The sequence below is a fragment of the Corythoichthys intestinalis genome, chromosome 9 (genome assembly GCF_030265065.1).
Source record: "Corythoichthys intestinalis isolate RoL2023-P3 chromosome 9, ASM3026506v1, whole genome shotgun sequence".
In the NCBI taxonomy this organism is placed as follows: Eukaryota; Metazoa; Chordata; class Actinopteri; order Syngnathiformes; family Syngnathidae; genus Corythoichthys; species Corythoichthys intestinalis.
This window is the reverse complement of record NC_080403.1, coordinates 58,040,608-58,617,323: the sequence shown is the minus strand read 5'-3', so window position 1 is coordinate 58,617,323 and position 576,716 is coordinate 58,040,608. Positions and strand designations below refer to the sequence as shown.

General features: G+C 40.2%; 2 protein-coding genes across 7 annotated transcripts; both read right to left on the bottom strand.

Annotated features, from left to right (window-relative positions):
- Positions 1-22,351: 22,351 nt before the first annotated feature.
- mdfi (MyoD family inhibitor) lies at positions 22,352-99,874 on the bottom strand. Of its 3 annotated transcripts, XM_057846922.1 has the most exons (6): positions 99,426-99,874; positions 95,177-95,322; positions 91,467-91,647; positions 57,823-57,951; positions 33,538-33,918; positions 22,352-28,739 (listed from the first exon to the last, which is right to left on the bottom strand). In XM_057846922.1, exons 3-6 carry the CDS (start codon positions 91,594-91,596, stop codon positions 28,486-28,488), a joined length of 894 nt encoding a protein of 297 aa, XP_057702905.1. In that variant the 5' UTR covers positions 91,597-91,647; positions 95,177-95,322; positions 99,426-99,874; the 3' UTR covers positions 22,352-28,485. The 3 variants fall into 3 exon arrangements, with proteins under 3 accessions (XP_057702905.1, XP_057702903.1, XP_057702904.1); XM_057846920.1 differs by lacking the exon at positions 95,177-95,322; XM_057846921.1 differs by lacking the exon at positions 99,426-99,874 and having other exon boundaries at positions 95,177-95,490.
- Positions 99,875-126,063: 26,189 nt separating this feature from the next.
- Positions 126,064-427,192, bottom strand: foxp4 (forkhead box P4). 4 transcript variants are annotated; one of them, XM_057847124.1, is made up of 18 exons: positions 426,642-427,192; positions 326,097-326,279; positions 280,933-281,022; positions 243,451-243,573; positions 231,370-231,501; positions 212,017-212,167; positions 202,380-202,581; positions 199,812-199,910; positions 192,501-192,599; positions 182,388-182,475; positions 168,342-168,425; positions 164,517-164,736; positions 162,171-162,247; positions 161,996-162,097; positions 150,957-151,078; positions 147,973-148,039; positions 142,195-142,367; positions 126,064-140,365 (listed from the first exon to the last, which is right to left on the bottom strand). In XM_057847124.1, exons 2-18 carry the CDS (start codon positions 326,268-326,270, stop codon positions 140,218-140,220), a joined length of 2,151 nt encoding a protein of 716 aa, XP_057703107.1. In that variant the 5' UTR covers positions 326,271-326,279; positions 426,642-427,192; the 3' UTR covers positions 126,064-140,217. The 4 variants fall into 4 exon arrangements, with proteins under 4 accessions (XP_057703107.1, XP_057703109.1, XP_057703108.1 ...); XM_057847126.1 differs by having other exon boundaries at positions 212,029-212,167; XM_057847125.1 differs by having other exon boundaries at positions 212,017-212,164.
- Between the last annotated feature and the right edge of the window lie 149,524 nt (positions 427,193-576,716).

Below are 576,716 nucleotides of genomic sequence, written 5' to 3'. Positions count from 1 at the left end.
GTAGGGTGACCATATTTTGATTTTCAAAAAAGAGGACACATTGCCCTGCCTCGAGATACTTGAATTTGACTCGAAGTTCACTCAAAGATGCCTATATCACTTTAATATACAGTATTTAAAGTGTGCCTCCTCCGTCTGGACAGAAAAATTCAGTTTTATTAAAAAAATAAATAATGATAAAAGAAATAAAATAAAATGCCATATAGTATATATTATATACTATATGGAAGTAAGTTTTTTACTCAACAGGTTTTATTTTTACTAAAAAATAATGAAACAAACAAACAAACAAAAAAAACGCAAAAAATATCATGCAGACTCGTGGAAAAATTGTACAGTCAATACAGACACACAGTAGGCTTGTGCCACATAAACATTTTTATAAATGATTATCATGACAGTTGTCGTTGAGAAATTGTTATTCCCACTCAATTTTTATTCTCATTCAATGTTCTAGATTGCACGCAAACAATAACTAAAATAAACTATTCAACCGGCATGTTTCCAAACGCAGCAGTTCAAAACTACGTTTCCCATAATGCCTAGTGCGGCTTAGTTACCTCACTGATAGCTAACCTGTTAGCGAGTACTGGGAGACGAGGCAAAATCAAACTTTGCTATATAAGTTTACAATCATCTGTAGCACAACGATTCGACACCAAACGGGATTTTACAGATCACGCCAGTACAAAACTCCGACAGAAGTCAACAGTTGCCATTATATACGTATTTATCGTAACAAACTTAACAACCGTGCAGGCGCTCCCACTTAGAACATAATACTAACATTCAACCAAATACACGAACGCAGAAAGATTAATACAAGACTGATACAACATACTGTATCTCTTTGTACCCATATATTGTATAATATATAACAGAAGACACATGAGTGACATTAACAGAAGATAAACTTACAGAAAGGTTTACGGAGCACTATAAACGTCTCTTAAAACTACTCCTTATTGTAGTCTGTAACTGCCTGTTCTCTTGCCAAACAGTCAACCCAGTAGATGGCTGTAATGCCCCATAATACAAGGGGTAAACTGTACTTCTCCCGCCCCTACTAGTAGGAGCCACGAAACGCAGGCAAGCGCTGCCCCCCCAGCGGCCAGAGGGATTCTCTTCAAATCGGTCCCGTGAAAAAGCACAAAAACCGGACATTTTCATGAATTTATAAAACCCGGCCGGATGACGAGGACACGACGTGAAAGGTGGACATGTCCGGGCAAAAGAGGACGTTTGGTCACCTGTATGTCTGCTTGTTCATTCTGCATCATTATTTTGTGCAATTCCCATAACCGCCATTGGGTGGCAACGTTGCGCAGGCTTCCCTAGTTTATCTGCACGAAGTAGACGTAGTGAGGAGGAGGCCAAAGCTTCAGAAAATGCGAGAAGCACCGCTCAATGCGATCGTGCGTTGTATGTTGTGTTGGCAAAAAGGGAATGTTATAGAGACAAAGGAAGAGAGGATAAATCTACAACCATTCAAGTTGATTTTTATTTAACACATCCAGCACCTCTGCGACCCTCGTGAGGAATAAGCGGCATGGAAAATGAATGAATGAATGAACATAACAAATATTTCGTTAATATAGTGTCACATTAGGTGCTCTATTCATTTGTTTTAAGGACGTTTTTGCCTGCGTTTTGTTTGTCTAATGGTGCCCATTGTCCATTTTCTCAGAGTGTCCATTAAAGTGCCTGTGACACGAAAAAGCATGTTTATTTCATAATACACGCGGTATTTTATGCTCCTGAATGATATGGACCGCTTGGATGTGTGTGGAAGCGATCGCTATATTTATTTAGTTTTTTGAATCCCGTGCCAGGAAAATGAGTGACTTCCGGCTTCGGTCTTGCATTGAGGAGGAGGGCGCTGTGATGTGTACGGTAGAAGACGTCCTCTTCACGCTACAGTCTTGTATGAGGACGAAGGATTCAGCTGATTTTGCGGATTAATATGTTTGTTTTTCGCATCACGCCAGCCAAACGGCTGCAGAAAAATCATTCTGTATGAGGGAGAGGCGTATGCGCCTTTTTGGAGTTTCAAAAGGTTCCCATTCACCGTGAATATTTATTGTGGGACCATTGGACTTACGAGGAAGTGAGTAAACATCTTGTTTTGTATTATGTCAAACACGAATACAGCGATTACAAAGTAAACACTACAAACTTCCTTTAAATGAAGGACTACTTACGTTTGATCATTGATAGGCATGTAAAAAGCTCTCCTAATGCTCATTAGCAGCAGCACGTTAGCTGCACAACAACTCCAGCTACTCTCCTCCGGGGAACGAACTGTAAATTGCTCTCTGCCGGGCGGTTTGCCGATCCGCGAACACGATCGACAACCGGGTCGTCATGTCAAATAATCCAGGATAGCTATGTGTGATTTTCCGCTTTGAAGACTTTGAAACATCACTCGGTTCAGGTTAGCATGTCGGCTAGCTGTCACGCCTTCTGGTTTGTTTACATTCTCCGAAGCCGGGGAAGGGAAATGACATATGTCCGATTTAGGTGTCATAAAATATCGTCCGGGAGGTGCGACAGTAAAGGTGAAGTCGACAGTTTTGACCATTATGGAGTAATTTTGCCATGTCGTCCTGAATAAATGCATTTTTATAATTTCATATTCCATTCAGCACAAGACTGTTATTTGTCATGACCATGCCATTTATTTAGCAATTGGGGAAAATACTTGGATAAAAAGAGTGTCCTGTAAAAATATTGAAGTAAAGAGACAGAAACAACGACATTTTGCCGCTCTCTTCGTCGCGTTTTCCTCGTGAATAGTTCCCCCTCGACGGGCTGACTGGTCCTTCTCAAGCCCTTTATATAGCTATTGGGGAAAAATACTTGGGTAAAAAGAATATCCTGTAAAAATATTGGAGTAGAGAGACTGAAACAATGACATTTTGCGGCTTTCTTCGTCGCTTTTTCCTCGTTCTGAATCATTTCCCCCTCAATGGGCTGAATAGTAAAATCGATAAGCCCAGTCTACCGCTGACGTCATCCACCTGTTGGGGACGCTAAAGCCCTATAATGGTAGGCGTGGCTAACCAGCAGATTAAAAGACTAATTTCTCGTCATCTGCGCTTTGCTAAATTGTTGTATATAGTCGAATCGTCTCAAAATATGATTCTAATTCACATAATAATGCCATTTAAGACTTTTTTTCTCGTGTCATATGCTCTTTAAAGCTGCAGACCCGGTCCCATTGTTTTAGCACCCTTGGTCGGCGGAATAAGGTGATTAGATAGTGTATTATTATTGAATATTTTATGTTATTTAGTTTCTGAATGAATAATTTTGTTTGCTCATAATATTTTTGTATGTAAAATTGTCTAGTTTTCACGATGCACCAGGTGCGAATGAGAGTGCAGAGAAAAATACAAGAAACTGGAGCATCAGTCGAGACTTTCGTCTTTTTTGGACCAAGGGACAGCTACACACATCTCTTTTTCTTCTTAGTTCTGTACAGCATTTAATTTATTTTGCTACACTTTTTTTTTTTAAATAAAGATTTTTGTGGGTAGTAATTACAACCCCTAGCAAAAAGTATAGAATCGCCAGTCTCACTCACTCAGACATTTTATTATGCAGAACAAACTCAGATAAAAAGCTTGAAAGAATAATGAATCAGTTCAAAAGTGCAACTCTTTAGCATTCAGAAACACTAAAAGAAATGAATAAAAAACATTGTGGTGGTCAGTAAATGTTACTTTTATAGAGCAAGTGCAGGGAAATAAGTATAGAATCGCTCCATTCTGAGGAAAAATATATGGAATCATGAGAAACAAACAAAGAAATAACAATCAAAACTAGGGCTGTCAAACGATTAAAATTTTTAATCGAGTTAATCACAGCTTAAAAATTAATGAATGGTAATTAATCGCAATTCAAACCAGCTATAAAATATGCCATATTTTTCTGTGAATTATTGTTGGAATGGAAAGATAAGACACAAGACGGATATATACATTCAACATACTGTACATAAGTACTGTATTTGGTAATTATAACAATAAATCAACAAGATGGCATTAACATTATTAACATTCTCTTATAGCGATCCATGGGTAGAAAGACTTGTAGCTCTTAAAAGATAAATGTTAGTACAAGTTATGGAAATTTTATATTAAATACCCTCTTAATGCTTTCGTTTTAATAAAATTTGTAAAATTTTAAAACAAAAAATAAACTAGTAGCTCGCCATTGTTGATGTCAATAATTACACAATGCTCACTCATGGTGTAACACGTAAAATCAGTTGGACCCAAGCGCCAGCAGAGGGCGCCAAACACCAAAAAACAAGTAACAAGCGAACATTAAACTGTACTGTCATTTTAATCTGTTTGAGCAGGGCATGTGCGTTAATTGTATCAAATATTTTAACGTGATTAATTAAAACAATTAATTACAGCCCTTTAAAGCGATAATTTTGACAGCCCTAATATATATATATATATATATACAGGACTGTCTCAGGAAATTAGAATATTGTGATAAAGTTCTTTACTCTCTGTAATGCAATTAAAAAAACAAAAATGTCATACATTCTGGATTCATTACACATCAACTGAACTATTTCAAGCCTTTTATTATTTGAATATTGCTGATTTTGGCTTACAGCTTAAGAAACCTCAAAAATCCTATATCAAAAAATTAGAATACTTCCTCAGACCAAGTAAAAAAATAATTTTATAACAGCAAAACTAAATCAAACATTTGAAAATGTCCATTGATGCACTCAGTACTTGGTTGGGAATCCTTTTGCACGGATTACTGCATCAATCCGGCGTGGCATGGAGGCAATCAGCCTGTGGCATTGCTGAGGTGTTATTGATGCCCAGGATGCTTCGATAGCGGCCTTCAGCTCATTTGCATTTGTAGGTCTGGTGTCTTTCATCTTCTTCTTAACTATACCCCACAAATTCTCGATGGGGTTCAGGTCAGGGGAATTAGCAGGCCAATCAAGGACAGTGATGCCATGGTCAGTGCACCAGTTACTGGTGGTTTTGGCACTGTGGGCAGGTGCCAGATCATGCTGGAAAATGAAATCCTCATCTCCATAGAGCTTTTCAGCAGATGGAAGCATGTAGTGCTCTAAAATCTCTTGGTACACAGTTGCATTTACTCTGGACTTGATGAAACACAGTGGACCAACACCAGCAGCTGACATGGCTCCCCAAACCATTGCTGACTGTGGGAACTTCACACTGGATTTCAAGCAACTTGGATTTTGCTCCTCTCCAGCCTTTCTCCAGACTCTGGCGCCTTGACTTCCAAATGAAATGCAAAACTTGCTTTCGTCTGAAAAGAGGACTTTGGACCACTCTGCAACTGTCCAGTGCTTCTTCTCCATAGCCCAAGTCAGACGCTTCTTCCGTTGTCTTGAGTTCAGAAGTGGCTTGACCATGGGAATACGGCTATTGTAGCCCATTTCCCGGACACGTCTGGGAACTGTGGCTTTTGATACCTGGACTCCAGCTTCAGCCCACTGTCTTTGAAGCTCCCCCAAATTCTGGAAGCGGCTCTTCTTCACAATTTTGTTAAGGCTGCGGTCATCTCGCTTGGTTGTGCAGCGTTTCCGGCCACATTTTTCCCTTCCAACAGACTTTTTGTGGATATGCTTTGAAACTGCACTCTGTGAACAGCCTGCTCTTTGAGAAATTTCTTTTTGTGTCTTACCCTCCTGATGGAGGGTATCAATGATGGTCCTCTGGACAGCAGTCAGATCAGCAGTCTTCCCCATACTTGTGATTTAGTTTACTGAACCAAGCTGAGTGTCTTTAAGGCTCAGGAAACCCTCGCAGGTGTTTCGAGTTAATTAGATGATTCAGGTGATTAGTTGAATAGCCTACTTGTATACTTTTTCATGATATTCTAATATTTTGAGATAGGATTTTTGAGTTTTCTTAAGCTGTAAGCCAAATTCAGCAATATTCAAATAATAAAAGGCTTGAAATAGTTCAGTTGATGTGTAATGAATCCAGAATGTATGACATTTTTGTTTTTTAAATTGCATTACAGAAAGTAAAGAACTTTATCACAATATTCTAATTATCTATATATCTATACATATATATATATATATATATATATATATATATATATATATATATATATATATATATATATACCGTATTGGCACGAATATAAGTGTTTTTTGCATTGAAATACGACTGAAAAAGAGGGGGTCGTCTTATATTCGTGGTCTAGTTCTTGAAAGATAAATGTGAGTTTGTACATTGTGACTAAATATTGCCATCTAGTGTATTTGTTGAGCTTTCAGTAAATGATACTGTAACGATTTAACCTCTGCCCAAATGCATGATGGGTGCAACCATGCATGCATTTGGTTGGAACCATGCCTGTGTGTGGTGCCCGCAAATGCTATATCTTCTCTGCGTTGTGTACATTACATGAAGTTGAGAAAAAGATCAACGTTTACCATTCTTCCCCATGTGGATTCTCAAGCTAATTATAGTTATTGTGTGAGAGATGTCAATTAAAAGCACGGCTGCACTGAATAAATACTTGTATCTACTTCACCCACTTGATGCTGTCTCTTAGCACTGTATATAAGTAAAACAGCGCCATTGTAGGATGCTAGCGGTAATGCGTGAGTGCGTCGTTCCGCGCATGCGTTAATTGCGTTAAATATTTTAACGTGATTAATTTTTAAAATTAATTATCGCCCGTTAACGCGATAATTTTGACAGCCCTAATCAAAACACATCTCTAGAGTTTAGTTGCACCACGTCTTTCATTTATGACAGCTTGCAGTCTCTGAGGCATGGACTTGATGAGTGTTCATCAATTTGGTGCGAACTCTCTTTGGCAGGTCGGAGCCTTGCTGTGGACCATTTTTTTTCCTATGTCCACCACAGGTTTTCAATAGGGTTGAGATCTGGGCTATTTGCAGGCCATGACATTGACTGAATGAGTCTTTCTCCAAGGAATGCTTTAAGAGTTTTAGCTCTGTGGCATGATGCATTGTCATGTTGGAAAATGACAAACATATTTTCAATTGAAGGGATAAAAAAGCTGTCAAAAATTTCAATGTAAACTAGTGCATTTATTGAAGATATAACCACAGCCATCCCCCTAGTGCCTTTGCCTTACATGCAGCCCCATATAATCAAGGACTGAGGAAATTTGGATGTCTTCTTCAGGCAGTCATCTTTGTAAATCTCACTGGAACAGCACCAAACAAAAGTTCCAGCATCATCACCTTGTCCAATGCAGATTCTTGACTCTTGACACTTTGTCCAATGCAGATTCTTGACTCTTGACGAAAAAAAAAAAAAAAACTGGTAGTGGTAGTAATCCTTGTGACGGCGCCCCCTGTCAGCTCACGTATTCGGCAAATTTGCTGCTCAACGTGTAGTTGCGCCACTAATGATGGGAACTATTTTGCATGTTCGTCTCGTTGACAAAAATTGGCATTCGTCTGTTTATCTTTTAATCTCATAACAATGCGTAAAATGTGTAAAAATTAAGGATTTTTTTTTTTTTTTTTTTAAACATAACACCATTAACTCGTTCAACATCTAAACATGTCAGGGATGTTTTTGCCTCATGTGAACTGATTCAATAATTCACCAGTATTTATCCATGTGGTTTTCTCCTGATTTCAAACAGATGTTTTCTTACGGAGATGGGAGGATAAACTTTAGGATTTTAAAAATATCTGTTTACACGTGAGCTGAAGTCACTGATTTGCTCAAGCTTTTCAAACTTTCACTTTTTGCGAGACATTAGTGGAGTATTCTGGTATTTCGGTTAACTTGGAATTCCAAGGCTGCCTGATTTCTAGGAGATGTGGTTTGTGAGTTGGCCATAAATGTACACTGTTTAACACACTGCAGGATTGAGCAGTTTTGTGTGCTGTTAAAGGGCCAGGCTATAATCAATGCATTCTATGCCATTAATGCCGATAGACGTCAGCTACACAAAGAGTAAATGATTAATGGTCGTCAAATTGAACGTCTATTGAGTTAGGGTTTAACCATGTGCAGATTGTCTATATGAACTGAATAGAGTAATATGACCATATTAAATAGGCAGATTCTGTAAATCGGGGGTCAGCAACCTGTGGCTCTAGAGCCACTTGCGGCTCTTTAGTTTTGGCTTCCTGGAGGTTTTTCAAAAATGTTTGATCATGGAAAAACTTACTTAGAGGAGCGCAAAAACAGATTTAAGAAATGAATTGCATCGCCAAACTCCACTGCTGCTGCAAATTTTGTAGCAACCTGGGAGACAATAAAGCGTGGAGAACCGTTCACAGATGGTGAGTACATGAAGGAGACATTCATCAACATATCAGAGCACCTATTTGTAGACTTCAAAAACAAAACCGAGATTAAAAAGAAAATCATCAAGAAGGGGCATGTTATGCACGTTCCATTTGTTGTTTTTCAAAAACTCAAAATAAAAATGACATCAAAAATCTAATTTCTTTATTACATTTGTAATAAAGAATGAAATAATGTATTAATATTGTAATGAAGTTAAACTTGAGGTGGCATAATACCACAGAGTAGTCACGTGGTGCATTGCATGCACTGCAGGGGAAAAAAAACATTACATCATGCTCATTATGTTATTTTAGTCAACTTATTCGTTTTGATAGTAGGCTAATTTCGCTAATACGGATACATACAGCATGTGTTGCCTTCATTATAAGGCTAATGTAAGTTTAATAATGCATTATTTAGTACTTAATATATCCATTTATTGTCTTAGTTATTCATACTATAAACAAAAAAATATATAAATATTAGGGCTGTCAAACGATTAAAATTTTTAATCGAGTTAATTACAGCTTAAAAATTAATTGTAATTAATCGCAATTCAAACCATCTATAAAATGTGCCATATTTTTCTTTAAATTATTGTTGGAATGGAAAGATAAGACACAAGACGAGTATATACATTCAACATATGGTACATAAGTACTGTATTTGTTTGTTATAACAATAAATCAACAAGATGGTATTAAACATTATTAACATTCTGTTAAAGCGATCCATGGATAGAAAGACTTGTAGCTCTTAAATATATTAAAACCCCTCTTAATGTATTCGTTTTAATAAAATTTGTCAAATTTTCAATCAAAAAAATAAACTAGTAGCCCGCCATTGTTGATGTCACTAATTACACAATGCTCATGGGTGCTTAAGCCCATAAAATTAGTCGCACCCAAGCGCCAGCAGAGGGCGACAAAACTCCAAAAAACACAAATAACAAATTGGTATTGCACTGTGCTGTCATTTTAATCTGAGCGGGGCATGTGCGTTAATTGCGTCAAATATTTTAATTTGATTAATAAAAAAAATTAATTACCACCCGTTAACGTGATAATTTAGACAGCCCTACTATAAACATTTAAAAAAATTATATATTAGGGCTGTCAAAATTATCGCGTTAACGGGCGGTGATTAATTTTTTAAATTAATCACGTTAAAATATTTGATGCAATTAACGCACATGCCCCGCTCAGATTAAAATGACAGCACAGTGAAATGTGTACTTGTTGTGTTTTTCGGAGTTTTGTCGCCCTCTGCTGGCGCTTGGGTGCGACTGATTTTATAGGCTTCAGCACCCATGAGCATTGTGTAAGTAATTATTGGCATCAACAATGGCGGGCTACTAGTTTATTTTTTGATTGAAAATTTTACAAATTTTCTTAATATGAAAACATTAGGAGGTGTTTTAATTTAAAATTTCTATAACTTGTACTAACATTTATCTTTTAAGAACTACAAGTCTTTCTATCCATGGATCGCTTTAACAGAATATTAATAATGGTAATGCCATCTTGTTGATTTATTGTTATATTAAACAAATACAGTACATTTGTACCATATGTTGAATGTATATATCCATCTTGTCTTATCTTTCCATTCCAACAATAATTTACAGAAAAATATGGCATATTTTATAGATGGTTTGAATTGCGATTAATTAATCGTAATTAATCGCAATTAATTTTTAAGCTGTAATTAACTCGATTAAAATTTTTAATCGTTTGACACCCCTATATATATATATATATATATAAATACAACACCCCCATAAAATAGTTTTTATAAGGAACATAATCCGATTTTAAAAACAGACTCTGGTCCAGTTCAATCACAACCCGCACTTTTTTTTCTTTTTAAAGGAACGTGCTATGTGTAAAAGATAAGTGCTAAATAGATAAGCGCTAGAAAGACTTACATTTCTAACATAAAGATTAAATAAATAAAAATGCATCCAAAATGTGCTGTTTAAAATTCAAAATACTCATATCAAGCAGTATGCAACTTAATTTCTGCAGTTCTGTGATCAATAGCCCCAGAAACAAATACATATTAAATAAAATATATAATAAATAAAAGGGGAGGAGTGGGGGTTATATAAATCAAATCAATCAATCAATCAAATTTATTTATATAGCCCTTTACAAAACCCGAAAGGTCCCCAAAGTGCTTTACAACAAAGACAAACATGGCACATAGTAAATAAAAGGCAGGAAAGTATTATACAATGACATTAGGAAGAAAAAAAAGAAAAAAAGAAACGAAACAACGCATCACCATTAAAGTCAGACAGCAAATAAAACAATAAAACAGATCAAATCCGAAAACATTAAAAACCCTAAAGAAATAAAACCAGGCTAAGCTAATCTTGTGGAAAGGCGAGTCTAAAAAGGTGTGTCTTTAAACGAGATTTAAAAAGGCCCAAATTTGTAGTGGTGCGGATTTCAGGGGGAAGACTATTCCATAACCTGGGTGCAGCAACCGCAAAAGATCGGTCTCCCCACTGTTTGAGTTTGGAGTTTATATATTCAATATTCAATTTATACTCTGGCACGTGACGCCCATGCTTGACACACTAATTGTAACTCCTATCGTTACATTGCATTTGCGTTAGCTTTACCTAAGGAAAAGCTAAATCTCCCTAAGCTAAAGCGCCACAATATGACCGAAAGTATCGCATTTTCATCTTGTTGCCTTCTCGTCAAGCGAAAAAATAAAATTGCTTTCGTCTCGTTGTCTTCTATTGTGGTTTCCCGAAACACATTGTTAGCTCCTCGTCGTCGTCTTGTTATCGACACGGAAAAAAACATTAGTCGACAAATATTTTCGATATCGTCGTCGAAAACGCCAATGATCGGACGTCCAAATATCGGCCCCGATCGTCAGCTCAGCCGAGTCTCTGGCTTGTTTTGAGTCTCGACAACGGTCCTGGAATGAATTATACTCATATCCCCTGAAACATATGGTTTCTATCTGCGTCTAGCACAGCCAAACATCAATTACCACACAGTGAGTGCATGTATGTGTGCCACTTCTAATCATCTCCAGATATGTCAAAGATAGAAGGGATGGGGAAACAGTTTGCAAAATAGTTGACACTGTAATAAAGGTCCTTCAAAACACCGGCAACAAAGCTGTAGCTACACACAGAGGTGACGTTGTTGTCATCGCATACAAGTGTCTCACGTGACCACTATCAGGCACATTGGACGGCCGCCGTGACCTGTATTAATAATGAATCGACCGTTCCTTTCGCTCGGTGTCTTTTTTGACTCCCTCGGAGGAGGAAAAGGGGAGGAGAGGTGCATTTGGTGTGAGCCAAGGGCGACTGACTTGTCATGAGAGGAGTATTAATTTATGATTTCCATCCCAGCGTCTGACCTCATCACCTTCATTAGAATGCAGCCTTTGTAATTTCATGGTTAATATTCAATAGCCACTTGTCCCCTGTGCCTACTTTGTGCATGAGAAATTTCTGCAAGGGATGTGTATCATTTTTAATTTGTCGAGTTTGCGTGTGTGTACACGGAAAAGGAAATGAGGACTGACTGCAGCATGGCTTCCTGCAAAACATTTGCAGATGTCCAAAGATGTCTTCTGTATCGCTATTCCAATTGTGGAGCATGATTGAACATCTGAGTCATTGCCTCAGATACACTTTCATCCGCGCATGCACGCCTGAGGCGTCCGCAAACTCACAATATTGTATCCAGAAGTGGGTAGAGTCAGTGGCAGACTTGGCAATTTTGGGGCCTAAGGCGAACATACCCAGGGGCCCTCTTCATGGGTCAGGGGTTAAAAAGGTGAGAATGGTGTGGAGGAAATATGTTCCGGTACACTAGGGCTGTCCTAAACGACAAATTTTCTCCTGATTAGTCAGTCGATTAGTTTTACGATTAGTCGACTAATCTAATAATTTTCTTTCTTTTTTTTTTTTTTTTTTACTAATTTAGCAATGACATTTTTGTTGACGCTTATTAATTCACAAAAGCATTTTGGAATACTTACATTCTTTATTGAAGTACAAATATTCATGTAAATAACAATAATTAATCACAAATAATGAGGTGAAATGCTGAAAGCATTTATTAGTGCAAAAGAACGGAAAGTAAACAGATTCAGAACACTGACTTTGACTTTCCAACATTATTCAAAACAGTTCTTAAAAAAAGATTCTAGCATACTTCTATATATAATAGTAGTATAATAATTATAATAATTATTCATTGCCAATCATATTTGTCAAAAAAAAGAGTGTCATTTGAAAGCTATTTTTAGTGTAGAATCTGTATTCTGTAGTATTTACTCTACATATTATAATATTAATTCTGAAGTGTGTGGGATTAACTCCAGAAATCGTTATTTATATGACAAACATGACGTGCTTTTGTTTCGAAATGTTCACCGGAGGTACATTTGCTAAACCGCTCACCGAATGCTTTACACTCCGTAAAAAAATATTCTTCATCATTGCTTGTGGTGTCACTAATAGATTTAATGATTTTTTTCGTTAGCAAATGCTGTTAAACAGCTGTTGAGTGTTGAAATTCGCCCCCCTGGCCCAGACGCACCCGGGAACAGCACCAGCCAAAACAAGTGCCGCTCGGCCGACGCTGCTTCCGCGCGCGCCGACCGGGAAGGCAGAACTTCGCGCGTTGTCTTATTTTAACCCTTTGTACTGACTCCATGTTTTAAAAGCTTGAAGAACACTCACCGGAAACAGGTTGACAATTTATTCGTCAACAATGGTAAAAACAAGGCAAAAACAGACGACGGAGGGACAATTCTGGATCCAAAACAAGGCTACATGTTTTCGAGCAGCAAAAAATCTGTGTTATCTCAGTGTCCAGTCTTTTTAAAGTCTTTGCTGAGGCGGGCCTTGTCGAAGGCGTTTCTGGGCGTTGCTTTTGGGTCATCCCCTCTGTGGCCGGTTTTGGGCGGCTTAGGTTCGTGCGCGAATTGGGACGCCCGCTATCAACTTTGCTGTCCGGGCTGGTTGTACTTGTTTTAGGACAAAGCGCTTTGTCCTTGGAGTTTGCTGGGAGAGCTGATTGCCAGAGTTGGTGCGTCAATCTTGTGATAAGACGGCATTGTGTATCTCTTCTATTTCTTCTCATTAAACTATGGTGTTCTATTTATTTTATATTAGTAGTGTAGTCATACCGTAAATATGGAAATGATACTATTTCCTGATTAATTATATTACGTGTGTTAGAGTAATGCAAACAGTTAGACTGTGCCTACGAGAACCTGTACCATATGTATGTGTTAGACTAATGCAAACAATTATATGGTGTGTGTGCGATGATGATATCCTTTCCCCTTTGTTATTGTATGACTGATTGGAACTGTACTACATTGTTTTGCCACAGGGTGTGCTGTCATGTATTTTATGTTCGGTGTGAAGAAGTTAAAAGAGGCATTAGCGGCCTGTTCTCAACTTCTCCCTCACTGCACTTTGGCTCTCATGGAGAGCACGTTCGCTCATGTGTTCGAAATAAACAATAGCCGACGTGGAAAGTAGCAAGTGAGCTGTAAAAATAGCGAGCTTAGTGGCGTGAAAAACGCTAAAGCTAATGAACAGCTAAGCGGAGCTAAGCGACGCTAAGCGACTGATAGTCAGGGAAAGATAATATAAATGCAGCATTCAAATGGCTCTCTTTTTTTGTTCTGCTATTTGTTTGTTTGGTATGCTGACATAATTATACTTGACGAATAGTTGGGGGTAGGCCTGAACGATATTGGAAAAAACTATTGTTGCGATTTTTTTTAGGTGTGCAATATATTGCGATATTATATTGCGATAGTAAAAAAAAAAAAAAAAAAAAAAAAAAATTTTTAAAGAAATATTCACTAGATGACTTGAATAGCTGTTTGGAAATACTTTGCATGACACACCGTGACCACAGTGTATTCATATAAGACCGTTTCATTTGTGAATGATTAAGATTGCTGTATTATTATGAAGGGATCCAGGAAGCCATGTCTGCACAAAATAGATAATTTCTTGAACACAATATTTGACACTTCAACAGCAGCAAATACATTAAATGACAAATAAAAGAGCAGGTGCATTCGTCCCCTGAGTTTTTGACAAAATATAACAATAAATAACAACTTCGGTAAAATAACAACAAAGTTGTAAACATATTTGAACAAAAATATTAAATATGACAAATAAGAGTTGTTCACAAACTATAACAATAAATAAGAACCTCAGTAAAACAATAAAGTTGTCAAAATATTTGAACTTAAATATTAAATCTGTCAAATAAAAGTGCAAGTGCATTAGTCCCCTGAGTTGTTTACACAAAATATAACAATATAGAACTGCAAAACTGCAACAAAGTTGTAAAAATATTTAAAAAATATTAAGTATCAAAACTTTATGTGCAGCTGTACTATAGTTATTTGAAAAATACGATTTACAGTTAATTTAAATATAAAAGAAACAGAAACTCAATTGAACTTGTAAATAATTGAACTGAATAACAGCAAATAACTGATGAATAACAGAACCATTTTAACTCCCAAATTTATGTATTTGTCTGCATATCGTCCACCTTCCTTGCTCAGCAATTCTCAACTGGGTCTCATAGGTTTTTGGCCAAGACTACTAGTTTATCCACCATTGCAGGCTTGAGACAAGAACGTTGGCACGTAACAATGTTCCCACCTGTACTAAAAAGCCTCTGATGGGAAGCTCGTAGCAGGAATGCATAGATACCTGCGTTTTAAATGGTCCCACATGTTCGACGGATTACTTCTTGTTGAGGCAACCATGGCGAGGCACTGTCAACAGGGCTGTTTTTTGTTCCTTATATTCTTGTCGATAGCCAAAATACTTCCAAAACTCCTTTTGGAGACAGTCTTCCCTATTCAGCGTGCTGCTTGATTGCTTGCTTTCACTTTGAAAACGGCCCCTCCTCCCTCCGCTCTGCTGTTCGGCCCCTCCTCCCTCCACTCCGCTCTAGCAGGGGAGGGGGAGGAGCCGATGACTGCGAGCTGGAGAGAATGAGAGACTGTTCACTCTCCTTCTCGCTCCTTGCTCAAAACAAACGTTTGTGGATTTAAAAAAATGAAATGAAAAAACTATCGCACGTCCTTGCGATGGGACTATTGCGCATGCGCACATCGCGATGGCGATGTTTAAACGATATATCGTTCAGGCCTAGTTGGGGGTGCTGCTGGCGCCTGTGGCCCAAGCCCTTGCTCGTTGGGGCAAGGGCAGCTGGTTGTGGGCCCCCTACTGGTTGGGGGCCTAAGGCGATCGCCTACTTCGCCTGAATAGTAGATCCGCCTATGGGTAGAGTAGCTGAAAAATTGACTCAACTAAGGGTAGCGTTACTTTAAAACAATATTACTCAAGTAAAAGTAGTCATCCAAAAAATTGACTCAAGTACAAGTAAAAAAAAAAAAGTATTTGCAGGAAATAATAGTCAGGTAATGAGTAACCTTGTGAGTAACTGCTTACAATGTGATATATATATATTTTAAACAATGTTACATTTTTTCTTATCACAACACCATCGGTATGAACTGGTCTTATTATTCTGTACTGTAACGAAAGGTCGACAGAGTTATCGGCCAGCCGATATATCGGGCCAATATATTTTGAAGGAATCTTACCTTTTAGCCAGATTGCCGGAATCACACCCGCCGAACCACTGGACCCATGCTGGCGCAGATCCAACAACCCGGGCCGGCGAGACCCCAACAACCCGGCTAAAAGGCCAAACTCCGCGCGTTTACCGTAGTCTTAACCCCTTGTACTGACTCCATTTTGAAAGCAGGAAAAAGGCTTTGAAGCACCAGTTGACAGTTTATTCAGGTTGACAGCGATCAAACAGCAAGGCGAAACAGACTCAGGCGAGGAGGCAGACTCGTTCCAAGGTCACCATATCACAAGTCAACAAAAGTTTCCTGAGAAAAAAAATGACAATGATTAGTTAAGCATTCAGTCCTTTTAGGGGCCATTCATGAGCAGGAAAACGGGTGTGTCTTGGTCTGTTGCAGATTTGGGGTGTTAGGTTCGTGTGTCACTGAACCCGGCATGAGTGCCCCCTAATAGGTAAAAATAGGAAAGTAATAAATCATCTTTTAAAAAAAACAAACAATTCCTACCATGAAATGAAAACGATCATATCTCCGTTTATTGGTGATCCACACTTTCGAGTCATATGTCAAAAATGTTTTTTGAACAGGCCGACGTCATCGTAGGACTTCCGACTGCAAGCGTGTGTGATCATGTATTGTTACGCCTTATCAGTATCATGGAGTCATGTGATTGTTGCTGCGACGTCTCATTGGTGAAACTTGTAGCGCCACTGTGCTAGCAAAAATAAAATCAAACCTAATGTAGAATAAAGAGAAAAAGTGCAACAACTTTGAGTATAGGCCAAAGTAGCGGAGTAAGAGTAGTGTTTCTTCACAAATATATGGCGGAAAACACAGACAAGACTGAAAAAGCAGTTTCTGCTCTTGCACTCCTTTTTTAAAAGAAACTGCTGTATTTTAAGCCAAAACAACTGTTGTGTTTGATAGAACAATATGTCTATATGCTGCCATAGCAGATTCATGGCGCATTAAGCCCGCAAATGATTTTTAATTTGTCCGTTTTACCCTGAAAACCACCATTTACAGACGTCGCGCAACTGCTTTTGTTTCAACCTAGCCATAAAAGAAGGTAAGTAATTATATTTATTATTCAAAATGTCATTTTTAGCTTGGAATCATTAATTGATGTCTAATATGTAGTTTCAAAAAAAAAAAAAAAAAAAGACAAAAAAATTAAACAAATGACGCCACGATGATAAATTTGGCGTCTGCAAAAAAGTCACGGATATCTACCTCATAACTATCGCTTAATTGTATTTTTTTGTTACTGTCACATTTCCCCGATATGTTAGATGATAAATAATTGATCCAAACAAAGAAAAACTGAAAAATAACATTTAAAAGGGTAACTATATGAAAAAGAAAATCTCAACTACTTGTCTGCGATTTCTGCACCGCGACCATGTTTCACCCATAAAATCCCCCCAAAAATCCGGCTGTGGCCGTTCAAAGCTGTGTCTTGACACTCGGAGATACATGCTACATGGAGTTTTTGGATTGAAACAGGGTAAGTACGCAATAATATCTCGTTAAAATCATGGCGTCTTTAATTCTGCTCTCGCCTCCAGTTAGGGTTTTGCTGTTTAATTTTTTTTTTTTTTTTTTTAAATGCCCTCCTGTTCAAATTTTCTTTTCCCACAGAAAATTGAGATTTTAAGCTTTCCATTGATGTATCACACATGCAAATAGGACAATTTTGAAATTTGGCCAAATTGGGATTCTCAGAGCAGAACTTCAAGTCACCTTTGTGTTTTCCGCCATATGCAAGTAAAAAGTATGTCATGGTAAAACTACTTATAGAAGTACATTTTTCTCCAAAAATAAATCAATGTAGTGTGTTACTACCCCCCTCTGACAGTATCTATTGTTTTCACCAAACACAACTGCTGACCCTCGACTGGATGCAAAAAACCATAGTTAAATGAAGCAAAGATAAAAGTTAAAAAAAAAAAAAAAAATCTCTAAAAAATCAGTGTCCCTTGAACTTCTCCATACACATTAATATCTTGGCCTGAACACGCATTCCTCCTCAACTACATTGGCAAACGGTTAAAAAACAACACATAAAACGATTTGGTACCGCATGAGCCGAGTTGTTGCGCCGTTTCTCGTATCCTGAACCCCCCTCCCTTCTTTCCGCCAATAATCTGCCGGGTATCTGGGAATATCTCCAGATACTAATAGATGTTTTTGAGAGAGGAGAAATTCTTGAAAACAACTAGAAAAGGCAATTTCTGGAGAAATCTGATGGTAGCTTTGCTATACTTGGTTGGTATAGCGGGTCACTTCCTGTTTTTGAGGCACTTCAAAATAATTTCCTGTTTGTATCACGTCCTGTTTATTTTGAGGCATTTTGGGTCACGGAGGTACATGGGTCATGGCTAGGGTTAGCTTGTCAGCCAAATCAAAATTTGTTCCATTTTAAATAGTCTACACATATCAAATCTACAGAGCCCCTAAAGTGACATGAAAGAAGAAAAAAAGACGGAGAGGGGAAAAAAAGGTTGACGTTGAAACAAATAAATAAAAAGTGCCCCGAAAGTGACACTGAAGATTTTTATTCTGTTGAAACAAAAAAAAAAAAAAGAAAAAAAATGACACGGAAGTAAAAAAAAAACTAAACATTACTTCATGTTAACTTTTTATTTTTTTTCAAAGATTTTTTATTTTTGCTTCGATGTCGAATTTTTTTTTTGTTTCGATATGAAAAAAAAAAAAATTTTTTTTGCTTTGATGTGACTTTTTTTTACTTCGACCTCAATTTTTTTTTTTTTTTTTAACTTCTGTGTTGTTTTTTTTTTTTTTTTTGCTTTGACCCCCCAAAAAATGTTCCATGTCTCTTTATGGGCAATTGTTATTTCTTTTTTTTTTTTTACGTCAACTTTTTTTTTCCCGCTCTCTATTTTTTTTTTCCTTCTTCCATATCCCCTTTAGCGATTTTTTTTCTTTTTGCATCGATGTGAAAAAACTTCTAATTCGTTTGCTTTGATGTGAATTTTTTTTTTTTTTTTTTTTGAACTTTTTTACCTCCCTTTTAAAAAAAAAATTTTTTTTTTGCTTTGACAGAAAATAAAATCTTCCATGCGTAACCGGTGAGTCAGCACCGCCCCACGTTCCACTCCCACCTCTGACCAGGCTGGGACACGAACACGCGCGCCATGACGCTTCAACACGACAGGTAAGTACGGTAACCACCGCGCCAATAAAGCTCGAGCCAGTGGCGCAGCCGTTAGCGTCCTTATATGAAGGAACCGGCAGGGAGGTTTCCACGCTCCACAACGGACCTGCGTGTACCCGTTACACTCACCCCCGAAACCTTCGCTGCCGATCCGGGTCACGGCACCAGGTGGGAGCGGAACGCGGGGCGGCGCTGACACTCGTTACACATGTCCCATAGGGAAATTTTTTTTCTCCTTTGTTTATAAAGAAGATTTTTTTGCTTCGACCTCTATTTTTTTTGGACAGTGTTTTTTTTTGCTTTGACAAACATTTTTTCCATGCCCCTTTAGGGGCTCCCCCCCACCCCGCCCCCTTTTTTTTTTTTTTTTTTTTAACGTCAACACCCCCGCCCCACTTTTTCTTCTTCTTCCATGTCCCCTTAGGGGCACCGTACAAATCATATGCAAACATATAAAGCAAAGAATTAGATTTTACAAAGTACACTGAGGATTGTTTCGCCAATTTCATCAATGGCTAAGGAAAGAGTAAAATGCATTGTGAATACAAGGCCACAGAACAACGAAAAAAAACCCCACAATTTCAGGAGTTCACATTGTTTATTCAGTACTAAACAAAAAGGTTTGAATGTGACTTCCGAGACAGCAATCGAAATAAGCGTAATGTTGTAAACAAATTGACATTATTTTGGACAACAATCAAGTAACATTTCATCCGAACGGTGATGGACTTAATCCAAATAGCAGAGGGGAGGAACTTGCCTCTGCAAAGCCCTTTGGGACAACTTTGTTGTGATTTAGGGCTATATGAATAAAATTAAATTGAATATACGTACGGGAACCAATATAACAAAATAAAAACCCTCATCACAAGATTATGAAGTCAAAGTTTACACAACGTTTGCAGCTAAATTGGGGGAAAAATGGGATTAATGGAACATAGTTTGAATACCAGGCAATAAATGGTATGGTACATAAAATCTCTATTTTCAGTAATAAAAGTCATAGAGTGTTTATTCAAATGATTTTTTTTTTTTAGGTGCTATTGACTTCCAGATGGAGTTCTCTATTTCCAGACCAACCGAGAAGCATCCAGACCATTACAATACATCAGACTTTGACATTTCATCAGCTAGTTTCATTGACGACCGAAAGTTATGATCATACAGTGCTGAAGTCACTTTAAAGATTATTTTTCTAGGCACAATCTCTAATCCAGTAAACTTCAACCTGAAAAATTAGCTTTGAGCATGCTAATGCTTGGTTACACTCATCAGAGGTGGGTAGTAATGTGTTAAACTTAACTTTTTGTAATTCCTTGAGTTTTGTTAGGATTTTGTCCTAGTGTGTCTGGTCATTGTGATTACTAGGGGTGTGACAATATATCGAAATGGTGATATATCGTGATACTTTGCATCCCAAAAGGTTATCGATACGCTCATGCCAAGAATCGAGATATCGTTTTGAAAAGGTATCAATGTTTTATTTAAAAAAAAAAAAAAGGAACCAACAAGTTGCAACCAAAATCTTACATTATAGTGTTTCAGTTAACTCAATGGCAGCCATTGACAGTCACTGTTTTCAGGGCATTTACATGTCACTTTCTGTTCATATTAGGGCATTACAGGTAACCTCCTATTGAGTTTGAGTCACTGCCATTCATTTGTGGGATTCCCGGCTCACTTCCTGTTCTGTAACCCAAAATCAACAGGAAGTGCCCATAAAATGCCCCAAAACCAACAGGAAGTGACTGAAAATCAACAGCTAATGACGTAAAATGGTCCAAAATGACGTCCTTGCCTTGGCTGCCACTGATGGCTATAGAAGTGGGAGGGACCTGTTTGAAGTAGGAGGGGTTATTTTGCTGCCAACCTCCATAAACATAAACTTACAGCAGAAGGATGAATATAGCTTGTTTTTTCTGTTTATTAGTTTTTTTGTAGTATGATTTCGTGACCAATGTATCGATAATTGCTGTATTGCTATATCATGAGATCATCGTTATCGTAAGCTTCATATTGGAAATCATATCGTATCGTGAGGTACGAAGAGGTTCCCAACCCTAGTGATTACCCATAGATTTCACTTGTTGTGGCCTGCTCCTTGTATGTTGACCAATCCGCTGCCTCTTGTGTCACCCACCTGTGCCTCATTGGCCCGTTACCCCATGTCTGTATTTAACTTCCCCAACTTACTCTTGCTCAGAAGTTGTCACTTTTGAAAGCTTAGGTTTGAAAAAAATTACGTATATCCACATCTTTGGTTCTAGGGTGGTTTTGGCTAAGCAAAGCAAATGACCGTCTAAGGTGAAAAATAGTTTTGACCCATTATAAATTTTTTTGTTGTTGTTGTTAATTTCATGTATTTTTGTTGTTTTATTGCGTTACAACTTTTATCAACAATTTTTTAACAGAAAACTCTTAATTTTAAAATCATATATAAGAAAGTCAATCATATGCAATGACACTTTTTGGCCACCAGTGGGGCCTGGTCCCCCATTTAACTGCGCGTATGATGGTAGGTCGTCATTAACACCGTTAAAACAGTGGTGTTAAATCAGGGGAATGTTTATTTTGCTACATGTACGTTATAGGATAGAAACAGTGCCCGCCATAATTATTGGCACCCCTGAAAAAGATGTGTTTTTTAGCTTCTAATATATATATTTTTAAATTCAAATAATATGGGACCTTAATGGGGAAAAAAAAAAAAAGAGAAAAATCCAACCTTCAATAAAAGTGCATTTATTCAGTGGGGGAAAAATCCCACATAAAGAAAACATTATTTGACATCAAATAATGTGTGTCACAATTATTAGCACCCCTGGTGTTAATACTTTGTACAACCCTCTTTTGCCAACAAAACAAGGTCTGGGGACTGAGATGGCCATGGGAGGAGCTTGATTTTGTGTCTGGTGAAGCATTTCTGTGTAGATTTGGCCATATGTTTAGGGTCATTGTCTTGCTGAAAGACCCAGTGATGACCCATCTTCAGCTTTCGGGCAGAGGGCAACAGATTTTGATTTCAAATGTCCTGGTAAGCCTGTCTTTCAGCAAGACAATGACCCTAAACATCTAGCCAAATCTACACAGAAATGGTTCACCAGACACAAAATCAAGCTCCTTCCATGGCCATCTCAGTCCACAGACCTTGTTTTGTTGGCAAAAGGGGGTTGTACAAAGTATTAACACCAGGGTGCTAATAATTGTGACACACATTATTTGATGTCAAATAAATTTTTCCCCACTGAATGAATGCACTTGTATTGAAGGTTGGATTTTTCTCTTTTTTTCCGTGAAGGTCCCATATTATTTGAAGCTAAAAAACACATCTTTTTCAGGGGTGCCCATAATTATGGAGGACACTGTACATAATGACCTATTTGTTGAGAGAATTCATCCACCGCATTGGAAGATATTCCTTTTCCCTGGCTGTTTGCTTGTACATAACGTCTTGCGGGGTTGTTCTAGTGATATGGTTGGTCTGGCAACAGAGGAACCGTTCCCAGTTAAAGTGCTTTGATTTTTTTAACCTTAGTCCCAAGCAATCTATTTGGTCTGTAGTATTATACGATCCAGTTGTCCCTTCATAAATCTCTGTGAGATATTGCATAGTTTTCCAGGGCTTTCCAGGGTTATCATCCTCAACTTGCGGGAACATTTCACACTCTTACCCATCACATTTACTCTTGATCAATTCCCAAAACCTGCCTTTTTGCATTGCTGTTATATTTGCTTGAGTGTCAACCGCTTTATTTATTCCAAACAAAATCAGGCTTTGAAAGAACCCTCATCACATAACGCGAACCCTTCTATCTAATCTAGAAACTACGATCCAGTCAAACGTAGACATTTTTAAGAAGCAAAATTGCACAAACATAATCGTTCAAAGAGTATCCAGTCATTTATAAAGCACATAATGTCGGCTTGGTGAAAGCGTGTCACAGTCCGCCTTGACGGCCAATCACAGCCCGTCAATCAGTGAACGAACGAAATATATTTGGGATCGTTATCCCGACATATTTTGTAAGCATGATCACAAATATTTCAGGGTATGTTGCTGTCCACGAAGGGAGGTTACTTCAAATGGAAAACAAGAACAGATGGAAGAAAATGATTGTGTTTAGAGTTCCTGAGGGCCTTGTTTGAATTTGACAACAATGAAGACAGGAGAAGAGTATTGTGCATGAGCTTTTTGTGAATAGCTTTAAAGCAGGGGTTTGGTCGTGTCTCTCATGTGACGTGCTGCGTGCCCCCACCCACACGCTTACTCACCAGTCGGTGAGTAAGTGTGTGCCCACTCGAGGCTCCTTTAATGAATCACATGAGTCAGGTGCTGCTTGGTAAGTTTTGTTTTCTTATCTTGACTAGATATGCCATGTTGCTTTAGGCTTTAAAGGTCTGTGCTGAGTGGTCATCACTAGCGCTAGGAATCTTTGGGCACCTAACGATTACGATTACGATTCAGAGGCTTCGACTTGATTATAAAACAATTATTGATGCACCCCCATCCCTTTTTTTTTTTTTTTTTTTTTTTTAATGTTTTGTACATTAGTTCCAAAATTGTTCAAAAATCTTCTCACGCTAAACCAAACTACTATTTCAGTATCAAGTTAGCATATAACAGTAAACAAATATACAAAAATAACAGTAAATAAAATACTCCTGTCCCCATTCTGTATCAGCAGCTTTAAACTACATTCAATTAATTTAATGTTGTGAATCAACTGTTACAGTTGTTAAAATTGCTCCCGTTATTCCATAATTTCCCTTCTGTCTACTTTTGTCAAAGTTTTCAAACTATTTCATCATTTAAAGATAGATTCAAGACAAGATTCTGCCGATTTAGGAGTATTTTAGATAAAAAGTTAATTAGGTTCGCTACAACAGAGCCCTCTAGAGAATTCACTGCTGCTTTAGTACTGCTTTAAGATGGCGGCTGTTTACTAATGCCGGAAAGTCTGTCATTTTGCATCTCGGTTCAATAATACCTGTTCTAACACCGCCGTCTTCTGTCATTTTGCATCTAGTTCTACATCTATATGATATCTACTGTAGCCCTATGTTTGTAGCAACTAGCAACTGGGCGTTGTTTGGAGCGGCTGTCGGCCGCAGTCAGGTATGATTGTTTTTTTTTATCTAGCGGCATGAGTTGAACATGATATTTACTCTCAGTCCGTTCCTCATTGCGTCCCAAAGACCACGCTGACTGTGTTTTACTTCCGTTTTACCTGGTATAATTCTATAATCGGAATTTGAATGTTTGTGAATCGTTCTCGAATCTTTCACGGCCGAATCGCGAATAATCTACGAATCGGAAATTTCGCACGCCTCTAGTCATCACACACTAAATGTAACTTGTAGTGTTAGCATAGCGTGGTGAGTGTCGTCTTGGAAAACTTTACATACAGTGTGTGGCATCCAGGTGAGTTTAATTCATTGGAAATCATGTAGTTTTCCTGCTCAGTGTGTATCATCATCACGAAGAACTAAACCACCCGAACATTTATAGGTTTTCATATTTTAATGAGGATAGCATGCAAACGAGTGAACCCTCTGCCTAAGGAGACTTAACGAGCAATTGAAACCTAATTTATACCAAACAGTTTAAGTCAGGTGTGTGCCCAATCACTGATGAGTGGTTTAAAGCTGCCCTGCCCACTATAAAACACACACCTGGTAAGAATTTGATGAGAAGCATTATCTGATGTGAATCATGGCTCGGTCAAAAGCAGACCTGCGAATCAAGGATTGTTGATTTGTATAAAGCCGGGAAAGGATACAAAACCATCTCTAAAAGTCTGGATGTTCATCAATCAACAGTCAGAGAAGTTGTCTACAAATGGGGAGAGTTTGGTACTGTTGCTTCTCTCCCAAGGAGTGACCGTCCACCAAAGATAATGCCAAGAGTTCAGTGCAGAATACTCAGGGAGGTAAAAAAGAACAGTAGACTGTCTGTTCAAGACTTACAGAAATCAGTGGCACTGTCCAATATCTCTGTGCACACATCAACTATATGTAAAACTATGGCCAAGAATGGTGTTCATGGGAGGACTCCACGGAGGAAGCCACTGCTGTCTAAAAAAACAAAAAAACAAACAAAAAACATTGTTGCTCGTTTAACGTTCGCAAAAAGGCACTTGGACACTCCACAGACGTTTTGGCAAAATATTTTGTGGACTGATGATACCAAAGTTGAATTGTTTGGGAGTAACACACAACGTCATGTGTGGAGGAAAAATGTAACACCTCACCAACATCAACACCTCATCCCCACGGTGAAGCATGGTGGAGGGAGCATCATGATTTGGGGCTGTTTTGCTACCTCAGGGCCTGGACAACTTGCAGTCATTAATGTAAGAATAAATTCAAAGGTTTTACAGGAAAACCTGAGGCCATCTGTCATACAGTTGAAGCTAAAAAGAGGAGGGATGCTGCAAAAAGACAATGATGCAAAACACAGAAGGAAATCAACTTCAGAATGGTTTCAGAAGAACAAAATACACGTTCTTGAGTGGCCAAGTCAAAGTCCAGACTTGAACCCAATTGAGATGCTGTTGCATGTGGTAAATACAGCGATTCATGCCAGACATCCCAAGAATCTGACTGAACTACAGCAGTTTCGTTGAGCAGAATGGGTCAAGAGTAGTCCTGATCGATGTGTCAGACTGATCTGCAGCTACAGGAAACGTAAGGTACAGTAAAGTTATTGCTGCCAGTAGGGGTGGGGGCACATAAAATTAAATGTGATGGTTCACTTACTTCCTTCTGTCATTGCATACTATCCTCATTAAAATATGAAAACCTATAAATGTTTGGGTGGTTTTATTTAAAGCACAGTTTTTTCATCTGTGTGATTTTGACCAAGATCAGATCACATTTGATGGTGACTTTATGCAGAAATGTAAGAAATTCCAAAAGGTTCAGATACTTTTTCATACCACTATAATTCCACAAACTGTAGCTCTAAACTTAATTACAAATGCATACCTGAACATATATTAGCTGAAACAACTTACAACCTTATGTAGGCCAAACCAGACTGCAGCTGTCCTTTATCCATGCCACACGAGATTGCTCATCAGTCATACAGTCCAGCCAGACCCAACGCTGCAACCAGACGGCAGTGTAGCCATTGTCCATCATTAAACAAAATACAATACTATTAGACTTTTGGGATAGTTGTTTTGTAGGGGTTCTTAACAGGTTAATTCAGACTTATGCAAAAATTTGGGTTATTTCGCCGGTGTAGGAACGGAACTTGTTCCTAACCCAGGGACTACCTGTATGTTATTCTCCAACTTTTACTTTTTTTTTTTTTTTTTTTGGTCTTTGCGTTATTTCGGCACGACGTGCCCGACTGATCTGCAGCTACAGGAAGCATCTAGTTGAAGTCTTTGATGCCGAAGTGGGGGCTACAAAAAATTAAATATGATGGTTCACTTACTTATTTTTCCCCTGTCTGTCATTGTTTGCATACTATCCTCATTAAAATATGAAAACCTATAAATGTTTGGGTGGTTTTAGTTGAAGCAGACACTGTTTTTTCATCTGTGTGATTTGGAGAAATATCAGCTCACATTTGAGGGTGATTTTATGCAGAAATGTAAGTGTGACGGCCCTGGCTGTTTAACTGTTTTATTTTGAGAAGCCTCCAGTCAGTTGATCGTCACCTCCGCCAGCTGGCTGCCTCCCCTCCCACTGTGACGTAAGCTGATTGACGCCGGACGGACAGACGACGTCGCCGCCGCTGACTGGCTACGACGAAAAGGCGCCAAGCTTCATAAACCTGCCGCTGACAACACTCTGGGAGGTCGCATTTGACAGCATTCGTGCTGCAGTCCTCCTCGCCAGCTGTTTGCTCGCCATTCACTCTCGTGTGCGTTTGATTGCTACTTTGTTACACTCCCGCTTTTTCGGTGAGGTCTTTTGTGTTTATTCGTTATTGGATCGTTTTTGTTCACCAGTGTAAATAAGAGCACTGAAGCAGTAGGGGTAAGCCGCTATTTCTGTTCAACCCATTTTCTCCTGTTTTGTTTAGGGTAGGAAGCTAGGGTAGTGGCTGTCTTTTTTTTTCTTTAGCGGGTGGGATTTAAGTGTAGTTCCTTTTGTTTGTTGTTTTGGCCTATGCTTACCCTGAAGCCGCACTTCTTCCACATTTTGTATATATTCATTGCGAGTTTGATTATTGTGAATAAATTTGTGTCCACTTGTAAACTTGTGTGGCTTGTTTTATGTTACGCCCTTCGCGAGCCGTCCTTGGGACGTAACAGTAAGACAGTCCAAAAGGTTTAGATGCTTTTTCATACCACCGTACAACAGGCATGTGGATCCAATTCAGCATAATGCCATATGAGATTTTTGACTAGCAGAATTCAATTAGATGTTGAAGCAGCACCTACTCTAACAGCTAGCTTGGCCAAGCCTGATAACGCAGAAATGTGATTTTCACATTCGAGGAAAAATGCAAATATCTTGAGTAAAATCTACCCCCCAAAAAGGATTAATAGAGATTTGGAATCCACTTGGAGCTAAGCCGAGAAGGCCATTTGTTCACGTGACAGGAGAGATGACACGTACACTTTTACCAGTTTTGACCATTCGGATTAGAAAGACTTGAGCAGATGCTTCTCAATTCCATGTAAAAGTAAACACTGTATGAACTATGAGATGAGGAGAGATGTTTGATTGTGAACTCTCCCTTCACATGTAAAGCAGACAATGCGACCATTATAAAGGCCATCAAGCGTGGCCCGCCGATGTCCGTTGCCGGCGCTCTTGATTTGATACGCTCCATCTGCGAGCTGATGAATGACTCTCTCATGATTCTTCGCCGATTACGTCCGTTAAACGAGACGCTTACGAACAAAGGAAACGCGTCTGTAATATTGCCACCGGCCACCATTATTCTCTGTTTTGTACATTTCTCCGCGGTCAAAGACATCAATGGATCCGACATCAGCCTCTCGGGCCGCGCGTGTCACAAAGGGCGCGGCGCGCAATCAAACCGCAAGACGTTAACCTTGCCAAGGACAGACTCAGTCGCTTCTACAGAGAGCCCGGCTTCAAAATTTTCCATTACGCCGCTGCTCTTATCAACAGAAACGCTAAAATCCGGTTAAATGGATCCGTTTTCTCATTTGCCTTTGGAGGTCATTTTTCATGCTCGGAGAACTCCGGTCAGGAGAGGGGCTCCGTCGGAACAATCCGGACCACGGCCGTAACTCTGGTTGGAATTCAGCATTGACTGCTTTTCAGAGTCTTTTGTCAGAGATTGCGGAGCCAGGCCAGGCTTTGACGACAACAAAGACCGAATGTAGCACTTTTCAGATTTTTCGAGACGCCGACGGAAGCGGCTCCCGGGCATTTGCGGCGACCTCACGAAGAGAAGCAAAGGCTGCAGCACTCCATGCAGATCTCCAGACAGTCGGCGGACTCGCAACAGGCGTCGATGATGCCGCAGTCCATGTCGCACGGCAGATCGCAGTCGCCGCACTCCTCCGACGCGCAGCAACAGCAGAAACACGAGTCGTCGCCGGCGCAGGAGCCGCAGGTGGCGCAGTCCAGCACGATGTTGCACAGCGTCAGGAATTCACAAAAGAGGCAGGCCAGGATGCAGTGAACGCAGCAGTCTGGAAACACAGTTTCAAGAAACCTTTGAACATAGGCGGAGTTTGACTTTTGGGGTACGAGGGCACAACATGCTGATGACCCCAAAACGCAGTTTCAGCAATAAAATGAACTTACAAGAATATTTATAATAAGTAGAAACTGCAATTTCTGGAGAAAAAACTCTGTGCCTTGCTCTGTGGAGTTACACATCCCAGGTTGATTTGGTGACATTTCAGGGACAATATCAGGTCACTTCCTGTTGATTTTGGGACATTTGGGGGGCATGTCCTGGTCATTTCAGGTCATTTGGGAACATCTGGGGGGCGTGGCCTGGTCATATCAGGTCATTTGAGGACATTTAAGGGCGTGACTTGGTCATATCAGCTCATTTGGGAACAGTTGGTGGCGTGGCCTAGTCATGTCAGGTCATTTGGGGACATTTGAGGGGCGTGACTTGGTCATGTCAGGTCATTTGGGGACTTTTGGGGAGCGTGGCCTGGTCATATCAGGTCATGTGGGACCATTTGAGGGGCGTGGCCTGGTCATATCAGGTCATTTTGGAACATTTGGGGGCCTGTCCGATTGATATCTGGTCATTTCCTGTTGGGGACATTGTTTTTTTTTTGCCATCGAAAATGAATGGGGAAAAATTTGGACGTCCATGGCCGTCATTGGCATCGACTTACACAGGCACCAATGGAATCCAAGTACATTGGCATCAATAGAATGGACAAATATGCCCGTCAATGGCATTAAACAAAGTAAATGTCATTGGAAATGAATGGTAAATTTGGACGTCCATTGCTGTCAGTGGCATGACCCTCCATAAGCGTCAATGGAATCGGGGACATTTGGGGGACAAGTCCTATTGATATCTGGTCATTTCCTTTTTATTTGGGGACATTGGATTTTTTGCTACTGAAAATGAATGGGGAAAAAATTTGGCAAATTTCCGGAGAACCATAATTTTTTAAATTCCAAATTCTGTATACACAGTTTATGCCCCTCATCGTCCCGGAATTTTTTATGTCCAATTTATGTGATTTGGTCAGAAATTGTAGGACTAGATACAAAAATCGGCGTTTACGGGCGAACTGAAAATTTTTCGGGGTCGTTCGAAAAATTCCCTGCGTCGCGTGAAAATTCTGGTCGTTTCGATATTTGAATGGTGCTGATCGGCCGAAGACATCCCATTCAATTAAAAAAAAAAAAAAACAGAATAACATTATCTGGGTCTTTTTTCAAAGACAATGATAATAAGTTGAAAATAAGCGGTTTTTGTTTCCCATCTTTCTTGGGGGGATTTCTAAATCAAGCTGCTTAGGACAGATATACTTTTTGCCAAGATCGTCATCCATTGAATATGGTAGGCCCGCCGGTGTCATCCCAATGTAGTTACCCCAGTCAAAAATTGTATCCCCTGGGCGGAGCCATATCGAGGTAGATTTGTGTCTTTATTATTCAATCAAAAAAGTTGCTTCAATCAAAAAAATGTTGCTTCAATCATAATATATATTTTCAATCAAAAAAAGTCGCTTCAATCAAAAAAATGCAAAAATAAATTTGAAATAAAAAAAAAATGCATGTGACAGCTATTTTTCTTCAATTTTTTTTTTTCCCCATTAGAGTCGTTTTTTTTTTTTTTAATTGAAGCAACTTTTTTGATTGAAGTATTTGACATTTTGGCTAGGATGTTTTTGTTTTTATTATTTAATCAAAAATGAGTTGCTTCATAAAAATATATTTTCAAAAAAAAAAAGCACTTCAATCAAAAAAAAAAAAGTTCAATCATAGAAAACGTTTTTGAATGCGAAAAAATATCTGAGATTAAAAAATTTGCATTTGAACACTTAATTTTTCTTTGAAAAAGTTTTCTTTGATTAAAGCAATCCTTTTTGTGTTCGGGCCATATTATGGGTAGGACATTTACTGTATGTCTAAATCATTCAATCCCCCAAAAAGTTGCTTCAATCAAAAAAAATATTTTCAATCAAAGAAAAAAATCATTTGAAAAATAAAATTGCCCTCCCCTAATTATTATTATTATTTTTATTATATCCAAAGGAAATGACCGTCTAAGGTGCTAGTCACATGATCTGTTCGAAAAAAAAATTGGCCCATTATAAAAATATATTTTTGTGTTCATTTCATTCATTTTTGTTGCAGTTTTATTGCTTTACAACTTTTTTTATATATATATATATATATATAAATATAAGAAAATCAATTTCATGCAATGACACTTTTCGTCCACCAGGGGGCCCCCCTTAAAATCCGCCTATGCCATTGAATGCATTTAACATTGGTACTTATGTTACTAATGTTTGTCTGCGATTAAATGAGACCTTTTAAAAAAACTCAGTCGTGATTAAGCAGTTTGTGATGCCGTTCAGCAAATTCCCCCATTTTCTTTTAGACATCTGATATTGGTAATGACTTTTATTATTTAAGCCCATTTTTTCTGTACCAATCACAAACTTATCACTTCAAATCAGTTATTCTCAATTATTTTCTGTTAACACTAGAACTATCAAGGGTGGATCAGTTGATACAAATCCCTTTTGTATCCAGAGAAGGTTCATCTGACCCTGATCAGCATATCTTTTGTGAGCATTGAGGTACTCATTAGTCGTTCCTATTCACACTCGCAAAACCACAGGGTTGGATTGCTCCAATTAGTATCTTGAGTGTTTGCAGGGCATCTTGTCTTTGTCGGACAGTGGACCGCTCAGGCAGGCAATCGGGCGGACAACCTTTTTACATCTTCCAAAAGCTGCAGTTTGCCTACAGTACAAGGGACGGTGTAATAAAAAAAAACAAAAAATTTAATGTGGTGACATATGACACTTCGCCCTTTTCCTGGGGCTAAGTGTTGGAGGTTGTTGCCAGAGCAATTTTTACTTTTGCGCCTTCTTTGCGCCCACATGAGAGTGAGGCAATTCCTTTGCAAAACCCACCAAGAAGTCCACCCGTCTCTCTTGCCTTCCACTGCATGCCTGATACAACACATACACTGCTAGCCAAAAGTACTGGCACCCCTGCAATTCTGTCAGATTATGCTCAATTTCTCCCAGAAAATAGTTGCAATTACAAATGCTTTGGTAGTAATATCTTCATGTATTTTGCTTGCAATGAAAAAAACATTAAGCGAACGGGTAAAAAAATTAAATCATTATCATTTTACACAAAACTCCAAAATTGGGCCAGACAAAAGTATTGGCCCCCTAGCCTAATACTTGGTAGCACAACCTTTAGACAAAATAACCGTGAACAACCGCTTCCGGTATCCATCAATGAGTCTCTCACAATGCTCTGCTGGAATTTTACACCATTCTTCTTTGGCCAACGCTCCAAGTCTCTGAGCTTTGAAGGTTGCCATTTTCAGATCTCTCCACAGGTGTTCTATGGGATTCAGGTCTTGACTCACTTTAGAAGTCTCCAGTGCTTTCTCTCAAACCATTTTCTAGTGCTTTTTGAAGTGTGTTTTGGGTCACTGTCCTGCTGGAAGACCCATGACCTCTGAGGCAGACCCAGCTTTCTCACACTGGGCCCTACATTATGCTGCAAAATTTGTTGGTAGTCTTCAGACTTCATAATGCCATGCACACAGTCAAGCAGTTCAGTGCCAGAGGCAGCAAAGCAACCCCAAAACATCAGGGAACCTCTGCCATGTTTGACTATGGGGACAGTGTTGTTATCTTTGAAGGCCTCGCCCCCCGTAAACTCTGTGTTGATGCCTTTTTCCAAAAAGCTCGACTTTTGTCTCATCTGACCAGAGAACATTCTTCCAAAACATTTTTTGGCTTTCTCAGTTAAGTTTTAGCAAACTCCTGCCTGGCTGGGTCAGAAGTGGGCTCTTCCTGGGTATCCTACCATACAGTCCTTTTTCATTCAGACGCCGACAGACAATACGGGTTGACACTGACGTACATTCGGACTATGGGACAGCTTGAACTTGTTTGGATGTTAGTGCGGATGGTGGATAAAGAACCTCGACTATCTTTCGTTGAAATCTCTCGTCAATTATTCTTTTCTGTCCACATCAAGGGAGGTTAGCCACAGTGCCGTGGGCTTTACACTTATTGATGACGCTGCGCACGGTAGACACGGGAACGTTCAGGTCTTTGGAGATGGACTTGTGGCCTTGAGATTGCGCATGCGTCTCCACAATTTTGCTTCTCGAGTCCTCAGACAGTTCTTTGATCTTTTTTCTTTTCTCCATGCTCAACATGCTACACACAAGGACACAGGACAGAGGTTGAGTCCACTTTAATCCATTTTAACTGGCTGCAAGTGTGATTTAGTTATTGCCACCACCTGTTATGTGCCACAGGTAAGTAACAGGTACTGTTAATGACACAAATTAGAGAAGCATTACATGATTTTTCAAAGGTTGCCACTACTTTTGTCCGGCCCGTTTTTGGAGTTTTGTGTAAAATGATAATGATTTAAGTTTTTTTTCCCCATTCTCTTTTGTGTTTTTTCATTGCAAGCAAAATACATGAAGATATTACTACCAAAGCATTTGTAATTGCAATCATTTTTGGGGAGAAATTGAGCATTATCTGACAGAATTGCAGGGGTGCCAACACTGTACATGTACAGCGATGCCAGTATTGCTGTGCTGCCAGTGCCAAAATGTTAGTTGTCTACATGATGATGATTAATACCATAGACCTGCAGTTTGTCAGGAGGTAAAGGATGTCCTGTGTTGATTCTCAACTATTAAAAGTTATCGTAGCCAAAGGGGCGGGGGTCGCTAAAACTCCAAAGCTATTATTATCATGAAGATTAGTGGTGTGTGTGTGTGTATCTCACCATCCTGTGCCTCTGTGGGAATCTGGGAGCTGTTGCTCTTGGAACTGTTGCTCTTGGAGCTACTCTTGGAGCTGCCTTTGCTCCTCTTGCTTCCCTGGGAGGTGATGGAGGGGTTAGACTGCAATTTCTTGCTGTTCCTGGTCCCTGCCGAGGAGGAGGAGGAGCTGGATGAGCCTCCTCTTGGGAGGGAGCCCAGTTTTGGATGAGGACCCCCATTTCTGTCCCCGCCAGACTGGAGCGAGTGCGTGTGAGGCGTGGGATGTGAACAGTGAGGGGAGTTTGTGTGCGTGTGATGTTTGGTTCCGTTGCGTGCTTGGCTGCTAGGCTGCGTCCGACACGGCTGGGTGGGGTGGATGGGTGTGGATCTGGCTGCTGGTTGACCTGCAAGGAGACAAAGAACTTATTGTTAGGTGATACTGTATGAAGTCAGTATCACCTATCACATCAATAAAAGATTTTTATTGATAGAAGACTTTTCCCTGCTATAAAAAGTATGTGATTTTGATTTTTGTACTTTTGTATTTTCTTACAGGGTCGGAATAGGATGACAAGACTCAGATTATTAATTAAATAAAAATTAGGGCTGTCAAACGATTAAAATTTTTAATCGAGATAATTACAGCTTAAAAATTAATTAATCGTAATTAATCGCAATTCAAACCATCTCTAAAATATGCCATATTTTTCTGTAAATTATTGTTGGAATGGAAAGATAAGACACAAGATGGATATATATATTCAACATGCGGTACATAAGGACTGTATTTGTTTATTATAACAATAAATCAGCTAGAGGGCATTAACATTATTAACATTCTGTTAAAGCGATCCATGGATAGAAAGACTTGTAGTTCTTAAAAGATAAATGTTAGTACAAGTTATAGAAATTTTATATTAAAACCCCTCTTAATGTTTTCGTTTTAATAAAATTTGTACAATTTTCAAACAAAAAATAAACTAGTTATTAATAAACCATTGTTGATGTCAATAATTACTTACACAATGCTCATGGGTGCTGAAGCCTATAAAATCAGTCGCACCCAAGCGCCAGCATAGGGCAGCAAAACTCCACAAAACACAATTGACAAGTGGGGATTTCACTGTACCGTCATAAATCTGTCTGAGCGGGGCATGTGCGTTAATTGCGTCAAATATTTTAACGTGAAAAAAATGAATTGCCGCCCGTTAACGCGATAATTTTGACAGCCCTAATAAAAATACATATCTATGTTTTTCTGCTTCATACTCGTACAGCCTCTTACCCTCCTTCCTGCTAGCTAAGCAGGATTCAAAGCTTTTTACTAATCAAATTACTTAATCGATTAATCACTGCAGCACTAGAACTTAATCTAATGATTTGATTTTAAACCAGGTGTATAGCATCCAAGAAACACTGTATGTTGTCCTTTAGTAGCAAACAAGGAACAAAATCACCAGCTTTCTGAGAAATGTTTTCTATTCATTTGAAATGATTCCAACGTCTATCCCAAGAAACATAGACCGAGTTGTGATTACGCCCCGCTCTGCGGTGCATAATTTAATTAAACGATTCATTGAACATGGATAATTTCATCGCATGCAGACAAAGGAGTCAAGCCTAAGCCCAACACCCGTGATGTACGATCCTTAGGACGCCACTTCACTTCATTATTAATCTATTTGCTGATAGAACCACAAGGGCCCAAGATGACTTTGGCATCACTTGGTGAAACAGAACAATTCATAGCTACATCCACTAATGCCAAGTGAAACTCGTCTGCTCGGAAAGGAAGTCAAATTTGAAATGTGTCGAGAAGTAACGTCAACTGCTCCTTGCCTTGACCGTCATGGAATACAAACGTGTGTGTGGTCAGTTTGAATTTGCTGTGGACACTGTGTGCTCCACAGAACCGTTTGGTTGCTACACATTGAAAAGCCAAGCTCCTGTCATGTTGTGAGACTGAGTCCAGTACCTTGGAGCAACTGTGATTGCTCTATTAATGCCAAAAAGTACAAGTGGCCATGAGTATTTACACAATACAAAACCACGTTGCGTGGAATGAATGAGTACTTGCAGAAGAAATGTTTGCTGGACTTAACTGTAATGATAATATTCTACTGACAATTTTAACACATTAAACAGGAAGAATCCGTACTCTTTTTTTTTTTTTTTACATGACCTGTCGGGATATGCAATAAATCAATTTATCGCACGGTAAATAAAAATGAGGTTGGTAATTGGTAATAATCCCTAAAAGACTTTGTTTTGACCAAATATCCACGCTATTCTGAGGGAGCATTCATTTGCGCGTTGCTGTGCAGTGAATAAATGAACCATGAGCCTTGAGGTGCGATCATATTGAGCCCTTAATTCCGCTATTTTTTGAGAACGGATGGCAGAGTTCATAGGGAAATTTTGCAAAAAAGCTGCGTGCGTCGTCTCATAGTGCCTTTTCAAATTGCAGCTTGTTACAAGCGCTACCGTCTCAGAACAGATGAGGCATAGCGGCTTCCGCCAGGTAAAATGAACAAAAATGTGTTGGTTCACTGTGTTTTCTGCATCAATCTTGCGTAGGTTTGAGCACGCCATTTGCCGTACCTTTTCGCCTCTTCCTCCAACTTCATTCGGCTCAGTTTTTGGCTGTCACTCCGCGGAGTCTGGAAAGCGAGTGTGAGACATGCTGTTCTAAAAATAACTTTCAAATGCTTCACTCCCATTGGCTGGCTCACGCGCGTCACTGCTAAGGTTTTTGTTTGCTGCCCACCTCCACTCTGCAAACCCGCAGAAAAAAATGATTGTTGTTGTTGCAACGTGTATTAGTCCGGACAGCTTGAGATCCGGAACAGATTCTGATTAAGAGTGTTCGATCATGTTTTGTGAGACGAAACTGAAGTACCCGGAGAAAACCCACACGGGGAAAACATGCAAACTCCACACCTGGGGATTGAACCCTTGATCTCAGAACTGTGAAGCTGTTGTGCTAGCCACTCAGCCACCGTGCCGCTTTTAAATCGACACTAATTAAACGAATCATCGAAGCAGCAAAATTTGATTCTGATTTTTCTGATCGAATTACTCGATTCATCGTTGCAGCACTAATTCTCACACCCCTACTGTCTATACTAGGGTTGTTCCGATCATGTTTTTTTTTGCTCCTGATCCGATCCCGATCGTTTTAGTTTGAGTATCTGCCAATCCCGATATTTCCCGATCCGATTGCTTTTTTTTCTCCCGATTGAATTCTGATCATTCCCGATCATTTTCCCCGATCATACACATTTTGACAATGCATTAAGAAAAAAAAAAAAAAAAACTCGGACGAATATATACATTCAACATACAGTACATAATTACTGTATTTGTTTATTATGACAATAAATCCTCAAGATGGCATTTACATTATTAACGTTCTTTCTGTGAGAGGGATCCACGGATAGAAAGACTTGTGACTTTGTATATTGTGACTAAATATTGCCATTTAGTGTATTTGTTGAGCTTTCAGTAAATGATGCTGTAGCCATGCCCAAATGCATGATGGGAAGTGGAACCATGACTGTGCGTAGTGCTACCAATTGATATATCTTCTCTGCGTTGGGAAATAACATAAGGTGTTAAGAAAAAGATCAATTGCTACCTTGCTTCCCAACATTGCTTTCCATGATATTTCTAATCGTAGGGAGAGGGATAGTAAGGCTTTAGCCAATTAAAAAAAGGCTCCAAGGGATGCCAAAATTCACTCTACTCATTTTACGCTGCCTTTTATCTCTCTATATAGGTAAAACGGCGCCATTACAGATTGAGCGCGACAATGCGTGAGTGGGTCGTGCAGTGCATGCATTGATTGTGTTAAATATTTTAACGTGATACATTTTTAAAAAAAAATATTTACCGCCATTATCGGGATACATTTAATAACCCTACTTTAAGCCTAAACTAAAGACTCTGGATGAGTGTAACATTATGTCTGTAACGTTAAATACAATTAGAAAACGATTTAATAAAAAAAAATTAAAAAAGGCATGGCCGATATTTTTTTGCCGATTCCGATACTTTGAAAATGACGTGATCGGACCCGATCGATCGGTATCGACATCTCTAGTCTATACTGTATGCATGTAAAACCAAAATACAATAACATTTCATGTCTCCCTTTTCTAATTAGGGTTTTTAGAACATGTTCTGTTTAATCTTAAGAGTATATGCTTTAGTGGCAAGGTGGTGGAAAAAACACACCTTTGCGGCCAAGCCAAACACGACCTGAAAAGAAGAATAAGTAGAAGCTTTGCTTTAATTTCAGTTTGAAAATTTTCGTGAACATAACGCATATGGTGCCCGGAGGCGTGTCGAGGCTTGACGGGACACGGCAGACCAAAAAAGAAAATCACAGTAGTTGCTCCTTACCTCACACGCACATACACGCACACACGCTGAGAGTGCGGTCTTAAACTCTGGCTATGAAACACGACGAGCAATAAAAGCGTCTGTTCGATAACCGCTCCCAGACAGATAACCCAACAAGGACTGTTTTCACTGGCTCGCGTCCGGCGTCGCGCAACCAATCCGCCGTTATTTAAGATTCTTTTCATTCAGCGTTTTCTAACTTTGCTCCAGATGTTTGGCAAGCAGTGTGTGCACGCATGTTGCTTGAAGGAACTATAGTTTCTCCTCTAAACCAAGGGTGTCAAACTCATTCTTGTTGGTGGGCCACATTTATGCCAATTAGATCACTTGATTTTTGCCCTAATAAGTTAACTCGCTGGCTGCCATTGACAGTGCGAGATGTCCGATCCATTTCGATCAGGAGGGGGGCGAATGTAGCAAAATGGATTGGACGTCAAGCACATTCCCTGTTGACTTCAGGGTAATTTTAAGGGCCGCTTTTTCTTCGTTGTTTACTTTTTGTTGATATTAAAGTGCGTATGACACCAAAGGCATGTTTAATTCATATTTCACGCTGTGTTTTATGCTCCTGAAAGAAATGGACCGCTTGGATGTGTGTGAAAGCGATTGTTTTATATATTCAATTTTTGAATCCCACGCCATGAAAATGACTGACTTCCTGGATTGAGGAGGAATGCGAATGTGACGTCACCCGGGTCAGCGTCTCACAATACAGCATTGCTTTATAGCATGCAGATGGACTGCATATTCAGCTGATTTTGCGGATTAATTTATTTTTCGCATCACGCCAGCCAAACAGCTGCAGAAAAATGTTGCTGCAAAAGGGAGAGGTGTGTGAGCCTTTTGGGGGTTTCAAAAGGTTCCCATTCACCGGCGGATATTGGCCAAAACAAGCCCTACTACTGTGGGACCATTGGACTTACGAGGATCATTTTAGTACGGAGGTGGCTTGCATTTTGTGGCTGATTGTCCACCGAAAATGCTACTCGGCCAACGACCGGCGGCTTGTTTCACATCCCCCTGCCGGGAGAGCACTATACTCGGCTTATTGCCCCCTAGTTGTGCCCGGTGTTCTGCCAAATTTTCCACCCGATCAGAAATTGCAAGTTTGTGTTAAAAATGGCTGCGAATACAGCGATTACTAAGTAAACACTACTAACTTTCTTCAAATAAAGGACTATTTACTTCCGTTTGATCATGGACAGACATGTAGAAAAGCTCTCTTCAAACACATTCGGCCATGTTAGCTGCACAACAACTGCACGCCGCTCTCTGTTTACGTCGTTGCCATGTAGCAAAGCATTATATTTCATTATATTCTTGTTGAGCATGTGGCAGCTACGCGTTCCTCCCACGTCGGCCAGTTTGTCCGGTGGTATTCTCCAGCTTCTTCCCCGGCGAGCTCTCCTGTCCGTAGCAGGGGAATGAGCTGTAACTCGCTCGCCGCCGGGCGGGTTGCCGATCGGCAAAGACAGTCGACAACCCTGCCGCCGTGTGAAATCATCCGGGCTAGTTTTGGGTGATTTTTTTTCGCTTCGAAAAGCGAAAATAAGACTTTGACACGTCACTCGGTTCGGGTTAGCATGTCGGCTAGCTTTCACGCCTCTTGGTTTGTTTACATTCTCCGAAGCCGGGGCGGGCAGGGAAATGACAAAAGCCGTTTGCATATAATATAGTTCGGGAGGTGCAAATAGTGGACAGTTTTGACTAGTGCTGCAACGATTAATCGATTAACTCGAATATTCGATTACAAAAAAATATTCAAATTAAATTTTGTTGCTTCGAATATTCGTTTAATTAAAGTGGCGTTTTAATGGTTTATTTTGAAAGTGTTTGCAATTAGTTTTATTGATGAGGGTGGATACACTGCCCTCTGGTCTGCCTTTTTTCACATGGCTGAATCCAACTGATCCCTGTTAAGACCAACGTAAGTTTTTGTTTGAGTTAATGTTTTTCTAATGTGTTCTTAATTTAGTTTATAGGTATATTTAGACATTTTTTTTGTGGGAATATGTGTCTGAAGCATTTGTTAAGAGCATTGTAAAAAAAAAAAAAAAAACTTTAGCATTTAAGCTAGCGGACTTTTTCTATGTAAGTTAGCAAGTTTTTCTTTTGTTGTACATAGATCCTCATTTTAAAAAAAATTATACCGTTTGAGGCTCAGCTCAGGTATTTTTAATTTTTCATGTTCCTTATCCAATTACTCGATTATTCGAACTAAGTAGACCATCGATTAATCGACTACTAAAATATTCGATAGCTGCAGCCCTAGTTTTGACCATTAAGGAGTAATTTTGCCATGTCCTACTGAATAAATGCATTTTTATTATTTCATATTTTATTATTTGTCATGACCATGCCATTTATTTAGCAATTGGGGAAAAATACTTGGATAAAAAGAATATCCTGTAAAAATATTGGAGTAGAGAGACTGAAACAATGACATTTTGCGGCTCTCTTCGTCGCATTTTTCTCGTTCTGAATCATTACCCCTCAATGGGCTGAATTGTAAATCGGATGAAACCGTGACCCTGCCGATGTCATCCTCCTGTTGGGGACGCTAGAGCCCTATAATGTTAGGCGTGGCTAAACGGCAGATTAAAAGACTCATTTCTCATCATCTGCGCTTTGCCAAATTGTTGTATATGGTCGAATCGTCTCAAAATATGATTGTAATTCACATAATAATGCTATTCAAGACTTTTTTTGTCTCCTCTCGTACGCACTTTATGTGTCAATTCCTGTACATTTACAGTAGGTCCATTTCATGTCGATTTTAGGGCATTTCCGCATCCCTCCTGTTGATTTTGGGTCACTTCTTTGTAATTTTAGGGTACTAACAGGTCACACCCGGTATATTTTAGAGTATCTAACTTTTTGCATATTTAAGAACATTCATTCATTCATTCATTTTCCATGCCGCTTTTCCTCACGAGGACATTTTCTGTTTATTTTTCCGAGTCACTTCCTTTTCATTGGTCACTTCCTTATGACTTTTGGGAATATGCAGACACTTTCTGTTAGTTTTGAGTCAATTCTTTGGGATTTTAGGGTACTTACTGGCCATTTCCTGTACGATTTGGGGTATCTCAGCCAGGGCCAATTTTGTACATTTAGGCTAATTTCCTGTTGATTTTAGGGAATTTCCAAATACTTCTCGTTAATTTGGGTTACATTCTTGCAATTTTAGGTACCTAATGGTCAATTTCTGTACATTTTGGGCTCTTTTAGGGCCAGTTCCTACACATTTAGTTTTTGTTTCCTGTTTATTTTAGGGCATTTCCAGGCCACTTGCGCTTCATTGGTCAATTCCTGTTCATGGCATTTCCAGATCCCTTCTGTTGATTTTGGGTCACTTCTTTGTAATTTTAGAGTACCTACCCTAAAACATATCAGATGTGACCAGTATCTCTGGCAACTTTTTGTACATTTAGGATCATTTCCTGTTTATTTTAGGGCATTTCCAGGCCACTTCCTTTTCATCGGTCAATTCCTGTTGATTTTGGGCCAGTTCTTTGTCATTTTAGGGTACTTACGGGTCACATTCGGTACATTTAAGGGTATCTCAGGCCACTTTTTGTGCATTTAGGATCATTTCCTGTTTATTTTATGGCATTTCCGAGCCACTTCCTTTTCAATGGTCAATCCCTGAACATTTTAGGGAATTTCCAGATACTTTCTGTTAATTTGGTGTCATTTCCTTGCAATTTTAGGGGACTTAGGGGGCATTCCCTGTACAATTTGAGGTATCTGAGGGCCAATTTTGTGCATTTAGGAGCACTTCCTTTTTATTTTGAGGCATTTCCACACCACTTATTGTTCATTGGTCATTTCCTGTTGATTTGGGGGAATTTCCAGATACTTCCTGTTAATTTTGAGTCGCTCCCTGTTGATTCTGGGGCATTTTTGGATCACCAATGTCCAATCCGTTTTGATCGGGAAGGGGCGAATGAACGAATGTAACTGCAGATACCTATGCGATCAAATCTACTCGAATTTTATTGCGCCAATGTGAGTTTTGGTGGGCCGCTCCCAGCCTGCGGGCCGTACATTTGACACCCCTGCTCTCAATTACTGTAAAAGTCAATGCTCACTCGTTTTTTGGGATTTGTTACTTTCACTTCATCGATCAAACCTGCCAACAAAACTTCTTTGCGTCAGCCTTATTTAAGCATTTTTCATGATAACGAGCTGGCCGGGATGTCATGTGGCGAAAGAAGAAGGGGATTCACAGAGAGTGGAGGGATGGTGCATTGTCCTCAAAGGATTGCAGCTTGTTGAGTCAGTATGCGCGCGAGTGCATGAATATAGCAGTTTGGCATGCAAACGGACAAACTTTGAGAAGCCAGGAGTCTCTAAAGAGAGCTTGAGGTTAGACCTACTCGTGCACACAAATATATTCACGCTTAAACACGTGAAGTCCGAACGTGAAAAATAACACAAGCTCCCTTTGTCTGAATTTGAAAATGTCAAGAAGTGAGTTGAAATGAACGTCAGCGAAAAATGCGTTGCTGTTTGCAGATATTTGGAGCGGGAGGACTCGCGCAGGCGTGACTCATCAACACAATGATTCAGTAGTGGTTAAAAATAACAGCCAATGAGAGGTGTTGACATGATGGAACTGGGAAACTGCAGTATGTGTCGTCTCCAATCCTCTAACACAAGCACGTATTATATTATTGATGCTAGTAATGTAATGCAACAGGTAGTCCCCGCGTTACAACGTAATCGACTTTACCACGCGGGAGTCTCGTCCGACATTTTGTCAGTTGTTGTTGTTGTTGTTGTTTTTTTTTTTTTTAGTAGCGCAAACAGTACCTTATTGTACCTTACAGTCTCTTATAGACCTGAAACGAATACTCGAGCAACTCGAGCCGCCATCTTTAAGCAGTAGACTTCTCAGCGCTAATAAATATAACGTTACTGTCACTCGCTCACGTAACGTTAGCCCTTCGGAGTAGAGCCTAGTTCGGGCCTAAAAAATCCAGCCCGACCCGACACGGCCCGCTGGTATTGAGGCCCGACCCGGCCCGAGCTCGATCACTTAACTAGATTTGCAGGCCCGAGCCCGAAAAACCCGATTTTTTTTTGAGTGACGCGGAAAAAAACGCAGCAGCAGCAATTTATTTTCATTTCTTCGAGTTGGCAGAAAAAAACGCAAGTTTTCTTAATGTTTAAATAATCTACATATTTTTTTTAGAATTATCAAAGCATTCACACAACGAAATAACGCTGGGAAAGTTTGTTAAACATATTTCTGAGTGTGTGGGATATTGTTCTCACATGGACGCGCCTCTCTGACAAGGAGAGGGAACAGGAGAGGGCGGCGCCTCGGCCGTGCAGCGGGAGGACAAGAAGAAAAAGCGGCCGGCGTCACGGCGTTCGTGCACACGCACAAGCAAAAGCGCATTACAGAGAGCCTGCTCTCCATTTTTTTTTTTTTTTTAAATAATTTATTAGTCCGGCATGGCGGCCCGACCTGACCTGACCCGAACGTGAATGCTTAAATTGTGGGGTCGGGTCGGGTCGGGTTCGGGCACAAAATCTAACCTCTACTTCGGAGGGCTCGGTTTATATTGATTATGACCGCTGTCGATGCGTGGCTAACGTGTCTTACATACAGGCTTTATTTAATCTGTAAAAACACAGCACTGTAGAGTGATGAGGGTGTAAAATTAAAACATAAAAAAGCTAACTGTCAGTTTTAGCTCAGTAGTCATTGCTGAATAAAACACCAAGTAGCACTGGTCCCTAATGTGCTCCAATACAGCAGGTATCATACATTTATTTTGAACACTGCAAAAACTCCAAATCCTATCAGTACTTACAGTTTAGACTAACTTAAAACTTAACTAGAACTTAAAAATAGCTTGACACAAATGGAAATTCAATTGAAACACGTGGGAAAAACACATATCTTTGAAGTGATGTGTGTTATCAAGCGTAATTACATTTTTAGGTATAGAATTTTTTTTTTTTTTTTTTTTTTAAAATAAGATTTTTTAAATAAGATTTTAAGTTTTTTGAGTGAAAGTGAATTTTTTTGTCTAGTTACATCTGAGATGCAATTGTTGGCCGTTTTCAACAATGTACATCGAAAATAAAGACATTGATTGACTGAAAATGGTTCTCTATTGGATTAAATGTCTTTTTTCCTAATGTATATTTATAATTGCTCTTTACCTATATGAAATGTTTTATCCGATTACTCGATTAATCGATAGAATTTTCAGTCGATTACTCGATTACTAAAATATTCAATAGATGCATCCCTAGTCTCTTATTTGTATTTATTTATTTATTTTACTTTACTTCACTAATATGACATATTCTGTCTTAACTAAACGTCAAGTTGTTCAGCTTAACAGACACTTTGACTTCCTTCAATTTTGACAATTTAGAAATCTGTAACATACATATGTACACTTATGTTCAAAACGATACACATTTTAACAATAAAACACTTGACACAAAACAACTGGTGTTCAAACGTCATCTAGTCTGATCATTATGTAGTTTTAGTAGATTAAATTAGCCTAATTAGCCTAAAAAGTCAGCTAGCTTAAATGCTACGAATGTTAACATACTTACAAATCTCACAGCAAATCGCTCACACGTGGTGGTATGAAAAAGTATCTGAACCTTTTGAATTTCTTACATTTTTGCATAAAATCACCATCAAATCTGATCTTTGTCAAAATCACATAGATGTAAAAACAGTGTCTGCTTTAACTAAAACGACCCAAACATTTCATATTGAGGATAGCATGCAAACAATGACAGAAGGGGGAAAAATAGATAAGTGAACCCTCTGCCGAAGGAGACTTAAATAGCAATTGAAACAGATTTTTTACCAAACAATTTATGTCAGGTGTGTGCCCAGTCACTGATGAGTGGTTTAAAGCTGCCCTGCCCACTATAAAACACACAGCTGGTAAGAATTGTGTTGATAAGAAGCATTGTCTGATGTGCAACAAGAGTTGTCTGAAGACCTGCGATCAAGGATTGTTGATTTGTATAAAGCTAGGAGAGAATACAAAACCATCTCTAAAAGTCTGGATGTTCATCAATCGGCAGTCCAAAAAATGGTCTACAAATGGAGAGAGGTTGGCACTGTTGCTTCTCTCCCAAGGAGTGGCCGTCCACCATAGATGACGCCAAAAGTTCAGCGCAGAATACTCAGAGAGGTATAAAAGAACCCTAAAGTGTCTTACAGAAATCACTGGCGCAGTGCAATATCTCTGTGCACACATCAACTAAATGTAAAACCATGGCCAAGAATGGTGTTCATGGGCGGACTCCACAAAGGAAGCCATTGCTGACAAAAACAAAAAACATTGTTGATTGTTTATTGTTGGCAAAAAGGCACTTGGACACTCCACATAAGCTTTGGAAAAAAAAAATTGTGGATTGATGAAACCAAAGTCGAATTGTTTGGGAGTGCTACACAACGTCAAGTGTGGAGGGAAAATGCAACAGCTCACCAACATCATCACCTCACCCCCACCTGTTTTGTTGCCTCGGGGCCTGGACAACTTGCAATCATTAATGGAAGAATGAAATCAAATGTTTTGCGGGAAAACCTGAGGCCGTCTGTCAGACAGTTGAAGCTAAAAAGAGGATGGATGCTTGCAAACAAAACCCAGAAGTATATCAACTTCGGAATGATATCAGAAGAACAAAATACACGTTCTGGAGTGACCAAGTCAAAGTCCAGACTTGAACCCCATTGAGATGCTGTGGCATGACCTAAAGACCGTGATTCATGCCAGACATCCCACAAATCTGACTGAACTACAGCAGTTTTGGCGAGAAGAATGGGCCAAGATTAGTCCTGACCGATGTGCCTGACTGATCTGCAGGTACAGGAAGCATCTGGTTGAAGTTATTGCTGCCAAGGGGGGTATAAAGGGTGGGGGGGGCACAAAATATTCAATGTGATGGTTCACTTACTTATTCTCCCCCCTTCTGTCATTGTTTGCATACTATCCTCATTAAAATATAAAAACCTAGAAACGTTTGGGTGGTTTTAATTAAAGCAGACAGTTTTTTCATCTGTGTGAAAGATCTGATCACATTTGATGGTGATTTTATGCAGAAATGTGAGAAATTCCAAAAGGCTCAGATGCTTTTTCATACCACTGCACGTAACACCACATCACCCAATGTCCAATATTCATTTAGATGCAATATTCTATGTGCAGTACTTACTCACGTGCAATATTAACGTTCAATATTCAATGCCTTCACTGTCAAACTGCGGCTAGTTCACTTGAATTATTTGCACAGCCTGAACCTTTTCAAATTTCAAAACCAAAGCTGCTTGCAACCTAAAACCAAAACAGGCACCTTCCTCAGGCATATATGAGTCTCTATGAGCAGCGACATCAAAAAAAGTCATTCCCTAATTAAATCTCAATTTTTTTTTTGATACAAGTGTAACAAAACAGGCTATACAATTTTCTAATTTTACGCTAGATGCACAAAAATCACCAAATGCAGAGATAATCACCTAACTTTTCAGGGACAAAGTTTTTGACCGAAATAGCAACTCTTTTTTTTTTTTTAAATTAAATTCAAGTTTTTAACAGCTAATAACTCACTCAATTTTCATAAACTTTAATACTTGAGGAAAATGTGCAGAATCATCTTAATTTTACTCAACCAAAGCAAAATTTGCATTTTTCTATATAAAATCGCGACCTATTTAGTTTGAATTCTGATGTCACTGTTGCCATAGCACGTCATGCTGGCTATCTGGCTCTCGTGGTTTTTAGATTGAAATGTTACATGAAATAAAACACATAAAAGGCAACATTTTTGTATGGACGGAGATATGTCTAAATAAAACTTTTTTTTTTTTGCCAAAAAAATGGCCAGTTTGCCGAAAATGACCTGGTCATTTGACTGTAAAGTTACGCTACTGTGTAGGGAAACAACATGGTGACCATCACAAAACAAAGAGCTTTTTAAGCTGAAAACTCTTATAAATAAATCCGATAAGATCCGATAAGACAAAAGATGGATATATACATTCAACATACGGTACAAAAGAACTGTATTTGTTTATTATAACAATAAATGGACGAGATGGCATTAACATTATTAATATTCTCTTAAAGCGATCCATGGATAGAAAAACTTGTAGTTCTTAAAAGATAAATGTTAGTACAAGTTATAGAAATTTTATATTAAACCCCCTCTCAATGTTTTCATTTGATTAAAATTTGTAAAAATTTCAATCAAAAAATAAACTAGTAGCTCGCCATTGTTGATGTCAATAATTACACCATGCTCACTCCCAAACCCATAAAATCATTTGGACCCAAGCGCCAGCAGAGGGCGCCAAACAACAAAAAACAAGTAACAAACGGACATTACACTGCTGTCATTTTAATCTGAGCGGCGCATGTGCGTTAATTCCGTCAAATATTTTTACGTGATTAATTTTAAAAAATTAATTACCGCCCGTTAACGCGATAATTTTGACAGCACTAATTTATTTAGATTTTATACTTTTATACTTGCAAGTCACTTTTGAGATTTTAACTTATCCTGCACTGTACTCCACAATTTCATTGTAAAACTGTATAAGACAATAAAGGGCTATTCTAATCTATTCTATTCTAAGTATCACAATATATCACCATTTTGATATTTTGTCACACCCCTAGGCGTCATATGTCGAGACGAATGACGGATCAAATTTTACGTCAGATGTCGACGTGTTCATATGCCCAGATACCACTGTACTGTGAACCTCTATGTGATAAAGTACAAGTGCCTGTTGAGGCAGGACCACTAAGTATAAATAGCCAGCTGCGACTCTGACGTCAAACACAGTTGTCGTTTAATGACATCACTGATGAGGTGTGCGTCTAACTCAGGTTAGCGGCTCCTGCGGCGTATTGTTCTCAGACAGCTCGTCATCGGCCCAGCGCCAGACACATGCTTGTGTTACAAAGTCATCAAAACGTTGGTTTTGAGAAACCTTCTGTTTTTTGCTTGTTTCTTCACTCTCCACACAAATAACACCCACACACACTCTTAAAAAAAATCCCACATAGCCACTACCTCCGCACAAGCCAGTCGTTTTATGTCTTTACTTCGATTGCGGTTTGTGTTACATGCTAACTGAGCACACAATCTAAGAAAAAGGTGCAAATGAAGGTGAAAAAGCAGTTAAACTCATGTTGCACAACTCTCTGCGCACCATATGGAGTCAATGGGTTTCATAGATTTTACAGGGAAATAAAAAGCCAACAGGGGGAGGAAGAAAGCGCATGACTCAAACTCGCACCACCGTGAGCCTGGAATTAGGGGCACGTACAACAGACAGAACAGGTAGAGGCAAAACCACAGACAGACACAGCAGACGTTCACACACCCACTCGCACGCTCACCATTCACCTACTTAAACGCTTCCCAACGGAGCTGCAGGTCAGTCAGTTGCCACAAGTAGCTATTGCCGCAGGGCAGGTTTGTATCTGCGTGTCACCCGTCACTGGGTTTCGAGAAACAGTTTTCTAACGCAGGCTCATATGTATGTCATTGTATACAACAGTCTTCTCACTCATTAGGGGTGTGATAAAATATCGAAATGGTGATATATCGTGATACTTTGCATCCTAAAAGGTTATCGATAAGCTCATGTAAGCTTCAAATGGATTGGATGTCTACTAGAGATAAACTTATAGCAGAAGGATGAAGATCGTTTGCGTTTCAGTTCATTAGTTGTTTTGTAGAATTATTTCCTGACCAATGTATCGATAATCGTTGTATCGCCATATCGTGCGATCATGGTTATCGTGAGCTTTGCATTTTTAAATCGTATCGTATTATAAGGTACCAAGAGCAGGGTTTCCCCAACACATTATAAATCATGGTGCACCGCCACACCTTGCAAGTGAGATTTTTTTTGTTTTTGGTTTTTTTTAAAAATAATTTTATCATTTATATTATTTAACATGGCGTTCAAGTGAAAAAAAAGGGTCAAAAGTATTGGCAGCCCTGCAATTCTGTCAGATAATGCTCAATTTCTCCCAGAAAAAGATTGCAATCACAAATGCTTTGCTTTGGTAGTAATATCTTCATTTGTTTTGCTTCCAATAAAAGAATTGAAGGGAAAAGATACCGTCATCGCACACACCATATAATTGTTTGCATTAGCCTAACACATTCATCTAACTATTGTTTAAGCAGACTCCACTACATGTCCTTTGACACAGTAAAGTGAATCACCTTATCCGGGCTAATGAGGGGGAGATGAGAAAGAATGGTACAGGTTCTCGTAGGCACCGTCTAACAGTTTCTAACACACGTAATATAATTTATCAGATAATAGTATCATTTTCATATCTGTGATAGGACTGCACTACTAATATAAAATAAATAGCACATCATAGTTTAATGAGAAGAAATAGAAGAGATACACAAAGCCGTCTTATCACAGAAGCCCAATGCGTGCGTCACGAACAAGACTGACGCACCAACTCTTGCAATCAGCTCTCCCAGCAAACTCCAAGAACAAAAGCGCTTTGTCCTAAAACAAGTACAAGCCAGCCCGGACAACAAGGTTGATAGCGGGCGTCCCATCCGCGCACAAACCTAAGCCGCCCAAAACCAGCCACAGAGGGGAAGACCCAAAAGCAACGCCCAGACACCCCTTGGGACACACCTTCAACACGGCCCGCTTCGGCCACGGACTTTAAAAAGACTGGACACTGAGATAACACAGATTTTTGCTGCTCGGAAACATGTAGCCTTGTTTTGGATCCAGAATTGTCCCTCCGTCGTCTGTTTTTTGCCTTGTTTTTGACCATTGTCGACAAATAAATTGTCAACCTGCTTTCAGCGAGTCTTTTTTCAAACTTTTGGAACATGGAGTCAGTACAAAGGGTTAATATCAGAGGTGGACACGCCAAGTTCTGCCTTCCCGGATGGTGCGCGCGGGGGCAGCATCGGCCGAGCGGCACTTGTTTTGGCTGTTGCTGTTTCCATGCGTCTTGGCCGGGGGGGGGGGGGGGGGGGGGGGGGGGGAATTTCAACAGAACACAAATGAGAATGAAAATAAATAAATAAATCATGATCATTTTACACAAAACTCCAAGATGGGCCGGATAAAAGTATTGGCACCCTCAGCCGATTACTTGGTAGCACAACCACTTCTGGTATCCATCAATGAGTTTCTTACAATTCTCTGCTGGAATTTTAGACCATTCGTCTTTGGCCAACTGCTCCAGGTCTCAGATTTGAAGGCTGCCATTTTCAGATCTCTCCAGGCGTTTTATGGGATTCAGGTCTGGTCTCATTGCCAGCCACTTTAGAAGTCTCCATTGCTTTCTCTCAAACCATTTTTGAAGTGTGTTTTGGGTTATTGTCCTGCTGGAAGACCCATGACCTCTGAGGGAGACCCAGCTTTCTCACACTGGGCCCTACATTATACTGCAAAATTTGTTGGTAGTCTTCAGACTCCAAAATGCCATGCACACAGTCAAGCAGTCCAGTGCCAGAGGTAGCAAAGCAAGCCCTAAACATTAGAGAACCTCCGCCATGTTTGACTGTGGGGACCGTGTTTTTTTCTTTGAAGGTCTCGTTTTTATTCCTCCTTTTATTAAACTCTATGTTGATGCGTTTTCCCAAAAAGCTCTACTTTTGTCTCATCTGACCAGAGAACCTTCTTCCAAAAACCTTTTTGGCTTTCTCAGGTAAGTTTTGGCAAACTCCAGCCTGGCTTTTTTTATGTCTCTGGGTCGGAAGTGGGGTCTTCCTGGGTATCCTACCATAGAGTCTTTTTTCATACAGACGCCGACGGATCGTACGGGTTGACACTGTTTTACGCTCAGGCTGCGGGACAGCTTGAACTTGTCTGGATGCTAGTCGATGTTCTTTATCCACCATCCGCACAATCTTTTGTTGAAATCTCTCGTCAATTTTTCCTTTCCGTCCACAACAAGGCAGGTTAGCCAGAGTGCCATGGGCTTTACACTTATTGATGACACTGCGCATGGTGGACACAGGAACATTCAGGTATTTGGAGATGGATTTGTAGCCTTTGAGATTGCCCATGCCTCCTCACAATTTTGCTTCTCAAGTCCTCAGACAGTTCTTTGGTCTTCTTTCTTTTCCCCATGCTCAATGTAGTACACACAAGGACAGAGGACAGAGGTTGAGTCAACTTTAATCCATTTTAACTGGCTGCAAATTTGATTTAGTTATTGCCATCACCTGTTATGTGTCCCAGGTAAGTAACAAGTGCTGTTAATTACCCACATTAGAGAAGCATCACATGATTTTTTCAAAGGGTGCCAATACTTTTGTCCGGCCCATTTTTGGAGTTTTGTGTAAAATGATCATGATTTCATTTTTTTCCATTCTCTTTTGTGTTTTTACATTTCAAGCAAAATAAATGAAGATATTATTACCAAAGCATTTGTCGTTGCATTTTTTTCTGGGAGAATTTGAGCATTAACAGAATTGCAGGGATGCCAATACTTTTGGCCACACTATACTTGTACTTAAAGGGATCCTCTATTTTTAAGACAAGTAATTTTTAAAAGATAAATGTTAGTATGAGTTATAATAATTTGATATTAAAACCCCTCTTAATGTTTTTGTTTTAATAAAGTTTGTAAAATTATTTTAAGTGATAGGTCGCCATTCTTGTTACGTCGCAGTGCGTGACGTCACTGGTCCCGTTGACGAAATTCCAGCGTGTCACTCGTTAGCTTTTCCCAACATGTCGTCAGTTCTACCCTTCCTATTTGAACCAGATCTGAAAAGTGAAGAGCAAGACAGCACTTTCGGTCGTTCACAAGACGAGCTTCAGGGAAAAATGCGCGCAGCAAATACCTGATAAGACAAAAGTTGGGCAAAACTGGTGATGCGAGAGAGTCCTGTTGGGAACTCCGGTTGGGAGCGAGAGTGTAAGCTGTCCGGTTTTATTAGCAGATATTCAAGGTAAGCATATTGCATTTTCAAACTTATCCCAATATAATTATGTAGATTGTTAGCATCCAGAGCTGTCGTGTGCTTTATATACAGTACAGGCCAAAGAGCACACCTTGTGTAATCCATGTCTTGTACATTGTAACGCGTGGTAGCTAGGATACGTGTATAAAAGTACCAAAAAGGGGAGAAGCTTCCACTTATGCACATTTACTCACAAAAAATATTTCCACCTTGACCACTCTTCACTCGGGAGCTCAGCAGTACGCAAACACGCGTTCCCATTGTTGTGACATTGTTGTAAGGTCCATGTCAGAGTCACTGTCGTCACTGTAGCGTGCCATAGTGCTTTAATTATTTAGTATGATTTGGGGAAAACTTCCACGAAGAATAGTCAACAAAAAAGATAGCAATAGTAATCCAAATCCGCGTTTTTTACTCACTCGAAGATCCAGGAATTAGACCGATCCAATGGCAACGTCGTAGCTGCGATCAGGCCGTCGATTCGACAAAATAGACTGATCCGAAAAGCCGCTGTGGGATCGACGAATCAAAAAAAATGGACAGATCCGAAACCAATATTGCAGACGCGGTGGGACCGTCGGATCCAGAAAATAAACGGATCCCTTACTTGACTGAGGATCCAGGAAAAATGTTCGGGTTCCAGTTGTAACGCGTGGTGGGTAGGATACGTGCATACAGGGACCAAAAACGGGGGAGAAGCTTCCACTTATGCACATTTATTCACTAAAAATAATAATTCCACCTTGACCATTCACTTCACTCCCCTTGTTATCATTTGACTGTAAATTGCATCCAAAAGCAGCGCATTGTGGCATTTTACTTCGCGAGTTTAAGCAGCAATAAGCAATTGTTGAACACGAAAGATCCCAATGACGTCATCACTGCGAGCCCGCAAACCATGACGCCAACTAACGGTCAAAATATGGACTAAATATTATAAAATATTGCCATTGATTTAACATTTTATGTGTTTCTAACAACATATTTTAGTACAAGAGAACAATTGTGGTTTATTAGAGCCTACATGTATTTAAGTTAGAGGATCACTTTAAGTAATTTTTTTGCCCATGTATCTGTACTTTTACTTCAGTAAAAAAAAATTGAGTACTTCCCCAACCACTGTGATTAACACACTAACTTCATATAGCACCTTTAAAGAACTTAGCTCCATGAGTGTGGGTGTAAAACTTCTGAGTGAATGACAAGGTAGACCTATTTGCCTTATTTCAAACTGGAGCCAGAGCAAGACAAATATACATCACGGCAGCCGAATTGTGCAACCTTTGGCTGCGGTACAGCGGGCGTAGCGCCGTTCCAGACGAAAAGAGTGAGAGACAGACTCTCTGGCTGACATGCTTAACTTGAAATATGAAGGAGGGAAGTGGGTGGTGTCGGTCGATAACGATATGACTCGAGAGAAAAGACTTCCAGGTGTTTTGGACATGTACGTCATAAACTAGAGGTGGAGAGTCGCTGCAGAAGGAGGAGAACAAATCAGAACAACTGGCAATTTCAGGAAAGTAGCTCAGACTTGTGTGTGTGTGTGAATGAAACCATTAGTACTGACATGCTATAGAGTAGGAGTGGGAACCTCTTGGTACCTCACAATACGATACAATTTGTGATACAAAGCTCACGATAACGATGATCTGACGATATTGCGATACAACAATTATCGATACATTGGTCAGGAAATCATACAGTGATATTCTACAAACCACTAATACACAGAAAAACAATCTTCTGCTGTGAATTGGAATGAGTTTATCACTAGTAGACGTCCAATCCATTTGAAGTGGGAGGGCTATCCCTCCCACTTCAAACGAATTGAACGTCTATGGCAGCCAATGCCAGGCATTGAGGTAATTTTGGGCCATTTAAGGTCATTTACCTGTTGATTTTCAGTTACTTCCTGTTGATTTTGAGGTATTTTATGGGTCACTTCCTGTTTATTTTGAGTTACATAACAGGAGTGACCTGGGAATCACCCAAATTAATAGGCAGGGACTCAAACTCAACAGGAAATGACCTGTAAATGAACAGCAAGTGACCTGTAAATGCCCCGAAAATCGGACAGAATGACTGTGAATGCTCTGGTTTCGAATGAACGACACAAAGACGCAATGACTGAGTAGCGGACTCTCCTCGCGTGCAAATGGTGTCGGCGAAGACGAAAAATTCTGAATCCTACCTCCAAAGTGGAAGAATCCGATTGCGGGGGATTGGGGGGGGGGGGGCTTCCTCGGCATGCATATCAAAGGCTCCCGCGGCGCGAGACCGCGCCGATAACGTTAGCACTCGTACATGTCACATTGAGCGTGCGCAGCGGTGCTACTAAACATTAAAAACAGCAAATATGGCTGAATATCGGCTTTAATTTACCGTTTTAATAATATTTTTAAATTAAATATGTTGAATGTTTCCATTTTTGTGCCTTTTTGAACAAAAAAATGCCATTGCTTCGAGTGGGCGGGCATATTTTTTCCGGGCTTAGGGAGCTTGGCGGGGTCAAAGTGCCTCATTCTCTGTCGCCCTGTAAATCTGCACTGCCCCCTAGGGCCTAGCATGTTTTCATGCGGAATTGCGACATTGTTCGAATGGAGACGCAAATGCAAATGCAAATTTGAAATTTTTCGTATTTTCGGAGAGTCACCATGTAAACGGCCCATAAATGGATTGGGCGTCGAGCACCGTCAATGCAACCTTAGAGTTACAGTAACTGAGACGCTATTATAGTGGAAGATTTTGGTAACAACTTGTTGGTTCCTTTTTATTTATTTATTTTTTAGACATTGACACCTTTTTAAAACGATATCTCGATTCTTGGAAGGAGCATATCGATAACCTTTGGGGATACAAAGTATCACGATATATCACCATTTCGATATTTTGTCACACCCTTACTATAGAGTTGGTTTCAATTGTTAAACCAAGGGTAAATTTAATTGTAATGAAACCTTTTTTACACCTGTAACAGAGGTCGTTGCTTTTCATCAAAGCTTTAGTACTTTACTGCATTTCTTTTGATTACAATTAATGTCAAATCATTTCCTAATCAGTGGCGATAGCGGCGCAATATACAAACTTTTTCCCAAATATTCACGTTCATAATCATACCTATGGACAATTTACTCTCCAGTTAACCTAATATGCATGATTTTGCGATGTGTAGAAAGCGTTTGTAACTAAACAAGTCTACGTAATCGAGACAAATCCCCGATAGATGACTCCGCCGTTGACAAAAACATTGTAAAAGAATAGGACGCCCGCAGCCGGCTTCTTGCACAAGATGGCCCGACCCTACAATAAAAACAGACTTTAACAAGCAAACTATTACCGTAAATTCCCGAACATAAGGCGCACCCGTGTATAATGCGCACCCCAAATTTACTTGTAAAATCTAGGGAAAATTATTGTACCCGTTTATAACGCGCACCCTAATTTTAGCACCAATAAATGGAAGAATACAAGAAAACAGAGCTCGTGTACGGATACAGAAATGTCATTTTACTGACTGGTGAAACACAGTGCAAGCATAGCACATTGGTAGTTCAAAACATTACCATAAACTGACAATATTTACGGTAATAGTATGATTTGACAACTTCTCCAACTTACCAGAATCTAGGAGAAAACAAAACAGATGTGACTTTTCTTTTAAAGGCTGCTGTATAACATGCTCGTTTCATCATGATGAATAAATGTTTCTTCCATGGATTGATACGGTAAAATGAAAGTGAGAACGTAAGTCGGAAATGCGTGAGAGCTGATCGCTGTCGACACGTCAGTAACAATAGGAACTATTGTTATTTGGGTTTGAGTTTACCGAGGGACCGATATAGTTGACGGACACAGGAAGTGAGTGTACTTACGTTTGTTATGGTCCGAGTTGCGGAGCTGCAATAAACGTTGACTCAAATGAGTTCAAGAAACTAAATTCTGTAATTTACGAAGAGCGAAAAAAGCAGAATTTAACACAGACGAAATCATTCGGCTGATTAGAGTGAAGTATTACCGAAACAAAATGGTGACGTCACGTACCATAATGGTCGGCAATAGAGGAGTGCGAAATTTCCGATTCTTAGATTATTCGCGATTCGGCCGTGGAAGATTCGAGAACGATTCACAAACATCCAAATTCCGATTATTGAAATATGTCAAGTAAAGCGGAAGTAAAACACACTCAGCGCGCCGCGCGGTCTTCGGGACGCAATGAGGAACGAAGCGAGAGTAGCTAAACATCATGCTTGTCATTACCCGGCCCCTCGGGTAATGCCAATGCTCAACTCGCGGCTCTAGCTCAACTCATGCCGCGAGATAAAAAAAACAACATACCTGACTGCTGCCGACAGCTGCTACAAAGTACGTCCACATAATGTTACGGTAGATATCATATTTATACAGGACTAGATGCAAAAAGACTCGGTGGCGTTAGCAGTACATCTACAGAAAGCTAGATGCGGGCGTTAGTAAACGGCCGCCATCTTAAAGCAGTAGACTTCCCTGCAAGGCTGTTGTAGCGAACCTAATTAACATTTTATCCATAATACTCCTAAATCGGTAAAATATTGACTTGAATCTATCTTTAAAATAGTTTTAAAACTTTCACATGTCGAAAGTAGACAAAAGGGAAATTATGGAATAACGGGAGCAATTTTAACAACTTTAACGGTTGATTCACAACATTAAATTAATTGAGTGTAGTTTAAAGCTGCTGATGCAGAATGGGAATTTGAGTATTGTTTTTAACTGTTAACTTGATACTGAAATAGTCGTTTATTTAAGCCTTTTTTTTTGTTTTTGTTTTTTTTACAGTTTTTGTAACTAATGTACAAAACATTAAAAGCAGCTAATAGCAGGGGGGAAGGGGGGGGGGTCATCAATAATCGATTTATTATCGAATCGTAGCCTCTGAATTGTAATCGTAATCGAATCGTTAGGTGCCCAAAGATTCCCACCTCTAGTCGGCAACGGGTCGCCGCATACGTTTCTTCAACACAACGTGGCCGTGTCAATAAAAAATAAATAAATAAATCGGTTTATATATATATATATATATATGTAATATATATATATTTCTGTCTCCATCCATGTACCCGTTAATAATGCGCACCATGATTTTACAAGTTGATTTTGGGGAAAAAAAGTGCACGTTATATTCGGGAAATTACGGTAAATGGATTGGCATTCGAGCACTGTCAGTGGCAGCCTTTTTTTTTTTTTTTTTTTGTGACACCTTTTAAAACGATATCTCGATTCTTGACAGGAGCATATCGATAACCTTTTGGGATACAAAGTATCGCAATATATCACCATTTCGATATTTTGTCACACCCCTAGTATCCAGAGCTTGCCACCGCTAGTCCAGACTAAAGACAAAAAAAACCCTCCACAGCAAGATTCAACTGATGTGTTTTTTTCCTAATTAAAACACATGGTGCTTTCAAAATGTCAAGAAATATGGCACATAGTAACTCTTGAGCAAACAATATCCATTTTCAAAAGAAACCTCCAAAGATGAGATTTGGTGGCTGCTGGAAGCAAATGTGCCATCAAGACCAGGGGCTTTTAACTGATTAAATCAAATATTTCATTAGGATTCATATTGATTTGACTGATAACACAATGTTCCGTGAACCGTGAACAATTAAATGAGACTTACAAATGGAAGCAAATTTCACAGCGCCAGCCACCACTCTCTCAGTGTTGTCAAGGTAACGACAACACTCATTTTCCCCATCACGAACAGAGGCAGAAGAAAGGAGGAAATGTTGCCAAATCCAGATTGTAACCTACTTGGCTGACAATATGGATGTTTTTGTAGGTCTACTTTGTTAAAGGTCAGGGCAGCGTGACTCATTCGATCTGGTGATATGTAATGGAAACACCAGTCTCCTTCCATTTGCGAGTCGGTGAATTTGCTGTTTACTCACAGGTGATAGCGTCGCCGGGCGCCGTGTGCGAAAGGCCGTTTTTGCATTTCTCTCCGTCGTCACCTCGCGTCCTCTCCGGGATGACGTCTGACCTAATTATCAGAGGCTCAGTGTAGGTGTTGGCCACATCTGAAAAAAAGACAAAAATAAGCACGTGAGATTAAAAAACAACTGGAGACAAAACGGCGGACGAGACGCCGCCAACGTAAAGTCGAAATCAGGTAAGCCGAGTACATCGTAACCCGGAGACTACCTGTATGTGTTTTATCTAGAGCAGTCCCGACTAGTCGACGACATCGATTACGTAAATGGGTCGACGGGCAAAACATACCGTCGACGGGTAAAAAAAATTTACATGCTGATAAAGTTTAGAATGGCGTGCAAGCGGTTGTTACCGGCACCCCCAAGGCGGCCGCTGTTATTCGCAATGTGACCAGCATTGTCAGATTGAGCGGAGAGGAAGAAAGTGGGCGAGCGAGAGAGAGGGAGCGAGTTAGGTGAGAGTTGGGAAAGTGCGCGGGTAGTGCGGAGTTAAATGGGTGCATCCCCCACGTTTTTGTGTTGGTCAATAAAAGTATCCATAAAAAGTAGGGCTGTCAAAATTATCGCGTTAACGGGCAGTAATTAATTTTCTTAATTAATCACGTTAAAATATTTGACGCAATTAACAACATTAACCTGCCCCGCTCAGATTAAAATGACAGCAGTGTAATGTCCCCTTGTTACTTGTTTTTTGTTGTTTGGCGCCCTCTGATGGCGCTTGGGTCCAAATGATTATATGGGTTTGGAGAGTGAGCATGGTGTAATGGCATCAACAATGGCAAGCTACTAGTTTATTTTTTGATTGAAAATTTTACAAATTTTAATAAAACGAAAACATTAACAGGGGTTTTAATATAAAATTTCTATAACTTGTACTAACATTTATCTTTTAAGAACTACAAGTTTTTTTTATCCATGGATCGCTTTAAGAGAATATTAATAATGTTAATGCCATCTTGTTGATTTATTGTTATAATAAACAAATACAGTACTTATGTACCCTATGTTGAATGTATATATCCGTGTTGTGTCTTATCTTTTCATTCCAACAATTTACAGAAAAATATAGCATATATTATAGATGCTTTGAATTGCGATTAATTAATTTTAAAGCTGTAATTAACTCGATTAAAAATTTGAATCGTTTGACAGCCCTAATAAAAAGCCATCCGACACCTCTTGGTGTTTTTATGCACGCCTTCCTGAGGAGGAAATCGGACGAACCGACGACAACGAGCCAAGTGAATCGCCGGTTCACTCCTCACTACGGTGAGGAGTTGAACACCGCCGATTACCAAGAAGGGCAGAATTGGTAACAACACGGTGAAAGCGGCATAAAGCCAAAAAAGCGGACCAGAAAAGCCAGAGCCAGGAATTATTTCAAGGAAAATATGGAGGATGCCACTGTGTGTACACTTTGCTAAGCTGAGCTCGCATTCCACGGTAGCACGTCGGATAAGAACGAACACTTGAAGCGCCGTCACCCACGTGTAATTTTGGAAGACAACAAGAAACAACAAGCTAGCGGAATGTAAGTCCATACAACTTTCTAACGATTTTTTAAAAAATTGAAGTTGCCTTTATGTGCGTCGTTATCAACGTGCATTTTCATTTAATAAAATAATTAATATATAATTTTATAATATTTTATTTAATTATTATTAAATTTATTAGGATCATGGAAGCTCCCTCTTGGGGGAATGAATATATATATCCTGTAAATACATAATATAATAAAAATATATATGGAAACACAGCACTGGCCTGCTTACTGTAATCCATGACTGCACTAATGTTAGTTACTTTATATTATAAAATATTACTGTGTATATACATATAGTAGTATACTATAAAATTCATACTATATATTTAATTTTTGTAACTATGACTATGTGTGACTTTTATTCAAATAATTGTGGTAGTATTTCAGTGTGCCCTCTGCTTTATCTATTTTCAGGTTAAAACAAACAAAAGTTGAACAGTTTTTCCCCTCCCCAAAAAATGCGGAATGCACACCAGAAAGAGCATCTGAACTCACACAAAGTATTCTGAAAATGATTGTTGGGGACATTGTAATTCATTTTAACATTTAGAACAATATAGACACACCACAAAAAGAGTAAGAATTGTTTTGACTCCTGTTAAAAAGGTGTAGTCACAATGTTTCCGTTTTTTGCACTAGTTAATGTCAGCAGCATTTGACCTCATTGTTTGTGATTTATTATTGATATTTATGTTATTTATTCATTAATAAAGAATTTAGGTATTCCAAAATGTTTTTGTGAATTAATACGCTTCAACAAAAATGTCATTATTAAATTAGTTGAAAAAAAAAAATATATATATATATATATATATGTATATATATATATTAGATTAGTCGACTAATCGTAAAAATAGTCGGCTGACTAATCGGGAGGAAATTTGTCATTTGGGACAGCCCTAGTTTTATCGTTTCTCATTCTATACGTTTTATATTCTCTCACGCACATACTTATAGAGCCAGAAGATTTCAGGTTACACGAATGTGCACGTAGACCCCTGACCGGTCCCAGGGGTTAACTGTAATGACTTGCAGATGCAGGTTGAGCACCGAAAACACAGACTAATCTGCTTTGTTGAAGTCAGCAGAACTGCTATTTTAACTGAATGAAGTGCATGTGGATGTGAAAACAGTGAGAGTTGACATGTTTATACAGATTGAAAGTGTAGCTTGTTCATCAGACAAATATGGCTAAGAAAGTCATACAAAAAGTTGTATATTGGGAATCACCTTTACAATAAATTTCCTTCAGTTGCCAGATCATGGTTTTAATGATATCATTCGCCCCGCCCCTCCCAGTCAAAATGGATTGGATATCCAGTACTAGTGCACGATAATTATTGGTCCGATAATAGGAATTAGGATGTCATCCCGATAATTCCAATAACATTTATAATAGGACCGATAATATGTACTGTTCTGGCTTTACATTTTACACACTAGTATGGGAAATCAGTTGACCATTTGTGGACATTGCTCCCACCTGCTGGTCAGAATAATTCACTGCATCTGTTTTTTGTTACAGTAGTTTGGTTCAATCACTTACACATTGCGGTGTCTAGCGGTAGCATTGACAGTCTTGAATGCTTTCTGTTAGGTTCCGCCTCGGAAATATATGTAAGTATTTTATGTTTACTATAACATATGGATGTACAATATATGTTTACTTCTGTGGTGAAGGGTCATATGTACAGAACTTCATAAGTTGTGTTAAAGAAGCCAGCCAATGCTTTAGTAGCTCAAGCTAGTGTGCTATGCTATACATATAATAATTGTGTATATAAGTGTATTGTGCAGTTTGTTCTATATTGAGTATTGAATGTGTATTTTTCTGTTGTACTTTCACAATATTAAGATGAGTGTCTTCCCATAAAAGCAAGAAAAGACCAAACCTTGTGGTTTATGGAAGTGCATTAGTTCTTAGCTGGCTGTCAGGCAGTGCAGAAGTGAAACGCACTGTTTTGTTCATGTCATTATGAAAAATCTGGTGAGATCAAAGGCAAATCTATGTTGAATCCACCACTATTTTTTTTAAACCTCCAGGTGTTCAAAAACTCAGGCTATACATTTAAAAAATTATATATTTATTATCGGTTATATCGGTATCGGCTTTGAGGAGCAGGAAGTTATCGATATGTGTATCGGTTTCAAAAAATGGATATCGTGCACCCCTACCTAATATCCAGTGTCATCAATGGCACTGAAAACAGAACATTTACAACCAGTGTTCCTGGTTTGGCGGGCATTTACAGGTAAATTCCTGTTGATTTTGAATCACATATTAATTTTGGGATATTCCTGGGTCACATCCTGTTCAGTAATCCAAAATCAATGACAAGTGACCCAGAAATGCCCCCAAATCAGGAAATAACAACTTTTTTTTTTCCTTGAGTTGGGAGCATTTCTGGGCCACTTCCTGTTGATTTGGGGTCATTGATGGGTCACTTCTCTATATTTTGAGTTGCTGAACATGAAGTGACCCATAAATACTAGAGGTGCACGATAATTATCGGTCCGATAATAGGAATTATGACGTCATCCCAATAAATCATATAACATAATATATTATCGGCCCTTTTAATAATAGTTTTGGCACGGTGTCGGATTGGGATTTGTTTCCACTCCTGTTTTTCCAGTATGCAAAGTTTTGTTACCGTCTTTGTTTTGTTCATTATAATAATGTTCATGTCATCATCAAAATTCTGGCTCGGTCAAATGCAAATCTAAGCTGAATCAACCACTAGTATTTTTGAACTACAGGTGTTCAAAAACTCAGGTGAATATACATTGAAAAATTATATATATATTATCGGTTATTGTATCGATATTGTCCTTGAGGAGCAGGAAGTTATCGGTATCGGTTTCAAAAAAATGGATATCGTGCACCCCTAATAAATACCTATAAATCAACGAGAGATATGATTGTTTTTATTTTAGGGTAGGAAGTAGGGCTGCAGCTATCGATTATTTTAGTAATCGATTAATCGATGAACTAGTTAGTTCGAATAATCGAGGAATCAGATAAGGAACAGGAGAAATTAAAATACCTGAGCAAAGCCTCAAACAGTATAAAAAAATTCATTCATTCATTCATTTTCCATGCCGCTTTTTCTTCACGAGGGTCGCGGAGGTGCTGGAGCCGATCCCAGCTAACTTGGGGCAGTAGGCAGGGGACACCCTGAATTGGTTGCCAGCCAATTGCAGGGCACAAGGAGACATACACGCGCACACTCATACCTACGGACAATTTAGAGTGTTCAATCAGCCTACCATGCATGTTTTTGGGATGTGGGAGGAAACCGGAGTTCCCGGAGGAAACCCACGCAGGCACGGGGAGAACATGCAAACTCCACACAGGAAGGCCAAAGCCCGGGATTGAACCCTTGATCTTAGAACTGTGAGGCAGACGTGCTAACCACTCAGCCACCGTACCGCCTATTAAAAAAAAAATAAAAATTTTTAAAAAATTTTAAAAAATAAAAAAATTAATAAATAAAAAATAAGGATCTATGTACAACAACAGAACATTTGGCTAACTTACAACAACAGAACATTTGGCTAACTTACATAGCATTTTATAGTATTTAAGCTAGCGGACATTTGCTAAGGTTTTTATTTATTTATTTTTTTTAAACAATCTTCTTAAAAATGGTTCAGACACATATTCCCACAAAATTCCCGCTAAATATACCAATAAACAAAATTACGAATGCATTAAAAAAACATTAGCTCAAACAAAAACTTTGCTTATGTTGGTCTTAACATGGAGCAGCTGGATTCAGCCATGTGAAATGAGGCAGACTAGACAGTAGTGTATCCACCCAAATCAATAAAACTAAATGCAAACACTTTCAAAATGAACCATTACAACGCCACTTTAATTAAACGAATACTCGAAGCAGCAAAATTTAATTCGAATCTTTTTTTTTCTTCTTTTGATCGAACACTCGAGTTAATCAATTAATCGTTGCAGCTCTAGTAGGACGTGTGATGTTTTTTCACCCACTATAGGACACTCAAGCTCTTTGGAACGGGTGATATTGCATTTCTCGATTTTAATATTCGATGATTTTTGTGTATATTTTTAGCCTAATATAGCCATGTAATTGGTATAGTTCGGTATAAAAACAGTTCATACAAACGTTTAAAAAAATATCTGACATTGTAAGCAGTTACTCACTATGTTGCTCATGACTTGAGTATCCTTTTCACCGAATGCTTTTTTTTTTTAACGTTTACATGAGTACAGTTAATGGATGACTCCTCTTACTTGAGTAATATTACTTTGAAGGAACGCTACTCTCGAGCACAAGTTTTGGCTACTCCACCCTCTTATGCATATACAACACAGAGGCCTTCAAAGCAGGGCAAACTAGGGCCTCCGAGAGGTGCAGACTCATTCTGAAGCAAATAGGTGCCAGCTGGTTTTGATAAACACACGCACACACGAGCCAAACCACGTCCTGTGCATGGACTCAACACTTCCCGGCTATGTTTATTTATTTTAGCAACTCTAGCTCACTTCTCTATCTGTTTTCCCGTCTCTGTCCCCAGCCTCTCAACCCCCAAATTCCCATTCCCTCCACACTCTCCACTTGCATTCCCTCTAATACTTGGCACAGTTCCTATAAATAAGTTCACACTTCTGTCAAGTCTTTGCAAAGGTGCTCGAGTTTGATCTGCAAAGCAATACCTCAAGATATGAAATGATTTCATTCCGTAGGGGATTTCATATCAGGATTTTTTCGTACTCACTTGTGAACAACACTCCAAGATACTTGAAGTCCTCCACTTAGACCAGGATCTAATCCCTGTCCCGGGGAGGGCACGACCCCTTGCCCGACTGAGGACCAAGGTCTCGGATTTAGGGGTGCTGATCTTTTGGTCTCGGATTTCGAGGTGCTGATCTTTATCGTGACCGCTTCACACTCGGCTGCGAACCGCTCCATTGACCGTTGGAGATCACGGCTTGATGAAGCCAACAGCACCACAATGCAGAGATGCAATGCTAAGACCACCTAACCAGACTCCCTCAACGCTTCGGCTATGCCTACAAATTATGTCCATAAAAGTTATGACCAGAATCGGTGACAAAGGGCAACCTTGACAGAGTCCAACCCTCAATGGGAATGAATCCCAAAACTCTGGCAACGGGTCGTACAGGAACCGAACAACCCTTAGCAGGGGGCTCGGTACACCGTACTCCCGAAGCACCACTCACAGGAGTCCCCGTGGGACACGTTCGAACACCTTCTCCAAATCCACTAAACACATGTAGACCAGTTGGGCAACCCATGCACCCTCAAGGACCCTGCCGAGGACGTAGAGCTGGTCAACTGTTCCACGGCCAGGACGAAAACCACACTGTTCCGCCTGAATCAGAGATTCGACTTCCCGAGGGACATATACGGTATACACATATAACATATTTACACTCAGACATACAGTCATATGAAAAAATTACGACACCCCATGAAATATTCAGTTCTTCATTAAGAAATGTTCACATATCAATGTCTGATATGTTTTTTCTTTATCTCTGGAAAACAAAGTGATTTAATTGCAGGTAAACAACAAAAATTAACATTGTTTTGCTCATTAAACCAAATATATGAACTAGGGTTGTCAAAAGATAAACATTTTTAATCGAGTTAATTACAGCTTAAAAATTAATTAATCGAAATGAATCGCAATTCAAACCATCTATAAAATATGCCATATTTTTCTTTAGATTATTGTTGGAATGGAAAGATAAGATACAAGACGGATATATACATTCAACATACGGTACATAAGTACTGTATCAGTTTATTATAACAACACGAAAAGTTATGGGTTCGTGGTGAGTCAGCAAGAAGCACACTTTTGCTCAATAGACAATGTTTATTGATGATTATAGCAGAGTTCAAAATGTTTATTGAGTACAATCCCACGCAAGGGCAAGCAAACAAATATCAAAACAAGCATAACAAGTGGTAACGATAACGCTAGATCTAGATTGTCCCTTCTAATATCCCCGCGCTACTGTCTAAGCACAAATATTCCTCTAAGCATAAAAAGAACTCTTACCGTGACAAAAGGGCGGAGAGCCAACGCCCCAATCAGTCAGAAGAGGAATAAAGCCAAGCGATTCGTACGTCGTCCGTTGGCGGACTTTGACGGGGTGGAGAATGCTCCTGGCTTTATAACAGTACATCTTGTGAGCACGAAGGTGGCCGGCCTCTAAGCTCAGAAGATGAACCAATTTGCCCATATTCCCTCCACGCTATGGTATGAGATTCCCTCCCAGTTGAGGTTTGTTGTGTTACAGGGGCGCCAGTATGTCGTGCAAAACACGTTATCTCGTGAGATTCCCTCCCAACTGTGGAACCCAGATGCCAGGATGGTGTGAAGAACAATAACAGATGTCGAAGTGGCAGAGTGAACAAGTTTAATGTAAGCAATATTAGGGCTATTCACTCCGGGTCATATAATCACATATTTTACCCACCACAATAAATCAACAAGATGGCATTAACATTTTTAACATTCTCTTAAAGCGATCCATGGATAGAAAGACTTGTAGTTCTTAAAAGATAAATGTTAGTACAAGTTATAGAAATGTTATATTAAAACCCCTCTTAATGTTATCGTTTAATCAAAATTTGTAAAATTTTTAATCAAAAAATAAACTAGCCATTGTTGATGTCAATAATTACACCATGCTCACTCATGGTGTAACACATAAAATCAGTCTGACCCAAACACCAAAAAACAAGTTACAAGCGAACATTAAACTGTACTGTCATTTTTAATCTGTTTGAGCGGGGCATGTGCGTTAATTGCGTCAAATATTTTAACGTGATTCATTAAAAAAATTAATTAGTTAGTTAACACAATAATTTTGACAGCCCTAATATGTACAAAAATGCATATTTTAACTGAGGAAAAAGTTAGGACACCCTACCACCTAATAGCTAGTGTTACCCTGTTTGGATGAAATAACTTCAGTGAGAGGCTTTTTGTAGCCATCTCCCAGTCTTTGACATTGGTCTGAAGAACGTTTCCCCCAATCTTCAACCCAGAATACTTTCAGCTGTGAGATGTTTTAGAGGTTACTTGCATGTACAGTCACCCCATAGCGTCTCAATGGGATTAAGATCTGGGCTTTGACTTGGCCATTCCAGGACTCTCCATTTTAGCCAGTCCTTGGTGAATTTACTGGTATGTTTTGGGTCATTGTCATGTTGCAGGCTTCACCTTGAATTTTTTCACAGATGATCTCGCATGTTCCTCAAGCACCCTCTATTACCCAATAGAATTCATGGTCGATTCTATCATGGTGAGCTGGCCAGGTCTTGCTGCAGCAAAGCATCCCCAAACCATGACACTTTCACCTCCATGCTTAAAAGTTGCTGTGAGGTTCTTTTCCTGGAACGCTGTATTGGGTTGCCAAACATGTCCTCTGTTCTGGTGTCCAAATAATTCAATTTTAGATTAATCTGTCCGAAGAACATTATTCCAAAGGTCCTGGTCTTTGGTCTACATTCACTCTGGCCTTCATGTTCTTCTTGGAGAGCAAAAGTTTCCTCCTTGCACACCTCTCATGAAGGTTAAACTTGTGAAGTATCTTTCTCACAGACGTTCACATTAACAGTAGCAAGAGCCTGCTGTAGGTCCCGTGATGACATTTCAGGGTTTTTGGTGACTTTTTTTTTTTTTTTAAGTATCTTGTGGTCTGCTCTCGGGGTGACCTTGCTTGGACGGCCAGACCTGGGCATGTTGGCAGGTCTTTTGAATGTCCTCCACTTGTAGACTATTTTGTGGAAAGTGGCTGATTTTATATTCTTTTGAGATCTTTTGAAATCCCTTACCCTTAACTGTCTACAGTTTTCTTTCTGAGGGCCTCAAACGGCTCCTTTGATCTTACCATGGTGTTTTCTCTCACTTCAACAGTCACTCACTGTTGAAAGTATTCTGCGTAAAAGAGTGGGGCAAACTTTCTTCAGACCGATGTCAAACACTGGTAGATGGCTACAAAAAGCCTCTCACTGAAGTTATTTCAGCCAAAGGGTGTAACACTAGCTATTAAGTGGTATGGTGTCCTAACTTTTTCCTCAGTTAGAATATGCACTTTGGTTTATGTAGTTGGTTTAATGAGTATAACAATGTTACTTTATGTTGTTTACCTGCAATTAAATCACGTTCTTTTCCAGAGAATCGTCTCAGGGGTTCGGTGAAGGTAAAGAAACACAGAACCTTATTTCGTACGCTTATTAAATCGAGGCAAAGTGGCTTTTTAGACCAGGTTTTGGACTGGTTTGCTCCCAATTTACAGGCTTCATGCATGTCTTTTAACTGCTAGTCCTCGATCTGACTGGAGGAGGAACTGGTTTGCTCAGTGGAATTTTGACTCACACTTGGTATGACCAATGGGCAGCGTGGTCTCAAATTCTGACTTGCTGTCAAAATGAGCTTTTTGAACAAGAATCTGCTAAATTATTAGCTTGCTAGCTTAGATATATAGGTTTTGCAGCATTTATGACACAGTTCTTGCAATAGTTCTCAGTCAGTGCACGTGTAATCAATCATTTAACCAATGAGTGTATACACCTGCTATGTGGAGATTAAGATAACATCTGCACATTTCATCAATCATGTGGTTAGTGGATTCATTCAAAGCACGTTACTCATTTCGACTCCTGCTGCCAATAGAGTATTATGAGTTCAAAGTTATCCACGGTCTTGTTATTTTTGAAGTTCCCGAGAACCGAACACATTCCCACCAAAGCCCTTAGTGCCATCCAAGCAGCCCCTCAACCAATTGTCAACTGGCATCATCATCAAACCACCAAACCGCCCAACCTCATAGCCATTAGTAAGATCTGAGCCTCTAATCCGAATCAGACCGGAGCAATCAACAAGGACTGAAAAAACCCGGTTGCGTGCTTAACATGTATTTGGGAATATTGCACGTTTGTTAGTCCAATGTGTGCATGCAGTATTGTACACGTGTGTTGAAAAATGCACTTGTATATGTCCCCGTAGGGCAATGCGGAGGAATTTTGTTTTCCTGGTAAACACGGCTATTAAAGCAAAAACATGTGGATAACACACACAGAGATGGACGCATACAGAGGTTACTTCATGAACTTATGCAAATAATATGATGATATATTTTAGCAGCAGGATAGCATTGCTAGTTTTCCTCCAACTTGGAATTAATCCTTTCATTTTGAAATTCAAAATAACTATCCAAAAAATGCAAAAGTATTGTATTTTGTTTAATGGTGGAGGATACACTGCCCTCTGGTGGCAGCGTCATTGATTACTCGAGTTAATCGATTAATCGTTGCGGCACAACATCATAGTTTAAGGAAAACAAGCAGAATATATTTGACCTAGGGCATAAGAGATACATGACGCCTTCTGACCACGGAAGCCCAGCGCGTGCGTCATGCAGCTGACTGAGCAAGATGGACACTGACAACCAGGTAATAGGCAAGACAAGCCCACGTCTGCAACACCAATCAGCTCTTCAGGACAATCCAGAACCAATGGCGGGACATCCTGTCCCAACACAAGGAACACCGGAGAACGCTCGATATCTAACTGATAACACAACTGATAAGACTCCAAGCACCCCTTTGACGCTGAGGCGGGCAACATCTCCCACAGCAGTTGCCCCAGTAACTATGACTCAGCAACTTTGAAGCACGAACTAAACAGCCCAAACTGTGATAGAATATTATCCTGAACAACGGCCAAACACACTCTACTTCCGGACCACGGCCCGTCTCACCAGAGCCTTTAAAAGACTAGATGCTTAACTAATCGTTGTCATTTTTCTCGGGAACCTTTTGTTGACTTGTGATATGGAGACCCTGGAACCAGTCTGCCTCCTTGCCTGTGTCTGTTGCTGTTTTGCCTTTATGACTGCTGTTGACACAGAATAAATTGTCAACTTGTGTTTCGAAGCCTTTTTCCAGCTTTCAAAATGGAGTCAGTACAAGGGGTTACGACTAAGGTGAACGTGCGGAATTTGGCCTTTTGGCCAGGTTGTCGGTATCCCGCCGGCCTGGGTCGTTGGAGCTGCGCCAGCGCAGGTCCAGCGGTCCGGCTGGCGTGATTCCGGCAATCTGGCTAAGAGGTTAGATCCCTTCAACCTCTAAACTAAATTACGAATGTATAAACAATTATGTTAGCTCAAACAAAAACTCAAACAACCTTATGTTGGTCTTAACAGGGAGCAGCTGGATCCAGCAATGTTAGATGAGTTATGTTATATTAACTGTTGCCACTACAGGGCACTTTATCCACCCAAATCAATAAAACAAAATGCAAACACTTTCAAAACAAACCATTACAACACCACTAATTAAATGAATATTCAAAGCAGCAAAATTTGATTTTCGAAGCTTTTACTAATTGAATTACTCGAGTTAAGCGATTCATCGTTGCAGCATTACTCAATAGTGGATCAAATTGTTAAAAACATTTAATTTTGTGTTCTGTCTTATTTCATGTTGAAATGTCAGTACTAAATGAAGATGATCAAATAATAAAAAATTTAAAAAAATCGTAGCTATTTTTTTTGTATGTAAAATGGGAAAGCAACAGAAAAATGTATTTTTTCTATTGAATTGGGAAGGAGCAATATGCTTTTCAATGTAAATTTGAGAAACAAAATATTGGAATATACTTGGCTTAATTGTGTGTGTGTGTTTATATAAATATATAAATATTATGTTTTTGGCCTCAGTTTTCTCATATTTGGTTTCGGCTAAGAATTTTCATGTTGGTGTATCCCTAATATTTGGCATTTGAGTACAAGGGACTAAGCCAGAATAAATGGTAAAAGATGTGAAGCAAGAGTTGCGGGAAAGCATCAAAGCAGAATAATGTTTAGTAGCACAGGGTTAGCGGTGACAGGGCTGTACTATCTGCTTGGCCAGCGGCAACAACTGGAACTGATTGAAACCACACACGAACACGACGGGTTTCAACCAGAACCGGCATAACACCCGGGTTTTATGTGAATCCAACAACAAATGAAAATAAATCCATGCAGGAGCACGCACGCAGACAGCCCTGGAACTATCAGTGCAGTCTGGTTGACACACGCACAGACCATGACACAAATCACTGGAATGTATCTATTTGGACAGTAATTCCCAACCACAGGGCCGGGGACCGGTACCGGTCCATGGCGCATTACCTAGTGTCTCTTGACACATCAATATGCCTGTCTGTCACCTCCGTGAAGTTGGCACCCCATCAGATGCAAATTTATATACTGTAGATACGTTTCCGAGGTACTTCTGCTTTACTTCCGTTTTAGAATTTCTCCATCCAAAACAACAGTGGAGCTGGAGTAACATTACCCATTAAAATCCCTTAAAAAAGACAATTTGGAAATACCGCATCCATCTGCCATCATCACGACAGGGAGGGACAACATGTTCATGAAGGCAGTTGTGGAACCATGCTCGTGCCACCACAAAGACCGGGTGTTTTTGTAGCCTTGTTGCCACTGCGTTATGGAAGGTATGTTTTTCCTATCCCTGCATTTTCATGTGTCCGGTGCTCAAAAAGTACTTACGCTAAAATTTTGCGCATGAAACGACTTGTTGCCTTTGATATACCGTATTGGCCCGAATAAAAGACAGCCCTGATTATAAGACGACCCCCTCTTTTTCAAGACTCAAGTTTGAAAAAAAGACTTTTTGAACACCAAATTAATTTTTATTCAGAAAATAATTAGAGTATATCCGAAACAAATGATTATAACAATATATTTGATAGGAAAAGCATGTTATTTGGCTTCATTCAAATCTTAATATCTGAACATTTAAATATGTAAACTTAAGTGTAATCACATTCGTAAATGACTGACTTCTGGTTTTTGAAATGTAAATAAACCAATCTATTGTGATAAAACAACAAAATTGCAATAACTGCATTAACCATCAGAGTGAAGTCTAACTTTAAGTGTAGTCTTGAAACAAATCTAAATAAGGAAAAACATTGCAATACAATAATGCCAACTAGTTAAACTTGAGATATCTGAGCTCTGTCATGACAGAACATCGCTTCAATGATATCTGGCGCCATCTAGCGTCGTGAATGGGTGTAATGTCTAGACCGCTGAGAGCTGTCATGACAGAACATCGCTTCATTGATATCTGGCGCCATCTAGCGTCGTGAATGGGTATAATGTATAAACCGCGATTATAAGACGACCCCCTCTTTTTCAATCTTATTTCAATGCAAAAAACACCGTCTTATATTCAGGCCAATACGGTAGTTAATACGATGATGATTGTAATTATGATTATCTTTATTGTCATATACTACAACAACTGTATCTGCTGCTAGCCTGTTGCTAATCAGTACGTGTAGAATGGCACAATAACGTAACGCATAAAAGCAAGTGTTACAAGTTTTTTGTTCGTTTGTTTACAGGTTCGAAACGTTGTTAGGCAAGGGAAGATAAGTTGATGTGCCTCACTTACTGTATGTTGATGGACATATATCAAGACTATGTGCGTTCTACCCAGGGGCGGCTGAGAGGCTAAGGCTGGAGGCGGTGGCACACTTCGCGGCGGACCATTTGCTCGATCCCGAGATCCAAAAAGAGCTTTTTAACTGTAGCAACTTTGAGATACGTTGTTGGAGCTGGAATTACCGAGGGCAGCGGGAGAAAGCCCGTCTGGAAGCCGTAATGCTGGGTCCAAGTTGGCGAGGCTCCCAAGGTCTGCTGTCCGATATAACATTCTCATATGCTATTTTTTGCAATCATTTTATAAATTTCAATTTATTGACCTGCTTTGCACATGCACCAATTGTTATAAATAAAACAGGAAATGGAATCATGTTGTCCAAATTATTTATTGCAATCAATATCCGCAATGAAAAAGAATGCCAGACTATTTTTGTTAATTTAAACATACCTTGTAGTATTTCCTTGTAACAACAAAATCCATGTCAGCCCTTCTGCATTCGGCAAATGTGAAATAATTTGTAATTTCACCTCATTTTGGTCACTCCAGTGGCCTGCGTGTCAATCTATACTTCACGTCAACACAACTTGTTATAATTTTGTACACGAATGATCAACAGAGTGATAAAAGAACAATCAAACAATCTCATCTACGTCTTATCTACGTCATGCTGAATCCATTTTTGGAGATTACCTGGGTTCCTCTGGCTTGATTTTGCAGTTTTAATTTCATCAACACACTGCTCACTTGAACCGCAACTCATGAGGTTTTTTCTAAACCGGAAGTTTGAAGCACAAATTTTCTGAGATGGCGCCACCCATATTTCGCTCAGGAAACTTGTCTATACGCGATGACTAAAATATTCGATAGCTGCAGCCCTAGAATCATGACATACAGTTTATTAAAAAAAAAAAAAAAAAAAAAACGACAACTGCGGCTCAATAATTACACTTTAGAAAATAAATGGTACTGCAGATTGTATAGTCAATACAGTGTGGTAATGAACATAACAGTCTTGCTTTAGGCAGACATTTTCATTTTAGTCGGTAACACTTTACTAATGATCTATTAACTAGTAAAACGGATAGTTATTATAAACTGTTGATAAATGATTTATTGTTGATTTGTGAAGTATTTGTTAACAGTTTGTTAAGCATTTACAGGGTTTTCTTAACCTGAAACAGTTTGTGTAGAAACGTTTCAAGTTTTTGTGTTTAATGTTTGGCATTTCTATCTTTTCCGGTTAAGAAATGCCGTTCACTTCAAAAGAAAAGGCATTTTGATAAGGCATTTTGCAGGCAGCGCTCATGTTGCACATTTATGAAAATCTGCCATAGAACCAACAAATGTTTGTACTTTTCTTTGTATATTTAACCAATAAAACTTATGACCTTCAACATAAAGTGTATATAGTTTTATTAAGATCCATCAACAAGCATGGGCATTTAGAATGGGGTCAACCATATTGGAACACCCTGTAAATGCTTCACAAACTGTTAACAAATACTTCACAAATCAACAATAAATCATTTATCAACAGTTTACTAATGATATATTAACTAGTAAAACGGATAGTTATTATTAAGTGTTACCTTTTAGTCTTTTGGGATGAAAATACTTATCAGTCAGATAGTAAAGAATTTAACAATCCAGTAAGACACATCACCTTACACTTTTCAGTCTAAAGCAGACATGTCCAAAGTCCGGCCCGGGGGCCAAATGCGGCCCGTGGTCAAATTTCATCCGGCCCCCAGCCTCTGTCATAAAATCAATAACGTCTGGCCCGCACATACACTTAATAACTTGGTCAGCAGTACTGCTACCAGCATATGAAGTAGCTTACACACTAAATGCTGCTCCCCATTTACCCACTAAAAGGCAGCAGCACTCAAAGCAACATTACCCCGTGTGACCCTTTACTCCCAATTTAAAATCTAAAATGGCGACAATCAACAAAAAAAAGTGGACTGCGACGGCTGACGATTCAAGGATTGGTGGAAATTGGACTATTTCTTGACTAAAATACGCAACAACTGTGTCTGCCTCATTTGCAAAGAGACAGTCGATGTTTTAAAGAGTTCAATGTGAGGCGATATTACCAAACAAGACACACTGACATGTACGACAAGATTACAGGGAAGATACGTAGCGAGAAATTAAAGCAAACGGTAGTTTAATTTTACAGCAGCAGTATTTTGCAAGAGCACGAGAGTCGAAAGAGAACGACACAAAGGTGTTGCGAGATTGTTGAAATTATTAATTTTAAAAAATAATAAAGCAAATGTGACACACAGAATGGCTTGCTAAAATTTGCTTCACGTCAGCCAAGTTCGGCCCCCCACATTTTTACCACACAAAATCTGGCCCCCTTTGCAAAAAGTTTGTACACCCCTGGGCTAAAGCAATGAAGTGTGCAGTTTTCCTCAAAACATATTTCCGAAATCTTGAATTTCTGGGAACAGCAACAGTTTGGTGATCTCAACTACATCGACAATCAATTTAATAGGAACCAGGAAATGCACGGTAAAAGACGGCTTCAGAATATATGAAGCCAGAGAAGAAAAACCGTGCGTACTCATTTGGCCTCTAATTCCAACTTGTGCCAAGTGTTTTTACATAAAAGCTTGATTCTCGCCTTTCACATTATGAAGACACAGCCTGTAATCAGTTCGTGTGTGCTTGTGTGAGAGAGAGCAACACTTGCGAGGTGATGAAGAGCGCTCACACATTTCTCTACTTCAAATACGCTGTAAAAATGCCCCAAATTGCACCTCGGTTATTTTGATGTTGGTGGGAAACTAAATTAGACATTGGCCTCAATAAACCTCTGTGACTAAAATGAGACTAGCAGGCATATTTGCATCCGAACTGGAAAGGAGAGACACGCTGTATTTGAGGCAATCAAACAAAATATCACAAATATTTAGACAGCAACCCATTTTAGGAGAAACAAATAAAAGTATCAATAAATAACGGAATTAAACATGATTATTTAAACTTTGGGTTCTATTCACATAGGCGGTGTAAGTCCACTTTGTCGTAAAATTTATTTTCATGTCAGCACAACGCTCGTCGAGCATGTTTTCGTTTTTGTAGACCACTTTGTGCCAGGACAGAGTGGTATGAAAAAGTATCTGAACCTTTTGGAATTTCTCACATTTCTGCATAAAATCACCATCAATTGTGATCTGATCTTTATCAAAATCAAACAGATGAAAAAACTGTCTGCTTTAACTACCGTAATTTCCCAAATATAACGCACACTTTTTTTCCCCCCAAATCAAATTGTAAAATCATGGGGCGCATTATAAACGGGTAAATGGATGGAGACAGAAATATATATATTAACAGATTTTTTTATTTTTTTATTGACACGGCCACGTTGTGTTGAAGAAACGTATGCGGCGATCCCTTGCCGACCATTATGGTATGTGACGTCACCATTTTGTTTCGGTAATACTTCACTCTGATGATTTCGTCTGTGTTAAATTCTGCTTTTTTCACTCTTCATAAAGCACAGAATTTAGTTTCTTGAACTCATTTGGGCCAACGTTTATTGCAGCTCCACAACCCGGACCATAACAAACGTAACAACACAGACTTTCTGTGTCCGTCAACTATATTTGTCCCTCGGCAAACTCAAACCCAAATAACAATAGTTCCTATTGTTACTGTCGTGTCGACAGCGATGAGCTCTCTTGGATTTCCGACTTACGTTCTCACTTTCATTTTACCGTATCACTCCATGGAAGAAATATTTATTCATCATGATGAAACGAGCAAGTTATACGGCAGCCTTTAAAAGAAAAGTCACATCTGTTTTGTTTTCTCCTAGATTCTGGTAAGTTCAAGAAGTTATCAGATCAATTACTACTGTACATATTGTCAGTTTACGGTAATGTTTTGAACTACCAATGTGCTATGCTTGTGCTGTGTTTCACCAGTCAGTAAAATGACATTTCTGTATCTGTACACGAGCTCTGTTTTCTTGTATTCTATTTATTGGTGCTAAAATTAGGGTGCGCGTTATACACGGGTACAATAATTTTCCCTAGATTTTACAAGTAAATTTGGGGTGCGCGTTGTACACGGGTGCGCTTTATATCCGGGAAATTGCAGTAAAACTACTCATTTATAGGTTTTCATATTGTAATGAGGATAGTATGCACACAATGACAGAAATAAGTATGTGAAACATCACATTTAATATTTAGTCCCCCCCTTTTGGCAGCAATAACTTCAAGCAGACGCTTCCTGTACAATGTTCCTTCTTCCTGTAGGTTTTGTATCCCATCCCAGCTTCATACAAATCAACAATCCTTGATCGCAGGTGTTCAGACAGCTCTTTTGACCAAGCCATGATGCACATCAGACAACGCTTGTCATTCTTACCAGGTGTGTGTTTTATAGTGGGCAGGGCAGCTTTAAACCACTCATCACTAGCCACGTTTACATGCTGACTTTTATTCATAGCGATTCAAATCATTCCGAATGGAAATTTCAGATCAGCTGTTTACATGTCACTTCATCTATTCCGATCCAGCGTTTACATGTGACTGCCTTTATTCCAAGAGGACGTTTGACAACTGCCGTCTGACATGCGCAGATGAATCAAAACAAAGCGTCACGTTGCAAAACATGGAGATCGATCGTCGGAGTGCTGCTGTTTTAACTTTAACCCACTTGTTGTGTTTGTGGGGTCGTATCCGCTTCTGCTGTTTTGCTCTTTTGCCTTGTAGTAGCCGCTTTTCCACCGGTTTCTAATCTGGTCAACGCTCCGGTCTATTCCGGCTTTGTGTAACCTCTCGTGAACTTTTTTAAATAGTTCACTGTTCCTCGTTTTACGCCCGTCTAAGCGAGCAATTATATTCAATTCTTTTAAAGTTTGAATTAAATACAATCTTTCCGCCGGACTCCAATTAGGTGCGCTGTGCTTGGAAGCCATGTTGCAAGTGACGTTACTTACGTCACAAAGTGACGTCACCACGTCAGTACGGAGCATGTGCAGAAAGAACGCAACCAGACACCATTCCGCTTCCCTTTTTACATGATATAATTTTACTTCTAATCGGTTTGGGAAAAGGAATATTCCACCCCTGTGAATCGGAATGAAATTCCATTCGGTTTGGGCCTGTTCATTCCGAATGAGGTGTTTATATGGAACACATTTATTCGGTTTGAACAAATATTCCGATTGCAATTGGAATATTTGGCTCCATGTAAACGTGGCAAGTGATCGGGCACTCACCTGACTTAAATTGTTTGGTAAAATTACCCCCCCCCCCCCTTGTCATTGTTTGCATGCAATCCTCATTAAAATATAAAAACCTATAAATGTTCGGGTTTTATTTAAAGCAGACACTGTTTTTACATCAGTGTGATTTTGACAAAGATCAAATCACATTTGATGGTGATTTAATGCAGAAATGTGAGAAATTCCAAAAGGTTCAGGTAATTTTTCATACCACTGTATGTTATTAGAAACACATATATTATTGCCATTGATTAAAAAATCTATAATATTTAGTACATGTAATCACCTAAGCAGGGCGCCATAATTTACGCGCGCAATGCACGCTGGGGGTGATGACGTGGTTGGCCTGGACTGGAAGAATAGCTATATATAATAGCTAGTATGACGACTGGCATGATTTTGTTACATTCTGCTACTGGTCAGATTGTTTTGTTACAGAGCTGTGGGATGAAGTCGTACCTGCATCCAATTCCAGCTCGTCAGCAGTGTTTTTAAAACGATCCTCGGCGGCCTGTATTGACTCGCTGCCATTTGACAGTTTGTATATCCCTTTGTTGTCAGTTGCATTTTCACCTTGTTTTTTTCGTTCGTCTGCCTCTCACCGTGGTTTTCGGTTTTCCCGCGTTTTTTTTTTTTTTATTGATCCTGACCTGCAATCACAGACCCTTTTTGTCTCTCTCTTTTGGCGATGGCGTGTTTTTTTTGTGTGTTCAATAAACCCTTTTACGCAATCCCTATGTTATTGTTGCCTGCTTGCTGTCTGAAGTGAGCCGCGTTTTGTAATTACGTGGTCAAGCCAGCCGCACTTTCTATTCAGTTGCATTTCCCTTTCAGGTTTTACCACACAGACAGAAAGCGCATGTGGGTTGCGATTGCTCTATAAGGAAAACCATGACTGTAACGTCACGTGGAAGTATAGAGCTGTGGTCTACGAGCTCGTCCGTCACACGGGAAATGCTTTTGCTGCTCGTTTTGTGAAATATTAACAGTGCTGTCCTCCTCATCACTTTTTTTCGGGCAGAACCGACGACATGTTTATGTAGTTAGCGAGTGACACAGTGGAAGTACGGCAGCGCTGCCCAGTGACATCACCGCAACAACAATGGGGACCTACTAGTTAAACTAATTTTAAAAATTTTTTATGAAAACGAAAACATTTAGAAGGGGTTGAATATCAAATTTTATAATAACTAATACTAACATTCATCTTTTAAGAATTACAAGTCTTTATGTTCGTGGTTCCCTTTTAAAAGGCCCAGGGACAACGGCTCTCACCGCTAGCCAGTGGCGGGCACACATAGACGCCAGGTGGTGCTCAAGCCCTTGCCCTTTTCACGAGTGCCCTTATCAAGGTTATTAATTCAGGATCATAATTATGTTAGTAATGTACGTGCCCTACCAAGCGCCGCAGCCAGAATTACTGCGAGAGCACCCTCTGTCCTCCAAACGCGCAAACACAGTGAGGTGCGTAACTCCCGTCATTAACCTCATGAACAGTCTCACCAATACTGAGGAGGATCCAACTAACTCAAACGTGCTCCCTGTAAATAGAGAAAAATCTCACATTCAATCCCAAATACCAGACTTCTTGTTGGGTTTGAAGTATGGGTGTAAGAGACTTTTTGGAACAGTTTTGCAGAAGGTATCAACTCCCCATATTTCATCACTCCACGATGAAAAAACCTAATAGGAGAGGCATTTTTGAAAACTTCAAGGGGGCGTTTTTTGGCAAGGTAAAAAAATTATCGAAATTTACGCCAAGCTGATTGTACGTGCAAATTTTGGTGAATTGGCCATTTTCATTTGCCATGAAAAATAAATAAATAATACGAAGTAGCCCTGCAAGCAGGACTGAATGGGTACTTGCACTACGTATCGATTCCTCAAATTCAGGAAGCAAATGTATTTTATTATTCAATTCAAAGAAACGGTTCCTGTGTGTTTTTGGTTACCACACGGTTACATGTAAATACACCTAAGTGGATTAAAGGCTTTTGAATCAAAATGGATCATCCAATGCCATCTATCCTGATAGTCTTTTGTCAGTGTTTTTTCGATTCCCCAAATTTCATCACTCTCCATAAGTATGTGCAAATTTTGGTGAGTTTTCAAGCATGTTCAAGCCCTTAAATTGGCCATTTTCATTTGCCATGAAGAAGCCCTAACCCTACACCCAAAAAACTTTGGTACCCCGCCCAAGTCAGGCCCGTGAATGAAAACTCACCATTTTGATAACTTAACATCACATATGTCTCATGAAGAGTCTCATCAATTTTAAGGAGGATCCAACTAACTGCCTCGGCGCAACGGTCACAAACGTGTGTGCTGGTTTTCGACTAAAATGGCATATTTTTCAACATTCAATCCAAAATACCGAATTGCCTGTTAGGTTTGAAATATGGGTGCAAGAGACTTTTTGCAGCATTTGCACAACGTATTGACTCCCCAAATTTGATCGCTCTATGTTGAAAAAACCTAAATGGAGAAGCTTTTTTTAAAAATTCAAGGGGACGCCACTAAGCCATTTTTTAAACATTTTTTCACAACATTGCAAAATTTTCTAAATTTGCGCGAAGCTTCTAATAATGCAATAGGGCCTTCACGCCTGTTTGTGCTCAGGCCCGAATAATAATGATAATAATAATCCTTTGCATTACAATAGGGCTCTCGTGCCAGTTGGTCCTTGGGCCCTAACTATATATTATAGCTCAATATTTACTCACGTGTTTGCTTGTTTCATACTAATACTGTACGGCTATTTCAGGAGAATGTCGCTGCTTCATAAAAACTAGAATCAAAATAAACACACACAAAAATTAACTGCAGTAATAGTAATGATGCTAAGAACAAGATAAAACAACAGCAGGGAAGTGGGTCAAAAACTCTGAAAAGGAGGTGCCAGCGGTAAAAAAGAATGAGTGGCTGAGCATATGGTTTGCTACATAAACAGATAGCCTCACTGCATCTTCACGCAACAGTGAGGAGCACACATCTGTCAAAACACAGCACCGTTCCGTGGCCTTGAAGTCACTGAGGAGAGCTCGTCTTACCTACAGCAGGAAAGGCTGTGAACACCACTAGATTGTTGTCTTGGCGCTCTGTTGTGCACAATTGCTCACGACTTAACACATTTATTCAACAATTTTATTTATCAAACTGTGAGCAACACCTTTAAGGAATGAAAACTGCATCAAACTAACAGAAATAGAAGATAGATCTATACTTTCCCTGCAACTTCTGGCACCACTTAAACGGACGCTGCTGTTAATTACCTTATGGTTATTACCATCTACATAGAGGTGATACTGCTGAAAATAAGTACCGTAATTTCCCGAATATAACTCGCACTTTTTTCCCCCAAAATCAACTTGTAAACTCATGGTGGGCATTATAAACGGGTACATGGATGGAGACAGAAATATATATATTAGCAGATTTTTATTTTTTTTATTGACACGGCCACGTTGTGTTGAAGAAACGTATGCGGCGACCCGTTGCCGACCATTACGGTACGTGACGTCACCATTTTGTTTTGGTAATACTTCACTCTAATCGGCCGAAAGATTTCGTCTGTGTTAAATTCTGCTTTTTTCACTCTTCATAAAGCACAGAATTTAGTTTCTTGAACTCATTTGAGTCGACGTTTATTGCAGCTCCGCAATTCGGACGATAACAAATGTAAGGACACACACTTCCTGTGTCCGTCAACTATATCGGTCCCTCGGGAAATTCAAACCCAAATAACAATAGCTCCTTTTGTTACTGTCCTGTTGACAGCGATGACTTCTAGCGGATTTCCGACTTACGTTCTCACTTTCATTTTACCGTATCAATCCATGGAAGAAACATTTATTCATCATGAGGAAACGAGCAAGTTATACAGCAGCCTTTAAAAGAAAAGTCACATCTGTTTTGTTTTCTCCTAGATTCTGTTAAATTGGAGAAGTTGTCAAATCATATTATTACCGTAAATATTGTCAGTTTACGGTAATGTTTTGAACTACCAATGTGCTATGCTTGTGCTGTGTTTCACCAGTCAGTAAAATGACATCTCTGTATCTGTACACGAGCTCTGTTTTCTTGTATTCTTCTATTTATTGGTGCTAAAATTAGGGTGCGCGTTATAAACGGGTACAATAATTTTCCCCAGATTTTACAAGTAAATTTGGGGTGCGCATTATACACGGGTGCGCCTTATATTCGGGAAATTACGGTATTTGAACACGTGTCTATTAGCTAGAATTTTGAGCTTCAAAGACCTGTTAGTCGCCTTTAAAATGTCCGCCTTTGTCAGTTTTCGCCGTAACATGTCAGGTAAAAAAAAAACCTACTATTGCCTGCAATAAAAGAAAAGTTTTGACATAAAAATAGTCGTTTGGGACAGCCCTAAAATAAATTGTTAAAAAACACATATATATACTGTGATTTCTGGATTGTTTTTTTAATATTGAACTTGCAAAATCAGAGCGTGTTCAAATACTTATTTTCCTTACTGTATTTCAAAATTGGCCATAAAAAATAAAAGTATAACTTCACTCCCTGGGTTTATTTGGCACTGATAGACCACAAAAAAAACGGAGATTTGATTGTTTTAAATTCAGATAGGAAAGGCTTTTTTCTGCACTAGAGGGCACTCATGTTCTTTGATCGGGTTATGTCTTCTATTTTTGTAGTTGGAATTTTATGATGTTTTTGTGTATTTTTTGGGTCTGATATGGTCACGTAATAGCTTATTATATAGTGGGAAAAAATTAGGGCTGTCAAAATTATCGCGTTAACGGGCGGTAATTAATTTTTTTAAACTAATCACGTTAAAATATTTGACGCAATTAACGCACATGCCCCGTTAAAACAGATTAAAATGACAGCAGCGTGAAATGTCCACATGTTAATTGTGTTTTTTTTTTTAGAGTTTTGTCGCCCTCTGCTGGCGCTTGGGTGCGACTGATTTTATAGGCTTCATCACCTATGAGCCATGAACCATTCTGTAATTATTGACATCAACAATGGCAGGCTAATAGTTTATTTTTTGATTGAAAATTTTACAAATTTTATTAAAACGAAAACATTAAGAGGGGTTTTAATATAAAATTTCTATAACTTGTAATAACATTTATCTTTTAAGAACTACAAGTCTTTCTATCCATGGATTGCTTTAACAGAATGTTAATAATGTTAATGCCATCTTGTTGATTTATTGTTATAATAAACAAATACAGTACTTATATACCGCATGTTGAATGTATATATCCATCTTGTGTCTTATCTTTCCATTCCAATAATAATTTACAGAAAAATATGGCATATTTTATAGATGGTTTGAATTGCGATTCATTACGATTAATTAATTTTTAAGCTGTCATTAACTCGATTAAAAATTTTAATTGTTTGACAGCCCTAGAAAAAATATATACTATTGTTTAAAAAATATACTGTAAGCAATTACTCACAATGTTACTCATGACTTGAGTATTCTTTACACGGAATACTTTTTCACTTGACTTGAGTACATTTTTGGATGACTACTTTTACTTGAGTAACATTATTTTGAAGTAATGCTACCCTTACTTGAATCAAAGTTGTGGCTACTCTACCCACCTCTGCGTCTACAGGACATTTTATCCAATGTGAAATAATAATTTTTCTAGGCATGTGAGAAATCTGACAAGAATGCCGTTTTCTCAAACTCAAGGTCTATACATCAATTCATCATTTCAAAGAGGTATTCAAATATTTTAGACGGACGTTTAGTGTAGAAGAAAACTTTCTGGTTCCTGCAAAGGCATTTTATAAAGTTATAATTATTTATAAGTCAATAAAAATGCTGACAGCACAACTCAGACAAAATAGACCAAGTCTCGTTCTTGTTCTATTTGTGTTTTTTAAAGCGTCTTAGTGCATGACATCAGCAAGCGCCATGTCTCGTACCACTTCTAAGGAAGTCAAAGAGACAGACTGTCATGTGTCATGAGCTGTACATGCAAGCGGCTAGAGAAAACACTTTTAATGTGTGTGCTGGCTAGGCAAATATCTGGTAGATTCTTGTAAGTGCTGTCAGTTTTTCACTTTAGTTGTGCTTGTTGTGTTGCCCCCAAATCCTGGATGGGGGGAGTGGAGCACTGAAAGCAGGGCCTTGTTGCCCGCAGTGGTAGCCTGACCAATCTTCTCCCCACCCTGGCTTACCAACATACGCTCAATACACGCATACCAGTCAGGCAGTCTGGCATCCTAACTTTAATAGAAAAAGTCCCAGTTATACTTTGCAATGGTTCCCAGAGTTTGCACAGGTAAAGTAAGCTTAGCTCAAAGAACATGCTGAGGTACCATTAAGCTTTTTAATAACTTAGAAAGCTTAACTGAAATATTATCATTTTAGTTCATAAACCCAGTATATGAAAATATAAGCCAATATGATTTCAAAAGTTTTTAACGCTTAAAGGTCATGGGACACGTCCTCGGCGCATGTAATTTTTGAAGCTTCGCCACGTTGTAATTACGTCATCCACGTGCAGGTGGGTGGTCTCGTTTGAAATTGTGGAAGTTGAGGTTCACACTCGTTTTTACGTGAAATCAATCGTCTGGATAAAACGGAAAATAATGGACTGCGTGTATAATCGGCAAATATCTAGTGCGGAGCTGTCCCGACTAGTCAACGAGCACACCATCCCGTCAACGGTTAATGAATGGTAAAAAAAAATATATACAGTGGGGCAAATAAGTATTTAGTCAACCACCAATTGTGCAAGTTCTCCTACTTGAAAAGATTAGAGGCCTGTAATTGTCACACATGGATAAACCTCAACCATGAGAGACAGAATGTTGGGAAAAAAACAGAAAATCACATTGTTTGATTTTTAAAAATATTATTCCCAAATTAGAGTGGAAAATAAGTATTTGGTCACCTACAAACAAGCAAGATTTCTGGCTGTCAAAGAGGTCTAACTTCTTCTAACGAAGTCTAACGATGTCTAACGAGGCTCCACTTGTTACCTGTATTAATGGCACCTGTTTAACCGTTGGCCCCGGTATAAAAGACAACTGTCCACAACCTCAGTCAGTCACACTCCAAACTCCACTATGGCCAAGACCAAAGAGCTGTCGAAGGACACCACAGACAAAATTGTAGACCTGCACCAGGCTGGGCAGACTGAATCTGCAAAGGGAAAAACGCTTGGTGTAAAGAAATCAACTGTGGGAGCAATTATTAGAAAATTGAAGATATACAGGACCACTGATAATCTGCCTCGATCTAGGGCTCCATGCAAGATCTCACCCCGTGGCATCAAATGATAACAACAACGGTGAGCAAAAATCCCAGAACCACATGGGGGGGACCTAGTGACCTACAGAAAGCTGGGACCACAGTAACATAGGCTACTATCAGTAACACAATGCGCCGCCAGGGACTCAAATCCTGCACTGCCAGGCGTGTTCCCCTGCTGAAGCCAGTACACGTCCAGGCCCGTCTGCGGTTCGCTAGAGAGCATTTGGTTGATCCGGAAGAGGACTGGGAGAATGTGTTATGGTCAGATGAAACCAAAATAGAACTTTTTGGTAGAAACACAGGTTCTCGTGTTTGGAGGAGAAAGAATACTGAATTGCATCCGAAGAACACCATACCCACTGTGAAACATGGGGGTGGAAACATCATGCTTTGGAGCTGTTTCTCTTCAAAGGGACCAGGACGACTGATCTGTGTAAAGGAAAGAATGAATGGGGCCATGTATCAAGGGATTTTGAGTGAAAATCTCCTTCCATCAGCAAGGGCATTGAAGATGAGACGTGGCTATGTCTTTCAGCATGACAATGATCCCAAACACACAGCCAGGGCAACAAAGGAGTGGCTTCGTAAGAAGCATTTCAAGGTCCTGGAGTGAGCTAGCCAGTCTCCAGATCTCAACCCCATAGAAAATCTGTGGAGGGAGTTGATTGTCCGTGTTGCCCAACGACAGCCTCAAAACATCACTGCTCTAGAGGAGATCTGCATGGAGGAATGGGCCAAAATACCAGCAACAGTGTGTGAAAAGCTTGTGAAGTCACAGAAAACATTTGGCCTCCGTTATCGCCAACAAAGGGTACATTACAAAGTATTGGGATGAACTTTTGGTATTGACCAAATACTTATTTTCCACCATGATTTGCAAATAAATTCTTTAAAATCAAACAATGTGATTTTCTTTTTTTTTTTCCACATTCTGTCTCTCATGGTTGAGGTCTGCCCATGTTGACAATTACAGGCCTCTCTAATATTTTCAAGTGGGAGAACTTGCACAATTAGTGATTGACTAAATACTTATTTGCCCCACTGTACGTGTGGAAAGTGGATTATAGCGGACGCTTGGGATACAAGCAGGGAAAGCTCCACAAGGCCAAAAAAGTCCACCGTGGCCAAAGCATAGATTTATTTCAGCGAAACATAGGTCTGTCGTGTGCAGTCTCTGCAATGCCAAGCTTACATAGAACAGTGGCCTTGAATGAATAGCTGAAGCGTCGTCACCCAGTTCTAATTTTGGAAGACGACAGGAGACAAGAAGCTGGCAGATCGTAAGTCCATCTAACTAACTAATGACATGTTTTATTGAATTTACTAAGCCTGTCGCGATATGCAATGAGTCCATTTATCGCACGGTAAATAAAAATGACGGCGGTCATTTTTACGGCTGCGTTTTATTGCCGCGTGCGTGCGTGTGCATACATTTGTGCGTGTGTGTTGATGCTATGTGAGACTCCAGTTCCTTTCACAGATGTTTATCATCAACACGCCGTAGAATTAGTTCAGAAGTTCAGACATTCAAAATAAGGAAACACATCAATATTAAACTCTGTAAACATTAGCATTGCTACATTGAGGCGAATAGGGAAAAAAAGACAAACTACTTTAGCCTGCTATAAAACATTGGCAGTCTTCTCCAAAACGCAAACTTGCGGTTAAAAGGTTAACAGCATTTGCAAACGAAAAAATGAAAAGAAAAAAAAATCATTACTGACACCACACACAATGAGAAAATTGCCTTTTTTGCGGAGTGTAAAGCTTATAGTTAGCGGTTTAGCGAACGTACTTCCAGTTAACATTTCAAAATAAAAGCATGTCATGTTCGTCATATACCTAACAATTTTGGAGTTAATCTCACATACTTGAGAACAGATTTTACACTAAGAATAGCTTTAAAATGATACCCTTTATGAAAAGTGATTGGCAATGAATGAAATGAGTTGTCAGTTGACATATCACAAATATTAGGAAAATATTTTATAAAGGTTGAAAAGTTACCTGTTCTTGCTTTAAGGCCTGACTTTTGACAAAATCCCAAATTTAATGACTTTTAAAGCTTTTTACTGACCCGCATAAACCCTAAACCATTACAATACTGATGTTAGTGTCAAGTAAAGAGCTTTGTTGCAAGATGCAATCTTGGGACAATTCCTTGAGAGTCGCTAACTTCCTACATTAGACCTGCTAATGCCTAGCAGTAAAAAATAAAGATCATGCATTTCCCGTGCTAGTCAAGTCATTCAAGCGTGTGGTGGCCCATGTCCCGTCAACCACGCCCCATCACCGGCATACCAATCACACAAAGGGGAAAGGTCCCTCACAAATTCCCGGGAGCCCTATCGGTGTTCTTCAACATTCCAATGAGCTGAGTTCATCTACCCCACCTAATGTCAACCAAGGAAGCACAGTCCCATCTTCATGAGCAACTGTCATATGGCAGAAACCACATTTTCCCACAGACCCCAAACCAAGCTCATGGCCACAATTTGATTTAATGTGCAAGACCCAGACACTAACGACAACTGTAGCAACATACTGTATATAAAAAAATCTCAATAGTGAAGCTGGGATTCTGATTTTAGTACTAACATAAAAATGTACAACAGACATATTCATATCTGGTTGGACCAATTCAAACTAAACGCATGTGATTTTACATGCTAAATTGTTTCCTTTGATGGGGGAAATTACATCAATGACAAGTTTGGGTGTACGAACCACAAACAAGTTGTGTAAAATGTCAGATTTAGTTTGTCACAGCGAATGACAATTACCCTTCCATCTATATTATTTGTTTTTTTTTCACCCTAATTATATCAAATATTTTGTTGACAATTTTTTCAATGACCATGACGAGCTAACAACATGTTCTGGACGACAGTAACATAGCGAGACGATTGCTTTTATCGTCTGACGAGACAAAAATGTGCCATAGTTTTTGTCATACAGTGGTATGAAAAGTATCTGAACCTTTTGGAAGTTCTCACATTTCTGCACAAAATCACCATCAAATGTAATCTGATCTTTGTCAAAATCACACAGATGAAAAAACAGTTTCGGCCTGAACTAAAACCACCCAAACATTTCTAAGTTTTATTTTTGAGGATACTATGCAAACAATGACAGAAGGGGGAAAAACAAGTACCGGTAAGTGAACCACCACGTTTAATATTTTGTGCCCCCACCCACCTTTGGCAGCAATAAATTCAACCAGACGCTTCCTGTAGCGACGGATCAGTCTGGCATTGCGATCAGGACTAATCTTGGCCCATTCTTCTCTACAAAACTGCTGTAGTTGAGTCAGATCCCTGGGATGAATCGCTTTCTTTAGGTCATACCACAGCATCTCAATGGGGTTCAAGTCTGGACTTTGACTTAGCCACTCCAGAACATGTATTTGGTTCTTCAGAAACCATTCTGAAGTTGATTTACTTCTGAATTTTGGACCATTGTCTCGTAGCAGCATTTCGTAGCTCGTTTTAGCTTCAACTATCTGACAGACGGCCTCAAAATTTCCTGCAAAACTTTTGAATTCATTCTTCCATTAATGACTCTAAGTTGTCCAGGCCCTGAGGCAGCAAAACAGCCCCAAATCATGATGCTCCCTCCACTGTGCTTCATGGTGGGGATGAGGTGGTCATGTTGGTGAGCTGTTTCATTTTCCCCCCACACAGGATGTTGTGTGTTACTCCCAAACATTTCAACTTTGGTTTCATTCGTCCAGAAAATATTTTCCCAAAACTTCTGTGGAGTGTCCAAGTGCCTTTTTGCCAACATTAAACGAGCAACAATGTTTTTTTAGACAGCAAAGGCTTCCTCCGTGGAGTCCTTCCATGAACATCATTCTTGGCCATTGTTTTACATACAGTTGATGTGTGCAGCGATATTGGACAGTGCCAGTGATTTCTGTAAGTCTTTAGCAGACACTCTAGGGTTCTTTTTTACCTCTCTGAGTATTCTGCACTGAATATGTGAAATGGGAGAAATTCCAAGAGGTACAGATACTTTTCATACCACTGTATGTTTACAATGAGTGACATTTTCTTATTGTATGTGTAGTTAGTCAGCCTGCATCATAGCAGTGTTTGGTTGTGCCACTTGTATGACGTGCTGCGCACATAAATAACTTCTCCACCCCACGCACACACACCTGTGTCCTCTCCAGGCTTGCTTGTTCTGAAACACACGGTAAGATTTGTTTTCTTGTCTTCTTAAAGGAGAATACGCAATGTTGCTTTAGCCTATAAAAGGTCGGTGCTGAGTGATCATTACACACTAAATGTAACTTGTAGCGTTAGCATAGCATTCGCGTTAGCGTCAGTGTGGCGAGCGTCCTCTAAGTTTACAATCCGTGGTGTCCACGTTGGTATATTTCATGAAAATAATGTACTGTTTTCCTGCTGACTGTGGAAGTTGGTGTTGTCCTTTACGACGCTACAGTATTTGCTCAGCTGTCAATGTTCATTACATTAATTGGTGGAAACCTTTATGTACCTTATTTTTCAGACCATAAGGAAAAACGAAAAGCCGCCACTCACCAAATTTAACATGAAAATGGCATTTGTTCGTACATAAGCCGCAGCTGTCCTCACTGTATTATTGGATATTTACAACACATATTAACCGATAACACATTATTTGACAGTGGCATCAAAAGATAATCAAATGAACCACCATGAAGCTTTGAACCAATTGGCTGCAAAGCTTCAAGAAGCTTCATTTGGCCATCACTGCTCCCTGGAGGGAGACAGTCAAACTCCTGCTGTCAACACTGTTGTCGTCCAACATGCCTCCTAGCATGCAATGCTGCGTTACAGATGTAAAAAAACAATGAAAATTCATGTTCTGTGCTAGGGCAGGGCGGTAAACCGAAAATTTACCGTTACCGAAATTCTTCACGATGACCGACGTAATTTTGACCATGTCGGTAAATTCGGTAATTTAATAAAACAAGAAAATATAGTCTTTTCATCCCGCTTTGACTCTGTGTTGTTCGGCTATGTTCATTCCCCTTTAAGAAAGCAGTCAGTGTGCTTATGTATGGAGTCACATGGTTTTCAGAAAAGCCAAACAAACGGAAGCTCGGTAGGCTAACGCTAGCGGCAAACGCTACAAGCAAACGTGATGGAGTCGGGCTTAAGGGAGTTTCGCCAAACTTTCACCCGACTTTAAGTAAACTCTTGGCGGGTTCCAGACGGGCTTTTACCCGCTGTCCTCCCTGGTTCTCACGATTTCAAGAGAGGATGCTTTCAGTGCTTTCTTCTGGTAGCCAAGCCACAGGCTAACGCTAGCGGCTAACGCTACAAATGAACGTGATGGAGTCGGATAGCGGCTCTAAGCCTCTAACCTTGTCGAAACGGCTGAAATTAATGAGTGGACTGGGCACGGACTTCATCTAGCAATCATTACGTCGCGTTATTTGGTATCTCTGTGATTTCTCTGAAGGCTTTCATGATGGTAAAGCACTCAGCATAAAGTATAATCCAACAGTGAAGCCTATATAATATGACAGTTAATGGCCACAGCTATTTTCCTGTATGTGTTTGCTTTATTCTGCCATCATAAAATCTTAAATGTTTCATTGGCATCAGAGCAATAAAGCTTTAATCTGGTTGTGTCTGTGTGGGGGTTGCATGTATTAAAAAATGTAAAAAACTGAAACCTTGACGTAAACACTTGTGTTGAATAATTATATCACAGCAGCCATTACCAATAAGTTGTGCGAAGTGTACTGTTAAAGCTGCAAGTCATTTGTGTTAGAATGACATGTTTGCACAGTCGTCAGATTGATTTTTATAATGTTGTACATTTTTCAAGTCATACAAGCTGTTATAATTGTTCACACTAGATTTCTTATTGTTTACATTTTTTTATATATACTTAATGTTTAGATTGCGTGTGCAATTGTTAAATTGAAAGCTGGTAAATAAATTTAACGAGAAACTGTTCATTTGTATTCCGTGCATTCATTCAAATTTTCAAATTCTATAACAGTCTACTTGGGCGAATTTATCGTCATTTATCGTAATCGAGGTAAATCTGCTCAATTTACCGTGATACGTACTTAAGGCCATATCGCCCAGCCCTATTCTGTGCTAATTATTTCTTCAGTTACTGTTCCACTTGTTTCATTAATTGCTCGTTATGGCATTTAGTAACACTGTATTTGACAGCGGCGCCATAAGACTGTCATAAGACCATCATAATTATGACATGACACTGCCATGAGTGTAAATGTATGCTTATGAAAGATGTCATTTTGTGTCATCCGGCAAATTATCTCACTTTATAATGGATGTCAAAAAATTCCGAGCTGGACATAAATTGAGTTAGCAACATAATTTGCCAGATGACACTTAATGACATCTGTCATAAGCATTCATTTTCATTCAGTCTTATGGCACTGTTATGACGCCACTGTCAAATAAGTGTTATCTATTAACCAAAATAAATCAACAACTAAACCGCACTGGATTATTAGCCGTAGGATTCAAAATGAGGGAAAAATGTAGCGGCTTATAGTAGCGGCTTACAGTCTTATAGTATTTTTATATAATTTGGGCCGAAAACTTTTTAATCTTACTGACGAAAAACATTTGAGTATCCATCGATGAAAGCTTGACAAAGACAAACACAGTTTGAAATGACTAAATGATGACTAAGAATACTAAGTATTTTTGTGCATAAGACTAAGACGAAATATAAAAGGGCTGCCAAAAACAACACTGGAACATAAAAAGGAAAAACAACAAGCAAGAACAGCAGCGCCACTCAAGAATTTTGGAGCTGAGATTTGAACTTTAAATCCTCATAACTCCCATGAATCCACTGTGCTGCCTAACGATGTTTACATTCATGAAAAACCTTTTTACACTCAATCTGAAACGTCATACACGCATCCCTCTGTTATCATTTTGGTGCGCCCTTTGTACATATTACGCATCACAAACAACTCATTTTTACATTCCAGTTACTCCAGCCATCAGTTCTGCCATTTTCTATTTACAATTAAACCAGTAAGACGTCAATAATTAGAACTCTTTGTCTTACCTCTACTTGAAGTTGGCTTGAAGTTGGTATTTTCAATCTGTACGGTAGCCGTTACATGTAAAGCGGGGAAGGGGTCCCCATCATCTGGTGGCTCTGGGGAGATGGTTGGAGCACTCCTTTCCTCATCCATGGGCGTAGGCCTGGCTCTTTTCCCAGAAGGTGGAGGGGCCAAGGAGCTAGCCTGAGGGAAAGGGATAGTCAAGAATATCAGTATGGGTGAAATAATCGCACTACAAACAATTTCTTATTGTTATGATTGGTTGCTTCATGGTGGAAAGGGGAGCCCATTTCATCAGCATAAACAAGACATTGCATAAAATACAAGAGATGGGTTGTCCTTTCTTTAAAAAAAAAACTGGAGATGCCTCGTCATGTTTACTTTTTCAGCAATGAAATGCTTCAGTTCTGCAGAGGCAGTTGGGTGATTTTCAAGAAGTGAACCTAAACTATGTCTCTGAAGAATTTAGGGATATAGTCAGGAACACTTGACACACTGTAGTTTCATAGATTAATAGTAACCAAATACAAACAGGGTGTGAGTCAGTTGGACATTCCATCACGTGGTAGTTTGACAATGATGGAGAGAGAGTGCTTACTCAGCACATTTGAGTCATCAAAACACCCATTCATCCTGTTATTTTCTTTCTCATTCAATGTGTCACCTCGAGTAAATGCAAACAAGTGGGTCAAATATTCTTAGAACCAAACATTAAACGTGTTTAACCAAAAGAAGCTTCAAGTGCTACTGAATGCAAAGTTTGCTAAGGTAATAAGTAAGCCACATCCTCTATAGACCCTACCCACCGACGTCACAAAATCACGTGCTCGCTGTATGGTTCCGCCCACTTGTCCGTCATTTTGTGCCTGTATTATCAATGGTCTCAATTGATCGAGCAATTTATAATGCATTTCATGGAAGACCCGGTGCTTTCGGATGCCGTAAACTCACTTGATGCATTGCATAAAAGGCGTTATGTGGAAAAGCTTCAGTTTATCCATTCGCCAGATCCATATTTGATGCCTAAATCGATGTTTTTCGACCCGCTGTCTCCGCCGTATTTGCCTGACATCTGCTAGCTACCCTGAACTGTACAACTATCTTGTCCACACAAAATCAGCCTATTCTCACGAAAGTTTGAAAAACTTTAAGAGCTTGGAGGCTTATAAATACTTCGTTGCTGGTTGGGTGAAACAGGTCCTCGTCCACGAAAATTCGGCAGGAATCGATCTTGTGCTTGGAAAGGTGAGTTACGAAATTTTCAATTCAAAATCTTTTGTTATTGCTAACATCCACTGTCAAGTCTAATGTATTTCATGTCGTTTGTCAATGGAGTTAGGGCTTTTAATGTTTATATGGTTTAGCGATAGCACTCTCACTACATACATACGTGTATGTTGTCGGCGATTAGCCTAGCAATGATCTTAATTGTGGTTGTCAGCCCAAAACCCTCTAAATATATATTAAATGCATCTTACCAGATATAAAATGACTACTACATAATCTGTGGTAATCGTTTGGAGCCCAGTTTTCTCGTCGAATTGCAGCAGCCCATCTCGCTCTCTTCTCTCCGGGTCTCTCGGAATCCGGTAGAACTTCAAGTCTCTCCGTCTTCTCCGTCTATCTTCTCTGTTATTGCAACCGACCGCCACACACGCCTTCACCATTTTGATTATTAATGTTAACGAGCAGAAAAACACGTCGTAAATAGGAGGAATGTACGTAGCCGTAACAGGGAAACATGATGTGTTGACGGACAATTGGGCGGCACCAGTCAGGAGGAAGGAGTTGTGACGTCACGTGGGTAGGGTCTATATCAGGGTTCGGCAACCCAAAATGTTGAAAGAACTAGAGGTGCACGATAATTATCGGTTCGATAATAGGAATTATGACGTCATCCCAATAAATCTGATAACATTATATATTATCGGTAGGGTTGTTCCGATCATGTTTTTTTGCTCCCGATCCGATCACGATCGTTTTAGTGGGAGTATCTGCCATCCCGATATTTCCCAATCCGTTTGCTTTTTTTTTTTTTTTTGCTCCCGATTCAATTCCAATCATTCCTGATCATTTTTCCCGATCATATACATTTTGGCAAGAAAAAAATGAATAAAACTCGGACGAATATATACATTCAACACACAGTACATAAGTACTATATTTGTTTATTATGACAATAAATCCTCAAGATGGCATTTACATTATTAACATTCTTTCTGTGAGAGGGATCCACGGATAGAATATAATTCTTAAATGATAAATGTGACTTTGTATATTGTGACTAAATATTGCCATCTCGTGTATTTGTTGAGCTTTCAGTAAATGATACTGTAGCCATTTAACTGTTGTGCCCAAATGCATGATGGGAAGTGCACCCATGACTGTGCGTAGTGGTACCAATTGATATACTCCATGTTGGGAACTAACATAGGGTGTTAAGAAAAAGATCAATTACTACCTCTCTTCCACACATTGCTTCCCACGATATTTCTAATCGTAGGGAGAGGGACTGAAAGGCTTTAGCCAATTAAAAAATGCTCCAAAGGCTGCCAAAATTCACTCTACTCATTTTACGCTGCCTTTTAGCTCTATAGATAGGTAAAACGGCGCCATTACAGATTGAACACGACAATGCTTGAGTGGGTCGTCCAGCGCATGCGTTAATTGCGTTAAATATTTTTACATGATAAATTTGTAAAAAAATTAATTACCGCCGTTAACGGGATAAATTTGATAACCCTACATTAAGCCTAAGCTAAAGACTCTGGATGAGTGTAACATATTACGTCTGTAACGTTAAATACAATTAGAAAACAATTTCATAAAAAAAAAAAAAAAAAATTAAAAAAAGGCATGTCCGATATTTTTTTGCCGATTTAGATACTTTGAAAATGACGTGATCGGACCCGATCGATCGGCATCTCTAATTATCGGGCCTATTAATAATATTTTAGAACGATGCCGGTGGATTGGGATGTGTGCATTTGTGTCCACTCCAGTATCCAAAGTTTTGTTACTGTTCCAGAGGCCGTATTTCCCCTTCACTGAGTTATAAACCTCCCTTGGGGGATACAGTTATAAACCTTGCTATTAGCAAATGTTTGCATTTCACAGTGTTATGTTTACAAGTTTTTGAGAGGCCTTTTGGTTATTGATAGGCTTGCTGTCCTATAATTGCCAGGTTAAGAAAGTTGTTTCATGGACCAAGATGACAAAAGTCTCCTCTCCTTTTGCACCAAATGTTTCATCTGCTGACAAAGCACAATACCTGTTGGGTTTATGTTTGTTTTAGAACAGCGCTCATTGTTCAGGGGAAAAATACACACGGTCCCAGGCAGAGGTTGCGCTAGACATTTTCGTTGTCTGTCATTTTGACTGACAGGGTCATAAAAATCCGGTCATAATCTATTTTTACCCGTCACTTAAATTTTTTAAATGATAATGATGACATATTCAATAGTATTTAGTTTTCATTCATTTTTAATTAATATTGTAATGCTTGCTTGGCGGCGAAAAATTAGACACGGATGTCGTGGTATTTTTCTCCCTCTTTTCACTCTGCTTACCGCCAACAACACCAACAAAACAACAACTCCGCCCCCAAAGAAAAAGAGGCAACTATATAGACCCCAATCACCAACGTCACACAATGATCTTAATTGTGGTTGTCAGCCAAAAATCTTCTAAATATATATTAAATGCATCTTACCAGATATAAAATGACTACTACATAGTCTGTGGTGATCGTTTGGTGCCCAGATTTCTTGTCGAATTACAGCAGTCCATCTCGCTCTCCTCTTCGGGTCTCTCAGAATACGGTAGAACTTCAAGTCTCTCCGTCTATCTTCTCTGTTACTGCAACCAACCGCCACACACGCCTTCACCATTTTGATTATTAATGTTAACGAGCAGAAAAACACGCCGTAATAGGAGGCATGTACGTAGCGGTAATGTGTAAACACGACGAGCTGACACACAATATGGCGGCTCCAGTCAGGGGGGCGGAGTTGTGACGTCATGTGATTGGGGCGTATACACAGGCGGCAATCTAGTCCACCAATTGGATGACGCGCTGGCACACCGGGTGCACCAATAAGAACCTCGCGTTGATGTGTCAATCACGGTGCCGCCGCCGTCCCGACCCAATATTCTGACAGAATAGCCAACGACGTCATGCATTAAGAGAGAAAATAGCTAATTAATATGCTCACTCGCCACCCTGTGGTCTGGGGTGTGAATTGCAACCTGTCAAAATGACGGACGGACTTCAGTTTTTTCTGTCACCGTTTTAAAAAACCGGTCAACGACGGAAAATATTCGGTTAACGCGACCCCTGGTCCCAGGCATCAAACTGGGACCGTGTGCTTTGGTCAGATGAGACCAAGATTGAGCTTTTTGGCAACAAACACTCCAAGTGGGTCTGGCTAGCCACGTAAGATGCGCATGCTGAAAAGCACCTCATACCCACTGTGAAGTATGGGGTGGGTCTGTGATGCTGTGGGGCTGTTTTGCTTCCAAAGGCCCTGGGAACCTTGTTAGGGTGCATGGCATCATGAATGCTTTGAAATACCAGGACATTTGAAATCAAAATCTGTTGCCCTCTGCCCGAAAGCTGAAGATGGGTCGTCACTGGGTCTTTCAGCAAGACAATGACCCTAAACATATGGCCAAATTTACACAGAAATGGTTCACCAAACACAAAATCAAGCTCCTCCCATCGCCATCTCAGTCCCATCTCAGTCCCCAGACCTTGTTTTGTTGGCAAAAGGGGGTTAATTTTTTGTCAAGAATCAACAACAAGTGGGACACAATCGTGAAGTGGAACAACATTTATTGGATAATTTAAACTTTTTTAACACATAAAAAACTGAAAAGTGGGGCGTGCAATATTATTCGGCCCCCTTGCGTTAATACTTTGTAGCGCCACCTTTTGCTCCAATTACAGCTGCAAGTCGCTTGGGGTATGTTTCTATTAGTTTTGCACATCGAGAGACTGACATTCTTGCCCATTCTTCCTTGCAAAACAGCTCGAGCTCAGTGAGGTTGGATGGTGAGTGTTTGTGAACAGCAGTCTTCAGCTCTTTCCACAGATTCTCGATTGGATTCAGGTCTGGACTTTGACTTGGCCATTCTAACACCTGGATACGTTTATTTTTGAACCATTCCATTGTAGATTTGGCTTTATGTTTTGGATCATTGTCCTGTTGGAAGATAAATCTCCGTCCCAGTCTCAGGTCTTGTGCAGATACCAACAGGTTTTCTTCCAGAATGTTCCTGTATTTGGCTGCATCCATCTTCCCGTCAATTTTAACCATCTTCCCTGTCCCTGCTGAAGAAAAGCAGGCCCAAACCATGATGCTGCCACCACGTTTGACAGTGGGGATGGTGTGTTCAGGGTGATGAGCTGTGTTGCTTTTACGCCAAACATATCGTTTTGCATTGTGGCCAAAAAGTTTAATTTTGGTTTCATCTGACCAGAGCACCTTCTTCCACATGTTTGGTGTGTCTCCCAGGTGGCTTGTGGCAAACTTTAAACGAGACTTTTTATGGATATCTTTGAGAAATGGCTTTCTTCTTGCCACTCTTCCATAAAGGCCAGATTTGTGCAGTGTACGACTGATTGTTGTCCTATGGACAGACTCTCCCACCTCAGCTGTAGATCTCTGCAGTTCATCCAGAGTGATCATGGGCCTCTTGGCTGCATCTCTGATCAGTTTTCTCCTTGTTTGAGAAGAAAGTTTGGAAGGACGGCCGGGTCTTGGTAGATTTGCAGTGGTCTGATGCTCCTTCCATTTCAATATGATGGCTTGCACAGTGCTCCTTGAGATGTTTAAAGCTTGGGAAATCTTTTTGTATCCAAATCCGGCTTTAAACTTCTCCACAACAGTATCTCGGACCTGCTTGGTGTGTTCCTTGGTTTTCATAATGCTCTCTGCACTTTAAACAGAACCCTGAGACTATCACAGAGCAGGTGCATTTATACGGAGACTTGATTACACACACGTGGATTCTATTTATCATCATCGGTCATTTAGGACAACATTGGATCATTCAGAGATCCTCACTAAACTTCTGGAGTGAGTTTGCTGCACTGAAAGTAAAGGGGCCGAATAATATTGCACGCCCCACTTTTCAGTTTTTTATTTGTTAAAAAAGTTTAAATTATCCAATAAATGTTGTTCCACTTCATGATTGTGTCCCACTTGTTGTTGATTCTTGACAAAAAAATTCAATTTCATATCTTTATGTTTGACGCCTGAAATGTGGCGAAAGGTTGCAAGATTCAAGGGGGCCGAATACTTTTGCAAGGCACTGTATGTGTAAATAAATTGTTACTTTGCTATCAAAAGATCGATTTGTCTTGTTGTTTGTTATTTTGTAAAAGGAAAACATTCAGATGTTTGGGATGCAAGTAAAGCAAAAAAATAGCTGTGTTAAAGTCAAAGTTATGTCTGAAATGTATGCTTTCACAAAAAGCTCAATGTCTCTGTTTTTTCATTAGAAATTGGAAAATTGCTCAAACTAAGCTATTTTCTAATGCTTATTTCTAAAGAATGGGAAAAGATATGAACTAACGTTTTTTCCTGCTGAAAGAAGAGAGTCTAATCTTTCGTTTGGTGGGTTCCATGTTTATATAGCAATAGAACAGAATTTTCTGTGGGCCTTGCAAAATCAGTCAAAATCCAGTAAAACGGCCGGGAGCGAAGGGAGTTGCACCGGTGAAAACTGCTGGGAGTGAATGAGTTAATAGTAGTGAACAGATCCTCTCACCTCACGTCTCCAAACTTAACCCAGAAAAGGTGAACATGCTCACATTCCTGCATCATAACTTGGACTGAGTGAGAAATATGGAGAAAATGAGCTAAAATGTTGAAGTGCCTGCAAAATATGTATTTTATCAATTTTATTTAGAAGTGTGTACTTTTTTTTATGGAAAATAATTATTTTTGTTCTTGTTCTAAATGTTGAGCGACTTGAGCTGTGGCTGCGGGTTTAAGTTCTATTCATGTTAATTTTGTTTAAAATATGTTATTTTTTTTAATTTAATTTATTTATTTATTTTAACATCATATTACTGTCGATGGTCTAATTTGCAAATATGTTCTGAAAAATAAAATAAAAAATCCCGTTAAATGATAAAGTTTTTTTCTTTTTTTTTATCTCAAAATAAACACGTTTTAGAGCTATAACTGCAATACCGTGATTCCGTGAAACCGCAGTATTTTTGCTGACGGTTATCGTAACATCAAAATCTCATACCGGCACATGCCTAATTGTTACGTATCATTGGTATCATGTAGTCATGAGATGATTGTTGTGATGTCTAATTGGAGAAACTGGTCGAGCCACTGTGGGCATCTCTGGCAAAAATAAGGTCAAATCTAATAGAATAAAGAGGAAAAATGTATACCGGAGTAAGAGTAGGGTTTCGTCTTTACAAATGTACAAAAGTATGACATGATTAGAAGCTTAAAAGCTTAGAAGTACATTTTTCTCAAAAAGTGAACTCATGTAAATGTGAGAGTTGAGTCACGTGCCAAAGCGCTGTTGACGCGCGCCTGCCACTCAGCTGGCCAGCTGTTTGCGCGCTCCCGCTGTTTCACTCGCCAAACCACGACCACCATGACTACTTTTGTATCCCATAATCACCGAACAAACTATGTCTATACACTCAGATTGAATAAAATTAAAGTTCAGCTGGAAAAATTCAAAAGTGTCGAGAAGCTTATCGACGTCAATCTAACGCACAACAAAACTCCGGCAACTTTCAGCGTGTTACCACGATAGTGGCTAAGTCAATCATTTGTTGCTTTCGACTTGAATTACACATGTCTGCTCCCCTTAACGAGTCCCAGCACGCTGAGAACTTGGGAAGAACTTTGATTAGACCGCATTACAAAATAAAAACGAAGTGGTTTTGCCCCATAACAAGAAGTACGACGACAACACTAGCTCACCTTGTGTGTGGATGGGTCGTGGAGTATCCGAGCTTTTTGGCTAATTCATTTTCTGACCTCTTCAGGTGGATTCACCTTCCACCTCCTCGCCCCCTCCACTGTTATCCCCACACTTTGACGGATCTGGTCCTCCGCACGCCGGGTTCGCGCACACCCCCCGAAAACTTTGATTTTTCAGCGCATTCTGTCTATTCGAGACCCCCTCTTTCCTCCTTCTCGCTCTCCGCCTCCCTGAAAACTTTCTCCGGCTCGCCCCTCGTCCTCCAGATGTTGTGACGGATTTGGCAGCTCGCTGGGAGGGGGGGGAAAAAGTTGTGAGAGCAGCTTTTCTCGCTCTCACGCGAGTAAAAATGGGGAGTTTCTTGTCCCGTGTGCTGCCTTTACGGTCTCAGCGTGCTAAAGTTTTTTAGCCAGGAAACTGTAGTACAGTCGGCAGTGATTGTGCTTCCTCCAGGCTACGAACTGCTTGGGCTGTCATATAATTACCTCCTAACCATTTATAGGGGAAGTGCCTTATTTTGGGTAGTTAAAAAAAAAGGCATCCACATACGTGTCCATCACATTTTGGGGTCACGTGTGTAGAGGTGCAACAATTAAAGCAACACTACGTAACTTTTTTATTTGTATTTATTTCGAGCCATATTAACGAAATACAACTAGAGTGGGAAAAAAAACCCAATGACAATAACAGTAATGATGATTATAACAAAATTAATAACAAATACCGTATTGGCCCGAACAGAGGCGTAGCAAGGGTCCCCGGGGGCCCCAGGCAACATGGGGCCCTTTGAGCATGTGCAAGTAAGGGGGACAGTTGGACTTGGAGCAATAGAATATTTGATAAAAGTCTAATAACGCCTCGCTCTCATAGAGCGCTTTTTAGGACACTCAAAGTGCCCGGCTTCTACTACATAAGGACATAAAACTACAGTAACATAGTACACTGTCTTGCTTCCTTTTCTCCTCTTCTGCTTTTTTTCTTTTTTCATTTCCAGACGGATAACTTCTCTTCATTTTGCCAATTAAAAAAAGGCCCGATCACCGCCCACTCTCACTCTGAGTCACGTGACACACATACATATTTGCGCAGTAAAATGAACGCGAAGGTGTGTGTGTGTGGGGGGGGGGTTCGAGTGCGCGCTGCGTGCGGTCATCTTGGCCATAAAAGTGGCGAAAACTAAGCACTTTACACTCATATGGATGTACAACATCATTTAAAGATGCTAAACTAACACCTTCCCTCTTAAAGTAAATGTGCAATGAGAATATAATGTAAAGAGCGCTCTCCTCGACGCAGCGAGAACGAGTGGGATCAACCAGCCGACGTAACAGGAAAAACACGAAACGGTCGCGCTGATAACGACTCTAATTTATCATAAGAACTTTATGGCATGAAGAGGAAATACTTACATTCGTTCATGGATGCACAGATTAATCCTCTAACAGGTGGGGTGGTCGTCCTCTGCTCGAAATACGCACCTTACGCTTACGCCTATTCTCGTTCTCAGAATATGCAGCGCTTGTGACGTAGGACAATAACAGGACTGGTTGCTATGGGAACGTACGCATACCCAAGGAACCTTGCTAAAAGGAGTATTAAAATTGCTAATAAAATCGTTTAGGATTATTTTAGATGCATATATTTTATATTTTTCTTATAGAGTATTCACCGAGGAATACAATAGACCCATTAATAGACTTTCTTGGGAAAAAAATCACCATTTCTTTAAGTAGTCACATGAATAATGAGGTGGCCTGTGAAAACCGACATAAAATATTACAGCAAAGACTTTTCATAAAGTTCTTGGTGAGTCACTCTTAGCATATACATGCAGTGTTAAAACTGAATGGACTTATTTAAACATGTATACTAATTGAATCGACTGAATTTATTGTCATTGTCATCATCATCATCAAAATCATTGACAGTTTCAGAGTGTGGAATTTTACCCGAAGGAAAGACGAAGACAGACAAGGAAAGACGGGAAAAGCAGATGCTTATCGAAACCCGTCCCCCATCAGCCCGGGACGCACAAACAGCATATTGTGTATCAGTCCAGTCATAATCTTCACATTTCGTTCAAAAGTCATTGATTGCCATGGATTTTAACATATTGTCAATTCGAGTGGGCTCATTGTATCAGCTGATGTCCAAGTAGGTGTAAGCAGGGAAGGCCGGGGGTGCTATGGAGGCTCGCTTGAGACTGATAACAGAATTGTTGGATAATCTGCCAAATAATTCCATGGTATTGAATCACTCCCAATACTTGTAGCTACGACACTGCGGTGAAGCTGAGTGTGCTAAATCTATGTGTGCCAAATCTGTTGGCCCTCTGGGGGCCCCAGGCAATTGCCTGCGTATGCCTAATGGGATGCTACGCCTCTGGGCCCGAATATAAGACGGTGTTTTTTGCATTGAAATAAGACTGAAAAAGTGGGGGTCAGTCTTATATTCGTGGTCTAGACATTATACCCATTCATGACGCTAGATGGTGCCAGATATCACTGAAGCGACGTTCTGTCATGACAGATCTCAGCTACTCTCCAGTTTAACCAGATTGCATTATTTTATTGCAATGTTTTTTCTTATTCAGACTTGTTTAAAGACTACAGTTACAGTTAGACTTCACTTTGATGGTTAATGCAGTTATTGCAATTTTGTTGTTTTATCACAATAGATTGGTTTATGTACATTTCAAAAACCAGAAGCCATTCATTTACGAATGTGATTGCACTTTAGTTTACATTAAGGCTGTCAAAATGATCGTGTTAACAGGCGTTAATTAATTTTTTAAATTAATCACGTTAAAATATTTGACGCAATTAACGCACATACACACAGCAGTGTCATGTCCACTTGTTACTTGTGTTCTTTGTCTTCCTCTGCTGGCGCTGTGGTGCGACTGATTTTATGGGTTGACATCAACAATGATGTCTACTAGCGAGTTACTAGTTTATTTTTTGATTGAAAATTTTACAAATTTTATTCAAACGAAAACTTTAAGAGGGGTTTTAAAATAAATTTTCTATAACTTGTACTAACATTTATCTTTGAAGAACTACAAGTCTTTCTATCACTTTCGATCACTTTAACAGAATGTTAATGTTAATGCCATCTTGTTGATTTATTGTTATAATAAACAAATACAGTACTTAGGCACCGTATGTTGAATGTATCTATCCATCTTGTGTCTTATCTTTCCATTCCAACAATAATTTACAGAAAAATATGGCATATTTTATAGATGGTTTGAATTGCGATTCATTACGATTAATTAATTTTTAAGCTGTGATTAACTCGATTGAAAATTTTTATCGTTTAACAGCCCTAGTTTACATATTTAAATGTTCAGATATTCAAATTTGAATGAGGCAAAATAACATGCTTTTTCTCTCAAATATATTGTTATAATCATTTGTTTCAGATGTACTGTAATTATTTTCTGTATAAAAATTAATTTGGTGTTCAAAAAGTCTTTTTTCAAACTTGAGTCTTGAAAAAGAGGGGGTCATCTTATAATCAGGGCCGTCTTATATTCGGGCCAAACGGTAAATGTATTTAACGCTGATTTCTTTCTTTTTGTGCTTCAGTGGAAGTCAATGAGCTAAAGGAGTGCGCTATAAAGGGTTAACTCGAAGCAGACAGCTAGTACTACAGGTTAGCTTTCACGCCCGTGAATTACGAGGCTGGTAACCACATGTTTTCATATTAATAACAGACTTTGGATGGCAACACTGCAGGTAGCTGAACACCGACACATTGAAGCACTGACTTTATAGGCACGATAATCAACAGAAGTATCATGATGAGTCATTGCTGTGATATTTGTTCCTTTTCCTTTAATCCAAAAATTTGCACGCGCACGCACGGCATGTTTATGCACTTTTTGATGGGGAAAAACAAGTTTGCCTACACACATAGAAAAGAGTAGGGGAAAGTGGGGTTGCGCCATAGGGGAAGTCATGCTACCTCTTATCCAGCAAACCATAGAAGAACTTGGTGATGTGACCACAATTACCGTAGGAAAAGTCATTTCACTCATCTTGCTCAGATAGGTACGACGGAGGATTAGGGCCAAATAAAGGAGAAGAGAAAAAAAAGGGTGACAAGATTAAAGTACCAGTGGTGTTACCAGGATGCCAGGCAAAAACAAAACGCTACAATGCTCAAGTAGGTCGAAATCCAGCGTAGGGCTACTGCACCTTAAAACATGTTTTGTTTTCTCCTTGAGATAACTGTTGTTGTGATTTGGTCTAAACAAATGAAAGTTGATTTGATTTGACTTAGAACACATCCATAACTGAACAGTATGGACATGCAGGTGACAATGTTTTTTTTTTAGTTAACCTATTGTGGTTCCTCGGTTTTATTATTATTATTATAGTTATTCTTTGTTCCGCAGCCCCTATGAGCTCAATTTGACCCCCTTAGAATGCTTCAAAATGCACCAGAATCGGCTGGCAGGTCAAGACAGGTGCAATCTTTGATACCGGGTAAAGACAAATTCCAAATACACTATGTAGCGCCCCCTTGCAGTCATTCTTTGTCCCGCCGATGCTTTGAGCCCTACTTTGACCCCCTCAGAATGCTTCAAAACTCACCAAACTCAACAGCCAGGTGAACGCTGGTGAAATCTAAATATGCGTAAATGTGTGTAGCGACCCCTAGGGACAAAACCAACATTTCATTTCATTTTTTTTTTTTTTTAAAAGGTGAAAGAGGAGGTAACAACGCAAAGGTTAAAACTCAGAACACCTTAGTACTATATGAATGGGATACCATACACTGTGCCCAGACTGCGATTAGTACTACATCCAGTTTCCTTTGGGTGAGCGGTGCCCACCGCTGACCCCCCCGGTAACACCCCTGACTGATACTACGAGAAAAAAAATGTTGTATTATTACATAAGGTAACCCGCTACGCAATTTACGTACAAGTACCTTAGCTGGGAACTATGATGAAGCATCAAAGCAATGTATTGATTATAATTTGATGTAGATTAGCCAAAAGATAAAGGATTTCCTTATTTATGAAGCAGATTCTAAAATATAGACTCAGGAGATGCACAATATTATTCCAATTCGCTATGACATCACTTACGTCGCAAAGCTAATACGTAGCTGGGAGCTACGACGAAGTGTTGCTAGCCTATAAATCATTCTATTGATAATGATTTCATGTAGATGTGCCAAAATATGAAGGATGTCCTTTTCCGTATTTGTACAACCGATTCTAAAATACAAGATGCTTACAATATTGTGGATTTTAACGGCGAAGAAGCGCTACGAAAAATATGTAGCCTGTTATTCAGCTACATTAGCTCAACGAAATAGTACAACTTGAAGGAAACCTTTTCTCATAGGCACCGTCTAACTGTTTGCATTGTTGTAACACACTTAATATAATCAATCAGGGAATAGTATCTTTTCTCGTATTTACTATTTGACTGTTTGTATTACTTTAACACATCCAATATAAAATAAATAGCATCTATATCGTAGTTTAATGAAAACAAGCAGAATATATTTGACATAGGGCATAGACTTCATAATATATTGACATGACATGGGGCGCAGGGCCGATCCATAGGGGGCCTATTTTCAAAAACTTCAAATATTTTCAAAACCAAAGCTGCTACCAACCTAAAACCAAAACAGGCACCTACCTTAGCCATATATGAGAATAACACAACTTAAAATGGCTATAAAATTCTCAGATTTTACACTAGATACACAAAAATCACTAAATGTAGAGATAATCGCCTATATTTTAGGATCAATAACAACATTTAACATATCATGAAAGTTTTTGCCCAAAATAGCAACCTACATTTTTTTCAACAGCTGATAAATCACTCAATTTTCACATCAGAAACTTAATACTTGAACATGCAGAATCAATTACAAAATAATTTATAAATAGATTATTAATAAATTCTATATGAATCACAACTTTTTATAGAATAGAATAGCCCTTTATTGTCATTGTGCAGTTATATAGTTAGTTACAGTATATAGTAGTAGTGAATGATGCTAGCTGCCGCCTGACGTACACAGAGCTTTTCTGGTGAAAATTCTTATGAATAAATGCTTAAATCACCGAATTCTTCATAGATATGGACGTAAAACAGTCTCAATTCTTGGTTAAAAGCAAAGAAACTGTGCAGTTAGCATTTATTTTACGTAAAAATGTTGAAGTACAATGCTACTCTGTTAGTGAATGAGGCTAGCGGCCGCCGGATGCAATTACAGCTTTTCTGGTGAAAATTCTTGTGAAAAAATGCTTAAATCCCCAAATTCTTCATAGATATGGATGTAAAACAGTCTCGATTCTTGGTTAAAAGCATAGAAACCGTGCAGCGTTTATTTTATGTAAATATGTCGAAGTACTATGTTACTCTGTTAGCGAATGAGGCTAGCGGCCGCCTGATGTAAACAGAGTTTTTCTGGTGAAAATTCATGTGAATAAATGTTTAAATCCCAGAATTCTTCATAGATATGGGCGTATAACAGTCTCGATTTTTGGTTAATAGCAACAACAAAAAAACGCAGTTAGTGTGTATTATAAGTAATTATGGCGAACTATGATGCCAATGCAGTAACGGCTGTTTCTCCCACTCATTTGTTTTTCAATGCGTTTAAGAGTGATTAGATGTTGTTTTTTTTCTTTTGCTAGAAATTAGACAAATATACTTGCTAAGATTTTGAGGTTTTGCAGTGTACACATTTGATCTCAATTATCCTGGCCATCTTTTGTTCTACTGTATTTGATTTAAAACAATAAGTAAAGACCTCCAAGTACGAAAAAGATGGCTTTCGAAGTAGAACTAGACATATTCTTGGCTTCGCTAAGCTGACGGCTGGAACGGCAACATTTGCCAATGTGTTGCACATATTTGCAGTGTTTAGCACAGGCCTGCACAGGACATTAAACAAACAACTGAGCCATGATACGGGCCAACCCGGCGCGAGATCGTCGGCTCATGTCGACACCTGGGGCCCGGTTGCAGCTGATGAGAGCGTGCCGCTTTGTTTCGTTGCAAAGGTGCGGGCGAGCTCATGTGCTGGAGCATATTTTCAGGGGCCCTCGAACAGCCGCCATTTTTGTCTCTAACCTGCCTCCTTTTCAATTTCACTCATCTGACCTTGCTAAACTTTGACAAGTTAGGCATTTTGCAGGATTTCTTACACACACAAAAAGTGTCTGAGAGTGAGAGTTTGCATATTTAATTGTATTGTTTCAAGATCTGGACAACATCAAAATCGCCAAGACAATGGATAATCAAAAATGAGGAATCATTCCAAAAATTCATGAAGGCGGGTCAAATTAGGCTAGGAAAGTGAATTAGGTTAAGTTGATACCGCAGGTCCTAATGCACAATTCTGATTTTTTTGGTCAAATCTTTTTTTTTTTTTTTCTTGGCATGCACGTTCAGACTGCCTTTGTCCATTGAGCCCGTTCAGGTATCACCCATGCGCACCAATTCGCAGTCCAAGATGCGCTGAGCAAACTGACCCGCATGCGCATATGCTGGCTCATGATTTCCTAAAAGAAGACACAAATAACAGGAATAAATAATCCCCGTTTAGTCTTATATTCAAAGTTTATATGGATTGATAGCATACACCAGTGCTTCTCAATTGTTTTCTGTTATGCCCCCCCAAGGAAGACGTAAATGTTTTGCGCCCCCTCAAACTCTGCCACCACTGTAAATAGTATCATTTGTCTATAATATTACTATTATAAGTACGCCTCTGCCTCACATTGTGTCCTTTTTTTCTATTAGAGAAAATAACAGAGATCAACTTATAAAGTATAACTTTATCAACATTGTTTTGTTTGTAACAGATGAAGGGAAAAGGTACCGTCATTGCACACACCATATAATTGTTTGCATTAGTCTAACACATTCATCTAACTATTGTTTAAGCAGACTCCATGACATGCCCTTTGACACAGTAAAGTGAATCACCTTAACCGGGCTAATGAGGGGGAGAGGAGAAAAATGGTACAGTTTCTCGTAGGCACCGTCTAACTGTTTGCATTACTCTAACACACGTAATATAATTAATCAGGAAATAGTATCATTTTCATATTTACGGTAGGACTGCACCACTAATATAAAATAAATAGCACACCATAGTTTAATGAGAAGAAATAGAAGAGATACACAATGCCGTCTTATCACAGACGCCCAACGCGTGCGTCACGAACAAGATTGACGCACCAACTCTTGCAATCAGCTCTCCCAGCAAACTCCAAGGACAAAGCGCTTTGTCCTAAAACAAGTACAGCCAGCCCGGACAACAAAGTTGATAGCGGGCGTCCCATCCGCGCACAAACCTAAGGCGCCCAAAACCGGCCACAGAGGGGAAGACCCAAAAGCAACGCCCAGACACACCTTCGGACACACCTTCGACACGGCCCGCTTCACCAAAGACTTTAAAAAGACTGGACACTGAGATAACACAGATTTTTGCTGCTCGGAAACATGTAGCCTTGTTTTGGATCCAGAATTGTCCCTCCGTCGTCTGTTTTTGCCTTGTTTTTACCATTGTCGACGAATAAATTGTCAACCTTTTTTCGGTGAGTGTTCTTCAAACTTTTGAAACATAAAGTCAGTACAAAGTGTTAAAAATAAGAAGAGAACGCGCGAAGTTCTGCATTCCCGGTTGGCGCGCGCGGAGGCAGCATCGGCCGAGCGGCACTTGTTTTGGCTGTCGCTGTTTCCGTGCGTCTTGGCCGGGGGGGCGAATTTCAACACAGAAAAGACTTAACGCACATCAATTTGCCTGAATTAAAAAAAAAAGTCACATCCAAACTGTAGAAATACACTCAAGGTACATTTTTGACCATTTGATACTGAAAAATAAAATCAGTAAATAATAACAAATTCAAATTGATTGGAAACATTAACTCATGAGGACAATATGCCAAAAAATTTGACCGAAAAAACCAAACTGAATAGAAGAAAAAAAAAAAAAAAAAATTGTCTTTGGACAGATGGACAGTTTTTATTTTCGCTGCTCACAGTATCACCTCCAGTTTGCAATGGTGTGGGGTTATTTTGCACTGAGCATGCTAACAGTGCTCACTGGTTTACTTGTATAACACTGACAAAGCGGGACGATTGTTGGCAATATTCGGCACGTTTTCGCTGAAAAAAAACCAAGCGGCTTATCAATGAAGTTTGGGGACTAATGTCTTTAAGTGGCGTCTTAATTGATTTGGCTTTCGGCTGTCCGCTATAATCATTTTTAGACACAGTAAACAGTGGTCTTTCCTCATCTACCACTGTATTAAATGTCAAAGCCAAAAGGTAAACGGCCTGAAAAAAGCGCATTCTCGGCGGCCGAGGGAGAACCGTAGGTGAGGGCGGTCGTCATGATGATCCCAAGCCGAAAATGGCACTTCTCCGGCGGACACGTGAGGACCGGAGAAGACAGTGGGTCGCTGCGTGAGTCCGGCCGGAAAACAGCTTTCGAAAACGGCGCACAGCTCTTCATATCGCTCTTCTGTGTGCTCTTGCTTACTTCAAAAATACTGCGCGCACTTTGAAAATGAGAGCGCCACTGCCACCCACTGAGTGGCTGCGCAAGTACACTTTATTCTAGTACGGCAAAAAAAAAAAAAAAAAAAAGCATGTTCCCCGAGGTCACATGCGCCACCCCTGGCATCGCTCTACGCCCCACTATTTGAGAAGTACTGGCATACACGCACACATATACGGACAGTTTGCCCCGACTCCGGTCATGTAAACAATACCTAAATTTTGCTCATTTGGAGCACAGAAAGAAAACCGAACATTCTCAGGCTTATCCCCCATCCCCTTTTTAAAATGAATGAATAATGACTGTTTTCATGCCCGCCTCTTCCCTAAAAGCCGCATTCAAGCTAGGCGCTAACATTAGTGCACATCTCCATCTCTCTCACTCTTTGCTGATGTAACTGCTGCATGAATTCCGATTTGGGGGACTTGACTGTTCATACCGCAGCCACATTCAGGAAAAAATGTGGCCCAGATCGGATTTTAACCACATATAAAAGTAACCTGGATTGGATTTGAAATGGTCCACTTTTATGCGACATTTTTCCTGTTCAGACCATCAAGTTCATACCTAACTCGAATCGGAAAAACACGGGAAAATAAAAACAGATTTGTGCATTTGTGCGGCATGAACCTAGTCTTGGACTCTGGGGCAGTGTTGCTTTTTTGCATATGAAGATTTGTACTCGTATTTACACATTCGTGTTCGCATAGAAAAGTTTCTTAGTCAAATTTACGCATTCGTGTTCGTATTTAGCCATTTGGATCTGTAACCACAAAATTCTGACGTCACATTTTTTTTTTTATTTTGCGGGTGTGTGAATACAACTCTCTTTCCAGCAACTACGAATCTTGTCTGGGGACGAATTCAAGTTTATGGCAATGACTCAAAAGCGTCGAAATGACGTCACGTAGGTCTCTGGGAAAACTAATTCATCCTCGATTCCTCTAACGCAGGGGTCAGGAACCTTTTTGGCTGAGAGAGCCATGAACACCACATATTTTTAAATGTAATTCTGTGACAGCCATACAATATGTTTAAAACTAAAAATACAAGTAATATGTGCATTTTATGTAATTTCAACACTTTCAAAGTACAATAAGTCTCTCAATTCTTTTTAATAACTTATATAAATAATTAAATAAATAACAATTAATTAATTATTAAATAAAAATAATAATTAAATAGTTATTTTAATCCACAGATACTCTTGTACTTACGGTTTTAAACCAGCAGGGGGAGGCGTTCACTAAGTGGAGTGCATGGGCAATAAATGTTCGCATTTTAGAGCAAATAAGAAATCCGCCTTCTTGGCAGTAATGTGAGACGGACGTTGTAAACTAGTATTTTTTTCTTGTTTGAGGTGAGAAAAAGAGTATAATTTGACTGTGTATATTAACGGATTGCTTTATTTCAGAATGATTGTGATGTGTGCTGAGTGCTAGTTCAGAAATATGTTCATCGTTAAGTATTGTAATGTCCGTAACTATTTGTGGGCCCTTGAAGAGGCCATCAGACGGCAGAGTAGTGACGTAGCGGGAAGCAAAGAGGATAGAGCGTGAGAGCGGAGTTAGCATGTTGCGGATGCCGCTGTTATTTTGTTTATTATTTCTATGGTTCAGGGCCGGCCCAGGCCATTTGGGGGCCCTAAGCAAAATAATGCAAAGGGGCCCATATTAAAGCCCACCATTTCGTCACAGTGTACTGTGAAACCCATACATGTAATCCAACCCATACGTCCATATTTTGTATATTAATCAGATTTTGTTGCACTGCATACTTCAAACTTCTCACCCCAAATGATTGTCAGTACTTACAGTAGATAGCGCCAAACCTTTTTCTAAAAGAGGAAAGACAAGTTAAGGAAGAACTTTTATTTTTTTTAAGCTTGTAATCAAGTATCAAAACTCATAAAAGTCAAATAAAGCAAACTGTAGTAAACAAAATAGAATATAAATTAAACCATTGCCAGATTGGGGGCCCCCTAGTGGTCAGGGGCCCTAAGCAGCTGCATAGTCTGTGTATAGGCCTGCTATGGTTGCTACAATAAAGTGGGAAAGTCATCACCGACTCCTCTCCTTCCTATTTCCACATTCGGGGCTATTACAGGATGTTTATGTGTGACTGCAGATGTTTTCGTAATGGCGAGCGGACGACGGGTGAGTGCTAGCAGTGTCTAAAATGCAGAAGTTAAATGTTTTGTCACAAAAGCTTGTATTTGTTTATTAATATAATTATATAAGAATCCGCATTTTAGAGCGAATAAGAAATGAGCCGTCTGTGTGCAGCAATGCGAGACGGACGTTGTTTTTTTTCTTGTTTCAGCTGTATAAAAAAAATGAAAAAAAAGCTCAATTAAATGTGTAACAACAGACTGAAGCATTTAATCCCTGTCTGCACCACGCTACAGATCCATCGCTACTATTTCAACTGACTGCCACACGCATCATCAGACTTTGAACGTCCTCCAGAGCCACACCTGGAGTGTCTGTAGTGTCCCGACCCGAATATCGCCTGATCACTGGCTTGCCATTAAAAAAAAATGTGAGCGCCCCTACTGGTTGCTCTTTTTAACGGTCCCCCTGTGGCTCTTACGCCCGCCATGTTTCCCCCGAGGTCCTAGCGCCCTTCCCATTACATGACGAAACTTTTTTTTTTGTTTTTTTTTAATAAATGAAGATTTGTCTGCGAGCCAGATGCAGCCGTCAAAAGAGCCATATCTGGCTCACGAGCCATAGGTTCCCGACCCCTGCTCTAACAGCCCATGAGCAAAAACAAAAAATAGCTGACTGCAGTTTTGTGCGTGAAGCTAACATGTCAGGTGAAAATGATGAATTACTGGCAATAACGTGTTTGTCCAATTTTTTTTTTCTTGTAATTGTACTTTATTAATAGATGTACAGTTCACGGACTAAGAGTTACTACTGTAGCCCGCAACCATTTTTGAATGACCTCTTAGAAAAACAAGAAAAGACCAAGCCTTGTGTTTTATTGGAGGAAATTAAATGTTAGCTAGCTGTTGGGCAGTGCGCAAGGACACGCACTGTTTTGGCCAGTACACTTATATACATCTTCTTACTCAATTTATATTAAAGTGTGAAATGTTTGTCACAGTGAATCATTATGAAACACCCATGTTGATTGCAGAAGTTTGTATCACTTAATTGTAATCCAGTCTACCATATTGTTGAATGTTTGTACTAAATTATTGTACATGACATATTTTAGTGTGCGCTTGGCTGTGAAGGCATTATTATGCGGGGTGGGGGGGGTCACCTTTTGTCTGGTTCGGAGGTGAACCAGGCTGAGCCGTCCAGCAGCCTAACGCACTGAGAAGACAAATATGACAGTCTCATTCCAAATTCCTCACCTACGACACTCCTATCAAATCAGACTTCAATTATGAATCAGCAGTGGCTGACATTTTAACAAGAATGATAGTATTTCAGTATTTACACAACACATTTAAAATACATGGATTGTGTGGAATCATTGTGAAAACACTCTCATCTTAATATCATTAAAGGGAACCACAGATAAAAAGAGATGCAGTTCTTAAAAGATAAATGTTAGTACGAGTACTAATAATTTGATATTATCTTCTACTTAACCCTGAAAAGACAGAAGTCCTTATAATAGGCCCGAAAAGTGTGAGAGACTCTTTAGCTGCCCAGATAGTCACTCTGGACAATGTAAGTGTAGCCTCCAGCGCCACAGTTAAAAACCTAGGAGTTTTATTTGACCCTGACTTATCATTTAAAGCACACATTAAACAAACCTGTAGAACGGCTTTCTTTCACCTGCGCAACATCGCCAAAATTAGAAATATTTTATCTAAAAGCGATGCAGAAAAATTAATTCACGCGTTCGTTACAACGAGATTGGATTACTGTAACTCCCTACTTGCAGCTTGTCCTAAAAGTTCTCTAAAAGGTTTTCAGCTAGTCCAAAACGCAGCAGCAAGACTTTTAACAGGAACCAATAGAAGAGAGCACATTACCCCTGTGCTCCAGGCACTTCACTGGCTTCCAGTCGAGTTTAGAATTAAATTTAAAATACTCCTTCTTACATTTAAGACCATTAATGGGTTGGGGCCATCTTATCTCACCGATGCTCTGGTTCCATACTGCCCCAACAGAGCACTCCGATCTCAGAATGCAGGTCTACTGGTAGTTCCCAGGGTTTCTAAAAGTACTGTCGGAGCTAGAGCCTTTAGCCACCAAGCCCGTTTTATGGAATCAGCTTCCAGCTAGTATTAAAGAATTCGAGACAGTCTGCACATTTAAGATTAGATTAAAAACGTTCCTATTCGACAAAGCTTATGGTTAGGCTAGTTGAAGTCGGAGTAGACTCACAGTTTAGTCGAAGCTGCACTAGAAGCTATAATGCTGGGGGAAGTACAGCCGCTGAGTTCTATCTCCTTTTCTTACTCTACCTACCACTTGTCTTACTTTATTTCTATTTTCCAATGTTAATATCTAGTTGTCTAGTCTCTTCATCACTAGTCACCCGGTGTCCCATTTCCCCCCTCCCCTCTGGGGAGGGGCTATTTTTCAGCTGCAGCCTCCTGACTGTCCGGACCCCTGGCTGGATGGACGTCCTCGCTGCTTCCCCCGTCTCATCTGGCTAGATGGACCTCTTCTTGCTCCTTTATTCCACTGTATTTTTACGGACTGTAACTTCGCTTGCTAATTCCCACTAGCTGTTCTGGGGTTCCTGTCTATCCGTCCTGGGAGTGGATCTCTCCTGACTGTCGTACTCCCCGAGGTTTCTCATTTTTCTCCCAAATGACTCTGGAGTTTTTAGAGTTTTTCCTTGCCGGCATGGAGGGTCTTAAGGATAGGGGATACCCAGGACTTGAACTGTATCTATTCATTTTTGTTGCTTCATTTCTGTAAAGCCCTTTGAGACATTGTTGTTGTGATTTAGGGCTATACAAATAAAATTGAATTGAATTGAATATTAAAACCCCTCTTAATGTTTTCGTTTGAATCAGTTTTGTAAAATTTTAAAAGGAAAATAAACTAGTAACTCGCCATCACAGGGCAATGAGTGCATATGTTGTAAGGATAAAATTGACCCGACCATTATTAAGTGAATTATTTTCATTATGTTCGAACTTATATTTAACCCTTTTCACTTGCTGAATTGCACCTTTGATTGGCTGTCGTTGGGCAACACGGACTTTCAACTCCCTCCACAGATTTTCTATGGGGTTGAGATCTAGAGACTGGCCAGGCCACTCCAGGACCTTGAAATGCTTCTTACGAAGCCACTCCTTTGTGCCCTGGCTGAGTGTTTGGGATCATTTTCATGCGGAAAGACCCAGCCACGTCTCATCTTCAATGCCCTTGCTAATTGAAGGAGATTTTCACTCAAAATCTCTCGATACATGGCCCCATTCATTCTTTCCCTTACACAGATTAGTCGTCCTGGTCCCTTTGCATAAAAACAGCCCCAAAGCATGATGTTTCCACCCCCATGCTTCACAGTGGATGTGGTGTTCTTAAGATGCAATTCAGTATTCTTTCTCCTCCAAACACGAGAATGTGTGTTTCAACCAAAAAGTTCTATTTTGGTTTCATCTGACCATAACACATTCTCCCAGTCCTCTTCTGGATCATCCAAATGCTCTCTAGTGAACCGCAGACGGGCCTGGACGTGTACTGGCTTCAGCAGGGGGACACGTCTGGCAGTGCAGGATTTGAGTCCCTGGCGGCGCATTGTGTTACTGATAGTAACCTTTGTTACTGTGGTCCCAGCTCTCTGTAGGTCATTCACTAGGTCCCCCCGTGTGGTTGTGGGATTTTTCCTCACAGTTCTTGTTATCATTTTGACGCCACGGGATGAGATCTTGCATGGAGCCCCAGATCGATGGAGATTATCAGTGGTCTTGTATGTCTTCCATTTTCTAATAATTGCTCCCACGGTTGATTTCTTTCACCAAGCGTTTTACCTATCGCAGATTCAGTCTTCACAGCCTGGTGCAGGTCTACAATTTTGTCTCTGGTGTCCTTCGACAGCTCTTTGGTCTTGGCCATAGTGGAGTTTGGAGTGTGACTGACTGAGGTTGTGCACAGGTGTCTTTTATACCGATAATGAGTTAAAACAGGTGCCATTAATACAGGTAACGAGTGGAGCCTCGTTAGACCGCGTTAGAAGAAGTTAGACCTCTTTGACAGCCAGAAATCTTGCTTGTTTGTAGGTGACCAAATACTTATTTTCCACTCTAATTTGGTAATAAATTCTTTAAAAATCAAACAATGTGATTTTCTGTTTATTTTCCCCCCCCACATTCTGTCACTCATTGTGGAGGTTTACCATTGTTGACAATTACAGGCCTCTCTAATCTTTTCAAGTAGGAGAACTTGCACAATTGGTGGTTGACTAAATACTTATTTGCCCTACTGTATATCAGTGAATACGCTGGATCAAACCCAGGTTAAGAACCACTTATCTAAAGCAGTTCTACCTATCTCATTCTCATAAGAAGCAGACATTTGTTTGGCTTGGGCCTCTGAGACTTCTCCTGAGGCTTTCTACTGTGGTGAAAGGCAGCAAATCGAGAGAGAGAGAGAGAGCGAGCAAGTTGACCTCGCCAGGAGGAGGACCGACAAAAGCGTCGCTCTACTGCCCTACTACGGTTCTTCACCATCACAGGAACTTTGACGAGAGAAGAGGGAATGTTTGTTTGTGTCAGAACAAGTCAAACTAGAGCCTTACGATGATTATAGAGCCAACTTTAAACGTGGATTCTTAGAATCGTTCAGAGCGTTCTGTCGAGAGAGAGCAGAAGGAGGAGGAGGTTGAAAATGTGGTTCCAATCACTCACAAAGATGCTTTTGTTCTGCAGCTGTGGTCTTCTCTCGCTCCCTCTCTAAAATAGTCAATGTGTATTTGCATGAATAAGTCCTCTCCTTGACTTGACCTCGCCTATATATGATGTTTTTTTTCCCTCCTCTCGCTATAAACAAAAAACTTTACAAGAACCAGTAAAGCATTTACGGAGGCCAAATTGCAGTTCACTATTCTCCCTTTCACTGTCCCTCTGTTTTTCTCTCTCACCAATGGTACTCATGGCAAAACAAACTTTGTAACTTCAACATGAATACCGTAGAGAAGCGACTGTTTTTGTGCAGTTACGATTTTCTCCCTGTAGCCTTTGCCATAGAATTCAACAAAAAAGAAAACAATCATTGCTAAATCCTTTCTTAGCGGTAACCCTCACCATTCTTTTGAACTGCATTTGTTCTGTTCTGTCTCCTTGTTTCTATCATGCCATGTCTATCATAGCTATCGTATGTGCTTTTTTCTTCAACGTCATGTTTTCTCTCTTCTTTTTGTACACAGGTCTGTGTGCCAAGCCCCCTCCTGTACGGCCCCTACACCTATGACTGCAGTCCAATCCACAGGAGCAACACCATCGTCAAGTTTGCTGATTACACCACAGTGGTTGGACTGATCTCAAAGGGAGATGAGTCAACCTAGAGAGAGGAAGTCTACAAACTCTCAGCCTGGTGATCAGATAACAACCTGGCTCTGAACACCACCAAAACCAAAGAAGTCATCATGGACTAGTACATCCACGGCGAGTGTGTGGAGACGGTTCACACCCTCAAGTTCCCTGGAGTCCAGATCTCAGATGACCTCTCATGGACAGCAAACAAAACAGCTATCACAAAGAAGACTCAGCAGCGTCTGCACTTCCTGCGAGTCCTCAGGAAAACAAGCTGGATAGGAAGAAGCTGCTGGCCTTCTACCATTCATCCATTGAGAGCATGCTAACATACCGCATTTCCACCTGGTACGGGAGCTGCAATGCCGCAGACAGGGAGTCTTCAGAGGACAATCAAGGAAGCGCAGAGGATCATTGGCTGTCCTCTCCCCTCCCTGATGGACATCTAGTCCTCCCGTGCCTCAGCAGAGCTCTAAACATCCTCAAGGACAACTCACATTCTGGTTTACAGCTGTTTTAACTGCTCCCTTCTGGGAGACGCTAGAGGTGTTTAAAAGCATGAACAAACCGACTGAGAAAGTTTATTTGCTAAAGCCATCCCCACCTTGAAAAGCCACATGTAACACCACATCACCCAATGTCCAATATTCATTTACATGCAATGTTCTATGTGCAATACTAACTTACGTGCAATATTCATTGCCTTTACTGTCAAACTGCTGCTACTTCACTTCTATTCACACATATTCTATGTGCAGTACCTGCAATATTAATGTGCAATATTCAATGCCTTGACTGTCAACTGCTGCTACTTCACATCGATTATTATTTAACTTCGCCTGCTAATTCCCATTAGCAGTCCTGGGGCTTCCTGTCTATCCGTCCTGGGAGTGGATCCCTCCTGACTGTGGTACTCCCCAAGGTTTCTCATTTTCTCCCAAAGAGCTTGGAGTTTTGGGAGTTTTTCCTTGCCGACATGGAGGGTCCAAGGATGGGGGATACCCAGGACTTGAATTTATTTATTCATCTTTGTTGCTTCATTTGCTGTTTGTGATTGTGTATCATATTGCCTCTGCAAAGCCCTTTGAGACAACGTTGTTGTGATCCAGGGCTATACAAATAAAAATTAAATTGAATTTGCACTGCCCGAACATAGGACTACCTCATACACATTCTATATTTATTTAGATGTTATACTTCTATACATCCAAGTAACTTCTGAGATTTTTACTTGTCCTGCACTGTAAAGGGGATGCTCCCAAGTTTATTGTACAAGTGTATAATGACAATAAAGGGCTATTCTATTCTACAGTGCTGGCCAAAACTATTGCCACCCCTGCAATTCTGTCAGATAATGCTCAATTTCTCCCAGAAAATGATGGCAATTACAAATGCTTTGGTAGGAATGTCTTCATTGATTTTGCTTGCAATGAAAACACAACTCCAAAAATGGGCCGGACAAAAGTATTGGCACACTCAGCCTAATACTTAGACAAAATAACTGCAAACAACCGCTTCCGGTGTCCATCAATGAGATTCTTAAAAATGCTCTGCTGGAATTTTAGACCATTCTTCTTTGGTCAGCTGCTCCAGGTCTCCGAGATTTGAAGGGTGCCATTTTAAGATCTCTCCACAGGTGTTCTATGGGATTCAGGTCTGGACTCATTCCTGGCCAGTCTCCAGTGCTTTCTCTCAAACCATTTTCTAGTGCTTCTGAAGTTTGTTTTGGGTCATTGTCCTGTTGGAAGACCTAGGATCTCTGAGGGAGACCCAGCTTTCTCACACTGGGCCCTACATGATGCAGCAAAATTTGTTGGTCGTCTTCAGACTTCATAATGCCATGCACACAGTCAAGCAGTCCAGTGCCAGAGGCAGCGAAGCAACCCCAACACTTCAGGGAACCTCCGCTATGTTTGACTGTGGGGACCGTGTTCTTTTCTCTGAAAACCTCATTTTTATTTTTTCCTGTAAACTCTAAGTTGATGCATTTTCCCAAAAAGCTCTACTTTTGTCCATTCTGACCGGTCTTCTTTCTTTTCTCCACGCTAAATGTGGTACACACAAGGACACCGGACAGAGGTTGAGTCAACGTGAATCCATTTTAACTGGCTGCAAGTGTGATTTAGTTATTGCCACCAGCTGTTTTGTGCCACAGGTAAGTAACAGGTGCTGTTAACTACATAAATTAGAGAAGCATTTGTAACGCTTGGCAGGGCAGGATGAGCGTATAGAAGGCAAAAAAAGAAGCAGACGTCCACCCATGCACTTTTAATAGTCAAAAATAACTCCAGCTCTACCACTCGTCACTCGGAGCTCAGCGGTACGCACACACGCGTTCCCAGACGAACTCCCCCAACACAAGTAAGCAATAACAGAAGAAGAACATATACAACATAAATAAAGCAGCGCCACCGCGCGGTGGACGTCGGGAGGAAGACCACTCAAGGAGGTGACTGTTACACATTACATGATTTTTCAAAGGGTACCAATACTTTTGTCCGGCCCGTTTTGTGTAAAACGATAATGATTAAATTTTTTCCCTCCATTCTCTTTTGTTTTTTCATTGCAAGCAAAATGAATGAAGATATTACCACCAAAGCATTTGTAATTGCAATCATTTTCTTGGAGAAATTGAGTATGCTCTGACAGAATTGAAGGGGCCAGCAGTGTACACGCCATATATGAAAAACACTGAACTGAAAAAAAAAAAAAAAGGCCGACTTTGGCAGGCCCGTGAATGAAAACTCACCATTTTGATAACTTAAAATCTCATACAGTCTGTCTCATGAACAATCTCACCAATTTTGAGGAGGCTCCAGAGAACTCTCTAGGTGTCAATGTCTCAAACGTGCACCCTGTATAAATGGACTAAAATTACATATTTTTTCATATTCAATATTCAATCCAAAATACATGATTTCTTGAGTTTTGGAATATAGGTGCAAGAGACTTTTTGGAGCAATTCTTCACAAGGTATCGATTCCCCAAATTTCATTGCTCTGCGATGGAAAAACCTAATAGGAAAGGCCTTTTTGAAAGTTTCAAGGGGCCGCCAATGAGCCATTTTGTTACGTTTTTTTCCGCAAGGTCGCAAAATGATCGAAATTTACGCCATGCAGCATGTATGTGCAAATTTTGGTGAGTTTTCGAGCATGTTAAGGCCTCCAAATTGTCTATTTTCATTTACCATGAAAGGAAAAATCCTTTGCATGACAATAGGGCTCTTGCACCACTTTGTGCTCAGGCCCTAAAAATGGAAAGGAAAGTGAAGTGACAGTTTCACTGGGAGGGAGACATACGGATGCTCGCAGTCGTCGTCCTACTCGGCATGTTGTGTTGTTTTTAGTGAGTCAACATGCTGTTTGGAGGACGGCCCGCTGTGGTGGGCCACAGACATGGAAGGCGGGTAGGAAGAGGGGAGTGGATACCGAAAAGATGTCAGCATGTACACTAAACGTATTTAGTGACTCATAGGGTCTGCCTGGACCTCAGTGCTCCGCACGACTCGGGGCCCTTCACGGCAAACCGCACGCATACTGGCTCGGCCCTGAACACGCGAGCGTAAAAGTGCACGAGCGGGGCTAGTAAAGTCAAAACGTACCCGCGCACCTAATATTGACTCAGTCCAGATGAGCATTCAGAGAGAACCGCTTGCCAAACACCACGGTGACACGCCAAGAACAACCATTTTATGTTGCTTTGCACCCTGGCTCACCCTCTGCAAGTATATAGTGCACCATATACACGCTTCTGTATATTTGCACGCATGAGACTTCTCCTAAAAGCAAATGTCACCTGGATTTCAAGTGCCGGGAGTGAGTGAATTTCCTCCCAGATGACTGAAGAAAAAGTTCCCTAAAAGCAAAAGATGAAATAAAGTTACTTGGGCAAAATAGAAAGGAATTCAAAACCCTCTCCCTGTGGCAACATATGCCGAGTGCAGCGCTGAGGTTCAAAGACAAGCTGGAGGGCATGTGCCAAACTCGCAGCAAGAGAAGTAGATTGCAAGGTGACAAAAACTACAGTAGTTTGAAGCATAAACACCCTGCCTGCTTGTCAAAAAAGTGTGCAGGTAGCTTGACTCACTGTTTTGAACTCTCTGGCCCACCCTGTTGGTAGGTTCTCGTCAGTGGATGTTTGTGGCTGTTTGTGACACGCTGCTTGTGTTGTCTGGTTTGTTTACTCCTCCTGGTGGCTGCTCTATGTATCACAACACACACTCTAAACTTTATGCAGCATTCCACACTGGTCGACAAGCAAAATGCTTCTTGGATAAAAGTAGTGAGACTACTAAATTTGGGTCACTAAAAAAAGAAAAATGAGGTGAAAAGTGTCAATTGGCTATAGTGTTTTAGATACAGTATGAACAAATCCAAGCAATTTAGACAAAAATGGGTTGTGATTGAAATGATAATGGTTATTTCCAGTGTTGTTAATCTTACTTTAAAAAAGTAATTAATTACAGTTACAAATGACTTCTCCCAAAAAGTAATTGTGTTAGTAACTCAGTTACCTGAATGTAAGAGTAGTTGTTTGGCAAAGTAAATGGTGATAATTTTCATGTTTTTTTTTGTTGTTTTTTTTTTGTTTTTTTTTAGAAAAAGACAAGTCACACAATGTTGGCCCTAGCCCAATTCTTTCCCCCTAACTTAACTAGACACAGGGGTATTTCGGATATTGCGATAACTAGGGATGGGAATCGAAATCCGATTCCAATTCTGAACCGGTTCCTAGTGTTTCGAGGCCTCGACATCACCATGAAAAACACTTAACGATCCCTTTAACGATTCTGAAAGACGCGTGTTGCGTCGTGACGTGTCTTGTTGTCCGGACGCATCAAACTAGCATGGCGCCAAGAACCACTCGCTCCAAAGTTTGGCTACACTTCACCAGGAAAGAGGGTGAAAATGAAAGGTTACGATGGTTTAGCACGAGCATTGCAGCCGTAAACATAACAATGACAGCACGTAGGTTCAAACGCTCAAAAGTGTGTCTTCACTTCACGAGGAAAAGTTACAACAAAGCGACTTGTAGTCATTGCAAGGTGGAGATAACTTCATCGGGAGGGAATACGACTGCACTGTCCTCACTGAAACGCTAAGGCTCAGTCCTGGCTATAGACCCTACTCACCTACGTCACAAAATGACGTGTCGCTGTATCCGGCCGCCATATTGTCCGTCATTTTTTAGCCCTATTCTCAATGGTTTCAATTAGTCGTGCAATTTATAGAGCAATTCATGGAAGCCCCGGTGTTATCTGACGCTGTAAACTCATTGGATGCGTTGCATAAAAGGCGTTATGTGAAAAAGCTTCAGTTTATACATTCGCCAGATCCATATTTGATGCCTAAATCGATGTTTTTCGACCCACTGTCTTCGCCGTCTCTGCCTGACATCTGCTACCCTGATATTTACAACTATCTTGTCCACACAAAATCAGCCTATTCTCACGAAAGTTTGAAAAACTTTAAGAGCTTGGAGGCTTATAAATACTTCGTTGCCGGTTGGGTGAAACAGGTCCTCGTCCACGAAAATTCGGCAGGAATCTATCTTGTGCTCGGGAAGGTGAGTTACGAAATTTTCAATTCAAAATCTTTTGTTCTTGCTAACATCCACTGTCAAGTCTAATGTATTTCATGTCATTTGTCAATGGAGCTAGGGCTTTTAATGTTTATATGGTTTAGCGATAGCACTCTCACTACATACATATATAATATGTAATAAATATGAAGTGCGATAGCACGACTCCAGATTGTCCCTAGTTGAATTTATTTTTTGGCTTTTGACCTCAATAGTGAAATTGTAAATTAATTGTATGACAACTGTCTTATTATCCCCTTATAATTATAAATTTTCAGGTAGTTCATTCACAACGTCTGAGTGTATGTTGTCGGCGATTAGCCTAGCAATGATCTTAATTGTGGTTGTCAGCCCAAAACCCTCTAAATATATATTAAATGCATCTTACCAGATATAAAATGACTACTACATAATCTGTGGTAATCGTTTGGAGCCCAATTTTCTCGTCAAATTGCAGCAGCCCATCTCGCTCTCCTCTCCGGGTCTCTCGGAATACGGTAGAACTTCAAGTCTCTCCGTCTATCTTCTCTGTTATTGCAACCGACCGCCACACACGCCTTCACCATTTTGATTATTAATGTTAACAAGCAGAAAACCACGCCATAATAGGAGGAATTTATGTAGCGGTAATGCATCAACAGTGACGAGTTGAAGGACAATATGGCGCGGGGGCGTGGTTGTGACGTCATGTGAGTAGCGTCTATACAGCTGGCTAAACTCCTAAATGATGATGCAGAAGACGTTGGTATAATTTGCTGACTTTATTCAACCATCACTTGAAGAGTGAAACTAAAAATAGAAATGAAACAAATCAATTTCGTCCCCAATAACAAACAGGTTTGCATCAACGTAAATCAGCGATGATTAGCTGCTAATACAGCAAATGACATAAACAGTTAGCATGCGTTCGCTAGCATTAGCACATCGTTCAAACCACTACACAACTGGATTTAAGTGTCCGATCGCGAGTGGAAACACACAACAACAACACAAAAGATGATACGTACAGGCGTTGCCTCTGTAGATATTTTACAAACATTAACAAAGAACGTAGGCTCGTAGCAATGTTTCCCTCTCTCACTAACTGGCTCACTCGCTTGGATGCGGTACTTCTTCTTCGTGTGTAAGCGCGCTCTTCTTCACGTGAGCGCGTTCTTCTTCGCATGAGGAAGCACAAGGGCGCCCCCACTTGAGCGTGAAAGCACCATAAAAACCAAAAGGCATGCATTTCAATATAATGGTAAATAATACTTTAATTTAACACATAGTGCCAAAGGCAGAACAACGACCTATATGCCAATATATACCAATATGTTTCATTTGTATTAGAAAAAAATTTCAGTAAAATGTTACACATTCTTTTGTATTTGCCACTTATTGCCACAGTTAACATTGAGGCTTTGGGCCTCTTTTGACCTCGTTGTGAGTTTGTAAGGTTGTGACTTCTGATTAAACAAACTTGATGCCAATCAAAAGGTTTGTTCTTCTTTTTCCCCAAATTAGAATCGATAAGAGAATCGATAAAGAATCGAATCGTTAAGCAATATCGATAATGGAATCGGAATCGTAAAAATCGTATCAATTTCCATCCCTAGCGATAACTAGATAGTAACCTTTGCTATGTGTGGAAGTCATTTCATGTTGTGAATCAACCGTTAATGTTGTTAAAATTGCTCCCGTTATTGCATTAGTTCCCTTCTGTCTACTTTCGACATGTGTAAGTTTTAAAACTGTTTCATCATTTAAAGATCGATTTAAGTCAAGATTTTGCCGATTTAGGAGCATTTTATAAAAAGTTACTTGGGTAGGAAAGTTTTTGACAACAGAGCCTTCCTGAGAAGTCTACTGCTTTAAGATGGCGGCTGTTTGCTGACGCATCTAGTTCTTTATACATGTTGCTAATGCTGCCGTGTCTGTCATTTGCATCTTGTTCTATATATATATATATATGCAGGGGTGAAAGTGGGCCAGAACGGTCAGGAACGCAGTTCCGGTACAAGTTTTAGGGCCAGAACGCAGTTCCGGTATTAGATTCAGGGCCAAAATGCTGTTCTGGTATAAGTATCAGAGCTGGACTTGTACTTATTTTTCTGAATGTATGTTACTGATATCTTTATTATTAAAAAAAAAAAAGAGTAAACGTTTACATTAACTTCAATTTTAATATATATCCTATGTTCTTAAGTAGTTAAAATTGAGATTTGGCATTTAATATGTGAGGAAATGAGGGAAAATAAAAATTAGGAGCTGGAGGTTGGGGTTATTGCTGTTTTTTTTTACTTTTATTTTGCAAATCATTGATCCGTTGAGCATTTTTGGTTGTCAATAGGACATCGGTATCACAAATTTTGACAAAAATGTTTGGATTTATTTGTCTTTTTGACTCCAAAATGTTGATTATAATCAGTCAGTGAGGAAAACCACAGTTTGGACATGAAGGTTATGGTGTCCTGAATAAAGGGACCCAACCAGGCTATTGTGAACAATTGTATCTTTAAAATATAAAGGCAACATCAAAGGCATGCAAAATCAGACAAACAGCAGGGCCGAGAATGAAAAGTGGTATTTGCCATGTGGCAAAATGGATTTTGCCATGTGGCATTTTTTTTTGCCATGTGGCAAAATGGATTTTTCCATGTGGCATTTTTTCTTTGCCATGTGGCATTTTTTTTTTTTTGCCATGTGGCATTTTTTCTTTGCCATGTGGCAAAATTGATTTTGCCTGTGGCGTTTTTATCCCATGTGGCAAAATTTATTTTGACATTTGGCCTTTGATTTGGTAAGTGGCAAAATGGATTTTTCCATGTAGCATTTTTTCTTTGCCATGTGACATTTTTTTTGCCATTTGGCAAAATTGATTTTGCCATGGGGCATTTTTTTGTCATGTGGCAAAATTGATTTTGACATTTGGTCTTTTTTTATGGTATGTGGCAAAATTGATTTTGCCTTGTGGCATTTTTTTGGTATGTGGCAGTTTTTGAGGTATATGGCATTTTTGCAGGCCATGCACATCCATGCCATTGATGAGTATGCACGTCCAAATTTTCCATTCACATTAAATGGCAGAAAAACGTGTGGCTGTGATTTTTGACCATACACTTTACATTATAGCGCATTGACATTCAACTGGCACCCAAATAAGCTATGCCATTGACGGCTATGAACGTCCAAATTTTCTATTCATTTTAAATGGCAGAAAAACGTGTGGCACATTAAAAAAAAAAAAAAAAAAAACATTTGCCACATAGCAAAAAAATGCCACATGTCAAAATAAATTTTGCCACTTGGCAAAGAAAATGCCACATGGCAAAGAAAAAGCCACATGGCAAAAAAATGCCACATGGCAAAAAAAAAAAGTCACATGGCCAAATCCATTTTGCCACATGGCAAAAAAAGCCCCATGGCAAAAAAAAAAAAATGCTACATGGCAAAATCCATTTTGCCACATGGCAAAAAAAATGACACATGGCAGAGAAAAAATGCCACATGGCAGAGAAAAAATGCCACATGGCAAAATCCATTTCGCCACATGGCAAAAAAAAAAAAAAAAAGCCACATGGCAAAAAAAAAAAAAAAAAAAGTGCCACGTGAAAAAAAAAATGCCACATGGCAACATCCATTTTGCCACATGGCAAAAAAAATGCCATATTGCAACATCCATTTTGCCACATGGCAAAAGAATGCCACATGTCAACAACCATTTTGCCACATGGCAAAAAAAAAAAAAAAAAAAGTGCCACGTGAAAAAAAAAAATGCCACATGGCAACATCCATTTTGCCACATGGCAAAAAAAAGAAGCCATATTGCAACATCCATTTTGCCACATGGCAAAAGAATGCCACATGTCAACAACCATTTTGCCACATGGCAAAAAAAAAAGAAAAAAAAAAGCCAGGTGGCAAAAAAAAAAAAAAAAAAGCCACATGGCAACATCCATTTTTCCACATGGCAAAAAAAATGCCACATGGCAAAATCCATTTTGACACATGGCACATTCCACTCTTGGTTCTCGCTGTCTCTCCAAAATCGGCCCGGACCTTAAAGAGTTAAGTAACAAGGACTCAGCATGGGACAGTGTAATAAGTATTTTATTGCATTTTATAATGCCATTGTCAATAATTAGTACAGATTACATGCAACTAGACCTACTGTACAGTTTTTTATTGTCTGCATGGACAGACACAAGAAGATTCAGGTTACAAATACACAGATATATGCATGTGTGTGTGCGTGTGTGTGTATTATACAGCATGAAAGAAAGGGCAGTGACTGGCATCGACATGGCTACCCGACACGGAGGCTCCGCTCATGTTTTTAAGCCGCTGCCGCCCACCCGCCCGCCCGCCTGCCTCCAAATCTGGTGACACTTGCAAAGGACAAGAAATAGCAACAAAATAAGCAAAGCAAACAAGTGAAAATAAGTAACGACGCACAAAAGAGTCACTGCTGAAAATGTACACACATTCCTAAGGTTTAACCAGAGGAGAGCCGAAGTGGTCATTTGGACTTGTTTTAATAGAGTCAGTGCTCCACTTTAAAAGATATCTGAGATTTTTTCGAGTCAGGTCGGTCCTTACGAAGCCATCCATCACGCGACAGATAACAGCTATCAGCCAAGGTGATGTCAATGGAGACTTTTGGAAGTAGCTCGCTTTCAGTTTGGTTCAAAGTATCAGTTTGGTTACAGTTCAGGAGTTTGGACTTTGGTAGTCAGACGGAGAGCTGCATCTCAGAGCGCCGGTCCACGTTTTGGTACCGCGACCACACGAAAAATAAAAATGCAAGCATTTCATCAGCAGGGGTGTCAAACTCAAAACTTACAGGGCAATTCGTTCTCATGTAGTATGTACGACCATTTTTTTTTTTTTTTGGCAAAGAAGTTAGCTCGCTGGCTTAGCATTGACAGCGCTATGCTAGCGCTAAACGTCCAATCCAGATTGGATGTCTAACGCCATCAATACCACTGAAAGATGAGCATTCACAGCCAGTCCTTCCGGTTTAAGTGAATTGGACGTCTGCTGTTGTCAATGGCAGGCAATGAGTTAATTTTTTTGCCATTTCAAGATATTTAAGGGTCACTTCCTGTAAATTTTGGATCATTTCCTTTTAGTTTGGGGTAATTTTGTGTTACTTCCTGCTGATTTTGGGACAATTATGGGTCACTTCTGTAACATACTTATGTCACACTGCTGTTGCCATAGTTGTGCACTCCCTATGGGTGTGGTATTACGGTAAAAAGGAACCTCTGCGATAAGTCATGTGCACATGTGATGAGAAGGACACTGAATATAGAAGTGTTGTTCCACTCAGGTCTCGGCCTTAAATGTACTTAGATTAAGGAAGTACATAAAAACTTCCTGTTGATTTTGTGGCAAAAATAAGGTCAGTTGTTTTGGATTTTGAATGATTTCTTGTTGATTTTGTGCCACCTGTTGAGTTTGGTGTGATGTATTTAGTGGTCTCTTACTGCTGATTTTGGGGCATTTCTGGGTTAGTCTTTATTTTGGGTGACTTCCTGTTGATTTTGGGTCACTTGTTATTGATTTGGGGGGATTTACGGGTCACCTCCTGTTAATTTTGGGGTTATTTAATGTTGATTTTGGGACTTTTCTGGTTTCTTTTCTGATAATTTAGGTCGGCTTCCTGGTGATTTTGGGGCATTTAGGTGTCACGTCCTGTTGTTTTTGTTGCATGTAGGGGTCATTGTTGATTTTGGAATATTTCTGGGTCAATTCCATCTCGTTTTGGTTTACCATCTGTTGGTTTTTTAGTCATTTCTGAGTTACTCTTTATTTTGTGTTACTTCCCGTGGATCTTGCTGCATTTAGGGGTCACTTACCGTTGATTTTGGGACATTGCTGGTTTGTTTTCTGTTGATTTGGGTTGACTTTCTGTTGATTTGGGGGTATTTACAGGTCATGTCCTCTTATTTTGGTTGCATTTAGGGGTCACTAGTGATTTTGGAGCAGTTCTGGGTCAATTACGGTTTATTTTGGTTTACTATCTGTTGATTTTGGGGCATTTGGAGGTCACTATCTTTTAATTTTGGTGCATTTTTGGGATCACTATTAATTTTGAGGTATTTCAGATTCAATCTCTTTTGATTTTGGGACATGTATGGATCAGTGCCTGTTAATTTTGGTGCATTTAGGGGTCAGTTAATGTTGATTTTGGGGCCTTTCTGGGGTCTTCCCTGTTGGTTTAGGTTGGCTTCCTGTTGATTTTTGGGCATTTGCGGGTCACGTCCTGTTCATTTTGGTGCATTTAGGGATCAAGGCCTGTTAATTTTGGTGTATTTAGGGCTCAATGCCTAGTAATTTTGGTGTATTTAGGGGGCGCTGCTAATACTGGGGCATTTTTGGTTCAAGTCATGTTGATTTTGGGGCATTTACAGGTCAATTCCTGTTATTTTTGTTGCATTTAGGGGTCACTGTTGATTTTGGAGCATTTATGGGTTAGTGTTTATTTTGGTTTACAATCTGTTCATTTTGGGGCATTTACAGGTCACTTCTTGTTAATTTTGGTGCATTTATGGATCAATGCTTGTTCATTTTGGTGCATTTAGGGGTCGCTGCTGATATTAGGGCATTTCTTGGTCAAGTCTTGTTGATTTGGTGTCACCTTCTGTTGCTTTCGGGGCATTTTCGGCTCACTTATTAACTCATGGGCTGCCATTGACGACACTAGACATCCAATCAGTTTTGACTGGAAGGGGGCAAACGAATGAATGGAACTGCGGAAACGAGAGCGAGCCAAGTGCAATAGCGCGCGCCCTCGATCACACAAATCTACATTTTTATGGCGCCAATGTCACAATTAAAGCACATGATTCTGCATGGTCAGACAATAACCCCACGGGCCTTACGTTTGACACCCCCACTCTACGGGATTTAAAGGAGCACCCCTATCCAGCCCGCGGATGATCGACAACTCCGCAGAGCAGAGGTCAGCTAAGGAATGACGAAGGTCAGGGGTCAGAGGGACACAATATCGGCACCTGAAAAGACCAACAGACAGTCCACGTTTGTGTAAAGCAGGAGCGAGGCGAAATATTCTTCCACTCGTTTTCTTTTCAGAGGTTTTGGTCCTGTTATCAAGAAGAAAAAAAAAGTCCTTCTGAGGTATCAATACATAACCAAGTTTTTTAGTTCATCCATTTGTGTTTTTTTTCCTTAAAAACGCATAAATGCAGTACAGAGACAAAAAAGTATCAAAATAGACCTAGCTAAGATAAATATACAAACAGATCTTACCTAAATCCACTGCTCTAACTTTTAATCTTTAAACCTTTTTTTTCCTCCTTTTTTTTTTTTTTTTTTGCGATAATACACTTAAAAAAAAAAAAAAATCAGCGTCCCAGACGTTTTTTTATGAAGAACCGAAAACAAAACTAACAAATCCAAGATACCTGCAGTACTTAATATGATAAATACGTATAGTTCAGCATTAGCAGTACAGTATAGGAACCAGAGCTGCAAGCTTTACAATAGCTAAACAGGTGCAGGAAAGACACACGCAAAAAAAAAAAAAAAAAAAAAAAAAAAAAAAAAAAAAAAAAAAAAAGAATGCCCCGGAGAGATAAGTCAATCATTAATATACAAGAATACATCATATTATGTTACGTGGTGACCTGTGAACAAGCTTTATAAAAGCGCCTTGTTTACAGGTGTACCTTAAAGCACGAGATCATTTACATATTTGACTGATTGCAGCAGTTCCTCTTGTTTGGACTGAAGGAGCCATGACGGGTGTGTGTTTGCGCGTGTCCTCTCAGGGAGCGGTGACAGTGGCACCTCGAGATACGAACGTTTCCATACATGAATAATTGATGTTTTTAGATTCATATTAAGGAAAAGACTAAAAGATTCATCATGTGAAAAATAATACGTACTGTACAGAGGCGGAACTAAAGTGAACAGGGCCCGGGTGCGCTAAGAATAAACAGCCCCCCAGAGGTGAACGTCGTAGACGATCGTCCGATATGTGGGGCGGAGGTGGTGGAAAAAATTTTCCTCAGGCCCCTCCAGACAACTACTCGAGCAAGTGGGGTTGGAGTGTATTCGAGATATATATGGCGGAAAACACAGACAAGGCTGAAAAAGCAGATTCTGCTCTTCTGCACCCCTCTTTAAAATAAACTGCTGTATTTTAAGCCAAAAGAACTGTTGTGTTTGATAGAACAAAATGTCTATGGGCTGCCATAGCAGATTCATGGTGCATGAAGCCCCCGAACTATTTTTAATCTGTCCGTTTTACCCTGGAGACCCCGTTTAAAGACACCGCGCAACCGCTTTTGTTTCAACCCAGTCATAAAGAGAAGTATTTATATTTATATTTATTATTATTTGAAATGTCTGTCATTTTGGCTTAGAATAATTAATTGATGTCTAATATTTATATATACGACGTTAAAAAAAGATCTTAGCCCGGCTCAGGTTGGTTTAGGGACATTTCGGGGACAATATCGGGTCACTTCCTGTTGATTTGGGGATATTTGGGGGAAATATCCAAGTCATATCAGGTCATTTGGGGACAATTGGGGGGCGTGTCTTCACCATATCAGGTCTTTTCGGGAAATTTGGGGGGCGTGTCCTGGTCACATCAGGTCATTTGGGGACATTTGTTTTTTTTTTTGCCATTGAAAATGAATGTGAAAAAATTTGGATGTCCATGGCCGTCAATGGCATCAACATCCATATGCGTCAGTGGAATCCAAGTACAATGGCATCAGTAGAATTGACATACATGGCCGTCGATGGCATCTGTCTAAAATGGTCTTAATGCAATGTTAATGCCATTGGAAATGAATGGGAAATTTGGACGTCCATGGCCGTCAATGGCATCGAGTTACATATGCGTCCATGGAATCGGAGACATTTGGGGGACAGGTCGTATAGTTATCTGGTCATGTCCTGTTGTTTTGCAGACATTGGGTTTTTGCCATTGAAAATGGAAAATTTGGACATCCATGGCCGTCAATGGCATCGACTCAAATATGCGTCAATGGAATCCAAGTACACTGGCATTAATAGAATTAACATACATGGCCGTCAATGGCATCAATGAAATGTAAATTCCATAGGAACTTCCATTGGAAGTGAATGGGAAAGTTCCCATTAAAAATGGGAAAGTTTATGGCAAATTTCCGAGGAACCGTAAATTTTTTTTTCAAAATTCTGCACCTTTATGCCCCTTCACCGTCCTGGAATTTTTGATGCCCAAATTATGTGATTTGGTCAAAAATTGTAGGACTAGATACATTTTGAGACTTTCCCCCCCCCCTGAAAATTGCCGTTTACGGGCCAACGGAAAATGTTTCGGGGCCGTTCGGGGTGCTAGTGGACAATTATTTGTGACGATCATCTGTTGTGTGTCTGTGGGGGGGGTAGGGGGGTTTAAGTGAACATTTTTTGCTGAGTCGGGGGGTGGGCAGAGATATTTTAACACTTAAAACACTATATCACAGCTCCGTACATCATCGTACCTTTCTGTTTGACCCTCCCCTCGCCAAACCACACCCGCTTTACACCTGTAAACCAGACCCCCTAAGTTCCGCCTCTGTGCCAAAGCGATGCTTAATCAAGGCACAAACAGCGACACGAAAAAGCAAGCAATGTTAGCTCGTCTTTTAGCACTCCGTGTTTGAGACGAGCTCGAGTAGTCATGTGATAACATCTGTAGAGGCCGGAAACTAAAAAAGTAGTTACACTTAAGCGCCGCTAGAGGGTGACAAAGCATTACAAATAAAGACATGAAATCAGAGGACACGATAACATGGTGTTTTTTGTATAGCTTGGAACAAATTAGGCATGTAAAAGCCATTCATTAAACGGAAAAAAATCATTAGTTCGGAATGAATTCACTTCGTATCTTGAGGTACCACTGTACTGTTTTTTTGGGGGGGTGGGGGGTGTCTTTGGATATTTGGTCAGAGCCTCTGTTTGCACGAACCCATGTAGCCCTGCTTCAATGCTTCTGTGCCACCCATCAATTCTGCCAATCGTCTCCCTGCAAATAGCACTGGGTTCGCCATATCATCTTTCAATTGAGTGACACTTTGAGAGCGCTTCAGGTCGCAACCAAGGCGAGGTAGTCTTTACAGTCCATCGTGTTTGTTTTTGGGCTGGAGCACAAGCGAGTCCACATATTGTTATTATGGGGTACTGAAAAGAGAAAAGGAGGTAGTGTTCTTTTTGGTCTGTCTTTTTGCTTCTTTTTTAGTTGTAAGAAACAAGTTGCAGTTCTTCAATTAAATAAGAAAATGGCGTGAAGTGCTAACGTTATGAATGAAAATGTCTGTCCCTTGGTTGACGTCCTCTTACATTGGTATCGTTTTATTTGTTCCCTCTTTATGGAAAGATTCTTTGCTACACATATTTGGAATGACTACAGTCCTGGGGTTGTGTTTGGAACACACTTCAGCCTGAGCATGGCAGAGACACGCTTTTAACTCTAAGTGCTTTCTTGTTCTTTCGCCTTAAGTAAGAGGAACTGTGCGTGTTGTATTTGTGCCGAGGAGTATTAGGGCTACACTGAAAAGATGAAAAACAAGACAAAGCTGTAAAGTTGGCTAATCATTATCATGCTAGTATAAAGCTCATTATGGCTAGGTTCATACTACAGGTCGTAATGCACAAATCTGATTTTTCCGTGTTTTTCCGACTGGAGTGAGGCAATAACTTCATGTCATCTCATGAAGATCATGTCTAGCTACCTACCGCTGTGCTAGCTATTACATGTTGACAGAACAGTCACACGGTAACAAGAGAGAAACGAGTTTGGCACTCAATTCTGGCTGTTTTTTTTTGCCATTTCTTTATTCCACAAGGGAACGCCTACTTTTTTTCAGCAAATCTGATTGTTATGTCACAACTGGAGTTTATGATCACGTCTAGCTTCTTAGTGCTGCGTTAGCTATTACATGTTGACAGGATGGTCACATGGCAACAAGAGAAAAAAAAAATGGCACTCAAATCTGGCTGTTTGTTTACCATTTCATTGTTATTCCGCGATGGTACGCCCACTTTTTTTCCCAGCAATTCTGGTTGTGACGTCACAACTTGAAGTGATGATCATGCCTAGCTTGATAGCGCTGTGCTAGCTATTACATGTTGACAGAACGGACACACGGTAACAAGAGAAAAACGAGTTTGGCACTCAATTCTGGCTGGTTTTTTTTGCCATTTCTTTGTTATTCCACAAGGGAACACCTACTTTTTTTCAGCAAATCTGATTGTTATGTCACAACTGGAGTTTATGATCACGTCTAGCTTCTTAGTGCTGCATTAGCTATTACATATTGACAGGACGGTCTCACGGCAACAAGAGAAAAAAAAATTGGCACTCAAATCTGGCTGTTTGTTTACCATTTCATTGTTATTCCGCGATGGTACGCCCACTTTTTTTCCCCCAGCAATTCTGGTTGTGACGTCACAACTTGAAGTGATGATCATGCCTAGCTTGATAGCGCTGTGCTAACTATTACATGTTGACAGAACGGTCACACGGCAACAAGAGAAAAACGAATTTGGCACTCAATTCTGGCTGTTTTTTTTGGCCATTTCTTTGTTATTCCACAAGGGAACGCCTACTTTTTTTCAGCAAATCTGATTGTTATGTCACAACTGGAGTTTATGATCACGTCTAGCTTCTTAGTGCTGCGTTAGCTATTACATGTTGACAGGACGGTCACACGTCAACAAGAGAAAAAAAAATTGGCACTAAAATCTGGCTGTTTTTTTTTTACCATTTCATTGTTATTCCGCGATGGTACGTCCACTTTTTTCCCCAGCAATTCTGGTTGTGACGTCACAAGTTACAACTAGAAGTGATGATCACGCCTAGTTTGATAGCGCTGTGCTAGCTATTACATGTTGACAGAACGGTCACACGGCAACAAGAGAAAAACAAATTTGGCACTCAAATCTGGCTGTTTTTTTTTTTTTAACCATTTCATTGTTATTCCATGAGGGAACGGCCATTTTTTTTCCTCAGCTATTCTGGTAGTGACGTCACAACTAGAGTTTATGATAACTCGATGGGCTGAACGGGAAAAGTCACAGAGAAGTGGACCATTTCAAATCCGATCTAGGTTATTTTCAAATACGGCAGTGTTGTTTTCATCAACGTTGACGATAACAAAAATATTTCATCAACGAGAATTTTTTTTTCATGATGATGACTTGACGAGCTAAAAATGTGTCTTGGGAGACTAAAACATCTGTGTGTTTCTGTCATATGCTCACTATGCGTGACATTTGCTTATTGTACGTGTAGTACGTCAGCCTGCGTCGTAGCAGTGAGCCTCTCTCTCCTCACTTGCTGTTCAAGGATTTATGGAGTGGCGTGGCTCAGTGGTAGAGTAGTTGTCCCCCAACGCAGAGGTTGTGGGTTCAATTCTCCGCCCTGATGAACTCGCCAAAGTGTCCTTGAGCAAGATACTGTACCCCACTTTGCTCCTGGTGCTGCGTCACCAGTAGGTGGGTGGCGAGATAGTATTTTTTTTTACCTTTGCAAGAGGGAACATGCAATTTAGCTATTTAGTCTGTGCTGAGTAATCATCACACACTAAAAGTAACTTGTAGCATTAGCTTGGCATTTAAGTTAGCATTAGCATAGACTTAAGCGTGGTGGGCAAGATGAAAATTCGCCATAGTTACCGGCATAAGTTGACAATGTGTGACGTTATCTCATCGTATGTGTAATTAGCACGCATCGTAGCAGTGTTTGGTTGTGTCACTCACGTGACGTCACCAGACGGTGGGTAAGCGTGTGTCCACTCCAGGCTTCTTTTGTGAAACACATGTGTCATGCTGCTTGGTAAGTTTTGTTTTCTTATCTTGGCTAGGTATGCCATGTTGCTTTAGCCTTTAAAGGTTTGTGCTGAGTGATCATCACACACTAAAAATAACTCGAAGCGTTAGCTTGGCATTTAAGTTAGCGTTAGCATGGACTTCAACATGGTGGGCGAGATGAAAATTCGCCATAGTTTCCGTCATAAGTTGACAATGTGTGACGTTTTCTTATCGTATGTGTAGTTAGCACGCATCGAAGCAGTGTTTGGTTGTGTCACTCACGTGATGTCACTGGCTGGTGAGTAATTGTGTGTCCACTCCAGGCTCCTTTTGTGAAACAAATGTGTCATGTGCTGCTTGATAAGTTTTGTTTTCTTACTTGGCTAGGTATGCCATGTTGCTTTAGCCTTTAAAGGTCTGCGCTGATTTATTATCACACACTACATGTAACATGTCGCCTTAAGATGGAATTTATGTAAGCATTAGCATGGACTTAAGAAAATTAGCTATAGTTTCAGTCATAAGTTCGCACTGTGTTTTCAATTTTCTCATTGTATGTGTAGTTAGAATGCATTGTAGCAGTGTTTAATCGTGTCACTCATGTGACGTTACTGGCCGGTGAGTAAGCATGTGTCCACTCCAGGCTCCTTTTGTGAAACACATGTGTCATGTCCTGTTTGGTAAGTTTTGTTTTTTATCTTAGCTAGGTATGCCATGTTGCTTTAGCCTTTAAAGGTATGCACTGAGTGATCATTACACACTTAAAGTAACTCGTAGCGTTAGCTTGGCATCTAAGTTAGCATTTGCATAGACTTAAGCGTGGCGGGCAAGATGAAAATTTGCCATAGTTTCTGGCATAAGTTCACATTGTGTGACATTTTCTCATCGTATGTGTAGTTAGCACGCATCGTAGTAATGTTTGGTTGTGTCACTCATGTGTCGTGCTGCACCGCCCTTCCCACACATACGCTTACAGTGTGTGTCAATTCCAGGCTTTTTATGGAAAACACATGTGTCAGGTGTTGCTTGATAAGTTTTGTTTTGTTATCTTGGCTAGATACTATACCATTCAAAAGTTTGTGGTATAATTGACCCCAAACTTTTGAGCAGCGTACATAATGAAAAATCCCATATGATACACTACGGTTCAAAGTTTGGAGTTGTTTAGACCCCAAACTTTTGAACGGTAGTGTATGCCATGTTGCTTTAGCCTTTAAAGGTCTGCGCTGATTGATCATCACACACTAAATGTAACTCGTAGCGTGAGCATAGCATTCGCATTAGTATTTAGTGGGGTTAGTGTTGTCTTTAACTGTTGGAAAACTTTACATACAGTTCGTGGCATCCAGTTTATTTCTTTTTTAAAGTCATATACGGTTTTCCTGCTGAGTGTGTATTATCATCATGAAGATGATTGATAGTTTGTTGTATTGTATGACCTTTGATTTCATCACCTGCCATTATTTGTCCTTTTTCGTGGCTCTGTAAGTGTGGACGGTGCCTCCCTGCCTCATATGTGCCACGAAGTAGCAGGTGGCTAATAAAATCCAGGTTGGAAATGGCAAAATATTTTATGTGAATATGAATATGTAGCAAATTTAAATGTACTTAAATGTACTGATACGTTAGAAAACGATCTGGAAGCGTAGCGTGAGAAATTTGTTTTCGGGTATTTTTTTCCCCAAAGCAATTTGGCACCCCCAGCAATAGATGGCACCTTAGGCAACCCTAACTCGCCTATGCCCAGGGCACGACACTGGTTTCAACATTAATCCATGGAAAGCGAAACTTTTTGGACCGCGATTGAAAATGTTCGTCCGAACGGGCTTGCAAAAACGACCAAAAATAAAATCGGATTTGTGCATTACGACCTGCTATATGAACCTAGCCTGTGTTTGTTCTTGAAAAACAACTAAACACGTCTGTAAAGTTGTGCTGAAGGTGAATGTGACATTCAAAACAGAGTTTTCAATCAATAAAAATTCTTACATTTTCCTCTTCTTTTCAGTGTCACTTTAATACACCTTTGTATTATTTGGCCTTATACCTAATATGAGCAGTTTGGAACTGGGGAAAAAAAAAAGCTTTCAAATTTTGTAGTTTGCGTCTCACACTTTGGTTAGAGCGGAATGGTCAGCACTCTCAAACAATAAAATATCTTAAAACAACAAGCAAATATAATGAGCTCAAACTCCTGGTTTGTCGTCTTTTGGCCAGTTAAGAATAAAATCATAACAAATAAGAGGTGAAAGGGTTTTTGGTTTTCTAAATATTTCTTTGGTTACCTGTAACAAAAATAGCAAGTAGGGAGTAAGAAGTTGCTCATAGATTTGGAAAATGACAAAATTTGGTACGTCACTGTGTAGAAAGCGATGACTTGTTGCGGATTAAAATCATAAACGGTAAAATCTCACATGCTATTCCTTTAACGCATCCTTCCTCACATTGAATCACGAGCACAGAGCTTTGAATCGAGCCACGTTTTGGTATCCCGTACAAAGACGACCTCGGAACGTTTGCGGGATGAGGTATTCTCTGACTGCATTCATATACGTATAATCATATATATCTTTTTTTGTGTGTATTTTTTTGTTTTTGTTTTAAAGCATTACTGATATCTTTCAACTAAAGAGACAACCAAAATAAATGTAAAAAAAGCTGTTAAATAGTTTGGATAATGGTAACCTTTTAAGTGCTATTTCCAAATTTCTAGCCTGCTACACTCGCGAGTGAAAGGGACAGAAGGGACAATACTGCGCGTTCTTTTTCATACTTTCGGAATGGCGTGGAAAACAAATCGAAAAACAAAAAAAAAAAAGAATACAAAAATACACCGGCAGAAAAGATACATCGAAAAAGAAACAGCACTATAACGCTCCTCACATCACAAATCAAGAATGATAACGTGAAATAGAAAAAAAAAGGAAATGATAAAGCTACCACGTTTTTTTCCATGTTGTTGACAGGTTCCTTTTTTTTTGTTTTGTTTTTTTAAAAGTCAGAATATTTCTATAGACACTTCCCGGCTATTTTCTTCTACGAGTGTTCCAAAGTCATCCCAAATCAAGGAGAAGAGACGTTCCTTTTCTTGCAGTCTTTTTGGGTGGCAGAGACAAGGTCTTTTTCTTTTTTTTGTAGTATCTCACAAGCAAAGAGAGGCCACGCCTCCCCCGGTCAGGGATGTAGAGACGGGAACTCTCCGGATGTGTTGGGGCGCAATCCGAGGTAATCTTTGAAAGCATCTTCTTCCTCTCTTCCCATCCCGAAAGCTGAACGTTTGCTTTGGATCTGATGAAAGATTGACTCCGAAGCGTGTAGGGAGATGAGATGGAGAGGTATACTGCACAGCTCCCTGGCGAATGCTTCAAATTTATATACACGTGGTCACACAATAGCAGTGTTCAAAATGATAGCAGTTCAATGGGACTAACTTGATGAATTGAGGCTTTTAGTATTTTTTTTTATTGCCATAAGTGAACAATAGGTGCAGTAGATTCTCAGAAAATCGACACTCATGATATACAGACTCTTAAAGGTGTTATGAAATGGTGACCATGTAGCAAACTAATTTGGCACTCAGCAGGGCCGAGAAGGAAAAGTGGGATCTGCCGTGTGGCAAAATCGATTTTGCCATGTGGCATTTTTTTCTTGCCATTTGTCAAAATTGATTTAGCCATGTGGTAAAATGGATTTTGCCATGTGGCATTTTTTGTGCCATATGGCAAAATTGATTTAGCCATGTGGCATTGTTTTGCCATGTGGCAAAATGGATTTTGCCATATGGCATTTTTTTTGCCGTGTGGCAAAACTGATTTTGGCATGGGGCATTTTTTTGCCGTGTGGCATTATTACTTTTGCCACGTGGTATTTATTTTGCTGTGTGGCAGTATTGATTTTGTCATGTGGCATTTTTTTTTTTGCCATATGGCAAAATCGATTTAACCATGTGGCATTGTTTTGACATGTGGCAAAATTGATTTTGCCATGTGGCATTTATTTTGCCGTGTGGCATATTTTTTGCCTTGTGGTATATTTTTTTGCCATGTGCCAAAATTGATTTTGCCATGTGGCATTTTTCTGCCATGTGGCAAGATTGAGTTTGCTATGTAGCATTTTTTTTTTTTGCCATGGATTTTGCAATGTAGCATTTTTTGCCATGTGGCAAAATTGGATTTTGGCATATGGCAAAATTGATTTTGCTATGTGACATTCTTTTGCCATGTGGCAACATGGATTTTGCTGTGTGGCGTTTTTTTTTGCCACGTGGAAAAAGATTTTACAATGGTTAAGAAGAAATGCCACATGGCAAAATCTATTTTGCCACATGGAAAAAAATGCCAAATGGCAAAATCATTTTTGCCACTTAGCAAAAAAATGGCACATGGCAAAATCCATTTTGCCACATGGCAAAAAAAGCCATAGAGCAAAATCACTTTTGCCAATGGGCAACAAAAATGCCACATGGCAAAATCCATTTTGCCACGTGGAAAAAAAATGCCGAATGGCATAATCATTTCTGCCACATGGCAAAAAAAAAAAAAAATGCCACATGGCAAAATTCATTTTTTCATTTTTCATGGCAAATACCACTTTTGGTTGTCGCTGTCTCTCCAAATATGGCTGTTTTACCATTTCATTGTTATTCCACAAGGGAACGCCCACTTTTTTCCCAGCATAACTAATTGTGACATCACAACAAGAATTGATCACGCCTAGCTTCCTACCGCTGCGCTGGCAATTACATGTTAACAGAACGGTCATATGGCAACAAGAGAAAAAATTGGCACTCAAATCTGGCTGTTATTTTGTAACCATTTCATTGTTATTTCACGAAGGAACACCCACTTTTTTTCAGCTATTCTGGTTGTGATTGTCAAAACTAGAGTTTATGATCACATCTAGCTTCCTAGCACCGTGCTTGCCCAATTAAGAGTGCGTAAATCATGAATCGTGTCGATTTTCTGAGAATAACTTGTTTGCCTTGTAGCAATTAAAAATAAAACTGAAAACCTGGATTCATCTGGTTAATCACATTGGACTGCTATCATTCTGAACACTACGGTACTTGTGTGTTTTTCCTTTGAAACAGACGTTTGATGTCTAGCGGGGCAGCCTCACTGAGGAGAGCAAGAGGTTACATCCGAAGCTCTTTGGGTCTCCGCGCAGAGGCTTCCACGAGTGTGTGCCAGTGTTTGTCAAAAGAGGCGTGAAGTTAAAGCAGTGCTCCACAGACGTAAAGTAACGGAGGTCTTCAAACCCTGTTTGGAGTTTCTCAATGTCCTCCTTGGTTGCTTGCTCGTTCAAAACAAATAAAAATAAAAACATTCTGTTTTTTTTTTTTTTTTGTCGTTGTTGTTTTCTCTCCTTTCGCTCAATCGTTTCTTCCGAACGAGCCTCACTCTCTCTCTCTCTCACTCCAGATCGTCGGCAGGGAGGTCGTCCTCCAGGTCGCGGTCGTCGCTCGGCAACGGCAGGTTGTGCGCGATCCCGGCCAGCAGAGAGACGGGCCGGCAATCCTCCTCGATCTCTGTGGGCTCCTCCTTCACGTGAACCGCGTGGCTGTGGGTCAACATAGGAATTCTAAATGCGTTTCTCAGTGTTGAAACCAATTGTACATCCTATTACTTTCATGTACTGTATGTACAATTTAATTGTCTTTTTAAATGATATTTTTATTCATCTCATCTCATTTGTTGGACATAACTCTTGAAGGAAACAGTCATGTATTTACATTCTTAAAGCTCTTGCAAATATGGATTGAATTCTTAGAAACGTAAAAAAAATCTGTTCCAACAAAACGTGTTTTTGTTATAATAAATGTTTAACTGAAACACTGTGGCCCCCATCAATAAGAGGTGCTTTTAAAGTGAATGCCAACAAAGAAAATGCTTGTTTTAATCCCAGAAATGCAACCGTGTTGTATTTAACATGATTTTGTTTTATTGTGTTGTAAACTATAATTAGGCCTGTTTTAATGCAAAGGATTCTTATTATTATTTCTTCTCCTCGGCAAATGAAAATGGCCAATTTGGAGGCCTGAACATGCCAAAAACTCACCAAAATTTGCAAACACGGGCAGCTTCGCGTAAATTTCGATTATTTTGCAATGTTGCCCAAAAAATGTAACAAAATGGCTCAGTGGCACCCCCTTGATTTTTTAAAGAAGACCTCTCCATTTAGTTTTTTTTTTTTTAACGTAGAGCAATGAAATTTGGGGAGTCAATACATTGTGCAAAACTGCTCCAAAAAGTCTCTTGCACCCATATTCCAAACCCAACAGGAAATTTTGGATTGGATGTGAAATTTTTATCGATTAACAGGGTGCACATTTGAGACCTTGCTGCCTAGAGTGTTTGTTGGATCCACTTCAAAATTGGTGAGAATGTTCATGAGACATATGAGATCTTAAGTTCTCAAAACTGTGAGTTTTCATTCATGAGCCTGACCTGGGCGGGGTGCCAAAGTTGGCCATTTTTTTTGCAAAACACCAAATTCAGAAAATGACTAAAAACTCCCTCATACAAAGTTCAATCTTTTACATATCTGGCATGTATATGAGGTATCCCAGCTTAAACACGACTGCATTGAAATATTACCCATGAATGTATTTGTAATCCCAAAAAAAGAGGCGAGTTCCGAGAAAGTTAGGTTCTTAGGAGATGATGAGAGGTAGACGATCTGCCACCACCCTGACCTGCGTGCCGTCCGAGTTGCACCAAAGTGCGAGGGCCTGTTTAGTCCTGCTTGCAGACCTAGTTTTAGTATTGTGATTTTTATTTTATTTTTGGGTTGGCTCATGAAAACTCACCTTTTGGCTCACTCAGGTACAATTACAATCTTATGTGTATTCATGTCTATTGTCCCTCTGAAAACTAAATAAATTAACAATTCAAACCATGTAAACATTTAAATCAAATTAAGTTTTCCAAAGTGTTCTGAAGTTCAAGCAAAACATGAACATATGTGACTATGAAAATTTAATTTTGGACCAGTCGAAATAGGATTTTCCAATTTTTTTCATATCAAGACGAAAACAAATCCTCAATACTTCAATGTTTACTGTATGGAATAAAATATATCTTAAAGTCAATTTTAGAATAATGTAAAATAAAATAACCATAACCTTAACATTAACCCTAACCCTCTATACGTATATAAATAGAAGAAGCAAAAATTGATTTTACAGGGAAAAAAAAAAATCACTTCAGCTTGGAACAATTTCATGTAAAACGCCATTTATTACACTAAAAATTCATGATAAGAAGGCCACTGCGGAGTCAATTCAGCTCATATTTTGAAGCACTGCTGTACATCATTCTGTTCAGTAGTCACTGGTTAGTTGGAATAAATTAGAAATACCGTGTGTGTGTGTGTGTGTGTGTGTGTACCTGTACTGCTGAGGGCTGAGAGTGGGACTGCAGCTGCCGTTGCTGTTGACCTGCTCCACCGTGGAGCTGACATCATCGTGGCCCACGTGCAGCATGTTGAGGCTGGCTGCAGATGGAGGGGTCACCAAGGGTGGGCTGTTAAGCAGGGACAGACTGCTCTCCGCCAGGGCCGCCTGCGCAGACACACCATAACTATTCAAATGCTTCGACAGGTGTGTCAAAAGTACAACTCTGCCACCGTTTGCGCTGTTTGTCTGCCATGCAGGAGAAAAAGTTTTGTTTTTAAACGATTGATTTTGCATATGAATGTAGAGATGTGCTTCCACTCCTGCTCAGGACAAGGACAGATCTGTCCTAATTTGTACACACGGCAATAAAACTCTTCAGTACAAAATGAGAATTCATTCAGGCTTGAAAATAATTAATATATTATGATCAGAGTTGGGTAGAGTAGCCCAAAGTCTTACTCAAGTAAGAGCAGTGGCGGACTTGGCAATTTTGGGGCCTAAGGCGAACATATCCAGGGGTCCTCTTCATGGGTTAAAAAGGTGAGAAGGGTGTGGAGGAAATATGTTCCTGTACATTAGGGCTGTCCTAAACGACAAATTTTCCCCTGATTAGTCAGGCGACTAGTTTTACGATTAGTTGACTAATCTAGTAATTTTCTTTTTTTTTTTTTTTTTACTAACTTAGCAATGAAATTTTTGTTGACGCTCATTAATTAACAAAACCATTTTGGAACTCCTAAATTCTTTATTAAAGTACAAATAATCATGTAAATAACAATAATTAATCACAAATAAAGAATGAGGTTAAATGCTGATAGAATGGAAAAAAAGAATGGAAAGTAAACAGATTCAGAACACTGACTTTGTCTTTCCAACATTATTCAAAACAATTCTTTAAAAAGAATTCTAGCATTATTGTTCTAGTATACTACTATATATAATAGTAGTATAATAATAATAATTATTATTTATTGCCAATCATATTTGTCATAAAGAGTGTCATTTGAAAGCTATTCTTAGTGTAGAATCTGTATTCTGTAGTATTTACTCAACATATTATAATATTAACTCTGAAGTATGTGGGATTAACTCCCAATTTTTTTTCCCGTTGGTTGTTAATGCTGTTAACCAGCTGTTGAGTGTTAATGTATGACTGACTGGAACTGTGCTGCATTGCTTCGCCACAGGGTGTGCTGTCGGGTATATTATGTTCGGTATGAAGAAGAAGAAGAAGAAAGCTAAAAAAGGCATTAGCGGCCTGTTCTCAACTTCTCCCCTAACTGCACTTGGGCTCTCATGGAGAGCACGTTCGCTCATGTGTTCGAAATAAACAATAGCCGACGTGCAAAGTAGCAAGTGAGCTGTAAAAATAGCGAGCTTAGTGGCGTGAAAAACGTGGGAGAGCTAAGTGAACCTAACGAACAGCTAAGCAGAGCTAAGCAATGCTAAACGGAGCTATGCGAAGCTAAACTGCGCTAAATGAAGCTAAGCAACTGATACTCAGTCCGTCGTCGTGGAACAGTCCATTGTAGTTCGTGTGTGTGGGGGGGAGATAATATAAATGCATCATTCAAATGGCTTTCTTTTTTGTTTTGTTATTTTTTTTGTTTGGTATGCTGACATAATTATACATGACGAATAGTTGGGGGTGCTGCTGGCTCCGGTGGCCCAAGCAGTTTGGGCACCTGGTTGGGGGGCCCCCTACTGGTTGCGGGCTTAAGGCGATCACCTAATTCGCCTAGAATAGTATATCCGCCTATGAGTAAGAGTAGCGTTACTTCCAAATATATTACTCAAGTAATAGTAGTCATCCCCCAAAAATTACCCAAAACATGCGTCACATCGCGAGTCACTGCTTACAATGCCTGATAGTTTTTAAAACAATTCTATATATTTTTTCCCAGCAGGTCTGTCTATATGAACTGTTATTATTATGCTGTAACATAACCTATTACATGACCATCTTAGGCCACCCAAAACACACAAAAATAATTGAATTCCGACAAGGAAAATAGAAGAAGCATCAAATGTCCAAAGAGCACGAGTGCCCTTTGGTGGAGAAAAACATATTTCTAACCATGAAATGAAAACAATCATATCTCCGGTTTTCCGTGGTCTCTTGGTGCTAAATAAAAAGAGGAGAGAGATAGAAATCCACTGTTTCCAGTCATGCTGACTCTATGTCAAATAGTATAATTTTTAGGGCACTTTAAAGACACCGCGTGATTGAACAGGCTGGTGTCATCATAGGACTTAGCCTGCAAGCTTTGCTTGGGTGTGGTCAAGACACTGTATTGTTGCAACTGATTGGTGTAGGGCTGCAGCTATCGATTTTATCCATCGATTAATTAGTACGATTAATCGAGTAATCGAATAACAAACATTAACGTTTGTGCTTGCAATCACATTTTCTCCTGCGCATCCATTGGCACCAGGATTGCACTTTCAAAAGAGCATTAAATGAGAATACAAAATAAAATACCTGAGTGTTTCTTCTAACGCAATCGAATTTCACGTTTATTTCACAAGAGCAATAAAAGCATTTAAAAAGAAATTAAAATACCAGAGCGTAAACGGTAAAACAGTATTTAAAAAAACAAACAAACAAAACATTAAATGAGGGCAGGATAGAAGTACAAATAATATTTTAATGATTTTTAATTTTTTGCACATTTTGATTTTTTATGAGGCTCTAATACAAAGGACACCTATTTTGATAATAAAATATTTAACACAAAAAAAATTGAGTTTAAATGTCTAATTAGTCGAATTGACATGTAGATGTAGTAAATCATACGAATCTACCTTGCATAGCAAAAGTCTGCTACTTTAAATGCTATAAGATGCGAGCTTTTTTTTTAACAATTCTCTTAACAAATCGTTCAAACACATATTTCCGCCAAAAACGGCTAAATATACCTCGAAACTAAATTACGAATGTTTTAACAAACATATTAGCTCAAACAAAAACTTACTTAAGCCTTATGTTTTCCTTAACAGAGAGCAAAAAACAAAAAATCAATACAACTAAATACAACACTTTCAAAACAAACCATTGCATCGCCACTCTAATTAAGCGATTAATCAAAGCAGCAAAATTGAATACTAAGCTTTTTTTTTCTCATCAAATTACTCGATTTAATCGATTAATAGCTGCAGCACTACATTGGTGTATTGTCATGTGATTATTGTGGCGACGTCTCATTGGTGAAACTTTTAGAGCAACTGGAATAAAGTCAGATCTAATATGGAAAATAAAGAGGAAACGACTGTAGTGTAGCTCAAAGTAGCAGAGTGAGAGTTGTGTTTCTTTTTCACAAATCTACTTGAGTAAAAGTATGACGTGGTAAAATTACTTGTGATGGGTGACCCTGAGTCTCCTCCTGGCATGGGTCTGTCGCTGTTCTGCCTTGCCGTTTGATTGCTGTTGACCTGAATAAATTGTCAACTTGTGTTTCAAAGACTTCTTCCAGTTTTCAAAATGGAGTCAGTACAAGGGGTTAAGACCAGGGGTGAAAGTGGGCCAGAACGGTCAGGAACGCAGTTCCGGTATAAGATTCAGGGCGGGAATGCTGTTCCGGTTCACGGTGCTTTGATTCCGAAAATATGACGGCAACTGTCAAAACGCTATGTAAAAAAAAACATGCTTAGCTGCCACACATGTATTTCATCTCCAAGAACAAAACAATCTACCAACATCAAATTTACAAGTGTTAACAACAAGCGTAATAAAGTGCTTGTGTAGCGTAATCCGTTTCCACCCATATTTATCATTTATTTTATTCCACGGACGGCATGGAGGTTTCCCCAGTTGCTGCAGTTATCCAAGTTTGACGATGATGAGTCACATCAATGTGCGAATGCACGCAGCAAAGCAAAACGCCTGGACTCATTTATCCGTTCAATTGGCTGACATACTGACATGTGATCAGCAGAGATAGTTACCTCTGATTGGTTCAAATGTGCATGTTTTGTCGAACAGCAAAAAAAAAAAAAAAAATTGATGCGACAAAAAAAGGTAATGCAACATAAAATGGATCAAATCTTTAAGAGCGCGAAAGAGTTGATGAGGCGTATTTATCATATTTAGTTAATTTAGGTTCAGAACAACTTAGCTGTCAATGTGCACTTTGGACTTATATTTGTTTATATATGTTATGTTATATATGTTTCCTTATGATTTAAAAAAAGTCAATGTTTGCGTGATCTTCAAAATATATTCCATTTCACTCTGCATAATATAAGTCATTTGTACTTATTTTTCTGAATATATATTAATTATATTTTGTTATAAAAAAACAACAACAACAAAAAAAGTAAATGTTTACATTAACTTCAATTTTAATATACGTCCTATGTTCTTAAGAGATGAGATTTCGAATTTAGTATGTGAGGAAATGAGGGGGAAAAAATTATGAGATGGAAATTGGGGTTATTGCTATTTGCAAATCATTGAATAAATACAATTTTGAATGAAAATGATTTTTTGTATGTGTTATATAAATAACTGTGCTAAACAGTTTTATTTGCATTTCAGTAGTTAATGAGGTTTGCCCCCCCCCCCCCCCCCCCCCAAAAAAAAATAAAAAATAAATAAATAAATTAAATAAATAAAATTTCTGGCTCCGTGGCGACCTTCACGTCGGGGAGTTCCGGAAAGAAATTCTAGCCACTTTCACCCCTGGTTAAGACTAAGGTGAACGCGTGGAGTTTGGCCTTTTGGCCGAGTTGTCAGAGTTGTTGACAGGGTTGTCGTTGGAGCTGCGCCAGCACGCGTCCGGTGGTTCGACTGGCGTGATTCAATCTAGCTAAAAGGTCAGATTCCGTCAGAAGTAGGAAGTTTTTCTAAAAAAAAGTGACTCAAGTAAATGTAACGCATTACTACCCACCTCTGATTATCATAATTATTATTAATAATAAATAATTACAAAAGAACCTCTTCATATACAAAAAAATGAAAAAATTAAAGGATGACGGTTAACCTTCCAGCCGGCTCTACCAATGAGGTGTCCCTTTTTTTTCCCCTTTCAGGCAGTTGTAACAAATGAATTCAAGCTGAAAAATGTGGCACTTGCATCCTTTGATTTCCCGCGTCTGTCCCTGGGAAGCAGAGGTTTTGAACACCTCTGTGGTACATCATCGTGGAATGATGCTCTCACGCATTGGTAAGCCACTAGGGGGCACTTTCGCACAGTATATTCCCCATCAACTCTGGTGCAAGCACAGGCTGTCAAAAGTCTGCGCTTCCACCGGAGAGCCTCAACAGGCATGTTGAGGGACTCTGAGCCGCAACCTCAACACAAACACATGCAAAAATACATGAAGCGTCAACTTCAGGGAGAGGAAAGCGACTGCCCCGGCTGTCAGTGCGCCGGCGGGGGAGACGGATCGGACATTCGTGTCCACCCCGCGTACATGGGAAAACAAAAAGGACAATGATGCAAGGAACTCTCATCGACCAAGGATGTTTTTTTTTTTTTTTTTTTTTGCCGCCACGAGCCATAATTTTATGCAGTAACCTTAATTGACAACTACTTGACGCCTCGTGCAAAATTTCATGTGGCTGTGCTGAACACGCGCGTGTGCAAGTGGGGGTGGCGCCCGGGTGGGAGGTGAGGTTCATAAGAGGGAGGTGGTGAGAGCGTCGTTAGGGAATCTGCTAATTATAAAAGGGAATTGATATTAGTGTCCTTGATTTTGATTGGCTGCTGTAAGTGCATCTATGTGTGCGTGGAACAGAGAGAGAGATGGCGTAGGAGGGCATGCTTACCTGGTAGCTGGCGTTTAGGGATCCAAAGCCCAGGCCTGAAATCATGTTTTTCACCAGAGTGGGACTCCTACACACACACGGGAAAGAGAGATTATAGGCAAGCGACGGGAATGCCAGATTGGGCACAAATTTGCAATAAAAAGCATAAATAAATCCTCCAACAAACCTACTCTTCATCCAATTGAAGGATTTGGTTGACTATAAAACAAGTTATAAATACACTGCAAATTTATAACATCTTATAGATTTTCCTTCACATGCAAAATGGATGAACATGTCAAAATATGTCAACATGCGTGTGCAGATTTCTAAGCATTTTCATGACTTCTTTAATTGCTTGATTTATTTGGGTTAATAGTAGGGCTGTCAAATGATTAAAATTTTTGATCGAGTTCATCACAGCTTAAAAATTAATTAATCGTAATTAATCCAACTTCAAACCATCTATAAATATTGCCATATTTTTCTTTAAATTATTGTTGGAATAGAAAGATAACACACAAGATGGATATATACATTCAACATACTATACATAAGTACTGTATTTGTTTATTATAACAATAAATCCACAAGATGGCATTAACATTAACATTCTTTCTGTTAAAGGGATCCACGAATAGAAAGACTTGTACTAACAGTTATCTTTTAAGGCTACAAGTTAAAGAATTTTTATATTAAAACCCCTCTTAATGTTTTCGTTTTAATAAATTTTGTAAAATTTTCAAATAAACAAAAAATAAACTAGTAGTTCGCAATTGTTGATGTCAATACACCATGCTCATGGGTGCTGAAAACCATAAAATCAGTCGCACATAAACGCCAGCAGAGGGCGACAAAAAACACATGTAACAAGTGGATATGACACTGTGCTGTCATTTTAATCTGTTTGAGCGGGGCATGTGCGTTAAATGCGTCAAATATTTTACCGCCCGTTAACGCGATAATTTTGACAGCCCTATTTAATGGGTAAAGCTTATTTTTATTTGTATGATCCCTATAGCCAGCATGATGTCATATATTTCGGGCTCTTTTCTGTAATATGGACAGTGAATTTATTGTTCATTTATAAGCAAGGGTGCAGGTTTGGGCTTAACATCGGTAAGGACGCATGTACACTTTTTGCTGGGGACGGGACATTAATGACACCGAACAGATTGGGTGAACTTTTATGTGGAACGGTTCAGGTGATATATTGTTTGATTCAAACCTTTGTTTTCAAAATCTAATAAAACAAAACAAAAAAAAAAAAACGTTGAAAATTTCCAGATTACGTAAATGTCTGGATTGAACTTAACCTTATACATTACAACCTTACAACTACATGTTATCTATCTATCTATGCTATCTGGTATACCAGACTCACTGCTGTTCCAGCGATTGAGTCTGGCGACCGTCCGGCGGATCAAATTCCGAGGGTGGAGCAAGCCACAGCAAACAGACAGCATAGTGGACCAATCAGCGACGGGCAGACGTTACGTTGTTAAAGCGACAAGTAATTAGCGTGAGCGGAGAATGGAGACGTTTATTCAACATGGCTAGCGCGAGCCATGTTGACTGCTGTCTATGACTTGTGTGGATGTGTTTTTGGTAATTTAAAACTGGTTTTACCGCGGATTGGAGCATATTCTCGGCTTTCCAGTTCGCCATCTGTGTTGTTGTAGAGACAACTTTCGACGCGCAAGACTGACGTTACTCGTTAAGAACACACATGCAAACCTACGCCCTTGTTTATAAGTATTAGCCTAGACCTCTGAACAGTAGTGTTAATATGTAAAGGTACACGATAATTATCGGTCCGATAATTATCGGTCCGATAATAGGAATTATGACGTCATCCCAATAAATCCGATAACATAATATATTATCGGCCCTATGAATAATATTTTTGGCACGGTGTCGGATTGGGATTTGTGCATTTGTTTCCACTCCTGTTTTTCCAGTATGCAAAGTTTTGTTACTGTCTTTGTTTTTTTCATTGTAATAATGTTCACGTCATCATGAAAATTCTGGTTCGGTCAAAGGCAAATCTAAGCTGAATCAACCACTAGTATTTTTGACCTACAGGTGTTCAAAAACTCAGGTGAATATACATTGAAAAAAAAAAAAAAATATATATATATATGTGTAGATATATGTATATATATATAAATTATCGGTTATCGTATCGGTATCTGCCTTGAGGAGCAGGAAGTTATCGATATCGGTATGGGTTTCAAAAAATGGATATCGTGCACCCCTATTAATATGGCAGGATTAAAGAACAATAAAAAAAACATGGAGTGATTTATGGTCAAGAATTTGTTTTAGTTGACTCGGGCCTGAAATAGATCTTGATAGATGACTTCCTATATGTTTCATACGAGCCTTCCAGTTAACCTTATCATCAAAAAGCACCCTAAGAAACTCATTTTCATAAAGCCTTTCAATATTCACCCCGACTGTATTTAAAGTCAATTTGATTTTGCTAAAGTTTAATGATAACTTGTAAATCTCCACCAGAGGAAAAAAAATACTCACGTCATCTGCAAACACACCTAATTTTAGTATTGAAAAATATGAATAAACAGTTTTGGAGTGTTTCATCTTTTTTTCCCCACAAAATTAAATGCAATGAAAATGTCACCTTATCCAAAACTTAGTACAAATCTCACAAGGATGTTGCTTTAAGTAATAACATACACAGACGGTAAACAGATGCTTAAACTCACACAAAAGCAGACTGTCTGTTCACCGATGTGCAGGTGTGTGTGTGTGTGTGTGTGCGCGCATTTAATTAACCCCAGTTTTTCTGGCAATTGGAGAGAACATCTGTTTGCGTTCACTAACAAGGTTTGTTTCTCCCGTGCGTCTCACGCAGCTGCCCGCTAATGCTGTTGACTAACACGCAGACGCATACAGTGAATTAAAGTCCATTTAGGCATTCGTCACGCCATCCCCCATAAGCTTTCGCTCGTATAGACGTCAAGCGCTCCAAGGAAACTTACCCGGTCATCTTTGGTGGTCTCCTCTTTTGGTATTCAACTTCATCCACAGTCCATACTGCGCCTTTCACGTTCTCAACACGGACAAAACACTTGTGCAGACTCAGGTTGTGGCGCACAGCATTCTGGAAAAAGAAGTCAAAAGGAGACATTTCAATCATTTATGTGTTCAAAATGGTTGAATCACTTTTCAAATTTCACTGTCTTTCATATACAGAAATCCCTCACTTATCGCTGTTAATGACTGGTCGGACTGGTGTTCTGCCAAAATGTTCGACATCGGCGAAACGTGCTACACGAGGCAAATTTGACACCCAAAGTACTACTGTGCATTTTAAACTTGTTACTATAAATAACAAGTAGGGCTGTCAAACTATTAAATTTTTTAAATTTTTAATTAATCGCAATTCAGACCATCTATAAAATATGCCATATTTTTCTGTAAATTATTGTTGGAATGGAAAGATAAGACACAAGACGGATATATACATTCAACATATGCTACATAAGTACTGTATTTGTTTATTATAACAATAAATCAACAAGACAACAACATTATTAACATTCTCTTAAAGCAATCCAGAAAGACTTGTAGTTCTTAAAAGATAAATGTTAGTAAAAGTTATAGAAATTTTATATTAAAACCCCTCTTAATGTTTTCGTTTTTATTAAAATTTGTAAAATTTTCTATCAAAAAATAAACTAGTAGCTCGCCATTGTTGATGTCGATAATTACACCATGTTCACTCATGGTACAAACCCATAAAATCAGTTGGACCCAAACGCTAGCAGAGGGCGCCAAACACCAAAAAACAAGTAACAAGCGGACATTACACTGTACTATCATTTTAGTCTGTTTGAGCGGGGCATGTGCATTAATTGTGTCAAGTATTTTAACGTGATTAATTAATTACCGCCCGGTAACGCGATAATTTTGACAGCCCTAATAACAAGCATTAAATATTGCATAAATATTAGTAATATAATAATAATACTGTACATTCATTCTCTCACTTTCTCTCATATTATACGTACATGTGTCTAAGTATACATACTTACATACTGTATGTACACTACGGTTCAAATGTTTGGGGTCAAAGCGACCCCAAACTTTTGAACCGTAGTGTAAATGTAAATAAATTGTACATAAATATGTTTTGAGAACTTTTATTCTGATAACAAAGATAATTATAACAAGATTAAAAAAAAAAAAAAATCAACTGTACACTCCAAAAAATGCACAGGCGCTATTTTGACTTCTAAATAGGTGTTTTTCATTGTATATACACATTAGCTTTGTTTTTACACTTTACTGAATCCATTGTTGTATTTATCATGTAAGAGAGTCAGTTAAAACACTTATGAATAAGCATTGCTTAATATATGGCGGAAAACACTCAGGTGACTTGAAGTTCGGCTCTGAGACCCCCAATTTGGCCAAATTTCAAAATTGTCCGATATGCACGTGTGATACATCATTGGAAAGCTTAAAATCTCAATTTTCTGGGGGAAGAAAAATTTTGAACAGGAGGGCATTTTTAAATAACAAGAGCAGAATTAAAGACACCACAATTTTAACGAGATATTATCGCGTACATACCATGTTTCGATCCAAAAACTCCATGTAGCATGTATCACCGAGTGTCAAGACACAGCTCTGAATGGCCTCAGCCAGATTTTTGGGGGATTTTATGGGTGATATAACAAGGGTCGCGATGCAGAAATCGCAGACAACATGGAGTAGTTGAGATTTTCTTTTTCGTATAGTTACCCTTTTAAACGTTATTTTTCAATTTTTTTTGGTCTGGATCAATTATTTATCATCTAACATATCGGGGAAAATGCGACAGTAACCAAAAAAAAAATACAATTAAGCGATAGTTATGAGGTAGATATCGGTGACTTTTTTTACAGACGCCAAATTTTTCATTGTGACGTCATTTGTTAAAAAATATGCGAGTGAATAATTTATTAAATTTGTTTTTTTTAACTAAATATTAGACATCAATTATGATTCTAAGCTAAAAATGACATTTCGAATAATAATTACGATTACTTACCACTAGTGCTGCAACGATTAATCGATTAACTCGAGTATTCGATTAGGAAAAAAAGATTCAAATTAAATTTGGTGCCTCGAGTATTCGTTTAATTAAAGTGGGGTTGTAATGGTTTATTTTTAAAGTGTTTGCATTGAGTTTTATTGATTTGGGTGGCTACACTGCCCTCTTGTCTGCCTCATTTCACATGGCTGAATCCAGCTGGCCCATGTTAAGACCAACATAAGCTAAGTTTTTGTTTTAGCTAATGTTTTGTAATGCATTCGTAATTTAGTTTACAGGCATATATAGCCATTTTCTGTGTGAATATGTTTCCGAACCATTTGTTAAGAGAGGAAAAAAAAAAAGGCGTTTTATAGCATTTAAGCTAGCAGACTTTTGCTGTACATAAATTCTTATTTTTTTATAATGTTTGAGGCTCAGCTCGGGGATTTTAAATTTTCATGTTCCTTATCCGATTACTCGATTATTCGAATAACTAGTTCATCGATTAATCGACTACTAAAATAATCGATAGCTGCAGCCCTACTTACCACCTTTTTATGGCTAGGTTGAAACAAAAGCGGTTGCGCGATGTCTGTAAACGGGGGTTTAAAACGGACAAATTAAAAATAGTTTGGGGCTTAATGTGCCATGAATCTGCTATGGCAGCATATAGATACATTGTTCTATCGAACACAACAGTTGTTTTGGCTTAAAATACTGCTTAAAATTTCTTTTAAAGAGGGGTGCAACAGCAGAAACTGCTTTTTCAGTCTTGTCTGCGTTTTCCGCCATATAAGTAACGTGATTATAACATTTATATATGCCATATGCCGGGAAACACAGACAAGACTGAAAAAGCTCTTTAAAATAAACTCTGTATTTCAAGACAAAAGAATTTTTCTGTTTGATAGAACAATATGTCTCTTTGCTGCCATAGCAGATTCATGGCGCATTAAGCCCCCGAACTGTTTTTAATTTGTCCGTTTTACCCTGGGGACCCCTGTTTACAGATGTTGCATAACCGCTTTTGTTTCAACCCAGCCATAAAAAGAAGCTAAGTAATTATATTTATTTTTTGAAATGTCTGTCATTTGTAGCTAAGAATCATTAATTGATGTCTAATATTTACTTAAAAAAAGACTTTAAAATTATTCACTTGCATCTTTTAAACAAATTATGTCACAAATAAAAAATGGTGTCTGTATATAAGTCAATGATACCTGCCTCATAACTATCGCTTAATTGTATTTTTTTGTTACTGTCGCATTTTCCCCGATATGTTAGATGATAAATAATCGATCCTAACAAAGAAAAGTTGAAAAATAACATTTAAAAGGGTAAATATATGAAAAAGAAAATCTAGACCACTCCTTGTTGTTTGCAATTTCTGCAACGCGACCCTTGTTATATTCCCATGTTTCACGCATAAAATCTCCCAAAATCCGGCTGTGGCCATTTAGAGCTGTGTCTTCACACTCGGTGATACATGGAGTTTTTGGATCGAAAAGAGGTAATTACGCGATAATATGTCGTTAAAATCATGACGTCTTTAGTTTTGCTCTCTAATGTTCTCACTTCCAATTAGGATTTTGCTGTTTCAATTTTTTTTAATAAAAATTTTTTTTTTTTTTTAACAAATGCCCTCATGTTCAATATCTTTCTTACCCCAGAAAATTAAGATTTTAAGCTTTCCAATGATGTATCACACATGCATATAGGACAATTTTGAAAATTGACCAAATTGGGGGTCTCAGAGCGGAACTTCAAGTCACCTGAGTGTTTTCCGCCATATCTAATACTCTGATTGTTTGCATAACACTACAATGGTACTTCATATCAAATCCAATGAGACTAGAATGATGAAATTGTCTATAAATAATTGTATATATGTGTATTAGGGTGTGTATGTATATGTGCATGCTGTCTACATTCATAAGGATGAAGATATCTGGTGCATATATCATGCTTTTGGAAAACCGGGCCCCTACTAAAAGCTTTAAATAGCCTTCTTGGAGTATCCTTTTTGCGCATCTAATTGTATAAATATATACTGTACCTGGTTGTATATGACTTGTATATTTTGAATGATTTGTGAATAAATTGAAATTGATATACAGCTTACAAATCATTTATTATCAATTAACCATCAGTTTATCTATGATAAATTATTATTAGGGCTGTCAAAATTATCGTGTTAACGGGCGGTAATTAATTTTTTAAATTAATCACGTGAAAATATTTGACGCAATTAACGCACATGCCCCGCTCAAACAGATTAAAATGACAGGTCAGGGTCATATGCACTTGTTACTTGTGTTTTTTGGAGTTTTGTTGCCCTCTGCTGGCGCTGATTTTATGGGTTCATCACCATGAAAATTGTGTAATTATTGACATCAACAATGGCGAGCTACTAGTTTATTTTTTGATTGAAAATTTTACAAATTTTATTTAAACGAAAACATTAAGAGGGGTTTCAATATAAAATTTCTATAAGTTGTACTGACATTTATCTTTTAAGAACTACAAGTCTTTCTATCCATGGATCGCTTTAACAGAATGTTAATGTTAACGCCATCCTGTTGATTTATTGTGATAATAAACAAATACAGTACTTATGTACAGCACGTTGAATGTATATATCCGTTTTGTGTCTTATCTTTCCATTCCAACAATAATTTACAGAAAAATATGGCATATTTTATAGATGGTTTGAATTGCGATTAATTACGATCAATGAGTTTTAAAGCTGTGATTAACCTGATTAAAAATTTTAATCGTTTGACTGCCCTAATTATTATTATATTATCTATAAGGCATCATTGTAAATGCATCATTGTAAATGCTTGACAAACTGTTTATTAACAGTTTACAAATGATCTATTAACTAGTTATAAATACTTATTATAAAGTGTTTCCTTTAAACTTGTTTTGCAAAACCAGTAAAAAAAAACCACACACTTTGGTCAAGCACACAAAGTACAACCCCCTTCAAGTTACTTGATTGGGGCAAAACTCAGCAAATCCAAGATTTTTAACAAATTAGAATACAAAACAAGAACAAAAAAACATTTCACAATTTAAAAATCCGGAATTAGGTGAGTTTGGTTAATGTACTTATTACAAGAAAACTTGTAAACAATGCAATTGATTGTAATTCATTCATACAATTAAAATAGTATAATAAGGTTAAAAGTGTTTTAATATGCATACTACAGACTAATTCTTGACAGACAGCATTATTTTGTCTCCCTCTTTTGTTATCCGTCATCATCAAGCGGACACATCGTGCGCACGCCCACGCAAACACACACCGTCTCCGACGCGCCGCTATCTCGGTCGGTCCGACCCCCCCCCCCCTCCGGGGACAGGCCTTCCTTTTCATCTGCCATTTGTAGTGTGTTCATGCCCAATTTCATTACCAATTTTAATTCGTCTATAATTAAATCCCGCATATTCTCTCTGACATGCTGTTCTAAGCCGAGAGGGAGGGACAGGCCGGGCATGCATCACTCGTTGCCGTAATTACACACACATTCACGCACGCAAACACACATAATTACACAAGCCATAATCAGCGCAGGAAGCTTCTTTCTCTCTCTCCCTTCAACCCCTGAGCCGCGATGCTAAGTTTTGTAAATGAGTCTGACCCCAATCTCCGCCTGCCACCCCGAAGACACACTCTCGCTCAAACGCGCGCGCGCACGCTCACTATATTTGCATTTGTCTCCGTGATGAAAGCCTGATTCTCTCAGTTAAAAATATTAGGAGTCATTTAGAGAGGGTCACAACATTCATGTCACTCATCCATCCTGCTCAGAAGGCCCTATTTAAAAAACAAAACACTTTCATTTGTAGGCAATATAAAAAATTTCTACTCTCATCCAGGATAGATAGTAAAAAAGATAGGGCTGTCAAATGATTAAAATTTTTAATCGAGTTAAATCACAGCTTAAAAAGTAATTAATCGTAATTAATCGCAAATATATGCGATACTTTTCTGTAAATTATTGTTGGAATGGAAAGATAAGACACAAGACGATATATACATTCAACATACTGTACATAAGTACTGTATTTGTTTATTATAACAATAAATACACAAGATGGCATTAACATTAACATTCTTTCTGTTTAAGGGATCCACAAATAGAAAGACTTGTAGTTCTTAAAAGATAAATTTGAGTACAAGTTATTGTAATTATATATTAAATCCCCTCTTAATGTTTTCGTTCTAATAAAATCTGTAAAAATTTCAATCAAAAAAATAAACTAATAGCTCGCCATTGTGGACGTCGCCAAGCGGGACGTCACATGGGCTCCCTGCCGTTCTTCCACAGTGTCTTTAACTACGTAAGGTAGTGATAGATATACACCACAAGGTGTCAATGGCAAGTTTTAAATTAATTAAAGATCTAGCCAAGGCAAAGTCTGAGTAAGTTTTATGTGTATTTTGCACAGCTATTTTGATTGGGAATGCCAGTTCTCTTTGCATTGAGCATTTTTTTTATTTTTGTGAACATTATTTTTTTGAGAGATAGGAATATTATTTTTGTTGTGCTTTCACTAAATGATACTGTCCCAAACTGTACCCAAACTTTTTCCTGTGAGAGCCACATAACTTTTCCCTTCGCTGATGAGGGGCCGGGGTCAGTTTGTAACAGAAAAAGTGTGACGATTGCAGACGTGCCTAAATGTAAAAATTTATAGTTTTTCAGAAAGCCACAATCAAATAACCCTTTCTGGATTCTTCACAGAACAAAGGTAAATAAAATAAAAATAACAATATATGATATAATATAATATAATAATAATAATAAATAATAATAACACTATTAATTAAATAGATAATAACCAAATCACCGAAATAACTCTCTGGGTTCTTTACAGAAAAAAGCCAGGAAATAAATAACACTATTGGGGGAAAAAAAAAAAAAATCAAAATGCTCTCTGGTATTGTTCAGGGGTCCCCAAAATACGGCCCGCGGGCTGCATAACTGTTCCGCCCAAATGCATAATGGGAAGTTGGGCAACCATGACTGTCAGTGGTGGCCGCAAATGGTATACAGTATGTTCTGCGTTGTGTTCAGTTAAGCGTGTTAAGAAAAAAAAATCGTTTCCTGTGAGAGATAGCAATATTATTTTTGTTGTGCTTTCACTAAATAATACTGTAGCGACTTAATTGTTCTGCCCAAATGCATGGTGGGAAGTTGGCCAACCATGACTGTCAGTGGTGGCTGCAAATGGTATACAGTATGTTCTGTGTTGTGTTCAATTAAGCGTGTTAAGAAAAAAAATTGTCTCCTGTGAGAGATAGGAATATTTGTTGTGCTTTCAGTAAATGATACTGTAGCGACTTAACTGTTCCGCCCAAATGCATGATGGGAGGTGAGGCAACCATGACTGTTAGTGGTGGCTGCAAATGGTATACAGTATTTTCTGCATTGTGTTCAGTTCAGCGTGTTTAGAAAAAGATTGTCTCCTGTCATTCTTCCCCACGTCGTTAGGCATAATAGCTTATAAAAGCATTATAAAAGCATAAGAAATGATACTTTGAATATATCTATTGAAATATTATTTTACGATTATCATTAAACAACCCCCTTTGCAATATGGAATGTTTTTTTTAGAGTTGTCCAAATCGCATATTTGCACACCCAAGTTTGAGTCCCTTGATTCTGACAATTTGCCGATAACGATCCGATACCTACGCAATTTATTCATGTAAAGTGGTACCCGGACCTGTGCGGTCCATAAGGCAACCTAGGCAAATGCTTAGGGGTGTCGCAGCGTCCAAAATGGCGTCAAGAAAAATGTTCAAATAATATTTGATAATAGCAGTATTAAAAAAAAAAAAAAAAAATACAAGACAATGAAACAAAACAACAACAAAACATATCTTATTCAGTCTTTAAATAATAATGAAATCATTTTTCAAGTGTGCCTTCTGCGTTTCACTGTTTCCTGTGATGCGGTAATTTCCACCACAAACTCTAGTTTCACTCAACTCCCTTGCAGACCAGCGAGCTACCTGAAGGTGCTATTTTTATCCCCCAAAATTGAGCGACGTTACGGCGACGAGACAACGTTCTGAAAAGATAAAAACCTCCGGTCGCATTTTAGAAAGAAGAAGAAAGAAGAGGAGCATAAACATGAAAAAGAGGTTTGTTGTGATGAAAAAAAACTTTTTTCAACTGCATAAACATGTATACACTGCTGGCCATAAGTATTGCCACCCCTGCAATTCCGTCAGATGAAGCTCAATTTCTCCCAGAAAATGATTGCCATTACAAATGCTTTGGTAGTAATATCTTCATTTTTTTAATTGCAATGAAAAAACACAAAAGAGAATGGGATTTTTTTTTTCTTCTAATCATTATAATCTTACGCAAAACTCCAAAAATGGGCCAGACAAAAGTTTTGGCACCCTCTGAAAAATCATGTGATGGTTCTCAAATTTGTGTAATTAAAACAGCACCAACAGGTGGTGGCAATAACTCAATCACACTTGCAGCTAGTTAAAGTGGATTAAAGTTTACTCAACCTCTGTCCTTGTGTGTACCACATTGAGCATGGAGAAAAGAAAGAACTGTCTGAGGACTTGAGAAGCAAAATTTTGAGGAAACATGGGCAATCTCAAGGCTACAAATCCACCTCCAAAGACCTGAATGTTCCTGTGTCTACCGTGCGCAGTGTCACCAATAAGTGTAAAGCCCACGGCACTGTGGCTAACCTCCCTAGATGTGGACTGAAAAGAAAACTCGACGAGAGATTTCAACGGAATATTGTGCGGATGCTGGATAAAGAACCTCGACTAACATCCAAACAAGTTCAAGCTGTCAACCCATACTATCCCTCGGCATCTGAATGAGAAGGGACCATATGGTAGGATACCCAGGAAGACCCCACTGCTGACCCAGAGACAAAACAAACAGGCTGGAGTTTTCCAAAATTTACCTGAGAAAACCAAAATCGTTTTGGAAGAATGTTCTCTGGTCATATGAGACAAAAGTAGAGCTTTTTGGGAAAAGGCATCAACATAGAGTTTACGGGGGGGGGGGGGGGGGGGGGGGGGGGATGAGGCCTTCAAAGAAAACACGGTCCCCACAGTCAAACGTGGCGGAGGTTACCTGATGTTTTGGGATTGCTTTGCTGCCTCTGGCACTGGACTGTTTGACCGTGTGCATGGCATTAAGAAGTCTGAAGACAGCCAACAAATATTACAGCATAATGTAGGGCCCGGTGTGAGAAAGCTGGGTCTCCCTCAGAGGTCATGGGTCTTCCAACACGACAATGACCCAAAACACACTTCAAAAAGCACTAGAAAATGGTTTGAGAGAAAGCGCTGGAGACTTCTAAGGTGCCCAGCAATGAGTCCAGACCTGAATCCCATAGAACACCTCTGGAAAAATCTGAAAATGGCAGTTTGGAGAAGGCAGCCTTCAAATCTCTGAGACCTGGAGCAGTTGGCCAAAGAACAATGGTCTAAAATTACAGCAGAGCATTTTAAGAAACTCATTGATGGTTGCTCGCAGTTATTATGTCTAAAGATTGTGCTACCAAGTATTAGGCTGAGGGTGCCAATACTTTTGTCCGGCCCATTTTTGGAGTTTTGTGTAAAATGCTAATGATTTAATTTTTTTTTCATTCTCTTTTGTGTTTTTTCATTGCAAGCAAAATAAATGAAGATATTACTACCAAAGCATTCGTAATTGCAATCATTTTCTGGGAGAAATTGAGCATCATCTGACAGAATTGTAGGGGTGGCAATACTTTTCCCCAGCACTGTACAAGTTACATTTAGATTATTTTACAATAAACATAAAATCAGAGTTGTGCATAATGTAAAAAAAAACAGGGTTAAAGAATAAAAGTTAATAGAAATAAAAGAAAATTGAAAGAGAAAACGAACATGATTGTTTAAGACCAGCAGAGGCTCCAAGATTGAGCCCTGTGGAACGCCTTCGATGTTCTTAACTCATTCCGTAAATAACGGCCTGGATAAATGAATACATTTTTAAAACCCGATCTTTTTCACCCGATTCTGATCTTCAGTAATAGACATAATTTGGCCCGATTTCTGATCACACGATCTGGGACACCCTTAAACAAAACATATTCAATTGTGTGCAATATAAAAACAATTTTATGTTCTCATCCTGCACAAGTCAAACGAAACCAATGATAAATTTTGAATATATCTAGTGAAATATTATTTCAATATTTTGGTAACAATTATTGAACAACCGCTAAACCGCTTTTCTGCCCACCGCTTCTTCCTCTGATCAATGACTTCCATTCACTTGACACCGCTGCTCTCCTCATGAAATTTAACGGCTTATACATCTCAATGGCCCTGTTTGACTCACTGAGCTGCTGCATAAATACATAAGGCCCAATTTGAAGGCCTATATATTTCTAAAGGCCATATTTAAAGATGAGGAGGTAAAATAGATATTCCGGAGTGTATCCGTCTTCCGTCTCTTTACCCTCATCACTTAGTCTGTCTCGCCTCAATTTTGGGACTCTGAGGAAGAAGGTCAGAGTTTTTCTCCACGGCCTTTTCCCTCCGCATTCATACTCTCACCCGCCGCCACGTCGCTCAAATAAGCGAGAGGTTTCGGCAGAAATGGGTCAGCGCTTACGACGGCGGGATCGGGCCAGATGTGCGAGCAGGGTGTTCCGTAATGAGGCAACGAACGTGCAGTGTGAGGTGAGGACGGCTTGTAAGAAAACGCCACGGTAAAATGTCTCATCAAAGACAGAAAGAGCCATTAACTGTCCAATCAGTCAGGTCTGAAGTCAAGTTGCCGGAAAATGCGTGATATATCATTTACGACAATCGATACGAGCTTCACATTGGGGCTTGAATAGTGGATATAGGGCATTGCTCATGTTTCAATAAATTATGCTACCTTCATGTGGTGACGTAATAATGGCAAAAACCACTTGACGTTTTGAAAATACACTGTCAATACATTCTAGAAGCTGTGTGTTTACCTTCCACGTGGCCGTGTTTCTCCTAAAGTAGGCAAACTTTCGTGTAAACCAGTTGTAGATCTCGTTCAGAGTCAACTGTCTGTCAGGGGACTCCAGAATGGCCTGTAGGCAAAAACCCATGAGCAAACATGAAGTGGAGATAATCAGGTAAAGGAACGGTAGTACAGAGACTTACATGACGTATAAGAGAGGCGTAGGTAAAGGGAGGCCTGACATCGGCGTTCTTGTAGAACTCACAGTTCTGAGCCAGCTCTGAATAGGAGAGGAAAAAAACAAAACTTTAAAAAAAAAAAAAAAAAACCTCCAGAGACAGCGATAACAAAAAGTGGTATTAATATATGGCAAAATGACTTTTGGCATATGGCATTTTTTTGGGGGGTATGTGGCAAAATGGATTTTGGAATATGCAATTTTTGGGGGGTATGTGGCAAAATGACTTTTGGTATATGGCTTTCTTTTTTGTATATAGCATTTTTTTCTGGCATATGGCATTTTTGCAGGCCATGCACATCCATACCATTGACGGCTATCCACGTCCAAATTTTCCATTCATTTTGAGTGGCAAAAAATGTGTGGTTGTGAAAAATGCGAAATATATACCAAAAGCAACTTTACCACATACCAAAAAGTAAAAGCCACATACCAAAATCCATTTTGCCTCATACAAAATAATGCCATATACCAAAATCAATTTTGCCACATACCAAATAATGATACACCAAATAAAATGCCATATTCCAAAATCCATTTCACCACATACAAAAAAAAGCCATATACGAAAATCCATTTTGCCACATACAAAAAACAAATGCCACATACCCAAAGCCATTTTGCCATATACCCAAAAAAATGCCACATTCCAAAATATGCACACACCAAAATCCATTTTGCCACATACCAGAGAAAAAAAATTGGAAAAAAAAAAAAAAAATGCCAATACCAAAATCCATTTTGCCACATACCAAAAATAAATAAATAAATAAATAAAATGCCATTACCAAAATCCATTTTGCCATATACCAGAAAAATGCCATATGCCAAAATCCATTTTGCCACTTGCCAAAAAGCCATATACCAAAATCCATTTTGCCACATACAAAACCAAAATAACCAATTCCATATACCAAAGAAATGTACATACCAAAATCCATTTTGCCACATACAAAAAAAAGAAAAAGCCACATGCAAAATCCATTTTGCCACATACAAGTCCCCCCAAAAAATCAAATGCCACATACCAAAAAAAAAAAAAAATGCACATACCAAAATCCATTTTCTCACATACAAAATAAAAAAAATAAAAATAAAATAAAATAAAAAATGCTACATACCAAAAAATACCATGTACCAAAATCCATTTTGCCACATGGGAAAATCCATTTTGCCATATACCAAAAAAATAAAAATAAAATATAGCCACATACCAAAATCCATTTTGCCACATACGAAAAAAGAAAATACATTTAAAAAATGCCACATACAAAAAAAATGCCACATTCCAATATCCATTTTACAACATACCAAAAAATGTCACATACCAAAATCCATTTTGCCACATACAAAAAAAGCCATATACCAAAATCCATTTAGCTCAGGGGTGTCCAAACTTTTTGCAAAGGAGGCCAGATTTGGTGTGGTAAAAATGTGGGGGGCCGACCTTGGCTGACGTCCTTTACGTAGAACAATATATTTAAGCAAATTTTAGCAAGCCATTCTGTGTGTCACATTTGCTTTATTTTTTTTTCTTTCAAATTAATAATTTCAACAATCTCACAACTAGCTTTTGTGGCGTACTCTTTTGACTCTCGGGCTCTTGTGAAATATTGCTGCTCTGAAATTAAACTAGCTTCAAGTTGCTTCAATTTCTGGCTATGTATCTTCCCTGTAATCTTGTCGTACATATCTCTTTGCAAATGAGACAGACACGATTGTTGCGTATTTTAGTGAAGACATGGTCCAATTTCCAACTATCCTTGACGCGTCGGCCGTCGCATTGTCAACTTTCTTGTTTTTGTTGATTGTCACCGTTTTAGAAAATTAGGAGTTAAGGGTCACACAGGGTACTGTTGCTTAAAGTGCTGCTGCCTTTTAGTGGGTAATGAGGAGCAGCATTTAGTGTGTAAGCTACTTCATATGCTGGTAGCAGTACTGCTGACCAATTTATTAAGTCTGTGTGCGGGCCAGACATTATTGATTTTATGACAGAGGCTGGGGGCCGGATGAAATTTGTCCGCGGGCCAGACTTTGGACATGTCTGATTTAGCTGCATACAAAAAAACCCCCCAAAAAAACAAAAACAAATGCCACATACCAAAAAATGCATGTACCAAAATACATTTTCCCTCATGCAAAAAAAAAAAAATAAATAAAAAGACACATACAAAAATCCATTTTGCCACATACCAAAAATGCCATATGCCAAGAGCCATTTTAACATATACCAAATACAACTTTTTGTTCTCGGTCCTGCTCAAAACTATATAAGACATAAAGATCTGGACAATACAGGTGATCGGCATACCTGAGGCAATGGGGGTGCAGTATTTGTCGGAGTTGCGCCGACGTATGGGCCCGACGCCGTGCGCGTGGGAGTGTGTGTGAAGGCTGGAGGAACTGATAACCGACGGTCCCTGGCGCAGTGGAGTGATGGGGGTCGCGGCTGAGGTGGGGGGGTGAGGAAGACCCTCTGGGTAGACGTCGCTGTCCCGCTTTAAAAGAGAGCCACTGGAAGCCAGGTTCAACTGAGTAGAGATACACATACGTCGGTCAGGGGTGTCAAACTCATTTTGGTTCGCGGGCCACATTTATGGCAATTAGATCTGATGTGCTTATTTTTGACCAATCTTCAAACATTTACCCCTTTTCACTTGCTGAATGTGCTGGTCTTCTTACATTTTACACAAAATGTACATGATATTGGACATTTGAATTGATAAAAGAAGAGGTTGATGGAACGGTACATGAGGAAAATTGTGGCCTTGTGTTATTTGACTATGACAGGTCACATTAAAGATGGGTGACTGCCCCTTTGCTGCATCACATTGCAGCTTCCTCTATTAGTTTTAAATAGGCCTCCTCCTCCTCGCACACACACACACCACATTTATACACAAAACACTCCTGCAATTAAGCCGGTTTGCAAAAACAAAACCACACGACAGCATGTTTGTAAGGAACACAAACACAAGCGCTCTGCGGTGGCCGAGTCTTCACGGAAGAATACAGTCCAATTAGGGCTTGGCGCGCGCATACACAAACACGCGTATAACCGCAAACCGCCGTCTCTCTGGGACAGAGGTTACGGCGACTAGTTTAGGACTAATTAAAACCTCCGCGTGTGTGTGCGGTTCCCTCTCGCCACCGTTTAAGCAGACTCGAGGGGGCGGGACTGTTTAACAGGTACTTCATTAACGCTCCAACCCTGCCAAATCACCACGGCAACAGTCCAACCCCGTTAATTGAGGCCAAGCTTTTTGTTTCCATTCCCGACGCCCCGCCCTCGCCCCTTCCTCCTCCAATCCCTGACCCGGAGGCCCGTCTCCGGCGGCGATAGAACACGCCTCTTCCTGATTTCCCATTAGACGATAACGGCGGCCGATTCCACCCCCGCTGTCGATGACGCGTGCTCGGCCGCGCCATTTACATCAGCTCAAATGATGACACTCTTCCTCTAATTGACAATTAATTTCAACATCTTCATATTTTAATAGGACTCTTCGTAAATCTGAATAATGAAATATTCATTAGACAGATGACTAATAACAAGCGCGCCGAGCACTACGGTCACACGCGCGGACACACACACTCACTTTCACAACCATTACGTCTAATTCCGAGCCCTCATCAACCCGCTTTGGTTTTTCCTTACCGAGCAGATGAGGAATTGGACTCTTTAAATATTGCATAAAAATAATGAAAAAGTCCATTTTGTTCAAAAAGGAGAAGAAAATTGGGTTGTTGACCAGACATTAACCATCTCTGGTCAATAGAGGGCGTAGGAGGCAAGCTACACATGATATACTGTAGCTCCAAGATCTACGTTTCAAGGAGGCAAGTCTTTTTTTGGCCTATTTTTTTTTTTTTTTTAGCCTCCTACAAACCTCAGTAGCAATATTGCACAACAAATCACTGTGAAGACTTTTTTTGGCCTTAAAAAAATCCCCATTAAAAAAATAAATAATAATAATAATAATAATTAGATTCGATTGAGGTGTCTACTCCTTTGTTGCGAGTCACCTCATCACTTGAAATTAATATCTCAAGCCCTATATTTATTGCAAAATGGACCCAAAGGGGTGCCCTTCGTTAGTGCTACTTGTTGGGACACCCCTTTGTTATAGAGAGAGTTGCTACGCTCCGTCAGCTGACGGACGGGCTGCTATTGAAGTCATCACTCGAAATTAATATCTCAAAATTACTGAAAAATGGACCCGAAGTGGTGCCATTTGTTAGTGCTAGTTGTTGGGACACCCCTCTGTTATTGATAGAGTTAGTACGCTCCATCAGCCAACGGAGGGGCTGCTATTGACGTCATCATTCGAAATTAATATCTCAGGCCCTACATTTACTACAAAATGGACCTGAAGGGGTGCCATTCGTTAGCCCTCTGTTATTGAGAGAGTTGGTACGCTCCGTCAGCTATTGACATCATCACTCGAAATTAATATCTCAAGCGCTGTATTTACTAAAAAAATGACCCGAAGCGGTGCCATTCGTTAGTGCTAGTTGTTGGGACACCCTTCTGTTATTGAGCGAGTTGGTACACTCCGTTAGCTGACGGAGGGACTGCGATTGACGTCATCACTCGCCATTAATATCTCAGGCCTTACATTTACCACAAAATGGACCTGAAGGGGTGCCATTCTTTAGTGCTGGTTGTCGGGACACCCCTCTGTTACTGAGATAGTTGGTACGCTCCATCAGCTGACCGGGGGGGGGGGGGGGGGGGTTTGGGGGGCTGCTATTGACGTCATCACTCGAAATTAATATCTGAGGCCCTACATTTACTACAAAATGGACCTGAAGGGGTGCCATTTGTTAGTGCTAGTTGTTGGTACAGCCCTCTGTTATTGAGAGAGAGTTGGTACGCTCCGTCAGCTGCGACAGAGTGGCTGCGATTGACGAAATCAATATCTCAAATTCTATATTTACTACTAAATGGACCAGAAGGGGTGCCATTCATTAGTGCTGGTTGTTGGGACACCCCTCTGTTATTGACAGCGTTGGTACGCTCCATCAGCCATTGACGTCATCACTTGAAATTAATATCTCAAGCCCTACATTTCCTAAAAAAAATGGACCCAAAGGGGTGCCATTTGTTAGTGCTAGTTGTTGGGACACCCCTCTGTTATTGAGAGAGTTGGTACGCTCCGTCAGCCGCGACAGAGTGGCTGCAATTGACGTCATCATTCAAAATTAATATCCCAATATCTATAAAACGCAGCACAAACAAAAAATGTTTACAGCACAAACGTACAAACGAATGAGACCATGTCGTGTCCATTTTGCAATCACTACTCGAAATTAATATTTCAATATCTCAAAAATGATATCAGCGCAAACTAAACTTTTTACAGCACAAATGCAGCACAAACGCACAAATGGCACAAAATCTAGCCATTTTTTATCAAAATGGGAGAATCTGAATATGTATGTTGCTAGCTACTAAATTAAGATCCCAAGACATTTTGGGGCCTATTTTTTTCGGCCTCCTACAACTCACCACAAAACACTATTAAGCAGTCTTTTGACCTTAAAAAAAAAAAATCATCATTATAGACATATTTTTTTGGGGGGGGTTTGATTTTGGTGTTTACTCCGTTGTTGTGAGTCACGCCATTTCTCAAAATTAAAATCACAAGCCCTCCATTTACTGCAAAATGGACCTGAAGTGGTGCCATTTGTTTGTGCTACGTTTGCGCTAGTTGTTGGGACACCCCTCTGCTATTGAGAGTATTGCTACCACGATTAACTCGAGTAATTCGATTAGAAAAAAATCTTCGAATCAATTTTGCTGCTTCGAGGATTCATTTAATATATATATATTTTTTAAAGAAAGCACATACATAAACCCATTCATATAACAGCTTAGAGTCTCAACATAAACTCCCATTCAAAGTGTAAGTTGACATACAAGAGAGTGTGCTTTGAAATTGAATTTTGTCTTCATTTTTACTTACAACACGAGTGAAACAACTTCAAATAAACTGTGAAGGTATTTGAAAAAAGTGACGATTTATCGATTATAAAAAATAATCGCCCTAACTGATTCCCTCCATTTTTTTTTTTAGTAATGTACTGATAATGTATTGGGTTTTAGAGTGTGGGAGTGTCAGTGTTAACTCACAGGTTGATTAAAAGGCTTTGGCTCTGAGGGTCGCATGTGCAGGTGGGTCATCATGGCTTGAAGTCGCTCGCTCTCTTTCGCCAGCTGTGGAAAACAGGATTACTCTTTTACATCACTCTCAGATAAATACAACGCTATATTGACAAAAGTATTATGCGTGTAAGTACGCCCTGGGCAGAGGGAATAAAAAAGCGCGAGAGCACCGGCAGCACTCACCCACGTTCACACGAGCCCGCGGAAACACTTGTTCCCTTTTGACATTGTTGACTGGCTGTAAATGGGTACCATTATAGCCCGTGGATATCCTTTTTAAGTGCGCGCGTGCGCGAGCTCCAGGTTTACCTTCTGAATATACACTTTGAGCTCTATTAGCACACGCGCTGTGGGAATGTGCGATGATGAGAAACGTCAACATTGCCGTGAAGCTTTTGTATATGCGTGTCACCGTTGAGGGACAAAGTGACATGTCAGTAAGATAAAGACGGACATTCTGATGCGATGTGACGCCGCCTGCTCCTCTGTCACTTTGCGTTCCCTGGTGGAGGTCTCAGCATCTCAAATAGATGATGTTTACCACTACAGTCCTAGTTTTGTTTTTGTGTCATGCAGTCATGGAATACAAATGCTGCTAGGATGCTGCTGCTTATACATCTTACAACCTCGGTAAACTGTCCTATTCTGTGTTTTTCATGATACAAGGCTCATGGTAACGATCATCTCACGTTATGGCGATACAACTATTAGCAGGAAATCATTCTAATTAACTAATAAACAGGAAAAACAAGCAATTTTCTTCTTTCTGCTGTGAGTTCATCATTAGTTCACGTCCAATCCGTTTGAAGTGGGAGGGTTGGCAGCGAATATGGCTGTCAGCGGCAGCCCATGCCAGGCAACGAGTTCATTTTGGGGCATTTCATGTCATTTTCCTCTCGAGTTTTGCTCACTTCCTTTTCTTTTTGGGGAATTTACGGGTCACTTGTTGTTCATTTTGGGGGATTTACAGATGTTGATTTTTGGGTACTAAAAGGAAGTGACTCAAGAATGTCCACACATGAATACGAAGCGACACAAACTCAACACGGAGTGACCCATGAATTTTTGCAGTTGCTGTTTTTTTCAAGTTCAAGTTTATTGTCCCCTAAGGAGGGGAAACTTATCTTACAGCAGGTGAGCACACAGATTCACAACAACAGATAACACATACACATAAAATAACAAAGACCACAATTTGAAAAATGCTATGAACAGCTTTGCCTCTCGGTCCGAGAATTGTGCAAATTTTGCAGCCTAATCGCACTTGATAAAAAGGAGTTCTTTGTCCTGTTGGACTTAAAACAAGGGACTCTCAATCTCCTGCCTGAAGGGAGAACCTCAAATGAACAATGAAGGGGGTGATCGGCACAGTCAAGAATGTTTCTTTGCAGCTTTTACATGGACGTTTTTCGGATTTTGTTGTAATTTTGCCAATATGTCCGTTTTTTTTTTTTTTTTTTTTTTTTTTTTGCAGTTGTTTTTTTTCTGCGATTTTTGCACGGATGTTTTTTGAATTTTACTCTTTTTTGCAGATTTTGTGTGGACGCTTTTGGATTATTTTTGCGATTTTGCTGATATTTATGTGTTTTTTTGTTGGTGTTCTTTGATTTTTTTTTTGCAGTTTATATTTTACTATTTTTTAATTTTGAGGGGGATTTTGCCAATAATTTCTTGTCTGTTTTTTTTGGCAGTGGTTGTTTCATTTTGGGGGATTTACAGATCACGTCCTGTTGATTTTGGGTTACTAAAAAGGAAGTGACTCAAGAATGTCCACACATGAATACGAAGTGACACAAACTCAACAGGAAGCAACCCATGAATTTTTGCAGTTGTTGTTTTTGTTTGCAGCTTTTGCATGGACGTTTTTTGGATTTTGTTGGAATTTTGCCAATTTGTCCGTGTTTTTTCTCTCTTTTTCTTTTTGCAGTTGTTTTTTTTTTTTTTTTTTTCTGCAACTTTTGCATGGACGTTTTTGGGATTTTACTCTTTTTTGCAGATTTTGCGTGGACGTTTTTGAATTATTTTTGGCATTTTGCCGATATTTATGTGTTTTTTTGTTGGTGTTTTTTAATTTTTTTTTTGCAGTTTATATTTAAATATTTTTCAATTTTGGGGGGGATTTTGCCAAAATTTTCATGTCTGTTTTTTTTTGCAGTTGTTGTTTCATTTTGGGGGATTTACAGATCACGTCCTGTTGATTTTGTGTTATTAAAAAGGAAGTGACCACACATGAATACAAAGCGACACAAACTCAACAGGAAGCGACCCATGAATTTTTGCAGTTGCTGTTTTCTCTGCAGCTTTTGCATGGACATTTTTTTTTTTTTTTTTTTTGTAATTTTTTCAATATTTCTGTGTTTGTTTGTTTGTTTTTTTGCAGTTTTTTTTCCTGCAACTTTCGAGCGGACAGTTTTTGGATTTAATTCTTTTTTTGCAGATTTTGTGTGAAAGTTTTTTTGGATTATTTTTGCGATTTTGCCGATATTTACGTGTTTTTTCTTGTTTTTCTCTGCAGCATTTGCGTTGACATTTTTGTGTTTTTTTTTGTAATTTTGCCAATATTTCTGTGTTGTATCTATTTTTGTTTTTTTTTGCTCTTTTTTGCAGCTTATATTTCGATATTTTGGGGGGATTTTGCCAATATTTCTGTGTTTTTTTTGTTTGTTTTTTTTGTTTTAGCAGCTTTTCCGTGGCCGTTTTTAGGATTTTTTTTTTTTTTTTTTTTTGCGATTTTGCCAATATTTTCGTGTTTTTTTATTTTGGCAGTTATTTTTTTCTGCAGCTTTTTCCGCAAGTTCGTGTTTTCGTTGTTCATTAACCCTTTAACACCTAACGTGTCGGCAGCGACGCGTTTACGCATGTCGTCTTTGAAGCTTCGTCACGCTGCAATTACGTCACCCACGTGCCGCTGGTTGGTCTCGTTTGAAAGTACGGAAGTTGATGTCCACACCAGTTTTTATTTGAAGTCAATCGACCAAGAAAAACGGGAGATAATGTCATTTGAGTTTTATAGTTTTATTGCACTCATAAATATGCATTAAAACGCTGCATGGACCATGTATCTATCTCCATATTTCCATCATTTCTTGTCCTTTTTCAAAACCGAAAGCAGCACAAAAGACTACATATATCCCAGGAGCTGTTGTGATGTCAAGAAGGGCGAACCGAATGTGGACATTTTTAATAAATTTCCGAGCGAGGCGCCAACTAAGGAAAAGGAGGCATGCTGAAGCAAGCAACGGCCAGTTTGAGCGAGCGACTTTGAAACGTGCAGAATGAATCTAAAACTAAATTTAGCGCAAGCTAATGCATTGTTTCATTAACTCAAGGAAGAAGATGAGCCGTATTTGTCGTTGTTTTCCTTCGATGAGTCGGCGTCTCGGCGAGTAGAAGTGACAGGCAGACAGCAGCGCGCAAACGGCGAAAGAGTAGGCTGTGTGACGTTGTGTGTGACGCAGCTCCGTGACATGTTCATGCAAAAGCTTTATTGAGTTCGCAAAAAAAACAAAAAAAACAAAAAAAAAAAACTTTATTGGGTCGTATGCCAGAAAAATTAGAATTGAATTGAACTACTGTACTTGTCAATATTTTTGAAAATACTTTTTTTCAATGTTATATATATTTTTTCTTCACTATAATCTTTTCAAATTTTATAAAGATGAGTGTTCGAGAAGCTTGGTTGCATGTACTATATACTTTAGAGAAGGTGATGGGTATAATACCTAACTTCACAAAGAGATATCCTCCAAACCCTTTTTGTGTTATATGATATATATTATTTTTTTCCTCACTATTTTGCACTGTATATAACCCGTTTTGACCATAGTATGTGTAAAGGCCAAAATCGCCTTTGACCATACTTGCTGTTTGTGTTGAATTGTCAAACATAAAACCATTCAATCTTATTTTTTTCTATTGAATGTTTATCCTAACAAGTAGAATAAATATTATCAAGCTTCAAAACGTTTGGTCGAGCATGTTTGGTTGTCAATGGGACATCAACATTACAAATTTAGAAAAAATATTTTGGGATTTTTTTGTCTTTTTGGGTAAAAAATGTGGATTATAATAGGTCAGTGAAGAAAACAACAGTTTGGACATGAAGTTCAAGGTGTCCTTAAAAAAGGGACCCAACTTGGCCATTGTGAACAATTTTTTCTTTGAAATATAAAGGCAACATCAAATGCATGCAAATTCGGCCAAAATAGGCTTAGGTGTTAAAGGGTTAACCCCCACCCCCCACCCCCAGTCAAATGCCATTGGACATCTAGCGCCATCAATGGGGGCCAATGAGGGTGTGTTATTACTCTAACACTGATTGGGCGGCTACTCATTCCAATCCACAGCTTGTTTTTCTGTATGTTATTAGGGCCCGAGCACTAGGCGTGCGAAGGCCCTATTGTAATGCAAAGGATTATTATTATTATTATTATTATTATTATTCTTCTTTCTTCATGGCAAATGAAAATGGCCAATTTGGAGGCCTGAACATGCACGAAAAGTCACCAAAATTTGCACATACGTGCAGATTCGCGTAAAATTTGATAATCTAGCGTCGTTTTGAAAAAATTTCAAAAAATGGCTCAGTGGCGCCCCCTTGACCCTTAAAATTTTCAAAAAGGCCTCTCCTCTCAGGTTTTCAACGTAGAGCGATGAAATTTGGGGAGTAGATACCTTATGCCTAACTGTTCAAAAAAGCCTCTTGCACCCATATTCCAAATCCGACAGGAAATCGGATATTTTGGATCAAATGTGAAATTTTTTCGGTTCACAGTTGGAGTTTACGTTTGGAGGCCTGAACATGCACGAAAACTCACCAAAATTTGCACATACATGCAACTTTGCGTAAATTTTGATAATCTACAAAAAAATTTAACAAAATCGCTCAGTGGCGCCCCCTTGAAATTTTCAAAAAGGCCTGTCCTATTAGGTTTTTTCAACGTAGAATGATGAAATTTGGTGAGTCGATACATTGTGTAAAACTGCTCCAAAAAGTCTCTTGCACCCATATTCCAAACCCAACAGGAAGCCGGAAATTTTGGATCAAATGTGAAATTTTATCGATTTACATTTGAGACCTTGTCGCTGAAGAAAATAGTTGGATCGTCTTCAAAATTGGTCAGACTATTCAGGAGACATATGAGATCTTAAGTTTTCAAAATGGTGAGTTTTCACTCAAGGGTCTGACCTGGGCGTGGTCCCAAAGTCAGCCATTTTTGGGCAAAATACCAAATTCAGAATATGATTAAAAACTCGGTGATACAACGTTCAATCTTTTTCATTTCTAGCATGTATATGAGATATCCCAGCCTGAACACGACTGCATTGAAATATTACCCATTAGGCCTGGCGCCCCCTAGTGGAAACAGGAAATGGCCTTCTTTACGAGACAGGCTCCTCCTCCAAGGGAAAAAAATCTATTGACCTCAAACCTGTTTCAGGGGAGCCTCAAGACATGTGTTCAGGTCCCTGATGAAAAATATTGAGGTTTCGTTGAAGCGGAGAGGTCCAAACTGGAAGTGAAAATGACCGTCAACAATTTGTCTCGCCAAAAATTTTGAACAGTCATAACTCGGCAGATATGCAACATATCTGCGCCAAACTTTCCGTGTTTGTTGAGAGTCATACCCTGAAGGTTCTTGTAGGGGTCATTTGCATCAACTCTACAGTGCCCACTAGTGGCGACAGAAAGAAGTTTTAAAAAAGGCCTTTCCTATTGGGTTTTTTCAACATAGAGCAAGGAAATTTGGGGAGTAGATACCTTATGCAAAACTGCTCCAAAAAGTCTCTTGCACCCATATTCCAAATCCAACAGGAAATCGGGTATTTTGGATCGAATGTGAAATTTTCATGGGTTCACAGTAAGAGTTTACATTTGGAGGCTTGAATATGCATAAAAACTCACCAAAATTTGCACATACATGCGGCTTTGGATAACGTTCGATAATCTTGCAACGTTACGAAACAATTTAACAAAATGGCTCAGTGGCGCCCCCTTGAAATTTTCAAAAAGGCCTCTCCATTTAGGTTTTTCTAACATAGAGTGATGAAATTTGGAGAATCAAAACTTTGTGCAAAACTGCTCCAAAAAGTCTCTTGCACACACATTCCAAATCCTACAGGAAATCGGGTATTTTGGATTGAATGTGAACTTTTTATCGATTTACAGTGTGCACATTTTACACCTTGGCACCTAGGGAATTAGTTTGATCATTCTCAAAATTGGTGAGACTGTTCATGAGGCATATGAAATCTTAAGTTATAAAAATGGCGTGTTTTCATTCACGGGCCTCACCTGGGCGGGGCGCCAAATTCTTCCATTTTTTCGCCAAAACACCGAATTCGGAAAATGACTGATAACTCCCTCATACAACGTTCAATCTATTTGAAATCTGGCATGTGTGTGAGGTATACCAGCCTGAGCAGGACTGGATTGAAAATTTATCATTTGTGCCTGGCGCCTCCTAGTGGGAACAGGAAATGCCCTTTTTTACGGGACACACTCCTCCTCTAAAGGGAAAAAATCAATCTACCTCAAACCTGCATAAGGGAAACCTTAAGACCTGTCTTCAGGTGCCTGATGAAAAATATTTAAGTTTCGTTGAAGCGGAGGGGTCCAAACAGGAAAGTGAAAATGACTGTCAACAATTTTTCTCTCCAAAAACTTTGAACAGTCATAACTCCACAGATATACAAGATATCTGCGCCAAACTTCCCGTGCTTGTTGAGAGTCATACCCTGAAGGGCCTTGTAGGGGTCATTTGCATCAACCCTACAGCGCCAACTAGTGGCGATAGAAAGTCACTCGTTTTTCCAAAACATGTCCAGTTCTTTTCATGTTGGTCATTGTAGTTTCAAGACCTATTAAAATACTTTTTTACGGCCCATGTCCACGTGTCTCTGTCTGTTGTCGTGACGACCCTTTGTTCGCCATTTAAAGGAAATTTTTTTTTTCAGAGACTCAGGGAACTTATGGAGCCACAATAGTTGGCACACTTGGTCGAATTGGCCCAGTTCGAAGATTAATTTTGGTTTTGAATAAGGGCTTGGCTGCACAGCTCAGTAGTGGCTCCTTTTTTGTAGTACTCTCTCCAATAGGGGTTTTTATCTCTTGGGTGTGGGAATTTAAATAGGCGACTTTCGAGCATGTTAGGTTCTAATGAGATGATTATAGAGGAGGATCTGCCACCACCCTGACCTGCACACAGTCCGAGTTGCGTGAGGTCCGAGTTGCGCTAGATTGCGAGGGCCCGTTCAGTCCTGCTTGCAGGCCTAGTTATTATTATTATTCTTCTTTCTTCATGGCAAATGAAAATGGCCAATTTGGAGGCCTGAACATGCACGAAAAGTCACCAAAATTTGCACATACGTGCAGATTCGCGTAAATTTCGATAATCTTGCGTCGTTTTGAAAAAATGTCAAAAAATGGCTCAGTGGCGCCCCCTTGACCCTTAAAATTTTCAAAAAGGCCTCTCCTCTCAGGTTTTCAACGTAGAGCAATGAAATTTGGGGAGTAGATACCTTATACCTAACTGCTCAAAAAAGCCTCTTGCACCCATATTCCAAATCCAACAGGAAATCGGTTATTTTGGATCGAATCTGAAATTTTTTCGGTTCACAGTTGGAGTTCACATTTGGAGGCTTGAACATGCACGAAAACTCACCAAAATGTGCACATATGTTCAACTTTGCGTAAATTTTGATAATCTTTGAAAAAAATTAACAAAAAGGCTCAGTGGCGCCCCCTTGAAATTTTCAAAAAGGCCTGTCCTATTAGGTTTTTTCAACGTAGAATGATGAAATTTGGTGAGTCGATACATTGTGTAAAACTGCTCCAAAAAGTCTCTTGCACCCATATTCCAAACCCAACAGGAAGCCGGAAATTTTGGATCAAATGTGAAATTTTATCGATTTACATTTGAGACCTTGTCGCTGAAGAAAATAGTTGGATCGTCTTCAAAATTGGTCAGACTATTCAGGAGACATATGAGATCTTAAGTTTTCAAAATGGTGAGTTTTCACTCAAGGGTCTGACCTGGGCGTGGTCCCAAAGTCAGCCATTTTTGGGCAAAATACCAAATTCAGAATATGATTAAAAACTCGGTGATACAACGTTCAATCTTTTTCATTTCTAGCATGTATATGAGATATCCCAGCCTGAACACGACTGCATTGAAATATTACCCATTAGGCCTGGCGCCCCCTAGTGGAAACAGGAAATGGCCTTCTTTACGAGACAGGCTCCTCCTCCAAGGGAAAAAAATCTATTGACCTCAAACCTGTTTCAGGGGAGCCTCAAGACATGTGTTCAGGTCCCTGATGAAAAATATTGAGGTTTCGTTGAAGCGGAGAGGTCCAAACTGGAAGTGAAAATGACCGTCAACAATTTGTCTCGCCAAAAATTTTGAACAGTCATAACTCGGCAGATATGCAACATATCTGCGCCAAACTTTCCGTGTTTGTTGAGAGTCATACCCTGAAGGTTCTTGTAGGGGTCATTTGCATCAACTCTACAGTGCCCACTAGTGGCGACAGAAAGAAGTTTTAAAAAAGGCCTTTCCTATTGGGTTTTTTCAACATAGAGCAAGGAAATTTGGGGAGTAGATACCTTATGCAAAACTGCTCCAAAAAGTCTCTTGCACCCATATTCCAAATCCAACAGGAAATCGGGTATTTTGGATCGAATGTGAAATTTTCATGGGTTCACAGTAAGAGTTTACATTTGGAGGCTTGAATATGCATAAAAACTCACCAAAATTTGCACATACATGCGGCTTTGGATAACGTTCGATAATCTTGCAACGTTACGAAACAATTTAACAAAATGGCTCAGTGGCGCCCCCTTGAAATTTTCAAAAAGGCCTCTCCATTTAGGTTTTTCTAACATAGAGTGATGAAATTTGGAGAATCAAAACTTTGTGCAAAACTGCTCCAAAAAGTCTCTTGCACACACATTCCAAATCCTACAGGAAATCGGGTATTTTGGATTGAATGTGAACTTTTTATCGATTTACAGTGTGCACATTTTACACCTTGGCACCTAGGGAATTAGTTTGATCATTCTCAAAATTGGTGAGACTGTTCATGAGGCATATGAAATCTTAAGTTATAAAAATGGCGTGTTTTCATTCACGGGCCTCACCTGGGCGGGGCGCCAAATTCTTCCATTTTTTCGCCAAAACACCGAATTCGGAAAATGACTGATAACTCCCTCATACAACGTTCAATCTATTTGAAATCTGGCATGTGTGTGAGGTATACCAGCCTGAGCAGGACTGGATTGAAAATTTATCATTTGTGCCTGGCGCCTCCTAGTGGGAACAGGAAATGCCCTTTTTTACGGGACACACTCCTCCTCTAAAGGGAAAAAATCAATCTACCTCAAACCTGCATAAGGGAAACCTTAAGACCTGTCTTCAGGTGCCTGATGAAAAATATTTAAGTTTCGTTGAAGCGGAGGGGTCCAAACAGGAAAGTGAAAATGACTGTCAACAATTTTTCTCTCCAAAAACTTTGAACAGTCATAACTCCACAGATATACAAGATATCTGCGCCAAACTTCCCGTGCTTGTTGAGAGTCATACCCTGAAGGGCCTTGTAGGGGTCATTTGCATCAACCCTACAGCGCCAACTAGTGGCGATAGAAAGTCACTCGTTTTTCCAAAACATGTCCAGTTCTTTTCATGTTGGTCATTGTAGTTTCAAGACCTATTAAAATACTTTTTTACGGCCCATGTCCACGTGTCTCTGTCTGTTGTCGTGACGACCCTTTGTTCGCCATTTAAAGGAAATTTTTTTTTTCAGAGACTCAGGGAACTTATGGAGCCACAATAGTTGGCACACTTGGTCGAATTGGCCCAGTTCGAAGATTAATTTTGGTTTTGAATAAGGGCTTGGCTGCACAGCTCAGTAGTGGCTCCTTTTTTGTAGTACTCTCTCCAATAGGGGTTTTTATCTCTTGGGTGTGGGAATTTAAATAGGCGACTTTCGAGCATGTTAGGTTCTAATGAGATGATTATAGAGGAGGATCTGCCACCACCCTGACCTGCACACAGTCCGAGTTGCGTGAGGTCCGAGTTGCGCTAGATTGCGAGGGCCCGTTCAGTCCTGCTTGCAGGCCTAGTTATTATTATTATTCTTCTTTCTTCATGGCAAATGAAAATGGCCAATTTGGAGGCCTGAACATGCACGAAAAGTCACCAAAATTTGCACATACGTGCAGATTCGCGTAAATTTCGATAATCTTGCGTCGTTTTGAAAAAATGTCAAAAAATGGCTCAGTGGCGCCCCCTTGACCCTTAAAATTTTCAAAAAGGCCTCTCCTCTCAGGTTTTCAACGTAGAGCAATGAAATTTGGGGAGTAGATACCTTATACCTAACTGCTCAAAAAAGCCTCTTGCACCCATATTCCAAATCCAACAGGAAATCGGTTATTTTGGATCGAATCTGAAATTTTTTCGGTTCACAGTTGGAGTTCACATTTGGAGGCTTGAACATGCACGAAAACTCACCAAAATGTGCACATATGTTCAACTTTGCGTAAATTTTGATAATCTTTGAAAAAAATTAACAAAAAGGCTCAGTGGCGCCCCCTTGAAATTTTCAAAAAGGCCTGTCCTATTAGGTTTTTTCAACGTAGAATGATGAAATTTGGTGAGTCGATACATTGTGTAAAACTGCTCCAAAAAGTCTCTTGCACCTATATTCCAAATCCAACAGGAAGTCGGAAATTTTGGATCAAATGCGAAATTTTATCGATTTACATTTGAGACCTTGTCGCTGAAGAAAATAGTTGGATCGTCTTCAAAATTGGTCAGACTATTCAGGAGACATATGAGATCTTAAGTTTTCAAAATGGTGAGTTTTCATCCAAGGGTCTGACCTGGGCGTGGTCCCAAAGTCGGCCATTTTTGGGCAAAATACCAAATTCAGAAAATGATTAAAAACTCCGTGATACAACGTTCAATCTTTTTCATTTCTAGCATGTATATGAGATATCCCAGCCTGAACACGACTGCATTGAAATATTACTCATTAGGCCTGGCGCCCCCTAGTGGGAACAGGAAATGGCCTTCTTTACGAGACAGGCTCCTCCTCCAAGGGAAAAAAATCTATTGACTTCAAACCTGTTTCAGGGGAGCCTCAAGACATGTGTTCAGGTGCCTGATGAAAAATATTGAGGTTTCGTTGAAGCGGAGAGGTCCAAACTGGAAGTGAAAATGACCGTCAACAATTTGTCTCGCCAAAAACTTTGAACAGTCATAACTCGGCAGATATGCAACATATCTGCGCCAAACTTTCCGTGTTTGTTGAGAGTCATACCCTGAAGGTTCTTGTAGGGGTCATTTGCATCAACTCTACAGTGCCAACTAGTGGCGACAGAAAGAAGTTTTAAAAAAGGCCTTTCCTATTGGGTTTTTTCAACATAGAGCGAGGAAATTTGGGGAGTAGATACCTTATGCAAAACTGCTCCAAAAAGTCTCTTGCACCCGTATTCCAAATCCAACAGGAAATCGGGTATTTTGGATCAAATGTGAAATTTTTATCGGTTCACAGTAGGAGTTTACATTTGGAGGCTTGAACATGCACGAAAACTCACAAAAATTTCGACATACATGCGGCTTTGCATAACGTTCAATAATCTTGCAACGTTACGAAAACATGTAAAAAAATGGCTCACTGGCGCCCCCTTGAAATTTTCAAAAAGGCCTCTCCATTTAGGTTTTTCTAACATAGAGTGATGAAATTTGGAGAGTCAAAACTTTGTGCAAAACTGCTCCAAAAAGTCTCTTGCACACACATTCCAAATCCTACAGGAAATCGGGTATTTTGGATTGAATGTGAACTTTTTATCGATTTACAGTGTGCACATTTTACACCTTGGCACCTAGGGAATTAGTTTGATCATTCTCAAAATTAGTGAGACTGTTCATGAGGCATATGAAATCTTAAGTTATAAAAATGGTGTGTTTTCATTCATGGGCCTGACCTGGGCGGGGCGCCAAACTCTTCCATTTTTTCGCCAAAAACCGAATTCGGAAAATGACTGATAACTCCCTCATACAACGTTCAATCTATTTTAAATCTGGCATGTGTGTGAGGTATACCAGCCTGAGCAGGACTGGATTGAAAATTTACCATTTGTGCCTGGCGCCTCCTAGTGGGAACAGGAAATGCCCTTTTTTACGGGACACACTCCTCCTCTAAAGGGAAAAAAATCAATCTACCTCAAACCTGCATAAGGGAAACCTTAAGACCTGTCTTCAGGTGCCTGATGAAAAATATTGAAGTTTCGTTGAAGCGGAGGGGTCCAAACAGGAAAGTGAAAATGACTGTCAACAATTTTTCTCTCCAAAAACTTTGAACAGTCATAACTCGGCAGATATACAAGATATCTGCGCCAAACTTCCCGTGCTTGTTGAGAGTCATACCCTGAAGGGCCTTGTAGGGGTCATTTGCATCAACCCTACAGCGCCAACTAGTGGCGATAGAAAGTCACTCGTTTTTCCAAAACATGTCCAGTTCTTTTCATGTTGGTCATTGTAGTTTCAAGACCTATTAAAATACTTTTTTACGGCCCATGTCCACGTGTCTCTGTCTGTTGCCGTGACGACCCTTTGTTCGCCATTTAAAGGAAATATTTTTTTTCAGAGACTCAGGGAGCTTATAGAGCCACAATAGTTGGCACACTTGGTCGAATTGGCCGAGTTAGAAGATTAATTTTGGTTTTGAATAAGGGCTTGGCTGCACAGCTCAGTAGTGGCTCCTTTTTTGTAGTACTCTCTCCAATAGGGGTTTTTATCTCTTGGGTGTGGGAATGTAAATAGGCGACTTTCGAGCATGTTAGGTTCTAATGAGATGATTAAAGAGGAGGATCTGCCACCACCCTGACCTGCACACAGTCCGAGTTGCGTGACGTCCGAGTTGCGCTAGATTGCGAGGGCCCGTTCAGTCCTGCTTGCAGGCCTAGTTATTCATTTATTATCCTAGAATGATTTCCTGACCCATGTATTGATAATTGTTGTATTGCCATATCGTGAGATCGTTATCGTGGCTACGGAAAACCAGAGATATGATCCTTTTAAGTTTCATAATAGGAAATATGTTTTCTCCACTAGAAAGCACACATGCTCTTTGGACTAATGATGCTTCATTTCTCTATTTTTTTTCCATTGCCGGAATTTAATGACATTTTTTTGTGTATTTCTTTGGCTAAATGTAGTTATGTAATATGTTATAGGCTTATTATTCAAAGTTATAATAACAGTTCATATTGATAAAAAACAAACAAACCATTGTTTAAATAAAAAAAACAACAAAAAAAAACGAACTAACAAAGTAAGCAGTTTCTTACAATGTTACTCATTACTTGAGTATTCTTTTCATCAATACTTTTTAACTTGTACTTGAGTACTTTTATTTTTTGATGACTACCTTTACTTGAGCAACATTATTTTTGAAGTAACGCTACTCTTACTTGGGTAAAACTTTTGGCTACTCTACCCGCTTCTGTCGGCATCGAATCGTTTTCAGATCGGTATTGGCAAAACATATCTGTACTCAGCATTGGTACGTCCCTCATTGCAATTCCATATATTCCTTCACTTTCCTTTTTTTGTAGACCACACGTCAGAATATTTTTGCTGCTAAAAACAAAAAAAAATGTGTACGGTAAGTTGTATGTTTTAGCCTTTGCTGGGGATGTTCCAAGAGCATGAAAGAAGTAGTTTGAGGTGCAGAGAGGCCATGTTGCATGCCCCTTTGCTTTCTTGTGCATGTCTTTCTTTTTTTTTCTTCCTTCAGCGCCTCGCCGGTGACCGGAGCAGCTTTATAATTGGAGCGGCGATGGCAGCTTCCCCGCCGACCGCTCCTTTTAAATTACAAGCTCCAATGCTCTCTGTAAACACGGCTCCAAAGAGTTAACGCCATTGACGGGCTTGAAAAGAGTCGGATCGGGCCTTTGTTTGGGAAGGGGTGACAATTAAGCGCGTGCGAGGGAGGGAGGGGGCCCACCTGTATCTCCAGTTGCTGAACCACCTGCATCTGGACTCGGCACTGAGCAGTGCTGCGGTCGTCGAGGGCGTGCTCGTTGTTCAAGTGCCTAAAGGAGACAGAATTAGTCATTTCTGGAAGGAAAGCAAAAGGCAGTCTTGTGGATTAAAGTGGGAAAAAAACATTTGACTGAAACTGTCTTTTTTATTTATTTTATTTTTTTAAATAAAACATTGCCAAGACTAAATAATGTGGAGCCGTTCATTGGACCCTCCCAGTCAACAGGGATTGGACATCTAGCGCTGTCCATGACAGCCAATGAGTGCCCTATAATGACTAAAACTAAAATGTCAAATATGTTATCTTTTTTCTTTTGGGGGTGGGGTGGGGGGCGAGGGGGCGTTCTGTTTTTTTTTTTTTTTTAGTTTTTCAGTAATGGTAATTTCTTCATTGTTCTCCGCAGCTTTTGCGCAGATGTTTTCTTGAATTTTTTTTTTTTTTCCCAATTTTGCCAATATTGTTGTTTTTTTTTTTTGTTTGTTTTGTTTTGCGTGAATGTTTTTTGGATTTTTTTTTTTGTTATGGGATTTTGCCAATATTTCGGTGTGTTTTTTATTTGTGCTTTTTTTTCCGCAGCTTTTGCGATTTTGCCAATATTTTCTTTTTTTTCCAGTTGCTGTTTTTTGCAGCTTTTGCAGGGACATTAAAAAAAATTGTTTTTTTTGCAATTTTGCCAATATTTTCGCGTTGTTTTTTTGGACTTTTTTTGGATTTTTTTTTTTTTTTTTTCGGTTTTGACAAATTTTTTCATGTTTTTTTTTTTTTTTTTTTTTTTGCAGTTTTGTTTTTTTTTTGCAGATGTTGCGTGGACTTTTTTTTTGGTAATTTTTTTGATTTTGCCAATATTTCTGTTTTTTTTTTGCAGTTGTTTTTTTCTGCAGCTTTTGCACGGACGTTTTTTTAAATTGTTATTTTGCCAATATTTTTGTGAATTTTTTTCGGCAGTTGTTATTCTTAATAATTTTTACAATATTTCACGGTTTTGCGAATTTTTCCGCAGTTTGGGGTTTTTGTTGTTCATTACCCCCCCCAGTCAAATGGAATTGGACATCTAGCACCATCAACGGGGGCCAATTGTGGCCATATAACCACTAAAACTACAATATCATATACAGTAAATTACCATTTTTGGGGGGTTGTTTTTTTTTTGGGTATTTTTTTTATTTTGGCGGTGGGAGTCGGCTTTTTGAGGGATGTCCCCCCCCCCCCCCTCCAGTTTTTCATGGTTTTACTTTCACAGTTTTTCGTCTTTTTTTGTGTGTTTTTTTTAATTATTATTTATTTCTATTTATGTATTTTTTGCCTCTGAGTGGAATTGTTTTATGCGATTTCCGCGTATTTTTAAAATTTTTTATTTTTGGTATTTTTCGCAGTTTTCAAGCTTTTTATTTGCCTTTTTGCAAGAACCCCCCCCTCCGTTTTAATTTCTGCGTTGTTGTAAGTATTTGTTAGAGCTGTCCGATATGATCCGGTAGTCGATAATATTGTCCGATAAGAGCGATTTGGAATGATATTGGATAAGATTGACATCAGTTTTTCATAATTGCTTTTGGCCCACTATGCATGTTGCCTTCAAAGTGAATGTAGAAGCCCTTGTATCAAGGCTGGTCACAGCTTAGCATAGCAGTTATGCTTATTGACCATTAGATGTCTGCAAACTAAGATGCTTGGGATTTGTTATGTGAGCAGACCATTCATGGTGCAAAAAATTAAATGAACAATAAATAATTGAATGAATATGTTAAGTCCAAGAGATTTTTGGAGTTGGGCAATATCGGTTATCAGTTAAAAAGTCATTACCGGACAACTCTTGTATTTGTTTTGAGCACAGAAAACCTAATTTACAAAAATAAATGACAAGAGAGGCAACTGTAATAATCACAAATGCTTGTGAAATGAATCACTCTTTACTCTCCCGCATGACCACCCACCAGCGCTCCCTGCTGACGGATTTTCGTCATTACGTCGCCGTCTTTGTCGCTTAGGACCGGAAAGCTATCACACTTGACTTATCGGCGAGTTACGAACCGCCTCAGAAATGTTCTCGTAGTTTATTTTGTCTGGGGAAGTACGCAACAGCTGTGTTTTGTGTATGTGTGTATACTTCACTGGTGCTAAGCGAGCCATGTTCCAAGACAACCACCTGGATATGAGCTCATGTGTTATCGGTCAAAAGCTTATCTTCAGACGCTCTTCTCGCTAAACTTCGCTCCGTTTCATATGAATGCTGAGCGCTAGCGCTGTTGTTTCCTCAACTGGGGAGGACCTGGGACCTTCTGATCTTTCCCAGCGTACCCCACCCTGTCTCCTTTCCTCCGTCCCTTTCTCTCCTCTGTCATCACCAAGGTTATTCACAGGTTGCTGCCGCCCGCCCACTGTGTGTTTGTGACAGGGCATATCCGTGAGGTGTGTGTGCATGCCAGCGCTCTGTAGGGAATTTTTATGATATCACATGGTCAGAGTTGTTTTTGGCCGCCATTTGGCCTTAGTCATATTTGAGTCATTTCAAAATGTGCTCCTCTTTGTCAAGTTTCAGTTGACGAAAACTCAAAAGGTTTTTGTCTAGTTTTAGTCGGCAATATGTTTTCGTCTGTAAAAATTTAGAGGTCTTCGTCCAAAAATAAATAAAATATTCGGACAATTTCGAATGATCATTGACAGACGAGCACATACAGCGGGGCAAATAAGTATTTAGTCAACCACTAATTGTGCAAGTTCTCCCACTTGAAAATATTAGAAAGGCCTGTAATTGTCAACATGGTTAAACCTCAACCATGACAGACAGAATGTGGAAAAAAAACCCAGAAAATCACATTGTTTGATTTTTAAATAATTAATTTGCAAATCACGGTGGAAAATAGGTATTTGGTCAATACCAAAAGTTCATCTCAATACTTTGTTATGTACCCTTTGGTGGCAATAACGGAGGCCAAACGTTTTCTATAACTCTTCACAAGCTTTTCACACACTGTTGCTGGTATTTTGGCCCATACCTCCTTGCAGATCTCCTCTAGAGCAGTGATGTTTTGGGGCTGTCGTTGGGCAACACGGACTTTCAACTCCCTCCGCAGATTGAGACCTGGAGACTGGCTAGGCCACTCCAGGACCTTGAAATGCTTCTTACTAAGCCACTCCTTTTTTCCCTGGCAGTGTGTTTGGGATCATTGTCATGCTGAAAGACCCAGCCACGTCTCATCTTCAATGCCCTTGTTGACGGAAGGAGATTTTCACTCAAAATCTCTCGATACATGGCCCCATTCATTCTTTCCTTTACACAGATCAGTCGTCCTGGTCCCTTTGCAGATAAACACCCCCAAAGCATGATGTTTTCTCCCCCATGCTTCACAGTGGATATGGAGCAATTCAGTATCCTTTTTCCTCCAAACAAGAGAACCTGTGTTGCATTCACGAGGTTCCCCCGTGTGGTTCAGGGATTTTTGCTCCCCGTTCTTGTTATCATTTTGACGCCACGGGGTGAGGAGGGAGTTGAAAGTCCGTGTTGTCCAACGACTGCCCCAAAACATCACTGCTCTAGATAGAGGAGATCTGGATGGAGGAATGGGCCAAAATACCAGCAACAGTGTGTGAAAAGCTTGTGAAGAGTTACAGAAAACGTTTGGCCTCCGTTATTGCTAACAAAGGGTACATAACAAAGTATTGAGATGAACTTTTGGTATAGAACAAATACTTATTTACCACCATGATTTGCAAATAAATTATTTAAAAATCAAACAATGTGATTTTCTGTTTTTTTCCCACATTCTGTCTCTCATGGTTGAGGTTTCCCCATGTTGACAATTACAGGCCTCTGTAATATTTTCAAGTGGGAGAACTTGCACAATTAGTGGTTGACTAAATACTTATTTGCCCCACTGTATTGTCCAAACCGGTCCTCGAGAGCCGTATTGGGTCCTGGTTTTTGTTCCTACCATTCGAGCACAGATGGTGCAACCCATGACGTTTCTTTGAAAATGTGCAGCACCTGACAGCAATCAACTGATTACATTTGTAAGACACCAGATGAAAAGGTGGCATCACTGTTGTTTTCGTCAACAATGACGATAACAAAAAATATTCTATAAACGAACAATTTTTTTCATGACGATGACATCAGGATGACGAGCTAAAAAAGTGTCTTGGGAGACTAAAAATCGAATAAACTGGCATTCGTCACATTTTTGTCTCGTAGATGAAAACAAGCATTTGTCTCATTACGTTGCAGTCTCTCAAGACACGTTTTCAGCACGTTTCGTCTTGTTAGCCGACAAAATATTTTCATTATGATGCGGTGCTAATCCCGAGAAAGCACTTTTCTCACTGTTTATGGACAAATGGAAGTTGCACAAGATTGTGTGTGCGTCGCGGCCCACGAGTCTCCGACTCGGAGCTCGGAAAGTTAGGCAATATCAGAGCGAGGCTTGAAATGAAACAAAAACAATGATGTCATGGCATGGCTAATCCGTGGCTCAACACAAGTGCACGATAATAATAACAAAAACATGATCTCACTTCTCTCCCTCTTTTTTATTCTCTTGACTCTTCTGTCCACTCTCCCGCCCTCCCAATTCGCTCTCTTCCAACCAAAAAACCCCCCAAAATCCTCCTTTCTGTCTGTTGATGGGACATAAACAGTAGCAGGTTTGCTTTTTGGATGTGGCCCACAATGAGCCTCTGTTTACTCCTCGGAGTACTGGCAAGCAAGACTTTAACCCACAACATACCCAAGCCCATCAACCGCAGCCTGAACGTTATAGCAGAGGACTTTGACGAGGGAGGGATAAAGGCGCTTCCTCGCCGTTACCCTCACGGGGCGATGACAAAGGCTGGCTGGAAGGGGGGAGCGTTGTCGGACTTGGGGGCATTATCTGTCACCGCCTCTTTTTTCTCATCTTCAACTCTCTCTCGCACACTTTCACTCGACCCCCTCCTCTCTTTCCATCTGCCCCGGGCTACGTGAAATGAGACACCAAACAACAGCTTTCCTCTCCAAACTTTCCCAGCCTGCCCGTGAGCTTTGATCTGCCTGTCCGATGCCATCGCGATCATCGGGCACGCTTTCATGATAGGGCCTATTTCGTCACCTCGGCTAATGAATACCCTTCCCGCCTTTTCAAATAGCTTAATAGTAGCGTAAAAACTGAATGATGGCGAGTTAATTTAAGGGGGCTTCATTAGAACCCCGCCAAGCTGTCGTTCGCAGCCGGAGTGCCACGGGAAGTCCGCCGTGCGCGCCAGTGTGACCGAAGAGGAAGTAACAGCGTGTCAAGGCTGGACTCGGCATCCTCAATTGACTTCACGCTGGCTAATAACAAGCAACAACGACGTGGACAGGAAGGACTGGAACAAAAAACTGATGTAGAATAGAAGTCGGGCTATAACTGTAGAAATGAAAACGGCTTGAACTCATTTTGCGAATAATTTAGAGTCATGTTTTGTGGGCAGCCCTTTAATTTTTTGGGAGAAAAATACTGATTACTGTATTTCTCAGGCCATAAGTCACTACTTTTTTCAATAGGGCCGAGAATGAAAAGTGGTAATTGCCACATGGCAAAATTGAGTTTGCCACATACCGAAAAAAATGCCACGCACCAAATTCCATTTTTCCTCATACCAAAAAAATGTGGCGTTTTTTTTCCACATTGCAAAATGTGGAACGTGGCATTTTTTAAACATGTAGCATTTTTTTGGTATGTGGAAAAATGGATTTTGGTGTGTGGCATTTTTTTCGGTATGTGGCAAAATTGATTTTTGTCATGTGGCATTTTTGGTTTGTGGCAAAATGGATTTTGCACTGCGGCTTTTTTTTCTTTTTTTCTTTTGTATATTCCATTTTTGGGGAGCTATAGGGTTAAGTCCAAAATCCATTTTGCCACATAAAAAAAAAAAATCCACATACCATGAACATGCCAAATACCAAAATATTTTGCCATAAACAAGAAAAACAAAACAAAACAAAAAAACAAAACAAAAACAAAAAATGCCATATACAAAACTCCAGTTTGCTGCATACCAATAAAAAAATGTCACATGCAAAAAAAAAAAAAAAAAGCTACATGCCAAAATACATTTTGCCACATGGCAAAAAAAAAAAAAAAAAAAAAAAAAAAAAAAAAAAAAACAGATGTCAAAATCAATTTTGCCACATACCAAAAATATGCCACATGCCATTTTGCTACATACCCCAAAAAATGCCACATGGGAAAACAAAGTGCCTCATGCCAAAATCCATTTTGCTACATAGCAAAAAAATGCCACATGACAAAATCAATTTTGCCACATAGGCAAAAAAAATGCCACATGCCAAAATACATTTTGCCACGTGCCATATATACAAGAAAAAATGCCCAAAGGGAAAAAAAAAAGAAAAATCCACATACTAAAATCTATTTTGCCATGAACATAAAGAAAAAAACAAAGACCAAATAAAACTGGCACAGACCAAAATCCATTATGCCGCATACCAAAAAAGTGCCACATGCCAAAATCAATTTTTCTACATACCCCCCAAAAAATGCCAAATGGCAAAAAAGTGCCTCACGACAAAATCCATTTTGCCACATTGCAAAATCAATTTTGCCACATACCAAAAAAAATGCCACATGCCAAAAAAAATTCCACATGCCAAAATACATTTCGCCACATACCCAAAAAAATGCCTAAATGGAAAATAAAAATTCCACATGCTAAAATACATTTAGCCACATACCAAATACCACTTTTGGTACTCGCTGTCTCTCACTTTTTTCTCACCGTTTCTACCCTGCGGCTTTCTTTGTAATTTTGCACTGCTCTTTTATTTATTAATTTTATTTATTTATATACCAAATATTTTGTAATGCTCTCTACTGTGCTTTTTATCATGTGAATATAATGAAAATGGTTTACTATTTCCAGGAAGTTTATGTACATCTGGACTAGGACTACAGATGAAAACTAGTCTATTGGCTAATACTAGCATATTATACAATGAGTTGTAATGTTAATATGGACTGTCCTTGTCAATCAAAATAAAACAAAACTGTCTTCATCTGTAAAATGAAAACGTTTTTGTCCGAAAACAAATAAATAAAGCTTTCCAACAATTTGGAACGACCATTGACAGACGAGCTTGTATTATAGCATTTACAAAGACAATGGCATCTCCATTTTGACTGGGAGGAGCGAACGTACAATTGTCAGGATGGATTGGATGTTGAGTGCCGTCAATGGCAGCCATCGAGTTAACTTATTTGGCCAAAAATAAACTAATCAGGCCTTCATGAGATCCAATTGCCATAAATTTGGCCCGCCAACCAAAATGAGTTTGACACACCTGCACTATGGGGATGCCGGATTTTATAATAATAATGATAATACATTTTATTTATAATGCACTTTACATTTGAAAAACAAATCTCAAAGTGCACATTTCCATTGAAAAAATAAAAAGACTAAGAATAAAAGAGTAAAAGCAAAAATAGAAAGACAGATCAAATCAGATTTATCCGCTTTACACACCTCTATTCCAACTGTGTTCATATTCCTTTAGTCATTCCTATATACATTTTTACTTGGACATACAGTACATCATTTACTGCCAGTTAAATGGTTCAAGGTGTGAATGTATGCATGCGCGTAGATGTGTAACATGAGCAAAGTGATGCAAGCAACTGTAACCGCTGACTTTGAGATGTGCTAAAATACATCAGTGGCGCGTGTGACTGACATTCGACATTACACTAGGGTTTTACTTCATCTTCCTACAAGTGATCTCAATCAGATAACATGTCATGTTTCTTTTAATACACGGATGAAATTGGGTCCCTGAGCCTTTAAAATGACAGACGACGTGTTACAATTCAAGATGGAATTGAAGACCGTTTTGATGTGGTCTTAAATAAAGTTTGTGGTTAATGAGAAAAGAAGAGAGTGACTGTGGAGTTTCAGGATAACAACCAAGAACACTTGGAGAGAGACATCAGTGCCTCAAGTTTTAAACTTACACCAGGGGTGTTAAAACTCAGTTTGGGTCGCGTGGCACATTTTTTGGCCAAATGGCAACAATCAATGACTGAACGTCTAGCACTGAAAAATGAGCATCCACAGTAAGTCCTCCCAGTTGAAATGAATTGGCAGGCAATTAGTTAAGCAGCACCCCCTGGTGTTGGGGAGGGGAAAAAAAGTAGTTTGGTAGATTCTTTTTGTTGTTGTTTGTAATAAATAAAACTTTGAAGCAACAGCGTATTTAACTTTGGGGATAAAATATGTATGTTGAATTTTTTATTTTTTTTTTAGTTTAGTTTAGTTTTGTTGATAACACCTCCTGGCACCTTGCTTGCTACCGGGTCACGTTGTAAGGCATTACTGGAACGGAAAAGTAAACTGTTGACAGAGAAGGCGTTAATATGGCACAAAAACGAAATTTGTGAAATTTTGTAAAATTCAATTTGAAGTTGAAAGTGAAGATTAGTGCCGCAACGATTAATCGATTAGCTCAAAGTTATTCGATTAGAAACAAGCTCCAAATTAAATTTTGCCGTTTTGTGTATTCGTTTAATTAAAGTGGCGTTGTAATGGTTTGTTTTAAAAGTGTTTGCATTTATTTCTTTCGTTTTGGGTGGATGCACTGCCCTCTAGTGGCAACAGTGAATATTACATAACTTATTTAACAAGGCTGAATCAAGCTGCTCAATCAAGTTTTTGTTTGAACTAATGTTTTTTTTTAATGTTTTTTTTTTTATTAGGCATATTTGGTTGTTTTTTGTGAGGATATGTGTTTCAACGATTTGTTAAGAGCATTGTAAAAAAAAAAAAAAAAAAAAAAGCATTTTATAGCATTTAAGCTAATTTTGCAATGCTAGTTAGCCAATTTTCTTTTGTTGTACTTAGGGCAGTCAAATGATTAAAAAATTTTAATCGAGTTAATTACAGCTTAAAAATTAATTAATCGTAATTAATCGCAATTCAAAAAATATGCCATATTTTTCTGTAAATTATTGTTGGAATGGAAAGATAAGACACAAGATGGATATACACATTCAACATACGGTACATAAGTACTGTATTTGTTTATTGTAACAATAAATCCACAAATGGCATGATTAACATTCTCTTAAAGCAATCCATGGATAGAAAGACTTGTAGTTCCTTAAAGATAAATGTTAGTACAAGTTATAGAAATTTTATATTAAAACCCCTCTTAATGTTTTCGTTTTATTAAAATTTGTATAAATTTTCAATCAAAAAAAAAACTAGTAGCTCGCCATTGTTGATGTCAATAATTACAACATGCTTACTCATTGTGCTGAAGCCCATAAAATAATTTGGACCCAAGCGCCAGCAGAGGGCGCCAAACACCAAAAAACAAGTAACAAGCGGACATTACACTGCTGTCATTTTAATCTGTTTGAGCGGGGCATGTGCGTTAATTGCGTCAAATATTTTAATTTGATTAATTAAAAAGATTAATTACCGCCCGTTAACGCGATAATTTTGACATCCCGAGTTGTACTTAGAGCCTCATTTATTATTATTATTATTATTATTTTTTTTTTTTTATACCATTTGAAGCCAAGATCAGGTATTTAAATTTTTTATGTTTTCAAACTAACTCGTTCATAAATTAATTGACTACTAAAATAATCCATAGCTGCAGCCCTGAAGATGATTGTCCTTTGGTGTCTTTAAATAGGTAAGACATGCCTGTATTGTAGCCATATTTTTGTTTGTTGTTGCTGTTGACCTGCCGCTGTGCAGAGCGCTTTATTTTATTGTTGTGAAAAGGGGGTGTTAAACCAAGGCTTATCAGCCCTTTTTCAAATGTGTTTGTGTGTAATTGCATCGTCTAGCGATGAGGATTTGCATCCAAATACAAGCGCTTTTAATTCAAATACCAAAACTCCAACACATACAGTAGATGAAATAGAACGCTGTCTTTGTAGTAGCCTAGTAGTAGTACACATTAAAAATGTGGACCGAAACGGCTTTTTCTGGGTGGGAAAAACTAAAAAAGCACCTGAGCACCACATATTGTGAGTGATTTCCAGCACCCCTGAAAATATGGGTGAGTTAAAACCAAAAAATCTAAACACTTACTTGATGAACTGTCCCATGTCCTCACACAGCGCTTCACAGCCGGGCCACTTGCACTCTCCGTGGCCGTAGAGAGGATGGGAGCCGGCATGTTCTTCGTGACTGCGAGGAAAGAGATCGCTTTAGCACAATACGCGGTTCAATACAAGCGAGAATAGTGTCAATCGACCACACAATCACACACATGAATAAGTGTTTGCAGCGGTAGCAACAACACGGCCATCTGAGCGCGGTTAGCTTATGCCGCTCTCCGAGCCAAGTGCAGGGAAAGGATGATAGAGCAGAGTGGGGTCAGTTACAGAAGCCAGGCAACTTCAGAAGCGTATTTGCAAGCCAGTGACCTGCCTTTTTTGTCCTTGGCGCGCATGCGGAGCACGTGTGTGTTGTGTTTCAGATCTTTGACGCGGCACCAACTCTTTCCAAGACTGATTAGCGGCGGCCGCCGTCACACAATGGTTATTTTGGTAAGCGTGTGCTAACTGTGTGTACGAAAGTAGGCTAACTTGGCTTGCGCTTAAACAAACACTCTGTACCGTACGAGTCGAAATTGTATGTATTAAGGGTGTGTGGCAGGTCCGGTAGCAGATGTGAATCTAAACTTTCTCTGGCAACTGCTGTCTTCACGCACACGTACATGATTGCGTACGTGTGTGAAGACTGGAATGAGGATCCTAGCAAATCAAAATCATAAGCTCGTCTAACAAAAACCATTTGTATTGCAGATGGAAACATGTCTCACTCTTTCTGCCTTTTTTTTTTCACCTCTTCCCGATCCAGTGTGCATGCAAGGGTCGGGGCAGTGCGCGTACATGCGGTTGTGTGTGCGTCTGTGTGCGTTGGCTGCGGTTGAGTCAACTCAGAAGCAGCTCAGACAGCAGCCGTGACAAACTGCTGGCAACCACATTTTCCTCCACATCAGCCATGCATTAGCTTAGCAAGCTAACTGACTAACGCAGCCTGCTCCCGCATCTACTGTTCGGATACAATGATAGCATTTCCGGAGCGCACTCATCTTGATCAGACTTGGATAGGGTTGCCAACTGTCTAGTGAACTAGCAATTGTCTGCATTCAGAAACAAAAGTACGCTTTGTCCCGTATTGAGCTTTCAAGGGTTAAAGTGCATGTGACACGAAAAAGCATGTTTATTTCATAATATACGCGGTATTTTATGCTCCTGAAGGATACGGACCGCTTTGATGTGTGTGGAAGCGATCGCTATATTTATTTAGTTTTTTGAATCCTGCGCCATGAAAATGAGTGACTTCCGGCTTCGGTCTTGCATTGAGGAGGAGGGCGCTGTGACGTTTACGGGTGAAGGCGTCCTCTTCACTAAACAGCCGTACTGTTGTGTATGAGGACTAAGGATTCATTTGATTTTGCGGATTAATACGTTTATTTTTCGCATCACGCCAGCCAAACGGCTGTAGAAAAATCTTGCTGTATGAGGGACAGGCCAGTGCGCCTTTTTGGAGTTTCAGAAGGTTCCCATTTACCGTGGATATTGGCCAAAACAAGCCCGACTACTGTGGGACCATTGGACTAACGAGGAAGTGAGTAAACATCTTGTTTTGTATTATGTCAAATATTAATACAGCGATTACAAAGTCAACACTACAAACTTTCTTTAAATAAAGGACTACTTACGTTTGATCATTGATAGGCATGTAAAAAGCTCTCCTCATGCACATTAGCTGCACGTTAGCTGCACAACAACTTCAGCCGCCCTCCTCCGGGGAACGAACTGTAAATTGCTCTTCGCCGGGCAGTTTGCCGATCCGCGAAGACAATCGACAACCCAGTCGTCATGTCAAATAATCCGGGTTAGTTATGTGTGATTTTCCGCTTCGGAGACTTTGAAACATCACTCGGTTCGGGTTAGCATGTCGGCTAGCTGTCACGCCTTTTGGTTTGTTTACATTCTTCGAAACCGCGAAAGGGAAATGACATATGTCCAATTTAGGTGTCATAAAATATCGTTCGGGAGGTGCGACAGTAAAGGTGAAGTCGACAGTTTTGACCATTATGGAGTAATTTTGCCATGTCGTCCTGAATAAGTGTATTCTTATTATTTCATATTCCATTTAGCACAAGACTGTTATTTGTCATGATCATGCCATTTATTTAGCAATTGGGGAAAATACTTGGATAAAAAGAATATCCTGTAAAAATATTGAAGAGACAGAAACAATGACATTTTGCAGCTCTCTTCGTCGCGTTTTCCTCGTTGTGAATAGTTCCCCCTCGACGGGCTGAATAGTAAAACCGATGAGCCCATTCACCCTCTGACGTCATCCACCTGTTGGGGACGCTAGAGCCCTATAATGGTAGGCGTAGCTAACCGGCAGATTGAAAGACTAATTTCTCGTCAGCTGCGCTTTGCTAAATTGTTGTAAACAGTTGAATCGTCTCAAAATATGATTCTAATTCACATACTAATGCTATTAAAGACTTTTTTTCTCCTGTCGCATGCTCTTTAAAGGGTAAAGCGTTGTCCTGTATTGTCATGAAACTCGAAAATAGTTACAGTTGTACCTCTAACTACAAACATTTCTACATACAGAATTTTCAGGTTAAAGGGAAGTTCAGAATTTTCGACATAAAGCTTAAAGTGCCTGAGACAGCTAAATAGCTTTATTGTGTATATTATAGGGGTGTCAAACGATTAACATTTTTAATCGAGTTAATTACAGCTTCAAAATTAATTAATCGTAATTAATCGCAATTAATCGCAATTCAAACCATCTATAAAATATGCCATATTTTTCTGTAAATTATTGTTGGAATGGAAAGATGAGACACAAGATGGATATATACATTCAACATATGGTACATAAGTAATCGATCCATGGATCGAAAGACTTGTAGTTCTTAAAAGATAAATGTTAGTACAAGTTATAGAAATTTTATATTAAAACCCCTCTTAATGTTTTCGTTTTAACAAAATTTGTAAAATTTTCAATCAAAAAATAAACTAATAGCCCGCCATTGTTGATGCCAATAATTACTTACACAATGCTCATGGGTTCTGAAGCCTATAAAATCAGTCGCACCCAAGCGCCAGCAGTGGGAGACAAAACTCCGAAATACACAACAAGTACACATTTCACTGTGCTGTCATTTTAATGTTTGAGCGGGGCATGTGCGTTAATTGCGTCAAATATTTTAACGTGATTAATTAAAATAATTAATTACCGCCCGTTAACGCGATAATTCTGACAGCCCTAGTAAATTAGAATCATATTTTGAGACGATTCGACTATATACAACAATTTGGCAAAGCGCAGATGACAAGAATTTTTTTAATCTGCCGTTTAGACCCCTCTTTTAATTATAGCGCTCTAGCGTCCACAGCTGACGTCGGCAGGGTAACGATTTAATCTGATTTACAATTCAGCCCACTGAGGGGGAAGATTCAGAATGAGGAAAATGCCACAGAGAGCAGCAAAATGTTATGATTGTCTCAATCTCTCTACGCCAATATTTTTACAGGATATTCAACAGTCTTGTGCTAAACGGAATATGAAATATTAAAAATGCATTTATTCAGTACGACAGGGCAAAATTACTGCATAATGGTCAAAACTGCCGACTTCTTCCTCTCCAGAACGGTATGTTAGGCCACCAGAGTTAGTCCGGCTTTTGTCATTTCCCTGACCCGGTTTCGAAGACGGATGAAAGAGCGTAAACAAAACAGGAGGCGTGACAGCTAGCCGACATGCTAACCCAAACCAAGCAGCTTTTTTCAAGTCTTATTCTTGCCTTTCTAAAATAAAAAATCACACAAAACTACCCCGACTCATGTCACACACGGCGGCAGGGGTGACAACCTTCAACGATCGGCCAGCCGAAAAATAAACAAAATAATCCGCAAAATCATCTGAATCCGCAGTCCTTCTGCATACTGTAGTATGGGCTGTATACTAACGATGATTAGCCCGCTGACGTCACATTCGCATTCTTTGTCAATCCAGGAAGTCACTCATTTTCATGGCGCGGGATTTAAAAAAAATGGAATAAATAAATCGATCGCTTCCACACACATCCAAGCTGTCCATTTCATTCAGGAGCATAAAGTACCACGTGAAATATATGAAATAAACATGCTTTTTGCTGTCATAGGCACTTTAATCTTGGAGCTAGTGGGGGTTTAATTAGTCGGTGAAGTTGATTTCAACAAATTCCGTGCAGTTTGTCAGTTATTTGTTAGTTTCAGTGCTCCGGAGTGGCTAAGCTAGCGCAAGTCAATGGTGCCTGCTTAGCATGCCAATAAAAAAACGATATTAACAGATCTAACATAGTCAAATAAATTCAAACTGTAGCTCATTGATCCAAATACCCATGTGGCCAAAACAATGTCACACCAAACTGCCATAATTTATTTCATTCTGCACTATACTAAACATATTATCACTTGAGTTATTGTTATAGTGGTATGAAAAAGTACCTGAACCTTTTGGAATTTCTCACATTTCTGCATAAAATCACCATCAAATGTGATCTGATCTTTCTCATAATCACGCAGATGAAAAAACAGTGTCTGCTTTAACTAAAACCACCCAAACATTTATAGGTTTTCCTCTTTTAATGAGGACAGCATGCAAACAATGACAGAAGGGGGGGAAAAAGTGGGTGAACCCCCTGCCTAAGGACACTTAAAGAGCAATTGAAACCAATTTTTACCAAACAATAAAAGTCAGGTGTGTGCCCAATCACTGATGAGTGGTTTAAAGCTGCCCTGCCCACTATAAAACACGCACCTGGTAAGAAATGTCTTGATGAGAAGCATTGTCTGATGTGCATCATGGCTAGGTCAAAAGAGCTGTCTGAAGACCTGCGATCAAGGATTGTCGATTTGTATAAAGCTGGGAAAGGATACAAAACCATCTCTAAAAGTCTGAATGTTCATCAGTCGACAGTCAGAGAAGTTGTCTACAAATGGTGAGAGTTTGGCACTGTTGGTTCTCTCCCAAAGAGTGGCCGTCCACCAAAGATGTCACCAAGGGTTCAGCGCAGAATACTCAGAGAGGTAAAAAAGAACCCTAGAGTGACTGCTAAAGACTTACAGAAATCACTGGCGCAGTCCAATATCTCTGTGCACACATCAACTATATGTAAAACTACGGCCAAAAATGGTGTTCATGAGAGGACTCCACGGAGGAAGCCACTGCTGTTAAAAAAAACAACAACAACATTGTTGCTCGTTTAATGTTTGCAAAAAGGCACTTGGATGCGCCATAGAAATTTTGGGAAAATATTTTGTGGACTGTTGAAACCAAAGTTGAATTGTTTGGGAGTAACAAACAATGTCATGTCAGCAGAAAAAAATGGAACAGCTCACCAACATCAACACCTCATCCCCACTGCGAAGCATGGTGGTGGGAGCATCATGACTTGAGGCTGTTTTGCTGCCTCAACTTGCAATCATTAATAGAAGGCAATGACTTCAAAAGTTTTGCAGGAAAACCTGAGGGCGTCTGTCAGACAGTTGAAGCTAAAAAGAGTATGACTGCTTCAACAAGACAATGATCCAAAACACAGAAGTAAATCAACTCCAAAATGGTTTCAGAAGAACAAAATACACGTTCTGGAGTGGCCAAGGCAGAGTCCAGACTTGAACCCTATTGAGATGCTGTGGCATGACCAAGACAGCAAATCATGCCAGACATCCCAGGAATCTGACTGAACTACAGCAGTTTTGTAGAGAAGAATGGGCCAAGATTAGTCCTGATCGATGTGCCAGACTGATCTGCAGCTACAAAAAGCGTCCGGTTGAAATCATTGCTGCCAAAGGGGGCCACAAAATATTAAATGTGAAGGTTCGCTTACTTATTTCTGTCATTGTTTGTGTACTGTCCTCATTGAAATATAAAACCTTTAAATCTTTGGGTGGTTTTAGTTCATTTTTCCTCTGTGGGATTTTGACAGAGATCACATTTGATGATGATTTTACGCAGAAATATGAGAAATTCTAAAACATTTTTTTTTTACAAATGTTGCTGTTCATACTGTAATTATTGACATGTAATAGTAATTTTGAATAACTTTATCCTGAAAACACAGACAACACTGATTGCATGGGTGATTCTCATGCGTGCATATGTTGTTTTTTATTGGTATGCTAAGCAGGCGCCATTGACTCGTGCTAGCTAACTAACTAACTAACAAATAACTAAAAAAAAAACGCACGGATTATGTTGAAGTCAACTATTTTTAATATTATTATTAGGGTTGTTCCGATCATGTTTTTTTGCTCCCGATCCCGATCGTTTTAGTTTGAGTATCTGCCGAGCCCGATATTTCCCGATCCGAATGCTTTTTTTTTTTTTGCTCTCGATTCAATTCCAATCATTCCCGATAATTTTTCCCGATCATATACATTTTGGCAATGCATTATGAAAAAAATGAATAAAACTCGGACGTATATATATACATTCAACATACAGTACATAGATACTGTATTTGTTTATTATGACAATAAAAAATAAAATATTAACATTCTTTCTGTGAGAGGGATCCACGGATAGAAAGACTTGTAATTCTTAAAGGATAAATGTGACTTTGTATATTGTGACTCAATATTGCCATCTAGTGTATTTGTTGAACTTTCAGTAAATGATACCCTAGCCATTTAACTTCTGCCCAAATGCATGATGGGAAGTGCAACCATGACCGTGCGCAGTGGTACCAATTGATATATCTTCTCTGCGTTGGGAAATAATATAGGGTGTTAAGACAAAGATTGATTACTACCTTTCTTCCCCACATTGCTTCCCACGATATTTCTAATCGGAGGGAGAAGGATTGTAAGGCTTTAGCCAATTAAAAAAAGGCTCCAAAGGCTGCCAAAATTCACTCTACTCATTTTACGCTGCCTTTTAGCTCTATATATAAGTAAAACGGCGCCATTACAGATTAAGCGCGACAATGCGTGAGTGGGTCGTGCAGAGCATGCGTTAATTGCGTTAAATATTTCAACGTGATAAATTTTTTAAAAAATTAATTACCGCCGTTAACGGGATAAATTTGATAACCCTACCTTAAACCTAATCTAAAGACTCTGGATGAGTGTAACATATTATGTCTGTAACGTTAAATACAATTAGAAAACGATTTAATTAAAAAAATAAATATATATTTAAAAAATGCATGGCCGATATTTTTTTGCCGATTCCGATACTTTGAAAATGACGTGATCGATGGGGACATCTCTAATTATTATTGTTATTTAATATTGCAGTTTATTTATTTATTTTTTTTCAGGGAGTTGGACACGTGTGCGTGGGGGTGAGTGTGTGAGTGTGCGTACTACTCACTGGCTGGTGGGGGGTTGGCTGCCTTTGGAGTATGGGGGGACATGGTCATCGCCACTGTCTGCCTTGGTGAAGGAGGATATCCACTCAAACAGTCTGGCTCTTTAGAAATGGAGACAAGCCCATGAGCAGCTAGTACAGCCATGGGACCGCATCACTTGGATATCATGTATATACAGTATGTAGTGCGTGCGTCGCGGTCATACTCCTTCATTCAACACACTGCCGGCAGAATTAGCTCGATCCATCTCAATATTTAAACCATAGCGCCTCCGGCCTTCCTCCCATTCATCCTCTCCTATATATCATATTATCATGTGCTTGACAGCACACTGGCAGTACATACATAACTCATGCCACACTCACTATCAAATGACTTAACACATCGGTGCTGTGCTGTGTGTTGCGTGCGAAGGTCGCATGTGTTGCGAGGGAAGAATGGCAAAAGAGTGAAAAGGATGGCAGGAAATTGAAATATAGATCGTGTGTGAATGAGAAAGACGACAGGTCACACAGTGGAAGGACACGACTCACGCTGACCAGCCACGACATGAGGTACACCGTCCAATCTAATTTTGGATATATTCACTGTAAGTGCAACCGCAATAATCAAGATGTTGTGAAATGAATAGCGCTTTGGGACTGTCACTCAAAACCAAGATTTATTACATCTAGCAACACAAAGCGCACCGTATATACAATACTATAACATACTATTTTGGTGGCTAATGTGAAACCATATTGAACCATTATACTTGGTGGCATTTTCGTTTTCGGCAACGATAGTAAATATAACAAACACATTTTTTATGACGGTAACGAGCTAAAATCGTGTCTCAGGAGAAGAAAACATAACGAGACAAAAATGCGCTATCGTTTCTGTCATATGTTCAAAATGCGTGACATTTTTTATTGCAAGTTCAGTTACCTAGCAATCATAGCAGTGTTTGGGTTGTGCCACTAGTAGCATTAGCATAGCATTTGCATTACCATTAACTTTAGCGTAGCTGGCATCCTCTGAAACTGTTGTTGTTGTTGTTTTGCAGTCATTGTTCATTCTAAATGATTGGAAACCTTTATTTTATGGACTATAACTTTTGAATTTTTACAGACAAAAACTCACAGCAGGGCCACGAACGAAAAGTGGTATTTTCCATGTGGCAAAATGGATTTTGCCATGTGGCAATTTTTTTTGCCACGTGGCAAAATGGATTTTGCCAAGTGGCTTTTTTTTTTTTTTTTTTAATGCCATGTGGCAAAATGGATTTTGCCAAGTGGCTTTTTTTTTTTTTTTAATGCCATGTGGCAAAATGGATTTTGCCATGTGGCATTTTTGTTTTTGTTGCCATGTGGCATTTTTTTGGGGGGGTATGTGGCAAGATGGATGCGCTGTAATGTAAAGTGTATGGTCAAAAATCACAACCACACGTTTTTCTGCCATTCAAAATGAATGGAAAATTGGGACATGCAATGGTGTCAATGGCATAGCCTGACTTGGGTGCCAGTTGAAAATCAATGTGTTGTAATGGTAAGTGTATGGCCAAAAATCATGGCCAAACATGTTTTTGCTGCCATTTAATATCAATGGAAAATTTGGACGTGCATAGCCGTCAATAGCATGGATGTGCATGGCTTGCAAAAATGCAATATATCCCCAATAATGCCACATATCAAAAAAATATGCCACAAACCAAAATCCATTTTGACACATATCAATTAAAAATGCCACATGTCAAAATACATTTTGCCGCATGGCAAAAAAATCCCACACGGCAAAAAAAAAAAAATCCCACATGGCAAAATCAATTTTGCCACATGGCAAAAAAATGCCACATGGGAAAATCCATTTTGCCACATGGCAAAAAAAAAAAAAGCCACATGGCGAAAAAAAATGCCACATGGCAAATACCACTTTTGGTTCTCGCTGTCTCTCAAAACTAGACGAAGATGAACACATTTTGTCCAAAAAACGAAAATTAAAAGGGTTGCTATAAACAATTGTGTTGTTTTCGTTTTTTTGGTGTCACTTACGACATATGATAGTTGTGCAAATAACACCGTTGGAGAACCTTGGAGAACCCTGATGAAGTTGGCGATTTCCTTGTAGACGCTACAGTATGTGCTCGTCCGTCAATGTTTATTCAAAATTGTTGGAAACCTTTATTTTTACAGCATTAATTGGTGTGAGAGCCTATTGTAATTCAAAGGATGGTTATTATTATTATCTGTTCTTTTTAGGGGCAAATGAATATGGGCAATTTGGAGGCCTTAACATGCTTTAAAACTCAGTTTTCATTGACGGGCCTGACTTGGGCAGGGTCTCAAAGTCGGCCTTTTCTGGCAGCATGCCAGATTGAGTAAATGACTCATAACTTGTTGATACAAGGTTCAGTCTTTTTTCATATCTGGCACGTATAAGAGGTATCCCAGTCTGAACACGACTGCATTGAAATATTACCCAGTAAGCCTGGTGCCCCCTTTCCGGTGCTACCTTTTAGTCTGAATTTGAATTTGTAATGGGTGTACCTAATATTATGGCTAGTGAATGTTATCAGTAAACTTGTTCTGTACCTGTCTCTCTTTGGGGTGTGGTTCTGTCCATTGGGCAGGCTGTGCAGTGGCATGTGGGCGCTGGCCGCTTTGGGGAAGGCTGAGGTAGAATTAGAGCTGTTGGTACTCAAGTCCAGGCCTTCGGCTTGTTTCAAGGCCTCGTCGGTGCCGGGCACCCCCGAAACCTCCTTCCACAGTTGCTGGAGGTCTGACGGACACATCGCTGCGAAACAGAGACACAGTCAGTCCACCGGAAACTGAAGGAACCTGACATTTCTTGAATGCATTGTTGTTTTGAATGAAGGGAATAGTATCATTTCTCAGATTTACTGTTTGACTGTTAGTATTACTCTAACACACCCAATATAAAATAAAATAGCACTTAGACCATAGTTTAAGGAAAACAAGCAGAAAAAAGGCATAACAGATACATGACGCCTTCTTATCACGGAAGCCCAACGTGTGCGTCATGCAACTGACAAGCCCACGTCTGCACCACCAACTCTCGCAATCAGTTCTCTCGTACAGTCCAGAACAAATGGCGGGACGTCCTGTCCCAACACAAGAAACACTGGAGAACGCCCAATATCCAACTGATAACACGACTGATAAGACGCCAAGAGCCCCTTTGACGCTGAGGTGGCAAAATCCACAACCCTCGTCAGCCTGACAACATTAACTCCCGAATCCTCCTGTCCAATCCACAAACAGATATTAATCCTAAACAACACCCAAGCACAACCTCCTTCTGCCCAAAGGCCGCCCCGCAAGAGCCTTCAAAAAGACAATGTTTAACTAATCTTTGTCATTTTTCTCAGGAACCTTTTGTTGAGTTGTATGGTGACTTTGGAACGAGTCTGCCTCCTCGCCTAAATCTTTGTTTCAACTTGTCGTTTGATCGCTGTCGACCTGAATAAATTGTCAACTTGTACTTCGAAGCCTTTTTTCAGATTTCAAAATGAAGTCGGTACAAGGGGATGAGACTAAGGTGAACGCGCAGAGTTTGGCCTTTTGGCTGGGTTGTCGGTGTTCAAACGGCCCTGGTCGTTGGAGCTGCGCCAGCGCGGGTCTGGCAGTTTGACTGGCGTGATTCCGGCAATCTGACTAAAAGGTCAGATTCCTTCAATCAACACTGACGACAACGAAAATATTTTTCTGAGATGATGATGAGTTAAAAATCTGTCACTGGAGACTAAAACATACGAACAGACGAATGCTAGTTTTTGTCTGACGAGACGAAAATGAGGCATCTTTTCCGTCATATGTTCACGATGCGTGACATTTTCATACTGTACGTGTAGTTAATCAGCCTGCATCGTAGCCGTGTTGGGGTCATGTAGCTTATGTAACCTGCCGCGGGAGCCCTTGACCGGTGTTTAGAATGTGCTTCAAGCTCGGCTTCAGGCTTGCTTGTTTTGAAACACATGGTAATATTTGTTTTCCTATCTTGGCAAGAGAGAATACACAACATTGCTTTAGCCTTTAAAGGTCTGTGCTAAGTGATTATCGCACATTAACGTACCTCGTAGCATTAGCGTAGCATTCGCGTTAACCTTAGCATTGACATTAGCGTAGCGAGCATCCTCTTAGACAGTTGTTGTGTTTTATTGCAGTCACTTTTTATTCAAAATTGTTAGAAAGCTTTATTTAATGAAGTAAAACCTTTGAATTTTTACAGACAAAAACCTTTTGAGCATTCGTTGACAAAAACTAGGCGGAGACGAACACATTTTGAAATGATGTGTGCTTCAAGCTAGGCTGGTCTCCAGGCTTGCTTGTTTTGAAACACGTGGTAAGATTTGTTTTCTTATTTTGGCAAGACAGAAAACGCAACATTTCTTTAGCCTTTAAAGGTCTGTACTAAGTCATCATCACACATTAAAAGTAACTCGTGGCATTAGCATAGCATTCGTGTTAGCATTAGCATTAACTTTATCGTAGCGAGCGTCTTCTTAAACTGTTGTTGTGTTGTTTTGGAGTCCTTTATTTTACTCAATGGACTAAAATCTTTGGATTTTTGCAGACAATGACATTTTGAAATGACTAAAATATGACTAGGACTAATAAGTATTCTGTCCAAAAACAGAAAACAAAAAGGGCTGTCGTAAACAACACTAGTTTCATGTAATTTATGCTTATGATACTTAAATTGAGAAGAAATGTTAATATAATATTGATGAGCGAGAGAGCGGGAAATAGCGAGAGCCTTCTCTAATTTCTACTAATTAAAATGACAATGCAACTGCTAGGCCCTCTGGGATTTATTGCAAGAGGACAATAGCACCAGCTGAGGCTAAGCAAAAGCTAATTTATACATGCATTCCAAACACTAATGGCAATTCCTTTAGTCCGGCAGCACTGAGGCGGCTGTCACTGGTACTATTTGTCTGGGTACACTTTAAGCGCAGCTTTGTTATTTCTGCTCCGATTTCAAAGCAAGGGGAGATGCCTAAAATGCCACAGTCCACGCCAACGCATCTCGGTGCGCCGCATATTTTTGCCTTGCGCGCAGCTGTACGTGTCCGCACATACACACCCGGCGACCTTGGAGCAATACAAATATTATGTCTGCTTTGACTGCATTCTCCAGTTGTCCCGCCAAAACAAAAGTTCTCACCGTTGAGGTATGAGACGTCTTGTTGGGAAATGTGTGTGCACTTATTAACCCAGAAACCTGATCAATTTATGGATACACCCTTATGAAACGTTTCTTCTTGTTTAACTTTTTGGACAGGCTCAAAACTTGTCAACGGCGCCACCAGGGGTTGAGCAGGGGTGGCCACAGCTCCCCATGTAAATTTGTTTGCCAGTATAATTTCAGATATTAGTAGCTGTGGAACTCAAAATGTTGACTGGACTGTTTTGGACTACGCACATTAACTCATTAGTAACATTAAATATAACTCAATACGTTATGAATAAGTTCCGTTCCGATACATGCGACGTAAACCTTAACCCTTTAAGTACCCCAAAATAACTCTAACTCTCAAAAATAACCATCCAAAAACATGTACAGTGGTATGAAACCTTTTGGAACCTTTGAACCTTCTGAACCTTTTGGAATTTCTCATATTTCTGCATAAAATCACCATCAAATGTGATCTGAGCTTTGTCAAAATCCCACAGATGAAAAAACAGTGTCTGTTTTAACTAAAACCAACAAAACATTTATAGGTTTTCATATTTTAATGAGTATAGTATGCAAACAGTGACAAAAGGGGTAAAATAAGTAAGTGAACCATCACATTTAATATTTTGTGGCCTGCCCTTTGGCAGCAAAAACTTCAACCAGACGCGTCCTGTAGCTGTAGATCAGTCTGGCACATCGATCAGGACTAATCTTGGTTCATTCTTCTCGACAAAACTTCAGTAGTTCAGTCAGATTCCTGGGATGTCTGGCATGAATCGCTGTCTTTAGGTCATGCCACAGCATCTCAATGGGGTTCAAGTCTGGACTTTGACTTGGCCACTCCAGAACGTGTATTTTGTTCTTCTGAAACCATTCTGGAGTTGATTTACTTCTGTGTCTTGTTGCAGCATCCATCCACTTTTTAGCTTCAACTTTCTGACAGACAGGTTTTCCTGCAAAACCTTTGAATTCATTCTTCCATTAATGATTGCTAGTTGTCCAGGCCCTGAGGCAGCCAAACAGCCCAAAATCATAATGCTTCCTCCACCATGCTTCACGGTGCGGATGAGGTATTGATGTTGGTGAGCTGTTCCATTTTTCCTCCACACATGACGTTGTGTAGCACTCCCAAACAATTAAACTTTGGTTTCATCGGTCCACAAAATATTTTTCCCAAACTTCTGTGGAGTGTCCAAGTGCCTTTTTGCCAACATCAAATGAGCAGCAATGTATTTTTTTTTAGACAGCCGTGAAGTCCTCCCATGAACACCATTCTTGGCCATAGTACAGAGATATTGGACTGTGCCAGTGATATCTGTCTTTAGCAGACACTGTAGGGTTCTTTTTTACCTCTCTGAGTATTCTGCGTCGAACTCTTGGCGTCATCTTTGGTGGACGGCTACTCCTTGGGAGAGAAACAACAGTGCCAAACTTTCACCATTTGTTGACAATTTCTCTAACTGTCGATTGATGAACATACAGACTTTTAGAGATGGTTTTGTATCCTTTCCCAGCTTTATACAAATCAACAATCCTTGATCGCACGTCTTCAGACAGCTCTTTTGACTGAGCCATGATGCGCATCAGACAATGCTTATTATCAAGACATTTTTTACCAGGTGTGTGTTTTATAGTGGGCAGGGCAGCTTTAAACCACTCATCAGTGATTGGGCACACACCTGACTTAAATTGTTTGGTAAAAATTGGTTTGAATTGCTCTTTAAGTCTCCTTAGGCAGAGGCTTCACTTACTTATTTCCCCCCTTCTGTCATTGTTTGCATGCTATCCTCATTAAAATATGAAAACCTATAAATGTTTGGGTGATTTTAGTTAAAGCAGACACAGTTTTTCATCTGTGTGATTTTGACAAAGATCAGATCACATTTGATGCTGATTTTATGCAGAAATGTGAGAAATTCCAAAAAGTTCAGATACTTTTTTATACCACTGTAAATTGGGTACATTGTAAGCAAGGGACAACCTGTATACCGAAGTATATCAATAGCCGTGTCCTTAAATCTTTCTGATAGTTTTCTTTTGGCCTTTTTACTGCAATAACAAAATAAAAACCTGAAATTATGGCTTTTAGTTTTAAGTGTGCCACCCCAAGAGTTCAAGTGGCCAACGTTGACACATGTATCACATTTGATGCAATCATTTCTGGACCCAGTCCTCTTGGTGTAATGCGACAGTGCCCTTAATGTAACTCGTAGCGTTAGCATAGCAGTCGCGTTCACGTTAGTATACAGCCCAAACCGTTTGACTGACCGTCACCATTGAAATATCAAAATGACCAGAATTTTTGCACGACACAGGGAACTTTTTTGAATGCCCCCCCCTGCCCCCCCAAAAAATCTGTTCACCCGTAAACATGAGTTTTTTGAAAAAACAACATTTGTTTCCAAAATATATCATGTCCTACAATATTTGACCAAATTGCGTAATTTACACATAAAAAATTCCAGGACAGTAAGGGGCGTTAAAGTTGTATACAGAATTCCCCAACAACTTACAGTTCCCCCCAAATTCGCCCAAAACTTGACCAATGGGATGCCATTGACAGCCATGTACCTCCAAATTTCCCATTCATTTTCAATGGCAGTAAAACATAGGTCTTTGTGATTTTTTACAATTTACTGTGACAGCCCATTGACATTAAACTGGCAACCAAGTAAGTCGATGTCATTGACAGTCATGCAAGTCCATTCCATTGACAGCCATATACGTCCAAAATTTTCATTCATTTTCAATGGCAGAAAAACTTGTGTGGTTATGAGTTTTGACCAAAAACGTACAATTACAGCCCATTACATTCAACCAGTGCCAAGTAAGTCGATGCCATTGACAGAACAGCAACTGGACGTGTCCCCAATATGTCCCTAAATCAACAGGAGGTAACTCCAAAACGCTCCTGAATCACTAGGCGGGTCTTAAATCTACTACGGCAACGCTTCTCCGGAAATTGCAGTTTCTAGTTATAAATAATGTACTGTTTTCTTGCTTGGTGTGTCTTATAATCACCAAGTTGGTATTGTCCTTGTTGACCCAACAAAAAAACTTTTTTATTTATTATTTTTGGACATAAACATTTTGAGTCATCGTTGACTAAAGCTTGACGAAACTTTTCGTCGACTAAAACTAGACCAATTTTGAAATTACTAAAATAATTAAGACAAAAATGGCTGCTAACAGCAACACTGAAGACAATATAACATCATAGACCTCATAATGATATTGACGGGACAGATTCGAACTTCTCTGCGCCGCGCTTTCAAGTAGGGGGCCATCCCACAATCCGCTTCAGTTATTCACATTTGGTCGCAGCCACACATGCAGCGATCCAACGCCGGATTTAGGTTTGAAAAAGTTGTCCCGCATACAACAGGAAGAATTGTCTCAGGAGTGATTTGTTCGAGGATTCAAGGTAATTATTATTTTGTTGGTTTTTTTCACAAATATTTTCAACGTAAAAAGCTCTTTGTTGTAAGGCTGCTGCCACATTGTCTAACAGACTAGCATCATTCTTTAACATGCTTACGTGAAATAAATGCTAACTGCAATTTTTTTTTTTGGCTTTAACCAAGAATCAAGACTGTTTTACTTCCACATCTATAAAGAATTCAGGGATTTAGGCATTTATTCACAAGATTTTTCACCGGAAAATCTCTGTTTACAAAAATATGGCGGCATTGACTGACAGACTAGCACCATTCTTCGACATATTTACGTAAGATAAATGCTAACTGCATGTTTTTCTGCTTTTAACCAGGAATCGAGGCTGTTTTACGTCCATATCTATAAAGAATTCAGGGATTTAAGCATTTATTCCCAAGAATTTTAAACAAAAAAAGCTCTGTCGTAAGGTTTGCCGCCACATTGTCTAACAACTAGCATCATTCTTCGACATATTTACATAAAATAAATGCTAACTGCCCGTTTTTTTGCTTTTAACCACGAATCGGGACTGTTTTACGTCGTTATCCATAAAGAATTCAGGGATTTAAGCATTTATTCACAAGATTTTTCACCAGAAAATCTCTGTTTACAAAAATATGGCGGCTGCCACATTGAATGACAGACTAGCATCATTCTTCGACATATTTACGTGAAATAAATGATAACTGATTGTTTTTCTGCTCTTAACCAAGAATCGAGACTGTTTTACGTCCATATCTATAAAGAATTCAGGGATTTAAGCATTTATTCACAAGAATTTTCAACGAAAAAAGCTCTTTGTCGTAAGGTTTGCCGCCACATTGTCTAACAGACTAGCATCATTGTTCGACATATTTACATAAAATGAATGCTAACTTCCCGTTATTTTGTTGCTTTCAACCAAGAATCAGGACCGTTTTACGTCGTTATCCATAAAGAATTCAGGGATTTAAGCATTCATTCACAAGAATTTTCACCGGAAAAGTTCTGTTTACATATGGCCGCCCCCGCATTAACAGACTAGCACATATGGCTGCCCCCACATTAACAGACTAGCATTGTACTTCGACATATTTAGGTAAAATAAATGCTAACTGCACGTTCATTTTTGCTTTGAACCAAGAATTAAGACTGTTTTATATCCATAACAATAAAGAATTCAGGGATTTAAGCATTTAGTCACAAGAATTTTCAAAGAAAAAAGCTCTTTGTCTGCGATTCCACTCGGTCAGCTTTGACGGCCACACCAACAATGCAGGCCCCCAATTATTCAGCCCCGCGTCCCGTCAATATCAGTATGAAGTATATGATAACATTATGCAATTTTTAGAAACGCAACAAAGTTTAAAAAGTACATTAAAATAAATGAGCGGGTCATTCCGGACATGGAAGGGTCAACATCTGCCCACTTTTCAAGTGTCCTTGGACAAGACAGTGAAACCTAAATTGTTCCCAGTGAGCATGGCAGCACCAGCCACAATGGGTTCAGCGTATTTTTTTCCCCTCTACATTTACACTGATGAGCCATCCGAGCAGCTTTTCTATCTTATTACGGCTCTCGGAGGCGCCCTCTCGTCACCCCCCCGCCATTTAACAGCCGGACACAACAGCCTTTTGAAGCAGTCCACTAGTGTGTTCATTTGTGTGCTGTTGTGTGTGAGTGTTTAATTATGCGCATTTGTGTGTGCGTACGGCATGGCTGCTTCAAGGAATGCTCTGCTTCACGCCTGGCTGCGCCATCACAATGGGCCGGCTCTTTCACACTGCAGGGAAATTCCACTTGGATACAGAAGGAGCGCAAAACAGAGGGAGATACCAAAGTCCAGTGTTGGGAAAAATTAGTGCAAAGTGTGTCTTAATATAAACTAGAAAATGGAGAAGTAGCATTAGCGTTATGGGTGGTATATCGAGTCACTTTCTCTTGATTCTGAGGCATTTTTTCGGGTTACTTCTTGTTGATATCGTGACACTTCCTGTAGAATTTGGTGCATTTCAGGGTCACCCAGGGGTGAAAGTGGCTAGAATTTCTTGCAGGAACTCCCCGACGTGAAGGTCGCCACGGAGCCAGAAATTTTGTTTATTTATTTTTTTATTTTATTTTTTTCGGGGGGAGGGGGGGCAAACCTGCTAAAACTACTGAAATGCAAAGAAAACTGTTTCGGCACAGTTATTTCTATAAAACATACAAAAACTGATTTTCATTCAAAATTGTATTTTTTTCAATGATTTGCAAAATAAAAGTTGACAAAAACAGCAATAACCCCAACCTACATCTCCTGATTTTTATTTTCCCGCATTTCCTCACATACTAAATGCCAAATCTAAATTTTAACACCTTAAGAATATAGAATGTATATTAAAATTGAAGTTAATGTCAACATTTACTTATGCTTTTTTTTTTTTTAACAGTAAAGATATAAGTAAGATACATTCAGAAAAACACAAATGACTTATATTATGCAGAGTGAAATGGAATATATTTTGATGATCGCGCAAACACTGACTTTTTAAAATCATAATGAAATGAATAAGTAGCCTAATATAAATGAACATATATAAGTCCAAAGTGCACATTGACAGCTAAGATGTTCTGAATATGATAAATAAGCCTCCTCAACTCTTTCCTTGCTCTTAAAGATTTGATCCATTTTCCATTGCCCTTTTTTTGTGGCATCAATTCAAAAAACTTTGTTGTTGTTGTTGCTTTTCCAGAAAACATGCACTAGCTAGCTAACTATCTCCGCTGATCACATGTCAGTATGTCATCCAATTGAACGGATAAATGCGTCCAGGCGTTTAGCTTTGCTGCGTGCATTCGCGTATTGACGTGACTCATCATCGTCAGACTCTGATAACTGCAGCAGCTAGGGAAACCTCCATGCCATCCGTGGAATGAAATAAATAATAAATATCAGTGGAAACGGATTACGCTACACAAGCACTTTATTATGCTTGTTGTTAACACTTGTGTATGTAAATCTGATGTTGGTAAATTGTTTTCTTCTTGTAGATGAAATTAATGTGTGGCAGCTCAGCATTTTTTTTTTTTTTTTTACATAACGTTTTGACAGTTGCCGTCATATTTTTGGAATCACAGCACCATGTACCGGCCCTGAATCTTATTCCGGAACTGCGTTCCTGACCGTTCTGGCCCACCTTCACCCCTGGGGTCACCGAGAATTCCAATCTTTTTGGTGTGATAGGTGTCGGCGGGTCAAATGGTTTTGGCTGGGAGAGTTAGTAGCTTTTGTATCACATGCAAAGCTACCATCAATGATTTTGTTCCCGTACAAGAACCAGTGCAAAGCTAAAAGATCTCCATTTGTAATATACACACACAAAACCAGTGTGGGCTAAGCTGTCAACTTTTACAAAAAGAAAGCCAGCAAACAAATTATAGGGACTGTGCTTGAGTATAAAAATAGGATACTAATGATGTTCTTGAGTATGCCTATTATCCCAATGAGTACCTTTGGCAAAAATGCCATTAAGGCTACATCTTTTACAGCCTGATTAATTTGCAGGCTTTACTTGTGGTGCTTGAGGCCGGTGCGTGTGCCTTCCTCAGCTTGTGTTATTCTGAAGTTGGCCTACCAGGGTGCATACCTTGCTGCAGGGACTGCATGGCAGCAGTGGGCTGCAGTGGAACTAGGCCTTGTCTCTGGAGGTTGAGGATGTGCTGCTGTTGAAGTTGCTGCATCTGGATCAGTTGCTGTTGGAAGGCCAGCTGCTTGCTGCCGAGCTGCTTCACACCAGGGGAAGGAGGGACAACCAGAGGGAAACAGGTTAATAGAATATAAGGCTTCTTTTACTGACATTCTGTAGTGATAAACAACTTATTGCCTCATGGATTCAATTCAAGAAAAACAGTCAATCCAAGACGGATATGTAGTCGCGGTTAGACATGTGCTGATTACTGGTTTCAAGGTATATTGTGGTATGAAAACGTCAAGGTTTCAAAATTTTCTGTCATGCTGTCTCTACGGTATTAGCAATTTTTTACGTCCCAAAAATGCATGGAGAAATCCCTCGCTTGTGGTTACAAGGCTCAACCTTCCCCCATTGGTTGTTGCTCAGTTTCAGTTCGTCAGCTGTGCTACACGATGGCTGGAGGAGGTAAAACTCCTGAACTTTTTCCCCTATCGAAGAAAACCAAATTGCTGGTATACAGAAAAGTTACAGACGGCCGTGGCTTCGAGAAGAAAACATGTTTTCAGAGGGTGGCTACCGAGGAGGCAATACCTCCAATATGATTTCGCATTTATAAAAAATGAAAGATTAATAAACACTGTCATGAACATTTCCCACCAGCTGCAAGAGTTAACTCCAGCGTGTTTAGTGTGACTAGCGGTGTGTTGGTGTGTCATTTATCCTAAAGTGGAACATTATGCTGCCTTAGTACAGATGGTGCAGGTTGGATTCCCAGTGGGTGTACAGTCTTCGCGCTTCAAACATTACACCCTCAGTCCATCGCGGATTTTTTTTTTTCAATTAAAAAATAGATAAATAAATTAACCCTAAATTCGCCATGAAAAACAAGGGGTAATGGTATTTGTTCCCACCCACTGCTGGTCCCAATCACAGACATAAAAAAATGGGCTAGTCACAAAAGGCTTCCAGTGTGAGAACTGCCATACATATCATTGTTGTTTTCGTCAATGATGACGATTTTGTCAAAGAACTTTTTTTTTTTTTTTTCGGGATGATAACGAGCTAACAAGATGGCTTTGGAGACTAAAATATAATGAGAGGAATTCCAGTTTTCGTCTGATGGGACAAAAATGAGCCCTGGTTACCCTCATGTTTACAACGTGTGACATTTTCTTGTTGTATGTGTAGTTAGCTCCATCTTAGCAGTGTTTGTTTGTGTCACTCATGTGATATGCTGTACGCCCCCCCACACTCACAGTGTTCTGTCCAGGCTTGAGCTTTGCTTGTTTTTAAACACATAGTACTGTGCGATTTATGAACTTAGGCTAGGTTCATACTGCAGGTCTTAATGCATGAATCCGATTTTTTCGTGTTTTTCCAACTCGAGTCAGGCATTAGCTTGACGGTCTGAATAGCACAGGTCACATAAAAGTGAACCATTTCAAATCCGATCTGGGTCATTTTCGGATTTAGTTTAAATCCGCTCTGGGCCACATTTTTCCAGAATGTGGCAACGGTCTGAACTGTCAAGTCTCCCAAATCAGAATTCATGCAGCAATGATGTCAGCAAAGAGCGAGAGCGCCAGGCAGGGATAGCTGTGTATTAGCGGTAGCACCGTAGCGCCTAGCTTGAACTCTGATTCTACGCAGGAGGAAGGCTTGACCACAGTCATAAAAAATAAAATGAAGTAAAGGATAAAAACCAAATAAGCAATATTTCAGTACTGCATACATGGAGTCGAGGCAAACTGACGCGCACACATAAGGCTTATAGTGTGCGTCATGCGTTCTATCAATTCAAATGAACTTTGAATACAAGATTTGACGGGGATTATTAATGTCTGTTATTTGTGTCCTTGTTTTTGGAAATCAAAATATGATCACCCTGGAACGACGGATAACAGCCAGCATGTGTCGTGACGTGTTGTTTTGATGCTTCTGCGCATGCGGGTCGGTATAATAAACATAATAATAATAATTGCTGTATTAATATAACAAATTGGGTTCCAATGTGGCGGACGTTTTTTGCTGTACCTGAACGCACGGTGAGCTTGAGAGTTTCACTTTCACTATCAATGTTTTCTTGAGAACACCATCAATTGCGGCAGACAGTAGGCGTTTTGTGTTAAATAAGTTGTGAAATAAATGATTAAAATGTGGCGAAGCTGGTGATTTCTTTGGAGATGTTACCACAATAAGAATTGTCAGCTTAACTTATAAAGACTGGCGAACGATGGTCGGAGGACGACCGTGGAGATGTATTGTTGAGCCATTTCACGCTCATATTTTTCTATCATTAGCATCTTCATTTACAAGGTAAGCGTCAACTTTTTCCTTGTTTCACCACCTGTACCAACCTTTTCTGAAACCTGTGTTGATTTCTCCCACAAGAAAATCCGCCACGCATTCCTCTGCGGTGCTGCCATGTCGTCGGATGTAGAAACTTATGGCGAGTCAAATTTTACGTCGGATGTCGAAAAGATCGTGTGTCGAAGCGATCGTATGTCGAGGTACCACTGTGTTATATACTAGTATATATAAATGCGACATTAGCTAATTTCTCGCGGCACACCTGATGATCTCTCACGGCACACTAGGGTGCCGCAGCATACCAGTTGAAAAACACTGGTGTATTGTATTGAGTGTGTGATGATAATTATTAGGGCTGCCAAAAACAAAACTGAAATAAATAATGAGTGATTCACTGCGGGGACTAGAGGTGGGAATCTTTGGGCACCGAACGATTCGATTACGATTGCGATTCAGAGGCTCCGATTCGATTATAAATCGATTATTAATGCACCACAATCCCACCCACGCTTTTAATTTTTTGTACAATAGTTCCAAAATTTTACAAAAATCCTCTCAGGCAGAACAAACTACTATTTCAGTATCAAGTTAACCGTTAAAAACAGTAAATTAAATACTCAAGTCCCTATTCTGTATCAGCAGCTTTAAACTACATTCAATTAATCTAATGTTGTGAATCAACCGTTAAAGTTATTAAACTTGCTCCCGTTAGTCCATAATTTCCCTTCTGTCTACTTTCGACGTGAAAGTTTTAAAACTGTTTCATCATTTAAGGATAGATTCAAGTCAAGATTTTGCCGATTTAGGTTTTGTGTTTTTTTTTTTTAGATAAAAAGTAATTAGGTTCGCTACAACAGAGCCTTCTAGAGAAGTCTACTGCTTTAAGATGGCGCCTGAAAGTCTGTCATTTCGCATCTAGTTCTTGGTATATGTGATATCTACCATAGCCGTATGTTGCCGCATGTTTGTAGCAACTAGGAACTGGGCGCTGTTTGTAGCGGCTGACGGCCGCAGTCAGGTATTATTGTTTTTTTTTTTATCTAGCGGAATGAGCTGAACATGATATTTACTCTCGGTCCGTTCCTTATTGCGTCCTGAAGACCGCGCTGTGTTTTATTTCCGCTTTACCTGGTATAATTCAATAATCGGAATTTGGATGTTTGTGAATCGTTCTCAAATCTTCCACGGCCGAATCGCGAATAATATAAGAATGGAAAATTTCACACGCCTCTAGCGGGGACACTTGATTGGCTAAGCTGAAAATCACAAGAACAGCTTCTATTTGAGGGCATGCCTTCATAAACCGCTTTACACTCAAACCACATTTTGGTCTGCTGGAACATAAAATCCACACTTATTTTCTACATATAAATTTAGAGCTAAAAGTCTCACTCGCAATACGTTGCCTGTGGTTTGTTTTCCACTTTGTATGACTTTATTCACACCCAATAAATCAAAGCGCGGAGTCCCGTATTCAAACCACAAAATCACATTAAAACGTTTGACTGTCATCAAATGGCTTTAACGATGACGAGAAGAAGGACTGAGGAAAGGTCGTGTGTGTGTGTGTTGTGGTGATAAATGTTCTTTTTCCTGCTCTCCCAGGCTAGACCAGGTCGGGACTGAGCTACGCTGTTTGAAGTCCCTGCAGGCTAACCCCAGAGAGATGAGCTTTATCTCCCCCAGATAACTTGTGGGGAGAAAAAAGTAAATACGACTGCTTATTGTATTTCCATGTGTGTGTGTTTGAGTGTGAGTGACAGAATGAGTTGGCAGCATAGAGCCCTTTTGAACCGAGACCAACTCACAGGAAGGGCAGCTAGGTCACTTCCTTTCAGACTGGAGCCAGGGGAGAGAATGTGTGGTGGCAATGGCGGACTGTACTAGGTAAGTGAAAGGACAACAGGAAATGTGCAATGCAATGGGATTGACAACTTGACCAAAATCATTGTGTTGGTCTTCTTATCATAGGTTATGCAGATTATTAGGGTGAAGCAGATGCAGTACACATCTCTTAGTAACCAGAAAACACACAAAATAAAAAATGTCAGCATTTACTATGAGCTCCCTTTTGCAAGATATACTAGTCCTTCTCAAAAAATTAGCACATTGGGATAAAGTTCATTATTTTCTGTAATGCACTGATAAACATTAGACTTTCATATATTTTCGATTCATTACACACAACTGAAGTAGTTCAAGCCTTTTATTGTTTTAATATTGATGATTTTGGCAAAAAAGTCGAGAAAAAAACAAAAATACCTATCTAAAAAAATTAGCATATTTCATCCGACCAATACAAAAAAAGTGTTTTTTAATACACAAAAATGTAAACCCTTAATTAATTATATCAGCTATGCACTCAATCCTTTTGCAGAAATGACTGCTTCAATGCGGCGTGGCATGGAGGCAGTCAGCCTGTGGCACTGCTGAGGTGTTATGGATGCTTCGATAGCGGCCTTAAGCTCGTCCACAGTGTTGGGTCTGGTGTCTCTCAACTTCCTCTTCACAATATCCCACTGATTCTCTATGGGGTTCAGGTCAGGAGAGTTGACAGGCCAATTGAGCACAGTAATGCCATGGTCAGTAAACCATTTACCAGTGTTTTTGGCACTGTAAGCAGGTGCCAGGTCATGCTGAAATCTCTTCATCTCCATAAAGCTTTTCAGCAGATGGAAGCATGACGTGCTCCAAAATCTCCTGATAGCTAGCTGCATTGACCCTGCCCTTGATAAAACACATTAGACCAACACCCGCAGCTGTCATGGCACCACAGACCATCACCGACTGTGGGTACTTGACACTGGTCTTCAGGCATTTTGGCATTTCCTTCTCCCCAGTCTTCCTCCAAACTCTGGCATCTTGATTTCTGAATGACATGCAAAATTTGCTTTCATCTGAAAAAAGTACATTGGACCACTGAGCAACAGTCCAGTGCTGCTTCTCTGTAGCCCAGGTCAGGCGCTTCTGCCATTTCCAGCACACGCCTCTGCACGGTGGCTCTGGATGTTGGTACTCCAGACTCAGTCCACTGTTTCTGCAGGTCACCCAAGGTCTGGAATCGGCCCTTCTCCACAATCTTTCTCAGTGTGCGGTCCCCTCTTCTGTTGTGCAGCGTTTCCTGCCATACTTTTTCCTTCCCACAGACTTCCCACTGAGGTGCCTCGATACAGCACTCTGGGAACAGCCTATTCGCTCAGAAATTTCTTTCTGTGTCTTAGCCTCTTGCTTGAGGGTGTCAATGATGGCCTTCTGGACAGCAGTCAGGTCGGCAGTCTTGCCCACGATTGTGGTTTTGAGTAATGAACCAGGCTGGGAGTTTTTAAAAGCCTCAGGAATCTTTCGCAGGGGTTTTGAGTTAATTCGTTGATTCAGATGATTAGGTTAGTAGCTTCTTCAGAGTACCTTTTCATGATATGCTAATTTTTTGAGATAGGGATTTTTGGTTTTTCTTTGACTTTTTTGCCAACATCATCAATATTAAGACAATAAAAGGCTTGAACTACTACAGTTGTGTGTAATGAATCTAAAATATATGAAAGTCTAATGTTTATCAGTACATTGCGGAAAATACTTTATCACAATATGCTAATTTTTTGAGAAGGACTAGTACACTGCTGGCCAAAAGTATTGGCACCTTTGCAATTGCAATTCTGTCAGATAATGCTCAATTTCTCCCAGAAAACGATTGCAATTACAAATGCTTTGGTAGTAATATCTTCATTTATTTTGCTTGCAATGAAAAAACACAAAAGAGAATGGGAAAAAAATCATTATCATTTTACACAAAACTCCAAAAGTATTGGCACCCTTTGAAAAAATCACGTGATGCTTATCTAATTTTGTGTTATTAACAGCACCTGTGGCACACAACAGGTGGAGGCAATAACTAAATCACACTTACAGCCAGTTAAAATGGATTAAAGTTGACTCAACCTCTGTCCCGTGTCCTTGTGTGTAGCACATTGAGCATGGAGGAAAGAAAGAAGACCAAAGAACTGCCTGAGGACTTCAGAAGCAAAATTCTGAGGAAGCATGGGCAATCTCAAGGCTACAAGTCCATCTCCAAAGACCTAAATGTGTCTACCGTGAGCAGTGTCATCAATAAGTGTAAAGCCCACTGTGCACTGTCATGTGACTCGTCACAGGAGTGCTGTCAGCATTCCTGCAGAGATTGAAGATGTGGGGGGTTAGCCTGTTAGTGCTCAGACCATATGCCGCACTCTACATCAAATTGGTGTGCATGGCTGTCACCCCAGGAGGAACACAAGAAAGCCCGCCCGTCTCATCAGACATTAGGACATGGTTCCAGTAATCCATGTGCTTTGTTGACATGTCTTCAGCAAACTGCGGGCTTTTTTTACATGACATTTTGGAGGGAAAATGACAAGCAGTACTCAACTTGGACATTTAGGGATGTACGTTTTTTCATAGGGGCGTACTCACTTTTGTTACCAGGCGTTTAGATATTAATGGCTATATTTTGAGTTATTTTGAGGGGAAAATAGATTAACTCTATTATATAAGCTGCACACAGACAACTTTTCATTGTGTCAAAGTGTCATTTTGTCAGTGTTGTCCAGGGGTCGCGTTAACCGAATATTTTCCGTCGTTGACCGGTTTTTTAAAACGGTGACGGAAAAAACTGAAGTCCGTCCGTCATTTTGACAGGTTGCAATTCACACCCCAGACCACAGGGTGGCGAGTGAGCATATTAATTAGCTATTGTCTCTCTTAATGCATGACGTCGTTGGCTATTCTGTCAGAATATTGTAGCGTCACCGGGGTCTGGCGGCGGCACCGTGATTGACACATCAACGCGAGGTTCTTATTGGTGCACCCGGTGTGCCAGCGCATCATCCAATTGGTGGACTAGATTGCCGACCCCAATCACATGACGTCACAACTCCGCCCCCCTGACTGGAGCCGCCATATTGTGTGTCAGCTCGTCGTGTTTGCGCATTACCGCTACGTACATGCCTCCTATTACGGCGTGTTTTTCTGCTCGTTAACATTAATAATCAAAATGGTGAAGGCGTGTGTGGCGGTTGGTTGCAGTAACAGAGAAGATAGACGGAGAGACTTGAAGTTCTACCGTATTCTGAGAGACCCGAAGAGGAGAGCGAGATGGACTGCTGTAATTCGACAAGAAATCTGGGCACCAAACGATCACCACAGACTATGTAGTAGTCATTTTATATCTGGTAAGATGCATTTAATATATATTTAGAATATTTTGGGCTGACAACCACAATTAAGATCATTATGTGACGTTGGTGATTGGGGTCTATATAGTTGCCTCTTTTTCTTTGGGGGCGGAGTTGTTGTTTTGTTGGTGTTGTTGGCGGTAAGCAGAGTAAAAAGAGGGAGAAAAATACCACGACTTCCGTGTCTAATTTTTCGCCGCCAAGCAAGCGTTACAATATTAATTAAAAATGACTGAAAACTAAATACTATTGAATATGTCATCATTATCATTTTAAAAATTTAAATGACGGGTAAAAATAGATTAGACTGGATTTTTATGACCCTGTCACTCAAAATGACAGACAACGAAAATGTCTAGCGCAACCTCTGGTGTTGTCCCATGAAAAAATATTCTTAAATATCTGCAGAAATGCCAGGGGTGTACTCACTCTTGTGATACACTGTATACTTGATAGCATTTATTTGTTTCATGAGCAAACTTCTCTAGCATGTCCAGCCCTACTGCTCCTTTTTTTCTTTCACGTCTGTCCATTTCATTTGCTCCTCGGACCCCCTCTGTCCCTCACTCTCTCCTGAGATATGTACTTCTTTAAAGCGCACATTGCTTGCGTGCGTGTGTTTGTGTGTGTCTGCGTTCTGTTTACATTAGCTGTGGCTGAGTGGCCAAAGCTAGCGCTGTAACAGGCTGTCAATGTGATTTATGAGCACATCACACACTGTCTGAGCCTGCCAGTCACACAGATGCGCACACGTACACACCCACCAAATGGACAGTCACCGACAGACACACACACGCACGCACGCACACATCTCTCGCGACGCTCAGAGTCACTTCATTAAGCTGACTCCTGACCAGTCCCAAATGTGCGCGTGCACAAAAACACTGACACTTCCATCGTCTCGCAATGCACCACTTCCGCGCAGAGAAAGGACAGGAGAAAATGGGAAAAAGGTCAAAAAGTCACAGCCACTTGAGCACAAAACTCTCTGCAGTGATTAAAGGTTTCGCCCCTTCTCTGCTCGTATTTGTCTGCCTCCGACTGTCTTCTCGTTACTTTTAAACATTACTCTTTTGATGTGTAGGCCATGATCTGCAAATCACAATATGTGACATTTTCATATTGTAAATGTAGTACGTAAGTCTGCATCGTAGCAGTGTTGAGGTCATGTCACTCATGTGATATGTCCTGCGCCCTCACTGAGACAGAGTTTAGGATGTCTTTCAAGCTAGGCTGTGCTCCAGGCTTGCTTGTTTTGAAACACACGGTAAGATTTGTTTTCCTATCTTGGCAAGAGAGAACATGCAATGTTGCTTCAGCAACTTTTCCAATCCAATGACACTGTCGTTTTTGTTTTATTCATTTTTGTTTATTTCGGTGAAATTATTTGGCATATTGTGCTCTGATTAATGATGCTAATCAATTTGAATGTATTTTTAAAAATTTTATTAGGGCCCGAGCACCAAGTGTGCGAGAGCCTCTCCTATTAGATTTTTTCACTGTACAGCGATTAAAATTTGTCTCTTGAAAAGTCTCCTGCACCCATGTTCCAAACCCAACAGGAAATCTGGTATTTTGGATTGAATGTGGAAAAAATATGTCATTTTAGTCAATTAGTCGATTTTTAGGGTGCACAATTGCACATTTGAGACATTGGCGCCTAGGGAGTTAGTTGGATCCTCTTCAAAATTGGTGAGACTCTTCATGAGACATATAAAATCTTAAGTTGTCAAAATGGTGAGTTTTTAATTCCGGGCCAGGCTTTTGTTTGGCAAAACGCCAAATTCAGTAAAGGACTAATAATTCCATGACACAAGTTTCAGTCTTTTTCATATCTGGCATGTATTTGAGGTATCCCACCTTGTACACGACTGCATTGAAATATTACTTATTATGCCTTGCGCCCACTGCTTTTTTTTTTTTTTTTTTTTTTACTAGACAGGCTCCTTCCAAGGGAAAAAAAGTCAAATGACCTCAAACCTGCATCAGAAGATACTTAAACCATGTATTCAGGTGCCTAATGAAAAATATTGAGGTCTCGTTGGAGCAGAGGGATACAAACGGGAAAGTGAAAAAGACAGTCGCCATGTTGTCTCATCAAAAATTTTGAACAGCCATAACATGGCAGATATACAAGTTGGTGTTGTCCTTGTAGGCGCTGCAATATATGCTCGTATATTAATGTTCAATCAAATTACTGGAAACGGGCTGAACCTAAGGGTGTGCTGGGACTCCGACTCTAATGGGCCCAGTTTACTGACGTAAAGTGGGCGTGGTATGGCCAGGGGCGGGTCAAATGGATAGATAAGCACTATATTACCGCTCCGCACATCATCTTAAGTGTGGAAATATCTCTGCCAGCCGGTTGTCTGGAGGGGCCTACAAAAATATTTCCACTTGCAAGCTTTTGGTCATCGCACCCGGATTCTGTTCACATTTGTTCCGCCGCTGACTGGAAACCTTTATTAATTTAATTTTGGACTAAAATCTTTGAATTTTACAGCCGAAAACATTTTGTGTTTTCGTCGATTGAAACCAGATGAAGACGAACACATTTTGAAATGACTAAAATATGACTAAGAAAGAAAGAAGTATTTTTGTCCAAAATACATAAATGAAAAGTGCTGCCAAAAACAACACTGCTGTAAATAGGGTATAATTGCTTTCAACAACTTCCACAATATACTGTAAATTCCCAGCAGCTCTGCGGGGAGCCGTATTCCCTCGAGTCTATGTGTTTGTGCAGTGACCCACCACACATCAAGCGCCTATGTGTAGTTGTATGACCAGTGATTGCACTTGTCTAGTTGTTACAGGACAACAACATAAAAACTGAAAAGTGGGACAGTGAAAAGGAGGAGAAGGGGGAAGGCAGAGCAATTCAGACCCCTCTGAAACACCACAACTGGTTTGCTTTGGTCACGCTTGACATCGTCGGCTGCTGTTGGTGAGGGAGCTGAGGTGTCTCCTCTGGGAGAGGAGTCGGAATGTAGGACGTGTCTCTCTGTGGTTTGTCAGAAAGTTCATTTGTTCCTCATTGCTGCTTGTCCCTTGAATTAGAAAGATCAAGGGCAGCATAGTGGAGGAGTGGTGCGCTCTGCCTCGCAGTTCTTAGGTTTGCGGTTCAAATCTGCCCTCTGTCAACCTATGTGTCCTTTTCATGTTCTCCTGACGCTTGCGTGGGTTTTCTCTTGGTACTTTTTATGAATAAAATCTGATTATTTAATACTATAAATCCCCTTTCACTCATACTTGAACTCTGGTTAATTATTGGGATTTAAACAGGTAGCTCTTATGTGTTGAAGGACTTTTTAGCCAGATTGCCCGCGCTGTCGAAGCTCCAACGACCCGGGCCGGTGGTATCCCGACAACCCGGCCAAAAGGCCAAACTCCGCGCATTCATCTTAGTCTTAATCCCTTGTACTGACTCCATTTTGAAAGCTGGAACAGTGGTTCTTAACTGGTGTTCGATCAAACCCCAGGGGTTCGGTGAGGAAAAGGTTAAGAAACGCAGAGCCCTATTTTGTACGCTGACTAAATCTAGGTCAAGTGGCGTTTTAGACCAGGTTTTGGACTGGTTTGCCCTCAATTTACAGGCTTAATTCAATTTCTTCTAAATGCTAGCCCTGTATCTAATGGGAGGAGAAATCGGTTTGCTCAGTGGAAGGTTTACTGACACTTGGTATGAGGAAGTATAGCAGGCCTGCAGACAGCATGGACTGCGTAAATAATACATATAAAAATAATTGCGTCATTTTAAACCATGAAAATAGTTTCGGATGCAAGGATGCAACTATAAAATGAAAATATCGACATGAAAACAAAAAAGGAACAGTATGAAATGAAATGAGTTTAATTTCATTTACCAATGTGATAATAAACAACAAAAGACCAAATTACTTGGAGTAAATTTGAAATTTGGAGGAAATTTGAATGGGAATTCACTTAGATGTTAGCTTGCTAGGTTTTGAATTCGTAAAAATTGGCTTTATTATGAAATTCCAAAGGGTTCGGTGAATGCACCTGTGAAACTCGTGGGGTGCGGAACCTTTAACAAGGTTAAGAATCACTGAGCTGGAAGAAGGCTACGAAACCCGAGTTGACAATTTATTCAGGTCAACAACGATCAAACAGCAAGGCAAACAGCGACAGACCCAGCTGAGGAGGCAGACTCAGGGTCACTATATTACAAATCAACAAAAGGTTCCCAAGGAAAAAAATGACAGTTAGTTAAACATTCAGCCTTTTTGAAGGCTCTCGTTGGACGGGCTGTGGGCAGGAAGAAGGGTGTGATTGGGCATTGTTTAGGTTCATCATCAATTCCAGTTTGGGCTGTTTAGTCCGTGCGTCACAGTTGCTGAGTCACCGTTACTGAGGCAACCGGAGTGGGAGATTTTGCCTGCCAAAGGGGCGCTTGGAGTCTTATCAGTCGTGTTATCAGTTGGATATCGGGCCTGTGTTCCTTATTGGACAGGACGTCTCGCCATTTGTTCTGGACTGTCGTGAAGAACTGATTTTGGGGTTCGGTGTGGAGATGTGGGCTTGTCAGCGTCAATCTTGCTCAGTCAGCTGCATGACGCACGCGTTGGGCTTCCGTGATCAGAAGGAGTCATGTATCTCTTATGCCCTATTTCAAATATATTCTGCATGTTTTCCTTAAACTATGATATAAATGCTATTTAGTTGATATTGGGTACGTTAGAGTAATACAAAAGTCAAAACAGTAAATACGAGAAAATATACTATTCCCTGATTGATTATATTAAGTGTGTTAGTGTAATACAAACAGTCGAACGGTAAATACGAGAAACAATACTATTCCCTTCAGTGTGAAAGCAATTTCTTGGGTCGACTGACACGGAGATGACACGGACATTTACCAGGTTGGGTCCTAGTATAATGTCTGGGACTTACCGGGGACGAGTTATGTGTGAAAGCATGTGTTTAATTCCTGGGTCATGGCATGGATATATCATACTTCGGCTTTATGTGGATTGGTCACCTTCTGGCGGCGAGCCAATCAGGGGAAAGAGGCGGGGAGCTTCAGACACGACCAGCAATCATCTGCTTAAATATTATGGCAGAATTCCTATAGACAGGTAAAAAATTTTGTCTGAAATACACTTAATGTCTATACTAAAAGTGGAGCGAAAAACGTCACTGAAAGCTTACTATTAAGTGTCTTTGTGTGGTTTGAAAAGCGCTCTAGAAATAAAATGTATTATTATTAATATTTGACAGGAAACCATGGGTGTAACGAGAAGAGCCATCGTCCAATAAGAAGCTGTATATTTGTTTGGAGGGTTTGTCCCATGAAACGGTTCTCGATTGGATCTTTCCCAAGTTTTTTCCCCTGTGATTCATAGACTTTAGCCATCATAAAAATTCTTACATATTTTAATGTCTAGTCAAATATTGATCTAAGTTTAATAATTCGCTGCCGTTAATGGGAAAACCTGAGGACAGTAAAATGTGGAAGAGTGGAGAAGCACTTGAAAGTCATCGTTAAAAAGAAGTTAACCCAAGCAATAAAGAATAAAACCATAACTTGAATGAAAGATGACAACACAGAGGGAATATTACAGCTCGGTTGGTGAATACTTTCCGAAATGCAGTCTGTTATTGTTATTAATGTTTTCAAATGATAGACCGCTTAGCCAACTATCATAATAAGCGGCCAGGACAAGCGTGAATGTACCATTTTATTCTTTTCGAATCAGCTACATCTTTGGTTCAGTGATACGGAAGACATTTTTATTCTTTGCTTCTCTATTCCTTTGTGGTATATGTATAAGCAGTGTTTTCAAGCTACTTTTGAAAAGTAAAGCGTTATAGTTACTTCTCTGAAAAAGTAACTCGTTACTTTACGAATGAACCAATTATGAAAGTAACTAAGTTACTTTAGTTTTAAAATACAATAATTCGAGTTGTCCGATATTACCGGCTACCTGATAATATCTTAAAATCTTTTACATTCCATCGGACTTTATTTCATATTTTTGGATAATATTTGAACAAGTTGCATCATAAACATACTTTTGCAACATTATTATGGCAAAAATAAACGCTTACTGGCACAGGGAAGACACGGTGAGAGAAAACGTTCCTTCGTGTGCGTCCATGACCAAATGAAAGTACATAATTCCTTTGTTTCCAGAAAGTTTTTAATGTTTACCTGGTAATCGCTGCATTTGTAACGTTACGCGGATGTACGAACAGGTCAGTACCGACGCAGGTTTGAAATTGAATATGAAGATGACTCTGACACAGTTTCAGTGTTTTAGTGGATAGAATAATTGCTGTCTGTGGTTCTAATATCGACTCTGTCAATTATAGCTTGCAGCAATTATTGGGGAGAAGAAAGAACTACAAAATTGAATTATGAACTATGAACTGAACAGTCCAATTTAAAATTTTGAAACTGCAGTTTGAACTAGATCATGTAGAAAATGAACTTTCCCAACACTGCTTACTAGTTTAAATGTCATTTATTTGCGAATTATTCCTTTGATTTAATTACGGACATTTTGGCTAATTTCAATTTATTTTACCTATATAGGACATATTTTTATCATGCATTTAGTAGGAAGTATGATGTGATTGTTATTCATTTATATTCAGTATTTTATGTTGCGTAATTTTATTTCCTATATATGAATATGAGTACTACTTAGGTTAGGGCTCTTTAAGTTGAAGACACTTGAACTGAAGTGGGAGCAATAAAGCTGTGTTGAAGACCAAGGGCGGACTGGCATACAGAGATACCGGGGCCGGCGGGTTGGTGGCACGGTGTCAGGAGAAACAAGTAGGGCAGAGGTGTCCAAACTTTTTGCAAAGGGGCCAGATTTGGTGTAGGAAAAATGTGGGGGGCCGACCTTGGCTGACGTCCTTTACGTAGAACAATATATTTAAGCAAATTTTAGCAAGCCATTCTGTGTGTCTCATTTGCTTTATTATTTTTTTCAATTAATAATTTCAACAATCTCGCAACTAGCCTTTGTGGCGTTCTCTTTTGACATGCGAAATATTGCTGCTCTGAAATGAAACTAGCTTCAAGTTGCTTCAATTTCTTTCTGTGTATCTTCCCTCTAATCTTGTCGTACATGTCAGCGTGTCTTGTTTGGTAAAATCGCCTCACACTGAAATCTTTAAAAACAGCAACTGTCTCTTTGCAAATGAGGCAGATACAGTTGTGTATTTTAGAGAAGAAATAGTCCCATTTCCACCTATCCTTGAAGCGTCGGCCGTCGCAGTCAACTTTTTTTGTTGAATGTCGCCATTTTAGCAAATTGGAAGTAAAGGGTCACACGGGGAAATGTTGCTTAGAGTGCTGCTGCCTTTTAGTGGGTAAATGAGGAGCAGCATTTAGTGCGTAAGCTACTTCATATGCTGGTAGCAGTACTGCTGACCAATTTATTAAATTTGTGTGTGGGCCAGACGTTTTTATGACAGAGGCTGGGGGCCGGATGAAATTTGACCACGGGCCGCATTTGGCCCCCGGGCCTGAGTTTGGACATGCTGAAGTAGGGTCATAAAACTGCGGTCAAACCAGCAAATGAGCGGACCCTAGAATTAATGCACCCGCATAATCAAAGCATTACGGTAAATGCATTTCGACCGAGCAGCAAGGCAGTTGACTTCCATGTGCCCGCGTTGTTCCAAACTCTCAAAAACACGCTCAACACTCTAAAATATATAACATCGCCACTGTTATTATTAAAAAATAAATTAAAGTCGCCTGATCTTAAACTGCGCCATCTACATGTGCGTTACGCGTGTTGTCATGTCAGTAAAATCTTATGCGATTCCCCTGAGCAACAGGCCGTTTTAGTAGATGGTAGGTTACAGTTCTCGTTTTTCTGGTACTGTAAATCCAGAACTTTGATTAAATTCTGGCCAAGGCTGGTGAAGATTAGTCGTAGACCACTCTGACTACTCACGTGCTCAAAACTATGCATTTTTACTACACAAATATATAGAAAAATGAATTAAAAGTTCTACATGTGTATTTTTGATCTGATTACATTTCCAGTTTTTGTGGTACTGTGAATCCATAGAGATGCATTCTATTTTACACCTCTGAAACCATCAAACCATCCACCTGCATGAATAATGATGAGTAACTGTTCATTTTTCAATTTTGATTCACTTGTATGATTTGACAAAATATTAGGAAGACATCAAAACACTTTTTTTTGTTGTTGCTTAGGATTCACTGAGAAGGAGTGTCCGACATGAAAACACCACAAAGAAACAACTGTCTCATTCACGCTCTGTCTGAAAAATTAGCTACACCGTAACTTGTATAAAAAGGAGCTGTAGGCAAACTGCAGCTTTGGAATATGTAAAAAGGTTGTCCGTCCAATTGTCAGCCTGAGCGGTCCACTGTCCGACAAAGCCAAGGCAGCCCTGCCCTGTAAACACTCAAGATGCTAATTGGAGCAATCCAACTCTATGGTTTTGCGAATGTGAATGGAAATGACGAACGACGACCTCGGTGCTCACAAAAGATATGTTGATCAGGGTCAGATGGCCCTTCTCTGGTTACAAAAGTGATTTGTATCAACTGGTCCACCCTTGGTAGTTTTAGTGTTAAAAGTTCTACATGTGTATTTTTGATCTGGTTGCATTTCTCATTTTTGTGGTATTGTGAATCCATAATTCTGAATAAGTTCTGGACAAGGATGGTGATTATTAGTAGTGGACCTCTCTGACTACTCTCATACTCAAAACGATGCATTTTACTAGAGCTGGGAATCTCTGGGCACCTAACGATTCGATTACGATTACGATTCAGAGGCTCCGATTCGATTATAAAACGATTATTGACGCACCCCCCTCCTTTTTTTTTCTTTTTTCTTTTTTTTTTAATGTTTTGTACATTAGTTCCAAAATTGTTCAAAAATACTCTCAGGCTAAACCACACTACTATTTCAGTATCAAGTTGACATATAGCAGTAAACAAATATACAAAAATAACATTAAATAAAAAACTCCAGTCCCCATTCTGTATCAGCAGCTTTAAACTACATTCAATTAATTTAATGTTGTGAATCAACCGTTAAATTTGTTAAAATTGCTCCCGTTATTCCATAATTTCCCTTTTGTCTACTTTCGACATGTGAAAGTTTTAAAACTATTTAAAAGATAGATTCAAGTCAATATTTTACCAATTTAGGAGTATTTTAGATAAAAAGTTAATTAGGTTTGCTTGGAAGGTTCGCTACAACAGCCTTGCAGGGAAGTGTACTGCTTTAAGATGGCGGCCGTTTATAACGCCCGTATCTAGCTTTTTGTAGATGTGCTGCTAACACTACCAAATCTACATTGCATCTAGTCCTATATAAATGATATCCACCGTAACCGTACTTGTAGCAGCTTTTCGGCAGCAGTCAGGTATGTTGTTGTGTTTTTTTATCTCGTTGCATGAGTTGAGCTAGAGCTGTAAGTTGAGCATTGGCATTACCCGAGGGGCCAGGTAATGGGAAGCATGATGTTTAGCAAGACCGCGGGGCGCGCTGAGTGTTGTGTACTTCCGCTTTACTTCGCATATTTCAATAATCGGAATTTGGATGTTTGTGAATCGTTCTCGAATCTTCCACGGCCGAATCGCGAATAATCTAAGAATCGGAAATTTTGCACACCTCTACATTTTACTGTATCAAAATTTAGAAAATTTAAAATTAAAAGACCTACATGCATACTTTGATCAGGTTGCTTTTCTCATTTTTGTGGTACTGTAAATCTGCAGTTCTGAATAAATTCCGGCCAAGGTTTTTGAATATTAGTAGTGGACCTCTCCAACTACTCACATCATTAAAACTATGCATTTTATTGCACCCATATTTAGAAAAATGAATTGAAAGTTCTACATGTGTAGTTTTTCTCTGGGTACAGTTCTCATTTTTGTGGTACTGTGAATCCATAATTCTGAACAAGTTCTTGACAAGCATGGTGATTATTAGTAGTGGACCTATCTGACTACTGTCATACTCAAAATGGTGCATTTTTACTGTACCAAAATGTAGAAAATTTGAATTATAAGTCCTACATGCATACTTTGATCAGGTTGTAGTTCTCAAGTTTGTGGTACTGTAAATCCAGAATTTTAAAATAAATTCTGGCCAAGGTTGGTGAATATTACTCACATCTTCAAAACAATGCATTTTTTCTACACCAATATTTAGAAAAATGACATGTTTGAGCTGGATACATTTATCATTTTTGTGGTACTGTGAATCCATAATTCTGAATAAGTTCCGGCCAAGGATGGTGATTATTAGTAGTGGACCTCTCTGACTACTCTCATACTCAAAACGATGCATTTTTACGGTACCATTAAAAAAAAAAAAAAAGAAAAATGAATTAAAAGTTCTACATGTGTACTTTTGATCTGGTTTCATTTCTCGTTTTTGTGGTACTGTGAATCCATAATTCTGAATAAGTTCTGGACAAGGATGGTGATTATTAGTATTGGACCTATCTGACTACTTTCAACTCAAAAAGAAGCATTTTTACTGTACCAAAATGTAGAAAACTTGAATTAAAAGTCCTACATGCATACTTTGATCAGGTTGCAGTTCTCATGTTTGTGGTACTGTAAATCCAGAATTTAAAAAAAATTCTGGCCAAGGCTGGTAAATATTAGTAGTGGACCTCTCTGGCTACCCACATCTTCAAAACTATGCATTTTTTCTTCACCAATATTTAGAAAAATGACATATATATTTTTGATTTAGATACATTTATTGTTTTTGTGGTACTGTGAATCCATACTTCTGAATAAGTTCTGGACATGGATGGTGATTATTAGTAGTGGAACTATCTGATGACTCTCATACTCAAAACGATGCTTTTTTTACTGTACCAAAATTTTAGAAAATCTGAATTAAAAGTCCTACGTGTATACTTGGGTCAGGTTACGGTTTCCTCATGTTATAGTGTATTGTATCATTGACCTGTTTGTATTAAAATCACTGCATGCTTTAAAAATCACTATACTATTGCAATTATTTTAATGTAGGCTAATTACAGGCTCAGGTTTTTGTTTACAATATGATTATTGTTCAAAACAAGTGCTGTTTTGTCCATAAAGATACAGTTACAATGTGTTGCCGGCTGGATGGTTTCCAACCCTGTCCATGAAGTCCGCCCTTGTTGAGCACTGTCTTGCCGTTTGGTCATTTAAGAGCAGTGAAGACAGCAGTAATTCTTCAACACAATATATAACGCACTATATTTTGGGGGGGCATTTAGACCTGTAATGTCGATCACGTGACGAAAATCTTGTCCTGAGGAGAGAAATCCGTTGTGATTGGGTATGATCCTCAGAAATGGTTTGCAGCGGTGGTTAAACAAGTGCGTTTGTATTCATCGACACAAGAAAGAGCGCTAGAGAAAGCAAGGAGAAGCCACCCGCGCTTGACGAGGTTAATTGACAATTAAAAGAGAGGAAGACCCCTCCTACGCAGAGATTCACCTCAGGCCCACAGTTGAAGGTATGTAAATGAGGGTTTGGGCAAGGTGGCGAACGGCTTGGCACGCCACTCCCACACTGTTTTGACACGGCACATGACAACGTGTGCTCGCTAATGCTCGTCTTGGGATGAGCTGACCATAAACCGTAACGGAACAAGAAGAAGGCATTGCACGTTCAATAAATACGTTTTTTCCCCCCCCTTCTGTATGCTCTCATGTCAACCACTTTTTTATGCATTTAAGAGTACTTTTATATTTGAAAGTGTGCTTGAACTAAATTGAGTGCGCACTTGATGCTCACCTCTTTTGCTGCTTGCTTTCCGGCCTGTTGCTGTTGCTGCTGCTGTTGCTGTTGTTGTTGTTGCTGCTGTTGTTGCTGAGTCAGAAGCTGCAGATGCAACTGCTCCTGCTGTTTCTTGTAGTACTCCTGGAGCTGCAGACAGGTGAAGAAGCCACATTAGCAAATTAAACTCTTTAAGAATGATTTACGTCCTTTATTATCATGCCAGTTTGGTTGGTATGGCCTATTATGGAGCAGCTCTGAAGTCATTTTGACTTGTTGCCAGGCAAATATGTAAGTCAAATCTATGGGAAACAGTAAAACAATGCATACATGCTCTGGTTAGGACCAAAAATGCACCTGCACACCCTCCGCTAGGAGGGGAAATTGACATGAGGGTGGCAGATGTCTCATTCTTTACATACTTCCTAAGGGTCTATAATGCTGAGCAGGACCACATCCCTTCAAGGGAATTACACCAAGATAGTCATTATCTACACCACTTATTCATAAGATCACCACAGGGGGCCGTAGTCGATTGTGGCCGAGAGCCACCCGAAGGACTGCGGCACACGTTTACTTAAGCGCTAAACGTGAGGTTCCTGTATTTCCATTCTGCTGATATCTGACTGTTGTGGAAATATGGGGTGTCACTATAGCAATTGGCTGGAATAAATACTTTGACAGAGCCCCGTTTGGCTTTGGAAAATCACTTCCCATGTATGACTAATGCAGAAAACATTGAGGATGTTCCATTTGTTGCATTGAGGGAAAATTACATACAGTAAATGTTAATTAACTCATTCACTCATTTTCACCAGAGCAAGGCCCTTCGAAAAATTAATTCAAGCGTTCCTTACATCTAGATTGGATTACTGTAAGTCCCTACTTGCAGCTTGTCCTAAAAGTTCTCTAAAAGGTCTTCAGCTAGCCCAAAACGCAGCATCAAGACTCTTAACAGGAACTAATAGAAGAGAGCACATCACCCCTGTACTCCAGGCCCTTCACTAGCTTCCAGTCGGGTTTAGAATTAAATTTAAAATCCTCCTTCTTACTTTTAAGACCATTAATGGGTTGGGGCCATCGTATCTCACCGATGCACTGGTTCCATACCGCCCCAACAGAACACTCCACTCTCAGAATGCAGGTCTATATGACCAATTTGGCAAAATTTCAAAATTGTCTTTTATGCATGTGTGATACATCATTGGAAAGCCATATACAGTGCCTTGCAAAAGTATTCGGCCCCCTTGAACCTTGCAACCTTTTGCCACATTTCAGGCTTCAAACAAAGATATAAAATTTTAATTTTTTGTCAAGAATCAACAACAAGTGGGACACAATCGTGAAGTGGAACAAAATTTATTGGATAATTTAAAATTTTTTAACAAATAAAAAACTGAAAAGTGGGGCGTGCAATATTATTCGGCCCCCTTGCGTTAATACTTTGTAGCGCCACCTTTTGCTCCAATTACAGCTGCAAGTCGCTTGGGGTATGTTTCTATCAGTTTTGCACATCGAGAGACTGACATTCTTGGCCATTCTTCCTTGCAAAACAGCTCGAGCTCAGTGAGGTTGGATGGAGAGTGTTTGTGAACAGCAGTCTTCAGCTCTTTCCACAGATTCTCCATTGGATTCAGGTCTGGACTTTGACTTGGCCATTCTAACACCTGGATACGTTTATTTTTGAACCATTCCATTGTAGATTTGGCTTTATGTTTTGGATCATTGTCCTGTTGGAAGATAAATCTCCATCCCAGTCTCAGGTCTTGTGCAGATACCAACAGGTTTTCTTCCAGAATATTCCTGTATTTGGCTGCATCTATCTTCCCGTCAATTTTAACCATCTTCCCTGTCCCCGCTGAAGAAAAGCAGGCCCAAACCATGATGCTGCCACCACCATGTTTGACAGTAGGGATGGTGTGTTCAGGGTGATGAGCTGTGTTGCTTTTACGCCAAACATATCGTTTTGCATTGTGGCCAAAAAGTTCAATTTTAGTTTCATCTGACCAGAGCACCTTCTTCCACATGTTTGGTGTGTCTCCAAGGTGGCTTGTGGCAAACTTTAAACGAGACTTTTTATGGATATCTTTGAGGAATGGCTTTCTTCTTGCCACTCTTCCATAAAGGCCAGATTTGTGCAGTGTACGACTGATTGTTGTCCTATGGACAGACTCTCCCACCTCAGCTGTAGATCTCTGCAGTTCATCCAGAGTGATCATGGGCCTCTTGGCTGCATCTCTGATCAGTTTTGAGAAGAAAGTTTGGAAGGACGGCCGGGTCTTGGTAGATTTGCAGTGGTCTGATGCTCCTTCCATTTCAATATGATGGCTTGCACAGTGCTCCTTGAGATGTTTAAAGCTTGGGAAATCTTTTTGTATCCAAATCCGGCTTTAAACTTCTCCACAACAGTATCTCGGACCTGCCTGGTGTGTTCCTTGGTTTTCATAATGCTCTCTGCACTTTAAACAGAACCCTGAGACTATCACAGAGCAGGTGCATTTATACGGAGACTTGATTACACACAGGTGGATTCTATTTATCATCATCGGTCATTTAGGACAACATTGGATCATTCAGAGATCCTCACTGAACTTCTGGAGTGAGTTTGCTGCACTGAAAGTAAAGGGGCCGAATAATATTGCACGCCCCACTTTTCAGTTTTTTATTTGTTAAAAAAGTTGAAATCATCCAATAAATGTTGTTCCACTTCACGATTGTGTCCCACTTGTTGTTGATTCTTGACAAAAAAATTAAATTTCACATCTTTATGTTTGAAGCCTGAAATGTGGCGAAAGGTTGCAAGATTCAAGGGGGCTGAATACTTTTGCAAGGCACTATATATGCCATATATATATGTATATGAATATATGGCATGTCATTGTGCCGTCTAGTTGCGGGAATGTGCATTATAATACACGGTCCCTTTTATTTCCAATACAAAAACTCCAACACATACTGTAGGTGAAGTAAAACACTATCTTTGAAGTAGCCTAGTAGTAGTACGTAAACTATACAGCATGTGTGTTTACTGCCATTGTGCACGCCTTGCATGGAGAAAACACACTAGCATGAACATTTTGGACTGAAACGGCTGTTTTTGGATGGCGGGAAGATATGAGAGAATGAAGCAGGTAAAAAAACAGTGTTAGAAAAGCCAGTCAGTTGATCACACAGCCCATTGAAAAGATCCAGATGACACCGAGTTGGAATCGAGCGAACGCCGGCGGCACAAATGTCAGCCCTGTGAACCGCTACAACACCACAGGCCCGTCCGCCGGGATCCTTCTTTAATTTAAAAGCACACAACGCAAACACCCGAACATCGTCTCCCCTGACTGACCGCAGCCTGTCCGTGCGTTTGTGTTAGTAATCATTCATTTAGGCAGACCGCTCCATTAAGATTACAATCTCGCGCACGAGGAGAGCAACGCGGCGGGGAAACTCCGGCCACAGAAGTGTGCACATGTGCAGGCGAGGTTATCCTCTTGAGATCAGCTCCTATGTGTGTGCGCGCCTCTGCAGTTTGTCTTTGTTTCATGGTGCATCAAATGTTCAAAGAGGCTTCTCAGAAGAGAATGACTTCACACGGCAGCAGTTGCTGCAGTCTCTCATCCGTCTGACCCGAGAGCGAGCCGACGAGACGCCGATGAACATCCTAACGAATGCTCCTGTTCTGCTTTGTGCAATACACTAGGGGTGTCAAATGTAGTGACCTGTCGTGGGGTTCAATCTGGCTTTATTTGTTCATGTTACTTAAAATATTTATATTGTTTCTCTTCTTTCTGACTTTATTTGGATTAGAGTGCAGATATCAGTTTCTTCTCTGAAACCAGGTCAGTGCAGTGAACATAACATAGCTGCTAGTAAGAGAATTATATGAATTTTGACATTCACATTTGTTCATTCACGCCCCAAAATGGCGCAGTCAATGGCAGCCAATGAGTTAACAAGGAAAAGACCCCAAAATACCTGAAAATCAAAAGGAAGTAACTGGAAAATGCCCCAAATTCAACCAAAAGTGACCAATGAGCCGGAAGCAGCCCACAAAGGTCAACAGAAAAAGCCTGGTAATGCTCCAAAATCATCTAAATGTGTAAATAAGTGCCCCAAAATCAAACGAAAGTGACCAATGAGATTGAAGTGACCCGGAAATGCCCTAAATTCAACAGGAAATGATCTCAAATAAGTAGGAAATCAACCCGCAATGCCCTAAAATCATTGGAAAGTGAACGCAAGTGCCCGAAAATCAACAGAAAATGAGCAGGAAATGCCTCGGAAATGCTAAAAAATTAATTAGCTCTGTCAAATTTATCGTGTTAATGCGCGGTAATTAATTTTTTTAATTAATCACGTTAAAATTTTTGACGCATTTAACGCATGCTCAGAATGACCCGCTCATGCATTGCCTCAAACCGATTACAATGACGCCGTTTTTTGCACAGTGAGAGCTAAGAGGCAGAGAGAGGCGTGTGGACACAGGCGTTCATTGAAGCGCGCCGTTTATTGGCAAAATCTTCGGCAACTCCTTCACAACAAACATAAGTATCATTTCGTGGAAAAAAAAAATCTCTCAAAAAAATAATGTTCACAAAATGAAAAGCGCTTCAATCTGTATTAATGAGGCCTTAATCTCACACAGTTAAACAACAATGCAAAGTGAACTGGCATTCCCAATCAAAATAGCTATGCAAAATACACATAAAACTTACTCAGACTTTGGTCAAACTCTATTCAAACATTTTATTTAGCTCAACAAATACACTGGATGGCAATATTTAGTCAAAATATACAAATTATCAGGGGTCTCGTATGTTGTGAAGCCAACACTCAAATAAACGTAATGTACGAAGAACCCGGAAACTACGGCGTCAGTCGAGGGACAAAACACACTCGTTGGCTACAAATGTTATCAAAACGAAAACTTTAAGAGGGGTTTTAATATAATATGACTAGGGCTGTCAAACGATTAACATTTTTAATCCAGTTAATTACAGCTTAAAAATTAATTAATCGTAATTAATCGCAATTCAAACCATCTATACAATATGCCATATTTTTCTGTAAATTATTGTTGGAATGGAAAGATAAGACACAAGACTGATATATACAACATACTGTACATAAGTACTGTATTTGTTTATTATTACAATAAATCAACAAGATGGCAGTAACATTATTAACATTCTCTTAAAGTGATCCATGGATAGAAAGACTTGTAGTTCTTAAAAGATAAATGTTAGTACAAGTTATAGAAATGTTATATTAAAACCCCTCAATGTTTTCGTGTTATTCAAATTTGTAAAATTTTCAATCAAAAATAAACTAGTAGCTCGCCATTGTTGATGTCAATAATTACACCATGCTCACTCATGGTACTAAATCATCAAATCAGTTGGACCCAAGCGCCAGCAGAGGGTGCCAAACACCAAAAAACAAGTAACAAGCGGACATTACACTATACCGTCATTTTTATCTGTTTGAGCTGGGCATGTGCGTTAATTGCGTCAAATATTTTAACATGATTAATTAAAAAAAATAATTACCGCCGGTTAATGCGATAATTATGACAGCCCTAAAAATGACTAACTTGTACTAACATTTATCTTTTAAGAACTACAATTCTTTCTTTCCATGGATCCCTTTCACAGAAAGAATGTTAATAATGTTAATGCCATCTTGTCGATTTATTGTTATAATCAACACATACAGTACTGATGTACAGTATGTTGTATGTATATATCCGTCTTGTGTCTTATCTTTCCATTCGAACAATACTTTACAGAAAAATATGGCATATTTTAGAGATGGTTTGAATTGCGATTACCGTATTGGCCCGAATATAAGACGGTGTTTTTTTGCATCGAAATAACACTAAAAAAGAGGGGGTCGTCTTATATTCGCGGTCTAGACATTATACCCAGATGGCGCCAGATATCATTGAAGCGATGTTCTGTCATGACACATCTCAGCTACTCTCCCCATTCACAACGCTAGATGGCGCCAGATATCACTGAAGTGATGTTCTGTCATGACACATCTCAGCTACTCTTTTTAGTTTAACCAGTTTGCATTATTTTATTGCAATGTTTTTCCTTATTCAGATTCGTTTCAAGACTACAGTTACAGTTAGGCTTCAATTTGATGGTTAATGCAGCGATTGCAATTTTGTTTTTTTTAATACAACAGATTGGTTCATTTATTTAAAAAAGCAGAAGCCATTCATTTACGAATGTGATTGCACTTTAGTTTACACATTTAAATGTTCAGATATTAAGATTTGAATGAGGCAAAATAACAGGCTTTTTCTCTCAAATATATTGTTATAATCTTTTGTTTCGGATGTACTGTAATTATTTTCTGTATAAAAATTAGTTTGGTGTTCAAAAAGTCTTTTTTCAAACTTGAGTCTTGAAAAAGAGGTGGTCGTCTTATAATCAGGGCCGTCTTATATCCGGGTCAATACGGTAATTACAATTAAATATTTTTTAAACTGTGATTAACTCGATTAAAAAATGTAATCGTTTGACAGCCCTAAAATTAATCGGAAGTGATCTTGGAATGCTCCAAATCATCAGTGAGCTCCCAAAATCCAACAAAGTGTCCAGTGAGCAGAAAGGGACTCGGAAATGCCCCAAAAATCAAGAGGAATGATCCAAAATGAAAAGGAATTCACCCCGGAATTCCTCCAAATCATCATATAGCATGAAGGGACCTGTAACAACCCTAAAATTACAAAGACATTTTGACTGAGAGGGGCTATCAAACCCGGTCCAAATAGATTGGACGTCTAGCGTCGTCAAAGGCAGTCAGTGAGTTACCCGATTCGACTAAAAATGAACTGACCACATAAGATTGAAATGCCATGAATGTGGCCCGCAACCCCAAATGAGTTTGACACTGCTGTATGCTACAACCGCCTTGCTAGTAGTCAAGGTCATGGTAATAGGCTGAATAGGTGAATGCCTCACTACTATACTCTTAATGCATACAGCCACTGAATCAAATCATTAAAAGACCTTAATTATCACTTAATTATTCCCTCAACTCACCACTCTCGAGCCCAGCGTGCGCACGCGTGCATATGCATTTGCATGTGTGACGAGGAGGGGGATCGGGACTAGTGAGGCAGAAAAGAGATATTAACCCTGCCTAAGGAACAATAAAAGAGAGGAAAGCCAAAAGAAAAAGGACTGCGTCTTCCATGAAAGCAAATTAAAGATAAGAAAGGACGTCATTGTTCAAATGCAAAGTAAATTATGCAAAATTCAAGCTATGGTTGGGATAAGATTCAAGCTGGAAATGTAAAATAGTTTACTGCAGGGCTGTCAAACTCATTTCAGTTCACGGGCCAAAGGACAAGGTTTTATTTGGCCATTGACGGCGCTCGACGTCCAATCCATTTTGACTGGGAACATTCTTGATTAAATTTGGACGTCAAGTGCCGTCAATGACACTGGAAGATGAGCGTTCACAGCCAGCCCTTCTAGTATAAGTGAATTGGACGACTATCAATGTCAATGGCTTCCATATATAGGTAGTCCCTGGGTTACGAACGAATTCCGTTTCTACGATGGTGACGTAAACCGAATTTCCACGTCACAATTAGCCCTTAAGTACCCATAGACCTCATAATGATACTGACGGGATACAGGGCCAGGAAAAGAGCTTTTTTCGTTGAACATTTTTGTGAATAAATGCTTAAATCCCTGAATTCTTTATAGATATGGATGCAAAACAGTCTTCATTCGTGGTTAAAAGCAAAAAAACGTGCAGTTTGCATTTATTTTACGTAATTATGTCGAAGTACGATGCTTGTCTGTCAGTCAATTTGGCGGCTGCCTTATGTAAACAGCTTTTCCGGGTAAAAGTCTTGTAAATAAATGCTTAAATCCACACATTTTTTATCAATATGAATGTAGAACAGTCTCCATTCTTGGTTAAAAGCAAAAAGAAAAAAAAGGTGCAGTCAGTTTTTATTTTACGCAAATATGTCGAAGTAGGATACTAGCCTGTTAGGGAATGTAGCTAGCGGCTGCCTTATGTAAACAGAGCTTTTTTCATTGAAAATTCTTGTGAATAAATGCTTAAATACCCAAATTCTTTATCAATATGAACGTAAAACAGTCTCGATTCTTGGTTCAAAGCAAAAAAACCTGCATTTAGCATTTATTATATGTAAATATTGCAAACTATGATGTTAGTCTGTCAGTCAATGTGGCAGCCGCAATATGCAAACAGAGTTTTTTCGGTGAAAATTCTTGTGAATAATGCTTCAATCCATGAATTCTTCATAGATAAACCGTCTTGATTCTTGGTTAAAAGCAAAAAAAGAAAACGTGCAGTTAGCATTTATTTTGTCCGTTAGACAATGTGGCAACAGGTTTACATCAAAGAGCTTTTTCCGTTGAAAATTCTTGTGAAAGAATGAAAAATTTAATAATGAATTCAATAATTAATTCTTGAATCCTTGAACAAATGACTCCTGAGACAATCCTTCCTGTTTGTCTGCGGTACAACTTTCGTACTTTTTCAACCTAAATCCGGCATTGGATTGCTGCACGTGCCGCTGTGCCCGACAGCGAACAACTGAAGCAGATTGTGGGATTGCCCCCTACTTGAAGGCGTGGAGCAGCGAAGGCCGAATCTGACTCGTCAATATCATTATGAAGTCTATGTAAGTACCCCAAAATAACTATCCAAAAAGTATTGTATGTTGTTTAATGATGGAATAAACTGCCCTCTGGTGGAAGTGTTGGACCTGGCTGGACTGTCATCTTATGACTGAGGAGCAGACTCTCGTCTGACGTGGATAAAGTACAGCTACGGTTTGGCCCACATAAGACTGTAAGTTGTTTCAGCTAATATATGTTTGTGTAAGCATTTGCAATTAAGTTTACAGTTACAGCAGGGAATGCTATGCCATGATGAACCAATACTGATCTATATTTAAGGTGCATTGGATTATAATGCACACTGTCTTGTGAGAAAATTAAATGCTTCTAGGTGCGCCTTATAGTACCGAAAATACGGTACTTTTAAAATTGTTAAGGGTCACTTCCTGTAAATTTTGAATAATGTTATTTTTTTCAGCATTTCCAGGCTGCTTCCTGTTGATTTTAGGGCATTTCCTGATTGATTAGGTTAGGGTTTACATTAGGTTTTAGGTTGCATTTGGTGCATTATTTGCGTCACTTCCTTGTTACTCATTGGCTCTCAATAACAGAGCTCGACGTCCAATCCATTTTGACTGGGAGGGGGACATTCAACGCCATTGTCAGAATAAAAGCACGTGATTCCATACGAACAGTACGAATGAGTTACAAAGTTTCTATCAGGCAGAACAGACCACCGAGCGTGCCGCATGTTTGACACCCCTGACATACTGTAAGTAAAGATTAGAGGAAACTTAAAGGTTAACTTAGCCAGGCGTTCTCACAAATATTATTTAGTAGTGGACCATAAACCTTTCTTTCATTTTTATACAATTCTGAATTGCATCAGGGTGATGAGATTTAATGCTCTGCTGAGTGATGTGCCAGCTGATTGTCTCATTCTGTGTGTGTCAGTTTGCGGAAAAGTGCTGGCTTGCAGATACGGAGTCAAAGCCGGTCCGTACCGTGGTTAATTAACAGGCAGAATGATCTTAAACTCAATGGTTTTATGGTCTGACTTCTCTGTCGTAAAGGAGGTGAGAAGGTTCTTATGTTCACTAAGCGTGTCATTTCTAGGTGTCCTTTAGGAGACTTTTTGCATCATTTACTGAAAATGACACCGATATACAAACTACGCTGACGTTCCCATATGAAATTCAGGGAGAAAAGTCACGATTGTGAATCATGTCAGCAAAATCAGAGCAATCATCTTGTGAATTTACTTTACTTTTGAACGTGACTATGTCATTTCACAATGAAAGTGTAGAAATGATCGCAAAGAATAAAGGAGTTTTGATGAAAATCGTGACGAATCAAAAAAATACTTATTTGTAGAGTTATTATCGGCCGATAAAAGCATTTTAAAATGATAGGTGTGATTAGTTCCAAAACTTTCTGCTGACGTAATCATATGTGGACGCGAGTTCAATGCCAATAGAGCTAAATGGACCACCTAGCGTCTGCAGCCAATGTACCATAGCAGTTCTTGCCATCTCACTACATTGTTTGTGCCTTATAAAATTAACACTTGCAAGTTATATTGTTCTTCGTCTTTATGTGTTTATTTTTACAATTATCTTAATATAAATGCAATGGCTTTAGTCAACATACGTTCAGTAAAAAAAAAAAAAAAAAAAAAAAATCCGCTTCAAATTCTTTGCTCCGGTCATGTGTAATAGAAATTGGATATGTTTTGCTTAATTTGGTTTTTATAGTTTTATAAACAGTATATTTACAACTATTTGACAGATATGAATGTAAGAATGGTAAATAAAACCGACTTTTCAAATGCTTTTAAATGTCATCAGTTTGAATCTGGAATGAATTTAAATGTTTTTTTCTTCTACGTTAAGATTCTATATTGTTCTCTGATACAAATGCTTCTAAATTGCAACCCTTAGGAGACCTTTAATGCAAGCGTAAATTTCGATTTTGTGTGATTTTATTTTTTGGCAGGTGAACATAGACTCGGGCGGTTCACCAAAAATTTACCGTTACCAAGATGGTTCGCAATGACCGACGCAATTTTGACCATGTCTTTAAATTTGGTTTTGTAATGGAACGAAAAAAATAAAGTCTTTTCAGCCCGCTTTGACTATATGTTGTTTGGCTATGCTCATTCCCCTTTAAGAAAGCAGCCAGTGTGCTTACGTGTGATGTCACATGGATATCAAGTCGCTAATGCTAGCGGCTAACGCTACAAGTGAACACAACAAAGTCGGATAATAGTAAAATGGCCACTGGTGGCCAGGCTACAGGCATTTCGAATATAGCATAGTGTGGTGTTAGTGCCAAGAAAGAACTTGACGTCAGTAACCTTGTCAAAGCGGCTCAACTTAATGGGCTGATTGGGCACGGACTGCATCTAGCAATCAGTATGTTGTATTATTTTGTATCTGTATGTGATTGATAGATTTTATGATGGAACAGTATTATCCAATAATGTAGCCCATAATTAAAAAATCAAAAAATAAACTAGTAGCCCGCCATTGTTGATGTCAATAATTACTTACACAATGCTCATGGGAAGAAGCCTATAAAATCAGTCGCACCCAAGCGCCAGCAGAGGGCGACAAAACTCCAAAAAACACAATTAACAAGATAACATTTCACTGTGCTGTCATTTTAATCTGTTTGAGCGGGGCATGTGCGTTAATGGCGTTAAATATTTTAACGTGATTAATTAAAAAAATGAATTACCGCCCGTTAACGCGATAATTTTGACAGCCCTACCTATAATATAATAGTTTCATTGCCACAGCTATTTTTCTGTATGTGCTTGCTTTATTCTGTGTCATTACTGCCATTATAAACTCTTAAATGTTTCATTGGCATAAGGGTGAGAGTAGTATAGCTTGGTGTATGTATGTGTTGCATGTGTGTGTATTTCAGAAAATTCTCATGGGGGTTGGAATAAAAAAAACTGAAACCTTGAAGCAAAAACTTGTATTGAGTTGCCTGATACTCGGTCCTCTGTTTGAAGTTTATTGTTCAAGTCCGTCTTGCTGTAAGTTATTTGTGTTACAATGACATTTTTGAACAGATTCAAAACTAAATAAATCAGTTAGATTTATTTTTGCCACATCGCCCAGCCCTGTGTTTGTTTGTTTGTTTGTTTGTCGGCTGTTGGCATGACAATACCAAATACCTGAAGCCTTCCTAAGACACTGAATGATAAGTGCGCGTGTGCACTTACTGTTAAAATAACAGTCATGCCCATTCGCAATAATGCTGTGGAACTTTGGGGAAAAACAATGAGTCAGAATGTTTGCCTTTGTTTACCTTAAACAATTTCACAGCATTAAACAAGAGATACCGCCGCACCCAGTTTATGTCATCGCACAATGAAACATCCGACACATCAAAACATGTTGGCGTAGGAGTGAGTCCAAGCAGAAACGCGATCGCAATAAGCATGCTTGTGTTTGCTCGGGTGCATGTGTTTCACCTGCTGAAGCATGAGAGCCTGCTGTTGCTGCAGCAGGGCTTGAAGCTGAGGGGGTGACAGGATCTGTTGCATCTGCTGCGGCGTGATCATCTGAGGGCTCATCATAGCCATGGATACAGGGACCTGGATAAAGAATAGGAACATTTCAATTTTTGTTTGCAAACGTCAAAGCCTTGGATTATTGTCTGAAATGAGTCATGTGTTACAGGACACAGTCTTTAGCTATCTGTTCATCTGCCCACCCTTCAAGCTCTATATCCATAAAATGCACACAAAAATTGAACTAAGGAAGTCCCATGACTCTTAACGGGTGAAGGGAAATGGTATGTTTGCTAACATGCTAATCGATATTTGATTCTTGGTTTCAATATGGTTGTAATTAGCGCTCGAACGATATATCGACCAGCCGATATATCGGGCCAATATATGGACTTTTCCACCCCCAACATCGACCATCGGATGTTTTTTAGTCCAATGCGGCTTATTTGTTGATTTATTTGGGTTAATAGGCAAAACTTTATTTGACAGTGGCATTATAACACTTCCATAGGACCGTAATAATTATGGTATGACACTATCATGAGCATTCATAAGTGCTTATGACAGATGTCATTAACCCCTTATTGCCAAATGTATCACATTTGGCACACCTAAAATTTAATGATTTTGAGACTAATTCAGAATTTTGACATTTGTTTTTGAAAAGAAAAAAAAAATGATGGATGCAAGTCAACACATGCATCTGCAGGTTCCATGAGAAAGAAAAACAGGATTTAGCAAGAGTTATAGATATTAGAGATCTTAGTACACATATTCATTTTGACTTTACTTTTTACAAATTTGAAAAAAAGGTTTCATTCGGACCTTATTTTTCAAATTTTGGGATTCTCTGATAATTGCTTCATGTTGCAGGTAATTAAGGGTTAAGTGTCAGCTAGTAAATCATGTCACTAACTCCATTTATGTCCAGCTCAGATCTTTGACATCCATTCAAAAGTGAGATAATTTGCCAGATGACGTTAATGGCATCTGTCATAAGCTTTCATTAATGCTCATGGCAGTGTCATGTCATAATTATGATGGTCTTATAACAGTCTTATGGCGCCACTGCAAAATAAAGTCTTATTAAATACCATAACGAGCAATTAATGAAACAACTGGAACAGTAACTGAGGAAATAATTAGCACAGAACATGAATTCTGATTGTTATTTACGTTTGTAGCGCTGCAATGCATGCTAGGAGGCATGGTGCATGACAACAGTGTTGACAGCAGGTGGCAGCAGAGGTTGACTGTCTCCCGCAAGGGAGCAGTGATGGCCAAATGAAGCTTCTTGAAGCAATGAAGCTTTGCAACCAAGTGGTTCAAAGCTTCATGTTGGTTCATTTGGTCTTATGATGCCGCTGCCAAAGAAAATGTTACCAAATACCATAACTAGCAATTAATGAAACAACTGGAACAGTAACTGAGGAAATAATTAGCACAGAACATGAATTTCGATTGTTATTTACATCTCTAGCGCTGCAATGCATGCTAGGGGGCATGTTGCACGACAGCAGTGTCAACAGCAGGTGGTAACAGTGGTTGTCTCCCACAAGGGAGCAATGATGGCCAAATGAAGCTTCTTGTAGCAATAAAGCTTTGCAGCTAATTGGTTCAAAGCTTCATCGTGCTTCATTTGATCTTCTGACGGTCTTATGATGCCATTGACAAATAAAGTGTTACCTAATACCATAACTACAATTAATGAAACAACTGGAACAGTAACTGAGGAAATAATTAGCACAGAACATGAATTCTGCTTGTTATTTACGTTTGTAGCGCTGCAATGCATGCTAGGAGGCATAGTGCATGACAACAGTGTTGACAGCAGGTGGCGACAGAGGTTGACTGTATTGATGGCCAAATCAAGCTTCTTGAAGCAATGAAGCTTTGCAGCCAACTGGTTCAAAGCTTCATTGCTTCAAGAGTGGCTTCAAAGCTTCATGGTGGTTCATTTGGTCTTATGGTGCAACCTCTGATAGAGCGGAACAGTTAGTTCAACACCACAGAAAGACGATAAACACGACACACATATTTTGTTGACACATTCTCCACCGACCGCACAGTTGAAAATAATTCAGGGCAATTTATGGGACAGCAACAGATACAAACGCCTTGAAAGACAATCTCCATCTTCAAGAAATAATAATAAATAAATCTTATCTCCCTTCATAAACACACGATTATGGTCGTCCGTGATTTACTCGGCGCATACTCCAAATTGGCTAAGGAAAGACATGCGACAACGTCTCAGCTGTCAACAGGAGATGTCTATCTCATCGGAGCGAGCGGCAGAGAGAAAAAACAAAGATTGGCAGAGTTGCTCATCTGATTACAAACAACACATCAGAAAGCAAACTAATCACACGATTCAGGCAGTGAAAACATAAGTTGGTGTGTGTAAAAAGCCCATTTACATATTCAGTGAAGAGACAAATGTTTGGGAAAACAATTATGGGAAATAAAGACAAAGCAGATGACGGATATTTAGTCAGACAGGCAGTGAGCGTGCGACTCCCAGAGTGTCTCCCCTAACAGGCTGAAAGATGACTCGCCTTTCCTTCACTGCCTACACGTCAATAAACTATAAAGCCGTCGCAATACAAATAATCCTTCCTGTTAAGCTGTGAGGGCACTTTGATAGAGATATACAAGCGTGAGTTATCACCTCACAAACGGGCCATTCATCTACATCCACTCGGCGTACCGTTATTTGTCACCATCGCAGTCAAACTGTCACCCCATAAAATGATGTATAATTTACAATGGACAGTGCACACCGGAGAGATTGTTATGTTCCGTTTGAATGATTGCACAATGGACCAAAATATCGTTTTGACTCATGACTTATGTGCAGTGGTTTGAAAAAGTATCCGAACCTTTTGGAATTTCTCACATTTCTGCATAAAATCAAATGTGATCTGATCTTTGTCAAAATCACACAAATGAGAAAACAGTGTCTGCTTGAACTAAAACCACCCAAACATTTATAGTTTTTCATATTTTAATGAGGATAGTATGCAAACAATAAAAGAAGAGGAAGAAGAAAAATCAAGTGAGTGAACCATCACATTTCATATTTTGTGCATTTTTGTGCCTCCACCTTTGGCAGCAATATCCTCAACCAGATGCTTTCTGTGGCTACAGATCAGTCTGGCACATCAATCCGGACTAATCTCGGCACCTTATTCTCTACAAAACTGCTGCAGTTCAGTCAGATTCCGAGGATGTCTGGCATGAATCGCTGTCTTTAGGTCATGCCACAGCATCATAATGGGGTTCAAGTCTGGACTTTGACTTGGCCACTCCAGAACGTGAATATTGTTCTTCTGAAACCATTCTGAAGTTGATTTACTCCTGTGTTTTGGATCATTGTCTTGTTGCAGTATCCATCCTCTTTTTAGCTTCAACTGTCTGACAGACGGCCTCAGGTTTTCCTGCAAAACTTCATTCTTCCATTAATGATTGCAAGTTGTCCAGGCCCTGAGGTAGCAAAACAGCCCCAAATCATGATGCTCTTTGCACCATGCTTCACGGTGGGGATTAGGTCTTGATGTTGGTGAGCTGTTCCATTTTTCCTCCATACGTGACATTGTGTGTTACTCCCAAACAATTCAAATTTGGTTTCATCAGTCCACATAATATTTTGCCAAAACTTCTGTGGAGTGTCCAAGTGCCTTTTTGCAAACATTAAATGAGCAAAAATGTTTTTTTTTTTTTTTTTTAGACAGCAGTGGAGCCCTCCCATGAACACCATTCATGGCCATAGTTTTACCTATAGTTTATGTGTGCGCAGATATTGGACTGTGCCAGTGATTTCCGGAAGTCTTTAGCAGACACTCTAATGTTCTTTTTTACCTCTCTGAGTATTCTGTGCTGAACTCTTGGTTTCATCTTTGGTGGACGGCCACTCCTTGGAAGAGAAGCGAGAGTGCCAAACTCCCTCCATTTGTAGACAACTTCTCTGACTGTCGATTGATGAACATCCAGACTTTTAGAGATGGTTTGTATCCTTGCCCAACAATCAACAATCCTAGATTGCAGGTCTTCAGAGAGCTCAACCTTCGACCGAGCCGTAATGCACATCAGACAATGCTTCTCATCAATACATTTCTTACCAGGTGTGTGTTTTATAGTGAGCAGGGAAGGTTTAAGCAACTCATCAGTGATTGGGCACACACCCGACTTAAAATACCCCATCTGTCATTGTTTGCATGCTATCCTCACTAAAATAAGAAAACCTATAAATGTTTGGGTGGTTTTAGTTAAAGCAGATAATGTGTTTTCATCTGTGTGATTTTGACAAAGATCAGATCACATTTGATGGTGATTTTATGCAGTAATGTGAGAAATTCCAAAAGGTTCAGATACTTTTTCATACCACTGTAGGACTTTTAATTCAAATTTTCAAAATTTTGGGAGAGTAAAAATGCAGTTTTGAGAAAGTAGGGAGTCAAAGAGGTCCATGACTAATATTCACCAAGCTTTGCCAGTTAATATTTACAATGGCACAAAAATGAGAACTGAAACCTAGCATCTACTAAAAGGAGCCTTTGCTCAGGGGAATCGCATAACATTATACTGACGTGACAGCGCACGTAACGCACATGTAGATGGAGCAGTTTTAAGATCAGGCAACTTTATTTCATTTGTAAATGATGACAATGGTTGCATTATATACTTTAGAGCAGGGGTCCTCAAATAGAAATCTTGAAGTTGGTAAAGGTGGTTTTCTTTTGACCAAACAAAAATACAATGTACATTCTGATTAAATAAAAATAAATTAACAAAACATTTTTTGACTTAAAATAAAAATACAAAAAAAAAAAAAAAATCTGTCATTAAGGTTCAAACATAACAATTATTGACAGTAACTTTAATTGTAAGACACTGCTCAATGAGAGAAGTGGCATTCGGGGGTCACAAAGCTGTTTACTCACATCATCAGCCAGTACTTGAGAGTGAGATTTGTTTGATTTTTGTTGTCATTTCCTCCTTTCTTTCCCTTCGAACATTGCTTCAATCATACACTCTTTGATTATTTTTCCATCAGAGAACAGCATCTTATGTTTGGCCAACACCCACGACACTCTGAGCACCCCATTGCAATTTGTTGTCGTGTCCAAGATTTAACAATAACCTTCCTTCACTCTTGATACGACTGCTTCAACCTGATAATTTCTTGCCTTCTCGATTCTGATTTAGGAGGAAACTTCTCTTCAAAAGAGCTGTGCTCTTTAACATAATAGCATTTCACATTTTCACTTTTTATCAGAGAAACTGTCTTTTAACATACTAAGCACATAGGTTTGTTACTTGCAGTTGGTAAAATGGACGCATAATTGTCATTCCATTCCTCATTGAAACGGCGATTTTCGTTGTCCACTTTTCTTCTCTTGGTCAACTTTGAGCATGCCATTTTGTTAGATTCGGTCTTTTCTGGTGGTCAGCACATCCATGCAAGCTCTCTCAGCCAACCAGCGTATCGTTGTCATAGAGATGACAACAGAAGTGGGATCTTGGAAGATATTTGACTAAAAATGAAACGGATTTTAGCGATAGAATGGTGGCGCATAGCGATAGATCGGCGATTGATACAAATAACGTATGTTAAATTGTTTTTTTTTTTTTATTAATTAATTAATTAATTTTTTTAATGTGCCATTTGCTCTGGGTCCACAGAGGCTACGTTCATACTACAGGTCTTAATGCACGAATCCGATTTTTTCGTGTTTTTCCAACTCGAGTGAGGCATTAACTTGACGGTCTGAACGTGACAAGTTGCATAGAACTGGACCATTTCAAATCCGATCTGGGTCATTTTCGTATGTGGTTCAAATCCGATCTGGGCCACATTTTTCCAGACTGTCGCGGCGGTCTGTACTGTCCAGTCTCTCAAATCGGAATTCATGCAGCAATTACTTCGTCAAAAAGCGAGAGAAACTCTATGGTAGCGGTGCAGCTGTGCATTATTAGCGTCGAGCTTGCCTTGAACACGGCTTTTTAGGAAGGGTCGGACTTGACAACAGTCATAAAAAAATAATAAAAATGGGTTGAGGATAAGCCTGAGAATGATCGGTTTTCTGTCTGCTCCATATAAGCAATATTTCAACATTGCTTCCACGGCCGAGAGTTGGGGCAAACTGCCCATATGTGTGTGTGACATGCACGGATAGTGCATGCATGCTATCGATCCATATACTTTGAATATAAGCCTAGACGGGGATTATTTATGTCTTGTTATTTGTGTCCTCTTTTTAAAAAGCAAAATATGATATCCCTGGAATGACGGATGACAGCCAGCATGTGTGGTCATTTGTTTTGATGCTTCTGCGCATGCAGGTCGTCTTGTTCAGCGAGTGTCGGACTGCGAATTAGTGCGCATGCGTAATACTTGAATGGTCTCAATGGACAAAAGCAGTCTGAATGGGCACGCCAAAAAAAAAACAATAAACAGATATGATAAAAAATCGGATTTGTGCATTAAGGCCTGTAGTATGAACCTAGCCAGAGAGGAGTGCCCGGACCACGGTACGCTAATTGAGGACACTGGCTTTAGAGTGTTGAGAGTGTATTTAAGAACTGGGAACAACACGAGCACATGGAAGTCAACTGCCTTGCGGTAATTCTTGAACTATGCGGGTGGGTTAATTTTAGGGGCCGTTCATTTGACCACGGGCCCTCCGGGGTAATACCCGGAATCCCCGTATGCCAGTCCGCCCTTGCTCATGACATTTAGTGGAAGCATAGCTTTGGAGAGCGATGTAATAAGGCCTATGAAAAGTAGAAGCATGCTGAGCTGAGAATGAAGATGTGTTACAAAATATATGATTGACTTCAGGGAGAGGGGAGGAGCTGTGGCAGCTGCAAAAAGAAAAGGTAGAAAAGGAGACACGTTGGGGCGGAGAGCAAGGCGGGCGCGATATTGGCCGCCACTTGGCATCACGCCAGCGCGCCCCCGCCGCCGAGCCTTGTCATTCTAGGCCGCCAAATGAAAAGCTGCAATTAATTGCTCTCGCGCATCCCATTCTTCCGCGCCGACGACTCCTACTTCCTATTTTATACACGCCGCCGTTGACATTTTCAAGTTAGAGGCATCATAATTATTAGAGTTATAGTACCTTTGCTGCGAACGCCGATATACGGAACTTATACGGGAGGCCGAACGCGTGCGCGCGGAAAGCTGAATGCTGAGTCGTTCAGGTTTGATGCCATTAATTGCCCCTATAATCTAATATCACAAAGCGCAGTGATTACGGGGCACGCGATGCCACCGCCATACGACACCGCCAGGCGGTAAGCGACCACGCAAAACAAAAGGCCCGCCATTAACGATTTGACGGGCCGGGACAAAAGCGCCTCACAATGCGGAATTATATTTTCATTCGGCTTTGTCTCGCCGGTGAATGATTTCTCCCTTTTCAATAGGCTGTTGAATAGGGGGAGGCTGAAAGCTGGCTGATTTCACGTCAGCCATTTATTAAATGCATTTAATTTTTCCCCCTTCTGTCGCCCCCCCGTTTTTTTCTTGTTGCATGTTAATTTAAAAGGGGGAGATGTGTGTGGAGATAAGTGCCAGTGAGGTGGGGCTCGGGTGGCGGAGAATGAGTAGAGTTGTCCCGAGCACATATTTTTGCACCCGAGCCTGAGTGGCCTGATTTTGAAGATCTGCCGATACCAAGTACCAATCAGATACCTCAGCGATATATTGATTGAATAACTAGAAGTCATAGATTTATTTTCTGTTTCTTTTGACAATGTCCTTCATGTTTTATTTGGTGCTTTGTCGCCATTGAAAAAATATTAAAAACACGATCTTTTTACATGTGTCTTTGATCTTCTAAAAAAAATAGCATAAAACAGATTTTTGTACTATATTACAAACTATATTAGAGATGTCCCGATCCAATATTTGCATCGGATCGGAGGCCGATATGGGCAAAAAAATGCGCATCGGTATCGGATCGGCCGACACGACAAAATTCAGATCCAAACTTCCGATTCAGTTTTTTTGAAAATCCGGTCCGGGTTTTCCAGCGCACCGATAAACATAATCCATTCCAGTTTTTGCGTCGGTTTCCCTAAAATCCGGTCCACATTTTACGGCACTCCTTCAACACACTACATTACCGTCTCCCAATTTACCGTGAGACTATCGGTAAAAATGTGAGCTGTGTGGGATCATTTCACCTTAAAGGACGACAAAAACGAAGAGGCAGAGTGCAACATATGCCACAATAAAGTCAAGCGTGGTGGTAAAGCTGTAAGAAGTTTTAATACAAACAACCTAATCAAGCATTTAGCGACAAACAATATAAGAAGTATGTTAAGAAAACCGAAGACAAAAAGAAAGGTCCCACGCAACTAACACTGGCAGAAACTTTTGCTATGCGTGACAAACTGGCACTCGACAGTTCCAAAGCCCAGGGAATAACAAGAGTCATTGCCGACGAATTCATTCAGGATAACGAGCCATTATCTCTCGTGAGTAAAGACGCACCATCCAACACATTATGCTGCATTCCAGAGAAGTGGGAAGTCGGATTTATCCCACTCGGATGGTACCAGTTCCGACCTCAAAGCGTTCCAAGCAAATGTAAACAACAAAGATGGCTGATCGCGACGAGGTGTTTTTTATTTTGGCCATCCAAAGACACACTGTAAACTGCCTTTTTTTTTAGTTACATCCTTAGCTGATCGTCAATATAAAAACATAGCATAACGTCTTACGTCAATATAAAAACATAGCACAACAAAGATAATTCACTATATGACAAAAAAATACATGGCGTCTCAAATAAACTTGATTTACTTCATTATTGTGTTATCATTCAATACGTTTTCTCTAGCGCCATTTTGTCCAGTGATGTCAGATAGAAACAACTCGGAAGTCGGGGTTGTTATTTTTTCTCCGACTTCGCGACTTGGACCTACCAGTTCGAGTGGCGTTCCAATGATATTTTCTGAGTCGGAGGCCGGAAAAGTCCGACATCATCTTTGTTGTGCTATGTTTTTATATTGACGATCATCATAACTAAAAAAAGGCAGTTTACAGTGTGGGCTATAACGCAGCCGTCGTTTTTCCTCTACTATTTGATCGCTCATAGGAAGGCAGGTTCGCTGGAGGTCATAATGTCTTTGGATGGCCAAAATAAAGAAAAAACACCTCGTCGCGATCACCCATCATTGTTGTTTACATTTGCTTGGAACGCTTTGAGATCGGATCTGGTACCATCCGAGTGGGATAAATCCGACTTCCCGCTTCTCTGGAATGTAGCATAAACCTCATGCTTGTCTAATAGATAGCATATGTATATAGAACTAGATGCAAAATGACAGACTCGACACCGTTAGCAACACCTGCATTGAAAACTACGTGCGTTAGTAAACAGCCTCCATCTTAAAGCAGGAGACTTCCCTTGTAGGCTGTTGTAGTGAACCTTCCAAGCGAACCTAATTAACTTTTTATCTAAAATACTCCTAAATCGGCAAAATCTTGACTTGAATCTATCTTCAAAACAGTTTTAAAACTTTCACATGTCAAAAGTAGACAGAAGGGAAATGATGGAATAACGGGAGCAAGTTTAACAACTTTAACAGTTGATTCGCAAAATTAAATGAATTGAATGTAGTTTAAAGCTGCTGATACAGAATGGGGACTTGGGTATTTTATTTACTGATTTAAAATGTTAACTTGATACTGAAATAGTCATTTATTTAAACCTGAGAGGCTTTTTAGACAATTTTTGTAACTAATGCACGAAACATTAAAAGCATCTAATATCTTGGGAAGTTTGTGGGATTTTCCACTGACAGTTTACAATATTATTTGCACGTTTTAGTGACTGACTATGCCATTTCTGTTTGTTATTTACAATGTTTTGTGTTTGTCACTGAATAAACAGGTCAGTTTCTTGTTACCAACCATTGTGTGTTATTCAAACTCCCCTAATTCAGCTGGCTAGTTGTTATCAAGAGTACTAAAACCCTTTTCAACATGAGTCTGACAACTAAGTAAGGAGGCTAAATAACTTTAATACATGCTCAGATAGGCCGGTATCGGTATCGGCCAGTATCGGTATCGGATCGGAAGTGCAAAACAATATCGGTATCGGATCGGAAGTGCAAAAACCTGGATCGGGACATCCCTAAACTATATATACTGAACTATACTAGTACTGCAAAAAAAAAAAGGGTCCGTGACAGTAGGTCAGGATCAATTAGAAAAAAAAGAGGTAAAACTGCAGTGAGAGGCAGACAAATGAAAAAAACAAGGCAAGGATGCAACCGCAAATTGTCAAATGGCAGAAAGTCAGTATCTTGGCAACCCGCCTAGGATCGGTTTAAAGACACTGCTGATGAGGTGGAATTGGATGCAGGTATGACATCGGGAACTCATCCCACAGCTCTGTAACAAAACAATCTGACCAGTAGCAGAATGTCACAGGGCACACAGAAAACAATTCACGATCACATTTACAGTAATACCAAGTGTGAACTTGAACCAGAGTCAGGGAAATATAGTACTACTCAAATATACAATTAATTAGGGGTTTACCAAGAAGAATTTTTTTTGTTCTTGTTTTTGGCAGCCATTTTAATTTTCGTTCTTAGTCTTTTGGACAAAAATACTTCTTAGTCTTTGTCATATTTAGTAGTAAATTGTAAAATGTGCCTCTTCGCCTAGTTCTCGTCGACCAAAACTCAAATTTCGTCTAGTTTTAATCGACGATTGGCCAAAATGTTTTTGTCTGTAAAATATTAAATAAACATATCCCTGTTTCCAACCATTTTGAATGAACACTCACAGGCGAGCACATATTGTAGCTAGTGATGGGATAAACAGTTCAGCAGACAACAATAACAGAGGGACTGCAAAAAAGGGATTACTGAATACACACAACAGACGCCGGAGACTGAGAGACCAAAAAGGGTCTGTGACAGTAGGATCAATTTAAAAAAAAAAAAAAAAAAAAAAAAAAAAAGAGTTTGCTGTAAGAGGCAGACGAATGAAAAAAACAAGGCAAAGATGCAACCACAAACTGTCAAATGGCAGAAAATCAATATCTTGGCAACCCGCCTAAGATCGGTTTAAAGCCACTGCTGATGAGTTGGCACTGGATGCAGGTACGACAAAGACAAACACATTTTGAGATGGCCCAAAATATGATTAAGACTAATTTAAAGTATTCTTGTCCAAAAGACTATGAAGGTTAAAAGGGCTGCCAAAAACAACACTGTCCCTATAAAGGAGCCTGTCTATACTGTATATGAATTTGGAATCCCAGTCAATAAGGCAGTGTTTTAATATCGGATAGTCCTCCTCAGCTTCTTCCTTAGATTTCATAGAGGAAATGGAAAGCGGGGCTTTCCCTCATTCTCCCCTTTGAATGAAAAGTCATCAAGGGAGAAGAGGAGAGAGGGATGGATCCCTCATTGAAATGCAAGTTACATCCCCCTGCCTCTCTCCTCTGGGGACTCCCTGCCTTTCCTTCTATTTCCCATCTTTCAGGCGCTCCCTCGCTTCCTTTGTTAATCAGTTAAACTCCCTCTTCAAACAACCCCTCTAATTACTCCTCCGCTCTCTGTAAACGACAAGGCTGTCTCTGGCATCTTCTCCCCCCATCCACTCCCGCTCTCCGTGGCAGGGGTTGACCTCTGTCAGGCACCAGGCGGGCCCTCGGCAAAGTCCTCCCGATTCCTGAATGTTAATGAAATGTGTTACGTCGGGATATAATACTATTTTATCTCAATGTTGGAAGATGTATTACCTGCTTGCTGTCATATGATTGGAATTTGCCATCGGGAGAAGATGCTTGTCGCTACAATAGGGCTGCAGCTATTGATTATTTTCGTAATTGATTAATCTATCCACTAGTTAGTTCGAATAATCGAGTCATCGGACTAGGAACATTTAATTTGTTGCAGAATAAATTTTAGGAGATATAAAACAAAGGCTTGCTATGATTTCAAAAGAGCATTAAATGCGAATACAAAATGAAATTCCAGAGTGTTTCTTCAAACTATTCAGAATTGCACTTCCATTTCAAAAATAAATTAGAATACCTGAGCTTAGCTTTAAAAGATATGAAACATAAATGAGTATTTAAATCCGCTAGCTTGAATGCTATAAAATGCTAATTTTTTTTTTTTTTACAATGCTCCTAACAAATCGTTCAAAGACATATTCCCACAAAAAAACTGCTAAATGTGCCTATAAACTGAATTACGAATGCATAAAATAACAAAAAACATGATTGCTCGAACAAAAACCTACCTTATGTTGGTCTTAACTGGGAGCACCTGGATTCAACCATGTTAAATGAGCTATGCCATATTCACTGTTGCCACTAGAGGGCAGTGTATCCACTTAAATCACTAAAACAAAATGCCATCACTTTCAAATCATTCAAAACCGTTACAACTAGGGTTGTCCCGATCATGTTTTTTTTTGCTCTCGATCCGATCCCGATCGTTTTAGTTTGAGTATCTGCCGATCCCGATATGTCCCGATCCGAGATGTTCTTCAAGCTAAGCCATGCTCCAGGCTTTCTTGTTTTAAAACACACGTTAAGATTTATTTTCTTATTGGCTCTCTAAGAATATGCAATGATGCTTTAGCCTTTAAAGCTCTGTGCTGAGTAATCATCAAACACTAGCATTAGCATTTAACGTGGCTAGCATCATTACTTTATTTCTCCCTCTTACCAAGAAGCTAATTTTCTGTTTCTAGAAAGCGTTGTTTTTTTGCAGCCATTTTAATACTTATTAGTCATATTTTAGTCATTTCAAATGGCGCACTTCCGCTCATTAATATTCATGACATTAGCTACTGTTGCTAAGTAGGGACAAGACACCGTTTGCCCCTAATATGAAATGAATGGAAATCGTGTACGAAGGAGATGTTTACATAGCTAAACCTACCAATTCTCTGCGAAAATGATGTGCCTGGTGCCAAATTCATTGGCAAAGATGTGGAAGAACATAAAAATGTTCAGTTAAAGCGATGGCTTGAGTGTCGAAGGCTGAAAAAGATGAAAAAAACAAGCCGACCTAAGCATAGCTTTAGCTTTTTTATCGACGCGACTGACAATGACATTCTCCTGTTTCAACAAGCTATCCTTTACCATCAGCCCTGTCTTTCTTATATATCCTCTGGTTGTCCTACGTCTCTTACCGTTCTTGGGGGTAATTTTTATTTTATGTAGCGATCGCAATTGCTACTCAGTGACAGCCAACGAACACTTTTAGTTTTTTGATAACAAACATTGATAACATTGATAACAAACCTTAATTATATAATTTATTTACACTTCCCCCTTACTAAAGTCTTTTTTTTTTATATATATATATATATAAGAGAAACGGTAACAGTGGCAGTCAGATACCATTGTAATTCTTTTCAGGTCATTCATTGTCAGACAGAAGCAGTACGGCACAACGTTACGCTAAAAAAATAAGTTAAAAATGATAAAAATGGCTTACCTCTTTGTCCTCTGAAAGACCATGCCAACCGCGCAAGTTAATTCGGTCTTCACATTTTTTCCTCCCGAGTTTTTGGTTTCCGGAAACGTATGAAGAAAACATCTTTCATGTGTCGTAATGTCTAGAGTCGTTTCTACAAGTTCCAAAACAGCAATGCGTGATCGGCATGTTCGTTTTTGAAAGATTACCGGAGAATAGTAGCACAAATTACGTTGTGTCTATGCGAGGGCGGGTCTATAATGTCCCACTTCGGCTTTACTTCCGCTTTACGATGCGACGTCACGGTCTAAAAATAGCCTGCGTGCGGTATGCCATTGTGTTCGTCTTCGTCGTTGACCACAACTCAGACAAATGTTCTCGTTTTAGTCGACGATTACTCCAAATGGTTTTGCCTGTAAAATTCAAAAGTTTTAGTCCAAAAATGAATAAATAAATAAAGGTTTCTAACAATTTCGAATGAGTATTGACAGACGAGCACATATCCACAAGGACAATGGCAACTTAGTGATTTTCAATTGATTAAACCCACCTGGACACCCCGAAATGCAAGTAAAAAAAAAAAAAAAAGTTGTCTGAAAGTTTAAGACGACGCTTGAAGATATACCCCTCAATGTCAAGTTATAATTCTCATTTATTGACAGAGATGAGGGAACCCTGAAGAACAAGAAAATTGCTAATTAGCCACAGCATACTAACTTAACTGAATAGAAGAAAACAGAACAACAAGTACTAACACAACAGATAACATATCTTTCTCTGTACATATCTAAGCCAAAATACAACAAGAGGCACATCATTGACGTTAACAGAGAGTAGACTTACAGAAATATGTGTGGAGCACCAATAGCACATAGCAATACCATAAACTTCTCATACAACTACTAACTCTCCCACTGGTGGGATGAATAACATTACTATGGAACGGCGCTGCCCCCTAGCGGCCGGTGGCATTCTCTTTAACGCTCACCACATTATATTTAACGCTAATGCGAATGCACAAGTGATGCTAACGCTAGATTTACATACAGTATGACAGAAACTGTTTTCGTCTCGTTGTTGTCTTCTGGGACGAAAACTGAAATTCCTCTCGTTATGTTTTCGTCAACCGAGACACATTTTTAGCTCGTCCCGTCCAGTGGCTGGTCGACGAAAAATCTTTGCTATCGTCATCTTTGACGAAAAAAACAATGCTAACAAAGAAAGTTTTAAGTAGAAAGACTTTTGGAAAATGACTTGAGTATTCCCCTGGACAAAAAACATTTGGAGCAAGACTAAATCTTGCATGTAAAAAAAAAATATAAGTGGAAAAATGAGTCAAGCCAAATTGGCACGCGTGTTATGTGTGCCACTTTGACGAGAATGTGGAGCTAAGAGAAAAGGAGAGCTGCCATAATCACAATCTAAACAGGCTCTCAGTCTAAATGATGTGCACCTTGCCTCCGGGTCTACGGGGACACGGAGGAAAGAGGGATAATTGAAAAAATGACAAGGGAGGAGGAAAAGAGGCTGACAGACACCTCCTCCTCTTTCTTCCCCTTTTGCTCCCTTGGTAGGAGCGACCCCCCCCCCCCCCCCCTCCCCTTTCCAGTGCTGTTTATCCCTGTCACTGAGCATTACTACCTCTGCCTGGAAGAGATGCCGACCTCGCTGTTACTCTCCCTGTCACATACAAGCCTTGATGTGCCTTAAAACGTGACTTGTGCATACAACATGGAAACTTGTGATGTTTGCATACATGCTTGACCCTCCTCTGCCACCGAAGTGGGCTACTCCTATCCAAATAAATTATCCGCTGCACTGTCCAAGTGGGTGGTTGCATTTACTCTGTTGCAGGTTTTTTTTGGAAAGAAATGTACAGTGGTATGAAAAAGTATCTGAATCTTTTAGAATTTCTCACATTTTTGCAAAGAATCGCCATCAAATCTGATCTTTGTCAAAATCACACGGATTTAAAAACAGTGTCTACTTTAACTAAAACCACACATTTATAAGTTTTCATATTTTATTGAGGATAGCATGCAAACAATGACAGAAGGGGGAAAAATAAGTAAGTGAACGCTTTGCCTAAGGAGACTTCAAGAGCAATTAAAACCAATTTTTACCAAACACTTTAAGTCAGGTGTGTGCCCAATCACTGACGGGTGGTTTAAAGCTGCCCTGCCCACTATAAAACACACACCTGGTAAGAAATGTCTTGATGGCTCGGTCAAAAGAGCTGTCTGAAGACCTGCGATCAAGGATTGTTGATTCTTAACAAGCTGGGAAAGGTTACAAAACCATTTCTAGAAGTCTGGATGTTCATCAATCGACAGTCAGAGAAGTTGTCTACAAATAGAGAGAGTTTGGCATTGTCACTTCTCTCCCAAGGAGTGGCCATCCACCAAAGATAACACCAAGAGTTCAGTGCAGAATACTCAGAGAGGTAAAAAAAGACCCCTAGAGTGTCTGCTAAAGACTTACAGAAATCACTGGCACAGTCCAATATCTTTGTGCACACATCAACTACATGTAAAACTATTGCCAAGAATGGTGTTCATGGGAGGACTCCACGGAGGAAGCCACTGCTGTCTAAAAAAAAACATTGTTGCTTGTTTAAAGTTCGCAAAAAGGCACTTGGACACTCCACAGAAGATTTGGCAAAATATTTTGTGGACTGATGAAACCAAAGTTCAATTGTTTGGTAGTAACACACAACGTCATGTGTGGAGGAAAAACAAAACAGCTCGCCAACATAAACACCTCATCCCCACCGTGAAGTACGGTGGAGGGAGCACCTTGATTTGGGGCTGTTTTGCTAGATTAGGGCCTGGACAACTCGCAATCAAAGGATGTTTTGCAGGAAAACCTGAGGCCATCTGTCAGACAGTTGAAGCTCAAAAGAGGATGGATGCTGCACCAAGACAATGATCCAAAACACAGAAGTAAATCGACTTCAGAATGGTTCAGAGGAACAAAATACAAATTCTGGAGTGGCCAAGTCAAAGTTCAGACTTAAACCCCATTGAGATGCTGTGGCATGACCTAAAGACGGCGATACATGTCAGACATCCAAGGAATCTGACTGTACTACAGCAGTTTTGTCGAGAAGAATGGGCCAAAATTTGTCCTGATCGATGTGCCAGACTGATCTGCAGCTACAGGAAGCATCTGTTTGAAGTTACTGCTGCCAAAGGGGTGGCCACAAAATATTAAATGTGACGGTTCATTTACTTATTTTCCCCCCTTTTGTCATTGTTTGTATATTATCCTCATTAAAATGTAAAACACCTATAAATGTTTGTGTGGTTTTAGTTAAAGCAGACACTGTTTTTTCATCTGTGTGATTTTGACAAAGATCACATCACATTTGATAGTGATTTTATGCAAAAATGTGAGAAATACCAAAAGGTTGAGATACTTTTTCATACCACTGTACTTTTAAGAGTAGTTTTACCACGCCATGGTTTTTACTTTTACTTGAGTAGATTTGTGAAGATGAGAAGATAGCTTACTCTGCTACTTTGGGCTAAACAAGAGTCATTACATTTTTCCTTTTAATTCTGCACATTGACTTTATTTTCGACAGAGATGCCAATGGTGGCTGTCTGAGTTTCACCAATGAGACGTCGCAACAATAACCACATGACTCCATTATACCCATCAAAAGTAAAAATAGTTACATGACCACACACAAGTTTGCAGTGTTTCTGGGAGAAATTGAGCATTATCTGACAGAATTACAGGGGTGCCAATACTTTTGGCCAGCAGTGTATAGTCGGAAAATTACAGTATATCAGAGGTGAGTCGAGGAGCCAAAAATTTGACTCAAGCAAGAGTCCCATTACTTATTGTTTTGTAGTAACGCCACTTTTAATTGAGTCAAATTTTTGGCTACTCTACCCACCTCTGGTGGTGTGTGGCAAAGCCTCGCGTTTCCTCTTGAACTTGGACTTGTTTGTACGAAAACTATCCTTCCCCAGGTAAACAACCTGTCTCTTCCTCTTGCCAAGTAATAAGAGGAGGGGTGGAAGGTTTTCAAGAGTAAGTGGACTCTACAAGAGACGACTGAAGGAGAAAGGCAATGAGGAATTCGCCACAAAGAAAAAAAAAAAGTAAGTGGAGGAGTCCCTACTGTGTAAAGAGTGTTTGGAGCTCAGGGTCAGCCCGCTACTGGAATTAAAAGAGCTTCCATTGTGTGCGGTGAGTACCCCTACTCACTAATCCACAATGGGGCCAGGGGCCACATTAGCCTGGGGGGGGACTGATGAGCAAAATAAAGTTGAACAGTGTTGAGAATGTTCTGAACAATCCGCCTCCTTGGGTGTGAAATTCTTATTTACCCCCAGGAATATGCAAAAAACAAATAAGCAAGTCCCAATGGAGAATTGAATTTAATGAATATCTTCGATACACGTCAAAGTGCTAGTTCAAGCCGCGTACTCTTGTGGACGCTATGCAGCTGACAGCACTGGGGATTTTAAGAGAAATACACTATTTAAAAGCTGGAACAATTGGATTATCTTAAAGAATGCGTCGCCGTAGAGCAGGGGAAAAAAATCTTCCAAGTTCAGGAAAAGTTGAATTTTTTTTTTTTTTACACAGCTTTCATGGTGAAGAAGTGATCTCAACTTCTTTACATGTGGAATGAGTTGGAATTTAAACATCATCCGTTGGTGCAAAGGTGTGCATGAGTGAGTCCACATCTAGAATGGAATTGCACTGAATAAATCGTTAGCCTAGATAGCATAATAACTCATGTTTTAGCATTCCGGAAAAAAGAAAAAAAAAAAAAAAAAAACCTTAGTTGTAAGCTGTTTTGTTATATGATTTGTTATATGTCATAGCATTATTTTTGGCAGCTCTTTTTCATTTCCGTCTGTCTTTTTGACAGAAATTCTTATGAGTCCGATGACGCCCCCACCCCAAAGTTCTGTCTCTGACAGATATGCATTTTGGTGCATTTTGAATGAATGTTCTGATCTCATACACGGAGCAAAAATGTAACCATAAGGAACGGAAACCTGAAAATATTGCTGTCTTCTGCAGCGGATCATGTAGTTGATGTTGGACTTCAGTGTCAGACTGAGTGTTGTTAATTTTTTTAAAAGTACTTAATTACAATTACAAATTACTTCTCCCAAAAAGTACTTGAGTTAGTAACTCAAGTACCTCAATGTAAGAGTCATTAGTTACTTGGCAAAGTAACTGGCGCTTTTCATGTTTTACACATTATTACATGATCCATTCTACAACGTCTTTCACATCAAATATGTTTATATTAGCTGATTGAATAGCGTACCACACAAATGCTATTTCTAGACCGTGACGTCGCCACCGTAACGCGGAAGTGGGTCGTTATAGACATGCACACGCATACAATCCATGTTATTTCAGCTTTTTTCCCTCCAGTAATCTTTCAAAAAAGAACATCCCGATCAAACGCTGCTGCTACAGAATTGTAAAAACGACTCTAGACGTTACGACATATGAAGGATGTTTTTCTTATACGTTTCCCGAAACCAAAAACTCCGTGGAAAACATGGATCAATGGAATGGATGAACTTGCGCGGACGTCCAAAAGACCAGTTTAATGCCAGCAAGGTGAAGCCATTCCCATTTCATATGCAGTAAAGATTTTTTTGGGGGCCATGGTCCTACAGAGGACAAAGAGGTAAGCCATTTTGATATTTTGACCATTTTTTTTTAGCGTGGCGTTTGCTGTGCGGCTTCTGTCTGACAATGAATGACCTGAAAAAAATTAAAATGGTATCTGACTGCCCCTGTTACCTTTTTCGTTGTAAAAAAAACAACATTGGCAAGGGGGAAGTGTAAATAAATAATAGAATTAAGATTTGTTATTAATGAAAAGAATTAAGTGTTCGTTGGCTTTCACTGAGTAGCATTTGCAATCGCTACACAAAAATAGCAATGTAAATTGCCTTCAGGAACGGTCAGAGGCGTAAGACAACCACAGGATATAATATATAGGAAAGACAGGGCATATGGTGGTAAAGGATCGATTGCTGAAACCGGAGAATGTCATTGTCAGTGCACCCGTTATTGCATTAGTTCCTGTCTACTTTCTACATGTGAAAGTTTTAAAACAGTTTCATTATTTAAAGATAGATTCAAGTCAAGATTTTGCCGATTTAGGAGTATTTTAGATATAACGTTTCTTAGGTTCACCAGGAAAGTTCGCTATAACAGAGCCTTCCTGAGAAGTCTACTGCTTTAAGATGGCGGCTGTTTACTAACGCTGGCGAGTGTATCATTTTGCATCGACTTCTCTATACATTTGCTAAAACCGCCGAGTCTCTTTTTCGCATCTAGTTCTATATACATGTGATATCTAGCATAGCATCATGTGGGTGTAGTTTGTAGGTTGTCGGCTACAGTCAGGTATTATTGGAGCCACCTAGCCTAGCATCACGTTTGCAACGGCGTCACGACTCCCTTCACTCCTTCCCACTCCCGCTCTTCTCTCTCAGTGTCTCCCAGACTTTTCTCGTGTCATTAAACCGACATAGTAACGCATAGTAATGCACGCCTTTACATCCTCAGTAACGGTAACGGCGTTGCAAAGATGAGAAAAGTAATTCATTAGATTACTCACTACTGAGAAAAAAAAATAAAGCCGTTAGTGACACTGTTATACTAGAGTGACCAAACGTCCTCTTTTGCCCGGACAAGTCCTACTTTCAGGCAGTATCCTCGTGGTCCGGGCAGGTTTTATAAATTCATAAAAATGTCCGTTTTTTATGATTTTTCACGGGACCAATTTGAAGAGAATCCCTCCGGCCACTGGGTGGCAGCGCCTGCCTGCGATGACATGACTCCTAGTAGTAGGGAGGGAAGGAGTAGTTCTTCTTGTTTTTGTTGGCAGTTTACCCCTATCATGAGGCATTACCGCCATCTACTGGGTTAACGATTTGGCAACAACGCCTGAAGTTTTTTACGCTAAATACGTATAAAATGGCAACTGTTGACTTCTGTCGGAGCTTTGACTGTAAAATCCCGTTTGGTGTCGCATCGTTGTGCTGCCGATGATTGTAAACTTTTATAGCAAAGTTTGATTTTTGCCTCAGCTAGCTATCAGTAAGCTAAACTGTGCTAGGCATTATGGGAAACGTAGTTTTGAACAGCTACGTTTGGAAATATGCTGGTTGAATAGTTTGTCAGTTTATTTCGGTTTTTGTTTGTGTGCAATCTAGAACATTGAATGAGAATATCAATTGAATGGGAATAACAATTTGTCAAGGACAATTGTCGTGATAGTAATTTATAAAAATGTTTAGTTGGCACATAGCCTACTATGTGTATGTGTATTGACTGGACTACATTTCCATGGGTCTGCGTTCTATATATACAGTGGGGAGAACAAGTATTTGTTACACAGCCAATGCGTTTTCCCATTGGCAGTGTATCAAATACTTGTTCTCCCCACTGTATATATATATATATATATATATATATATATATATATATATATATATATATATATATTAGGGCTGTCAAAATTATCGCGTTAACGTGCGGTAATTAATTTTTTTTAATTAATCACGTTCAAATATTTGATGCAATTAACGCACATGTCCCGCTCAGAAAGTATTCTGCCTTTTGGTAAGTTTTACAGCAAGGGTTTTTGTGCTGTCCAACAGCGAACTCTTGTGGTCGCTTCGCGACATGGTTTATTGTTTTCTTGCCATTTCATTATGGCAGCACGACGTCTCGGGCTGATAATGTTGTGCTTACATGATCCTTGGACAAGATTTGTCCGTAAGTATGGTTGTTGTAAAGAATGTACATATTATGTTAGTAAGCGAAATGTTATATTTTTTGTATGCGACGCTTTTTATTTATGTTTAGTGAACCTGTATAGCGTGCTAAGCTAACGTTGTTGCTAATGCAATGCTTGTGTACTTTTTGTAGTTTCACGACGGTCTAAAGAGGACAATGGTTTGAGGCCATTTTATTAATTAATCAGATGAAAAAGGAAGAAGTCTAATTATTAAGGCGTCGTTCACTAGCTGTCTAGCTTTGGAAAAAGTAGACGCTTCGGAGTGAGGACAGCATAGACAGATTTAAATGACAGTAGAGTGAAATGCCCACTACAGTCTTTATGTACCGTATGTTGAATGTATATATCCATCTTGTGTCTTATCTTTCCATTCCAACAATTTATTTTACAGAATATATATATAATTTACAGAAAAATATGGCATATTTTATAGATGGTTTGAATTGCGATTAATTGCGATTAATTACGATGAATTAATTTTTAGGCTGTAATTAACTCGATTAAAAATTTTAATCTTTTGACAGCCCTAATATATATATGTTTTTTTTTTTCATTATTTTTTTTAATTCAAACTGCATTTTTCCATCCAGAGTGAGGGGGCACACTTTAAATATATTAAAGTGATGTAGGCATCTTTGAGTGAACTTTGAGTAAAATTCAAGTATCTTGAGGCCGGGCTGAGTGTCCTCTTTTTTGGAAATCAAAATATGGTCACCCTACGTTATACTCTAATGCCGTCATTAACAACACTGGTTTAGACCCACTGCTTTAGCCTTTAAATGTCTGTGCTGGGTGATCATCACACACACTAAATGTAATTGTAGCATTAGCATAGTGTTCATATTAGCATAGCATTCACATTAGCATTAGAATTTAGCGTGGTGAGTCTTACCTGCCTAGGGAATGCTGATGTAAATTAGCATTTTTTTCTTGCTAGAATCCGGCATATTTACATCTTTTAGATGTTCATCAATGTGCACTGTCCCTATTAAATAAACAAATATAGTAAAATAAATAAATGTTCATTTGAAATTGTTGGAAAACCTCTTATTTATCTATTTATTCATGGACTAAAACTTTGTCAACTATAACTCAACAAAGTTTTCGTTGACTCAAACTAAACCAAGAAGAAAACATTTTCATATGACTGAAATATGACTAAGAATTAGGATTGTTCCGATCATGTTTTTTTGCTACCGATCCGAACCGATCGTTTTAGTTTGAGTATCTGCCGATCCCGATATTTCCCGATCCGATTGCTTTTTTTTGCTCCCGATTCAATTCCAATCGTTCCCGATAATTTTTCCCGATCATATACATTTTGGCAATGCACTAAGAAAAAAATGAATAAAACTCGGACGAATACAGTGGGGAGAACAAGTATTTGATACATTGCCAATGGAAAAACCCATTGGCAGTGTATCAAATACTTGTTCTCCCCACTGTATATACATTCAACATACAGTACATAAGTACTGTATTTGTTTATTATGACAATAAATCCTCAAGATGGCATTTACATTATTAACATTCTTTCTGTGAGAGGGATCCACGGATAGAAAGACTTGTGACTTTGTATATTGTGACTAAATGTTGCCATCTAGTGTGTTTGTTGAGCTTTCAGTAAATGATACTGTAGCCATGCCCAAATGCATGATGGGAAGTGGAACCATGACTGTGCGTAGTGCTACCAATTGATATATCTTCTCTGCGTTGGGAAATAACATAAGGTGTTAAGAAAAAGATCAATTCCTACCATGCTACCCCACATTGCTTCCCATGATATTTCTAATTGTAGAGAGAGGGATTGTAAGGCTTTAGCCAATTAAAGAAAGGCTCCAAAGGCTGCCAAAATTCACTCTACTCATTTTACGCTGCCTTTTATCTCTCTATATAGGTAAAACGGCGCCATTACAGATTGAGCGCGACTCTGCATGAGTGTGTCGTGCAGCGCATGCATTACTTGCGATAAATATTTTAACGTGATAACATTTTTTAAAAAATTAATTACCGCCGTTATCGGGATAAATTTGATAACCCTACCTTAAGCCTAAACTAAAGATTCTGGATGAGTGTAACATATTATGTCTGTAATGTTAAATACAATTAGAAAACGATTTACCGTATTTTTCGGACTATAAGTCGCAGTTTTTTTTCATAGTTTGGCTGGGGGTGCGACTTATACTCAAAAGTGACTTATGTGTGAAATTATTATCACATTATTATATCATTTCACATGTTATTTTGGTGTTTTGGAGTGACACTGATGGTTTGGTAAACTTGTCAGCATGTTCTTAATGCTATAGTTATCTGAATAACTCATAATAGCTGTTACGTTTACATACTGGCCACGTTCGCATTTCGTTGTTCATGCATCATGTAATATTATCGTACTGTACACTTATTCAGCATGTTGTTCTCTATGATATTTTTATTTTAAATTGCCTTTCAAGATGACATCTGTTCTATATGTTGGATTTTATCAAGTAAATTTCCCCCAAAAATGCGACTTATACTCAGGTGTGACTTATATACGTTTTTTTCCTCTTTGTTGGGCATTTTATGGCTGGTGCGACTTATACTCAGGTGCGACTTATAGTCCGAAAAATACGGTAATTTAAAAAATATATATATTAAAAAAAGGCATGGCCGATATTTTTTTGCCGTTTCCGATACTTTGAAAATGACGTGATCGGATCCGATCGGGGCATCTCTACTAAGAATAATAAGTATTTTTGTCCAAAAGACTAAGATGAAAAAGAAAAATGGCTGACAAAAACAACAATGCTCACAGTTATCTTAATTGCTGATGGCACGAGTGGGCGGGAGCCCAATTGGCTGACACGGTGGCAACTGGTGGATTAGCTAGCATAATGCACGCCTTCACGACCTGCCACGCGTGCACAAAGGCCACGCTTGGCACTCGCTCATATGGCGGGTGGCTCCAAGTGCGCGCATATAGCGCGAGCGAAGCCACTTGGCACCGTCGCTTGGCACACTTAACACGCCGCCACTTGGCATGCGCACATACAGATTAGCGCACGTGCTTGGCAGAGACCCATACGTGTGTAATTGAATAGCCAAGGTGTCCCGTTTTCATGTATTATAGAGTAGCGTGTTTTTTAATTAGGAGAAAATGTAAAAAGCCTCATTAGAGCTATGTTAATTAGACACGTTCTGAAGAGGCCTGGCACTAGCGCAGCGGGTCTCGGGGAGAGTCATGTCAGTCCAAAGCCAAGATTTCCATTCGCTCAAAGCGTTTCCGACGCACGCTGTTCCCGGTTTCAACATGTGAGAAACTCGAGCGTACATTGTTTAAATGTCTTTATGGTAACTGACAAAAGTATGTGAAAAGATGAGTGCTTGGCCCCTCCGAGTGGGACTCCAGCAGCCCTCCTCCAATTTTTCCTTTTAAAGTGTTTTTCCCAAACCGCTCCTTTTGTCCACTCGCTCAAAGTGTTTAGTCGACAGTTTCTTCTCATTTGATGTGCGGGGAATCGAGAGGGTGCGTGTGCGTCAGACAGGCGGGGATAGAACAAAGCTGGGGTCCTGACAGTTTGCGAAGGGCATATGGGAAGAGGTGGGGATCGGCTCCGGCTCTGGCCGGGATGGAGAGAAGGGTCCACTTGTGACCGCTGGAGTGTGAAACTCTTATTTTGTGATTTGAAACATGAGTGAAATCAATAATGAAATATGGTCAATAACAGCTACTCCTCACACTTCCCAATGAAGTGTGTTGGCGTGCGTGCGCGTGTGTTTCGGGAAGTGTGTTGTTCTGAGGCACTGGGGCGTTAGATGGGCAGATGGGGGAGAACAAGAAAAAGGGAGCGGGGTAGATTTTCTACTTGAACTTGGTCTGTCACTGTCCTCTCATGTTTTTTTTTCATTTACCCGGTGCCCTGTCAAGTATCGTATTTGAGTATTTGGCGTGAGTGCGTGTCTACATGGTTGTAGTGAACAATACACCGATGGAACCTCAAGATGGTTTTCCCAGAAAGGTCGTGCTCCAATGTTGCTCATCTCCCACCCTACTTACACAGGAAAAAATGCCACTTCTATAACAAGTAAAATTTTCTTGAAAGGAGGTCAGATGCTTATGAAAGTAAGAAAATTCTGCCAATGGAACAAGCAATTTTTTTCTTGGTAAGAATTTTTAAAATAAGACGGATGAAAGATCTTGAAACCAGTTAAATTTAACTAGTTTTAAGAAGTCTTTGGCTTATAGTAAGCCTTGAAAATAGTATTAACGGCTCATGATAAGCCCTATAACGGGAGTCTGCAACCCGTGTTTTGAGAGCTGCATGCGACTCTTTAGCGCCGCTCTAGTGGCTCCCTGGAGCATTTTCAAAAAATGTTTGAAAGTGGAAAAAGATGGTTGAGGGAAATATATTTTTTTGTTTTGATATAGTTTCTGTCGGAGGACAAAAATCATTTTTTCCCCATTCTATAAAATGTGTAGAATAAATATTACATTTCAACATTTCTTTCACCGAAGACTTGTGTCCTTGTGTCCTAGCCTGCCACACACATTTCTATTAGCAGGGCGGGATGCCATGTGGCTACTGTAAACAAACCGGCAGCCGAGTACCCAGTTGGGAGTGGGAGAAAAAGTGTGATTCCATTATTTCTGAAGAACTCAGAGAAGCGCAAAAATAGATTTAAAAAGTGGATTGCATCGCCAAACTCCACTACTGCTGCATGTTTTGTTGAAACCCAGGAGATAATAAAGCATGGAAAACTGTTCACATATGGTGAGTACATGAAGGAGACATTCATCAACATATCAGAACACCTACAGTATTTTCAGACTTCAAAAACAAAAACCGAGATAATAAAGAAAATCAAAGATGTGCCCAAATAAGGGGCATGTTATGCACGTTCTATTTTGTTGTTTTTCGAAGCCTCAAAAAAAAAATGACTTTGAAAATCGGATTTCTTTATTGCTTTCTTTAGGTGGCATCATACAACGGAGTAGTCACGTGGTATGTTGAATGCACTGCACAGAAAATAAATATTAAATTATGAAGGCTCATTATGTATTTTTAGCCGACTTAGTCATTTTGTTAGTAGGCTAATATAGCTAATGAAGATTCATACAGCATGTGTTGCCTTCATTATTAGTCTTATTTAAGGTTTTTAATTTTTTTGCGGCTCCAGACATATGTTTTTGGCCCAATATGGCTCTTTTGACATTTTGGATTGCCGACTCCTGCCCTATAACAAGCCAGTATTGCTTAAAATGAGTATTTCCAGGCTAATTACGAGACTAACAGAAAGTCTCAAATAATAATAATAATAATAAATAATAGTTCTAAAACGGGTATAAACACTTATGCGGAGATTAAGGGTGGCCGTAAAATATCATTACATGTAATTGACTTTCCTATGCAGTGGATATGAATTTAAAATGAAGACTTTGTCGGTAAAATGTTGTCTATAAAAGTTGTAAAGCAATAAAACAACAAGAAGCTACTAACTTAGCATATATCTTGAAAGTTAATTTTATTGCTGGCAGAACGTTTCGGGGTCATCAACATGTTTTGCCCCCCTTCCACAAAAGTCAAACTCCGCCTGTGTACAAAAGTACTTGAAATTAGATAAGATTTGCTTAGAAGAAGTAAGAAAATTCTTACAATGGAACAAGCCATTTTTTTTCGTGGTAGCATTTCTTACCAAGAAATTACAAGTACACGCAAGTACATGTACTTGTTTTACATGTAAGTGTACTTTTACTACAAGTACACATACTTGTGGTACAAGTCCAAACCACACAAGTAGACAAAACACTTTTAAGATTTTCTGTCAGAACAAGATATTTAAGATGTATAGTCTAAAAAATAAGACAATATCACTTGCTCAGATTTTACTTGTTAAGAGATTTTGTCTTATTTTAAGAGTGATTAAATGTGTTGTTTTTTTAAAACTAGAAATTAGACAAATATTCTTGCTAAGATTTTGAGTTTTTGCTGTGTATTCATGTGTCCCGATCATCCACTGTTCTCCATGTTCTTTAGTACTCTCATAGTCTTTCACACCCATGTGTGTTTTAATATAGGTAGATGCAGCATATTTTATTATGAGTATGTGAAAACCAACCAGTAACTCATATGTCATCATGTTACACATGCCTGCCACCTATGAGCAATATGCCAATTCAAAAGAAGTATAGCTGAACCGCCAATATGAAACGTCCCCACAATTTTGAATCCAATATCTTGGGACAAAGACTCCTCCAAAGTCGCATAAACATTCAAAAAGTTGTGAAGGGAATTGTATCTTTTCTCGTATTTACCGATCGACTGTTTCTATTACTCTAACACACCCAAGATGAAATAAATAGCACTTATACCATAGTTTAAGGAAACCAAGCCGAATATAGGGCATAAGAGATACATGACGCCTTCTTATCACGGAAGCCCAACGTGTGCGTCATGCAACTGACTGTAGCAAGATCGACACTGACGAGGCAGGACATCTCCAAGCCCACGTCTGCATCACCAACTCTCGAAATCAGTTCTTCCAGACGGTCCAGAACAAATGGCGGGACGTCCTGTCCCAACACAAGGAACACCGGAGAACTCCCGGTATCCAACTGATAACACGTCTGATAAAACCCCAAGAGCTGGCCACATCAAGAAGAGCTATTCACAAACACACGCACGCAGCGATCTAACGCCGGATTTCCGTTGAAAAAGTCTGAAAGCTGTACCCCATACAAACAGGAAGGATTGTCTCAGGAGTAAGTTTTTCAAGGATTCAGGGTAATTATTATTATATTTTTCGTACCATGCATGCATTTTGAAACGTGAAAAAACAATGGGAGAAATTAGCCGCTATTGCATTGGCATCATAGTTCGCAATATTTACGTAGAATAAATGCTAACTGCATGTTTTTTTAATTTTATTTTATTTTTTAAAGTATTTATTTATTTATTTATTTGCTTTTAACCAAGAATCGAGACTGTTTTACGTCCATATCTACAAATAATTCAGGGATTTAAGCATTCATTCACATGAATTTTCACCGGAAAAGCTCTGTTTAGATCAGGCGGCCGCTAGCTACATTCACTTACAGACTAGCATTGTACTTCAACATATTTACGTAAAATAAATGGTAACTGCTTAAATTTTAACCCAGAATCAAGACTGTTTAACGTCCATATCTATATAGAATTAAGGGATATAAGCATTTATTCACAAGAATTTTCACTGGAAAAGCTCTGTTTACATAAGGCGGCTGCTAGCAACATTCACTAACAGACTAGCATTGTACTTTGACATATTTACGTAAAATAAATGCTAATTGCACTTTTTTTTTTGCTTTCAACCAAGTATCACGACCGTTTTACATCCATATCAATAAAGAATTTGGGGATTTAAGCATTTATTCATGAGAAATTCCACCGGAAAAAATGCTAATTGCATTTTTTTTGTTGTTGTTGTTGCTTTTAACCAAGAATTGAGACTGTTTTGAGTCCATATCAGTGATGGCCTTGTGTCCCATCAATTTAATTATGAAGTCTATGTTTGGCTTGTAGAACCCTGCAGAGACACCGGTAGAGTTAACATAGTATTCACGTTAGCATGATCATTAAGCAGGCAAGCGTCATCTTTACTTGTCGGACAACTTTTTTACATACAGTCGGTGGCTTCTTAGTGGGTTTAATTCAATGAAAATACATTCTTTTGCTGCAGAGTGGTTATTATCATCAAGAAGTTGGCATTGTCCTTGTAGTTGCTACAAAAATGCGCTCAACTGTCAATGTTCATTCCAAATTATTGGAAACCTTTATTGGTATTTGGACTAAAACCTTAGAATTTTTACAGACGTGTATTCATCGACTTAAACTAGACGAAGATTTTAAAATGACTTAAAGATGACTATGACTTAAGTATTTTCATCCAAAAGACTAAAAATAATATATCAGTAATTGAAGTATCTAGAATTATGACTAATAGAGTATTAAAAAAAAGGTCTGCATCTGACTAAGACGCAATCATATAATGCGTTGAATATCTCCAAAATTCATTGGTTTATATTCTGAATTGAATTTCATCACCTTCAAGCATTAAATCACACTATTGTATTTTTAGCACAGCTGCACTTCCGTCGGACACCATCAATTGTTCCCGCGATTGCCTGTCGAGAGACGTAAGCCATTGTCAAGTTTCTCCTGGGTGTGACGCGAGACAGTAACGCACGCGCGCGCAGAGTGGATTGATAATATCTCACACAAGCAGTCAAACACAAAGAATATCTCAGAACAACCAATCATGGAGTAGATATCATCTTGGTGAGTTTCTTTCCCTTGCAGTCCAGATCCTCCTTTCCATTACAAATAAAGAAAAAGAAGAGAAATATGATTGGGGGAAGGAGGGAGGGGGTTAGCATTAGTGTTGTTGTCAGCATAAACCTTGACTTCAGAGAAGTCAAGACACCAGAAGAAGTCTTCCCCCTCTCTCTGTCCCTCAGAGAGACGGGGGGGAAAAAAATCTAATTATCAGGCTCCTAAAGATCTAATTATTGTCTGACACTCATTTGCATGTGAGAGAGCACCCCAGGAACAACCTCAAGACGGCCATTTTGGACCACTGCACCACTCACCATCGACGCTTTAAGATAAGACCTGATTCAATTCAATTTACGGGCCTACTTTTGTTAGGCGTGAATAGCTTGCTAAATGATTTAAAAAAGACATTTTTCTTTATTATGAGGCTAACAAATTGTGTAGCTCGTTTAGACATGGTGTGCTATTATTTCTCTTAGTCTAACACATATTGCTAATGCTTCATTTTTTAGTAGTAGTGAAAGGAACCTCAGACTTAAAGACTTGTAGGCTCTATTAAGCCACGATTGTTCTCTATTACTTAAATATGTTATTAGAAACACATAAAATATTGCCATTGATTTAAAAATCTATCATATTTAGTACATGTTTTGACCTACGGAGGGCGCCATGTTTTATGGACGCTCGGGGTGATGACATATTTGGGCTGGACTGGGAGAATAGCTGAGCTAGCTAGCAAGCAAAGCTAGTATGACGACTGGCATGATTTCTGCTGATGGTCAGATTATTCAAACCGATCCTAGGCGGCTTGCCGATATATTGACTTGCTGCCATTTGACAGTTTTTATTCTTTTTTTTTTTGTTTTGTTTTAACATTCCTCGTTTATTAAGACAAAGCAACGAACAGGAAGAGGTTATGGGGGAACAGAAGAAAAACAAGAAAAGAAACATAAGAAACAAAAAAAGAAACAAAAGAAAAACAGCAAAAAGAAATACATTGAACGCCAACTTTATCTATGAATATGTTGGTGCTGTCGTCAGCTAGATGTATTTCCATTTGACACCATGTGGGGGGCCTGTTGACCAGGGAAAGAAGGAGGTGGACTCTATAAGATAAGTGATAAAGAGGGGTGGTGTGTACACAACTCAGCTCTGTGATCTAGAAACCAGTAATGGCTTGTGAATGAATCTGAACTGAATCCCTTGTGAGTGTAAGCCCATTGGCAACCGACCCTGCACTGCCCCATCGTCAATCCCGGCACCGAGGCCCGCCCACCAAGCGCCCCCAATCACATCCAGCCGTGCGCGTGCCCCATCAAACATGTGACAGCCACGCAGACGAGCGGAGACACGCGCTGGCGCCACCCCAAGGCCATGGCCCCCACCCAGCCAGCCCGGGGAGGGAGGGCGGCGAGGGAGGGGGAGCCAGCGCAGGCCATCCCTCCTCCTACAGCCCAGCAAAGGCGCCATTGTCACCCCCCAATGATCCAGGGTGGTCCCTTGGGCCACCCGCGCTCCCATCAACCGGCGTTCGGGGATGAGAAGAGGGGACGCCCCACCAACCTCACGGCCACCCCCGTCCATCCACCTGGCCCATGAGCCACAGCCGCAGCCCCCCAACTGGCACGGCACACCACGAGACCCCAACGGCCCACCAAGCCCAGGCCAGGGTCCCCCGCCGGAGCAGGTGACACCCAGCCGACACACCGGCGTCCGGCCAGAGACCCACAACAGAGCGCATGGTGGATACCCAGGAAAAGAATAGATGGGAAGCAGGAGAATGCCGAGGAGCCGTCGTGGGGCGACGTGAGATCGGACAGTTTTTGGAATGGAAAGGAGTGTCCGTTCTAAAAGCCGACAGGTGGTCACCCTACTTATGGCACAAAATTGCAGCAGGGCCGACAACGAAAAGTGGTATTTGCCATGTGGCAAAATGGATTTTGCCATGTGGATTTTTGTTTTTGCCATGTGGCAAAATTGATTTTGCCATGTGGCATTTTTTTATTTTTTGCCATGTGGCAAGATTGTTTTTGCCATGTGGGCTTTTTTTCGGTATGTGGCAAAATGGATTTTGGTTTGTGGCTTTTTTAATTTTTTTTTTTTTTTTTGTTCTGTATGTGGTATTTTTCGGGGGTATATGGCATTTTTTGCACGTCCAAATTTTCCATTAATATTAAATGGCAGAAAAACACGTGTGGCACAGACCAAAAAAAAAAAAAAAAGCCACAAACAAAAATCCATTTTGCCACATACCCCTCCAAAAAAAATGCCGCATGTCAAAATAAATTTTGCCACGCCACATGGCATAATAAATTTTGCCACATGGCAAAAAATGCCACGTGGATAAATCCATTTTGCCACTGTCAAAAAAAAAAAAAAAAATGCCACGTGGCATAATCCATGTTGCCACATGCCACAAACTAAACTCCATTTTGCAACATACCAAAAAAATGCCACATGTCAAAAATAGATTTTGCCACATGGCAAGATAAATATTGCCACATGGCAAAAAAAAATGCCACATGGCAAAATAAATATTGCCAAATGGCAAAAAAAAATGCCACATGGCAAAAAAATGCCACATGGCAAAATCAATTTTGCTACATGGAAAAACAAATGCCACATGGCAAATACTACTTTTGGTTCTCACTGTCTCTCTAAAACTGGGGAACATCCGTTTTGTCGACTAAAACGAGACGAACATTTTTTTGGAGTTTGCGTCAACAAAAATTAGCGTTTCGACACGACCAAGATATAAAAGACCAAGACGAAAATGAAAGAACGGCAAGAACTTGCACCCTTCCGACACGCAACAGTCATAAAAAAAAAAAAAAATGAATGCAAAAATTTCCATTATTTATTTTGAGGGTTTGTCTGTTTACAAGAACCACGCCTAAAACAAATCTAAGTAGACAGCTTTGAAATCACAAATTACAAGCTTGGAAGTCCAGTTTGCCGTGGCGTCTAGTAAAGACTTCTTTTTTTATGTACCTTGTTTTTACTCAGTGAGGACACACAAGTGCGCACACACACTCTGCCAACACACATCCTAGAGAGCATTGGCAGGATGTGTCTAACCATTTGAGCTGACAGCTGAGACAACAGAGATGTAGTTCGGGTGCCCTGGATAGTGCAGGGAGGCTAACAGGCCAGGCACCAACAAACAAGACAAACAAGACAGAGATGGAGAGAGGCGAGGAGGAGGGGCTTTTGCTTGTGTGTGTGTGTTGGGAGGCAAAGTGAAGGAAGGAAATAGAAGGTAACACCCCACATCAGAATGTGCACACGAGGCAGGTCAACTCAACTTGTGTTCGATCCATGTTTTTCATCCGAAAACTGTCATTCCCGGTTCACGATATCACTTTTAGGTTCAAACGACAGAAAATGCTTATACCGATCCCCCGTGAGGTTTTTAGCACCTCGTAGCCTTTACGGTGAAACACGTCGGTGTTTTCGTCAACGATGACAATAATGAAAATATTTCGTCGAATAAAAATGTTTTCATCACGATGACGTGACGAGAAAGAGCTAAAAACGTGTCTTGGGAGACGAAAACGCAGAACAACGGCAGTTTTCCTCTTTTTTTGTCACATGTTCAAAATGCCTGACACTTTTTTATTTTACGTGTAGTACGTTAGCTTGCATCGTTGCAGCGTTTGGGTCGTAGCACTCCTATTACGATTATTACGATGTGCTTAAGCCAGGCTGTGCTGCAGGCTTGCTTGTTTGTTTTGAAACACATGGTAAGATTCGTTTTGTTATCTTGGTAACAGAAAATACAATGTTGCTTTATGAAGGTCTGTAAAGTGTGATCATCATACACCTAATTTAACTCGTAGCATTAGCATAGCTTTTGTGTTAGCATCAGCATAAAACTTAGAGTAGTAGTCCTCTTGGACTTTTTTTTTTACATTGTGGTGTAAAAGTGGGTAAAATTAATTGAAAACTATGTGCCGTTTTCCTGCTGAGTGACGAAAACCAGACGAAGACGAACACATTTTGAAATGACGAATATATGATTAAGACTTGTTAAGTATTTTCGTTGAAAAGACTGAAACAAATATTAAAATGGCTGCCAAAAACAACACTGGTTGAATGCTAATTTTGACTTTAAAATTCACACCGTTTAAATTTGGATCTCTCAAAGTTGATGCTGAGTCAATAAAGTCTCTAATATTGCAGTTGATTTTATCGTGTTTTCACGTTTTCACGTGATCATGTCAATTTCAGAGGATCAGAATTGGGTCAAAAAAGATTGGGTTTTTGATAACTATATTTCTATTTTAACATGTTTTTTTTTCTTTCTTTCTTTTTTTTTTTAGCATAAACTTCACAATGTATTGGCATGACACATTCCCCATTCACTGCGTCGCGCTTTCCCGAAGGGGGCTGTCCCGCACTCTACTTCATTTATTAGCAGTCGGTCACATGCAGCCTTCTAACGCCGGATTTAGGTTGAAAAAGTATGAAAGCTGTACTGCATAAAAAACAGGAAGGATTGTCTCGGGAGTCATTTGTTCGAGGATTCAAGGTAATTATTATATTTTTCGTACCATGTATGCATTTTGAAACGTGAAAAAAATAGGGGAATTAAGCAGCTACAGCATTGGCATTGTACTTCGCAATACTTACGTAAAATAACTGCTAACTGCCCGTTTTTTTGCTTTTAACCAAGAATCGAGACTGTTTTACATCCATATCCTTAAAGAATTCAGGGATGTAAGCCTTTATTCACAAACATTTTCAACGGAAAAAGCTTTCCGTCTGTGATATAGCGGCCGCTAATTTGCTTACTGACTAGCACCATAGTTCGCAATATTGACGTAAAATAAATGCTAACTGCTCGTTTTTTGCTTTTAACAAAGAATCGAGACTGTTTTACGTCAATATCTATAAAGAATATAGGGATTTAAGCATTTACTCACAAGAATTTAATGGAAAAAGCTCTGTTTTCACGTGGCAGCCGCTAATTTGCTTACCGACTAGCATCACAGTTTGACATATTTACAGTGTCCTCCATAATTATTGCCACCCCTGAAAAAGATGTGTTTTTTAGCTTCTATTTTTTTTAAAAATTCAAATAATATGGGACCTTAATGAAAAAAAAGAGAAAAATCCAACCGTCAGTACAAGTGCGGTCCCAGTTGAAACCTGGGACCGTGTGTATTTTTGTGTGAGACCAAGAGTGAGCTTTTTGGCAACAAACATGTTGTGTCTGTAAGATATATATATATATATATATATATACATGCTGTATATATATAGACAGTTTAATACCATGGGATTGTGGGATATGTGGGTGGAGTTAGTGTGTTGTTAGCGTGTGTGGATACGGAAGTAAAGGAGTGTTCAGAAAGTGGGTCTGGCGTGCCACGAAAGATGCGCATGCTGAAAAGCACCTCATACCCACTGTGAAGTATGGGGGTGGGTCAGTGATGCTGTGGGGATGTTTCGCTTCCAAAGGCCCTGGGAACCGTGGAGCATCATGAATGCTTTGAAATCCCAGGACATTTTAAATCAAAATCTGTTGCCCTCTGCCCGAAAGCTGAAGATGGGTCGTCACTGGGTCCTTCAGTAAGACAATGACCCTAAACATATGGCCAAAGCTACACAGAAATGGTTCACCAGACACAAAATCAAGCTCCTCCCATGGCCATCTCGGTCCCCAGACCTTGTTTTGTAGGCAAAAGGTGGTTGTACAAAGTATTAACACCAGGGGTGCTAATAATTGTGACACACATTATTTGATGTCCAATAATTTTTTCTTTATGTGGGATTTTTTCCCCACTGAATGAATGCACTTGTATTGAAGGTTGGATTTTTCTCTTTTTTTCCATTAAGGTCCCATATTATTTGAATTAAAAAAAAATTTATTAGAAGCTAAAAAACACATCTTTTCGAGGGGTGCCAATAATTATGGAGGGCACTGTATGTAAAATAAATGCGAGCTGCACGTTTTTTTTTTTGTTTTTTTTGCCTTTAACCATGAATCGAGACTGTATTACGCCCATATCTACAGTATGGTTATGGTGTTATACCTATATAGCGCTTTTCCACCTTTCAAGGCGCTCAAAGCGCTTTACACTATCTCGCCATCCACCTACTGGTGACACAGCACCAGGAGCAACGTGGGGTTCAGTATCTTGCCCAAGGACACTTAGGCGAGTTCATCAGGGCGGAGAATTGAACCCACAACCTCTGTGTTGGGGGACAACTACTCTACCACTGAGCCACGCCACCCCATAAGTATAAGGATTCAGAGATTTAAGCATTTATTCACAAGTTTTCAACGGAAAAAGCTTTATGTCTATGTTTCCACTCGGTCAGCTTTGATGGAGATAGGCCCCCTAAAAATCGGCCCATTGTCCCTTCAATACATTATGAAGTCTATGATTTGAGTTAGTGGAAGCTAGCGGTAAGATAGCATTATGCAACAATGGTCATGTTTTGTAAATGGAAATATTTTACATTTAGATGTGCTTTTTTCCAGGACATTACGCTTTTCGCTGACAATACTTTCATTTAAAGATGTGCCGATCGATCGTGTCCGATCACGTCATTTTCAAAGTATCGGAATCGGCAAAAAAATATCGGACATGCCTTTTTTAAATATATTCATATTTTTTAATTAAATCGTTTTCTATTTGTATTTAACTTTACAGACAAAATGTCTTACACTTATCCAGAGTCTTTAGTTTTGGCTTAAATTAGGGCTATCAAATTTATCGCGTTAACGGCGGTAATGAATTTTTAAAATATTAATCACGTAAAATTATTTAACGCAATTAACGCATGCGCTGCACGACCCACTCACACATTGTCACGTTAAATCTATAATGGCGCCGTTTACTTACATATAGAGCTACAAGATACCGTAAAATGAGTAGAGTGAATTTAGGCAGTCTTTGGAGCCTTTTTATAACTGGCTAAAGCCTTAAAATCCCTCTCTCCACAATTAGAAATATCGTGGGAAGCAATGTGGGGAAGAAAGGTAGTGTTTGATCTTTTTCTTAACACCCTATTTTATTTCCCAACGCAGAAAAGATATATGGTGTCACTACGCACATTCATGGTTGCATTTCCCATTATGCATTTGGGCAGAACAGTTAAATGGCTACAGTATCATTTACTGAAAGCTCCACAAATACACTAGATAGCAATATTTAGTCACAATATACAAAGTCACATTTATCCTTTAAGAATTACAAGTCTTTCTCTCCGTGGATCCCTCTCACAGAAAGAATTAATAATGTAAATGCCATCTTGAGGATTTATTGTCATAATAAACAAATACAGTACTTTTGTACTGTATGTTGAATGTATATATTCGTCCGAGTTTTATTCATTTTTTTTCTTAATGCATTGCCAAAATGTATATGATCGGGAAAATTTATCGGGAATGATTGGAATTGAATCGGGAGCAAAAAAAAAAAAAAAAAAAAGCAATCGGATCGGGAAATATCGGGATCGGCAGATACTCAAACTAAAACGATCGGGATCGGATCGGGAGCAAAAAAACATGATCGGAACAACCCTACTTTCATTTAATACCATCGAACTTTAGCTGAAGAAACTAAAATTTGTTTAGCTAGGTTATTTTGCAGACACCTGTGCAATATTTATGCTATTGTATAAAGTGAATACATAAAAAAAAAAAATCTCAATTATTATGATCTTATTTTTATTAAATGGAAATGCTTTTTGTTTTAACTGGTCTCACTACTTTGCAGTCTGAAGACTATGTCTATAAATCAAACGGCACCAATGTGACAAAGGTGATAAAAAAGAGGAAGCCCAAGCAATAAGGAAGGAAAGATATGTGCCTATATCACACAGTGTGGTTGATATGGACGCAGACCTCCGCACACGTGTGTTAAAGTGTGTCCTGACCTGCACGGGGCTCTGTTTGACCTCGTTGCTGCCGGGGGAGTTGAGTCCAGAGGCCTGCTGGAGGAGGAACTGTCTGGCTGCCTGAAGAGCCTGCCAAAGCCAGAGCGGAAATTAGGGGTGTGACAAATATATCCAAATGGCGATGTGTCACAATTTTTTGTATCCCAAAAGGTTATTGATATATAACAAATCAACAGGTTGCTACAAAAATATTTCACTAGAATAGTGTCTGTGTTGGCTCATTGGTTGCCATTGACATCCAATCGATTTTGACTGGGAGGGTCAAAGATAGATTGGACGTCTAACGCTGTAAAAGGCACTGAAACAGAGCATTCACATGTAGTCTTCTCGTTTTTGGGAGCATTTATAGGTCACATCCTATCAGGCAAGGCAAAGGCAAGGCAACTGTATTTATATAGCACAATTCAACACAAGGCAATTCAAAGTGCTTTACATCACATGAAGATCATAAAAATCACATTTAAATCAATACAACGTAAAAACCAAGACAATCAAAACAGGAAATAAAATTATACATAAAAATCGCATTTAATCACAAATAGAATAAAAAGAAATAAATAAAAATAAAACAAAAACTACTACTACTACTACTAATTGGAAATCAGCAATGGAGATCAGCACAAGAGGAATAGAAAACAAGTAGATTGAAATATATAGACAGTTATGCATATGCAGTGCTAAACAAAAGCGTTTGTAGCCCTGATTTAAAGGAGCTAACAGTTTGAGCATACTTCAGCCGTTCGGGTAACTTGTTCCAGAGGTGAGGAGCATAATAACTAAATGCTGTCTCACCCTGCTTGGTTCTTGTTCTTGGAACATGCAGGAGACCGGTTCCAGATGACCTTAGGGTTCTAGATGTCTCATAGGAATCTAACAAATCAGGCATGTATTTTGGTCCAAGGCCATTAAGTGTTTTGAAGACGAGCAGTAGTATTTTATAGTCTATCCTTTGACTCACTGGAAGTGTAGCGAGTAGCCAGTGTAGCGATTTCAAAACCGGTGTAATGTGGTCCAGCTTCCTTGTATTTGTGAGGACTCTGGCTGCAGCATTCTGGACTAGCTGCAGCTTCCTGACTGATTTTTTATCAAGACCCGTAAATATACCGTTGCAATAGTCCAATCTGCTGAAAATAAATGCATTAATTTGAGGACATTCCCGGGTCACCTTCTGTTCAGTAACCCAAAATCAACAACAAGTGATCTGTAAATGCCCTCAAATCAACATTAAATGCCCCAGAATTGCCCCAAATTCAGAACAACGTGACTTAAAATCAACATATTGTATGTTTTAGAATCTCCTGACCCATGTATCGAAAATTCCTGTATTGCCATTTCGCGAGATCATCATTATCACACAAATCGTATCTTATCATGAGCTTGCCCCCCGGCGGACATGATGGTAAACATACTCATGGAGACACACGGTCATTCAGTGGCACATCCAAAGTTGAAAGAATTTGGAATTGAACTACTTTCCAGTATTCAAACAGACATTCACATCAAATAGGAGGTTTTGTGTATGCTATCACAGGGTTACAGCTATTGGCCTATGTGACACAGCACAGGAAAATGAGTCACGTTGACCTGTTTTTCCAAAACGGATTCAGCAAAAAGACATTATTTGCTATCAGGTTTTGGAATATGAACATATCCGACCACATATTTTGAGTATTCTTTGTAAAGGATCAAGCTTAAAACAAGATCTTGTGTTTTAGGTATGTCCATGTATGCATTTCAACTTCTTCCCTTCTTGTGTCCCGCTCCTCCTACTGTTGAAAAATGGGTTGTCTACATCCTCTGAGGCAGAAGTGTGTCAGGATATCTATCATGTATGTCATTTGTGCACTGATTCTACGTGTCCAAGTGATGTAAGGCGACCCTGATGCACATGGATGAGCCTTGCACCTCCCAACTGTTCCGCCTATTCTGCTTCCCTGTCCTCCAGTGCTCTCCACTCGTTAATTTATATCTCCAATTTGAGCACATAATTAAAAAGGCACGACTCAAGCTCAAATTCAAGCATCAGAAATATTCCTTATGCATTTACACATTGAAAGGTCATCATTTACTTGACACCGGTGTTGTTTTTGGCAACCATTTTCATTTTCGTTTTTGTCTTCCGGACAAAAATACTTAATAGTCTCAGTCATATTTTAGTCATTTCAAAAATGTGGTAGTCTTCGTCCATGAATACTCAACGTGTTTTTGTCTGTAAAAGGTTTTATTGCAAACATCAATAAAGATTTCCAACAACTTTGAATGAACATTGACAAACAAGCAAATATTGCAGCATCTACAAGGACAACGCCAACTTGGTGAGGGTTTTTCAAAGGTTTCATTGCAACCGTAAGACTACTGTTAGCAGTAGCCGATGCAAACAAAACCAAAACAACCCAACAACAGTTTAAGAGGATGCCCGCTACACTTAACGCTAAAGCTAACGAGAGTTTTTTAATATGGGTGTTGCAGCAAAGCTCGGTAGTGCCTCCTTTTTTGTTGGACCCTCTTCAATATGGGGTTTTTCACCTAGGTGTTTGAATGTATTTCTCAACTACGGATATACAAACATATTTATTTTAGTCATGCCCACAATGGGCGATTTACCACTACCCTGAGCTGTGTGCTGTCCGAGTTTCGTGACGTCCGATTTGCACCAAATTGCGAGGGCCCTTTCAGTCCTGCTTGTTAGAGTTGGGTTAGGGTTTTTAATCAGTGAAATTCATTCATTGGCCCAATTAAAAAATCCATTTTTTTTTTGTTTTTTTTTTGAATAAGTGCGTGGCAGCACAGCTAAGTATCGCCTCCTTTTTTTTTGTAGGACCCTCTTCAGTTGGTTTTTTTTCACCTAGGTGTGTAAATGTATTTCTCAATTCAGGATACAGTGGGGCAAATAAGTATTTAATCAACCACTAATTGTGCAAGTTATCCCACTTGAAAATATTAGAGAGGCCTGTAACTGTCAACATGGTTAAACCTCAACCATGAGAGACAGAATGTGGAAAAAAAAAAAACAGAAAATCACATTGTTTGATTTTTAAATCATTTATTTGCAAATCATGGTGGAAAATAAGTATTTGGTCAATACCAAAAGTTATGTACCCTTTGTTGGCAATGACAGAGGCCAAACGTTTTCTGTAACTCTTCACAAGCTTTTCACATACTGTTGCTGGTATTTTGCCACATTCCTCCATGCAGATCTCCTCTAGAGCAGTGATGTTTTGGGGCTGTCGTTGGGCAACACGGACTTTCAACTCCCTCCGCAGATTTTCTATGGGGTTGAGACCTGGAGACTGGCTAGGCCACTCCAGGACCTTCAAATGCTTCTTACTAAGCCACTCCTTTGTTACCCTGGCTGTGTGTTTGAGATCATTGTCATGCTGAAAGACCTAGCCACGTCTCATCTTCAATGCCCTTGCTGATGGAAGGAGATTTTCACTCAAAATCTCTCGATACATGGCCCCATTCAGTCTTTCCTTTACGCAGATCAGTCGTCCTGGTCCCTTTGCAGAAAAACAGCCCCTAAGCATGATATTTCCACCCCCATGCTTCACAGTGGGTATGGTGCAATTCAGTATTGTTTTCCCTCCAAACAAGAGAACCTGTCTTTCTCCCTGAAAGTTCTATTTTGGTTTCATCTGACCATAACACATTCTCCCAGTCCTCTTCTGGATCATCCAAATGCTCTCTAGCGAACCGCAGACGGGCGTGGACTTGTACTTTCTTCAGCAGGGGGACAAGTCTGGCAGTGCAAGATTTGAGTCCCTGGCGGCGCATTGTGTTACTGATAGTAGCCTTTGTTACTGTGGTCCCAGCTCTCTGTAGGTCATTCACTAGGTCCCCCCGTGTGGTTCTTGGATTTTTGCACCCCGTTCTAGTTATCATTTTGACGCCACGGGGTGAGGAGGGAGTTGAAAGTCCGTGTTGCCCAACGAAAGCCCCAAAACATCACTGCTCTAGAGGAGATCTGCATGGAGGAATGGGCCAAAATACCAGCAACAGTGTGTGAGAGGTACAGAAAACATTTGGCCTCTGTTATTGCCAACAAAGGGTACATAACAAAGTATTGAGATGAACTTTTGGTATAGACCAAATACTTATTTTCCACATTGATTTGCAAATAAATTTAACTTTAAAAATCAATCAAATTGATTTTTTCCCACATTCTGTCTCTCATGGTTGAGGTTTACCCATGTTGACAATTACAGGCCTCTCTATTATTTTCAAGTGGGAGAACTTGCACAATTAGTGGTTGACTAAATACTTATTTGCCCCACTGTATATAAAAATATCTCCGTCATACATGCCCACAACACAAAACGATCTGCCACCACCCTGAGCTGTGTGCCCCCCTGAGTTCAGTCCTGCTTGGAGGCCCAGTTAAGTTCTAGTCTCTCATTACACGTTCTTATCGTCTGAAAAAAATTGTCGGTCCGCGAAATATTTTTGTTTTTGTTGACGAAAACAAACAATGTTGCCAAGACAAATCCGTTTCAGGCAAAGGTCGTTTTGCTGGAATGTCTGAATCGTGTCGAAAACAAAACAAGAAAACCCCCATTTGAAAACACGAGAGCTTTGCGCACACACAAACATCCTCGTGACGGAGGGTTAGCGAGGGGAGACAGCAGGATGCACATTTGCTTCCTCTGCCTCAAAGGGGAAAGGTTCCTTAGTAAATATTGATTCACCAAAGTCTGCATGTACATATGTGCCGACACCACAAATTAACGGCCGCGACTCGCGCAGCCAAATAACGCATCTAATGCATCGTTTCGCAACGAGATTGTTGTGAAACAGCCTGACGCCGAGTTACTGTATAATGTCACCAATTTAATGAATTGTCAAATTAGACACTCTGGCACATTGAGTCATGTCTAATTGCAAAAACAGAGCGGGAGATTAGAGGGAGGCTGAAAGAGACAGAAATGCTCTGTGCAGTCACAATGATGAAAACCATCTGGATGGAGCGCACTTGCGACTTTTTTGCTGAGACCGCAATTAAAACACACGTACACAGATGTGGCTGTATACATACGCACGCGCACAAATTTTAACACTTGAAGAAAAATCCGGGGAACCCCCCTCCCACTTTGACCTCAGCATTAAAACAAGCACAGACACACAGACACATATACACACAACCGCCCAGTTTGTTGGCATGTGGTGTGAATTAGGCCTTGAACACCGTGTCTGCCCAACAGCGAGCGTACGCTTTTGTCAGTGTATGTGTGTGTGTGTTGGCAGCAGTTGGGAAGCCATGTCTGGCAACAATAAAGGACAATTCCACCCAAATTACCACCCTGATTACCACTATATTAAAGAAGCATTTATGGCTTTCATAAACGCTCGAACAGAGCAGAGGTGATGCCTGTCTCCTCTCCTACGCCTCTATTCATAGTTGTGCTTTTGTAAAGCATGTGACAAATACGTAGTGCAAAAAAGGTAGAGTTGCTTTATATACTTAAATTGCATTAAGGTGGATTTCAGAACAGGTAAATACTAGGTATTAAGCTACTGCATCCCTCCCAGAAATAAACACTGGAAATATCTAGTTGAGTATTTTGGAGGTTTTATTTTTTCTTGATCATATTTTCAATAGGGCTGTCAAACGATTCAAATTTTTAATCGAGTTAATTACAGTTTAAAAATTAATTAATCGTAATTATTCGCAATTCAAACCATCTATAAAATACGCCATATTTTTCTGTAAATTATTGTTGGAATGGAAAGATAAGACACAAGATGGATATATACATTCAACATACGGGATATTGGGAAAAAAATAAAATAAAACAGTTTGCAAGCATTGCTCAGCGCTTGTTCCCTATGCTAATGGCAACACTTATAACATGACTACGGCCCCTCAGCCGGCCGGCATCACCCACAGATATCACTTTCTCAGAGCAGGACAACCCCGAAGATGACACCAGTGAAAACACACGGCGGGCTTCGTTAATTTATTTGCAACGCTTGACCCGCGTTACATTGTTGGACGTCCCGTGCTACAGAGTGCTACTACCTAACTGTGACGGTCCACTATAATTTATACCTGTCAAGTTGTACGGTCTCGGCGTAATTTGTACAAGTGAGCACTGATTTTTGAATGTGTACACCGTACGTTACGTTCAAAGTCTGAACGTGTTTCGTGCATTACGTTTTTTTCTCCGTTTGGATTTTGTCAGCGTTTCGGCAACGAGACAATGTGCGTTAATACGTTTGTTGAATGACGCGAGAAAAGTTAGAGACACGGAGAGGGAAGAGTGTTTGTTGTGATGCTGTAACAAACGCGATGCTAGGCTAGGTAGCTCCAATATTTCCTGACTGTGGCCGAGAGCCTACAATCTACGCCTAGATATCTCATGCATATAGAACTACATACGAAATGACAGACTCGGTAGCGTTAGTAAACAGCCGCCATTTTAGAGCAGTAAACTTCTCAGAAAGGCTCTGTTGTAGTCAACCTTCCTAGCGAACCTAAGTAACTTTTTATTTAAAATACTCCTAAATCAGCAAAATCTTGACTTGAGTCTATTTTTAGAGGATGAAACAGTTTTAAAAATTTCATTTCGAAAGTAGACAGAAGGGAACTAATGCAAAAACGGGAGCAATTTTATCAACTTTAACGGTTGATTGACAACATTAAATGACCTCCAAACACAGCAAAGGTTACTATGTTTTTTTTTTTTTTTTTTTTAATTATAAAAAAAAAAACATGAAAGGTAACACGAGTTACTTTTTTACTACTGTGTGTGTATTTCAGTAGTCAGTCACTACACTAGCCAAAGAGCTAAGAGGCATTTTAACAGTCGAAAATGTTTACATTTTAAGTGTTTATTTACTTTTCTTAAATGCAAAATAAAGGCAGTTTTTTTTTTTTTTTTTTTTTAAATGCGAAACGCAAACCGAAACCAAACCGAAACTGTGATCCCAAAACCGAGGTTCAAACCGAACCGTGGGCTAACTGAACCGTTGCACCCCTAGTCGCAGGGCAGTGTTCCAGCATGACAATGACCCCAAACACATCTCCAAGATGACCACTGCTTTACTGAAGAGGCTGAGGGTAAAGGTGATGGACTGGCCAAGCATGTCTCCAGACTTGAACCCAATAGAACATCTTTGAGGGATCCTCGAGCGGAAGGTGGAGGTGCGCAAAGTCTCAAATATCCGGCAGCTCCACAATGTTGTCATGGAGGAGTGGATTAGCATTCCAGTTGCAACCTGTGAAGCTCTGGTCAACTCGATGCCCAGGAAAGTAATGGCAGTTCTGGATAATAGTGGTCGCCACATAAAATATTGACAGTTGACATGTTGTACATATGTTAATATTTACAACTTTCACTCAGGGGTGTAGTCACCTTTGTTGCCGGTGGTTTGGATATTAATGGCTATATTTTGAGTGGAAAATAAATGAACTCTATTATATAAGTTGCACACAGACTACTTTTCATTGTGTCAAAGTAGAGCAGGGCGGTAAACCGAAAATTTACCGTCACCGAAATTCTTAACGATGACCGACATAATTTTGACCATGTCGGTAAATTCGGTAAATTAATAAAACAAGAAAATATAGTCTTTTCCTTCCGCTTTGATTCTGTGTTGTTCGTCTATGTTCATTCCCCTTTAAGAAAGCTGTGAATGTGCTTACGTAGGGAGTCACGTGATCATCAGGAAGCCAATCAAACAAAAGCCCGGTAAGCTAACGCTAGCAGCTAACGCTACAAGCAAAACGTGATGGAGTGTGGCTTAAGGGAGGTTCACCAAACTTTCAACCGACATTTAGTAGACTCTTGGTGGCATCCAGACGGGCTTTCACCCGCTGTCCTCCTTTGTTCTCACGATTTCCGGAGATGGTGTTTCAGTGCTTTCTACTGGTAGCCAGGCTAACGCTAGCTAGCGGCTAACGCTACAAATGAACGTTATGGAGTCGGATAGCGGCTCTAAGTTCTAACCTTGTTGAAACTGCTGAACTTAATGAGTGGGTTGGGCACGGACTGCATCTAGCAATTACTATGTGGCGTTATTTTGTATCTGTCTGTGTGTGATTCCTCTGATAGCTTTTGTGATGGTAAAGCATTCAGCATAAAGTACAATCCAACGGCAAAACTTATAATGACCGAGAAATGGCCCCAGCTATTTTTATTGTGCGTGCATTTATTAAAAAATGCACTGGGGGGAAAAAAAACCTTAAACCATAAAGTAAACACTTGTATTTAATAATTATGTCACAGCAGCCATTAACAATAAGTTGTCTTTTTGAAGTGTACTGTTCAAGCTGCAAGTCATTTGTGTTTGCACAGGCATATTGATTTTGACAATGTACATTGTTCAAGTCATACACGCTGTTATAAATGTTCATACTTGAATTCTTATTGCTTACAATACATTTTTATAAACTTAATGTTTAGACTGCATGTACAATTGTTAAATACAGTATATCAAATTGAATGCTGGTAAATAAATCAACAAGAAATAGTTAATCTGTATTTCATGCATTGATTCAGATTTTCAAATTATATAACAGTCCGCTTGGGCGAATTTATCGTCATTTATCGTTATCGCGATAAATCTGCTCAATTTATCGTGATACATGTTTAAGGCCATATCGCCCAGCCCTATGTCAAAGTGTCATTTTGTCAATGTTGTCCCATGAAAATATACATATATAGATATACTTATATACATGCAGAAATGCGAGGGGTGCACTCACTTTTGTGATACACTGTAGGTCTGCACAGCATAGTGATCCCTCAATAACTGATGTTAATGGTAACCAGAACCGACCGCGTAAAGTGAAAAATCGTAATGTCACCCCCCCACCCATTTGTAAATAATACACAACATAAATAACATACAAAAAAAAAAAAAATATATATATATATATATATATATATATATATATATATATATATATATATAAATAAATACAGTGCTGTCCAAAACTATTGGCACCCCTGCAATTCTGTCAGATAATGCAGAATTTCTCCCAGAAAATGATTGAAATTACAAATGCTTTGGTAGTAATATCTTCATTTATTTTGCTTGCAATAAAAACACAAAAGCGAATGGGGGGTTAAATCATGATCATTTTACACAAAACTCCAAAAATGGGCCCGACAAAAGTATTGGCACCCTCAGCCTAATACTTGGTAGCACAACCTTTGGACAAAATAACTGCGAACAACCATTTCCAGTATCCATCAATGAGTTTCTTACAATGGTCACTGGAATTTTAGACCATTCTTCTTTGGTCTGCTCCATGTCTCAGATTTGAAGGGTGCCATTTTCAAATCGCTCCACAGGTGTTCTATGGGATTCAGGTTCGGGCTCACTTTGGAAGTCTCCAGTGCTTTCTTTCAAACCATTTTCTAGTGCTTTTTGAAGTGTGTTTTGGGCAAAATTTGTTGGTCGTCTTCAGACTTCATAATGCCATGCACATGGTCAAGAAGTCCAGTGCCAGAGGTAGCCAAGCAACCCCAAAATATCAAGGGACCTCCGCCATGTTTGACTGTGGGGACTGTCTTCTTTTCTTTGAAGGCCTGTTTTTTTTCCTGAAAACTATATGTTGACACCTTTTCCCAAAAAGCTCTACTTTTGTCTCAGCTGACATTCTTCCAAAACGTTTTTGGCTTTCTCAGTTAAGTTTTGAAAAATCCAACCTGGCTTTTTTATGTCTCTGGGTCAGAAGTGGGGTCTTCCTGGGTATCCTACCATAGAATGTAGAGGCGTGCAAAATTTCCGATTCTTAGATTATTCGCGATTCGGCCGTGGAAGATTCGAGAACGATTCACAAACATCCAAATTCCGATTATTGAAATATGCCAAGTAAAGCGGAAGTACAACACACTCAGCGCGCCGCGCAGTCAATGAGCAACGGAGCGAGAGTAGCTAAACATCATGCTTCTCATTACCCGGCCCCTCGGGTAATGCCAATGCTCAACTCACGGCTCTAGCTCAACTCATGCCACGAGATAAAAAAACACAACAACATACCTGAAGCTGCTACAAAAGTACGTCATCCACATAATGTTACGGTAGATATCATTTATATAAGACTAGATGCACTAGGGTAGCGGTAGCGTTTGCAGCACATCTACAAAAAGCTAGATGCAGACGTAGTAAACGGCCGCCATCTTAAAGCAGTACACTTTTCTGCAAGGCTGTTGTAGCGAACCTTCCAAGCAAACCTAATTAGCTTTTTATCTAAAATACTCCTAAATCGGTAAAATATTGACTTGAATCTATCTTTAAAATAGTTTTAAAACTTTCACATGTCGAAAGTTGACAAAAGGGAAATTATGGATTAACGGGAGCAATTTTAACAACTTTAACGGTTGATTCACAACATTAAATTAATTGAATGTAGTTTAAAGCTGCTGATACAGAATGGGGACTGGAGTTTTTTATTTACTGTTATTTTTGTATATTTGTTTACTGCTATATGTTAACTTGATACTGAAATAGTAGTTTGGTTTAGCCTGAGAGTATTTTTGAACAATTTTTGAACTAATGTACAAAACATTAAAAAAAAAAAAAAGGGGGGGGTGCATCAATAATCGTTTTAGAAACGAATCAGACCATCTGAATCGTAATCGTAATCGAATCGTTAGGTGCCCAAAGATTCCCAGCTCTAGTATTTACTATAACCCAAGCACCAGTGCAGTTATATTTATTGTTGCACAAGAAAACAGTGACTTTTCCTGTTTCAAGGACTACTGGAAATTTTAATAGCCACATAAAGAGTTTTACTAATTTTGTTATTCGTGAACTACAGTTCCACACCAAGATATCATTTAGCCTAGCATGGAGAGGTGTCAGAGCCATTTTTCAAGTTTTAGAATCGAATCGGACCATCTGAATCGTAATCGAATCGTTAGGTGCCCAAAGATTCCCAGCTCTAATAGAATGGTTTTCATTTAGACCCCGGCGGATAGTACGTGTTGACACTGTTGCACCCTCGGACCGCAGGAGAGCTTGAACTTGTTTCGATATCAGTCGAAGTTCTTTATCCACCATCCGCACAATCTTTCGTTGAAATCTCTTGTTAATTTTTCTTTTCCGTCCACATCTAGGGAGGTTAGCAGCAGTACCATGGGCTTTACACTTAGTGATGACACTGCGACGGTCGACACAGGAACATTCAGGTCTTTGGAGATGGACTTGTAGCCTTGAGATTGCCCATGCTTCCTCAGAATTTTGTTTCTCAAGTCCTCAGGCAGTTCTTTGGTCTTCTTTCTTTTCTCCATGCTCAACGTTGTACACACAAGGACACAGGTTGAGTCAACTTTAATCCATTTTAACTGAGTGCAAGTGTGATTTAGTTATGTCCACCACCTGTTATGTGTCACAGGTAAGTAACAGGTACTGTTAATTACACCAATTAGAGAAGTATCACTTGATTTTTCAAAGGGCGCCAATACTTTTGCCCGGCGTTTTGTGTAAAATTTGTTTCCCATTCTCATTTGTGTTTTTTTATTGCAAGCAAAATAATGAAGATATTACTACCAAAGCATTTGTAATTGCAATCATCTTCTGGGAGAAATTGAGCATTATCTGACAGAATTGCAGGGATGGCAAAACTTCTGGCGAGCAGTGTATTGCAATTATTGACATGCAATGGTGAGTTTGAATAACTTCATCCTGAAAACATTGCCAACACTATGGATTACATTGGTCATTTGTGATTTTCATGCGTGCATATATTGTTATTTATTGGCATGCTAGGATGGGCTAATTGACTCGCGCTAGCTTAGCCTGAAACTAACAAATAAATAACAAACTACACTGCATTTTTTAAAATCAACTTTACCAACTAATTAAACCCCCGCCAACTCGAAGATTACGCCTGATGTCAAAAATCCTGAACTTCCCGTTTAAATAGGGTGACCATATTTTGATTTCCAAAAAAGAGGACACTCAGCCCGGCCTCAAGATACCTGAATTTTACTCTACTCGAAGTTCACTCAAAGATGTCTATATCACTTTAAAATATCTAAAGTGGCCCCCTCATTCTGGATGGAAAAATGGAGTTTGAAAAAAAATAAATAAATAATGACTAAAATATATATATATATAATCCAGACCCATGGAAATGTAGTCCAGTCAATACACATACACACAGTAGGCTATGTGCCAACTAAGCATTTTTAGAAATTACTACCACGACAATTGTCCTTGACAAATTGTTATTCCCATTCAATTGATATTCTCTTTCGATGTTCTAGATTGCACACAAACAATAACCGAAGTAAACTGACAAACTATTCAACCAGCATGTTTCCAAACGTAGCAGTTTAAAACTACGTTTCCCATAATGCCTAGCGTGGTTTAGCTTACAGTTAGCTAGCTGAGGCAAAAATCTAATTTTGCTATAAAAGTTTACAATCATCGGCAGCGCAATGATGCGACACCAAACGGGATTTTACAGTCAAAGCTCCGACAGAAGTCAACAATTGCCATTTATACCTATTTATCATTAAAAACTTAACAACCGGGCAGGCGTTGTGGCCAAATCGTCAACCCAGTAGATGGCGGTAATGCCTCATGATAGGGGTAAACTGCGAACAAAAACAAGACTAACTACTCCTTCCTTCCCTTCTAGTAGGCGTCATGTCAACTGCTGCCACCCAGCAGCCGGAGGGATTCTCTTCAAATTGGTCCCGTGAAAAATCATAAAAACCGGACATTTTTATGAATTTAGAAAACCCGCCCGGACGACGAGGATACTACGTGAAAGTAGGACTTGTCCGGGCAAAAGAGGACGTTTGGTCAGCCTATGTTTAAGTTAAAATTTTCAAAAAGTGAACAATGTTGCGTAAAAATGGCACAAAAGCTTTGATCCCTTGGTTCATAAAAAAATGAAAATTTGGCTCTGCAATGAGATTTTTTTTTTTTTTTTAATCACTTTTCACATATTTCCTCTGTGCAAAACATCAACAAACATTCCAGCACAGATTGCGTTTGACCTATAAAAGTTCCACTGTTGATGAAAAGACGCATTTTACATATATTGTTGTTTCATCATAGCCTGTTTTGGAAAGCTGACGCATCATTGTGGATTCAGTTGTTTAACACTCTTGCACTGTATAGTAAATATGCATTATACATATTTTGGTGGCTGTCAATCATAGTTCTATAAGTAAAGAGTACTGGAATGATGCTCATCCACAGTCCGGAACGCAATTATGCATGCGCACACATTCATTTCGACTTAGTCAAGAAGCTCTCCTCATTGTTGTCCCTCCTCACTCATTCTCCATCTCGCATCTTCGCCCTCTCTTTTTCTCTCTGTGACCTGGGTGAGCTGTCGCATTGTAACGCGCGCGCGCATACACACATAACCAGATCCTCCTAAACAACCCCCCCGCCCCCAAAAACTCTCTGTTCCCCCTGTGGCATTCCTGGGGGCGCACTGCACCTTTAAAGAAAATATGAGAGAGGCCTAAGAGGGAGGCCCAACAACAGAGTCTTTGTGCTGCCGAGGAGCACGCACACACATACACAAAAAAACAAGTACACACACATCAATGGTGTCAGACAGGTTTTATGAGAGTGAGAGAGGTAGGAGGAGGAGGAAGGGGAAGGAGGGGTGACGAGGTCAGCGCTCAGCTTGGAGGCCTGAGAGCGCACAGTGTGAGTGTGTGCGTTCTTCTGACTTGTCATCGCTCCCCTCTGTAAATCATCGCCTCTGACACAGCCTTTAATAACAGCGTTTTTTTTGTTGTTTTTTTTAATTCTGGAGGGTCACCTACATGCACATGGCAGTGATGAGGACCAGTTGCACCATGTCCTAAAAGTTGGGAAAACAGTTCACTATTGGGTTTCTTTTAAACGAGGGAAAGTAAAAAAGATCTGCTTGGAGAAAAGGAGAGGTGTTTCATTGAGTCAAGCATTGTTGTTTTGGTCAGTGATAACCACAATTATTTTTTCATGACAATGAACGGTTGATAACGAGTTAAAAACGTGTATTCGGAGACGAAAATACGGCATAGTTTCCGTCATATGTTCACAATGCGGGACATTTTCTTGTTGTACAGTGCTGGCCCCACTGCAATTTTGTCAAATAGTGCTGAATTTCTCCCAGAAAATGATTGCAATTACAAATGCTTTGGTAGTAATATCTTCATTTATTTTGCTTGAAATGAAAAAAACAAAAAAGAGAATGGGAAAAAAAAACAATTAAATCATTTTCATTTTACAAAAAAAAAAAAAAAAAAAAAAAAATGAGCCAGGCAAAAGTATTGGCATCCTTTGAAAAAAAAAACGGGATGCTTCTCGAATTTGTGTAATTAACAGCACCTGTTACTTACCTGTGGCACAAAACGTGGTGGCAATAACTAAATCACACTTGCAGCCAGTTAAAATGGATGAAAGTTGAGTCAACTTCTGTCCTGTGTTCTTGTGTGTACCACATTGAGCATGGAGAAAAGAAAGAAGACCAAAGAACTGTCTGAGGACTTGAGAAACAAAATTGTGATGAAGCTTAGGCAATCCCAAGGCTACAAGTCCATCTCCAAAGACCTGAATGTTCCCGTGTCTACCGTGCGCAGTGTCATCAATAAGTGTAAAGCCCACGGCAGATTGTCTAACCTCTCTAGATGTGGACGGAAAAGAAAACTTGACGAGAGATTTCAACAAAAGATTGTGCAGATGGTGGATAAAGAACCTTGACGAACATCCAAACAAGTTCAAGCTGTCCCGCGGTCCGAGGGTACGACAGTGTCAACCCGTACTATCCGTCAGCATCTGAATGAAAAGGGACTCTATGGTAGGATACCCAGGAAGACCCCACTTCTGACCCAGAGACATAAAAAAGCCAGGTTGGAGTTTGGCAAAACTTACCTGAGAAAGCCAAAAACGTTTGGAAGCATGTCACCTGAGACAAAAGTAAAGCTTTTTGGGAAAAGGCATCCACATAGAGTTTACAGCGAAAAAAACCAGGCCTTCAAAGAAAAGAACACGGTCCCCACAGTCAAACATGGCGGAGGTTCCCTGATGTTTTGGGGTTGATTTGCGTCCTCTGGCACTGGACTGCTTGACCGTGTACATGGCATTATGAAGTCTGAAGACTAGCAACAAATTTTGCTGCATAATTTAGGGTCCAGTGTGAGAAAGCTGTGAGAAAGCTCCTTCTGAGGTCGTGGGTCTTCCAGCAGGACAATGACCCAAAACACACAAGAAATTTGTTTTAGAGAAAGCATTGGAGACTTCTAAAGTGGCCAGCAATGAGTCCAGACCTGAATCCCATAGAACACCTGTGGAGAGATCTGAAAATGGCACCCTTCAAATCTCAGAAACCTGGAGCAGTTGGCCAAAGAAGAAGGGTCTAAAATTCCAGCAGAGCATTGTAAGAAACTCATTGATGGATACCGGAAGCGGTTGTTTGCAGTTATTTTGTCTAAAAGTTGTGCTACCGAGTATTAGGCTGAGGGTGCCAATACTTTTGTCTAGCCCATTTTTGGGGTTTTGTGTAAAATGATAATGTGTTTTTTTTTCATTCTCTTTTGTGTTTTTTTCTTGCAAGCAAAATAAATAAAGATATTACTTTTTTATTTTCTAGGAAAAATTAAGCATTATCTGACAGAATTGCAAGGGTGCCAATACTTTTGGCCAGCAACGTATGTTTTACTGACATATAACACATGTTTCTGGACAGTTTTTTTTTTTTTTTGATATTTCGAGGTACTTAAAGGATTAATTCCAATTGATGCGGAAATCTGGGTGACATTGCCAGCCTAGGAATGGAACTTGTTTGTAACCTGAGGACTATTTCTATTGTCTTACAAAAGACTAAGGCGAAAATTGAAAAATAGAGTAGCATTCACGTTAGCATTAAAATTATCTTTAGCGTAGCGAGCGTCCTCTTAAACCGTTGTTTTCACTTTGTTGGTGTCGCCTATGTTGCAAATAAAAGAGACAGCGAGAACGAAAATTGGTATTTGCCATGTGGCAAAATGGATTTTGCAATTTGGCATTTTTTATGACGTGTCAATATTGATTTTGCCATGTGGCAAAATGGCATTTTTTTCGGTATGTGGCTTTTTTTTTTTTTTGTTGGTATGCAGCATTTTTGGGGGGTGTATGGCAGTTTTGCAGGCCATGCACATCCATGCCAATGACGGCTATGCACGTCCAAATTTTCCATTTATATTAAATAGCAGAAAAACGTGTGGCTGTGATTTTTGACCATACCCTTAGCATTACAGCCCATTGACATTTAACTGGCAACCAACTCAGGCTAGGCCATTGACGGCTATGCACGTCCAAATTTTTCATACATATTAAATGTCAGAAAAACATGTGTGGCTGTGATTTCTACCCCAAAAAATGCCACAGACACGTACCAAAAAATGCCACTTGTCAAAATACATTTTGCACATTGCAAAAAAAAAAAAAAAAATGCCACAAGGCAAAATCAGTTTTGCCACGTGGGGGGAAAACAATCCTCATGGCAACTAAAAAATGCCACACATGGCAAAAAATAATGGCACATGGCAAAATCAATTTTTCCACATGGTAAAAAAAATGCCACATGGCAAAGAAAAAATGCCACATGGCAATTTCCATTTTGCCACATAGCGAATACCGCTTATGGTTCTCTGCACTACTGATATATAAATAAAAACCTTTGGAAAAACCCTCACAATATGCGCTCGTCTGTGAATGTTCATTCAAAATTGCTGAAATTTTTGAATGAAAACTAGACAAACACCAAGACATTTTGACTAAGACTCATAGGTATTTCGCCTAAAAGACTACCACGAAAAGGTAAAGGGCTGCTAAAAACGACACTGGTGTAAAGTAAATGATGGCCTTTCAATGTGTAAATACTTTAAGGAATATTTCTGATGCTTGAACTTGAGCTTGTGCCTTTTTTCAACCAGTCTTTGAGCGGCACATAACTTGACATTGCACTATTATACTGAGGACATTTTATGTTTGCTGAAAAATTGCACGGATCAAATCCTTTTACCTCCAGTAGACTGTAAGTGTCTGTTTCAGGTTGCTAAAGCAAACAGGTCCGTGTACGTGCGTGCACGCCTGTAGGTGTGTGATGAATCTGGCCTCTAATCCATCCAGTGTGTTTGGGTGAGACAGGGAGAGAGAAGCAAAGTAATCTAAACAGAGTGAAGTCTAGAATAGGGAGGGAAAAGACAGGTGGGTACCATATGTTGGAGTAATCCATCAGCGCTGACTGAGGTCCATTGTTGATGGCCAAAACGAAACAAACGTGCCCCTCTCTCTCACCTCCCCTACATCCATCCCTCCCTCCTTGCCTCTTCGGTAAACAGTCCCCGGGGCATGCGCTGGGTTGCTGTCCTTTGGGGAGAAGGAGGAGGCAGGTGGGATCACATTTCCTCAGTTTGACCAAGAAGAATGTGGGGGGAAAACAGAAGAGCTGTTTTTTTACAACTGAGCCAAACTGAGCAAGTGCACCAAACACGTTGCGAGTACAGGGACTGTAATACACTTTTATCCATATAGATCTACTCCTCCCCCGGGGGAGTGCGGGAAAAAGCGGGTGAAGATGCAGAGAAAAGCCCGTCACACCCAAGTGCTTCACTACAGGCCTGCATGCTTTCTGATTTTGGATCGGCAGGAGACGTGGCTTCGCAGAGGAGGGGCGGGACTCATTTCTTCACAATCTTTTCTTTACTCTCCTCACTTTCTCAGAGGCTCCTATTGAAGCTGAAAGCTAAGCGAGAGTTGGGTCAAAGCTGCCCTTCCTCCTTCCTCAACCCCTGTCCACCGGGCATCAGGACAGTTGTACCGCCGAACCAAACCACCTTCAATGACTGATGTCCTGCTTCAAGTTACTTGACATTACGTCAACTCGCATTAGAAAAATAGTAGGGCTGTCAAACGATTAAAATTTTCAATCGAGTTCATCACATCTTAAAAATTAATTAATCGCAATTCAAACCATCCATAAAATATGCCATATTTTTCTGTAAATTATTGTTGGAATGGAAAGGTAAGACACAAGACGGATTTATACATTTAACATACTGTACATAAGTACTGTATTTGTTTATTATAACAATAAATCAACAAGATGGCATTAACCTTAACATTCTGTTAAAGCGATCCATGGATAGGAAGACTTGTAGTTCTTAAAATATAAATGTTAGTACAAGTTATAAAAGTTTTATATTAAAACCCCTCTTAATGTTTTTGTTTTAATAACATTTGTAACATTTTTAGTGCTGCAGCTATCGAATATTTTAGTAATCGAGTAATCGACTGAAAATTCTATCGATTAATCGAGTAATCGGATAAAACAAATATATTTTTAGGTGAAGAGCAATTATAAATATACATGAGAAAACAAGACATTTCATCTAATCTTGAACCGTTTTCAGTCAATCAATGTCTTTATTTTCGATGTATATTGTTGAAAACAGCCAACAATTGCATCTCAGATGTAACTAGAATAAAAAAAGACTAATTCACTGCTTTCACTCAAAAAACTTTTAGATCTTATTAAAAAAAAAAAATATATATATATATATATATATATATATCTTACCTAAAAATGCCGTTACGCCTGATAACACACATCACTTAAAGGTTAGGATTTTTTTCCCAAGTTTTTCAATTTAGTTAAGTTTTAAGTTAGTCTAAACTGTAAGTCCTGATAGGATTTTGAGTTTTTGCAGTGTTCAAAATAAATGTATGATACAGGCTGTATTGGAGCACATTAGGGACCAGTGCTACTTGGTGTTTTATCCAGCAATGACTACTGAGCTAAAATTGATAGTTAGCATTATTGAGTTTTTATTTTACACCCTCATCACTCCACAACGCTATGTTATGTTAAAGCCTGTATGTAAGACACGTTAGCCACGCATCGACAGTGGTCATAATTAATAGAAACCTAGTCCTCCGCAGGGCTAACGTTACGTGAACTTGTGACAGTAACGTTAATCTTATTTATTAGCGCTTAGCGCCGTACTACTTTAAGATGGCGGCGGTATACTAACGCTGCCCAGATGTGACCAAGTCTCATTTCGCATCTAGTTCAACATACATGTGATCTCTATGAGACGCATCAGACGCTACCTGCTACCAACTAGCATCGTGCGGGCAAGTATTTAGCAACGTCGGCGTCGTGTGTAGTGGCTGTCTGCTGCAGTAAGTTTTTTTTTTGTTTTTGTTTTTTGCTTCGTCCTCTACGCACGTAACATCAGCGCGTTGTCCCGCATTAAAAGTAGTCCGAGCAAAACGTGATGCTTAGAGCTGTCAAAATAAACGAATACTCGAGGTGAATAAAATTACTCGGATCAGTTTTTAAACTCGAGTTACTCGAGTTGCTCGAGTATTCGTTTCAGCTCTAAAAATTTTCAATCAAAAAATAAACTAGTAGCTCGCCATTGCTGATGTCAATAATTACACAGTTCTCATGGTGCTGAAAGCCATAAAATCAGTCGCACCCAAGCGCCAGCAGAGGGCGACAAAACTCCAAAAAAAGACAAGTAACAAGTGCACATGACACTGCGCTGTCATTTTAATCTGTTTGAGCGGGGCATGTGCGTTAATTGCGTCAAATATTTTAACGTGACTAATTTAAAAAATTAATTACCGCCCGTTAACGCGATAATTTTGACAGCCCTAAAAAAATACTGTTAAAAAAGTCACTGTTAAAAACTACACATTCATTTGCATTCATTGATTTTATGCAGAAATGTGAGAAATTCCAAAAGGTTCAGATACCTTTTCATACCACTGTATCAGAACCCAGAGCTTTCCAGGTGTACCTAAATTAATAATGTACCTACCAATTATACTACAGTTTTGATTTAGCAAATCATTGTTTTATTATGCAATACTACAAAACAAAAAATTTCAGCAATCTACTGAAGTGTTCAAATTTTATTTGCATATTCTTAAAGTGCAGTCAGTTTTTTTTTTTTTTTTTAAGAAGTGGGAAACAGCATCGGAAAATACTGTTGCAAAACAGCTGGCAGAACCATTTAATGTAATCCTTGATTCATTATGTCAATTGTCAGAATAAATCTGCCTGCAAACGACTAACTGCAACTCAATAGTCGAATTTAGCATTGTTATCGTTGCTATGCTCTTCAGAAAACGGTAAGTAGATCAACGTTTCCTGGACGTAAACGTATACGAGTAGGGTGCAGACCAAGTAAAATCCCGGTAAAGCCCCCCAATTTTACAGTGAGTTACAAAGAGTTGAAGCTCTGCCAAGTCTTTGCCCCCTTTTTTTTAAGTTGTCCTCACAAACAGGGTTTCTCTTTCTCTGGAATTAATCATCTCCCTTCACCAGTTTTGCGACCATTTGTTTCCACTCAAGGCGACTTCAAACCGAACGAGAACGGCACCTCGATCTCGCTATCTGAGACACCTAGAGAAACATCAGTCGACCGCAACTCTCCTCGGCTATTTAATGTAATGTTTCCGCAATATAAAGGATCAGTTAGAGAGCTGAGGTTTTTAAAATGGCTGAAGGCAGCTTCTCTGGGCCCAGACTGACCATTAAAGGGAGGAAAGACCGTGCTCTAGAGCCAACGTCATAAAAACTCACTAACTCCAAAAGGAACATCAGAATATGCTGTAATGCTGGCCGTTTTAAACTTTTTTTCAAGTCCTATTTTTCACAAAAGCGACCTGTTTGAAACTCCGGGACCAACGTTGTTTTCCAGATGGTTCTCTTCAGTGCAAAACTGCGTGGCGGAATGAGAAAACCTCTCCTTGCCGACACTCATCTAACGGTTCTATTGATTCGCAGGGGTATAGACCTGGTCATAAAGGCTAGCTGATTCAATACCCAGGACTGCTTTATATCATGACACAATTCATCATCACACTCGCATGTCAAATATAAGTACAGGGATCTGAAGGGAAAAGGTACCGTTCTCGCACACACCATATAATTGTTTACATTAGTCTAACACATTCATTTAACTATAGTTTAGGCAGACTTCACTCAGTGGCCTTGAACACAGTAAAGTGAATCACCTTATCGGCACTCATGAGGGGGAAAAGGAAAAATTGTACCGTTTTTCGAGGGCACCGTCTAACTGTTTGCATTACTCGAACACACGTAATATAATCAATCAGGGAATAGTAGCATTTCTCATATTCACTGTAGGACTGCACTACACTAACACACCTAATGTAAAATAAATAGCGCACCATAGTTTAAAGAAACAGAATAAATACACAACCCCATCTTATCACAGAAGCCCAAACGTGTGCCCCACGAGCAAGATTGACGCACCAACTCTGGCAATCAGTCCTCCCGACAAACGAACAAGGAAAAAGACCAGCGCACTTTGTCCTAAAACAAGGAGTGCCAGCCCGGATAACAAAGTTGATAGCAGGCGCTTGTGACGTCAAGACCAGCGTCGGTCGCTGTGGCAACCACATCCCATCCACGCATGGAACCTAAACAGCCCGAAACCGGCCAGAGAGGGATGATACCAAAGCAACGCCCGAACACACCTTCGGCCGGCCCACAGACTTAAAAAACACTGTACACTGAGATAAGACAGATTGGTTGCTCGGAAACATTTGCTATGTAGCCTTGCTTTGGATTCAGCATTGTTCCCTCCGTCGTCTGTTTTTGCCTTGTTTTTGACCACTGTCGACGAATAAATTGTCAACCTGTTTTCGGTGAGTGTTCTTCAAACTTTTGAAACATGAAGTCAGTACAAAGGGTTAAAATAAGAAGAGAACGCGCGAAGTTCCGCCTTCCTGGTTGGTGCGAGTGGAGGCAGCATCGGCAGAGCGGCACTTTGTTCAGCTGTCGCTGTTTCCGTGCGGCTTGTCTGGGGAGGCCAATTTCAACAGATCCCTCTTTTTTCGCGCTTAATAGGGACCAGAGCTATCAATGTATGAACTGTTCATTTTATAAGTGTTTCAGAATCCAACGAAAATCAGAAAACTGATTACAACTTTGCTATTTCATTTCTCTTTCCTCTCTCATCATCTCATGAAAAACTAACATGTGATTGAAACTCCCGTCTTTTGTGTTGTGGGCATGGTTGACAGAGATGTTTTTGAGTATCCTGAGTTGAGAAATACATTCAAACACCTAGGGGAAAACCCTATTTTGAAGAGGGTCCAACAAAAAATGAGACACTACTAAGCTTTGCTGCCACACCCTTATCCAAAAAATAAAAATAAAAATAAAAATTATCTTCTAATTGGGCCAATGAATGAATTTCACTGATAAAAAAAAAAATGAAATAAACTAGGCCTACAAGCAGAACTAAACAGGCCCTCGCAATTTGGCACAACTCAGATGTCACGCAGCTCAGAGTGGTGGCAGATCATCCTCCTCTCATCATCCCCTGAGAAACATTTGCTTTAAACTCAGCCCTCTTTTGTGATGAGAAATGCATTCACACACCTAGGTGAAAAAACCCCTATTGAAGAAGGTCCACCAAAAAAAGGAAGCGCTACTGAGCTTTGCTGCCACAACCTTTTTCAAAACCTAAATGAATCTTCTAATTGGGCCAATTCGACCAAGTGTGCCAAATTTCGTGACTCTATAAGCTTTCCCTGAAGAAATCTACTTTTTTAAATGGTGAACAAAGGGTCGTCACGGCAACACACAGAGACATGTGGACATGGGCCTTAAAATGTAGTATTACAAAGGGTCTTGTAACGACACTGACCAACCTGAAAGGACCTGGACATGTACAGGTAGTCCCCGGTTTCCGAACAAGTTCCGTTCCTGCACTGGTAATGTAATCCGGATTTCCATGTTAATCTGAATGACCCTTTATTTACCTCTAAACACCCTCTTAGTAAGAAAAAAAAAAAAAAAAAAATGATACAAAACAAAAATAAAGTGCCTAATGGATATTATTTCAATGCAGTCGTGTTCAGGCTGAGATACCTCAAATACATGCCAGATATGAAAAAGATTGAATCTTGGATCAGTGAGTTATTAGTCATTTACTGAATTTGGCATGTTTTCAAAAAAAGATTGACTTTAGAACCCCGCCCAGGTCAGCCCCGTGAATTAAAACTCACCATTTTGATAACTTCACATCTCATATGTCTCATGAGCAGTCTCACAAATTTTGAAGAGGATCCAAATAACGCCTGAGGCTCTTCCGCCACTTGATGCTCTGGGCTTAAATATGTGAGAATAACTGGAACTGTAATGGTTCACAACTGAGTGTGAAGCACTTGGGATAAGAATCAGCACCTCCAAATCAGAGACCATGGTCCTCAGTCGGGAAAAGGTGAAATCCCTCCTCCCGGGTTAGGGATGAGGTCCTTCCCCAAGTGGAGGAGTTTAACTATCTCGGGGTCTTATTCACGAGTGACTGAAAAATGGAACGGGAGAGGGCAGGTGGGAGCAGGAGATCGACAGGCGGATCGATGCGGCGTCTGCAGTGATGCGGACTCTGCATCGGTCAAAGTGAAGAGGGAGCTGAGTCGGAAGGCTAAGCTCTCTCTTTACTGGTTGATCTACATTCCTACCTTCACCTATGGTCTCGAGCAGTGGATCGTGACCAAAAGAACAAGAATTCGGACGTGAGTGGCCGAACTGAGTTTGCTCCAATGGGTGTCCAGGCTCTCCCTTAGAGATAAGGTAAGAAGCTCGGTCATCCGGGAGGGGCTTGAAGTAGAGCTGCTGCTCCTCCGCATCGAGAGGAGTCAGATGAGGTGGCTTGGGCATCCGATTAGAATACCTCTGAGGCCCCTCCCTGGTGAGGACTTCTGGGAACACCCCACTGCGAGGAGGCCGTGGGGCCGACCCAGGACACGCTGGGAAGACTGTCTTCTGGCTGGCCTGGGAATGCCTTAGGATCTCCCAAGAACAGCTGGATGAAGTGACTGGGGAGAGGAGAGTCTGGGCTTCCTTGCCGGTGCGACCCGGCCTAAGATAAGCGGGATAAAATGGATAAATATGAAAGAATAAAATGATCATATTTTTTGGATTCGTTTTTTGGTTTGTATTTTCATTATGTTGTGACCCGGAACTTTTTGATCCAATGATACGAGTTGTCTCTTGCGCCTCAAAATGAAACGATGCAGGTTTTTGTTCATTTGAATGTTTTGATGAATACTTTTCGAAACCTGAACCGCGACGGATTTTTGCACCGACAACAAATGGCGTCCTAACATTTACAGAATCTGACAAGGTGAGAAAGGGCCAGAAACTCCCGTCCTGACAATATAAAAGGGGTTTCCTCCATACTCCGACCCCCATTGCAGTCCAAGCAGCTAATTGAAGGCAAATAGGTCTACACGAGTGCTCATACGTCAGACATTATACGGACATATGCAGTTTCCCTGCGGTTTCCAAAACAGCTCGTTTGGCAAGAGTGGAAGGTCTCACTCCAGACAGTGGAACACACACACATATACATTGAGCCTTCTATTAGTTGGCCCTCATCATGTATAAGCTCGGACAGTTTAGTAGCTTGGTCATGCTCCAGGGCAGAAAGGGCCACTTTGCTCTTATTTGGTTGACCTCCAGAGTTGAAAGCGCTCCTCCTTCCCGACGAGGGTAAGAGGGGAGCCTGTGCGGGCCGCGCCATGATGAGCATACTTCTAGCCTGGCAACCGAGCTGCACATATGGAAGCCGTTTAACTGTTATTATTAATAACCAAAAGGAGAGAGTAAAAAAATTTAACTCATAACACATGCAAGAAACTGCCAAGACCTGGCTCTGGAGACAGAGTGAAAGCGCACTTATAAGTAAACAGAGACTGCCTGTCATGTGCACATGAACACACACGCACACACACAGGAACACAAATGTACACGCAAAGCGGGATGGGTTATTTGGGAAAACATCTTTTCGTCAGTGGTCTGTAAAGGTTTGCCTGCCTGCCTCAATGGAAATAAACTTCTTTCATGTTTTTGGTTCAGAGAGTTTTGACACCTGGCTGTGGCTGTGGGGCAAGACACACCCTCTAAACCAACCCACACGCAAAAATTTCGGAAGTAGTCTAAACTTCGGCTAAGACTGTTGCACTGATCTTGAGACTTTGAACTTCAGAAACGATGTGGTGGGGGTTCTTTCAAAAAGAGGAAGTGGTTACGTTTAATACACATGACAGATGATAGGATGATAAAGTAGGGTTGTTCCGATCATGTTTTTTTGCTCCCGATTCAATTTCAATCATTCCCGAAAAATGTTCCCGATCATATACATTTTGGCAATGCATTAAGAAAAAAATGAACAAAACTCGGACGAATATATACATTCAAAATACAGTACAAAAGTACTGTATTTGTTTATTATGACAATAAATCCTCAAGATGGCATTTACATTATTAACATTCTTTCTGTGAGAGGGATCCACGGATAGAAAGATTTGTGACTTTATATATTGTGACTAAATACTGCCATCTAGTGTATTTGTTGAGCTTTCAGTAAATGATAGTGTAGCCATGCCCAAATGCATGATGGGAAGTGGAACCATGACTGTGCGTAGTGCTACCAATTGATATATCTTCTCTGCATTGGGAAATAACTTAAAGTGTTAAGGAAAAGACCAATTGCTACCTTGCTTCCCCACATTGCTTCCCATGATATTTCTAATCGTAGGGAGAGGGATTGTAAGGCTTTAGCCAATTAAAAAAAGGCTCCAAAGTCTGCCAAAATTCACTCTACTCATTGTACGCTGCTTTTTATCTCTCTCTATAGGTAAAACGGCGGCATTACAGATTGAGCGCGACAATGCGTGAGTGGGTCGTACAGCGCATGCATTAATTGCGTTAAATATTTTAACGTGATCCATTTTTTAAAAAATTAATTACCGCCGTTATTGGGATAAATTTGATAAACCTACCTTAAGCCTAAACTAAAGACTCTGGAAGAGTGTAACATATTATGTCTGTAACGATAAATACAATTAGAAAACAATTTAATTAAAAAAAATAAAATATATATATATATATTAAAAAAAAGGCATGGCCGATATTTTTTTGCCGATTCCGATACTTTGAAAATGATGTGATCGGACCCGATTGATCGGCATCTCTATGATAAAGTCAGTGGTGGAATAAATGTGAACAGGGCCCGGGTGCGATGAGTATATAAACGGGACCCTACTGAGTGGATGGTCCAACGGGGGGGTGCTAATGGACAATTCTTTGCTGGCCCATCCGCACTTTCGCAGGCCCCTCACGAAGATCATCTAACGGGGCGGGGGTGCTAGTGGACAATTCTTCACGGGCCCCTCCACACTTTCGAAGGCCCCTCAAGATGATCGTCCGATGGGGAGAGGGTGATAGGGGGCAATTATTCGCGGGTGCCTCCACACTTTCACAGGGCCATTGCAGCTCCACACATCATCTTAAGCCTGAGTTATCCTTCTGCGTTGTGGTGACGGCGTAGCGACGATGTAGACCACAGGTGTCAAACCGATTCCAGAAAGGACCTAGTGGGTGCAGGTTTGCTTTCTAACCAATGAAGAGGACACCTTTTCACCAATTAGATCTTTTACATGTGTAATCAATTAAACTTTGTCAGGTGCTGCTTGTTTCAGCAGCAAGTTCATTGGTTAAACTCTCTGCGCGCTATCGGTTGGAACAAAATCCAGCACCCACTAGTCCCTTTCTGGAATCGGTTTGAGACCTGTGATGTAGACCCTACAACGTCAATGAGCATTCGATAGTTCTACGGCATAGGAACGCATTGTTCTGTAATTCACCGCCAAGCCACTAGAGGGGTGTTGCGTGTGGAATTCCTTGAGCTTTCTTCCAGTTAGACAACAATGGCAATGGAGATGGAACACTTGAATTTGGATCTTCAGGTCATCAACATTGAACAAGAAATGTTGATCATACAATGTTGAGGCTCAGGCGACGCAGAAAACTGTTGCGGAGGTGGTCCGTCCGACTGCAGCCCCATTCGTGTGTGAATGTGTGTGTGATTGGGTCAAATGTGTGCTAATGTAAGGCGCTTTGGGCATGGTAACCATGCAGATAAATGCGCTAAATAAGTACTGACCATTTACCATTTAATGCCGCACAGAGACTGGCAGTCACATTACAAATTCTAGTATCGGGTGGAAGCCAGCAAGCTGCGTTGTCTAGCGTTTTGTCTGATTTCTTTGCCGTGTCCTATAACCAGCCAATGGGAAGCCATAGAAGATTTCTGGCGGCTACGGAACTTCCCAAACTGCGTTGGAAGCCTTGATGTAAACATTAGAGGTGTGCGAAATTTCCGATTCTTAGATTATTCAGGATTCGGCCGTGGAAGATTCGAGGACGATTCACAAACATCCAAATTCCGATTATTGAAGTATACCAGGTAAAGCGGAAATAAAACACAGTCAGCGCGGTAATGGGAAAACCCATTGACAGTGTATCAAATACTTGTTCTCCCCACTGTATATACGGCAACATACGGCTACGGTAGATATCACATATATCTAGAACTAGATGTGAAATGACAGACGACGGCCATGTTAGATCATATACCAAGAACTAGATGCGAAATGACAGACTTTCCTGCGCTAGTAAACAGGCGCCATCTTAAAGCAGTAGACTCCGATAGAAGGCTCTGTTGTAGCAAACCTAATTACTTTTTATCAAAAAAAAAAAAAAATCGGCAAAATCTTGACTTGAATCTATCTTTAAATGATGAAACAGTTTTATAACTTTCACGTCGAAAGTAGACAGAAGGGAAATTATGGAATCACGGGAGCAATTTTAACCACTTTAACGGTTGATGAACATTAAATTAATTGAATGTAGTTTAAAGCTGCCGATACAGAATGGGGACTTGAGTTTTATTTACTGTTTTTAACGGTTAACTTGATACTGAAATAGTAGTTTGTTTAGCCTGAGAGGATTTTGGAACTCGTGTACAAAAAATTAAAAGCTGGGGGGAGAGGGCTTGTGGTGCATCAATAATCGATTTATAATCAAATCGGAGCCTCTGAATCGTAATCGTAATCGAATCGAATCGTTAGGTGCCCAAAGATTCCCACCTCTAGAAAACACGTTATCATAAAAGCACCGAGGCACTCTCAATCAGTGATTATGTATCAAGTGTGTGAACTGTCTGTTGTTGAAAACTAAAACATCAAAACAGCTCTCGTAAAATGTAATTAAGTCACAGACCTAGAGCAAACATATGGAGACAATAAATAAGAAAGTGCACCGACCAAAAATACAAGGTATTTTGCCCAAATTTTTATACCGTCTGCACTATGTTTAAGGTGTGCCTAAGGCCACCCCGCTTTTGCAAGGTGAGGCTGAATTTGTGCTAGCCTCATGTGTTACATCATCGTCCGTGCGGTTTAACTCTGAAACGGAAACTGATTACTTGTCGGCGGGAAAATTCAAAATCACTACACCTTCTAGACCAGGGTTCAGGAAATCCGTTTTGTGTTCACTGTTTTTTTTTCGTGGACGCATTGGAGCGCATCACGCGGGAGTTAGAGTGATGGGACTGAGAGCACACTTGGCTTTTATGAGCAGTCACAGAGTTGTAATTGAAATAAATCTTTAGAAAACAACAATGAAAGCCTGACATCGTTACTTGGGATGTTACAATCAATGCCCAGTTGCGCACTTACCACTTGGAAAATAACAAATAGAAACAGGGTGTGCGTACATTTCCTGGAAGTAGAAATCGCAACCAGGAGTACTTGTGCAAAACAGTGGCACACCTGGAAGTGGCGACAGTTTTGACAAGCAAAAATGAAAATGAAACTGACTCTCGCGCCTCTGTGACTTGGGGTACCACACAGTTCACTTTTCGTGGTTTAGTTTTCCCCAACAAATTTTTATATACTCCAATTCGGTCGGCATTGAGTTGGGAGGGGCCAGCCCTGCTGCTGGTTGATCGAAAACGTAGCGTGTAATCCACGATGGGAGGACCACCAATGGGCACAGAACTGAAGCATATAACTGCGACGTACGTTTGAAGGTTCAAGAAAAATGTGTGAATGCATTATTAGCTTATCACAGCTCGTTCAAGTCGAGCGAGCCGGCTGGTGCCACATTTGAAATTACGGGATGGTGGAGAAGCAGATGCACTCATCAAATGAGCCAGATATGACTCTGAGAGATCGGTTCCTGACCCATGTTCTACACTTCATAGGATAAACTGTAAACATTGGCTATGGAAAAGAACAGAGGAGCAGGAATGCTACGTCTTGATCGCCCTCCTCCATTACAATTAGTGCTGCAATGATTAATCGATTAACTCGAGTATTCGATTAGAAAAAAATATTCAAATTAAATTTTGTTGCTCCGAATATTCGTTTAATTAAAGTGGTGTTGTAATGGTTTATTTTGAAAGTGTTTGCATTTAGTTTTATTGATTCGAGTGGATACACTGCCCCCTGGTCTGCCTCATTTCACATGGCTGAATCCAACCGCTCCCTGTTAAGACCAACGTAAGCTAAGGTTTTGTTTTAGTTAATGTTTTTTAATGCATTCATAATTTAGTTTATAGGTATATTCAGCCGTTTTTTGGGGGGGAATGTGTGTCTGAACCATTTGTTAGGAGCATTGTAAAAAAAAAAAAAAAAAACGTTCGCATTTTATAGCATTTAAGCTAGCGGACTTTTGCTATGACAGTTAGCCAATTGTTCTTTTGTTGGACTTAGATCGTCATCTATTTTTTCATACCGTTTGAGGCTCAGCTCAGGTATTTTAATTTTTCATGTTCCTTATCCGATAACTAGATTATTCGAAGTAACTGGTTCATCGATTAATCGACTACTAGAATAATCGATAGCTGCAGCCCTGATTACAATGCCATCATGCCGCACTAAAAGTGGCGAGGGCACGCTCCATGATGTCACTTCCTTCGTATCCGATTGTTGTACAGAGACACTCGTCTATATTAAGCGGCGGGTAATATTAGCCGGCTAACTACTGCGTGAAAGAACTTACACGAATAAGAGGTACATTAGAGTAGCCGACATACCGTATAGTCTAACTACCGTATTGGCCCGAATATAAGACGGTGTTTTTTTGCATTGAAATAGGACTGAAAAAGTGGGAGTCGTCTTATATTCGGGGTCTAGACATTATACCCATTCACGACACTAGATGGTCCCAGATATCAATTAAGCGAATGCTGAACTTGAGGAGTAATGTTCTGTCATGACAGATCTCAGCTACTCTCAAGTTTAACCAGTTTGCATTATTTTATTGCAATGTTTTTCCTTATTCAGATTTTTTTTCAAGACTACAGTTACAGTTAGACCTCACTTTGATGGTTAATGCAGTGATTGGAATTTTGTTGTTTTATCACAATAGATTGGTTTATTTACATTACATTTACGAATGTGATCGCACGTTAGTTTACAAATGTATATATTAAGTATTGAATGGGGCAAAATAACATGCTTTTTCTCTCAAATATATCGTTATAATCATTTGTTTCGGATGTACTGTAATTATTTTCTGTATAAAAATTAATTTGGTGTTCAAAAAGTCTTTTTTCAAACTTCAGTCTTGAAAAAGAGGGGGTCGTCTTATAATCAGGGCCGTCTTATATTCGGGCCAATACGTTAATTAACATGTTTAAGGCCAGTCCTGTCCTTGTGTAGACGTAGCCTTATCTTTTTGTTGAACCCCCCCTCGCCCAACCACGCCAACATTATGCCTAGAAAACAGGACCTCTCGGGTGTTGTCACACCTCCAGCACCCCCCTAAATTCCACCCCACAACCTTTGCTTGTAGAAAAAGGACAACTAGTTATATTGCTTGGGTTACTGGCAGATTTTTTAATTGATATTTATTGATAATCTTTTTAATCAATTTTTTTGTCCAAACGAACAGATTTCAGTCTAATCTTTTTGTCAGAACTCTACGAACGATCGCAGCACAAGAGAATTTGCGCGCTAAAATGTTCCTAAAGTGATGCCCTCCGCAGATGAACTGAACAGTCAACATTTTACACCTTCCTCCCCCCAAAAGAGGAATTTTGGCAAGTCTATCTTCGCTTGTGTGTGTGTTTTATTTACCTGACAGTACAGGCAGGCCCTCTGAGCTTAAGTGCTTCTAAACACTCCCATGGCAACCAATGCCAACCTCAGCACTCCAGGTGCAAGTGTGTATAACTCAGTCTCCACAACAAAGACGGGGTAGACACGCACACGCACACTCGTACACATATCCTTTTAGCTGGGTCGCTATCTGTCTTTTCTTGTCTGGGAGCCTCTTGGTTGACTGGGTCAACCAACCGTGACTGTGTCCACGCAGGCTTATCTGGCCTGTTGAACCATTTCTTCAGTCCGTCTACGATTTATCCATGAAGCCTTGTCGCTGGATTGTAGACTCGCAACAGACAGTGAGCCCGTATTTGATACACTTTTGGTTAAGTCACACTCGACTACGATGGCATTTTTGATCAGCTCAGAAATGGATAGAACCACCAAAACCAGGCTGTATGTATTAAGAAGCAAATGAAGGAATTCTGTATCAGACTCAACACTCAATGGCCCGAGAGCAGAGAAGCTAATATATAAGCTACACATGAACAATGTACAATCACAAAAGAAACACAAATCTATGGAAGAATGCATTGAATTGATATTGTTTAGCTGCAAAGGCTGTTTCACACTACTGGCAGTTCAGTGTGAAAAGTGACCCACAGCAGAAGCCACATAGACTGACATAGATGTTGACAGGAAATGAAAAGCGGGTGAAAACCAGCTAGCGTATTTACTATAACCCAAGCACCAGTGCAGTTATATTTATTGTTGCACAAGAAAACAGTGACTTTTCCTGTTTCAAGGACTACTGGAAATTTTAATAGCCACATAAAGAGTTTTACTAATTTTGTTATTCGTGAACTACAGTTTCACACCAAGATATCATTTAGCCTAGCATGGAGAGGTGTCAGAGCCATTTTTCAAGTTTCACAGACCTAGCGCAACTTTAAAAAAGTACATTTATCAAGGTTTCCTTGGCCGTGACTTGTGTGTATCCGTCCGCCGAAACGGCCTAATAGCACAGATATCAGTACGCGTGCACCTCTGCTATTGGATGCGTTGTCGACGTCATTACGGTAATGCTGTGAAAATATATCAAGTTTCTATTTTTGACCCCACCCAAATTCACTCAAGACTTTTATACAGTGCCTTGCAAAAGTATTCGCCCCCCTTGAATCTTGCAACCTTTCGCCACATTTCAGGCTTCAAACACAAAGACATGAGATTTAATTTTTTTGTCAAGAATCAACAACAAGTGGGACACAATCGTGAAGTGGAACAACATTTATTGGATAATTTAAACTTTTTTAACAAATAAAAAACTGAAAAGTGGGGCGTGCAATATTATTCGGCCCCTTTACTTTCAGTGCAGCAAACTCACTCCAGAAGTTCAGTGAGGATCTCTGAATGATCCAATGTTGTCCTAAATGACCGATGATGATAAATAGAATCCACCTGTGTGTAATCAAGTCTCCGTATAAATGCACCTGCTCTGTGATAGTCTCAGGGTTCTGTTTAAAGTGCAGAGAGCATTATGAAAACCAAGGAACACACCAGGCAGGTCCGAGATACTGTTGTGGAGAAGTTTAAAGCCGGATTTGGATACAAAAAGATTTCCCAAGCTTTAAACATCTCAAGGAGCACTGTGTAAGCCATCATATTGAAATGGAAGGAGCATCAGACCACTGCAAATCTACCAAGACCCGGCCGTCCTTCCAAACTTTCTTCTCAAACAAGGAGAAAACTGATCAGAGATGCAGCCAAGAGGCCCATGATCACTCTGGATGAACTGCAGAGATCTACAACTGAGGTGGGACAGTCTGTCCATAGGACAACAATCAGTCGTACACTGCACAAATCTGGCCTTTATGGAAGAGTGGCAAGAAGAAAGCCATTTCTCAAAGATATCCATAAAAAGTCTCGTTTAAAGTTTGCCACAAGCCACCTGGGAGACACACCAAACATGTGGAAGGTGCTCTGGTCAGATGAAACCAAAATGGAACTTTTTGGCCACAATGCAAAACGATATGTTTGGCGTAAAAGCAACACAGCTCATCACCCTGAACACACCATCCCCACTGTCAAACATGGTGGTGGCAGCATCATGGTTTGGGCCTGCTTTTCTTCAGCAGGGACAGGGAAGATGGTTAAAATTGACGGGAAGATGGATGCAGCCAAATACAGGAACATTCTGGAAGAAAACCTGTTGGTATCTGCACAAGACCTGAGACTGGGACGGAGATTTATCTTCCAACAGGACAATGATCCAAAACATAAAGCCAAATCTACAATGGAATGGTTCCAAAATAAACGTATCCAGGTGTTAGAATGGCCAAGTCAAAGTCCAGACCTGAATCCAATGGAGAATCTGTGGAAAGAGCTGAAGACTGCTGTTCACAAACACTCTCCATCCAACCTCACTGAGCTCGAGCTGTTTTGCAAGGAAGAATGGGCAAGAATGTCAGTCTCTCGATGTGCAAAACTGATAGAAACATACCCCAAGCGACTTGCAGCTGTAATTGGAGCAAAAGGTGGCGCTACAAAGTATTAACGCAAGGGGGCCGAATAATATTGCACGCCCCACTTTTCAGTTTTTTATTTGTTAAAAAAGTTGAAATTATCCAATAAATTTTGTTCCACTTCACGATTGTGTCCCACTTGTTGTTGATTCTTGACAAAAAATTAAAATTTTATATCTTTATTTTTGAAGCCTGAAATGTGACGAAAGGTTGCAAGGTTCAAGGGGGCCGAATACTTTTGCAAGGCACTGTAGGTCAATCTGAGGTCAACCAGTTCAACCCCCATTGTGATTAAAAATGGCTAAAAATTATGTCAATCGTTTATGCTGTAAAAATGTATGCCTGTGCTGCTATCGTTTTATGGATATTGAAATATCAATTTCGAGTTATGACGTCACTCGCAGCTTTTCCGTATTTAACTCCCACAGCTGATGGCGCGTACCAACTCTCTCAATAACAGAGGGGTGTCCCAATAACTGGCGCATAACGTAGCACAAACGAATGGCACCCCTTGGGGTCCATTTTGGCGTAAATAGCGGGCTGTGTGATGATGTGACCGGCAGCCGTCCATTTATTGCAAAATGGACCGGAAGGGGTACCATTCATTTGTACTACATTTGCGCTAGTTGTTGGGACCGCCCTCTGTTATTGAGAGTTGGTAAGTTCCCTCAGACGTGACGGAGGGGCTGCGATTGGCATCATCACTCGAAATTAATACCTCCATATTTATAAAACGACAACAGAACAAACGAAAATGTATACAGCACGAACTTAGCATTAAAAAAATGGCACCATTTTGGGTCCATTTTGCAATAAACGTTGGGCTGTATGTCGTGATCACTTGAAATTAATATCTCAATATCTCAAAAACGACAGCAGGACAAACGAAGCATAAAAATAACAATAATAAGAATAGAGTGACCAAAGTCTGAGTAAGTTGCCAGTTCATGCCAGTTCACTTTGCATTGTTGTTTAATTGTGTGAGAATAGGGCCTCATTACTACAGACTGAAGTGCTTTTCTTTTTGTGAACATTTTTTTTTTTTTTTTTGAGAGATAGAAATATTATTTTTGTTGAGCTTTCGCCAAATGATACTTATGTTTGTTGTAAAGGAGTTGCCGAAGCTTATGCCAATAAACAGCGCGGTCCAAAGAACGCCTGTGTCCACTCGCCTTTATAACATACATATAACTGTACATATCTTACCCAAAATACAACAAGAGACACATAACTGCCACTAAAAGAAAGAAAACACAGAAATATGCGTGGAGCAAAAATAGCACAATGTAACAGCATAAACGTCTCACAACTACTAATTCTCCCACGACTAGAAAGAATAACATTAGTATGGAACGGCGCTGCCCCCAAGCGGCCGGTGGCATTCTCTTCACTCTTAATGTCCATAAACGGCGTCATTGTAATCTGTTTGAGGCAATGCGTGAGCGGGTCATTCAGTGCATGCGTTAATTGCGTCAAATATTTTAACGTGATTAATTTAAAAATGAATTAACCCCGTCAACGCGATAATTTTGAAAGCCCTAAGATATATATATATATATATATTTTTTTTTTTTTTTTTAAAGGGAGGGGTTAGTGTATGAAGTACACCATTCGTCTCTTAGTTTAGCTCCCCAAGCGAAAACAAAAAGGAAATAACGGTAAAGGACAAACAGTAAATATGACAATGCTACCAGTCTTTAGATATGGATTTTACGTACCTCCATCATAACTTCTTTATCATTTTTTAGATACCGTTACCCAACTATGGTTGAATGATGTTGTACAACAATTGAAGAAGAAAGCCATTTTGATCATACTATCCCGCATCTGAATTTGGGAAGCTACAGTCAGGAAACAAACAACAGTGTCGCGGGTGTTTTGGAGATTCTTGGAAGGCCCTTTGAGTTCTATAGTGTCCTTTGTATTGTGGCCCATCCAGCAGTGGGTGTTCTGTGATGCTTGGCAACCCATCCTGGCCTTTTGTGACCTTTGAACTTCACTGACCTCAATCATAAAAAGGACAGCCAGGCTGAGACCATTGCAACGCTTTTAGGAGGTGACAGCACTCAGAGAGGCCTGCTACTGATTTAGTGGCCTGCGCATATGACAGTGGGAAACATGCATACACACACTGGGGGTTGCACTCCTGCAAAACACACACACAGTGAAGGAAGTGCACGCACCAATGTGCAAGGCGACTCCACTGCTCATGTAGATGCACAAGCATAATGTGATTAAATGAAATCCCAGTGCACTAAGAAATCAGTGTGCGTTGTCAGGAAATGACTCTCTCTTGCTATTTAGCACTCACCCCCCATCACCCGTTCACCCCTGACCTGAAAGTGAACTCTAAAGGAGAGCTGGAGGTCATACAGGACGTAAGTGTCCCGGTGACCAGCATTCACTTCCCGTTACTTTGCGAGTCGTCTCTCCAGTCTGCACTGGCCGATAACAATCATTCCGTCTGAACACATTTGTCTGCAGAGCAGTCTTTTCACAAATACATTTATCATATTATCAGTGTTAGTGTATATCTGAGATCTGTATCAGTTCCAGCACCGCGGCTACTTAATTACACCCTTCATTAACTTACATCACCCGTGTTTATGCGTGAGTGTGCTTCTGATGTGTGTGTGTGTATATATACTTGTCTAGCTGCATGAAGACCAAATTCCAATTTGAGCGTGAGGTAACTTTGATAACTTCGTAGAAATGAGTGTGAAATAAGACCTGGTTTTAGGGGGTAAAATAACATAAATCAATTTCTAGGAAAGAATTAATTGTAGGTATCTACTCGAGCATTGGTTTACAGCAGACAATTGCATGTGTCACTATGATCAGAGGCACAAGTAAGTCCCGAGTCTTACCTGCTGTGGGCAAGTCGAGTCGAGTCACGAGGTTATGTTGAGTCAAGTCGAATCATAAGTTTATGTCGAATCGAGTCAAAACTTGAGGTAATGTCAAGTCGAGCCGAGTCACAAGGTTGTAAAGACGAGTCATGTGGAGTCAAAAGGTTGTCGAGTCGAGTCACAGGTTAGTCAAGGGCTTCACCACTGTTCGCCAGCCCACCTGCAAACCACTAAGGTTTATCTTTGAAGGAAACCGAAATGAGTTTTCTCTACAGGGTTTCCGGGTTCTCCCTTAGAGATAGGGTGAGAAGCTCGGTCATCCGGTTGGGCGTTGGTGTCGAGCTGAACTCCCCCGCGTTGAGGTGGCTCGGGCATCTGGTTCGGATGCCTCCTGGACGCCTCCTTTGAGAGGTGTTCTGGGCATGTCCCACCAGCGGGAGGCCCCTGGGATGACCCAGGACATGCTGAAGAGACTATGTGTCTCTGCTGACCTGGGAACGCCTTGGGATCACGCCAGAGGAGCTGGTTGAAGTGTCTGGGGAGAGGGAAGTCTGGGCTTCCCTGTTAAAGCTGTTGCCCCCGTGACCCGACCCCGGATTAAGCGGTGGATGGATGGATGGATGGATGGATGGATGGATGGATGGATGGATGGATGGATGGATGGATGGATGGATGGATGGATGGATGGATGGATGGATGGATGGATGGATGAATGGATGGATGGATGGATGGAAACCTTACTGTCAATGTAAAACAAAACAAAACAAAACTCCAGTATAGTCTGCAGGAAATAAACCAGCATTAAGGTGTTCCAAGCAGATCACTGGCAGATGGGCACCAATCAACGATCCACATTTTTAGAGTCAACTTGTCGAGTCTCGAGTTACTGCTTCACATGTCGAGTCTTGAGTCTCGGACCCTCCCAGCTAATGCGAGTCTGCAGTTTTTTTTCTTCAAGTCCAAATCGAGTTGCGAGTCATCAAATTTGAAACTTGGATCGACTGTCAGGAAATGCATGGGCAGGCAGGTTGTTTGGACCCAAATGCAGGGAATCAATAATGCAAGGCAAGTGACAGAGAACTCAAAAAAGGTTTTAATTATAACTAACAAAAAGCACAAAGTACAACCAAAAGGACTGGGGATGAAAAAGGCAAGGTTCAAACAAAACTTACTTTATCGGAGGGACTAATACACGAGGGCTTGGACAGGACTTCGACATCTAGATTGACATTGACCTAAACCATGACGCAACAAGGAGTAAAAAGAAACTGGGAGCTTATATACACACACAGACAAAGAGTAACGACACAACGAGGAACAGGTGAGCACAGGAGGATGTAGATTGGAGGATACACTGGGAGGAGGCACAACAGGTGAAATCAATGGGCAATCACAGGGACAAGTCACACTAGGAGAAAACCAACACAAAACCTAACATTGACTCGAATCCGAGTCCCTGTGAATCGCGTCCAATCGTCTGCTAAAGAGAGATGGTTAGGGAGATTTCTTGCATTATGGCCCGGTGTAGATTGCTTGTAATTCTGTCTGTGTTTCTGGTTCACATATCTTTATGAGGCTCAATTTCAGTTGGGGAGAGTAAGGGGCACTCCTTTTAAAGACTGATTTAGAATTTTAAAGCAGGTTCATCTTCAACTAAGGGTTGGATGTAGACATGAAGAAGAGATGGTTAAGGTCTACTATAGGCATCACAAAGATGTTCCACACGTTTGTGTGAAGGGCCAAAACAAGGATAGCCCTCGTGAAAAAAAAACATGTCAAGAATCCAGATCATGGAGGGTCCAAGCCAATTTGTACAACTGTCGTTCCAGTCCAAGTGGTTCACTGGCAGATGAGAACCAATCTACGATACAAGTTTTTCAAGTCAGCCTGTCGAGTCTCGAGTTATTGCCTCACACGTCGAGTCAAGTCTAGAGTTTCGGATCAAACGAGTCTGCGTCATTTTTCCTCAAATCCAAGTCGAGTTGCGAATCATCAAATTTGCCAATGGAGTCGACTCGAGTCCCTGTGATTCGAGTCCAATCGTCTGCTCAACAGAGACAGTTAGGGAGATTGCGTGCATTACACCCTGGTGTAGATTGCTGTAATTGCGTCCGTGTTTCTGGTTCATATACCTTTATGAGGCTCAATATCAGTTGGAGAGATTAGGGGGGCATTCTTTTTAAAGACAGATTAAGGATTAAGACTTTAGGGGTAAGGTTAATGCGGGTTCATCTTTGCCTAAGGCTTTGATGTAGACATGTAGAAGAGATGGTTAAGAGCTACTGAAGGCATCACAAAGATGTAACATGGGTATGTGTGAAGGGCTAAAACAAGGATAGTCCTTGTGGAAAAAAATAAAACATGACAAATGAGAATCCAGATCATGGAGGGTCTTGGCCAATTTGTAAAACTGCCGTTTTCCTCAACCACCGTGCCTCGGATAGGCAATTGAACGCACTTTCTATTTAACTGCAGGAGTGTCTTAAGGCCAGGGCTGACAGAGAACAAGGCAGAAAGTGAGAAAGGGGGAAAAGCCCAAACTGATGAGTGGCACTCCTAAAAGGAAACGGCACCTTTTTGTCACCATTTCTCTCTCCTTCCGTTCCCCTCTTTTGCTGTCAGCGCCAGCTGCTACTACTACTGTGGTGGCTGGAACACTAGAAGCCATTAATTGATGGTGAGGGAAAAGGAGGAGACAGCGATGTAGTAGTTTACTGCAAAAATGGGGGGTGGATGAGAGATGTAAGGAAAACAAAAGTGGCGAAGACACCTGGTTCTCATCAGAACACACATACCGTTTTGAGGTATGCGAGGATTTATCCTGCTTACATTTCTCCTTGGCTATGCATCATTGCACGTCTACACCCGTGCGCCTCAACAAAGTGCAACGCACTCTCACTTTTCCACCTCTCCTTACCCTCGCCCCGTAATGGCGCTCTTTGTTCTCGTTACCTCCCTCCTACTTCGATGGGGCAAAACTGGTTTTTCGCCCCCCCACCCCCACTCTTCTCTTTCTCTCCGCCGCTCTGTTCTTGCTGGGGAGGCAGACAGGCCACATTCCACAGGGGGGCCCAGGCGCCCTTTTTCTGACACGTCTCAGTGCTACACTCCTCCCTCATCCCTCTGTTCCTTCTCTTCAGCCCGACCAGTGACCACCGCCTTCCCTCCCAGCGTGTTTCCCTCTTGCCCCTTCTTTTACCTTCAAACCCTACGGCTGTTTAAACAATCTCCTCGTGCCACCCTCTACACGCGCTGGAAAGGGTGTTTTGTACACCTACAAGAAAGAATTCTGACTGTCAATTAAAGGCGGAGTATTCTTTGACATATCTTGTTAGATCTAATGCAGTATTGTTTTTGGTAGCCCTTTTAATTTTAATCTTAGTCTTTTGGACAAATATATATGGCAGAAAACACAGACAAGGCTGTAAAAGCAGTTTCTGCTCTTGCACTCCTCTTTAAAGGAAACTGCTATATTTTAAATGGTAAATGGTGTTATACTTATATAGCGCTTTTCCACCTTTCAAGGCACTTTACACTTTCTTGCCATCCACCTACTGGTGACGCAGCACCAGGAGCAACGTGGGGTTCAGTATCTTGCTCAAGGACACTTAGGCATGTTCATCAGGGCGGAGAATTGAACCCACAACCTCTGAGTTGGGGGGACAACTACTCTACCACTGAGCCACGCCCCCCAATGCCAAAACAACCGTTGTGTTTGATAGAACAATATGTCTATATGCTGCCATAACAGATTCATGGCGCATTAAGCCCTCAAACTATTTTTAATTTGCCCGTTTTACCCTGGAAACCCCCGTTTGCTGACGTTGCGCAACCGTTTTTGTTTCAACCTGTTTCAACCCAGCCATAAAACGAAGGTAATTAATTATATTTATTATTCAAAATGTCTGTCGTTTTTAGCTTAGAATCATTCATTGATGTCTCATATTTCGTTTAAAAAAAAAAAAAAAAAAAAAAAAAAAAAAAACGACTTAAAAAAATTATTCACTCACATATTTTAAACTTTTAAACAAATTATGTCACAATGAAAAAAATGGCGTCTGTAAAAAAGTCACGGATATCTACCTCATAACTATCGCTTAATTGTTTTTTTTTTTTTGTTACTGCCGTTTGAAAAACTTTAAGAGCTTGGGGGCTTATAAATGCTACGTTGCTGGTTGGGTGAAACAGGTCCTCGTACACGAAAATTCGGCAGGAATCTTGTGCTCGGGAAGGTGAGTTACGAAATTTTCAATTCAAAATCTTTTGTTCTTGCTAACATCCCTGTCAAGTCTAATGTATTTCATGTCATTTGTCAATGGAGCTAGGGCTTTTAATGTTTATATGGTTTAGCGATAGCACTCTCACTACATACATATATAATATGTAATAAATATGAAGTGCGATAGCACGACTCCAGATTGTCCCTAGTTGAATTTATTTTTTGGCTTTTGACCTCAATAGTGAAATTGTAAATTAATTGTATGACAACTGTCTTATTATCCCCTTATAATTATATATTTTCAGGTAGTTCATTCACAACGTCTGAGTGTATGTTGTCGGCGATTAGCCTAGCAATGATCTTAATTGTGGTTGTCAGCCCAAAACCCTCTAAATATATATTCAATCCATTTTACCAGATATAAAATGACTACTACATAATCTGTGGTAGTCGTTTGGTGCCCAGTTTTCTCGTCGAATTGCAGCAGTCAATCTCGCTCTCCTCTCCGGGTCTCTCGGAATTCGGTAAAACTTCAAGTCTCTCCGTCTATCTTCTTTGTTTTTGCAACCGACCACCACACACGACTTCACCATTTTGATTATTAATGTTAACGAGCAGAAAAACACGCCATAATAGGAGGAATTTACGAAGCGCTAATGCATTAACATGACGAGTATACGGACAACATGGCGCGGGGGCGTGGCTGTGACGTCACGTGAGTAGGGTCTATACAAAAAAGTTTCGCTCAAAGTTTTTTAAAAAATTTTGAGGGCTTCCGTCCATGGTGATGAGGAAGAGTTACCGTAAAACAATAAAGAAAGTTAAGACAATTAAGAAACAAAAACTAGAATGTTGATATATATACACCACAATGGCATAGTTTATGTTGTGTACTTACAGTAGTTGTTACAATGTATGTAAGTTGTAACTAGATAAAAATACAGTCAATAAAAAGTTTTATTCATTTCAGTCATATTGGTATAAAAATTGGTCCAAAAATTTGCCCCAAAATCTCCCATATTGTGGGCTGACCTACTTTTTTAACGACCGAACTAAGGCTGCGACCTATCTGCCGGAGCGACCTATACGCGAGTATATACGGTAAATCTGGAGGAAAGGTTGTGCTTGTCTTTCACAGTCCACTGTGGACTGAAGCAAAAAAAAAAAAAAATCAGTGGAGGTTCAGTAAGCGAGAGGAAGAGAAAAAGATGGAAAGAAAGAGGGAGGCATGTTTGTGGTTGGTAACCCGCTCAAGAGAGGAAATACCAGCATACACACACACACAGGTGCAAAAACATGGAGAGCAAAGACCCGTCCGAGAGAAGAAAGACTGGCTTTGTGTGTGCTACAGGTTGGCTGTTTATGTATGTGCATTAGTGCATAACTGCATGTGTGTGTCCTCGGCTGAAGGTTGCTGAGGAAGCAGGGTGAGGATGCAGTCAGGGGTAGGCGAAACTGGAAGTCAAGTGTTCATCTAAAACCGGAGTCTTTAACATAATAATTAGGCGGATTATATCAGCGGGCGGGGGGTTTCCTCATTTAGAACATGAGCAGGCGTCATGCTGGAATCCAATCCCAATACACACTTCCTCAAATTAGTCATGCGGACAAGTCCAAATACCTACATAAATGGAAATGTGTATATAGTAAAGGTACGGTCCAGTCTTGTTTTTGGCAGCTTTTCATCTTAAGTCTTTTGGGCAAAAATACCTATTAGCCTTAGTCATCCATCCATCCATCCATCCATCCATCCATCCATCCATCCATCCATCCATCCATCCATCCATCCATCCATCCATCCATCCATCCATCCATCCATCCATCCATCATCTACTGCTTATCCGGGTGTTGGGTCGCAGGGGCAGCAGCTTTAGCAGGGAAGTCCAAACTTCCCTATCCCCAGAATACCAAGGCGTTCCCAGGCCAGCCGAGAGACACAGTCTCTCCAGCGTGTCCTGGGTCGTCCCTAGGACATGCCCGCAACACCTCTCCAGGGAGGCGTCCAAGAGGCATCTGAACCAGCGTCTGGTGGCCGGCCCTTTATCAATGGAGCCTGGCCAGGCACAGCCCAGAAAGGCAATGTGGATCCCCCTTCCCATGGGCTCACCACCTGTGGGAGGGGCCAAAGGGGTTGAGTGCGTAGTTAGTTGGCCGGCAGCCAAAGGCTTGGCGGTCTGAAGCCAACTCTTGGGACATGGAATGTCACCTCTCTGGTGGGGAAGGAGCCAAAACTGGTCTGTGAGAAAGAGAAGTTCCGACTAGAATGTTGGACCTTTCTCCACACACATTTTGGGTTCTGGTAACAGTCTTCATAAGAAGGGTTGGACTACTGTATCTTCCACTTTGGAGTTTCCCCACGGTGAGAGGCGGTCAGATACATTCGACATCGGTTTTTCATTTTTTCAGTTGCCATCAAAGTGAACCTCACTAAAGAAGCATCCGAACCAGATGCCCGAGCCACCTCAACTGGCTCCTCTCAACGCGGAGGAGTAGCGGCTCCACCCCGAGTCCCTCCCTGATAAACGAGCTTCTTACCCTCTCTAAGGGAGAGCCCGAACACGCTGCGGAGGAAACTCATTTCGACCGCTTGTATCTGGGATCTTTTTTTTTCAGTCACGACCCATAGCTCGTGCCCATAGGTGAGGGCAGGAACGTAGATTGACCGGTAAATCAAGATCAGTAAATCCTTCTTCACCACAACGGACCGGTGCAGAGTCCGCATCACTGCAGACGTTGCAACAATCCTCCTGTCGATCTCTCGGTCCCTCCTACCCTCACTCGTGAACAAGACCCCAAGATACTTGAACTCCTCTACTTTGGGCTGGATCTTATCCCCAACCCGGAGAGGGCCTGCTACCCTTTTCTGACTGATGACCACGGTCTCGGATTCGGAAGTGCTGATCTTCATCACAACCGCAGCAAGAGGTGGAGATCACGGCTTGATGAAACCAACAGCAACACATCATCTGCAAAAAGCAGAGCCCGGACCCCCTCAACGCTCCGGCTGCGCCTAGAAATTCTGTTCATAAAATTCATAAACAGAATCGGTGACAAAGGGCAACCCTGGCAGAGTCCAAACCACACTGGGAACGAATTTGACTTATTGGCGGCAATGCGGACCAAACTCTGACACCAATCATACAGGGACCGAACAGCCCTTACCAAGGGGCTCGGTACCCCGTACTCCCGGAGCACCCCCCACAGGACTCCCTGAGGCACACGGGGCCCGAACAAACCTAGATCCCCACCCCAAATCCAATAAATCATTATGATCACGAGTGCAGAACGCTGGAGCTCCAGGATTGTTTACTTCCGTATTTTACTCCGTAACATTGCCTGGAAAATTTTGTCCAATTACTGAACCATGTTTGCACATGTGTGGGTTTGTTGTCGAATCCTGGGACTCTTGCGAAAATTGAACCACAGATTTTCTTGGTGCTAATATGCCCGTAAAAAAATCAATACAGTACACAATCTGTATCTCTTTGGTGTACATACAGTATATAAGTACTGCCACCATTAGACTTGGTTCAAGTTTGTCTGAATGGGTGTGTGTGTATGTGCTGTAATGTGCAGGCTTCTGGTGGGGAGTCTGGCACACTGGAGGCTAAATAAACAAGCTAACTGGAGAGGCTACATACGGATGTGTCATACACACAAACACTGACAAACACTTCATGCATGAGGGACAAAATAAAACAAATGAACACAGAACGCTGACAGACACGACTATTGTGTTCATGTGTTTATGTGGAAAAAATGGCTCCTTTAAACGAGTTTGGGGTTCAGACGTTGTCTACAGTGGAAAATATTTAGATGACAAAAAATGCGCACTATGAGCCGATTGAAGGGCAGACAAACAAGGCTGCCAAAAGTTGCCACATATGGTAAATGGTGTTATACTTATATAGCGCTTTTCACTATCTCGCCATTCACCTACTGGTGACACAGCACCAGGAGCAACGTGGGGTTCAGTATCTTGCCCAAGGATACTTAGGCGAGTTCATCAGGGCGAAGAATTGAACCCACAACCTCTGGGTTGGGGGACAACTACTCTACCACTGAGCCACGCCACCCCACATATGTAGATCATGTAAGTGACTGGTGTGTTGAACTGTTCATTCGCACCCTCCCAATCCAAATGGATTGGACGTCAAGCAGCGTCATTGGCACTGGAAGGTGAGCATTCAGAGTTGTTCCAGTGTAAGTGTATTGGACGTCTATCGACGGCAATGGCAGGCTTGGGGTTCATCTTACATCACTTCCATGTCATTTTTAGATACTCACGGTCAGTGTTGTTAATCTTACTTTAAAAATAAATAAATAAATAAAGTAAATAGTTAGTTACAAATCACCATATGTAAAGAAAGGGCTTTTTCCCTTGAAAATTCTTGTGAATAAATGCTTAAATCCCTGAATTCTTTATAGATATGGACGTAAAACATTCCCGATTCCTGGTTAAAAGCAAAAAAAAAAAAAAAAAAACAGCGTAGGTAGCATTTATGAGCTACATGCCCCAAGCAGAACAACCCCGGGCCGGACTGAACCACCTGTGACACCACTATCCTACACATACGCCTATATTGCAACTGTAGGACGTCCTTCAACTTGACAATCGTGATAATGCACACACTCACACACATGTAGCCAACACGCACACACCTGTTGCTGTTGCAGGTGCAGAAGATCGACGGGGCTGATCTCTCCATTTGTGTCTCCGTTGGATCCGCCCTCTCTCCCTCCTCCTCCTCCATCCGATTGGCTGCTGAGGCTGCTGACGCCGTTCTGGCCGGACGGTGTCGTTCGAATGGTCTCAGAGGCCGATTCCACCATCATCACTGGCACCTGACGGTAGACGGACAAGAAAGGGTGAGATGGGGGATTGGGAGACAACACGGTTGAAGCAAAAAGCGGCCTGGGCAGAATTAAACAAAAATCCGGTGCCTATCTGAGAGGGTAAACAAGTGTGGAAGCTAAAGCAAACACAGGGCAAGATAGGGAAGTGAATTGTGTGCGTGCGTATGCATTTTCTGAAAGGGGCTTTTGGTCATGAACCACCCACGCACAAGTGGCCACAAAGCGACACCTGAAGCAGACTTTGTCTGCATGTAGATGTGTGCGTCTGGGAGCGTACGCGCGGATTAGGATCAGACAGGCAGCAAATCTAAACTGACAAGGCTGCTAATACCCCGCGATATAGTTAAATAAAACACGCATTTCTCCAATAATCAGAGGTGGCATGTGTGCGCCGCGTGGAAGCCGTGAGCAGGTCGCTCTTTGACAACGCGCGTTTGAAGCACCTTCATAGGGCCTCTCTAATTAGAGCGCCCTCCTTGTACAAAACTCCACAAAACGCGCCGTTCCTGGATGTGTTGTTGTTTTTGAGAAACAAGGCCTTGCAAACACACGGGCGCATTTGCCATCGTTAGGGAGTGTGAGCGTGGGAGTGCGGAGAGAGACACACACAAGCAAGAATGCTAGCACACGGAAAGCGTCTAATACGAAACAAAACAAAGCTTCATACGAGCTGCGAACTCCTAATGAAGAGCGCCATCTCGCTTGCCTGCCTTGTGCGCACGTTTGGAAATTAACACACAAGTTTCAGATGGAAACATCCATTTTTGCAACACAAAGCGAGTACACAAAATGCCATCGAGATATCGGCAGCTCTGTGGGACTGTTCGTGTTTGTATGTCGGAACGGTACAACTTGTTCCCTCTGTGGAAATAATAAAAGACATTTCATCAGAGATTCCAACTTTCCTTTGTGTGCGTGCACTATGTGCGTGTGTGCAAGGTTGACAGCAGGTGAGGTTGAGATAGAACACTAGCGGCCCCATTAACCGGATGTTGCCAGATGCTTGCTGGGGGACAGGAGCCTAAATGTCTTATTGTGTAGGTGGAAAAGATGCAAGCTAAAAGGGACAGCGCTTGCAAAGTTTTCCCACTTTTCTGTTGCATATTTTTCGAACAACGGATACAGAGTTGCCTTGACATTCAGACTATGAAAGGTTTTTCGACGCTTTTTTTTGCTTCGTATTTCGAAAAAAGTATTCAAAACTACGCCTGCGAGCAGAACTGAAAAGGCCCTTGCAGTTTTGCATAACTCGGACATCACGTAGGTCAGGGTGCGGGAAGATCGTTAAAATGTGCTCGAAACTCGTGTGGAACTTTGTCTGTGTTGTGAGCATGGCTAACAGAGATGTTTAGTATATCTGGAAATGAGAAAAACATTCACACACCTGGGTGGAATAAAAACCTATTAAAGAGGGTCCTACAAAAAAGAAGGCGTTGTGTGAGTTGTGTAGCCACACCTTTATTCAAAACCAAAATGTATTTTCTAATTGGTCCAACAGTAGCCGAGAGACAGCGAGAACCAAAAGTGGTATTTGCCATGTCGCAATATATTTGCCATGTTGCATTTTTTTTGCCATGTGGCAAAATTGATTTTGCTGTGTGGCATTATTTTTTTAGTAAGTGGCAAAATGGATTTGGATTTTGGAAAATTTGGACGTGTATAGCCTTCAATGGCATAGTCCGACTTGGTTGCCAGTTGAATGTCAATGCACTGTAACCATGAGTGTATAGTCAAAAATCACAGCCACGCATGTTTTTCTGCGATTTAAAATGAATGGAAAATTTGGACGTGCATAGCTGTCAATGGCATTGACGTGCATGGCCTACAAAACTGCCACATACGCCCCTGGCCCCCCCCCAAAAAAAAACAACAACAAAGAAATCAATTTTGCCGCATACCAAAAAAAATGCCACATGTCAAAATCCATTTTGCCAAATGGCAAAAAATGCTACATGCCAAAAATATGCCACATGGCCAAATCAATGTTGCCACATGGCCAAAAAAATGTCACATAGCAAAATCCATTTTGCCACATGGCCAAAAAAATGCCACGCTACATGGCAAAAAAAAAAAAAAAAATGGTACATGGCAAAATCCATTTTGTCACATGGCAAATACCACTTTTGGTTCTCGGACCTGCTGCAGAACCCTGTGTGTCAAATTGTGTGGCTCTACAAGCTGCCTAAATCTCAAAAGAAATCTACTTCGTCGTCATGGCAACAAACATAGACATGTGGACATGGCCTTAAAATGTAGTATGACAAAGGTCTTGTAAGTACACTGAAAAACAACTTGAGAAGAACTGGGCATACATAGGTAAAAAATGATCGGTTGATGCAAATAACCCCAACAATTACTCTCTTCAGGTAATACTTCAATGCAGACGTCTTCAGGCTGGGATACTGCTCATACATGCCAGATATGAAAGTGACTGAACCTTGTATCTGGGAGTTTTAGTCCTTTACTGAATTTGCTGTGTTGCCACCCAAAAAAATGGCCGACTCTGGGTCTAACTTTAGATCTCATACGTCTCATGAACAGTCTGACCAATTCTGAAGAGGATCCAACTAAGTCCCTAAGCGCCAATGTCTCAAAACTGCACCCTATAAATCAATAAAAAATTCACATTTAATCCACAGAATCCTTTTGGGTTTGAAATATGGCTCTTTGATGCAGTTTTGCACGGGGTATCGACTCCCACATTTTCATTGCTGTACTTTGAAAAAATACTAATAGGAGAGACCTTTTTGAAAGGTTCAAGGGGGCGCTGTTGAGCCATTTTGTTATGGCCAAGTCACATGCATATGCAAATTTTAGTGATTTCGAGCATGTTAAGGCCTCCAAATTGGCCATTTTCATTTGCCCTGGAAATAAATAATGATAATAAAAATTTGCATTACAATAGGGCTCTCACACCACTCGGTGGTTAGGCCCTAAATAGTAATACTATGTACTGTAAAACATACTCAGGGTTTCCCCTAAAAATAATAGATTGTGGCACACTGCCATACCAAAATAAAAGCCAATTTACATGGAAAACGCAGTTCAAAATACCAAAAAAAAAAATCACAACACCAAAGCAACTCTGTCGAGGTACCACTGTAAAACTTTTCACATCTTTAAAAAGATTTACTGATATATGGCAGCCCTGGTATGTCATTATATCCAACAATATGCCAAATCAAATTCACCAACAGAATAAATGACAACTCTGTGCTTTTTGATAAATACTTAAAAGTCATTTTTGAGCCTGGAAAGAGCTTAGTAGACTCTTGTGGCGACATTAATGCCGCTTAACAGCTAGAACATCTGTTCAGGAAAAAATCTCCAAATTGGAGGCTCGATTACAGACGGATTGCGCAACCACATAATGAAGTCACCAGTCACGGTTTTTAGAGAAAATTGATCAATGTGTGAAAGGACACTGCCATTTTGTATTACTGTCACCACTCCAGCTGTTTAACTAAATTGGTAAATGACCCCCTCTAGGTCGAAGAAAGCTGTTATGACTCGCAAGTGTATATGTAAAATATGGCTACCAATAAGACTAGAGATTAATGTCAGATTTGTTGCTTTGTGGGACGATACAGGATATTTACAGTTAACTGAAGGAAGCTTTGCATGTAATGCAAAAGCTAGCTTCTATAATTCAAAACGCTACTCGTCTTGCAGTTTTTGTCCGAATCACATCATTTACACATTAAAAAAAAAACTCAGGGCGCTAAGGGACACAAAGGTAGTATACAGTTTTTGCCCAAAACATACATTTCGGCCAAAATTTCAGCACGACCTAGAATGAAAAGTGGTATTTGTCATTGTCATTGCTTTTTTTTTTTTTTTTTTTTTTTTTTTTTGCCATGTGGCAAAATGGATTTTGCCATGTGGCATTTTTTGCATTTTGGCAAAATTGATTTTGCCATGTAGCAAAATGATTTTTTTTTGGTACGTGGCATAATGGATTTTGGTTTGTGGCATTTTTTTTATTTGGTATGTTGCATTTTTTGGGGTGTGTAGCATTTTTGCAGGCCATGCACGTCCATGCCAATACAGCTATGCATGTCCAAATTTTCAATTCATATTAAATGGCAGTAAAACGTGTGGCTTTGATTTATGACCATACACTTACCATTACAGCACATTGACATTCAACAGGCACCCAAATAAGGTTAAGCCATTGACTAATGGTAAGTGTATCATCAAAAAATCACAGCCACACGTTTTTTTCTTCCATTTCAATGAATGGAAAAACTGTTTGGCCCATCGACACCGATTGAATGACCAAAATGACCGGAATTCTCATGGGACGCAGAAAATGTTTTAAATGACTCCCACCAAAATTACGTAAGTTGAATACCAAGCCATGCACATCCATGCCATTGACGGCAACGTATATCTTTTTCACATGCTTTTATTTATTGAATAAAAAGCTTTTTCTTGCAAAAAATGACTTGCGTTGTGCATCATCAGCCATCCATCATCAGCAATATGACAATCATAGCTCCAGACATACAAGAAACAGTTCAACTAAATATTCAGAGAGATTGAGACAGCTGTTCTTTCTCAATGCTGTAATGTCAGAGTCCTCCGCAACAAATCCCCAGCAAAAAAAAGTGCTCTGATATCCTCCCAATTTTGTCAAATCATGCACAATTCGTTCACATTAGACAACCATACTGAGCAGTTACCAAACACTAAAACGTTCTGTAAAAAGGTTGTCCGCCCGATTGCCTGCCTGAGCGGTCCACTGTCCGACAAAGCCAAGGCATCCCTGCCTTGCAAACACTCAAGATGCTAACTGGAGCAATCCAACCTTCAGGTTTTGCAAGTGTGAATGGGAATGACTACTGAGGACCTCAATGCTCACAAAAGACATGCTGATTAGAGTCAGATGACCCTTCTCTGGAGACAACAGTGATTTGTATCAACTGATCCACCCTTGGTAGTTCTAGTAAACGAATCCTTAAAGCAGCAAAATTGAATTCGAAGCTTTTTTCTAATCAAATTACCCGATTTAATCGATCAATCGTTGCAACACTACTCCAAGCAGTTTTTCAGTCATTGTATTTGCGTTGGTTTATCCACATCATACAAATCTATCGAATAAAAACGACACAGGAAAAGTATACAGTATGTCAAAATACTTTATACTAATACTGAAGTAAGAATGTGCAAAAGTAATGTCGTGGTTAGGAAGTACAAGGTGCTAACAGTCTGCTGGAGAATTCCTTCTTAATAAGCAGTGACTTGAAGATCATAAATCAGGACTGCAGTACTTCCTAACATCCTGGCACCCATCCGCCTGGGAGGTTAAAACTAAGAAGTAGAGCGTTATTGTGACATTTAAAGCTAGTCACTTAATCTCCAACCTCACTCCTCTTCCCGACCGTCTCTCCCTCCCCACCCGCACGGACCCCTGCTAGGTCAAACTACTCCCCGAGGTAATATTATCAAGCCGCGGACGGTGCCGAGTGATCAACAGATCCACTGACTTTGCGGCGCGCTACAAACTCTCGGCGTCATCACACATCTCGGCGAGCATGAATCACCGCGGCGTAATGTACTGCGCGCTCATCTGCCGCTAAAGCTTTCCCATTGACCTTATTAGCAATATGCTGTGGAGATAGAGCTCGCAGGTGGACAGGGACCTAATGGGGAAGCTAACGCATAACCTGTCTTTCACACATACACACAGAGTCGACGCGTGATGCCGCTCCGGAGGGTGTGTACTCGGCCATATCCTGTAATGGGTGTATATAAGATGGTGTAATGGAGGTCGGGGAAAAGGCAGGGGCATAAATCTAGCCTGAAGTCTTTGATTAGGCCTATGATGCATACACACACACACATAGCTCACGGTTAAAGTGTTTCTGGCAGCGGCTCATGAAAAGGCCTGCCTCGACGTGCTGTACGCACACGCTCTGTCTGCGCATCCTCTTCAAGTTACGGCCAGTGTTGCCAGATTGGGAGGTCTTAAACACTCCGGGCGGGAAAGAAATGCATTAGGCGGGTTGATCAAATTGTTTCGAAAGGAACTTTTTGGTTTAGTTTGAACAGTTCAACTTGGGTGTCCATACCTCGAAGTTCAGCTACATTGCTTGCTTACCAGCAGCATCGTCTTTGCTCTAATTAAAAAGTACAAAGATTTTAGCGCCTCACACAGGTGGAGCTGAGAACTCCATGCCATTTTGGGTTTGTAGGTATATAGTCAAATTCAACGAAATAATTCTGAAAATGACATGAAATTAAAACACGCTAGATGCACCGTTTTTATTTTATTTATTTATTTTTTTCGCCATTCTGCTTAAAATAATACAGTGGTACCTCTACTTAAGAAGGTCTCTACATACAAAATTTTCAGGTTAAGACACGCCTCTATGGGAAAATTTTGTCTCTTGTTAAGAAAAGAACTTTAGGACAAAAAAGGCAAAAATACAGTATGGCTGTAACTCGCAGCTCCCAGAGTTTACTGAACGTAACATACTTATAGCTGCTCTGCCATTGGCTATTGCCTAGCATTCCTGGCATCCAGTTGGCTAAGAGTCAATGTCTCCTCCACCCTTAGTTATAATACAAAAGACTATTAGTAGAGTTGTCCATTAATGACGATTTAACCGATAACCGATTTCCCGATACTGTCCACTTCCAAAAATCTGATACCGATATCAAACGAATACCGATATTTGCGGTTGTGGACTTATCATATTTCACATTATTCATTCATTTAATTTGTTCATTTAATTTTTGCAACAGGAATGTCAACGGTCTGCTCACATAACAAATCCCAAGCATCTTAGTTTTGAGACATCTAATGCAGGGGTTTTCAACCCAGTCCTCAAGGCACACTGTGGGTCCTGGTTTTTGTTCCAGCCGATCCAGCAGAGACAGTTGAACCAATGAGGCTTCTGCTAAAACAAGCCACACCTGACTGCAATCAACTGATTGCACTTGTAAAACACCAGATTGGGGAAAAAGTGTTGTCATCTTGTTTGGTAAGAATGAAATCCTGCACCCACAGTGTGCCTTAGTGGAATAGGTTGGGAACCCCTGATCTAATGGTCAACAGGCATAACAGCTGTGCTAAGCTGTGACCAGCCCTTGTACTAAGGCAGATGGCCTCTACATTCACTTTGAAGGCAAATGACAAAACGAAAAACCGATGTCGATACTATCAGATATCATACTAAAATACTTTAATCGGTCAATATTTTTGGCCACCGCTTATTACAGTGGGCAACTCCAGAGTGGAAGAGAGTCCAACTACTCTCGAGAGGATTGGTACCAGAACCTAAAATGTGTGTGGAGGCGAGTCCGACTATATCTAGTCTGAACCTCTCTGCCTCGCACACCAGCTTTGGCGCCTTCCCCGCCAGAGAGGTGACATTCCATGTCCCAGGAGTTAGCTTGTTAAGACCTCCTCCCCTCCCTCGTGAGACCTGGCCCACCTTTGGCAGGTGTGCAGGTTTTTAATCTGATTGCAGGTTGGACCTCAGACAAGTGGAGCGGCCACAGGTGCTGGCAATGACAATCAGCAGTCTTTAAAAGCCAGTGGACGCCGCCACTTTGTCGCCCGATCAACTTGTCTGTTTCCAACGTCAGTTGTAACTCACTTTCTTTAATGACTTCGCTGATCACCAGCTCACAACTTATTTGCTCTCACCCCAGGTCCTGGTTTGTGCACGCCCCTTGTCCGATTCCACGCCCGCCTCCCTCCGAGCTTCCTCGTCTTACGCCGGCTCAGCTACCCCGAACAGAGCGATCTACACTCGTAACGTTCATTCTTGTGGACACTAATAAAGCATTACTCATCACAACCCCAATTTGTCTGCTTAGGGATCCCCTCCTGCTTGTACAACTAACATGGCACCAGACCACTTTTGCCCCTCTCATGGGGGGTAAGCCCATGGAAAGGCGGAACTACGTTGCCTTTTCAGGCTGTGCCTGGCCAGGCCCCATGGATACAGGCCTGGCTACCAGACATTGGTTCAGATGCCTCCTGGATGCCTCCCTGGAGAGGTGTTCCGTGCACGTCCCCTCGGCTCGAGGCTCCGGGAATGACCCAGGACATGCTGGAGAGACTGTCTATTCAACATGGCTAGCACAAGACAGACTATTGTCAATGACTATTGTCAATATGTTTTTGGTCATTTAAAACTGATTTTACCGCGGATTGGAACATATTACCAGCTCTCCCATTCGCCATCTGTGTTGGAGACGACTTTTGACGCGCAAGAGTGATGTTGCTTGTTTAGACATCACGCAAATAATCGAATCTGATTGGACGGAGGATTTCCTTCGGCTCGAGAGTCGATTAAGGAGCTGGGTCCCAGACTATTCTCACAGTGTTTGAAAAATACAGGGAGAACAGTCTGGCTGTGCCAGGCAACATGAACGCCCCCTCGTCCCTGTTGATGGTCCTCAGGCCCTGCTTGCAGGTCTCAATGGCCTCCCTGATCCACCGCTGATGTTTGTTTTCTCCGGTGCAGATGACTCTGGCCTTTCCCCAGTCCATGATGTGGTTTTCCCTTTGGAAATGATCGGTGATGGCTGACTTGTGATGTTCTTGTTGTGCTTGTTCTTTTATTTCCCTTGTTTGTCTCATCAAGACGCGTCACACCAAACACCAGTGACCCTTTGACGAAGGCGGAAGTGTTCGCCGACACATGTCAGGTAATTAAAACATCTACTATGATCTGGGAGAAAAGAAAAAAATTTAACTGATCTTAAGTGGGAGCAAAATGAACTCAATACAACAACTTCCATGGTTGAAGTGGCTAGGGAGAGGGAAGTCTGAGCTATCCCTGCTAAGGCTGCTGCCCCCGTGACCTGACCCTGGATTAAGCGGTAGATAATGGATGGATGGATCATTGGCCACCCCATAATATCAGACAACTTTCGTATTCAGTATAGTATTAAAAAACAGTACTAGAGTTGTTTAAAGGGAAACAATGTTATCTTGAATGGAAGGACATCTTTTTTATTTAACTGGACAGTTTTTACGGTATGATTGGGTTTAAGACTGTCGTTCTAATCTGGCAACCCTGGTTCCGACCCCCTCCGGTTGAACCTTTGACCTGAGAATGTGTGCGGAAGACATTCCCACTCTCGCCTGAGGGGGATGGAAGGATGAGGGAAGGTTGATCAGAGAGATAGCCAAAAGCTGTCTAATTGGTATTGGGAAGACGGAAAATAGGACTCAACATGTTCCTGATGACACCTACCTTTGTACTGTAATAGATTAGCTCATAGTTAGGCTGTATACGTGTATATCTACGAGATTGACGAGCAGTCCTGTTTTGACACGTAGCTCGTTCAGATGTTCCCGAAAAAATGGAATCGGCCAAACTCTTGACTATTCCTTCCCCTGCTCCCGGGGGGGACAGTTCAAACAACTTCAATGCCCACCACTCTCCCGCATTGTTAGCGGGATTGCCTCTGTCAAATTCCTCCTGGTCAGCGCTCATCACCGCTCCTAAACCAGGTTGACTCCCGAGTGGATGCGAGCGAGTTTGTTGTGAGAGTCACCGAGCGAGCGTGCGAGTGAGAGAGTTGTGTACAATGTGTATTTATGTGTGCATCTGTGTTTACAGCAGCTTAGTGAGATAATAAGTCTTTATCATGTTATGCCTCATGTGGGAATATTTCCAGCGGTCCCAGAACGCCTGTTCTGTTTCCTCCGCCTTGCATCAGCTCACAGGAACGCTGCTTATTAGGCAAAGAAGTGAGGGAATAAGAGTGGGAGGGAGACAAAGGGGAGGAAAAAATGTCTGTACCAGTATGTGCACTCAATCCAATCTACTTTCATCCTACTCTTGAATCATTTGTCTTTGCCTGCCTGTGGTAACTAGTGGCAGGTTCAACCCTGGAAAACATTCAACTTCTACACGCATTATGTCTATGGTAAGAGCAATTGATATTTCCTCTTACGCAAACCAGACAGGTGCTTTGCCCTGTCAACGGGCCCCTAAAAACAGTGTTCCCTTGCATTCAGGGTTTGTCTTCTTGAAAACTCCAACTCAGTTTTTACCTGCTCTCTGCAGGACATCGACTCTAGACTCATCATTTAGACTACAGACGTTGTACACACAATGAGTGTCTCACACTTACTCAACTAGATAAACTATGAAAGCACTCCCTTGGGCAGTCGGTTCTCGGAACAATCCTCAAAACAAACCCACCAATCTAGTCTGGCTTCTTAGGCCTCCATTGATATCACATGTGACACTTGCAACTAGAAAGTAAGAGCAAACAAGGAACTCGTTGACTGCCATTGCCAATGATAGAGGTCTAAGGCTACGTTCAGGTCTTAATGCACGAATCCGATTTTTTGTCACATCTGTTTTTTTGGCGTGCCCGTTCAGACTGCCTTTGTCCATTGAGACCATTCAAGTATTACGCATGCGCACTAATTCGCAGTCCGACAAGCGCTGAGCAAGACGACCCGCATGCGCAGAAGCATCAAAACAAATGACCACACATGCTGGCTGTCATCCGTCATTCCAGGGATATCATATTTTGCTTTATAAAAACAGGACACAAATAACAGACATAAATAATCCCAGTTTAGGTTTATATTCAAAGTACATGGATCGACAGCATGCACGCACTGTCCGTGCATGTCACATACACATACGCGCAGTGTGCCCCGACTCTCGGCCGTGAAAGCAATGTTGAAATATTGCTTATATGGAGCAGACAGAAAACCGATCATTTTCAGGCTTGTCCTCAACCCATTTTTTTTTTTTTTTTATGACTGTTGTCAAGTCCGACCCTGCCTAAAAAGCCGTGTTCAAGGCAAGCTAGGCGCTACTAACGCACAGCTGCACCGCTACCATGGCATCTCTCTCGCTTTTTGATTACGTAATTGCTGCATGAATTCTGATTTGAGAGACTGGTTAGTACAGACCGCCGCGACAGTCTGGAAAAATGTGGCCCAGATCGGATTTGAACCACATACGAAAGTGACCCAGATCGGATTTGAAATGGTCCATTTATATGTGACTTGTCACGTTCAGACCGTCAAGTTAATGCCTCACTCGAGTCGGAAAAACACGAAAAAATCGGATTCGTGCATTAAGACCTGTAGTATGAACGTAGCCTAATTTGCCTAAACCCAAAGGCGTGACTGTGGATTAGAGCTGAAACGATGACTCGAACAATTCGAGTAACTATTTTAAAAATTGATCGAGGCATTTTCTCCACCTGGAGGAATCGTTTAATTTTTCCAGCACTAAGCATGTTGTTTTGCCCTGACTACTTTTAATGCGGCACAACGTGCTGAGAAGACAGAGGTGGCGGATATACAGTCCCTGACAAAAGTCTTGTAGCTTATCCATTTTGTAGAAACAATTGCTAATAACGTGACTTTTAATTATACAATTGGTTTCAGAAATGGCTCATTTGAAAGCTAAGACCCTCCCAAATGATGTTGAATGTACAAAAATATATTTGTTTCACTGAAAAAAGTAAACCGGAAGCGGGTCAACATAGAAGCGCCCTGGAATACAACCCATGTTAGTCCTGCTTGTTTTCTGTCAGTAATCTTTCAATAAAGAACATGCCGAGTAAACACTGCTGCTATGGAACTTGTAGTAAGGACACTAGACATTACGACATATGAAGGATGTTTTCTTCATACGTTTCCTGAAGCCAAAAACTCTGAACAATGGATCAACTTGTGCGGATGTCCAAAAGACCAGTTTAACGCTGGGAAGGTGATTCAGGCTTATGAAGGCATTCACCTTCATATGCAATAAACATTTTGTTGGGGGCCATGGTCCTACAGATGACAATGCTGATCCACTGCTTGCCCTGAAGAGGGAAGCCGTTTTGATATTTTGACTTATTTTTTTTAGCGTGGCGTTTTGCCGTGCTGCTTCTGTCTGACGATGAATGACCTGAAAAAAATGAAAATGGTATCCAACTGCCACTGCTGTTGTTTTTTGTTGTATAAAATAAAAAAAAAATAAAAACTTTAGTAAAGGGGAAGTGTAAATAATTATAGAATTAAGATTTGTTATTAATGAAAAAATTAAAAGTGTTCGTTTGCTGTCACTGAGTAGCATTTGCGATCGCTACACAAAAATAGCAGTGTAAATTACCCCCAAGAACAGTCAGAGACTCTAGATCAGGTCGGCTCGTATTTTTCAGCCCTCAACACTCAAACCATCTCTTAACACTAAACATTTGTCTGTTTTTCCACATCTTTACTAGTGAATTTGGCACCAAGGACATAATTTTCGGACAGAATTGGTAAGTTTAGCTCATTAAACATCTGGTTCGTACACTATTTACATGCATTTAGCATTAGAGACACGCGAGCTTGACCCACATAGCAACAGTTGCTAACGTCATGAATATTAATGAGCAAAAGTGATTCGTTGCGTGCGGTACGCCATTGAAACACGTTGGAAAAACACCTAACTTTTAAGTGAAGTGTATTATCTAGCGTAATGACAATTTTAGATAAGAAATAAGAGTTTTTGTTTTTAAAATCCAGAGGTTTTTAGAGTGAAAGCAGTGAATTTGGCACCAAGGACATAATTTTCGGACAGAATTGGTAAGTTTAGCTAATTAAACATCTCGTTCGTACACTATTTACATGCATTTAGCATAAGAGACAAATGCGAGCTTGACCCACCTAGCAACAGTTGCTAACGTCATGAATATAAATGAGCAAAAGTGACGTGTTGCGTGCGGTACGCCATTGAAACACGTGGGAAAAACACAACTTTTACACACATCACTTTGTGTGTTATCTAGCGTAATGACATTTTTAGATAAGAAATAGGAGTTTTTGTTCTTAAGAACCAGAGGTTTTTAGAGTGAAAGCAGCGAATTTGTTTTATTTATTTTTGTCAGATCTGAGATGCAATTGTTAGCTGTTTTCAACAATGTACATCTAAAATGAAGACATTGATTGTCTAAAAATGGCTCAATATTAGGTGAAATTTCTTCTTTTCTCATGTACATAATTGCTCTTTACCTAAAAAAAAAAGTTTTCCTTTATTTGGGCTCACCTGGGAGACAATTTATCACAGGTGTCTTAGATTGATGTCAATGATCTGCAGAGCCTTGAGACACAATGCCACACACGAGTTAAGAGGAAAAACAAAAACATTTTCTCTATATAATCTTAAATCAAATTTGCACAATAATTTCAAACACAGTGTCATCCACTAAATATAAATAGGCTTTCACTCGTAAAGTGCTTTCACCTTCAATATGCTTAAAGCACTTTGACACTCCAATCTCCACATGTAAAATGTAACATAATTCAACACACATGGAAGTGGAAAGCTGTAGGGGACCAGGGATAGGATGAGTATCTGAAGTAGCATTTTTGAGAAGATTATTAGCTTTAATATGAGGAGTAATGATGTCACTAAGGAAGCAATAACACACTCACTCAAGCGTACAAACAAGTAGCGCAGCGTGTCATCGGTTGCTTCCTCTGCAGCTGGTTGTGGACGCAAATTGTGCACGCTGGGGGCAGGTAGACTTCAAAGGTGAGCTAAAGCTAACAGGCTAACGGCGCTGCTCCGGGCCACTCTGGCTGCCTGCCAGTGCTAACAGGTTGGCTAACATCGAGGAGCTCGAGTCTGCGGTTGCCTTGGCCCTGCTCCAGTGCTAACAGGTGAACGCTATTATCCCACACCTAGACCCGTCATATGTAGGCCAATATCAACCAGCGAGTGGCTGGATTCAAAGTGCGTCGTGGGGTATGACAGAAGCCGAGTTTAGACTTTGTCGTCTTAACTCAAGTGTTTTCAACACTGTTGTTTATGACAGCCTTTTTAATGTTCGTCTTAGTCTTTTGTACGAAAATAGTCTTAGTCATATTTTAGCCATTTGAAAATGGGTCATTTAGTTTTTGTCCACGAATACGCCAGCAGTTATCGTTGAGTTTTAGCTGATGAATTTCGACAGTATACGTTTTGAAAAATGTATGCGAACTATTGTATTAATCAGACTCGTGCCAGCACTAAATCAGGAGCAGGGCTGTCTAAACTACTACCGTTTTTGAAAACGGGATGTAAATTGCTACAAAATTATGTTTGTTTTACCACGACAACTGCATGTAATGCTTAATGTATCATTGTGATACAAAGTAGAGAACATACGTATGTTTTAAGTTTTGTTTAAAATTGTTTAAAATTTATTATATTTTGTTTAAGGACAAACAGAGCATTCAAATTTTAAAATTTTCTGTTCAGAACAAGCCTCTTCAACTCTTTCTCTTACAGAACAGATCAATTTTCCATTGCATTGCCCCTTTTTTTTTTTTATCACATTTTATCGCAAGATTCTTTTTTTTTGGGGGGGGGGGGGGGGGTCCAAGAAACGTGCATTTCAACCAGTCAGAGCTAACTATCCATGCTAATCACGTTTCAGTATGTCAGCCAATAGCGTAGCGTACAAATGCTATTTTTAGACCATGATGTCGCCATCGTAACGCGGAATCGGGATGTTATACACACGCCCTCGCATACAGTCCATGTTATTTCTGCTTGTTTTCTTGGGTAATCTTTCAAAAAAGAACATGCCAATCAAACACTGCTGCTATGGAACTTGTAGAAACGACACAAGGACACAGGACAGAGGTTGAGTAAACTTTAATCCATTTTAACTGGCTGCAAGTGTGATTTATTTATTGCCACCACCTGTTATGTGCCACAGGTAAGTAACAGGTGCTGTTAATTACACAAATTAGAGAAGCATCACATGATTTTTCAAAGGGTGCCAATACTCCGGCCTATTTTTGTAAAATGATAATGATTTAATTTTTTTCCCCATTCTCTTTCGTGTTTTTTTCATTGCAGGCAAAATAAATGTAGATATTACTACCAAAGCATTTGTAATTGCATTCATTTTCTGGGAGAAATTCATTATTAGCTGACAGAATCGCAAGGGTGCCTATACTTTTTGCCAGCGGTGTACAATAAGGAAAAATTGACGGAAACCATGGCGCATTTTCGTGTCATCATCATCTAGTCTGATGAAAACTGGCATACAGTAACTATCCACGCTGACCACGTTTCAGTATGTCAGCCAATAGCGTAGCGTACGAATGCTATTTTTAGACCGTGATGTCGCCATCGTAACGCGGAATTGGGATGTTATACACACGCCCTCGCATACAATCCATGTTATTTCTGCTTGTTTTCTCAGGTAATCTTTCAAAAAAGGACATGCCAATGAAACACTGCTGCTAAGGAACTTGTAGAAACGACACAAGGACACAGGACTGAGGTTGAGTAAACTATAATCCATTTTAACTGGCTGCAAGTGTGATTTATTTATTGCCACCAACTGTTATGTGCCACAGGTAAGTAACAGGTGCTGTTAATTACACAAGTTAGAGAAGCATCACATGATTTTTCAAAGGGTGCCAATACTTTTGTCCGGCCTATTTTTGTAAAATGATAATGATTTAATTTTTTTCCATTCTCTTTTGTGTTTTTTCATTGCAGACAAAATAAATGAAAGCATTTGTAATTGCATTCATTTTCTTGGAGAAATTCAGTATTATCTGACAGAATTGCAAGGGTGCCAATACTTTTGGCCAGCAGTGTACAATAAGGAAAAATTGACGGAAACCATGGCGCATTTTCGTGTCTAGTCTGACGAATACTGGCATAGGTCTCGTTATGTTTTAGTCTCCCGAGACACGTTTTTGGCTTATTATCGTCTCGAAAAAATTGTTCGCCAACAAAATATTTTCGTTATCGTCTTCGTTGACGAAAACAATCGTTCTCTGTAGCGTGCTGTCGTTGAGATGGGAGAAAAGATCACGAGACGGGAATCAGACAAGCAGCCTGCAGACCGCGTCCCTGGCTTTTATCTGTGAATTTGTGTGATGCATGTGCGCGAGGTGTATTTTTTTGTGAAGACAAAGTCCCTGTTTACAAAGCCCATAAAGATTAGCCTCCCTCGGTCAGGTGGGTTCTGGAGCCATAGGTAAACATACAGAGCATTCCGCACCCATGAGATCGCTCGGCGTGCGTGTGTATGTTTGTGTGACCCGGGCAAACATACACTCTTGGGTCCTTCCTTCAGAGAGGAGTAAGTGATTTACAGGCCTGCGGACCACTGTCGGTTTAAAATAGTGAACACAGACACAAAGGTACACACAAATATTTGTAGAAGGAGGACTCTACGCACACCTCATTTATCTGAGCCTAAAAATTTCGGATTAGGCATTCCTCAAGAGGTAAAGTTCACGTGTAAGTGATCACGAGGATGAGAATGGAAAGAAAGAAGGTTTTCCCCGCTGTCCACAGAGGTAAATGGAGGTCAGGTTCATGCTCAGAGTGGTGGAAGAAAGGTGAGGGCTGAGAAAAAGGCAGCGTGCCTTTATTTGGATGTGAAAGCAGCTGAGCAATTAGCAGCCGTGTCCTGAGAGAGTGCTTTATTAGGATGACCTTCAACTGTGATGAAAGGGAAGCAAGGACGGAATGACAGAATGTTAGCTGAGGAGAGAGATTTGGATGTAACGGTGTCACTCGTAAGGTAAAACGGTGGTGATTGACTGTAATGAGTGAACCTTTGAACCATTTATGTTTATGTCAACGACGACAATAACGAGCTAAGAAGATGTCATAGGAGAACATAACAAGATGCAATGCGCCATAGCTTCCGTCATATCATTGCCAATGCGCGACAGTTTCTTACTTTATCTTAGTATGTCTAGCTATGCTGTGCTCCATGCTTGCTCATTTGAAACAAATGGTAAGATTTGTTTTCTTGTCTGTGGAAGAGAGAATATGCTATGTTGCTTTAGCCCAGTGCTTCTCAATTATTTTCTGTCACGCCCCCCCAAGGAAGATGTAAATGTTTCGCGCCCCCCCAAACTCTCTGCCGCCACTGTAAATAGTATCATTTGTCTATAAAATTACTATTATAAATACGCATCTGCCTAACATTGTGTCCTTTTTTTCTAATAAAGAAAAAAAGTAACATAGATCAACTTATAATAAAGTATAACTTTATTATAAACATTGTTTTGTTTGTAACAGAGAGGACTTGATGTGCATCAATTTGCCAGAATTAAAAAAAAAAAAAATTACATCCAAACTAAAAAATACACTCAAGGTACATTTTTGACCATTTGATACAGAAAAATAAAATGTAATAAAATCAGTAAATAATACCAAATTAAAATTGATTAGAAACATTCACTCATGAGGACAATGTGCCAAAAAATTTGACCGAAAAAACAAATCTGAATAAAAGGGGGGGGGGAAGTGTCCTTGGACAGGACAGTTTTTATTTTTGCTGCTCACAGTATTTACCTCCTTTGCAATGATGTGGAGTTATTTTTCAATTAGCATGCTAACAATGCTCACTGGCTTACTGATATAACACTGACAAAGCAGGACGATTGTTGACAATATTCAGCACGTTTTCACTGAAAAAATCAAGCGGCTTAACAATGAGATTGGGGTCTAATGTCTTTAAGTGGCGTCTTAATTGATTTGGCTTCTTGCTGTCTGCTATAATTATTTTTAGACACAGTAAACAGTGGTCTTTCATCATCACCCACTGTATTAAAAGTCAAAGCTACGAGGCAAACTGCACGAAAAAAGCGCATTCACGGCGGCCGAGGTAGAACCGTAGGTGAGGGCAGTCGTCGTGACGATCTCAAGCCGAAAATGGCACTTCTCGGGCGGCGACGTGAGAACCGGTGTAGGTTCACTATCCTCTTCCCCTCTAGACCTACACCGGACAAGACAGTGGGTCGCTGCGTGAGTGAGCCCGGTCGGAAAACGGCTTTCGAAAACAGCGGTGGCACACTGCTCTTCATATCTGTTGTCTGTGTGTGCTGAGTGCTCTTCCTTAGTTCAAAAATACTGCGCGCACTCTGAAAATGAGAGCGCCACTGCCACCTACTGAGTGGATGTGCAAGTACACTTTATTCCAGTACGGCAAAAAAAAAAAAAAACACATAAAACATGTTCCCCGAGGTTACATGCGCCCCCCCTGGCATTGCTCTGCGCCCCCCCAGGGGGGCGCGCCCCACTATTTGAGAAGTACTGCTTTAGCCTTTAAAAGTCTGATGAGCGATCATTGCACAGTAAATGTAACTTGTAGTCTTAGCATAGCATTAGCCTAAACGTTAGCTTGTTGAGCCTCTCCTTAAAGTATTGGACACTTTCCAGGTGGGTATAATTATAATACTTGAAGTTTGCAGTTGAAAACATTTAAATGGCTAAAATTTGACTAAGAATAATTAAGTATTTGCGTCTAAAAGGCGAAAATACGCCATAATGTCCGTCATATGTTCGCAATGTGTGACCTTTTCTTTTTGTACGTGCAGTTGTAGTACGTCTAGCTAGGCTGTTCTCTATGCTTGCTTATTTTGAAACAAATGGTAAGATTTGTATTCTTATCTGTGGAAGAGAGAATATGAGTTTTTGCTTTAGCCTTTAAAGGTCTGTGATGACTGATCATTACACATTCAATGTAACTTGTAGCGTTACCATTAGCATAAACTTTAGCTTGTTGAGCCTCTTCTTAAAAGTATTGGACAATTTCCAGGTGGGTATAATACTTGAACTTTACAGATGAAAACATTTAAATGGCTAAAATATGACTAAGAATAATTATTTTCGTCCAAAAGGCGAAAATGCGACACAGTGTCTGTCATATGTTCGCAATATGTGACATTTTCTTATTGTACGTGTAGTTGAAGTACGTCCAACTAGGCCAGGGGTGGGCAAACTGTTCCACAAAGGGCCGCAGTGGGTGCGGGTTTTTGTTGCAACCCATTAAGAGGACACATTTTCACCAATCTGCTGTTTTACAAGTGCAATCAGTTGATTGCAGTCAGGTGCTTCTCATTTCTGCTGAAAACTCATTGGTTATACTAGCTGTGCTGGGTCAGTTGGAACAAAGACCAGGACCCACTGCGGCCCTCGAGGACCGGTTTGCCCACCCCTGAACTAGGCTGTTCTCTTTGCTTGCTTGTTTTGAAACACATGGTAAGATTTGTTTTCTTATCTGTGGAAGAGAGAATATGCTATGTTGCTTTAGCCTTTATAGGTCTGTGATGAGTGATCATTACACATTAAATGTAACTTGTAGCATTAGCATAGCATTAGCATAAACCTTAGCATAGTGAGCCTCTTCTTAAAGGACGGGACAATTTTCAGGTGAGTATATTACTTGAAATTTACAGATGAAAATATTTAAATGACTAGAATACGACTAAGAATAATTAAGTATATTGGACTTGTAGTACGTCCAGCTAGGCTGCGCTCCGGGCTGGCTAGTTTTAAAATAAAACACATGGTAAGAAATGTTTTCTAATTGTGGCGTGAGAGAATACGCAATGTTGCTTTTGGGTTACCCTAACCCGACAATACCTATTAGTCTTGGTCATATTTTAGTCATCTAAAAATGTGTTTGACTTCATCTAGTTTTTGTTGACGAAAACTCAAAAACTAGACTAATTTCATCTAGGTATAGTCCACATTTACTAAAAAAAAGTTTTCATCTGTAAAATAATTTAAACAACAACAACAACAAAAAAACTAAAAATATATGAATAAAGGTTTCAAACTATTTCAAATGAACCTTGACGGATGAGCACATATTGTAGCATCTACAAGGACAACACTAACTTGGTGATAATACACACTTGGCAGGAAAACAGTACATTATTTTCAAACAATTATATCCACCTGGATGCCACAGTATTATAGGTTATTTACACCATAAAATATTAACCGGTAACACTTTATTTGACAGCGGCATCATTTAACTGTCATAAGACCAAATGAACCACCATGAAGCTTTGAACCAATTGGCTGCAAAGTTTCATTGCTTCAAGAAGCTTCATTTGGCCAACACTGCTCCCTAAGCGGAGCCAGTCAACCTCTGCTGCCACCTGCTGTCATCACTGTTGTTGTCCAACAAAAGACTGTACCTTGTATCAGGGAGTTATTAGTCATTCACTGAATTTGGTGTTTTGCCCCCCCAAAAATGGCCGACTTTGGCACCTCGCCCAGGTCAGGCCCGTAATTGAAAACTCAACATATTTATAACTTAAGATCTCATATGTCTCCTGAACAGTCTCACCAATTTTGAATACGATCCAACTAACTCCCTCGGCGACAAGGTCTCAAATGTGCACCCTGTAAATCGTTTAAAAATTCACATTCGATCCAAAATACCCGATTTCCTGTTCGATTTGGAATATGGGTGCAAGAGACTTTTTGGAGCAGTTTTGCACAACGTATCGACTCCCCAAATTTCATCACTCATTAATCCTTTGCATTACAATAGGGCTCTCGCACCACTTGGTGCTCGGCCCTTAATCATTCTTGTCATATGCCGACTCAAATTTTACGTCGGATGTCGAAAGGATCGAATGTCAAGGTACCACTGTAGTACCAAGACATGAAAAAAAATTAGCAAAACTTCCAACATTAAAAGTATTCCAATCCAGGCTGACAATAGAAGTGAAGAAAGCCACACTTAAATTAGCTATCAAAATATACGTTTCGCTCCGTAAAAAAGACTGAAATGCAGCAGAGATAAAAAAAAGAACTCGACTTGCCTTTAGGTGACACAATTTACGATCATAATTTTGCATTACAAGGACGACGCAGAGTCGAGTAGATTTAATTTTACCTGGGAACGGCAGTCGTAAAGTGTTACAATGGATTTCAAACGGCGCGGTGTATATAAATAAATAAAAATCAAAGTGGACATAATATAATATTATACACGAGCTTTCAAGTCGGGGCACTTTGCATTTCCGAGTTAATTAATAGATTGGATCAGAGCAAGTTTAATCAAATATAATTGAATAAGAGCACAGTAAAAACAGGCCAGACGTTAAAAGGAGACATGATAGCATGTCCACTTTTCAAATTAATTGAATTTCAGTACTTTTGAACTCGGTCCAAGCTGAGGTAATTAATTTACATGCTATCCAAAAGTACTAAAACAAGATGGCGCCCTCAGACGAGCGTGTAAAGTCAAAAAGAAAAAAAATCAACACCGATGAAAGGCCATTCAATAGAACTGTTCGTTTTCTGCTCTTCTCAGCACACTTTTTGTCTCAGGTTGCACATATTATATTGCGCGATATTGTCACATGAATAATAGATATCTATTGGTCGGGTCCCCCCAGATGATCAGATATGACCAGGACACCCCCCCCCAAATGTCCCCAAATAACCTGATATGAAGAGGACGTGTCCCCTAAATGTCCCCAAATGACTTGATATGACGAGGACGTGTCCCCCAAATGACCTGTTATGACAAATACATGCCCCCAAATGTCCCCAAATGACCTGATATGACCAGGACACGCCCCCAAATGTCCCCAAATGACCTGATATAACCAGGACCCACCCCCCCAAATGTCCCCATATAACCGGAACGTGCCCCCCAAATGTCCCCAAGTGACTTGATATGACAAGGACGTGTCCCCCAAATGTCTCCAAATGACCCGATATAACCGGGATGTGCCCCCCAAATGTCACCAAATGACCTGATATTACCAGGACACGCCTCCCAAATGTCCCCAAATGACCTGATATGACCAGGACACGCCCCCAAAATTTCCCCGATGACCTGATATGACCAGGACACGCCCCCCAAATGTCCCCAAATGACCTGATATGACAGGACACGCCCCCCAAATGTCCCCAAATGACCTAATATGACAAGGACATGTCCCCTAAGTGTCCCCAAATGACCTGATATGACCAGGGCGTGTCCCCCAAATGACCTGATATGACCAGGACACGCCCCCCAAAATGTCCCCAATTGACCTGATATGACCTGGACACCCCCCCAAATGTCCCCAAATCAACAGGAATTGACCTGATATTGTCCCCGAAATGTCCCCAAACCAGCCTGGGCGGGACTAAGATCTGTATCTCCACACAGCAAAGCCCCACAGTAATGTCTCTAGAAATTGCAGTTTCGAGTTAATTTACATGCTATCCAAAAGTACTAAAACAAGATGACGAGCGTGTAAAGTAAAAAAAAAAAAAAAAAAAAAATCAACACCGATGAAAGCCCGCTCTATAGAACTGTTAGTTTTTTTGCTCCTCTTGCTCTTTTCAGCACACTTTTTGTCTCGCATTGCACATATTATATTGCACGTATTATCACATGAATAATTTCTCATCTTATTCTCATTGCATTAAAAAATGACTTCTTTATAATTTATCACAGGAAGAAAAAATCTTTGTTATATAGTGACAAGTATCCTAATTAATAAAAGTCGAAGGAACACGGAGAGTCGTGCTACTAATTTGGAACTTACTAATATTAATAGAATAATTTATGGCCCAGTATAAATAAATGAATAGAGTAATGAGTTTAAAAGAAGGATGCTTTCCATTCAATTGAAGAAAAAGGAAAAAAAATAACGTCTGCCTTTCAGACAAGGACATTAATAAGTGCTCTATCACCAGAACAGAAGAGGAAGCGACAAACTAAACATGCACTGCTCATTTTTAAAATACATCAATATTTCAACTGGCCCTATAAAATTTTGATGAGCAACACTTGTATTTCCTGCCTTGTTAGTTTCACGCGCCGTTTAAGGACTGTTGATTGTTACACTTGTGCTGCGTCTGCAAAAGGCATTATACTTTTGGACTTTTCAATGAGAGACCTCTTATCAAGATTCAGTGGCGATTGCTCTAAGACTGCTAAGGAAGCTGAGCTTCCCCTTGAAAATGTCAAAAAATAAGTCATCTGTTGTGTGCACATGTCATTGACTAAATATGCGTGATGACCAGGGAAGGAATGGGGGGAGGGCCAGGAGTCATTGAAAGACTGGCCCACTTCATGGACGGCGTTGGAAACCATCCACCCAACAACACAAAGAGGTACACAACTAATATTCACTAACCTTGGCCAGAAACTATTCAAAATTGTGGATTTACAGTACCAAAAAAAATGAGAACTGTAACCTGTAACCAGATCAACGCCCTCATTTAGGACACTTAATTAAAATTTTTGAAATATTGTTATCATAAAAATGCATAGTTTTGAGTCTGGGAGTAGTCAGAAAGGTCTGCTACTAATATTGACCAACCTTGGCCAGAAGGATTTACAGTACCACAAAAATGAGAACTGTAACCAGATCAAAGTCCACATGTTGGACTTTCTAATGATTAGTACAGAAAAAAAATGCAAAACTTTGAGTATAGGAATAATCAGGTCTAGTACTAATATTTACCAACCTTGGCTAGAATGTATTCAAAACTGTGGATTTACAGTACCACAAAAATGAGAACTGTAACCAGATCAAAGTCCACATTTAGGACATTTAATCAAATTTTGCTTTTTATTTCCACAGTAAAAATGCATAGTTTTGAATATAGGAGTAGTCAGAGAGGTTTACCACTAATATTCACCAACCTTGGCCAGAACATATTCAAAATTGTGGATTTACAGTATCACAAAAATGAGAACTGTAACCAGATCAAAGTCCACATTTAGGACATTTATTCAAAAATTTCAATATATTGGTACAGTAATAATGCAAAGTTTTGAGTACAGGAGCAGTCAGAGAGATTTACTACAAATATTCACCAACCTTGGCTAGAACATATTCAAAATTGTGGATTTACAGTATCACAAAAATGAGAACTATAACCAGATTAAAGTCCACATTTAGGACATTTAATCAAAAATTTCAAAATATTGGTACAGTAATATTGCAAAGGTTTGAGTACAAAAGTAGTCAGAGAAGTCTACTACTAATATTCACCAACCTTGGCCAGAACTTAGTCAAAATTGTGGATTTACAGTATCACAAAAATGAACTGTAACCAGATCAAAGTTCACTTTGAGGACATCTTCTGATTATTGGTAGAGTAAAAATGCATAGTTTTGCGTATGGGAGTAATCAGAGAGGTCTCCTACTAATATTCACCAACCTTGACCACAGCCTATTCAAAATTGTGGTTTTATACCACAAAAATGAGAACTGTAACCTGTAACCAGATCAAAGCCCACATGTAGGACTTTTCATTCAAATTTCCTAAACATTTGCATGGTAAAAATCAATAGTTTTGAGTATAGGAGTAGTCAGAGAGGTCTTCTACTAATATTCACTAACCTTGGCCAGAATTTAGTCAAAATTGTGGATTTACAGTACCACAAAAATAAGAACTGCAACCTGTAACCAGATCCAACTTCACATTTAGGACATTTAATCCAAATTTTCTAAATATTGTTACCGCAAAAATGCATAGTTTTGAGTATAGGAGTAGCTATATAGGTCGACGACTAATATTCACCAACCTTGGCCAGAATTCTGGATTTACAGTACCGCAGAGAAGAGAACTGTAACCTGATTAAAGTTCACATGCAGGACTTTTAATCATTTTTTCCAAATATTAGTCCAGTAAAAATGCATAGTTTTGAGTATGGGAGTAGTCAGATAGGTATACTACTAATATACATCAACCTTAGCCAGTACCTATTCAGATTTGTGGATTCACCACGCCACAAAAATGAGAACTTTAACCTACCATCTACTACTTTTTTGGGCAACACGCCAAATACAGTAAATGACTAGTAACTCCCCGATATAAGGTTCGGTCTTTTTTATATGAGAGGTATCCCAGCCTAAACACGACTGTATTGAAATATTACCCATTAGGCCTGGAGCCTGCTGCTGGGAACAGGAAACCTCCTTTTTCACTAGACAGGGTAGGACCTTCTTCATTGGGGGTATTTTTCCCTAGGTGTTTGAATGTATTTCTAATCCCAAAAAAAGAGGCGCGTTTCGAGCATTTTCAGTCCTTCATGCAGGCCAAGTTTATAGTTATATTTCTCTCTGTCCCATTTTGTCTTCCATACTTATGCAAAAATAGTTATCTTTGTATGAGAAACTTAAAAATTATACTAATAGAGAAAGAGAGCGAGGCAAGAGTGGACTGGGTCATTACCATCCTTATTACTCCTCATTAAAATACACCCCTCACAAAGACATTCTTCCAAAGGGCGTGCGTAAGTGACCGGGCGTGCGCACCCTTTCCCTGTTCCCTATGTGCACGTGTGTGTCAATATCCCCCTCGAAAAAATGACAAAAAAAGAACAATATAATTGGAGGAATGTACGCAGTAATAATAGGTATTCAGAAAATGATAATTCATATTAAACAGGGTGCACAAAGTCAGCCTCATTTGCATGTTTTAGATTATATGCATTTCAAAAGTAATTTCCGCGGGGCATATGAATGACATTAATTCCCGGGCGGGTTCTGCTATAGACCTCAAACTATCAAACACTCAAACATTTAACAGAGGGAAAAAAAAAAAAAAAAGCTTGTGCCTGGGCGAAGGGACATTTCAAGGTGAACGTGATATATTTATTTATTTATTTATTCAAAAGTTTGGAGATGTTTTATTTAAAGTTGGTCCATCGTTAATTTGGGTCATTTTCTTAAAAACAATGCATTACGGTAAAGGAGGACATTTATAAAAGCTAGCTGAAAATAGCAAATGGCTATGATGACTCAGTCGTTTTTTTTTTTTTTTTTTACATCGCTAATATAATACCATGATGTTCAGACTATAAGCCGCTACTTTTTTCCTTTATTTTGAATCCTGCGGCTTATAGGCCAGTGCGGCTTATTTGTTGATTTATTTAGGTTAATACGTAACACTTTGTCTGACAGCGATGTCATAAGACTGTCATAATTATGACATGACACAATCATGGAAATTGTTGAATGCTTATTACAGATGTCATTAAGTTAAATCCGGAAAATTGTCCATCTATGTCCAGCTCAGATCTTTTACATCCATTCAAAAGTGAGATAATTTGCCGGATAACACTAAATGACATCTGTTATAAGCATTCATCAATGGTCATGACTGTGTCATGTCATAATTATGACAGTCTTATGGCGCCACTGTCAAATAAAGTGTTACCAAATATCATAACTAGCAATTAATTAAACAACTGGAACAGTAACTGAAGAAATAATTCACACAGAACATGAATTTGATTGTTATTTACATTTCTAGCGCTGCAATGCATGCTAGGTGGCATGTTGGACAACAAAGGTTTTGACAGCACGTGGCAGCAGAGGTTGACTGTCTCCCCCAAGGGAGAAGTGATAGACAAATGAAGCTTCTTGAAGCAATGAAGCTTTGCAGCCACTTGGTTCAAAGCTTCATGGTGGTTGGTGTTATGACAGTAGTATGATGCCGCTGTCAAATAAAGTGTTACGGGTTAATATATTTTTGTGTAAATATCCCATAACACAGTGAGGACAGCTGCGGCTTATATTCCAGTGCAACTTATCTATGAACAAATGTCATTTTCGTGTCAAATTTGGTGGGTGGCGGCTTATAGTCAGGTGTGCCTTATAGTGCGAAAATTACGGTAATCAGGCACCTTTCGTGTATAGAAAATGATAATAATATAAAAACGTTATTTTAAAAATGTATTGTAAAAGCCCAATGGGAAAATGAGTCAGAAATCAACAACCGGCAGTAAAGGCAGCTGCAGCGATCATGCTAACAGAAGAAAGGATGTAGCAGGAGGATAGCGCCGCAGCAGCTAGCCAGGTTCACAGACAGCCAGCCAAGCCGGGGCAGGAGGCTGCTACCGTGGCAGCAGCTGGTCAGGTTCAGCGCCACCCGGTGTGGGGGCCAGCTACAGCGCCAACAGTCAGTCAGGTGGACCACCAACAGCCGGAACAACGGACTTATTAGAAATTCACGTTTGGGATGCACAATTTGTACGGCGGTGGGATCTTTGGAGCCAGAGACGACAGGGGGGGTGAAACTCGCAAAAGAATGGGTTTTGTGTGTTTTTTTTTTTTTGTGTGTGTGTGTGTTTTACAAGTTAGACTGTATGTTACTGTAAGTCCCACCTGTGGCTATGTGGGCAATTGCCCGTGCTGTACAGAGTATAGCCTAAATAATTGTAAATTGTTGTCATAACATATATACCATGGATATTATCTGAAATTGAGGCTTGTAAGTCCTACAGCATGGCAAGTGGGCATTTGCGTGTTATTTTCAGCACCATTTTGTGAGTATGTTCCGGGACCTGTGCCCGTCTCATCATCATATGTCATATGTACTTTGCGTTCCGGCACCTTATGATTTAAAAATTAAGCATTAACTGTTGGCTCCTTTTTTGTTTTAAAAGTAACACCCAAATAAAACCATATATCAATTCTTGGTGGGAGCATATTAAACCTTTTGAGCTAAAAAGTATCATTATATATATCACCTTTTCGACATATTGTCACACCCCTAGTGGGAAAGTAGGCATAAATGAAAAGATAAACGTAACCATTAACAATTTTTTTAAAAAAGGCCAAACAATTGCACCTTGTAGCCATCTTGCCTTCTTTGTAGTGCATTATGGGTCAGGATAACTTAAGTTTAAAAAAACAAACTATTATTTTAATGGGACCATGAACTCGCGCAACGGTAATGAAAGCGAATGCTTGCACACTAGATTTTCCGTGAGTATGAGTAAGAAACCACAATAGCTTATCATGATCTGTAAAATTCTATAACTTTAAATTTACGAAATTGAATATTTACAATGCTGTATAGAGGTGAAAACATCAAAACTTTTCACAGAAGCATCACGGTAACGAGTTCATGACTCTAAGATCGGTTAAAGAAAACATACAAAAACTATTTTGGCCACATATCTTTAAACTAAAAATTATAGTCACACCTGAGTATAAGTCGCACCAGCCATAAAATGCCCAACGAAGAGAAAAAAAACCCATATAAGCCGCACCGGAGTATAAATCGCATTTTGGGGGGAAATTTACTTGATAAAACCCAACACATAGAACAGACATGTCATCTTAAAAGGCAATTTAAAATAAAAATACAATAGAGAACAAAATGCTGAATAAGTGTACAGTATGATAATGTTACATGATGCATGAACGACCAAATGTGAACGTGGCCGGTATGTTAATAGATCATAGCTATTAAGAGTTATTCAGATAACTGTAGCATAAAGAACATGCTAACAAGTTTACCAAACCATCAGTATCGCTCCAAAACACCAAAATAACATGTGAAATGATATCATAATGTGTTAATAATTTCACACTGAAGTCACTCCAGAGTATAAGTCGCACCCCCAGCCAAGCTATGGAAAAAACTGCGACTTATAGTCCGAAAAATACGGTACTTCAGGTATTCAAAAAGTTACGTCTAAAATCTTCAAAGACATACTTTAGCTTAGCTTCATGAGCTTCATCACCCACATGTGAGTGTTTTCCGGTACCAGTCTGAGAAAGACACTTCTCTTCCTATTCAGCACCGTTTCCTCTGAATAGCTGTGACTCACACTGAGTCATGTGCCTGTGTCAACTCCGGAGCCAGACAAGCAGAATCCGGCAAAGTGGCCCACCAGAAGTGACCCGAACAGAGCGAGGGGAAAGGAAAAGTGATGAAAAAAGGATGTGGTGAGCAAAGAGGGAGGGCGGGAAGAGCGGGAGACAGAGGGTTCCCTCTCCTCGGGCCGAGAGGAAGACCCCGGGGCAGGAAACGGCTCGGATGAATGGACGAATCCAGTGGAAAACCCTAGATGCCGTAGACCGCATTCTTGTATTATTAGGGAATCTGGTCCGTTGCCACGTGACAACACTTGCGTCTATCACATTGACACACGAACGTAACGTGAAAGTGGAGAGCCGCGTGCGTGCGCGGCTTTTGTTTGTTGCCGCTCTTTGTCTGTAAACAGAGCTGCCGCTGCGAGTCGCTTAGCATGTGATTATCCCATTAAGAATTGATGCTTTCTGTACAAAGGCTTCAAACTGTTTTGTTTGCTAGCGTGCGACGCTCGACAAACACAACAACCGCAAAGCACACACGTCCCTGTGTGCAGCACACATACATGCGTGCAAATTGAAACTTTTTATTTCTTTTCAAAAAGAATACTGCTTAAGTGCATCAGTTACGTCAGGGGTGTCAAATGGACGTTCCGCGGGCCGGAAGCGGACTGGCTGCTCTAGGCGAATGTGTAGCTAGGAGCCCCCCGAAAAATGACAGTATATTATGTAAATACAGCTAGCCCCCGGCAATGTTGGGCACGTTAGTTTAAAAAAAGTAATTAGTTATAGTTACTCACTACTTCTTCCAAAAAGTAACTGAGTTAGTAACTGAATTACTCTATAGTCCGGGATGCCATCCCTCCCTACACCAACTTGGAAATCAACCTATCCAATGAACCTACTCAAATTGACAATATTGCGAAATGCCATGGCAATCAATGACTTTTTGAAAGATATATGAGTAAAAAAATGGACTATGCAACACTAACATGCTAGACTGTACGTCCCGGGCTGTTGGGGGACGGGTATCGATAAGCATTTGCTTTTTTCCCATCTTCCTTTGTCTGTTTTCGGTTTTTTTTTTCGGGCAAATTATTCCATATTCTGTGTCAATACTTCTCCTTTCTGGCCAAACTATCCCACACTCTGTAACTGTCAATGATACTGATGATGATGACAATGACAATAAATCCATTCATATAACATATAGTAAAAGTAACTAGTTACCCGGGAAAGTAACTATTTCCGTTACTTTAAAAAGTTGTTGTACGTCAAAGAATTTGAAATTTTCTGAGAAGTATTCGAGTCAGTAGAATAGAAAAGAACGGACAGGTAGTTGTGTTATAGAAGCTTGTAATCTTTGTTGCACCTCAACAGCAACAGATTTATCCTACAGTTGAAGTGCAACAAAAATAAACAGTAAACAATATAATAAAATAACAATCAGCAGTAAACAATATAAAGTTAGTTAATAAATTAAATCCAGTGTTGTTAAACTTACAGTTACAAATTACTTCTCCCAAAAAGTAGTTGCGTTAGTAACTCAGTTACCTGAATGTAATAGTAATTAATTACTTGGCAAAGTAACTAGTGATAAATTTTCTCAAAAAAAACAAAAAAAAAAGTTCTGAATCAACCGTTAAAGTTGTTCAAATTGCGTTTTATATATATATATATATATATATATATATATATATATATATATATATCTTGCTAATGCCCCCTTGTCTGTCTTTTGCATCTAGTTCTATAGTATGTGATATCTACCGTAGCATCATGTGGGCGTAGTTTGTAGGCTATCGGCTACAGTCAGGAGCCACCTAGCATCGCGTTTTCAACAGCATCCCCACTCCTGCTCTGCTCTCTCGTCTCCGTGAGTCCATCTCTCTCAGACTTTTTTAAAATTCAACCAACTTAGTAACGCATAGTAACGCACGCCTTTCCCGCCTCAGTAACGGTAACGGCGTTGCCAAGATGAGAAAAGTAATTAATTAGATTTCTCACTACTGAAAAAAATAACGCCGCTAGTAACGCCGTTATATCCTAATGCCGTTATTAACAACACTGGTCCCCGGGTTAAGACGTGCTCGACTTACACGATTTCGACGTTACAAGCTCGGAGTTTCGTTGGCCATTTTTGTCTCCAGTCTTTTTTTTTTTTTTTTTAAGTCACTTAACTCATTTGCTCCCAAAAACCTATGAATATGTTCTATTTTTGTTTCAGTGTCCCAAAGACATATTTATACGTCTTTTACGTGTTTTTTTCATAAGAGACATCTCTGGGATCTGAGTCAACTGAGATCCAAAGCACAAAGCTTAAAATCCATTTTAAAACAATAAAACTGGCCACTGGAGGGCAGTAGCGCATTTGGTAAGACCCGTAACCCGATTCAGCGGCAACGAACGGCCGGGCAGCACGGCCGGGGCACCGGCGGAAGGATGCCAGGAGGCGGACGACCGAGAGGACGTCCGGGACCGTTCTTTGCCGTTGAATCGGGTTGCGGGTCTTGCGTTACTGCCCTCCATTGGCCAGTTTTATTGCTTTAAAATGGATTTTAAGCTTTGTGCTTTGGAGCTAAATTGAATCAGAACCCAGAGAAGTCTCGTAGAAAAAAAAAAAAAAAGGTAAAAGACATATATATACGGACACTGAAACAATTAAAAATGGAACGTATCTATACGTTTTTGTGAGCAAATGTGTTAATCAAGAATCAAGATTTAAGCATTTATTCACAAGAATTTTTAATGGAAAAAGCTCGTTTACCAAAGGCCGCCGCTACATTTGCTTACTGACTAGCATCATAGTTCGCAATATTTACGTAAAATAAATGCCAACTGCATGTTTTTTTTTGTTTTTTTTTGCTTTCAACCAAGAATCGAGACTGTTTTACGTCCATATCTGTAAAGAATTCAGGGATTTAAGCATTTATTCACAAGAATTTTCAACGGAAAAAGCTCATGTTTACATAAGGTTGCCACTACATTTGCTAACTGTATAGCATCATAGTTTGCAATATTTACGTAAAATAAATGCTATCTGCACAATTTTTGCTTTTAACAAAGAATCAAGACTGTTGTATGTCCATATCTATAAAGAACTCAGGGATTTAAGCAATTATTCACAAAAGTTTTCAACGAAAAAACCTCTTTGTGATTCCACTCGGTCAGCTTCGACGGCCACGCCAACCATGCAGGCCCCCTATTAGTCGGCGCCGCGTCCCATGGCCAGTCAAATTTTATGAAGTCTATGAGTAGTTTTAGAAACGAAGGTTTGAATCAAACGGTGTATTACCTGAACCAATATGGTGGTAGAGTTGTGTCTTTATTATTCAATCCAAAAAAAAAAGTTGCTTCAATCAAATAAAAAGTTGCTTCAATCAAAATATATATTTTCAATCAAAGAAAAAGTCACTTCAATCAAAAAAATGTGTTTGAATGCAAAAATAAATTTGAAACTCAAAAAAATGTATTTGAAAACATTTTTTAAAAATTTTTAAGTCAAGTTATTTTTGATTGAAACAACTTTTTTGATTGAAGTAATGTAATTTTGCGTTTGGACCACATTTTGGCTAGGACATCTGTGTCTTTATTCTTCAACCAAAGAATAAGATGGCTGGATGTGGCCATTATTCTTACTTCCTGCTTTTATGCCATTGGCGTAGTCACCTGCCACTCAAACATGTCGGAAGTAGCGTTGAATTTGTGTCAAAATGATTCAATCGAAAAAAAAAGTGCGTTCAAAACTTTTTCCACTTCAAAAAAAAAAGAAAAAGTGCGTTCAAAACTTTTTCCACTTCAAAAAAAAAAGTGCGTTCAAAACGTTTTCGCTTTTCAAAACAAGTGACACGTCAATAAAAAATATATATATTTGGAGAAAAGAAAAATTCAAAAAAAATATTTTTGCAAAAGTTTTTTTTTCTTTGATTAAAAATAGTTTTTTTGATTGAAGCAACTTTTATTGGGATTGAATGATTTACACACAAATGTCCTACCCATAACATTGCTCAAACACAAAAAGAATTGCTTCGATCAAAGAAAACAGTTTCAATGAAAAATGAAGCGTTCAAATGTGAATTTCTGAGTCTCAAATATTTTTTCACATTCAAACCTTTTTTTCTACGATTGATTTTATTTTTGATTGAAGCGATTTTTCTTTTGAAAATATATATTTTTTTGTTTGAAGCAACTTATTTTTTGATTGAATAATAAAGACACAAATGTCCTAGCCAAAATGTGGTCCAAATGCAAAATTACATTACTTCAATCAAAAAAGTTGTTTCAATCAAAAATAACTTGACTTAAAAAAAAAAAAAATTCAATCAAAGAAAAAGTTTTCAAATACATTTTTTTGAGTTTCAAATTTATTTTTGCATTCAAACACTTGTTTTTTTTTGATTGAAGCAACTTTTTATTTCATTGAAAGAACTTATTTTTTGATTGAATAATAAAGACACAAATGTCCTAGCCAAAATGTGGTCCAACACGAAATTTACATTACTCCTATCAAAAAAGTTGTTTCAATCAAAAATAACTTGACTTAAAAAAAAAAAAAAAATTCAAAGAAAAATAGTTTTCAAATACATTTTTTTGAGTTTCAAATGTATTTTTGCATTCAAACACTTTTTTTTTTTTTTTTTGATTGAAGCAACTTTTTATTTGATTGAAAGAACTTATTTTTTGATTGAATAATAAAGACACAAAAATGTCCTAGCCAAAATGTGGTCCAAACGCAAAATTACATTACTTCAATCAAAAAAGTTATTTCAATTAAAAATAACTTGACTTAAAAAAATTAAAAAAAATCTAAGAAAAATAGTTTTCAAATACATGTTTTTGAGTTTCAAATTTATTTTTGCATTAAGACACATTTTTTTTGATTGAAGCAACTTTTTATTTGATTGAAACAACTTTTTATTTGATTGAATAATAAAGACACAAATCTACCTCCATAAACCAATCAATACACATGAACGTCTAAATCCATACAGATTTATTTTATATTGATCATTTAGCCTGTCAATTAATTAGATTCGTATTGGTGAGAAACGTAGCCCTGACCCACCTTCACCCAATCTGTTAGCTCTTATTAATGACCCTTCCCCAGCAAAAAGTGTACATGAAGCTTATGCTGTTATATTGTCCCTACCAATGTTAAGACCAAACCTACGCCCTTTTCTTATCCTAAAATGCAACGTGGTGTTTTAGTAGTGTTCGGAACAAAATGGGCAATTTACATGTAAAACAAGGTTCATTATACCAAAAAACAAAAACAAAAAAAAATCATGATATGAAAGCCACTCTGGGGCTTATGCATTTCATGTAACCAGCGTTCTTGTCTTCAGTGCGCGACCACCATTTGTAGCAGTAGGTGATTTTATGGAATGTGACTTCTAAGAGTACAAAATGAGAAGGTGGAGGGCCAGAGAACAGATCTTAGGGTCAGTGAAGGAAGGATAATGCGAGCCTGGGAAACATGTTTGTTTCCTCACCGTTTCTCTTTCATATTGTTCCCAGCCAGTCAAAGCAGATCTGTTCATCCGACACACAAGAGGATTAGTGTGTGTAGGACACAAATCATTACACACATACACCGTGTTCATATACAGCCAATGCGTTAAGGTGCCCCGAGGCGGCCGTGAGGCGTACGTATTGAATAAGATGTGTCCGTCTTCGGCCCACGGCCAAAGGGGCGCACTGCTCGCGAGCGGGCCACTCTACTTCGTCGATACGCCGCTGCTCGGCCTATTCAGCGGCAAAGAGCTTTCCTGCAGCTTCGGCTCTCCGCGCCCGATCGATGTTATGAGCAGTGCGGACAAACCGCTGCTAAACAGACGGCCCTTGCCGCGAAAGGCCGCCGCTGCACCGGCTCCCCCAGGGTTAGATCGTTCCGCTAATGGAGGTCTCTGCTGGGGCCCCTATTGGCCCCTGAGCACCAAACAGGCCCCAAGGACTCTCTTTTCAATCTCTTTCACAGTCATCCCTCCATTGTTTCTCCGTCCACACAATTGTATTGACCTCAGCCTCTTATGGCCCATTGATGCTTCCTCATTTGGGTTTGTCAAACACACACGGGGCCCACAGAACTCGACCACATTGGCTGTTGAACAACAATATTTTTGCAGTCAAACGAAGCACAAAAGTCGAATTACAACGCCAAACAAAGCAGTCCTGGATCTTATTCACCTTCTGTTTTTGTTTCTGACAACATTGTGGATGTGCACACGTGTGCATCATTGTTTTCGTCAACGATAATGAAATATTTCATCGACGAACTATTTTTCCAAATGATGAGAAGCTAAAAACGTCTCTTGAGAGACTAAAACATAACGAGACAAATGCCGGTTTGTGTCTGACCAGACGACAACATGACGAAAATGCGAGTTCCTTCCATATGTTCACAATGCATGACGTTTTCTTATTGTACGTGTAATACCTCTAGCTAGGCTGCGTTTCAGGCTTGCTTGTTTTCAAACACATGGTAGGATTAGTTTCCCTATCAAGGCAAGAGAGCATGTCCAATGTCGCTTTAGCCGTTAATGTGCCTATGACACAAAAAAGCATGTTTATTTCATATTTCACATGGTATTTTATGCTCCTGCATAAAATGGACCGCTTGGATGCGTGTGGAAGCGATCTTTTTATCTATTCAGTTTTTGAATCCCACCATGAAAATGAGGAACTTCCAGCTCCAGTCTCGGGTTGGGGACGAATGCGAATGTGACGTCACCCGGGTCAGCATCTCACAATCAGTGTTGTTAATTTTACTTTAAAAAAGTAATTAATTACAGTTACAAATTACTTCTCCCCGAAAGTAATTGCGTTAGTAACTCAGTTACCTGAATGTAAGAGGAATTAGTTACACGGCAAAGTAACTAGTGATAATTTTCATGTTTTTTTTTTCTCAAAAAAAAAACAAAAAACAAAAAAAAAAACAGGTCACACAATATGAAGTTTAAAGGGTTTTGGGGACAATTGACCCTAGCCCAATTCTTTACCCTCCACTTAACTAGACACAAGGGTATTGCGATAGCTAGATAATAACCTTTGCTATGTGTGGAAGTCATTTAAAGTTGTGCATCAACCGTTAAAGTCGTTAAAATTGCCCCCGTTATTGCATTAGTTCCCTTCTGTCTACTTTCAACATGAGTACGTTTTAAAACTGTTTCTGTCAGGTTTTGTGTTTGTTTTCTCCTACTGTGACTTGTCCCTGTGATTGCCCATTGATTTCACCTGATGTGCCTTCTCCTAGGCTATCCTCCTGTGCTCACCTGTTCCTTGTTGTCTCGTTACCCCTTGTCTGCTTGTGTGTATATAAGCTCCCATTTTCTGTTCACTCCTTGTTGCGTCATTGTCTATGTCTATGTCTACGTCAATTTCAAGTCCGGTCCAAGCCCTCGTGTACCAGTCCCTCCGATTTAAGTAAGTTTTGTTTGAATCTTGCCCTTTTGATCCTCAGTGCTTTCAGTTGTACTTTGTGTTTTTGTTAGATATCATTAAACGTTTTTTGAGTTCACCTGCCTTGCCGCTTTTGTTTCCCTGCAATTGGGTCCACACAACCTGCCTGCCTGCCCGCATCCCTGACAGTTTCATCATTTAAAGATAGATTTAAGTCAAGATTTTGCCGATTTAGGATCATTTTAGATTAAAAAAAAAAAAAAAAGTGACTTAGGTTCGCTTGGAAGGATCTCTACATCAGAGCCTTCCTGAGAGGTCTACTGCTTTAAGATGTCGGCTGTTTACTAACGCATGTAGTCCTTAAAACACGTTGCCAATGCAGCCCTGTCTGTCTCATTTGCATAGTTCTATAATATGTGATATCTACCGTATCATGTGGGCGTAGTTTGTAGGCTATGGCTACAGTCAGGTATTATTGGAGCCACCTAGCATCGCGTTTGCAACTCCTGCCCTGCTCTCTCGTCTCCGTGAGTCCGTCTCTCTCAGACATTTTTTTGTTCAACCAACTTAGTAACACATAGTAACGCACGCCTTTCCCGCCTCAATTACAGTAACGGCGTTGCCAGGATGAGAAAAGTAATTAATTAGATTACTCATTACTGAAAAAAATAACGCCGTTAGTAACGCTGTTATATTCTAACGCCGTTATTAACAACACCGCTCACAATACAGCTAGCTCTATTGCATGCAGATGGACTGCGGATTCGGCTGATTTCGCGGATGAATTTGTTTATTTTTCGCATCACGCCAGCCAAATGTGTTGCAGGGCTTTGTTACTGCACCAGGGAGAGGCGTGTGAGCCTTTTTGGGTTTCAAAAAGTTCCTGTTCACCCTGAGATAGGCCAAAACAAGTGTGCGACCACTGTGGGACCATTGGACTTACGAGTAAGTGAATAAACATTGTGTTTTGTATTATGTCAAACACTGGGTTCATGGCACACGTTTTAATACGGAGGTGGCTTGCATTTTGTGGCCGATTGTCCACAGAGAATGCCACTCGGCCGACACCTGGTGGCTTTTCGCACACCCCTCTCGGTTCTCTATAGCGCTATACTGGGCTTATTGCCCTCTTCGTGTGCCCGGTGTTCGGTCAAATTTTCCACCCCATCAGAAATTGCAACTTTCTGTTAAAAATGGCAGCGAATACAGCGATTACAAAGTAAACACTACAAACTTTCTCGAAATAAAGGATTATTTACTTACGTTTGATCATGGACGGACATGTAGAAAAGTTCTCCTCAGACACATCCTGCCATGTTAGCTGCACACAACAAATGCACGCCGCTCTCTCACTGTTTAAGGCATTAATTTACGCCATATTCATTTTGAACATGTATGCTATCGATTTTACTTGTTTATTTAGCATCTGTGGATAACATTGAGAGTCCAACTGAATGTAAAAGAAGGCTTATTCACAGCCACAACAGCTTGGGGAGTGAAGGAAATAGTACCTTTTCTCATAGGCACAGTCCAACTGTTTGTATTACTCTAACACACTCAATATAAAATAAATAGCACTTATACCATAGTTTAAGGAAAACAAACAGAATACAGGGCATAAAAGATACACGACGCCTTCTTATCATGGAAGCCCAACGTGTGCCTCATGAGCAAGATTGACGCACCAAGTCTTGCAATCAGTTCTCCCGGACAGTCCACAACAAATGGCGGGACGGTCTGTCCTAACACAAGGAACACCGTAGAACACCCGATATCCAACTGATAACACAACTGACAAGCTTCACAGAGTCGTTTTGACGCTGAGGTGGCAAAATCCACGACCCTCATTGCCCGGAAAACAGTAACTCCCGTATCCTCCTATCTAATCCACAAACAGACAATAATCCCAAACACACCCTTCTTCGTGCCCACGGCCTGCCCTGCAAGAGCCTTTAAAAGACTGAATGTTTAACTAAGCGTTGTCATTTTTCTCGGGAACCTTTTTGTTGACTTCTGATATGGTGACCTTGGAACGAGCTTGGCCCCCCGCCTGAGTGTTTCTGTTTAGCCTTGCTGTTTTGATCTCTGTCGACCTGAATAAATGGTCAACTTGTTCTCGGTGAGCTTTCTTTAAACCTTTCAAAATGGAGTCAGTACAAAGGGGTAGGACTCAGGTGAACGCGTGGAGTTTGCCCTTTTGGCCAGATTGCCGGAGTCCTGCCGGCCCGGCCCGGCCCGTTGGAGCTGTGCCAGCGAGAGTCCGGTGGTTTGGCTGGCGCGATTCCGGCGGCCTGGGTAGAAGGTCAGATTCTTTCCGGAGCAAAACATTATATGGGTGCAAAATTTGGCAGAACACCGGCAATAGACAACTATCCTCGGGTTGGGCTCGAGCAGCTACTTGCTCGTCCGACGTTGGCCGGTTTGTACGGCGGTCATTCTCCAGCTGCTTCCCCGGCAAACAAGCTCTTCTGCCCGCAGCAGGGGAACGACGAGCTACCGGGAGGGTTGCCGATCGACGAAGACAATCGACAACCCTGCCGCCGTTTGACATGATCTGTGTCAAACTTTTCGCTTCGAAAGGGGAGAATAAGACTTTGAAACGCCGTTCGGTTTGGGTTAGCATGTCAGCTAGCTGTCACACCTCCCTGTTTGTTTACGCTCTCCGAAGCCGGAGCAGGGAAATGACAAAAGCCGGACTAACTACGGTGGCATAAAATATTGTTCGGGAGCTGCGACAGTAAAGGTGAACTCGACCGTTTTGAGAGTAATTTTGAGAGTATGGAGTAATTTTGCCATGTCTGCTGAATAAATGCATTTTGAATATTTCATATTCCATTTAGCACAAGACTGTTATTTGTCATGACCATTTATTTAGCAATTGGGGAAAAATACTTTGATAAAAAGAGTATCCTGTAAAAATATTGGAGTAGAGGGATTGAAACAATAAAATTTTGCTGCTCTCTTCGTCGTATTTCCCTTGTTCTGAATAATTCCGCTTCAACGGGCCGAATTCCAAATCAGATGATTTCATGACCCTGCTGATGTCATCCCCCATTTGGGGACGCTAGAGCGCTATATTGACAGGCAGGGATAAACGGCAGATTAAAAGACTGATTTCTCGTCATCTGCGCTTTGCTTAATTGTTGTATATAGTTGAATCGTCTCGAAATATGATTCCAATTCACATAATAAAGCTATTTAAGACTTTTTATCCTGTCATAGGCACTTTAGAGGTCTGTGCAAAGTGGTCATCACACACTAAATGTAAGTTGTACTTAAATTAAAAGGCCCATTTAAAAATGTTATAATTGCAAAATGTGCATAGGTTTTAGAAACTATTTTAGATATGGAAAATCTTTATGCAATCCCTTAGTAAAACACTCCTGATTAGTCACTCTCTTAGCCTCTGCATTCATCTTATTTAATAACTATGAGCTAAAGGGGGAAGAAAATAAAAATGTGCAATGGAAAGAACTGTCGCATTTGTCATATCCCTTTGTTTACCTCTTCACTGCAAATTGATTTTTACATCTCCTCTTACTGGAATCTCCGTGAGCGGGACCGCCAGAGCTGTCTGGCTTTGGCCTCGGCAGTCCTCCAGGCTTTATGAGCGAGCTCTGGGGAGGACATTTCAGCCTTTCGACTCACAAGTCATTCCAATCGTACAATACCGCTTTTGTCCTGACCACCTTTGTTGTTTTCTTTCTCTCTTTTCCAACCGCCGCTTGTATTCTTTTCTTGATGTCTCTCGCTTTTATATCCTTCCATAAAACCGGGCCCGCTTTTCTGTCCGTAAGCAGACAAGGTGGACTTCACAGATCAGGACACACACATACTGAAAGTCTCTATTTGACAGTGGAGCTTCAAATACAGGCTAGGGTTACATTGTGGCGGTCGGGCGGCGCGCTGTGGTTCGCGTCTTCCTCGGTTCTGGTAGGACTGAGGTTTGCCTGCAGGGACCTCCAGTGAGTCAGGCGGCAGGCCCGAGCTAAACTAAGGCCTAGGCCAGGAATAGTCGTCAGTGCGCTAATGGTGTGTTTGTAAGGGTGAAGCCAAACAAACAAGGTGACGTTCGAATTGGAGGAGGCCAGATGTTCATACGCACACAAGATGAAATAAAACTTGTTGGGAGGGAAATGCACCATGTTTGGCTAGGGCTTCAGCTGTAGCTGCTCTTCTGAATGTGTGTATGTGTAGGGATGAGAATTGAAATCCGATTCCAATTCCGAACCGGTTCCGAGTGTTTCGAGGCCTCGACATCACAATGAAAAAGCCTTAACGATCCCTTTAACGATTCCTAAAGACGCATATTGCGTCGTGATGTGTCTTGTTGTCCAGACGCATCAAACTAGCATGGCGCCAAGAACCACTCGCTCCAAAATTTGGCTACACTTCACCGGGAAAGCGGGTGAAAATGAAAGGTTACGATGGTTTAGCACCAGCATTGCAGCTGTAAACATAACAATGACAGCTCGAAACTGTGTCTTCACTTCACGAGGAAAAATTACAACAAAGCGACTTGCAGTCATTGCAAGGTGGAGATAACTGCGTCGGGAGGGAATAATACTGTACTGTCCTCACCGAGACGCTAAGTCTCAGTCCTGGCTATACAGCGGGCTAAACTCCCATATGACAATGCAGAAAACGTTGGTATAATATGCTGACTTTATTCAGCTGTCGTTATGACACCATCACTTGAAGAGTGAAACTAAAAATAGAAATGAAACAAATCAATGTCTTCCCCAATAACAAACAGGTTTGCATCAACCTAAATCAGCGATGATTAGCTGCTAATACAATAATAACACAAGTGGTTAGCATGCGTTCGCTAGCATTAGCACATCGTTCAAAACACTACACAACTGGATTTAAGTGTCCGATCGCGAGTGGAAACACACAACAACAACAACAACACAAAAGATGATACATACAGGCGTTGCCTCTGTAGATATTTTACAAACATTAACAAAGAACGTAGGCTCGTAGCAGTGTTTCCCTCTCTCACTAACTCGCTCACTCGCTTGGATGCGGCACTTCTTCGCGTGTAAGTGCGTTCTTCTTCACTATCGCACACTAAAATGTGTTATCGCAACAGGCCTACGTAGTGTCGAGAGTTAGATTGTCTTTTGTGGTGTACATTGTTCCACTACAGCGAATCGAGACCAGCCATTGGCTGAAGCCTGGACACGGTGCATCTCTGGTGGTCTATGGCCAGTGGGAGGGGCTCAGCTGGCCGGGACGCTCTGCTTCTCTGCGTGATGATTGGATGATTTGTCTGAGGCCGAATCGATTTGATTGACAGCGCAATGAGTGAATCAGTGATCTTGTCGTGTTAACATCCGCGGGAGGTGTTTTTAAACTTTCAATCCGTTGTTCCAAGTTGAACCGAAAACTTTCATAATCATCCTAGCGACACTTGCTTTGTTACAAACAATTGGTAAAAAAATTGAGCGTCTATTTCTGCTTCGTGTGCAACACCCATCTGAAGGCGCGTTGATCTCACTGTTGATTTTTATTGGTCAATTTCTTGTTCACCTGTCTAATCTTGCTTGTACTCGTGTTGCTGCCTCTAGTGCTCGGTTATGGTATCGTTGCACGGGGCTTATCGATTGCACCGGAGGCATGAAAACGAAATTATCAATTCACAATGAGAAAAATACAACAACAACAAAAAGTAACGTGTAACGCAAACGACTATTTAAAAAGTTGTGGAGTAAAAAGAAACAGATATGTGCTTAAAAGTAAAGTAAAAAGCACTTCATATTTGTAGTCAAAGTACAGATACACACAAATGTACTTAGGTACAGTAACAAAGTACTTTTACTTCATTACATTCCACCACTGCATGGTCATGTCATCTGAATTTCTCACCACTTTCACACTAATGAGAAAAAAAGCCTGGTCCATAATTATTCCCCCAGGAGTGTGTACAGTATCCTGACACAAGATAAATCTGAAGCTTGAAACATGTGCGTACAGGAGCATGTAAAAGTGAAATGGAGCCTAATTATGGTTATAATATTATTTTGTGTGTGGATGTCTGTTTGTGTGGACAAGATATAAATCATTTACAGCATTTATCCCTCAGTTAGCGCCTTCAGTTTTCAACCTCGCCAACACAAAGCGCCTGAAGTCACTCGTGCCTCTTACAGTGATGAGTCCACTTTTGCCGCATTATATTCTGCCTCGCTGTATTAACACACATGTACAGTTTAACGCCGCATTCAGACCGGACGACTTTTTTAAGCAGAGTATATATTTCCACGAAAGATTTCAGTGACGACGAGTAAGCAGCCAATCAAGTATGCTCACTCATTTCCAGAACCTTCCACAACATACAGACAACAAAAGTCCAAACAAAGAAAAATAATAGGACTATGTGCTAAGTCAAAATATTAGAAGATTAAAATTGCAAGATTGCATTGTGCATGCATTGTAATTAGGGCTGTCAAACGATGAAAAATTTTAATCGAGTTAATTACAGCTTTAAAATTAATTAATCGTAATTAATCGCAATTCAAACCACTTCTAAAATATGCCATAAGTACTGTATTTGTTTATGATAACAATAAATCAACAAGGTGGCATTAACATTAACATTCTGTTAAAGCGATTCATGGATAGAAAGACTTGTAGTTCTTAAAAGATAAATGTTAGTACAAGTTATAGAAATTTTGTATTAAAACCCCTCTTAACGTTTTCGTTTTAATAAAATTTGTAAAATTTGCAATCAAAAAATAAACTAGTAGCCCGCCATTGTTGATGTCAATAATTACACAATGCTCATGGGTGCTTAAACCCATAAAATCAGTCACACCCAAGCGCCAGCAGAGGGCAGCAAAACTCCAAAAAACACAAGTAACAAGTTTGCATTGCATTGTGCTGTCATTTTAATCTTGAGGGGGGCATGTGCGTTAATTGCGTCAAATATTTTTACGTGATTAATTTAAAAAAAATAATTACCGCCCGTTAACGCGCTAATTTTGACAGCCCTAATTGTAATATTATGAGAGAAGTCGTTTTGTTGCTTATTTTTACGTTACATGTGTAACCGGTCTGCATGGAACTGCGCCACACGACATGATCTGTCCACCTCGTCCAGGTCAGGACTCAAACCCGCATCCAGTACGCCACGTCCAGCACGTATGGCTGCCAACAATCTTGGATTAGGCTGGGATTGGCACCCAGAACTTCCAAAATTCCAGGATGTCCCGCGGAATCCGGGAATGTTGGCAACCCGACATGCTGGATGTGCCATGGGTTTGAGTCCTGACCTGGACGAGGTGGACGGATCGCGTCGTACGGCGCAGTTCTATGCAGGCCGGTTACACGTGTAACGTAAAAATAAGCAACAATGACTTTTCTCGTAAGACTGCGTGAGACATCCTGGAATTTAGGAAGTTCTGGGTACCAATCAGAACTTCCAAAATTCCAGGATTTCCCGTGCAATCCCGGACTCTTGGCAACCCTACCAGCACGGCAGGAGAGCGTGCTAACTGCTAGGCCAAAAGCCCGGGCTAGCAGCTCTAGCTTTCAGCGCGTTCTCTTGACGGCATCAGGGGGGATGTTTCCTATTCAACGCACACAACAGACCTGCGTGCACCCTTTACACCAGAGGGTCTCTAAACTATCCCACATCACGCCGCAGTGGGCGCAGGATTTCATTCCAACAAAACAAGACAACCCCTTTTCACCAATATGGTGTTTACAAGTGTAATCTGTGGACTGCATCAGGTGCTGCTTTTTTCGCAGAAACTTCATTGGTTGAACTGTCTGTACTCGATCGGTAGGAACAAAAACCAGGACCCATAGGGGCCCTTAAGCAGTGGTCTTCAACCTGGTCTTCAAAGGCCCGCTGTGGGTGCAGGATTTCATTCCAACCAAACAAGATGACTACACTTTTTCGCCAATCTGGTGTTTTACACGTACAATCAGTTGATTGAAGTCAGGTGCAGCTTGTTTTAGCAGAAAGCTCATTGGTTTAACTATCTGTTCTGGATCAGCAGGAACAAAAACAACGTTCCACAGCAGGCCTTTGAGGACCGGGTTTCAGACCACTGCCCTTGAGGGTCGCTTTGGAGACCCCTGCATTACACTCTCCCCCCTGAAACAGTCGCTGCCAATCCACTAAAAACTAGAACTGCCAATGGTGGATCAGCTGATACAAATCCCTTTTGTATCCAGAGAAGTGTCATCCGACCCTAATCAGCATATCTTTTGTGAGCATTGAGGTCCTCATTAATAATTCCCATTCACACTTGCAAAACCACAGGGTTGAATTGCTCTAATTAGCATCTTGAGTGTTTGCAAGGCAGGGCTGCCTTGACTTTGTCGGACAGTGGACCGCTCAGGCAGGCAATCGGGCGGACAATCTTTTTAGGTATTCCAAAAGCTGCAGTTTGCCTACTGTACAAGAGACGGTGTATTAAAAAACAAAACATTTTATATGTGGTGGCATATGACACTTCGCCCTTCTCCAGGGCTAGGTGTTGGCGGTTGTTGCCGAATCAATTTTTCCTTCTGCGCCTTCTTTGTGCCCACGTGACAGTGAGCCAATTCATTTGCAAGACCCACCAAGAAGTCCACTCGTCTCTCTTATATTCAAGATGCTAATTGCAGCTATCCAAAGTGAAACCCCCTCTTCACACCTATGCAGGGACTCCACAGGAGTGTGTGTGTGTGTGTGTGTGGGGGGGGGGGTTGTCTGCTGGATTGCTTGTTTGAGTGGTCTATTGTTTGACAAAGCCAAGTAGTCAGTTTGGTATCGGGGTCATTTGACGCCTTTCTGGTCTTTCTTTATAGCTCCAAAAAACCCGGAACTTCCAGTCTGGTTAATGGCACCAATGTAACCGTATCTACGCGATCTCTCCCCCTGGTCCAGGTCTGGATTCGTACACAGTGAGTCCTGCGCAGCGGGAGAGCGTGCTAGCCACCGGGCAAAAAGCCCAGGCTAGCACGCTAGGCTAGAAGGCATTGGGAGGAAGGTTTCCAATGCAATACACACAGCAAACCTGCCTGCACTCATTACACAGGAACTGGAAGTTTGGTATCAGGAGCTGGGACTTTTATCGACGTAATTTTTGTTTCCAATTTAATTTTGCTATTTCCAGTTTGCCAAGTTGATGTTGTTTGTTTACCACTTTTCATCTTACTGCGAAGAAGAAGGAAATGACGGTCAACCCGCCATGATATTTATGTCATCAGCCTTCACGTGGTGACCCAGGAAATAAAAACATGCGCGTCCCCACGTAAGTCCCGGACATTATACAAGGACGCGATGCGGTAAATGTCCGTGTTCGACCGCTGTTGAGTACCCGAGCGCGGCCACTGCGTGGTAGAAGCGCATGGTATCGTCGGAAATACCACGGAGCACGAACTGCTCCTCCGCAAATGCAAACCACGTGGCCGCAGCAGACTCGTTAAACATCGCTAGCTCGAGAAAGCTAGCATCCGCCATTGCTTAAAGTGTTCAAAAATGTCTCTGAGACTTCAGCGAGGCTTGACGGGGTCACCAGTGAAGCGGTATGCAATGTTAAGAGTCTTGTTAGCTCGAATTGCTGTGTCCAGTGCTGTAACTCTGCTGCTCTCTGTGAACTCTCGTGAACTCTCCGCTCAAGCCGGAACGCGCGGCTCTTAAGTGTCTCTGTCACGTGACTGTGACGTAGCCGGTAACGCGCTCGGCCAAATGGACACACAAGTACAGTGGGTGAATTATGCCAAACAAAAGGGTCACCACAGTGTTATCTCCCAGGTGTTAACCAGAGTTCAGGTTTGTGTTAAAGGGGCTACAGTCGTTTCGACGAACTCATCCAAAGTTTAAATTCATCAAATTACACCGAAATCCGACAAACTCTTCACCTATTTCTACATTACGTGAACCAGAACTTGTTCGAAATACATGGACTTCCAACTTTTGCTGACGTATGGGTCGGTGTGAACGCAAAGCAGCATTTGGCGATGGGCGTAGTCACGTGACAAAACGCAGAGGGTCTGAAGGCAGCAGCGTAAGTAATCGAGCACTCAATATTTTTGCGGAATTGCCGTCTTGGTGACTCTTCCGCACTTAAAGTAGAGTTAATTCAGGCGCCGTGTATTTGAAAAGGAACCAAATCAGGCAATCTTTTTGTCGGTAGAGAAGTGAACGGTTGGGCAAAGAGTCATACGACGCAGTACACACACACATATGCGTGCTCCCTGCCCAGTGTTTGTGGTGGCGCGGCACATCTGCTAACATCTGGATGTGTTTTAGAAGTGTTTACATTTCCACAATGCTGAAGAAAGTAGAAGTTAGAAAAATACTGCAGGTACCAGAAGAATATTGAAGAAAGCAACCGGTCCCAGATGGGGATTGTGTCCAACCTACCACAGTAGACGTATACACAGTGTTGCAACTATTTGTTAGGCTCTCAGGCCAACAATAACTGACATTTGCGGCGCACAAATTGGCAAACCCTTTTGGACTTTTGTCCCGTCGAGCTTGCCTTACCTTAAAGCGAACGCACGCATCGTCGGTTGACAACCACGCTTACGCACTCAACATTCCCGCAAAAGCATACGCGCGCACAAAAACAGCTGCGTTTCCATTTTTCTTCCCCTAAATGACGAAAACACAAAAACAGTTGGACTTCATTCAGCCTAATCAAAGCTGACACGGAGTAGGGCTCTGTGAGATGATGTCAGCAATGAGGGGAAACGTACGCACGCGCGTGCGCACGCAGCCAGTCTATAGGATGTCATTTCAGTGACTGGGTGTAATTTACCGGTGTAAGTTGAAACCAGACAGAAAAACTAGAGACTGAGCATCCTGCGCAGTGTTGTTTTTGGAAGCCCTTTTAACTTTTGTCTTAGTTAGTCTTAGACATGTTTTAATCATTTCAAAATTTGTTAGTTTTCGTTGACGAAAAGTTTTAGTTGATGAATACTCAATATGTTTTCGTCCGAACAATTCAAAACGTTTATACTTACCTCGATGCCATGAACTGTAAGTAAAAAAAAAAATTGTCAGACTGTTTAAAATGCTAAAGTTTATGCTAATGCTAACACGAATGCTATGCTAACGCTATGAGTTCCATTTAGAGTGTGATGGATCACTCAGCACAGATCTTTAAGGGCTAAAGCAACATTTCATATTCTCTCTTGCCAAGATAAGCAAGCAAATCTTACCATGTGTTTCAAAACAAGCAAGCCTGGAGCGCAGCCTAGCTGTACATAGTACACATCCAATTAAAAAACGTCGCCCACTTTGAACATAATCACAAAAAAATTATCTAGTTTTAGTCAACAAATACTTCTCAAGTTTCGTCAAAAAAAGAAAGAATAAAGGCTTCCGCCAATTTAGCACATAATGTATTGTCTACAAGGACAACGCCAACTTGGTGGTGATAATACACACTCATCAGGATAACGGAAAAATACTTTCAATTGATTATGACCACCAAAAAAAATGTCTTCCGAGAGTACAAGACGACATTGCCGTGCGAAATGCTAATATAAATGCTAACACGTCAAATTACATTTATTTTGTAATGATGACTCGGCACAGACCTTCAAAGGCTAAAAAAAGCATTGCATATTCTCTCATGCCAAGAACAAATCTTACCATGTATTTCAAAACAAGCAAGCCTGGAGCGCAACCTAGATGTTCATACGACACGTACAATAAGAAAAAGACACCCATTGTATATCCAACATGTTCACACACAAAAAAAAAATCATCCGCCATCACCGGAACGCAGAAGTATAAATCGGCCTCAAAACGGCATTTCATATTCTCTCATGCAAAGACAAGACAAAAATTCTTACCGTGTGTTTCAAAACAAGCTAGTCTGGAGCGCAGCCTAGCTTGAAGCACACCCTAAACACGACAGGCATGGAAGGTGTCGAGCAAGTGTCACTCATGTGACATATGCAACCCCCACATGTTTAGGATGTGTTTCAAGCTAGGCACTCGAGGCTTGTAACTTGTACAGTTAGGTATGCGGTCGCGTTAGCATTAGCATTTAGCGTGGCGTGCATCGTTTAATTCAATGAAACTTATCGTATTGGCCCGAATATAAGACAGCCCTGATTATAAGATGAACCCCTCTTTTTCAAGACTCAAGTTTGAAAAAAGACTTTTTGAACACCAAATTAATTTTTATACATAAAATAATTACAGTACATCCGAAACAAATGACTATAACAATATATTTGAGAGAAAAAGCATGTTATTTTGCCTCATTCAAATCTTGATATCTGAACATTTAAATATGTAAAGTAAAATTCTATCACATTCGTAAATGAATGGCTTCTGGTTTTTGAAATGTAAATAAACCGACCTATTGTGATAAAACAACAAAATTGCAATAACTGCATTAACCATCAAAGTGAAGTCTAACTGTAACTGTAGTCTTGAGACAAATCTGAATAAGGAAAAACATTGCAATAAAATAATGCAAACTGGTTAAACCAAAAAGAGTAGCTGAGATCTGTCACGACAGAACATCACTTCAATGATATCTGGCGCCATCTAGCGTCGTGAATGGGGAGAGTAGCTGAGATCTCTCATGACAGAACATGGCTTCAATGATATCTGGCGCCATCTAGCGTCGTGAATGGGTATAATGTCTTGACCGCGAATATAAGACGACCCCCTCTTTTTCAGTCTTATTTCAATGCAAAAAAACACCGTCTTATATTTGGGCCAATACGGTATATTGTTTTGCTGCTGAGTGTGTATTATCAGACGAAAGAAACAGACGAAAATATTTTGTGTGATGGTCGACTAAAACTATACGAAGACGAACACATTTTGAAATGAAAACAATATGACTGAGATATGGGTTCATTGGCAGTGTATCAAATACTTGTTCTCCCCACTGTCATGTGAATATGTCACGTGAGTGACACGACTCAAACACTGCTACAATGCAGGCTGACATACAATACAGTGGTATGAAAAAGTATCTGAACCTTTTGGAATTTGTCACATTTCTGCATAAAATCACCATCAAACTTGATCTGGTCTTTGTCAAAATCACACAGATGAAAAAAACTGTTTTAACTAAAACCACCTAATCATTATTGGTTTTCAGATTTTAATGAGGATAGTATGCAAACAATGACAGAAGGAGGAAAAATAAGTAAGTGAACCATCACATTCAATATTTTGTGGCGCCCCCTTTAGCAGCTATAACTTCAAAAGAATTTTACCTATAGTTAATTTGTGCACATAGATACTGGACTATGCCAGTGATTTCTGTAAGTCTTTAGCAGACATTTTAGGGTTCTTATTTTACCTCTGAGTATTCTGTGCTGAACTCTTGGCGTCATCTTTGGTGGACGGCCACTCCTTGGGAGAGAAGCAACTGTGCCAAACTCTCTCCATTTGTAGACAACTTATATGACTGTCGATGGATGAACATCCAGACTTTTAGAGACGGCTTTGTATCCTTTCCCAGCTTTACACAAATCATCAATCCTTGAACGCAGGTCTTCAGACAGCTCTTTTGACCAAGCCATGATGCACATCAGACAATGCTTCTCATCAAGACAATCCTTACCAGGTGTGTGTGTTTTATAGAGGGCAGGTCAGCTTTAAACCACTTTTCAATGATTTGGCACACACTTGACTTGAATTGTTTGGTAAAAATTGGTTTCAGTTGCTCTTTAAATCTCCTAAGGCAGAGGGTTCACTAATATTTTCCCCCTTCTGTCATTGTTTGCATAGTTTCCTCATTAAAATATGAAAACCAATAAATGTTTGGGTGATTTTAGTTGAAGCAGACACTGTTTTTTTCATCTGTGTGATTTTGACAAAAAATCAAATCACATTCGATGGTGATTTTATGAAGAACTGTGAGAAATTCCAAAAGCTTCAGATACTTTTTCATACCACTGTAAGAAAATGCCACACATTGTGATCTGGTTGTCGTTTCGTCGGACGCAAACGACCATTTGTCTCATGATGTTTTCGCCTCCCAAGACACGTTCTCAGCTCGTCATCGTCACGGTTTGTCGCTGAAATATTTTCGTTATCGTCCTCTTTGAGGAAAACAACAATGATCCCGCGTATTATCAAAACACACAGCAGCCCTGTATTCTGAGGATGCTAACGACTGCAGGTAAACGGCTACAAAACACGCTTGAATTGATGCAGAATGACTTTTTGATTGGAGTCCCACACAAAGTGTCCTTGGGATCGTTCTAATCCTCTCAGGTATTCCACTTTCCCATGGCCCACCCTAACCCTTACTCTCACACATACAGCAAACACACACACACACACAGGGGAGATTATTAAAGCAACCTCGTGGCACATGGAGATTTCTGATGGATTTAACATCAGGAATGATTGTTAACTTTTAGCACTAAAAAGACTTGGAGTGACTCCTGAGATGGAAAAAAAAAAGAAAAGGGCGATCCGGCCAGACACTTGTATCACATGACAACCCTGGCTGCAGCTGCAGGGACCCCTGAGGAAAACAAACGGCCGATTGCCATCCCTCAGATCGTGCCGAGTCCGGAGCCATGCAGTAATGGGAATCTCTGGGTACCTCACGATCAGTGTTGTTAATAACGGCGTTACTAACGGCGTTATTTTTGTTTTGTTTTTGACGCCGTTGCAAACGTGATGCTAGGTGGTTCCTAGAATACCTGACTGTAGCCGATAGCCTATAAACTACGGCCACATGATGCTATGGTAGATATCAAACTGTACAGATGCGAAATGACCCATCTTAAAGCAGTAGACTTCTCAGCCGGGCTCTGTTGTAGAGAACCTTCCTAGCGAACCCAAGTAACCTTTTTTTTTTTTTTTATCTAAAATACTCCTAAATCTGCAAAATCTTGACTTCAATCCATCTTTAAATGATACAACAGTTTTCAAACTTTCACATGTAGTAAAGTAGACAGAAGGGAAATAAAGCAATTATGCAGTTACAGGAGCAATTTTTTTTTATGGGAAAAAAAACATGAAAGGTCAAACCAGTTACTTTTCCAAGTCACTAATTACTCTTACATTCATTCATATCCATGACTTTTTTTTTTAACTAAATATTAGACATCAATTAAGGATTCTAAGATAAAAATGACAGACATTTCGAATAATAAATACAACTAGGCCTGCAAGCAGGACTGAACGGGCCCTCGCAGTTTGGCGCAACTCAGACGTCACGCAACTTGGACGGCACGCAGGTCAGGGTGGCAGCAGATCGTCCTCCTCTCACCATCTCATGACAACCTAACTTGTTGGAAATTCGCCTCTTTTTGGGGGATTAAAAATGCATTCACACACCTCGGAGAAAAAAACCCTATTGAAGAAGGTCCTACAAAAAAGGAGGCGCTACTTAGCTGTGCAGCCACGCCCTTATTCAAAACCAAAACGAATATTCTAATTGGGGAAATTCGACCAAGTGTACCAAATTTCGTGACTCTTAACTGTCTAAGTATGAGAAAAAAATCATTTAATGTCGAACAAAGGGTTGTCATGGCATAGACATATGTGGACATGGGCCTTAAAATGTGGTATTGCAAAAGGTCTGGTAACTACAATGACTAACATGAAAAGAACTGGACATGTATAAGTAAAATTAGTGAAGAGTTGAAGCAAATGACCTCTACAGTCTACAGGACCCTTTGGAGTACGACTCTTAAAAGCACGGGAAGTTTGACGCAGATATGTTGTATATATGCCAAGTTATGACTGTTCAAAATTTGTGGTGAGACAAAATCACAAGTCTTTTCAATTTCCTATTTGGACCCCTCTGCTTCAACCAAACCTCAACATTTTTCAACAGGCATCTGAACACATGTCTTAAGGCTCCCCTGATGCAGGTTTGAGCTCAATTGATTTTTTTCCCTTGGAGGAGGAGCCAGTCTCGTAAAAAAAGGGAATAACCGACTCCCACTAGGGGGCGCAAGGCCTAATTAGTAATTTTTCCATGCAGTCGTGTTCAGGCTGGGCTACCTTACACACATGCCAGATATGAAAAAGATTGAACGTTGTATCAGGGAGTTATTAGTCATTTTCTGAATTTGTGTTTTTCCAAAAAATGGCCGACTTTGGCACACGACCCAGGTCAGGCCCGTAAATGAAAACACACCATTTTTATAACTTAAGATATCATATGTCTCCTGAACAGTCTCACCAATTTTGAAGACGATCCAACTAACTCCCCAGGCGCTTTTTGGAGCAATTTTGTATGAGGTATTGACTCCCCAAATTTCACCTCTCTACGTTGAAAAAACCTAATAGGAGAGGCGTTTTTGAAAATTATAAGGGGGCGCCACTGAGCCAATTTGTTATATTTTTTCGAAGCATAACAAAATTGTTGAAATTTACACAAACCCGCATGTATGTGCAAATTTTGGTGAGTTTTCGAGCATGTTCAGGCCATTTTCCTTTGCCCTGAAAACAGAATGATAATCCTTTGCATTACAATAGGGCTTTCGCACTTTAGTGCTCGGATCCCTAATTACTTACCTTCTTTTTATGTCTGGGTTGAAAAAAAAGCGGTTGCGCGACGTCTGTAAACGGGGGTATCCAGGGTAAACTGGACAAATTAAAAATAGTTCGAGGAGTTAATGCGCCATAAAACTGCTATGGCAGCATATAGACATATTGTTCTATCAAACACAACAGTTCTTTTGGCTTGAAATACAGCAGTTTATTTTAGGGCTGCAGCTATCGAATATTTTAGAAATCGAGTAATCGACTGAAAATTCTATCGATTAACCGAGTAATCGGATAAAACAAATATATTTTTAGGTGAAGAGCAATTATAAATATACATGACAAAATAAGACATTTCATCTAATCTTGAACCATTTTCAGTCAATCATTGTCTTTATTTTCGATGTATATTGTTGAAAACAGTCAACAATTGCATCTCAGATGTAACTACAACAAAAAAAAATTCACTAATTCACTGCTTTCACTCAAAAAACCTTTAGATCTTATTTAAAAAAAATAAAATAAAAAAATGGCGTTTTTGCAGTGTTCATAATAAATCAATACAGGCTGTATTGGAGCACATTAGGGACCAGTGCTACTTGATGTTTTATCCAGCAATGACTACTGAGCTAAAATTGATAGTTAGCATTATTGAGTTTTTATTTTACACCCTCATCACTCCATAACGCAATGTTATGTTAAAGCCTGTATGTAAGACACGTTAGCCACGCATCGAAAGTGGTCATAATTAACAGAAACCTAGCCCTCTGCAGGGCTAACGTTACTTCAGCTAGTGACAGTAATGTTAATCTTATTTATTAGCGCTTAGCGCTCTTTATTAGCGCTTAGCGCTCTACTGCTTTAAGATGGCAGCTGTTTACTAACGCTGCCCAGACGCGGCCGAGTCTGTCATTTAGCATCTAGTTCAACATACATGTGATCTCTATGAGACTCATCGGACGCTACCTGCTACCAATGTAGCATCGTGCAGCGGGCTAGTATTTAGCAACGTTTTTAGCGGCTGTCGGCTGCAGTAAGCTGTTTTTTTTTTTGTTTCTTCCTCTACGCACGTGACATCAACGCGTTGTCCCGCATTAAAAGTTGTCCGGGCAAAACGTGATGCTTAGAGATGTCAAAATAAACGATTACTCGAGATGAATAAAATTACTCACATCAGTTTTTAATAGGGCTGTCAAAATTATCGCGTTAACGCGCAGTAATTAATTTTTTTCATTAATCACGTTAAAATATTTGACGCAATTAACGCACATGTCCCGCTCAGAAAGTATTCTGCCTTTTGGTAAGTTTTACAGCAAGGCTTTTTTTGCTGTCCAACAGCGAACTCTTGTGGTCGCTTTGCGACATGGTTTATTATTTTCTTGCCAGTTCATTATGGCTGCACGACGTCTCGGGCTGATAATGTTGTGCTTATATGATCCTTGGACAAGATTTGTCCGTTAAGTATGGTTGTTGTAAAGAATGTACATATTATGTTAGTAAGCGAAATGTTCTATTTTTTGTATGAGACGCTTTTTGTTTATGTTTAGTGAACCTGTATAGCGTGCTAAGCTAACGTTGTTGCTAATGCAATGCTTGTGTACTTTTATTTTGTAGTTTTACGACGGTCTAAAGAGGACAATGGTTTGAGGCCATTTTATTAATAAATCAGATGAAAAAGGAAGAAGTCTAATTATTAAGGCGTCGTTCACTAGCTGTCTAGCTTTGGAAAAAGTAGACGCTTCGGAGTGAGGACAGCATAGACAGATTTAAATGACAGTAGAGTGAAATGCCCACTACAGTCCTTATGTACCGTATGTTGAATGTATATATCCATCTTGTGTTTTATCTTTCCATTCCAACAATTTATTTTACAGAATATATATATAATTTACAGAAAAATATGGCATATTTTATAGATGGTTTGAATTGCGATTAATTGCGATTAATTACGATTAATTAATTTTTAAGCTGTAATTAACTCGATTAAAAATTTTAATCGTTTGACAGCCCCAGTTTTTAAACTCGAGTTGCTCGAGTATTCGTTTCAGCTCTAATAAAATTACTCGGATCCGTTTTTAAACTCGAGTTACTCGAGTTGCTCGAGTATTCGTTTCAGCTCTAGTTTATTTTAAAGAGGGGTGCAAGAGCAGAAACTGCTTTTTCAGACTCGCCTGTGTTTTCCGCCATATCGATTCTTGGCGGGAGCATATTGATAAAGTTTTTGGCTACAAAGTATTGCAACATATCTCCTTTTGGATGATAATGCCGTGCATCTATATCGTCCGTCCGCGGGGGGAAAAAAATAGTCTCACAGTCAAGTGGTAAAATAAAAATAAAAGTTAATCACCGTGAAATAGATTAAACCTATTAAGAGGAACGTATGCTCAAGGTGACAGTAGAAATTAATTTGGCTCAACTGTCGAGACCCTTACCTCCACCCCGCTATAGGATTTCTACCAAACTAATTATCACGCTCCACTTTCAGAAATAATAAGAAAAGTGCTTAATAGGTCCGGATTTACCCCTGCATTCATATGTCCATTTAACATCCCCGCTTTCATGCCCACACACTCCTCCTGCCTTAATGCAATTTCACATTCAAATAGGGGGAAGGAATTATATTTCAAGTGGTGTCAGGATTAGAATATACAAGCGGCAATATTAAAACTCTGTTAGGTTTGCGCGCCGAGCCCGAGTGGCTGAAGCGAAGGTAAAGATGTTAAATAATGTTTTTGTCACACTTGAGGACAAAGAAGGAGAAAGCTATCTGATTAATCTTCCCTCGCTGTATATTAATTTTCTCCTCTCTCTGATTTATGCTAGCCGGGATTTTGAATTTTTAACGCGGCAAGATCTACCCACTCGTGTCTGTTTATTTAGTCAGCCGTTTGCCCCAATTAGAACAACATCCAAATGCAACTATTGTTTCATCTTATTTTTCGCTCGCTCATTTGCATGCTAGCGCCCAGGGCGATCGAGCGAAAAAAATTGCAGGTTAGGCCACTTTTCTTCATTATCGGAGCAATAAAAGTTAAGCGTAGAATAAATAAATAAGGAGGCCGAACATGATGTTTTTCATCACTTATTGATGCCGTTCAATTAATCATATACCGTTGGAGAGCTTTCGCTGAACAACAAGCTTTGTGTTTTTCTTTGACTCCTCTGTTATTTCCCTCTTTTATAGTATGCAATTAGCGAGCATCTGGCCGTGTTCTGACGCCCGCCTGGCCGAATCTCAAGGAATCCGGCGCAAACACCGAAGGGATCTTTGTTAATCATCAGCCACCAGAATCAAGTTGTCAATCATTGACAGTGAAGTCATGGCTTGTAACAACTTAAGCCTGAACTTCTTTGTTTTTGATTGTGTTTGACCGATTTCAGCCCTTTTGTCTTCACTTTAACAGAGAGTTTATTTGTCTTTACACTAGGAGTGTAATGGTCAAAGATTTAACTTTAGAAGTGGGTAAAGTAGCAAAAAATTTGACTCAAGAGTAGCATTACTTCAAAATAATATTACTCAAGTAAAAGTAGTCCAAAAAATGTATTCAAGTACCAGTAAAAAAACTATTTGGTGAAAAGATTACTTGAGTAATGAGTAACATTGCGCGTAACGACATACAATCAGGTGTTTCTTTTCTCAGCACAAAGTTATTGATATGAACTGTTATTATTATACTGCACTATAACCTATTACATAACCTCATTAAAGTAACCCTAGGTGACTTTTCAACTTTTGTATTAAAAAAAAAAAAAAATTTTTTTCTTTTTTTAAATCATAACATTTCTGATTAGCGGGTATACGTCAAATAAGTGAAAAACCGCAAAGTAAAAAAAAAATAAAAAAAATTGGAGTTTGTATACAATGTATTTATTCAGATTTAGCATTGGGAAGAGATACAAGTAAGACATGTTTAATTTAAACAAATTAATTTGATTAAATTAAATTACATTTTTGTATATGGCAGAAAACACAGACAAGACTGAAAAAGCAGTTTCTGCTCTTGCACCCCTCTTTAAAAGAAACTGCTTAATTTTAAGCCAAAACAACTGTTGTGTTTGATAGAAAAATATGTCTACATGTTGCCATAGCAGATTCATGGCGCATGAAGCCCCCAAACTATTTTTAATTTGTCCGTTTTACCCTGAAAACCTCCATTTACAGACATTTGTTTCAACTCAGCCATAAAACAAAGGTAATTAGTTATATTTATTATTCCAAATGTCTGCCGTTTTTAGCTTAGAATCATGAATTGATGTATCAAATTTCGTTTAAAAAAAAAAAAAAAAAGACTTTATTCACACACAAAGAATTATTCACTCACATATTTTAAACTTTAAAACAAATTATGTCACAATGAAAAAAAATGGCGTCTGTAAAAAAGTCACGGATATCTACCTCATAACTTTCAGTTAATTGTTTTTTGTTACTGTGCATTTTCTCTGATATGTTAGATGATAAATAATATATCCAAACAAACAAATTTTTTTTTTTTTTTTTATGTTTAAAAGGGTAACTATATGAAAAAGAAAATCTCGACCACTCCTTGATGTCTGCGATTTCTGCATCGCGACCCTTGTTATATGACCATGTTTCACCCATAAAATCCCCCCAAAATTCAGCTGTGGCCATTCACAGCTGTGTCTTGACAATCAGTGATACATACTACATGGAGTTTTTGGATTGAAACAAGGTAAGTACACGATAATATCTCGTTAAAGTCATGGCGTCTGTAATTCTGCTCTCACGCGCTCTCATCTCCAGATAGGGTTTTGCTGTTTATAAACTTAAAAAAAAAAAAAAAAATGTCCTCCTGTTTAAAATCTTTCTTCCCCCAGAAAATTGAAATTTTAAGCTTTCCAATAATGTATCACACATGTATCTCGGACAATTTTGAAAGTTGGCTAAATTTGGGGTCTCAGAGCGAACTTGAAGTCACCTGAGTGTTTTCCGCCATATACAGTGTATCACAAAATTGAGTACACCCCTCACAAGTAAAAGTTTGGGGACCCCTGGGTTAAGACATCCACTCACAAACACAGTCACGCAAATTCTAAAGCATCCCATGAACAAAAATATCGAGGTTAAGACTAACTGCATCTTTTTTTCCTGCATTGTCCAGCGGTCTACTCTCCATTACTGAGTGCTGTTAAACAAAGCTAAAAGCTAATAATAGCCAAGCATAAGGTGACAGGCAACGGCCGAGAGGGTAAAAGAGACGGAAGTTTAAAGATTAAAGTGACAAATTGAAGTAAACGATGCTGTATAACTCTTATCATTGCCCCCTCCCCCCCAACTTTGAAAACGAATCTCCACCCCTAGGAGCGGGTGTGTTCGATAAAAAAAAAAATGTATGCAATGTAACTTTAAAAATATCCGCTCGGATCAACACAGTATTCAGATGTCAATGATGACATTTTTCCAGCAAACTTTAAGGGAGTTAAGAGAGAAAAGAAAATGACCTCACACTAGCTCAGAGAATTCCGATTAACAGAGTAATTAGTTACTAAAATAGCTTCCAAATCCCTACTGTCACTCCAGTCACACACGCACCACCTCAAACACAAGAATGAACATGTATGATATCAAATGTGATGACTAAATGCGCACACGGATGAGATTCACTCCTTCACTGGTCAGTTGTTCCACTGTTAAACAGATGAGGCATACTTTCACACTTTTTCCAAAACTTTTTTAACGGTGGCTTCTTGGCCTCTGCAGTCATGTCAGCATAGCGTCTATTAAAACCGCATGTGGGCCCGGCCCGGTCCGCCGACACACACACATGCACGCACACCCTCTGCTTTTCAATGCTGAACTTCTAACCTCTTCCTCCACCACCACATCTGGGGCTCGAAAATGTCCCAAACCTTCCCCTGTAGACAATGTCTAAATCAGGGGTGCGAAACGTGCGGCCCGCGAGCCAGAAGCTGCCTGACGGGCACGTCATAGCTCATACTACATATCGGCTTTTATTTTGACATTGGCGCTCTTAAACTGGAGATTTGTGCACTTGTCTCACTTTTGCTGCAGAGCCGAGAACGAAAAGCGGTAGCCTATTTGGTATATAACAAAACAAAATGGCCTTTTCCATATGGCTTTTGTTTTGGCGTATGGCAAAATAGCTTTTGGCATATGGCATTTTTATTTTTACATATGGCATTTTTTTGGGTATATGGCAAATGGCTTTTGGCAAATACAGTAGTCATTTTTTTTGTGTATGGTACGATAGCTTTCACAGTGCATTGACATTTCACTGGCACCCAAGTAAGGTAACGCCATTGATAACCTTGCACGTCCAAATTTCCAATTCATTTTCAATGGCAGAAAAACATTGTAATGGTAAACGTATGGTCAAAAATCACAACCACACGGTTTTCTACCATTCAAAATGAATGCGAAATTTGGACGTGCATGGCCGTCAATGACATGGATGTGTGTGGCCAGCAAAAGAAAGCCGTATAAGTCATATAGCAAAAAAACTACCATATGCCAGAAGCTATTTTGCAATATACCAAAAAATGCCATATGTAAAAAAAAATATCCCAAGCCATTTTGCCATATACCAAAAAAACCTACCATATACAAAAAGCTATTTTTGCCATATACCAAAAAAATGCCATGTGTAAAAGAAAAATGCCATATGCCAAAAGCCATTTTTCCATATACCAAAAAAATGCTGTATGCCAAAAGCCATTTTGCCATATGCCAAAAAAAACCTACCATATGCCAAAAGCTATTTTGCCATATACCAAAATGCCTTATGCCAAAAGCCATTTTGCCATATAGCAAAAAAAAAAAAAAAAAAAAAAAAAAATCTACCATATCCCAACATCTTATTTGCCATATACCAAAAAATGCCATATGTAAAAAAAAATGCTATACGCCAAAAGCCATTTTGCCATATGCCAAAAAAAAAGAAAAAACTACCATATGCCAAAACCTATTTTACTATATACCCAAACAATGCCTTATGGCAAAAGCCTTTTTGTCATATACGAAAAAAATGCCATCCGTAAAAAACAAAAGCCATATGCCAAAAGCCATTTTTCCATATACCAAAAAAATGCCATATGCCAAAAGCCGTTTTGCCATATACCCAAACAATATCTTATTGCAAAACCTTACCATATAACCAAACAATGCCTTCTGGCAAAAGCCTTTTTGCCAAAAGCTATTTTGCCATAGACCAAAAAATGCCATATGCCAAAAGCCACTTTGCCATACACCAAAACAGCTGCCAGATGCCAAAAGCCATTTTGCTGTGTACCAAAATAAAACTACCATATGCAAAAGCTATTTTGCCATACAACCAAAAAATGCCTTATGCCAAAAGCATTTTTGCCATATATGAAAATCTACAATTTGCCAAAAGCAATTTTGCCATATATCAAAAAAATGCCATATGCCAAAGCCATTTTTCCATTTACCCAAAACATGCCATATGCCAAAAGCCATTTTGCCATACACCAAAACAACTGCCATACGTCAAAAGCCATTTTGCCATACGCAAAAAAATTTTCAAAATTGGGGTATTGAATATCGAATCAGGATGTCAAGGCAAGGCAAGGCAAGGCAAATTTATTTATATAGCACAATTCAACACAAGGCAATTCAAAGTGCTTTACATCACATGAAGACCATAAAAATCACATTTAAATCAACACAACATAAAAACCAAGACAAATGATCACATCTAATCACAGAATAAAAATAAATAAATAAAAATAAAACAAAAATAAAACAAAAACTACTACTACTAATAATAATTGAAATCAGCAATGGAGATAAGCACAAGAGGAATAGAAGGCAGGTAGGTTGAAATAAATAGACAGTTATGGATATGCAGTGCCAAACAAAAGCGTTTTTAGCCCTGATTTAAAGGAGCTAACAGTTTGAGCATACTTCAGACGTTCGGGTAACTTGTTCCAGAGGTGAGGAGCATAATAACTAAATGCTGCCTCACCCCTCTTGGTTCTTGTTCTTGGAACATGCAGAAGACCCGTTCCAGACGACCTTAGGGGTCTAGATGTCTCATAGGAATCTAACAAGTCAAGCATGTATTTTGGTCTAAGGCCATTAAGTGTTTTGTAGACGAGCAGTAGTATTTTATAGTCTATCCTTTGACTCACTGGAAGCCAGTGTAGCGATTTCAAAACCGGTGTAATGTGGTCCAGCTTCCTTGTATTTGTGAGGACTCTGGCTGCAGCATTCTGTACTAGCTGCAGCTTCCTGACTGATTTTTTATCAAGACCTGTAAATATACCGTTGCAGTAGTCCAATCTGCTGAAAATGAATGCATGCATAAGTTTTTCCATGTCTTGTTGAGTCAGAAGCCCCTTAATTCTGGTTATATTTTTTAGGTGGTAATAAGCGGATTTAGTGACGGACTTTAGATGGCTATCAAATTTTAGGTCTGAGTCAATAATTACGCCAAGGTTTCTGACTTGATTTGTAGCTGTTAGGGACATTGTGCTAAGTTGGCTGCTTATCTTTGACCTTTCCTTTTTTGGCCCAAAAATGATCACCTCTGTCTTCTCTACATTTAACTGGAGAAAATTCTGGCACATCCATTCATTGATTTGACGAATGCATTTACTCAGGGAGACTAAGGGACTATAATCATGTGGGGACACAGAAATGTACAGTTGTGTGTCATCTGCATAGGCGTGATAGGAGATATCATACTGTTCCATTATCTGAGCTAACGGAAGCATATAGATGTTAAATAAGAGTGGTCCAAGAATTGACCCTTGAGGGTCACTAAACAACAGACGTCCAATTGACTCAAGCTGGGAGGACTGACTGTGAAGGCTCATACGGCAGCCAGTGAGTGAAAAAGAAACTGGTCCGGCCCATGTGAAATTTGCGATGAATTTGGCCAACAAACCAAAATGAGTTTGACACCCCTTGTCTAAATTGATAAGGATACACACACAGACTGGCATCAACGATCTAGATTTGATTAGATAGCGCTTCCTTATAGTGACCAATGTGAATGTCTAATAAGGCAGAGATAAACTCTAAACACCCATGCGGCCAATAGGCGACAGCCTCAATCCCTCCGCGATAATTCCAGGCCAATTCATCAGCTTTTCAATATGCACGCGGCAGACTTTTTTCATTATAATACACCGACTCACACATAACTCATGTGAGTTCTTTAAATAAGACGAGATAGCCATCGGGAAGATCTGATTTTAGCCCTGTCACCCGCATAAACACATGTAAAATAAGACATAGTGGCACATTATTTAAAAAAAAAAAAAAAAAACACCCCCCTGTCACCCGCTGATGTGTATCTGGACAAGTCAGCCTGAGATAAAGTCACTCGACAACTACAGCAATCGATGGAAGTAATTTATTTACCTCGCCGGGCAATATCTGCTCTGTCTTCAGACAGCAGAGGAAAGGGAGATTTGGCAAGCGAGTGTGAGTGCTGTGTAAATTAATCTAGCAGCAGCCGCATCCAGAGCCGTGCGTAAGTCCATAAAACAAGCAGAGGTTAAAGCAGCTCACATTATATATACACACACACATAGCAGGGCAAAGGTCCAACACCAAAACTACAAGTGGGAACCTCTCACGATAAAGATGATCTCATGTCATGGCGATACATCAAATATCAGGAAATCATTCTAGGAAGGGGGTCTGCAACTCACGGCTTTAGAGCCGCATGCGGCTCTTTGGCGCTGCCTCAGTGGCTCCCTGGAGCTTTTACAAAAAATGGAAAAAGATGGGTACGGAGCCACTAAAGGGACATCGACAGAAATAATAATAAATTTAAACCATCTGGTGCGCACCAGATAGTATGTTGTGCACACTAGAAACTGTGGTGCGCACTAGATAGTATGTGGTGTGCACTAGAAAGTATTTGGTGCGCACCACAAACAATCTGGTGAGCACTAGAAAATATCTGGTGCACACCAGAAACTATTTGGTGTGCACCAGAAAGTTCCCTTTTATAGGCCACAAATTTCAGGCACGCATCAGACACCAGCAGTTTAGGCGTGCGAAAAATGATAATACATGATTTTGTTGAACTTTTGCGTTTCTCATGTGCACCAATAGTTTTTAAATATGCACCAGATAGTTTCTAGTGCGAACCACATGCTTTCTGGTACACACCAGATAGTTTTGTACTTAGCACAACTTACTATCTGGTGCGCACCAGTCTGTTTTTCATCTGCACTAGATAGTTTCTAGTGCGCACCACATACTATCTGGTGCGCACCAGATTGTTTCTCGTGCACACCAGATAGTTTCAGTGCGCACCACATGCTTTTTGGTGCTCACCAGATTGTGGTGCGCACTAGAAACTATCTGGTGCACACCAGATTGTTTCTCGTGCACACCAGATAGTTTCAGTGTGCACCACATACTTTCTGGTGCTCACTAGTTTCTAGTGCACACAGCATGCTTTCTGGCATGCACCAGATTGTTTCTAGTGGGCAGTACAAACTATCTGGTGAGCCAGCATCGGGCGCCAAACACCAAAAAACAAGTAACAAGCGGACATCACACTGCTGTCATTTTAACCTGTTTGAGCGTAATTGCGTCAAATATTTTAACGTGATTAATTTTAAAAATTAATTAACGCCCGTTAACGCGATCATTTTGACAGCCCTGCTTTAGACTCATAATGCCATGCACACGGTCAAGCAGTCCAGTGCCAGAGGTAGCAAAGCAACCCCAAAACATCAGGGAACCTCAGGCATGTTTGACTCTGGGGACAGTGTTCTTTTCTTTGAAGGCCTCGTTTTTACCCTGTAAACTCTATGTTGATGCCTTTTCCCAAAAAGCTTTTTTGTTGTACATAGATCCTTATTTATTTATTTATTTATTTATTTATAACGTTTAAAGCCCAGCTCAGGTATTTTAGTTTTTCATGTTCCTTATCTGATTACTCGATTATTCGAACTAACTACCATAATTTTTTGACTGTAAGCCGCACCCACCAAATTTGACACCAAAAAAAAAAGCATTTGTTCACAAATAAGCCGCGCTGGACTATAAGCCGCAGCACTCCTCACTGTATTATGGAATATTTACACCAAAAGATAGTAACCGGTAACACTTTATTTGACAGCGGCACCGTAAGACTGTCATAAGACCAAATGAACCACCATGAAGCTTTGAACCAATGGGCTGAAAAGCTTCATTGCTTCGAGAAGCTTAATTTGCCTATTACTGCTCCACCTGCTGTCAACACTGTTGTCGTCCAACATGCCTCTTAGCATACATTGCAGCACTACAGATATAAATAACAATCAAAATCCATGTTCTCTGCAAATTATTTCTTTAGTTACTGTTTTAGTTTCATTTATTGCTAGAGATGGTGTTTGGTAACTCTTTATTTGAAAATGGCCCCATAAAACTGTCATTAGCCAATCATAATTATGACATGACACTGTTATCACAATTAATGAATGCTTATACCAGATGTCGTTTAGTGTTATCCGGCAAATTATCTCACTTTTGAATGGATTTAAATTATCCGAGCTGAACATAAATGGAGATAGTGACATAGTTTGCTGGATGACACTTAATGACATCTGTCATAAGCATTCAGTAATCTCCATGAAAGTGTCATGTCATAATTATGACGGTCATAAGACCAAATGAACCACCATTGCTTCAAGAAGCTTCATTTGGACATTACTGCTCCCTTGGAGAGTCAGTCAACCTCTGCTGCCACCTGCCGTCAACACTGTTGTTGTCCAACATGCCTCCTAGCATGCACTGCAGTGCTACAGATGTAAATAACAATCAAAATTCATGTTATGTCCCAATTATTTCTTCAGTTGCTGTCCCAGTTGTTTCATTAATTGCTAGTTAAGGTATTTGGTAACATTTTATTTGACAGTCATGCCATAAGACTATCATAATTATGACATGACACTGCCATGAGCATTAATGAATCCTTATGACTGATGTCATTTTGTGTCATCGGCAAATTATCTCACTGTTGTATAGATTTAAAAGATCCGAGCTGGACATAAATGGAGTTAGTGACATAGTTTGCCGGATGACAATGACATCTGTCATAAGCATTCATTAATGCCCTTGATAGTGTTATAATTATGACGGTCTTATGAAGCCGCTCTCAAATAAAGTGTTACCTATTAACCCAAAAAAATCAACAAATAAGCCGCGCTGGACTAGCCGCAGGATACTGAGGGAGGGAAAAAGTAGCGTTTTATAGTCCGAAATTTACGGTAGTTGGTCGATTAATCGACTACTGAAATAATCGATAGCTGCAGCCCTAATTATCACACCCCTAACCAAAACCACTTCCCCTACTAGCAACACCAGAGACACGAAACATCATCTCGCTTCCATTACGTTGGTGTGCCATCCCTGGATACTACTACTACTACTACAAAAAAAAAAAAAAAAAATCAAAGTTAAGAGTTCTTTATTTCTCCTTCTTTCCATTGAAAAGCAACACGGTGGAGTGAGGCCCGTCCACGGCCCTTAACTTTAACTCAATGAAATAAAAGGCACTTAACTAAGCCTGAATGGTGTGCGGCGCGCACACACTTATCCTCCGCCTCCTCAGATGCTCATGCATATGCATTTTCATTGTGATTTATGCACCCTGGCGGGGGTGTGGGCCTATCTGAGCGCGGGGCCAACATAAAGGTCAGCTCATTTGTAAATCAGTTGCCTATTTATGGACGTGTGGAGTGTTTGTGTGTACCGCTAATGTAAGTCCACATTTTTGCCCGTATTTTTCGCCTATAAATCGGCGCTTATTGGAGGTCAATGTTCTAAACAGGCTCTTGGTGACAGAGGCGACTTTATCTTCTATATTTATTGACGCCTTTCAACTTCTTAGCTCGGCGTAAATCGTAAATAGTCTCGCAGGTTGTGCGAAATGTGCATTCTGCTGAGCTCTGACTACTTGTGCCAAGCGGCGGTCTGACCCAGCACTTTGAAGCAGGAAGTCGCCTCACTTTCTGACCTCTCTTATTATTCCCCGGAAGGAAAATAAGCCTATAGAAACACGCCTTCCTATCAGGAATAGAGCCCGATCCCAGGCATTGGATTATGGGAAAAAGTGTGACCAAAAGTACACCCAAAGACATGTTAGGGTTGAAATGCCCATTACTGTGTGCTTCCCTTTTGTGAACATTCAGTGCTTGTTACTCCACCTCCTCCCACCTCCTCTGAACAACAGATTTTGGGCTAATAGGGCAGCTGCCGGTCCCCCTTCTCTTCTCTCCCCTCCCCCTAAAACCCTGCGATCCTTCCACGCCAGCTCCCTTCCAAAAAAATAAAGCCCAGGAAGACGCCTGTTGTTTTCACATTGTTATTGATGCAGCTAAAAAAAAAAAAAAAATCATTTGACTGACTTATTTGTTGTTTTGGTGGTGCTAAATTCATTTAAGGTAAATCAACCTAACTTCATTCGTTGAACATAGAGAATAGAATAGAATAGAATAGAATAGAATAGAATAGAATAGAATAGAATAGAATAGAATAGAATAGAATAGAATAGAGCCGGGGTCCTCAATTAGAGGACCGCGGTCCACGACCGGACCACGGCACACCTCTCTGCGGACCCACGGACAAACGAAAAAAGAAAAAAAACTTTTTTTCAACATATATGTTTTGTATGAATCGGCGATCTGTCGCTGTGCGCTACTATTCCATCGCTAAATTCAGTTCCATTTTTGTCAAATATCTTCCATGTTCTCACTTCTGTTGTCATCTCTATGACAACGATGCGTTGATTGGCTGAGAGAGCCTGCCATGATGCGCTGATTGGCTGAGAGCCTGCATGCTACTAGCTAGCGTGGACGGACTGCAGCAGTGTCAGCAACCTCAAACGTGAGTCGCACCTGGCACTTTGCAATCTGTTTGTACATGCTGTCATGTACTTTATTTTTCATTCAAGAACATACTGTGAGCAAACGTTATTTATTCATTTATTTCCCCGTGTTACCCCAGCACTCTCGCTGCATGCGGGCAACGTTCAAGATCACAACGTTAAACAACGTTCACTAACACCAGCACATGCCACCAGTAGAAGACCGAATCTAACAAAATGGCATGCTCAAAGTTGACCAAGAGAAGGAAAGTGGACAACGAAAATCGTCGTTCAATGAGGAATGGACTGACAAATATGTGTCCATTTTACCAACTGCAAGTACCAAACCTATGTGGTTAATATGCATAAAGACAGATACCCAGATAAAAAGTGAAAATGTGAAATGAAATTATGTTAAAGAGCACAGCTCTTTTGAAGAGACGTTTCCTCCTAAATCAGAATTGAGAAGGCAAGAAATGAACAGGTTGAAGCAGTCATATCAAGAGTGAAGCAAGGTTATTGTTCAATCTAGGACAACGACAAATTGCAACGGAGGGCTCACTCAGAGTGTCGTGGGTGTTGGCCAAACATAAGAAGCTGTTCTCTGATGGAGAAATAATAAAAGAGTGTATGACTGAAGTGATGACAGCAATGTTCAAAGGGAAAGAAAAGGATGAAATGACAACAAAAATCAAACGAATCTCACTCTCGAGTAATGGCTGATGATGTGAGTAAACAGCTTTGTGACCCCCAAATGTCATTTCTCTTATTGAGCAGTATTTTACAGTTAAAGTTACTGTCAATAATTGTTATGTTTGAACCTTGATGACAGATCTTGTCAATTATTTAGTCTACATGTGTAAACATTGCACTTGCATGTTTTTTTTTTGTTTGTTTTTTTTTTTGTATTTTTATTTTAAGTCAAAAAACGGTTTGTTAATTTATTTTTATTCAATCAGAATGTACACTACCGTTCCAAAGTTTGGGGTCTAAGTGACCCCAAACTTTTGAACCGTAGTGTACATAATGAAAAATCCCATATGATACAAAGAAAACCACCTTTACCACCTTCGACCTGCCTTGTACTTGACCGACATTAATAAATGGACTCATGCTTGTATGAAAAAAATAATTGTGGACCTTCAAGATTTGTATTTGAGGACCCCTGGAATAGAGTGTTTTTGCCAGCCCTTTGAATTTTCGTCTTCGTCTTTATCTTTTGGACGATACTACTATCAACAAATCGTAGCTGCCTGTTACATTCCTAACCATAAAAAGGGACAAATTCTGCAGCATGATGGTGCTCCATCGCATACTTCAATCTCTACCTCAAAGTTCCTCAAGGCAAAGAAGATCAAGATCCTCCAGGACTGGCCAGCCCAGTCACTAGACATGAACATCGTTGAGCATGTCTGGGGTAGAATGAAAGCGGAAGCATGGAAGACGAAACCCAAGAATGTTGATAAACTCTGGAATCCATGCAATACTGCTTTCTTTGATGTTCCTGATGACTTCATCTATAAATTGTATGAATCCTTGCCGAAGCCCATGGAAGTCATACAAATATTAAATTTGGATTTCACAGCGTGCCCTGCGATTGGCTGGCAACCAATTCAGGGTGTCCCCTGCCTACTGCCCGAAGTTAGCTGGGATAGGCTCCAGCACCTCCGCGACCCTCGTGAGGAATAAGCGGCATGGAAAATGAATGAATGAATGAATGGATTTCACAGCACCACTACTTAATTTGCTTATGTTACGTAACATATTTTTGTATTTTAAGAACATTTTTTTGTTCAATTTTCATACTTCTTTCTGTAGGCGACAAAACTTTTGTCTTGCCAAAATTTGTCTTTTATGTCTTCATTAAATGATAAATGTCTTTTATAGTGAAAGAAATCTATTTTTGTACATCCAACATCATTTGGGAGGGTCTTAGCTTTCATATGAGCCATTTCTGAAACCAATTGAAGAATCAAAAGTCAGGTTATTAGCAATTGTTTCTACAAAATAGATAAGCGACGAGACTTTTGTCAGGGACTGTAAAGTGAGCCGGTCTGTGACATGAAACTCCAGACTGAAAATGAGTCCCACCCTGAGTCCAACCCACATGACGTTCTGAATGACTACCTTTATGCAGAGTTGACTACATAACATCATCCAACAGAACACGCGAGCATCCATCTCAAGAGGCAAGTGTAAGTGAGCTCATCGAGATGTCACACTCGTTTGATGGCCAGTATTTATTTGTGCTTGTTTGTGTAGTAGCACTCACGCGTACATGCAAAATCCTCATAAAGACGCTTACTCACAGACTTCCTTCTTTAAAAAAAAACGGGCCCTCCACTTCATTAGGAAAGTAAACACAAGTGCCGTCTGAAGTGGCTAATTAGAGACTAATTACTCCCCGCTCGTTACTAATGCAAATTAGATTACGCTGCTTAACTTCCTCATGTCCACAACGCTGCTGTTAATTGAGGCCTTTTGAAATTAAATTACCCGCTAATTAGCATATCAAAACCATTAATTCTGCGCAACAAGAAGCCCAGCGAGGGGGGGGTAAAAAACAACAACAAATGCCAAGTTTTCTTAATGAGTTTTGCTAATTGAATATGTATGCTCATTCCCGGGGTTTGTGCCAGGAATACCTATTTGTTTGACGCACGCGTGTGCAGGTGTGTGTGTGTGTGTCGCGCAAATAGAAACAGCATGTATCATAAGAGAAGCATGTAATTAAAGCGAGCAAACACTTTCTCAGTGAGTGGGAGATGCCACTGAAGCAAGCTTGAGATTGGCGGCGTTCGATGTCCAATCCATTTGGACTGGGAAGGGGTGAATGATATGAGCATTCAACGCGAGTTCTCCCAGTTTAACACAATTGGACGTCTATTGTTGTCAGTGGAAGCCGAAGAGTTCATTTTACGTCACTTTCTTGTCATTTTAGAGTACTTAATATGACGTGTTCTGTCCTCACTAAACGTGAAGTTGTTCAAATTTACAGATAGCAAACAAGGCATTTGTGCTTTTTGAAGCTTTTGACTTCCTTCACTTTTGACGATTTGTAAAGCTGAAACACACATACTGTATGTTCATTTATGTTCAAAACGACACACATTTTAACAATAAAACACTTGACACAAAACAATTGGTGTTCAAATGTCCATCTAGTCTGATCAATATGAAAATTTGGTAGAATAAATTAGCCTAATTTGCCGAACATTAGTCTGCTAGCTTAAATGCTATGAATGCTAACATATTACAATTCTCATAGCCAATCACTCACACTTAACGCCACAAACTGTAACTGTAAACTTTAATAGCGTACCGCATGAATGCTATTTTGAGACTGCAAGGCTGCGTGACATCACCTAACCGGAAGGGGGTCAACATAGAAGCGCCCTCGCATACAATCCATGTTATTTCTACTTGTTTTCTCCGGTAATATTTCAAAAAGAACATGTCGAGTAAACACTGCTGCTATGGAACTTGTAGAATTGACTGTAGACATTACGACGTATGAAGGATGTTTTCATACGTTTCCCGAAACAAAAAATTCGGAGGAAAAAGCTTGTCTTTATTAAATGCTTCATTGAATGAGTCCACTCAAATCCAGTCCAGCTGCTGAGAACCATGAGTGGCAAAATGGATTTTGCCATGCGGCATTTTTTTTTTGCTATGTGGCCAAATTGATTTTGCCATGTGGCATTTTTTTTTGCCATGTAGCAAAATGGATTTTGCCATGTGGCATTTTTTTCCCATGTGGCAAAATTTGATTTTGACATGTGGCATTTTTTTGGTATTTGGACAAAATGGATTTTAGTTCGTGGCATTTTTTGGGGGGTATATGGCAGTTTTTCCAGGCCATGCACATCCGTGCCATTGACGGCCACGCACGTCCAAATTTTCTATTCATGGTCAAAAATCACAAGCACACATGTTTTTCGGCCATTTAGAAAGAATGTAAAATTTGGGCGTGCATAGCCGTCAATGGCATAGTCTGACTTGGGTGTCAGTTAAATGCCAATGTGCAGGTGTCAGTTAAATGTCAATGCGCTCTAACGTAAAGTGTATGCTATTGACGGCTATGAATGTCCAAATTTTCCATTTATTTTAAATGGCAGAAAAATGTGTGGCTGTGATTTTTGACCATGAATGGAAAATTTGGATGCTGATGGCATGGACGTGCATGGCTGACAAAAATGCCATATACCTTACCCCCCTCCCCAAAAAATGCCACTTGGCAAAATCCATTTTGCCACACGACAAAAAAAAGCCACATGGCAAAATCCATTTTGCCACATGGCAAAAAAAAATTGCCACAGGGCAAAATCCATTTTGCCACACGACAAAAAAAAGCCACATGGCAAAATCCATTTTGCCACATGCCAAAAAAAAATTGCCACAGGGCAAAATCCATTTTGTCACATGGCAAATACCACTTAATGTTCTCAGCAGCCAGAGTGGATTTGAGTGGACTCACTCAATGAAGCATTTAATAAAAACAAGCTTTTTTCTGTTATTCTTGTTCATTAAAAAAAAAAAAAAAAAAAAAAACACATTATGATGGCGGCATGGTGGGACAGTACCACATTTGGAACTTTTGCTAAAAAGAAAAAAAAATTGGGGGGTATCACATAAGGACTCGGTTTTGTCAGACCCTCATAATCAGGTGACCCGGACTCTGGTGCAAAAGATGGGATCAGGACATCCTTAGTTCCCACAACATATACAAACACACCGCTCACCCATAGTGCAGCCAGCGGCTATTAGCTACGATAATCTAAAGATCCATCTTGGCCTTGTAATGTTAAACCATAAGAAATAAAAGTCATTCTGCAATCAAGGTGCATGAAAGGCCTCATTCGTGTGTCTCCAACAAAGTTTCATCTTTCCAGTTCTCATCTCTTTATCCAGTAAAGATAAAAAACGACTGGTTAACTTGAGAACAAAACACAAAATTAGATGTTAAGATAATATGTTTCCTTAACTGGACGGATTGACAATATTTACCCTAATTGCTCCAATTATCATATTAACCAGTTAGAATTCGAGTATGTTGATTTAAAAAAAAAAAAAAAAAGGATTAATCGTCCGTTTCTTTTCGAGTTTCTTCTTAATCAAAATCTAACATCCTTGAAAAATTAATTTGAAGCCGTTTCTTATCAGTTAATTAAATCTGCTCGGAAGTCTTTTCTTTTTTTTTTCCGCGCGGCATGATTAGAACGGTTCTGTTCTTCTCTGTTCAGACACCATGACGTTAGAGGGGGAACTTTTCACTGTCTCATCAAACATTCACCAGCACAAGAATAGGACTTCTTTGAAGGGCCCGCAGCCGACGTCTTTTTTTTTCTCCTCTCCCCTCTTCCGAACCTCCACTGTACTGATAAATTGCGCTACACCCGATAGATCTTTCTTTCTCGTTAACACATTCTCATTAACGGACAGAGAAAGCAAAAGGAGAGGGGAGGAGGGGAAGAGAAAGGAGGAAAGTAAGAGCACTGAACAAGAGGGAGAGAAAAAATGGCAGCCAATGGCAGTTTTGTCTTGGGCAGTAACTAGATGTGTGAGAATTTATCGAAAAGGCATAGGCGGAGTTTGAATTTTGGGGCGGGCACAATATGTTGATGACCCCAAAACGCCGTGTCAGCCATAAAATGAATTTACAAGAATATTTAAAATAATAAGTTGACAATGAGCGTTTTTTTTGTTTCCCATCATTCTTGAGGGGAATTCAAAATCAGGCTGCTTAGGCAATACTTTTCACCAAGATAGTCATCCATTGAATTTGGTAGCCCGCTGGTGTCGTCCCAATGTAGTTACCCCAGTCAAAAATTGTATCCCTTCTTGCTTCATAATTGTATGGTTATGACAGATGAAAGTCTTGTTCTAAATGGATTATGAAATATTAAAATGCATTTATTCAGTACGACAGGGCTAAATTACTGCTTAAAGGTCAAAACTGCAGACTTCTTAAACCTCTCCAACGGTATTTAATGCCACCGGAGTTAGTCCGGCTTTGGTCATTTCCCTGCCCCTCTTCCGAGAGGGAGGAAATAGCTTAAACAAAGCAGGAGGCATTAGAGCTAGGCTAAATGCTAACCTGAACGGAGTGGCTCTTCTACAGTAAGTCTCTTCTTCCCCTTACAAACACGTAAAATGACACAAAACTACCCTGACTCATATCACAAACGGTGGTGGTAGTGATTGCCTTCACCGATTGGCCAGCCAGTGGCGGCGAGAAATTTTCAGTAGACAGCTCGTCATTCCCCCGGCTACAGTCCCGCGGGAGTGCTCATCGCCGAGGACAAAAATGGCTCATTCTCGGCGGTCACTGGCCAACGGCAAGCATTGTCACCCACAAAATATAAGCCACCTCCTTAATAAAATGTGTGCCATGATCCCACTATTTGATATAATATAAAACATGTAGCTTACGCCATCGTCCTCAATTTTTGGACTTGTATAGCCCATTCTTTGCGGTAAACAGGATCTTTTGGAAACCCAAAAATGCTCACACCACTCTTACCGGTGTAGCAACAAAAGCCTGCAGCAAATTGGGCTGGCGTGACGCAAAAAATAAACGAATCAAGCGGTCCTTTTCATTCAGGAGCAAAAATTACCGCGTGTAATATGAAATAAACATGCTTTCTGGTGTAATATGCACTTTAAGTGGAAAAAAAAGTACGTCATCCACGATTGATTACATGCATTTATTGCATGGCTGGCAACCGTTTTGAGGGGCCGCGTTAATATATTTGTTCGAGCAAATGTGAAGATGAGAAGTCACAAAAATAGATTTCGGTGACATAGATTTCACTTCATTCCATATCCTACTCATTTTACTCATCAGGGAGTGACTTTACCTAAGAAAACTAGTTTTCTATTTCTGGAGTAATACTAATTATAAAATCTCTGCCAGTGGCAAAGGAAAGCCCCTCTCAAAGCGAGCGAGAGAGTCCATTCAATGCCATCAGACGGAGATAAGTTCTCTCTTGTACTTCAGCACTCAGCAGAGCAGAACCTGACAGATACGGCGCACTCGGCTCATCTGTCCATCCCGGTCTCCTCGGGGAGGCGAGGAGAGATTGGGAAGAGGTGGAGGGGGACGTGTGAAAAGGAGAACGAGAGGGGAAAAAATCACTCGGTATATTTCTGTGATTGGATCATCAATGGGATGAATATTAGAACTCAATCAACCTGCTCCCTCATTATCATACTTCCATCTTTACAGATTTTTGGTCCAGCCGTTTCTTTGGCGCTTTACTCCAGCTGCCCTCATCTTTCTCCGTAGGAGACCAGAGAATTCTTAAAGCCACAATTACCGCACACAACTATCAATTTCCCCTTCAATTAACCCTGTGGGAATGGGTGGGACGAGACATTCAAATTTTGGGGATAGAGCTTTCCTTTTCATCATTCAGGGTAGACAATTACACCTCAACGGGACCGGCTTGACCCTCTTAGTGGAGGTCAAGCAATGCACTGCTAAACCAGGTGATCTGCCTTATTATGCTGTGTATTTTTTTTTTGTCATCGTGCGTGGAGGGGCGACAAGCGGCCTACTGACACACGTTAGGTGTCGCCAGTTTGACGAGATAGGCCACGAAGAAGACAACTAAACTGATCTTTGCGTGACGGATTTGAGCGAGGACAAAGTTGCAGACAGTCAAATATGTTTTTCCATTCGCGTGGCTTTATCTGTCGGAGCTGAAACCTTCTTCAAGTCTACAAATGTCGAAACATAGAAAAAAACCTGACTAGTCAAAATATTACAGAAGGAGATTAAATTCACAATGTTAAGAGAATCAAGTCATACTGTGTAATATTACGAGGAAAGTCGTAATATTATGAGACTAAAGTCATAAAATTAAGTCACACAATATAATATGACAAGACAAAAATTGTAATGAGATTTAAGTCATAAAATTGCGAAAATTTAGTCACACGATATAATATTACGAGACTAAAGTCATAACATTATGAGATTCAAAATCGTACCGTTGCGAAAATTACATCACACAATATTATGGGATTAAAATTGTAATATTATGAGATCAAAGTCGTAACAGTGCAAGAATTAAGTCACACATTTTAATGTCACGAGATTAAAATTGTAATATTATGAGATTAAAGTCATAAAATTACTAAAAATTTAGTCACCCAATATATCGCACAAGACTAAAATTTTAATATTATGAGATTAAAGTCATAAAATTGCAAAAATTTAGTCACACAATGTAATATGAGACTAAAATTGTAATATAAAATTAAAGTCGTCACATTGCAGAAATTATGTCATACGTTGTATTACGAGAGAAAAGTTGTAATACTATGAGATTAAAATTGTAATATTATGAGATCAAAGTCGTAACAATGCAAAAATTAAGTCACACATTGTAATGTCACTAAATTAAAATTGTAATATTATGAGATTAAAGTAATAAAATTACTAAAATTTAGTCACGCAATGTATCACACAAGACTAAAATTTTAATATTATGAGATTAAAGTCATAAAATTGCAAAAATTTAGTCACACAATGTAATATGAGACTAAAATTGTAATATAAAATTAAAATCATCACATTGCAGAAATTATTTCATACATTGTAATATTACGACAGAAAAGTTGTAATACTATGGGATTAAAGTCGTAACATTGAAGAAATTAAGTCATACATTGTAATATTATGAGAAAAGTCGTTACATTGCGAAAATGAGATTACGAGCCATGAGATTGAGTTCATGAGATTCATAAATAACACAATGTAATGTTGTGAAATTGAGATTACAATATTATGAGATTAGAGTCGTAACATTGCGAAAATTAAGTCACACTGTAATATTACAAGACCAAAATTGTCATAATATGAGATTAAAGTCGTAATATTGCGAAACTAAGTTACACAATGTTATATTACAAGATTAAAATTGTAATACTATGAGATTAAAAGTCATAACATTGCCAAATTAAATCATAAATTGTAATATTATGAGAAAAAAGTCATATTATTAGTCATAAAATTGCCAAAATTAAGTCACACATTGTGATATTGCTAGACTGAAATTGTAATATTATGAAATTTAAGTCACAAAATTGTGAAAATTAAGTCGAATATTGTAATATTGAAAGATTAAAATTGTGATATCATGCGATTTGTCGTAAATATTGCAAAAATGAAATCACACATTCTAATATTACAGGATTAAAATTGTAATATGAGATTAAAAATCGTAGCATTGCAGAAATTAAATCATGTGTCGTAATATGAGAAAAGTCATAACATTATGAGATTAAAAATCGTATTACGAAAAAGAAGTCACACATATGTACTATTACGAAAATTGTATTATGAGATTAAGAGTCACATTGTGAAATTTAAATCCAATATTATAATATTACAAGACCAACATTGTCATAATATGAGATTAAAGTGTAACATTGCGAAAATTAAATCACACAATGTGATATTACAAGATTAAAATTGTAATACCATGAGATTAAAAGTCGTAACATTGCCAAAATTAAATCATACATTGTTATATGAGACAAATCGTAACATTATGAGATTAAAGTCATAACATTGCGAAAATCAGGTCACAATGTGTAATATTACGAATTTAAAGTCGTAACATTGAGATTAAAAATCGTATCATTGCGAAAATTAAGTCCCACATTATATATATATATGAGATTATAAATCCTAACATTGGAAATCAAGTCATACAATGTAATATTATGTAAATTGTAATATTACAAGGTTAAAATCGTAGCATTTAGAAAATTAAGTCCGACAGTGTAATGCTAGGAATTTGAAGTCATAACATTATGAGATCAAAGCCGAATATTACAAAAATGAAGTCCCACATTGTAATATTACGAGATTAAAATTTGTAAAATTATTGGGGCATTTACAGGTCACTTCCTGTTTATTTTGGGCTACTAAACAGGAAGTTTCCCCAAATGAAAAGGAAGGGACTCCAAATCAACAGGAAGCCACCTGTAAATGCCCTCAAACGAACAGGTAGTAAACCTGTAAATGGCTGTGAATGCTCTGGTTTTAGTTACATTGATGGCGTTCGGAGTCCAATCCAGTCAAAATGAATTGGATGTCTAGCGCCGTCAAAAGCAGCCAGTGGGTTGATATAGACACCACTAGCAAAATGTGGGCTCTTTTTAGTGTTTTTTAAAACAGTGACACTTTTTAAAAATTATATTGTTGGAGCAGACTTTATGTTGAGTGACGCAATGTGGCAATGCCGCCACTATAGGCAATGACGTCATTACTATGCGTCTATATCAATGACTTATTTGCACAGGTGTGGAACGCTGACTAATACAGTTTTTAACCGCATAAATTATAGATTATTGCAGAGTTGTGCTCTGTATTGTTTTGTTTGAAAGTCTGAAGACGCCAAGTTCATATTTTAATTTGTTATTCGACAATTTGTCAGAACAGATCTGTTGATTTGAGGCGGGAGCATATCGAGAAGCTTTTGATTTACAAAGTATATCACCTTTTCGATATATTGTCACACCCCGACTGCATAAGCAGTAGTACAGGGGTGTCCAAACTTTTTGCAGAGGGGGCCAGATTTGGTGTGGTAAAAATGTGGAGGGCCGACCTTGGCCTTTACGTAGAACAATATATTTAAGCAAATTTTAGCAAGCCATTCTGTGTGTCACTTTTAATTTAGGACTGTCAAAATTATCGTGTTAAAGGGTGGTAATTAATTATTTTTAATTATTCACGTTAAAATATTGAATGCCCCGCTCAAACAGATTAAAATGACAGCACAGTGTCAAGTCCACTTGTTACTTATGTTTTTTGGTGTATTGTCGCCCTCTGCCGGCGCTTGGGTGCGACTGATTTTATGGGTTTCAGCACCATGAGCATTGTGTAATTATTGACATTAACAATGGCGAGCTACAAGTTTATTTTTTGATTAAAAATTTTAAAAATTTTATTAAAACGAAAACATTAAGAGGGGTTTTAATATAAAATTTCTATAACTTGTACAAACATTTATTTTTTTAAGAACTACACGTCTTTCTATTTCCATGGATCGCTTTAACAGAATGTTAATAGTAATGCCATCTTGTTGATTTATTGTTATAATAAACAAATACAGTATGTTGAAGGTATATGGTTATGATGTGATACTTATATTGCACTTTTCCACCTTTCACGGCGCTCAAAGCATCTCGCCATCTGACGCAGCACCAGGATCAACATGGGGTTCAGTATCTTGCTCAAGGACACTTAGACGTGTTCATCAGGGCAGAGAATCGAACCCACAACCTCTGGTTGGGGGGACAACTACTCTACCCCTGAGCCACGCCACCCCAGGTTTACAGGTATATACTGTATCCGTCTTGTGTCTTATCTTTCCATTCCAACAATAATTTACAGAAAAATATGGCATATTTTATAGATGGTTTGAATTGCGATTAATTACGATTAATTTTTAAGCTGTGATTCACTCGATTAAAATTTTTAATCATTTGACAGCCCTAAATTAACCATTTCAACAACCTTGCAACTAGCCTTATTGGCGTTCTCTTTCGACTCTAGGGCTCTTGCGAAATACTGCTGCTGTAAAATTAAACTAGCTTCAAGTTGCTTCAATTTCTCGCTACATATCTTCCCTGTAATCTTGTCGCACATGTCAGCGTGTCTTGTTTGTTAACTCATTTGCTCCCAGAAACGTATAAATACTTTCTATTTTTAAATGCTCCACTGGCCCACAAACGTATTTATACGTCTTTTGCGTTTTTTGTTTTATAAGAAGCATATATAGCTTCCGCTGTATCTGAGAAACAAAGAACAACGCTCCAAACCCCTTTTAAAGCAATAAAACTGTCCACTGGAGGGCAGTAGCGCATTTTGGAAGACCAGGCAACCGATTCAACAGCAGTGAACGGCCGGGCAGCTTTGTCAGAGCGCTGGCGGCATGAAGCCAGGCGGCGCTTCGACCGGACAAAACAACGAGAGGACGCCTGGGACGCCAGGCGCTGGACGACCGTGCAAAACGAGTGAAACCCCCCGTGGAGCGGCTCGCCAAGCAGACCCCGCAGAAATGCAAAAATAATCCATCTTTGTGAGACAGACAACGATGAGGGAAAAGTTTACACAGCTGACGTGGCGACAACGGCGTCATCTCGGCGACAAACTGTCATCTCTCAGTAGTCGTGTGTGAATAAATTGTTACTTTGCTATCTAAAGCTCTATTTGTCTGGTTTTTCATGGTATTTTGTAAAAGTAAAACATTATTCAGATGTTTGGAATGTAACTAATGCAAAACATAGCTTTGTTAAAGTCAAAAATGTATGCGTTTACAAAAAGCTCATTTTCTCCGTTTTTTCATCAGAAATTGGAAAATTTTTCAAAATAAGCTATTTTCTAATGCTGATTTCTAAAGAATGGAAAAAGATACGAACTTAGTTTTTTTTCTGCTGAAAGAACAGAGTCTAATCTTTCTTTTGCTGGTCCAAGTTTATATAGCAATAGAACATAATTTTTTGTGGGCCTTGCAAAATCAGTCAAAATCCAGAAAAAAACGGCCGGGAGCGAAGGGCCTTGCTCTGGTGAAAATGGCTGGTAGTGAAAGAGTTAATATCGCCTTACATTGAAATCTTTAAAAACAACGACTGTGTCTTTGCAAATGACGCAGACACAGTTGTTGCATATTTTAGAGACGAAATACAGTAGTCCAATTTCCACCTATTCCTGAAGCGTCGGCCGTCACAGTCAACTTTCTTTTTTTTTTTTGTTGTTGTTGTTTGTCGCCATTTTAGAAATCAGGAATAAAGGGTAACGCGGGGTAATGTTGCTTAGAGTGCTGCTGCCTTTTAGTGGGTAAATGAGGAGCAGCATTTCGTGTGTAAGCTACTTCATATGCTGGTAGCAGTATTGCTGACCAATTTATTAAGTCTGTGTGCGGGCCAGACATTATTGATTTTATGATGAAATTTGACCACAGGCCGCATTTGGCCCCCGGGCCGGACTTTGGACATGTCTGCAGTAGTAAGTGTGGCAATGGACAGAAATGAGTCGTGTGATGTTTCTTCCATCAGGAAGTCTGCACCCCATATTAAGACTCCAGTGTTTCTCACATTCAAACCTCCTCCTCTTCCGTCCACCCACTCTCAATATGACGACAAACACTCACCGGAGAGCAAAAAAAAATGCCTCGTTCACCCTCCTGTTCCATCCTTCTTCAACTAGTTTTGGTTTGAAACTCTCTGGGCCACATCAAGTCTTTCCAAGTGACCTTTCGGACAATGCGAAACTTGCGGCGCACGTTGCAGGTTGAAAACGTCAGTACTGACCTTCACTAACCGTCAAGCGCCTTTCAACGCCGCTTTCCTTTTTTTACTTACTGACGAACAACTTAATAGGAGGAGTAAAGCAGAATTTGTACTCTATAGTCGGCGTGCCATCTAATTTATTTCAGGGACAAGCAGGTGTAGTGACAAAATGTTCATTCAACTCGCGGCGCATTCAGACCACCCAGCACAATACGTGACCTTTTATACGACGAACACATAGACAAACTATGAGCTTACACGGCAGCCAAATGAGAAATGTGTGTTAATCCGCGGCGTGGAAAATATTTAGTTAACAAACTGGGCGGGAGCGAGTTTGAAAAGTCCTCCGTTTTCAATGCTTCGCTCGTATTGTGTCGAATTTGCTCGAGGGTCTGATTGATCGACCTTGCGGCGCATTCCTGTCAAATCGCTGCTACGGAATTAAATGATTGCTATTGAACGAGCGCGGGGAGAGGTAGCCAACGTTGGAAGTAAACTGTGATGACAGCCCGGGATGTAATGAAGAGGCCGAGAGGGAACGCAGAGCCTCCGTAATTAGAGACAACAGGCACGACCGCGAGAATCGGAGCGATCTGGAGTCGGAACAAGGAGGGAAAGAAGAAACGACGAGTCCGAAGTTCTACGACGATAGCCAAAAGTACACAAATCGCAGATTAACAACTTTGCGTCAAATGTTGAGGTGTAAAAAAGGACTGGACCATGAAATGTGTCTACATGAATGCACTTACTTTAGTGCTGCAAACCATTAAGTAACTCGATTCGATTCATTTAATGAATGGTTTATTTTGACAGTGTTTGCATTCAGTTTGATTGATTTAGTTGGATACATTGCCCACTAGTGGAAACAGTGAATACGACATAACCCATCTAACATGACTGAATCCAGCTGCTCCCTGTTAAGACCAACATAAGGTATATTTTTATTTGAGCTAATGTTTAGCTATGAATCAAATTCATTGTGTGTAAATGAGCAACTTGCTTCATTGAGTGAAGCATTTAATAAAGACAAGCATTTTTGTACGTTATTGTTGTTTTTAAAAAATTCGGTGGGTCAGCAACATGTTTAAAATTTATAATTATTACATTTGAAGGGCTTAAAAAACCAGCAGGGCTGAGAACCGAAAGTGGCATTTGCCATGTGGCAAAATGGATTTTGCCGTGTGGCATTTTTTTTGCCATGTGGCAAAATTGATTTTGCCATGTGGTATTTTTTTCTTTGCCATGTGGCATTTTTCTTTGAAAATTGAAAATTGATTTTGCCATGTGGCAAAATGGATTTTGGTTTGTTGCATTTCTTGGGGGGGTATTTGCGTTTTTTGGGGAGTATATGGCAGTTTTGCAGGCCATGCACGTCCATGCCATTGACGGCATACACTTTAATGTTAGCGCACTGTTATGTAAACTGGCACCCAAATAAGGCTACGCCATTAACAGCTATGAACGTCCAGATTTTCCATTCATATGAAATGGCAGACAAACATGCGTGGCTGTGATTTTTGACCATTCACTTGGCATTACAGCGCATTGACATTCAACTGGCACCCAAATAAGGCTATGCACTTCCAAATTTTCCAACCGACTTTCCTGTAAAGGCTCCTGAATTAACCTGGTGCTCCACCCGTGAGCGTAGCGACCGCGTACCCAAGATTCATCAGTCCAGAAAGAAAGCTGACTAACACGGAAATTTGGACGTGCACAGCAGTCAATGGCATATTCTTACTTGGGTGCCAGTTGCATGTCAATGCACTTTAATGTAAAGTGCATGGTCAAAATCAAAGCCACACATGTTTTTCTGCCATTTAATATGAGCGGAAAATTTGGACGTGCATAGCCGTCAATGGCATAGCCTGACATGGGTGTCAGTTGAATGTCAATGAGCTCTAATGTAAAGTGTATGGTCAAAAATCACAGCCACACACATTTTTCTGCGATTTAAAATGAATGAAAAATTTGGACGTGCATAGCCGTCAATGGTATGGATGTGCATGGCCAGCAAAACTGCCATATACCCCCCAGAAAAATGCCACATATCCCCCCCAAAAATGTGCAACAAACCAAAATCCATTTTGCCACATGCCCAAAAAATGCCACATGGCAAAATCCACTTTGCCACATGGCAAAAAAAAAATGCCACATAGCAAAAAATGCCACTAGGCAAAATCAATTTTGCCACATGGCAAAAAAAATGACACATGGCAAAAATGCCACTTGGCAAAATCCATTTTGCCACTTGGCAAAAAAAAATGTTACATGGCAAAATCCGTTTTGCCACATGGTAAATACCACTTTTTGTTTCTTGCGGTCTCTCTAAAAAAAAAATTTTTTTTTTTTTTAAATATGTATATATATATATATATATATATATATATATATATATATATAGTATTTTTTTATTTATTTTATTTTACATTGGGGAAAAAAGTGAAAAAAATATGTCATATATGTATCTGTTTTCACGCACCCAAAAAAATTTTTTTTGTTTGGGGGGGGGGGGGGGGGGGGGCGCTACTTCACGTTTTTTCACTTATCGCGGCAGGTTCTGGTCCCCATTAACCATAAAAAACGAGGGATCACTGTACTTTTATCCAGAAAGCATTTTGCTTGCAGACCAGCATAATCAATTCTTGTTTTCATAAAATACTTGATGGAATAAAAATGCAGTTTTTTTTTTTTTTTGCCAGTACAAAAATAAAAACCATTTCATTTGCTTCTACTGTTTAATTGGCCTTTTTCCTTCTTTCTATCGCATCCCCTCTCAACCCTGTCAGTCTTCAAAGCCTAACACAAACACACACACACGCATGGCCTTCTTTCCTAAGGAACATGAGAGCTGTCTCTAATTCACAGGATGGCAAAGCCGCGCCGGACAGCAATCTTGATCTGGCGGGATTAGGATACTTTTTATTTGCCCGAGAGCGAAAAGGGGAGGACGGGCCGAGTCGGAGCCAGGTGTGTATGTGTTGTGTTGTTCCGTGAGAAAATGCAACATGCTTTCCAGTCGCAACACTGGGTTACACTTGAAAAAATGTCATGGGATCCTGCCCTTTAAAATATATGAAAGTCCAAGTCACCTGATTTTAAAGATCTACCAACCGAAATACATGGGTGTGAAATCCATCACCTCTCCCCATAGACAGTACTTGAATCCCTGCACTGCACTTTAAATTTCATCTCATTCATACTGTAGTAAATATGTGCCATATTCTGTTAAATATGTCTATTGAATAAAAATGCTCTCTTGCACTGTTAAAATGAGACAACTTACTTGCACGATGACACTTTACACCAGGGGTTTCCAAGTCTGGTCCTCGAGAGCCTCTATCCATCTTGTTTTCCATGTCTCCCTCCTCCAACACACACACAGCTGAATCAAATAATCAGGATTGTTATCAGGCTCCTGCAGAGCTGATCATTTGATTCAGGTGTGTTAAAGGAGGGAAACATGGAAAACAAGCTCTCGGGGGGGGTTCTTTGGCAAGCCTGTCTTTTAGGGTGGCAGGTACCACTCCATTCCATCCTGGTGGGCATTTTATGTGTCTTATTATTCATAAGTATTTTACATGTTGGAAACTATTTTTTAATGTTCTAAAGATAACATTTACATTTAGAGGGTTTTATGTACACCGGTAGTTATATATAGGCTTATACACAACAAAATGTATGTTTAAAATGACACTACTTCACGTTTTTTCACTTAACGTGGTTGGTGCTGGTCCCCATCAATAGCGATTAGTGACTGGATTTTTTTGGTGGGGGGGCGTTTTTTGGGGTGGCAGCTGCAACCCCATGCCAACCTGGTGGATCCCTCTCTGTGTACAGCACGTATTATAAATAATATACATAAAATAATGTATAAATAAGTATTTTACATGTTTAAAACTATGCTTTAATGTCCTAATGATAACATATGCCCTTATAGGGCTTATATACACTTCCTAGAGGTGTAACAAATAATCGGCAACAAATGGATTAGCAAATGAATCCACAACTATTTTGACAACCAATGAATCATCTAGGACCTTCTTAACCTGAAACGTGTCTAAATTCTTGAAATATAACATACATATAACTTCTCAGTTGTAAATAGCATTATATTTTTATTAAATCAAAGCAGGACTTGAACAAAAATCCACTTTTACTTTGGAAAACAACAATTCACATTTTTCCCAATTTTTGGACATCTTACTGCCTAAACTAGCAACCTAATAAAGCCACAACAACTAATTGATGAATAAATCAGTTGCTAACGAATTTGATCATCGATACATTTGTAGAATACAGTTAAGTACACAAGTGAAAATTTTTTTTAAAAATTCTGTTCATTGTACCTAATGAAGTGACCGGCGCACATTTACAATCAAGCAGCTCAGAAAGGAGGCTCATTCCTCCCTGCCGCAACGCAAGAGGGGACCAAGAAAGGTGGAGGAAGGGTGTTAGGGAGGAGGGGATTACACAATTATTCAGATAACAGCTGGGAATAATCTAGTGGCAGATGTCTCTCGGCCAACAATGCCCACCGCACACAGACGCGCGTGTGTAAGCGCGCGCACGCACGCCGACACCCGTTTCAATGCCCTGCACAAAAACAGCGACGCGAGAGATGTCAGTCTGTCTGAAGCTTTTAAACCTCATCTGGACCACTGATGAAATCATCTTTAAAAATAATAGAAGACTATCTCCTCACGGTGATGAATTGCCCCGAAGTATATATACAAGTTGGGGAAAACGGATGACCTGTTTGCTTTTTTTCCCCCCTCCGTCACAGCCGCTTGAAAAACAGAACCTAAAACCAGAGGAATTCAGTCCGGGGCGGAGAGAGAGGTGCAGGGTCACACGGTGATTGACAGTTAATTGGATGTGCATGCACACACACACAATAAGTGTATCCACAGTGCAACAGCATCCCCTCAACTCTTGATAGTGGCTGTAGCAGTAACTAAAAACTATGGAGGCTGCACCCAAGTCATCAAGCTAACCTAAACTTTGAAGATTTTCAGGATAGAGTCACAAAAACCTGAAAGAGTTCATGTTTAGTTGAAAGTCTGTTATGTGGTATTATGTTTTTTTAACTGATGTTAGAGTCACGAATGTATGCCTCTAATGCATGGCTGAGATACCGCTCATACAGTACATGCCATATATGAAAAAGACTGAACCTTGCATCAGGGAGTTATTAGTTGCTAAAAAAAAATGGCCGACTTTAGCACGCCCATTGCAAGGCAAGGCAAATTTATTTATATAGCACAATTCAACACAAAACAATTCAAAGTGCTTTACATCACATGAAGATCATAAAAATCAAATTTAAATCAATAAAAAGTAAAAACCAAGACAAAAGATCGCATTTAATCACAAATAGAATAAAACTAAATAAATATTAAAACAAAAATAAAAATAAAACAAAAACTACTACTAATAATAATAATTGAAATCAGCAATGGAGCACAAGAGGAAAAGAAAGCAAGTAGATTGAAATATATAGACAGCTATGGATATGCAGTGCTAAACAAAAGCGTTTTTAGCCCTGATTTAAAAGAGCTAACAGTTTGAGCATATTTCAGACGTTCAGGTAACTTGTTCCAGAGGTGAGGAGCATAATAACTAAATGCTGCCTCACCCTGCTTGGTTCTTGTTCTTGGAACATGCAGAAGACCATGAATGAAAACTCACCATTTTGATAACTTAAAGATTTTATATGTCTCATGAACAGTCTCACCAATTTTAAGGACGATCCAACTACAGTGGTATGAAAAAGTATCTGAAACCTTTGGAATGTCTCACATTTCTGCATAAAACAACCATCAAATGTGATCTGATCTGAACCACCCAAATATTTATAGGTTTTCATATTTTAACGAGGATAGCATGCAAACACTGAGAGAAGGGGGGAAAATAGAGGAACCCTCTGCCTAAGGGGACTTAACGAACTATGTCAGGTGTGTGCCTAATCACTGATGAGTTGTTTAAAGCTGCCCTGCCCACTATAAAACACACACCTGGTAGGAATTGTCTTGATGAGTAGCATGGTCTGATGTGAATCATGGCTCGTTCAAAAGAAGACCTGTGATCAAGGATTGTTGATTTGTATAAGCTGGGAAAGGATACAAAACCATCTTTAAAAGTCTGGATGTTCATCAATCAACAATGAGAGAAGTTGTATACAAATGGAGAGAGTTTGGCACTGTTGCATCTCTCCCAAGGAGTGGCCGTCCACCAAAGATGACGCCAAGAGTTCAGCGCGGAATACTCAGAGAGGTAAAAAAAGAACCCTAGAGTGTCTGCTAAAGATTTACAGAAATCACTGGCATAGTCCAATACCTCTGTGCACATATCAACTGTATGTAAAACTATGGCCAATAATGGTCTTCATGGGAGGACTCCATGGAGGAAGCCACTGCTGTCTAAAAAAAAAAAACATTGTTGCTCATTCAATGTTTGCAAAAAGGACACTCCACAGAAGTTTTGGCAAACTATTTTGTGGACTGATCAAACCAAAGTTCAATTGTTTGGGAGTAACACACAACGTCATGTGTGGTGGAAAAATGGAACAGCTCACCAACATCAACACCTCATCCCTACCGTGAAGCATGGTGGAGGGAGAATCATGATATTGGGGCTGTTTTGCTGCCTCAGGGCCTGGACAAATTCAATCATTAATGGAAAAATGAATTAAGTTTTGCAGGAAAACCTGAGGCCGTCTGTCACACAGTTGAGGCTAAAAAGAGGATGAATGCTGCAACAAGAAAATGATCCAAAACAAACTAAATGAACTTCAGAATGTTTTTAAACATTAAAAGCAGTTAATAGCTGGGGAGGCGTCAATCATCGATTTATAATGGAATTGTAGCCTCTGAATCGTAATCAAATCGTTAGGTGCCCAAAGACTCCCACCGCTAATATTACCCATATATAAAGCATCGTTACAGTTAATAAACACTGAAGTCAACAATAAATCATTTATTAATAGTTCACTAATGATTTATTAACTAGTTATAACAGATAGTTTTCATAAAGTGTAACCCAAACTTGAAATTGGGTCAATTTTGACCCAATCCCAATACAAGTGATATACATTGACGACATTTCTGGACCTGACACAAGAACAACAAATTATACAAATTGGATTATCGCTACATGTACCCATTCAAAATTTCATACAGGCATTAGTGTTTCACCATTTTCAAAATGTCGATTAGATAAAACATTGAGGAGAAACTAAGACGCGCTCGTTTTAACAGTCTGCATCTCGATGAACAATCACTCATTGGTGGCGGCGTCCCGCGCTAACTCCGCTTTGCCGCTGACAGCTTTATTTGTGTTATGGATTTTCCTTCACCGCGTCCCGACTCCCTTTCCTCTCCAACCCTCTGACCTTTTTGTAAGCGCTTCATCAGAGAGCCGTCGGTGTTTTCTAAAGCGCCGCGACAGTCTGACAGGGCGGCCGTCAATCCGGATCCGCGGAAAGCTTCGCGAGGAACAACAATGCGACTCAACTTTGCCGCTTTCATGTGTATTGAAACGCATGGTCGTGAAGGGTAGACGACAGCCGCCGAGCGCGCTTTCGGTAAATCGTCTGACTGGAGCGACGGACGTGCCGCGGGCCTCTCGCGGATGAGCAAATGCTTTTATTTCAGCGCTCAGATTTGCTCCCTGCCATAGCAAGAGTTTGACTTTCGGGGCAAGGGGGGCACAACATGTCGATGACCCCGAAATGCAGTGTAAACCATAAAATTAGCTTACAAGAATATTTATAATAATAAATTGAAAATGAGCATTTTTTTGTTTCCTATACTTTTTGCCAAGATCGTCATCCATTGAATATGCTACGCATGCCGGTGTCATGCCAATGACGTTACCCCCGTCAAAAATTGTATCCCCTGGGCTGAGCCACTGTGCTGCACTGATTTGCTTGATTTCCATGTTTTGGTGATGTAGTTATCGACAAGGTTTTAAAACATGGCCCATCCATTAAAAAATTTTTTAAAAATTCTGTCGTGTAACGTAACATATACGTACTGCACGTAAAATAAGGCAATGCTTTACTGTTTTACTCGGAGGATGAATTACAACTGTTATTACTGTAAGTCAAGTCCCGTATGGAGTTTCTCTATTTTAATAAATGGCAGAAAACACTCAGGTGACTTGAAGTTCCGCTCTGAGACCCCCAATTTGGCCAAAATTCAAATTTGTCCGATACGCATAAAGCTTAAAATGTCAATTTTCTGGGGGAAGAAAATTTTTGAACAGGAGGGCATTTTTGAAAAAGCATTTTTTTAAAAAAACAAAACCCTATCTGGAGGTGGGAGCATGCAAGAGCAGAATTACAGACGCCATCACTTTAACGAGATATTATCACGTACTTACCTTGTTTCGATCCAAAAACTCCATGTAGTATGTATCACTGAGTGTGAAGACACAGCTATGAATGGCCACAGCTGGATTTTTTGGGGATGTTATGGGTGAAACATGGTCATTTAACAAGGGTCGCGATGCAGAAATCGCAGACATCAAAGAGAGGGCGAGATTTTCTTTTTCATATACCCTTTAAAAAAAAATTTTTTTTTCAATTTTTCTTTGTTTGGATCGATTATTTTTCATCTGACACAGGGGTCCCCAAACTTTTTCCTGTGAGGGCCACATAACTTTTCCCTTCTCATAATGAGGGGCTGGAGTCAGTTTGTAACAGAAAAAAGGTGACGATTGCAGGAGTGCCTAAATGTAAAAATGTGTTTTTCAGAAAGCCACAATCAAATAACCCTTACTGGATTCTTCACGGAACAAAAGTAAATAAAATAAAAATAATATAATATAATATAATATAATATAATATATTTAGGGATGTCAAAATTATCGTGTTAACGGGCGGTAATGAATTTTTAAAATTAATCACGTTAAAATATTTGACGCAATTAACGCACATACCCCGCTCAAACAGATTAAAATGACAGCAGTGTAATGTTCGCTTGTTACTTGTTTTTTGGTGTTTGGCGCCCTCTGCTGGCGCTTGGGTCCAAATGATTTTATGGGTTTGAGCACAATGAGTGAGCATGGTGTAATTATTGACATCAACAATGACGAGCTACTAGTTTATTTTTTGATTGAAAATTTTACAAATTTTAATAAAACGAAAACATTAAGAGGGGTTTTAATTCAAAATTTCTGTAACTTGTTCTAACATTCATCTTTTAAGAACTATAAGTCTTTCTATCCATGGACCTCTTTAAGAGAATGTTAATAATGTTAATGCCGTCTTGTTGATTTATTGTTATAATAAACAAATACAGTACTTATGTACCGTATGTTGAATTATATATCCATCTTGTGTCTTATCTTTCCATTCCAACAATAATTTACAGAAAAATATGGCATATTTTATAGATGGTTTGAATTGCGATTAATTACGATTAATTAATTTTTAAGCTGTAATTAACTCGATTAAATCGTCTGACTGCCCCAAATATAATAATATAATATAATATAATATAATATAGTATAATATAATATAATATAATATAATAACACTATTAATTGAATAGATAATAACCAAATAAGCCTCTCTGGGTTCTTCACAGAAAAAATCCTGAAAATAAATAACACTATTGAGAAAAAAAGAATAATAATAATCAAAATGCTCTCTGGTATTGTTCAGGGGGCCGGACCAAATGTGGAGGCGGGCCGTATCCTGCCCGCGGGCCGTAGTGTGGGGACCCCTGCTCTAACATATCGGAGAAAATGCGACAGTGACATAAAAAAATACAATTGGGCGATAGTTATGAGGTAGATATCCGTGACTTTATTACAGACACCGTTTTTTTTCATTGTGACGTCATTTGTTTAAAAGTTTAAAATATGAAAGTAAATCATTTTTAAAGTCTTTTTTTTTTTTTTTTCTAAACGAAATATGAGACATCAATTAATGATTCTAAGCTAAAAACGACAGACATTTTGAATAATAAATAAAAATAATGACCTTCGTTTTATGGCTGGGTTGAAACAAAAGCGGTTGCGCGACGTTTGTAAACAGGGGTTTCCAGGGTAAAACGGACAAGGCAGCATATAACATATTGTTCTATCAAACACAACAGTTGTTTTGGCTTAAAACACAGCAGTTTCTTTTAAAGAGAAGTGCAAGAGCAGAAACTGCTTTTTCAGTCTTGTGTGTGTTTTCCGCCAAATGTCAATGTCCAAAATATATAACTCTGGTTCCTTTCTGGCTTAACTAATGAGTGTGTGAGCGCTCCCGTGGCCAGGGGATACAATTTTGACAGGGGTAACTACATTGGCAAGACACTGGTGGTGGCTCTGTTGTAAAATTAGGGTCTTTAGTGGGGCAAATTGAAACTCCGCTCATCATTTTGATGGTGGTCTCTGGCGTTTCATGGTCAACATTTTCAATGTTTGGTTCTTGCTCAGTAGTTGTTTTCACTTTTGAAAGCTTAGGTTTGAAAAAATTACGTATATCCATCTTGCCTCTTCGTTCCTCGGGTGGTTTCGGCTAAACAAAGAAAATGACCGTCTAGGGTGCTAGTCACATGATCTGTTTGAAAAATAATTTTGACACATTTTAAATGTTTTTTTTTTTTCATTTCATTCATTATTGTTATTTGTTTTAGTGTTTTACAACTTTTATAGACAGTATTTTACAGGAAGACTCTTAATTTTAGAATCAATAAATAAGAAAGTCAATGACATGCCCTCCCTTTAACTCCGCCTATGCTCTCTGTCTTATAAAAGTGCCTAGAATTGTCACTTTTATACATTATACCGTTTTTGTCTTCCTTATCTGATTTGCCGCCGTCATGTATTGCTTTTAGCCATGCCATGACGACGCGGCAAGGTAATGACCTTTTAAACGCATCTAATTGCGTCTTCTAATCCGTCAAGTATCGCGATGTTGGCAAAAGTGTCGCCGGGGCTCTTTTATGGTATTAGTATTTGCGGTATTAGTTCCGGGGGGGATGCCGACTTAAGCTATTAGCATGTGAGGCGCGGGATGATCCATCCCCTGACAGGACGAGCTGTTAGCCAGTGTTGGACTAAATCACAATAGGCGTACCGGCTTGACGGATTGACGGAGCTTTGACAGCCGCCCTTTTCCTTCCTTTTATGTCGTACGCAACCTCACATGGGAGATTAGAAGAGACCCGTGCTTCACTTGTAGCTGTTCTAAACTGTTTGCTTATCTTCCCTCAGAAGAAAAAAAATGATAAAAGTTTGGTTTTTATTTATTTTTTTGTCCAAAGTTCTGCTTAGTGCATAGTTTTTCAACCTCAAGGTAAAGCCACTTGCCAACTCCCTGAGAAAAATAAAAGGGACGCCTCATTGTTTCAGCCTGCCAGCCTGATAACAGTCACCCTTGAATTATTATTTTTTTTAATATGTGAAGTCATTTCTTTGAGTAAAATGATTATAATTAGGTATTATTAAACCTGAATTAAATAGGTACATACTGTATATGAGTCATACTGTAGGTTTGCTCAGAAGGTTCGCTACAACAGCCTTCCAGAGAAGTCTACTGCTTTAATATGGCGGCTGTTTCGCATCTAGTTCGATATATACGTGATATCTACCGTAGCATTGTATGGTCGTAGTTTGTAGTGGCTGTCGGCCACAGTCAGGTATTATTGTTTCTTTGTTTTTTTTTAATCTAGCGGCATGATGTTTACTCTCGGTCTGTTCCTCATTGCGTCCCGAAGACCGCAGTGACTGTGTTTTAGTTCTGCTTTATGTGGCATATTTCAACAATCGGAATTTAGTCGTTTGTGAATCGTTCTCGAATATTCCACAGCAGAATCGTGAATAATTTAAGAATGGGACATTTAGCACACCTGTAGTTAACATATCCTAAATAAACTGATTGTTAATTAGTACAGGTAGTCCCGGGTTTTTTAGTCGCACAAACATTTGCTAATTGTACCTAACAGTATCTTATTTTTTACTTTTTTACTATTTTGACTTTGACATGAAGTTGTTCATCTCGACAGACAGCAAAAAAAGCAATTGTGCTTTTTACTTCCTTATTTTTTGACAATTGGTAAAGCTGTAACGTGCATATGTACACTTATGTTAAAAAACGACACACATTTTAACAATACAACACATGACATGAAAAAACTCGTGCTCAAACGTCCATCTGATATGATCAATATATAAATTTAGCAGATTAAATTAGCCTAATTTGCCTCACAAAAGCCTGCTAGTGTAAATGCTACGAATTGTAACTTGTTTACAATTCTCATAGCAAATCGCTCACGCGTAACTCCACAAACTCTACCTCTAAACTTGATTACCAATGCATACGCAAACATATATTAGCTGAAACAACTTACAGCCTTATGTGGGCCAAACCAGAGCGCAGCTATCCTTTATCCTTATCAGACGTCTGAGTGCTTCTGTATGGAAGCGTTATTGAATAACACTGCAGCTAGACCCAACGCTGCCCCCAGAGGGCAGTGTATCCTCTACCATTAAACAAAATACAATATTTTTTAATTTTTTCGGATAGATATTTTGAATTTTTAAAGGATTAATTCAGATTTACGCGGAAATTCGGGTTACGTCGCCAGCGTAGGAAAGTAACTCGTTTTCAATCCGGAGTCTACCTGTACTAAATGACCTGTTCAGTTACTTTTGGCAAAATAAAAACACACAAAACACAGATTAATGACTGTCAGCTAGTTATTTAATCAAACAAACAAAGGTTTTCATGTTGAGTTTAGGGCTGTCAAAATTATCGCGTTAACGGGCGGTAATTATTTTTTTTAATTAACCGCGTTAAAATATTTGACGCAATGACAGCACAGTGTAATGTCCACTTGTTACTTGTGTTTTTTGGTGTTTTGTCGCCCTCTGCTGGCGCTTGGGTGCGACTGATTTTATGGGTTTCAGCACCATGAATGAGCATTGTGTAATTAGTGACATTAACAATGGCGAGCTACTAGTTTATTATTTGATTGAATATTTTACAAATTTTATTAAAGCGAAAACATTAAGAGGGCTTTTAATATAAAATTTCTATAACTTGTACTAACATTTACTGTATCTTTTAAGATCTACAAGTCTTTCTATCCATGGATCGCTTTAACAGAATGTTAATAACGTTAATGCCATCTTGTTGATTTATTGTTATACTAAACAAATACAGTACTTATGTACCGTATGTTGAATATATATATCCGTCTTGTGTCTTATCTTTCCATTCCAACAATAATTTACTGAAAAATGGCACATTTTATAGATGGTTTGAATTGTGATTAATTACAATTAATTCATTTTTAAACTGTAATTAACTCGATTAAAAATTTTAATCGTTTGACAGCCCTAGTTGAGATACGATACTTTTAAAATCCTGTCCAATCTTCTACAACGGTACAGCGTTGATTTCTTTGGTTCTTGCGAGATTTCACGTACACGTAACTAAATATATCACAAACAAATTGATGTAATTGCGTGAAAATCTTTTGTAGGTCTTTTGCAGTGCAGCGACGATTAACTCGTGTAATTCGATTAGAAAAAAACAAAACTACGAATCCAATTTTGCTACTTTGAGTATTTGTTTAATTAGAGTAGCATTAAAATGGTTTGTTTTGAAAGCGTTTGCATTTCATTTCATTGATTTGGGTGGATACACTGCCCTCTGGTTCAACATCGATTAATTGTTGCACCTCAATTCTGGTTGCAGTACCATTGACGCCATTAGACGTCCAATCCAGTCAAAATTAATTGGACATCTAGCGCTGTCAGTGGCAGCGGGTGAGTTAACATAAACACTATTCCAACGGAATATTTTGCTAGAAAAATGTTGTTTCCTTTTATTTTTTTAAACAATGACACTTTTTTTATTTGGGTGGATACATTGCCCTATGATGGCTACAGTTAATATGACATAACTCATTAAACATGGCTGAATTCAGCTGCTCCCTGTTAAGACCAACATAAGCTAATGTTTTTTTTATGCATTTGTAATTTAGTTTATAAGTATATTTAGCCGTTTTTTTTTTTTTTTTTTCGGGAACATGTATTCAAACAATTTGTTAAGGGTATTGTAAAATATATATATATATATTAATAATAGTAATTATGTGAGCATTTTATAGCATTTAAGCAGGCAGACTTTTGCAATGCAAGTTAGCCAATTGTTCTTTTGTTCTACTTAGATCTTCATTTATTTATTTTTTAATACCATTTGAAGCTAAGCTCTGGTGTTTTCATTTATTTTCATACTTTACACATCACTCATGTTCATTCGACTTATGCAGCCAATGACTAACGCAGTCGGTTTAGATTCGGAGGAGCACTAAGCATCTCGCGCGCCTCTGACCTCCTGATCTTTGTGACTCTCTGCCTGCGAAAGTTGAAAAGATCCTAGCGCCGCCTCCCCCCTTACTTTCCCATTCGCTCCCATTCCTCCAGACTTCACACTGACAGCAACCCCCGCAAGCGCCACCCCTCCAGCTCCGGCACTTTGCTCCAACCGTGGCCTCAGGTGCCAAACGCACCCTGGAGAGGCTGATCTAATACTTCCTCAGCTGTAATGACCCACGCCTCAAGAACTCTCCGACGCTCCTTTTTCACTCGTATGTTCTATCTTTTTCCTTTTCCTGCTCATAGGAAACAGTCCCTTCCGTTTTGGACTGTTGGGTCGCTCCTTCCCACCATCCATCAGCTGTTAATAATGGCTGGTGGACCATGAAGTAACTGAAAATGAGCGTGGCTCATATCAAATCAAGATGTTTTGGATCAGACACTTGAATAGAAAATCAATGGGTCATCTTAACCAGTTACAATATTTTTAAAAAATACAGTATAAATATTTTTCCCTTAGAGCTTCTATTGTCCTCAGGTCAAATCGACCTGCTAATGTATTAACTTTCGTATTGTGTTTGTGTCAAAAGTGACCTGTTTTCAAGTTTTGCATAAATTGCATAAATTAATGGTACTTTTTACATACCCAAACTTTAAAAAAAATGGGTCAATCTTGACCTGAAAACAATATACTCAGATGTCATCCACAGGCAAAAATACGGGCAGATTTCTAACACAATGCAAGAGTTAAATCCCTAAAAATTGATACGTTACATGGTTAAATTGTAAAAAATGTACTCATTTCTATGAATAAAAATGCATTGAAAACTCATTTTTGCACAAGTGAAAAGGGATAACTCAAGTATGCACACATATTGTCATATGAAAATTCATTTAAGTTGCTCAAATTGAGGTTTTTAGAGAAAATGGGTCAGAAAACGAACAGAAAACGAGGCGCCTCACAGGTGGTCGACATCCCTCTCAGTGCATCTTTCTATTCTCTTTGCCGATGTACATGTGACGTGAAGCACTTTTACCTCATGTTAAATTCTGCTATTCGAATAAATTTGTCTTGCCTAAAAGTGACAAGGTTATTGAAATAAATACACCATTAAATATGCAATTAATGAACTCATAGTTCTATGGTATAGGGGACTAAATGTACCATGGTTTTAAATGCTTTGGGTCAATCTTGACCTGAAAACGATATACTGCAAAAGCCTAGTTAAAGCAAAAACGAAACGTTACAGGGTCATTTTTCCCTTAGGACACAGGGTGCGTCAGAAAACGAGGCGCCTCACTTCACTCCCAGGTGGTCAACATCTCTATCAGTGCATCCTTCTATTCTCTTTGCTGATTTCCATGTGATGTAAAGCATTTAAATGCTTTGGGTCAATCTTGACCTGGAAACGATAAACGCAAAGATCAAATGTGATTCACCACCAAAATCGCGGGCAAATTTTGAACACAATGCAAGAGTTAAATGCCTAAAAACGAAACGTTACAGGGTCATTTCGACCCGTAGGACAGGGTGCGTACAGAAAACAAGGTGCCTCACTTCACTCACAGGTGGCCAATATTCCTCTCAGTGCATCTTTCTATTCTCTTTTCTGATTTCCTTGTAATGTGAAGCACTTTTACCTTGCGTTAAATTGTGCTATTCAAATAAATTTGTCTATCCCAAAAGTGGCAAGGTTATTGAAATACACCATTATTGGATTTAAATGCTTTGGGTCAATCTTGACTTGAAAACGATATACTGCAAAGGCCTAGTTAACGCAAACATCAAATATGATCCACTAGCAAAAACGCGGGCACATTTTAAACACAATGCAAGAGTTAAATCCCTAAAAAGGAAACGTTACAGGGTCATTTTGACCCCTAGGACACAGAGTGCGTACAGAAAACGAGGCGTCTCACTGCACTTACAAGTGGTCAACATCCCTCTCGGTGTATCTTTGCTGATTTCAATGTAATGCGAAACACTTTTACCTTGTGTTAAATTGTGCTATTCAAATAAATGTGTCTTTCCTAAAAGTGCCAAGATTATCGAAAGAAATACACCATTGGGTTTATATGCTTTAGGTTAATCTTGACCTGAAAACGATACACTGTAAAGGCCTAGTTAAAGCAAAGACCAAATTTTTAACACAATGCAAGAGTTAAATCAATAAAAAACTAAACATTACAGGGTCATTTTGACCCGTAGGACATAGGGTGCGTCAGAAAACGAGGCACTTCACTCCCGGGTGGTGAACATCCTTCTTAGTGCATCTTTCTATTCTTTTCTCTTTCTTTGGCGATTTTCATACGATGCGAAGCACTTTTACCTTGTGTTAAATTGTGCTATTCGAATAAATTTGTCTTTCCTAAAAGTGACTAGGTTATTGAAATAAATACACCATTAAATATGCAATCAATAATTTCATAGTTCTGTGGTATGGGGGACTAAAAGTACCTTGGTTTTAAATGCTTTGGGTCAATCTTGACCTGAAAACGATATACTGCAAAGGCCAAGTTGAAGCAAAGATCAAATGTCATCCACAAGCAAAAACAATCCCTAAAAATGAAACGTTACAGGGTCATTTTGACCTAGAGGACACAGGGTGCGTCAGAAAACGAGGCGCCTCACTTCACTCCCAGGTGGTCAACATCCCTCTCAGTGCATCGTTGCTGATTTCAATGTGATGCGAAGCACATTTACCTTGTGTTAAATTGCGCTATCCAAATAAATTTGTCTATCTTGACTTGAAAACGATACACTGCAAAGGCCTAGTTAAAGCAAAGAGCAAATTTTTAACACAATGCAAGAGTTAAATCCCTAAAAACGAAACGTTACGGGTCCTTTTGACCCGTAGGACAGGTCGCGTCAGAAAACGAGGCACCTCACTTCACTCCAGGTGGTCAACATCACTCTGAGTGCGACTTTCTCTTCTCTTCTCTTTCTTAGCTGATTTTCATGATGCGAAGTAGTTTTACCTTGTGTTAAATTGTGCTATTCGAATAAATTTGTCTTGCCTAAAAGTGACAAGGTTATTGAAATAAATACACCAATAAATATGCAATTAATAATTTCATAGTTCTATGGTATAGGGGACTAAATATGCCTTGGTTTTAAATGCTTTGGGTCAATCTTGACCTGAAAACGATATACTGCAAAAGCCTATTTAAAGCAAAGATTAAATATGATCCATGAGCAAAAATACAGGCAATTTTTAACCCAATGTAAGAGTTAAATCTCTAAAAATGAAACGTTACAGGGTCATTTTGACCCAGAGGACACAGGGTGCATACAGAAAACGAGGCATCCCACTTCACTCCCAGGTGCTCAACATCCCTCTCAGTGCATCTTTGCTGATTTCAATGTGATGTGATACACTTTTACCCTGTGTTAAATTTTGCTATTCAAATACATTTGTCTTGCCTAAAAGTGACAAGATTATTGAAATAAATACACCATTGGATTTATATGCTTTAGGTCAATCTTGACCTGAAAACGATACACTGCAAGTCCAAGTTAAAGCAAAGATCCATTTTTAACACAATTAAAGAGTTAAATCATTTAGAAATGAAACGTTACAGGGGCATTTTGACCTAGAGGACACATGGTGCGTCAGAAAACGAGGCGCCTCACTTCACTCCCAGGTGGTCAACATCCCTCCTAGTGCATCGTTGCTGATTTCAATGTGATGCACATTTACCTTGTGTTAAACTGTGCTATACAAATAAATTTGTCTATCTTGACCTGAAAACGACACACTGCAAAGGCCTAGTTGAAGCAAAGAGCAAATTTTTAATACAATGCAAGAGTTAAATCCCTAAAAATGAAACCTTACAGGTCTTTTTGACCCGTAGGACAGGTCGCGTCAGAAAACGAGGCACCTCACTTCACTCACAGGTGGTCAACATCCCTCTCAGTGCATCTTTCCTCTCCTCCACCTCACTGTTCCTCCGCGCCTCGCTCTCCTGCAACTTTACAGTACGACGCCGGCCTCCTGACCCGTCAGGAAAACACATCTCATCTTTGAAAAATGTGCAGGGATTTATTAAACGTGTGCGCGCACACCCGAGCGTTGAGCCCCCCTACTTCTCCTAAATAACAAGCTCAATTTGAACCACATGTATAATCAGGGACTCAGTCAAAAGCAATGTGGCGGCAGTTTTACCGTGCCGTCAATCACTTAAAAAGGACTTGGTTCCAAATTCAGCGCATTCATACCGTTCTATTGCCGCCAAACGTAATCACGACAATGAAAAATAATTGAAATAAAATGACAATTGTTGCAAGCTTGTAAAATCTCAAGGGCATTCATGTTCCTTTCAATCTTACACTTGAAATGACTCAATTCCAAATATTTTTTTCCCTCTCTTGTTCTTTACACTCATTGAAATTTTCATCATTTGGGGGTTTTATCGTCGCTAAGTGGCACCGTCGGCCATTAAAGCCTACATGTTTACTATGGCGCTGTCATATACGGGTACACTTCAACATCACTTTGCATCCAAAAGCCCACTCAGACTTGTGGGATGGCGTTAGCGGCGTATTACGGACACGGACATTTAAAACTTGAAATAGTGTCCATTTCCACTAAAGCGCCAGAGGTTGAGTTTAAAAACAAAAAAATGGAAAAAAGCACTTTTCTACATACTCCTCATTGTACACACATGATCAGCAACAACCCTTCTGATGGATTGAGAGGACCCTCTGAGTGAGTTTATGGACTAAAACAATCACGCCGGCATGGCTTTTAGTCTTGCTTTTTTGTCTCTGCCTCCTAAGCATTTGAGATTCATTGCAATTTTTCTCCACCGTGTCAAAGTGACATGCACATCATGCCCGAATCGCCTGTTGGAAAGTCTAGGACTGATAGAGGTCTGTCCCAGCAGTGCACGACAAACAAAACGTGACATGGAAAAGACACAGCTGTCGGGATAGATGAGAAGAGAAGGCGAAATGGAGAAAAGAAGCAAAAGTGCGGGGGCAACTGTGAAGGAAAAAAAAAAAAAAGATGTTGACGGTCAGGCAAAAAAGCACAATAGCGAAGGGTAGGAGAAGTTTTTTCAAGTTCAAATGTGCTTTTTCTATCAAAACACTGTCATGACAACACATAATAAATCAACTTTATATGCTTATAAATGATGAAAAGGAAATGATAGTCAAAGAAAATGCAGCAATTAGTTTCTTTATGGTTGTAATTTTTAAAAAGCACACACACACGTTAAAGAAGCACGCTTTTGGATATTCATTAAGAATTCCCATCATTTCTGTCTAAATAGCTGTCTTTTAACATCTTTTCTCTCAAGTTAATTAAAAAAGCCGTAAATGTATAGTTAACATTCTTATCTGACTTTTTTAAGACTTTGACAAGAGGCCTGCAGACAGCAAATTTCTGCGCATGTGAAATTACCAGTTGACTACAAATATGGCAAGGTCAGAAATCAAGAATTGCCTTTTTATTTTAGAAAAAAATTCTTGTGTGCATCTTTTGTTCAAGTGTGTTAACCAGCGAGGAAGATGGAGTGCAAAAGAAAAAGGTAAATAAATGAATTAGGAGCCACATTAATCAAGTGGCAATGATGCTGGTGTCAGTTTGGCCAAGGCGGACACGCAATTAGTTGTTGTTTCATTAATTGCCATTTTCATATTTGTTCACTTTCGCATGCAGGTGTCCTATTTGCACCTCGAGATGCGGCATGAACTAAAAGCACATTCGACTATTTGCTCTAATGAAACATTATAAGGACAATGACAGGTTTTCTTTTTGCATGTTTTTGACAGAGCGCCTCTCTGCAGACATTTTAGTTGTATAGGTAATTATTTGTATGTACTTTTTGTATAGTTTTTATAGTTTTGTCTGCATGTTATACATTTGATTGTATGCTGTTGCAATGCCTGAATTTCCCCTATATGAGGAATCATTTTATTATGATTTCATAATCTAACAAAATATACACATTTAGATTAAATAGGTTGCATTTTATAACTTGTTTTTTTTTCTCAATCCAGTTCATTTGAATGCAAGCGCCGCAATTCTTTCAACTTGAAACGGCGCAAACTTTCCTCCATATTAAGACGTTTTATTTTACCGTGCACACAAAAAACAATAAGCAAAATCTTCTGAAATTCACTAAGGGCAACATACGGCGCTTAAAATTTCCAAAAGTCAAAACGGCTTTGAAAAGACGCTATTGTTCCCTGACCTTTTGACTAGAGATTTTTTCTCCTTTTCTCTTTTTTAACACAATGAGTTCATTCTCATCAGCGAGCGGGCGCGTTAAAAAACGTTGTAATTCAAGAAATTAAAATAACAACGAATCTGAAGAAAAGAAAAGAAAAAACAAGAAAAAGTCCGCATATTGTAAAATTACCACCACATAACTTCACGTCGGCGTTTATAGTTGAAAAAAAGACATGTGGGGATTCATTAGGAGGCATTAGATAATAAAAAGAATAATAATAACATGCAAAAATGAGCATTAAAACACATTTTAAAGGCTAAAACAAATTTATTTGTGCTACTTTTCGATTTTAGAGATCAGCTGGATCAACTTTTGGATTTTCCGACATTGCAAAAACTACCAAATCAACAGTTAGAGTGGATTTTTAGTCAAGTTTGAAGACAAAAAGAAGTAAAAGTGCTCACATCCACGCCGATAAGAGACACCTTTCCACGTGGTGAGCGACTTATAAGTTGACAAACGAGGAGGAAAAGTAAGGGGGGAAACTTAGACAATGCGGTAGATGGTGTGTGTGCGAGTAGTGCATGAACCTGTTCTCTCGTGTTGGGAAGAAGTCAACTTTCACGCCAGCGGTTGGAGCATGTGGGCAGCCCGGCTCCCGGCTCCGGCTCCTCTCGGCCCCCCGCGCGTCCACTCGCTCTCTCGGCTACAAAAAGGCCACACGCGCCGGTGGGAGCGAGAGAGATACGCACACAAAAAAAGACAAAAAGCGTTAAAACTCGAATAAAAAAAGATGGGAAAAACTAAAAAATGGAGAGGAAGAGAAGCGAAGACGACCAAAATCGTCAGTTAGTCCTCTCCTTGTTGTTCGCTTCTTTTGTGCGTCTCTGGAAGAGTCAAGTCACAACAATTGCGCCGCTCAAAGTGTGCCCACCGTGCGCAACTTCTGCTTTGCACGCGTTTGTCTCGCCTCTCCCGCAATCCCGTGTTTTAAAAAAGAAAAAGAAAGTAGGAATGAAAGAAAAGAAAAAACCTTCTTGGTTTTCTCTTTGGCTGTTTTTTTTTTTTCAGCGCCACAAAACTTGGTCGGCCGCCGCTCCGCTCTTTTTTGCCATCCACTCTGACGCTCACTCGCTGGAAATCAGCCTTGAATCACCAGGGCAGCGTGCGTGCGGGCGTGTGCACGTGTGCGCGTGTGCTCCGTGTGTGCGCACTGCACGGGGACAGTTTGCGCGCTACCGTAATGCCTCTAAAGCAGGTGCGCCTTTTCAAAGCTCCACTACAATAGCAAAACGGCGACTCTCTCCTATTTTTTCCCTCCTCTTGTCAGATGATTTGATTTCACTTTGGGGAACTGGAGTACGTTTGCGTGTTTCGTATCTTGAGTGATTCTTATAGCGTTCTTCATCCCTAATGTTAGAACGACAGATGGTCTATTCATTTACTCTTTTTCATGGAAGTGTTTGGTAAAGTGTTATTAAAGGTCAAAAGCCTCTCTGTTTAAATAATGATGTACAAAGCACGATAAATGAGCAATTCACTCACAAACGAGGACTGTCACAGAAAGTAATATCTTACCCCGCAGAATTTGAACTCATTTGTCAGTTTCAGGTTGAAATCTCAGCTTCAGCCTTGATGTGTCAAGTTTGCATTTTCTCCCCACGCTCGCATTACGGCTTCCTTCCCACAAACGTACATCAGGTCAGATGCACCAGGATGGCCTGGGGTGGCAAGTGCCACCTTAAAGGAAGAAGAAGAAAAAAAAGGAGCAGTCAATTTGAAATTTACTGCCATCAATGAAGTTGTGGTGTCAGTGAAGATCCTCATAATAATACAGTGATCTCTCAATTATAACTAGAGCTGAAACGAATATTCGTGCAACTCGAGTAACTCGAGTTTAAAAACTGATCCGAGTAATTTTATTCACCTCGAGTAATCGTTTATTTTGACAGCTCTAAGCATCACGTTTTGCTCGGACTACTTTTAATGCGGGACAACGCGCTGATGTCACGTGCGTAGAGGAAGAAGCAAAAAAAAAAACCTTACTGCAGCTGACAGCCGCTACAAACGTCGCCGACGTTGCTAAATACTAGCCCGCACGATGCTACGTTGGCAGCAGGTAGCGTCTGGTGAGTCTCATAGAGATCACATGTATGTTGAACTAGATGCATATTGACAGACTCGGCCGCATCTGGGCAGCGTTAGTAAACAGCCGCCATCTTAAAGCAGAAGAGCGCTAAGCGCTAATAAATAAGATTAACGTTACTGTCTCTAGCTCACGTAACGTTAGCCCTGCGGAGGGCTAGGTTTCTATGAATTATGACCACTGTCGATGCGTGGCTAACGTGTCTTACATACAGGCTTTAACATAACATAGCGATGTGGAGTGATGAGGGTGTAAAATAAAAACTCAATAATGCTAACTATCAATTTTAGCTCAGTAGTCATTGCTGGATAAAACACCATCATACATTTATTTTGAACACTGCAAAAACTCAAAATCCTATCAGGACTGACAGTTTAGACTAAGTTAAAACTTAACTGGAACTTGAAAATGGCTTGTCACAAATAGAAATTAAAAAAAAAAAATCCTAACTCTTAAGTGATGTGTGTTATCAATCGTAACGGCATTTTAGGTGTATACATATACATATATATATATATATACTGTATGTCCAGCCTCTACAATTCTGTCTCTGGTTTCTTTGGACAGCTCTTATGTCTTGACCATGTTAGGAATTGGAGTCTTCCTGATTGTATGGTGTGGACAGCTGTTTATATGCAGCTAACCGCCTCAAATAGGTCAAAAAGTCAGACTCAAAAAGTACACTTCCAGTTATTCGTTGGACTATTGAAAGGCGACTAACAGGTCTTAGAGGCTTACTATTCTAGCTAATAAACAGGTGTTCACACACCTATTTGCAGCAGTATAATACAAATAAATTGTCAAAAAAAAAGTCATACTATGTGATTTATGGATTTTTTTTTTCTTTAGATTGTCTCTCACAGTGGACAAGCACCTACACCAAAAGTAATGGCACCCTTGCAATTCTGTCAGATAATGCTCAATTTCTCCCAGAAAAATGATTGCAATTACAAATGCTTTAGTAGGAATAGCTTCATTTATTTTGCTTGCAATGAAAAAACACAAAAGAGAATGAAAAAAAAAATTCAATCATTATCATTTCACACAAAACTCCAAAAATGGGCTGGACATAAGTATTGGCACCCTCAGCCTAATACTTGGTAGCACAACCTTTGGACAAAATGACTGCGAACAACCGCTTCCGGTATCCATTAATAAGTTTCTTACAATGCTCGGCTGGAATTTTAGACCATTCTTTTTTGGACAACTGCTCAAGGTCTCTGAGCCCTACATTATGCTGCAAAATGTGTTCGTAGTCTTGAAACTTCATAATGCCATGCACACGGTCAAGCAGTCCAGTGCCAGAGGTAGCAAAGCAACCCCAAAACGTCAGGGAACTTCCTCCATGTTTGACTGTGGGGACCGTGTTCTTTTCTTTGAAGGCCTGTTTTTTTTTCCCTGTAAACTCTTTGTTGATGCCTTTCCCAAAAAGCTCTACTTTTGTCTATTCTGACCAGAGAACATTCTTCTAAAACATTTTTGGCTTTCTCAGGTAAGTTTTGGCAAACTCAAACATGGCTTTTATATGTCTCTGGGTCAGAAATGGGGTCTTCCTGGGTATCCATACCATAAAGTCTCTTTTCATTCAGAGGCCGAGGGATAGTACCGGTTGACACTGTTGTACAGTCGGACTGCGGGACAGCTTCAACTTGTTCGGATGTAAGGTTCTTTATCCACCAGCCGCACAATCTTTCGTTGAAATGTCTCATCAATTTTTCTTTTCCGTCCTCATCTAGGAAGATTAGCCACAGTGCCATGGGCTTTACACTTACTGATGACACTGCACACGGTAGACACAGGAACTAGTGACGGGATCTGTCGTTCACTTGAGTAAACGAATCCATTCCGGTTCGTTCAGTAAAAAGATTCGTTCAAACAAATCGTTCAACGATGTGATTGGCTGGCAACCAGTTCAGGGTGTACCCTGCCTACTGCCCATAGTTAGCTGGGATAGGCTCCAGTACCTCCGCGACCCTCGTGAGGAAAAAGCGGCATGGAAAATGAATGAATGAATGAAATCGTTCAACGAATCGTTCGTCCCCCTCATCTCCCTCCCCGCCCAAATGAATCGTTCGGTTAGTGAACGGGAAGTGACGTTGCTGAACGAATCACCAAAGACCGCTTCGCAGTATAACTGAACGGGAAGTGACATTGCTTGGTCCCTCCCTCTCTTGCACACAGGCTCCTCATTGACTGCTCGTTGTAGTTTCAGAAATGAGTGACAGGCGATATCATTCTGCTTTCACAGACAGCCTCGTCTCCCTCCCGCTGCTGCAAAAGCGAGGGAGAACTTCCGCGTCGTCTGTCCTAGTTCTATGGGATCAAAGTCATGGCTCGTACTTGCATTTCGATTTAGGACACGGTTAAACATTTTCTTTTTGTGGGGGTTTGGGGTCGGGGTGCACGGACTTTCTTTAGCATGATCTTGATCACATATACAATGCTGCTGCTACCAGCCAACGCGGCATGCTTGCTGCCACGAAAATAAAAATAAATCGAAAGTTTAATTTCTAAATATGGAACGACCAACACATCATATTTACCTCTCGCTCTGTTGTATTTTAGTTTTTATGCTCATCACTATTATTTTTTGTCACTATTGTTAAAACTAAAGTGTAAATAGCTAGTTGTCAAATGTGCTGCTCTGAAATAAAAACAATACTACATTTTGATATTTGACAGTTTAATTGCAAATCAGTATTAAGATGATCGTATTGAATTTTTGCACTGGTATTAACAAATAAAATAATCCGGTCAGCTCCCCTGTCGTCTCCTCATCTCAGAATGTCAAATGCTGACGAGAAATAATTGTTTGCTATTTACGGTGTTGCCTTTCTACTCTCATTAGTCTTAATAGTCTGTTAAGAAAAATGTAGACAGATTGCGACATCTCCCGTGTCCGCCTGCATTGTTTTTGGGCGCTTGAGTAGTATGTCCAGGCAAAACGTGAGGCTTACAGCTGGCAAAATTAAACGATTCCTCGAGGTGAATAAAATTACTCGGATCAGTTTTTAAACTCGAGTTACTCGAGTTGCTCGAGTATTCGTTTCAGCTCTAGACTGTAACCTTGTTATCTTCGCCACTTTGGCATCCTTGTAATGTAGTATTCCCTTTACCTTGTTTTCCTCGCCACTTTGACATCTTTGTGATGTGTGATTACAAGATTACAAAACATGTATCAAACCACGTGTAACGAAACCATTGGATCTCAAAACATGTGTAACGATACCATTGGGCAAGTGGCTTGTCACGTGAGGGAAGGGGCTGAGCATCTCTTCTCTCACGTGATGCACCACTATAAGAGCTGGGGACTTTTCCCTCTTCGGTTAGAGTCTGCCATGGATGTCGTACGTATCGCTCGGCCTGTATTCCTCCGCAGCTCTACCGGGGTGTCGGCTCTCCGCCTGCTTGTCAACGGTAAGAGCTTTGATTGCTCAAAGGAAAATGTTGTGTGCTTTAACAGTAGCGCGGGGATGTTAGAAGTGACAATCTATATCTAGCGTTGTTGTTGTTCTTGTTTTTTTTTCCCTTTCTACAATAAACATTGTATATTTCACAAAAGTGTGTGTGTTGCTGACTCACTGCGGACCCGGAAATTTTGTAAAACAAGGACTGTCTGACATTACAGCATTGAGAAAGAACAGCTGTCTCAATCTCTCTGAATATTTAGTTGCACTGTTTCTTGTATATATGGAGTTATAATTGATGATGGATGGCTGATGATGCACAACACAAGTCATTTTTTTTTCCCCACAAAAAAAAAAACGCTTGTTGTTCAGTCAAGAAACGTATGTGAAAAAAGACAACAAAAGAAACTATATACAAGGGATGGTGTAAAAAAAAATAATAATAAATAATAATTTTTATGTGGTGACGTATGACACTTTGCCCTTTTCCTGGGGCTAGGTCAGTGCTTCTCAATTATTTTCTGTTACGCCCCCCCAAGGAAGACGTAAATGTTTCGCGCCCCCCCCAACTCTCTGCCGCCACTGTAAATAGTATCATTCGTCTATATTACTATTATAAGTACGCCTCAGCCTAACATTGTGTCCTTTTTTTTCTATTAAAGAAAAAAAGTAACATAGATCAACTTATAATAAAGTATAACTTTTTTAACATTGTGTTGCTTGTAACAGAAAAGACTTAACGCGCATCAATTTGCCTGAAGTTAAAAAAAAAAAAAAAAAAAAAGTCACATCCAAACTGTAAAAATACACTCAAGGTACATTTTTGACCATTTGATACTGAAAAATAAAATGTAATAAAATCAGTAAATAATAACAAATTCAAATTGATTAGAAACATTTACTCTTCAGGACAACATGCCAAAAAATTTGACCGAAAAAAACCCAAAACTGAATAGAAGGGGGGGGGAGTCTTTGGACAGAAGGAAAGTTTTTATTTTCGCTGATTCACCACAGTGCTCACTGGTTTACTGATATAACACTGACAAAGCGGGACGATTGTGACAATTGGCAATATTCGGCACATTTTCGCTGAAAAACAATCAAGCGGCTTATCAATGAGATTGAGGTCTAATGTCTTTAAGTGGCGTCTTAACTGATTTGGCTTCTCCGCTATAATCATTTTTAGACTCAGTAAACAGTGGTCTTTCCTCATTTCCCACTATATTAAAAGTCAAAGGCAAACGGCCCGAAAAAAGCGCATTCTCGGCGGCCGAGGGAGAACCGTAGGTGAGGGCGGTGGTCGTGACGATCCCAAGCCGAAAACGGCACTTCTCGGCCGGACACGTGAGAACCGAAGAAGACAGTGGGTCGCTGCGTGAGTCCAGCTCTGCATGAGTCTCTTCCGTGTGCTCTTGCTTACTTCAAAAATACTGCACGCACTTTGAAAATGAGAGTGCCACTGCCACCCACGGAGTGGATGTGCAAGTACACTTTATTCTAGTACGGCAAAAAAAAAAAAAAAAAAAAAGCATGTTCCCCGAGGTCACTCGCGCCCCCCCTGGCATCGCTCTGCGCCCCCCTGGGGGGGCGCGCCCCACCATTTGAGAAGTACTGGGCTAGGTGTTGGAGGTTGTTGCCGAAGCAATTTTTCCTACTGCGCCTTCTTTGCGCTCACATAAGAGTGAGCGAATTCCTTTGCAAGACCCACCAAGAAGTCCACCCGTCTGTCTTGCCTTCTGGTGCATGCCTGACACAACACATATGCATTCAGTGCTGCCATGTCAATCATATTGTAGAGCACGGCAACTGGCCATCTCCGTGTTTGACCAAGCCAAGGGAGCCCTTGATTTGCAAGTATTCAAGATGCTAACTGCAGCTATCCAGAGTGAAAACCCCCCTTCACACCCAGGCAGCGACTCCACAGGAGAGTGTAGAGAGGTGGTCTGCTTGATTGCTTGTTTGAGTAGTCTATTGTTTGACAAAGCCAAGTAGTCAGTTTGATATCGGGGTCATCTGACGCCCTTCTGGTCTTTCTTTATAGCCCCCCCCCCCCCCCCAAAAAAAAACCTGGGTCTTCCAGTGCTAATTTGTGTAATCAACAGCACCTGTTACTTACCTGTGGCACATGAATGGATTAAAGTTGACTCAACCTCTGTCCTGTGTCCTTGTGTGTACCACATTGAGCATGGAGAAAAGAAAGAAGACCAAAGAACTGTCTGAGGACTTGAGAAGCAAAATTGTGAGGAAGCATGGGTAATCTCAAGGCTGCAAGTCCCTCTCCAAATTCCTGAATGTTCCTGTTAGTGTTGTATCGGTCGCGAACGATTCGTTCTTTTTGAACGAATTGTTTGGGTGAACGAGACCGAACTAATCACCATCTGCACTGATTCGTTCTATGAAGTTGGGGCTTGTTCGCTGCATGGGAGGGCGTTGAGCAAGCGGCAGCGTCTTCTGACATCGCACAACACCAATCAGACGCCAGCCTCATCGCGGGCAGGGGAGGGAGCGGAAACAGAATCAGGGCGTCTGTCACTCACTTCCACCTGTGGCCAATAAGCAGCCAGCGTGCAGGCAGTGGGGCAAGACTGAGTTATGTCACTTCCCGTTCAGTGACTCGGTCCTCCAGTTCCAGACCTAGCTTGCTGCTAACTTGACTTTCCAGTAATGCGGGGAACGAGTCAAAAAATGAAAGGAAATGACTTTGTCACATATTTGTTAATGTGGAGCCTATCAAATGCTGCTCAAACAGACAAAAACACCACACAAATCTAGCGAGCATGGTTTAGTGTACTGCTTTTCTCAACAGACTCGGGACTACCTATGACGACATACTATCAAATATATAGTAGTTGTAAACACGGGTAGCGACAAGGCAAGCTGCGGTCGCGTGACGGCAGTGAAGGGGGCAGAGAACTGTCACTATATGGAGGCTTCATAGCAGCGATATTTACCTCATATGTGCACAGAAAAAAAGAATATGTAGTATGATCGCCATAATACTTATCTTTCCGGTCCCTGCTGAAGAAAAGCAGGCCCAAATCATGATGCTGCCACCACCATGTTTGACAGTTGGGATGGTGTGTTCAGGGTGATGAGCTGTGTTGCTTTTACGCCAAACATATCGTTTTGCATTGTGGCCAAAAAGTTCAATTTTGGTTTCATCTGACCAGAGCACCTTCTTCCACATGTTTGGTGTGTCTCCCAGGTGGCTTGTGGCAAACTTTAAACGAGACTTTTTATGGATACCTTTGAGAAATGGCTTCTTCTTGCCACTCTTCCATAAAGGCCAGATTTGTGCAGTGTACGACTGATTGTTGTCCTATGGACAGACTCTCCCACCTCAGCTGTAGATCTCTGCAGTTCATCCAGAGTGATCATGGGCCTCTTGGCTGCATCTCTGATCAGTTTTCTCCTTGTTTGAGAAGAAAGTTTGGAAGGACGGCCGGGTCTTGGTAGATTTGCAGTGGTCTGATGCTCCTTCCATTTCAATATGATGGCTTGCACAGTGCTCCTTGAGATGTTTAAAGCTTGGGAAATCTTTTTGTATCCAAATCCGGCTTTAAACTTCTCCACAACAGTATCTCGGACCTGCCTGGTGTGTTCCTTGGTTTTCATAGTGCTCTCTGCACTTTAAACAGAACCCTGAGACTATCACAGAGCTGGTGCATTTATACGGAGACTTGATTACACACAGGTGGATTCTATTTATCATCATCGGTCATTTAGGACAACACTGGATCATTCAGAGATCCTCACTGAACTTCTGGAGTGAGTTTGCTGCACTGAAAGTAAAGGGGCCGAATAATATTGCACGCCCCACTTTTCAGTTTTTTATTTGTTAAAAAGTTTAAATTATCCAATAAATGTTGTTCCACTTCATGATTGTGTCCCACTTGTTGTTGATTCTTGACAAAAAAATTCAATTTCATATCTTTATGTTTGAAGCCTGAAATGTGGCGAAAGGTTGCAAAATTCAAGGGGGCCGAATACTTTTGCAAGGCACTGTATATATATATGATATACCTAAGATCCACCGTTGGAGCAATTATTAGAAAATGGAAGAAGCTAAACATGACTTTCCATCTCCCTCGGACTAGGGCTCCATGCAAGTTGTACCTCGTAGGGTCGTAGGGTGAGGAATCATCTAAAAAGTACACAGGAGGAGCTGGTCAATGACCTGAGATGAGGCCCGTCTTAAGTGTGCCAATGACAATTTGGATGATCCAGAGGAGTCATGCGAGAAAATCATGTGGTCATATGAGCTCAAAATAGAACTTTTTGGTCTTATTTCTAATTGTTTGAAAGAAGAATAATGATGAGTACCATCCCAAGAACACCATCCCTACTGTGAAGCATGGGGGTGGTAGCATTGTGCTTCGGGGGTGTTTTTCTGCACAAAGGACTAGACCGCTTGTTTTCCGAAATTTCCGGGTTCGCAGTGAGTCAGCAACCAGGACACTTTTGCTCAATAGACGATGTTTATTGATTAGAAAATGCAGAATAAATGAGATTTATTGATTACAATCCCACAAGAGCAAGCAACAAGTATCAAAACAAGAACAAGTGGCAACGATGACGTTAGATCTAGTTTGTCAATCCCAGAATCCCCGCGTGACCGTTACAGCACAACAAACTGTTCCTTAACAATGAAAATCGCTTAACGTTGACAAATGAGCGGGGAGCCAAATGCTCAGGCAAAGCGGCGAAGGAACAAAGCCAAGCGACCCGTACGTAATCCTCTGGCAGACTTCCGGGGAGTTGGGGGAATCTCCCGACTCTTATAGGCACGTCTGACGCGGGGACACGGGTGACCAATCCCTGCCCCCACGAAAACGCACCACCCGAACTCGTGAGACCCCCCCCCCCCCCCCGCAAGGGTATGAGATTCCCCCCCAGTTGAGGCTCACAGCTGTTAAAGTAGAATGTTTATTTAAGTTACCTCGTGAGATTCCCTCCTAACTATGGAACTCAAGCGTGTACTATGGTGCAAAACAAATTATCTCATGAGATTCCCTCCTAACTATGGGACCCAAGGTGAAAAACAATAGAAGTTGTTACAATCTAGGTCACAGAAGCAATCATACATCACAAAGGCATAATGTGCTAATGTTAAGGCATCACATAATATTTTCCCCCATCACCACTGCATTGAGAAGAGGATGACCATGGACTTCCTTCCCTGAGTTAGAGCTTTGAAAATGGGTTGTGACTGGGTCGGCAACATGACAATGGCCCGAAGCAGACAGCCAGAACAACCAAAGAGTGGCTTCGCAAAAAAGCATATCCCTTAAATACCTGCAACATGAAGCAATTATCAGAGAATCCCAATATTTGAAAATTAAGGTCCTAATGAACCCTTTTTTTCAAATTTGTAAAAAGAAAAGTCAAAATGAATATGTGTAATAAGCGCTCTGATACCTTGCTAAATCCTGTTTGTTTTTCTCACGGAACCTGCAGATGCATGTGTTGACTTGCATCCATCATTTTTTTTCCCAAAAAGAATTGTCAAAATTCTCAATTAGTCTCAAAATCATCAGATTTTAGGTGTATCAAATGTGATACGTTTGGCAATAAAGGGATATCAAGGTTCTGGAGTGGCCTGGCCAGTTTCCAGACCTAAACCTGATAGAAAATCTTTAGCCCAGAAACCTGATTGATCTAGAGAAGATCTGTGTGGAGCAGTGGTGCAAAATCCCTGCTGCAGTCTGTGCAAACCTGGTGAAAAGTTACAGGAAACTTTTAACCTCTGTAATTATAAATAATGGCTACCATACCAAATATGAACATTGATTTTCTCAGGTGTTCAAATACTTATTTGCAGTAATATAACACAAATAAATAGATTTTTTTTAAAAATCATAAACTGTGATTTCTGGATTTTGTTTATGATTGTCTCTCACAGTGGACAAGCATCTACCATGAAAAGTTCAAACCCGCCCATCATTTCTAAGTGGGAGAGCTTGCAAAATCGCACGTGTTCAAATATTTATTTTCCTCACTGTACACAAAATTGATACATATACCTATTGTACATTCTTCTCTCACGCTGTCTTAAATTATTCATGTGTGTGTAAGTGTGATACATGCGTAGATCTAAATACAGTGCACATAAATATGTTTTTAGACCTCTTACTCTAGAATGAGATACAGTGGTGCAAATAAGTATTTAGTCAACCACTAATTGTGCAAGTTCTCCCACTTGAAAATATTAGAGAGGCCTGTAATTGTCAACATGGGTAAACCTCAAGCATGAGAGGCAGAATGTGGGAAAAAAACTGAAAATTACATTGTTTGATTTTTAAAGAATTTATTTGCAAATCGTGGTGGGAAAAAAGGCATTTGGTCAATACCAAAAGTTAAAGTAAATACTTTGTTATGTACCCTTTGTTGGCAATAACGGAGGCCAAAGGTTTCCTGTAACTCTCCACAAGCTTTTCACACACTGTTGCTGGTATTTTGGCCCATTCCTCCATGCAGATCTCCTCTAGAGCAGTGGTGTCTTGGGGCTGTCGTTGGGCAACACGGACTTTCAACTCCCTCCACAGATTTTCTATAGGGTTGAGATCTGGAGACTGGCTAGGCCACTCCCGGACCTTGAAATGTTTCTTACGAAGCCACTCCTTTGTTGCCCCGGCTGTGTGTTTGGGATCATTGTCATGCTGAAAGACCAAGCCACGTCTCATCTTCAATGCCCTTGCTGACGGAAGAAGATTGTCACTCAAAATCTCTCGATACATGGCCCCATTCATTCTTTACTTTACACAGATCAGTCGTCCTGGTCCCTTTGCAGAAAAACAGCCCCAAAGCATGATGTTTCCACCCCCATGCTTCACAGTGGGTATGGTGTTCTTCAGATGCAATTTAATATTCTTTCTCCTCCAAACACAAGAACCTGTGTTTCTACCAAAAAATTCTATTTTGGTTTCATCTGACGTAACACATTCTCCCAGTCCTCTTCTGGATCATCCAAACGCTCTCTAGTGAAGAGCAGACGACGTGTACTGGGTTCAGCAGGGGGACACGTCTGGCAGTGCAGGATTTGAGTCCCTGGCGGCGCATTGTGTTACTGATAGTAGCCTTTGTTACTGTGGTCCCAGCTCTCTGTAGGTCATTCACTAGGTCCCCCCTTGTGGTTCTGGGATTTTTGCTCACCGTTCTTGTTATCATTTTGACGCCACAGGGTCAGATCTTGCATGGAGCCCCAGATCGAGGGAGATTATCAGTGGACTTGTATGTCTTCCATTTTCTAATAATTGCTCCCACAGTTGATTTTGTTTACACCAAGTGTTTTACCTATTGCAGATTGAGTCTTCCCAGCCTGGTGCAGGTCTACAATTTTGTCTCTGGTGTCCTTCGACAGCTCTTTGGTCTTGGCCATAGTGGAGTTTGGAGTGTGACTGACTGAGGTTGTGGACAGGTGGCTTTTATACCGATAATGAATTAAAACAGGTGCCATTAATACAGGTAACGAGTGGAGCCTCGTTAGACCTCGTTAGAAGAAGTTAGACCTTTTTGACAGCCAGAAATCTTGCTTGTTTGTAGGTGACCAAATACTTATTTTCCACTCTAATTTGGAAATAAATTCTTTAAAAATCAAACAATGTGAAAAAAACGATGTTTAAGTGGGTTCACTGCTGTTATATGCTTTCCTTGAAAATAGACAGTTATATTGTGATTGGACAATTTTTACTGTCTGCATAGCTCACTATGTCCTTGATGTATTTTGGAAGCCTGACAACTCCTTTTGCAGAGTTATTACCACCTTTTTCTCCTTCACCGCCTCATTCATTTACTAATTGACAGCATAATCAGTGTTGAGATTACTGTCTCTGAAGAAATTTAGGAATTACATCATGCCTGTCACGGCAAAAAGGGGAAAAAATGCAGGAGTAGGGAAAAGGGGGGAAAAAGTGTTATAACTCAAAGTGCGATCTTGGAATAATTTGGCTTGTGCTATTAAAACGGATTCAGCCTTTTACCTTTTCTCGATCAACGCTTTTACCATAGAAAAATGAAGGCAGTCCATCAGAGCAGCAACTCACAAAGGACCAACGCCGCAGTAAATCACCGCACATTCATTACGACGATCAATAACCGTTAGAATATGTTCGGTATGCCTGTGAGTTCTTATGTGAAACTGAGTGTCCAAATGTATTTTGTTCTCACCTTAAGTTTGATCTGTGTAACAACTGTCACTAAAAAGTGTTTTTTTTATTTTTATTTTTTTGCGTTCAAGCCTGAATGATATGGCCTTCTTGAAAATGTAGCTTTTTTGTTTTGTTGTCCACAAGTTATTTGATGAGGTGAGGCAAGGCAAATTTATTTGAAAAGCATAGTTCAGCACAAGGCCATTCAAAGTGCTTTATATCACATAAAAATTCAAAACCACAAATAAAATGATATATAAAACCTCACATTAAATCATCAGGACATTTAAAACAAAAAACAGCATATATAAATTAAAGCCCCCCCCCCCCCCCCCCCCCCCCCCCCCCCCCCAAAATGAATAATACCTGGAGAAATAAAATACATTTAAACCATCAGGTGCACACCAGACAGTATGTGGTGTGCACTACAAACTAACTGGTGCCCACCAGAAACAGTATGGTGCACAACAGATAGTATGTGGGGTGCACTAGAAATATCTGTTTCATACCACAAACAATCTGGTACGCACCAGATAATAAGTGGTGCGCACTAGCAACTATTTGGTGCACACCAGAAACAAATTGGCACGCATAAGAATGTATGTGGCGCGCCCAGGAAGCTATCTGGTGCACACAAGAAACAATCTGGTACGCACCAGATAGTATATGGTGCTAAGTAGAAACTATCTGGTGTACACGAGAAACAATCTGGTGCGCACCAGATAGTATGTGGTGCTAAGTAGAAACTATCTGGTGCGCACAAGAAACAATCCGGTACACACCAGAATGTATATGGTGCGGACTAGAAACAATCTGGCGCGCGTGCGCCAGAATGTATGTGGTGCGCACAAGAAACTACGTAGTATCTGGTGAACACGAGAAACAATATGGTGCGCACCAAATAGTGTGTGGTGCTAACTAGAAACTATCTGGTGCGCATGAGAAACAATCTGGTGCACACCAGAAAGTGTGTGGTGTGGACTAGAAACAATCTGGTGCGCACTACAAAACTATCTGGTGCCCACCAGAAACAATTTGGCATGCGTCAGAATGTATTTGGTGCGCAGAAGAAACTATCTGGTGCACACGAGAAACAATCTGGTGCGCACCAGATAATATGTGGTGCTAAGTAGAAACCATCTGGTGCGCACCAGAAAAAATCTGGTGCACACCAGAAAGTATTTGGCGTGGACTAGAAACAATCTGGTGCCCACCAGATAGTATGTGGTGCTAAGAAGAAACAATCTGGTGCCCACGAGAAACAATCTGGTGCACACCAGAAAGTATATGGTCCAGAAAGTATGTGATGTGCACTAGAAACAATCTGGTGTGCACCAGAACGTATGTGGTGCTAAGTAGAAACTATCTGGTGCGCACAAGAAACAATCTGGTGCGCACTAGATAGTATGTGGGGTGCACTAAAAACTATCTGGTGCACACGAGAAACAATCTGGTGTGCACCAGATAATATGTGGTGCTAAGTAGAAACCATCTGGTGCGCACAATAAAAAATCTGGTGCACACCAGAAAGTATTTGGCGCGGACTGGAAACAATCTGGTGCCCACCAGATAGTATATGGTGCTAAGAAGAAACAATCTGGTGCACACCAGAAAATATATGGTGCGCACTACAAACTATCTAGTGTGGACCAGAAAGTATGTGATGTGCACTAGAAACAATCTGGTGCGCACCAAATAATATGTCGTGCTAAGTAGAAACCATCTGATGCGTACCAGAAAAAAATCTGGTGCACACCAGAAAGTATTTGGCGCGGACCAGAAACAATCTGGTGCCCACCAGATAGTATGTGGTGCTAAGAAGAAACAATCTAGTGCCCACGAGAAACAATCTGGTGCACACCAGAAAGTATGTGGTGCTAAGTAGAAACCATCTGATGCGCACCAGAAAAAAATCTGGTGCACACCAGAAAGTATTTGGCGCGGACTAGAAACAATCTGGTGCCCACCAGATAGTATGTGGTGCTAAGAAGAAACAATGTAGTGCACACCAGAAAGTATATGGTGCGCACTAGAAACTATCTAGTGCGCACCAGAAAGTGATGTATGTAATGTGCACTAGAAACAATCTGGTGCGCACCGGATAGTATGTGGGGTGCACTAAAAACTATGTGGTGCGCACCAGATGTGGGGCGCACTAGAAACAATCTGGTGCACACCAGATACTACAGTATGTGGTGCTAAGTAGAGAATATCTGGTGATTACGAAAAACAATGTGGTGGACACCGGAAAGTATGTGGTGCTCAGTAGAAACAATCTGGTGTGCACAAGAAAACTATTGGTGCGCACCAGAAACGCAAAAGCTCAACTAAATCCTGTATAATCATTTTCCACTGAAACTGCTGGTGTCCAATGCGCGCCTGCAGTTTGTGGCCTATGAATGGGAACTTTCTAGTAGGCACCAAATAGTTTCTGCTGGGCACCAGATGGTATACAATTATTTTATTTCTGTTGATGTCCCATTAGGGGCTCCGTATCCATCTTTTTCCATTTTCCAAAATTTTTGAAATAGCTCCAGGGAGCCACTTGGGCAGCGCTACAGAGCCTTATGCAGCTGTAGAGCCGCAGGTTGCGAACCCCCGGTTTAAGCCAAGCATTTTTATCGAGTCCTACTATCAAAGCTGACGACATTTAAGACAGGAAGCATGTCTTTAGATATATAATTAGTGTAATTGTTTTTTTGTGTGTTTAGTTTTACAGTAAACCCCAACTGGGATGTCATAAAACAGGTTGAAGCATGCTCAGTGAGGGCCATTGTTACATGCCTGCCACAAGCAACACAATGAAGGAACTTGCATTCACACAATCACTGGTCATTTTTTTAAAAAATTCGTTAGATTGTTTTTCAAATCGTGAGAAGCCATAATTGAAATCATCGTGAATCTTAATAGTATCTTAGCATAGTATAAATGTAGCTGAACTAAGCTGAAGATACTGAAGTATCTCATAGGGAGATTTGGAGAGGTCTGACAAAGTTGTGCATGCGACATCTGAGACATGATTTCCCCCCAAATTAGCCAATTTGGGAAGAATCCTTTTTCAGGTTTTGTTTTATTTTGAAATTGCTTGCGGTCGTGAACTTGATGACTGCTATTGTTATTAAACTGTTAAAGATTTAAGTCAATTAAGTGGTATGCAGTGTTGTTTTTGGCAGCCCTTTTAATTTAAGTCTTAGTCTTTTGGACGAAAATACTAATTAGTCTTAGTCATATTTTAGTCATTTCAAAATGTGTTAGTTTTAGTTGATGAATATTCAAACAAATTTTAGTCCACTTTTAGTAGACGAAAACTCAACAGTTTTAGTCTAGTTTTAGTTGATGAAAACTTAAAATTAAGGTTTCCAACAATTTCGAATGAACATTGACAGTCAAGTAAACACTTATTTTCACAACACTAGCTTCATTTTGGTGACATTTACACAATGAATGCAGTTAAATAAAATTTCTGCTCTGCAGGGAGGTAAGATTCATATGTACTAGGGCTGTCCCAAACGACTAATTTCCTCCCGATTAGTCAGCCGACTATTTTTACGATTAGTCGACTAATCCAATAATTTTTTTTTTTTTTTTAACTACTTCAATCATGAAATTTTTGTTGAAGCTTATTCATTCACAAAAACATTTTGGAACACTTAAATTCCTTAGTAACATATAAATAGATAACAAATATCAATAATAAATCACAAACAATGAGGTCAAATGCTGCATTAACTAGTGCAAAAAAAATGTAAACGGAAACACTGTGACTTCACCTCTTTAACAGGACTCAAAACAATTCTTACTCTTTTTATGGTATGTCATTGTCTATATTGTTCTAATGTTAAAATGAATTGCAATGCTCTGGATCACCATTTACAGAATACTTTGTGTGTGTGTTATTTATTTCCCGGCTTTTTTCCTGTAAAGAACCCAGAGAGGGTTATTTGGCTATTATCTATTTAATCAATAGTGTTATATTATATTATATTATATTATATTATATTATATTATATTATATTATATTATATTATATTATATTATATTATATTATATTATATTTAGGGCTGTTAACTGATTAAAATTTTTAATCGAATTAATCACAGCTTAAAAATTAATCGTAATTAATCGCAATTTAAACAATCTATAAAAAATACCATTTTTTTCCGTAAATTATTGTTTGAATAGAAAGATAAGACACAAGACGGATATATACATTCAACAAACTGTACATAACTACTGTATTTGTTTATTATAACAATAAACAAACAAGATGGCATTAACATTAACATTCTGTTCAAGCGATCCATGGATAGAAAGACTGGTAGTTCATAAAAGATAAATGTTAGTACAAGTTATAGAAATGTTATATTAAAACCCCTCTTAATGTTTTCGTTTTAATAAAATTTGTAAAATTTTCAATCAAAAAATAAACTAGTAGCTCGCCATTGTTCATGTCAACCCATAAAATCAGTCGCACCAAAGCACCAGCAGAGGGAGACAAAAAACACAAGTAACAAGTGGATATGACACTGCTGTCATTTTAATCTGTTTGAGCGGGGCATGTGCGTTAATTGCGTAAAATGTTTTAACGTGATCAATTTTTAAAAAAATAATTAACGCCCGTTAACGCGATCATTTTGACAGCCCTCATTATATTATATTATATTATATTATATTATATTATATTATATTATATTATATTATATTATATTATATTATAATTTTTATTTTATTTACTTTTGTTGCGTGAAGAATCCAGAAAGGGTTATTTGATTATGTCTTTCTGAAAAACAATAATTTTTTACATTTAGGCACCCCTGCAATCGTCACACCTTTTCTGTTACAAACTGACCCCGGCCCCTCATCAGAGAAGGGAAAAGTTATGTGGCCCTCACAGGAAAAGTTTTGGGGACCCCTCGGCTAGACCATGAAAAAGACTAATGTAAAGAGTCTGTAACTGGCCTGTTTAGTCTTTTAAATAAATCAACTGGCTGGTTTCCTTAGATTGACCTATAAAATTATTGTAAATATCTTAAAAATGACGGCAGCACAAACGAAACTTTTTACAGCACCAAAAAGCACAAACGATTGACATCATTTTTATAAACATTTGCGTCTGGTGGGGGGCCAACTTCAAGGAGGTGTCTGCCGTGGCTCATAAAAAGTTGAAAAACACTGATTTAGGCCACGATGATGTCAAGTGGCAAAAGCCATATGGGGGGCGGGTTGGCCTCAAATTGACCTATTAAATTATTGTAAATATCTTAGAAACGAATGCAGCACAAACAAAACTTTTTACAGCACATACGTAGCACAAACAATTGACATCATTTATATATTTATTTGCATCTGACGGGGGGCAAGCTTCACGCAGGTGTGTGCCGTGGCTCATAAAAGGTTGAAAAACACTGATTTAGGCCATGATGATTTCAAGTGGCAAAATTGGCTAACGCCTGGACAGAAGAAGAGTCCGCTTCTGACCTCACCCGTTCTAAGTCCAGAACTCTTGCACCCAATGTTAATCAGGGTGAATGATTATCAAATTGGACAAGTAATTAAATCAAAACACAAGTGGCTTCATGAGCTACATTGGCTGTACTACAAGTTTTTCTTCCCCCGACTTAATTAAAGAGAAATATGGCAGTGCTTACCCAAAGTGTCACAGAGCCACTGATCCCTCCAGTACACAGTCGTGCGCCAGAAAAATTCCTCCATATTTCTCTTTTCCTTGTCAGATCATTTTCCCTTGTCGCATTGTTTGTTTGCGTACGAAAAGCAACATCGTTTGAGAGGCGAGGATGCAGGAAGGGAGTACGGCGTGTGCGCTATTAACAAACTGAGCTTTAGCAGCCTTCTGGGAATAATGTGGTACACTAAAGCTGCACTACAACCGTTTTTGTTTACAAACAAGCGTCAGTAAAGCCGTGAGAGCGGAGGAGAGGCCCGAAATAAAGACAAACAAGCAAGATGCCGCGTGCGAAACAAATTAAACAAAAATAGAGCAAACTAAGTACCCACATATGTATTCATGTTTTACAAATGCCGACAACAAAAAGCTGCACTCGCGCTCTTGAGCTGCACGCATAATCATGCTGAGGTTGTCCTTACAATAGCGCACGAGAAAGTACAAATCCAAAGTAATCATAGTGTTTGTATGTGTCCTCAGCGCAATGGCATTGGAGAACGTATGAAAAAATTCTGAATGAGAAAGTTCATCAAAGGCCTCTTTCTATTATGCACTCTTGAGCGTGCTCACACTCATCACGTGAGCATTAACACACAACCAAACACACAGTGCATGTCCTTAAGATGGAATCATTTGGGGTCCCAGTCCAGGGAAGTCATAGCTACGCTAACAAAACATTTGTGCACACAATGGCATCATCGTTGTTTTGGGCAGTCCTTTTAATTTTCATCTTAGTCTTGTGGGCTGTTTACATGGTGACGCTGCAATACCTAAAGGTAACTGAGGTGTTCGTGCCCGCGTTCCGATCCCACCTCGCTCAAACTCAGACCCGAACCCGTGCCGCACGATGCGTCCACATTGACTCTGAGGTGCACCATCGAATCTGTTGTGCAGGTGGAGCCTTTGCAAAGCTCCGAAGAAGGGTCTTTGAAAATTCCGACCTGCTGGCAAGGACAGAAATCCTTGTCTACAACGCTGTTATCATGCCTACACTTCTATACGGAGCAGAGACATGGACCACCTACAGCAGGCACGTAAAAACTCTGGAGTCCTACCACCAGAGGTGCCTACGTAAAATCTTGCACATCACGTGGAACCAGAAGTGCACAAATGTCAGTGTACTTGAGGAGGCAAACATAGACAGCATTGGCACCACTGTCATTAAACATCGACTCAGGTGGACCGCCCATGTTGTCCGAATGCCAGACAAGGGTATGCCCAAACAGGTCCTTTATTCTGAGCTGCTGACTGGCCAGAGAGCTCCTGGAGGGCATAAGAAGCTCTACAAAGAAACTGCCTCAAGCAGTTCAACATCAACAGCGCTCACTGGGAAGACCTTGCCCAAAATAGGTCTGTACGGAGAGACAGTCTATGCAAGGGAGCCACACTCCATGAACTCAATCTCCGCCGGGTGCCACAGTCAAAAGCCAGTAGAGATAAACTGCCACCCATGAGGCCACACCACATACCCATGCCCACACTTGCAAAAAATTCTGTCGTTCCAGAATTTCCACCTGAGGCCCCAAAAATACACCCCCCCAGGAGGGCTATCATACTCGATTACGAGTGAACGCCGATGATAACATGAAGACCTCCTTAATCCCACCAGCACACATTCCATGGAGGTCACAGAGCCAAGGGCCCGGGGTTGGACGGGTCAATCACTGGGGCAGAAGTTGCCGAGGAAGTGAAATTACTCCGTGGTGGCAGAGCTCCAGGGATTGATATAATCCGCCCTGGGTATCTCAAGGCTTTGGATGTTGCAGGGCTGTCTTGGTTGACACGCCTGTGCAACATCGGGTCATCTGGGGCAGTGCCTTTGTAATGGCAAACCAGGGTGGTGGTCCCCATCTTTAAGAAAGGCGACCAAAGGGTCCTCTATGGCTCTGAAACATGGCCCTTAAACAAGACACTGGACACAAGAATAGACTGCTTTGACAGCAGGGCTCTCAGGACCATAAAGAACATTAACTGGCCCCAATAAATCTCCAACAAAAATCCTGCGAGCCCGGACGTATCAACCCAGAGCCTTCCGCCTAGCTGCAGAGCGCTACATCCGCTGGCTCGGCCATGTTCTCCGTCATCCCTCCTGACCACCCGACAAGAACCATCCTGGAGTTTGACTCAAAGGCTGCAGGCTGGAGACGACCACGAGGAAAGTCCCGCACTCGATGGCTTGACACCATCGCTGACGACCTCCAACAACATGGGGTTACCCTGAACGACGCAAATCTGCTGGAACAAGACTGCCAGTCGGGAGGTGCCTAGCTCACCTGGTCATCTCTACGCAATGGGACGGGAAACCTAAGAGCTGTGGTGATGATGATGATGATGACCAAAGGGTGTGTTACAACTATCGAAGGTCAAACTTCTCAGCTTCCCCGGGAAAGTCTATGCCAAGATACTGGAAAGGAAAGTCCGGTCGATAATTGAACCTCAGATCGAGGAGGAACAATGTGATTTTCTTCCTGGCCGTGGAACCACAGACTAGCTCTTTACCCTCGGAAGGGTGCTTGAAGGGTGGTCCGTGTGGCCAGCCCCAAGTCGGACCTGTTCGCGGTGAAGGTTGGACTCCGCCAGGGCTGCCCTTTGTCACAGGTTCTGTTCGAGACTTTCATGGACAGAATTTCTAGGCACAGTCAGGTGGTGGAGGGGTCGAGTTCAGTGGTGGGAGGATCTCATCTCTGCTTTTTGCAGATAATGTGGTCCTTCTGGATCCATCGCACAGTGCCGTACAGCTCTCGCTGGGAAAGTTCGCAGCCGAGTGTGAAGTGGCTGTGATGAGAATCAGCACCTCCAAGTCTGAGGCCATGGTTCTCCGCTGGAAAAGGGTGGATTGCTCGTTCCAGGTCAGTGGTGAGTGCCTGCCCCAGGTGAAGGAGTTCAAGTACTTACGGATCTTGTTCATCAGTGAGAGTAGGAGTGTGAGATCAACAGCAAGATTGGGGCAGCGTCCGCAGTGTTGTGGGCGCTTAACAAGTCTGTGGTGGTGAAGAGGGAGCTGAGCCGGAAGGCGAAGCTCTCGATTTACCAGTCAATCTACGTTCCTACCCTCACCTTACCTATGGCCATGAACTTTGGGTAATGACCGAGAGAACGAGATCGTGGATACAAGCGGCTGAAATAAGTTTCCTTCGCTCAGGCTTAGAGACTGGGGGAGGAGCTCGGTCATCAGGGATGGAGTCAGAGTAGGGCCGTTGCTTCTCCATGTCGAGAGGAGCCAGTTGAGGTAGTTTCGACATCTGGTTAGGATGCCCCCCGGTCGCCTCCCTCGGGAGGTGTTTCAGGCATGTTCAACTGGGAGGAGACCCTGGGGCCGACCCAAGACACGCTGGAGAGATTATATCTCTTGGCTAGGCGTGAGCTGGTGAGGGTGGCTGGGAAGAGGGCTGTCTGGGCCTCTTTGCTGAGGCTTCTGCCCCCGTGACCCTAATTCGGATAAGTAGGAGATGACAAAGACAACTTTATTTGACAGGGGCATCATAAGACTGTCATAAAACCAAATGATCCACCATGAAGCTTTGAAGCAATTGGCTTATTGCTTTAAGAAGCTTCATTTGGCTGCTCCCTTGGGGGAGACAGTCAACTTCTGCTGTCAACACTGTTGTTGTCCAACATGCCTCCTAGCATGCATTGCAGCGCTAAAGATGTAAATAACAATCATAATTCATGTTTTGTACTAATTATTACTTCAGTTACTGTCCCAGTTGTTTCATTAATTGCTAGTTATGGTATTTTGGTAATTTGACAGTGGCGCCATAAGACTGTTAAGACTGATAATTATGACATGACACTGCCATGAGGATTAATGACTGTTTATGAGGGATATCGTTTTGTTTCATTCGGCAAATTATCTTACTTTTGAATGGATGTAAAATATCCTAGCTGGACATAAATGGAGTTAGTGACATAATTTGCCAGCTAACTTTTAACAACATCAGTCATATCATGCATTCATTAATGGCCATGATAGTGTCATGTCATACTTCTGACAGTTTTGTGGCAGTCTTATGACGCTGCTGTCAAATAAAGTGTTACCTAATAAGCTGCACTGGACTATAAGGAGCATGATTCAAAATGAGGGGGGAAAGTAGTGTGTTGCTAGTATCTTATAGTCTGTAAATTACTGAAAACAAATCTTCGAAGCAGCAAAATTCTATTCCAAGCTTTTTTTTTTTTCGAAGCAAATTCCTCCAGTTAATCGATTAATCATTGCAGCACTATTCCCGTCGCGTCAAACAAAAATTGATCATCGTCTCGTCGTGTCGCAGTCACCCAAGTTTTTAGCTAGTCATCGTCACGAAAAATATGTTCGTCAGCAAAATGTTTTCGTTATCGTTGATGAAAACGACAATGACTTGCGTGCAGGCAGACGAGGGGCAAGCCAAAGAAAAGTGAGGTAGGGTCTTATTCAATACCTCAAGGAATCCCTTCATTTTTTTGGCACTAGTGACCAACATTTCTGGGAAGGGGTGTTTAGCCTGCAAGTACATGTGGAAGAGTTTGTAAGTGACAGGCATACATACTCACAGCAACCGATACACAACATTCGAAGCTGTGCGTGACGATCGGCAGAAGCGGGAGACAGAAATTTGACACACACTTTGATTGTCACACTTATAAGCTATTTCTCTTTTCATTAAACTCACTCAGGAAAGTCAATGTTTGAAATTGTTTATTAACAACCCGATTAGGTTTTGATTGGCACAATTCTCAATCTTTTAACCATATGTGCGTGTTTCCATGTACCATTTAGCTCACACACACCGTGACGGTTTCTCTTCTGATGTTTGGCTGGAAAATGATCTAGGGGAAATGTGATGGAAAACATTTACAAGTAATGGAGGCAGGGGCAATTGAGCATACGTGATGAATGTTTGTTAGATCAAATTTCCCATTAAAATAGAAAATGCAATTTCTGGAGAAATTTAGATGGTGGCTTTGCTGTTATGGTCACTCTATCGGGTCACTTCCTGTTGACTTTGAGGTATTTCGGGGCCACTTCCTTTTGATATCGGGTCGCTATCTTCACAATATTGACAAAATTGTTCAGCGAAGATATACTTCCACTATCGTCATCGTTGACTCAAACAATTGTTCGAACGCTAGTTTTGCTAGCCATTCAATGTTATTTTGCATTGTATTTTAGCATTGTGCTCATTATCTGGTACGGGTTGGTTTGATATCACACAAATAAAACTCTTTTTATGTTTAGTTTTCCAGTAAACTGCTTTTGGAGATTCAATTAAGACGTCGATTTCCACTGCCGTCGTCTCTAAAAGAGTTAGAGGGTATTCTAACTGAAGAATGGCTTAAAATTCCTTTGGATACAATTCACGAGTTGTATGAATCAATACCTCGGAGAATTGAGGCTGTAATTGCTGCAAAAGGCGGACCAACACCATATTAGTTTTTGTTGATTTTTTTTTTTAATTTAATGTTGTCCAAACCCTGTGTGTATATATATGTGTATATATATGTGTATATATATATATATATATATATATATATATATATATATATTTATATATATACACATTAAGGCTGTCAAAATTGTCACGTTAACGGGCGTTAATTAATTTTTAATTAATCACGTTAAAATATTTGACGCAATTTACGCACATGCCCCGCTCAGACAGATTTAAATGACAGTACAGCAAAATGCTCACTTGTTACTTGTGATTTTGGAGTTTTGTCGCCCTCTGCTGGCGCTTGGGTGTGACTGATTTTATGGGCTTAAGCACCCATGAGCATTGTGTAATAATTGATATCAACAATGGCTGGCTACTAGTTTATTTTTTGATTGAAAATTTTACAAATTTTATCAAAACAAAAACATTAAGAGGGGTTTTAATATAAAATTTCTATAACTTGTACTAACATTTTTCTTTTTAAGAACTGCAAGTCTTTCTGTCCATGGATCGCTTTAACAGAATGTTAATAATGTTAATGCCATCTTGTTGATTTGTTGTTATAATAAACAAATACAGTCCTTATGTACCGTATGTTGAATGTATATATCCATCTTGTGTCTTATCTTTCCATTCCGACAATAATTTACAGAAAAATATGGCATATTTTAGAGATGGTTTGAATTGCGATTAATTCCGATTAAGTAATTTTTAAGCTGTAATTAACTCGATTAAAAATTTTCGTTTGACAGCCCTTATATATATATATATATTTATATATATACAGTGCCTTGCAAAAGTATTGCCTTGAATCTTGCAACCTTTCGCCACATTTCAGGCTTCAAACATAAAGATATGAAATTTAATTTTTTTGTCAAGAATCAACAACAAGTGGGACACAATCATGAAGTGGAACAACATTTATTGGATAATTTAAACGTTTTTAACAAATAAAAAACTGAAAAGTGGGGTGTGCAATATTATTCGGCCCCTTTACTTTCAGTGCAGCAAACTCACTCCAGAAGTTCAGTGAGGATCTCTGAATGATCCAATGTTGTCCTAAATGACCGATGATGATAAACAGAATCCACCTGTGTGTAATCAAGTCTCCGTATAAATGCACCAGCTCTGTGATAGTCTCAGGGTTCTGTTTAAAGTGCAGAAAGCACTATGAAAACCAAGGAACATATCAGGCAGGTCCGAGATACTGTTGTGGAGAATTTTAAAGCCGTATTTGGATACAAAAAGATTTCCCAAGCTTTAAACATCTCAAGGAGCACTGTGCAAGCCATCATATTGAAATGGAAGGAGCATCAGACCACTGCAAATTGACCAAGACCCGGCCGTCCTTCCAAACTTTCTTCTCAAACAAGGAGAAAACTGATCAGAGATGCAGCCAAGAGGCCCATGATCACTCTGGATGAACTGCAGAGATCTACAGCTGAGGTGGGAGAGTCTGTCCATAGGACAACAATCAGTCATACACTGCACAAATCTGGCCTTTATGGAAGAGTGGCAAGAAGAAAGCCATTTCTCAAAGATATCCATAAAAAGTCTCGTTTAAAGTTTGCCACAAGCCACCTGGGAGACACACCAAACATGTGGAAGAAGGTGCTCAGGTCAGATGAAACCAAAATTGAACTTTTTGGCCACAATGCAAAACGATATGTTTGTCGTAAAAGCAACACAGCTCATCACCCTGAACACAGCATCCCTACTGTCAAACATGGTGGTGGCAGCATCATGGTTTGGGCCTGCTTTTCTTCAGCAGGGACAGGGATGATGGTTAAAATTGACGGGAAGATGGATGCAGCCAAATACAGGAACATTCTGGAAGAAAACCTGTTGGTATCTGCACAAGACCTGAGACTGGGACGGAGATTTATCTTCCAACAGGACAATGATCCAAAACATAAAGCCAAATCTACAATGGAATGGTTAAAAAATAAACGTATCCAGGTGTTAGAATGGCCAAGTCAAAGTCCAGACCTGAATCCAATCGAGAATCTGTGGAAAGAGCTGAAGACTGCTGTTCACAAACACTCTCCATCCAACATCACTGAGCTCGAGCTGTTTTGCAAGGAAGAATGGGCAAGAATGTCAGTCTCTCGATGTGCAAAACTGATAGAAACATACCCCAAGCGACTTGCAGCTGTAATTGGAGCAAAAGGTGGCGCTACAAAGTATTAACGCAAGGGGGCCGAATAATATTGCACGCCCCACTTTTCAGTTTTTTATTTGTTAAAAAAGTTTAAATTATTCAATAAATTTTGTTCCACTTCAAGGGGGCCGAATACTTTTGCAAGGCACTGTATATATATATATATATATATATATATATATATATATATATATATATATATATACTATACTATATTATACTACACTATACTAACACTCTTCTAACCGATACTATATGATATATAGTATAGGGGAGGTTGTATGATTTCCTTCTCAATTCTTGTTAGTTGTTGCTTGCATAGTGGATCGATCTCCCACTCAAACACGCTCGCACAAATATGCTCACCTACACACACAGTCCGTTTCCCTTGCGCGATCTTGTATCAAAGCAAACAAATGACATGCTGTCTTCTCCTGTCGTTCCCCCCCGCACTGTCACTTTTGATGCGCTTGTGTAAAATGACACGCCGTATCTCTCAAGCTGACATTATCACTCGCCAATGCGCTCACATCTTCCGGCCGCGCGTCTTTCCCACAGGACTCCCAACTGCAGGGGTCTTTGTCTGTGAAAGCTTCACATACACACACACAGGTCGGATTTTACCGCTACGTGGTGTGCTCTCCGTCAAGGCGCGAGTAAGGCCGCAACGGAAATATTGAGGGAACTGGGAAGAGACTAACCTTTTTGGCATGTCTGCATATGTTTTACAAGATGAATTGTGAAGAGAATGTTTTTTAATCCAACCGAAAGAGATGTAACCCAGAGAGCTCTGTCACATTAGTGTGGCCGTCAGTGTTAAGCTGACATGTATAACAGCCCAGATACAATAACCAGCTCAAGACTCTATCAGCATGTAGCGATGAGTTGATAGATAGCAGGAAGGACGAGAATAATACTGAGAAATACAGTTTAAAATATGCATACACATCTATGATTTAATTTATTCTGATACAGAAAAAATTGATGATCATTTACACATGCTGTAAATCAAGAGGATTGTTTGTTATTGCGGGGAGTCCCCATGTTGTGAACGAGTTCCGTTCCTACGCTGGCGACGTAACCCAAATTTTGCTTAATTCGGAAGTCACCCTTTAAGTACCCCTAATTACCCCCTCTAAAAATAACTATCCAAAAACATGATGCATCATATTAATAATAGGGCTGTCAAACGATTAATTTTTTTTTATTGAGTTAATTACAGCTTAAAAATTAATCGTAATTAATCGCAATTCAAACCATCTATAAAATATGCCATATTTTTCTTTAAATTATTGTTGGAATGGAAAGATAAAACACAAGATGGATATATACATTCAACATACAGTACATAAGTACTGTATTTTTTTTTTGTTATAACAATAAATCAAAGGCATGGCATTAACATTATTAACATTCTGTTAAAGCTATCCATGGATAGAAAGACTTGTAGTTCTTAAAAGATAAATGTTAGTACAAGTTATAGAAGTTTTATATTAAAACCCCTCTTATGTGCGCATGTGCGTTAATTGCGTCAAATATTTTAACGTGATTAATTTAAAAAATTAATTACCGCCCGTCAACGCGATAATTTTGACAGCCTTAATTAATAAAAAAAAGAATAAAAAATAAGATGGACTGATACAGTGCCGGCCAAAAGTATTGGCACCCCTGTTATTCTGTCAGAAATTGCTCAATTCCTCCCGGAAAATGATTGCTTTGGTAGTAATATCTTCATTTATTTTACTTGCGATGAAAAAACACAAAAAAGTAAGAATTTTTTTTTTTTTTTTAAATGATCATTTACACAAAACTCCCAAAATGGGACGGACAAAAATATTGGCACCTTTTAAAAAATCATGTGATGCCTCTCTAATATGTGTAATTAACAGCACCTGCTAATACACCAGATGCATGATCGTTCCGGTTCTGGTCCGGCTCCGGTAAAAAAATAACGCCGGAGCCAATCCGTTCCCAATATATCCATATACCGTCCGCGTCAGTGCTCCGAATTGACTGCGGACCATCTCCATCGTGCCGCAGCCCGCCGGATGGTTTTGGCTATTTTCTATTTTTGCCGGACACGCATCCGACAAAATGGTCGGAGCCGGGCCTGGAGTCAACAGCCCAGTCGCTTATTCACGGTTCAAACACCAGCGAACATGGACGAAGAACGTTTCATCATGGAGGTGGAAAGTCACAAAGTGAGCAGCAGATCCAAGTACACTGTATTTTTCTTTTTTTAGTTCATGTAGTATACAATTCGGTATCCATTTTATAAATATTACAGATTATTTAACAGTTGTTTATAACAGCTCTATGAGATGTTATGTGCCATAAATTTTAAATGTGCACAACGGTATAAGTCCACCGACACAACCAAGGGCATAATAGCCCCCCCAGCCCCCGCACACGGAGCCCTGAACTCAACATGATGCAGTTAATCTGGAATTTAGAGACCGACACAACTAAAATATCAATATAAAAATGTGCTCTCTCTCTGCTTCTCTGATGAGTACAGACTCCATGTGTTTTGTGTTGTTTTAAATGGCAATTAGTCCAGACCTGAATCCTGTGGAGAGATCTGAAAATGGCAGTTTGGATAAGGCACCCTTCAAATCTCAGAGAGCTGGAGCAGTTGGCCAAAGAAGAATGGTCTAAAATTCCAGCAGAACATTGCAAGAAACTCACTAGCCACGTTTACATGCTGACTTTTATTCATACCGATTCAAATCATTCCGAATGGAAATTTAAGATCAGCTGTTTACATGTCACTTCATCTATTCCGATCCAGCGTTTACATGTGACTGCCTTTATTCCGAAAGGACGTTTGACAACTGCCGTCTGACATGCGCAGATGAATCAAAACAAAGCGTCACGTTGCAAAACATGGAGATCGATCGTCGGAGTGCTGCTGTTTTAACTTTAACCCACTTGTTGTGTTTGTGGAGTCGTATCCGCTTCTGCTGTTTTGCTCTTGTGCCTTGTAGTAGCCGGTTTTCCACCGGTTTCTAATCTGGTCAACGCTCCGGTCTATTCCGGCTTCGTGTAACCTCTCGTGAACTTTTTGAAATAGTTCACTGTTCCTCGTTTTACGCCCGTCTAAGCGAGCAATTATATTCAATTCTTTTAAAGTTTGAATTGAATACAATCTTTCCGCCGGACTCCAATTAGGTGCGCTGTGCTTGGAAGCCATGTTGCAAGTGACGTTACTTACGTCACAAAGTGACGTCACCACGTCAGTACGGAGCATGTGCAGAAAGAACGCAACCAGACACCATTCCGCTTCCCTGTTTACATGATATAATTGTACTTCTACTCGGTTTGGGAAAAGGAATATTCCACCCCTGTGAATCGGAATGAAATTCCATTCGGTTTGGGCCTGTTCATTCCGAATGAGGTGTTTATATGGAACACATTTATTCGGTTTGAACAAATATTCCGATTGTAATTGGAATATTTGGCCCCATGTAAACGTGGCAAATGATGGATACTGGAAGCGGTTTTTCGTAGTTGTTAATTCTAAAAATTGTGCTGCCAAGTATTAGGCTGAGGGTGCCAATACTTTTGTCTAGCCCATTTTTGGAGTTTTCTGTAAAATGATTATGATTTCATTTTTTTTTTTTCATTCTCTTTTGTGTTTTTTCATTGCAAGCTAAATCAATGAACATATTACTACCAAAGCATTTGTAATTGTAATCATTTTCTGGGAGAAATTGAGTGTTATCTGATAAAATTTCAGGGGTGCCAATACTTTTGGCCAGCAGCGTACACAAGAAATACAAACTTATTAATCATCTCTTCACTATCCAGGAATGCAAAAAATAAACTGTTCCGCGCATGCGGGTAATGTTAAAAATGGCCGCGAATGCAGCGGTTCTGAGACGAGAGTAGGAAAAAAAAAACGGTCTTCTGCCATAATATGCTACACCGGTGAAACGTCTACAAGAGGCATATTTAAAACCCAAAGTACTTATGTGCCCTTTCAGCGTTTTTTTGTTTGGATGCATACAGACAGAATATACTAAGGATGCCTTCAGAAAATACTAAACGTAGTAATATCAAATAAGGGTGGTTTAAATATGTTACGTGACTAATTTGATCAACAGATCAACAATCTGCTTTAAAGCTACCACAAGAAAGCACAATGCTTAGAAGTATGAGGGGGAAATACATGCAAAAAGTAATTTGAGACAACAAAAAGGTAATAAAAGACCCAATAAAAACACAAATAGTAAGTACTCGCTGCTTCAAACCGATTAGCGCATGTGTTGGACGTCTCGGCGTGTATTCGTTGAGTGACAGTGACAATCTACGTCATCACCCCGAGCATCCATAAAACATGGCGCTCTCCGTAGGTCAAAACATGTACTAAATGTTAAGATATTGCCATTTATTTAAAAATCTCTATGTGTGTCTAGTAACACATTTTAGTAAAGGAGAACAATAATTAGAGCCTCTTTCAGTTCGAGCTTCCCTTTAGAGTTTGAATTCCGAGGGAAAAAAAGACAAAATTCTGAAGGAATCTGACTTTTTTGTCAGATTGCCAGAATCACACCACCCGAACCGTCGGACCCGCGCTGGCGCAGCTCCCACAAACCAGACAACCCGCCCAAAAGGCCAGACTCTGCGCATTCACCTTAGGGGCCGTTTACATGGTGACTCTCCGAGAATACGAAAAATTTCAATTTTGCATTTGCATTTGCATTTGCGTCTCCATTTGAACAATTTCACAATTCCGCATGAAAACGATGTAGTATTCATGCCATACCCTAGGGGGCAGTGCAGATTTACAGGGCGACAGAGAATGATGCACTTTGACCCCACCAAGCTCCCTCAGCCCGAAAAAAAATATGCCCACCCACTCAAAGCAATGTCATTTTTCTTTTGCTCAAAAAGGCAAAAAAAAATGAAACGTTCAACATATTTAATATAAAAATATTATTAAAACAGTAAAGCCGACATTCCGCCAAATTTGCTGTTTTTAATGTTTAGTAGCACCTCTACGCACACCCAATGTGACGTATACGAGTGCTGACATTACGGCGCGGTGTCACGCCGCAAGAGCCTTTGATATGCATGCCGAGGAAGCCACCCCTCAACCCCCCACAATCGGATTCTTCAACTTTGGACGCAGGATTCAGAATTTTTCGTCTTCGCCGACACCATATGTACGCGAGGCGTGTCCGCTACTCAGTCATTGCATCTTTGTGTCGCAGAGTCGCCATGTAAACTGCCCCTTAGTCTTAACCCCTTGTAATGACTCCGGGATTATTGTCTGTTTGTGGATTGGACAGGATAATTCGGAAGTTTCTGTTGTCAGGGCAATGAGGATCGTGGATTTTGCCACTTCATCGTCAAAGGGGCTCTTGGAGTCTCATCAGTCATGTTATCAGTTGGATATCGGGCGTTCTCCGGTGTTCCTTGTGTTGGGACAGGGCGTCCCGCTATTTGTTCTGGACTGTCCGGGAGAACTGATTGCGAGAGTTGATGGTGCAGACGTGGGCTTGTCAGCGTTGCTCAGTTGCATGACGCACACGTTGGTCTACCGTGATAAGAAGGCGTCATGTATCTCTTATGCCCTATATTCTGCTTGTTTTCCTTAAACTATGGTATAAGGGCTATTTATTTTTTACTGGGTGAGTTAGAGTGTTACAAACAGTAAATACAAGAAGAAATACTATTCCCTGATCAATTATATTAAGAGTGTTAGAATAATGCAAAAAGTTAGACGGTGCCTACAAGAAAAGGTACTATCTCCTTCAATTCTCAGTTCAAAAGTGAATCTGGCCAACCTTTCTTCCCTTCTTCACTGGCCCTAATCCTCTTCCGTATGAATGAATGCATCTGACGTTTGTGTGTAAGACTGTGAGATGTTCGAATGCCTTTGAATGGAAATTCTTCAACACAACAAGTGAGTTGTAATCATAAACAGTTGCATCTTTGTTGGTCCGAAGCAAAGAGATAAGTGGTGGAAGTCAGCGATCCTTTCAGACCAGTCATGTCAATGCATCGATGGTAAATTCCACATTGCAACTTTTTATGAAAAATGTATTGCTTTTGATGGTATTAAACCTTCAAGGCTATGAAACTTACTGGACATGAATGTTCTTTCTTTCTTTCAAAAAAAGAGAGCTGTAGTCGAACACGAGGTGACAAAACACATCTGCAATACGTGCCATAAGAAATGAAGCCGCATAAAGGAAAATATTTTCAATGTCAAAATACCAACAGGAATATTTGTGTGTGTGTGTGAATTTTTTTCACTGCAGACCTTTTAAGTACCATTGGCTAAATTCTTCAACAGGAGTGAAAGTACAGGTTTTTTCATCCATCCATTACCTACTGCTTGATCTGGAGTTGGGTTGCAGGGGCAGCAGCATTAGCAGGGAAGCCCAGACATGAAAAATCTGCCGCACTGTGAAAAAACGGTCGACTAACGGCTACGTTCGAGCCGCCATTTTTAGGTCTCAGAATGCGGCCTTCCTGACAGTTAGACTGAGTTAAAACCGTAGTCGGAGTTTATAGACTTTTGGGGTAGGGGGGGCACAACATGTTGATGACCCCGAAACGCAGTGGCAGCAATAAAATTAACTTACAAGTATATTTATAATAATAAGTTGAAAATGAGCATTTTTTGTTTCCCATCATTCTTGAGGGGAATTCTAAATCAGGCCGCTTAGGAAATACTTTTCGCCAGGATCGTCATCCATTGAATATGGTACGCCCGCCCGGTGTCGTGCCAATGTAGTTACCACGTCAAAAATTGTATCCCCTCAGCGGAGTCATACGGATGTAGATTTGTGTCTTTATTATTCAATCCAAAAAAAGTTGCTTCAATCAAAATATATATTGTCAACCCCCCCCAAAAAAATCGCTTCAATTAAAAAAAAAAAAAAAAAAAAGTGTTTGAATGTAAATATAAATCTGAAACTAAAAAAAAAACTCCCCCCAAAATACATGTGAAAGCTATTTTTAGGGCCCGAGCACTCTCAGCGTGCGAGGCCCTATTGTTCTTCGAAGGATTATTATTATTATTATTATTATTATTATTATTATTTTTTCATGGCAAATGAAAATGGCCAATTTGAAGGCCTGAACATGCTCAAAAACTCACCAAATTTTGCATATACATCCGGCTTCGCGAAAATTTGGAAAATTTAGCAACGTTTTTTAAAAAAATCAAAAAATGGCTCAGTGGCGCCCCCTTGAAATTTTAAAAATGCCCTTTGCTTTGATGTTTTTCAACGTAGAGCGATGAAATTTGGGGAGTGGATACGTTGTCCAGAGACGCTTCAAAAAGTCTGCAGCACCCATATTCCAAACCCAACAGGAAATCGGATATTTTGGATTGAATGTTGAAAAACATAGCATTTTGGGCGAAAACCAGCATGCACGTTTCAGACCATTGCGCCGAGCCAGTACGTTGGATCTTCCTCAAAATTGGTGTACGTCTTCATGAGACATATGAGATATTAAGTTGTGAAAATGGTGAGTTTTCGTCCACGGGCCTGAGCTGGGCGGGGTACCAAAGTCGGGTGTTTTTTTGGCAACGCGCCAATTTCATTAATGATTAATAACTTCCTGATACAAGGTCCAATCTTTTTCATATTTGGCATGCGTGTAAGGTGTCTTAACCTGAACACGACTGCATTGAAATATTTTCCATTAGGCCTGGCGCCCCCTTGTGGGAAGAGGAAACACCCTTTTTAATGAGAAAGGCTCCTCCTCCTGGTGAAAAACATCAATTGACCTCAAACCTGCATCAGGGGAGCATTAAGACATGTCTTTAGGTATCTGACAAAAAATATTGAGTTTTCGTTGATGTAGCAGTACCCAAACAGGAAAGTGAAAAGACCCTCGGCATTTTGTCTCAAAATGGCCAATTTCAAGGTCTGAACATGCTCGAAAACTCACCAAAATGTGCACATACATGCGGCTTCATGTAAATTTCATGAATTTAGCAACATTGCCAAAAGATGTAATAAAATGGCTCAGTGGCGCCCCCTTCAATTTTTAAAAAAGGCCTGTCCTATTAGTTTTTTTCGACGTACAGTGATGAAATTTGGGGAGTGGATACGTTGTGCAAAACTGCTCCAAAAAGTCTCTTGCACCCATATTCCATACCCAACAGGAAATCAGGTATTATGGATTGAATCTTGCAGAACATGGCATTTTTTGTCAAAAACCTGCGTGCACGTTTGAGACCATTACGCCGAAGCAGTAAGTTGAATGCTCCTCAAAATTAGTCAGATTGTTCATGACACATATGAGATGTTAGGTTATCAAAATGGTGACATTTCATTCACGACCCTTTCCTGGGCAGGGGAGCAAATGTGTCTTATTTTTGACAATACAATTCAGTAAATGACTACTGTATTTTTCGGACTATAAGTCGCGGTTGTTTTCATATTTTGGTTTGGGGTGCGACTTATACTCAGCAGCGACTTATGTGTGAAATTATTAACACATTATGATAAAATTTCCCATGTTATTTTTGTGTTTTGGACTAATGGTTTTGTAAACTTGTTAGCATGCTATAGTTATCTGAATAACTCTTAATAGCTATGGCCACGTTCGCGTTCTGCCTTTGGCAATGTATGTTCAATTGTATAATTGACTTTTTTATATTGAAATGGATGCATTTAGTTTGTGGAGCTTTCACGCCCACCTGGGAGCGCACTCGCACTTGTTTACGTAAAGAAGAGCGCTTGCACACCAGAAGAAGACAGACAGCTACGTAGCTCTGAGTGAGTGAGTGAGTGAGTGAGTGAGTGAGTGAGTGAGTGAGTGAGTGAGTGAGTGAGTGAGTGAGTGAGTGAGTGAGTGAGTGAGTGAGTGAGTGAGTGGCGAGTTAGCGAGAGGGAAAGACGGCTGCGAACCTACGTTCATTGTTTATGCTTTTAAAATATCTCTACAGAGGCAACGCCTGCGTGTATCATCTTTTCTGTTGTTGTTGTGTGTTTTCCACCCGCGAGCGGACACTTACAGCCAGTTGTGTGGTTGTTTGAATGGTGTGCTAATGCGAGCCAACGCATGCTAATCTGTTACGTTATTGCTGTAATAGTACCTAATTATCATTTATTTACGTTGATGTGAACCTGTTTGCTAATTGTTTGTAAATTTCCCCCAAAAATGCGACTTATACTCCGGTGCGACCTATATGTTTTTTTTCTCTTTGTTGGGTATTTTATGGCTTGTGCGACTTGTACTCAGGTGCGACTTGTAGTCCCAGAAATACGGTAATAACTTCCTGATTGAAGGTGCAATCTTTTTCATATTTGGCATGAATGTGAAGTATTTCAGCCTGCACATGACTTTATTGAAATATTACCCATTACGCATGGCGCCCCCTAGTGGGAACAGGAAACACCCTTTTAATTAAATAGAAAGGCTCCTGCTTCTCAGGGCCAAAAATCAATTGACCTCAAACCTGAATCAGCGGAGCCTTAAGACATGTGTTCAGGTGCCTGATCAACAATTTTGTTTCGTTAAAGCAGAGGAGAGGGGTCCAATAGGAAAGTCATAATGACCGCGTTCAGGTGCCTAATAAATAATTTTGTTTTGTTAAAGCAGAGGGGTCCGATACGAAAGTCATAATGACCGTCGCCATTTTCTCTCCCCACTAATTCTGAACATTCAGACATGCAATATATGTGCCTGGATATCTCTCTGTTGTCGACTGCCACCGCCCCGACCTGCGTGCCCTCCGACTTTCTTTGACGTCCGACTTGCGCCATACGCGAGGGCCCGTTCAGTCCTGCTTGCAGGGCTAGTTAGGGCCCGAGCACTCTCAGCGTGCGAGGCCCTATTGTTCTTCGAAGGATTATTATTAGGGCCCGAGCACTCTCAGCGTGCGAGGCCCTATTGTTCTTCGAAGGATTATTATTATTATTATTTTTTTTTCATGGCAAATGAAAATGGCCAATTTGAAGGCCTGAACATGCTCAAAAACTCACCAAAATTTGCACATACATCCGGCTTCGCGAAAATTTCGACAATTTGGCAACGTTTACAAAAAAAATAAAAAAATGGCTCAGTGGCGCCCCCTTGCAATTTTCAAAATGCCCTTTGCTTTGATGTATTTCAACGTAGGGCGATGAAATTTGGGGAGTGGATACGTTGTCCAGAACCGCTTCAAAAAGTCTAAAGCACCCATATTCCAAACCCAACAGGAAATGGGATATTCTGGATTGAATGTTGAAAAACATAGCATTTTGGGCGAAAACCAGCATGCACGTTTCAGACCGTTGCGCCGAGCCAGTACGTTGGATCTTCCTCAAAATTGGTGTAAGTGTTCATGAGACATATGAGATACTAAGTTGTGAAAATGGTGAGTTTTCGTCCACGGGCCTGACCTGGGCGGGGTACCAAAGTCAGGTGTTTTTTTGGCAACGAGCCAATTTCAGTAAATGATTAATAACTTCCTGATACAAGGTCCAATCTTTTTCATATTTGGCATGCATGTAAGGTGTCTTAACCTGAACACGACTGCATTGAAATATTTTCCATTAGGCCTGGCGCCCCCTTGTGGGAAGAGGAAACACCCTTTTTTACGAAAAAGGCTCCTCCTCCTGGTGAAAAACATCAATTGATCTCAAACCTGCATCAGGGGAGCCTTAAGACATGTCTTTAGGTATCTGATGAAAAATATTGAGTTTTCGTTGATGTTGCAGTATCCAAACAGGAAAGTGAAAAGACCCTCGGCATTTTCTCTCAAAATGGCAAATTTCAAGGTCTGAACATGCTCGAAAACTCACCAAAATGTGCACATACATGTGGCTTCATGTAGATTTCATGAATTTAGCAACATTGCCAAAAGATGTAATAAAATGGCTCAGTGGCGCCCCCTTCAATTTTTAAAAAAGGCCTGTCCTATTAGTTTTTTTCGACGTAGAGTGATGAAATTTGGGGAGTGGATACGTTGTGCAAAACTGCTCCAAAAAGTCTCTTGCACCCTTATTCCAAACCCAACAGGAAATCGGGTATTATGGATTGAATCTTGCATTTTTGTCAAAAACCTGCATGCACGTTTGAGACCATTACGCCGAAGCAGTAAGTTGAATGCTTCTCAAAATTGGTCAGACATCCCAAAAACATGCATGGTAGGCTGATTGAGCACTCTAAATTGTCCGTAGGTATGAGTGTGCGCGTGAATGGTTGTATGTCTCCTTGTGCCCTGCAATTGGCTGGCAACCAGTTCAGGGTGTCCCCTGCCTACTGCCCCGAGTTAGCTGGGATAGGCTTCAGCACCTCCGCGACCCTCGTGAGGAAAAGCGGCATGGAAAATGAACGAATGAATGAATGTTCATGACACATATGAGATGTTAGGTTATCAAAATGGTGACATTTCATTCACGGCCCTTTCCTGGGCAGGGCAGCAAATGTGTCTTATTTTTGACAATACAATTCAGTAAAAGACTACTGTATTTTTCCGACTATAAGTCGTGTTTTTTTTTCTTCATATTTTGGTTTGGGGTGCGACTTATACTCAGCAGTGACTTATGTGTGAAATTATTAACACATTAGGATAACATTTCCCATGTTATTTAGGTGTTTTGGACTAATGGTTTTGTAAACTTGTTAACGGGTATTATGGATTGAATCTTGCATTTTTGTCAAAAACCTGCATGCACGTTTGAGACCATTACGCCGAAGCAGTAAGTTGAATGCTTCTCAAAATTGGTCAGACATCCCAAAAACATGCATGGTAGGCTGATTGAGCACTCTAAATTGTCCGTAGGTATGAGTGTGCGCGTGAATGGTTGTATGTCTCCTTGTGCCCTGCAATTGGCTGGCAACCAGTTCAGGGTGTCCCCTGCCTACTGCCCCGAGTTAGCTGGGATAGGCTCCAGCACCTCCGCGACCCTCGTGAGGAAAAGCGGCATGGAAAATGAATGAATGAATGAATGTTCATGACACATATGAGATGTTAGGTTATCAAAATGGTGACATTTCATTCACGGCCCTTTCCTGGGCAGGGGAGCAAATGTGTCTTATTTTTGACAATACAATTCAGTAAAAGACTACTGTATTTTTCCGACTATAAGTTGTGTTTTTTTTTCTTCATATTTTGGTTTGGGGTGCGACTTATACTCAGCAGTGACTTATGTGTGAAATTATTAACACATTATGATAACATTTCCCATGTTATTTAGGTGTTTTGGACTAATGGTTTTGTAAACTTGTTAGCATGCTATAGTTATCTGAATAACTCTTAATAGCTATGGCCATTTTCATTTGCCATGAAAAAATAATAATGAGTGCGCTCCCAGTTGGGCGTGAAAGCGCCACAAACTAAATGCATCCATTTCAATATAAAAAAGTCAATTATACAATTGAACATACATTGCCAAAGGCAGAACGCGAACGTGGCCATAGCTATTAACAGTTATTCAGATTACTATAGCATGCTAACAGGTTTACAAAACCATTAGGCCTGGTGCCCCCTGGTGAGTGAAATTATTAACACATTATGATATAATTTCCCGTGTTATTTTGGTGTTTTGGACTGATGGTTTTGTAAACTTGTTAGCATGCGATAGTTATCTGAATAACTGTTAATAGCTATGGCCACGTTCGCGTTCTGCCTCTGGCAATGTATGTTCAATTGTATAATTGACTTTTTTATATTGAAATGGATGCATTTAGTTTGTGGCGCTTTCACGCCCACCTGGGAGCGCACTCGCACTTGTTTACGTGAATAAGCGCTCGCACACCAGAAGAAGACAGACAGCCACGTAGCTCTGAGTGAGTGAGTGAGTGAGTGAGTGAGTGAGTGAGTGAGTGAGTGAGTGAGTGAGTGAGTGAGTGAGTGAGTGAGTGAGTGAGTGAGTGAGTGAGTGAGTGAGTGAGTGAGTGAGTGAGTGGACTAGTTAGCGAGAGAGAAAGACGGCTGCGAACCTACGTTCATTGTTTATGCCTTTAAAATATCTCTACAGAGGCAACGCCTGCGTGTATCATCTTTTCTGTTGTTGTGTGTTTTCCACCCGCGAGCGGACACTTACAGCCAGTTGTGTGGTTGTTTGAATGGTGTGCTAATGCTAGCGAACGCATGCTAATCTGTTACATTATTGCTGTAATAGTACGTAATTATCATTTATTTACGGTGATGTGAACCTGTTTGCTATCGAGGACCAAATTGATTCAACAAATTATGCGGACATCCAGAATTGTCTTTTTGGAGTTCGCTGTCTATAGCCAGGACCGAGCGGTAGCGTCCTGGTGAGGACAGTATATTCGCATTTCGTTGTTTATGCACTGTACACTGTACATTTATTCAGCATGTTGTTCTCTATTGTATTTTTATATTAAATTGCCTTTCAAGATGACATATCTGTTCTATGTGTTGGATTTTATCAAGTAAATTTCACCCACAAATGCGACTTATACTCCGGTAAGACTTTTGTTTCCTTAAAGCAGAGGGGTCCAATAGGAAAGTCATAATGACCGTGTTCAGGTGCCTAATAAACACTTTTGTTTTGTTAAAGCAGAGGGGTCCGATAAGAAAGTCATCATGACCGTCGCCATTTTCTCTCCCCACTAATTCTGAACATTCAGACATGCAATATATCTGCCTGGATATCTGTCTGTTGTCGACTGCCACCGCCCCGACCTGCCTGCCCTCCGACTTTGTTTGACGTCCGAGTTGCGCCATACGCGAGGGCCCGTCAGTCCTGCTTGCAGGGCTAGTTGTTTTTGTTTTTTGTTTTTTGATTGAAGTTGGGGGTTTTTTTGTCGATTGAAGCAACTTTTTTGGTTAAATTAATGTTGATTTGTGTTTGGACCACATTTTGCCTGGGACATTTTTGTCTGTATTATTCAATCAAAAAATAAGTTGTTTTAAAAAAATATATGTTGAAAAAGAAAAATCACTTCAATCAAAAAAAGAACATTTCAATCATCGAAAAAGTTTTTGAATGCGAAAAATATTTGAGATTGAAAAATAGGCATTTAATTTTTCATTGAAAATGTTTTCTTTAATTGACGCAATCCTTTTTGTGTTTGGGCCATATTAAGGGTAGGACATTTCTGTCTAAATCATTCAAAAAGTTATATTTATTATTTTAAATATTTTCAGTCAAAGAAAAAAAACATTTGAAAAATAAAATTGCCCTCTCCTAATATTTATTAATTTTTAATGAAAATTTTACGCAAAGCAAATGACCGTCTAAGGTGCTAGTCACATGATCTGGTAGAAAAATAATTTTGACCAATTATAAAAATATATTTTTTGTTCATTTCATTCATTTTTGTTGCAGTTTTATTGCTTTAAAATTTTTATATACTATAGTTGGTTAAAGCAACACGAGGTAACTTTACAGTTTTGGTCGATTTTAGCAACTCAGGTGGACAAAAGCGGTAGTGTTTTGCCACTAAATCCCTTTATGCCCAGCTCAGGACTTTTACATCTATTGAAAAGTGAGATCATTTGCCGGATGACACTTGAAAGAAATAATTAGCACGGAACATGAATTTGGATTGTTATTTACTAGGGCTGTCAAACGATTAAAATTTTTAATCGAGTTAATCACAGCTTAAAAATTAATTAATCGTAATTAATCGCAATTCAAACCATCTATAAAATATGCCATATTTTTCTGTAAATTATTGTTGGAATGGAAAGATAAGACACAAGACGGATATATACATTCAAAATATGGTACATAAGTACCGTATTAGTTTATTATAACTAGGCATGTGCCGGTATGAGATTTTGACGGTACGATAACCGTGAGCAAAAATACCGCGGTTTCACGGTATCACGGTATTGCAATTATAGCTCCAAAATGTGTTATTTTGAGATGTACGGGTTAAAAAAAAAAATTACTTTTTTCCATTGAACAGGATTTTTTTTTTCAGAACATAGTTGCAAATTGGAATATGAATGTATTGTTAAAATAAATAAATTATCAATAAAAAAATATATATATATATTTTAAATAAAATTAAAATATAACGTAGACTATACCCACAGCCACAGCTCAAGTTGCTCAAGTTTAGAGCAAGAACAAAATAATTTCTATTAAAAAAAAGTAAAAACTCTTCTGAATAAAATTTTTAAAAAATTTATACTGCATAATTTTTTTTTGAGGATTGAAAAGCTCAAGTGAAGTTTCGCCATTTTCAGCCACTGTGTCAGCTCTCGTCTACATGATGTCATGCCTTTGTGTTAGAAAGAACAAAGAATTCAAAAGTTAATAAGTTAGTTAAAAATGTATAAGTTAGTTAAAATGTAAATATTGTTGTGGAAAGGTTTCATCTAAAAAAAAATAATACTAAATCATTGGGAGTGAGATCTCTACTTGATCCAGCGAACGTGGATTTGTGCTTAGACAAGATCATCTTTCCTAAATTAATGATCTTTGATGCTATGCCTTTTTTTCCCCTTCATTCAAGCGAATCAAGCTTGTTTTATCACTATGCGGCTGTAACACTCGACGAAGTTGCTCTCCCAGATAAGCCTAGGCTAACATTCGTCTTTTATAAGCTTTTAGTTAGTTTGTACATAGAATTTCAAAGGAAAATATATGTTTTGTTTTTGGCGAACTTTTTCATAGTGCTAATCTGTTTAGCTGCTCACACATGGAAAAATACAATTGTACAACGTTTTAAATGTATTCATTTTGTATATTCCACTTACCACGATTTGAGAGCTCAATAAATTGAAGAAAAGAACGCCTTATGTTTGGAGTATTTGTTTAGGGTTCGCTGGCTGTTTAGCCGATAGTCACTTTCACACACAGCAACAAACGGGAGGAGGTGAGCGCTGTCGCGCCACGCCACTTCTGGCTGCATTTTTGAGACATGAAAAATGGCGAATACTGTACTACGGTCTGACGGAAAATTTTTGTGGTTTTGAAACCGCGACGTTTTCACACCATGGTAAACCGTGAAACCGGTAACAGGCACATGTCTAATTATAACAATAAATCAACAAGATGGCATTAACGTTAACATTCTGTTAAAGCGATCCATGGATAGAAAGACTTGTAGTTCTTACAAGATAAATGTTAGTACAAGTTATAGAAATTTTATCTTAAAACCCCTCTTAATGTTTTCGCTTTAATATAATTTGTAAAATTTTCAATCAAAAAATAAACTAGTTGCTCGCCATTGTTGATGTCAATAATCACACAATGCTCATGGTGCATGAAATCAGTCGCACCAAAGCGCCAGCAGAGGGAGACAAAAAACACAAGTAACAAATGGACATGACACTGCTGTCATTTTAATCTGTTTGAGCGGGGCATGTGCGTTAATTGCGTCAAATATTTTAACGTGATTCATTTAGAGCTGTCCCGACTAGTCGACATAGTCGACGTCATCGATGACGTAAATCCGTCGACGAGCACGACATCCCGTCGACGGTTAATGAAGGGTTAAAAAAATATATGCGTGGAAAGTTCAGAATGTCGGACGCTCTGGATGCAAGCGGCGAAAGCGGCACAAAGTCAAAAAAGCACACCAGAGTGTCCGAAACATTGAATTATTTCAAAGAAACAAAGGAAGGTACACTCTTGTGTCCTGTCTCTTCAATGCCAAGCTTGGCTGCACGTCGGCCGTGAATAAACACCGAAAGCGCCGTCACACAGATTGAAAGTCCATCTAACTAACTAACGACGTTTTATTGAAGTTGCTAAACCTGTCGCAATATGCAATGAGTCCATTTATCGCACGGCAAATAAAAATGAGGGCGGTAATTTTCACGGCTGCATTTTATCTTATCGCTGAGCGCATGCGTGTGTTCATACATTGGTGCGTGCGTTCCTTTCTCTTATCAACACGCTGTAGAATTAAAGTTTAGACATACAAAAAAAGAAAACACATCTATATTAAACACTGTAACGTTAGCACTGCTACACTGAGGTGAATGGGGGGAAAAAAAGGATACCTACTTTAGCCTGCTATAAAACATTGGCAGTCGTCTCATGAAAGCAAACTTGCGGTTAAAAGGTGACACTTCAAAGAAGAAAAATCGCTGGTTAACAGCATTTGCAAACGAAAAAAAAAGTATTACTGACACTACATGCAATGACAAAAAGTGCTGTTTTTTTGCGGAGTGTAAATTTGAAGTTAGCTGTTTAGCCAACGTACTTCCGGTGAACATTTCAAAATAAAAGCATGTCATGTTCATCATATAAATAACGATTTCTGGAGTTAATCCCACATACTTCAGAATTCAGATTCTACACTAAGAATACCTTTAAAATGACACCCTTTATGAAAAATCTGATTGGCAATGAATGATTATTATAATACTATTATATATAGTACTATACTATAATATTAATGCTAGGTGTTTTTTTTAAGAAATGTTTTGAATCATGTTGGAAAGGCGAAGTCAGTGTTCTGAATCTGTTTACATTCCATTCTTTTGCACTACTTAATTCTATCAGCAATTGAACTCATTGTTTATTTGTGATTTATTATTGATATTTACGTGTTTATTTGTACTTTAATAAATAATTTAAGTGTTACAAAATGTTTTTGTGAATTGATAAGCGTAAACAAAAATTTCATTGCTACATTAGTAAAAAAAAAAAAAAAATTTTTTAATTATTAGATTAGTTGACTAATCGTAAAAATAGTCGGCTGACTAATCGGGAGAAAATTAGTCATTTGGGACTGAATTTAAAAAATTAATTACCGCCCATTAACGCGGTAATTTTGACAGCCCTATTATTTACATCTGTAGCGCTGCAACGCATGCTAGGAGGCATGTCGAACAACAACATCGTTGACAGCGGGTGGCAGCAGAGGTTGGCTGTCTACTCCAAGGGAGCAGTGACGGCTAAATGAAGCGTCTTGAAGCAATGATGGTTCATTTGATATACGTTCCCGCTTTCAAATAAATTGTTACCGATTAAAATCTTTGGGTGTAAATATACCATAATACAATGTGTACAGCTGAGGCTTATTAATTAACAACTGCCGTTTTCGCGTCAAATTTGTTGGGTGGCGGCTTATACTCAGGTGCGCCTCATAGTCCAAAAAAATTACGGTAATAAGTAGAGGGGTGCGAAATTTCCGATGATTAGGTTATTCGCGATTCGGCAGTGGAAAATTCGAGAACGATTCACAAACATCTAAATTCCGATTATTGAATTATACCAGGTAAAGCGCAAATAAAACACAGTCAGCACGGTCTTCAGGACGCAATGAGGAACGGACCGATAGTAAATATCATGTTCAACTCATGCCGCTAGATTAAAAAAACAATAATACCTGACTGCGGCCGTCAGCCACTACAAACAGCGCCCAGTTGCTAGTTGCTACAAACATACGGCAACATACGGCCTATGGTAGATATCACATATATCTAGAACTAGATGTGAAATGACAGACTTTCCCACGCTAGTAAGCAGGCGCCATCTTAAAGCAGTAGACTTCTCTAGAAGGCTCTGTTGTAGTGAACCTAATTACTTTTTATCCCAAAAAAAAAAAAAAAATTGGCAAAATCTTGACTTGAATCTATCTTTAAATGATGAAACAGTTTTAAAACTTTCACGTCGAAAGTAGATAGAAGGGAAATTATGGAATAACGGGAGCAATTTTAACAACTTTAAAGGTTGATTCACAACATTAAATTAATTGAATGTAGTTAAAAGCTGCCGATACAGAATGGGGACTTGAGTATTTTAATTTACTGTTTTTAACGGTTAACTTGATACTGAAATAGTAGTTTGTTTAGCCTGAGAGGATTTTTGAACAATTTTGGAACTAGTGTACAAAAATATTAAAAGCGGGGGGTGGGGGGGTTGCATCAATAATCGATTTATAATCGAATCGGAGCCTCTGAATCGTAATCGAATCGTTAGGTGCCCAAAGATTCCCACCTCTAGCAATAAGTATTTCCGTCCAAAAGTTACTGGCGCTTTGTTGAGTACGTCATATCCCAACTATAAAAATGAAGTTTGGCCTGGAAGTAGCTTGATGCCGTTTAAAAAGTTGGATCGGTAAGTCATGTCACAAATCACACTCTCCTTCTTGGCCTGACACACCCGCCAGAGGGGCCTGTCTGGCTTTCAGACGGACCCGCAAAGAAATGACAAAAGGAGAGGCGAGAACAGGGGAAGAGACGTGAGAGGAGGAGAAACAAGAAGACAGATGAAAGGAAAAGTGAAAGAAACCAAGACAGTTATTGGAGGAAGTCTGCATTTTTAAAACAAGGAAGCGTCACTCAAGGCGAGCGCCAGGCTTTCATCCCGTACTGTCCGCGCTCTATTCAGGGATCTGTTTTCACATTTCGCGAGCAATTTCATCCTGGAAAGGAGAGTTAGGACGCGTGCGGAAACACCTTCGGGAATCTTCCTATCTTTCCGCAGCGAGAACTTCTTTCTTTGACAGACTTCTTAGGTTTGATACCTACGATTCCACGGTTAATCCTAGTTAGAATTTAAATAGAAGCTAAATCATTGTCTCTTCCTTACTTCCTATTCCTGCCTGGGCGATGTCGCCAAATCTCCCGCGTTCGCTCTTCTGCGGAAAAAGCCTGACCTCTGCGTTTTTTTGTCTCCTTCCTTAAGATTGGTTTAAAATACTCAGCAGATTAAAGCAGAGGCGTGAAAGCTCACATTAGCCATATATTTTAAAAATCCCCCCTGGTCGATAATCCATGTATTTGTCAGAATCAAACACAGGGGAATAGAAAAGGACTTGATGGGTAGCCAGAGCCAGACATATTGTGAAGGGGAATTAGAAGGAACCAGATACATTTAGCAGAATGTGGTCCAAGGTAAAAAATGTCCTTTGTGATGATTATTGGTATTCACTCAACAATGCCTTCCATCTGAACATTTTGACAGAGAAGCACTGTGATGACCTTTGATACCCTTCATAATCTCTTTTTGCAAATACGAACACACACACATGGAGTGACTTGTAGCAATTCGTAAAATGATCAATAATATGTACTGTATTTGATCTGCAGTATCGCTATTACATTCGTTACGCCACACAACAAAACTACAGGGTGCCCCCCCCCAAAAAAACGGGAATTTTTAAACACTCCAATATAACGAAGAGTGATGGAAGAAAAAATATTTTTATTTATCCTCCTGATATCCCACAGTAGTGAAGGGATCTGTCGTTCACTTGAGGAAACGAATCCATTACAGTTCGTTCAGTAAAAAGACTCGTTCAAACAAATCGTTCAATGAATCGTTCACCCCCCCATCACCCGCCCCGCTCAAATGAATCGTTTGGTTAGTGAACGGGAAGTGACGTTGCCGAACGAATCACCAAAGACCGCTTCGCAGTATAACCGAACAGGAAGTGACATTGCTTGGTCCCTCCCTCTCTTGTACACATTGACCGCTCGTCGTAGTTTCAGAAATGAGTGACGGACGATATCATTCTGCTTTCCGAGCCTCATCTCCCTCCCGCTGCTGCACAAGCAAGGGAGAACTTCTGCGTCGTCTGTCGTATTTCTACGGGATCATAATGATTACCACCACAGACAGCAATCCGCGTTACCATTTTCAGTGTAGTTCCAGCAGTTGAAGCTTGTGGCAAAGCATCTTCGATATTTATTTCACCTCAAATCCCACATACTCATTTGAGGACATGACATTTCTGCCTCTGAGACCCATTGAAGATAATTGGAACTAGGAGTGGGAACCTCAGGGCACCTCACGATACGATACGATTTGCGATGCAAGGCTCACGATAACGATTATCTCACGATATCACGATACAGCGATTATCGATATACTGGTCAGTAATTTGATACGTGATATTCTACGATACAACTGTTGAAAGGAGAAAAAAAAAAAAAGATATTTCAAAATAGAAAAAAATACTGTTTAAGTCATTCATTGAACAGTGACCCCTTTTTTGTGCAACATTGCTGTAAAATATACATCTACTGCAAATTGTGTACCTGCACATATAGAGGAAACACACCACAACCACTGATATCTCTTAGAGAGATCATGAATGGCACCCTTAATTTCTTTAAAGTTTTAAATCTTTTAAAAAATAATTAACAGAGCTGTAGGTGTCTGTCAGCAGTTGAGCTTTGAGTGGGGCAATGATAAAATTGGTGGGTCTTTTCTTCGTATATGACCTTTGTTGCCAAAAGCATTGGTTTGAGCACTTCCCCAACCTGCTTCAGCATTTGAGATGTCGCACTCGGTCAGTCGCATTCTTCCTCACCTTAAAAACAAAAAATATTAGCTACTTAATAGCTTTTGAGTTTAAATCCTGATTTTTTTGTTGTTGTGTTGGAAGTATTGAGTAAATTAAAAAAATATGTATGTATAGAAATTAAAAATGCAATAATTACCTATTTTTAATATGTAGGCTACATTAATTATCATGCACATCACCTTATATATCTTGGAAGCTATTCAAACCATTTTTATAGCTTATTGTATCAAAATGGTAGTAATAACAGTTTGTGTAGTAAACTAGATGGAAAGTGGTACTCAAATAATATCAAATAAATCAGTAAATTCGTGTAGGCTTGTTCGATATTCCTTTTCATCCAGTTTAGGTTCCTGGTTTATTTGATATCATTCAACACCAAATATCATCAAAATAATACATGTAAATTAAAAAGTCAATTACATTGCAAAACTTTCTTACCTCAAGTGATGAAAGCGAAGCACACAAACTCCGGTGTCCACTGACTACGTCATCAGCTGCCAGTGAACCTTATTTTTCTTAGACAATTCTTGCATCCAGCAAAGTCCTTGTTCACTTTACTTCCTTTCTTGTTGGTGTAAAATCTAAAGTGTGTCCACATGTGTGATTTGTAGCAATATTTTCTCACTTTTTCCTCCACCGTTCTCACGGAGCTTTTTTATTTTTTTCAACCCACTTGGAGCTTCGTCTCTTCTTCTTTAGACGACTTGTGCGCACTTTACCTTCACCGCCACTCATGAGCGCCCCTAGTGGGCCGCCAAGGAATTGCTCAGCCAACATTGAGCAGTCTACAGCATTCATATTCAATTGTATGGCCAATATGTCAACTAAAAGTATCGATACTTGGCGGGAGCATATCGATAACCAATCGGGTTGCAAAATATCGCGATATATCGCTGTATCGAGATATTATCACACTCTTAATTGGAACCCAGAGAATTAGTTGGATCATCCTCAAAATTGATTAGACTGTTCATGAGAGATATGTGATCTCAAGTTATCAAAATGGTGAGTTTTCATTCACGGACCTGACTTGGGCGGGGTGCTAAAGTCGGCCATTTTTAATAACTCCCTGATGGAAAGTTCAGTCTTTTTTCATATCTGGCATGTACACTGCTGGCCAAAAGTATTGGCACAACTGCATTTCTGTCAGATAATGCTGAATTTCCCCCCAAAAATGATTGCAATTACAAATGCTTTGGTGGTAATATCGTCATTTATTTTGCTTGCAATTAAAAAAAAAGAGAATGGGGAAAAAAAATCATTTTACACAAAACTCCAAAAATGGGCCGGACAAAAGTATTGGCACCCTTTGAAAAATCCTGTGATGCTTCTCTAATTTGTGTAATTGACAGCACCTGTTACTTACCTGTGGCACATAACAGGTGGTGGCAATAACTAAATCACACTTGCAGCCAGTTAAAATGGATTAAAGTTGACTCAACCTCTGTCCTGTGTCCTTGTGTGTAGCATGTTGAGCATGGAGAAAAGAAAGAAGTCCAAAGAATCGTCTGAGGACTTCAGAAGCAAAATTGTGAGGATGCATGGGCAATCTCAAGGCTACAAGTCTTTCTCCAAAAACCTGAATGTTCCAGTGTCTACCGTGCGCAGTGTCATCAATAAGTGTAAAGCCAACGGCACTAACCTCCCTAGATGTCGACGGAAAAGAAAAATTGACGAGAGATTTCAACGAAAGATTATGCGGATGGTGGATAAAGAACCTCGACTAACATCCAAACAGGTTCAAGCTGTCCTGCAGTCCGAGGGTACAACAGTGTGTGTCAACCCGTACTATAAGTCGGTGTCTGAATGAAAAGGGACTCTGCCCAGGAAGATAGATACCACTTCTAACCCAGAGACATACAAAATCCAGGCTGGAGGTTGCCAAAACTTACCTGAGGAAGCCAAAAAAGTTTTGGAAGAATGTTCTCTGGTCAGATGAGACACAAGTCGAACTTTTTGGGAAAAGGCATCACCATAGAGTTTACAGATAAAAAAACGAGGCCTTCAAAAAAAAACAACACGGTCCCCACAGTCAATCATGGCGGAGATTTCCTGATGTTTTGGGGTTGTGTTGCTCTCTCTGGCACTGGACTGCTTGACCGTGTGCATGGCATGAAGAAGTCTGAAGATTACCAACAAATTAATGTAGGGCTCAGTGTGAGAAAGCTGGGTCTCCCTCAGAGGTCATGGGTCTTCCAGCAGGACAATGACCCAAAACACACTTCAAAAATGGTTTGAGAGAAAGCACTGGAGACTTCTGAAGTGGCCAGCAATGAGTTCAGACGTGAATCCCATAGAACACCTGTGGAGAGATCTGAAAATGGCACCCTTCAAATCTCAGAGACCAAAGAAGAATGGTCTAAAATTCCAGCAGAGCATTGCAAGAAACTCATTGATGTCTACCGGAAGCAGTTGTTCGCAGTTATTTTGTCTCAAGGTTGTGCTACCAAGTATTAGGCTGAGGGTGCCAATACTTATGTCCGGTGAATTTTTTTGAGTTTTGTATGAAATGATAATGATTTAATTTTTTTTTGTAATTCTCTTTTGTGTTTTTTCATTGCTAGCAAATAAATGAAGATACAACTACCAAAGCATTTGTAATTGCAATCATTTTCTGGGAGAAATTGAGCATTATCTGACAGAATTGCAGGGGTGCCGATACTTTGGGCCAGCACTGTATATGGGGGGCTCGGTGACGTCAGCGCTACAAATTAAAAGCCTAATATCGACTGTACAAATAAAAATGTTTATAGCACAAACCAGCACAAATGAAGCATAAACAATTGACTTTGGGTTTTTTTTGCCATTTTTAATCAAAATGGAGGGCTGATTGACCTCGGATTGACCTATGGAAGAATTTTAAATGTCTATTAATTAAAAAAAAAAAAAAAAAAACGCCTGATGGGGAAAATATTATGTGACCCGAAGTGAATTAGCACATTATGCCTTATGATAAATTCAATCCGGGTCTAAGGGCGGAATGATGGGGGAAAATATTATGTGATGCCTTAACATTAGCACATTATGCCTATGAGATATATGATTGCCTCTGTGACCTAGATTGTAACAACTTGTTATTGTTTTTCACCTTGGGTTCCATAGTTAGGAGGGAATCTCACGAGATAACTTGTATGGCACCCATAATATTTACCGCGGGGCTGGAACATCTGTTACCAGGACCATGTGAGAAGCCCTTTTTCAAGGGGCTGAACCAAAAGTAGCTTTAATATTTGTCATTGGGCGGGCTGCGCGCCTCCTGGGGGCGGGGGTTGGCCGTCCCCGCACCCGCGGGGCGCGTTCCTAAAAGAACCGGACATTTCCGGGCGACCCGTAGAGTCCGCCGTAGGATTAACGTACGAAGTCGCTCGGCTTTGTTCCTTGGATACGCTGTACCTGGGGCGTTGGCCCGCCGCTCATTTGTCAACGGTAAGAGATTTTTATTGTTAAGGAACATCTTGTGCTTTAACGGTAACGCGGGGATTTTAGGATTGACAAACTATATCTAGCGCTATTGTTTCTTGTGTTTTGCCTGTTTTATGCTTGCCTTTGTGGGATTGTAATCAATAGACTTCATTTATTTGCAATTTCTAATCAATAAACACCGTCTATTTCGCAAAAGTGTGCCCGTTGCTGACTCACTGCGAACCCGGAAATTTCGGAAAACAACGCCACAAACAAAACTTTTTACAGCACAAACGTAGCACAAACGATTGACATCATTTTCATTTAAATTTGCGTCTGATGGGGGGCCAACTTCACGGAGGTTCCAAACTATGAGTCAGAGTGACTGTGAGAGGCAAAAAAGTCACTGCATGCAGATGATACGGAAGATCTAGGGTAAAAAAAATTGGGGATGGAGAAAGATAGAGAGGCTGAATAAGTGAGGGAGAGGGAATAAAGCGAATGGATCACTTTCCCATATTGCATGTGTAGCTGAATCCATCATCTTTGGGAGCCATTATATGCGTCATTCACATCAAACTTTCCAAATTAAAGCGCCACCTCATCCCCTCTACTGTACTCCACTGGCTAATCCCCTCTCCAGCAAACAAGCCCCCCCCCCCACCCACCCACCCCCTTTCTCTGTTACTGTTTAGCCTGTGTGATTCCGCACGTGCACGCGCGCACATCAACTTTGGAGTAAAGTTGCTGAGAGGGCTCATATATGATGTTATTGTAGCTGCAGCGTAGCCTCGGGATGCAAAACACATTTCAGAGCTGCCAGATGAGGCCTTGGTGGTTATCTTATCTGATGCGAGAAAAAAAAAAGGGGGGGTGGTGAATTTTATTTGCATGCTGCATTGATGTTCAAATAGCTGTTTGAATGCTTCCTCAGCAGCCCGGACAGACTGTGATTGTGTGGCTGGTGAGCAAACAAGTGTATCAGATGATATCAGCCGTGCCCTACTTAACTAACCCGGGTGAGACGTGCAAACGTGGCAGACCGTGTAAACTTCATTCCACTTCTACATACATTTGTCTCCAACTTCACTCCTCAGTGCCGCTTGTATGTCTATGTGCTTCACTGTGCATCTGTTGCAGCGATATGGAGTGTTGTTGGAAGTTACTTTCGAAAAGTCAAGCGTTATACTTCTCTGAAAAAGTAACTCATAGCTTAATTAGATTTTCAATTTCGAAATGAACTACTTTAAAGTGCCTGTGGCATCATAGAAACAATCTTAAATAGCAGTAGTATGTGAATTAAAATCATATTTTGAGACAATTCGACTATATACAACAAATTGGCAAAGACCAGATGACGAGAAATTAGTCTTTTAATCTGCCGTTTAGCCCTGCCTGTCATTATAGCGCTCTAGCGCCTCCATCTGGGTGATGACGTCGTCATAGTAATGATTTCAGCTGATTTATAATTCAGCCCATTGAGAAGAAGATTCAGAATGAGGAAAATGCAACAGAGACCTGCAAAATGTAATGGTTTTAATTGCTCTACTCCATTATTTTTACAGGATATTCTTTTTATCCAAGCATGAGGCGATAGCTAAAATTAAGGCGATATACTAACCCGAACCGAGCGGCTTTTCCATGTCTTTTCCTCGTTTTTTGAAAACGAAAAATCACATAAAACTACCCCGACTCATGTCACACATGGTGACGAGTTGAACAGCTTTCACCGATCGGCCTGCTCCCGGCGGCGATCAAGTTTCGGCTCGTCGGTCCCCTGCTGCAGTCCCGCCAGGAGTGCTCGTCGCAGGGGACACAGCTGGAGAATGAACACCAAACAAACCGGCCGACATAGGATCGCGTGGCTGCCCGAGCCCAAGCCGAGGATAGTACTCTATTGGTGGGCACACGAAGAGGACCGCGGGGGTGGAAGTCTGGACGCAATCGAGAACCAAAGACGAGAGCGGGGGGGGGGGGCACGCCTTTATTGGCCGGCGACCATGGTGTGCAACAAGCTGCCGGTCGTCGGCTAAGTGGCCTTCTCGGTGGACAGGGAGCATTGTCACCCACAAAATGCAAGCCACCTCCTTATTAAAACGTGTGCCATGATCCCAGTATTTGACATAATATAAACACGTAGCTTACTCATTTTACTTATTTAACTTACATTCATGTAGCATGGCTGACAAAGATGATTTTGAATATCCTGAGATGAGAAATACATTTACACACTTAGGTGAAAAAAAACCCTATTGAAGAGGGTCCTACAAAAAGGATGCGCTACTGGGCTGCGCAGCCACGTCATAATTCTAAACGAAAATGAATCTTCTAGTTGGACCAATTTGAACAAGTTTGTCAACTACTGTGGATCTATAAACTGCCCAAGTCACTGAAGAAATACACTTGCTTTTATTGACAAAGGGTCATTATGGCAACAGACAGAGATGAGGACATTGGTTTTAAAATGTAGTTTTACAAAAGGTCTTGTATCTACATTGACCAATTTGAAAAGAACTGGACATGTATAGGTAAAGTGAGTGATTTCCTGTTGCCACTATTTGGTGCTGTAGGGTTACAAATGACCCATACAGGACCCTTCAGGGTACGACTGTCATCTAGCACGGGAAGTTTGGCTCAGATGTTTTGGATATCTGCCAAACTATGACTGTTCAAAATATGTGGTAATACAAAATGGCAATGATCATTTTCCCTTTAGTTTGGATCCCTGTTCTTCTACAAAACCAGGCACCTAAATGCATGTCTTAAGACTCGGTGGTTAGGTTGCCCAAACCTTGATGCAGGTTTGAGGTCAATTTTTTTTTTCCTTGGAGGAGAAACCTGTCTAGTAAAAAAGCGTGGTTTCTTTTCCCAGTAGGGGGTTCCAGGTCTAGTGGTAATAGTTCAATGCAGTCAGGTTCAGGCTGGAATACCTCCCATATATGCTACATATGAAAAATCACTAGGGAGTTATTAGTCATTTACTGATTTTGGCGTGTTGCACGAAAAAAAAAAAAAAGGAAAAAAAAAAGGGGTGACTTTAGCGTCTTGCCCAGGTCAGGCCCGTGAATATAAACTCACCATTTTGATAACTTAAAATCTCATATGTCTGATGAACAGTCTCACCAATTTTGAGGACGATTCAACTACCCCAATAGCAGGTGACTGCGCCTGATCCGGTGTCAGCTTGCCGAATCCACATAGCAATCACGCCCGCTAAACGTCAGTGTGACAGATGCAGTGGGGATCATCAATTTGACAGTCCAAACCCGATACAGGTGACTGCGCCGAATCCGCCGTCAGCTCACCAGGTTCACATAGCAATCACGTCTGCTGAACGCGGTTACGCAGTTGTCCGGGGCAGACTGTGTAGACCGGGAACGCAAAAAACCTGATATTTAACGTTCGGCGTGTGACGTCACAACAGCGCGCATCCTAAACGGGGGTATCCACTGCGACACGGCGGAGTAACGTGGTCTACGTCGTCATGGAGCATTCGAAATTCTGCGTCAAAGGAACGCATTGCTCTGTAATTCACCGCCATGCCACTAGAGGCATTGTCTTTGTACAATTTTTGGGGACTCTTATCAAATTCCTTTAGTTTTCCTCCAGTCATTGACAACAATGGCAACGAAGATGGAACGTGTGTATATGCAGCTGCAGCTAATCAATATTGAACAAACAAATGTTGTTCACACAAATGTTGAAGCGTAAGCGACACAGAAGATGTCTGCGAATGTTTGAAAATGGCGGTGTTGTGCTGAACCAGGAACGCTCTAAGCGGACCAATCACAGTCCTTCGACATTCACGTCATGCGCGTTGACGTGACGTGTAGTCAGGATTTTTTGGAGGTGCAGGTCAGGCTGCGGTGTAGGGTTGTGATCGGGTTTGCATTAATAGCGTAGGTCCGCCGTCACTGCAACACAGAAGCATAAATCAGCCTTTAACAGGAGAACACGCAGGATTCAGAACACATCATCTCGGCGTACGGAAATTTTTATGGTAAGTGCTTCATTCAAAGTCATAATTGCGTTTTGAAGTCACTTTTTGACTGCTAAAGAAGTTATTTAATTGAGCGTTAATAAAATGGCCAGTGTATTAAAGTGATTTGCCATGTCTGCAAGTTAAGTAACTCAAAATTTGTTGCACAACAACATATGGATGGGGAAAGCATTTACTCCGTGTAGCTGTAAATGTTTCAGTACTATTATTCAAACTGAGCCCCTCCTCATTGTGTTTGTGTATTTGTGTCACTGCCTTGATTGCACAGATGGGTGGGACCAGGTGCCGCTGATCATCGTCAACAGCTTACTTCAACCGGTCCTTGGCCTCACATCATCGCCAGATCAACAACTCATCGACGTGACTTTTAGCTAACAAAGAATCTTGTAATCCTGATACTGAGCTGGTTGCTGATCTGTCAAGATACTGAGTTTGGGCCAAAATTTGCAGTACATCATGCTCATGTCCGCTCCAGTTAATTTGTTGTATATGCCTCACCTACCAATCCATGCAGACATCTACAACCCACCCACTGCTCAACACCCATCCAGACGGCCAATTTGGAAAAACCCTCCTCCAGCAGACTTCATCACCAAGACAGCTTGGCAAGAGGAGTGGAAGTCCAAGGAGGTCCCAAACAAACACCTGGTGACAAATCCCAAACAACAGGTCCTGGGCACCAACCTCCCATGGAGACAGTGGTCTACAATCAATCGCGTCAGGACTGGACATGACCCCAGCAGCTCTAGCCCACTGTGCGCATGTGGAGAGAAGACAACAATGGAACACATCATAGAGGCTTGCCTCCTCCAAAGACTAGAAGGAGGATTATTCACCCTCCATGCAGCAAACCAGGAGGCAACTCATTGGTTTAAGGACTTTGCATCCACTAAATAAATAATAACAGAGAATTTGACAGAGCCTTGGGTTGTTCAAGTTTTCCAAGGGGTGCGGCTTAGTGATAGGTCTATTGCCATGAATGCGGCCCGCGAACCAAAATGAGTTGGTAACCCCTGACCTATTTGACGTGATGTCCAAGTTGATTTGTAAACACAAGTACCAGCACGTCCACACACATACGCACAAGCATAACGATACCTGTGTCCAGATGATTACGGAGCTATAAGGTGCCCTCTGACTCCATCAGCACAAAGGTGCCGCTGATGCTCCGAAGAATAACGGCGAGGCCTTTCTTCTCTCGCACTCCAACATAATTCTCTCCATTTTCCATTTTGACATCATATCTTCAGTCACCCCTCGTACTAGATTTTTCTCCCCCTACCTGGCAAAAAGCACGGGCACAATAACTTTATTTTATTTTTCTTCCCCGCTCCAGTGCACAGCATTCAACCCTTAGCACTCCATTCTTTTTTTTTAATGTCTTTTTCGTCCTCGTCCGCCTGTCCTCTTCTCTGACTTCCAAGGTCAGACGGGACAAACAATGCCACTGGTGTCTGCCTGAATGTTACTCACTTACCGTCATTGCTGGCGCAGTTGCCTTGGCAACACACGAAGCATTAATTTTCAATTAAAACAGACAAAGAGATGACAGCCCAGGGTCCACGGAAGATGTCAAGAAGCAGTATTAATATACGACAAGTGAGCATAATTGTGTGTCCATTTTCCTCAGCTCTCATCTACGCTATCAGTGAGTTGTGAAAGCGGCAGATAATTTGAGGGTATGGGAGACGCTGCTCTCTGTTTTCTGTTAGCCAAGATGTCGTCTGATGAGAAATATGGCATTCATCATTACCTTTATGAATATTTTGGCAGGGATGTTATTATTTTCATTATCACTCCATCGAAGAAGATGTTATTTCATTGGCAATTCAAACACAGACACACACACACACACACACCTGTACGTTGTAGGCAGGACACGTAATCGAGAGTTATAGGCCTCGATTTGATTTCCTTTTTTGCTTGTAGTTGCTCCTCTGGTGTTGCTAATGAAGACAATCCTCTGTTCGTACACTGAGTTTACGACTGTTGCATGTTCCATCCATCCATTTTCTCTTGCTTATCGGAGGTCTGGTCGCGGGGGCAGCAGCTTCAGCAGAGAAGCCCAGACTTCACTCTCCCAAGCGACTTCATCCAGCTCTTCTCTGAGGATCCCGAGGAATTCCCTGGGGCCAGCCAGGAGACATAGTCTCCCTAGCGTGTACTGGGTCCACCCCGCGGCCTACTCCTGGTGGGACATGCCCAGAACACCTTACCAGGGAGGCGTCCGAGAGGCATCCCGATCAGATGCCCGAGCTACCTCATCTGGCTCCTCTCGACGCGGAGGAGCAGCGGCTCTACTCTGAGTCCCTCCCGGAAGATCGAGCTTCTCACCTTATCTCTAAGGGAGAGACAAACTACTGTCATGCCTTGAGTTGAGTTTTGTTAAGTTGTGCCGTAGAACAGTGGTATGAAAAAGTTTCTGAACCTTTTGGAATTTGTCGTATTTTTGCATAAAAGCACCATCAAATGTGATCTGATTTTTGTCGAAATCACACGGATGTAAAACAGTGTCTGCTTTAACTAAAACCAACCAAACATTTATAGGTTTTCATATTTTAATGTGGATAATATGTAAACAATGACACAAGGGGGAAAAATACGTAAGTGAACCCAATTTATACCAAACAAGTCAGGTGTGTATCCAATCACTGATGAGTGGTTTAAAGCTGCCCTGTCCATTATAAAACACACACCTGGTAAGAATTGTTTTGTTGAGAAGCATTGTCTGATGTGAATCATGGCTCGGTCAAAAGAAGACCTGCGATCAAGGATTGGTGATTTGAATAAAGCCGGGAAAGTATACAAAACCATCTCTAAAAGTCTGAATGTTCATCTATCGACAGTCAGAGAAGTTGTCTACAGATGGGGAGAGTTTGGTACTGTTGCTTCTCTCCCAAGGAGTGGCCGTCCACCAAAGATGATGACAAGAGTTCAGCACAGAATACTCACAGAGGTTAAAAAAAAAAAAACAACCCCAGAGTGTCTGCTCAAGACTTACAGAAATCACTGGCTCAGTCAAATATCTCTGTGGACACATCAATTATATGTAAAACTATGGCCAAGAATGGTGTTCATGGGAGGACTACACTGCTGTCTAAAAAAAAAAAAAAAAAAACATTGTTGCTGGTTTAATGTTTGCAAAAAGGCACCTGGACACTCCACAGAAGTTTTGGCAAAATGTTTTGTGGACTGATGAAGCCAAATTTGGTGAATTGTTTGAAAGTAACACACAACGTCATGTGTGGAGGAAAAATGGAACAGCTCACCAACATCAACACCTCATCTCCACAGTGAAGCATAGTGGAGGGAGCATCATGATTTGGGGCCGTTTTGCTCACTCGGCCTGGACAATTTGCAATTATTAATGGAACAATAAATTCAAAAGTTTTTCACGATATTTTGCAAGAAAACCTGAGGCTGTCTGTCAGTGAAGCTAAAAAGACAATGGATGCTGCAACAAGACAATGATCCAAAACACATAAGCAAATAAACCTCAGAAGAAAAAAATACATGTTCTGGAGTGGCCAAGTCAAAGTCCAGACTTGAACCCCCTTGAGAACTGTGGCATGACCTAAAGACAGCGATTCATGCAGGACATCCCAGGAGTCTGACTGAACTTCCGCAGTCTTGTAGTGAGGAATGGGCCAAGATTAGTCCTGATCGATGTGCCAGACTGATCTGCAGCGACAGGAAGCGTCTAGTTCAGGGGTGTCAAATCAATTCCACAAAGGGCCAAGGGGGTCCCGGATTTCGTTACAACCAATGAAGAGGTCATCTTTTCACCAATCTAATCTCCTACAAGTGTAATCAGTTGATTGCTGTCAGGTGGTGCTTGTTTCACCAGAAAATTAATAGGTTAATCCGTTTGTGCAGTCTTGGTTGAAATGAAATCCAGGACGCTCTTGGCCCTTTGTGGAATCGGTTTGACACCCCTGGTCAGTTGAAGTTATTGCTGCCAAGGGGGGGCTACAAAATATTAAGTAAGTGGTTCACGTCGTTATTTGCATATTATCCTCATTAAAATATGAAAACCTATAAATGTTTGGGTGGTTTTAGTTAAAACTGTTTTTTTCATCTGTGTGGTTTTGACAAGGATCAGATCACATTTGATGATTTTATGCAGAAATGCGAGAAATTCCAAAAGGTTCAGATACATCTTCATACCACTATATGTTTGGTCCTTGTGATTACCCATTGATTTCACCTGTTGTGCCTGCTTCTTGTGTTGACCAATCCGCTGCCTCTCGTGTCACCCACCTGTGCCTCATTGTCTCGTTACCTCTTGTCTATGTATTTAAGCTCCCTGTTCTTGTTCAGTTGTTATTCGGTCATTGTCTATTTCTGCGTCCAAGCCCCCGTGTTTTTGTTCCTCCGACTAAGTTATGTTGACCATAAGAGAAACAATTATTGCAGTATGTATTTTTGTATAAAATAAAATGCATCAGGTACGAAGAAATATCTTGGTAACACTTTATAATAACTATCCATTTTACTAGTTAATAGATCATTAGTAAACTGTTGATAAATGATTTATTGCTGATTTGTGAAGTACTTGTTAACAGTTTGTTAAGCATTTGCAGGGTGTTCCAATATGGATGACCCCGTTCTAAATGCCCATGCTAGTTGATGGATCTTGATAAAACTATATACACTTTATGTTGAAGGTCTTATTGGTTAAATATACAAAGAAAAGTACAAATATTTGTTGGTTCTATATAGCAGATTTTCATAAATGTGCAACATGAGCGCTGCCTGCAAAATACCTTATCAAAATGCCTTTTCTTTTGAAGTGAACGGCATTTCTCCAACTGAAAAGATAGAAATGCCAAACGTTACACACAAAAACTTTTTACAAAACTGTGTTTCAGGTTAAGAAGACCCTGTAAATGCTTAAAGGGTATGTCATGCCCTGGGAAAATGCTAATATTCCATCATTTATCCATAAACGCATGCCTTTTGTATTCATATCATGCCACTTTGTGTAATCACACAAAAGAAAATGAGAGAAATTTGGCTCGATTGTCAAGCTAAAACGACCGGTGCCCGAGATCTGGCAGATTGTGTGCGTGACGTCACGACAAGTGAAGAGAGTGCCACCTGTTAGGGTTGCGTGAGCAAGAGGGGATCCCGGAGCAGACACACAGGGGTGAGATGAGTAATCTTTTATTAGGGATCACAAGAACGTGGCGAGGGCTGGTGACTTGGCTCGGGGTAGTTGAGCTGGCTGGAGGCCAGGGAGCTCGGAGGGAGGCAGGCGTGGAATCCGACAAGGGGCGCGCAGAGAACAGGTCCTGGGGCGAGAGAAAAAACAAGTCGTGAGCCGGTGATCAGAGGAACGTATACAAGCAATGCGAGAAACAACTGACGGTGGAACCAGACGAGTTGATCGGGCGACGAGGTGGAGCGTCTGCTGGGCTTTTAAAGCTGGCTGATGTTCATTGCCCTCAGGTGTGGCCGCTCCACTCGTCTGACCTGTAATCAACTAAAAAACATGCACACCTGCTGGAGGTGGGCATGTCTCAGTAGGAAGGGGAAGAGGACCTAACAGGACCCCCCCCCCTACGGGCGACACCAGGCGCCCGACGGAGACGCCCAGGATGGGCGCGGTGGAAGTCCCGGATGAGCGCCCGCGACAGCACCCACCGGGCAGGGACCCAGGAGCGCTCTTCAGGACCATAGCCCTCCCAGTCCACGAGGTACTGAAGCCCCCTGCCGCGGCGGCGCACATCCAACAGGCGCCGCACACGGTACGCAGGACCCCCATCGACCGACAGAGGCGGAGGAGGGGGTGGAACAGGGGGGGACAAGGGACACGAGGAGACTGGCTTCACACGGGAGACATGGAAGGTGGGGTGCACACGGAAGTGGGCGGGGAGCTTGAGGCGAACGGCAGCAGGATTCACTACTCTCTCGATCTCGTATGGGCCAACAAACCGGGGGGTCAGCTTCGCGGACCCAGTCTTCAGCGGCAAGGACTTCGAAGAGAGCCACACCTTTTGACCAACTGTATATGCCGGCGCAGGTGTGCGGCGGCGGTCAGACTGAGCGCATGACTTTTCGGAGGCCCGTAGGAGCGCGGAGCGTGCCTGTTCCCAGACCCTGGAGCAACGATTGATATGCGTTTGGACCGACGGAACCGCAATGTCCTCTTCCTGCGTGGGAAACAACGGAGGTTGGTAGCCCAAGGAGCAAAGGAATGGGGACATACCGGAGGAGGCATTTGGCAGGGAGTTGTGCGCATATTCTATCCACTGAAGTTGGTCGCTCCAGGTGTTAGGACGGGCCTGTGTGGTACAGCGGAGGGCCGCTTCGAGCTGCTGGTTCGTGCGCTCGCATTGCCCGTTTGTTTGAGGGTGGTACCCCGACGACAGACTCACCTCGATACCCAGCGCAGTGCAAAAAGCCCTCCAGACCTGAGAGGTGAATTGTGGTCCTCGGTCAGAGACTATGTCTGCTGGGATGCCATGTAAGCGGAACACATGATGAGTGAGCAAGTCTGAAGTTTCCTTAGCTGAGGGAAGTTTGCGAAGTGGGATGAAATGGGCTGCTTTGGAGAATCTGTCTACCACGGTGAGAATGACTGTGTTACCTCTGGAAGGAGGGAGACCGGTGACGAAATCTAGAGCGATGTGTGACCAAGGACGGCTCGGAATTGGTAAGGGGCGGAGGAGTCCAGAGCTGGGTTTGGTGGAAGTCTTGCTGCGGGCACAAACTGTACAGGCGAGGACAAAGGACCTCGTGTCTTCCGACATGGATGGCCACCAAAACCGCTGGCGCAGCACGGCGAGTGTCCTTCTGATGCCGGGGTGGCAGAAGAGGCGGGATGAGTGTGCCCACTCCAGCACCTGGGAACGTAGGGACTCGGGAACAAAAAGGTCAGATTGAGGGCCCTCTCGGGGGTCCGGGTGCTCACCGTGGGCTCCCTTCACCATTCCCTCGATCTCCCACTCCATCGAAGCAAGGAAACAGGTCTGTGGGAGGATGGGTTCGGGTTCTTCCCTTGGTTCGCTGGCCTGGAACTGACGTGAGAGGGCATCTGGCTTGGTGTTCTTTGAACCTGGGATGTAAGACAGCGTAAAGTTGAAACGGGAGAAAAACATGGCCCACCTCGCCTGTCGTGGATTTAATCTCTTGGCTGACTGAAGGTATTCGAGGTTCTTGTGATCAGTTAACACAAGGAAGGGCTGCGATGTTCCCTCCAGATGGTGGCGCCATTCCTCTAAGGCCAGCTTGACTGCCAAGAGTTCTCGGTCTCCGATGCTGTAATTGCGTTCTGCAGGAGACAGTTTGCGGGAGAAGAAGGCGCATGGGTGCACTTTACCATCGGCAGGCCGCCGTTGGGACAGCACTGCCCCCACGCCTGTCTCTGAAGCGTCGACCTCTACAATGAACTGAAGCGACGGGTTAGGAGGGGTCAGTATAGGTGCCGAAGTGAAGCGGGCCTTGAGGTCACTGAAGGCGGAGCCGGCAGCATCAGACCAACGGAATTGTGTGGTTGTAGAAGTGAGGGCTGTGAGGGGAGCTGCAATCCTGCTGTAATTTCGGATAAATCTTCGGTAATAATTGGCAAAGCCAAGAAAGCGCTGGAGCTGCTTTCTGTCCGAGGGGCGTGGCCATTCCAGAACTGCCTTAACTTTCGCTGGGTCCATGCGCAATTGGCCCTTGCCAACGATGTAGCCAAGAAATGTGGTCTCGTTGACGTGAAACTCACATTTCTCAGCTTTCACAAAGAGTCTGTTCTCGAGGAGACGCTGGAGAACCTGACGGACATGATCTTTGTGTTCAGAGGGGGTGCGTGAGAAAATCAGGATGTCATCAAGGTAGACCACCACGAATCTGTTGATGAAGTCTCGGAGGACATCATTTACCAAGTTCTGAAAAACTGCAGGGGCGTTAGTGAGGCCAAACGGCATGACCAAATACTCATAATGCCCCAGGGGCGTATTAAATGCGGTTTTCCACTCGTCCCCCTCTCTGATGCGGACGAGATGATAGGCGCTGCGCAGGTCGAGCTTTGTGAAAATAGTAGCACTATGGAGGGGGGTGAACGCTGAGTCCATGAGCGGAAGAGGGTACCTATTCTTGATGGTGATGTCGTTTAGGGCTCGGTAGTCAATGCAGGGCCGCAGGCCACCATCCTTCTTGCCTATGAAAAAGAAGCCTGCGCCGACAGGGGAGGAGGAGGGACGGATGGTGCCGGTGGCCAGGGATTCGGAGATGTACTTCTCCATCGCCTCAGTCTCCGGTTGTGAGATGTTGAATAGCCGACCCTTGGGCAGAGCCGCACCCGGAAGGAGGTCGATGGCGCAGTCGTACGGACGATGAGGAGGGAGCGACATCGCACGATCCTTACTAAAAACCTGCCAGAGCTCGTAGTAGCATTCCGGGACAGTTGACAGGTCTGGTTGCTCCAACTTCTGGGCAGGACAGGATGGCACTAGAGCAGATTTGAGACAGTTAATGTGGCAGAACGGACTCCAAGCGGTTACTTTGGGAAGTGTCCAGTCTATGGTGGGATTATGTTTTTTGAGCCAAGGTAACCCAAGGACCAAGGGTGTGCGGGGACTCACAAAGACCAGGAAAGTGCTCACCTCTTGGTGGTTGCCTGACAGGAGCAGCTTGATGGGCTCAGTTTTCTGATCCACACTGAAGAGGAGCTGCCCGTCGAGTGCAGTTGTCCTCAACGGCACGGGGAGCGGGTGTGTAATCAGCCCTAGTTGTGCCACGAGCTCTCGATCAATAAAGTTCTCGTCTGAACCGCAATCAACTAGGGCATTTACCGAGCGTGACTGGCCCCGCAAAGAGAGGGTAGCTGTGAGCTGGAGCCGACCTGAGGAATTGTGTGACATGTGGCTTACGAGTAGCGTCTCTACTGGTGAGCCTGGGCGCACTGGGCAGTTACGCAGAAAATGACCACTTTTCCCACAGTATATACACAAGCGTGCGTCATACCTGCGTGTGCGCTCCTCCCGAGACAGCCTGGTGCGCCCCATTTGCAGTTGCTCGGCGTCGACAGCAGGGGGCGATATCGCGGGTGCCACGTCGGTGGCCTGGAGAGGAAGTTGACATGGAGACGGCCGCCGGAAGACAGTGGAGGGGGGAGGCATGGTGGTTAACTGTGCGCTATGCTCTCTCTGACGTTCGCGTAAACGATTGTCGATATTGATGGAAAGTTTTATGACAGCGTCCAAGGAAGATTGAGCATCACGGGCGGCCAATTCATCTTTGAGGCGTTCATTAAGGCCGCGGATGAATACCTCCTGCAGCGCCTCGTCATTAAAGCGGCTTTCAGCCGCTAACGTCCGGAACTCAACCGCGAACTCGGCGACGCTCCGAGTCCCCTGGCGAGTAGACAAGAGCCGCTTGGCGGCTTCTTTTCCACGGACTGGATGGTCAAATATTTTCCTCATTTCCTCCGTGAAACGAGGATACGTGGCACATACCGGCGAACCACTCTGCCACACTGAGCACGCCCAATCCAACGCGGTGCCCCGCAAACAGCCAATGAGGTAGGCGATTTTTGCTCTGTCTTCGTGGTATGTGGACGGCTGTTGCTCAAAAACTAAGCTACATTGCACCAAAAAGGCGCGACAAGTGCCGAGATTGCCGTCGTAAGGCGCCGGTGCGGGCACGTGAGGCTCTCGGAAAGTAAACGATGACGCCGGGTTATTTGTGGGTATGTGGAACGGAGGAGTAGCGGCGTAACGTGGTGCTGGCTCGGCTAAGCGGGCTTGAGGCAGTGGTGTGAGCTGCTCTTGTATGGCTTGGAGTGAATGAGTGATATCCGTTACCTTATGGAAGAGCGATTCTATGGCCTGGTGGTGGTCAATGAGTGACGTAGGCGAGCTGGCGAGGTTGTCTGCGAGATCCATTATGGCCCGATCAAACTGTTAGGGTTGCGTGAGCAAGAGGGGATCCCGGAGCAGACACACAGGGGTGAGATGAGTAATCTTTTATTAGGGATCACAAGAACGTGGCGAGGGCTGGTGACTTGGCTCGGGGTAGTTGAGCTGGCTGGAGGCCAGGGAGCTCGGAGGGAGGCAGGCGTGGAATCCGACAAGGGGCGCGCAGAGAACAGGTCCTGGGGCGAGAGAAAAAACAAGTCGTGAGCCGGTGATCAGAGGAACGTATACAAGCAATGCGAGAAACAACTGACGGTGGAACCAGACGAGTTGATCGGGCGACGAGGTGGAGCGTCTGCTGGGCTTTTAAAGCTGGCTGATGTTCATTGCCCTCAGGTGTGGCCGCTCCACTCGTCTGACCTGTAATCAACTAAAAAACATGCACACCTGCTGGAGGTGGGCATGTCTCAGTAGGAAGGGGAAGAGGACCTAACAGCCACCGGCCACTAGGGGGGCAGCGCCTGTCTGCATCAATATAATTCCTTCAAGTGAGGGGAGAATTAGGGGTGTTTTGAGCTGTTTATGCTGATGCATTGTGTTCGTCCTGCACATATTCCAGGTTCCCTCATGAAGAAACACCCCTCGTTGTCGATAAAAGAGAATTCAGAATTGACAGTGAGGGGTGTTTCTTCAACAAGAAAAAGGCTCAGTGCTTTAATACTGAATGGCGGCGATGATGGCAGACAATTTCGTTTCTAGTTTCAGCGACGAATCCGACTTAACGGATGTTCATCTAATGGTGACGAGGAGAGTTACCAAGCTTTAATCGGTGTTTTAGGTTACCAATTTGAGCCCAAACGAACGCCAATGCAGCGTAATGAAACGGTCATTGAGGGGAGCAATGACACTGATGAAACATCGGCAGCAGATCGTGTGGGAAACACCAGTGATTTGTTTTGCATTTCTTTTTGTGAAGCTGATACACCGTGACTGCAAAATAAAGGAATGCATAGAATAATGATCATTTATTGCGCTATCAGAGCTTTTCGCTCTGCCAACAGACACAAATATGAATGGGATCAGAGGATTTGTTCTATATATTTTACGAGCGATAATTTATACATGTGTCCAGTCCTGTATCCAATGCGTGATATTTTTTTATTATAAGAGTACTCACTCTGGCCATTTCGAGCTTGGCTGCTCCCCTCCTTTGCTTAGCCTTTGCCAGTCATCGTCCTCTTTCTTGATATCTCGGGATATTTAGGTGGCTGCGCGTGTATGGTCGGCACCGCATCTCCTTTGAGCGGCAATCTTTTAGCAAAACCCGATTTCACTTGTCCATAGTTCGAGAAGCTTTCAGGTGGAAAATGCGCACCATAGAAAACCGTGCCGGAGGCTGTGTCTAGAAAATTAGCCCTCTTTGCACGGACGAACTTTACCCATTGTCTGCGTAGTCCAGCTTTTTTTTTTCGCGTTCAGGAACTCATGGATACTGTATTCCGATAAATAGCTATTTGTACACCACATAGCACAGCAGTTTTGAACCATTCTAGTGATGTTTTGGTCAAACAAACCCGAACGCTACTCTCTCGTCGATAAAAAACAATGGCACCTGGCTCCGCCTCAACTTTCATTCACTTGTCGTGACGTCCCCGCCCCATTCGGCTGTTTCTGGAACACTTTCGGGAATGTTCGTCATTTTTGATCTATTTTCGATAATTGCTCATTAATGTGATTGATTTTTTTGTTAACTTTATCAATATTTGTTATCTTGGCACATAACGGTTCTGTTGATGTCTCACACCCCCTTTGCCGCTACATACCCTTTAACAAACTGTTAACAAATACTTCACAAATCAACAATAAATCATTTATAAACAGTTTACTAATTATCTATTAACTAGTAAAATGGATAGTTATTATAAAGTGTTACGAATATCTTTTCTCTCCTTCCAATCCCCCTATTATTAACAATCCCCCATCTTGTTATCCTCCCGTAACAAACCAGAATTTTTTTCCCCCACAACACTCTTCCCTCAACTGCAGCTTTGCCCACCCACCCCCACACGCTGTTGAGTGTGCCCCTTAAATCACAGAGTCCCTAAACTGCTCCATAAAAGATGGCAGGTTGTGTGCTGCTTGACACACACACACACACACACACACACACAAACGAACGCACACCCCCACATGCTCCCACAGACCCTTTTCCTTTCCCCACTCTTAGCTCCCTTCTGCCTGCACACATTACTGCTTTAATTAAGGTAATTACTTTCAGAGTAGTACTAATCGGATCCCCTTCCCTCCTGGCACATATTGACGCTCATGCGCTCACATATGCACACGCTCTTTCATCGTGAACTTCTGTCAGCATCCAGGTAAACTCAACCCTGGTTTGGTTAGTCGGATCCGACTTCAACACAGAGGATACTTGCCTCAACACTTGTGCTGTGCAGTCTGTGCATGTCACGGGTTTAGTACAGTGGAGACCAACGTAATCTGACCGGATTGCAAACTTGGGAAGTCCCGATGCTGATTTTTTTCAAGATACAGTGCCCTCCATAATTATTGGCACCCCTGAAAAAGATGTGTTTTTTAGCTTCTAATATATTTTTTTAATTTAAATAATATGGGACCTTAATGGAAAAAAAGAGAAAAATCCAACCTTCAATGCAAGTGCATTCATTCAGTGGGGAAAAAATCTCACATGAAGAAAAAATTATTTGACATCAAATAATGTGTGTCACAATTATTAGCACCTCTGGTGTTAATACTTTGTACAACCCCCTTTTGCCAACAAAACAAGGTCTGGGGACTGAGATGGCCATGGGAGGAGCTTGATTTTGTGTCTGGTGAACCATTTCTGTGTAGATTTGGCCATATGTTTAGGGTCATTGACTTGCTGAAAGACCCAGTTACGACCCATCTTCAGAGTGCTTCAACTGGGACCGTGTGCTGTGGTCAGATGAGACCAAGATTGAGCTTTTTGGAACCAAACACTCTAAGTGGGTCTGGCGTGCCACAAAAGATGCGCATGCTGAAAAGCACCTCATACCCGCTGTGAAGTATGGGGGTGGGTCAGTGATGCTGCGGGGCTGTTTCGCTTCCAAAGGCCCTGGGAACCTTTTTAGGGTGCATGGCATCATGAATGCTTTGAAATACCAGGACATTTTAAATCAAAATCTGTTGCCCTCTGCCCGAAAGTTGAAGATGGGTCGTCACTGGGTCTTTCAGCAAGACAATGACCCTAAACATATGGCCAAATCTACACAGAAATGGTTCACCAGACACAAAATCAAGCTCCTCCCGTGGCCATCTCAGTCCACAGACCTTGTTTTGTTGGCAAAAGGGGGTTGTACAAAGTATTAACACCAGGGATGCTAATAATTGTGACACACATTATTTGATGTCAAATAATTTTCTTCTTTATGTGGGATTTTTCCCCACTGAATGAATGCACTTGTATTGAAGGTTGGCTTTTTCTCTTTTTTTCCATTAAGGTCCCATACTATTTGAATTATAAATATATATATATATTAGAAGCTAAAAAACACATCTTTTTCAGGGGTGCCAATAATTATGGAGGGTACTGTATGTCTTGTCTATACAAATCCGATCTCGATCCGATCTGATAACTATTTTTTAGACTCGCGGCCTGTACATTGGGGTTCAACGAGAGGGTAGCCTCCCTTGCCTTTGGGTCCTAACTGTTTTTTTGTGCTTATACATCAAACAGCAGTTCAGAATACTCACCCTTTTTGGAGTCCTTGGAGAGGGTGCTTGAGAGTGCTCCTTCTGGGGACTCCTTTGTTCCCCTGGGGGAATTCAGTGCTCACGTGGGCACTGACAGGAAGATTTGGAGGGGCGTGGTTGGGAAGGACGGTCCCGCCGATCAGAACCCGTGGGATGTGGCTGGAACACCTCACCAGAGAGGCTCCTAATCAGATGCCCGAGCCACCCCATCTGGTTCTTCTGCAATGCACGCTCGGAATGATGACGTAGTTTGTCACTGTAAGTAGACGAACACTAGCGGATTATTGCAATTCCTTTTGGTTTTATTGAGTCTTTTATTACCTTTCATTGCCTCAAAAATACTTCTTGCAAGTATTTCCCTCTCATATTTTTAAGCGTTCGTTCACTTATGATAGCTTTAAAGCAAACTCGCAAAAGAATGGGTTTGTGTTTATTTATTGGAATATCTGATATTTGTTGTTGTTGTGTTGCTTTAGAGCAAAAGAATGGGTTTGTGTTATTCATTTTTTTTTTATCCTCTTTTTATGTTTTACTAGTTAGAATGTACGTTACTGTAAGTCCCACCTGTGGTTATGTGGGCAATTGCCCGTGCTGTACAGAGTATAGCCTAAATAATTGTAAATTGTTGTCATAACAATTACTGTATACTAGAGCTGGGAATCTTTGGGCACCTAACGATTCGATTACAATTACGATTCAGAGGCTCCGATTCGATTATAAAACGATTATTGATGCACCCCACTCCTTTTTTTTTTAAAAATTTGTTTTGTACATTAGTTCCAAAATTGTTCAAAAATCCTCTCAGGCTAAACCAAACTACTATTTCAGTATCAAGTTAACATATAGCAGTAAACAAATATACAAAAATAACAGTAAATAAAAAACTCCAGTCCCCATTCTATATCAGCAGCTGTAAACTACTTTCAATTAATTTAATGTTGTGAATCAACCGTTAAAGTTGTTAAAATTGCTCCTGTTATTCCATAATTTCTCTTTTGTCTACTTTCAACATGTAAAAGTTTTTAAACTATTTTAAAGATAGATTCAAGTCAATATTTTACCGATTTAGGAGTATTTTAGATAAAAAGTTAATTAGATTCGCTTGGAAGGTTCGCAACAACAGCCTTGCAGGGAAGTGTACTGCTTTAAGATGGCGGCCGTTACTAACGCCGGCATCTAGTTTTTTGTAGATGGGCTGGTAACGATACCGAAGCTATAATGCATCTAGTCCTATATAAATGATATCTACCGTAACGTAATGTGGCTTGTAGCAGCTTTTCGGCAGCAGTCAGGTATGTTGTTGTTTTTTTTTTATCTCGTGGCATGAGTTGAGCTAGAGCCGTGAGTTGAGCATTGGCGTTACCCGAGGGGCCGGGTAATGAGAAGCATGATGTTTAGCTACTCTCGCTCCGTCCCTAATTGCGTACCGAAGACCGCGCGGCACGCTGAGTGTGTCGTACTTCTGCTTTACTTGGCATATTTCAATAATCGGAATTTGGATGTTTGTGAATCGTTCTCGAATCTTCCACGGCCGAATCGCGAATAATCTAAGAATCGGAAATTTTGCACACCTCTACTGTATACCATGGATATTATCTGAAATTGAAGCTTGTAAGTCCCACAGCATGGCAAATGGGCATTTGCGTGTTGTTTTCAGCACCATTTTCTGCGTATGTTCCGGTATTGTGATCAAAAAATGCCCCCCCGCGTGAAATGTCCCCCCCCTGACGGGAGCGCTCATTTATGAGGCTTTATTGAGGTGAAAACGTCAAATGTTTTCATGGACGCATTACAGTAATGCAGTACTTCCCAAATAGTGGGGCGCGCCCCCCTGGGGGGGCGCAGAGCAATGCCAGGGGGGGCCCATGTGACCTCGGGGAACATGCTTTTTTTTTTTTTTTTTTTTGCCCTACGGAATAAAGTGTACTTGCACATCCGCTCAGTGGGTGGCAGTGGCGCTCTCATTTTCAGAGTGCGCGCAGTATTTTTGAACTAAGGAAGAGCACTCAGCACACACAGAAAACAGATATGAAGAGCAGTGTGCCGCCGCCGCTATCGAAAGCCGTTTTCCGACCGGACTCACTCACGCAGCGACCCGCTGTCTTGTCCGGCTCTCACGTCGCCGCCCTCACCTACAGTTCTACCTCGGCCGCCGAGAATGCGCTTTTTTCGTGCTGTTTGCCTTTTAGCTTTGAGTTTTAATACAGTGGGTGATGACGAAAGACCACTGTTTACTGTGTCCAAAAATAATTATAGCAGACAGCTAGAAGCCAAATCAATTAAGACGCCACTTAAAGACATTAGACCCCAATCTCATTGATAAGCCGCTTGATTGTTTTTCAGTGAAAACGTGCCGAATATTGCCAACAATCGTCCTGCTTTGTCAGTGTTATATCAGTAAACCAGTGAGCATGGACATTGTTAGCATGCTCATTGCAAAATAACTCCACACTATTGCAAAGGAGGTAAATACTGTGAGCAGCAAAAATAAAAACTGTCCTTCTGTCCAAGGACACTCTTTTTTTCTTTTATTCAGTTTTGTTTTTTTGAGTCCATTTTTTTGGCATATTGTCCTCATGAGTGAATGTTTCTAATCAATTTTAATTTGTTATTATTTACTGATTTGATTATATTTTATTTTTCTGTATCAAATGGTCAAAAATGTACCTTGAGTGTATTTTTTACAGTTTGGATGTGACTTTTTTTTAAATTCAGGCAAATTGATGCGTGTCAAGTCTTCTCTGTTACAAACAAAACAATGTTAATAAAGTTATACTTTATTATAAGTTGATCTATCTTACTTTTTTTCTTTATTAGAAACAAAGGACTCAATGTTAGGCAGATGCGTATTTATAATAGTAATTTTATAGACATGATAATATTTACAGTGGCGGCAGAGAGTTTGGGGGGGCGCGAAACATTTACGTCTTCCTTAGGGGGGCGTAACAGAAAATAATTGAGAAGCACTGCAGTAATGGATTTACGACTGTAAAATCAGTTTTACATAAATAAATTACACAAAATACTCGTAATGTATTTTGGTAACAAATCGTGGACTGAGCCACATTACCATCTTTGAACAGAAATGTATTAGTCTACAGGTTTTCACGACCATATCCTGATGAGTCACACAGGTATGACATTTATTAGTTCAAGCAGAGCAAAATAATAATTATTCACGGTAAAACAAAGTCGTTTCCGTGTCCATCGACAGGTAAGAAAAAGCTGTTTGTACGAGTGACGTGTGGGCGCTTCCGTCAGGGGGGACATTTCACGCGAGGCGGCTATTTTTCGGCACAACACCAGGACCTATGCCCGTCTCATCATCCCTGTGCTGTCATATGTACTTTGTGTTCTGGCACCTTATGATTTACAAATTAAGCACTGGTCATCGTTGACAAAAAAAAAAAAAAACACTGCCCGAGACCTTTATCAGTATAATGTATTCTTTGGTACTAAGACACCTCTTGTGAAGACATTTCAAACTGAAGATAAGTCCACTTATGTTAGCAGTAATTCATGATATACACATAAAGTACATCCGGATGATTTTAATGGCTTGTATTTTAAACACAGGAGCAGGTTTTGTTTTGTAAAAATTGTTGATAATACAAGTCCCATTTGGCAAAGGTGCACACATGGCCAGTTAGTTAGACCCCGGGAACTCCCGCTGTTAATCCCCGGTGGCTTGAAGCAGATGACCAATTAAAAATCCTTTGGCAAATACCCAATCAGCACGGCGAGGGTCTTCCTCTCCACAGTACGCCACTGGTTTTTTCACAGTCCTCTCCCCTTTTCCGTTTTGCCCATCATACTGAGCCACGGGGGTCTTTTCACCGCACACGGACACACAATGACACTCGTGCATGCACTCGCACATATACACACACAAGCGTAGAGCACCTTATTACTCTTTATTAATCTGCAGGGCGTTAATTGAAACCCCCCTGAGTCTGAGCCGTACCTGCATTCCCGCTCTCATTATCGTCCAAGGTGCCTTTGGGAGCATCAGGGAAGGGGGCGGCGGTGACGGAAAGGACTTCAGAATCCTCTGTGACAGGCCAGTCGTACATCTACAGATCACAGTGAATTCAACTTAGCAGTTGGTTTCTGTCACCCCAGTCATCAATTTGGCAGAAAAGAGAAGCCTGAAGCAAAACGTGGATCTATGAATCCCTGCTTGAACACTACGTGCCTTGACCGCTCCCGACGTGAACGTCGTGCATCAATTCGGCGACACCTGCCATTGTGTGAAAATGCCTCCAACAAATGATTGTCTCATATTAAGGTAGTGACAGATAAATACCGCAGGTGCAGTTTGAGAGAGACTTTTTGTCGAAAGAGCACACAGCGCTCCTGGATCCGGTTCACATTGCCTGGAGCTGCCCCAGGTGGACGGCCAAGACACATCTGCTTTAAGTCGCAGCCGTTCACAATTTTACTAGTCTGTGTGATATAGTTCTTAGGCTTTTGGTGTCTCTTCCGGACCAAAAGTCATACTTAGTGCATTTGAACGAAAAGAAGAACAGGATTGTAAAGGATTGACTTTGGCAGGGGTTTTATTGACGTAACTTATTGATTCGGAATTTGCTGCTAGGACGCAATGACAAAATGCAGTCACGTGACATTCAATGAGGGGGGGTCCAACGATTTGTTTGAACGGGCCTTTTTACTGAAAGAACCGGAATGGATTTGTTCCCTCAAGTGAACTGTTTATCCCCTCACTAGTTGATCAATCATATACAATGAGAAGCAGAAGTATTTGCACTCCTTGTGCACCACTTCTAAAAAAAAAAAAAAAAAACCTGCCCCCCCCCCCACAGGGCTGGCTGGGTGGTGACCGTGGCCCTGTGTCAGCGCCCGCGTGGCGTCTCCGCTTGTCTGCGTGGCTACTGCGTGCGGCTGGATGTTATTGGGCACGCTCGGGCGGGGGATCCCGGTGCCGGGATTGGTGACGGGGCCGGTCGCCAACAGGCTTACACTCACAAGGGGTTCACACGATTACTGGGTTCTAAATCACAGAGATGATTTGCGTACACTGTACCCCTTTCTATCACTTAGTTTATAGAGTCCCCCACCTTCTTCCCCCTTTTTCCCTGGTCAACAGGCCCCCCACATGGTGTCAACCGGAAATACATTTAACTGACAATAGCACCAACATATTAGTAGTTAGTGTAGTCAGGTGTTCAATGTATTTCTTGTTGTTGTTTGTGTTTCTTCTCTTTCTTCTCTTGTGTTTCTTTTTTTCTGTTCCCCATAACCCCTTCCTGTTTGCTGTTATGTCATAATAAATGAGGTATGTTGAATGATCACAAAGGGAGTATGTCAGACTCTCAATGTGAAACATTAAAACTGTTCAGACTATCCGGGCACTTAGACTTCCATTCTCCGTGTCAAATAGCTGAACACGACAGGTTAAAAAAAAAAAAATTAAAAAAAAAAAAACCTAATCTAGATACCTCAACCATTAGTAATTATAGGCCAACATCAAATCTGACATTCCAGGGGAAAATTATCGAGAGGGTTGTGTTTGAGCAGATCCAGGTTTTTATGATGCAAAACAATCTTTTCAACTCATTTCAGTCTGTTCGTCAAACCTTTTCTTTTATCCCAGGCAATAGTTGGTGGTTTTATTTACCTGACATGTTTCGGCGAGCACTTCCGCCTTCGTCAGAGGGTCACTGGTGTTGGTGTGACGCGTCTTTATCAGCTGATGGATGAAGGCGTGACTCAACTGTCAGAATGACAGGCGAGTCACCCATTCACTCTTCCAAGATGCTGTTCCAGGTCGTAGAGCGCATGTATGCCCCCTCGTCCCTGTTGATGGTCCTCGGGCCCCGCTTGCGGATCTCAATGGCCTCCCTGATCCAGCGCTGATGTTTGTTTTCTTCGGTGCGGATGACTTTGGCCTTTTCCCAGTCCGTGATGTGGTTTTCCCTTTTGCACTGCATGGACTACCATGGAGTCCCTTTTCATTCAGACTACGACAGATAGTACGGGTTGACGCTGTTGGACCCTCGGACTGTGGGACAGCTTGAACTTTGGATGTTACTCGAGATTCTTCATCCACCATCCGCACAATCTTTTGTTGAAATCTGGCGTCAATTTTACTTCTCTGTCCACATATAGGGAGGTTAGCCACAGTGCCATGGGCTTTACACTTTATAATGACACTGCGCACGGTAGACACAGGAACATTCAGGTCTCTGGAGATGGACTTGTATCCTTGAGATTGTCCATGCTTCCTCGCAATTTTACTTCTCAAGTCCTCAGATAGTTCTTCTGTCTTCTTTCCTTTCTCCATGCTCAATGTGGTACACACAAGGACACAGGACGGAAGTTGAGTCAACTTTATTCCATTTTAACTGGTTGCAAGTGTCATTTAGGTTTTGCCACCACCTGTTATGTGCCACAGGTAAGTAGCAGGCGCTGTTATTTACAGAAATTAAAGAAGCATCACATGATTTTTCAAAGGGTGCCAATACCTTTGTTCGGCCCATTTTTGGAGTTTTGTGTAAAATGGTCATGATTTAATTGTTTTTCCATTTTCTTTTGTGTTTTTTAATTGCAAGCAAAATAAATAAAGATATTACTACCAAAGCATTTGTAATTGCAATTATTTTCTGGGAGAAATTTAGCATTATTTGACAGAATTGCAAGGGTGCCAATACTTTTGGCCAGCAGTGTAACCCCTTGTTCACTGCGCCCATTTTATCTGGCAATGTGTCTCGCCCAGTATGACACAGATAACAACACAAAAGAAGCGGCCGGATCTGCCACCTCGGTACCAACTATACTTCGGTTTTTGCAGAAAACGCAGTACCGTCACATTTTCAGAAGCTTAGAATCAACTTGGTACGGAAGAATGGTTTTAGTTACAACCCTAGTTGTGGTTGTCGTGTCAAAGGCCCCTAAATCAGTGGTGACTTTCCCAAGTTATACGATTATTTTTATTCATTTACCCTTTATACAAAGTGTTGTGTTCGCGTTCATAGGCAAAAACATCGTAAAAAGCACGAACATCAAAACATTCCCGCTGCTACGTGTCACTAAACAATGTTTATTTTACAACACTGATTTATCTGAAGTGTACCAGTTTTGCACTGACCCCGGCCTCTGTCTCTTCCTTTTTTTTTTTTTTTTTCCAAATCACCAACTACCGCCTTGCCGTTAGCCCCGCCCCCTCCAAAGTGCAAAGGAATGCACCTACAGCTATCTGACAAACAAAACATTCAGTAACTTTTTTCAGTCTCGCGTTGTGTACATGGCGTTTAGAATATCTTAGTTTCAGTCAGAGGCGTAGAAGCTATTGTCTTCACCACGTACAATGCCCTACATATCTCCACCGTGGTAGGATAAATATTTACACAAGCAGGGGCTGGATTTGAGGTGTGTTGTCGCTAGCAGATGAGCAGGTATTTGTTGTATTTACTGTATGCGTCTGGGTGTGAACATTTTTGTAGTGTGTATATGCAGCTGGCAGCCAAAACGCCACACAGTGTATAGTAGATTTGAAAAACAGATAACTGACATGTGGTGTATGCGTGAGAAGGGCTTGTCTGCATATGACTTTGGCATGTTATAACATTGATTTATGCTTTCTTGTGTTATTTGCTGTGCCGTATGTCTGCGAGTGAGTGTTTAGGGGTGAAAAGGACGCCTTCAGGTACCCTGCGGCATGCGCATGTATGGGAAAACACAATATTATCCGCTGGGACAAGCAGCTGCAGGAATGATTGAGTGAAAAATGGCTACATTTCACACCAGCATATACAGTGAAAAAGGAATGTATCAAGGCCAACTAAAATGTCAATAAATACCATGTGTGAACATTTGAAAGGATGATTAAACTAAACACACACGTACACACGCACGATATAACCTCTTTCCATTATTATTATTGATTTTCAGTGGGTAAAACCAATTAGATGGGACAGGGTGATAAACTGATTCGGATGCGACCACAAGCCAAAACGTCCTCAAGACATTGCTAAAGTGTCAAGTTAAAAAATATATATATATACAGTATATATATATATATATATTCAACGGCTGATGATAAGGAAAAGCATTTCCTGTTGATTTTTGGGGCACTAGAGATTATCTAGTGCGCACCAGAAACAATCTGGTGTAGTGGTGATGATGTGCAAGTAATGCAGTAATATCTTTTTAGTTGAGTCCAAGATTGAAATAAAGCTCAACAAAATCCTATATTAGCATTTTTAGCACACCAAAACTGCTAGGGTCCGATGCGCGCCTGTAGTTTTTGGACTATAAAAGAAATTTTGCCAGCATTACGCCAGAAACAAGTTGTTTCTGGTGCACACCAGACAGTTTCTGGTGCACAGCAGATAGTTTAATCCAGGGGTTTTCAACCCAGTCCTCAAGGCACACTGTGGGTCCTGGTTTTTGTTCCAGCCGATCCAGCAGAGACAGTTGAACCAATGAGGCTTCAGCTAAAACAAGCCACACCTGACTGCAATCAACTGATTGCACTTGTAAAACACCAGATTGGGGAAAAAGTGTTGTCATCTTGTTTGGTAAGAATGAAATCCTGCACCCACAGTGTGCCTTAGTGGAATAGGTTGGGGACCCCTGGTTTAATCGACAGAAATAAAATAAATTTAAACCATGTGATGCGCAATAGATAATATGTGGTGCATACTAGAAATTATTGGGTGCACACAAGATGGTATGTGGTGTGCACTAGATAGTTTCTTCAACAGAAATAAAATAAAATTTAAACCATCTGATGCACAAAAGATAGTATGGCCTACGCGCTAGAAACTATCTGATGTGCACCAGATAGCTTCATTAACAGATATAAAATACATTTGAACCATCTGATGCACAACAGATAGTATGTGGTGCGCACTCCAAACTATCTGGTGCACACCAGATAGTTTCTGGTGCGTAGCAGATAGTTTCATCGACAGAAATAAAATGAATTTAAACCATGTGATGCGCAATAAATAGCACGTGGTGCGCACTAGAAAGTATTAGGTGCGCACAAGATGGTAAGTGGTGCACAACAGATATCTTCATCAACAGAAATAAAATAAATTTAAACCATCTGGTGCGCACCAGATAGTTTTATCGACAGAATTTTTTTTAAACCATCAGATGCGCACCAGATAGTATGTGGTGCGCACTAGAAACTATCTGGTGCGCACCAGATAGTTTCATCGACAGAAAAAAAAAACATTTAAACCATCTGGTGTGCAACAGATAGTTTCTTGTGTGCACCACATGCTATCCGGTGAGCACCAGATAGCTTCATCGACAGAAATAAAATATGTTTTAACCATCTGGTGCGCAATAGATAGTATGTGGTGCGCACTAGAAACTATTGGGTGCCCTCAAGATGGTATGTGGTCCGCTCTAGATAGCTTCCTCGACAGAAATAAATTTAAACCATCTGAAGCACAACAGATAGTATGTTCTACACGCTAGAAACTATCTGGTGCACAGCAGATAGCTTCATTGACAGAACTAAAATATATTTAAACCATCTGATGCACAACATAGTATGTAGTGCACACTAGAAACTATCTGGTGCGCACCAGATAGTATGTGGTGCTCAGTAGATAGTTTCTGTTGCGCAACATATTGCTTCATCGACAGAAAAAAAAAAAAAAAAATTAAACCATCTGGTGCGCACTAGATAGTATGTGGTGCAAACTAGATAGTATGTGGTGCACAACAGATAGCTTCATCGACAGAAAAAAAATTCATTTAAACCATCAGGTGCGCAGCTGATGGTTTAAATTGATTTTATTTCTTTCGATGAAACCATGTGATGCACAACAGATAGTATGAGGTGTGCTCTAGAAACTATCTAGGGCGCACCAGATAGTTTCATCGATTGAAATGAAATAAATTTAAACCATCTGATGCAAAACAGATAGTTTCTAGTGTGCACCAGATAATTTCTGTCGAACATTTTCATCCACAAAAATAAAATAAATTTAAACCATCTGGTGTGCACCAGATAGTATTTGGTACGTTCTAGAAACTATCTGGAGTTCACCAGATAGTAAGTGGTGCGCACTAGAAACTGTCTGGTGCACACCAGATACTGAGTTTTGAGTTTTATAGTTTTTTTGCACTCATAAATATGCATTAAAACGCTGCATGGACCACATATCCATCTCCATATTTCCATCATTTCTTGTCCTTTTTCAAAACCGAAAGCAGCACAAAAGACTACATATCCCAAGAGCCGTTGTGATGTCAAGAAGGACGAACCGAATGTGATCATTTTTAATAAATTTCCGAGCGAGGTGCCAACTATTGAAAGGGAGGCACGCGAAGCAAGCAACGGCCGGTTGGTTTGAGCGAGCGACTTTGAAACGTGCAGAATGAATCTAAAACTACATTTAGCGCAAGCTAATGCATTATTTCATTAACTCAAGGAAGAAGATAAGCCGTATTTGTCGTTGTTTTCTTGGGATGAGTCGGCGTCTCGGCGAGTAGAAGTGACAGCAGCGCGCAAACGGCGAAAGAGTAGGCTGTGTGACGTTTGTGACGCAGCTCGGTGATCTGTTCAAGAAGAAGCTTTATTGAGTGAAAAAAAATATAATTTAGGTCGCATGCCTGAAAAATTTGAATTGAACTGAACTACTTGTCAGTATTTTTTTAAATACTTTTTTTCAATGTTATATATATTTTTCCTTCACTATAATCTTTTCAATTTTTATGTAGATGTGTGTTCGAGAAGCTTGATTGCATGTATGTATATACTTTTGAAAAGGTGATGGGTACAACACCTAACTTCACAAAGAGATATCTTCCAAACCCTTTTTGTGTTGGATGATATATATAATTTTTTTCTCACTATTTTGCACAGTATATAACCTGTTTTGATCATAGTATGTGTAAAGCCCAAAAACGCCTGTGACCATACCTGCTGTTTGTGTTGAATTGTCAAACATAAAACTATTCAATCTTATTTTTTTCTATTGAATGTTTATCCTAACAAGTTAAATAAATATGATCAAGCTTCAAAACGGTTGGTCGGGCAAGTTTGGTTGGCAATGGGACATCAACATTACAAATTTTGAAAAAAGATTTTGGGATTTTTTTGTCTTTTTGGGTCCAAAATGTGGATTGTAATTGGTCAGTGAAGAAAACAACAGTTTAGACATGAAGTTCAAGGTGTCCTGAAAAAAGGGACCTAACTTGGCCATTGTAAGCATTTTTTTTTATTTGAAATATAAAGGTAACATCAAATGCATGCAAATTCGGCCAAAATAAGCTTAGGTGTTAAAGGGTTAAACCATTTGATGCGCAACAGATCGTATGTGGTGTGCACTAGATACTATCTGGTGTGCACCAAATTGTTTCATCTACAGAAAATGAATTTGAACTATCTGGTGCGCAACAGATAGTATCTAGTGTACACTAGAAACTATCAGGTGCGCACCACCTACTGTCTGTTGCACATCAGATGGTTTAAATGTATTTTATTTCTGTCGGCTAGTCATGAACTCTTTTAAAGAGTTTTAATTTTTCATGAGCCACAAGACTGCACGTCTAACATCGTCCAGTGGCACGGAAAGAGTTCCTAAAAATACATTTAAAAAATATATATATATATATTAATATAGCATCGAAACTGGTTTTGAGTTGTTTTTTATTTTTTTTAATATAGATATCAAGTTGAAAATTTCATAGTATAGCGACAACAGTAGTCTTTAGGAGTGATTATACCTGTGGCTTATCGTCCAGTGCGGCCGTTTTCGTGTCAAATTTGGTGGGTGGCAGCTTAACATCAGGTGCGCCTTATAGTCCGAAAATTACGGTAGTTGTTTCCATGTGTGTGACATATTGGGAACAAATTCCCAAAACTTGAGTAAACAAGTGTTCCTGTCAAATAAAAAGCTAGGACTGCAGTTTGCAGACACCAAAGGTCACACCGTCGACGCAAGATGTCCCCTATACTTTTCTAATAAGCAGATCAACCGACACATATAAACAGTGTCCGATCTAAAGATGAAAACAGAGCACAGAGGCAATCCGGAGATGAGACACGGAGGACAAAGCACGATAGGCCACAGTGCGGAGGAGCGAGAATCAATCAGTCTTCAAGGGTCCGTTGATTAGACATTCTACAGCCTCCTCCATCTTTGTTAGGCTTTAATTAATTCATAATACCGCAACAAATTACCTTTGCATGGATGAAAATTACACCTAAATGTGGCGTGGCAGTTTGGCATTTGGTGATTAAATTATCTCCGGAGATTGCGGGAGTTTGATAGAGCGGCGTTTTCTTAATGGAGTCGTGTAACATTATTAAGTTTGAAATAACAATCCTCTCATTTCCTCAATGCGGCCATTTGTAACGGGGAGGGAAAAGAGATCAACTGAGGAGAGCGGCGAGCGGACCCCCGCGGACATTATTTATCTCCCGAGTCCTCCAAAAAGTCTTTATATAAGGAAGGAGCATCTCCAGTTTTACATTTCATAATCTTACATTTTTTTGTCTTTATTCTGTTACATTCTAAGCGCAAAGTAGTTTGTCATATATCCACTTTGTATTGAAGTTCCATCAAGGGCAGATAGCGTCCCATTAAAGTGTCTTTATCGAATCCCAACCTCATTGGCTTTGTTCAGCGGACCACCAGCCTGAGGATGTCTCCCCTGACAATAAAATATGACGATAAAAAAAATACTTTACAATAAGAAGACTTCCTGCTTGCAATACAATAAAACAGCCTTGAAGCAAGACACAGCTCAGCTTTGAAAAATGATAACAGGTTTAAGGAATTGAATGGCCACGAGTCTTTTCTCCTTCTTCTTCCTTTTTTAAATATATATAGATTATACTAAGCAGATAGCACCTTCGCTTTATCTTTTCCAGTAGCTAACTCCGTTCCGACTCCAGTTTGAGGGTTGGAAGAAGAAATGCCGAACGTATGGCGTCAATGTGGCTTTGTATCAACCCTAAGGAAAAAAATCAATGAGAAAGTGCAATTTCTTTGCTGTGATGGTTGCTATATCGAGCAGTGTTGTTAAAAAAGTAATTAAATACAGTTAGAATTATTTCTCCCAAAAAGTCATTTAGTTAGTAACACAGTTACCTCAGCGAAAGAGTAATAAGTTACTCAGCAAAGTAACTGACGTTACATTTCATGTTCTACACGTTATTACATGATCCATTCTATAACGTCTTTCACGCTCTGGCGGACTTGGCAATTTTGGGGCCTAAGGCGAACATATCCAGGGGCCCTCTTCATGGGTTAAAAAGGTGAGAAGGGTGTGGAGGAAATATGTTCCGGTACACTAGGGCTGTCCTAAACGACAAATTTTCTCCTGATTAGTCAGCCGACTAGTTTTACGATTAGTCGACTAATCTTATAATTGTCCTTTTTTTTTTTTTTTTTAAACTAATTTAGCAACGAAATGTTTGTTGGCGCTTATTAATTCAAAAAACCATTTTGAAACACTTAAATTCTTTATTAAAGGACAAATAATCATGTAAATAACAATAATTAATCGCAAATTAACGATGATGTTAAATGCTGATAGCATTTACTAGTGCAAAAGAATGGAAAGTAAACAGTGTGTTTAGGATTAGTGTCTGTTTGTGGATTGGACAGGAGGATTCGGGAGTTACTGTTGTCAGGGCAACGAGGGTTGTGGATTTTACCACCTCAGTGCAACGTGAGTGCTGAGAGTTCACTTCTTGGTCGTGGGTTCCTCCTTATCGGATGTTCCTTGTAGGGCTGTCCCAAACGACTAATTTCCTCCCGATTAGTCAGCCGACTATTTTCACGATTAGTCGACTAATCTAATAATTTTATTTATTTATTTTTTTTACTAATTTAATAATGAAATTTTTGTTAAAGTTTATTAATTCACAAAAAAACATTTTGGAACACCTATATTCTTTATTAACGTATAAATAAATAACATAAATATCAATAATAAATCACAAACAATGAGGTCAAATGCTGCTGGCATTGAATGGTGCAAAAAAATGTAAACGGAAACACTGTGACTTCACCTTTTTAACAGGAGTCAAAACAATTCTTACTCTTTTTGCGGTATGTCATTGTCTATATTGTTCTAAATGTCAAAATGAATTGTAATGTCACGGACAATCATTTTCAGAATACTTTGTGTGAGTTCAGATGCTCTTTCTGGTGTGCATTCTGCATTTTTTGGGGAGGGGGAAAAACTGTTCGACTTTTGTTTGTTTTAACCTGAAGATAACGCAGAGGGCACACTGAAATATTACCACAATTATTTTGAATGAAAGGCACACATACCCACAGTAACAAAAATTAAGTATATAGTATTAATTTTATAGTATACTACTATATGTAAAACTTTATAATATTAAATAACTAACATTAGTGCAGTCATGGATTACAGTAAGCAGGCCAGTGGTGTTTCCATATATATTTTTTATATTATGTGTATAGAGGATATACGTACTGTATATATTTTCCCTAAGTGAGAGCTCCCATGATCCTAATAAATGTAATAATAATTTTTAAAAATATATAACTATATTAATTATTTTATTAAATAAAATGCGCATTGATACGACACACATAAAGGCAACTTCCATTTAAAAAATCGTTAGAGAGTTGTATGGATTTACAATCCGCTAGCTTGTTGTTTCTTGTTGTCTTGGAAAATTATACTTGGGTGACGGCGCTTCAAGTGTTCGTTTATAGCCGACGTGCTACCGTGGTATGCGAGCTCAGCTTAACAAAGAGTACACACAGTGGCACCCTCCATATTTTCCTTGAAATAATTCCAGGCTCTGGTTATTCTGGTCGGCTTTTTTGGCTTTATGCCGCTTTCACGTGTAACCATCTCTGCCCTTTTTGGAAATTGGCGGTGTTTTCAACTCCTCACCGGCGATTCATTTGGCTCGTTGTCGTCGGTTCGTCCGATTTCCTCCTCGGGAAGGCGGCGGCGTGCATAAAAAACACCAAGAGGCGTCGGATGGCTCTAAAAGGATACTTTTATTGACCAAATCAAAAAAGTGGGGGATGAAGCCACTCAACTCGGCGCTACCCGGCCCGTGCACTTTTCCAACTCGCCGATCTCGCTCCCTCTCTCTCACTCGCTCGCCCACTTTCTTCCTCTTTGCTCAATTTGACAACGCCGGTCACATTGAAATAACAGCGGCCCCCTTGGGGGTGCCAGTAACAACCGCTTGTATCGCGAGCGCCTGCCATTCTAAATTTTATCCGCATGTAATTTTTTTTAACCCGTCATTACCCGTCTACGGTATGTTTTGCCCGTCGACGCATTTACGTCATCGATAACGTCGACTACTCGGGACAGCTCTAGTTCCTTGTCAAGACAAGATGTCCCGCCATCTGTTCTGGACTGTCCGGAAGAACTGATCGCGGGAGTTGGTGGTGCAGACGTAGGTTTGTAGCTGTCTTGCCTCGTCAGTGTCAATCTTGTTCAGTCAGCTGCATTTCGCACACGTTGGGCTTCCGTGATAAGAAGGCGTCATGTATCTCTTATGCCCTATGTCAAATATATTCTGCTTGTTTTCCTTTAAAGGCCAAATGTGAAATAAGGTTGGCCAACCACGTTTTTGAATAATATCAATGGCTAAACAATTATAAGCATATTTTCGTTATTTTTTTTAACGCAACCCTTCCAGATTCTTTGTCTTACCCATAGCAACGCCCTTGACAACGAAAATGCTTTTCATCGACAATCTTCGGAAATGACGTCACACCGAGAACTGCGAGGGAAGTCCGCCATACACACAGTATTGTTGCATTGCTTCTCGGTAAGATGCCACGGCGGTGTGTGGCGATGTATTGTTCTCAATCTAAAGAAAAGTTGTATGAGTGGCTGAAGGATAGCAGGGCACGTAAATGGACATCTTTTGTTCGCACTAAGCGAATGAATTTCACGCCATCATCGAGTAGTGTTCTCTGCTGCAAACACTTCGAAGATGCCTGCTTCCTCAAACAGTCTGCTAATGATCAAGGATTTGCCAAAAAGTAAGTGTGATTTTTGGATAGATGACTGATGACTTTGTCAAAGCAGAGCTGCCAACTGTTGTGGAATGAACAGTAGAAGCTAGCGACGTTAGCCGAAAGCTAACTCGTGGGAATCCCCGATCATAGTTGTTGTTGTGTTCGCTAGGTTAAGCGTGTTTAAATTGTGCGTCATCTACGACCTTGTCCGTAAGGGTTAATCGACTGTCAATCGGGAAAGGGGTGTGGATGTGCATATAAGCGGGTCGGCGTCGCGGTAATTCACGGTAACGTTGCCGAAAGAGACACACACCGCCGGTGAGTTTGTGCACATTTATTTGTATTTGTATTATGTATTTCCACCTTCATGCTTCAAGCATTGCATTGCATTTGTAGGGTTTGGCGTTTCTTTCACGGTGATCGCTTGATAGCCTTCTAGTTTGTGTTTTATGAGAGCCACTGACAGGTGACAATTGACAACAAGCGTGTTCGTTTTAATGTCTTGCAGCGAATCAGTGAGCGCGCAGATCATGCAGTGAATCATGGGAAATGTAGTCTCGGGACAACACTGAAGTGGTGCTTTGTAGTCTGTTCGCTTGTGTGAAAAAACTACATTTCCTCACGCCATTAGACACCGCTTCCTGCCGAGAGCCCCGAGCTGTGTTCGTACTGTTAGCTCCATGTGTTATTAAAGAAACAAAGTTGTCAGCATGTCGCGTGTTCGATACCTTTGTCAACAAAAAGCTCATAACAAGACACTATGCACGATCCGTTTAAGAGACGCTGGGACTGGAGAGCTGTGAGTAGTAGGAGGCGAGGGGAAGATGAGCGAGAAGCAAAACTTTGCGGTCAAATGTGGCGGCAGTCCGCTATTATTTTGTTTTCTTATTGCATTTATTACATTATTATTTATTATTACAAAGCATTTATGCATACGGCACCAAAATAGCTAGCGCCGGCCCTGGTTGCCACAATAAAGTGGAGAAAGCAATCAACGACTCATCTTCTTTCCCCCCAACGTTTTTATATTATTATTTTATATGCACGAGATCTGCCAAAATGAACATGAAGTCTGATTATTATTTTTTTAACAATGTCATCAGATAGACAAAAACATAAAATTATGTGCAAATGCCTGCATCTTCAAATCATGAAAATTATAACAGCCTATATGTTACCAATCTTGTAATCTCAATGGGTCTTGTCTCCATTCCATGTCAGGTAGTCTAGGCGCACTGTTTGCATCCTGATTAGCGTCTGGCTAATTCATGTTAGGTCCAACATAAAATTCCAACCTCCTCTTCTTCCTCCAACCCTTCAAAAACTTGGATCTCCTCCCTTGCGCTTATATCGCTGTTTGAATCATTGTTTGAAGGGCTTTGTATGGCGGCCGTATGGAGCGCTGCCATTGCTGTTCTCGTTGTGACGTATCACTTCGTCCCCTCTCGAACTTTGGAAATGCGATTATTTTGTCAAATATACAACATATAAATGATTTTTTCATGCTTTATTTCTTGGACAATGTTTAATTACTTTAATTGTGACCCTATTTGGCATGTTATGAAATTACTTCACATTTGGTCTTTAAACTATGATATGAGTGCTATTAATTTTATATTGGGTGTGTTAGAGTAACACAAACAGTAAATACGAGAAAAGATACTATTCCCTGATTGATTATATTTAGTGTGTTGGAGTAATACAAACAGTCGATCGGTAAATACGAGAAAAGATACTATTCGCGTCAGTACTCACAGTATAAATAACAGGTATCAATTTCATTTCGAAGATGCGGCAAGTTCAAATAAGAGCACACGGTTTTTTGAAAACATGCGGATATCACAAACGCCCTGTACATGTGTTTGTGAGTGCATTCATGCTGCAAATCTTGTTTGCTCTAGCACTAAAGCCCTTGTAGAGCGGGGGAAAAAACCTCCTCCGCAGGCAATCGGAGCATCCGTGTCAATTATCCTGCCCTGAACCTGCGATCTCTTCCCTTATTTCCCTTCGCTCTCTTGCCATTCTCGGCTCCTCTAATAGGCCCTCTCTCACGATGATGAGAGGACACGCTCTCCTCTGATGGCGGCGTAGCGCCGCTCGCAATGCTCTGTGTCAGTACGAGATTAGGACGGGGCAGAGGGAAAAACATTCCCGTGTGATGTGCGGAGAGCGGCGTGCGCTTACTGACAGGTATTAGTCTATCAGCCATTGTTGCCTCCTCAAAGGGAATACGGCAAACACGGGGGGGTGACATACTAATAAACACAGACATGAATGCAGGTTAGTACAAAGTCAAAAGACGCGTACAGGAAAGGACGAGCGGGGGAAACAAGGGAATACAGACGAAGACTTTATACAGGAGGAGAGATGTACGGTATAAACTGTCAACATTGTTATGGAAAATGGCCCTCAAATTAAGCCGAGCATGCGCTTCTACAAGAGACTCTGGAAATGGCTTTTTATCACTTCCCAAACAATAGGCCGCCTGACAGTGTTGCGCACGATAACGCACGCACGTCTGACGCCCGATAACTCCGCCGAGCGCTATTTACTTTATTTCACCGGCTCCCTCCCCACGTCTTCAGCCACTTTTACTGTCCTCGTACGCTTTCATGTGGTTAATATCATGCAAAATAACAGCTTCTTCCCGCCGCCCGCCCCTTAGCATCCCGTCTTTAATGGGGGCTAAGCGCTGTAAGCCGGCGGAGTGTGAGGGCCTCTTATACACACACCGCTGTGGTTATCTCCGCTCTCTGTTTATCATTGTTATTATTATTAATGCTCTCTGCCGTAACCGCAGCGCCCGACACGAGAGGGAAGAAGAAGCGGCGGAGGGTGAAAGCGCTCTTGTGATGTGACGCTCGTTAAATAAACTGCTATTTACCCCTGCGACGGAGAGATTATTTACAAACATGCATCATTACGCCGCCGTCATCTTCCATCTGTTTCCGCGTCATCTGTTTGATTCTCAGCGAAGGCCGCGGCGGTCCGAGGATTATGACTGCCGGCGACGTAATGATACGCTGCTCTGTTGTGGTCTGCCAGGATAATACGGTCCCACAACATGTTATCATAAGGGATTTGTAATGCACTGAAGTCAAGAATAATGAGGCTCATTAGAAGCAACTGTAATTCTGTACGAGCAACATTCCGGGGAAGTTGCTTCGCTTTAGGCCACCTTGGTTCCTCAAGCAAACACGAATCGTATTGCCACATACTGTATGATCACGTTGCCAGGACATGCCAAGCACAACCTCAACCTGTCACAACCTGGCATGGTTTCATTTCTAAAACAAACAATCTGTGATGATTAGCGTTCTACCAGCCAAAAGTGTCAGAGGGATTTCACAATTGAAATTCTGTTTTTAGAACATGTTCTCTTAAACAGTAGGTCTTCTTCGATGTCTGGTGTCGTCCTTTCCTGTTCCTGTTGAGTTTTTCGACCAATATATCAATTTAAAGGGAACCAGGCATAGAAAGGCTTGTACGCTGCTAGCCAAAAGTTTTGGCACCCATGCAATTCTTTCAGATAATGCTCAATTTTTACCAGAAAATGATGGCAATTACAAATGCTTTAGGAGCAATATCTTCATTTATTTTGCTTGCAATGAAAAAACAAAAGACAATTAAAAAAAAAAAAAAAAGGCTCATAATAAAGTATTGATTGATATAATAGGATGTTCCATGATTGATTACAGTAAGAGACATTTTTGGAATTGATAACTACAGACATGTTTAGCTCTTGATAAAGACCCCAATCACATGACGTCACAACTCCGCCCTCCTGACTGGAGCCGCCATATTGTCCGTCAGCTCGTCGTGTTTACACATTACCGCTACGTACATGCCTCCTATTGCGCGTTTTTCTGATCGTTAACATTAATAATCAAAATGGTGAAGGCGTGTGTGGTGGTTGGTTGCAGTAACAGAGAAGATAGACGGAGAGACTTGAAGTTCTACCGTATTCCGAGAGACCCGAAGAGGAGAGCGAGATGGACTGCTGCAATTCGACGAGAAAACTGTATCCAAATCCGGCTTTAAACTTCTCCACAACAGTATCTCGGACCTGCCTGGTGTGTTCCTTGGTTTTCATCATGCTCTCTGCACTTTAAACAGAACCCTAAGACTATCACAGAGCAGGTGCATTTATACGGAGACTTGATTACACACAGGTGGATTCTATTTATCATCATCGGTCATTTAGGACAACATTGGATCATTCAGAGATCCTCACTGAACTTCTGGAGTGAGTTTGCTGCACTGAAAGTAAAGGGGCCGAATAATATTGCACGCCCCACTTTTCAGTTTTTTATTTGTTAAAAAAGTTTAAATTATCCAATAAATGTTGTTCCACTTCACGATTGTGTCCCACTTGTTGTTGATTCTTGACAAAAAAATTCAATTTCATATCTTTATGTTTGAAGCCTGAAATGTGGCGAAAGGTTGCAAGATTCAAGGGGGCCGAATACTTTTGCAAGGCACTGTATAGCTGGTACCAAGTGAAAGAAGCTGGCCTCGTCTACGGATTAGTTAAACAGGGGTGTCCAAACTTTTTGCAAAGGGGGCCAGATTTGGTTTGGTAAAAATGTGGGGGCTACCTTGGCTGATTTACGTAGAACAATATATTTAAACAAATTTTAGCAAGCCCTTCTGTGTGTCACATTTGCTTTATTATTTTTTTTTTTTAATTCATAATTTCAACAATCTCGCCCTTGCGAAATACTGCTGCTGTGAAATTAAACTAGCTTCAAGTTGCTTCAATTTCTCGCTGCGTATCTTCCCTGTAATCTTGTCGTACATGTCAGCGTGTCTTGTTTGGTAATATCGCGTCACATCGAACTTTTTGAAAACACCGAGTGTCTCTTTGCAAATGAGGCAGACACATTTGTTGCGTATTTTATTGAAGAAATAGACCCTACCCACGTGACGTCACAACTCCGCCCTCCTGACTGGTGCCGCCCAATTGTCCGTCAACACATCGTGTTTACCTGTTACGGCTACGTACATTCCTCCTATTTACGGCGTGTTTTTCTGCTCGTTAACATTAATAATCAAAATGGTGAAGGCGTGTGTGGCGGTCGGTTGCAATAACAGAGAAGATAGACGGAGAGACTTGAAGTTCTACCGGATTCCGAGAGACCCGGAGAGGAGAGAGCGAGATGGGCTGCTGCACTTCGAAGAGAAAACTGGGCTCCAAACGATTACCACAGATTATGTAGTAGTCATTTTATATCTGGTAAGATGCATTTAATATATATTTAGAGGGTTTTGGGCTGACAACCACAATTAAGATCATTGCTAGGCTAATCGCCGACAACATACACGTATGTATGTAGTGAGAGTGCTATCGCTAAACCATATAAACATTAAAAGCCCTAGCTCCATTGACAAATGACATGAAATACATTAGACTTGACAGTGGATGTTAGCAAGAACAAAAGATTTTGAATTGAAAATCTCGTAACTCACCTTTCCAAGGACAAGATAGATTCCTGCCGAATTTTCGTGGACGAGGACCTGTTTCATCCAACCAGCAACGAAGTATTTATAAGCCTCCAAGTTCTTAAAGTTTTTCAAACTTTCGTGAGAATAGGCTGATTTTGTGTGGACAAGATAGTTGTAAATATCAGGGTAGCTAGCAGATGTTAGGCAAATACGGCGAAGACCGGGTCGAAAAACATCGATTTAGGCATCAAATATGGATCTGGCGAATGGATAAACTGAAGCTTTTCCACATAACGCCTTTTATGCAACGCATCAAGTGAGTTTACGGCATCCGAAAGCACCGGGTCTTCCATGAAATGCATTATAAATTGCGCGATCAATTGAGACCATTGGTAATACAGACACAAAATGACGGACAAGGGGGCGGAACAATACAGCGATCACGTGATTTTGTGACGTCGGTGGGTAGGGTCTATAGTCCAATATCCACCTATCCTTGAAGCGCCGGCCATCGCAGTCAACTTTTTTTTTTTTATTGATTGTCGCCATTTTAGAAAATTGGAAGTAAAGGGTCACACGGGGTAATGTTGCATAGAGTGCTGCTCTTAAAGTTTTTCAAAGTTTCGTGAGAATAGGTTTCTGTGGACAAGATAGTTGTAAATATCAGGGTAGCAGATGTCAGGCAGAGACGGCGAAGATCGATTTAGGCATCAAATATGGATCTGGCGAATGGATCGACCGAAGCTTTTTTCACATAACGCCTTTTATGCAACGCATCCAATGAGTTTACAGCGTCTGAAAGCACCGGGGCTTCCATGAATTGCACTATAGATTGCACGATAAATTGAGACCACAGAGAATACGGACACACAATGACCGACAATATGGCGGCACAATACAGCGACACGTCGTGTGACATTGGTGATTGGGGTCTATACTGCCTTGTCATTCTGACCGGTTTAAACTGGCTTAGGTTCCACAGGTCAACTTCAATACATTTAAGGAATGATATTGTTTAGGGGTGTAACGGTACACAAAAATCTCGGTTCGGTCCATACCTCGGTTTTGAGGTCACGGTTCGGTTCATTTTCGGTACAGTAAGAAAACAAAATGCAAAAGATAAATGTGCTAGTTGTGTATTACACACCTTTGTGCTTTCAACAATAGGAACATTAGCCTACACAAAGCTAGAATTCAGCTAAAAAAGTAGCGGGTTTATAAAGATAATCCAACAACAATTTGCCTTTCAGACCCCGCGTATTGGTCAGCTTTCTTTCTAAAAGAAAGAAGAAAAAAGAAATCCTGTGCTAAAGAGAAAAGCAATCCCAATGACAAAGATTTTAACATGTATTTTACAAATGAAATGCCTCAATGAATCTTTTTTTTCTTCTTCTCATGAACGGTTTTCAAAAGCTTTATTGGTGGATTTTCCCAAGTTAAAGCGCCACACAGAAATTAATAAATTTAATTGTGTAAGCAGGATCTGTGTATTATTCTTATTATTTAATTACAAGTGTTTTAGCTCATTTCAATTTGTTTTATTTAAATGGGCTATTATTTATTTTTGTATGTGCTTATATTTTACAAATGTGATGTAGTATTCATTTCTATTGTATATTTTAGTTGTATAACTTTAGTTCCTATGTGAATATTAGTTCCTACTTGTTTTGTTGTGGTAGGAGGGTTTTGTATTGAACACGGGGCCGTGCTGGTTATTATTATAGCAGAGAAGACAGCAGTAAATCAACAAAGACAAGTCAACTGTGCCCCGATCTACCACTCAAGAGATCTGATGGACTCAAAAAGTGGGTTACGATTGCATAGTAGTTTGAAAATCGACCGGATCCACCGTAGTTTTACACGAGTGACTTCCGGTCTGCCCGATCCTAGCTACCGGTAGTAGTATTGACGAAGGAGTGTCGCGTCTCGCGTCAAATAATAAACTCTGCCGTTTTTTTTTCGCGTGTGTCGCGTTGAGCCGCTTCTGGGACGCGTCTAACATGTGGCCGCACTGCGACTGGTGTGCATTGGCTGATTGACTTTAACGCCCGCGTTTCACTGCGTTCTCGCGGCGGCCACGTTGTCGCGGCGTTGACATTACTGGGTTATACTGTCCTACTGTGTTGGTCCTCATTATTATAGTAGAGAAGACGGAGTAAATATAAGCTACACAAAGAAACTGTAACCCGATCGACTCACAGCCTCGAAAAGTAAGGGTTACATTGCGCCAGAAACTCGTTCGGTACGCCTCAGTTCCTAACCGAGCACCACGTACCGAAACGGTTCAATACAAATACATGTATCGTTACACCCTTAATATTGTTGCATTTTATTACTTACCAAATATCTTCACTTATTTTGCTTGCCATGAAAAAATGCAAAAGAGAATGGGGCAAAAATTAAATCATTATAATTTTAGACAAAATTTCAAAAATGAGCCGGACAAAAGTATTGGCACCCTTTGAAAAATCATGTGATGCTTCTCTAATTTGTGCAATTGGCATCACCTGTGGCAATAAGTAAATCACGCTTGCAGCCAGTTAAAATGGATTAAAGTTGACTCAACCTCTATCCTGTGTCCTTGCGTCTACCTCATTGAGCATGGAGAAAAGAAAGAAGACCAAAGAACTGTCTGAGGACTTGAGAACCAAAATTGTGAGGAAGCATGGGCAATCTCAAGGCTACAAGTCCATCTCCAAAGACCTGAATGTTCCTGTGTCTACCGTGCGCAGTGTCATCAATAAGCATAAAGCCCATGGCACTGTGGCTAACCTCCCTACATTTGGACGGAAAAGAAAAATGGACGAGAGATTTCAACGAAAGATTGTGCGGATGGTAGATAAAGAACCTCGACTAACATCCAAACAAGTTCAAGCTGTCCTGCAGTCCAAGGGTATGACATTATCAACCCGTACTATCTGTCAGCGTCTGAATGATAAGCTCTTTAGGACTCTATGGTAGGATACCCAGAAGACCCCACTTCTGACCCAGAGACATAAAAAAGCCAGGCTGGAGTTTGCTAAAACTTACCCTAGAAAACCAAAAACATTTTGGAAGAATGCTCTATGGTCAGATGAATCAAAAGTAGAGTTTTTGGAGAAAAGGCATCAACATAGAGTTTACAGGGGGGAAAATGAGGTCTTTAAAGAAAAGAACACGATCCCCACAGTCAAACATTGCGGAGGTTCCCTAATGTTTTGGGGTTGCTTTGCTGCCTCTGGCACGGGACCTCTTGACCGTGTGCATGGCATTATGATGTCTGAAGACTACCAACTAATTTTGCAGCATCAGTGTGAGAAAGCTGGGTCTCCCTCAGAGGTATTCCAGCAGGACAATGACCCAAAACACACTTCAAAAACCACTCGAAAATGGTTTGAAAATAAGCACTGGAGATTTCTAAAGTGGCCAGCAATGAGTCCAGAACTGAATCCCATAGAACACCTGTGGAGAGATCTGAAAAGGAGTTCAAAATTGAATTTCCCTGACACAGGCGGCGGGTCGGTACCGTTCTCCTGAAGTCCATGATGACCTCTTTGGTTTTGGTGGTGTTCAGGGCCAGGTTGTTGAGGTTGTCTGAGCACCAGGCTGAGAGTTTGTGGACTACCTCTCTGTTGGGTGCTTCATCTTCTAGTGTGATTAGTCCAACCACTATGGTGTCATCGGCAAACTTGACGATGGTGTTGCTCCTGTGGATTGGACTGCAGTCGTAGATGTAGAGGCTGTACAGGAGGGGGCACAGCACGCAGCCCTGTGGTGCTCAATGTGCGGGTGGAAGAATGGTGGGGGCCAAGTCTCACAGTCTGGGGTCTGTTGGACAGGAAGTCCTTGATCCAGGAGCATGTGAGAGGGGGGAGGCCCAGGACGTCCATCTTTGTAATGAGAATGTCCGGGATGATGGTGTTAAATGCAGAACTATAATCCACAAAGAGCATCCTGGCATAGCTCCGGGCTGTTCCAGGTGACTCAGCACCGCGTGCAGAGCTGTGGTGAGGGTGTCCTCTGTGGATCTGTTTGCCCAGTATGCGAACTGGTGAGGGTCGAGTGTGTGTGTGTGTGGGGGGGGGACGACTGTCCTTGATGTGCCGGAGAACCAGCCTCTCGAAGCACATCATAATTATTTGGGTGAGGGCAACAGGGCGGTAGTCGTTTGGGCCAGATACTGGTGTCTTCTTGGGAACCGGGATGATGTTTGAATGTGCTTGTGTTACTAATTGTGTTTCCATGGTGTTTAGCTTTAATCATTGTATTTTTTTTGGGGGGGGGGGGGGGGGGGTCATTTCAGTAGCTTTAGATAATATACTTCCGCAGCCCGATGGAAGCCACAAAAGCCTGGCAGATGAACAGGATTGTGAGGACTTTTTTGTTTCCACGGTTGTAACTTGTTATATTACCATTTTACTCCTGCTACTTTCGATGAATGTTCTTGATGTTGTCATCTGCTTACTTCTATCTTTTCAAGAGCCTCCTGAGATCAGATGACCTTTAGCGTAAAGCAACTCATGGTCCTTGATTCATACTCATCACTTCCTTCACTTTCAAACACCCGCCCATTCAAGATGCCGAGAATGAGGCCATTCAGGTGTTGTCGCGTGTATACTGGTCCTTTACTTATAGAGACTAGAAGCAATACAGAGTCAAGGGCTTTTTCTTTTTCTTTTCTGAGGGAAAACGGTGCAGATCAAATGAAAGCGCGTGTAGGTGGATGGCATTCAGGGTCAGGTGGGGGTCAAACATAAAGAACCGACAGCACCTTGTAAAACCTTGCAGGTTTGTTGTCGCATTATTATTACTAAACGTACAGTATTCGATGTCATGTATAACACTCCAAATGAGAATAGGCCAAAGTGTGTGCACGAGCACATGTGTGTGTAGTGCTGTTTGCTGAGCTATTCATGTGGCCGGTGGCTTGTAACACACACCTTGTGTGTTACCAGATACCTCAAGTGCGCGCGAGTCTGACACACACACGTGCACACGCGTAGCCGCAAACCAAATGAGTCATTATCTGCAATGTGTGTCACCTGGCTCGATGAACCCCATAGAGCTATTCTTCAGACTCTTTAGAGAAAAGCCTCAAGTTGTCTATTGCGCGCTACTTTAGACATTTTTTTCTATTCCCCTCCCTTGGCCCGTCCCCTGCTGAGCCCATTAAAGACTTACAAGTTTATCAGACCTTATGTAGCTTTACCATAAGCGGTCTTTGACGCACTGACTGTGCACAAACCTCGCTAATACTATCTCCGCCATTCACAGTGAATGGTCCCCGCTAACAATGCCAATTAGCAAGTGCACACAATGCACGCTTCATCTCCCCTCCCACCTGTCAGAAGTACATGCGGCGCAGCCTCAAAAACCTGAGAAAATAACTTCCTTCTTTTCCCTCCTCCTCTATAGCACCCTCCATATTTCGCGTTAGCGACGTTTTATGTTTGTTTGCTTTTTTGCTGTGAAAACTGTGAGAAAGTGGAATGCCTGTGCCTGTGTGCGCGTGCGGTTTGTGTCTGATGACGAAAAGAAAAGGGGGATGTGAGTTGGGTTACCAAACAAAACAGGAACAAGGGCGACACAAGAAAGGTGACACCCAAAAATATCAAGAGTTGGCATCTGTATACAGTTGTAACCTTGTTAGTCTGAGTTGAGCCATAGACTTCATGCATTGACGGGACGCGGGGCCGATAAATAGGGAGCCTGCATTGTTGGCGAGGCCGTCAAAACTGACCGAGTGAAATCACAGACAAAGAGGTTTTTTCGCTAAAAATTCTTGTGCACATATGGTTAAATCCCTGAATTCTTAATATATATGGACGTAAAACAGTCTCGATTCTTGGTCAAAAGCGGAAAAAAAAAACTGTGCAGTTAGCATTTATTTTACGTGAATATGTTGAAGTACAATGCTATTCTGTGAGTTAATGTAGCTAGCGGCTGCCTGATGTAAACAGAAATTTTCCGGTGAAAATTACTGTGAATAAATGCATAAATCCCCGAGTTCTTTATAGATATGGACGTAAAACAGTCTCAATTCTTGGTTAACCCTATATTGACAAATTCATCACATTTGATACACCAAAAATTTCATGATTTTGAGACTAATTCTGAATTCTGACATTTCTCTTCGGAAAAAAAATGATGGATGCAAGTCAACACATGCATCTGCAGGTTCCATGAGGGAAAAAAACAGGATTTAGCAAGGGTTATAGATATCAGAGCGCTTATTACACATATTCATTTTGACTTTTCTTTTTACAAATTTGAAAAAAAAAAGGTTTCATTAGGACTTTATTTTTCAAATTTTGGTATTCTCTGATAATTGCTTCATGTTGCAGGTATTTAAAGGTTAAACACACCAAAAAAACACACACAAAAAAATGTGCAGTTAGCATTCATTTTATGTAAATATGTCAAAGTACAATGCTAGTCTGTTAGTGACTGTATATTATGAATAAATGCTTAAATCCCCAAATTATTTATAGATATGTTCGTGAAACAGTCTCGATCTTTGTTTAAAAACAAACAAACAAACAAAACATGCAGTTAGCATTTATTTTATGTATGTATGTCGAAGTACAATGCTAATCTGTTACTGAATGTAGCTAGCAGCTGCCTGGAGGAAACAGCTTTTCCGGTGAAATATCTTGTGAATATATGCTTAAATCCCTGAATTCTTAATAGATATGGACGTAAAACAGTCTATATTCTTGGTTAAGGCAAAAAAAACAAAAAAAAAACACGTGCAGTTAGCATTTATTTTACGTAAATATGTCGAAGTACAATGTTAGTCTGTTAGTGAATGTAACTAGCGGCCGCCTGATGTAAACAGAGCTTTTCCGGTGAAAATTCTTGTGAATAAATGCTTAAATCCAATAATTCTTCATAGGTGTGGATGTAAGACCGTCTCAATTCTTGGTTAAAAGCAAACGCAAAAAAAATGTGCAGTTAGAATTTATTTTATGTAAATATGTCAAAGTAAAATGCTAGTCTGTTAGTGAATGTAGCTAGCGGCTGTCTGATGTAAACAGAGCTTTTCCGATGAAAATTGTTGTGAATAAATGCTTAAATCCCCAAATTCTTTATACATATGGATGTGAAACAGTCTCGATTTTTGGTTAAAAGCAAAAAAAAAAAAAAACATGCAGTTAGCATTTATTTTACGTAAATATGTCGAAGTACAATGCTAGTCTTTTAGTAAATGTAGCTAGCGGCCGCCTGATGTAAAGTGAGATTCTCCGGTGAAAATTCTTGTGAATAAATGCTTAAATCCAGCTGTAAACAGTCTCAATTCTTGGTTAAAAGCACAAAAAAAAAAAAAAACGTGCAGTTTGCATTTATTTTATGTAAATATGTCAAAGTACAATGTTAGTCAACTAATACTAATACTACCGGTGTTTTCAAGTGCTCTGTCATGTCTCCAAGCTAAGTAATCTGGAGGGAGAAAGCATTTACTCTGTGTTGCTGTAAATGTTTCAATACAATTATTCAAACTGAGCCCCTCCTCCTTGTGTCTGTGTATTTGTGTCATTGCCTTGATTGCACAGATGGGTGAGCCTGGGACAAGGTGCCGCTGATCATCGTCAGCAGCTTGCTTAAACCGGTCCTTGGCCTCACATCATCTTCAGATCAACAACTCACCTACGTGACTTTCAGCTAACAAAGCTTCTTGTAATCCAGATACTGAGCTCATGTTTTTTGTTTCTTTTCCCCTAGATCCTGTACTGCTTGCCTTCCCGAACGACTGCGTGCCCATTCACCTGTTCTATCACCAAACTGCCCACCGGATTCTTTGGACACTAGCTGCCACTCCCTCTCATCATCAATAAACTCTTGTTACCACTGCCAGTTTGCCTCTGTCTCTGCGCTTAGGTTACCCCAGAACCTTAACAAATACAGTATGTTGTTTAGTCAAAAAATGGGTCATTTTAATGTGGAGTTGCTTTTTCCAATTCAAATATTTTGGGGAAAAACAATGTTGTATTGTTATGGTGCAAAAGATGTCTTTATTGCTTTTCATAGACAAACTTAATTTGCAATAAAAACACATTACAGTATCTGAGTTGTTTGCTGAAAGAGACTAAGGTTACTGTCCATTTTTGAAATTCTCAATTTTTTTCACTTCTATCACATCAAGGTCAAGAACTTTGGACCTGAACACAAACGACTGCAATTCCACAGTGCTCGTAAAGTTGTTCTCTGTAAAGCTTCTTTCTATTTTCTACTTCATTAGTGCGTGTGTGTGTTCCTGCGTTCTTTGTGTCCCGCCATTCCCATTGATTTCTCCGTATGACAGACAAAGCGCTCTTAAAGGGGACAGAGATGGAGTGATGAATGACTGAAGGATGCTTGTTTTCTCCTCTTCTTTGATTAGATCACAGACAAGACACTAGGTCGGAGGTCTTGAAACCATAAAGATTCATGTCCAAAACCCACAAAAAACTCACTTTACTCGGTTCAGTAGGTCCCCACTTACAATTACTGATAAATTGTCAGCAACCTCCACATGAAATCCCATTTGCTCACACACACGGTCAACTGCAGTGTATAGCGTACGCACATTTTCACACACTAAAGAAGCCTTTATGGTGGTCTGCCATACTGTATGTATGCCTATATATGATTTAGAGTTAGGGTGTGCTTGTGTGTATGTGTTGGGGTCAGACAACCAAATTCCAGCTGAACAAAGTGCTGTCTGTGCAGTCTACCATGAAAGACTTTTGGAAAATATTTCATGTACATGGGTATTTTTAAATCCTCAAAAATGTGTGTTTTGTCACATGCAAATGATGTTCCAAATTTGGCCTTCTTGGTATGTTGTTAACGTAAAAACTGAGCTTTTTGACTAGTATATGGTTGAAGGGAAAAGGTACCGTTCTCGCACACACCATATAATTGTTTGCATTAGTATAACACATTCATTTAACTATAGTTTAGGCAGACTCCACTCAGTGGCCTTGAACACAGTAAAGTGAATCACCTTATCGGCGCTCATGAGGGGGAAAAGGAAAAATGGTACCGTTTCTCGTAGGCACCGTGTAACTGTTTGCATTACTCGAACACACGCAATATACCTTAATTTTCGCACTAAGACGCACCTGACTATAAACCGCTACCCACCAAATTTGGCACGAAAACAGAATTTGTTCATAGATAGGCCGCACTGGACTATAAGCCGCAGCGGTTTTCACTGTATTATGGGATATTTACACCAAAATATATGAACCGCTAACACTTTATTTGACAGCGGTATCATACGAATTGTCGTAAGACCAAATGAACCACCATGAAACTTTGAACCAATTGGCTGCAAAGCTTCAAGAAACTTTATTTGGCCATCACTGCTGCCTTGGTGGAGACAGGCAATCTCTGCTGCCACCTGCTGTCAACACTGTTGTTGTCCAACATGCCTCCTAGCATACACTGCAGTGCTACGGATGTAAATAAAAAAAAAAAAAAGTAAAAAATCATCTTTATCAATAAAAAAAAGTAAAAAATCATATTCTGTGCTAAACATTTCTTTAGTTACTGTTCCAGTTTTTTCATCAAATGCTAGTTATGGTATTTGGTAACACTTTATTTGACAGTGGTGACATAAGACTGTCATTAGACAATCATAATTTTGACATGACACTGTCCAAAGCATTAATGAATGCTTATAACAGATGTCATTTAGTGTTAACCGGCCAATTATTTCACTTTTGAATGGATGTAAAAGATCCAAGCTGGACTTAAATGGAGTTAGTGACATAATTTGCCAGATGATACTAAATGACATCTGTCACGAGCATTTATTAATGCCCATGATAGTGTCATGACACAATTAAGACGATCTTATGACAGTCTTATGACACCACTGTCAAATGAAGTGTTGCATATTAACTCAAATAAATCAACAAATGAGCTGCACTGGACTATAAGCCACAGGTATCAAAATGAAGAAAAAAAGTAGCGGCTTATAGTCCGAAAATTACGGTAATCAATCAGGGAATAGTATCATTTCTCATATTCACTGTAGGACTGCACTACTCTAACACACCTAATGTAAAATAAATAGCGCACCATAGTTTAAAGAAACAGAATAGATACACAATGCCATCTTATCACAGAAGCCCAAAACGCGAGCGCCACGAGCAAGATTGACGCACCAACTCTGGCAATCAGTCCTCCCGACAAACAAACAAGGACAAAGACCAGCGCGCTTTGTCCTAAAACAAGTAGTGCCAGCCCGGATAACAAAGTTGATAGCAGGCGCTTGTGACGTCAAGACCAGCGTCGGTCGCTGTGGCAACCACATCCCATCCACGCACGAACCTAAACAGCCCGAAACCGGCCAGAGAGGGATGATCCCAAAGCAACGCCCGGGCACAACTTCGGCCGGCCCACGGACTTAAAAAACACTGGACACTGAGATAAGACAGATTTGCTGCTCGGAAACATTTGCTATGTAGCCTTGCTTCGGATTCAGCATTGTTCCCTCCGTCGTCTGTTTTTGCCTTTTTTTTTTTACCACTGTCGACGAATAAATCATCAACCTGTTTTCAGTGAGTGTTCTTCAAACTTTTGAAACTTGGAGTCAGTACAAAGGGTTAAAATAAGAAGAGAACGCGCGAAGTTCTGCCTTCCTGGTTGGCGCGCGCGGAGGCAGCATCGGCAGAGCGGCACTTTGTTCAGCTGTCGCTGTTTCCGTGCGGCTTGTCTGGGGAGGCCAATTTCAACATGGTCAAATGGAAGTGAAAATATAGGTAGTCCCAGGGTTATGAACGAGTTCCGTTCCTATGCTGGTGATGTAATCTGAAAAGTCACAGTGAACCCTTTAAAAATTGAAAATAATTATCCGAAAGTCAAAAAGTATTGTATTTTGTTTAATGGTCGAGGTTACACTGCCCTCTGGAGGCAGCGAAGGGTCTGTCTGGACTGTCGTTCAATAATGCTTCCATACAGGAGCACTCAGATGTCTAACGCGGATGAAGGATTGCGGCGCCCTGGTTTGGCCAACATAGGGCTGTAAGTTGTTTAAGCTAATATATGTTTGTGTATGCATTCGTAATTAAGTTTAGAGCTACAGTTTGTGGCGTTACGTGTGAGCGATTTGCTATGAGAATTGTAAATGCGTTAGCATTCGTAGCATTTAAGCTAGCATACTTTTGTGATACAAATAAAGGCTAGTTCAAAGTGCCTATGAAAGCAAAAAGCATGTTTATTTCAATTTGATCGATCTATATATGGTGGAAAACACAGACAAGACAGAAAAAGCAGTTTCTGCTCTTGCACCCCTCTTTAAAATAAAATGCTATATTTTAAGCCAAAACAACTGTTGTGTTTGATAGAACAATATGTCTTGAAGCTTCCATTGCAGATTCATGTCACATTAAGCTCCCGAACTATTTTTAATTTGTCCGTTTTACCTTGAAAACCCTTTGTTTACAGACCTCGCGTAACCGCTTTTGTCTCAACCCTGCCATAAAACCAAGGTAATTAATTATATTTATTATTCAAAATGTCTGTCATTTTTAGCTTAGAATCATTAATTGAGGTTTCATTTTCCTCGTTCTGAATCATTTCCCCTCAATGGGCTGAATTCTAAAAAAAAATCAGAATTGTGTATTAAGACTTGCGATAACCAAGCCTTAATCTCTCCAGTGTGTCCTGGGTCGTTTCGCTGGTGGGGCATGCCCAGAATGCCTTTCCAGGGAGGCGTCTGAACCGGATGCCCGAGCCACCTCAGCTGGCTTCTCTCGTCAACACGGAGGAGTAGCATGACCGAATGACTGAGCTTCTCACCCTATCTGTCGGATCCCCTGGGAGGGGATGTTTGACACCTCCCCTGTTATGTTTGTTTTACGTGTAGTAACACAGGCACAATAACAGCTGATTATTAACTCCTGTCCTGAATTCCATCATGTTTTTCACCTTCTCTATGTAAAGTACAATGTGTGACTATGTCAATGTTGCTTTTTCAAGTGAGTTTAATGGGAGGCAAATGTGTCTTACTCCATAATACGTCAACCTTTTTCCTCAAAATGTTTGTCGCCTCACTTTTCTTGCCAAAATAATTGTTGTCTTTGGTGTCCATAAACTCTTCAACTCGATTCTCATTGGGTGGCTGTGAGAAATGTGTGCATGCGCGTGCATGTATGTGTGTGTGGTCTTATGGTGGTGGCAGGCTGTGGAACGTAGAGGTCAAGTGGAGGCTGACCTCTGTGCCTTCTAAAGCTTGGTGAGATGGGGGAGGGTAGAGGAGAGGTGCAGGTTTTTAGGTGCAGAACTCACACAAACACCTAGTTACGCTACACTAAAACCATAGTAGTCATGTTTTAGCGGGGCATGCATGCTACCGTATGTTGCGGCCAATAATACGGAGCGCCTTGTGTGTTAAATACAGAAAATGCACCCGAAACCGAGACTTTTAATACACTTAAAGGTAACAAAAGTACAAATGATAATAAAATGTACATGTATTATTTAGGGCTGTCAAAATTATCGCGTTAACGGGCGGTAATTCATTTTTTTAATTAATCATGTTAAAATATTTGACGCCATTAACGCACATGTCCCGCTCAGACAAATTAAAATCTCAGTAGAGTGAAATGCCCACTTGTTAATTGTGTTTTATGGAGTTATGCCGCCCTCTGCTGGCGCTTGGGTGCAACTGATTTTATAGGCTTCAGCACCCATGAGCATTGTGTAAGTAATTATTGACATCAACAATGGCGGGCTACTAGTTTATTTTTGATTGAAAATTTTACAAATTTTATTAAAACGAAAACATTAAGAGGGGTTTTAATCTAAAATTTCTATAAGTTGTACTAACATTTATCTTTTAAGAACTACAAGTTTTTCTATCCATGGATCGCTTTAACAGAATGTTAATAATGTTAATGCCATCTTGTTGATTTATTGTTATAATAAACAAATACAGTCCTTATGCACCGTATGTTGAATGTATATATCCATCTTGTGTCTTATCTTTCCATTCCAACAATTTATTTTACAGAATATATATATCATTTACAGAAAAATATGGCATATTTTATAGATGGGTTGAATTGCGATTAATACGATTAATTAATTTTTAAGCTGTAATTAACTCGATTAAAAATTTTAATCGTTTGACAGCCCTAGTATTATTTTCAAATTCTAAGATATATTATACCCCTTCTAAAATGTCATGTAAATGTATTTCAGTGGAAAGAAAAAATGCATAGCCTATCAGTTTGAAAAACATACAAAAATGAGTACATGACTGTATTTGATGATTTATTGTGTGGCCAAAGTTTGACCGCAACAGATATCATCAATGCCATAAATGAAATGCTACAAGTGACTTTATGTTTATAGCACACCATATTTTGGACACAAATCCATCCAAACAAGGGACGGAAAGGGCTTTATAATACAATGAAATCCTAATTAGTCCTCATTTCTCAGCTGATTTGACCCACCCATTTAAAAATCTCATAAATTATGATGTCACTCCCAGAATGAGCTGCATATTTTTGCAATCTGCCAGCATTCTGTGTTAGGTTTTGTGTTGGTTTCCTCCTAGTGTGTCCCTGTGATTGCCCATTGTTTTCACCTGTTGTGCTTTCTCCCAGTGTATCTCCCAACTTGCATCCTCCTGTGCTCACCTGTTTCTCGTTGTCTCGTTACCCCTTGTCTGCGTGTGTGTATATAATCTCCCATTTTCTTTTCACTCCTTGTTGCGTCATTGTCAATGTCCATGTGCACATCCAAGTCTGTTTCCGTCAGTTTTCTCCAAGCCCTCGCGCTCCCCTGAGTACGTTTTTGATAGTAACCTGTGTTTTGTTCTTCTGTGTTTTTTGGGATCTCCACATTATTTGTTAATACTTTGGGGGTTTTTTTGCTTGCCTTAATTAAATCATTTATGCACCATCTACCTGCCTCGCCTCCCTTTCCCTGCATTTGGGTCCACTTTGCCTGCCCGCGTTCCTGACATTCTGTCCATATGCTTTCAATTCTCTTGCCATGTGACCAATCTGTCATCCTGTCAACATCTGCTAGCTCGCTAACTTGCTAATGCAGCACAGGAAAGCTAGATATGACAATCAATTCTAGTTGTGATGTCACAACCAGAATAGCTGGGTGTTTTACGAAATTTACGGGTTCGCGGTGAGTCAGTAACAGGCACACTTTTGCAAAATAGACAATGTTTATTTATGATTATTGCAGAGTTCAAAATGCTTATTGAGTACAATCCCACATAAAAGCAAGCAATGCAGACATCAAAACAAGCATAACTAGTGGTAACGATAACGCTAGATCTAGATTGTACCGTATTTTTCGGACTATAAGTCGCGGTTTTTTTTCATATTTTGGCTGGGGGTGCGACTTATACTCAGGACTTATGTGTGGAATTATTAACACATTATGATATAATTTCACATATTATTTTGGTGTTTTGCAGTGACACTGATGGTTTTGTAAAGTTGTTAGCATGTTCTTATGCTATAGTTATCTGAATAACTCTTTATAGCTATGGCCACGTTCGCGTTCTGCCTTTGGCAGTGTATGTTCAATTGTATTATTGACTTTTTTATCTTGAAATGGATGCATTTAGTTTGTGGCGCTTTCACGCCCACGTGAGGGCGCACTCGCACTTGTTTACGTGACACGCCAGAAGAAGACGGACAGCTACGTAGCTCTGAGTGAGTGAGTGGGCGAGTTAGCGAGAGAGAATAGACGGATGCGAACCTACTTTCATTGTTTATGCTTTTAAATCATCTCTACAGAGGCAACGCCTGCGTGTATCATCTTTTCTGTTGTTGTTGTGTGTTTTCCACCCGCGATCGGACACTTAGAGCCAGTTGTGTGGTTGTTTGAACGATGTGCTAATGATAGCGAACGCATGCTAACCTGTTACTTATTACTAATAGTACCTAATTATCATTTATTTACGTTGATGCGAACCTGTTTTCTATCGAGGACCAAATTGATTCAGCAAATTATACGGGCATCCATCATTGTCTTTTGGGAGTTCGCGTATAGCCAGGACAGGCCATAGCGTAGGACAGTATATTCACATTTCGTTGTTCATGCACTGTACACTGTACATTTATTTAGCATGTTGTTCTCTATTGTATTTTTATATTAAATTGCCTTTCAAGATGACATGTCTGTTCTATGTGTTGGATTTTATCAAGTAAATTTCCCCCAAAAATTCGACTTATACTCCGGTGCGACTTGTATATGTTTTTTTGCTCTTCGTTGGGCATTTTATGGCTGGATCGACTTATACTCAGGAGCGACTTGTAGTCCGAAAAATACGGTAAACATTGTCTATTTTGCAAAAGTGTGCCTGTTACTGACTCACCGCGAACCCGTAAATTTCGTAAAACACTGGGGGAAAAAGTGGGCTTTCCCTGGCCCGTTATTTTGGGTGGAATAACTGAATAGGTCATAAGCAGCCAGATTTGACTGCCAAATTCATTTTCTATTTGTAAAATTGCATTAATAGAGTCATTTCCATTTTTTGTCACCATTTCATAGCACCTTTAATTTGACAGCCCTGACCTCAACCCTATCAAACACGTTACATTAATACAAGACAGACTATGCCCTAACAACAGTTTTCCATAATTTGACTTCCTGAATGTGTAACAGCCAGGTGTCCAAATACTTTCATACATTTATTCACACCTGAGCACCCACGCTTCCCTTTTTGACTTTCCTCTCCATCTTAAAACCCCGCCCTGCTTTCACACTCTTGTCTTTCAGACTAAACAAATGTAACTTGGCTGGGAAACATTTTGGGATCGGTGCACTCCCCACACTATTCGCCCCCTCCCTCCCCAATGCTGCTGACCTTTGCCCACACCACTGAGCTGCTCTGAGTGCAGCAGCAAGTCTCTCATCATGACAGTCGGAGTCTCCTCTCGAGTAGAGGCCAGGTTTCAGGAGGTTCCCGAAAACTTATAGTGTTGTGTGTTTTTAGTCGTCTTGGAGATAAGGAGTTGAAAAATGGTCAAAATGATAAGACAGTTTATGTAAACTAGAATATAGGCTGGTGATAAAGTCTAATAGCTGGTATTTCGATATCAATATTTTGGCAGAGTTGGGGAGAATAACCAGAAGTGTGACACAAGTAAGAGTCGCGTTATTTCAAAATAATATTACTCAAGTAAAAGTAGTCATTGAAAATTTTGACTCAAGTACAAATAGTATTCAGTTGAAAGAATACTCAAGTGATGAGTAACATTGTGAATCACTGCTTAAGATGTCTGATTTTTTTTTTCTGAAACAATGGTTTAAAAAAAAACAGCAGTTTATGAAGTGTTAATATTATACTGTACTATAACGTTTTACAGGACAATTACATGGCCATATTAGCCCCCCCCCCCAAAAAAAAATACACAAAAATTATCAAATTCCGACTAGACAAATAAAAGAAGCATTACCTGTCCAAAGAGCATGAGTGCTTTCTAGTGGAAAAAAACACAAAGGAGGTGAGATTCGAGCACATGTTAGTTTCTCATGAGCTGATAAGAGGAGAACGATCTGCCACCACCCTGAGCTGTGTGACTTCTGGCTGCGCCAAATTGGGAGGGCCCGTTCAGTCCTGCTTGCAGGCCTAGTTGCTATTTGTAATTGTACCAGCAGTATTTATAAAGGATTAAGCATAGGTTTTTGGGCTGTGGAATGAATTATTTGAATTATACTGGACTGTCTCAGGAAATTAGAATACACAATATTCTAATTTTTTGAGACAGTCCTGTGTATATATACAGGACTGTCTCAGGAAATTAGAATACACAATATTCTAATTTCCTGAGACAGTCAGGAAATTAGAATATTGTGTATTCTAATTTCCTGAGACAGTCCTGTATATATACACAGGACTGTCTCAAAAAATTAGAACATTGTGTATTCTAATTTTCTGAGACAGTCCAGTAATTAGGGCTGTCAAACGATTAAATTTTTTAATCGAGTTAATTATAGCTTAAAAATTAATTAATCGCAATTCAAACCATCTTTAAAATATGCCATATTTTTCTGTAAACTATTGTTGGGATGGAAAGGTAAGACACAAGATGGATATATACAGGACTGTCTCAGATAATTAGAATATTGTGATAAAGTTCTTTACTTTCTGTAATGCAATTAAAAAAACAAAAATGTCATACATTATGGATTCATTACACATCAACTGAACTATTTCAAGCCTTTTATTATTTGAATATTGCTGAATTTGGCTTACAGCTTAAGAAAACTCAAAAATCCTATCTCAAAATATTAGAATATCATGAAAAAGTATACAAGTAGGCTATTCAACTAATCACCTGAATCATCTAATTAACTCGAAACACCTGCGAGGGTTTCCTGAGCCTTAAAAACACTCAGCTTGGTTCAGTAAACTAAATCACAAGTATGGGGAAGACTGCTGATCTGACTGCTGTCCAGAGGACCATCATTGATACCCTCCATCAGGAGGGTAAGACACAAAAAGAAATTTCTCAAAGAGCAGGCTGTTCACAGAGTGCAGTTTCAAAGCATATCCACAAAAAGTCTGTTGGAAGGGAAAAATGTGGCCGGAAACGCTGCACAACCAAGAGAGATGACCGCAGCCTTAACAAAATTGTGAAGAAGAGCCGCTTCCAGAATTTGGGGGAGCTTCAAAGACAGTGGGCTGAAGCTGGAGTCCAGGTATCAAAAGCCACAGTTCACAGACGTGTCCGGGAAATGGGCTACAATAGCCGTATTCCCATGGTCAAGCCACTTCTGAACTCAAGACAACGGAAGAAGCGTCTGACTTGGGCTATGGAGAAGAAGCACTGGACAGTTGCAGAGTGGTCCAAAGTCCTCTTTTCAGACGAAAGCAAGTTTTGCATTTCATTTGGAAGTCAAGGCGCCAGAGTCTGGAGAAAGGCTGGAGAGGAGCAAAATCCAAGTTGCTTGAAATCCAGTGTGAAGTTCCCACAGTCAGCAATGGTTTGGGGAGCCATGTCAGCTGCTGGTGTTGGTCCACATCAAGTCCAGAGTAAATGCAACTGTGTACCAAGAGATTTTAGAGCACTACATGCTTCCATCTGCTGAAAAGCTCTATGGAGATGAGGATTTCATTTTCCAGCATGATCTGGCACCTGCCCACAGTGCCAAAACCACCAGTAACTGGTGCACTGACCATGGCATCACTGTCCTTGATTGGCCTGCTAATTCCCCTGACCTGAACCCCATCGAGAATTTGTAGGGTATAGTTAAGAAGAAGATGAAAGACACCAGACCTACAAATGCAAATGAGCTGAAGGCCGCTATCGAAGCATCCTGGGCATCAATAACACCTCAGCAATGCCACAGGCTGATTGCCTCCATGCCACGCCGGATTGATGCAGTAATCCGTGCAAAAGGATTCCCAACCAAGTACTGAGTGCATCAATGGACATTTTCAAATGTTTGATTTAGTTTTGCTGTTATAAAATTATTTTTTTACTTGGTCTGAGGAAGTATTCTAATTTTTTGATATAGGATTTTTGAGGTTTCTTAAGCTGTAAGCCAAAATCAGCAATATTCAAATAATAAAAGGCTTGAAATAGTTCAGTTGATGTGTAATGAATCCAGAATGTATGACATTTTTGTTTTTTTAATTGCATTACAGAGAGTAAAGAACTTTATCACAATATTCTAATTTCCTGAGACAGTCCTGTACATTCAACATACGGTACATAAGTACTGTAATTGTTTATTATAACAATAAATCAACAAGACGGCATTAACATTATTAACATTCTGTTAATGCGATCCATGGATAGAAAGACTTGCAGTTCTTAAAAGATAAATGTTAGTACAAGTTATAGAAATTTTATATTAAAACCCCTCTTAATGTTTTCGTTTTAATAAAATTTGTAAAATTTTCAATCAAAAAATAAACTAGTAGCCCGCCATTGTTGATGTCAATAATGACACAATGCTCATGGGTGCTGAAGCCCATAAAATCAGTCGCACCCAAGCGCCAGCAGAGGGCAACAAAACTCCGAAAAACACAAGTAACAAGTGGACATTGCACTGTGCTCTCATTTTAATCTGTTTGAGCAGAGCATGTGCGTTAATTACATCAAATATTTTAACTAGGGGTGACAAACGATTAAAATTTTTAATCGAGTTAATTACAGCTTAAAAATTAATTAATCATAATTAATCGCAATTCAAACCATCTATAAAATATGCCATATTTTTCTGTAAATTATTATTGGAATGGAAAAGGTAAGACACAAGATGGATATATACATTCAACATACGGTACATAAGTACTGTATTTGCTTATAATAACAATAAATCAACAAGATGGCATTAACGTTATTAACATTGTATTAAAGCGATCCATGGATAGAAAGACTTGTAGTTCTTAAAAGATAAATGTTAGTACAAGTTATAGAAATTTTATATTAAAACCCCTCTTAATGTTTTCGTTTTAATAAAATTTATAACATTTTCAATCAAAAAATAAACTAGTAGCCCGCCATTGTTGATGTCAATAATTACACAATGCTCATGGGTGCTAAAGCCCATAAAATCAGTCGCACCCAAGCGCCAGCAGAGGGCGACAAAACTCCGAAAAACACAAGTAACAAGTGGACATTGCACTGTGCTCTCATTTGAATCTATTTGAGTGGGGCATGTGCGTTAATTGCGTCAAATATTTTAACTTGATTAATTAAAGAAATTAATTACCGCCCGTTAACGCGATAATTTTGACAGCTCTAAATATAATGTATTCCTATGGGAAAATCCCACTCAACATACGACTATTTCAACTTACAAACAAGTTCCTGGACCGAATTAAATTCGTATGTAGCGGTACCACTGTACGTACAAAGAGTTCTTACTGCTGGTGATGACATGGCCCACCACGATGTTGGAAGTGACAGAGTAGTATGCCGTTCCAAACAGAAGTGGATTCACCACACGGCAGCAAGAGACACACACACAGAAAAACATTTGAAGCCCTGTGGTCATATTTCCCACGAGCCTGTCCAGCTTTACAACTCCATTAACTAAGAGGGTGCCGGTTTTAGCCTACTTCGGACCACATTTGTCCAGAAATAAATCAGAAAATGAGGAAAGTCAAGTCCAAAATGTGGGTCCCTAAGCACCCTTGCTGTAATTCCTTGCACTGGAGCAAAGGGAGCGAGCTAAATATTAGTACAAGTACATCCTTCACAGTCCAGGCTGGCCCACCCTGAGAAGTAGCGTTTGCCCGAGTGACCCTCATCATTTAAGACCTCCTTCCTTTTCACCCGTTCTTTCAATTTCGGCTTATGTGTATGTTTTCTGTGTGTTCTGCATGTGTGTGTGTTTAGGAGGGTCTCCAGTGAATCCCCCGCCAGCCTCATTTGAGCGCTTTTCTAAACATCACCACCTTCCGAATAAAAGACAAAATGGAAAGAAAAACAGGACAGCAGCAGAAAAAGGAGGAAATGTTATTTAAAAGGTACCAGACCGCAGCATTTTCCACTGATATTATATACTCCCTGCCCAATCCAATATATATACAGGCTACAGGCCAAGAATGTAAAAATAAAACACATAGACCCAACATCTGGAGCAAACCGAACAAAACCTTCATTTAATCTGCCTGAATACAGCATTCTACCATTTGAACTCTGCCCTGTATAACAAACTAACTCGCGCTAACTCAAATTCTCGTGCATCAAAGCTACTATACTATATTGGGTCTTATTTACTTTGTACTTTTAAAGTAAAATTGATTTCACTCACATAGCGATTTGGAAGCTTATCTTCTAATCAGGCATAACCATAATTCATCCATCCACCCATCCATCCATTATCTACCACTTAATCCGGGGTCAGGTCGTGGGGGCAGCCCCTTCAGCAGGGGAGCCATTTCCTCTCCCAAGTCAATTCAACTGCGTTTTCGGCGGCATAGTCTCTCAAGCGTGTCCTGGGTCGTCCTGGGGCCTCCCACCCGTATATATATATATATATATATATATATATATACGTATATATATATATATATATATATATATATATATACGTATATATATATATATATATACGTATATACATGTATGTATGTATGTATGTATGTATGTATGTATGTTTTTTAAAAAAGACATCTCTGGCTTCTGATTCAATTGAGGTCCAAAGCACAAAGCTGAAAATCCATTTTAAAGCAATAAAACTGGCCACTGGAGGGCAGTAGCGCATTTGGTAGACCCGCAACCCTATTCAATGTTAATGAGAGGCCAAGCTGCAAAGTTGGGGCCCCGGCCGTAGACGACTGAATGGATGCCTGACGGCAGACGACCGAGCAGAACAACCGTTAGGGCGCCCGGGATGCCAGCCGCTAGACGACCGGGACCACTAGATGCCGTCATCTTCTTTGAGACAGGCAATGATGAGGGAAAAGTTTAACCACCGGTGGCGGCCATAGTACCGTCATCTTTGAGTTAGTTATGAGTAAATACGTAAATTGTTACTTTGCTATGAAATGCTCTATTTGTCTTGTTGTTTGTGATATTTTGTAAAAGGAAAACATTATTCAGATGTTTGGGATGTAACTCAAGCATAGCTGTGTTAAAGTCAAAGTTATGTTTGAAATGTACGCTTTCACAAAAAGCTCAATTTCTCTGTTTTTTCATCAGAAATTGGAAAATTGCTCAAACTAAGCTATTTTCTAATGCTGATTTCTAAAGAATGGAAAAAGATATTAACTTACTTTTTTTCTGCTGAAAGAAGAGAGTCTAATCTTTCTTTTGCATGTTTATATACCAATAGAACAGAATTTTCTGTGGGCCTTTCAAAATCAGCCAAAATCCAGTAAAACGGTCGGGAGCGATGGGCCTTGCTCCAGTAAAAATGGCTGGGAGTGAATGAGTTAAAAAAGCCTATTAAAAACTATTAAATGCAGTTAAAAATTTGTAGCTGTCAAAAGATAAAACATAAAGTCCACACTGTATAAATCAAAGCATGAAAATACATAGCAAAGTCCTTTTGCACACACTTTGAGTGCAGACAGCCTGTTAAGTCATTTAACTTTTATTTTTCCATGAAATAGCGTAAGATTTCCTCTAATTAAGCGCAAGATTTGTTGGCGTGAGACTGAAAGCGTGTCTCCAGCCTGGTAGTCAGCTACACATTCATATATTGCTTGAATTAAACGCGAATAGCTTTTGTAAATCTTCCCTTACTGTAAAAATAGGACGTCTGCATTGTATTATTATTGGCTACGGCAGATCAGTAAGGAAATCTACGTTTGCCTCACCCACGCGTAAGCGCACACACGCACTGTTGCGCATTCCGAGCCATTAGCGAAAAGCAAAGTTGAACACCTTGCCGACTGCGAGGTGCGTGTCAATCGATGGAGGTTAAACCCAGGGTTCAAATATAAACAGCTGGATAAGTCGCAATCAATAGCTGCTCCCTTAGCAACTGGTCAATACTTCCACACCCTGACCAAGTCGCCACAAAGAGGGAGGGAGTGACACACGGATGCCGGATGCTTTTTTTTTTTCTTTTCGTGATAAGGATGATAATGAATAAATACAATCGCGCGCACACAAACATCCCCCTGAGGAGATAACACATTAGTGGCGGTAACTCAATAGACTGTTGCTCTAAAGAACAAAATGCTTCTTATTGACTTTTCTGACAGGCCACTATAGATTCAAACGCTAATGTACTTTATTAAACATCTATCTCACTTATACTACAAACGCAGATGGAATACAAACAATTCACTATTTCCATTAGAGTGGTACCTCTACATACAAATTTAATTTGTTCCAGGACCTGGTTTGTAAGGCGAAATGGTCGGATGTCGAGTGAGATTTTCCTATAAGAATACATTATAATTTGATTCATTCGTTCCACAGCCCAAAAACCTACGCTAATTACTTTTTAAATACTGCTGGTACAATTATAAATAATATTTAGGCCTGCAAGTCGGACTGAATGAGCCCTCGCAACTCGGACGTCGTTCAACAAGGTGGTGGGGCAAATCGTGAAACCTTTTGTGTGTTGTGGGCATGACTGGCAGAGATGTTTTTGTATGTGGCGGAAAACACAGACAAGACTAAGGGGCAGTTTACATGGCGTCTCTGCGACACAAAGACGCAATGACTGAGTTGCGGACTCGCCTCGCGTGCATATGGTGTCGGCGAAGACGCAAAATTCTGAATCCTGCCTCGAAAGTGGAAGAATTCGATTGCGGGGGAATGAGGGGGGCTTGCTTCGCATGCATATCAAAGGCTACTGCCGCGCCGGGCCCGCGACGATAACGTCAGCACTCGTACACGTCACATTGGGCGTGTGCAGCGGTGCTATTTAACATTAAAAACTGCAAATGGCGGAACGTCGGCTTTAATTTACTGTTTTAATAATATTTTTACATTTAAACATGTGTAATGTTTCCATTTTTGTGCCTTTTGGAGCAAAAGGTAAATGCCACTGCTTCGAATGGGTGGCCATGTTTTTTTCCGGGCTGAGGAGCCCCGCGGGGTCAAAGTGCATCATTCGCTGTCACCTTGTAAATCTGCACTGCCACCTAGGGTCTGACATGAATACTACATCGTTTTCATGCGGAATTGCGACATTGTTCAAATGGAAACGAAACCATGTAGATGCACATTTGAAAGTTTTCGTCTTCTCGGAGAGTCACCATGTAAACGGCCCCTGAAAAACCAGTTTCTGCTCTTGCACTCCTCTTTAAAAGAAACTGCCGTATTTAAAGCCAAAGCAACTTTTGTGTTTGATAGAACAATACGTCTATATGTTGCCATAGCAGATTCATGGCGCATTAAGCCTCCGAACTATTTTCAATTTATCCGTTTTACCCCGGAAACCCTGTTTACAGACGTTATGCAACCGCTTTTGTTTCAAACCAGCCATAAAACGAAGGTAATTAATTATATTTATCATTCAAAATGTCTGTCATTTTTAGTTTAGAATCATTAATTGATGTCTAATATTTAGTTTAAAAAAACAAATTTAATAAATTATTCACTCACATATTTTAAACTTTTAAACAAATGACGTGACAATGAAAAAAATGGCGTCGGTAAAAAAGTCACTGATATCTACCTCATAACTATCGCTTAATTGTATTTTTTCGTATTCTCTCCGATATGTTAGATGATAAATAATGGATCCAAACAAAGAAAAATTGGGGGAAAAAAAACGTTTAAAAGGGTAAATACATGAAAAAGAACATCTCGACCACTCCTTTATGTCTGCGATTTCTGCATCGCGACCCTTGTTATATTACCATGTTTCACCCATAAAATCTCCCCCAAAAATCCAGCTGTGGCCATTCACAGCTGTGGCTTGACACTCAGTGATACATGCAACATGGAGTTTTTAGATCGAAACAAGGTAAGTACGCGATAATATCTCGTTAAAGTCATGGCGTCTGCAATTCTGCTCTCGCGTGTTCTCACCTCCAGATAGGGTTTTGCTGTTTAAAAAACTTTTTTTTTTTTTTTTTTAAATGCCCTCCTGTTCAAAATTTTTCTTCCACCCAGAAAATAGAGATTTTAAGCTTTCCAATGACGTATCACACATGCACATCGGACAATTTTGAAATTTGGCCAAATTGGGGGTCTCAGAGCGGAACTTCATGTCACCTGAGTGTTTTCCGCCATATCTTGACGTGAGAAATACAATCACACACCTAGGTGAAAAACTCCCAATTGAAGAGGGTCCTACAAAAAAGGAGGCGCTACTGCCCTGTGCAGCCACGCCCTTATTCAAACCCAAAATCAATCTTCTAATAGGGCCAATTCGACCAAGAGTGCCAAAATTTTGTAGCTTTATAATCTGCCTAAGTCCCTGAAAAAAACTTTCTTCCTTTTAACTCATTCACTCCCAGCCATTTTCACCGGTGCAACCCCCGTCGCTCCCGGCCGTTTTACTGGATTTTGACTGATTTTGCACAGAAAATTCTGTTCTATTGCTATATAACATGGAACCCACCAAAAGAAAGATTAGGCTCTCTGCTTTCAGCAGGAAAAAGAAGTTAGTTCATATTTTTTTCCATTCTTTAGAAATCAGCATTAGAAAATAGCTTAGTTTGAGCAATTTTCCAATTTCTGATGAAAAAACAGAGAAATTGCGCTTTTTGTGAATGCATACATTTCAAACATAACTTAGGTTAAAAAATGATGGACAATATGGCGGCCGGATACAGCGACACGTCATTTTGTGACGTAGGCGAGTAGGGTCTATATAAACATTCAAAAGAAAGATTAGACTCTCTTCTTTCATCAGAAAAACAGTAAATTAATATCTTTTTCTATTCTTTAGAAATCAGCATTAGAATATAGCTTAGTTTGAGCAATTTTCCCATTTCTGATGAAAAAACTGAGAAATTGAGCTTTTTGTGAATGCGAACATTTCAAACATAACTTTGACTTTAACACAGCTATTTTTTGCTTGAGTTACATCCCAAACATCTGAATAATGTTTTCCTTTTGCAAAAGAACATAAACAACAAAACAAATAGAGCTATTGATAGCAAAGTAGCAATTCATTTACACATAATTAACTGAGAGATAACGCTGTTGTGGCCGCGACGGCCGGGGCTCTATAAGTCCTTAAAGCAATCTACTCCCTTTTAAGGGAGAACAAAGGGCCGTCATGGCAACAGAGACATGTGTACATTGGCCTTAAAATGTAGTCTTACAAAAGGTCTTGTAACTACACTGACCATGTACAGGAGTTGGACAAAATAATGGAAACACCTTACATTTTGGCATTATAATCATCGAACATAATTGTTAAAGAATGGAATGAGGAACATTCTAATGAACTTGAGCATTTTGTATGGCCGGCCCAATCCGCAGACCTAAAGATGATTGAGAATTAAGGGTCAGTTTTAGAGATTCAATGAAGACGTCGATTTCCACCTCCATCGTTTCTAAAAGAATTAGAGGGTATTCTAACTGAAGAATGGCCTAAATTCTTTTAGGAACAATTCACTAGTTGTATGAATCAATACCTCCCACAAGGCAGATCGACACCATATTAATTCAGTTTTTGTTGATTTTTAAAGGTGTTTCCATTACTGTCTCCAACCCCTGTATATGTAAAATGTTTGACTTTCTGTTGCCACTAGTTCGCGCTGGAGGCATGACTGGCAGAGATGTTTTTGTATATCTTGAGATGTGTAATATATTCAAACACCTAGGTGAAAGATCCCCGATTGAAGAGGGTCCTACTAAAAAGGAGGCGCTACTGACCTGTACGCCCTCATTCAAAACTAAATTGAATCTTCTAATTGGGCAAATTCGACCAAGTGTGCCAAATTTCATGGGTCTATAAGTCCCTAAAATAATCTACTTCCTTTTAGGGGGTGTCGTCATAGCAACAGAGACGTGGACATGGGCCTCAAAATATTGTCTTACAAAGGTTTTGCAACTACATTGACCTACCTGAAAGGAACAAACATAAAATGATATAATATACATAAAAATAAAATATACATATAATGAGTGACTTTCTGTTGCCACTAGTTGGCACTGTAGGGTTGATGCCTAATGACCTCTACAGGACCTTTCAGGGTACAGCTCACGTCAAGCACTAGACGTTTTGCACAGATATGTTGTATATCTGCCAAGTTCATGAATGTCGTGGCGACGGTCATTTTCACTTTCCTGTTTGACCACTCTGCTTTAAAGTGCATGTGACACGAAAAAGCATGTTTATTTCATAATACACGCGGTATTTTATGCTCCTGAATGATATGGACCGCTTGGATGTGTGTGGAAGCGATCGCTATATTTATTTAGTTTTTTGAATCCCGCGCCATGAAAATGAGTGACTTCCGGCTTCGGTCTTGCATTGAGAAGGAGGGCGCTGTGACGTGTACTGTTGTGTATGAGGACGAAGGATTCAGCTGATTTTGCGGATTAATACGTTTATTTTTCGCATCACGCCAGCCAAACGGCTGCAGAAAAATCATTCTGCATGAGAGAGAGGCGTATGCGCCTTTCTGGAGTTTCAAAAGGTTCCCATTCACCGTGGATCTTGGCCAAGCCCTACTACTGTGGGACCATTGGACTTACAAGGAAGTGAGTAAACATCTTGTTTAGTATTATGTCAAATATTAATACAGCTATTACAAGGTAAACACTACAAACTTTCTTTAAATAAAGGACTACTTACGTTTGATCATTGATAGGCATGTAAAAAGCTCTCCTCATGCACATTAGCAGCACGTTAGCTGCTCAACAACTGCAGCCACCCTCCTCCGGGGAACCAACTGTAAATTGCTCTCCGCCCGCCGCGCGGTTTGCCGATCCGCGAAGACAATCGACAACCCAGTCGTCATGTCAAATAATCCGGGCTAGTTATGTGTGATTTTCCGCTTCGAAGACTTTGAAACATCACTCGGTTCGGGTTAGCGTGTCGGCTAGCTGTCACGCCTTTTGGTTTGTTTACATTCTCCGAAGCCGGGGAAGGGAAATGACATATGTCCGATTTAGGTGTCATAAAATATCGTTCGGGAGGTGCGACAGTAAAGGTGAAGTCGACAGTTTTGACCATTATGGAGTAATTTTGCCATGTCGTCCTGAATAAATGCATTTTTATTATTTCAAATTCCATTTAGCGCAAGACTGTTATTTGTCATGACCATGCCATTTATTTAGCAAATGGGGAAAATACTTGGATAAAAAGAATAGCCTGTAAAAATATTGAAGTCACGGGACACAAACAATGACATTTTGCGGCTCTCTTCGTCGCCTTTTCCTCGTTCTGAATAATTCCCCCTCAATGGGCTGAATAGTAAAACCGATGAGCCCAGTCTACTGCTGACGTACTCCACCTGTTGGGGATGCTAAAGCCTTATAATGGTAGGCGTGGCAAACCGGCAGATTAAAAGACTATATTCTCGTCACCTGGGCTTTGCTAAATTGTTGTATATAGTCGAATCGTCTCAAAATATGATTGTAATTCACATAATAATGCCATTTAAGACTTTTTTCTCCTGTCGTATGCTCTTTAATGAAACCTCAATCTTTTTAATCAGGCACCTGAACACATGTCTTAAAGCTCCCCTGATGCAGATGCGAAGTTAATTGATTTTTTTTTATCCTTTGGAGAAGGAGCCTGCCAACAGCTACAAGTACACATAGCAAAACCAATAAACTAAATACAAATCGTCATAACAGTAATGGAACAAATCAGGTTCTAATATGGCTGTTGTGTTTTGCATGCTGTTCCTGAACGCACCGTGTGACTGACAAGAGAGAGATAAGTGCGGTAGAGTGGAAAGTTTTTACTTTTATTCAAGGTGTTGTGGTGCCGGCTACGGCTGACAGTAGCCATGTTGTGTTGCACGAGTTATGAAATAAATGATTAAAAACCTGACGAAGTTGTCGACTTCCAAAAATTCAAAAGAAAATGATTAAAATGCGTATCTTAAAAACTGTACTGCTTCTACTACTCTTTCAGAAGTCCACTCATAGTGGAAAGATTCATTTTGTGAGTGCACGTGTTGATGCTATGTATGTGTTTTTGTCTCTACAGTAAGCCATCGAGGAGATGGACTCCATATGTAGTGTGTTTTTACAGCCCTGAAGGAAATCATGACCGTAGCAAAAAAACCACCAGCTATTCCACTAAGGTCTCATTTGTCTGTGTCTTTGTGTGTGCACCTAGTGAGCAAAGGTGTGTGTGTATAGGCATGCTATTTGTATAGCCGCGTGTGTGCTCACATAAAAACATACTTTGCTTCACGTTTGCATGCCAGTCCAAGGATGTGTGTGCTTACCAGTGGTGATGATGCGTGTGGCGTGACACTAGCGCATAATCGCTTAAACTAAGGGCTCTCCACTAGGGTTACCAACTCTTCCTTGAAAAACAGAATCGTCCCGTATTGAGCTTACAAGGGACGCACTTTGTACTGTATTATCGTGAAGCTCGAAAATAGTGTCTGAACAAATGGATGCTAGTATAGTGCTTTCCCCAGCCTCTCCTGCTTTGTGACCAATGACCTGACAGAACTTCTGTAGCTTGGGGTCGGACCGCCAGGCCCCCGCCTTTTGCTGCCGCCCAATATGCACCTGACCCCTTTGGCCCCTCCCACAGGTGGTGAGCCCATGGGAAAGGGGACCCACGTTTCCTTTTCGGGCTGCGCCCGACCGGGCCCCATGGGTACAGGCCCAGCCACCAGACGCTCGCCTTTGAGCCCCGCCTCCAGAGGGGGGCCCCGGTAACCCGTGTCCGGGCATGGGAAAACTGACTCCATTTGTGTTTATCATCATAATGGGTCTATGGAGCCATGCTTTCTCTGGTCCATGTAGCAGACCTCTTGGAATGATGTGACACGCGGAGGGTTTCAATGGGTGTTCTTTATCTTAATTTTCCATCACTTTTCATTTTTTGGTTGACACCGGTGTCCTATTAAAATACAATTCACCAACAATAAAACATTTCCATTTCCTCCTACTTCTATCTGCCTTCCAAGGTTGCCATCGTCAATCGAACCGATTATACATCTCCATGTTAGAGTCTTTGTACAAACACACAACTACAATCCAGAAAATTTAAACGTAAATTCCCACAGCGATCGTAAACCTCATGATTTTTTTATGAACTCACCTACGACGTGACTGCACTGCTTCTCAACAAGCGCAGCGTGCGGAAAAGTTTTCTCATTGAGATAAAACCGGAAGCATGAGGTTGTGCACGATGCGCCTTTCAAAATAAATGCAAAGACGGAAGTGCCCGCAAAATTCACACAAACCAACATGCACTTAACAGTCCCTCACCTAGGACCTGTTTGCCATGGGTGATCCTGCCCGGGTCATAAGGCCCCAGATAACATAGCTCCTAGGAACATTGCGGTTGGGACTTGCATGAAGATCAGGACTTCTAAATTTTGAGACCATGGTCCTCAGTCGGAAAAGGGCGGCGTGCCCTCTCCGGGTCGGGGATCGACAGGTGGATTGGTGCAGCGTCTGCAGCGATGCGGACTCTGCACCGGTCCGTAGTGATGAAGAAGGAGCTGAGCCGAAATGCTCTGTATTTACCAGTCAATCTACGTTCTTACCCTCACCTATGGTCACGAGCTTTGGGCGTGACCGAAAGAACAAGAACACAAGAACAAGAATTGGACCTCCTGATGCTAATACCCACCATCAGTCCTGGTGCATCTATAGTCTGTCCGTCCTGGGAGTGGATTTCTCCTGACAGTGGTTCTCCCCAAGGTTTCTCATTTTTCCCCAAATGGTTTTTGGAGTTTTTCCTTGCCGGCATGGAGGGTATAAGGATGGGGGTTTCCCAGGACTTGAACTTTATTAATTCATCTACTGTTTCTGACTGTGTATCATATTGCCTCTGCAAAGCCCTCTAAGACAACCTTGTTGTGAAATGGGGCTATACAAATAAAACTGAATTGAACACAGATACAAGCGGCCGAAATGAGTTTTTCTCCACAGGGTGTCCGGGCTATCCCTTAGAGATAGGGTGAGAAGTGGTCATTTCGGGAGGGACTCAGTTTCAAGCCGCTACTCCTCCTGGAACCTATCTGGTTCGGATGCCTCCTGGACGCCTCCCTGGAGAGGTGTTCTGGGTATGGCCCACCAGCGGGAGGCCCCGCGGACGACACAGGACACGCTGGAGGGACTGTCTCTCGGTTGGCTTGGGAAACGCCATGGGATCTCGCCGGAGTAGCTGGTTGAAGTGTCCAAGGAGAGGGAAGTCTAGGCTTCCCTGCTAAAGCTGCTGACCCAACGACCAGACCCCGGATTAAGCAGTAGATGATGGATGGATCAATCATTTGTGCTTGTTTATGCTGTAAAAGTTTCGTTTGTTTTGCTATATTATTTTTTTAATATTTACAAGTGTAAAGTTGAAATCACGAAAGTCGAGTATGTCCGATGTAGGTGTACTGATGAGGTCTTTTTTTTGTTTGTTTGGTTTTTTTTCCAGGGAGTTGGCAACCCTACTCTCCACAATGTGAAAAATTAATAAATTTAAAAAGAAGGGAATTAAAGGATGAAACAGTGCCCAAACATAAGGAAAGGACACACTCACACACCCACAAAATGGACTTTTGTTTTGACCATCAGACAGTTCCTTGCTGTGCGCTAGTTATCAAACGCAGACATCGTGGGATCGCATCCTCATCCTGTTCTCACTCTTGTCTCAGTGAAAAGAATATGTGGCAGCCATTCCCACCTAGACACAAAAATGAAGGGGAGATTGGCCGATTGTTTCTAATGCAGGCTCTAGCGCGGCTTTATCGCACTGATAAAGTTGAGGGCTAAAAGCTATCAGTGGTGGCAGGCCAACTAATGCAGCTAAGCCAGTGCCAAGCAAATCATTTACAACAGATGTCTAGAACCCACAGTCTATAAGACCAATCGTAGAAAACATACACGTTTTTATAACTATCAATCTGTATAGCGTGAAGGCTACAAGGAGATCATTTGATCTACAGATCTACAGTTTTCTGTTACCAATGTCAAATCAAAAGTATGCGACTTTTTAATGAGAAGTATGAATGAGCTACAACATGCCTGTCAGGCAGAACAACCCCTGTACAAGCAAACATTTTATAGGAATTCACTAATAGAAAACTAATTGGGTTTATAACATTTGCCTAACCAAGTACAATGTGACAATAAAGACAGGTGTAAGATATGAAGTGGTAAGATGGCCATAAAGAGAGATCAACAGGCATCGGTGATTACCTAAAGAGCCGTCGACTCAGGAGACAGAGGCTCTTTATGATGGAATCAATAACCATTCATGGCTGGCTGCTCTGGAAACAAGAGGTTTTTCCTCTAACACACACTGATCGATAGAGGTGATCACCGGAGTTAACCCTTCACACTTAAATCTCCTCTTTTGATTTAGGACACTTAAAGTTAAGGGTTGCACCTGCAAAATGAGTGGAAACTTGATGGCTCACACAAATATGTTAATGCTTATTAAGGAACTAAGTTCACTCTGAGTGGAGTATACTCAACTACCGTAATTTTTGCACTATAAGGTGCACCCGACTATAAGCTGCCACTCACCAAATGTGACACGAAAATGGCATTTGTTCAAAGATAAGCCGCAGCCGTCCTCACTGTATTATGGGATATTTACACCAAAAGATATTAACCGATAATGCTTTATTTGACAGCGGCATCATACGACTGTCATAAGACCAAATGAACCACCATGACACTTTGAACCAATTGGTTGCAAAACCTGCTTCAAGAAGCTTCATTTGGCCATCAGTGCTCCTTTGGGGGAGAGTCAACCTCTTCTGCCACCTGCTGTCAGCACTGTTGTCGTCCAAGATGCCTCCTAGCATGCATTGCAGCGCTCCAGATGTAAATAACAATCAAAATTCATGGTCTCTGCTAAATATTCCTTCAGTTACTGTTCCAGTTGTTTCATTTATTGTTATGTTATTTTGAAAGGTTTTATTTGACATTGGCACCATAATACTGTCATTAGACAATCATAACTATGATATGACACTGTCATGAGCATTAATGAACGCTTGTAACAAATGTCATTAGCATTATCCGGCAGATTATCTCACTTTTGAATGGATGTAAAAGATCCAAACTGGACATAAATGGCGTTCATGACAATTTGCCGGATGACACTTACTAACAATGCCATAAGAATTCAGTAATGCCCATGATAGTGTCATGTCATAAATATGACCGTCCTATCACTGTCAAATAAAGTGTTACGAAATACCATAACAAGCAATTAGTTAAACAACTACACTAGTAACAATAAATAATTAGCACAGAACATGAATTTTGATTGTTTTTCACATCTGTAGCGCTGCAATGCATGCTAGGAGGCATGTGTTGCCTATTAACCCAAATAAATCAACAAATAAGCCGCACTGGACTATAAGCCGCAGGATTCAAAATTAAGGAAAAAAGTAGCGGCATATAGTCCGAAAATTACGGTAACTATAAATATAGCGTGCACATTGTGATTCATCATACCTGAAACAAATTATATTTGGGTGATTCTCATAAAGCCAAAATAAATTACAGTATGTCTTTGAAATTTTAGGGATTTAGTAATGAAAGCCTCAAATAGTTCACTTTAGACCCTTCTGCTTCAACGAACACTCAACATTTTTCATCAGGCACCTGAACACATGTCCTAATCGTCCGCTGATGCAGGTTTGAGGTCAACTGATTATTTTTTTTCCCTTGGAGGAGGAGCCCGTTTCGTAAAAAAAAACATTTCCTGTTCCATGCAGTGGTCGCCAGGCATAATTGGTAAAATTTCAATGCAGTCGTGTTCAGGCTGGGATACCTATCATACATGCCAAATATGAAAAACACTGAACTTTGTATCAGGGAGTCATTAGTGGAGGTGGGAATCTTGGGGTACCTCACGATTTGATTATGATTCAGAGGCTACGATTCGATTATTGATGCCCCCTCAACGGCTTTTTATATAATAAATATATATTATATATATATATATATATATATATATTTTTTTTTTTTTTAATTAATGTTTCGTACATTAGTTCCAAAATTGTTAAAAAATCCTCTCAGGCTAAACCAAACTACTATTTCAGTATCAAATTAACAGTTCAAAACAGTAAAATACAATAAAATACTCAAGTCCCCATTATGTATCAGCAGCTTTAAACTACATTCAATTCATTTAATGTTGTGAATCAACCATCAAAGTTGTTAAAATTGCTCCTGTTATTCCATAATTTCCCTTCTGTCTACTTTCAACATGAGAAAGTTTTAAAACTGTTTCATCATTTGCCAATTTGAGTATTTTAGATAAAAAGTTAATTAGGTCCGCTCCAACAGAGTCTTCCAGAGAAGTCCACTACTATAAGATGGTGGCTGTTTACTAACGCCAGCAAGTCTGTCATTTCGCATCCAGTTCTCTATACATGTTCTAACGCCGCCACCGTCGTCTGTCATTTCGAATGTAGTTCTATATATATGTGATATCTATCGTAGCATTATGTGGCTGTATGTTTGTAGCAACTAGCAACTGGGCGTTGTTTGTAGCGGCTGTGGGCCGCAGTCAGGCATCATTTTTTATCTAGCTGCATGAATTCAACATGATATTTACTCTAGGTCCGGTCCTCTTTACGTACTGAAGACCGCGCTGACTGTGTTTTAGTCCCGCATTACCTGGTATAATTAAATAATTGGAAATTGGATGTTTGTGATTTGTTCTCAAATCTTCCATGGCCAAGTCGCGAATAATCTAAGAAGACTGGACCTTTTATCAGGGAGTTAGTAGTTATTTAATTAATTTGGCATTTTGCCAAAATAAAGGCCGACTTTGGAACCCTGGCCAGGTCAGGCCCATGAATGAAAACTCACCAATATTTATATCTTAAGATCTCATGTCTCATGAACAGTCTCACCAATTTTGAGGAAGATCCAACCAACTCCCTAGGTGCAAATGTCTGAGATTTGCAACGTGCAACTCGATATAAATTTTAAATTCAATCCAAAATACCATATTCCCTATAAAAAAAAAACTAATAGGAGAGGCCTTTTTGAAACTTTCAAGGGTGCTCCACCAAGCCATTTTGTTACGTTTTTATCGCAAGGTCACAAAATTATTGAAATTTACCGCGAGCCACATGTATGTGCAAATTTTGATGAGTTTTTTAGCATGCCGTGATATGATAATAATAATAATCCTTTGCATTCCATTAGGGCCCTCGTAGCACTTGGTGCTTGGGCCCCAATAAACGCTGTCATACAAAATAAAGGTGATTTTTGCAGGTCAACTAACCACTCTCACCCCCAAAAAAAAGTGTTTTGTTTCGTGATCGGCAGATCTTATTCCTAGATAAACGGAATTACCAATATCAAACCCTGATGAGAGGATCCCTACTTTTTATTTATTTATTTTTAAACATTGCACTCAACATGACGACGTGTGCAATATATTAGTGTAACAAATTCAGCTTTTTAGCCAGTAGTAAGAGCTTAAGGTTTAAATAAAGTGTACATAACGCGCTAAACAATGATGGGAATAAAAAAATAATTAAAATAACAAAACACCAAGTTAAACAGCAAGTCACCCAAACAAACAAACAAAAACAGAACTGTAATAGTCTTGAATCATAACAAGAACTCCACTGTCAACACTGAAGGGTAATTAAGTAAGATTTTAGCGTGCTATTGTGGGTTTTGCTCCAGGATGACTCCATGTCTAAGGTCAAGCCTTCTCTCTCATTAGTTGCGACCCCCCGCAACCTCTTCTCATCATAGGTGACAAGTGGGTCAGAGAAGACTACGCTATTCTAAGTGGAGAGTGCCTGTATTTAGAGGTGCAACGGAGGAAAACAATTGGGGTAAATATGAGGTTGTGACACAATGTTATGGTTAGGTGTTTTTAATCCTGGTTACATTAATATTTGGTGAAAGTGATGGGACAAACCTTGCCTAGAATGAAAGCAATTATGGCAAAGCTAATTTATTTGTATGGCATAAATCAGTGGTTTCCAAACTATTCCTCATAAACCCGCAGTGGGTGCAGGATTTCACGCCAACAAAACAAGACCACACCTATTCACCAATCTGGTGTTTTATAATTGTAATCAGTTGATTGCAGTTAGGTCAGACAAGTCCAAAGTCTGGCCCGGGGGCCAAATGCGGCCCGTGGTCAGATTTCATCCGGCCCCCAGCCTCTGTCATAAAATCAATAACGTCTGGCCCGCACACAGACTTAATAAATTGGTCAGCAGTACTGCTACAAGCATATGAAGTAGCTTACACACTAAATGCTGCTCCTCATTCACCCACTAAAAGGGAGCAGCACTCTAAGCAACATTACCACATGTGACCCTTTACTCCCAATTTTCTAAAATGGCGACAATCAACAAAAAAAAAGTTGACTGCAACGGCTGGCGCTTCAAGGATAGGTTGGAAACTGGACCATTTTGTCACTAAAATACGCAACGACTGTGTCTGTGTTAGGTTTTGTGTTGGTTTTCTCCTTGTCTGACTTGTCTCTGTGATTGCCCATTGATTTCACCTGTTGTGCCTTCTCCCAGTGTCCTGCAATCTGCATCCTAGTGTGTTACCCAGCTGTTCCTCGTTGTCTCGTTACCCTTTGTCTATGTGTGTATATAAGCTCCCAGTTTCTTTTCAGTCCTTGTTGCGTCATTGTCAATGTCAATGCCAGTTTCAAGTTCTGTCCAAGCCTTCGTGTTCATCTCATTAAGTTTTTGATATCCAGCCTTTGTTAGTGACCTGAGTTATTTGTTGATACTTTGTTTTTGCTAGCCTTAATTAAATCGTTTTTGCATCGTCTACCTGCCTCGCCTCACTTTCCCTGCATTTGGGTCCACACACCGTTTGCCTGCCCCGCACATACGTGACAGTCTGCCTCATTTGCAAAGAGACAGTCGCTGTTTTTAAAGAGTTCAATAACAGCAGCAGTATTTCGCAAGAGCACGAGAGTCGAAAGAGAACGCCACAAAGGCTAGTTGCAAAATTGTTGAAATTATTTAAAAAAAAAAAAAAAAAAAAAAGGTAATGCTGCAACGATTAATCGATTAACTCGAGTATTCGATGAGAAAAAAATATTCTAACTAAATTTTGTTGCTTTGAGTATTCGTTTAATTGAAGTGGCATTGTAATGGTTGATTTTAAAAGTGCTTGCATTTAATTTTACTGATGAGGGTGGATACAATGCCCTCTGGTCTGCCTCTTTTCACATGGCTGAATCCAACTGCTCCCTGTTAAGACCAACATAGGCTAAGTTTTTGTTTGAGTGAATGTTTTTTTAATGCGTTCTTAAAAAAAAAAAAGAAGTTTTGAACATGCATTAGGCTACTGTATTACTATAACAAGGCGTACACGAGGAACTGATTTTCATTCAAAATTGTATTTTAAAGTAATGCTAAAAACAACCAGCCTGGCTGCCACACAGACATCTCCATGAGGAAAACAATCCACTGACGTCAGATTTACATACACAAGTGTAAAAAACAAACATAATAAAGTGCTTGTGTAGCTTCATCCGTTTCCACCGCTATTTATTATTTATTTATTCCACGGACAGCACCGAGCTCCACAGCTGCAGCAGATATATGAGCCTGACGAGTGGCGTCGATGTGCGCATGCGCTCAGCTAATCACCCCTCCCAGGCCTGGACTCGTGTTATCCGTTCAATTGGCTGACATACTGACATGTAATCAGCATGGATAGTTAGCTCTGATTGGTTCAAATGTACATGTTTTCTGGGACAACAAAAAAGAAAAAAAGAAAAGTTTGTTGAATTAATGAATAAAAATGGGCAATGCAATGGAAAATTCATCAGAGGATCAAAGCAAAGAGTTGAAGAGACTTATTTTCTCTGATGGGTAGGTTCAGAACATCATGTTAATGATGCCTGAACCACAGAAATAATGAACTGCAAATTCTGTTTTTTTTTTTTCAATTTGAAAGCTTTATGTGGTCCTTAAACGAAACAATAACATTTGAACATTTTTTTTTTTAAATTATTAGTATATATATGTTTTCTAATTTGTATCATAAATGATACATTACGCATTACATGCAGTTCTCGTGGTAAAACAAATAAAACTAAAGTAAGATTGAACACAATAAGGTTTTAAACTTTTTTTTTTTAAATTCAACAAGGTCCAGAAATGCTTGTCTCAAATGTGGTACATTTGGCAGTATAGTTTATGTGCACTTTGGACTTATTTTTGTTCATTTACCTATGTTAGGCTACTTATTTCCTAATAATATATAAAAGTAAATGTTTGTGTTATCTTCAAAAGATATTCCATTTTACTGTGCATAATGTAAGTCATTTGTGCTTATTTTGTTCATGTATGTTACTTTAAAATACAATTTTGAATGAAAATCTGTAATAATTTTGGGATCAAAGCACCGTTCCGCTCGGTTCCTGTGCCGAATCTCTTAGCGGAACTGCGTTCCGGACTGTTATGGTCCACTTTCACCCCTGTATAATATGTTATACGGTGTTGGTATTGGCACCCTGTAATTTTGTCGGATAATGCTCAATTTCTCCCAAAAAATGGTGCTTTGGTAGTAATGTCTTCATTTATTTTGCTTGCAATGAAAAAGACACCAAAGAGAATGAAAAAAAAAAAGAATAAATCATTATCATTTTACACAAAACTCCAAATATGGGCCGGGCAAAAGTATTGGCACCCTCAGCCTAATACTTGGTAGCACAACCTTTTTGAGAAAATAACTGCGAAAAAAATGCTTCCGGTATCCATCAATGAGTTTCTTGCAATAATCTGCTGGAATTTTATCCAACTGCTCCAGGTCTCTGAGATTTGAAGGGTGCCATTTTCAGATCTCTCCACAGGTGTTCTATGGGATTCAGGTCTGGGCTCACTTTAGAAGTCTCCAGTGCTTTCTCTCAAACCATTTTTGAAGTGTGTTTTGGGTCATTGTCCTGCTGGAAGACCCATGACCTCTGAGGGAGACCCAGCTTTCTCACGCTGGGCCCTACATTGCGCTGCAAAATTTGTTGGTGGTCCTTAGACTTCATAATGCCATGCACACGGTCAAGCAGTCCAGTGCCAGTAGCAGCTAAGCGACCCCAAAATATCAGGGAACCTCCGCCATGTTTGACTGTGGGGCCCATGTTCTTTGAAGTCCTCGTTTTTTTCCCCTGTAAACTCTGTTATTGCCTTGTTACAAAAAATTACTTTTGTCTCATCTGACCAGAGAACATTCTTCCAAAACATTTTTGGCTTTCTCAGGTAAGTTTTGGTAAACTCCAGCCTGGCTTTTTTATGTCTTTGGGTCAGAAGTGGGGTCTTCCTGGGTATCCTACCATAGAGTCCCTTTTCATTCAGACGGCGACCGATAGTACGCGTTGACACTGTTCTACCCTTGGACTGCGGGACAGCTTGAACTTGTTTGGATGTTAGTCAAGTTCTTTATCCACCATCCGCACAATATTTAGTTGAAATCTCTCTTCAATTTTTCTTTTCCCTCCACATCTAGGGAGGTTAACCACAGTGCCACGGGCTTTACACTTATCAATGACACTGCGCACGGTAGACATAGGAACATTCAGCTCTTTGGAGATGGACTTGTAGCCTTGAGATTGCCCATGCTTCCTCACAATTTTGCTTCTCAAGTCCTCAGACAGTTCTTTGGTCTTCTTTTTTTTCTCCATGCTTAATGTGGTACACACAAGGACACAGGACAGAGGTTGAGTCAACTTTAATCCATTTACCTGGCTGCAAGTGTGATTTGGGTCTTGCCACCAGCTGTTATGTGCCACAGCTGCTGTTAATGACACAAATTAGAGAACCATCACATGATTTTTCAAAAGGTGCCAATAATTTTGTCCGGCCCATTTTTGGAGTTTTCTGTAAAATGATAATGATTTAATTTTTTTCCCATTCTCTTTTGTGTTTTTTCATTGCAAGCACAACAAATGAAGGTATTACTACCAGAGCATTTGTAATTGCAATCATTTTCTGGGAGAAATTGAGCATTATCTGACAGAATTGCAGGGGTGCCAAAATTTTGGCCAGCAGATTACAGTGTACCAATACTTTTGTCCGGCCCATTTTTGGAGTTTTGTGAAAAATGATAATGATTTAATGTTGTTTTTTTTCCATTCTCTTTTGTGTTTTTTCATTGCAAGCAAAATAAGTGAAGATATTTGGGAAGTAATAAAATGCAACAATATGATCCCTTAAATGTATTGAAGTTGACGTGTGGAAACTAGGCTGGTTTAAATCGGTCAGAATGACAAGGCAGTATTATCAAGAGCTAAACATGTCTATAGTTAGTTCTGCAATCAATCATGGAACGTCTTATTATAGCAATCAATAATTTATAATGAGCCTTCATTAGTAAAAGCAAATATCTAATAACCATTTAATAATGATCCATCACTGTTAATTACACAAATTGGAGAAGCATCACATGATATTTCAAAGGGTGCCAATACTTCTGTCCGGTCCATTTTTGGAGTTTTGTGTAAAATGATAATGATTTTTTTTTTTTTTTTCATTGCAAGAAAAATAAATGAATATATTACTACCAAAGCATTTGTAATTGCAATCATTTTCTGGGAGAAAGTGATCATCATCTGACAGAATTGCAGGGGTGCCAATACTTTTGGCCAGCACTGTACCTGGTGTGTTTATTGATCCATTTGAAGAAGGTTAATTAGTATTGCATTTCAAGTTTAAACTGCAATATTGAAAAAGGGGAATTAATTGAACACTGGTAGTTTAAATAAAAATTTGTTATTTTCAAAATTCACAGTGAAGGCAGATATAACAGATAATAGTAACAAAGATAGTTGAATTGTGATAGATATTTTAAAAAGGGTAAGAACTTAGGTTAGCTTATTTTTTATCTATTGAATGTTTATTCTAACAAGTGGAATAAATATGATCAAGCTTTAAAACGGTTCGTCAAGCATGTTTGGTTGTCAATAGGACTTCAAGATTACAAATTTTGAAAAAAGGTTTTGGGATTTTTTTTTTTTTTTTGGTCTTTTGGGGTCTAAAATGTTGATTTGGTTAGTAAAAAAAAAAACAACAGTTTGGACATGAAGATTATTGTGTCTTGAAAAAAAGAGACCCAACCAGGCCATTGTGAACAATTTTTTTCTTTGAAATATAAACACAACATCAAGGGCATGCAAATTAGGACAAAATAGGCTCAGGTGTTAAAGGGTTAAGCAGCCATTTTACTCATGAAGGTCATGTACACTAAAGCTTCCCTCTCCTTTTAAACACAGTGTTCTAAGGCCAAAAATACCTTGTGATTCAAGTTATCATTCAAGTGGAGGTTTTGAAATCTATTTAGATTTATATACATACGAGTTCCTTTCACTCAGCTCCATAATCACCATTTACATACTTAACGACGTCTACTCGAATACCACAAAGATGTTTCTGAGAAAATGATGCGTCTGTTCACGCTATAATGTTGTAAATTCATGCGCCATCGTCAAAAGGGTGTTAGCTCGATAACCTTGGCGACAGACGGTGATTTAACCGGTTATTAAGTAAAATAAAATATACTAATTAGCCGCTTTGATTTTAAGTGGCTTTTCCAAGTAATTGGAGGCAATCCCTTCCTAGTACTGAATTAAGAGACTAATATACTCTAATTCATTTTTAAACAATGATATCATGTAAAAATTTGGTTGATAGCAGATTTTTTGGACAGGAAACATCACTAGGTAGTTGTCACAAAACTCCCAAATATTTTCACCGATAGACTATATCAGTTCAAACACGTCAAGCTAACTTTACGCCAACCCGTGTGCCCCGGCATAGAAAGGGTGTGATGTCTGTGAAAATTCCTATTCTCCACCCCATCGAGTGTCTGACCAAACCAACAAGCCGAATAACACAGATCTGTTAATATTATTAATTGAAAAGTGACAGTTGAGTCAATATCGCACAAACGTTATTACGCTAGGTTATTTGAGGAATGGCGCATTATTTAAAAATCAGGTTAGTGTCCTACAACAGTGTTTTTTTTTCAACCTTTTCTGAGTCACGGCACATTTTTACTAGGGCTGTCAAAATTATCGCGTTACCGGGCGGTAATTAATTTTTTAAATCAATCACGTTAAAATATTTGACACATGTAACGCACATACCCCGCTCAAACAGATTATAATGAGAGCACAATGTCATGTCCATTTGTTACTTGTGTTTTTTTGTGTTTTGTCGCCCTCTGCTGGCGTTTGGGTGCGACTGATTTTATGGGTTTCAGCACCATGAGCATTGTGTAATTATTGACATCAACAATGGCGAGCTTCTAGTTTATTTTTTGTTTGAAAATTTTACAAATGTTGTTAAAACGAAAACATTAAGAGGGTCTTTAATATAAAATTTCTTTAACTTGTACTAACATTTTCTTTTAGGAACTACAAGTCTTTCTATCCATAGATCGGGAGAAAGTCATTTTTTAAAATGCTTGCTTCATATAAAGGAAATTTACAGTGGCTGTGTTTTCGTTTGTTTTTTTGGGAGGGGGTGGGGTTAAAATGTGCCTAGGCTGCAAATATACATTTTTTCTAAAAATGAAGTGGAAAATAAATATATTTTCATTAATGAATAAATGCACAAAATTCACAGTTGAATTAAAGTTGACAGTAGAAGACATAAAGGAAGACACCTCTCTAAGCAGCTTTCTACTCGAGTTTTACAGGTTAGCAAGTTCACACAGTTTAATGTTATGCCAAACTCTGATGCAGGTCTGACTTCCAATAGCAAAATTAGTGGTGTGTTCCCCACCTCCACAACATTGACATCTTTTTATATTACTGACAGTAGCCGCTGCTGCTGCTGGCCAAAAAAAACACTTCTAATATCCCTCCTCTTCAAAGGAGGCGGAGGAGGCCGCATATTGACCTGTATTTGTCGGGATTGTGTGAATCTGGGGGTTCTAGTCATTAGCCAAAAAAAACGTGTGTTTGAGTGGGGGAAAATGGACTGGTGAACATCAATTCCATCCTAATAGTGATGGGAATTCCGACTCATTTTAGAGAGCCGGTTCTTTTGGCTCAGCTCACCAAAAAGAGCCGGCTCTTTTGGCTCTCAAATACAGGAGCTCCTCAGTTTTTTTGTTGCCTAAATTAATTTACTAACAAAAATAATTTAGAATTATGTGTAAAACGAAATTACTAATGTAAAAAATATACAGTATATCAAATATTTATTATTTATATGGCATTATTTATATGCTTCTGAACTTACTCAACATTGAGTACAGCATGGAGTGCTACAAAAAATAAATTATAAAGTACAAAAACAAAGACCCATCTCAAAACAAGGTCAACGAAAAGTTCCAATCTGGGATTGTGTATATTTATAAGGTTTCAACTGTTTACAGTAAAACAACATAAGTAAGCTTTGATTACAACACAACAAATTATAAATCAAGATTTGTCAAACAAAAAGAAAAAAGCAGCATCCATGTAAAAGTTTTAGCTAGTCTTTAGCAAAGATTGGCATCAAGAAAAACCATTTCATAACCATATATTATCTAAGTATATTATATATATATTATATATCGACTAGTATATATCAAAACCCCTCCCCCTAACAGGAGAAAGAAAAGTCGGCTCCAATTAGGAGCGGCTCATTATTAGGAGCCGGCTCCCGTCATTCACGTCAAAGAGCCGGCTCTAACAGCCGGTTCGTTCGCAAACGAAACATCACTACATCCTAACAACACATGGGAAGAATCTAAAATACCTTTATAATTGAACTCATTGTATAATGCAAATAAAGTTGCTTAAAATTTGGTTGGGAGAATTTGAGCATCCTGAAAAGTTGCTATGCAAATGTACGCCCTTGCCAGCTAGGGATGGAAACTGATAGGATTTTTACGATTCCGATTCCATTATCGATATTGCTTAACGATTCGATTCTTTATCGATTCTCTTATCGATTGTAATTTGTGGAAAAAGAAGAACATACGTTTTGATCGGCATCGAGTTTGTAAGAAGTCACAACCTTACGAACTCACAACGAGGTCAAAAGAGGCCCAAAGCCTCAATATTAACTGTGGCAATAAGTGGCAAATGCACAAGAATGTGGAACATTTTCCTGAAACATTTTTCTAATAGAAATTAAAAATATTGGTATATATTGGCATATAGGTCGTTGTTCTGCTGTAGGCAATATGTGTTAAACTTGCAGGGGTCCCCAAACTTTTTCCTGTGAGGGCCACCTAACTTTTCCCTACTCTGATGAGGGGCTGGGGTCAGTTTAAGTGTGACGATTGCAGGAGTGCCTAAATGTAAACAATTATTGTTTTTCAGAATGCCACAATCAAATAACCCTTTCTGGATTCTTCACGGAACAAAAGTAAATAAAGTAAAAATAATAATATAAAAATAATAAATAATAATAATACTATTAGTCAAATAGATAATAACCAATAACCCTCTCTGAATTCTTCACAGAAAAAGGCCAGAAAATAAATAACACTATTGAGAAAAAAAAAAAAAATTCAAAATGCTCTCTGGTATTGTTCAGGGGGCTGGACCAAATGTCGGGGCGGGCTGTATCCGGCCCGCGGGCCGTAGTTTGGGGACCCCTGTTAAAGTGTATTATTTACCAGTATATTGAAATGCATGGCCTTTAGTTTTTATGGTGCTTTCACGCTCAAGTGGGGACGTCCTTGCGCTTCCTCATGTGAAGAAGAGCGCGCTTACACGCGAAGAAGAAATGCCGCATCCAAGCGAGTTAGTGAGAGAGGGAAAGACTGCTACGACCCTACGTTCTTTGTTAATGTTTGTAAAATATCTACAGAGGCAACGCCTGTATGTATAATCTTTTGTGGTGTTGTTGTGTGTTTCCACTCGCGATCGGACAGTCAAATCCAGTTGTGTAGTGGTTTGAACGATGTGCTAATGCTAGCGAACGCATGCTAACCGTTTTGTTATTACTGTATTAGCAGCCAATCATCGCTGATTTACGTTGATGCAAATCTGTTTGTTATTGGGGACGAAATTGATTTGTTTCATTTCTATTTTTAGTTTCAAGTGATGGTTGAATTAAAGTCAGCAAATTATACCAACGTCTTCTGTATCGTCATTTCGGAGTTTAGCTAGCTATATAGCCAGGACTAAGCCTTAGCGTCTCGGTGAGGACAGTGCAGTCTCCCAATGCAGGTATCGCTACCTTCCCTCCCGATGCAGTTATCTCCACCTTGCAATGACTGCAAGTCGTTTTGTTGTAATTTTTTCTCGTGAAGTTAAGACACACTTTCGAGCGTTTGAACCTACGGGCTGTCATTGTTATGTTTACGGCTGCAATGCTCGTGCTTGTTGAAATTCGCCCCCCCCGGCCCAGACGCACCCGAGAACAGCACCAGCCAAAACAATTGCCGCTCGGCTGACGCTGCTCCGCGTGCGCCCGCCGGGAAGGCCGAATCTCGCGCGTCCTCTTATTTTAACCCTTTGTACTGACTCCATGTTTCAAAAGCTTGAAGAACACTCACCGAAAACAGGTTGACAATTTATTCGTTGACAATGGTAAAAACAAGGCAAAAACAGACGACGGAGGGACAATTCTGGATCCAAAACAAGGCTATATGTTTCCGAGCAGAAAAAAATCTGTGTTATCTCAGTGTCCAGTCTTTTTAAAGTCTTTGCTGAGGCGGGCATTGTCGAAGGCGTTTCTGGGCGTTGCTTTTGGGCCATCCCTTCTGTGGCCGGTTTTGGGCGGCTTAGGTTCATGCGCGGATTGGGACGCCCGCTATCAACTTTGCTGTCCGGGCTGGTTGTACTTGTTTTAGGACAAAGCGCTTTGTCCTTGGAGTTTGCTGGGAGAGCTGATTGCCAGAGTTGGTGCGTCAATCTTGTGATAAGACGGCATTGTGTATCTCTTCTATTTCTTCTCATTAAACTATGGTGTGCTATTTATTTTATATTAGTAGTGTAGTCCTACCGTAAATATGAAAATGATACTATTTCCTGATTAATTATATTACGTGTGTCAGACTAATGCAAACAGTTAGACGGTGCCTACGAAAACCTGTACCATGTGTATGTGTTAGACCAGGGGTGTCCAAACTTTTTGCAAAGGGGGCCAAATATGGTGTCGTAAAAATTTGGGGGGCCGACGTTGGCTGACGTCCTTTACGTAGAACAATATATTTAAGCAAATTTTCGCAAGCCATTTTGTGCGTCACATTTGCTTTATTATTTCTTTTAGTTAATAATTTTTAACAATCTCACAACTAGCCTTTGTGGCGTTCTCTTTCGACTCTCGGGCTCTTGCGAAATACTACTGTGAAATAAACTAGCTTCAAGTTGCTTCAATTTCTCACAACGTATCTTCCCTGTAATCTTGTCATACATGTCAGCGTGTCTTGTTTGGTAATATCGCCTCATATTGAACTCTTTAAAAACAGTGACTGTCTCTTTGCAAATGAGGCGGACACAGTTGTTGCGTATTTTAGTGAAGAAATAGTCCAATTTCCACCTATCCTTGAAGCGTCGGCTGTCACAGTCAACTTTTTGTTGTTGTTGTTGATTGTCATCATTTTAGAAAATTGGGAGTAAAGGGTCACATGGGGTAATGTTGCTTAGAGTGCTGCTGCCTTTTAGTGGGTAAATAAGGCGCAGCATTTAGTGCGTAAGCTACTTGATATGCTGGTAGCAGTACTGCTGACCAATTTATTAAGTCTGTGTGCGGGCCAGAAGTTATTGATTTTAGGACAGAGGCTGGGGGCCAAATGAAATTTGACCACGGGCCGCATTTGGCCCCCGGGCCGGACTTTGGACATGTCTGCTATATGTGTTAGACTAATGCAAACAATTATACGGTTTGTGCGATGACGATATCTTTTCTCCTTCATGCTAAACCATCGTAACCTTTCATTTTCACCCTCTTTCCTGGTGAAGTGTAGCCAAACTTTAGAGCCGGTGGTTCTTGGCCCCATACTAGTTTGATGCGTCTGGACAACAAGACAGTCACGACGCAATATGCGTCTTTAGGAATCGTTAAAGGGATCGTTAAGGTTTTTTCATTGTGATGTCGAGGCCTCGAAACACTATGAACCGGTTCGGAATTGGAATCGGATTTCGATTCCCATCCCTATTGCCAGCAGTGTATGACGAGACTAGAAACGCAGAATTTGCACAGAATTTTCATTTTGGTCTGAGTTTTTAAGAACCTTTGTTTTCAATCCCCAAAATGTGCCTGTGGATGATAGACAAAAATCGAGAAAAAGTTCTCCATTTTGCGTGATATCCTGCTACATGTAGACATAGCCTGATTTGGCCCAAAATAAACCGGTCCCGCCCACATGAGATCTAATTGCCGTGAATGTGTCCCGCCAACCAAAATGAGTTTGACACCCCTGGTCTTTTCCTTGACTAGGATAGGACATTAAACAGACAAGCTTATATCTTAGCGCCTCTGGTCACAAACGGTCCGGGCAAAGGGGTCATTAAAGGTGTTTTGCAATTCAAAGTCGCTCTAAATGTATATTCCGAAACTGCGGGGTGCCAAAGGAGCATGGTTGGCATCAGAAAGAGAGAGATAACGAACCATTAAACTTGGCACGGCTGTCCAAAATCCTGAGGAGAGAGCGATAGAGCATCTTTAAACACTGTCATTTGACTTTGAACAAAGTGACTTTTTAAGTGAAAGCAGCCATTTCCCCGTTCTCTCTTTTTTTCCCCCCTTCTCTCCCGTCCACATTTTAATGCTCCCTGCTCTATCATGTAAATCCCCATTCAAATTAGTTGGGCATTAGAGCCCTCAGCAGTAATGTCAGAGAGACTGAATGAGATGGGGGACTTAAGCACCTAACGAACAATGAAATTCCCAAGCCTTGGGACAGGACAATTAAGAAGCAGGCTTAGCCAATGATGAAAATTTATTGCTATCTAATACATATTTCTATTTTCTGAACACTAACCAATTTGAATGTGATTAAGGGGGGTGGGGCGCTTCATTAAAGAGATGCTGGCTTTCAGAGGTCGCTGGGAGAGGAGCCTTTTGATGTTAAATTACAAATATGGAGGAGAAAGGCATCGCCGTTGTCTTTCAGGGTCCCCGGTATTGTTTTCGGCGCTTTCCCCCCTAAATGGGTTCGTTAACCCCTCGCTGTCCGGGAGAGATGCTAATATGAGGAGCCTTGGGGAGCGAGACGGAGAACCGAGAAGGCTTTTTAGTGGGATTACGGACTAAATAAATGCCTTTCATCTGAATAAAAACATCCGCGCATTCATTGCTTTCTCCTTTTTCCTTGCGCATCCGACTATCTATTGGCCATGTGCTCAGCGGGTGTCTCTAACGCTGTCGGAGCCCACTGCGCGGGGAGCTTTTCCGAGGGGAAAAGCACAGAAGGAGTAAAACTAACAAGACAATTGACTGCAGATTGAAGCTTAATGCTGACGGGGGTTTTTTTCACTTGGAAAAATATGTTTTATTCAATAACTCCAGATGAAAGTTCAGTGATGGAGAGACGTTTATTTTTGATAGGGCTCATCTTGTGAAGTGTAAATGACGTACTGTGTCACTTGAGTTTCTTTTCTAGCAAGTGGTTAATCCAAGTACAGGTAGTCTCCAGGTTACGAACGAGTTCTGTTCCTAGGCTGGCGATGTAACCCAAATTTCCGCAGAAAATAAAACAATCCGAAAACATTTATTTTATGTTGTATTGATAAAATGATTGGGAGGACGTCCAGCATGCCAGGTGCTGGACAACCATGCAGGACAAACAGGAAGACGTCAAGGACGAGGAGCGCCCAGGCGTGGCTGGAGAAGTGGCCGACCAGCGAGGTGGTAGGTGTTGCCCAGGCATGGCTGGGGACAAGGTCGAGAAGCGCGACGTGCAGTGCCACCCAGTCGAGTCCATCAACGAGGGCGACAGGAGTGGCGGTCGGAGTTGCCCAGCTGTGGCAGGGGACAAGGGCGACTAGCAGAACAAACCAAGTCAACCGGTTGAAGCAGGAGCGAGGGTAGCTCCGAAACCGTAGTTGGAGACGGCAGCGGCGTTCGCAGGTGCCGGCACGGATGGGGCGTAGTCAAGAAGGCCAGGAACGAACAGGGCGTCGTCCAGAAGGCCAGGAACGCACGAGGCGTTGACAAGAAGGCCAGGAACGGATAGGGCGTCGACAAAAAGGTTAGTGTTGGAATTCGCCCCCCCCTCCCCGGCCAAGCTACACGCGAGAGTGTGCCAACCGGGAAGGCGGATATTCCGCACGTTCTCCTCTTATGTTAACCCTTTGTACTGACTCCATGTTTCAAAAGTTTGAAGAAGACTCACCGAAAGCAGGTTGACAATTTATTCGTCGAAAACAAGGCAAAAACAGACGACGGAGGGACAATTCTGGATCCAAAACAAGGCTACATAGAAAAGTTTCCGAGCAGCAAATCTGTGTTATCTCAGTGTCCAGTGTTTTTTTAAGTCCGTGGTGGAGTAGGCCGGGCCGAAGGTGTGTCCGGGTGTTGCTTTTGGGACCTTCCCTCTGTGGCCGGTTTTGGGTGGTTTAGGTTCGTGTGCGGATGGGACGTGGTTGCCACAGTGACTGACGCTGGTCTTGATGTCCCAAGCGCCCGGTATCAACTTTGTTATCCAGGCTACTTGTTTTAGGACAAAGCGCGCTGGTCTTTGTCCTTGTTCATTGTCGGGAGAACTGATTGCCAGAGTTGGTGCGTCAACCTTGCTCGTGACACACACGTTGGGCTTCTGTGATAAGATGGCATTGTGTATCTATTCTGCTTCTTTAAACTATGGTGTGCTATTTATTTTATATTAGGTGTGTTAGAGTAGTGCAGTCCTACAGTAAGTATGAGAAATGATACTATTCCCTGATTTATTATATTACGTGTGTTCCAGTAATGCAAACAGTTAGACGGTGCCTACGAGAAACAGTACCATTTTTTTCATATCCCCCTCATGAGCTCCGATAAGGTGATTCACTTTACTGTGTCAAGGGCATGGAGTGAAGTCTGCCTAAACTATAGTTAGATGAATGTGTTAGACTAATGTAAACAGTTATGTGGTGTGTGCGAGAACGGTACCTATTCCCTTCATTAGGAATGGACGGAACGTCGTCAAGAAGGTCAGGAACGGAGGAGGCGACGTCCAGAAGGCCAGGAACGGACGGGGCGTCGACGAGAAGGCCAGGAACGGACGAAACATTGTCAAGAAGGCCAGGAACGGACAAGCATCGTCAAGAAGGCCAGGAACGGACTGGTTGTTGTTGAGAAGGCCAAGAACAGATGGAGCATGTTCAAGAAGGGCAGCAACAGACGGTGCATTGTCCAGAAGGCCAGGAATGGACGGGGTGTCGTCGATTAGGCCAAGAATGGACGGAGCATCGTCAAGAAGGGCAGGAACGGACGGTGCGTTGTCCAGAAGGCCAGGAATGGACGGGGTGTCGTCGATTAGGCCAAGAATGGACGGAGCATCGTCAAGAAGGCCAGGAGCGGACGGTGCGTTGTCCAGGAGGCCAGGAATGGACGGGGTGTCGTCGAGAAAGCCAAGAGCGGACGGAGCATCGTCAAGAAGGCCAGGAACGGACGGGGCGTCGGTGAGAAGGCCAGGAACAGACAGGTTGTTGTCCAGAAGGCCAGGAACAAACGTATTGTTATTGAGAAGGTCAGGAATGGACAGGGCGTCAACTAGAAGGCCAGGAACGGATGGGGCATTGACAAGAAGCCCAAGAATGGACGGGGTGTCGTTGAGAAGGCCAAGAACGGACAGAGCGTGTTCAAGGAGGCCAAGAAAGGACGGTGCGTCGTCCAGAAGGCCAGGAACGGACGAGGCGACGTCCAGAAGGCCAGGAACGGACGGGGCGTCGACGAGAAGGCCAGGAATGGACGGGGTGTCGTTGAGAAGGCCAAGAATAGACAGGGCGTCATCAAGAAGGCCAGGAACAGACAAGGCATCGTCCAGAAGGCCAGGACCAGACGGGGCATGGTCACAAAAGCCAGGAACGGGTAGGGCGTCATCCAGAAGCCCAGGAACGGACGGGCACGTTCGAGAAGGCCAGGAAAAGACTGGGCATCGTCAAGAAATGAGCAAGAGTGGCGCTGGAGGCGAGACGGGATTGTCTGGGTCGGGAAACGGCAGTGCGGGAGCGAGCTGTGGCTGCGTGGGCACTGGGACGGAAGTATGACTGCAAGGAACCAGGCCAGGTCCTGGTCCCCATTAACCGCGAAAACCCAGGGATCACTGTACTTCCTATTTGGTGCATAGAAGGAAAACTGAACATTATCAGGCTTATCCTTTTCTTCATTCCATTTTTGTATGGCTGCAGTCAAGCCCGCCTCCTGTGTAAAAGCAGAGTTCAAGCTAGGCACTAACGCTAATGCACAGCTACATCGCTGTTGTGCCGCCTGCCGCTCTCACTCTTTGCTGATGTAATTTCTGTATGAATTCAGATTTAGGAGACTTGGTAGTTCAGACCCCTGGCACATTCTGGAAAAATGTGGCCCAGATCAGACTTAAAGCACACATACAAAAGTGACCCAGCTCAGATTTGAAATGTCCACTTCTATGCAACTTTTCCCGTTCAAACATTCAAGTTAACGCCTAACTCGTGTCGGAAAAACACGAAAACATCGGATTCGTGCATTAAGACCTGCAGTTTGAACCTAGCATATTTCTGTCCTGTTCTCGTCTCGTCAGATGAAAACTGGCATTCGTGTCGTTATGTTTTAGTCTCCCAAGACACGTTTTTAGCTCGTTGTCATCTTGAAAAAATTGTTAATCAACGAAATATTTTCGTGACAGACTTTGTTGACGAAAACAACACTGATCTGAACCATGTAATGATAAACTTAACTACCGTAATTTTCCGACTATAAGCCGCTACTTTTCCCCCTCATTCTGAATCCTGCGGCATATAGTCCAGTGCGGCTTATTTGTTGATTTATTTGGGTTAATAGGCAACACTTTATTTGACGGCGGCGTCATAAGACTGCCATAAGACTGTCAGATTTATGACATGACATTAATGAAGGCTTAAGACAGATGTCATTAAATGTCATCTGTAAAATTATGTCACTAACTCCATTTATGTCCAGCTCGGGTCTTTCACATCCATTCAAAGGACAGATATTTTGCCGGATGACACAAAATAGCATCTGTCATCACCATTCATTAATGCTCAAGGCAGTGTTATGCCATAATTATGATGGTCTTATGAAAGTCTCATAGCGCCACTGTCAAATAGTGTTACCAAATTCCATAATTAGCAATTAACGAAACAACTAGAACAGTAACTGAAGAAATAATTAGCACAGAACATGAATTTTGATGTTATTTACATCTGTAGCGCTGCAATGCATGCTAAGAGGCATGTTGGACGACCACATTGTTGACAGCAGGTGGCAGCAGAGGTTGACTGTCTCCCCCAAGAGAACAGTGATGGCCAAATGAAGCTTTTTGAAGCAACGAAGCATTGCAGCCAATTGGTTCAAAGCTTCATGTTGGTTCATTTGCTCTTATGACAGTCTTATGATGCCGCTGTCAAATAAAACTGTTACCAGTTGATATCTTTTGATGTAAATATCCCATAATACAGTGAGGACAGCTGCGGCTTATAGTCCAGTGTAGCTTATCTATGAACGAATGCCGTTTTCGTGCCACATTTGGTGGGTGGCGGCTTATTGTCTGGTGCGGCTTATAGTGCGAAAATTACGGTACTTAGACTGGGGAAAAATAGGCCTAAAGACGCTTTGGCAGTCAATCAAAATGTTTATCCTTCATTGTGAAATAAACCAGACTGTAACATTTCCTACCCAATCACCTTCATTTTCATTCAAATGTTTTCTAGCACAGTGAAGCTCCAAAACTTCTCAGAATCTTCTAAAGCAACATAGAATTTTTTCAAGTTTAACCATCCTGCTTTCACAGAGGTAAGATAATTCTGGTCCTAGATGAGGCCAGCAAACTGTGCATACATATTCCCCCCTGAAACACGCACCAGGGCCAGATTAATTTGTGTTAATAGATGCGTTCTCAGGCCTAGTTTGGAGGGGATAAAGGACATTTTCATTAACTTTCTTTATATTTAATGTTCAATTAGTTACGGGTATAACCGGACCATAATCAGATGGAAATATGGGGAGGAATTAATGCCCTGACAGGAAGAAAGAAAGACCAAGGGATTGCTTCAGACCCAAAGCAAGATGTGTGTGTGTGTGCGCGCAAAACCCTAAAAAGCTCAGCACGCTAAATATGACAGCGCAAAGGTATTAAGTCTCATAAATATATTTATAGAGATTAGTACATGTATTTACATGAATACACAAATATGTTGTGTGAAGAGCGATGCCTGCGGGGGGGAGCGGAGGTTTACCACACGAATGACACGGGAAATAGAAAAATCACAACACTTTACAGTGCGCTTTTATCATCCTGATAGGCAGTGTTTAGTGTTGTGTGCACGCCCGAGTCTTTCTCTGTGACTGATGCGCCGTGTTGTGTTGCATGTCACGCTGAATGATAGGATTACTCATTTTCCCCTTAGCGGAACACAAATCACTCTTTTATCCGCCATCATTGAATCTTTCCAGGGTTAAGTGTTCCCGCTCGCAGCTTCTCGCTGCTTTCGCTATGTGGGTAATTGTCTGCTTTGCATGTTTGGCGGAATATTCCGTCACATTTTTCTAGAGGCAAAGTGACAGCAATAAAAAGGAAACGATTGCGACAAAAATGTTGACGTGTTGTCAGAAAAAACACCCGTTGAACATGAAGCGGCTTGGTTTGAGTGACGCGTTGAATCAAACAGGATGCTTTGGCGGATAAATCTTTAGGGAAGGGGAAGCTAGCACGTGCACATGTGAGCGGGTGGGATAAGGGGCTTGATATGAGGTCACTGTCTGAGGATTCCTGGCCTGCAGTCCAGCAAAAACACCAGAAGGATTCATTGAAATATGTATAAACAGTGTATCACAAAAGTGTGTACACCCCTCGCATTTCTTCAGATATTTAAATATGTCTTTTCATGGGACAACACTGACAAAATGAGACTATAACACAATGAAAAGTAGTCTGTGTGCAGCCTATATAAAAGAGTTATTTTATTTTCCCCTCAAAATATAGCCATTAATATCTAAATCCCTGGCAATAAAAGTGAGTACACCCCTTAGAAACTACATCCCTAAATGTCCAAATTGAGTACTGCTTGTCATTTTCCCTCCAAAATGTCATGTGACTCCTTACAGCAGTGCTCTCAGCATTGCTGTAGAGATTGAAGAGATGTGGGGTCAGCCTATTAGTTCTCAGACCATACGTCGCAATCTACATCAAATTGGTGTGCATGGCTGTCACCCCAAGAGGAAGCCTCTTGTGAAGACGGTACATAAGAAAGCCCGCAAACAGTTTGCTAAAGACATGTCAACAAAGCACATGGATTACGGGAACCATGTCCTATGGTCTGATTAGATGGGCGGGGTTTCTTGTGTACCGTCTTCAGAAGAGGCTTCCTCCTGGGGTGACAGCCATGCACACCAATTTGATGTAGAGTGCGGCGTATGGTCTGAGCACTAACAGGCTGACCCCCCCACCCCACCTCTTCAATCTTTGCAGCAATGCTGACAGCACTCCTGTAATGAGTCACATGACATTTTGGAGGGAAAATGACAAGCAGTACTCAATTTGGACATTTAGGGATGTAGTTTCTAAGGGGTTTACTCACTTTTGTTGCCAGGGGTTTAGATATTAATGGCTGTATTTTTGAGTTATTTTGAGGGGAAAATAAAATAACTCTATTATACAAGCAAGCAGCACACAGACTACTTTTCAGTGTGTCAAAGTGTCATTTTGTCAGTGTTGTCCCATGAAAAGATATACTTAAATAGCTACAGAAATGCGAGGGGTGTATTCACTTTTGTGATACACTGTAAGCTGCTGGCCAAAAGTATTGGCACCCCTGCAATTCTGTCAGATCATGCTCAATTTCTCCCAGAAAATGATTGCAATTACAAATGCTCTGGTAGTAATACCTTCATCTATTTTGCTTGCAATGAAAAAACAAACGAGAATGGGAAAAAATGGGCCGGACAAAAGTATTGGCACCCTAGGAAAAATCATGTGATGCTTCTCTAATTTGTGTCATTTACAGCAACTGTTACTTTCCTGTGGCACATAACAGCTGGTGGCAAGACCTAAAGCACACTTGCAGCCAGTTAAAATGGATTCAAGTTGACTCAACCTCTGTCCTGTGTCCTTGTGTGTACCACATGGAGAAATGAAAGAAAACCAAAGAGCTCTCTGAGGACTTGAGAAGCAAAATTGTGAGAAAGCATGGGCAATCTCAAGGCTACAAGTCTATCTCCAAAAACCTGAATGTTCCTGTGTCTACCGTGCGCAGTGTCATTAATAAGTGTAAAGCCCACGGCACTGTGGCTAACCTCCCTAAATGCGGACGGAAAAGAACAATTGACAATTGAAATTTCAACAAAAGATTGTGCGGATGATGGATCAAGAACCTCGACTAACATCCAAACAAGTTCAAGCTATCCAGCAGTCCGAGGGTACAACAGTATCAACCCGTACTAACCGTTGGCGTCTGAATGAAAAGGGACTCCATGGTAGGATACCCAGGAAGACCCCATTTCTGACCCAGACACATGAAAAAAGCCAGGCTGGAGTTTGCCAAAACGACCTACCTGAGAAAGCCAAAAACGTTTTGGAAGAATGTTCTCTGGTCAGATGAAACAAAGGTACAGCTTTTTGTGAAAAGCCATTAACAGTTTACAGGAAAATAAAGAGGCCTTCAAAGAAAAGAACACGGTCCCCACAGTCAAACATGGCGGAGGTACCCTGATGTTTTTGGGTTGCTTTGCTTCCCCTGGTACTGGGCGGCTTAACCGTGTGCATGGCATTATGAAGTCTGAAGACGACCAACAAATTTTGCAGCATAATGTAGGGCCTAGTGTGAGAAAGCTGGGTCTCCCTCAGAGGTCATGGGTTTTCCAGCAGAACAATGACCCAAAAGCACTAGAAAATGGTTTGAGAGAAAGCACTGGAGACTTCTAAAGTGGCCAGACTTGAATCCCATAGAACACCTGTGGAGAGATCTGAAAATGGCACCCTTCATATCTCAGAGCTGGAGCAGTTGGCCAATGAAGAATGGTCTAAAATTCCAGCAGAGCATTGTAAGAAACTCATCGATGGATACCGGAAGTGATTGTTCGCTGTTACTTGGTCTAAAGGTTGTGCCACCAAATATTAGGCTGAGGGTGACAATACTTTTGTCCGGCCCATTTTTGGAGTTTTGTGTAAAATGATGATGATTTAAATTTTTTTTTTGAATTGCAAGCAAAATAAATGAAGATATTACTACCAATGTATTTGTAATTGCAATCATTTTCTGGTAGAAATTGATCATTATCTGACAGAATTGCAGAGGTGTCAATACTTTTGGCCAGCAGTGTAAGGTGGCTGCTGCCGCCGACATCAGGAGGAGCTATTCACAAACACGCATGCAGTGATCTCACGCTGGGTTTCTGTTGAAAAAGTACGAAAGCTGTACCTCATACTGTCATGAGACGGAGGAACCAGTTGCGTATCGCAGACAGGATTTTATTGATGTTGACAGGCAAAGAAAACAAGCTGGTCAAGCGGTAATGGCTAGTTGGCATGCAAATGTCAGGTATTCGGGGCAGGCAGGTTGTGTGGACCCAATTGCAGGGAAACAAAAGGCAGCCAGGGAAGTGGTGGTGATCTCAAAAACGTTTTAATGATAACTAACAAAAGCACAAAGTACAACCAAAAGTACTGGGGATAAAAAATGCAAGGCTCAAACAAAACTTACTTTACCGGAGGGTTTAGAACACGAGGGCTTGGACAGGATCTTGGCTTAGACACAGACACTGACATTGACAATGATGCAACAAGGAGTGACAAGAAACTGGGTGCTTATATACACACACGCAGACAAGGGGTAACGAGACAACGAGGAACAGCTGGGTAACACAGTAGGATGTAGATTGCAGGACACTAGGAGAAGGCACAACAGGTGAAATCAATGGGCAATCACAGAGAGAAGTCACACTAGGAGAAAACCAACACAAAATCTAACAAACGTATGCTGAATCGCTGACGATCTGATACTGAATGCTGTGTGTATGAGCCTTATATACTGTTCTCTGTTGTTCTTTGTGACATATTAAAGAGTACACGGTCCATGCGATGAAAGCTTTGTGATGCATGAGTGTGATGCAATATGTACATTGATACATGACACATACAAACAGGAAGGATTGTCTCAGGAGTGATTTGTTTGAGGATTCAAGGTAATTTCCGGACAATGCATATAGTTTGAAGCATTCTGAAAAAGGAGAAATTAGCCGCTACTGCATTGGCATCATAGTTCGCCATATTTACGTAAAATGAATGCTAACTGCACATTTTTTTTTGCTTTTAACCAAGAATCAAGATTGTTTTACGTCCATATATTCAAAGAATTCAGGGATTTAAGCATTTATTCACAAGAATTTTGACCGGAAAAAGCTCTGTTTACATCAGGCTGCCGCTAGCTACATTCACTAACAGACTAGCATTGTACTTTGACATATTTACGTAAAATAAATGCTAACTGCATGTTTGTTTTTTTTTGCTTTTAACAAAGAATCGAGACTTTCACGCCCATATCTATAAAGAATTTGGCGATTTGAGCATTTATTAACAAGAATTTTCACCAGAAAAGCTCTGTTTACACCAGGAGGCCGCTAGCTACATTCACTAACAGACTAACACTGTACTTCCACCTATTAACATAAAATAAATGCCAACTGTACGTTTTTTTTTTGTTTTGTTTTTTTGCTTTTAACCGATAATCGAGATTTTTTTACGTCCATATCTATAAAGAATTCGGCGATTTAAGCATTTGTTAACATTAATTTTTTTTTTTACATCAGGTGGCCGCTAGTTACATTCACTAACGGACTAGCATTGTAGTATGACATATTTACTAGGGCTGTTAAACGATTAAAATTTTTAATCGAGTGAATTACAGCTTAAAAAATAATTAATCGTAATTAATCGCAATTAATCGCAATTCAAACCATCTATAAAATATGCCATATTTTTCTGTAAATTATATACATATTCTGTAAAATAAATAGTTGGAATGGAAAGATAAGACACAAGATGGATATATACATTCAACATACGGTACATAAGGACTGTAGTGGGCATTTCACTCTACTGTCATTTAAATCTGTCTATGCTGTCCTCACTCTGAAGCGTCTACTTTTTCCAAAGCTAGACAGCTAGTGAACGACGCCTTAATAATCAGACTTCTTCCTTTTTCATCTGATTTATTAATAAAATGGCCTCAAACCAGTGTCCTCTTTAGACCGTCGTAAAACTACAAAAAAAAATGTTCACAAGCATTGCATTAGCAGCAACGTTAGCTTAGCACGCTATACAGGTTCACTAAACATAAACAAAAAGCGTCTCATACAAAAAATAGAACATTTCGCTTACTAACATATTATGTACATTCTTTACAACAACCATACTTAAGGACAAATCTTGTCCAAGGATCATATAAGCACAACATTATCAGCCCGAGACGTCGTGCAGCCATATTGAACTGGACTGAAAACAATAAACTATGTCGCAAAGCGACCACAAGAGTTCGCTGTTGGACAGCACAAAAAGCCTTGCTGTAAAACTTACCAAAAGGCAGAATACTTTCTGAGCGGGACATATGCGTTAATTGCGTCAAATATTTTAACGTGATTAATTAAAAAAATTAGTTAACGCGATAATTTTGACAGCCCTAATATTTACATAAAATAATTTATTTATTTTTTTGCTCTTAACCAAGAATTGAGACTGTTTTACGCCCATATCTGTAACGAATTCAGGGATTTAAGCAATTATTCAAAATAATTTTCAACGAAAAAAGAAGTTTGTGATTCCACTCGATCAGCTGTGATGGCCTCGCCAACAATGCAGGCTCCCTATTCATTGGCCCCTCGACCTGTGAATACATTTTGAAGTCTATGGTCCATGTAAACAAAGACTCTATGATTAGTTGCTCATGATAAAATAGTGACACAAAATCCAATCATAGAAATTTGTCGACATACTGATGGTAGATTTCAAAATCCAAGGCCCTCATTTTTCTTGTTTTCAGCCTCGTCTTCTTTTTTTTTGGTGCACTCCATCCAAATGAATTACTCTCTCTCCTACTTTCAAACAATTTCATGCTCCAATTCTAAAGCCTGCTTGGTTAAAAGATAACAGGGAAACATGGAGGAAATTCCAATCATTTGGCTAAGATCCCTTCTGACTTCATTAGCTGCCTGTATTAATTAAAAACAAACAGGATCAAATTGACCACAAATGGAATTTTGGGTGAAACCCTGTCACCGATCCAATAATGTTGTGTGTGGAAAAAAAATATCATTTCAATTACTGTGTAAGCTGTCTAAAGCCGGGGTCCGATCTGGCCTTCCGCTCTGAACTTGGGGGGGCCGCATCTCGCCGAGAGCTCCCGGGGACTTGAACACGGACGATTACTGAGGTAATTTGGCTGAAAGCCCACTTGAATTGGCCCGGACCCTCGATACTATCGGCTCCACAATTAACCAACAAAAACAGATAACCTCCCAATCTCGGCGAGGCGTCGCGGCTATAATAGCTCGCCGGAGCTGCCCGTCGCACACGCGCTTACATAAACAGATACAGTAGCTATGCGCGCGCCAAACCTAAATACACTGCAGGGATTTCTCCCCAATTAACATGCATGCAAAGCAATTTAGAAGCCAACAAGATGTTTTTGTCTGACTGCTCCAGGGTAATTTAGCACTTGTGTTTCCACACAAGCCCGCCACGGCGAGGAAGCGAAGAGGGGTGAGCAAAGTGGAATGGATTTCTTGATTAAAAGTGCCCCCTTACCCCGCCTTTCTCTGGGCGTACGGCGGCATGAGACGGCGGCCGCGCCGACGCGGCAAACATGCAGCGAATCCATATGGCCTAATACAGAGGCGGCATCATTGTTAATTTCCTTTGTTAGCCGTCTGCTCCCCTGGCCGATTTAATTTGCGGCGGTGGCGTTTTAGAGAGCGCTGGATCAGAATTGAATTAACAGACATTCGTCCACTCGCACATTCTCGCTCGCCGTCGTGTGTCCGTTTTCCGTTCCGTTCAATAATTGCACTCGGATTACTGTTGATGTGAATGCATGATCACACTGACGCCCGCTCGCCTGCGTGCAACAGATGTCCGCAGATGGCTGATTCTCATGAAGCTAAGCTAAACGAGCAACATTTTAGGGATATACTAGTCCTTCTCAAAAAATTAGCATATTGTGATAATGTTCATTATGTTCTGTACTGGTAAACATTAGACTTTCATATATTTTAGATTCATTACACCCAACTGAAGTAGTTCAAGCCTTTTATTGTTTTAATATTGATTTTGGCAAAAAAAAAGTCAAGAAAAACCAAAAATCCCTATCACAAAGAATTAGCATATTATGAAAAGCTACTATAAAGAAGTTGCTAATCTAATCATCTGAATAAACGAATTAACTCAAAACCCCTGCGAAAGATTCCTGAAGCTTTTAAAAACTATTAATAAATAATATATTAATCAAATATTTTATCTAAAAGCGATGCAGAAAAATTAATTCACGCGTTCGTTACATCGAGATTGGATTACTGTAACTCCCTACTTGCAGCTTGTCCTAAAAGTTCTCTAAAAGGTCTTCAGCTTGTCCAAAATGCAGCAGCAAGACTTT

What these genes read in the sequence shown, in the direction of transcription:
- mdfi (XM_057846922.1), bottom strand. Translation starts at nt 91,596, where the DNA reads ATGGATGAGGAAAGGAGTGCTCCAACCATCTCCCCAGAGCCACCAGAT. An exon ending in GCCCGGCGACGCTATCACCT is followed by an intron (nt 33,919 to 57,822) that starts GTGAGTAAACAG and finishes GTCTCCTTGCAG; the next exon opens with GTCAACCAGCAGCCAGATCC. An exon ending in TCCCACAGAGGCACAGGATG is followed by an intron (nt 28,740 to 33,537) that starts GTGAGATACACA and finishes CTGTGTTTCCAG; the next exon opens with ACTGCTGCGTTCACTGCATC.
- foxp4 (XM_057847124.1), bottom strand. Translation starts at nt 326,270, where the DNA reads ATGATGGTGGAATCGGCCTCTGAGACCATTCGAACGACACCGTCCGGC. An exon ending in GACATGGGACAGTTCATCAA is followed by an intron (nt 182,476 to 192,500) that starts GTAAGTGTTTAG and finishes TGTCTCCTTTAG; the next exon opens with GCACTTGAACAACGAGCACG. An exon ending in TTCAGCAACTGGAGATACAG is followed by an intron (nt 168,426 to 182,387) that starts GTGGGCCCCCTC and finishes TGTTTTCCACAG; the next exon opens with CTGGCGAAAGAGAGCGAGCG.